Source organism: Diceros bicornis, chromosome 35 (genome assembly GCF_020826845.1).
Source record: "Diceros bicornis minor isolate mBicDic1 chromosome 35, mDicBic1.mat.cur, whole genome shotgun sequence".
NCBI classification, from domain to species: Eukaryota; Metazoa; Chordata; class Mammalia; order Perissodactyla; family Rhinocerotidae; genus Diceros; species Diceros bicornis.
In genome coordinates, this window is record NC_080774.1 from 24163712 (window position 1) to 24733355 (window position 569644).

A 569644-nucleotide genomic window follows, 5' to 3' on the forward strand; every position below is an offset into this window, starting at 1 on the left:
TGGACAAACTGGGCTGAGTTGGTCCCCCTAGCTGGTGGAAACTTTCTAAAATGCTAATCTGACCACGTTGCTCCCCTTCTTCAAGCCCTCCTGCGGCCGCCCATTGCCCAAAGGCCCTGCCTGGGCTGACCCCACTTGGCTCTGTCCCCTGCAGACACAGCAGCCATGGCAGGCTTGGCCTTCACCTGTCTGGAGCGCTCCAACTTGAACCCTGATCTGAGAAACAGGATCACCTTGGCTCTCAGGACAGTGAGAGAGAAGATCCTGAAGGCCCAGACCTCAGAGGGCCACTTTGGGAATGTCTACAGCAGCCCTCTGGCGCTGCAGGTGGGAAAGAGACCCTGGAGCCGTGGTCCACCCTGGTGGTTGGTGGGAGGTGGACTGGTCAGGGGCTGGAAGACTTGGCTCCTCCCCACCGGCTGACCCATCTCGTCCCTCTCTTCCTCACTCTGTCACCAGTTGCTGATGACCTCCCCCATGCGTGGTGTGCAGCTGGGCAAAGCATGCCTCAAGGCGAGGGCTGCTCTGTTGGCCAGTCTGCAGGATGGGGCCTTCCAGAATGTTCTCATGATTTCCCAGCTGCTGCCCGTCCTGAACCACAAAAGCTATGTGGATCTCATCTCCCCAGACTGCCTAGCACCAAGAGGTAGCCGGGCCTTTCACGGAGGCCCAGCTCTTTTCAATCTGAGGAGCACTCATTGAAGTCTGCGTGCCTTCATGCAGGGGAGGTTGCTTGGTCTTGAGTTGCTGAGTCAACAAGGGTTTGCGGGTGTGCGTGGAACACACTGGCAGCAAAGATGCAGTCAGGGCTTCTAGAAACTCACAATGTGGGGAGGGAGACACCAAATGGAGAGCTCTGGGGAGGCCATGAATCTCCAGCCCCTTGTGTGATGCCCAGTACAGAAATGTTTGAATGAATTAATGAATGAATTAATGAATACAGAGAGACATACTTTGGTTGGCTCTGATACATCATAATGAGTCCCAATTAGCAGTTTGATTCAGGGCTTCATCTGAGACAGGGACTTGAGTTGGTGAGAGGGATTTGCCAGTGGAAAAGGGGAAGAAAGGCAGAACAGAGGAAGCAGCAAGAACAAAGGCACAGAGATGCAAAAGACTGGAATTTGGGGGAAGGGTCGTACTAAAGAGGGGAGTCTGAAAGAATGAGCTGGAGTGGCAGACAGAAGAATGAAAAGGAGGGGAGACCCTCAGAGGTAACAGGGGAGTGATATAAACAAATGTATGTTCTAGAAAGAGCCCTCTGGGGTGCTATGTGGCAGATAGGTGGGAGGGAGGATACTGGAGGCAGAGAAACCAGTGAGGGGCCTGACCTTGGGCAGCTGGGAAGTGTGGGGGCTGAGGGACAGGGGAGGCTGGGATGGCAGCCAGGGTTTGGCTGCCCCAGTCGTGGTGGTGTTGACTGAGGTGAGACCATGGCGAAAGGGAGGTCTCGATGGGCCACAGTGTCTTCGAGGGAAGAAAAGAAGACTGATGCCCAGCCCCCTGCCCTCACACCAGTGGCCCCTTCCTCTTTCCCTGGCACAGCCATGTTGGAACCAGTTATGGAGACCCTTTCACAGACTCAAGTCTCAGAGGTCATCAGGGTCACGCTGAAGGTCCCCAGTGTCTTGCCACCGTACAGACATTCCATCACTGTCCCTGCTGGGTCCTCCTTGGAAGATGTCCTGAAGAAGGCCCAGGAGCTCGGAGGATTCATGTGAGACCCCCACCTCCCAGCCCTCACCCCACCTGACCCCCCATCCCTGAAACGGGGTCATGGGAGGGACGGGGGTTGGAGGAGAGGGCTCCCTCAGGAGAGGCGCCAGCCCAGGCCCTGCTTCCACTTTCTCCACTCCTCACTCGCCCACACTGGAGTGGACACAGGCAGCTGTGGGCCAGCACGGGCATTAGGAGAGCAGGTTCTGGAAGCAAAGCCATTGGAATCCAGCTCTGCCACTCTCCATCTAGGGACCCAGAACCAGTCATTTACCCAAAACTCAGGGAGGACACCACTTGTGCTCCCCTCCTCAGAGGGCCCATGCAAGGAGTCCGAGAACTAGTGCACAAGGAGGATGTGCCTCATGCTTTTTGTATGTGCGAGGTCCTGTACTTAGTAACTGCTCAATACGGATTAGCTTTCATAAGAATAGGAATTTTTATTATCAAATGAGTTTGGTCTAATCCCTGTGATGAATTACCCTGGGCAAGCCCTCTGTAGACTGTGGAGGTTGGACAATGTCCTTAAACTTGCTTCTCACCCTGAGACGTGACAAGTCTGCGGATGAGCGTTTCCAGAGCCCTGCTCTATGCCCAGCCATGTCAATGCCCTAAATAAGATGGGTGTGATTCTCCTGTTGTCAATGAGGAATCTGGCCCAGAGAAGTTGAGTGCCTTCCACTGGGTCACCCAGATCCCAGACTTCTCTTCCAGAAAGATATGCCTCAGTTTGAGAGGGCCCCAATTTCTGTCCCCAACTGGAGTTCCCAGAGGACGGCCTCCTGCAGCCAAGGAGGCCCCACAACTGGTGCCTTAGGGGTCATCTGGGCAAGGGAATTTCAGCCCAGAGACATGCAAAGACCCCTTGAAAGGACAGAAGTTCTCCCAGACCCCAGGTTATTTCTGTTATAATATCACTTAGATGTGTACTAATATGTTTATTATGAAAAGTCTTTTCTCTTTCTGGATCTAGACAGCTATAAATCCTGAACAACTTTGTAAATTAAATACAAAGACAACTATAAAACCTATAGCATTCAAATAGGACTATCTGTGGGGCCAGCCTGGTGGCGCAGCGGTTAAGTGCGAGCACTCTGCTTCGGTGGCCCGGGACTCGCAGGTTCGGATCCCCGGCGCGCATCGATGCACCGCTTGTCAAGCCATGCTGTGGCGGCTTCCCATATAAAGTAGAGGAAGATGGGCATGTATGTTAGCCCAGGGCCAATGTTCCTCAGCAAAAAGAGGAGGATTGGCAATAGATGTTAGCTCAGGGCTAATCTTCCTCAAAAGAAAAAAATAAAGAAAAAAACCAAAAAATAGGACTATCTGCTGAGGAGCAGGTGTATGCTGCCAGACGCCTAGCGAGACCAGCGCTCCCCGCACTCCCTGGATTTGAGCCACTGTCAAGCCTGTACAGGCAGTTGCGGCTTCATAGGCTCGTCCCCCCGGGCTGAACACTGCATTCACTACTAAGCCCACCTGGGTTCTCTTCCTGGTCGCCTGCAGCACATACAGCAGTACTGCTCAGGGCCAACCCGGTCTCCACGGCCGCATGCACTGAGCATCCTTGCAGGCCTCGGTCTAGCGGGCATTGACATTACCCAGAACCTGCTGGCATTCATGTTTGGATATTGTCATCAAAAGGAAAAAATAGAACTTAACATTTTTGTTCAGAGCTCCAGGACCTCTGAGAAGACATCAGGGCCACCAAGCTAAGAAATCATTCTCCTGTTAGTGGAGGTGGGGGCCTGAAGTGGGTTCAGAGGCCGGGCACGGAAGCCATGTTTGAGGCTCGTGAATGCACAGCAGAGAAAGCTGGGCTATAGAAAGTGAGAGAGACAGAGGGAAAGAAAGGAGAGAGAAACAGAGGGAGGCAGACTCGCAGAGAGAAGTGCTCTGAGCAGCCACGTGGCCCCACAGACTTAGGGAATGACTGGGGATGGGAGCCTCTCTGTGACATCCCCTAAAATACTTTCCCTTTGACTAGGTCATCCTGAGTGGCTTTCTGTTTCTTAAAACTATAAAAAGCGTCCCTCTCTAAGACCAAAACCATTAGTTTTTTGGAGAGAGGAAGGACGTGACCCATGGAGATTTAAGAGGATCCCTTTGCAGTGGTGCCCAGATGGGTTGGAGAAACACAAAGTCCAGGGCGAGGAGCTCAGGGAGGGAGGTGTGAGTAAGGATTCTCTTGGTTGCAAAGGCCAGAACTCTAACTCCAGCCCTCACTGGTAACGGGGAGCATGGGGTGTGTAGAATCAGAGAGAAGACTGAGCAGCCCAGCCACAACAAGAGGGGAGTGCCACTGAGCCACAGAAAATTCCAGAACCAGAGACCCAGTGCCACCACCAGGTGTCTCTGTCCCTGTCCCCATATTCCTGCTTCTCTCTGGATGCTGGCTTCACCTTCTCTCATTGGGCATTGGCATCTTTTTTTTTTTTTCTCTGAGGGAGATTCACCCTGAGCTAACATCTGTTGCCAATCTTCCACTTTTTGCTTGAGAAAGATTGTCCCTGAGCTAACATCTGTGCCAATCTTCCTGTATTTTATATGTGGGTCGCTGCCACAGCATGGCCACCAACAAGTGTAAATCTGCACTTGGGAACTGAACCTGGGCTGCCAGAGCAGAGTGCACTGAACTTAACCACTAGGCCATGGGGCCAGCCCCGGGCATTGGCATCTTTTGTGTGAGGCCGGCAGCTTCTGATTATCACCTCTGACAACATCAGCCCCAGAGAGGGGGCAACTACTGAGTTGATAATGTAACAGATGTCCCTTCCTGCAGGCCATGGTCATGGTCAACACACAGGGAATGATGTCCACTGAGTGGGCAGTGTCACTGGGGCTGGAGAGGAGGTGTGGAGGTGAGACCCACGGGAGATAGCCTGGAAAGGGTTTGGCTAGCTTTGGCCCTGAGGGTGAGGGCAGGACTTTCCCGGTGTGGCTAGTTCTATTTCTGCTCTTGGGTGGATAGGCGCAAAAGTCACCTTTTCTCCCTCTTTGCCTGTCCCTTTGGTAGGTATGGAACACAGTCTTCCTTGTTAGGCCCCTACCTGACCTCCGTGATGGGGAAAGAGGTTGGGAAACGTGAGTTCTGGCAACTCCTCCGAGCCCCCGACACGCCTCTGCTACAAGGTGAGTCAAGGTGGCTGGCCACCTCTGGACGAGTCCCCCACCCCAGCCCTGTCCCAGCAGTGAGGCTACATCAACTCACCCCAGCTTTCCCCCAAAACCCTCCTGGGTCTCAGCTTTGGATAATCATTGATGCTCAAGGTTGCATATAATTTATTTAACTGAATCCTTAAGAATTTTCACATAAGTTATTGTGGCAACTCTAGGAAATCAGATAGGGAAAAAAGAAGAAACTTAAAATCACCCATAATTTGCTACCCAGATATAACTTCTTTTAACTTTTGGTGTATTTTCTTCCAGATAACTTTTTAAGTATGTAAGTTTGTTTTTTCATAAAAATGGAGCCATACTTTATAGCAATGCTGTCCGAGGGAAATAAAGAGTGAGCCATGTGTGTAATTCTAAATTTTGTAGTTGGTGAAACTAAAAAGAATATCCAAAATATTATCATTCCAAGAAATAAGCAATGTAAAATTATTAATGACATATTTTGCATGCTTTTTTGGTGTCTACTAAGATTTCAAGTGCTCAGTAAACGCATGTAGCTAATGCTAGTGTACTGGACAGCATAGCTCTATATACTGTTTTGAAACTTATTTTTTTCATTTTTAAAGCATTGTAGACATCTTTCCGTGTCAGTATATGTAGATCTTCCCCTTTCTTTGTACCGTAATCCCCTCTTCTCTGTGGGGGATGCTTTCTAAGACCCCCAGGGGATGCCTGAAACCGCAGATAGTACTGAACCCTGTATATACTATGGTTTTTCCTGTACATACATACCTATGATAAAGTTTAATTTATATATTAGGCACAGTAAGAGATGAACAACAATAAGTAATAATAAAATAGAACAATTATAACAATATACTGTAATAAAAGTTACCATAGATCTTAGCAACCTCAGCATACGATTTTTTTTCTTTCCTTATTAAGTCGAGAACTTTCACCTTTTCACCTAAAGGAAGCTCTTTACAGCTTCTCTCTGGCATATCTGAATTGCTAGCATTACTACTCTTGAGCTTTGGGGTCATTATTAAGTAAAATAAGGGTTACTTGAACACAAGCACTGAGATACCAGATAGTCTATTTGGTAACCAAGATGGCTACTAAGTGACTAATGGGTGGGTAGTGTATACAGAGTGGATACGCTGGGCAAACGGGTGATTCACGTCCCAGATGGGATGGAGTGGGATGGCAAGAGATTTCGTCATGCTACTCAGAACAGTGTTTAAATAAGTTTAAAACTTATGAATCATTTATTTCTGGAATTTTCCACTTAATATTTTTGGACCATGGTTGACGTGGGTAACCGAAACTGTGGAAAGCAAAACCGTGGGTAAGGGGGGATGACTGTAATAGCCACATAGAATATATCATCTACTAGGGTGCTCTGGGCTGCAAGTAACAAGAAACACAATGCAAACAAGCTTCCACAATATGACATCCATTGGCTTGTGTGACCAGAGTCGAGAGGGAGTAAGGACTTCAGGGCTGGTGTAACCTGGGCTCCTACCCCACTTCCCTGTGACTTCATACTCCTCTCTTTGTTGGCTTCCTCCTCCTTCTGTGTCTTCCCAGGGCTGCCCCCTTATATTACTGAGGAAACTTCTCTCTGAATCCCCCAGCAAACAAAGGCAGAATTGGGACACAGGTGCATTCCTGGCCCCATCCCTGTTGCTAGGAGATGGCCCAGGTTCTATGCCCTCCGTTGGCTAGAGAGAAGGGACCACCACATGAGTGGCTTAGGCCAAGCAGGGCCCGCTCCTGGCACTGGGCGCTGCACTATGGGGCAGCAAGTGGGATGGGTGGACCACAGCTTATCAACTCCTGCTGGACCGTTAGGGTGTTTCCAATCTTAACTCTTACTCCCCAAGCTGTCATGAGCATCCTTGTGCATCAACTCAGGAACCAGACAGCCTCTTAAAGTTCATCTGTCCCTGTTCCTGCTACCTGGAACTTCTACTGGGCACTTACCACGTGCCAGGCATTGGGCCAAGTGCTTTCCAGAAGGTGGGGCTTTCTGAGAGAGCCCAATAAAAAGCATTCTCTTTCCCTGCCTGGCTTATGAACACATTGAGAAATAAAACAAAGGAGTGGCAGATGGAGACCTCAGATCTGGCCTCTGTTACTGATAAAGGCTGGACTGGAGGATGAAGCCTAGGGGAAGAGCCAATAGACTCAGCCATAAGGCAGACGTGGGTGGTTGTGTCCTGCCCCCTCGGTCCCCCAGTCCAGCAGGAAGCCCACTCCCATGAGGGCCCAATTGTTCACGTCATTATTATTCTCATTTCAGAAATGAGAACACCAGCACTCATGGAGGTTAAATAACTTGCCCAAAGGCACCCCGCTAGTGAGTGCAGAGCTGGGGCCTGAACCCGCGTGTCCTGCCGGAGCCTAGTGGGTGAAGGCTGGCTCCCAGGAGACTTCACTTGTGGTCCTGGTTCTCCTCCAGACCACACTGAGCAAGTCCCTTTTCCTGATGGCCCCTCGAGGGACTGTGAAGACAGTGACCCCGCGTGCCAGGTGTTGTCAGGGTCTCTGGTTCCTTTCACCCCATGTTGGTTATCCAGCAAGCTGTCGTGTACCCCTCCCCTTCTGGGGGCTCCCCCACTGCAAAATGAGCCTGTGGGCCTCAGGACCCTGAGGTCATAGCTGAGTTCAGACTCTCCAGACTGGCTCTGGACAGCCTCCAGTGTCCCACCACCACGCGGATCTTACAGACCGTGGCCTCAGGGTAGGGGTCCAGAAGGTGAGGCTGGGGGGCCGGATACTCTGCCTTGTTAATCCCCCACTCAATCTGTTTCTGCAGGGATTGCGGATTACACACCCAAGAATGGAGAAACCATCGAGCTGAGGCTGGTTAGCTGGTAGCCTCAGGGCTCACCCACCCCAGCAGCCTTGCACACTCCCTGGGCATCCCTGTAATAGGCACGTGCCTGACCCTGCTGCCACCTCATGTGCACTTGGAGCAATGTCCCCCGGATGACCCCAGCCACCACCCCTGCGAAGGTCCTAAGCCACCACCCACCCTGGAGCAGGGAGCCAAGCACCTCCCCTGGGAGGTCTGTCTGCCAGGGCCTGGCCCAGCTGGCCCCACAGGTGTCCCATGAAGGCCACTCATAGTCGGAAGGGCACAAGGCCTCTCAGACTCCTCAGCACAAGGAGAGGAAGTCCACCAGCCGCTGGCGTTGTGAGTACCGCCCATTCTGGGTCCTGCAAGGAGATCTCTGTGGCCCGGGGGCTGTGGTCCTGACCCCAGCTCTCCACTACGCTGTCAGGGAGGTGGCCCCAGAGCTGGCAATGTAGCTGGCGAGGGCTCTGCAGGACTGCTCAAAGCCCACCTCCCAAATGATTAAAGCATTGATTGTACACACGCCCCAGCGTCCTGACGCCTCATGCCCGCGCGCCAGCCCGGAACAGAGAAAAGGGCGATACCTCCGGGGGGAGCAGAGGAGGGTGGGTGAGCATTCTCCTGGGTCCTAGGGGGAAATGATGCGGGCAGTGGCGAGGTTGATTACTGTTTAGAGAGCACATACTTGCTAGACACTTTCTTGCACAACTCTGAGGTTGCTGGTATTTTCGTTTTCATCTCTGCTTTACAGATAAAGAAAGTGGTGCTCCAGGAGGGAGAGGGACTCACCCACAGTGTCAGGCAGAGGACGTGGCCTAGGAGACAGACAAACCTGGCCTGAGGCAGCCTCCTGGCTCCTCCACTCCAATACTGAAAATTGGGGGCTTCAATGATTGTTACGATTACATGGCAGAGCCCAAACTCAGCTGGACGCCCAGGACCTTAGAGCTGGGGCTCTCCTCCTCTGCTTCTCCCCAGTGCAGTCAGGGCACCACCCCAGGCCTTGGCAGCCAGGGTGCAGGGACCCTGCCTCTTAGGAAGTTGGGGTTCAGGCCAGGGAAGCACCCCCACACTCCACCTCCCCGAAGTTAGGAAAGAGGCCTGCCCTTGGAGGGGCGCTCTGATAGACAGCAGGTCAGGTCTTACAGCGATACACACCGCGTCCTTGAAGCCGCACATTAAACACGAGCCTCTTCCTAGAGCGCCAGTTTCATATATTTAGGGTCTGGGCAGGTAGGAGGTGATTTAAGAATTCTTTTACGTTGAAACAAACATCAAAGTATCAGAAAGCCAAATGAGAAGCGGCTTCCATTTTTCAGGTGAAATGTCTGTGCGCAGAACCCCGAGTGCTGGTGCACCTGTGCTTCCTTCCTCACAGCCAAGGACTCGCCTGGAGGATTCAGAACCCGCCCTGTGACTCTCCCCTTTACAATCCAGTCATTCAAGGGCGGACTCAGGTCCGGCTTGCCTCAGGTCACAGAGCCTGAGGTGGCAGAGCCAAGATCCTCACCCACTGACCCCAGCCCTCGGGCACTTGCCACTGCACCACCCTGCTGCCTCCCCACCCCCTGAGGCACGAACTGAGGAAGCACGGGCCCCTCCTGTGTAGGAGAACTGGCTGTGGCAGGCCTCAGGCCAGGCTAGAAAGAGGGTGGGTGGTAACTACAGGGAACACCCTTGCACTGGGCTTTCAAGGGTCCATGAGCGGGGCGTGATCCTACCTCCAGAGGGACAGTCTTAGTCAGGGTGTGTTTGGCTCCAAGGAGCAGGAAGATACTGAATCCTGCTCAAATCAAAGGATATTTGCTGAAAAGACCCAGCCTACCAACTCAGGGGCAGCCAAGGGCGGTAGGAAATAGAAGCTGGGGCTCAGGGCTCCGTCGCCTCCATCACCCTCAGGCCTGCTCTTCGTCTTCCTCCTCAGTCACCTTCCTCTGAGTGTGGTCACTCCGCCACATTCCAGGTCAAGCCCCCAGCCCCCTCTTCCTTTTTCAGCCTGTGTTCCAAAGCCTGGAGAGTGGTTTGACCAGCACAGCCCACCTATGGACACTGGGTCTGGTGTCTAGTCTCGTACAATCGGCAGGGACCTGAGAAGCGGTGTGGGTGAGAGAACAGTCATGTCCAGTGCAGGGCCCCACAGTAAGAGTCTGATAAATCAGAGACCCTCCCTTGGGCATCAGGGACCAGGTTTGTGTCTAGCCTGCGTTTAGATCTGTGTGAGTCCAGAAAAGCCACTTCCCCTCTCTCAGCTTGTTTCCTAACTCACAGCTCTGGATAGTGTCTGGGTTACATAGCATGTTCATGCCTGTGAGCTCATCATGGATCACAGATAGGGAAACTGAGGCCCCAGCAGGGAAGTAAGTTGTCTAGGGACATGCAGCAACAAGAGGAGAGGCCCATCCCACAGCCTCTGCAGCCCAGCTGCTAGAAATGGGTTCCTCCCTCCTGATGCCTCCCAGAGCACCTCCCTGCATCATCTTCCCTCAGCAGCAGCCTGAGACCCTAAAGGGCAGCACTCAGACCTGAGGGATTTGGGGAGCCTGTAAGCAAGGGCCGGCTGCTCTGGGCTTTTGGATGGAACGAAGGAGCCCCCTGCTGCCCTCCATGAGGCTAGGCGTCCTGTCCCCCATTCTCCCTCAAGGGAATATCCTATGGAGAGTCATATTGCCTGAAAGTCAAGCCCAGTTAGAAACTGGAGCTCTGGAGCCAGCCAGACCTGGTCCAAATCCCCTGCCACCACTCAAGCCACACAACCCTGGGCACTTTGCTTCCTTCCCCTGGCTGAGCTCTTTGTCGGCACCCCTCTCCAGGGGTAACTGTGCAGAGTGGGTGGGATGGAGCCCTCTGTCCCTGGCAGCTGGTGGTGATATGTCTTCCTGGCCCTTCTGGGCTCCGATCTGCGATCACCTGCTGGGTCACCTGCTTCCAGCTCTGCCCTCAGCCTGCCCCCGACCCCAGCCCTCTCCATCCCACCAAGGCCCACCCAGCCCTCATCCTGGTTGATCCTCATTCCTCACAGCCCACCCCTCACCAGGCAGGGCAGGTGGAAGCCACGTTGTGGCAGTCCTGGAGGAAGTGTAGACACATTTTCACTACCCACTACTCCCCGCCGGCTCAGCTCTGAGAATGGCAAGGTGTTCACTTTTTTTTTCAATTATTATTATTGTTTTTTATTAAAGGAAACTTACCGGAACACTGACAAAATCTCACAAAGAATATAACCCTTACGGGGCCCTGATTCCTCCTCTTCAGGAAATGCAGAGGGAGGGGGACTGTTCCTTGGCTGGCTCAGTTTCCCTCTCATAACCCCTCTTGGAGAAACCCTGTCTAAATACCCCTGTATTTTGGTCCTTGGCCTGGAAATCCCCTGCCATACAGTTTGGGTTATGCAGCAGTGATTTGCAGTTCCAGTAGGTGTCAGGACCACCAGAGACAAATGTGAAAACGCAGATTCCTGAGCCCATCAGAGCGCGTCTGATTCAGCAGGTCGTGAGTGAGGCTGGGGATATTTAATCCGTGTCCAATGATTGTGATGGGGGTTGGGAGACACTTGCAGCCACTCCGGGGTCGACCACCAGAGGGCGCCTCGGACCGGGCTAAGCGGTCGCCCCATGAAATCTTGTTGCTCCACACAGGTTGCTGTCACCGAGGACTTGCTGGTCAGACAATAGGCTAGAAGTGAGCCGTGTCCCAGTGGGCAGGAGCTTCCACAGGGAAGATAGCTTTGGGGCTCGCTGTTTACCCAACCCTGAGCTGAGAGAGCGTCCGTCTGTTTAGATGGGAAAGCCGAGACCCACGCAGGGGCAAGGGCTTAGTGGCAGCTGCTTTGCCTCCCAGCCCACCCAGGGCTCTTTGTCCTGCCAGAGCTGGGAGCTGGGGGCAGAGGGTGGACCCCAGGAAGTCCAGCTGTGAGTCAGCTCTGAGTGCCCAGGGGATGGGACAGGGGCTGCTGGCCGGGGAGTGGATGCTGGTCGGCGGCACCCTGCTTCCGCAGCTGTGGGTGGCCCTGGTGATTCAGCTTCCCTCTGCCCGCCTAGAGGGGGCCCGCCCTGGGCTGGGAGAGGGAGGAGGTGCTGAGACTAGGGAGGGGCGATGCAGGGGCCTTAAGGGGCCCGGTGGTCCAATTCTTCTGGATGCTGAGGTCCCACGGGATAACTGTGGCCAGAGATCGGGTGGTCCCCGAGACTGGTCCTGGGATGGGGCCCCTAGAGGGCGAGGTCCTCGAAGATGGAGTCTTCCGTGAGGCTGGGAATTTTCATTGGGTTCTCCAGAAAGACACCCCAGTATCTCCCGCCCTGTCTTGGTCTCTATGGGGGTTCGCCTTGGCGCTAGGTGGGGAGAGGCTTGATCCCCCGGTGGGGGCAGAGGGGACAGACAGGTTGACCGCTCCAGCTAGGGGGCTCTGCTGATGGAGGGAATGCTAGGCCGAGGGAGGAGGGGCTTCGAGCTGGCGGCGTAGGGGCGGGACGAGACATCCCTCCCGGCTCCGGGGGCGGGTGGGGCCTGGCCGGGGGCGGTGCCAGGGGCTCAGCCCAACTTTCCGGGTGGGGCGCGGGCGGTGGCGGCGGAGGCGGGGCCAAGAGCGCGGGGCCTCGCCCGCCGGCTTGGCCCGGGCTGGAGCCGGGCGGGAGCTGGTGCCGGAACCGCAGCGACAGCCGGAGACGCAGCCGAAACCGCCGGGAGCCGGAGCTGGAGCGCAGGCCCTGCCGGAGCCGAGCCGAGCCGAGCCGAGCTCGCCGCCGGATATCGATCGGAGCGCGGGCCGGTGTGTCAGCCAGCCGCAGGGCCTGGGCACTGTCGGAGGTATCAAGCCGCGACCACCGGGCACCACCGGGCGCGGGAGCCCGGATCGCCCCTTCCAGGCCTGGGCACGGTCTGAGCACGCAGGAGGTCCCGGGGTCTGAACCGAAGAGAAAAAGGAACGAGGATTCCATCTAAGCGTAACGGGGGCACTAGGCGGGGAGAAGAGTGGAGATTTCACCTGGCACGGGGCAGCGGTACCCGGAGCTTACTAGGACGGGCTTGAGCACCAGAGAGCCTGGCATCCCCGCAGCCACGACCTGGGCTCTACCTGAGCCAAGAACACAGCATAGCTCCTGGACCTTGCCTGGCACAGGCCTGGCACAAGAAGCAGTGCCCTCACCTGTCTGAGACCGGGCCTGGGATCCGAGGGCCCGGGATCTGGCCTGGCCCAAAGTGAGGCTCTCTTGCCCCAGAGCTGGTCACTGGGGAGCTTGCCTCCTGCCCCAGCCCCACTGGTACGGATGTGCCACTGCTGGCCGGAGCACCATGACAGCAGGATGACCTCAGCTGAGGCAGTGGCAGTGGCTGACAGTGCTCGGGCGGCTGGGTCCCCCGAGTGGCCCCCCGACACCCCCCAGGCCCTTGGGCGGCCTGGCCGGGCCCGGGTGGCCATGGCAGCACTAGTGTGGCTGCTGGCGGGAGCCAGCATGTCAAGCCTCAACAAGTGGATTTTCACGGTGTATGGCTTCGGGCAGCCCTTGCTGCTCTCAGCGCTGCACATGCTGGCGGCAGCGCTGGCGTGCCACCGGGGGGCACAGCGCCCCATGCCCGGCCGCGCCCGCCGCCAAGTGCTGCTGCTCAGCCTCACCTTCGGCACCTCGATGGCCTGCGGCAACGTGGGCCTGAGCGCTATGCCCCTGGACCTGGCACAGCTGGCTACCACCACCACACCACTGATCACGCTGGCCCTGTCGGCGCTGCTGCTGGGCCGTCGCCATCACCCACTGCAGTTTGCCGCCATGGGACCCCTCTGCCTGGGGGCTGCCTGCAGCCTGGCCGGTGAGCTCCGGACACCCCCCGCTGGCTGTGGCTTCCTGCTGGCGGCCACCTGCCTCCGTGGCCTCAAGTCCATTCAGCAGAGTAAGTGCTGGGGTCGCTGGCTGAGGAGGTGGGGATCAGGGTAGATGTGTGGCCTGGATGGCCCTGTGAGGGGTATGGCTGTTATCCCATTTTACAGATGAAGGAACTGAGGCTCACGGCTTTGGAAGAGGCAGAAACTGAGGCTCAGAAAAGGCCAACAGCTCAGTGAGTTCCAGGCCCCAAACTTAGGCTCTAAAGGCCCAATCAATATTTAATAATATTCATTATTATTATAGGCCATTGATCTGTGTCCCATGTTTTGTCAAGCTCTTTATCTCACTGGATCTCCATAATCCTCTGATCAAAGAAGTCACTATATTGTCCCCATTTGACAGGTAGAGGGGCTTGCCCTGGGCCATGTGGCCAGTGAACAGCAGAGGCAAGGTTTGAACCCAGGCAGTCAGACACCATGCTGTCCAACTGATGTGGCTTAAGACTGTGGACCTAGAGGGAGGCCTGATAGCGGGGACCAGAGAGAGAGGAAGAGGGCAAGGCCTTGAGCTGGGATTTGGAAGGCCAGGGGTTTGGCTAAGTCTAGCAAGGGCTGATGTTTACCGGGAGCTGCAGTGCAACAGGCCCCTGCTGTGCTAAGTGTGGACCTTAAGCTATCTTGGCGACCACTCCCTTCAGCCCCATTTTACAGATGATGTAACTGAGGCCCCGAGAGGTTCGTGATTTGCTCAGGGTCACACGGCTCCTAAGGACTGGAATCCTGGTCTGTGTGACTCTGGGCAGAGGGTCGGGTGGAGGCTTTGGGCCTAGATCCTGCTAAATTACTCTGCCTGAAGGTGGAGGCTGCCTTCCTGCCTGTCCCACTGAGGGGTGCCTGAGTCACAGCCCCTTCTGTCTCAGCCTCAGCCCGAGGGAGACGTGAGGGAGGCCAGGGTGCCCACTTGGGGCGAGGAGGCCTGAGTTGTAGCCACACCTTTGCTCATCCTTGCTGGGTGACCTTGGGCAGGTCCAGGTCTTGTCTTGGCCTCAGTCTCCCCATCTGGTCAGTGGAGGAGGGTTGGAGTTGATGGAGTCCCAGGGACCTCTTGCTCTCCCTGCCTTCCAGCTCTAAGATCCTGTGACCCAGGCCTGGGAGAAGGAAGGGGCCCTCCAAGTGTGCTGGGCTGGGGTTGGGGGCAGCCTGCAGCCAGGGAAGGTTGAAGACAGAGCTGAGCACTGCCCTGGTATCTTCAGAGCCAGGACCCAGAGGCCCTGTCCCCATCCTCCTGGGCGCTGTGGCAGGGCCAAAGCCCAGTTCTATTTTTGCCCTCAGGTTACATGAGAGCTGAAGACTGAACACAGGCCTGAGTTCTGGGCTTGAGTTGGCAGTAGGAAACCTGACCTCACAGGGCCACAAAGCTGGGAAGGGCCCAGCCTGAGGCCCACAACACACCTGCTGAGGCCCAGTGCTTCTCACCCAGGAGGAGCCCCGGCCTGCAGGACAGACTATGGGCAGCCAGGCCTCAGGCACACGGGCATGGAGCAGCAGGTGCCTGGCACCAGGCTATGTCTTGGCCTCTGCCAGCTTCCTCCTTCTCTCCCAAATGTCAACTGCCTGGCCCCTGAGGTGGGTTGGATGCTTGCTCCAGGCTCCCACAGTGCCCTCTGCTTCCCCCATCATGACTCCAAATGCCCTGTATTATAGCCACTTGGTTACCTGTCTGCTTCCCACCAGACAGGAGCTCTGAGAGGGCGTGGACTGGCTTTGGGGTATCTCCATTTCCCCAGGACCTGGCCTGGGACCTGGCACAGGGCAGGTACTCCTTAAGTGGTAGATTTATTAATGGGTCTGACAGCAGAAGTGGCAGGCTGGTGAGGTTCCATGGCTCAGCGTGCTAAGGAGGGAGCTTAGGAGGCTGGAGGCCCCACCATAGCGATAGGAGCCTGGCAGAGGTGGGGAGGGACAGACTGGAGCCAAGGAGTGAGACAGATTTTCCACATGAGGAAGTTTCTGCTTCCACAGGCTCCAGGAAAGGCACCAGGGCCAGATTCAGACTAGAGTGTAAATGGCCAGCTCCTTTCCTGAGAGCAGACTCCATGAGAGCAGGGGATGAGAGTCCAGGAAGAGGAGGGCCCAGGCATCCAGGGCCAGCGGCTTCCTTCCTACCTGGGCCAGTTGCAGGCCCTGGGGGGCTATGTGGGAAGAGGGGTGATGCCACCTTCCCATTCACAGAAAGGTTGGGAAGTGGGGTGCCAGCTTGCTGAACTTGCTGTACCCTGTACCCTGCCTCTGAGCTCTGAGCCGATCCCTGTCCTCTGAGCTCTCAGGCTGGTAGGAAGATGCCCTCAGAAGTAGAGATCACAATGGCGGGGAAGAAGTTCTAGAGCCAAACCGGGCACAGGTGTGGTCAGGGCGGTTACTTCTTCCTGCGGAGCCCAGAGAAGGCTGCCTAGGGGAGGAGACACGCGGCGATGATAATAGTGTAATCATAGTAGCAAACCCTTGCTAAGCCCTCACTATGTACCCACACTGTGCCCGGCTCTTCCTAGACCAGAGTAGAAGGGCATTCTGGGAATGGGAAACAGGCCGTGCCAGGGCATGGGGTGTCAGCCAGCAGGAGCAGAGTGGGAGGGATCGTGACAGCTGCCATGGTGAGTAGTTACCGCTGGGCACCAGGCCCTGTGCTCAGCACCTTACACGCCACTGTGAGGGGGGTGTTGTCATCTGTCCGTGCTACAGATGAGGAGACGAGGCATAGGGAGAGGTGACTTGCCTGATATCACACAGCTAGTGAAGGAGCAAAGACAGGATAAGCCAGTAGCCAGCGGAACAGGGTCTAGAGAACATGTTTGTCTGCATGAGGCAGAAGCTTGGGCGTGTTCAGATGCTGAAAGGAACAGGCCTTTGGAGAAGGCGAGTTTGAAATGGAGGGTTTGTGGGGGCTGGCAGGGGACAGGTTGCTGAGGAGGCAGGACAACAGGCTGGCATTTTGGGGGCCCCGAGTGGGGTGAGTCGCCTCTGGCAGATGATCACTGCTCTTTCTCTGGGTTGTGGGGAGGGGAGGCGGAGGGCTGGGTGGGACGCAGAACAGGCACAAGGGGCTGGGTGGGAGGTTAGGGCCTTCCTGCCTGGCTGCCTCTCAGGGTAAAATTCACCAAAGGTCAAGTTCACCTGCAATCCTGAACACCTTCCAGGGATTAGACCTCTAACACGCAGGCTACAGGCAGCTCCTAACGGTGCTAAATTTGGAGCGAACAAGCAGGAGGCATTCCAATTATCTGTTCATTTCTAGAAATGCTTGAGCCGGAGGGACTGTTGCCTAGAGAACAAAGCCAAACATCAGAATGAAATCGAGAGAAATACAAGATTTCCTCTTCTAAGCACAGCCTATGAGTAAGCACCTCTGTGGCTCTTTGGAAAGTGTGTGTCAGAAAATACATAGCGGCTCAGAGGGCCTGGGAGGGGACCTGGATCTATTACTCATCTCTCTCCACTAAAACTTGGAGAAGGCCCCAAACCGTCATTGTCCTCATGCAAATACTATCGTTTCACTTGAGCTGTGTGTGACTTGGGATGATGGACACCACTTCCTTTGTGAAATGGCTGGGTGGTAACGTGAGTACAGACATACAAACACTGGCACACGTTCACACATAGGCAAGGTGGTAGGATCCTCTTTTTTCTTACAAAGCTAAAAGGTTTTCTCTTAGTCCTGGATTCATCTTGACAAGCCCCAGTGTTGGTAGCACAAGATGTTGATTATCAGTTATAAACAGCGAGTGACAGCCAAGTGCAAACAATGACTTTCTTGTTGTTTCCTTGTCATCCCAGAGGTCATAAGTGAATGAAGCAATGAATGGACTCAACATTTGACTCAAATAATTTATTTTTTTCAAACTCTCCCCCCCTTTTTTTATTGTAAAGCTCACGTAGCTAGTAAGTGGCAGAGCTGGAACTTTGTGTCGTCCTGCCCCAGCTGTGGTGGTGGGAGCTGCACTGTGGGGGTAGTGGGTGCAATAAGGGCTGAGGCCAAGGCAGGTGGGTCAGGGCCACTTGGCACAGGACCTTCAAAGCCGGTTAAGACCCTAGGATATTTTGCTCCAGGGCCTGGGGAGCCCCCGAAGATTATTTTTCTGAGCCACATTTCATGTTTATTGATCATTTGGATATTACAAGCAGATTATTGTTTCAGTCTGTGGAAGGTGGTTTGAAGTGGGTGATAACAGGCTTATTTATTTTATTTTATAAGGGCTTTAGGTACATTATCTATCTTAATCTTTACAACAATCCTGTGTATTAGGTTTTATTATCACCCAACTTTGCAGGTGAGGAAATCTAGGCCTACAGAGGTTAAGTGTCAGGTCACAGCTAGTAAGGAGTGGACTCAGGTCACAACCCAGGTGGTCTGCCTCTGGATTCTTGACCGTCATGTTACTGAGGGGGAGCCACTAACTTGCCGGAGGGGTTGGGGCAGGCCTCCTGGAGGATGGGCCGTGGAGGTCATGCCGGGTTGGCCAAGTGGGGGTTGTCTCCCCATTGGGTGCTGATGGCCGCTGTCCTGGTTACAGGTGCCCTGCTGCAGGAGGAGAGGCTGGACGCGGTGACCCTGCTGTACGCCACCTCGCTGCCCAGCTTCTGCCTGCTGGCGGGTGCAGCCCTGGTGCTGGAGGCTGGTGTGGCACCGCCGCTCGCTCCCACCGACTCCCGCCTCTGGGCCTGCATCCTGCTCAGCTGCATCCTGTCTGTACTCTACAACCTGGCCAGCTTCTCCCTGCTGGCCCTCACCTCTGCCCTCACCGTCCATGTCCTGGGCAACCTCACTGTTGTGGGCAACCTCGTCCTGTCCAGGCTCCTGTTTGGCAGCCGCCTCAGCACTCTCAGCTATGTGGGGATCATGCTCACCCTTTCAGGAATGTTCCTTTACCACAACTGTGAGTTTGTGGCCTCCTGGGCAGCCCGCCGGGGCTTCTGGCGGAGGGACCACCCTGGCAAGGGTCTTTGAGACCTGGGGGAGGGCATGGGCCACCTGGGGCAGCCCCAGCCTGAATCCAACCTTGGCCAGTGGCCATGGGACAAGTGGAGAGCAGGCAGCTGCTGGGGCCGGTGAGGGAGAGGGGCCTTCTGGAAGGGCCACCTTGGAGGCTGGAATGGGGACTGCCAGTCCCAGAGAGACCTACCTCCTGTCCCCACCTGTCTCTCCTCATCACAGACCCCACTCACCACTGGATGGTGGGTCTAAGCCTGGCGCAGTCACTGTGCTTATTGGAGTAATTATTATGATTACTGTCAACTACTGTGTGGAAAATTGCTGGCCAAACTTTGAAAACCTCACCGTGTTCTGATGGCGACGATGATGATTCTTGGCGGATGCACAATCCTTCCTCTAGGAAGTTGGGGAGGCAGCTAGGGGGCCCAGGGAGGGGTTTCTTTGCTGCTGGGCTTCCCCAGGGAGTTGGGGTCATCTGTGCCAACTCCAGGCAACTGCTGTGGCCTCACCCCTGGGCCCCCCAATTTTGGGTCTTCCGTCCTCAAATAAACTATTTTTGCTTGTACACCTGTGTCATTCCTCGGGGTTCCAGCCAAGGAAATATAGGGAGAGCAATGGGCCCACTGGCTACTAGCTGCCCACACAGAAACAAGGATATCCTCCCTTACCCTCTATGGCTTGTTCAGGCCCCCAACCTAGCCCCATTCTCCGAAGTCCCTCCACTGGCTAGGCCACCATTGCCCACCTTCTGGATGGTGGCAGTGGCTTCCTCCCTGCTCTGCTCTGGCCCCTCCATTCCATCTTCCATGCAGCCCTAGAGGAATCTTTCTAAAACACATACCTTCTGTGGCTCCCTACTGCTTTTGGAACAAAGTCAGAACTTCCTGCCCCAGACTGCAAGGCCCTCAGGATCTGGCCCCTGTGGTTTCAGCAGGCTCCTGTCTCGATTCTCCCTTGGGCTCCACCTTCTAGCTTCACCTACTTCCTTTGGGTCCCCCACGATGCCAGGCCTGCTCACCGGAGCCTTTGCACATGCTGTTCCTTCTGTCTGGTATCCTCTTCCTATATGTCCTCCCTTCTCATGGCTAAACCCATGGCTGGGGGAGAAAACCTAAATGTGCAGCTCTCCTTTAAAAGAAAAACCAGGAAAGGAAGGCTGATGAAGGGTCTTGACAAGGTCTATGCTCTGTGTGTGCAGAGGACAAGGAATCTGGTGGGACTCAGCAGGGAGGGCCTGGAGGGCTGGCCCGGGGGCTTTGCAGGGGAGCAGGCCTGCCATGTCGAGAAACTGGCATAGACGTCCTAACCCCTAGAGCTAGCCCAGAGCCACCCTGACCAGCCGGCCAGATTCAGCTTCATCACTTCTCTCTCATCCTTTCCTTGGCTCTCTGCGCTTAACTCCCCAGACCCAGCTGCCTCTACTCGAGGCTGCTTGTTGAAAACCATAAGGACCCTGCCTGGATTAGGAAGACCTGGGACCTAATCCTGCTCTGCCGGCCTCACTGTGTACCTTGGGTAGGTGGCCTCCCCTCTCTGAGCCTCAGTTTCCATATCTGCAGATTGATGATCCCTGTGGTAAAGATTCCAACAAGGAGCCCAATGGTCAGGGCCAGGCGAGAAAAAGGGGTGATGGTGCCAGCTGGCTCGGTCCCTATCTTGGGCTTTCTGAGACTCCAGGCTCATCTGGAAAATGGAGACAGTCTCCCCTTTCTGTGTGAGGATGGGCACTAGACCAGGCTGGGGCTGGGATCTAGGGGGCCTGGGAATCAGGGAGGAATCATTCATTCCTTCACGTAGCCAGAATTCATGGAGGACCACTGCACCAGCCAGTGCTAGACAGGGCTGCAGGAAGGGTCAGCCCAAGGCTGAGGGTGGGGGCAGCGAGGGCCTGGGAGGCACCTGACCCAGGGCGGACAGGCTCAGGGTTTCCTGGCCCTGGCTTCTGCCCAGGCTGGCCTTGAGGAGGGGAAGTGGGCCCAGGCTGAGTCACTCGACAACCAGCCTCCCTGTGACTCAGAGATGCCACTGGCCCTGCCCTGTCCCTGTGCATCCTGAGTACCTCCGGGCTCCACTCTGAGGTTTGGTCAGATAGGATAGAGAGAGGATAGATGGCTTTGGGTGGGCAGAGCCTCCTTGGAACTCAGGACCCTTCTGCATTCAAGGGAGTCCACTCCATAGCAGGAGCATCCCGGCAGTACCCTTGCCCCGGCACCTGGGTCCCCTGGAATGGTCGTGGGGGTGGGGCAGGGAGGAATTGGAGCTGTGCCTGACCTGGAGGCTGGCTTGTCACCAGACTCAGGACTGTCCAGCATTGAGGTGATTCCCCCCAGGTCACAGTTAAAGCCCTCTCAGCAGCGGGCACAGAAGGATCTGGACTGGGAGTCAGAAAGCCTGAGTTTGTGTCCTGGCCCCCTTTCTCACGTGTGGTCTCTCCTGGCGTCACAGTGTCTTTGGGAGTGAGGGTCACAGGGATACCAGTGGGAAGGGCTTAGCAGGTGATTCCCATTGACAAGCCCTGTCCCTCTAGGCTCTGCCTCTTACTAGTTCTGTTGCCGCAGGGAAGTCACTTCACTTCTCCCAGCCTCAATCTTTGTACTCAGTCGCTGCAGGGAACTTTCTCCTCAGGATGTCACCTTCCTTGGGAAGCTCTTCCCCACCCCTACCCCTGCCCCGCCCCACACAAACCTGAGTTGAGAGCCGCAGGTAAAGATCACCCCAGCTCCCTGCCCTTCTGCAGGCAGGACCCTGAGCACATCCCACTCTCGGAACAGGTTTATCGCCTCTCTTCTCCACTCGACAGGGCTCTGGGAGGCCTGAGATGACTGTCCTGCTCACCACTGTCTCCCCAGCACCGGCACAGTGCCTGGCATGGATGGAGTAGGTGGAAGAGAATACTAGTCGAGAACAGGGGTCAGACCTGGGTTCAAATCCCAGTCTAGCATGTCTAAACTGTGTGACCCTAGGACAGGGACTTCTCTTCCTATGCCTCTGTGTGGTAAGTAGGAGCAGCAGTAGAACCTAACTCAGTCTAGCTCCAGGCTGCTGCGATGGGCCAATGCGGGGCAAGTGCCTAGCAATAGTGCCTGAAACCTAAGAGGTCCTCAAGAAATGTTAGCAGCCTGACTCACTACAGAAGCCTCCCAGTTCCTGCCCCCAGACTTCTCATGCTACCCGCCCTCCCTCAGCCTCCACTGCGCATTGAGAGCCCCCAGGGCATGCTCTTGCCATAACAGAGCAGGACGGATGCCCCAGCTCCCGCCCCCTTGCCTTGCTTTGGAGGAAGCTGGGGAAGCTGGGTCTATGCTGGGCATCCTGCCATTGTGGATTCAGAACAAAGCTGCTGCCTTGTCTCAGCCCCAGCTGCCAGGGGGCCCCACCCTCCCTCCCCAGGGGGCTCTTGATTGTCATTCCAGGGGGGCCATGGCAAACAAGGACTCTTCTTGCTCCCTACTCTGCTCCCAAATCAGCTCTGGGACGCCAGAGACTCAACCATCATATTGTTCGTGCTCAGTTGCAAATACTTCCTGGAAATAACACAAAATACAATGGGGAGCCATGGACGGTTTTGAGCAGGCAAGAGCCATGTTGTTCAATACACATTTCTTGATAAGGGACCTTAGGTTTTGTCTGGATACTATGTGGAGGAGAAATTGCAAGGGCTTGAGACAGGAGGCAGGGAGCCCAGGGAAGAGCCATTGTTGTGGTCCAAGGAAACAGATGACAGTGGGGACAGTGTCTTGGGCACAGCACAAAGTAGCGTCAGTTGTATTGATTTGGGGTAACAAATTATTCACAAATATTATGGCTTAAAGCAACAAGTATGAGTTATCTCACAGTTTCTGTGGATCAGGAATTTGGGGGATGCTTAGTAGAATAGTTCTGGCTCAGGTCAGGGTCTCTCATGAGGTTGCAGTCAAGCTATCAGCCAGGGCCGCACTCATACAAAGGCTTGACTGGGGCTAGAGGGTCCACTTCCAAGATGGGTCATGCATATGGCTGTTGGTAGGAGGCCTCAGTTCCTTGCCACGTGGGCCTCTCCACAGGGCTCCTTGAATGTCCTCATAACATGGTAGTTGGCTTCTATGAGTGAGGGATTTGAGAGAGTAAAGAAGCCACAATGTCTTTTTGACCCAATTTTAAAAGTCACACTAATTTCTCCAATATCTTCATGTATTATTAATTCTAATATCATCATTTCTCTAAAATCTTACTGGTTACACAGGTCAACCCTATTCAGTATGGGCCTTCCAACCTTGACTATACAAGGGCATGAATACCAGGAGGAGGGGATCATTGAAGTCATCTCTGAGGCTGGTTACCATATCAGTGAATGTTTGTTGAGTGAGTGACTGAGGAGGACACAGCCTGGGGCCATGGGGAACTAGTCTGGGAGCTTCCTGCTCCAGGTGGGATCTTGTCAGCCACACTTCTGCATCCTCCTTGGCACAGTACTATACAGTCCTGGCCCACAGCAGGCACTTGGCAAATCCTCGCTCAGTGAGGGCTGGGGGCTGTTTCTTCTCCCCAGTGCAGACAGGAGAAGGCCTGGACTCCTTGGTCTGGTATTTGAAGTCTTGGATGCTCTGATGTCTCCAAGCCCACTCCTCATTACCACTCCAGCTATATGAGGCCACCCCTGCTCCCTGTGCCTGATGGAGCCTTCCAGTATCCAGGTCTCCTTCTGCTCCCTCCTGATTGCCACAACTGTCGCGTGTCCCCTCTTTCCTTCTCTAAGCACTGCCAGCGTCCCAGCTGTGTAGATTCTAGCCCAGCAGTACCTGCTGCCTGGGCTGGGCATTTCTCTTTGTATGTTTAAACTTTCTTTGGTGGAGGAACCCTTGTGCATGCATCTTATGCCACAGCCCAAATACGAAACAAGCCAAAGCAGAGTTGCCCTAGATGACCCAGAATCCCCTCACTCCTGAGGCACCTCCGCCAAATTTCCCAGGAACCTTGTTTGAAAACCACAGATCTAGTTCAATCCTTCTCATACACATAAGGAAACTAAAGTCCAAAGAGGAGGAAGATGGGGGCTGGCCCCGTGGTGCAGTGGTTAAGTGCGCACGCTCCGCTGCTGGAGGCCCGGGTTGGGATCCTGGGCGTGCACCGATGCACCACTTGTCAGGCCATGCTGTGGTAGCGTCCCATATAAAGTGGAGGAAGATAGGCACAGATGTTAGCCCAGGGGCAGTCTTCCTCAGCAAAAAGAGGAGGATTGGCATGGATGTTAGCTCTGGGCTAATCTTCCTCACAAAAAAAAAAACAAAGAGGAGGAAGAACCAAGATGACCATCTTAGTCTGTTTGGGCTGCTACAACAAAATTCCACAGACTGGGGTAGCTTACAAACAACAGAAGTTTATTTCTCACTTCTGGAGGCTGGAAGGGTATCAGCATGGGCTTGGGTGAGAGCCCTCTTCTGGGTCACAGACTTCATTGTAACCTTATATGGCAGAAGGGGCAAGCTAGATCTCTGGGGCCTCATTTATAAGGGCACTAATCCCATTCATGAGGGCTCCACTCTCATGACCTCATCACCTAATTACCTCTCAAAGGCCCCACCTCCTAATACCATCACCTTGGGCATTAGGTTTTCAACATATGATTTTGGGGAGACAAACATTCAGACCATAGCAAAGATCTTGTGCACAGAGGGAGCAGCAGGGCTAGGACTTCATTTCCTAATTCTTGGGATTCTGCCATTTCCTGCTCCCCACTCTGCAATAGAGAACAGAGCCAGGGTGTGAAGTTATGGGATGTGCAGAGTCCAGCCCAGGTTCACAGGAAGTGGCTGCCAAAAGACGGCACCAGCCGGTATCCTCCAGCTCAGTCGGCAAAAAATGTTTTTTTTCAGGGAAAAAGCATTACAAATATTTTGTAAAGGGGAAGTCTGGAAAGATTTGTGTTAAAAGGCCTTTATGTGCGTTTAAAGCTTTGTGCTTTTGAGTGTCTCTTGGCACCTCTGAGGGGTGGGTAGGATGGTGTGCTAGTCCAGGTCCTCTGATAAGCAAACCCCAAGATGGGATTAAAAGTGCAAAGATTTTATGAGGGCAAATATTTGTGAGAGAAAATGGGAAGGGAGCTGGGAAGGCTGGGAGAGCTTTCAGACTGTGATGCAAGTCTGACTCCGAGTGGAGGAGAGAGAAAATGTTGGGTGGAAGCGTTCTTGACCAGGCTGCAGTCTGTAGACGGTTCGGCAAGGCCATCAGAGTTCTTGAGTCAAAGAGGTCAATCAGAAGAGTCCCCATGTCTCCCAGGAATGGGCCTACATTAGTATCCCTGCTATTCTCGGGAACTGGCTGGAAGGAACCTGAGGAAAGTTCAGTTTAGCATAAACATGGTGATGAATTTCAGAGTGCCACAGTTAGGGCCCTTGGTGGGTTTTGCTTTCTGTAAAGCATTCTTTGCTTTACAGCCACATTCTTATGGCCACCATAGATGGCACAGTGATTCCCATCTTACAAAGTAGGTGGAAACCCAGAAAAATTCCAGGGTCTGCCTGAAGTCACAAAGCAGGATGAGAATCTGTACCTCTTGACTCTCATCCCAAGCTCCTTCCTAGGTGACAGAGGTCCTCAGTCCAGAGGTGGAGGTTGATGGATTCTTAGGGCATTTGGACTTAACATCCCAGGATAGGTAAGCAGGGCTGTGTGCTTCAGGGTCAAGAGCTACCTGTCCCTGGGGTTCATAATGAGATCACCATCTCAAAAGAGGTCATCCAGGGAAATCCCGAGGGCCACCAGCAGGTCCCTATTTATCTTTCAAGGTATTATGAACTTCACAGAAATTTCTCAAACCAAATTTAATTGACTTTAATTCATCATAAAGAAAGAAAGTTCTGCACTTTTGGAATGGGAAAGTTAAATGTTCGTGAAATCAAACAGAGCCTGGAATCCCTGCTCCAGACCCAGCTGGTTGGGCTGTGAGCACCATTTCACTCTCCCCTATAACAGGATTGCATTAAAACTCCAAGAAGGCCTTCTTTTCCTGGGTCATCTGAGTAAAGGGCCACTCTACCCTGAGTCTGAAAGAACAGAGTAAACTGTGTGGGAAAAGGACTTGGACCCTCTCCAGAGCCCTCAACCTCAACCTCTCCCACCTAGGATGTGAAATCTTGGTTGCACCACATCCAATTCTGAATATTAAAAAAATAATTTAAAAAGGAGGATCCAAAATTATATTTCTCAACTACAAGAAAAAAGTGCATAGAAGGAAGGAAATATACCACAATAGCAAAATGTTGACTTGGTTACTGCTTGAAGATAGTATTGTAGATGGACCATATTTGTTTTCCTTCTTCCACAAATGAGCACATATTTTTAAAAAATAAATTTTAGGGTTCTGAGTAAGACAGAGTAAGCATAGTTGTCCTTCCCTCTGAATGCATCTAACTAGAATGAATGCAGCAGTTATCTGAGGAGTCTGAAGAAGAAATGGTAGCAGGTGGATTGAAAAAGAAATCAGAACTTGAAGTATAAACAATCTGGCAATGAGTTTCCTGTTTTGTTTTTTGTTCCTGTATCTCCTGGCCTGGTCTCAAAGGCAGTGTGAATCCTGGAACTGTGCAGTGGACACGGAGAGAAAGAACTCCAAGAGAAGCCCTGTCTTTCTGGTCCCAGGAGTAGGAAGGAGGCCCCCTACAGGACAGACAGGGTAAGGGGAAATCTCTTTTTGTTTCTTTTCCCATCCCACCCTGCCCTAGGCAAGCCTCAACAGTTGAAACTTGGCAGCAGCAGTGGCAGTGGCAGCTGGGAAAGAAACTAAACTCTGAGGAGAATCCTTCTCTCTGACCAAAAGAACTGTAGCCTGAAGAGTATGTGGGGAGGGGGGAAGGAATCCCCATTGCCTTTTTTCTCTCTTCGTCCTGTCACTTGGCAGAGCAGACCCAGTCACAGAATGTATACTGCAGAGCAGGGAGATTAAAGGCCTTGATTTCTAGCTGGAGGATCAAGAAATGAGTAGTTTTGAAAACTGGAGAGTATGGGAGAGATCATGGAGAGGAGGGAGCTTAAGAAATAGATCTCATAAATTTGCATATGAACTGCTAGGCTCACATGCATGGATCTGACCCTAAACAGTATTCCAATGACTTTGAGAACTAAACTACTAGGTAGACCACCCAGATTTCAGACTGGCCCCTGGGTGGCACAAGCTTAGGACAGATCTGACTTATGTTGCAAAAGGTGATTTTTTTTCGTGAGGAAGATCAGCCCTGAGCTAACATCCATGCCAATCCTCCTCTTTTTTTGCTGAGAAAGACTGGTCCTGGGCTAACATCTGTGTCTATCTTCCTCCACTTTATGTTGCCACAGCATGGCCTGACAAGCAGTGTCTCGGTGCGTGCCCAGGATCCAAACCCGGGCCGCCAGCAGTGGAGCACACGCACTTAACCGCTGCACCGCAGGGCTGGCCCCGCAAAAGTTTTGAGAACTGAACTGATATTGGAACTATGGCCCTGATAAAAAAACAAAATTCAGGGGCCAGCCCTGTGGCATAGTGAGTGGGTTCGCACATTCTGCTTCAGTGGCCCGGTGTTCCCGTGTTCGAATCCTGGGTGCAGACCGATGCGCTGCTCATCAAGCCACGCTGTGGAGGCCTCCCACATACAACAGAGGAAGATGGGCACAGATGTTAGCTCAGCTAACAACAAAAAAAATTCAACTGAATACATTTTAAAGATCCTGTTGGCTTTATTTGATGATTCATGAATTGGGCAGCATCCAATCTGGCTGACGGAAAGGAGCTCTGAGGACCTGTACAAATTGAAAGACTTATAGGCAGAAAGGAGCATGAACAAGGAAGTTATCCCAGGCAAAACAGTGGGTTGGTTATTGCCCTTTAGGGTATGGCAGGGGTCTATCAGGCAGATTACCTAACTAGCGTTGATCAGGTGGTTCCTGATTGACGGGTTTACGATTCCATTTCTGGGAGAGCCAAAACTGTAATTAAGTTAAGTCTTGGTTTGGTGATGTGGGGCTTGGCATAAGTGACTCTATTTTGGGCCTGTTGTCTTGTTTTTAACAGCCCACAGGAGGCAGACACGAACTGAACCTAAATGGGTCAAACTGCTTCCTAAAACAAAACTTAACATTTTCTGTAGGATTTAACCAAGACCTAAAATCTCATAACATAATATTCAAAATGTCCAAGATACAATCCAAAATTACACTACATACCAAGAACCAAGAAACTGTGAACACTGAGGTGACCCAGATGTTGAAATTATCAGAAGACTCCAGAAAAGATAGAAAGTCTCAGCAGAGAAATAGAAGATACAGAAAATAACCAAATAGAAATTTTAAAACTAAGAAAATATATTAATCAAAATTTAAAAACATACTAGGTAGTCTTAGTAGTAGAATGGAGATGACACAGGAAAGAGTCTGTGAACTTGAAGATAGATCAGTAGAAATGATCTGTGATAGGCAGAATGCTCATCATGCCCAAGATGTTCATGCTCTGTTTCCTGGGAAATGTGAATGTTACTTTACATGACAAAAGGGACTTTTATGGTTATGGACTTGAAAATTGGGATTATCTGGATTATTGGGTGGGCCTAATCTAATCACACGATTCCTTAAAAGCAGAGAATTTTCTCTGGCTGGATTCAGAAAGATGCAGCAGAAGGAAAAGTCAGAGGTATTCAAAGCATAAGAGGGACTCAACCCGCCGTTGCGGGAGGGTGCCACATGAAAAGCATTAGAAGGAGTGTTGGCAGCTTCTAGGAGAAAAGACCAGCCTCCGGCTGATAGTTGGTAAGGAAATGGGGTCCTCTGTCCTACAACAGAAGGAACTGTATTCCGTCAACAACCTCAATAAGCTTGGAAGCAGAATCTTTCTCAGAGCCTCTAGTAAAAAATGCACTTGATTTCAGCTTTATGAAACACCTTGATTTTGGCCTTGTGAGACCCTAAGCAGAGGACTTAGTCAAGCCCAACCAGACTTCTGACCTATAGAAATTGTGAAATAATAAATATGTGTTGTTTTAAGCCATTAAGTTTCTGGTAATTTGTTATGGCAGCAAGATAAAACTAATACATTATCCAATATGAACAGCAGAGAGAAGTGATAAGATATTAATTCTAAGTAGATTACAAAAAGATAAGTATGTATATTATAATCTCTAAGGCAACCTCTAAAAAAACTATACAAAATTAAAATGGAATACTTAAAAAATATTCAATAATCCAAAAGGAGGCAGGAATAGGGAAAGAGGAATGAAAAACAGAAAGGACAAACAGAAAACAATAAAATGGTAGACCTAAATCCAAATATCAATAATTTTGGTCTAAACATACCAATTAAAAGATAGATTGGATATATAAAAAAAGACCCAACTATATGCTGTCTACAAGAAATCCAGTTGCAACATAACAATATAGATAGGTTAAAAGTAAAAAGATGTAAAAAGATATATCATGCAAATACTACTTAAAACAAAACTGAAGTGGCTATGTTAATATCAGATAAAGTAAACTTCAAAAAGATCAAGACAGATAAAGAGACACTGCATACTGTTAAAATGGTCAATTCACCATGAAGACATATGAATCCTAAATATGTATGCACCTAACAACAAAGCTTCAAAATATATGAAACGAAAATTAATAGAATTGAAAGGAGATGTACACAAATCCACAATTTTAGTTGAATACTTCAACACTCCTCTCTCAATAATCAACAGAACAAGTAAATAGGAAATCAGGAAAGCGTGTAAAAGAAATGAAACCACCACCAATCAACTGGTCCTAATTGACATTTATTGAACACGACATTCAAAATAACCTTTTTTTCCCAAGTGCACAGGAAGGATTCACCAAGGTTGACCATATCCTACATCATAAAGTAAACATTAACAAATTCAAAATAAATGAAATCATATATTATATGTTCTCTGACCATGATGGAATTAAACTAGAAACGAAAAACAGGAAGACAGTTGCAAAATTTCCAAATACTTAGAAATCAAACTACACACTTTTAAATAACACATGAGTGAAGGAGGACATTTCAAGGGAAATTAGAAAATATTTTGAAATAAACAAAAATGAAAATGAAGTATATCAAACTTTGCGGGGGGCGCAAGCGGTTAAGTGCGCGCGCTCCGCTGCGGCAGCCTGGGGTTCGCCGGTTCGAATCCCAGGTGCGCACCGATGCACTGCTTGTCAAGCCATGCTGTGGTGGCGTCCCATATAAAGCGGAGGAAGAGGGGCATGGATGTTAGCCCAGGGCCAGTCTTCCTCAGCAAAAAGAGGAGGATTGGCAGATGTTAGCTCAGGGCCGATCTTCCTCACAAAAAAAAAAAAAATTTGCGGGATGCAAGTCTCAAATCAATAATCTAAGTTTCCAATTTATGAAATTAGAAAAAAGAACAAAATTAACTCAAAGCAAGCAGAACTATGGAAGTAATAAAGAGCAAAAATCAATGAAATAGAGGACAATAGAGAAAAAAACACAACGTGGGTAGTTCTTCAAGATGATTTTAAAAATGGATAAATCTCTAGCCAGACTAACAAAGAAATAAAGAAAGAAGACAAATTATCAGTATGAAGAATGAAGAGGTGATATTACTACAGACCCTGCAGATAATAAAGGAATACTACAAACAAATCTACATGCATAAATTTGACAATTTAGATGAAATGGATCTATTTCTCAAAAATCACAAGCTACCAAAACTCACTCAAGATGAAACAGATAACTTCAATAGTCTTTATTTGTATTTATTTATTTATTTAATTTATTTATTTTAGGAAGAATGGCCCTGAGCGAACATCTGTTGCCAATCTTTCTCCTTTTTTCCTTTTTTTTTCTCCCCAAAGCCCCAGTAGATAGTTGTGTGTCATAGTTGTACATCCTTCTAGTTGCTCTATGTGGGACGCCACCTCAGCATGGCTTGATGGGTGGTGCGTAGGTCTGCACCCAGGATCCGAACTGGCGAACCCCAGGCCGCCGAAGTGGAGTGCGTGAACCTAACCACTACGCCACCCGGCCAGCCCCTTGAATAGTCTTTAACTATAAAAGGAAATGAATTCATTGTTAAATCCTTCTGAAACAGAAATCTCCAGGTCCAGATGGTTTCACTGGTGAATTCTACCAAACATTTAAAGAAAAAATAACACCAATTCACACCTCTCTTCCAGAAAATAGAAGAGGAGAAAATACTTTCCAACCCTTCCTTAACCTAATAAAGGGCAACTACAAAAACCCTGTAGCTAACATCATAGTTAATGGTAAAAGACTGAACACTTTCTAAAATCAGGAACGAGGCAAGAATGTCTATTCTCACCACTCATATTCATCATCATCCTGGAAGTTCTAGCCAGTGTAATAAAAAAAAGAAATCAAAGGCATTCAGATTGGAAAGAAAGACATAAACTACTTCTATTTGCAGATGACATGACTGTCTACATGTAGATTGCCAAGGAATCTACAAAAATGCTCTTAGAATAAGTGAATTTAGCAAGGTCACAGGATATAAGGGCAACACAAAATTAATTGTACTTCTATATACTAACAATGAACAATTGGAAACCAAAATTAAAAAAAAATTTTTTACAATGCCCTTCCTCAAATGAAATATTTAAGTATAAATATAATGAAATATATAAGATCTGTATGCTGAAAACTACCAAGCACTAATGAATGACATCAAGCACCTAAATCAGTAGGGAGACATACCGTGTTCATGGATCAGAAGATTCAATGGAATCTTCCTCAAATTGGTCAATAGATTTAACATAACTTCAATCGAAATGCCAGCAGGTTTTTTATTGTTGTTGTTGATATAGACAAGTTTATTCTAAAATTTATATGGAAAGGCAAAGAAACTAGAATAACCAAAACAATTTTTTGACAAAGAAGAAAATTGGAAGACACATTATCCAATTTTAAGACTTACTGTAAAGCTACAGTAATCAAGATAGTGTGGTATTAGTGAAGAGAAAGACACATATATTAAATAGAACATAAAGAGTCCAAAAATAGACCTACGGGGAAAGGCAGCTCAATGGAGAAAGAACAGTCTTCAACAAATGGAGTCGAAACCATTAGACATCCATATGAAAAAATATGAACCTCAAACTAAACCTCACACCTTTTAAAAAAGGATCATAGAAATAAGTGAAAAATTTAAACTCTCAAACTTTAAAATATTAGAGAAAATCTTTGTGATCTGGGGTTAGGCAAAGAGTTGTTAGACATGATACCAAATCCAGAAAAGGAAAAATTGGTAAGTGGCACTTCATCAAAATTAAAAACTTTTGCTCTGCAAAAGATACTTTTAAGAGAATGAAAAGACAAGCTAGACTGGGAAAAAATATTTACAAATCCATATCTGACAAACGACTTGTATCCAGAATTTATAAAGAATTCTCGACATTCAACAGTGAAAAACTAACCCAATTTAGAAATGGGCAAAAGAGTTGAATAGATACTTCACCAAAGATGGTATGTGGGAGGCAATTAAGCACACAAAAAGATGCTCAACATCACTAACCATTAGGGAAATGCAAATTAAAACCACAATGAGCTAACACCACACACCTATCAGAATGGCTACAATAAAAAATTTTGGCAATACCAAATACTGGCGAGAAACTGGATCTCACAGTGGAATACAAAATGGTATAGCCACTCTGGAAGTCTGGTAGTTTTTTGTAAAGTTAAATATAACCTTTACCATATGACCTGGCAATCCCACTCCAAGATATACACACTAGATAAATGAAAACTTATGTTCACATAAAAACCTATATACAAATTTTTATTCAAAATTGCCCAAAACTAGAAACGACCCAAATACCCTTCAATGGGTGAATGTAAAACAAACTGTGGTACATCCATACAATAGAATACTACTTAGCTGTAAAAAGTGACATGTATGAATCTCAAAGATATTACACCGAAAGAAGCCAGTGTCCGAAGATTACATCCTCTATGATTCTATGTATGTGACATTCTGGAAAAGGCAAATATATAGGGATGGAGAATAGATCAGTGTTTGCCAGATGCTGGGGTGGGGCAAAGGCTTGACTACAAAGGGGCAGCATAAGGGAATTTTTTGGGTGATGGAACTACTCTGTATCCTGACTGTGGAGGTAGTTACAAAATGTGTTAAAACACATAGAACTGCACATATGAAAAAGTTGATTTTATGGTATGATAATTTAAAATTTTTAAAAATGGAAACAAAATGTATCCAAATAAATTTATCTGTAAAATGCTGTAAAAGAAATTTTTCATCCAGTTTTCTTCCATAAAGGCTGCTTTGTGAGGGCTCTGCTACACCAGCCCTGGTGTTTGTGGGTCTGTTTATTCATCTGTAACATGAGAAGATCAGTCTAGAACACTGATTTTCCTTCTCCCTCCAACCCTAAAATTGCACCCCTGGGCATGCCCTTTGTGGAAGTGGGGGTGGGGTAGGTTTGGAGAGAAAGGACAGTGGACCTCCATCTCCACTCCACTCTGGACCTGAGTAGTTGTGCTTTTGTCTCATATATTGTTTGTCTGAAAACCTCTGGATTAGAATAGCTGGACTTGAGCTAGATCCTCAGGCCCTTGGGGCCTTTGAACAATACTGGATTTGGGGGCCTACTGGTGGGGGCCACTCATTTGCCCCTTTGGCACGTGCCCCCGTGGACTCGTGGGTTAGCCAGACCAGGGCACTGGCTCTAACGGTCAGCGATCTAAACAAGGCCTTTTGGGGGAAGTTGGAAGTGTGCTCCTTGCTTTAGGACCCCCAGGTTGCACACTGATTAAACAAAAGGGGAACTCTGAAAAGGCTTCAAAGTCTAGGCCTCCTCTAAGGTAGGGTCTGAAAGGACTTAAACCATTTTTTTTTTCACACAGGATGACTTTTAGGAAGAGCACTTTGTAAACAATAAAGGGCTGTGCACAGATGGGGGAACTGCCGTTATAAGACTGACTGTGCTGACCCAGAGCAGCAGGGCCAGAGCACCATTTATGACGCGAGCTGCTGGTTACACTAAGCACCTACCACGTGCCAAGCACTGTACTAAGGAATCAGTGACTCTTCTCGACAATCCTGTGAGAAAAGAGCTGTCATTGCTTGGACAGATGAGGAAACCGTGCCTCCAAGAGGCCTCAGATCACATGGGGAAGAAGTGACAAGGTTAGGTTATGGTCTGCAGCTCCAGCCTTCCGAGCGAAGGCCTGTGAGAGGGGGGCCTAATGTCAGGCCAGCTCTCCACACGTGCCCCAGAGAAGGAGACTAATGCCACATTTCATCAAAAGCTGGTAGGCCATCACCAAGGGCACTTTGAGGCCAAGTACAACGGCACTCAAAAAAATATTTTTAAAAAATTTTATATAGTGGAATGCTTTCTTTGAAAACTATCTTATAAGTAAATCCAATCTAGAAAACCAGGGTTGGGTCCCTGTGGCTGGAGGTGGAAGCAGGGTTGTCCTGGGGCCCCCAGGGCTCCTGGAGTACCAGTTGAAGGCCACTTACCCAGTAGGTTGGCATTTACTGTGAGAAGAACAGGAGGTGTCATGATGCTTAAGGTTCTAGTTTTGGGTTAGAAAAGAATGAGGTGGGACTGTGGCAGACTCATTCCTGGGTTAGTCGGGCTGGGGAGAGCTGCAGGATTCCAGGCTTGCCATAACACATTGGGCATTGGTCTATTTGACTTGGGCACCACCTGCCTCACCCTCCCCTCTTGCCAGCAGCCAGGACCTGTCAATCATAGGGTAGGAAACTTATCTTCACCATCTTACATTTAGTAAGTTTAATCTTTAAAGATATGGATTACAAGGTTACAGCTGCAGTACTCTTCCTTTTTTCTTGCCCTTATAAAAGGCATCATCTGGATTTTTCTGCATCAACAAAAGTAGAACGTTCAAGTTCAGATCTTGGTGTTGGATCAATGGCAGATCGGCACCTCTGGCCCCAGTGCAGGTGCTGGTGGGATGGCTCACAGTGGAATCATCAAACGGACCTCCTTCTCGTAGATGTCAGGGATCACCCCCATAGGGGAGCTGACCATGTGCACAGTGTTCTTGCCAAACAGCTGTAACTCATAGTGGATGAGCTGCTCCCAAAAGCCGTTGTTGGGCCGGATAATGGGCCGGCAGGACTTGGTCCACGTGTGGGCATCCAGCAGGGACATGGCGTGGTACTTCATGAGGTAGGCGAGGCACAGGGCAGCTGAGCGGCTCACGCCGGCGGCACAGTGCAGCAGCGTGCGGCCCTGTTTCATCTCCACACTGTGGATGTGGTCGGCGATGGGGTCAAAGAAGTCACAGAGACGTGAGACAGGCGTGTCGGCCACAGGCACCTGCATGTACTGGATGTCTTCGTATAAGGTGTTCATCACCTCCACCGAGACGTTGATAACCGTGGTGATGTGGTTGCTGGAGAGCATGAGCTTGTTGTTGGCGGCCACTCCATTGCTGATATACAGGCTGCTAGTGATCTGTGAGAGGCCGCTGACCGAGGGCTGCCGGAACTGAACCGGGAAGGTACACGGGAGTGCTGTCATCAGGCTGGTGGGTCAGTGGCCAGTGAGGCATAAAAGCTGCATCTTTCTGCTAGGCTGCGTCATGGAAAACTGCAAGGAGGGAGAATGTTTAGAGGGCAGGAGCCCAGCTGGGCCAGCAAGCCAATCTCAGGGGATTTCTGGGAAATGGAGGGATGGGCCTATAGCAGAATTCCCCAAAGTGGTTCTCTGACCATCACAGAAGGATTACCCAGGGAGCTTATTAAAAATACAGATACCCAGGCTCCGCCCCAAACCCACTGGGTAGGCTCTCAGGGTGAGGAGCATGAATCTGCATTTTCAGCATGCTTCTCAAGAGCTCTAATGTGCGCTGTCCTACCAGACAAAGAGCAAGCCCCTGAGCCTGACACTCCCTCCCTTGAGCAGCCCCACATGTCTAGTTGGGCAGGCTGACTTGTGTCCTTCAGCTGTGCCCTGGTCTGACTCTCCTTCTAGGCTTACAAAGCCCTCTTCTCCCTTCTCTTCAAAATCCTCTCCTTCCTTCCAGCCCCTCTAAGTGGGAACCACATGCATAGTCTCCCTCCTCAGTCCTCAGACTTTATGCTCAAATCATGAGATTCTGGGTTCAGTGACGTGAACCCAGAGCCCACTGTGCTGGGAGTCACTGGTGGTATAAGAGAGAGGAAGGTCTCAGCTTCCCCGCTCCAAGAACCATCTTTTTGAAGAGACAGCATGTGCCCATGTGAAACAGATGTCAAATTACAGACTCCTACATCAGTAACCACGCTCTGCACCTTGCCGCTAAGGAGGGCTTGGGGAAGAGGGTGGCTGAAAGCCTCCTGGAGGCCAGCATGAGGGGCACTGCAGCAGCCCCCAGGGGCAAATACAGAGGGACCTCAGGTAGACAAGCCATACCAGCACAACGCTGTGTGCAGCAGGGGTGTGGCATGCACCCCAGGGAGGGGCAGACCCTCACCTTCTCCTAAGAAATCCCAGGCCCCTCACTCTCTCTTGAATAAAGCTGCAAAAATATCACATCTTCACGTGCTTCAGTGCAACAGGAGCATTCGGATTTAGAGCAAACCTCTCAAGGCCAAATGGCAGTCTTCACCCAGCACAGATAAATGAGGAACAGAAGTTCTGTTTCCCTGATTAGTATATTTAAGTGGCTGCCCCCTGTCAGAATAAGATGGAGCCTCTTAGCTTGGCTGTCAATGCATTTGTGGCCTGGCTCCTATCCCACTCTCCAGCTTCCTATTAGCCTTTCCTACATCCTGAAGGGCCTCAGCTAGGCTGAGCCACTTGCAGTTCCATATGGACCTCTGGTCCTCTCTGGCCTGGGGCTTTTGCCTTTGCTGCTGTCTCAGCCCAGAACCCCTGTTCCTTATAAGCCTGTCAGATCCTGATCTGTTCCATTCAGCCCTGGTGAGCCTTGGGATCTTAGCCAAGGGTCACTTTCTGAGGGAAACCTCCTGGGACCATAGCCCTCCCCACATTTGATCAAGTTCCTGCTCCAGGAAGGCCCCATGTGTTCTCCTTCCTAACACTTCCTGAAGACGTGGTTTTGCCTTGATCTGTCTGTGAGTTCTATGGGGATATCACTGTGTCTATCTTCATTCCTGCTGTATCACCAGTGCCAAGCTCCATGTCCCCACAAGTAGGTGCTTGATAAATTTTTGTGGAATGAAGGAATGACTCCAACAACCATGACTCTGCCTTCTGAGAGGTTTTCTGGAAAGGATGAGTTCTCTGGCCACATTTCTCTAGAATTTTGGGGAGGGGCTGGCTGGACATGAGGGTCGTTCCTAGGCTGCTGGAGAGGAAGGACAAAGGCTGCATAGGCAAATCCTACCTGTCAGTGCCCCGGGGTCAAATGCATCAGGCTGACCCCAGGAAGGGCAGATGGGGCTGGTTTGTTCTAACGGTCATGTGAGGGCAGGGAAAAAGCCCCTCCCCAAACCCAGTTGGAAGCCTAAATGCTAAGGGATGTTCTGGATCCTCATCATCCAAAAACCCAGAGAGAAGTGGACTGGGGGCCCCCAAAACTAGTGTCCAGTGGGCAACAGGAATAGGGGAGACTGCTGTTCATCACAGCGACAGAAAGTCTGCAGAGGAGACACTGCTCTATAAGATGAGGATAGCGATGGGAGGAGAATCATCTTCATGTTAGTCAAGAAGTATTTATCAGGCACTGTATTAGGTACTGAGGATACTGAAATGTACATGACAGCCATGGCCCTGTCTCTTACAGAGCTCAAAGTCTAGTGGGAGAGACAGGCATTAAATAGGCAATTACAGGTGCAACAGAGTTGGAAGACAGGGATAACAGTGCCTATCTTATAAGGATCTTCTGAGGATTAAATGAGGTAACACCCAGGCGATGTTTAACACAGGGCCTGGAACAGAGCGAGCCCTCTGTAAATGATAACCATTCTTGCTGTTGTTAGGAAAGTTAAAATACAGGGCATTACGGAAGTGAAGAGTAAGGGGATTTATTTCAGGCTCGGGGCCAGAGAGTTGCAAAGATCGCCTGAAGAAATGACACAAAGATCTGAAGAACATTTAGCGTGAGGGGGAGAGAGGTGGGGAAATAGCGACTCCGCAGTTCAGATTCACCATTTTATAGCCTACAAAGCCTTTGGCTTCCCTCATCTGGTTCCATCTCCAAAGCAACATAATACGCCGGTGTCTGGAGCCAGTATCTCCATTTTACACACGGGGAAAATGAGGCAGAGAGGTGAAAAGGACCTGTCTAGGGTCACAAAGTAAGGTCCGAAAGCCAGTCTTTCTGTTCTCATTCTATGAGGGAAAAGTCGGCAAACACCACTGGGCGTTCGTTAATACTGTTATAAAAGTGGAACCAAGTCCACATTTGACCAGAACGAGGCGCCACTTGCTGGGGTGAGCCAGGTAGGTTTCCTGGGCAGTTGGTGTTGGAAGAGGCTTCTTCGCCTGCTCAGTGTCAAGACTCCGACTATCTTACCTCTCTCCTGCGGGCGGGAGGGCAGGTTCGTTCACGAAGCAATCGCACACGAAGCCTTGGCCGAAGGTGTCAGGGAGAGACAAGACGGGTCACGACCCGAGAGCCACAATCCCTGCCGGCCGGGCGCTCTGGTTTCCATAGCAATGGTCCCTCGTCGCGGGGAGGAATCGACTTCTTCGGAGAAACCCCGGCTTCGTCTCCCTCCTTGGAGCTGCCCTGCCCGGACTCACCTGGTTACCTGCCCCGCGATCACGCGGCAACCACAGCAGTCGTGAACAAGCAGTAGGATCTGCTCAGCGCTCTGCAGGCCAACCCATCTCGCCCAGCCCGTCTCCACGGCAACGCGCCGTGTCGCAACACGGCGGCCGCCGAGGGACAATCCTGCCGCGTCCGCAGCTTCTCGCGCTCCGCTACAGCCCCCCCTGTCGTGCCGCTGTCTCGCGTCTCCCCGGCAACGCGCTAGTCTCCGCGCACCGCGTCTGCGCAAGGCCTCACTCCGCGTCTGCTCGCGCCCACCGGGCATGGCTTCCAACCTGGCTGCACTTCCTGAGTCGTTCTCGAGCGTGGAAGACCCGACTGCTCAGCAGCCCAGGCCCACGGTCACATGGAACCTGGGCTCGTCCACGGCGTCTGCGGCCGCCGTCCAGGCGACCACCAGTTCCCGTACCAACCCGGCCTCGGCCTTCGTCCGGCGCAATAAGCTCGGCAGCTGCCCCGAAGTCAACGCAGGGGCCCGGCCTCAGATCTGCTTCCTGCGGCCGCGGACCGCGAAGCCGCTGGTGCTTTTCAGGTGCGGCCCGGGTGCGCAGAGCGTTCGTCAGACCCCGGCGCCCCTGGGGGAGCCCGAACTCCCTCAGACCCCCCGCTCCCTCAGCCGGCCCCTGGGACCCCGGCCCTGGTTCTCCCGGAGCCTTGTGCTCCTTAGAGCCCGGCCCTTTCTTTGACCCCAAGAGAGTCTGAAATTCTCACAGACGGGGCCCCCAGCTCCTTCCCAGTCCAGCTCTTCCCACCCCCAGGAGGCCGGGGGAAGCCGAAATTCCCGCCTCCAACCCACATAGCCGAATCGCCCGGCCCTATAGGCTCCCAGGCTTGACATCGCGTAGCCGGAGGGTCCCCAGCGCCCTTTGGGCTGAGCCTTGAATTTCCTTAGAGCCAGGCGAGGCCCGGGACCCCTCAGGCCTGACTCCTCTCTCGGCCTCTACGTTCCCCAGTGGCCCTGGGGAAGCCCCCAGTTCCCTAGGCCAGGTCCCGGTCCCCGCCAACCCCAGTTTCCCCTCCCCCCTTCCGTGTCACAACCACCGTCACAGCATCCTCCAGGCTCCTACCGAGGCCTTGCTCTGGAAAGCAATTTGGTTCAAAATGATTATTATTTATTAATTGAAAGGGAATATTTCCAGTCACTGCCTTTTTTTTTTTTTTCCTTCCCAGGAAGTATTGGTAAATTTGGTGCACCACTGAGTGGGTGAAGATTGTTTTATGTGTCTTTAAATATTTTAGGTCTTTTTTTTTTTAACAGGATTTGGGGAACTTGTACGTGAGCATCTTCATCTCTAAACCAGCCTTTTCCATCACCTCATACCTTTGCTGTTAGAAAAATGTAAGTGGGAGGTTGGGGACGTTTGTTTCTACCAGTTTGTAAATGTAAAAACATTCATAAAACTATAGTGCCAAATTGGCTGAAAATGAATTAGAAAAAATTTTTTTTAATCCTTCAAAATGTTTTATCCTTTAAAAATTGTCTTTTTTGTCATATCAAAGTACTATACACTTATTATGGAAAAATCAGACAAGACAGGGAAGCAAAATGAATGGCCAGAGACAATCACTGTTAATGTTTTGTTGTATATTGTTCCATATCCATTCATATATATGTACTACAACATGCTTACACATTTTGGGGCGGGGTGGGGAATATGTCACAAAAAAAGTTTACTATTTTGTGACTTGCTTTTTTCCCCCACCTAACACATTATGGATATCTGTTTTATTTATAACTGCATAGTATTTTATTGTATGATCTAACCACAATTTATTCAGTTGCTACCCTATTATACATTTATATAGTTTCCAAGTTTTAGAAAGAAGATGTGAGCAATTATTTTTAAGTGGGCAAAAACATTTAAAGGTACATAGTTGCAAAACCACTTCGTGGTGTAACCAAATTATCAAAAAGTGAAAACTCAGTGCCTTGTATTATCCATTTTTGACCCATTCCTCATTTTGACCAAATTGTTGTCTCTGGGTTCACCTGGAGCCCCTGGGTGCACTCCACTCCACCCCACCCCATCTTCTACCTCTCACCCTCCAGAGTCTCCTCAAACCTTTATCCATCCCAAACTTTCCTCACTTTTCTAGACTTTTTCCAAACCCTTTTCCCTTAGAACTCCCCTGTTAACCAACCTAACCTCTGTCCAAACTCTTTATTCTTTTTTCCCTGCTTCCTCTGACCTCCCCACCCTGGCCCTGATCTCCCTTAGACCTAGGGTCTGGAGCCAGGGCCTCCCACCCCACCCTCCTTCAAATTCATCCCTCTGAACCCTACCCTACAACTTTTGCTTCTTTCTTCTAAGACCCCCACCTCCTGTTTCATCCTGCGTTTTCTCCTTAAGATGATTGCGCCTGCGGATAGTTCTAAGTCCCTATTGACACTTCTCTTTTGAATTGCTCGGGGCCTGTCTACATCCTTCTCAGGATGGCTTTTCCTCTCAGTATCCAAAAGACACCCCTTTAGTGCATGTTTTCCGCAAGAAGAAACCTAGGCCTACTCCCTTGCTCATCTGATAATTGTGACAGAGCTGTGCCTCTTCCAAGAAACCTGGGGAAGCCTCAGCTACTATCCCAGGACCCCATCAAATCAGGCCTTGTCCTAGCCCTGGCCCCAGCCATCTCAACCTGTACCACCTTCCCCTTCCCTCTCCAGCTTAATGAATGCCAGTGAAGCAGCGGTGAAAAAATTTTTACCCAAGAGCCACTTATCTCGAGTGATTACTCGTGACAACCTCTGTGCACAACGAATCTATGAGATGGAGGTAAATTCGTCACCGGCATTTGCATTAGAGGGTGTTAGTGGCTTGACCCACGTTCATTTCACTCTCCCTGATACCTTGGGGGTAGATCACAGATCTTAGAGGTGATAGGGAGCCATCAAGGTACTCTATGCAAGCCCCATTTTACAGAGGAGCCAATTGAGACTTGGGGTTACTGATTGCTCAAGGTGTCACAGCTGTTCCTGGGCCGAGTCTCTTGGCTCTTGTGGCACTTTTTTTCTCAAAGCACGTTACCTTTCTATTTAGGGAATCTGTGAATGGATTCCTGTTATCTCCCATAAAAAGAAGTGTTAGGTCCTACAGCTTGCAGTGGCACCAATGCAGTTTGGTTAGTTTTTTCCTTCAGGGATTATCCCCCATTTTCCATATGAGAACTGAGTCTCTTCTACTTTTTGCTTATGGACAAGTAGGGTTCGACCTGCTTACCCAAAAGCCCTCAGAAGAAGGGGAGGGAAATCACAGTGCCAACACCGCACAGACTCTGACTGATTAATTCATTAAGTGTATGTTTAGGGCCTGCTTGGCACAGGCACTGTTTTGGGCACCAGGAAGAGACTAGTGAACACGATGGACTCTGAGAACACACTTGTTTCTTCAGGCCGAGCAGGAAGCTGCTGCCCCCTTGACTCTCGAGCTTCCTTTCGTGTTCCAGGGCCGAGTCTGGATGGGCCCATGGAATTATGACATCAAAAAGAGTGAGGGAGGCTTAAGAGATGGCGTCAGATCTTAAGGGGCACAAAGACCAAAAGGAGAGTGGAGGCCTGGGTACTTGTCCCTCTGCTAAACTTCCCATGGTATGGTGTAGTGGAAATTGGGTGGACTTGGGGATGAGCAGGCCAGCTTTGTGTGACCTTGGGGAATCACATTTCCTCCAGGACTCTCTTCTCATTTGTAAAATGGGATCCATTAGGATCCTCTCAGTTGCAGGTGATACGAATTGAACTTGAACTAGTTCAAGCAAAATAGCGAATGAGGAGTTTACATAACCAAGGGTGGACAGGGCAGGGTCACCAATATTGGGGATGAGAGAAGCCGGGGGCTCCAATACCATTGGATATGTCCTCTACTCTCCCTCTTCATCTCCTTTTCTGCTGCTTTCTGCATGTTGGCATCATCGTCAGGCTGGCTGTCCCTGGGGAGCATGGCCACAGGAAGCCCTGGCCTATAGTCCAGAAAGGAAATGGAGTGCTTCCCCTATTGCTTGAGTTAGACAAATCCTGGAGAAGGACTCCATTTGGCCCCACTTGGGTCACGGGCCTATCCACGCCCCAATCACTGTGGCCAAGTGGTGCAGGCTATCCTGACTGGCCCGGGATGGGTTGGGGGCCAGCCCCTATAACCAGTAGATCGGAAGAGATTGTACCTCTGGCAAGTGGGGTGAGGATTTCTGAGATCCTGTAACTGGAAACTCTCTTGAGTTGGCTTTATATGTACCAGAGGGCTGTGCCATCCTCCAATCATTCAGAAGTTCTCCCGTTAAAGCTATATTGGGCCCATATGTGTTTTAGGTCCTCAACGTCCATTATGTATTATTATCTCATTTAATAATTCTGGAAACTGAGGCTCAGAGAGATGGAGTAACTTCACTAAAGTCACACGGTACATTGTTGCATGTTGCAGAGTTGCAGACTCAGGTCTGACTGACCATGGTACAGGACGTTCTCCCTTAAGGACAGGGGCTGTCTTCGTGTTTGTAAACCCAGTGACTTGCTGAGGACCTGGCTTGTAGGAACTCAGTGGATTTGAGAGGCCTGAGTGGCAGCTTGGCAGTGTTTCTGTCTCCCCCAAAAAGTGCTTACATTAGGGCAAGAGGCAGCTTCGGTTAGCCGCTCATTTCTCAGGGCCTCAACGAGGACAGCCAAGATCTAGTGTCTTGGGAATCCTCTGAGCAGTGCTCTGAGAGCAGTGGATGATGACTGGTATTCCTTCATCTCTGGCTGCGGTTCTCAACTGGGGACGGTTTTACCCTTAGGGGACGTTGGCAATGTCTGGAGACATTTTTGGTAGCACAAATGACAGTGGGGTGGTGCTACTGGCATTTAGTAGGTAGAGACCAGGGGTGCTGCTAAATATCCTACAATGCACAGGACAGCCCCCCACCACAAAGAATTACCTGACCCCAAAGGTCAATAGTGCCAAGGTTGAGAGACCCTGGTCCATAGTGAAAATGAAGTCACTCTCTGCCCTAGAAGTATTTGGACATGTGTCCCCCCACCCTCACTGTGGTATAGTCTCTGTGAAGCCCTGTGGCTGATTTTTCTTAGTATCCTCTTCACATCTAGCTCATTGGAGTAAATAAATGGATGAGTAAGACAAAAGATATGCCTTCCTAGAGCTTATGGTCTTGTTGGGGACAGGACAGAAATGATGTAATAGAAGAAATAAGTAGAGTTCAGTGTGATGTAGGGGATGTCACCAACAATATGTGGGAAGCACCAAATGGGTAATACAGATAGAGTGATAGGAGTTAAGGAAGTGGAGAGGAGCTAGATGCACCCTTTCTCCACCCATCCCCCACCCCTCCTCTTTCTAACCAGTCTTCAAATAGGGGTGTTAAGGCCAATATCAGGTTCCTGTCAGAAGGTACCACAGGAGCTATCTAGCTCAATGCCCACATTTTACAAATAAGAAAATGGAGGCTCCCTGTGAGTCAAAGTATTTATGGAATATTGGATCAAGCTGGCACATTTTCCATCCCCATATCAGCGGCACAGATGCCTCTTGCTATGAAGTAGCTTCTTTATCTTAACTGCACCTCTGTTTTTTGTAAGATAAGAGCTTCAGACAAGACCAAGAAAAAGATGGGCCACTTGTATGACCACCTGAAAAAAAAGTTCATGATGGAGCAGCTCAGAAAGCTGGGACGCTGGAGACGGGAATTCCTGAACATCCAGCAGTACCTGGATAGTATCCGAGGGTGTGAGTTCCAGCTGAAATTCCATCCTAACAAGAAAAGGCGGCCACCCTAGTCGAGGCAGAGTGATCTGCCCCAGAGCTATGACGACACTAGGGTGAAGGGAGAAAAAGAGCTGGAAACCAGCCAGCCTACACTGTTGTAGAACAACAATAAACCCAGGCAAGCGGACAATGGAGCACAAAAACCCTCAGCAATTCTGATATTCCTTGCCCCCGCCCTGTCCCCTCTGTTCTGGTGAAGGAGTCCTGTAGCTGCCCAAGTGGAAGAGGCCACATCAAGCTGGCTTCCATGGTTAAGGCAAAGATCGACCTTCAGTACCTACACGTCTGAGGTGAAATGCCAGGCCAGGTGCACTGGGACATTGGTACCTTAGATGAGAAGGGCTCGGTAATGCCACTGCCTGGCATTCCAGGGGTAAGGAGATCAAGGTGGGGCATCAGACAGACCTGGGTTAAGTGCTATTTCTGCCATCCATCAGCTTTGTGACTTTGTAACCTCTCTGAGCCCGTTTTCTTATCTGAAAGAATGGGGTAATAGTGAGGGAACCTGCCTCCAAGAACTGGCACGAGGATGTGGACTGCTTGGCCCAAGGCCCGTCATTTCCAATGGCTCTCATCATGATGGCTCCAGTTGGCTTCCAGCCTTGCTAGTCCTTACTCCCTGGCCTGCCTGCTGTCCCAACTAACCCTGACTTCACATTGTGCCTTTACTTGCACAGGCCCCTCATCTAGAATGCCTCTTCAGCACCTCAGGGCTCTCAGGAAACTCTCTTCATCCTTCAAGGCTTATCTCAATGCCACTTCTCCCTCACCCACTCAGCAAAGCTTCTCAGACCTCCTTCTGCCTCCTGCCAGCCCCTTTCCCCACCCTGCCTAAGCCACATGGGTTTCCCCTCCCCCCTGAACTTGGATTACCTGTGGTGGCTTCACTCTGCCTTGTTTGGTAGCTGTTGGGTATTTGTCCCAACCCCTGATTAGATTGTACAGTCTTTGAGAGTAGGGAGCAAGGATCCTCCAGATTCAGGTCAGGCCTCTTCTGTGACACTTCCCCCACCTGGGCCCCGTAGAAAAGGCCACTCCTTCCTGTGCCCACACCTCTGTACCCAGGGTGGAGTTGCCATTTCTTGTTTGCTCAGGTGTTTTCCCTGACCAGGTTGTGAATGTCTTGATGGCAGGGACGCTGACTTATTCATCTTTTTAACCACAATGCCTAGTAAATGGAGTACTCACTCAATGTTTTTGGAATAAATGACTATCTTATTCCTTTTTGTATTACAGCTTTAACACAGTGCACAGAGTAAGGGCCTGGTACATATTTTTTAACTTAACCAAGTCCCCTCATTTTACAGATGAGGAAACTGAGGCCCAGAAAGGTGACCTGACTTGCCCAAGGTCACTCAGCGAGTTAGCGGCAGAGAACTAGAAGCAGGTTTCCTGACTGCTGTGGAGTGGTCATTCTGCATCACCACAGCTGCTGGGTAAGGACCTCAGTCCTCTTAGTGGTTTTCGGAAGTCCTCCTCAGAAAGTCCTCCTCATTCATCTTCATCTTCATCTTCATCTTCATCCCGCCCCTCCAGCCTTGCTGCCTGGTGCTGTTTGGCAGGCTTTCCTCTAAGCTGAATCTCATCAAGCCGCCAGCCCACCAGGGGCTGGGGCAGGGGTAGGGAGCCAGATGTTTATGGTTTTTCTGTTTTCCCCCTTTATGGTCTACCTTTGAGAACTGGAGCATGCTACTTTTCAGTGGGAGACAAAACAGTCTTTTTCTAGGTTCTTTTCTGTTTTCTTGGCTAAGTGCAACTGATTACAATAATTAATTTTAAAGATTTAAGTTTTGTTATGGAAGTAATATGATCACATTTACCCAAAAAAACTCTTCTATTAGATCAACCACTGATAGCATTTTGCTATATTTATTACAGTTGCTGTATTTGTTTTGTTTCAGTAATTCTTTTTTTCCTTGGTACTGTACGTGGAAAGGGGAAAGGCTTTGAGTCTTCAGAGGGCCTGCAGAGCAGCCCCAGCCCTTCTTTTCTCCAAAATGTCTCCAGGAACTTTCCATCTCCTAGATGTTGCCTAATGCAGCCTCTCTGAACCTTACCCCAGTCTAGCCTCCAGCCATATGCACCCTTCTCCCCTGGATGGCTGGCCTTAGCTGAGGGTCTTTATATCCTCATTCTGTGGCCCAAAGGACTGGAGAGCCCCTGGGAGTGGAGTGGGTGAGGAGTTGGGATGTCAGCCTAACGAGTCACTTTATAAGCCACTAACTCACCTCTGATTGTGTGGACTTGGTCTTTCCGTTTTTGCATTAAAAACCAGAGGACGTTGCATTTAAGTAGAGAACAAGAAGTGATGAAATTCTGGAGAGGCTGCTTAATTGTTGGGAGTGGAAAGGAAGATTAAAGGGAAGGAAAATCAGTGAGGGAAGAGGGGAGAATGGAGGGGTGTTGGATGGGACAATATTGTTTGAGAAATAGAATCTTGAAGCTAAGGAGGGGTTTAGAGATTCTTTAGTCCAGTGGATACACATATGCACACACACATACACATACACACACACACACACACACACACACACACACACACACACACAGGGAACTCTTAGTTCAGATAAAATCTTATCAGGAAGCCTATTCCAGTAATCAAAACTATTGACCTATTAACATTTATTGAGCACTCATGTGCCAGGCACAAGGCTCAGCTCTTTTCAAAGATGATTCATTGAATCCTCCCAACAACAATGTAGGTAATTTTCTTAACCCTGTTTTATAGATGAGAAATTGAGGCTCAGAGAGTAAGAATCCTGCCTGAGGTTGGGCAGCTAGTAAGTAACAAAGCCCACCTCAAGCCTATCTCACTCCAAAGACCATATCCTAACCACAACATAAGTTCCCTATCTTATCACTCTGGTTGGGAGTGGAGGACGCAGGACCTGGAGCCCTCTGGAGGATGATTTCACAGATGGTGTTGCGGGAGCCACAGCTGTAACATCGGCTACCTGAAGTCAGCTATTTAACAGAGAGCTGGACTAGCATTTTGGTTAGGTCTCCAAAATGCTAGTTTCCCTTCTACCAGGTGGCTAAGAAGAACTTGCCACCCATTCTGGAATGGATAGGCTATTAGGTAGAGTTAAGCTGGGTTAGGGAGATGTGGACGAGGGAGATGCTCACCCAGGAAGTGGAAGAATGAGACACAGGTGTCCTCACCACTGCCCATTAGCTGTGAAAAGATGCTCTCAGTTTTGCCCTCAGGAAATGTTTGTGGAATATCCTTTGTGTCTGAAGAACTGTGCCGATGGCAGGGGACGGGTGAATAATACTCTCTTAAAGGGATCAAGTGTGTTTGAGGATACCTTTAGTTCTTGCTGAAAATACATTTCATTCCTTCCTCCCCTAGCACCAAATGCATGTCACTACTTTAGAGTACTTCAAAAAACTTCCCAATTTAGAAAACTTGCTGAGTGCATAGTGGACCTTGTTCTTTCCCTCTCCAGAATTTCTCCACAACCTGGAACAAAAGGAGGGAACTTCTGTTTACCGAGCACCTATTACGTGCAAAGCCATTTTATATCTTACCTTATTCTTATATCTTACCTTGTTCAGTCCTCACAACAACACTTGTCGGGTATCACACCATCTTACAGGTGAGAAAACCAAGACACAGAGAGGCTAAGGAACCTACTCAGAGTTACTAGGTTTGACCCAGGGTGTGAGACACATAGGGCATGCTCTTCCCATGCCATCCAGCTGCCCTGGTGATCCTCAGCGTCATTGCCAGCATCAACCTCAGTTTCAGCCGCTGTGGGCCACAGGAACTGCTCTGTGAAGGATGTCCATGTTGTAGGCCTCCAATTCATGGCCCTGGCCCCTGACTTTCTTCCTAGGCTACTGTTGTTGACCATGGTGGTCAGTGACACGACGAGGGGGAGTCTTGCATGAGGACTCGTTCTCCTTATGGCAAGTCCCAGCTCAAGGCTGTCGGGGGTGGAGGACAGTGGCTTCAGAACCCCAGGAGGTGGATGTGGAGCAGCCTGCCAAGGGGTGAGACAGCTGGAATTAACAGGGGCAGCTTGTCAGGGAGCAGGGGGCGGTCAGGTAGCTGCTACTGTTGCAGCTAGGAGTGATCCCAAAGTTCTTATGTGTCCTCCCATCTGTCTGTCCATCCAGCCATCCAGCCATCCGTCCACTCACCTATCCCTCTGTCCATGCGGCCCTTCAGCACACAATCAGAACACAAAGGTGGAGGAACTGGTTTTCTTGTTTGCTGTGACACTTCTCACTTTTTCTGATCAGTGTGGGGAAGTGGGATAACTTCCCAACTGGAAGTGCCTCTGCCCTGATTCACTCTGACCTTGGGCAATTTACCTCTCCACTCTGAGAGTTTGGGGAGCTGGAAAAACCTTAGAGCTGCCTTGTACAGGTCGTTTCTCCTATTTTACCGGCAGGTAACTGAGGCTGGGAGTGGGGAATTGCCAAGGTCAGATAAGGAATTAGTAGTGGATTTAGGACTGGATGCCAGGGCGCTGCCAGTTATTTGTAAAGTGGGAATGGGAATCCTGACTCTCCTCACCTCCTGGGGTTGTAGGGAGGACTCCAGGAGGTAAGTGGTGGGAAAGCACTTTGAGAAGTGACAACACCAGATCAGAATGTCCCAGAGATAGAGCCCAAGCCCTGGCTGCTGGGCCAGGACAGATCCCACAGTGACCACAAGAGGTCAGCAGAGACTTGTGCCCTCAGCTAGGATCTGCTGGAAGGCACATACCTGTATGTCAGGGTCTGGGAGGGAGGCCAAGTCATTTAATTCCTGGGGACCCCTAGCACAAACAAGAGGTATGGACACATCCCAGCCCAGCTCCTTGTTGAAGTGTTACTCTGGGTATTATAATTCAGAGCCCGGTCCAGCTGCTGACTTTGGAACTCTGCCAGGCTATGAGGGCTGAGGGAGCAGGCCTTGGACTGTGACCCCCTGCCTCCCCCAGTAACCTTTCTTTGGGCTTCAGCTCTCCCACGTACAACTAGTGGCTGATCTCTGCACTTCCTACCAGTTCTCAGATCCTGAGATGTGGCACAGGGCTTTACACACATAATGCTCCAAAAATACCTGCTAAGCAGATGAGAGCAACTCCTGTTCTGAGCAAAGCCAGAAAAATCCAAGCTTATACAAAATGATAATTCAGCGTGAGTTTTCTTTACTAATGTATTTATCACTTGACAAATTGATTCCTGATGGGATTCCTTTAGCCAATCTGCTCATCAGGGAGCATTTTCAAAGGTTCTGTCACCAAGTCACTGTCATTCAAGTGCACATCCCCCCTGGATTGAGTTGGGTCTCTCAGCTGCTGGAACTACCCCAAGCCAGAAGCTTTGTGTGCTGGTCTTTCTCAGTTCTCCCTGTCGCTCACCGACACTCACTTTCCATTTCAGCGTGTGTTTAATGAGCTCCCCTTGTGGCCCAGGCACTGATGTGGGTGCTGGAAATCATCTGTGAACGAACCTGATCAAATCCCCTGTCCTCATGGAGCTTATGTTTGAGCAATCCCTAGGGAAAAGAAATGAATCAGATGAAAACCCTGCCTGATGGTGGCTGGTGCCTTTTTTGGGCTCTACAGGGAGAATCTGTTTGTACTGCATTTTCCCCTTCTGCCTTTTGGCCACTGGAAATGCTGCCCACAAGCCTTGAGGGCTGTGTGAGTCCTCATCCCTCGCTGCTGCAGTGAGGTTTCGTTCATCTGATGTGCGTGGGCCCTGCAGTCAGGTGGCTCAGTTGGAATCTCAGCTCTGCCTGTCAGGAGAAGTCATATCACCCTCTCAGAGCTTCAGCTTCCCATCTGAAAACCAGGAATAATTGTAGTATCTGCTTCAGGGGCTTGTTCTGAGAACTCAGTGAGCTAATGCTCGTCAAGAACCTCACATGAGGCCTGGCACTCATGAGGTACATGTGAAGGGGGTTGTGGTGGCGATTATGACTGTTGTGCTGTACTTGGAGTTGACATGTAAACCTCAAGAGGCAGCCTGGTGCAGAGGAGTGAGCCCTGGAATAAGGATCTAGAGATGGGGGTTCAGCTTCTGTGACTCCTTATTTGCTCTAGACCTTGGGCAACATAGATCCCATCTCTGAGCCTTGGTGGACTTCTCTCTTTCCTCATATTTCAGTTAATCCCCTAGGAGGAGGAAGTTGGACTGAGATACATCTATAGCCTATTAGGGACCTTGTAGCCTCCCTAAGTCAGTGAGTGCCTGTTGGAGACCTGGTCATGGAACAATGGTCGGTCACTGGGGCCTGAACCAAGCCTTCTTCAGATAATTCTAGGGGGGCTGAGTGCACAAGCTCTACAGGGATGAAATGGTCATGGGGAAAAATTGTTCCTTAGCTTTGTTCAAAGGGCAAATTAGAGGACTGGGAGGGCCTGATCCTGTGGAACCTAGCTTTCCAACTTTATTTCCCATTCTTCTTCCTGGGAGCCAAGTTTCGTGAATTCTCTCTCTTCTTCAAAGAAACTTCTTGGTTTTCTACTTCTGAACCTTTGATCTACTGTTCACCCTGCTAGGAATACAGCCCTCCCTCACCTCCACCTGAGGAAATTCAGCTCATACCCTTTGGGGCCTGGCTCCTGGTTCACCTTCTTCACAGAGCCCTGATGTGAGCTCTTCCTTCCTAGACTGGACTCAATCCATCCGTCTCTCATACCTTGTGCCCTCATCATTCACTAACCTGCCTTAGTTCTCCATTCAGACCAGGAGCTCCCGCCAGGCAGGGGCTGGACAAGTTGGCAAAACGGAGGCTTGGCTACCCCTTTCTTTGTGAAATTGGCATCCTGTACCACCAACTGTATTCTCTGGAGCTCTCAGGTCACTTCCAAAGTGTTTTCTATTTTCTTTTTCCTTCTGTTGCTTCAGAGATTCTGCATACTCCATCACTGAGGAATCATTGACTCCCCAGAAAGGTTTTCAAACAAAACCTATGATTTCTATCATGCTAAGCAGAGGGCAAAGCAGAGGTTGCTAACTCATAGTCCTCCTGGGGCCGGCAGCAAGGGTGTTGACTTTGATTAACACCGTGTTTTTCATGTGGTTGCATTTAAGCGCTTTGGGTGGTATATACAAGCTCTGGTTAGCCACAGCTCCCACCCACCACTGCTTATTGTCCTGAAGCCAAGTGCATTTACTTCCTTGGCCCCTGAAAACGTGTGAGTTTGTGATTGCCCCAAGGTGTTAGAACATAGGTTCCTTTAAAATATTTAACTAGTTTGTAAAACTTTGAAATTGTAATACATGTACTATATACAAAATTGAAGTATACAGGGTATATAATGAAAGGAGAATTTCCCTCTTCCTCCTCTCTGGGGCCACTCCGTTAATAGTTTCTATACATCTTTCCAGAAATGTTCTAATAGCACAGGTTCTTAAGATGAAGTTTATGGGCTTCATAAATTGTATGTAAAATTTTAGGTGTAAGTGCCCATTTGTGTATTCTTTTTTTTTTTTTTGTGAGGAAGATCAGCCCTGAGCTAACATCCATGCCAATCCTCCTCTTTTTTTGCTGAGGAAGACTGGCCCTGAGCTAACGTCTATTGCCAATCCTTCTCCTTTTTTTTGTTTTCTCCCTTTTTCTCCCCAAAGCCCCAGTAGGTAGTTGTATGTCATAGTTGCACATCCTTCTAGTTGCTGTATGTGGGATGCCGCCTCAGCGTGGCCAGACAAGCGGTGCGTCGGTGCGCGCCCGGATCCGAGCCCGGGCCACCAGTAGTGGAACGTGCGCACTTAACCGCTAAGCCACGGGGCTGCCCCCCCCCCATTTGTATGTTCTGTAGGTTTCCTCATAATCTTCATGGGGTCCACGATCCCCACATTAAGAACCACTGACTTTGAGACTTCTAGTTCAGGATGTTTGACTAGCACCCATGTTTCCCTCCCATCCTTCTTGATACCCCACTGAAATAAAAGTATAGAAAATTCAAAAAGTACTAAACACTCAATAGCAAAGAAAACTAGAAAGAAGACTTTATTCAACAAATATTCATTGAATTCATATCACATGCCAAGTCTCCTTGTAGGCCCTGATGACAGAGCAGTCAAAGAAATCTGACAAAAATTCCTCCTGGAGCTTACATTCTAATAAGAGGAGACAGAAGTAAACCAAATAAATCATTTGGAAGGTGACAAATGCTGTGGAGAAAAAGAGAACAGTTAAGAGGGCTTGGGAAGGCCATGTTGGGGGAGTTTCAATTTTTTTTTTTTGCTGCGGAAGATTCACCCTGAGCTAACATCTGTGCCAGTCTTCCTCTATTTTGTATGTGGCTCACCACCACAGCATGGCTGCTGATGAGTGCCGTAGGTCCACACCTGGGAACCAAACCCAGGCTGCTGAAGTGGAGCACACCAAACGTAACCACTAGGCCACTGGGCCGGCCCCAGAGTTTTAGTTTTAATAAAGATAGATCATGGATGATTGGAAATTTCAACAAGTGCTTGGAATATGGAAAAAAGATGAGAGCGCTTGATGAATGAAACAGGGGGAAGCAGCAGCTGAAATCATTCTCTTGACCAACTAAAGAGGAGGTGGGAGCAGTTGGCTTAAAAGAACCCAGGGAGGCTTTGGGCTTAAAGTCCACAGGTTACAGAAGAGGGTCGGAAGGAGAACAGGGAACTAAAATGGAGGATTTTATTCCTTAAACTGGTTAGTGAGCCCATGGATGTCTTGTATGGTTATTCATGTGCATTACATATATTTTATAATATGTGTCTACTTTTGTATCTACTCAGTATGTAATAAACATAGAGTCACACACAGCCTGGGGTGGGGATGGGGCGATAACTGCTGCAACCCACTGCCCTACCTCTTTGCAAACTCAGGTTTGTGAAGTGCAGGTTAACATTTCTTCCAAGCAGAAAACAGTATGGCTCCTCTCTGAGGAAATTGAATTAAATATCTGAGGGCAGTAGGGCTTGCAGTGTGGATGTTGGCACCACAGAATACAGCCCTCCTGACTCTGCTGTTTATGATTCTGCCCCACACAGAGCTTCCAGCCAGATATTCTCACTTAGCAAAGGGACCAGAGGTAAGACAGACCTAATTGCATAATAGCAGAGGAAACCTACACCAACTCATTTTACAAGATACTTGCTAAGGGGCGTATGGCCAGAAAGCAGCTAACCTGGGATTTGAACTGAGGCCTTCCTTCCAAACTTGTGCTCTTAGCTACATGCTGCCGTACCTCCCCTTTAGCTCGTACATCTCCTTTCCTGGGTAAAATGAGACACAAACCAGCATCTACATTTGTTATCTGTGGCCACAAGCTTGTAAGAGAATGTGTCTGGATTTTGAGTGAAAACTGATGGAAGCTGGAAGGCCTGGGTTCTCACACAGTTAGCAATGTGACTTTGGGCTCAGGCATATAGGGACAGTGTTCTCTGCCATCGCACAGGGCTGACCTCAGGTGGAAGTGATGCTTTGGCCACCTCTGCAGTGTGAGGTTGGATCAGCTGTCCCAGAGTCTTCCAGCCCACAAGGGCCTTCACTGCTTGTCACACTTTAGCTTTTCCTGCTCCTAAGGTCCTCAGGGACAGCCTGGCAGGGCTTCTTTTGGAGGTGGGGGGCAGGCATCTAGGGGCAGGGATCTGGTGACTCTATTCTCTTACTGCACAAGTGGACAGGCTTTGGGGCTAAAGAACATTCTGTTTGAATCTTGGCTCCCCATTTGCCAGCATTGTGACTCTGGGCAGGCCTTTTTAGCTCTGTGAGCCTCAGTTCCCTCTTGTGTAAACACGGGGATCATAAATGGACCTTACAGGGTTGTTTTACAGATAAGACAAATACCGTATGATTTCACTCATATGTTGAAGATAAACAAACAGATAAGGAGAACAGATTGGTGGTTACCAGAGGGGAAGGGGGTAGGGGGAGGGCAAAAAGGGTAAAGGGGCACATATGTATGGTAACGGATGGAAACTAGACTTTTGGTGGTGAACATGATGCAGTCTATACAGAAGCCAAAATATAATGATGTACACCTGAAATTTACACAATGTTATAAACCAATATGACCTCAATGAAATAACAAATAGTTAAAAAAAAGATAGGTGGTGAGGTATGTAAAAGGCCCAATATTTGTAAAACAAAAGCATTTTATGGTAATTTTCAAACATACACAAAAGTAGAGAAAATAATATAATGTATGCACATGAACCCATCACCCAGCTCCAACACTATGAACACCTGCCCATTCTTTGATCTACTCTCATCCCCCCCTTTAAAAAAAGTTGGATTATTTTAAAGCAAATCTAATATATCGTGTAATTTCACCCATAAATATGTCAGAACGTATCTCTACAGATAAAGCCTTAAAAAAACACAATCGCAATACCATTACAACACGTAACACAATTAACAATAACTTCTTAATATTTCCTAAAACCCAATCTGTGTTCAATATTGCCCAATTATCCCTGAAATGTATTTTTTACAGTTGGTTTGTTTGAATCAGGATGCAAACATGGTTCACATATTGCATCTGGTTGACATGTCTTTTTAAATCTGGTAACATTTTTCTATTCCCATCTTTTTTCCCAGGCCATGTATTTATTGAATAAAACAGGTCATTTGAATATAGATTTTCCTATTTGATGGATTTTGCCGATTGACTCCTTTAGTCATTTATTATGTTCCTTTGTCGCCTGCGTGTCTTTTATGCTGGTCAAGCTAGAAGCTTGATTAGATTCAGGTTTAGGGTTTTTTTTTTGGAGGGAGGGGGAGGGGAGAAGTAAAAATACTTCATGGGGGTGCTATATGTTTCCTACTGGGTCATATCCAGAGGCACATAATGTCCTGTCATTTCACTTTTGTAGATTCAGCTGATTTCAGCCTGATCCGTCCATTATGAAGTTCCCCATCAACCTCATCACTTAGAAGCTATTGCAGATCAGTGCCTAGATCCATTATTTCATTAGGGTTACCAAAAGATAATGTTTTCTTCTAATTTTGTCATTCCTTCTGTATTTATTAGCAAATTCTTCTATAAAGAGTTTCCCCTCATAAACTCTTTGGTTACTATGAGATATAGGATACAGACTTAATTCTTTCCCTTTATTATCAGTTTTCAAAATAATGAATTGGTGCTAGAGTAACCTCCAAAGGTGACCACTGAGGTTTTTTTTGTTTTGTTTTTTCTTTTTGTAACTTGAGGAACTTGTGAGTTTAACTTATGGATCTTATATATTTGGTGTTTTGACCCATTTTAATCATTATTCCTTCTGATGCTCAAATTGTCCCATCTTTGGCCAGTGGGAGCCCCTTTAAGTTGACTTCTGAATCCTTTTGACACACAGTGGTCTTGAATAGCCTCTTTACTTTCTGGCATGACAGAATGTCTCAGGCAGGCTCATCTGGCATATTCCTGCACCGGACTTGAAGTCAGCCATTCTCCAACTGGTAGAATCTGGCACTTTAAAAGTGAAAGTGGCCCACTTTCTGTGGGATAAAGGATATTTCTGATAGTGTGGTGTCCACCCAGTTCCCAGAGCTAGATACTGAGCTCTGTCATTTCCCAAACAAGGTATTCTCTCCTGAGTTGGGACTTTGTGTATGCTGGTTCCTTTGCCTTGAATGCCCTTCTACTCCCAGTCCCTCTGACTCAGTGCAAACCTTGCCCTTCCTGTGACACCTTCACCCACTCTGGCAAGTGACTTAGGCCCTATCATCAGTTTATTGCAGCAGTCAACACACAGCATTAAGCATTTGTTTACCAGATGGGCTCCCTCCTTGGGGTCGCAAACATGTCTGGCACATACATAGCAGGCCCTGAGCTTTTCCCATTGTTGTGGCTGTTTTCCAAGCTTGTCAACCTTGGTCTCATCTCTTTCTGCTGTGGCCTCTGTTTAATTCATTTCGCCAGACATTGCACAGAGCACTCTCTAGGTAAATAACCAGAGAATACTTACTGAGCACCTACTATCAAATGTACTTTACATACATGACTTTATTACTCTCAACCTGTGAGGTAGGGATTATTATCCTCATTTTACAGATGAGCAAGAGGAAGCTCAGTGAGGTGGCTGAAAGTCCCACAGCTTCGGAGTGGCTGGACTAGGATTTCGTTAGTGGATCTGACTCCTAAAGCCCAAGATTTTCCCTCCACATCACTGTCCATCAAAATGTGGTCCATGATCCGTCCACATCAGAAACACCTGGGGAGCTTATTAAAATGCATGCTGCTGGATGCCACCTCAGACCTACTGACTCAGAGTCCCAGGGAGATGGGGATGGAAAACTAAATTTCTAGTAAGTTTCCCTAGAGTGATTTTAAACAATTATTATTTTTTGAATAGGTGAAACAGACACAGTTAAAACATTCAAAAGGTTCAAAAGGGTATAAGTGAAAAGCAAGCACCCCACTCCATTCTCCAGTTGCCCAGTTCTCCTCTGCCCATGGCAAAAACAGGCAATCATTTTTCCTTGGGGTGACTCAGCCCACTGAACTTTGAAGACCACCTTTGTATTTGTAGGCTAGACCAAGATGGGCAGGTCTCTGTACTCCAGAGTTCACAGCAAAACCGCAGGTAAGACCACCATTCAGAGGCAGGTGCCCCAGGAAGGGTTCCCAGAGTCACCAGCAAATGGCAGGGACTTCTACTTAGGGGAGTGTCTGCACCTCCGTTTCTAGGACCTTTCAGTCTACTCAGCTCTTGCCATCACTTCATTTAGGAGGCTGGTCCCTGCACAGGCAGTCTTGTCACAAGCAAAGATGAGGAATGAACAATGGGTAAGGGGAGGTAAGACACGTTAGGATGAGCAGAGGGGAGCCTGCATAGAGGTCTAGAGCTGTTAAGTGTCTGGGTGGAAGCCTAGCATCCAACCTTTCAACTTGTATTTCCGATTGTTTGTGGTAACCATCCACCTTTCCCTTTAGGATAGATTATTTAAAATCGGTGATGTTTAACCTTTCTAGGATCAGAGACTCATTTGGGAATCCCATGAGAACTATGGACCTTCTCCCTAGAAAAATGCATAGACAGTAAAACTCCGCAGAAGCTTCACAGACCGCCAGCCAAGATTACGCAGGGATATCCTGGAGGTCCAAGTTAGGAACTCCGCTTTTAGATGTGTTCCTTGTACTATAGCTCAGTTTACAAAAACTCTTTCTATATTCGTTTAGAGAGCCTGAACTATGTCGCCACGTGCAGCGAAGTGCCCTGGCATGAACCAGAGGCCAGCTGGCCCAGGAGGTGGAGGCAGCGGTGGCTTCGGGCCACTGAGCCGGGTTGCCGCGGTAAGGACCCACAGACAGGTAATGGCTGCCATGGGGGGACGGTAGGCCTCCTCGCCAGTTGTTAGTGTCATCTGGCCGGGCCGGGGCCCTGTGCTTCGGGAGCATTTCGTGATTTCTGAGCACAGCACCTGCTTCCCCCAGTCCCCCACCCCCGCCTTCCTGGGTTTCAGGGAGCGAACCCACCCGGGATGGGGGAGCGCCAGCGCAGGATCCCGCCCGCAGAGCTGCGCTGTGAGCCAGCGGGCTCCGCATTCATCATTGTTTCTCCAGCGCCTGGCACGGGTTGGGGCGCAGGCAGGGATGGTAGCCTGAAGCGCGCCGTCCCTTCCGCGTCGCCCGTCTGCCAAGCTCTCACCCCACAGGTGTTTCCAGGGCTCCATCCAAGGGCCAGACTCTGAGCCGGGAGCTGGCGACGCGAGAGGGACAGGCGTCCAAGTCCTGCCCGCTGCGCGCCTGGCGGACAACAGCCAGCGGGCGCAGGCGGCGCGGGGCGCACGGGGCCGGGGAGAGACCTGCGCGCGCCCCCGCCTCGCCCCGCGCGCTCGTGACGGCGCCCCCGGCCCCGCCCCCGACCTCCGCCTCCGGCTTCCCCCCTCCCCTCGACTCGGCCGCGCTCGGGTCGGCGGGCTCTATGGGGAAAGCGGCCGCTCTGTGCCGAGGCGGCGGCTTCGGTGGCCGCTCCCGCGGGCTCTCGTCGCTGTTCACGGTTGTCCCCTGCCTGTCCTGCCACACGGCGGCGCCGAGCATGAGCGCTTCCACGCCCGGCTCCGGGTCGGAGCCCAAGCCTCAACCCCAGCCAGTGCCCGAGCGTGTGCGGCAGCCCGCGTCAGAAGAGGCGTCGGAGCCAGCTTCTGAACCGGTGCCAAGATCGGAGCCTGAGTCTGAGAAGACGTCTGAGCCAAGGCCAGGGTCCAGACAGGGATCGGAACTGCTGCAGGCGTTGGGGACGAGGTCAGCGCTCCGGCAAGAGTTGGGCTCAAGTGTAGGGGCTGGGCCCTTCACCAAAGCCTCATCCGAGCAGCTACCAGCGCTGGGGCCAGTAGTGGGGAGCGTGAGCGTGCTCTTAACCAAACCCGAGCCAGGATCGCTGCCAGCGTCCAAGCCCCTGCCTCTTCTGCGACCTGGACAAACGAAGACGTCTCTTGTTCCAATGTCAGGAAGTGGCACTACCTCCACTGCTGCCATGGTCTTACTACCTCTGGACAGCTTCAAGGGCTGGCTCCTCAAGTGGACCAACTACCTGAAGGGCTACCAGCGCCGCTGGTTCGTGCTCAGCAATGGCCTGCTGTCTTACTACAGGTATGGAAGTGTCAGGGTGGGACATCTGAGTTTGGAGGGTGGTGATGCTGCAGTGATGATGACAGAGGGCATCTGGGGTTGGAGGACACTGCCACTAGCCTAGGGATGTTGGGGACATGCCCTCTAATAGGAGAAATAATGCCTCTGGCCAACCTCCAAGGGTTAGGGGCCCTGACTTCTGGCAGGAGAGTCCCCTGTGGATGTGACCTCTGGCAAACTTGGGTTTAGAGAGTGAGCTGGGTGGTGGAGTGAGGGAGTAATCTGGGGCCTCAGAGCCCCTCTAGTGTTGGTAGTTGTGGGACCTGCAGCGGCTAGCCGTGGAGCCCCCTAAGTCCTTATTTCAGGAGCTTTCTGGTTCAGGAGCTAAGATCATTGTGTTAGGGATTGAGCAGGACAGTAACCTTGTTCATTCCTTGGGACCCACTCATGAGAAGGGCTGCCTGTTCCCTTCTCAGTTAGTCTCTCTGTTGCCCACCTTTCCTGATGCCTGCTGGTTGCCAGGCCTTGAGCTGGGCACAGCACACTCACAGATGTATCAGACTCAGCTTCTGCCCTTCAGGAGCCTATCTTGGCATTCTGTGGAGAACCAGGAAGCATCCCTCTGTGGCCTTTCTTATCCCAGAAGCAGCATGGGATTCAAAATTGAAGTCCAGAGGTGAGATAGCTAACACTGTCTGCCCACTGAAATAGATTGAAAGGGGAAAATATGCTGAAGGCTTTCTCTCCTTCCTTACTGGCTATTGCCTTGGTATGTTTCCTGGGGATGGTTGGTTTAAATTCTCAGATCTCAGATCACTCTATATACCGTTGGTTCTCAAACCTGAGTGAGCATCAGAATTCCCTGTAGGGCTTGTTGAAACAGAGTTCTGGTCCCCCTTCTGAGATTTCTGCTGCAGTGAGTCTAAAGGGACCTGAGATTGGCATTTCTAACAAGTTCCCAGGTGACACTGCTCTGGACCACAGTCTGAGAAGCACTTCTCCACTGTCATTGCAAACAGTAGGGCCCTGCCTTGCTGTTTGCTGAAACTCAGGTCATCTTGCTCACTTCACTCGGCCAGGCTGTATCCCTTCGGGTCACCCACCATAGGATATATAGTCCTTCCTAGCCTTTTTGGAATACACCTTCTAGAGGATGGTTGAGTCTATAACGCCCCTGAGAATTTGGGAGCTCCACTGAACTTAAGTGATGGTTCCCACTCCAAAACAGAGATCACTGTCTTTAATTCCTGCTGGAGGAGAAAGCTGACATGTGTTTCTTATGCGCCCCTCTCATCTTGTGTCTTGGTGCCCCTCAGCCCACTTGGCTGTACCATACAGATCACATAGAACATAGTGTTCTTAGAGTTAGGCAACTGAGCAAAAAGAGATCCTATTCCAAACGGTGTTTTTTTCCCACTTACCATACTCTGTCAAGTATGTAAACATTTCACCAAGACATGCAATGATAGAGATCATCAGTGATTTGCTAGAAAAAAGTGTCACTCTGTCTTCTGAAAGGCAAGGGATGTGACACATGGGGCGTGTTGGCTGTGGACCACACACTCTGTTTTATGTTACATTCATTTATTTTATCCTCACAACCACACTGTGAGGTGGGTTCCAGAATTGTCGTGTTGTACAAATGAGGAGTTCTGAGGTTTGACAGTGGGACATGGTTTGTCCAAAGTCACTGGTCCAGTAGGCAGTGGAGAGAAATTCTGACCTGGGCCTTTTGTACTCCAAAGTCTGTGCCTGTCCCAGATAGGTGTCCTAATGCCCACTCATCCTTGAGTTCAGCATTTCTGAGTTATCTGTATTGTACCAGGGACTACTAACCTGTAGGGGTCAAGGTAATGTTTACAAGTATAGTGTCCCACAGTGGCAGGAAAGCCTAGTTCTAGTGGAAGTAAAATCTGACCTCATGCATTTTTGTTTTATTTTAATTGAAAGAGCAAAGATGTCCTGTCTTCTTTTCTTAAAATAACTATGTATAGACAGTTGGCTGATTTCAAGGTGATCTCAAATTTGCAGATTCTCTGGGTAATTAAGAAAAATTCTTATTTCTTGCTGATAAGGTTGTGGGGACAAATAATGGTTTGGGGAAGGAGGGGTTGTGACAAGTTTCTTGTGTGTATGCTTGCACAGTCCAACTCTGTAGTTTCATTTTGAGACATTTCTAGATTCCAGAGTGGGCAAAATTGTTGCTTGATTTGCCTGGGTGGGATGAATGATTCCTGATCTCGTTTAGCACTCTCGTTTAGTCCTATGTGAGGCCAGCGATGAAGATGTCCTCGTTCTCGTGTTATAGGAAGGGAAGCTGAGGCCTGATGAAAGAGCTCCAGTAGCTTACCCAGAGGCACCCAGTTTGTGGGCTGTGCCTAATGCTTCTGGAGGTAAGTCTCCGTGTGCAGAAAAGGGCCTGCTGAGGTACAGCCAAAATCACCACTTCTTCCCTGCACTCCAGTTTTGCCTTCTGGAAAACACTTTAGTCTGCCTTTCCTCGTGCCTCTCAGCACTTCAGATACTTGACATCGCTCTCCTGTCCCTGCTTCTGATCTGAATCGCCCCTTCTAGACCAGGCATGGCCGTCCTGCCTGCTGAGTCAAGAACTGAGTGCCCTGCAGGCCTGTGGCTCATAATCCTGACCGCAGCAGGGTGGGTTATCAAGGGCTCCACCTGTGCCCAGCGCCGTGCATGTGTTATCTCCTCCCACCCTCCCCAGACCCGCAGTTCTCAGTAGTTCTCCAAGTGTGTGTGGCTGGAATAGAGGCAAGATTCAGGTGCTTGTGAGCTGAAAACAGAGTAAAAGAATTTTTATTCATGATCTCCTTTCCTTAGCGGCCAGGTAGAGTCAGGTTTACCTGCTGGAGTGATGTGGCTGTTGGAGAAGGAATCAGAGCCATTTCTCTTGCTAGCTTCCCATTTGGAAAGACCAACTTCTTTTGTTTTTTTTTTTTAGCTAAATGAAGCCTGGTATTTAGAGAAATGTGTTTGGAGAAAATGTGGGCACATATTTCTTGTGCTCCCTCCTCTATCCCATCCTCCAGCCTGCCCCCCTCCAGGATAACCACCATCCCAAATCCTGGTCACCATCCCCTTTGTTTCCTTTTTATTTAGTTTTATCTCATCTACATGCAATTAAAAAAACCACACATGTGGGGGCTCACCCAGTGGCACAAGCGGTTAAGTGCGCGCGCTCCGCTGCGGCGGCTCAGGGTTCGCCGGTTTGGATCCCGGGCGCACACCAACGCACTGCCTGTCAAGCCATGCTGTGGCGGCGTCTCATATAAAGTGGAGGAAGATGGGCACGGTTGTTAGCCTAGGGCCAGTCTTCCTCAGCGAAAAAAGAGGAGGATTGGCAGATGTTAGCACAGGGCTGATCTCCTCACAAAAAAAAAAAAAAAAACACATATTTTTCATTTCAACCATTTTTAACTTTATAAAAAAGGGTATTTATTGTACTGTATATGATTTGAGGGGAGGGTGCTTTGACTGCTTTATAACAGTCCAGGATGTGAGTATATTACCTTTTCTTTATGCATTTTCCTCTTGATGGGTGAAATCGTTGGGTTGTGGAGAATGTGAATACTCACCTTACATAATGCCAAACTATTTTCCAAAGCAGTTGTACTAATTTATACTCCCACCGGCAATTAATAAGAGATTTTGTGGATCTGTGTCCTTTGCAACACTTGGTATTGTCAGCATTAATTTTTGCCACTCAAGTAGGTGCACTGTGACATCTTGTAGGCTTGACCTGCATTTCAATCCCCATTATTTTTACCTTAATAGAAAATCAGTGGGGGTTTGGATTAGAGTTTCTCCATTAATTAATTGTGGCTTCATCAGGTATTTCTGCCCTGGATTTTGCTTGAGAAGCTCATTTGATCACTTAAGCTTATTCTAAGGGAGAAAGTACGTAGTGCTAACAGCTGACTTAGTAACATTTGTATTATGAGAGAAAAAAATGCTCTTTGTAAATATTGTCACATATAGAAAGAATTTCTGAGGAGTATGTGTAATTGTTGGCAGGTTTTTACTTCTTTCCAACGATGTGCTAGGAATATAAATAAATACAGGAAACGAGGTTCTTATTCCATTGCTTAGCACTCTTAATCATATATCACATATCTATTTGGATACCAACAAGGAGAATATGGTTTTGTGCTCAATTTTTTTTAGGTTGTTAGTTCCCATTAAAAAAATTTCATGCCTAGTTATCATCTCATAGAGAATATGTAATTACATAAAATTAGGGAAAAATTCATAAATTATGTGGAGTCTTCAGAAGTATTGGCTTCAGCAAGTTCTTATGGAGAGAGTGTTCCAAATATAAGCTTTTTCTACATTAGTGACAAAATTGATCTGGTTAAGCAAAATTCTGTTTTGTTGTATTATGAGTTACCTGTTTGGTGACATTGTAAATGACATTTGTTTCCCAGGAAATGATTTCAAACAGAAGCATTTGTTTTAATTTATTTATTGTTCAGACTGATCTATGGGTAGGAATGGCTAAGCCAGTTGGCAAGGAAGGCCTCAAAGAAATTAGTCTGGGTCTATAAGAAAGAAGGCTTCAGTCAAGTGAAAGTAAATTTTGTAAGTCCTCTGGTTGAGGAAGATCAGTGAACATTTGGTGAGCTGGGACCATTTTGCACTGGTGGCCAGGTAACAGAAAGACGGCACACCAAGACATCTTTGCCTCTAGGATGGATCATGTACTCATTCCTCCAGTGGGGCTAACTCGCAAAGGCAACTCACATGGAGACTGGGCACCAGGAAGTAGTTGTCAATGTCAATGTCAGTTTAGGTAATACTCAAAGGACAGAGATGGAAAAGACTATCCAGTTGCAAAGTGTCCCCGAAACAGTGAAGTTGAGAGTGCAAGTCTGTGGTTTAAGCCATTGGGGTCTCCATCCTAGCAGGAGCATCCTGGCCTTATTATATTGGATACAGCTTTAATTTGAAATATCATTCAGTGTTTCATACTGTGAGACTGTTAGGAGGCTGAAAAGGAATGCGCAGGTTGACAATGTGTAAATATTTGTTTGAAGTATATTTTCTTAACATTAGCACAATGGTGTTGCAGACTTCTATGAGTGGACTAGCAGCATATTTTGGAGGAGCACAGTGCCAACCAATGTTCTTAGCAAGGTCTAGTGACACGTATTGTAATTTTCCTGACAAAATTTGCTCCTCCTCCTAACTTTCCTGTTTCTATGAATAGCTGAAAACCTCTGAGTTGTGCTGGCTGCCTCCTCCCTCCCTCATCCCACAGCAGGTGGAATTGCCGAGCCCTGCCTGTCTCTCTCGTCTCTCCTCTCCAATCCTAGTGCCACAACATGGTTCAGGTCTGCCTTGTGCTTAACTGGTGTCCAAGCTTCCAGCTTCTGCCGTGAACAGTGCATCCCTGCTCTGGTGCTAGCTCCCCACCCTGATGGCCCTGGAGTTGCCTTGACTTCTCCCGGATTCTCTTTCAGTAGTTCCATCCCCTGTGTAGCAGTTCCCTGCAGGAGATTTCTCCTGTTTGAAATACCCACAGTGGCCCTTGGCTGATCCAAGGACCACATCTGCCTCCTCTGGGAGTTTACAGATTGTGTATATGGGCATCTCTGCAGACAGCTTTGTACCAAAGGGATACCAACTCCAAGTTCGGCATCTTCTCTGTATTCTGCATAGAGCCTAGCGTGGTGCTTTGCCGTTGATACGGTCTCAGTAACTTGGTTAGTCTGAATGGATGAGTGAGTGAATGAATGAGAATTGGCTGTGATTTTATGGGATTTCAGAAAGCCAAGTATGTTAGTGCAACTTGGATTTTTCTTAATTTGTTTTCAATTTCAAAAACTTGTGTGCTGAAATAAGATTGGGAAGATAAATTGGAGATTGCTGGCTTAAGCCAGGAGTGCCAGAGATGTGACAGTTAGAAATTCAGATTATCTGGATATATTATGTTGACAGGGTTGAATGTGTCGAAATAGGCCCAATGACCCAATGGACTATCTGTGGTCGTCATTTGTATTCCATAGGGTTGCAAGTGTTTGTGCATGTTGTCTGTATATACCTAGGATGCTTTGTCACATTGTACAGTGTGGCAGTGGCTGGAGGAATGGAGAGCAAAGATAAAGCTTTTAAAAGGGCTTTTCACAGTCTTGTAGCTCTTTAAACTAGTTTCCTGTGCACCTGATGGTTTGCCTTGCACGTGCTACACGTGCAAGACCCTGTGGGAAGCAGGCCGTGGATCAGAGGTGAGGCCTCCACCCTAAAATGTTAGATCCAATTGGATAATAGGCCCGCACATGTGTGGGGTTCTCCGCAGGTGTCAACAATTTCCAGTTCACAGTTTCAGTGAGGAGTGCAGCTTCTTCCTTATTGTCCTGTTAAATGGAGGAAGAAGTAGGAGCTCGTGGGCAGCACCAGGACTCAAACAGCCTTCTGACTCAGCCCATGCTAAGTTGTCTACCTACCTCACATCGGGGAGACTCCTTGCTGGGGTCCTGTGTTGGGGTCTCCAAGACTAACCCTAGGTTCCATGACCCGCTAGGAGGACTCACAGGACTTGGCATTGAGTTGTGCTCACAGCTGTGCTTTAATTACAGTGAAAGGAGGCAGGGCACAATCAGCAAAGGGAAAAGGGGCGTGGGGCGAAGTCCAGGGAAACCAGGTGCAGGCTTCCAAGGGTCCTTTCCCCGTGTAGTCACACAGGACATGCTAATTCATCCAGCAACAAGTTGTGACAACACATGTGAAATGTTGCCAACCACATATGCTTGTTAGAGACTCAGTGCCCAGGGTTTTTATTGGGTGGGGGCTGGTCACATGGGTACCCCGTGCCTGGCATGTTCCCAAAGTCCAGACTTCCAGAAGGAAAGCAGGTGTTCAGCATAGACCACATTGTACAAGCAGTTTAGTTGTAGTCAGCCACCCTTGCCAGTTAGGGAATGGGGCAGGGAGGGGGGAGCTCTCCCCAGTCCAGACTTGCAGACGCCAGCCAAGGGCCCGCCTTGGACACGGGCCTTTCAGAAGATGAGCAGTCTCAGGCCTGCTCTGTTAATTCTTTTCTGCGTGGGTCTGACCTCCTTCCTCCTTGCAGACTTCAGTGATGTCAGTCAGGGGTAAGGGCCGGCACTCACTCTGGTTCAAGGAGAGTGAGTGCTTACACCTGGCTTTGAGTGGCAGAGTGGATTCTCTTTTCCTGTCAGAGAAAGCACATGCCAGTCTTGCAGGGTGACTAACACACCGAGTGGTCTGCTGCTCTGTGTGCTGAGAGCCTTCTCTCTGGAGCCTCTGGCCATGTGGTTGGCCCTTTATTGCTTCAGAGACACTCTTCTGATCTAGCCCTTCCCAAGGCCTTTGGTGGCTCGGGTTTTGCATATGGCTAGGGTACACTTGCCACATGGACTTCCTTCCTCCGCAGGTGCTTCTGTGCCTTTGGTGGAATGTCTGGTGTGAGTTCTTCAGCTGCTACTGACCCTTGTACCTTCTTCAGGGAGAGTCTGTTAATCCAAGATTGGGGCCCGATGAGCAGTCTGGAACATTGTGACAGTGAGCATACACCAGCTTTGGTTGTACCGTTTATTGAGGGCCAACAATGTACAAGGCAGTGTGGGAGACAGACATGCATACTGTTATCAAACCGCTGGGTGGAGGAGGAGAAGGGAAGTCTGCATCCATCCTGGCTGATCAGTAAGAGGCCCGCAGCTTCAGGCAAAGTGCTGTGGGGGAGCTCCCAGGGAGCTGGGTGTTCAAGCATGCGGCTTTCACATCTCCTGTAGCCTTCTGGGTTGTAGTTGGCAAACTGTGTCAGTAAAGAAAGGCCTGTGAAAAGGGTTTGGGGTTCCTTAAACCAAGATCAATATCTGCTTATCCCAAAGGGAAGGAAATATGAATGAAATGGGCCTGGACGACTACACTGAATACTGACACGTGGGTAGGAGGAGATGGTAAGAAACATTCTGAACAAAATTGAAATTGGCAGCTTGATGTGTGGTGAATCACATACCAGGTGTCACCACACAGAGATGTGGCTTCAAGAGGCTCCTTTCATAATCATACATAGGAAGCAAACTGTCAATGAGTTTTGGATCATGCTGGGTGCTCTATGCTTTTTTCTTTTATGTGGGACTGTTTCCTGCATCTGTTTCGGTTTTTAAGAGTTCTCAGAGTTCTGATCACTTAGCTTCACCCCTCTTGGCACCTCATCACGTGCTCAGCCACGGGTCTGTGCATTTAATACTGATTTAACAGTCTTGACTCACACCCTTTGATCTGCATTGCTGGGCCATTGCCTAGACCAAGAAGAGGGCAGATGGTATTGCTGAGCTTGCATAGGAAACTGCCAGATTGTGTTGTCCTTTGAAGCAGCAGTAGGTGCTGTCTTCCTAAGATATGGTGTGTGGCTTCCCTGGGCTCACTGCTCACTGCTCTTCCCGGCCGGGTCCCCACCTCCCTTTCTCCCTATCTCTCCCCTTCCACTGGCCTTGACCCTTTTTCCGCCCAACTTGCCATATTAGCCCTCTGCAAACCACATCCCTTTCATTCTCCCCTCCAGATCTCTGCACCTGCCATCCCCTCACCCAGGAGGACCCCTCCTCATTGCTGTGGACATCCTAGAAAGGCAGTCTTAATTCTAGGTCATCTCAGCATGGACCTGCTTGGATTCCCCTCCAACGAGCTGGGCTTGTGGAACCATCCTTCCTCTGCAGTCCTCTTGTGTATTATGTCATTTGGCTGTGCACCCCTGTTAGCTGGGTGTTGGTCTGTCTCCCTCCATTAGGTTAGCACCTCCCTCTTCCCCACCAGAGTGTGGGGCTATGTCTTCTTACTGTAGTGTCCCCTGGGGTGCTGGGCATAGTGCCTTGTACTTAGTAGATTCTCCAATTTCAGTGAAGTTTTTTTTTTTAATGGAAAATAGACTTTCTAATTTCAATCTTTTTATATGTTGTAAAGACCCAACATGCAGCCTGGACTATTGCAGTAGCCCAAGGGGTCATCACTGAATTGCCAGGAGAATGGAGGACCACAGGGGCTACATATGGCCCGGCTTTTTTTTTTTTTCTTTTTGTGAGGAGATCAGCCCTGTGCTAACATCTGCCAATCTTCCTCTTTTTTTTTACCGAGGAAGACTGGCCCTGGGCTAACATCTGTGCCCATCTTCCTCCACTTTATATGGGATGCCGCCACAGCATGGCTTGCCAAGCGGTGTGTCGGTGTGCGCCCAGGATGCGAACTGACGAACCCCGGGCCGCCGCAGCGGAGCGTGTGCACTTAACCACTTGCGCCACCTGGCCAGCCCCTGGCCCAGCTTTTTAGCCCCTTTTCTGAGGCTTAGCATGAACCAAGGATATGTGGGGGTATTAAGAGCTCATTGTATTAATTTATATTTAAAACTCTTCGTTACAAAGAATTTTAAACATGTCAGAATAGACAATAGTATAATGAACTCCCATGCATCCATTACCCAGTTTCAACAGTTATTAACTTCCTGGCCAATCTTATTTCATCTCAGGCCCCCGTCGTACTATTTTGAAGTGAATCCCAAACATAACATTTCACTTGTAAATGTTTCAGTGTGTATCTCTAAAGGATAAGGATTTTTAAGAACATATCCACAATACCGTTGTTACAACTAAAACAAATGACTAATAATTCCTCATTATCATCATATATCCAGTCAGTGTTCACAGTTCCAATTATCTCAAATGTCATAAATGGTTTTTTGTTACATATGTTTATATCAGGACTCAAATAAAAACCCGCAGAATTTCCCACAGTCTGGATTTTGTTGATTGCATTCTCTTGGTGTAGGTTAACGTGTTCCTGTATCCTCTGTAATTCCTTAATTTGATAGATGGATCTAGAAACTTGATCAGGTGGTGATGTGATCTTCCATCAAGAGTTCATAATGTCTGGAGTGTTCTCAGTTTGTGATGTTAGCAGTTGTTGATGATCAGTCTTTGATTAGTCTAATTCTATCACTTCTTCCTCATTTTATTATCAGGAATACTTCTATAAAGAGAAACTTCCCCTCATCTACTACTCTTTGGCTACTCAAGGGTACAGTTCCCACAGGAAAGGCAGAGTAAATGCTTGATTCTTTCCCTTTATACACAAGCTTTCAAAAAAATGAGTTGGTTCTTATCTTCCAATGGTGACCAGTCAGTTTGTTTTCTTAAATAGCACTATACCTCATGGATACAAGCACGTTTGCTGTGTTTCAGCCCACTGCTGTATTGCCCTTAATGATGCTCATATTGTCCTGCCTTGTCTTTGCTTAGTGCGGGTCTCTTCAGTTGGTTCTGGAGTCCTTTGGATAGGACCCTGATGGTATTGATAGCTAGTTGAGTCTGGCTTGAAAAGATGTTCCAGGCTCTTCTTGTACTTGTCTTGTCCCAGCCCTCGAGTCAGTTAAGGGTCCAATTTCATTCTTTTGTGTGTGGATATCCACTTTTCCCAGCACCATTTGTCAAAGAAAGTGTCCTTTCCCTGTCGAGTGCTCTTGGCTGCCTTATCAAAGATTATTTGACCATATATGTGAGGGTGGAAATCAAACCCTTCTGAAAAACACCTACACTAATTGAATATGATGTGTTATTTTCAAGGTCCAGCTGCAACTCTGTCATCTGGGACCATGGGAAGACAAGAAAGACAAACCTCTGAAGTCCCTACTCACATTTTTAGGCTTCTGTAATTAGCTATTAAACTCTACTTGCAAAAAGAATGATTGTGATAGCCTATGAGGAGGTGAGTGGAGATCAAAAGCAGACACTTAGGTTGCTGACAAAGATTGCTGACAGGTACCTGCATTTTGACACTAGAGTCTCCTTTTTCTTTTCTTTCTTTTTTTTTTTTTTGAGAAAGATTAGCCCTGCGCTAAAGTCTGTTGCCAATCATCCTCTTTTTTGCTGAGGAAGCTTGGCCCTGGGCTAACATCTGTGTCCATCTTCCTCTACTTTATATGGGACACCGCCACAGCATGGCTTGACAAGCGATGTGTAGGTCCACGCCCAGGATCCGAACCTGTGAACCCCAGGCCACTGAAGCGGAGCGTGCAAACTTAACCGCTAGGCCACCAGGCCGGCCCTAGAGTCTCCTTTTTCATCTTCCATTCATTCCAAACATGTCAACCCCCACTCACTTTCAGGACCGGCCTCACCTGTGCCTCTCTAGGGTCATCTTCTGATCTCTTTTTCAACTGTCACACTCCAGTGACAGTGGCCTCTGTGTACATCCTGACAGAAGAGGGGGTAGATGGGAGTTAGAACTGGATTCTCAGCTCACTTGTGCTCCTGGATCAAGCAGCTCCAAAACAAATCACCCCAGAGCTCAGAGGTTCAGAGCAGTGGTGGTTTATTGCTTGTGTGTCTGCAGATGGCCAAGGCAGCTCTGCCTCAGGAGCAGCACCAGGGAGGCTCCTCTGCCTTGAATGAACAGGCTAGTGGAGTGAGTCTTCTCACCATGGTGGCAGAAGTGTGGGAGGGTGAGCAGGGAATGAGACACTCCAGCTCAAACCTTCACTCCAGTCCACATTTCTTTGGCAGAATCAAGGCACATGGCCCCGTCCAATATTAGTGGGGTGGGAAGATACCCACTCCACATTCTAGTGGGTCATCCTGCAAAGTCCCATGGCAAAGAGTGTGGACATGTAATTGTGATTCAGGGAGGGTGTTAAGAATTGGGAAAAATACTTCAGTCTATTCCAGCCTCTAACCTTCCTTCCAGTGATCACAGTCTTCATTTGTAAAATAAGAGGGCTGGACTAGATGATCTCCTGAGTTCTAGCTCCAGCTTCCTGAGAATTTGACGGGGAACCAATTGGAAGAAGTTGGGGGAGAGATGAGATGTCAAAGACGATCTATGCCTGGCACTGGGCTTCGCACATCGAGGTGCTCAGGAAATATCTGTTGACTTAATTGCTTGGAGATCTGAGTCCAGGTGGCTGGGAAAGAATGAGGGATGCTTTTGCTGGGCCACAGATGTTTGCTGGCCTTCCTACCACAGGGGCCACAGGCCTTTGGAAGCACTTTGAAGTTGCAGTAGCAGCATCCGGGTGCTCGTCTCCCTTTTTTTTTCTGCTGTCACCAATGGACTGGATCCAGTGATGGTGAGGGCCCTTGCTGCTGAGTCCCAGGACAGCTCCTGAGCCCCTGAGAACAGATCTAATAGTGTGTACCAGTTCCCAGTCTTGGGAGACTTGCAAGCAGACTGAGTAGGGGCACCACCTTTTGCTGAGTTGTTCAAATGCTGTGACAAGAAAGGCACTTTCTTTGAATTCTCTGTTTTTAGAAAATGAAATTATTTTGCTAGATGCAAAAAACTCTTTTGATTCCTGCAGTTTTCCTAGGTTTAAATTTATTTTGCCTGTCAGTTTACTGGGTCTTTGCCTTCTGGAGACGGGTTTAGGGCATTCTTAACCTCTGAGCAGATTCCCGTTGTGCTTTCTCTCTTGCTTGTGATTACCTGAGTACTTCACAACCTGTCCTGCCTTTGCAGCCTTCTAGACATTAATGGCTTCAAGCTGCAGCCCTCCTGCCTCCCTTCCCATCAGCCCTAGTTTGTACTTGGTGACAATATGTCATTTATGTGCATGTGCAGCTGCTTGAGGGTGGAACCAGTAGCTCATGTGTCATCTGTTTCGTCCCAGAAGGCCCAACACACAATAAATCACTGTTAAGTAGCTGTTAGCCAGCCACACACTGCACAGGCATGTCATCGGTGCCTGGGAAGCTGACCAGCGAGATTCCCTAGGTCCCTGATTAAGTTGCATGGTGTGGCAGTGGCAGAATCTCTAGGTAGGAAAGGAACTTAAAGATCATCTGGTCCAACTATCTCTTTGTTCACTGACTTCTGCCTATAGTATCTCTGCTGCATCAGCACCAGCCTCTGAGGAAACCTTTATCTACCAAGACAAGCTGGTGTTCCTTAGATAACTCTGAATGTTAGAAAATTCATCATCTGTTGAGCTGAGGTGGGTTTCCAGGCAACATCTGTCCTCACTGGGATGTTTCTGTGTCCCACACAGCTGGACTTATCCCTTCCACATGGCCACTCTTCCCCTCAGGGAGGCTGGCTCAATGTCCCTATGTATTATCTATTGCTGCATAACAAATCATCTCAAATTTGGTGGCTTAAAACAATAGTAAACATTATCTCACAGTTTCCGTGGGTCAGGGATTCATGAGTGGGTGGTTAGGTGGGGTGATTCTTGCTCAGGATGTCTCATGAGGGCCACGCTCATCTGAAGGCTTGACTGGGGCTGGAGGCTCCACTTCCAAGGTGGCTCACTCACATGCCTGGCAAAGTGGTGCTGGCTGTTGACAGGAGGCCTCAGTTCCTCACTCTTTGGACCTCTCCAAAGGGCTGCTTATGTCCTCACAATGTCACAGCTGGCTTTTCCCAGGGAGAGTCATCCAAGAGAGAGCAAGCAGGAAACACAATATCTTTTTTTTTTTTTTTTTTTTTTTTTTTACCTACCCTCAAAGTCACACTTTGTCATTTCCACAATATTCTTTTGGTTACACAGGTCAAGTCCTGCCCAATGGAGGAGGTAGGCTCCAAACCTCTGTGACCCTCACTTTCCTCATCTGTAAACAGTCCTGCTTGGCTGTTTGAAACAAACTGTGAAGTACTTGTAAACTGTTGCATAAGTGAAAGGGATGTTTTGAATGTAAGGGTTTTGCTAGTAGTGAATGCTTAACTAATGAGAACCTCCTGTTTAACAGGCACAGTCAAGGAAAGCAGGATTGGATTTGCCAGAGAATGAGGAAGACATATTTGAGGTCTCTTTTGGGGGTAGCCAGGTTGTGGGCTATCCTTCTGGAGTTCATGAACCTGCTCATGAGAGGACCCCTCTCTGCTGTCAGGGCCCTTCCCTGTTCAGTCGAAATGGTGGAGGGGAGACGAAAGGTTACACACTCTTGTTGGATACTATGGGGGCCCAAGAGAGCCACCACCCCATGGAGGCCCAAACTTCGTCTGTCTTGTTCACTGTTCTGAACCCAGTGCCTGGCCTGCCATGTTGACTGAACAAAAGAATGGACGTGCCAACTAGGGGGTGACTGTTTTAAACACAGCCTCTGTTTTGGGAGTCTACAACTGCCTGTGCTGTGAGGCCTTCAGTTTTGTAGGCTGCTGTCATGTTTGTCATTTGAAGCTTGGTGGGAGTCACTTTTACAAAAGATTATTTCATCTAATATTAATGTCAGTGCCTATAATACTGGAGGCCATGAAGGAAAGAAGTAGAATTCCTGAATAAATTACATGTCTTACGATTAGATCTGTAGGCTCATACTGTAATCTGTGCATTTAAATTTGTAATTGGCCTTGGTGTGTTAAATTTTGACTTAAGTGTTTCCTTAATTAACCTCTAATTTATGGCATTTCAGTCTTCTGCTTGGCTTGGTAACTGGTTTTCTTTTTTAGGACTTCCTTTGCTTAGTGTAGCATTTTTGGGGGTATGTTTTAGTGCTGCTGGATTTTTAATTCACTTGTAAAAGGAAAAACCTAGGTTGCTGGAATATCCTGTAGATTGTGGCTGCAGCTACAGAAGTTGTGTGATGATTTAAAAAAAAAAAAATCTGTTCAAGTATCCTGAATTGCTGTGTAGGAGAATGTGGATTTACAGGCCCATGACTGTGCTCAAAATAGATCTAGCCCAGTGCCCTAGGGACCCGTCATCTCCTTCCTTCTCATCCTGAGACACTCAGTGCACAGCCTCATTCCTGTGCCTGGTTCATTGGGACTCAGGAGGCCCCCTTTGTCACCAAAGTTGTTCAGCATTTCTGTTGGGGAAGAATTTAATATACAATGCTTTTATATTTTATTATGGAAGTTTTTAAACGCATATGAATGTAGAGATGTTGGTATAAAGAACACCATGTCCCCATCAACCGTTGTCAGCAAGTCTCACCCGAAGGTCACTCTGTGGCCTCCCTACTCTCACTTAATTTGAAGCAAATCTCAGATGCCTTTAACTTAATTTTAATAATTAAGTTAAAAATAATAATATTTATAAATATTTTAGTATATATCTCTTTAGAGATGAAGGTTTTTCAAAAAAAATAATCAAAAGGCATTAACATGCCTAAAAATTTAATAATAATTCCTTAGTATTATCAAATATTCAGTCAATATTAAAATTTCCCCATTGATTTAAAAAAATTTTTTATAGTTTCTAGAAAGCAGGATCCAAATAAGGTCCATACATTACAATTGTTGATATTTCTCCTCAGATTTTTTAAATAAACTTTTTATTTTGAAAATTTCAAACTTAGAGGAAAGTTACAAGGATAATACAAAGAACTCCTAAGTACCCTTCCCTCAGATCCCCCAGTTGTTAATATACTACATTTACCTTGTCATTCTCTCTCTATGTTATATATATTTTATTTTATTTCTTTTATGAGGAAGATTAGCCCTGAGCTAACATCTGTTGCCAATCCTCCTCTTTTTACTGAGGAAGATTGGCCCTGGGCTAACATCTTTGCCCATCTTCCTCTACTTTATGTGGGATGCCGCCACAGCACAGCTTGACTAGCAGTACATCGGTCTGTGCCCGGGGATCTGAACCTGTGAACCCCAGGCCGCCGAAGCAGAGCGTGTGCACTTAACTGCTATGGCACCGGGCCAGCTCCTATATTATGTTTATACATATTATTTTTTTTAACTATTTAAGAGTAAATCGCTGACATGATGCCCATTATCACCTAATACTTCAGTGTGTATTCCTTAAAACAAGGACATTCTCCTACATATCCACAGTGTAAACATTGATACAATGCTGCTATCTAATCCATGGACTCCATTCATATTTTTCCAGTTGTCCCAATAATGTCCTTTAGAGGCACAGGATCCAATCCAGCATTATAGATTGCATTTGGTTGTTGTGTCTTGTGACTTTAGTTTCAGTCTGGAACAGGTCTTCCATTTTCCCTTGTCTTTCATGACCTGGACATTTTTGATGAATACAGGCCAGTTACTTTGTAGAATTTGCCTCAATTTGGGATTGCCTGCTGTTCTCTTATGTTTAGATTCAGATCCTGTGTTTGTGACAGGAACACCAGAGGTTGCGCTACTGTGTCCTTCACAGTGCATCATATCACGAGGCTCATGATGTTAATTTGTCCTGCTGCTAGTGATATAACTTTTATCCGTAGTTAAGACGATGTTTGCCAGATATCTCCACTGTAAAGTTAATGAATTTTATAATTATTAATAAGTAATGAGAAAGTATTTTTATGAAGAGATACTTTAAGGCTGTATAAAACCCTGTTTCTCAACAAATCTCCACCCACTGGTTTTAGCACCCTTTGATGATTCTTGCCTGAATCAGTTATTACTTTGATGGTTGCCAATTGGTGATTTTCTAACACCATTTCTTCTACTTTTATTAGTAGACATCGTACTGTGAGGAAGGTTATTTATCTATTCATTTATTTATATCAGTATGAACTCATGGATTTCTATCTTATCCAATGGGTTATTATGATAACTGTCATTTATTTTGATGCTCAAACTGTCCCAGCTTTGGCCAGGAGGAGTCCTTTTAAACTGGCTCCTGGGGGCCGGCCTGGTGGCACAAGCGGTTAAGTGCACGCGCTCCACTGCGGCGGCCCGGGGTTCGCTGGTTCGGATCCCGGGCGCGCACCCACGTACTGCTTGGGAAGCCATGCTGTGGCGGCGTCCCATATAAATTGGAGGAAAATGGGCACGGATGTTAGCCCAGGGCCAGTCTTCTTAGCAAAAAAAGAGGAAGATTGGCAGATGTTAGCACAGGGCTGATCTTCCTCGCAAAAAAATAAAAAATAAACTGGCTCCTGTGTTCTTTGACATTCCCCATCACTCTGAACACTTTCTTACTTTTGGCACAACAAAATGTTCCTGGTTCATCTTGTACTGGAGTCTGCCATTTCTCCAATAAGCCCTGGTTCCTTTTAGTGGAAAATGGTTATCTAAAAGTCAAACTCTGAGTGCTAGGTGTGCTCATTGTTCTTAGGACATCATTGTTTCTAGAGACTCTCTCTGTGGATACGGTTGATTTTTCTAACCTTCTCTTTTCATATTTCCAACTTCAGACTCTGACAGTAAGAGATCTGTCTCCCATTATCCTCAATATATTTATTTATTTGCTCAGCACCCTGTATGGAGCTACCCTCCCACCCATGCTGGCCAAATCACCACTGTTCCTGCACAGCCAGTCACGCTGGCCGATTTTCTTGACTTTAGTGCTCCTGACCTTGCTGGCAACACTGACCAAACCCCTGGCCTCAGGGCCTGGCTCAGCTGTTGCCGCTGCCGGTGCCGCTGCCGGCTGTGCTGTCTGAATCCTCATGGTTTAGCACTGCCTGGGAAAGGGGAAGAGGCTCTCCAATCTTTTTTGATTTATAGGTTCTCCTTTCCTCTCTCTTTTTTCCCCCTTGCAATTTATTTGTTGAAGAAACTAGGTCATTTGTTCTGTAATTTCCCACAGACTGGATTTTGCTGATTGCATCTCCATAATGTTGTTTATCATACTCTTCTATTTCCTTTATTTCCTGTAAACTGACAGCTAGAGAGTTGATTAGAGTAAGATTCAATTATGTTGACAAAATTGTTCATAGGTATTTTGAAAGCACATATTATCTGATTCTCTCTTTCACACACACACATGCGTGCACACACATAAGCAACCATCGCTGATAATTTTCTAGACCCATTAGTTCATTACAGCTTGCAAAATGATGATATTCTGTCATTCCTTTTGCAGTTATAACACTGTAAAGAGAAACTTGCCCTCATCAACCATTTGGTTACCCAGTGGTTTAGTTAATATGGAAATGGTGGAAAAAACACCCCGTGCTTTCCTTTATTCACCAGTTATCAAACGAATGAGTTGGATCCCTAGCTCCTCCAAAGGTTACTGATGACTTATTTTTTTCAGTATCTTTATGAAGTCCTTGACTTGATGTCTTTCAATGTATTGCAGTTATTATTCTTGAGATATAATTCATATACCATACAAGTCACCCATTTAAATTGTACAATTTAATGGTTTTTAATATATTCGCAGATATGTGCAACCATCACCACAGTCCATTTTAGAATGTTTTCATCACTTCCACTATCACTCCCCTGTGCTTTCCCCCACCAGATCTGCTCCCCAGTCCTAAGCAACCACTCATATACTTTCCGTCTCTCTATATTTCCCTATTCTGGACTTTTATATGGATGAACTATGTAGACTTGTGTAACTGGCTTCTCTCATTTAGTATAATGTTCAAAGTTTATCCAAGTTGTAGCATGTGTCAGTACTTCATTCCTTTTTAGGGCTGAATAATATTCCATTGTATGGATACAATTCATTGTATGACTATACCAAATTATTTTTGTCCATTCATCCATTGATGGATATTTGGCTTGTTTCCACCTTTTGGCTGTTATGCGTAATGCTGTTATAAATGTTTGTGTCTAAGTTTTCGCGTGGACATAGGCTTTTATTTCTCTTGAGTATATGCTTAGGATCAGAATTGCTGGGTCATAGGGTAACTCTATGTTTAATTATTCTATAGTGTTTTTGAGTATATCTCTTTAGATAACTTTTTTAGTGGTTCCTCTATATATTACATTATTTATACATAACTTATCACAGTCTACTGGTGTCATTTTATCAGTTTTAGTGAAGCATAGAAACCTGACCTTTCTGTAAGTTCCTTTACCCTCTCCCATTTATGGTATAATTGTCTTAAATATTTCCTCTACATACCTGTAGAACCACATGAGACAGTGTTTTAATTTTTGCTTCAACCATTAAAACATAATTTAGAAAACTCAAGAGAAGGAAAATCTATTGTCTTAACCCATGTATTTCTTATCATGTTCTTTCTTCCTTCCTGATGTTCTAAGATTCCTTCTTTTATCATTTCCTTTCTTTTTAGAGAACTTCCTTTTGCCATTCTTTTAGGGTGAGTCTGCTGGTGACAAATTCTCTTCGTTTTCCTTTGTTTGAGAATGTTTTTACTTTCCCCTCATTCCTGGAGGATGGTTTCACTGGATTCTGGATTGACTGTTCTTTTCTTTCAGCCCTTGAAAAATCTTGTGCCACTTCCTTCTGGCCTCCATGGTTTCTGATGAAATCCTCTGTAATTCAGATTGTTTTTCCCCTTGGTAAGGTGTTGCTTCTGTCTCACTGCTTTCAGGATTTTTTTCTTTGTCTTTTTGTTTTCAGAAGTTTGACTATAATATGTCGTGGTGCGAATTTCTTTGGGTTTATCCTCTTTGGGTTTGCTCAGCTTCTTGTGACTATGGAGATGTATGTCTTTTGTGAAATTTAGGAAGTTTTCAGCCATTATTCTTTAAATACTTCATTTGCTCTGCCTTCTTTCTTCGCTTTCTCCTTCTGGGACACCAGTGACACAAATGTTAGATCTTTTGGTGTAGTCCCCCAGGTCTCTGAGACTCTGTTCATTTTTTTTCAGCTGTTTTCTTTCTTTTGTTCAGATTGGGTAATTTCTGTTGTTCTATCTTCAGGTTAACTGATTTTTCCCCCTCTTTCCTTTCCTTCTGCTGTTGAGCCCATTGTTGTGTTTCTTATTTTGGTTCCTGTATTTTTCAGTTCTAAAATTTCCATTTGGTTCTTTTTTATATCTTCTGTTTCATTGCTGAGACTGTCTATTTTGTTGATGAGTCTCACTATTGATCTATTATGGGAACAGCCAGAAAATTGAAGATGAGCACTTTTTAGAACTCTGCATCCTAGTAGGGGCAGGAAAACTTGATGTTCATTGTTTAGTTATTGCTTATTTTTCAAGTGGATAAATTTTAGTGATAACACTTATTTCCTTCGTATTTTACACTTGCTTTACCTAAATGGATGTTTAAGACCATCTTGAGTATTAAAAAAAACCCTTGCACTGAAGCATTGTTTTCTTTGGAGAGCAGTGATCTGTGTGATCAAGTTAAGGGTGTTTAAAGTTGAGTTGATTCATTTAGCAAATATTTGCTGAGCACAAACTATGTGGCTGATAATTGCTAGATTCTGGAGATGCGTGGTGAATTAGACAGCTGCAGACCCTGCATCAGACAGATAAAGCGGCGATCAGAATATGATATAGTAAGAACAGTGAGGGAGGAAGCCCTGGGGGCTGTGGGAGCACGCGGGACACGTAAGGAAAGTTTCTTGGAAGAAGTGACATTTCAGCTAGCCTGCAGGATGAGGCAGCCAAATGGGCAGGGAGCAGGAAAGTGTGCAGCTCGAGGAAGGAGCGTGTACACAGGGTGAGCTTGGCTGGGGGCCTGGCAGGCTGGGGGCTTGGAAGCAGTGGGCAGGGAGGAGCTAGCTCAGAAAGAACTGCTAAGTCTTATTCAAGAGCAGGGACTAAAGAAAGAGGGAGAGTAGTTGAAGGATTGAAAGCAGCATTTTGATAGGCTCAGAATGAAGTTTTAGAAGAATGTAGCACAGGAGTGGATGGGCAGGGGCAAGGTGAAATGCAGAGACTGTTGAAGAGGCTGTGGGTGTTGTCCAGGTGAGAGATAACCATGACCCAGCGCAGGGCTCTGCAATGAGGGGGATGGATTTGAAAGAGATTGAGGAGATGTGATGGAGAGGACTTGAAATTCTGCTTAGTGAAGTCCAGGGGTGAGACTTTAGCTGGGCCAACCTCACGATTAAAAATAGTAGTAACTTGGAAATATATTGTGGTTTGTTGTTGTTCCATTGGCAGAAAAAGTGGTATGTTCCTCCATTTTCTATTTGATAAGATCTTTTAGTCTGAATTTGAGATCTAAAGCATTTGCCTAATATTCTGTGACAGACTTTCCACTTAATCTTAGGAACCATCTTAGATGTCACTGGGTGATACATGGTATTCTGATATTTTGATGGAACCACAAAAAGGATCTAATGGATTTTTAGTGAGTGATGTTAAGGTGTTGTTATTCCACCTTAAGCATGTGAGGTCAGCAGAACTTTGGGTGGGGGCTGGGGCTGGCTCATCTCCCTGGGTTTGTTCTGCTGCTTGTGTAGCACTCATGCCTTAATTCGCTCAGCCAGTACATCATCTCTGAGCTTTCATCATTTGTCAGCTCTGAGCTGGGCAGGGACGAGACAGGCCAGGTCTGTGTCTCATGGAACTTATATTCTAGCTTGCAAGCAGCACATACAAACAATCACAAAGTAAAGCAAAACATTTTTTCTGAATGGATACCCCAGTATTCTCCATGGAAAGAACTCTGTGCTGGTGGCAAAGAAACCCAGTTCCAGTTCTGGCTTTGTTGTTTCCCAGTTCTATGGACTGGGGCACATGATTTACCTTTTTCTGGCCTCCTCCCCTTTCTTGGCTATAAAATGAGGCTAATTCCATCCTACAGGTGCCTGCCACATAGAATATACTTGATACATGTTTGTTAAACAAATTAATGTCTGCTTTGCCCACTTTACGGGCCCTTGTGAGAATCGAAAGAGTTATGTTTGTGACAGCCTCCCATAGAAAGTGAAGTACAACCTAGATGTAAGTGGTATTGATAAGTATGCTGTCCTTTATAAAGTACTGTCTGTCATCCTTCATTTGTGTAAAAATGTGGTAATGTGAATTTCAGTGACTGGAGAATGGCTCCTGAGTCTCCTCTTTTGTTTTTATTTTAAAAATTACATTAGGAATGTCCTTTCTGTAGAATTTATAGCAGCATTTATTTAACATTTCTCAAGGGAAACTTTAAATGGCAAAGAATGAGGCCAGAAGCAAAATGAAATGGTGTCAGGTCTCATAGTGACAGACTCATCTCCGCATCTACACGGTAGATGCTTCTGTTTGACGGGCCACTTCTGACACTTGTGATGTTGAGCATTTTTTGAATAGCGCCATCCAACCAGCTTTGATGACTTTTGAGAGTACAAGTGAAACCTGGGAGACAAGTCTGTGCAGCCCTGTGGGTAAGAGGCAGGGCTGCAGCTGAGTGGGTGGGTCTGGCTCTAATGGCTCTGTCCCCTTTGGGACCTCCAGCGAGCTGCCCACATCTCCAGGCCTCAGCCTCTGCATCTGGAGTGGGGAGGTAACATTCCCACCTTTCTTATCACATCCTAAATGGCTCATCTGTGTGAGACGCTTCTAAGGTAAGCCCTCAGCATGTGGTAGTTAGAATGCACAGCTGAGCTTTATTACTTACGCCCAGAAGGGGCCTAACAGCATCCCCTTGGCCTGAGAGGTAGAAGAACCAAAATCTGCTGTTTTTCCTGCTTATTGTCTGTTGTACAGCTTTCTTTACTGCCCTCCCTGCCTTCTGATATCCCTTCTGTGGCTGCGCCCACGTGTACCAGCAGGTTCTTAGTCAAGAACCATAGAAAACCAGCTCTGGATATTTAAGTAAAAAAAGATATTTACTGGAAGGTTCCTCAGGAGCTCACGGGCTCCCTAGAAAGGCAAGAGAACAGAGCTCTCAGAGGAGAGGTGAGAACAAGGCAGGCTGGGCAGCTGGATCCATGATAAGTTATGTCCAGAACCATCCTGAAGAGGACATTGCCGCCCAGGTACCAGATATTGATGCCACCTGGGCACCACAACCTGTGGTGCCCCTGAGAAGCAGTCGTTGCTGTTGCCGCCACTGCCAGGAAAGAGTTCTCCCCATCCCTGTTCTTTTACATGTAAACTTTTATTTATTTATTTTTTTGGTGAGGAAGATTGGCCCTGAGCTAACATCTGTTGCCAATCTTCCTCTTTTTGCTGAGGAAGATTGACCCTGAGCTAACATCCTTGCCCATCCTCCTCTATTTTGTATGTGGGACGCTGCCACAGCACGGCTTGATGAATGGTGCGTAGGTCCGCACCTGGGACCCGAACCTGCGAACTCCGGGCTGCCAAAGTGGAGCATGCGAACCCAACCACTACACCACTGAGCCGGCCCCCTTACATGTAAACTTTTAATGAAGTACAATATGCATAGAGAAAAGTGGGCAAATAAGTGTACAGCTCAGGGTATGTTCACAAAATTAACACACTGAGTAACCACTACCCCCGCTGAAGAAATAAAACGTGACTAGCCCCCCCAGAACCCTCCCCCTTGTCTCTTTCCAGTCTCTGTTCCCCCAAGTGTAACCACTGTCTTTGACTTCTCACCTCAGAGCTTACTTTTGCCTGTTGTTGTACTTTCTATATGTGGGATCACACAATACGTTCTCTCTGTGTCTGTCTGCTTCTGCTCAACATTATACTTGTGTGGTTCTTCGAGATTGTTATGTGTAGTTCTAATGCATTTATTCTCATTGCTGTATAATACTCTACTATTTGGATAAACCATCAGATGGACAAACCACCATTTGTTTGTCCATTCTAGTGTGGACGGACATATGGGTTGTTTTCAGTTTTTGGCTGTTAGGAAGAGTGCTGCAGACAAACCATACATGTCTTTTGGTAGCCACGCGTACGCATCCCTAATGGGTAAGTCCGTAGGAGTGGAATTGCTGGATCATGGGGCGTGTGTATGTTTACTGATAACTGATGAGGTTGAGCACTTTTTCATATGTTCATTCGCCATTTGGATATCCTCTTTTGTGAAGTGACTGTTAAGTTTTGCCCATTTTTAAATTGAGTTGTTGGCCTCTTTACTACTCATTTTAGGAGTTCTTTATGTTTTCTTGATACAAGTTCTTTGTTGAAGGGCCGGCCCCGTAGCTTAGTGGTTAAGTGCGCGCGCTCCGCTGCTGGCAGCCCGGGTTCAGATCCCGGGCGCGCACCGACGCACCGCTTGTCCGGCCATGCTGAGGCCACGTCCCACATACAGCAACTAGAACGATGTGCATCTATGACATACAACTATCTACTGGGGCTTTGGGGGGGGGGGGAATTAAAAAAAAAAAAAAAAAAGTTCTTTGTTGAATATATTTGTTGTGAATATCTCTCCCAGTCGGTGGCTTGCATTTTCTGAGGCTAATTTTTGCATCTCTAGATCTAGATTTAAAAACCTCTGCAAATGCACGGGATTGGCCTGTGTGTGCTCTGGTTGCCAGGGATCCCAAACAGCAAACATCAAACCTTGTTTGCAGTCACAGGTATCCATTCCCAGATGATGTAGCCTCTGGAGAGGTGCCTTGGCCAGGACTCAGCCGCGCACACCAGAAATGACTCTGGCTAGTGTTAGCAGAAATGCTGTGCTGCCAGGGGTGAGGTTGCTAGCTTCCTACTCCCTGGGAGGGTTGAACTAGCGGACTGGAAGCTGAGAGGACAGTCTGGGTCCCCAGACTCTCACTAGCTCTGCTATGACGGGGCCAACTGCTGATGCTGCTGCAGGGAGACACGGAGTCAGAAGCTGATGGCTGCAAAAGCACGCTCCCTCTGTCGTGGTTCCTGCCACTACAGTGGCTACCTTTTCTCCTGCTCACTTCCCTCTTAACTTGCTTCCACATTTAAGTCTTGTGTGAATGCATGTCACTGGTGGAACCTGAATCCTTGGAATTTTTGCTACAGGTTGTTTTTGGCTCTCCAGCCTCTATGGTATAGGAAGAGGGGAAAGCTCCAAGCAGCAATGGGCAGCTCTTGGGCAGTGCTGCTCCAGTAGTGGGAGGAGCCGAAGAGCCATGTGGGTGCTGTGGTGGCTGAGTATTCTATGTGGGAACTGTGTGGAGAGTTGAAGTGCAGCCCCATAATTGCCATGTAGGAATAAACCAGCCCAGCTGCATGCGAGTTTCCAGAAGGTCATTCCTCCACTCATCTATTCAGCCATCGTGTTCAGTGTCCTACGGGTGCCCTAATCAAGTACTATAAACTGAGTGGCTTAAACCAACAGAAATTTATTGTCTCACAGTTCTGGAGGCTAGAAGTACAAAATCAAGGTGTCAGCAGGGCTACGCTCTCTCTGCAAGTTTTAGGGGAGAATCTGTTCCAGGCCTGCCTGGCTTCTGAGGTTTGTTGGTAATCCTTGGCATTCATTGGCTTGTAGATGCATCACTCCCATCTCTTCCTCTCTCTGTGTCTCTCTTCCTCTTCTTATAAGGACACCAGTCGTATTGGATTAAGGCCTACCTTAATGATTTCATCTTAACTTGATTATATCTTCAAAGACCCTATTTCCAAGTAAGGTCACATTCACAGGTACTGGGAGTTAGGACTTCACCATATCTTCCTGGGGGACGCAGTCTAACTCACAATACCCATCATCAACCCGGGCCCTGGCTGGACCCTCTCCTTTGGCTGCTCTGGATCCCTGGGCCTTCCCAGAGCCACATGCCCCTACACCGCTGCTCTCGGTTGGCCTGGCCCTCTTCCTAGCCTTTGCCTGGGCAGAGTCCCCTCATTGTTTGAGACTCTGCTCCACTGTACCTCCTTGATCCCTCTAGGACAGAAAGGGCCATTCTGTCTCCTGAGCTCCTACCACTGGCAGCTTATCCTTCCATTTTGAGTTTGTTTTTAAAGCCAACTTTTTATTGACAACTGATATGTATGTAACATACAACATACTGTATGTGTGTAACATACATACAGAAAAGTAGGTAAATTATAAAGGTGTAACTCAATGAATTTTCATAAAGTGAACATTCATTTATTCTGAATTTATTTCCCTCTGCTTATTGAATAGTAGCTTGCAATTTACAGGCCTCTTTCACAAGATGGAATGTTCTTTGAGGCCAGAAAATGTGTCTTATTTATCTTTATGTTTACCCCCTCTTCAGTTTCTAACACAATTCCTTTATATAGTAGCCCACAGGAAGTACTTGCTGAATTAGAATTTAGAAGATTGGAGGTGAATTTACCAAGTGAATCAGAGTCAGTCAGCCAAATGAACAGAGCTAGTGTTGAATGCAAGTCACTCACAAGACTAAGTGCTTTGCTCCAAATTAGTAGGTTTTGTCTTTCTATGTGTCTGGATTCAAATTAGCTGCCTGTCAATTTTTTTCTTGCCTATGGACGTTTTTTGTGAAGGTCCTCTAGAAAGCATAACCCAAGGCCAGGATTAAAGAGCTGATGCTTTGTTTGGGAGATGCAGTCCTGGGGCAGGGAGACAGAAATGGGAAGTGGAAAGATAAAAGTGACGGATGATGCGGTGCATTACCTTGCTGGATGTTGCTTCACAGTGAGCTACAGAGAGACACAGCGGATCTGGTGCATGGACTTCTCCAGAAGATACGCAAGGAGAAAACACACCTCTGAGCAGTCTGCAGAGGAAAGAATAGAGGGGGAATTTATCTGCGCCTTTTGCTTCCATCTCCCATTTCCCACTGTGGCATTTCATGAAAGTCCAGGAGTGGAGGGACAATTGGGCAAGGATGAGGCACCGACCGAGAGAAACAGAGAAGGAGGCTGTCGAGGGAATCTGAGAAGGCGCACAAGGTTTGTGTCCAATACGCTCCACACCTTGCGCTACTCAGGTCTGCTCGTGGCCTCCCATGGTATCAGCTCTCCTACTGCGATGTGGGGACCTCCCTCCATTCTCCTGAGAGAACGAAGACATCTTTCACCTTTCCCTGGGAGGGGAGGTGCGACTCCAGTCGGTGACAGAGTCCCCTTCCTGGTGGCCAGCTGGAGTTGCTTGGAAGACTAAAGCAAGGTTGTGAAACAAGCTCATTCTCTGCTCCTGTGGCTGTTCCTGACACTGTATTGATAGTCATCATCTTCCTCCTCCACCACATGTTCTACATCCTCTTCACTCTCCACCAGCACTTTGGCAGGTCTGTGATGTTTGTCCTGAGGGGTCTGGGTTCCTTGTTGCCTTGCCCATTAAGAGCCATGGAAGTATTAAGAGATTCCGCAGGGAATCCCCTGGGCTCTATTCCAGACATTCTTCTTCCATCCCCATATGTGCCATAAACCTCACTCCTCATGGCAATTAGTATCACTGACCCCAGCAATATAGTCACTCCATTCTTGATCTGTTGGTTGCTGGCGTGAGGAGCTGAAGGTGGCCAGTGGGTAGCATCAGCTTCCGGTTTAGTGGAAGCTTTATTGTGTCATATTCCCCCTTACTCTGGAACTAGAACTTCTAACCCAGCTGAGTCCAAGTGTACAGGGATGGGAAGCACAAATCTGCAAGGGGTTACTATGTGTGACAGTGAGCAGGGCCACTCCTGGAACCGTCTGCTGTAGTTATACAGGACATGGTACCAGATATCAGTTGTCAGTTCAAGGCATATACTGCATCATGGAGGACAGAAGCTCAAGCCCATAAGACATCTCCCCATTCGGCACCTCAGCTGAGCCTTCAATAGGCCATTCCATTGTTCTGTCAGGTTGGCTACCACTCAGTGACGGCAAGGTTCACGGTGAGAACGGTGAATTCTATGGTCAGGAGTCATTGATGCACCTCCTTGGCTGAAATGAGTGACTAGGTCTGAGGCTGTGTTGTATGGGAATCCAGGCCAGCAGATGAGGATTCGATAACTGTGGACCATAGTGCTGCTGGTGGCAACCCCATTACCAGAAAATGCAATTTCAGTAAGGACAAATTGCTTACCCACCCCAAGGTGGAAGGGGTCTAATCTAGTTGGTGGCTGTCTGGTTCTTCCCAAGGAGTGGGCCATGCCCTGTAGGTTCAATATTGGTCTCTCCTACTGGCAGGTTGGGCACTCAGTGGGGCAGCAAGACGAGCCTTGGTGATACAGAGGCAAAAAGGGAAAGAAAGGCAAGAGAAGGCTGCCAAGTGATGTGGTGCTTTAACGGCCCAGCCACCGCTTCACAGCAAACTGCAAGGGTCACAGAGGCTGCTCATATTCTCTGGGCTCATGGACTTCTCCAGGTTTGTAGGGATAAACCATATCTTGGAGAGATCCACGGAGAGAATAAATAAATGAAGAGTGTTTACCTCCCTGCTTCCCATCCATTTCCCACTTCCCGCTGGTCATTATTCAACATGTGAGCGCTAACCCTTCCACACTAGTGGGTTGCAAAGATCTCTTGGTGGCCTTGCAAAGCCTCTTGGTGGCCACTCAGGAAGCCAGATCCCATACTCTGAGATTCAGCACTTCTTCCAAGTCCAGAAATGGAGGGGTGACTCAGGCCAAATGGGACGCCAAGAGAATGGAGGAGGTGATGAGGGGACTCTGAGCTGGTGCACAAGGTTTGTACCCAATACAGGTGGATTAGTCACTAGCCATAGGGCTACATTAACTATTACAGCTTAGTTAATGCTTAGGAAGTGCTGCACTATTATAGGCTTCCAGGTTCTTATGGCAGATGTCACATTCTCATCTCTGGGAAGGACATCGGCCATCAGAACTGCTGAGTATTATTTGGTTGAGAGTTGGTGTGACTCACTTAGAAGGATGTTAGTTATGGTAACCTCTCTTGCAGTTGAGTTTTACTACAGGTGTTTCATATTTTGTCTCTACTTGTTCTAAATACGTAAAATATCCACCAAACGTGAAGTAAGCCTCAAAACATGTCTTCTTAAAAAAATGGCAGAAGATACATGATCATGTATGCTGGATATGAGCTCTGATATAACTGGGAGGCCCTAGGACATGGCCTGGTTCGTCCTGAGGTAGTGAGGACACTGAAGCTGCCCAGGGCTCGATGAGAATCGATGGTTTTGGGTTGCTGCGCTCCTCCAAAGGCCCCCAGCAGGGAGGAGGAGTTGCCACTGCACCTTGCAGGGCCCAAGTCTGCAGTGTGCCGTGAATGGAGCTTTAACTTTTCCACCATCTGGGCTGTTGGAGTGGCCCTGGAAGGTTGACTCTCACAGAAAGGGTTACCTCAGCCAGAACTCACAATGGGAGAAACAGAGCCTTTATGTACAATATGGGCAGGTGCACCACTCCCAAAAACAACTTGAATTTTAGGATATGTCCCTAAATTTTAAGCCCTTTCAAGACTGACTTTGAAGGCATTGAAATTTTAAGAAACTGACTAAACAGGCAAAAAATATCACTTTGGCTACTGGTGGAGAATGGATTGACCACAAAACATCTAAATGCAAAAAGAGCAGAGCTAAATTCCAAGACAAGCAAATGCATTGGACCTTGATAATTTTAAGGGCCTTTTAATCTCTAAATTCACATGTGCCGCTATGTAATTTCTTCCAAATAACACAGAAAAGTAAAATTGAAAAATTAATCTCCTCAAGTCTTTTAATAAAAAGTAACTTTAGTTATAATGAGTTAAGGTTAAATTTAGATTTGGATGCTAGATGACTAGTGAAGCTTATCTGCTATATTTTCATTTTCTGAAATTCTCTTGTTACTTTTTCATATCTACCTGTTCTTGTTTCATTTTTACCTCTTTTTGTCTCACAAATTATTGCTCCATTTATTGATGTTATGCCTTCATCTTTGAGAATCCTAAACCTATTTACCTGCATTTTTTTCATATTCTGATAGTTCCATTTTGTCTGAAGTGATTCATCTTCTGAGCATTGACTTCGTTGGCTTCTTTCTTAGCACTGATTTTCTTCACAGATTTTGAGTTTTAGTTTTTGGGCTCATCTTGACAGAGATTCTCCCTCCCTCCCTGAGCCTTGCCCACCACTCTACTCTTCTTGATCTAGTGATTTTGAAAGTGCCTCCACCTCACCCCCTTGAGATCCCAGTCCAAAACCAGGCTTTATGATGAGGGCTTAGGACTTCTTTCTTACAGTGACATTGGGAATATCTCCAACCCAGTCACTGAGCCTGAGGGCAAGTGAGTTCAGGTTCTGCCTACAAGATTTCATATCAGCTCTGAGCCTGGGCAGAATGTGATGGTAGCATAAAAATTTTTTTAAATTTTAAAATAACTTAGACTGGGCTGGCCCCGTGGCTTAGTGGTTGAGTATGCACGTTCCGCTGCTGGCGGCCTGGGTTCGGATCCTAGGCGCACACCGATGCACTGCTTGTCCAGCCATGCTGAGGCAGCGTCCCACATACAGCAACTAGAAGGATGTGCAACTATGACATACAACTATCTACTGGGGCTTTGGGGAGTAAAAGGGGAAAAAGAGGAGGATTGGCAATAGATGTTAGCTCAGGGCCAGTCTTCCTCAGCAAAAAGAGGAGGATTGACATGGATGTTAGCTCAGGGCGGATCTTCCTCACACAAAAAAAAATAACTTAGACTTACAGAGAAGTTGCAAAAATAGTACAGAGTTCCCGTATACTCTTCACCTAGCTTCCCCTAATGTTAACATCTTACCTCACCAAAGTACAATCATCAAAACCAGGAAATTACCATTGTTATAATACTATTAACTAAACCTTAGACTTTATTCGTATTTTACAAACTTTTTCCACTGATGTCTTTTTTCTGTTTTATAATCCAGTCCAGGATCCCACATTGCATTTAGTGATTTTCTATTCCCATAATTCTGTCTACTTTTATTAAGGAAGATCTCTCTCTTCTCTTCCATTTATTTATCCCTTCAGTTATTTACTTATATCAGTATGGATTCGTGGATATTTATTTTAGTCAATGGATTGTAATCCAATACTTCAGGCCCTGAATAGCTTCCAGCCCAGCCCTGATTTCACACAGTGGCCTGGTTTCCCTCTCCCATCTTGTACATGGTACTTCCATTCTCTTCTTTCCGTGGGAACTTCTGGAACTCTCGGCCACCTCTGCTGCTTTTCTGACATTAGGCCCAGGAGGCCCAGTATTTTAGTTTTGGGATAAAAGTCTAAATCTCTAACACAACCTGTGAGGTACTACATTTCATCCCTGCCGAATTTTCTAGCTTCATTTTTCTCTCATCTACTCTCCTGTTCTCAGTGCTCCGGCCACACGGAATGTTTTTCTGTTCTGTGAAAGCTGTCAACTCCTCGCCTCGTAGTATTTGCCCCTGCTTTTCCCTCTGCCTAGAACACTGTCAACCCCCTCTTCTTTTTGTACGAATCCATAGTATCATTCCGGTTAGTTCCTATACCATTTAACACCTGAACAATCTCTAGCCTGAAAGTCCTTAAATCTAAAATGGCAAGTTTCCAACAGGCACGCCCAGCTCTGCCAATTTTGTAAACTACGAGGAGTTTTCTTCAAGTGAGAGATGTCAGCACCTAAGAGCTGGAGCTTTTTCAGGTAAACTAAGTCATCGTCTCTAAGCAACGTAACCAAAGCAGGAGGGGATCAGAAAATGCTGCAACTGTTCAGATGAAAGATGAATGTCTTGTTGAGTGTCATTTGACTTGAGAACTGGTAGAGAATCAAGAAAATAACAGATGATGAACAGTCGGGGGGAAAAATGAGCCTTAAAGGGCAGCAGAATTGCCAAGTGAGTTCTTGCCTCTGGCAGTGTTACATGCTGACCAATTTCTCTTCCTTTTCCCTCTGTGGAAAGAGCTTTGATATGTCGTGGGGGGTTCTGAATTTCCTTTGAGTATATAAAGGAGTGAGTTAAGTAGATCCAGTCATGATGGTTGGATCTCAGTTTTCAGACACTGGTCACAGTTGGAAATGGCCCACACTTTAGTCACCTCCACTTCCCCTTACTTTGGTGCCATTAGCTCCATAATTTTGTAACCAGCAAAGGGTCAGTCCCTTGACATGAGGTAGCACTGTATTAGCCTAGCCATTGCCTTTGTCTCATTTGTTGTGGGGCCAGAGGAGAATGGCGGCGTCCTTGCTCTGTGGATCTCGGTTCCCAGGTCACTCTTGCAGGGGGTACCTCCAAATCCACCCCCTGGGGTTGGGTCTCTGATCTCAGTTTTAGTGGAAGGTTCCCACCCTGCTCCAACTCTGTGGTTCTGAGACTTAGTGGAAAGAGCCTGGGATGGGATTAGAGGGCTGCACTGACTAGCAGGACCCTGGGCAGTCACCCTTCTCCATTTCCTGGTGTCTGCAAGGGTTCAGACCACAGCAGGCATGCCCTGCATGTGGTGCTGATGCAGCCCTCCTCCCTCTGCCACTCTCCCCACTGAGTGCTCCTCAACCAAACCTCTACCAGTCAATCCCAATAGGCATTATCTCCTAGCTCTGACTCCAGGGTCTCTCCCAGCTCTAAGGGTCAGAGATTCTGAGGATTTGCTTTGAGGCTTTCTTCATTCTGGAGCTATTGAGTTTGGGAGCCTCACCCCGTACCTTCTCTTACCTCCTACAGAAATCAGGGTGAAATGGCCCACACCTGCCGTGGCACCATCAACCTGTCCACCGCGCAGTTTGACAAGGAGGACTCTTGCGGTATTGTGCTGACCAGTGGGGCAAGGACCTACCACCTCAAAGCCAGCTCGGAGGTGGAGCGGCAGCAGTGGATCACTACCCTGGAGCTGGCCAAGGCCAAGGCTGTCCGCATGATGAGCAGCCACTCAGGTAGTGAGCGCTCGGCACAGTGGGTGTCCTGGGTCTGGAGAGAGTGGGAATTGAAAGTGTTTAGAGGACAGTGGTGACCAGGAGACCCAGGCTAGTGCAGACCAACCCTGGAAGGTCAAGATGTGCATTCACCCTTCCCACTCAGCAACGTGTGTCCTCTGCAGTGAGATGCTTAGGTGGTCAGGGGTGGCTGGCAGTTCTTGGGATGGAAATGTTTGTGGTGGGCAGTGCTATGTGTGCCTTTCTTTGGACAAGTCTGGTTCCTGGACTTCAGCAGACTCTTCAGATGCTGTGGTGCATCAGCTCCAGACACAACAGTCGGGGATGGGAGTCCAAGATCGTGCACCTGTGCTTTGGGCCAGACTTTATTCCAGGCCTGTCATGGAGACTGAAAACCGTTTAGCCAGAGCTGCTGCCTTTGCCAAGGTGGAAGGCCAGCTCAGACGTCCTGAGCAAGGCATTTTATTTTTTTCTTTAATACGTTTATTATTATTATTTTTCTTTTTGGTGAGGAAGATCAGCCCTGAGCTAACATCCGGCACCAACCTTCCTATTTTTGCTGAGGAGGATTAGCCGTGAGCTAACATCTGTGCCCGTCTTCCTCTATTCTGTGTATGAGATGCTGCCACAGCATGGCTTGATGAGCGGTGCGTAGGTCCGTGCCCAGAACCAGAACCCATGAAACCCAGGCCGCCAAAGTGTAGCGCGTGAATTTAACCACTACACCATCGGGCCAGCCCCAATACATTTATTGTTTTAATATATAATGTCTTTATATGATTTATACGGTTTAAAAAGTAGATGCAGTGAAGTCTGCCCTTGACTTTTGTCCCCAGCCACCCACCCTATTCTCCCACCCAGAGGCAACCAGAGCTACCAGTGTCTTGTTTCATTACATATATATTCAAACAGGTACTTATTTTAAAATAAATGCAGTCCTGTGCCTTGCTTTTTTTCAATTTAGCAATATATCTTGGAATTTTTTCCCTACCAATACATAAACAGCTTCCTCCTTGTTTTTACAATAGTACAGTACTTCATTGTATGGATGTACCATAGTTTATTTAACCTATAGCTGTTGATGAACATTTAGGCTGTTTCTTTATTTTGCTATGACACTGTTCAATGAGTAACCTTGCATTTCATTTCATGCGTGTATAAGTATAAATGAAGTGTACGTTCCAGGAAGCGGAGTTGCTGGGTCCATGGGAGTGTGCATTTGCAATTCTGAGAGATTGTCAAGCTGCCTTCCACAGGGGTTGTACCATTAGATGCCCGCAGAAGTGTGTGAGAATGCCTTCCTCCCGCAGGCTTGCCCGCCCAGAGTGATAGCAAATGTTTCTGATGGGTAAAAACTGGGTCCATACACATAGCGGGGGGGATTGGGAGCTGTGATCCTTCAGAAGTTTTGAGGAAAATGGTGTGTGTTTCCACAGATCTGTGTGGTGTTTTAGGAAGGCAGGGCTCCAGGTGAGAACAAGTCACAGCCCCTGCTCTCCAGGATTATCTCACAGGCTGGTTGAGGAGAGAGTGAGACCTTTGGAAGAAGCACTAGCAGAAGGCAGAATGAGAAGGGCTAGTGATGTTGGTCACCATGCCCTATACCCAGTCTCCCCACGTTGGGGTCTCTCCCTCAGTACTAGCTTCTTTTAATGCACATTGAAAGTCATTGACTGTCAGTCTGACCTTCTGTTTTAGTCTCACCCATTTGGAGCATGGGTCCACCCCATGGTAACTCTTCCTTGGGGTCAGCACTCGTGTGGCTCTGGTGTGTCAGCAGTGATGCTGAGCTCGGTGAGGGGTCCCCAGGGTACCACTCCATTTCCCGGTGAAGGAGGGTGTTGGGGCCATCTCAGACATGGGCTGCGCTGAGACCCCCAGCAAGACCTCTGATCGCAGTTTGGATGTCTGTGGAAAGCCAGTGTGGTGAGTGATGTGGCTGGTGGTGTGGCTGGGCTCAGAAAAACCCTGTTGGCCAAGTGTGGGAGCACTGCTGTTCATGTAAGAACTAGATTCCTCTTTCTGGCTTCTCCTAAGTAAAATAAATTAAATAAATAAATAATATTTTGCTTCATTTTCTAGGAACTTCCTCAAAATAATGTAGCAGGTAACATTTATTGGATTCATCATTCTGGAACAATTTTCCTGGGACAGCCAGTGGGAGGGGTTTCTTTTGCAGCTGGGGTGGAAGTGCTTGTTAACTCAGCTGGGCAATGCTAGGGATTGTTAGCCTGGACTTCTAGGAGAGGTTGAGACCCCTGAGGGAGCAGCCTCAGGCTCACCTTCCTTCATTTCATGCCCCTTAGGCATGGTCGGGGGCTGGAAACGCAGCACATCTTGTGTTCCCAAGGAGTTGTTTAGCCTTCTGGGTAAGGACACAGGACAACATTCAGGTATAACTCAAGGTAGCACATACTATGTGTCAGTGAGAAATGGTAGGATTCCTCTCCTTTTGGTGTTTTGAAGCAGAAATGAACTATCGTATGTGAAGGAGAAGACTTCAGGCGGGTACTGTGCTTTTATAGAAAAGTTGGGGCCGCCTGATTATTTCTTGAAAAATAGTCCCTGTGGTGGCCCTTTCTGCAAGGCAATACCCTCCTTCCACAGTTCTCAGGCTGATGTTAGGAATTATGGTTTGTAACTTTTTACTTGGAGTCGGCTTCAGGTAGCCCTCAATGAGGGAAGACTGCCTGGTGTGTTTCTCCTTGAGTCTGGCTGTTGGCGACTAGCTGGGTCAATGGCACAGACAGCATGCCAGGCAGACTCCTGCAGGTCATCCCGGGGCCTATCTGTCCCTTCCTAGACTGTGGACCATCCCTCATCAAGCTGGAAGCCTACTTCCTACCTCCACTTACCTCTTGAAATCATCTGCTACTCTACAGCTTTTCTGCCACCCCCTAATCCAGGTACCATCCCCTCTTACCTGGACATCTGCAATAGCCTCCTGACTGTCTTCCTGCCTCCAGTCAGTTCTCCAAACAGCAGGCAGAAGGACATGTTTAAAAATGGAAATTCAATTATATAATTACACTGCTTACAACTCTTGGGTGCTATAAATCAAGTAGACTTAACAGACATGTACAGAACACTCCACTTAACAGTAGCGGAACACACATTCCTCTCAAGTGCATGTGGAACATTCTCCAGGATAGACTATATGTTAGGCCACAAAACAAGTCTCAATAAATTTGAAAAGATTGAAATCATACAAAGTACCTTTTCTAAGCACAGTGGAATGAAGCTAGAAATCAATAACAGAAGAAACACTGGAAAATTCACAAATACGTAGAAATTAAAAAACCAGTGAGTTAAAGATGAAATCACAAGGGAAATTAGAAAACACTTTGGGATGAATGAAAATGAAAACACAACATACCAAAGTTTATGGGATGTGGCAAAAGCAGTATTCAGAGGGAAATTTATAGCTATAAAAAGATACATTAAAAAAGAAAGAAAATTTCAAATCAATAACCAAACCTTACACCTTAAGGAACTAGATAAAGAAAACTAAACTAAACCCAAAGCTAGCAGAAGGAAGGAAAAAATAAATATCGGAATTGAGATAAAACGAAATAGAGAATAGAAAAACAATAGAAAAAAATCAATGAAACTAAAAATTGGTTCTTTGAAAAGATCAACAAAATTGGCAAAACTTTAGTTAGACTGACTAGGAAAAAAAGAGAGAAGACCCAAATTCCGAAAATCAGAAATGAAAATGGGGACATTACTACTGACTTCACAGAAATAATAAGAATTATAAGGCAATACTACGAACAATTGTCCACCAACAAATTAGATAACATAGATGAAATTGACAAATTCCTGGAAACACACAAACTACCAAAACCAACTAAAAGGAAGTAGAAAATCTTAGCAGACTGACAATAAGTAAAGAGATTGAATCAGTAATCAAAAATCTTCCAACAAAGAAAAGCTCAGGACCAGATGACTTCCCCCGTGAATTCTACCAAACATTTAAAGAAACAATTAACACCAATCCTTCTCAAACTCTTCCAAAAAAAAATGGAGAGGGAAATACTTCCTAACTTATTCCATGTGGCCATCCCTATACCAAAGCCAAACAAAGACATCATAAAAAAAGAAAACTGTAGACCATTATCCGTTATGAATACAGATGCAAAAACCCTTAGCAAAATACTAGCAAACAAAACCCAACAGCATATTAAAAGGATTATACATCATGACCAAATGGGGTTTATCCCAGCATGCAAGGGAGGGTCAACATAAGAAAACCAATCAGTATAATACACTACATTGATTGAAGGGAAAAAACCCACGTGATCATCCCAACTGATGCAGAGAAAGGGTTTGACAAAATCCAACACCTTTCATGATAAAAATACTCAGCAAATTCAGAATAGAAGGTAACTTCCTCAACATGATAAAGGGCATTTGTGAAAAACCCACAGCTAACATCATACTCCATAGTGAAAAACTGAAAGTTTTCCTTCTAAGATCAGGAAGAAGACAAAGATGCCAACTTTCACCACAGCTAGTCAACATTGTACTGGAAGTTCTAGACAAGTAATTAGGTAAGAAAAAGAAACAAAAGGAAAAATTGGAAAGGAAAATGTAAAATTTTCTATTGGTAGTTGACATGATCCTATATAGAGAAAATCTCAAAGAATCCACAAAAAAACTATTAGAGCTTAATAAACAAATTCAGTAAAGCTGCAGGGCAGAAGATCAACAAATATCACTTGTATTTCTATATGCTAGCAATGAACAATCCTAAAAGGAAATGAAGAAAACAGTTCCATATAAATATCATGACAAATAATAAAATACTGAGGAATAAGTTTAACCAAGGAGATTAAAAAACTTGTTCACTGAAAACTAAAAAACACTACTGAAAGAAATCAAAGACCTAAATAAATGGAAAGATATCCCATGTTCATGGATTGGAAAACTTAATATTTTTAAGATGGCAGTATTGCCTAAAGCAACCTATAGATTCAATGAAATCCCTATCAAAATTCCAGTGGCCCTTTTTTTTTTTTTCAGAAATAGAGAAAACCATCCTAAAATTCATATGGAATCCATTGCAGGGAACCCAAAATGGCCAAAGCAATCTTGAAAAAGAAGACAAAGTTAGAGAACTCTTTTCAATTTCAAAACTTACTACAAAGCTACAGGAATCAAAACAGTGTAGTACTGACATAAGGATAGACATACAGATCAACTGAATAGAATTGAGAGTCCAGAAATAAACCCAAACATCTATGGTCAATTGATTTTCAGCAAGGGTACCAAGATCATTCAATGGGAAAGGGTAGTCTCTTCAACAAATGGTGCTGAGAAGACTGGATGTCCACATGCAAAAGAATGAAGTTGGACCCCTACCTCACACCATATTAAAAAAACTAACTTAAAATGCCTCAAAGACCTAAATATAAGGGCTAAAACCATAAAACTCACTGAAGAAAAATAAGAGGAAATCTTCATGACCTTGGATTTGGCAATGGCTTTTTAGATATGACACCAAAAGCACAAGCAATGGAAGAAAAAAATAGAATAATTGGACTTCATCAAAATTTAAAACTTTTGCGCATCTAAGGACACTATCAGGAAAAGGAGAAGACAGTCCACAGGATGCAAGAGAATATTTTCAAATCATATATATATTTTTTTATTCCTTCTTTTCTTCTTTTTTTTTTTATTGTGAGGACGATTAGCCCTGAGCTAACATCTGTCACCAATCCTCCTCTTTTTGCTGAGGAAGACTGGCCTTGGGCTAACACCCTTGCCCATCCTCCTCTATTTTATATGGGAGGCCGCCACAGCATGGCTTGACAAGCAGCGCCTTGGTGCATGCCCGGGATCCGAACCCTGGGCTGCTGCAGCGGAGCACGTGTACTTAACCGCTATGCCACTGGGCTGACCCCCTCAAATCATATTTTTGATGAGTCTAGTATCCAGAATGTTAATGGGTAAAGTACTTGAATAGACATTTCTCCAAAGAAGATATCTAAATGGTCAATAAACACATGAAAAGATAATCAACGTTATTAGTCATGAAGGAAATGCAAATCTAAACCACAAGATACCACTTCATACCCATTACCATAACTATTATTAAAAAAAAAAATCCAACAGCAACAGCAATGGAAAGTAACAAGTGTTGACAAGGATGCAGAAGATTGGAATCCGCATACATTGCTGTTGGGAATGTAAAATGATGCAGCCACCATGGAAAATGTTTTAGTGGTTCCTCAATAAGTTAAACATTTAATGACCCATATGACCCCAGCAATTCCACTCCTGGGTATATACCCAAAAGAATTGAAAACAGGTATTCAAACAAAAAATGGTACATGAATGTTCATAGCACACTATCCACAATAGCCAAAAGGTAGGTGCAGCCCAAATGTCCATCAACAGATGAATAAACAAATGTGGTATATTCGTACAATAGAATATTATTCAGCAATGAGAAGGAATGGAGTACTGATATATGCTACAACATGGATGAAACTTGAAAACATGTAAGTGAAAGAAGGCAGACACAGAAGGCCATATATTGTATGATTCTATTTATATGAAATGTCCAGAATAGGCAAATCTATAGAGACAGAAAGCAGAGTAGTGGTTGCCAGGAGCTGGGGGAAAGAGGGATTGGGGAATGGCTGCTTAATGGGTACAGGGTTTCTTTTTGGGGTGATGAAAATGTTGTAGAACTGGGTAGAGGTGCTGGTTGCACAACATTATGACTGTACTAAATATCACAGAATTGTACACTTAAAAATGATTAAATGTTAAATTTTGTGTGTATTTTACCACACACACACACAAAATAATCTCAGGTGGCTTGCCACTGCTCTTAGGGTAAAATCTGAGCTCACCCTGTGGCAGTCCATAGCCTTCTCTCCTCCCCTTGTCCCCCATGCTGTCTCTGCTCAGCTCCTGTTCAGTGCCTTTGTACCTGCTGGTCTCTCTGCCCAGAACACTACTGCTGATATCCTTGGCCCGCCTGGCTCTCATACTTCAGTTCTCAGCATAATGACACTTCAGAGAGCCTTAAGCTGTCTCTCTCTCTCCAGACAGCTCCATCATAGCATCCTTGTTATTTTCTTCACTGCAATCTGCCATTATTAACTGACTGACTTGTTTACTTATTTATTGTCCATCTCTTCAGTAAAACCCAAGTTCTTGAGGGCAGAGAGGTCTTATGCATCTTATGTCCATGGTGACCCCAGGGCCCGTCACTGAGCTTAGCACCGGGGTTGGTGCCCACTGAGGGTCTGTTGTGGGGCCAGCATACATAGCAGCCATGACACCCTTGGCAGCACTAGAATCATCCTTGGAGAGGAGTATTGGGGTGTAGTGATTTCTCTATACCTGTCACCACTGGAACAGATGAAGGAACTCGTGACATTTAGTCTGGAGAAAGGAAGGTCAGGCAGAGCCTGCTCGTATTGAAAGTTTGAAGGGTCAGAGCATGTGAATGAGGACGCAGACGTGTTTTCTGTGGCACTGTGAGGCACAAGCAGAACCGGCAGTGGAGGGGGTGAGACCTTTTTCTGCTTGGCCTGAGAAACAAACCAGTGGACTACAAGAGGGAGGGGGTGGTAAAGGTATATACATAATGAAATGTTCCAGCAGAGGGCTGGGCTAGGGGTGGGGTCCCAAGGGTTCTTCAGGGCTCCAGTGCTGTCCTTCTGGGCTAACTTTGTATCTCTTTAGCTGTTCACTTTCCAAATTTGGTCAAATGTTCTGTGGTACTGTGGACAGGGCGCTGAGTCAAGGGTCAGGTCTGACCCTGGGCAAGTTGCCATGTCTCCCGGGGCCTCAGTCTCTATCTATAAATTGAATGGTCGGCAGGGTTCTCCCTGAGCTCCTGTCCAGCTCTGGGCCTTGGTGAAACCGGTGAACATTTCCAAGCTCCAACTTCCTCGTCTTCGGCACTCCTGCTTGGTTCCTGGGAAGATTACATGACAATATATGGGAAGTGTGTAGCGCTGTGGATGCAACCAATTTCGTTCATCCCAGCATCACTGTTCCACAGCTGGTGGCAGGTGATGTGACAGAAATCATCCGCAGGAGGTCAAGCACCCAGGGTGTTTGAAAGGCAAAGGGAAAAAATGCTTTCACTGTCTCAAAATGACCTACCTCTAACAACACGGATTTCCCCGAAGTGTGGTCCAGTGACCCCAGAGGGCTGCGTTTCTGGGAAGGTAGCCCCCCTCCCCTCTGGGTGGGACATGCCACTGGTGGGTGCAGAGGGATAGGCCGTGATCATCCTGGGAGTGTACTTGCACCCTCCGAAAGTGTCTGTGTCAGTCAGGAGTCTGTGTGCTGGGACAGTGGCCCTTCCCCTGCCAGCCCCGCCCCAGCTGTGGGCCTTCCGCGGAGCCCAGGACCCAGCAGCACTCCTGGAGGCCACCCTCAGCTGCACACATCCACCTCTGCTCGCTGCGGAAGTGACTGTCCCCTTGGCCACCTAAAATTTGGCTTTTGAAGTTTTCTAGTTTTATATTTGTGGACTTGCCAGTTGCCTAAAATGGGCAGAAGGAAGGAATACCTATTTCCAGGCCACAATAATTTTTATTATATAAAAAATAACCCCTAGTAGACCTCTGCACGTATGTGCTCTTGTATATTAACCTTTCAGAGGGAATAAACATCATTCAAATGGCACAGTCCTACATGAACTCAAACTTCATGAACGAGGCACGACAGCTCCAGAGAGGTTAGATTGACATGCAGGTGAATTAGCACGGTGTAAGGTAGGAAGCTGTCACCAGCCAGGGCGGATTGGGGAGGGGAATGATGTCAGGGAACACTGCTTGTAGGAGATGAAACCTGGGCTAGGTTTTAAGGAAAAGAGAAGAGTTTGAAATATGGAGACAGATGTGAGGAGGACAGGGAAGAGGAAGACTATCCAGACAGTGGGAATGGCTGGAGCAAAGGAGTGGTGTGTTCAGGGACCTTAGGGGTTCTCTGTGGCCAGGAGCGTTTCATGTACTCGGGCTGCGTCATCCCTCAGCCTGGCAGTCACCAGGGGAGGTTCAAGATCAGCCTGGTAGGGGTGGCGTCTTTGCTTTCTCCCTCGGGGCTGAGGGGCTTGGCCTCAGCAGTATCTGGAGCTAGGGCCTCCATCTGGCTGGGGGCACAGAACTCCTGTGGGAGAGGGTGGTGGCTGGGAGGGCTGGACAGGCTCAGTGACCAGAGCACAGAAGCCACCTGCCTGTCCCAAGAGGCCAGACCACCTTCAGTCAGCAGTAGCAGCCCCCACATAGCAGAGTGACCTGTTTTTGCCCAAGAACTTTGCATCAGATGGTCTGAACATGTGGGTTATTTGGACCCCTTTGAAAAGGAGTTTGGCTAACAGCTGCCATTGGGCTCATCCCCAGGGGAAGGGAAGATTTGCCTGCAGCCCTTCAGGAGGAAACAAATTATTTACACATATTTCAAGTTATAAGGTTTTGAAAGCAGTGAAGCATCATGTCCTGTAAATGCTCCATAATTTAATGGCATTTTCTCCAGTCAGTTTTGTGTTCCTTCCATTTTGCCTGGTGAAGGTTCTCACACTCCCTCCCACTTGTGTATTTGGGGTGCGGATAATATATTTTTCCTTATTTGAGTTTATTTGCCCTTAATTGTTACGCCCAAATGTTATGGCATATTGATCAGGCCCTGAGAAATCAGAAGCACATAGCACTTGCAAAAGTGACATCGACATAATTGTTGGATCTTTCTTTCTGCTACCTGGGAGAAAAAAGATTTTTCTTTTAATCTTTTTGTAAATAATCACTAAAAGAAATGGACTTTAGCCCAAAATTGAGCAGGCTTTTCCAAGTGCGTGTGGAGATGCTCAAATTCCCCAGATTTTGTTTTTCCACTTAACGCTCCCTGTGTTTATAGTTCCTTTTCATTGTAGACACTAGAAGGCTCCTTTTCTGTCTGTGAAAGAAAGAAAGTAACACAATAATGTGAGGTTGCTTGAAGGCAAATTGTTCCTTGTGCATGCGTGTATCATGAAGGGACCTTGATTGGCATCTTTTTGTGTCCAGGAGCTGAGCCAGGTGTGGGGAACTCAGAGATGAACAGGCACAGTCCTGGATCTGGCCTTGAGGAGCTCACTGGCTGGGGGTGAGAATAGGCAGCCTGGGTGCCACTGGCCCACGCGGAGGGAGACAAGAGCTCCGCCTGGGGCGGAGTAAGCGTCCGAGAACACAGGGACACCTGCCCTGGAACCTGCCACAGGAAAAAGGAGCTGGCATCAGACTCAAGTGGCAGCCCAGCCCAGCCCAGGCCAGTACTCCTGCAAGCAGGGGGCAGAGGACGTGGGATGCAAGGGTGTGGGAGGGTGGGCAGGCTGAGCCCCGCTGTTGGAGGGGGCAGGGTGAGGGGACTTCCACAAGGGAACAGTGGAAGGAAGGACTACAAGACAGGAGGGCCCACTTAAACTGAGAGCAACAGAGGGCAACCACCCTGATGGCATACTCTGACCCCTGCCCCTCACTGACCCCAGGCCACATGACTCCTCTCCTGTCTCTGCTTTCCTGTCGGTCGGGTCCTGGCCTCGTGGCTGCTGTACCCGGTCCCTTTGGCCTGCTGCACTATAGGCAGCCTGGCCCCAAGGCTGACAAGGACTTCTGCAAATGCCTTAGGGGATGAGGTCAAAAGGCCAAGACCCCACAGGACCAGTTCCTGCCAGGGCCGGGGCTGGCTGCCCTGGTGGTTTGGAAAGGCTGCTGTGTGCATCTGAACCACAGCACCCACGGATGCTCTTGTCGTCCATGCTCGCATTATGGTGACGGCTAGCAGAACCTCTGACGAGGGCTATGCTCATTTTGGCAACTACCTGGTTTTTGTTGGTTTGTTTTAAATTGAGTTCTCTTTTCCTTATTTATTGTCCTTACTGCTTCTTAGCAAGAAATGAACCCACATGTCCCTGCTATCCTTAGCAACTGTCCTCTGTTCCTCCACCGTGTCAGGGGGCTCCTCCCCCCTTAACCTTCTCCCTGTGCCCCTCACCTCTCACCCCACCCTGTTGTGTGCCAAGCCCCTCTCCCCTCCCCACGTCCTTCATGCCTTCTGGGTTGGTTTCTCTTGGCTTCAGGGAAGCCTGTCTCCTGTGCTGGCCTGCCCCGCATGTGCCTAATTCCTCCACCTGGAGCTGCTCTGCAAGGAGCTATTCTCCTGAAGCTATTCTCCAGCTGCTCTGACCAACTGCTATTGTGCTGAGGCTGGGGGGACCTGTCCAGCCCCCGCCTGCCAAATGTGGATTGTCTTTGGCCGTCTTTTAGGGCTGCCTCTGCTCCTCCTTGAAGCCTTCCATTGACATGTTGCCGTTTACTGACTACATCTTTCTGTCCCCATCACTGATCGTCCCTGTGTCTCTCTTCAAGCTCATAAAGACCCTTGTCCCTTGAGCCCTCTGCCTTCCTCCTGTCTGCCTGCCCTTCCTGCTGGGCAGCCTCACCTGTGGGTCCCCCATGCAGCCTCTGTCTTGCCAGTTCTCGTGCCCTTCCTAGCCTCTTGACCTTGCAGCACATCCACCTGCCAAACCCCAAGTGGGATCATCCCACTTGTGTCCTCCTGTGGGCCTTTGCCCAGCAGTGCTGGAACACTGGAGACAACATATACACCTCATAGGCCATGGCCACTAAATGGTCATGCTTCCCACCTAGCATGCCAGGCCCGGGGAGCGTGGGAGCAGCGAGTGCATGGAGCTCTAGGTGACTGATGGCTGGGGCCTCAGGTGATGTCCTGGGCAGCTGATCAGGTGACCTTTCTGCTGGGCAGAGATGGGCAGGGCCCCATGTCACAGGAGAGACTGGAGCTCACCAGCCTTTCAAGAGAGTCCATTCTTGTTCTCAGATTCGCAAGCCCTTTCTCGTGTGTTATTAGAAGAATCCATGTGAGGAAGGACATGACGTTTTCTGGTATTCCGATGAGGAGTCGGGCAACCCCAGGACTGGATGATTTGCTATTTAAGTAGTTTCTGAAGTGTGGGCGTCCTTTGACAATGGATAGCTTTATCTGGTGTTCCCAGCTGCCATCTGGTGGCTGGATCAAGGCTCTTCTGAGGCTATGCCTGGTCTGGTAGGGCTGGCTTGCATATATGCCTTTGCTCACACATCTGTCTTTTTAAGGTCCCTGGGGGGTCATCAGAATATGGAGCCTTTGGGGAGAAGAACGCAATCAGGACAATGATCTGCCATCTAGGCAGCCCCCTCCCTCTGAGAGGGGCAAGGGACCAAGGCCCAGGGCTGTGCCCAACTCCAGCATCCACCTCCCTATGCCACTCATTCGTCCAAATCTTGGCATCTTGCTGCCCCTGCTGGGATTGCTCCCCACCCATCTCAGCCCTCAGGTCCACCAGGGCCATTGGCCATGGAGCTTATACTCAAACCCCAGGCCTTGTCCTCTGGGTGGCACACCCTTGCATCTTCAACTGTGCCTTGACATGGAGCACCTGGCCCCATGCAGCCTGACCTCACGAGGCCCTGTCCCCCTCCCCCACACAGCCACCTCTGGACCCTGTGGGCTCCAGCTCAGTAATCTGGAAGTCAGAGGCTGGCCCTTTTCTGGCCGCCGTAGCAGCTGCCCTCCCAGTGCCCTTCTAGACCTCTCTGGCTCCTCCTCCAGTAGCAGCCTTCTTTCTTATCCTTTCTCCCTTGACCTGGCCCTGTGTCCGTCCCTCAGTCCCTCCTGGGGAGAGTCTTCCTCTCTTGCCTGGTTGTCTAGCATCAGTCAAACCCACGTGTCCTCCACTTAGCTGTGGGGCAGCCTGGGAACCAGACAGCCCTGAGCTTGAATCTCGGCTGTGCCACTTACTAGGTGAGCCACTTTGGCAAAGTCACTTGACCACTCTGTGCCTTTGTTTCCTCATCCTAAAGTGTGTCTAGTGATAAAGACCTCTTAGGGTTGCCAAGAGGAATAAATTAAATCATGTTACAAACTGCTCAGCATGGTGACTGGAATGTGGTGGCTGCTCAGTTGACAGCAGTGAGGCTGTTGCTCTTTTGGTGATGACACTTCAGTTCTGCACATTCTGCCTTCGGTAGGGGTGGTAGGGCCCCTTCGCTGAGCCAAGGTATACAAGCCACACAGCCAAGTTCTGGGAGCAACCCCTCCCAGCTGTACAGACTAGCACCCCCTCAAGCCCAGGGCTTCTGCTGGGCCTTTATGAGTGACTGTCCCCCTGGTGTGGGTTCCCTGCCAGCATCCTTTCCCACATCCCAGTGGCTCTTGAAGTCCTTGCCACTCTGCATACACTCACCACTGCCTTCCGCCACCCCAGCAAAGGACTTGCCTTCTCCTCATTTCGTAGAACAAAAAGAAGTCCACAGCCTAGACCACCTCAGCTCTCTGCCGTCAGACTTACCACCTGCCTGCAGCCACCCCTGTGTGACTCCGGTGAAGACATTTCTCCTTTTTCAAACAGTGCTTGGCCGTGGAGACTGCTACCTCTCTTTTCCTTGGGGACCTGGTTCCGTTGCTATTCTCCTCTCTCTCCTGTAGCCTCGACCTCTTTCCTGGCTTCTTCCTACTGCTCCACCTGACCCACCACCCACTGCCTTGAAACTGCCCTCATCAGGTCTTAGTTTACCTTCCAGACCCGGCAGTTGACCAGGTAGTAAACCTGAGTGTCAACCTTGACTTCCACCCTCCTTCGCCTCACGTTCAGCCGTCAGGAGATCCTATGAGCGCTAGCCCTGAACAGTTTTGCATCTGTCCACTGCCCTCCATCTGCATGGCCTCCACCTTGGTTTGGCTGCCTGACCTCCCAGATTCTGGACTTCAGAGTCTTCCAGTAGAGACTCTCTGCAGGAGCAAGGGTGAGTCTTCTAAAATGCATTTCAGCTCAGTTCCCGTTCTAGGTAGGATAAGGTAAGAACACTTCACTCTGTGCAGCTAGAAAACCTGGGCAGAATGCATGGAGCAGCTATTTATTTTTATTTTTATTTTTTTTTTGTGAGGAAGATCAGCCCTGAGCTAACATCCATGCCAATCCTCCTCTTCTTGCTGAGGAAGACGAGCTCTGAGCTAACATCTACTGCCAATCCTCCTCCTTTTTCTTCCCCAAAGCCCCAGTAGATAGCCGCATATCCCAGTTGCACATCCTTCCAGTTGCTGCATGTGGGACGCGGCCTCAGCATGGCTGGAGAAGCGGTGTGTCGGTGTGCGCCCGGGATCCGAACCCAGGCCGTCAGTAGCGGAGCGCTTGCGCCCAACCGCCAAGCCACGGGCCGGCCCGGAGCAGCTATTTAAAATAAACACCCTCAAAAGTGGCTAGCTACAAGCATATCGAAGACCAGAATTTGAAGTAACACCAAACAGGTGGTGTTACAATTTTTTTCCTTTGCAGTATTTTCCAGGCTGGACTCAGGGGAGACCCAGAGAGAGCTCCAGGAGGAGCCCTCTAGTTCAGGCTCAGGAGGAGGAAAGGGTCTCCTGGCAGTGATAGTGGCAGCAGGGGGTCTGCAGGTGCCTAAAACTCTGAGGGAAACCCTCTTCTCTAATAGGAAGAGCTGTGGTCCCAAGAGGGTGAGCGAACCCCCGTTATGTTTTTCTCTCTCTCCTCCCACCACGTGGCTCCAGACATGGGTGCAGTGATGGGAAGTGGGCAGCAGAGCTAGGTAAATAAAGCCCCAGTCTTGGACCAGAGGACAGAAAGAGGGAGCTGGGAACTGGAAAATACCAAGATATCATAGAGAGAGGACCTTGGGAAAGTGACACCATAAAGTTTTTTATGAACTCCTGGGTTCACGTCCAAGCTGCTTGTGCATGAATCAGATCCTAAACAGCATACTAAAGACTTCAAGAACTGAACTAAAAGCTACATGAACACCAAGGTCCCCCTGGCTGCCACACACGAGGAAGAGATTTGAATAGCGCTGCAGAGGCATTGAAAACGGAACCGACAATGAATCCATTGCCAAGAGAAGGCTCGTCAGAATGTGTGGCTTGAACCCAGCTAGATCAATTGCCTGTTAAAATGAAAATATCAAATTATCAACATCAGGCATAAAAGAAGCAATTAACATTACAGATCCCACAGACATAAAAGGATAATGAAGGACTGCAAACAACTCTACTCACAAATCTGACAACTTATATGAAATAAACCAATATCTCAAAAATCACGAACTCCAAAATGCACCCAAGATCAAATACATAACCTGAATAATTCTATAACAAGAAAATTGCTTGCATGGTTTAAAACCTTCCAAAGAAGAAATCTCAGGTGATTTCACTGGTGAATTCTATCAAACATTTGAAAAAGGAATTAACACCATTTCCACACAATCTCTTCCAGAAAACAGAAAAGAAGGGAACACTTCCCAACTCATTTTATGAGGATAGCATTGCCGTGATACCAAACTGGACAAGACAGTACAAGAAAGAAAACTTCAGACCAATATCTCTCATGAACATAGATGAAAAAATCCTCAACAAAATAATAGCAATTTGAATACAGCAATATATAAATAGAATAATATACCATGATCAAGTGGGATTCATACTAGAGGTGCAAGGTAGGTTTGGTATTTGAAAATCAATCAATGGAATCACTGTATTAATGGTATAAAGAAAAACCAAATGATCATATCAATTGATGCAGAAAAAGCATTTGAAAAAATTTAATGTCGTTCTTGGTAAAAACTCTCAGCAAACTAGGAATTCCTCCGCCTGAAGGAATTCCTCCGCCTGATTAAGAGCATTTTCAAAAAACCTACTTCTGGGGCCGGCCCGGTGGTGCGAGCGGTTAAGTGCGCGTGTTCTGCTTTGGCAGCCCAGGGTTTGCAGGTTCAGATCCCGGGTGCACACTGATGCACCGCTTATCAAGCCATGCTGTCGCGGTGTCCCATATAAAATAGAGGAAGATGGGCACGGATGTTAGCCAAGGGCCAATCTTCCTCAGTGAAAAAAAAAAAAAGAGGAGGATTGGCATCAGATGTTAGCTCAGGGCTGATTTTCCTCACAAAACAAACAAACAAACAAAACCTACATAATACTTAATGGTGAAAGATTGAATGTTTTCCTCCTGGGATCAGTAACACGGCAAGGATATCCATTCTCACAACTCATATTCATCTTCATTCTGGAAGTCCTAGCCAATATAATAAAGCAAGAAAAAGAAATCAAAGGTATTCGGATTAGAAAGGAAAAACAAAACTACCCCTATTTGCACATGACATATGGCTATGTAGAAGAGCCTAAGAAATCTGCAAAAATACTCTTAGAATAATTTAGCAAGGTCATAGGATACACGATCAATACACAAAGGTCAATCGTATTTCTATGTACTAGCAGTGAACAATTGGAAACCAGAATTTAAAAAAATAGTTTACAATGCCCCAAAGAAGTACTTAGGTATAAATATCACAAAACATATAGTATCTGTATACTGTCATGTGTCACTTAACAGTGTTCTGAGAAATGCATCATTAGGCAATTTCATCATTGTGCAAACATCATAGAGTGTAGTTACACAAACCTAGATGGTATAGCCTACTACACACCTAGGCTCTATGGTACTAATCTTATAGGACCACCGTCGTATGTGTGGTCTGTTGTTGACCAAAACATCGTTATACGGCACATGACTGTACTGAAAACTATAAAATGCTGATGAAACAAAAGACCAAAATAAATGGAGAGACATACATTACTCATGGGTCAGAAGATTCAACAGAGTAAAGATGTCAGTCTCCCTAAATTGATCAATAGATTTAATGCAATTCCAGTAAAAATCTCAGCAAGAGGGGGCCGGCCCGGTGGCGCAAGCGGTTAAGTGCGCGCGCTCCGCTGCGGTGGCCCGGGGTTCGCTGGTTCGGATCCCAGGCGCGCACCGACGCACTGCTTGGCAAGCCATGCTGTGGCGGCGTCCCATATAAAGTGGAGGAAGATGGGCACGGATGTTAGCCCAGGGCCGTCTTCCTCAGCAAAAAAAGAGGAGGATTGGCGGATGTTAGCACAGGGCTGATCTCCTCATAAAAAAAAAAAAAAAAAAAATCCCAGCAAGACATTTTTTCAACATACACAAGCTTATTATAAATTTATATGGAAAGACAAATGAACTAGAATAGCTAAAACAATTTTGAAAAAGAGAAATAAAGTTGGAGTAATTACCCAGTTTTAACACTTATAAAGAAACTATAATCGAGACAGCATGGTGTTGGCAAAGAGACAGACACATAGATTAATGGAACAGAATGGAGTCCAGAAATGGACCCACACAGATATGGTCAGTAGGATTTTGACAAAGGTGCAAAAGCAATTCAATTGAGAAAATATAGTCTTTTTCACCAAGTAATATTGGAACAATTGAACATCTATATAGTTAAAAAAAATCTTTAAACCTCCCACTTATATAAAAATTAACTCAAAATGAAAAACACAAAACTGTAACACTTTTAGAAGGAAACATAGGAGAAAATTTTTATGATGATATTAAGCAAAGAGTTCTTTAAACATGCATTCTTAAAGATGACATCAAAAGCATAATCCATGAGAGAAAAAAAATGATAAATTGAACTTCATCAAAAATGTAAAACTTTTTCTCTGCAAAAGACGCTGTGAAGAGAATGAAAAGACAGGCTGCAGACTAGCAAGTCATATATTCAACAAAGAACTTATATCCAGAATATTATAAAGTCTCAAAATTCAACAGTGAAAAACCAAACAACCCCCCAAAGCTCATAGAACTAATAAGTGAGTTCAATAAGGTTGTAGGATATAAGATCAACACACAAAAATCAATCATATAGCCTATATACGGGCAAAGAACAAGTGGGAACAGAAATTTAAAACACAATACCACTTATTATTGCTCCTTCAAAGTAAAATACTTAAGTGTACATCTAACAAAACATGTATAGGATCTGTATGCTAATTACAAAATGCTGATGAAAGGAAATCAAAGATTTGAAGAAATGGAGAGACATTCCATGTCCATGGATTGGGAGACTCAGCATAGTAAAGATGCCAGTTTTCCCCAAATTGATCTGTAGATTTAACACAATTTCTATCAGAAATCCCGGCAGGACTTTTTGTAGTTTTCTCTAAAATTTATATGGAAATACAAAGGAACTAGAATAGCTAAAACAATTTTGAAAAAGAATAAAGTGGAAGGAACCACTCTACCTAATGTTAAGACTTACTATATAGCTGGAGTAATCAAGACAGTGTGATGTTGGTGGAGGAATTAAGACATGTAAATCAGTAGAACAGAATAGAAAACCCAGAAATAAACACAAATACACCAAATTGATTTTTGACAAAGATACTAAAGCAGTTTGTGGAGGAAAGATAGCCTTCTCAACAGATGGTGCTGGAGTAATTGGACATCTATACACGAAGAAATGAACCTCAACCTAAGCATCATATGGTATAGAAAAAGTAATTGGAAATGGACCATGAATTTAAATGTAAAATGTAAAACTATAAAACTTTTGGAAGAAAACTTAGACTATCTTCAGGACTTAGGGCTAGGCGAAGAGTTCTGAGACATGAGAACGTGTCTAAAACATGAAAAGCACACTCCATACAGCAAAAAATTAATAAATTGGGCTTCAAAATTGAAAACTTGCATTGCAAAAGACCCTATTAAAAGGATGAAAAGACAAAGTACAGACTGGGATAAAATATTTGCAAACCACTAGTCTGACAAAGGACTAATATCTAGACTATATACAGAAACTCTCAAAACTCAGCAATAAAAAGACAAACAATCTGATTATAAAATAGGCAGAAAACATGAATAGATATTCCACTGAAGAGAAGATACAGATGGCAAATATGCACATGAAAAGGTGTCCATTATCATGAGCTATTAGAGAAATGCAAATTAAGATAGATATCACTATATACTTATTAAAATAACTAAAATAGGGGCTGCCCGGTGGCGCGGCGGTTAAGTGTGTGCGCCCCGCTGCGGCGGCCCGGGGTTCACAGGTTCGGATCCCGGGCACACACAGACGTGCCGCTTGTTAGGCCATGCTGTGGCAGCGTCCCATATAAAGTAGGGGAAGATGGGCACAGATGTTAGCCCAGGGCCAGTCTTCCTCAAGAAAAAAGGGGAGGATTGGCATTGGATATTAGCTCAAGGCTAGTCATCCTCACAAAAAAATAAATAAGTAAATAGAATAACTAAAATAAAAAATAATGATAATACTAAACGCTAGCAAGGATCTGTCATACATTGCTGGCGGGAATATAAAATGGTGCAGCCACTCTGGAAAACAGTTTGGCAGTTTCTTACAAAGCTAAACATGCAATTACCATGTGACTCAGCACTCACACCCCTGCACATTTGTCCCAGAGAAATGGAAACTTACGTTCACATAAAAACCTGTACAGAAATGTTCAGAACAGCATTATTTTTAGTAGCAAAGTACTGGAAACTACTCAGATGTCCTTCAGTGGTAAATGATTGAACAACCTCTGGTACATCCATACGATGGAGTACTACTCCGCAATAACAATGAGTGAACTATTGATACATGCAGCAGCTTGGATGAATCTCAAAGACGTTAACGCTGAGTGAAAGAAACCATTCTCAAGAAGTTGTATGATTCCATTTATATGACATTCTGGAAAAGGCAAAAACTATGGGGATGAAGAACAGATCAGTGGCTTCCAGGGAGGGGTAGAGGGAGGGTGTGATACAAAGTTATAGTGCGAGGAAGTTTTTTGGGGGTGACAGAACTGCTCTATATCCTGAATGTGGAGGTGTCATGAATCTATTGTGTTAAAATGCATAGAACTGTACAGCAACAAAAAAAGTAAAATTTACTGTATTTTAATTTGAAAATAAAATGCAGTTTTGGCTTTATCTCTTCTTAGGTTCTCCCCTGCCCTGCAGACCTGTCCAGCTTCTCCTCTTCTCCTCAGCACCCCGTCTTGCTGCCAGGCCTGTGTGCATGCTGCACCTCTTGCTCTTCTCCAGCACCCAGCCCGTTCCCACACCCTATTTCCCCTTAGTCTGCTGACCCTTCAGGGAGAGGCTGTTGTGGAAAGCCTTCCCTGAGCCAGCCCCCTGCCTGGGCCAGATGCTTGCTCTCTGCAGCCTGACTCAGCTTCTCATGCTGGTGCCATAGTGGTTAGTGTGAGCATGGACTTCCCAGAGCCTCATATTCCCCATATGTCAGTCCACTGGAGGCTTCGATTATGTGCGACCCAGGATCCTTCCAATTCAAAGATTTCTGAGTCAGTGGGAGCCAACCTGCCTGGCTTTAAACCATGCTTCCTTATTTAGCAGCTGTGTGACCTTGGGCAAGTTGCTTGCTGTCTTTTGCCTCATTTCTCTCCTCTGTAAAATGGGCTTAATAACTAGAACCACCTCTTAGGGCTGCTGTGAGGATTGACTTAGATAATGCGTGGAAAGAGCTTAGCACCTGGCTTGGCAAACGCTCAATAAAAGTTAGCTGTCGTTATTGATGATAGTCACCTTGGCAGCTTTAAAATAATACAGGTTCCCAGGTCCCCCTGCCTTGATAAATGTGAATGAGAGCAGCATTGGGGTACACCTGCATTTTTAAAAAAGCTCCCTGGGTAGGACTGCCAGCTTTAGCGGATAAAAATACAGGTCACCCAGTTTAATTTAAACTTCAAATATACAACAAATAATGTTTTAGTATAAGTATGTCCCGTGCAATAGTTGGTACCTACTCATACTAAAATTTATTTATTGTGTATCTGAAATTCAAATGTAACAGGGCATCCTGCATTTTATCTGCCTGCATTTAACCCTATCCTGGGCAACCTTGACACCCAGCCCACTTAGGGCCTCTGCTTCTGACTCCCTGGGCAGAATCTAAAATTGAACCTACCAGTCAGAAAATAGAGAGTATCCTTTCACTTGACGCAGGGGGGAGCTAGAGGATGGTTTGTTGGCTTCTTTGCTCCTAAACTGATCTCTAAGGAAGCACCAGCAGGTTGGCTGGCTTGCAACATACCTCTCAGTACTTGGGAATCTTTTTCAGGAGATCTTCAGGTCTGCCTCCCAGGGGGGTGCTGGGAGGCTGTCAGAAGTGAATACAGAGCTGGCCACGGCCTCTCTCTCTTGGGCCTCACTTCCAGGGACATTGATGCAGCCGCTCAGGGGCTCCCTCTCTGCTCTGCCCTGCCCTGCTCCCCCAGCCTGGCCTACCCCCACATTGATGTCATAGCCCTATTCTGATATCACAGCCCAGCGCTTGGAATTATCCCAAGCAGCCCAGATTCTGCCCCTGAGCAACCAAGTCCAGTGTTTGTGCAGGGGGATGAGGGGGGGCTTGAGTGGCTGATGGCCTTAGGGCTGACCCTAAAGAACATCTGGGCAGTCTGCCATCCTATTGCTCCAAAATGAAAATCCTCTAAAAGGTAAGACTTCGAAGGCTTTCCTCCTGTCCCTGTTGGCTGTGGTCCCCCAAGGTGGAAATAAATTCCTGGGGAGTGTGGAATTGTTCTGGCTCTGTAAACAGCTCCTGGAAAACCTGCTGTCTTTGTGCCTTGGGGTGCAAGTGGCCTGGAGAAATGGTGGTCTCTCCTTGGTCCACTAAACACTCTTCTCTTCCCGTTTGAAGGAATGGCTGCCTGAAATGCGGGGTTTCTTACTTGTTGGGAGGAGTTGTTCATTATGGAGAATTCCTGCAAGTACTAAGTCATGGTGGGTTCTTCTGTGGCTACTTCCTCCATCTTCACTCCCTAGAGGCTGGGTGGGAACAGGGGTATGCTCTTCTCAGAACAAAGGGAAAACGTAGCCGCATTCAAGCTATTAACTCTCAGACCCCTCAATCCCAAGGAGGAGAAAAGCCCCATTCTCTTAGCAAGTCAGAAAGTGTAGTGAGGTCTCTTGTGAGCTCATTAAGTTAGTAAAATATTGATTGGCATGGATTAAACAATACAATAAAAAAAAAAAACCTGAATAGCTTCTCTCTGGCTTTGGTGGGCATGAAGTTCCCTGGGGTGAGCACGTTAAAATTCTTAGGGGAGGACCACCAAGCTTTGATCCTATGATCAGATATCACCCAGGAACCCCCATTTTTAGTAAACATTCCACATAGGGCTCATCCTGGCCCCCATGGATCTCATTTTAAGAAACGCGGTCTGTTCAGACTCCCTGGATTGCTTGCCACAGCTGGTTTCCCCCATTTCCAAATTCCATGTTTCTAGGGAATGGAGATTTAATTCTGTTTTACTCCTATGTATTTATTTAAAGCACTGGATCCAGAGCGGCAAAAGAGACAGTGTGGGACATTCACCAGGTACATTCATGTCCGAGTTCTTGAACCTTGCCTTCCAGGTGTAGGTGCAGCCTTTTTCTCTACCTAAGAGGGATTGTGTCTGTGTTGGGAGTGCTATACCCTTTACTCATCAGAGACTCTCTCTTCATGGTCCTCACTTGAACTGAGAGAGTGGGAATATGGATATGAATTATTGGTCATTGAAACTGATAGTGGTGAAGGGTGTTGCTGACCAAAGGGATTGGCTTCTGTTTCTGTGGTGGCTCCAAGATGAACACTTAATGCTACCCGGAGAGGCAGCCATTGCTCGTCAATGGGTCAGCAGCTCAAGGTGGGTATTCCCTGCCTCCTTTGGCTGTAAATTCAAGTTTCCCCAAGAATGCTGCACAGCCTTCAGAACAAATAATTGCATCTATGCCTGGTTTGGAGGGTAAGTCGGTTTCTGGTTTGGATCTCTTTGGATTAGGCAGTGTCCAGCATCCAGGTGTCCAGGCCTGGAGCCCCTGTGGTCTCAATGCTTTCCTCCATGCTTCTGGTCCAGGTGGGAGGCAGGATGTGTCCTGGCCCTTGGTCCTTGTTCCTTAGCTTGTGGGACAGAGGGTCAACCTCTCCCAAACCCTCCAAAATGTGGATGGGTCAGCCTGTCTTCCTCTCCAACTCTGCTCTGCTCTGCCTCACACCTGGGCCACCTCATCCAGTAAGAGTGAGGGAGGAGCAAGGGAGTTAAGATTTCCCTCAGCAATGCCAGGACAGGAAGTTGGGCTCACTTCAGTCCACTTGGCCAAGGAAGGGGAGGCCCTGACTGCCCACCCTGGTTTTGGAGGAGAGAAAAACCAGTGCCCACTTTGAGAAATGAGGCTTGGGGATTTTGTTAAAGTGAAGGACGGAACTCTGCAGGTCAGGACAGCATCCTGAGGGCTCATTGCAGGTGGAGCCAGTCGCTTTTACTTTGCAGCTTCTGTTTGAGAACCTTGAGTGCAGTTGTTGCTCAGCAAACATGACAGTTCCAAGAGGTGCAGGTAAAAGCCTCAGGTAGGACACTTGGGCTCGAGGATGCTGCAAAACTCCAGTGGTGCGATTTATTTAAACCTTTATTTTTTTGTTGTTATGGAAACTTTAAGACATAAACAGAAGTGGACAGAAGAGTCTCAGAAACCCGCACATACCTGTCACCCAGACGCAACAGTTATCAACGCAATCTTGTCTCTATGCCTCCACCCTCTTCCTCCATCTCATATCATTTTGAAGCCAGTTGGAGACATCATCATATCGTTCATTCGTCAATATTTCAGGATGTATTTTTAAAAGATAGAATACCATTTTTTTTTAACTTAACATGACCAAAGTACTATTATCTCATCTGAAAAATTAACGATAATTGGAATGACCATTTAAAGGAGCCAGTACTCTCCCTGGTGTCTTAGAGCATGTGAGGGAACTAGAAAAGAGGGTGCAGGGGCTGAGAAACACATGTATGCTTCCAGCAGAGACAGTTGGGCTTTACTCAGAGTCTGAAGAAACCAAAGAGGAAGTTAACATCCCTCAGCTGGGAGAGAATTCTGGCCCTTCCCGAAGAAGCAGGGCTTGGGCTAAGCAGGAGGTGGTGGAAGGATGGAGACTTCTGATGGCTTGGCCTTGCCAGGGGGCCCTGTAGGATAAAGGGTGAGGCATGAGTTGGAGTCAGTTCTCAAGTATCCACATGAGCAAAGGCAAGAGCCACCAGAAAGGAACTTAGCAAAGTGAGGGTATTTTGTTCTGTAGGAGGTGTTGACAATTTGGATTTAGATGTGATCCTGTGACCCATACAGATGGCAGCAGCTTACCCCTGAGGGACGCATATAAATGAGTGCTAGCTGAAAGAGGCTCAGTGTAAATGGGTCACCAGCGAGTTTGAATGTATGTGCAGAATTCGAGGGGATTGATGTTCAGTTCTCAGAGAGACTGAGTTGGATTTTCACAGCAAGGGTGACAGGCAACCTTTGTTCTGACTTTGCTTCTTCCCATAGGACCCTCTGCCTGCCCACTAAGCCCAGGAACCAGCCCAGAGGTGGCCCCCATATTTCAGTAGAAAAATAGGCATTCTGAAATGTGTTTGTATTGGGAGGTGGTCTTCATAAGAGGACTAGCAGGTCAGAGACATTTGACAAAAAAAGTACACAAAAAAGTCGTTGGCAATTACATTTGATACATTCTTACCATTAAGATGGTTTAAGCACCATCTTCCTGCTGGGGCAATTATCTTGATTACTGATTGCTTCCTTTATAACTAAAGGGCATAATAGCATTTTCCTTTGTAATTATCAGATTTGAAAGGCTTATGCTTTGTTGCCATTTAGATATGAACCAGCTTGTGGATCTGTGGGCATGAGCACCAGGATCTTACGCAGACGAGGCCATCAACTTACTGTGTCACTAGTTTCCAAGGCAGAGGGCCCCAGCTTGCCTAAACCCAAGGCAAGCGGGGCTGGGACATCTCCCTGGGTACCTCCTGCACTTCACTTTGCTGGTTTGAGCTTTGATTTGAAGATAAACCTTGAAAGGTCAAGTCTAGGTATTCTGGGCTATGGATCTGGAAGGCTGGTCTCTGTTGGGACCCCCTCAAGCAGTTGCTGAGTCTCATTTGCATGATGGTATGGAGGGGCGTGGCTTAGTAAAAGGGGTGCAAAATTTGGGATCCTGGCTTTGCTCTGAGTCACTGTGTGTCTTTGGACTAGGCCCTCAATCTCTCTAAGCCTCAGTTTCTTTGCCTGTCAAAGGGAGAAATAATGTCTATATCATGAGATGGTTGTGAGGGTAAATAACAACAACAATAATGATAATAAAATAATACAAAACAACTCTAGGTGAGATAGAAGTATGTGGCACAGCTGACAAATTCCTGTCGTTATCAACAAGTGCCATCCCGGGCTTTTCAGCCTGGATCCCTAGTTGACAGTAGATCTATATGTGATGGTCTGACGCATGTAGGGATGTCTCTTAATTGCACTGGAAATGCCTTTATAAACAGGGACCTGTTTACTAATTCTTTTTTTTTTTTTTTTTAATTGTCATGGTTTTCTATTCAGACTCGGTGGCAAGGAACAAAAACCCACTCAAACTGTCTTAGGTAAAAGTAGGGGATTATGCTCTGGGTGCATCCTGGAAAGACAGGATGTGTTGGCAGCTCCTCCCTCTGACTCTCCCATTTCTGATTCTCTCCTCATGTGCCCTCATTTCCTTTCCCTGTGCAGACTGGCTTCTTTGTTCCTCTATAACTTTGTTCTGCTGGTGGGCCTGATCTGCCCTGGCTGTGCCTGGCCTCATGGTTGCTACCTCTGTGCCCCAGTTTCAAATTCTTGGGCGAGAGGCTTCGGTGCAGCTTGGAGCAGGTGCCCAACCCTAGTCATGTCAGGCATGGCCAGGGGGGTAGGGTCCTGCCTGAGGGACAACCTGAATGTGTCTAATGAGGGAGCATGAAATCCTACCCCCACTTCTGGGTCCTTCTGAGATGTGACCTCTTGTACAGACCCTTCCCTGACTACCTCCAGCCTCTGTCCAGTGGTCCCCCGCTCCCCCCACCAGGAGCAGGAGCAGGAAGAGAAGAAAAGGGCAGGCAGCAACTGTATGGGCTCCGCGCGCTCTGCAACTGCCCCTTGCCCGTGCCCAGCCCAGGCCAGGGAACCGTGGTGAGCTCAGACCCAGCTCTGGAGAGAGGCCAGGCCAGCAGGTGGGCACAACAACTATGAATTGTGGAAGAGAATCCTTGGGGAACAAGTCCCCTGGAGGCAGGAGCAGGAGGCACGGAAACTTCCAGAGGCCCTCACAGGCAGGCTGGGTTGCCAGAGAGGGCCTTATGAGCACAGAAAGAGCTGGGCCCAATGGAGGCTGGCTCTCAGCCGCACAGTGGCTGCCTCTGTCCACATGCGGCACACCTGGCACAGTGGCACCAGCAGCCCAGGACCTCGGTGTGATTCCCACACCTTGGACTGGTGTGAGCTGCTGTCCTCCGCTGGAGGGGGTGCTGATGAGTGGGGCTCCGGGCTGGCCTCCTCCCACTCTGTCAGCCTAAGTAGCTTCCCTTGTTCTGTGTCTGGTAGCCTCTGGTGAAGGGTATCTATTTGAAAAATGGGTTCCACTGCAAGAGGTTTGAAAACCGTTGGTCCAGAGCTTTCATCTGAGATCGGAATTGGCTTCAAAACTGACACTGAGCCTGAGGGTAGCAAGGGCTTGGGCTAGGGTGAAGGGCAGGGCCTGGCTGTTTTCATGATCTCCCTCCTCCTCTCCGCCCCCTACACACACAGGACAGGAAGCCTGTGGGGGCAACTCCCTGGAAGGCTTCACAGACCTTGGCCTGGGTTTATCCTTGCCCCTGTTCAGCTGACAGTGCTCTCCAGGGGCCGCCACATCTGGGGTCCTTTCTCCTCCCACAGAAAGGACAGAGGCTGTGCCCGTGCACAGGCCCTCAATGCCTGGACGCAGAAGAAACACTCCATCCAAGCCCCAGATGTTTGGTGTGCACAGTGCCACACACTCGTAGGCTGCCTTAGTCCGGGTAAGAGAGGGAAGAGTGAAGCTGGGCCAACAGGCTGCCAGAAGCCCAGAGAGCCACTCCGAGTGCAGGCAGCCTCTCGGCATGTTGTGCCCTGGCTGCCCAGGCGAGAGCTGGCGGCTCCTGTAGCCTCAGGCACTGCCCTCTGTAGAGTGAGAAGAAATCATTGTAGTGGATTCGTGCGGGACCAGGTTGGAGACTGCAAACTGGGATGCTGGTGGATAAGTTCTGGTTTTAGATGACTGAGTGGGTTGTCCTCTCCTGCCAGTATCCATCTTACATTTTTCTTTGGAAGACAGTCGGAAACACTTGACTGCTCAGCGATCAGGAAGCGTCTCTTGAGGAATGGGGGTTTCATTTTAATAAGGCTCTTGAGTCTTGGCACTGTGCCTGCCTTGGAAGAAGTGCAGCTACGAGCCCATCTTTCCTCATCTCCGTTAAGCATCAGAAGGGGGGAGGTCAGACTGTCCCATGGGACATCTTGTGACTGATGAGGCAGCTCTGTGTTTGCAGAGAGCTCCTACTCATAGATGTTTTGTGAGCTCACCCAGAAGTGTCGCCTTCAGAGCCTGGCGGCATCTCTGCTGGCTCCAGGCAAGCCTGTGACTCATTAGGCCTAGCTTTCCCTCCCCTCAGCTGAGTGCTGTCTTCTGTTGCCTTTGCCTCTCTGGACTTCAGGTTCCTGTCTGCATGAAGGAAATGACGAGAGCCCCTGGGAGGTTAGACAGCTGGCGGGAGCCCCATGGGCTGTGGAGTATCATACATACACGGGATGGTTGTTGTTATGTCATGGGTGTTCTTCTCCAGGACACCCTACTGACTCCCCCAGCCTAGGTCTGCTAACCACCCCCAGTGGGTGCTTTCCTGGCCCCCGGTGCCTCTCCTGCACTCACCACAGTTGTGGTTATTATTCACTTGTGTACTTATCTGTTTAATGTCTGCCTTCTCTGATATTCCCCATGCCTAGGCGTTGCTCATCTCAGAGTAGACACGCAGCAACTGGTTGTTGGGTGGATAAAGGAAGGGATGGAGGGAGGGAGAATGAATGAATGAGTGTGAGAAATGGGTGCCTGGTGCTTTGACCAGGCACAGTGGTTCCTTTGGTCCCTACATTCTGGGTGGAGAGCCTCCAAGCCATTCAGGTAAGTTGTGTGGGGGTCCTTACAGAGCCAAGTTTGAAGAGCAAGTCCTTCCGAAGGGCTTACTGGGAGTGTGGGAGGTCAGGAGGGACTCCAAGGTGACTCCAGGCAGCTAAGCTGGAGAGACCGCAGCGGGAGTAGCAGTGTCCTTAGCAATGGGCAGTCCAGCGGCAGTCGGTGTATTTAGCCCTCCACTTGCTTCTGTTCATGTGAAATGCGGTGGGGGCTGGAGACATTTGGCTGTGAGTGAGAATACAGGTATCTGAGTTTTGCACCTGTGCAAGATCCATGTGTAGTGGTCTTCATCTCCTGAGTGGAGGGCCGGCCCCAGCCCCCAGCAGCAGGATCCTAACCAACAATGAGGGGTGGCTCTTGGCAGAAGAAAGAGACCCTGTGGGTCTGGGTCCTGCCTTGGCTACTCAGCCATGCTATTTGGGGAAACCCACTGGCTTTAGCTTTCTCATCTCTGAAACAGGGACAGTCCAAGTCCTGGCCCACCTGACTTCACAGGGTGGCTGTGAGGCTGGATGAGTGTGTGCAGGAGGAAGAGTTGCCAGGGTCACTGTTGGGGTTGTCATCATTGGCAGCGGTGTCCAACAATAAAGTTGAGCCTCTTCAGCCCCTCCATGGGGTGATGGCCATCGTAGAGAGCATTGTCATTGGAGTCAGTACCCAGGCATCAAACTAGCCAGGTGGCTTGTGTTAGGAATGTGCCATTATCCGGGACCATTCAGTCAGAATGCTAGAGGTGAAAAGGGTGTTCCTGAACATTTCTGCCTTTCAAAAAAAGCTGTATTGTTTTGTAAAAATACTCAATGGAAAAAGAAAAGTGCAAACCATACTGAAAAATGGATAATAGGGAGAAAAATCTCCTCAAATCTACTAACTCAGAAATGATTACTGTTAAATCTTTACTGAACAGCATTCCAAACATTTCTTTATGCGTATATACATGTGTAGATCTAGGCATATAATTTCATATCGTGGGCAAATTCCCAATATTCAGTTTTGTAACTGACTCATTAAACTCAACGTGTTGTGATCATTCCATGCCAGTGAATATACATCTGTGGCATAACTTTTTATTATAGAAACTTTCTAACAAGTTACGTACATGTATATATACACATACATATACACATATATAGTACCATGTTCTTATCATTCACCTTTCAACAATTATAAATTTATGGCCAATCTTATTTCATCTCAGTGCCATCTTCTGTTCCCCCATTATTATTATTTTTTATTGTGGTAAACATACATAAAAATAATATTCACCATTAGTGACTTTTAGCACATCTACAATGTTGTGCAACTATCATCTCTATCTACTTCCAGAAAATTTTCATCACCCCGGAAGGAAACCTCATACCTATTAAGCAGTCACACCCTATTTCCCCCTCCCCTCTGTCCCTGGCGACCACTTAATCTGCTTTCCCCCTCTTAGTTTAAAGCAAACGTCACCTGCAAACATTTTACTGTGTGTCTTTAAAAAACAAGGACCTTTTAAAAGCATAAATCAAGACCACTATCACACCTGAAATGACAATTCTTTAATATCCTCACCTGTTCAAATATCTAGTTATAATGTCATTTTAATTAGTGTATAATAGTCCATTGAATGGATATAGCATAATTTAATTAAACATTTTTAAACCATTCAGGTTATTTGCTTGTTTCCCTACTATCAAAGAGAGCGCTGGGCAGGGGGCTGGGCCGGCCTGGTGGCTCAGTGGTTAAGTTCATGTGCTCTGTTTCAGTGGCCTGAGGTTCACGGGTTTGGATCCCAGGCGCAGACCTACACACTGCTCATCAAGTCATGCTGTGGTGGCATACCACGTACAAAAAAAGAGGAAGATTGGCACAGATGTTAGCTCAGGGACAATCTTCCTCAAGCAAAAAGAGGAAGATTGGCAACAGATGTTAGCTCAGGGCCACTCTTCATCATCAAAAAAAAAAAAAGCACTGGGACAAGCACCTCTGTGCTCACATTTTTTTTTCCTTGCTCTGATGTGATTACTTCCTAAGGGTAAAGTCTCAGAAAAGAGATTACTAAGTCAAGTGCATGCTTCCCATTTTGATACTGTTACTGAGTTATCCTCCATAAAGCTTGTTCCAGTTTACACTCCCCTTAGCAGAAGATGCATGGCTTGGTTAAGGGGAGATGCTCCCTGGAAATATTCGTATGTTAATCTTTTTCCATAGCTCATGTAAAAGTGCCACTACTCTTCCACTTGTACAGAAATGCCTGGTTGCTCTGGCTCAGGGTCTCCTGGGTGCAATTGTAGCTCAAGGCCATGAATTGATAACTGATTGCGGGAGAAAAATGCCGTAGTGCCCACAGTGACAACCTGCATGGCCCTTCAGCCGAGGGAGGGCATGGAGCTGTCGGGGAAAGTGATGGCAGCAGCCTTGGAGAGCAGGAAGACAGAAGGCCCTATTAGTGGAGCCGGGCTGGTTTGCAGACGCGCTCATCAGTCTGGAAGCCTGCAAAGCTGGTGGGAGGAAATCAATACTGTCTTTTGGAGGAGAGGGAGGAAGAGGGAACTGGTGAGAAAAATCATCCTCTGCTATTCACTTAAACTTGATTTCCTATGCTATTAAAAACACTATAGTGACATTAAAGGAAATTTAGAAGAAGAAATGAAAACATTGCCATGATCCTAGCCATTGCCATTCTTTCGGAGCCCCACTCATACCACACACACACCCACACAACTGAAATTGTAGCGACCATCAGTGCGTTCTCCTTTCACTCAGCTTTGCAGCATCAGCGTTCCGGGCTGTTCTGCAGCCTTGGTTGTCACTTTTTATACTTGCTTCTGTTCTGTTGAGCGCTGGGCCCCAGTTTTCTTACCCTGCTGTCCTTTGGTTGGACACTTGAGCAGCTTCCAGTTATGGCCTGTTATAACTATAACGCCTGACTGAATATGTCCATGCGTGTAGCTCCCTTCTCTCCTGTGACATTTTCCTAGGAAAGGTTGTATTGGGTAGGTGGTGTGAATGGTATTGTGGCTCTTGATTCCACTGTCCTCTAGTTGTTTTCAAGAAGAGGATGAGTGCCTCCTCCCCAGGAGGGCACAAGATCATAAAGTGTAAGTCAGGTAGTACAACGTGTATAATCTAGAAATAATTATTCATGTATTGGGGGCACATCATCAAACTTTTTTCAGATGGGGTGCATAACCATAACAGCTTGGACATCTGGTTTGTGGGTTCTTTGAGGACCAGCACCACCTTCTACTCCTCTCTGTGTCCACCACTCAGCACAGAGTGGCATTCTACAGATGTTTGGCAAATGCTTCCGAAGGGTGGTCCGAGGCAGCACTGCCACCTGGCATGCTGCTGAATGGATGGCCATCAGCATTTTCAGGAAACCGATGCCTTCCTGCCTCAGTCTCCTTGGCCTCCCTGCCTTTCCTGGGGTGCACTTGTTGCTGCGGAAGCTGGACAGAAGTGACTCTGGTTGGTAGGAACCCACATCCTGCCCTTCCCTGGGAGAGCTCTAGAAAGAAAGGAAGCACGTTTATTTGAAAGTATCCCCAGTTCCCTTCCAGAATGAAGTAGAAATAGAGCCCAGGGGACGAAGGAGAAGTTCAGTCTCATGCTTGAGTGGTGGGGACCCGAGGCAGAAGGACCGTGACCCCTTTGGTGCTTGGGTGTTCCTTTCCCTGCCAGTGGCTGGCCCTTGGTGCCCGCCCTGGCCCACCTGCCAAACGGCCTGGCGTTCGCTGCTCCTCTCTCCCTCACGTTCCCTCCCAGCTCCGCTGTTACACAGAAATCCAGCGTATCCTCATTCCTCAGGCTCGCCTCTGCTCTTCAGTATTCCTTTGTTCATCATTTTTCCTTTTAGACGTGTATTTCATGTGTGACAGTCAGATTCTCGTTCAATACGAAGCAAAATCCTTAGTCTGTTTGTAGTCTATTTAAAACCAAATGAAGATGCCTGAGTTGAATTACCATTCGGGCTGAGCATCCACTCCTCAAGGGGCTCACAGCCCGCGTGAGCGGAAAGGCACAGTTGTTCAGTGTTATTTAAAAACTGCGAGTCACCCAGTATCGTTTTCTGGATCCCAGTGCCAACGCTTTTGCGGTAAATACGCCACAGTGATTCATTTCCTCTCAGAATATGGCAAAGTGATTATCCAGTAATAAGTCCTGGGGACAGAGTCAGCCACCAGTGAGTGGCACAGCTGCTGAAAATCTCATCAGTGAATTTTACTCAGCTGCCTCTATGTTTAACAACCCGACACTTGTGAGATGGGGATCAGTGCTGCAGGGTTGTGACTCTGGCATTTTCCACATTCCGCTGTAATGCACCCAACCACTAAGATACTGTTAAACTGTTTTGATTTATTGCCATTGACATTTATGTATTTAACTTCTGTCAAGTCACCTCGTTTCAAGCAACCCAAAAGTAAATACCATGTACTTAGTTATATTTTAATATTAAAAATGTTTCTTTTATCCCACTAATATATACACATAGGACTGGAGTGAAAATAGTACTAATAATGAAAAACAGCAGCCCCACTCCCCCACCTTCCCCTCTTTTCATGCTGCTCCAAGAGGCAGCCATTCCTGCATTTGGTTAACTCCATGGTTCCCACCACACACTGAGTCATTTGTCCTTTGGCTCAGGCCCCAACTTGAGTTGTGGGTGTGGAGAAGCCAGTACAGGAGCTGGGGAGTCTCTTGGCCAGGGTGTCCACCGTCCACCTCTTCACCTCTCCAGTGGAGCCTGCGCTCCCCAGAGACATGCTCTTTGTGTAAAATGCTCCTGTAATGGGTTGACGTATTCTGACCTTGGGCTGCTTGGAGGAAAGGAGACCCATTTGGGATGTACCCCATGTCCTTTCCCTGCACCTAAGTGCTGAGGCTGACAGTGGGCGGTGCTGGGTCCTGTGCAGGGCACGTCTGGGGCACCATCTCAGTGAATTGAGTAGTCCCGCTGAGAGGGAGGGAGTGTTATCCCTGATCACAGAGGAGGACCTCAGTGCCTTGCCCAAGGCTACTCTTAGGAAGTGGTGATGCTTTGATTGACATGTGTCTGCCCAACTAGACTGTCAGCTCCAAGATGAGTGCCGAGTAGGGGCCTGCCACACAGGAAATGCTCAGGAAATATTCAGGGAATGCGTGGTGGTGCCCAAATCCAAACACTGACTTTTGCAGCTTCAAAGCTATGCCTTGCTGCATTCCCTGGATGAGAACATAGTGAGCAGCAGGAACAGGTAAGAGTTGCTTTGCTTATTATTTGGTAGGGGACACCCAGGAACAGGCGGCTTTGCTCAGAAGCTGGCCCTGGAGCTCTAGACCGTAGCCTGAAAGAGTTAATGCAGCTTGCTGAAAGCTCAGGTGCTCTCCTGCTTTCTTGGAATAGCAGCTGTTCTATTACATTGAACCTCAGGGAGAGGGAAATAAAGCATGTGAGTTGGATTTTTATTAGTTATAGCACTGGTGTCCTTCTGCCTAAAAGCAGCTTGAGAAGATGATCTGCAATCACAGATTGAATCCTGTCAGAAGAATACCTCTGCCTCCTACAAAGGTCCTAGCCACTTGAGGTGAGGATTCTCCGGGGAACATGCATGATGGCCCACCGTGGACCGTGGATTATGCGCTGGCTTTGTATGGGCTGACTGGGAGTGTCGTCTGCCCAGGGTGGGACAATGTGGGGGCCGGTGGCCCAAGTGAGCCAGGAGATGGCTGGGCTTTCAGCAGGAGGTGGGAGGTCTGACCACAGGAAGGTGCCGGGCTTCATGGTCTTAGTGGCTTACAGCAGCTGTCCCAGCTGGAGGATGTGTGGAGCAAAGGCTTTCTTGATGGCCAACCACTCTTTTCTTGTCTTCAATACATGTCTTTTAAAAAAAAAAAGTCTTTATTGAGGTATAATTGACATATAATAAACAGCCTATATTTAAAGTGTACACTTTGATGAGTGTGGACATAAGTATGCACCTGGTAAACCATCACCACAATCAAGATAATGGACATATCCATTCCCCCAAAGTCTCCTCGTGCCCTATTGTTATTCTTCTTCACCCCTCCCACCTCCCCAGGCAACCACTACCCTCCTTTCTGGCACGGTAGATTAGTTTGCATTTTCTAGAACTGTATACAAATGGAATTGTACAATATATACTCTTTCTATTTGGCTTCTTTCACCCAGCATAACCATTTTGAAATTCATTCATGTTGTTGCACGTATCACCAGTTTGTTCCTTTTCATTGCCAAATGATATTCTGTTGTTGGATGCACTCTAGTTTATCCATTGCCTGTTGATGGACATTGGGTTGTTTCTAGGTTTTGGCTGTTACAGATAGAACTACTATGAATGTTCATGTCCAAGCCTTTGTATGGACATCTGCTTTCTTTTCTCTTGGGTAAATACCTAGAAGTGGAATAGCTGGGTCATAGGGTAGATATATGTTTAACTTTTAAAGTAACTGCCAAACTGTCTTCCAAAGTGGTTGTACCATTTTACATGCCCACCAGCAGTGTGTGAGAGTCCAGGCTGAGGGAGCCAGCTGTTCCAGGACAACATGGGAAAGGTTGAACACAGATTTTCTTGATGAACAAACACTCATTTTGCCTTTTTAAAAATGATTGTGTGTTTTCTCAGGCATTACCGTGTCTTCTATGTCCTCTTTGCTTCAAAGAGTGGGGAAGCTGTGCACATGATGTCCTGTTCATTGGTACCCTGAGGGAATGGGGGAAGGCAGCTCACTGCAGACGCAGGTTCTGCCTGTTTTCATTCCCCTGGGGCCTTGAAATACCGCGTCTCAGAAACAGGGAGAGTTGTTCAGAGAGCATATTTCTGTCTAAAGGTAAACGAATAACTCCACAATACTGCTAATACTGTTGCGCCCCAAATCATATGGATTATGTGAAATCTTTATGTTTGGGAATGTTTGCATAAGAATGCAATTTATGAAAATTCCTTATTTTTGGAAAAAGAAAAACTAGCACCTTGACGGAAAATGTTCCTTTTCTCAACCTAGTATTCCTCACTAACATTGTCCCCAAGCCCTGGAAGCTTCCCAGAGCCGTGCCGAGTTGGGTCCGCCAGGCAGGTGGTGGTGAGGAGAGCTTGAGTCTCAGAAATATCCACCGTAATCACTCAGGACTGTGTTAATTAAAAGTTGTCTTCAGCGTGTGAGTATCTTTAGAATGACTGTTTCCTCCCATGAAGACACTGCAGAAGCAGGAACAGTGTTTTCAGAATCGCCATAAGGTGTCCACGGTCCGGCCCTGCGTGGGTAGTCTCACAGAGCCGAGTCTGCTGTAGGTGAAAATCCTTTGTTTTCATTTCTAAAACCAGAATAGTGTCTCCAGAAATAGATTTATGTATTTATGGGAATTCACTTAGTGATAAAGGTGCCATTCAAATCACTTGGGAAAGAAGGGACCATTAACAAGTGTGTTTTAAATTATATCCTTCTGGAGTTTGTTGTTATGCAAGGTGTGAAGTAGGCATCTATTTTTATGTTTTCCAAAAGTATATGTAATTTTCCCAACAGAATTTATTCTGTTTTTGAGCACTCCACTGGCCATTGATCTCTTTATCAATCCTGTGCCTGTGTCCCAAGTTTAATCACTGTGACTTTATAGTATAGTTTGACAGCTGGTAGGATAAATCCTCCCTCATTGTTCTTTAATTTCAAAAATGTATTGGGATTTTTCTGTGTAAATTTTAGAATCAGCTTAAGTTTTATTTAAAATATCCCATTGGGATTTTGTTTGGGGTTGCATTTCAATTATAGATTAATTTTTCCTCTCTAATCGTGTAAAGTGTGGACCACATTTTGTTCTTTGAATAATTTTAATCGTAAATCTGGAGCACCCGGTGCCTTGTACATGTTAGTGCTTAATATTGCTGAGTTAGAAAACTTGCTTTCTTGCTAAATTTTATAGAGGTTAGTGTGTGTGTGTGTGTGTATGTGTGTGTGTGTGTGTGTGTGTGTATATATATATTTTTTTTTTTGGTGAGGAAGAGTGGCCCTGAGCTAACATCAGTGCCAACCTTCCTCTTTTTTGCTTGAGGAAGATTGGCCCTGAGCTAACATCCGTGCCCATCTTCCTCTATTTTGTATGTGGGATGCTGCCACAGCATGGCTTGATGAGCAGTGTGTATGTCCATGCCCGGCATCTGAACCCGTAAACCCTGAGCTGCCGAAGTGGAGTGCACGAATTTAACCACTAAGCCACTGGGCCAGCCCTGGTTAGTATATTTGAGGTCAATGTATAATAAATATTTACTGCACAGTATTTACTGTCTCTCTGTACCAGACAGTGCTAGGAGGTGATGGTTCAATGGAAAACAAAACCAGTCCCTGCTGTCAGGGATCTCACTGCCTGCTGTGAGGAGGCAGACAAATCAACAGAAAATCACGGTGGAGTGTGTCCAGTGCTTCACCCTGACGAAGGAACCAAAAGGAGAGGCACCCAGCCCAGTTTGGAGGGTCAGGGAAGGCTGCCTGGAGGAAGTGATGTGTAAGCCAAGACCTGAGAGCAAGGAGGAATTAGTCTAGTGAAGTGAATAGAGTACAAGTGAAAGTGAGGCCCGGAGGAGGGGAAGAAAGCATGACCATCCAGAGAACTAAAGACAGTTCAAGGGTGGCAGGAGCAGGGAGGGGTGGAGTGGGGTGGGGATGTCCCAAGATGAGGCTGGAGGGACCAGCCAGGGCCAGATAATGGATCATGAAAGGCCTTCCCAGCCAGCTTCTCCACTGGAACCAAGGGCTGCCAGGTGGAGCCTGACACGCTCAGCTTTGCTCCTCTGGCTGCAGGGTGGAAAATGTGTCAGAGCAAGGCAGGTCCGTGGCTGAGGGGCCAGTGGATCCAGGTGACAGGGGGTGTGCTGGCAGAGGGTGGTGGCAGTAGAGAAGGAGAGAAGCACTGGGATTTGAGAGAGCTTCCGGGTGCAGCACCAAGCTCTGTGTCCTGTTTGTTCCTCATGGTGTCTGCCGTACCAGAGCCCAACCAAACTGGGATCTTAGCTGTGTCACTTTCCAGCCACATGACCTGGGACAAATGATCTAACCCAACCGCCCCACCCTCCTCAGCCCCGGTTCCTTTATTTGAAGAATCAGGCTGTTGTGAGGATGTGTAAAGTGTCAGCACTGTGCCTGGCTGCCTGGCCCGTATGGCACCAATACAAGTGACAGTGATGATGGTGGTGGTGGGGGCAGTTTGATCAGCTGCAAAGTGTCCTTTCCTGCTGAGTAGGAAAGGGGAGGAGAAGGAATGATACCATCTCCTTTTATCTCCTGTTTCCCCAGTACCATGTTAATCTCTCTAAAATTGCCCCCGAGGCACTGGATGCAGAATCCCACCCAGTTCCCATGGAAGATTTTCCTGCAGCCATAACCCTTTGGTAGAGAGGACGGACTCCTTTCAGCATGGAGAGCTGGTGGTGGGTGGTGGGTGGTGTGCTGAGGCGGGCCCTGGCCTCTTAGCTGCGTTACTCCCCTTTCACTTGGGGCCCTCAGTCCAAAGGCCAGATGTGCTCTGGGGTGGCTGACAAACCAGCCAAGGCCTGTGGTATGATTTAATCTGACAGATTCAAAGAGGAGCATAAAATGATTCTCAGACTTGCAGAGCTCCTGCAATTATACGTCTCCTTTCATGTAAAATTAGATTAGCACTGTGGCTCCAGTATGATGAGTCTCTAATGCCAGGGACCGTGTTAATTAATAAGTTGTAAATGTTGACTTTTGATTCAGGGCTTCTTTGGGGGTGAATAATTAATTTTTAATAGCTTTGGACAAATCTACATGCGATATCATGAAAGGACAAAAAATGGCTTGGCAGGAACCCGTTTACAGGTACACCTGAACTATCTATTGGCCGTCTCAGAGACTGTGTCATAAAGGGAAAGATGAGCATGAAAGGTTTGCTCCTGGGGCTGTGGGATGAAACGTCAGCTTTGATTGTAGCACCCTCTTGGAAAGAACTGCACTATTTTTAAGCTTGAAAGGAGGCTCTTGAAGGGTTTACTGTGCCTTCTCTTGAGATGCGTCTTGGAGGTTGCAGGGAGAGGCTCTGGAAGGAAGTCCAACCCTGACCAGAGGGGGAGGGCCTGAGCCCGGCAAGCAGGTGGGGACCACGTCCTCTGTGCATTCAAAGCCAGGATTTCGGGGCAGTGAAATCAGCCTCCTTTTAGAAACAGTCTGACCCCTCTTCTTTCCAGATTGTATGTCTTCCACCATTTTCAGGAGCCAGTAGCTAACACAAGTGACTGAGGGTTCCTTTCCATTGACCCCACCAAGTCAGCTCAGATACTTGCAGAGAGAAAAATCAACTGACAGAGCACATGAAAATCAGAAAAAGAGCCCCAGGACAACCCAGTGCAGCTCTGTGGGGCTCACCACATAGAACAAGTGTTTGCTTAGGTTCCTGAGTCCGCTAGAGGACCCTAAGGGGAGAGAAATGGTTTGATTGGAGATGATTTGGGTACAACCTTTCTGGAAGGCAGCACCAATACAGAAGGTGGACAGACTTCAGTTCTAGCCCTAAGAGCAAAAGGCAGAATGAAGTTGCCTCTAAGAACAGGTTCTGCTCTTGAGATTCTTTCTCTGTAACAGCTTTGCTTCCTCCTCCAGTGGAAACTCTGTTCCCATTTTAGAGTATAGCTTAATTTTATTTTGTGCCATGTTTTTGGGGGTAGGAGGGATGTGAATCTCAGTGAGAACACGTGTTGTTTCTTGTGCACCTGTCTATACATGTGACAATGGCTGTCATCAGAAAGAAACCGAGTTGAGGGAGTGACTCTCTCTCCGTGCTACAAGGCGATTGGGCTGTAGAAGGAGGAGTGGGCCCCTGGGGTTGGCAGCCGTGTGGTTTTCTTGCAGTGGCGCATTGGGTGTGGGCTCCTTGGGCTGGAGGCTGAGGTTGGCTGGATGACACTCAGGGCTTATTCTCTGTGTCCTCTCAAGTTTCACCCTCAGCCTGCAAGCATTCACAGCTTCAGGAAAGACTTTGCCTATGTTGCCCCACGAAAGTACACTGCACTGCTGTTGACTCCCCTTTTAGGGGGAGAGAGAAAGAAGGGATAGAAAAGATTTGACAACTGGAAACTGCATCACCCATTTTGTAGAGGTTTTGGCTGCTCGTCTAGTTTCCACACACATGACCCATGATGGATTTGGAGGGAGACAGGAAAGAGAACAAAGCCAGAGGCTCCACATTAGACATGAGAATTTAAGGAGATCTCAGTTTGGGGGCTGAATTTGCGGGAGAGAAGAGAGAGAGAGAGAGAGAGAGAAAGAGTGTGTTTGCTTGCTCCAGTTTCTACTGCTGCTTGCTCTCTCAACCTGTGTGCCCATAGGTTTCAGGGAATATTTCAACAAGACTCTAAGCAAAATAATAAAAGCAAGCCTGAAGGGATGTAGCAAACTGCGTTTTACAAAAAAAAAAGGGATAGAGAGAGGTGGGGGAATACTTAATAGGTTAATTTGTTGTTGTTGTTTGAGTTGTGGTAACTTGATGAGAATCCACTGGCGAATGTGATGAAGGGTTGTTTCAAGACCAATAAGCTTTTGGATCAGCAATTTAAAAATCAGTTAAGGGATGTTTCTTCTACTTTCTCTGTGTTTGCCTCATTGTATCATATGCTGCCTTGAAACTAAGGGGAGTAGGATCTGATAATTGGTTTTTAAATTCCCTTGCTTGGAAGGTCTTGGATAGTCAAGGCTGATGTGATCCCTGTTTCAAAGGCAACACGTTTTCCTTTGCCGTTATCAAAACCCTGCCCTATCCAGGTTGCGAGAGCTTAAACATATGTTGTGGGATTCTGCTATACAATTAGTTCTGTCTCTTTACCATATCTTTGCCACAGCCTTGTAAAAGTCAATCTTAATTCTATTTTGTGGATAGAGAAAAATGAATTATGGAATGGCAGAGTGCTTTTGGCTAACACAGAGCAGCGAGACTGAGAGGGTCACAGTCATCTCCCAGGGCTGGGTACAGGCCAGTGGGGATTTCAGGATTCTTGGCAATAAATGATTTGATTAAGAACCCAGGTAGCCTCCTTCTCTGGCCCCAAATCAGCGGGTGTATAGATAGATATCACCAAAATATAGCAATAGAGTCAGAGAGCTGATGATAAAAAAAATCCATGAACATTTATCAAAACAGCAAAAAACCAAGTATTTAGGAACCACATACAAATGCTTCAATCACTGTGGTTTACATGATAAGAAATAGTTTATGAATGCAAGTATTTTTTTCATCTGCCATCTTCAGTATCGTTTACTGAAGAAACTGAGGTTATAAACCTTCCTGCAAATGCTTCCTGTAGGCATCTACTTGGAAGCTCATGGGTAAAAAGTTTGCATTTATATTTTTTAGTGAATAGTCTCTCTTGGGTTTAATTAGTCATTGTGTCCACGCATGAATCATTTATAATCTGGATTTGCCACCAACACATGGTGGTTAAAGTCAGATGACTAGAAACAATATTTTCAAGCAAAATGTAAAATACTCTTTGGCCAATTATCATTGATTGACAATGTGTTTTATAGAGATAAAAGTTGATTGGCAGCTGTTACAAGTTTTGGGTTGTCTTCTTGTCTGTTGGGGAGAAAACAAACAATATGAAAAGCACAAGCCTCAGGTATCTTTCTCACCGGCACTGTGAGGACCCAGAGCCTCTAACGCTCCCCAGCCGCCTGACATCAGAGAGGTGCTCTGAGCTCGTGAGAGTAACATTAATAATCACTGCCATATGCGCCTGCTGTGTGCCTGGCATTTTTACATGCTTGATGTGTAATCCTCCAAGCAACTTGCCCACCACAGTCACTGAGGTGATAAGTGGCAGAGCTTGGCTTTGAACCCAGGTCTATCCGACTTCAGGTTCTTTGCTCCATCCTGTCTACCATATTGTCTGAAAACTGAAGGTAAGAGTGATTAAGGTTGTATTTCAGCTAAAAGGTTGATTTAAAATAAGTGATTTAAGTTGTACACCAATGTTCATAGAAACATTATTCGCAGTAGCCAAAAGGTGGAAGCAGTTGTAGTGTCCATCAATGATAAATGGATAAATAAAATGTGATATATCCATACAATGGAATGTTATTCAGCCACAAAAAGGAAGGAAATTCCAACACATGCTACAACATGGATGTTCCTTCTCTCTCATTTTTTTATTATTAATCAAGCATTTTTTTATGATTTAATTCTTTCCTCTATTCATTCTTATTTGTACCTTCCTTCACTCTTTTAGTAAAAGAGATTATAGTAAGAATCTTTGATATATTATAGTCTACTTTATTATTTTATTTTATTTTGTGTGTGTGAGGAAGATCAGCTCTGAGCTAACATCCATGCCAGTCCTCCTCTTTTTGCTGAGGAAGACTGGCCCTGGGCTAACATCTGTGCCCGTCTTCCTCTACTTTATATGGGACGCCACCACAGCATGGCCTGACAAGCAGTGCATCGGTGCGCACCCGGGATCTGAACCCCGGGCCGCCAGCAGTGGCACGTGTGCACTTAACCGCTACGCCATGGAGCTGGCCCCTATTATAGTCTACTTTACATTAGTACTTTAAATTAGTAGTAAATACTTCCCAAACAATTTAAAAACCTCACAAGTTAAATTCCATATATCCCCTCTCACTCTTCATATTATTATTATATATTTTACTCATATATGTTATAAATTCCACAAAGCATTATAATTGTTGTTTTAAGCAATATATTTCACTACACTTAAAAAAAAAATTCTGATGTTCTTTTCCCTTTCTGCATTTCTTTGCTTCCATCTGGGACCATTTTCCTTCAGTCTAAAGAACTCTTTTAGTATTTCTTATGATACATGTCTGCTGGCATTGAATTCTTTGCTTTTTGTTTTTTATTTTGCCTGAAAACATCTTTATTTTACCTTAATTTTTGAAGGATCTTTTCACTGGGTATACAATTCTAGATTAGCAGTCCGTCCTTCCTCCCTTCCCCCCGCCTCCCTCCCTCCCTCCCTTCCTTCCTTCCTTCTCTCCCTCACCCCTTCCTTCCCTCCTTTTTTAAGCTTCAAAGATCCTATTGTCTTCCTTCTTCTGTATTTTATATTGAAAAGACAACAGTCTTATTGCTTCTTTGAAAATAATATATCTTTTATATTCTCCAGCTGCTTTTAAGGTTTTTTCTCTGTATTTGATTTTTTAGGACTTAATATGATGTGCTTAGGTCGGGTTTGGTCTATAATTGTCCTTCTTGGGGCTCACTGAGCTTCTTGAATCTGTGGGCTGATGTCTTTCACCAGATTTAAGAAAATTCATGGCCATTATTCCTTCCATGACTGCTTCTGACCTACATTCTCACTTCTCTCTTCCTCTTGTGGGGTTCGAATTACATATATGTTAAACCTTTTGACTATCTCCCACATGTCTTTTATGCTCTGTTCTGTCTTTTCCATCCTTTTTCTCTCTGGATATTTTTAATTACACAGGGTTTGACTTCAGTAATCCTGCTTTCTGCTTTACCCATTCTGCTGTGAAACCTCTTCAATGAATTCAATTTCAGATATTGTATTTTTAAATCCTAGAATGTCCATTTGATTATTTTTATAGATTTCCAGTACTGTTGAAATGTTCCGTCTATGTATCCATTTTGTCCTTTTTTTTTTTAACTTATTAATCGTAGTTATTTTGAAGTTAGCTTCTCACCAGTCAAGCTGCTTAGGGCCCAGTAGATACACCAAGTGGCTCTTCTCACTGGCTCTTGAAACTTGAGCCATCTGTATTTTTGAAAGTTTACGTTTCTCTTCTGTAGGGTTTTCTTTGGTTTCCCTGACTGCCCATGAGCTTCATGCAGGGAGAACGTTAAGTCTTTGAGAGCTTCCCAGGAGCTGTGAGGACACAAGGCCCCAAGTTTATGGAGATGTGGCTGCTTGGTGACTGCAGAGGGGAATGCTGACCTCTGGGCTTGGATCCACCTAACTGATAGCCCTTTGGTCAGTCACGGAGACAAGGATGGTATTCAGGGTTGAATTTTTTTGTTTTCCTATTTTTACTCCTTGTATATCACAAGTTCTTAACATTAGAAACATATTTACAAGGGAAATAACTGATGTTAAGCTCAATTAACTACCTAATTTTTTAAAAATTCTCTTTGACTCTTTGTTAATATATATTTTTGTTAATATCTATTGTTACATTTATATATAATATATATATTGTTAATATATATATTTGGGGGTTAAAAAAATTTTTTTAGTGTGGTAAAATATATATAACAAAATTTGCAATGTTGACCATTTTTTTCCCCCAGAAAACTCAGAGTAGTTGAATAATCTTAACCATTTTTAAGTGCACAGTTCAGGGACATTAAGTACATTCTATTGTTGTTGTGCAACTATCACCACCATCCATTCCAGAACTCTTTTTGTCTTGTGCAACTGAAACACTATACCCATTAAACACTAATTTTCTGTTTCCTCCTCCCCTCAGCCTCTGACAATCACCATTCTACTTTCTGTCTCTACGAATTTGATTACTCTAGGTACCTCTTGTAAGTGGAATAATACAGCATTTGTCTTTTTGTGACTACATTATTTCACTTAGCATAATGTTTTCAAGGTTCATCCATGCTATAGCATGTGTCAGAATTTCTTTCCTTTTTAAGGCTGAATAATATTCCATTATATGTATATGTCACATTTTACTTCTCCATGCATCTATCAATGGACACTTGAGTTGCTTCCACCTTTTGGCTATTGTGAATAAGGCTGCTATGAACATGGGTGTACAAATATCTCTTCCAGACCTTGCTTTCAGTTCTTTTGGGTATATACCCAGAAGTAGAATTGCTTGACTATATGATAATTCTAGTTTTCAGTTTTTGAGGAACTGCTATACTGTTTCCATAGCAGCTGCACCATTTTATATTCCCACTAACAGTGCACAAGCGTCCCAATTTCTCTACATCCTCACTAACACTTGTTATTTTCTGTTTTGTTTTTGTTTTAATGGTAGCCATCCTGATGGATGTGAGGTGATGTCTCATTGTGGTTTTGATTTGCATTTCTTTGATGATTGGTGATGTTGAACATTTTTTCATGTGTTTGTTGCCCAATTTTATGTCTTCTTTGGAGAAATGTCTTTTCAAGTCTTTTGCCCATTTTTGAATCAGGTTGTTTTTTTGTTGTTGAGTTTTAGGAGTTCTTTATATATTCTGGTTATTAATCTGGTATCAGATACATGATTTGCAAATATTTTCTCTTATTCTGCAGATTTGCCTTTTTACTCTGTTGATAGTATCCTTTGATGCCCAAATGTTTTTAATTTTCAAGTCCAATTTGTCTATTTTTTCTTTTGCTGCCTGTGCCTTTGATGTCACATCAACAAAATCATTGGAAAAACCAATGTTGTGAAGCTTTTTTCCTATATTTTCTTCTAAGAGTATCACTGTTTTAGGTCTTACATTTAGGTTTTTGATCCATTTTGAGTTAATTGTTGTACATGGTGTTAGGTAGGGTCCAACTTTATCCTTTTGCATGTGGATATCCAGTTTTCCCAGCATCATTTTTTGAAAAGACTGTCCTTTCTCCACTGAATAATCTTGGCACCTTTGTCAAAAACCCTTTGACTATACATGCAAGGGTTTATTTTTGAAGAGCCATTGGGTTTTTAGAGCTAAAAGAGACTGCAGGAATTAGTTAATCCAGTGCCTTCTTATTACAGATAAGGAAACTTGGGCCCAAAGTGAGAAAGCAACTTGTCCTGGGTTTCATGGCTACTGTGTGACAGAGCTGGGAGTCCATCCCCAGCCTGATTTCACATCTAATGCTTTTTAAATGTTGGTTGCTAGTTTGCTTTTGTTCCTAGAGTAGAGTTATGTCAGTCACTGCTTTGATGGAAGCGGTGAATACATTTTCCTTTCTGCAGAAAATGAATTGTGGCTTACCCATCCCCTCACCACTCCTGTGGAGCAGTCACTGGCAGCAGCTGTGTTTCTGAGGCATTACTACAGTGAGAATAGGTTACTCAGCCTGTTCGGTGGGTTCCAATTTGCCCTGTCATTTGGTTTGCAGTTATCTGAAGAGTTCTGAAAACAGCTATGTAATAACATACTGCAGAATGCCTTCTTAGTCTTGTCCTTATCACCCATTGGCAAGGAACTTGTTCTGTGGATTCTCTGGCAGCCTAGAGCCTTTCTCCGCTGTCTGCCATCCCAAGGTCAGCTTGGCAGGATGTGGCCTGGGGGTGAGGAGAGAGAGAGAACATGAATTAGATAAAATTCAATATCAGATTTAAAATTATGCCATTCATTGGGGCCAGCCCCATGGCATAGCAGTTAAGTGCGCGCGCTCTGCTGCTGGTGGCCCGGGTTCGGATCCCAGGCACGCACCGATGCACCGCTTGTCAGGCCATGCTGTAGTGGCATCCCATATAAAGTGGAGGAAGATAGGCACAGATTTAGCCCAGGGCCAGTCTTCCCCAGCAAAAAGAGGAGGATTGGCATGGATGTTAGCTCAGGGCTGATCTTCCTCACAAAAAAATAATAAAATAAAATTATGCCACTCTTGGTATTACCTGTGCTGGGTTTGCTCATTCAAGAACTGCTGAGCACCTCTCAATAGTGCTGTGAACATGTTGCTGGGAACTGACAGGCCCCCACAAAAACAGAGGACAAGGACTCTTGTAGACTTTCTGGAGAGGTAGGATGCCTGGGCATGGAGCAGATAGCAGTATGGATGGTTGGAATGATTAAGTGTCTGGTGCATGGTACTGGCAGGGAGTGCTCTGGGGCTTAAGGAGGTAGAGGTGGAGGCCAAGGTGAGGAGCCATGCCCCAGGACGGTGAGCATGCACCCCATTGCACCAGGCCTAGAACTGGCCACGCAGCACTTAGGAGCACTTCTGGATTAAGGACTCTGCAGTTCCAGTGGATGGATAGGGAACCTAGATTCCAGGTGAGGGATAGTGGAGCAGAGGCTCAGAGTTGACAAGGGACAGTCAAGGTCATGAGGCAAAGACTTGAGACATCATGGCCAGAGGGCAGAGCTGTCCTTAGGGGGTCCTAGGAGATGAGGTAGAGAGAGGGTGTCTGCCTGGGACCCTCAGGATTAGGCTAGAAGTTGAACCTCACTTGGTCAATAGCAAGGTGGTGGCATTTTAAGTTCGTAACAGGGTTAGTGACAGGCTTCTACCAGGTGTCTTAGGAAGAGTCATGTGGCCAGAGAGAAGGTTAAGAGGAGGCAGGAGCCCAGGAAAGAGGCTACCATGTTGAACCAGGGAGAGAGGAGCAGGGCTAGGTCCAGGTCCCCAGTAGGGTCAGAAGGAAAGAATGGGCCAAGGGAGTGCTGGTGGAACCTCAGGCAGGCTGGGAGGGAGGAGGAGGGGGCGAGCCACAGACATGCTCTTGTTTTCAGGGCATGACAGAGGGAGTGAAGCACAGCTGGGCTGGGAGGGCAGAGTGGATTTGGTTGGGATTTAACAGCAACATTGGTAGTACAGGTGGCATTCCAGGCAGGTGAGGTGGTTTACTAGCTTTCAGCAGCAGTGGCAGTCATGTCTGCCCACCAGGATGAGAGTGTGTAGTGAGAAGGTCAAAGAGCCTGAGCCCTGGGGCAGAGAGAAGAAGAGGACCTGGGGTAGAAGTGGATGAGAATCCACTTCTGGCGTTTGTGGATGAGAATCAATGGAATGTGTTCCAGTTTTTAGGCTTTTCCAGAACCTAGAAAATAACTGACTAACTGAACTGAAATTTAAAATCTTGCTGTATGGCTTGGATTGTTTCTGTTAGTTCCAAACCCTGAATCTTTTGGGGTCTTCAGTATAAATGTGAGCATGTCATGTCAGTAGAAATTCTGGGCTTTGTGTAAGTGGGGTGTGTGTGTGTGTGTGTGTGTGTGTGTGCAGAAAATGGGCTTTGCCGAGTGCCTCACTGTCTCCTGGAAGATGAGGATGCAGACATGCTGGTGATTGTGTTAGACAATTAAAGGAATTAAATTGAAGGAATCCTTTGTCACAAAATCCTCAAGAAATTCCATTCCAAATGAGGAAATGCACAGAGAAAGACTTGAGACTCTCCTCATAAGTGTCCACATGTCCCTTTGGCAAATGTTGGGTGTTTGGAAGGCAGTTGGGCACCCCATCCCCACATCTGATGCCTGTGACCATTGCAGCAGGAAGCCCACATAACCTCGTGCTCCTGGCGCCTGACTTGTTTCTTGTCTTTGAATTTTGATGGTATGTTACTTAAAAAAAAAGAAGCTCTTGGAAGTAATTTTCAAAGGAGAAAAAAATAAGTTAAAAGACTGAAGAGGTAGTAGTTTTATTTATTCTTTAATGCACCACATGTGGATTGTGATTATTCTTTCTTGATGTGAAAAGTGAAGGAGCCCCTGCCCCCTGCCTGCCACGTTTCCTGGATAGCGAATGCCCACTCCTGTTCCCGCGGTGCCCTCTGTGAATGTTTCAGCTCTGCACTCTGTGCAGCAGCCACAATCCGTGAATGTTTGAGCAGAGTCTCTCATGCCTGCTTGGACAGCATTTATTAACTTCGACTTAAATTCATTCCATTTGGGGTTCCCTTTCAAACGGCAGGGAGCTCAACCAAATGGTAAAAATGAAGATGTCTTTGGATTTAAATTAATGAGACATAAAGGTTGTGGTTGCTTTGAAAAGAATTAGGCAGGAGTTGCCAGTTTAGTCCAGTGAAGGGAAGGAGCACTTCGTCTCAGACTCCAGAAAGGCCTGAGGGAGGCCTTGAGATGAGCAGGGCCTGGGGTGTCCAGATTATGGATTCCCCTCTGCTTGGCTAGACAGACAGGGCACGTTATCTCAGACTTGGAACCAGAAGGAGCCCCACTGCACCCCCATGTCCCAAAGGAGAAGCTGAGGCTCACTGAGGGCAGAGATGAGGGTGGCCCAGCTCATGTTTCTGGTCTGTGGCAGAGGCAAAGTTAGAAGCAGGACCTCCTCTCCCCTCAGTCTAGGACTTTCCTGGCTGGGGGCGGGGAGGAGCAGTGGAAGGGGTTTGAACAGAAATGAAAAACGTGGAAGCAATTCTGCGTGATGTCACCAGGCGCCAGTAGTCCCATCTGTTGGTTGATTGAGGCTCCAGCACCAAGGATGTAGGGGAGGGAATTGGATTCCAGGAGGGGATGGGCCCCCAAGGGCCCTCCCTCCCCTAGTTCCCAAGGCAGACTCTTAACTGGTTAACTCCTTGCAACCTGAGGGCATATAACAGTGAGAAATGCGAGCTTAAGCCAAAGTCCACCTAAGGGACCCCGCCCCCGCTGGGACCAGGCGAAGGGCCAGCCCTCTTTGGCCTGGATTGGGCCGCGATAGCACCCTTAGTGCCAGGTCGGGTTCCGGGCCTTGCTCGCGTATTTCAAGAGGCTGAGCTGCGCTTTCCGCCCCCGCCAGCGTCCCGCCACGGAGAGGTCGTCTTTGTCTAGCCCTCTGGGCGGGAGGAGAGCGCTAATACCTGCTCAGGACGGGGGTGAAGGAGGTGCGTCCGGTCCTGCGGGGACTGGCAGGTGGCCTCGCGCGGCGCTCTCCGCTCTTGGAGCGGGACGCTGCGGGGCGGAGCAGGCCTCTTCGGGAGGGTGGGGAGGAGGGTGGAGGAATGAGGACCGGGCGCGCTGCGCCCCTGCCGCGCTCAGGCTGACTGACCGGCGGGCGGAGTGGGGCGCACGGCTCCTCTCGACTTGGCCGCGCTGGGAGCGCGCGGGCTGGCCGCTGTCCGTGGTGCTGAAGGGGACGGGGGAAGGCGGGTCCGGGGCCGCCAGGCAGCACACGCCCAATCCAGGGACCGCCCTCCTTCTCCCGGGCTCGGCGCGGCGGTGGCAGCCGGCACTGCACCGAGATGGACTGAGAACGCAGTGCCAGGAAGGCGGCGGCGGCAGCAGCTGCAAGAGCCCCCGAAGCCTCGGGGCCGGACCCACTTCCACACTCGGGAGCCCCTCCCTGGGGTGAGTCGGGGCAGATGGAGCAGGGATGGGGTGGGTCCTGGGGCGTGGGATTTCTTGGGCTTTTAAATTTTCCTTCCCCGTTGTGAATTTCTTCTAGTCTCGATCTTGAGCAGCCTACACGGCTGAGGGCTCAGATCTTTGCCCTGGTACTTCCCTAGACAGGGATAGAGGGCAGGCCCCTCTGCCCTCACAGGCCAGGGACAAAGGGTTTAGCCAGAAGTCGAAGGACAGTCGTGAGGCATGTCCTCCTCCCCACCCTGAGTGCAGCCCACTGCATGGCATTGGGAAGGGCTGTTTGCCCAAGCGGGTGTCACAGGGGCAATACCTTCTCCTCTCTGTGCAGGGGGCCAGCCCTGGGCAGCCCACCCACTGGAATTCAGCCCAAACAGAGGCCAGCCATCTTTTAGCAGGGAAAGCAGGCTTGAGCGTTCACTGGGGCTGCAAGAGAGAGGTAAAGCCCTTTCCCTGCCTACTTCCCGTTTCCTTCTGCACCTGAGCTGCCGTGATCAGGGCTTCAGGGGTGAGGGTCACTTCAGTGCACCTGGCTGTTGTGAGCGAGCTGGACTTAGGCAGAGGGGCTCTGGAGTGGATACTGGGCAGGCACTCCCTGCTTGTGTGTGTGTGTGTTTTCCCAGCACGCAAAGGGGATTTTAAACTCCGGTGGTGCCTGTCACAGCAAAAGCCCTTCTCCAGCCAGCCTGTGCCTCTGAGTAAGCAGTTTGGGGTCACGCTGGGCAACTACCCAGCCAGAGGAGCCTTGGGCTTCCTCAGTCCCTAAAGCTGCCCCCTCCTGCCTTGAGCTATCCGCTGAAGGGGGAGATGTGTTTAAACTTGATGGGTCACCTCTGCCTTCGATCCTACCAGCACTCGCTTCCCATCTCCATCACCTGGCAAGGTCAGACAGATAGACCTCTTGTCTCCTAGAACCTGAAGGGTGGGCTGTTGGGGGCCTTTAGTGCCTTGACAAAGGACTTTTGCTGTGTTGGGGAGGTGAGGGAGTGGAAGGAAGGGGGGTGGAGGTGGAGGGACCCTCCTCCAAGGCCCTGGAGAGGTCTAGTTGTGTTGAGTCCAAGCTGTGTGAGGTGCCTGTTCTAACCTGATGGATGTAAATGAAGCTTCTGAATCTCGATAGGCTAATGCTGGAGAACCGGGGTCTATGCTTTGTTCCGTCTGTCTAGCCTAAGCTATGTGTGTCAGAAGTGACTCTGGTGGGCAACTTCCTTGGATCTTCAGATGCCTGATGGTGTCGATGAAATGAAAGAGAGGTGGAAAAGATGTTTGAGATGATGTGCTGGTTTTAGGGTCAGTGTGAGCTGCAATAGTGCTGCAGTGCTGATGGAAATGCATGCCAAGAATTTGCTAGCATTACTGGGCATAAAGCAGACCACTAGGTACCCAGGTACCATTTGTCTCTTGCCAGTTTTCTATAGAGAGGGAAGGTCATAAGGGGGAAAGTATAATAACTGCATGTTTATGTTTACATTATTCTTGACCACTTTTTTCCACCCAAAAGTATTTTTGTATTGGGTAGGTAAGTTTTTACCCTACCATGTAAACACTTTGTATTTTGGCCAGATGAATAAACCTCTTTAGAGAGTAGTTGCCTGGAGGGACGACTGACTCATAACTGTGCTTTGACATCCTTGCTGACTTGTTTCATAAAAATATGAAATCTAAAAGGTATAATAGTAGGCCGTCTAAGCAGCAGGCCCTTGCTTTTGTTTTGGGAAAACAGTGTATTTGAGCTTTGCACGTTGTTTGTTTTGAAAATAGATTTATAGACCAAAAGTTTTCTGTAACTAGATCAAGTTGGGGTATATATATCTTTAGCATGCTCCACACCTGTAATGCAATCAGGCTACCTATTTTTTTTTTCATAGTCTTAGCAACTTAAAACCTTCTCAATAATTAAGGTGAGCTCAAGTTCTCGTCTAACTGAGGAAGATAACATTTGAGGATTGACTAGGTGATACATAGTCCTAGATCCAGCTCACAGTCTCTGGTCAGAAGTCCTGCTCTTGGTTGTATCACATGCAGGCCTGCATCTATGCACATTATAAAGTGTGCATGAGAAATATGAACAGAACTTTTCTGGGAGATTTCTCAAGGCCAAGGCTGAAAATAAAGAAATAGTGATGAATATTTAGCAGTACAACAAATTTCATTTTAGTGAAAGCAATTGCTTTTGGGTTCCTGATAGAATGGTGTTAGGGATGGTGGCAACATCTGTGTTGTGTAAATGAGTGAAAAGAGGCCCAGCTTTGTAAATTGAAAGACCTGGGTTTGAATTCTCATTTTGCCTCTTATTAACTGTATGCCATGATTTAGCCTCCCTGAGCCTCAGTTTTTTCATTTGTAAAATAAAGAAAGTAACACCTGCCTGGTTTGTAAACTTAGCACAAGATTGTGGGTGCTCAATGTTATCTTTAATATCTCTTGCCATAGGTAGACTGTGGTTATCAGAGCAATGTGAGTGTGTTAAGGCAAAATCCCCACATATTAGTGTTTATACTCAAACTGTGAAGGCCATGAAAGGACCCAGTAGTTTGCCTTGAGGTAGCCTGGTCCTGCTGGAGGTGGTGTTCCCAAGGTGGGGACTGTCTATGGGTCTGCTGTCATCCAGGGACCTTGGCTGGCCAGCAGTGGAGCTTGGGCAAAAGGACAAGGGGACTGTTCCTTCCAGGAGAAATGGAGCCTAAATGCCAGAGGCCATAAGGTATCTCTGTTCAGAGAAACCCTTCCAGGAAAGGATTTCTGGTAGGGGAGGTTTTGTTGCAGGGAGAGGCTGCCGCTGTCCCTCCAGAGGTTTTCTCTCTTTGCTACTGGTTTTCCTCCAACAGTATGTGTCTTCTCCTCCTGCTTATGTCCCACATGCACCATGGTAACAGCAGCTAACATTGGGTGGGAGCTTACTTCAGGCCAGGCTTTCCTGTAGTAACTCAATCCTCATAACAACCCTGTGAGATGACAACCATTGCCATCCCTGTGATACCAATGAGGAAACTGAGGCTCAGAGAGTTTAGATTGCAGGTGCCCAAGGTCTGACTGCAGCACCTGCCTCTCCAGCACGAGGAGAGGGCCTCACAGATGAGCCAACGACACAGAAAGGAGGAGCAGCTTACCATGGTCACCCTGATCTCCAGGCTCACAATCCAGTTCTCCCTCCTCACACCAAGGTGACAGTGCCTATTGCTGGGTGGCAGGAGGATGAAGAATAAGCAGGGGTTAGGGTCAGCTGGACAGAATCACAACAGGAGGGAGTTAGTGGCGAGTGGCCAGTTACTTCCCTTCCAGGCCTGCCAGATCATCCCTTCCTCACCCACGGATGGGGCTTGTGATCCGGCAGCAGGGACCGCAGCCGCAGCTCTAAGCAGAGCTGGAAAGTGAAAGGGCCCTTGGAAGTTAACGAGGCCAGCCTCTGGTGATATGAAGAGCCTGAGGCCCAGAGAGGGAATGACTCATCCATGAAGGGGAGTGGGGAGGAGGGTCTTTATTCCATCCTACAGGACAAAAGCCCCTCCTAATGGACTGCTCCAGCAGTGCCTTTCTGGGGAGCCTGGGGTGTTGCTGGTAGCAACATCAGAAAGGGCATCCTAAGTCCAGGGACCTCTGCCATTCTAGAGATGTCCCTGAGGTGGACAGCTCCCTCTGCCTCTGGCTCCCCTGCCCTGGAAGCAGCTCCATCTGGCCTCTGCTGGCACATGGTTGCATTTGCAGACAGCATTGATTTCTATTTCCTGGGGTGATGAGGTAATTTAAAGGTTATTCAGTTGAGTTTCTAGTTCCCTTGGCTTGAGATCTGTCTCCAAAAACACCTGCTGCTAACAGCCTGGGTACCAGGCATTGATATAAAAAGACTTGCTTGTTGCCCATAAACCTGAATTATTTACGAAGTGTGTGGCTCTCTTATAGCTGCTTTGCACACGTGCCCCACCTCAGTGGTTACTTAATGACTGTACCTGTGAGCTTGCTTTTTTAATTGAACGCCATTTCATGAGGCTAAACCGATCCCTGCTCCTGCAAGCATGCTGCTCTCCCTGGGCTGCCATTTTCAGTCGCTGGCCCCCATCCTCTTATGTCTCCTACCCTGAACCCTAGCCCCTGTGAGCCTCAACTTCCCCTCCTTCTGCCTGAGGCCATGCGCTGTCCATTTTCCTACCACAGTTTCTCTAGATTCTGTCTCTTCCCTCAGGCCATGCTGCCACTGCCCTGATTCAGTTTCTCATTATCCTTTTTGCAATATCCTTTGACCCAGCTGCCTCCCTGCATCAGGCGGGCCCCTTTTAGACTTGCTCCTGTATGCCTCAGGGAGATTAATCTTTCAGGAACGCTAGTTTTGCTCTCCTGACAAACCTTGCCTGGCCCCCTGCTGCCTCCAGCATGAGGGCACATGCCTCAGCCCAGCCTGGAAAACCTTTTTGCAGGTGGGCCCAGCTCCCTACACTGCAAAGCACAGAGCCAAGGGCTCTCATGCAGCCCGGCTCTCCCTCCTTCCCCATGCATCCCTCCTCTGACTTTTCCTGCCCTGCCTAGACCCAGAGCACACTGGCTTAGTGATCCATTCACAGGGATTGGCTGAGCCTCACTGCGGGTCAGGTTCAGTGCTGGCACCAGTAATGCCAAAGTGAGTGTTGTGGGTTGTATTGTGTCCCCCAAAAAGATATGTTGATGTCCTAGCCCCCAGTACCTGTGAACGTGACTTTATTTGGAAATAGGGTCTTTGCAGATATAATCAAGTTCAGATGAGGTTAGGAGGGTGGTCCCTAATCCAATATGACTGGTGTCCTTATAAGAAGAGGGAAATTTGGACTCAGACCACACACAGAGGAGAAGATCATGTGAAGACACAGACACAGAGGGGAAGGTCATGTGAGGATGGAGGCAGAGATTGGAGTGATGCTGCCACAAGCCAAAGAACGCCTGGGGCTACCAGAAGCTGGAAGAGGCAAGGAAGGATCCTTCCCTACAGCCTTCAGAGGGAGCATGGCCCTGCTGACACCTTGATTGTGGACTTCTAGCCTCCAGAATCGTAAGAGAAGAAATTTCTGTTGTTTGAAGCCACCTAGTTTGTGGCAACCGTAGGAAACTAATACAGTGAGTACGACCCCTTCCTCGCCCTCAAGCTGCTGACCATTTGCAGGGAGACACACAAGATCCTCATGAGTCAGTGTAGCAAATGCAGCAAGAGATGTGCGAGGGTGTGATGAGAACCCTGAGGAAGGGCCCTCCTCCAAGTAGCCTTCTTTCTCCTCTCTGGGGGGGGGGGCAACTGTCACATAAGGCTTCCTTAGGGAGGGGAAGTCCACAGCCAGAGATGACAGGAGCCAGCCAAGGGAAAGGCAGGCAGGCATCTCAGGCCCGGTGAGCAAAGGCATTGGAGGGAGGAGCAGCAGGTGAAGCCAAGGAGCGGGGAGTAGGAGTTGCTGAGCCCCACAAGGCTTAGCTGCTGGTGGGCTATGGTTTGCCTAAGAATTTGAACTTGAACTTGCTGCTTTGGGTATCAGGGAGCCATGGAAGGGAAGTGACAGAGAGCAGATGGTGTTTTCAGTAAATTGTCCCCATGGCAGCTTGAAGGATGGATCAGAAGGGGTAAATATGGAAGCTGAGACCTTGTAAGTGAGCCGGGGCGGGGGCTAACTCCCCAGGTGGAGAAGAGGGTATGGATTTGCAAGCTATTTTGAATTTCACATCACCAAGACTTGGGGACTCATTGCATGTAGGGGCCTAAGGAGAGGGAGAAACCACAGGAGCTGACCCTCGGGTCTCCAGCCTGGTGCCTGGGACCAGAAAGAATTGTCTGGAGCGGGAAAGGTTGTCATGAGGGAGCAGAGGAGAGGTGCTGGGCTCAGTTGGGGACAGGTTGAGTGTGGGGGACGTCCAGGTGGCCATGGAGATCTAGAGTTTGGAGGGGAGGACTATACTGATGTTACAGATGGGGAAACACAAACAGGGAGATAGGACAAGGAGCTGTGGGCATTGACACCATCACTTAGAAGTGAGGGCTAAGTTCTGTCTGGGAGTCGGGGGAGAGAGGAGGTTGGAAGACAATGGGTGTGTGGCAACAGGACCAGGAAGCAAGGGGTTTCAAAGAGAGGCAGTTGGTGTGACTCTGCCCTACCACAGTAAGGGCCCTGAGGAGGGCGTCAGACAGGGCCACTGCATTCAGGGATGAGTCTTCTGAGCAGCAGCTCTTCTGTCACTTCTTGCTTTTCTTGTGTCTTCCGTCTGCACTTGCCTGTGACATCCTCTCTTCTTTTCTGGCACCTCTCCTGATACCTTTCTGGACCATGCCACCCAGAGCAGGCCTGGTGAGGTGAGCACAGGTGGATGCCTGGACGCTCACACGGTGGCCTCTCCTGGGCCTCATCTCTGAGCTACAGCCATTACTCTCAAGGTCACTGGTGTCCATGGTGGTGAGTGTCGGCCAGCAGCTTAGCAGCTGAGGGTGGGCTGAGGCCTGCAGCCTGACAGGATGGTAGGTGCCTGGGCCTCCTTCCCCACAACACCCGGTTGCAGCTGTGTCCGTTCTTTGCAGGGCCCATCACCATGGGCGGCTCTGTTCCTCCGCATCGTGGGGATTGTGCCACGGGTGCGCCAAATGATCCAGCCCCTCTCTGACTGCTGCCTGCCAGGTTGGTCTGTGTGCACTGATGTGGTGGCTTCTCTGATGTGACTTCTGGGCCCTCCTTCCCTAAAACTGACTCATTATGCACCTCTGTTGGTGCCTGACCTTCCACCATTAGAGGGTCTTTTGTAGGGTCTCATAGGTTTCAACATGAGCAGGAGTTGATTCTGGCACACTGTTTCCAATTGTAATTTGTTGAGAGATTACTTTAGTTAGGAAACAAGATTGTAAAATAGTTAATGATTCTAAATATATAACATAAAATTTAGTCATCTTTTATTACCTCCCTCCATCTCGCTCCTCTCCCAAGAGATATACACACCCATTTGTTAACTTTGGTACTTTTCCAGATCCTTCCCCATGCATTTACAAAGCCATATAAGTACACACACACCCACGTACACATATTAACACATATATAGATGAGATCATATCGTGCATATTGATAAGCAGCTTGCTTATTCCCTTATCAGTATATTTTGGAGATCTTTACATGTCAATACAAATAGACCTAACTCATTTTTAAAATAACTGCATGGAATTCCGTAGTATATCATAATTTATTTAATCATTTCCCTCTTGATGGACAGTTACGTTCTTTACATTTTATTACTATTTCAGAAAGTACAGTAGTGAACCTTCTTGTACCTGCACCTTTGTGCAAGTGTGTTAAGTTTTTCCATAGCATAGATTCCTAGGAATGGAATTGTTAGTTACAAGGGCATGCCCATGATAAATATCAACAGACACTATCAAATTGTCAGCCAAAAAGAATGCATAAATTTATATCTCCTAACAGTATGGATTGTCAACAGAGGCTACCCCATCATTCTTTGTTACTCTGATGGGTGAATGAAAAGGCATTTCCTCACTCTGTTTTGCATTTCCCTTATTACCAAAGAGCCTGAGTATACTTTTAACTGTTTATTGACCAATGATTGACCAATCATTGACCATTTTGTGACTTGTATATTCATATTCATTGCCATTTTACTGTTTAGATATTTGTATTTTTTATGCTGATTTCTAGGAGCTCATTCTAAGTTATGGTTATTTCTCCTTTGTTGGTTATATATTTTGCAAGTATTTTCTCTTTGTTGCTTATCTTTTAACTCTGTTTATAGTAGCTATGGCGCTGTGGATTTTCTAAACATTTATATTGTAAGATCTATCAATCAGAGGCTTATTTTTCTAGTAGTGGGAAAAAATGGAGCTTGGAGGTTTAAAATATTGCATTCTTGACCCTCCTCTGGTCTGTGCTCACTCTTTGACTTTGAACAAAACCCCTTAACTTAGCTAGACTTCAATTTTGCCAGCCATGTAACACTGCTATCTGCCCTGCCCAAACTCACCCCAGCTGCCATGAGGATCATGGAAGAAGCTGTCTTAACAGGGCTTCATAGCCATTCTGACCTTCACAGGTGAACTAACTCATTGATGGACTTTGAGACCCAGTCGTCCAGCGCAGGCCTTGTCTGGGGCAGTGGTTTTCAGAGTGCCAGGACCCTGCCTTTGATGTGGTTCGCTTTCCCCGGGTGTTTTTGAGTGCCCACCCTAAGCTGGTGATGACATCCTCATAGCTCTGCATAGGAAAGTGTATTAATTTGCTCAGGCTGCTGTAACAAGACACAGACTGGATGGCTTAAACAATAGAAATGTATTTTCTCATAGTTCTGGAGGCTAGAAGTCCAAGATCAAGGTGACAGCCAGTTTGGTTTCTTCTGAGGCCTCTCTCCTTGGCTTGTAGATGGCTGCCTTCTTGTTGTCTCCTCACCTGGTCGTATCTCCATCTCTGTGTGTCTGTGTCGTAATCTCCTCTTCTTATAAAGACACCAGTCATATTGGATTAAGGCCCACCAATATGACCTCATTTTACCTTAATCACCTTTTTAAAGGCTGTATCTCCAAATACAGTCACAGTCTGAGGTACTGCAGGTTTGGACTTCAACGTATGAATTTTGGGGGACACAATGCAGCCCATAACAAGGAGACAACACTGTCTTTGGATGAGAATCATGGAAGTGAGGCTCAGAGAAACTCCAGTACCTGCTCCGAGTCACCTAGTAAGCAGGTTGCGGATCCGAGCTCAGGCCCATGTGTTTCACACCTAAGCCCAGGCTTCCCCAGGGCAGCCTGACTGATGTGAAGACGGTTTTGGCTCCACTGCCCTGATTTCTTGCTCTTTGGTCCCAGACTGTGTCCCTGACATTCTGCATCATATCTCACATTCCCTGAGTGGGGCACCTACTCCCAGCCGACTCTTCTGTACCTTCTTGGTCTCCTTGGGAAAGGGTTTCAAATAATGAATCACTTGATTGAATGTAGCTTGTTCAATTTTTGTTGTTGTTGTGGGAAAGATTGCACAGTAAGATAAAGAACATTTAGAATATAGGAAATTCCCCAGTAACCTCACACCCTCACAAAAGTGTTTTTGATTTTTGCACATTCCCTTCCCTTCCCCCCTCTGCACATACACTTGTATTTCACATATTTGGCATCATATTAAACATGACACTTCATGCTCTGCCTATTCTACCCCACATGACAGCTAACAGTCTCCCTGTCTTTATAATGATCATTTTAATGCTGTGTAATATTCCACATTGTATGAGTTGATATACTCTAATGTTTGGAATCATCTTCCTTGTTGAGCATTTGCATTTCCCATTTGTGCTATTATAGATAATGATGCAAAGAATGTCTTTGTACTGAGAGCTTTTTGCCTATCTTGAATTATTTCCTGAGGGAAAATTCCCAGGAGTCAGATTACTGAGTTAAGGTTGGGAGCATCTTAGGGCCTTGATGAGCTATAATCTCTTTATGGAATGAATGTACCCATATTCCATGCCACCAACAGCAAATGAGCATGCCAGCCTCACTGTAATCTCACTGGTGTTAGGTGTTAATTAAATACATTTCAACCATTTTAATATACTTAAAAGGATACCTACTTCAAGCCTGCTTTAATTTGTACTTCTTTAATAACCAACAAAGAAGGAGGAACATTCTGCAATAGATTTGTATTTTCAATTCTTTTTATTGTCACTTTCTTTAAAAAAAAAAAAAAGGAATAATCGAAGACTAGACAATTGGAAGTAATCCCTTGGGAATAAGATCTCTTTGACAGTCTTGAGGGATTAGTTGGTGAAATTGATATTTAGACTTCAACAAGCAAAAGGCCTTTTGGTCAATAACTGACATAAGCAATGGAATGAGGCCAGCTGGGCCAGCCACTTCCGGGACTAGAAAGGGCTGAGAAGAGGCACTGTCCTCAGAGCTGCCTCGTGGGACCTGACCCCAGTTCCCTGAGGGGTCCTCCAGGTGACCTTGTCCTCAGGCAGGCTCCCCTTCCAAACACATGTGCAGGGATGCAGTGTAGCCCCTGGCTCGCTCCAGGGCAAAGCCTGCACGTCTCAGCTCCCAGAGGAGCTGGGGTTCAGCCTCAGCCACACGTGGACAGGAGGGAAACTCGTATGGGGCCAGGCTCAGCTCTGCCTCTTCAGCTGCCCCTAGCAACAGAGGGCACATGTGGGCAGAGTCAGGCCTGGGCACCGTCCCTAGTGAAATCTGTCTCGTTTTTCCTTTTTTCAAACTGACTTGAATGGTGCACTCTCCCCCGTTTCATTTTTCTGATCTAAAATAATCAACGATGGATTGAAAATTTTTTCCCTCGGAAGTTTATTTTAATTGCCTAGCAACACATTATCATAAATTGCTCTCAAATTAATTCTTCGGCTTCAGTGCAGAATCATTTATTAATGATGATGGCTGTCAGCGTCTATGCATGGCTATTCATAGAACACTGCTGTTTTAAAGGGCTTCATTCTTAAGATATCCCCACAAGGAACTTGTATGCTAGACAGACCCTTAGAGAACTTGATTCTCCAGACAACACGGAGAAGGTCACTGCCTCTCTTCTGTGGGCCTGAGCCCCTCATGAGTGATGAGCCTGAGGCCCAGAGGGGGCACCAAAGGTCCCTAATTCCCACAGTCGTGGAGGGCTATGGCCAACTCAGGTCGGGAAGCCACCATCAGATTCTGCCTCTGTGGGACTCCCAAGCCTGTGCCCACCTCTGCGCAGTCCAGTCAAGGGCAGCGGTGCAGAGGAGAAGGGGCTGCATGGTGTCGTGTACAAGAAATGCTGTCTGTGGAGGGTCAGGAGAGGGAGCAGCGATGGAAGGCTTGAGAAGGCAGGAAGGTGGTGTGGGTGTATAGGCTGGGCCAAATAGGGCTCCTGATGAGTGGTTAAGTTGCTTTCATCAATCAGTTCATTGATCAATTGATTGATCTGTTTATTCCTATGTTCATTCATTCAGTATGCGCCTACCATGTGCGGGGCCATGCTGGAGGCTGAGAATAGTGAGAAAAGACCAGTCTCTGCCCTCAAGGAGTTCACAGTCTGGTGTGGGAGATAGAGAAGTAAATAGGAACCCAAGCAGGGCACACTAAGTCCTGGGAAAGGAAACAGCCCAGGGCATTCCAGGAGCCCAGGCTCAAAGAAATTTGCCTGTGATCCTGTTATTTTAACATTTCCGAATATGCATAGTTTTCACACAATCATAACTATATCGTATGATTTGCCTTTTTCCCTCAGCATTTTGTTTTTAAGCAGTTTCTTATTTCTGCAGAGCCATCACATACATAAGTCTAAATGGCTCCATGATATGCCATGAAGTAGATGAAATAAACATTCACCTGCTGTTAGACTCAGGTTGCTTCTAGGTTTTTATAACAAATGGCATTGGACTCAGAGCCTTGTGCTCCTTTCCCGTTGTTCACACTGGGCTAGAGGGTATGGACGTGCTTGTGGTTGTTGTGCACTGCCACATGGCCCCCAGAGGCCTCGCACTAGTTTCCAGGGACTGTTTCTCTGTTGCCTCCAGTGCTGGAATGGGCAGCAGATACACCCACCCTTCCATGCACATACGGATATGTATGTACGAATTTTAGTTGAGTGAGTATGTGTGCCATATTACTGAGCAAAGGATGGAACATATTGGAAACAGAGTCTGATTAACAACGTTCTGGTAGCAAATGGAAGTGGGGAGGCCAGCCTCTAGGGAGGCTGTTTCAGCAGCAGCCCAGATGGGACGTGACAAGAGAAGTGGCAATTATAGACATGAGAGGAAACCAAAGACTCTGAAGTGACCATGTGAGCTGGTCTTGATATGAGGTCAGATATGAGCTTAGAGGGAGGGTTACAGCTGTCTCCAGGGTTGCCAGCACAGAGTATTTACGGATCATTGGGCCTCAGGACGGTTATGGAGTTAGTGCACTTGGTTTTAGGAAGTCACATTTAGGGTGCTGGGGGCCATCCACCTGGAGCTGTCCAGGAAATCAGATTGGGGGGCAGGAGCAGGGCTGGGGGTCAGCCTCACCGCACATGGACGAGAGGGAAACTTGTATGGGGCTCAAGGCAGCTGGCAGAGCGGTTGGAATTACCCATCTGTCATCTTATGCTTGGTCTTGTGGCTTTCTTGCTGCTGGGTCAACTAAGACTTCAGCTGATGTATCTTCTTCTTTAAAGACAAATTGGCACCCTTCTGGCTGCTTGTTAAGCTGGGTTGTAGATTTTTAAGTATGTCATATGGGGAGAAGATGATAATTGTTTGATGTGACTTATAGTGTAAAATAATTATGTAGAAAGGAGAAATAGTGTGTATATTTGCCTTGGTAGGACTGCATGATTTTCTTTTGTATTTCTCTTTATTGTTTTAGTTTCCTGCCTGGGTGTGTCTTGTTCCCTATCTTCTCCATCACGACTGTCAGCCAGGTTTGGCTCTAGCTGAGGGTGGGAAGACTGAGGAAACAGGGTCAGTGACCCCAGCGTTCGGTTCCTGTGAGGACAGCTCGAGGCACTCAGCCCCTCTGCCTTCCCCTTCCTTAGCGCTGAGACGGAGGGCACGGCTCTGCGTTTGAAAGATTCTTCCAGCTTCCAGAGTCCATGATACTCAGCGTCTGGTTAGTTATCCTGGGTTGGATTTATTCTTGCACATGCAAATCCTTTAAAAATTCCCTGTGTTTCTGAACATTTCCCAAAGCATTCAGGACACTGCTCCAGTCTCACCCCATTTGCCTTATGAGGCCTCTGGGAGCCCAGGGAGCAGTATTCTGCTTAAGGGACTCCACAGAGCATGGTTCAGAGTGTGGCCTCCAAGGTCAGCCAGAACAGGCCGGTTCCAAGCCTGGTGACCCTGGGCAAGTCACTTTACCGCAGAGCCTTAGTTTCCTCATCTGTAAAAGAGGGTGTTGCTGGAACCTACCAAACAACACTACTCAGTGGGGATTAAAGAAGTGCAGGAAATATAGGTAAAGCTGGCAGTCCCAGCACTTGGCATTCAGTCAGCATTCCATCACTGGTAGCCATTCGCATCATTATTATGCTCTTCATTTTATAGCCAAAAAACCAAGGCCCGGGTAGCAAAATGCCTTATATCCCCTGAGCCAGTGAATCTAACACAATTGCTAATGATTAATTCTCTAGGTAATACAGGTACTCAGTTGCTTCAAAGGCCCGGAAGGGAATTATTGACCGAGCACCACCTTCCCTGAGTCTAATAGTACATATTATAACAGGAGCTTCACTGTATATTTGAAAACCTTAGTGAAAAATTGGTGAAAATTGATTCAGTTTCAGTAAATTACATTTGATAAATTCTGTTGACTGAACTCCTGTGAGGAGGCGGTATTGGGGAGGGCTTTGTCAGGGTTGGAACAATGGCTAAAACCCAGTCCTAGGGCTCAGAGTCTGTAGTCCAGTGGAAAAGACAAGACATAAACAGGGCAGATTGAGGTGGGGCTCAGGGCCAAAGAGTGGGGCCAGCCCAGGTCTGGACTGCCTTGCAGTGACTGTGTGTTCAAGCCAAAATGTCAGTGTGGCCAGAGCAGAAGGGAGAGGAACAGGATGGGCCTGCTTATGGGCACCTGGAGACCACTGAGTGGAAGAGTGACGGAGCCTGACACACGTTGGAATGGCATCTCTCTGGCTGTTGCGTTAAGCGTAGCCTGTGGGGAGCCAGAGTGGAAGCAGGAGACCTGCTGAGAGGCTCTGGAAAGTCCACAGGCAAGATGGTGGTGTGTTAGGGGGTGGTGACACAGGATGGGATCCTGATGTGCTGACCACCTGGAGGTGAGTCTAAGAGACAGAGGAGTCAAGGATGACTCCATGGTTTCTGTCGAGAGCAACTGGGAGGATAGCACTGCTGCTCGCTGAGGTGGGGGGACTGGGGGGAGGATGGGGGCACAGGTCTAGGGGCACCATCGGAATTTGGACAGTTGGGTTTGTGATGTCCATCAGACATCCCATAGAGAAGTCCTGCAGGCAGCTGGACAGGCGAGTTGTGTTCAGAGAGGTGTGGGCAGAGACTGACAGTTGTCCCTAGATGACTGCAGCCCTGGGGTAGCAGTACCAGGGGAGCCTGGTCTTCCTCAGAGACAGCGGACAGGTGGCTGTAGGTGGCCAGACACAAGTGCACTAGCCGCCACAGCAGAATCAGAGGGTGACCAGGTCTCAGAGGTGACCCCGATTTCCTGGAATCACCGTCATGCCCCAGACCATCACCATTTCCCATGTGCCTCTCGGCTCTCAGGGGCATCTTTTACTTTGAAATAAAACAGCGCCAAGCCTGCTGCTGCAGGAGGCGGCACTTCGCTCGGATTTTCGCATTCGAATGTGACGTGTAAATGGGGAGCCCGCCTGGCGCCCGGGTGCCTAGGGGTTACACGGGCGAGCAGGCGGCTTGTGGGCCAAAGTCACGCTCCGGAGGGAGGGGAAGGCTCCCACGGCTTCCTCAGCTCGGCTGCCACGGCACCGACGGGGTTAACGGGCTCTTGCACCGGGCGGCGGGTGGGCGGCAGTGGTGCATTGTGGTAACGCGGCGCAGGGACCTGCGGAGCGCCTGCCACCTCCGCCTGGCGGCCCTCCGAGCTGTGCGCACGTTGGTGCGAGCCCCCGGGACCCGGCGCCATGTAGCGCCCGGCTGCTCGGAGGCTGCTCGGAGGCTGCCCCGCCGCGGGGATGAAGGGACGCGGCTGCTGGGAGACGGCCTCTGTGCGCTCCTTCTGCAGCTCCGGCTGGCTGAATAAATTTAAGAAGGGTTAGTGTTGCCCGGCTTCCGCCCGGAGGCCCGACTCCCCGCGCACGCCCGCCTGGCGCCGGGCTTGCTGCGTGATCAGTCCACGCGAGTCTCTGGTGTCGCTCCCTCACGGCGCGGGGAGTGTCGGGGAACTCCTGTCCCGGTGCCCCGTTGGCGCGCGCTCCGGACTATCTTTACGGGCAGGGCGTTATGGAGAGGGGGCTGTGGCTAGAGACGTGTCTGGCTGATTAGCCTCTGCGAAAAAGAACCGAAGTATAATCCAGAGCTTTCTGGAAAGAACGGAGAAATGGCAGGTCCGTGTTTAATCCACCCACCTACCCCTCTACCCCAGAGTCCCCTTGGGGCCCACATGCCATGGAGTCTGGGCAGAATTGCTGCTTTGCCCGCAAGGGCCTAGTCCTGGGGCCACCCGTGGTGTCGACTGTGCTCAGGCATGACCCACCCTCTCTTCTTTGCCCTTTGAGGAAGCTGGGACAGAACTGGAGAGTCACTACAAAGTGGCCTCCTGGGTTTGAGCAAGGGCCAACCCTGAGGATGCTACCCCCAGGGATGGTGGTCCTGAATGACAGTCCTGGGCTGTGTAGGCACTATGCATGCCTGAGAGCCCCTTGTCAGCATTAGGGGGTAACCTTAGCTGTCTCAAGGTGAAAGCCTTGCAAACTCGTTAAGCTCCTGCATGCAATTCCTGATGCTTGAAACCTTCATTATTGGAGATTTTGCATGAGTGAGACTTGCTGTGTTTACTTTAATGAGAGTTTCTGTTATAATTTGAAACTCTGGGGAAAAATTAGGATTCTTTGACCCTGTAGACACAGAGGCAGTTAATTTCACTTAACACCAATTTATAAGAAACAGCTTCTTTTCGAAATTAATGCCCTCTGATCTGTAATAAACCTTGTAATTAACTTTGCCTGCTGACTGGTCACGCTAGTGGCTTCGTAAGGCCCTGGCCCAGTGCAGACATCCCTGAAGTTGCAGACTCCAGGCCTCAGCCCCAGAGTCACGTTTAACCATGCAGATTCTCCTGAAAATACCATCTGAAGATTTAGCGTGTTTGTAATGGTAAACATTTGAAATTTATTTCATGGGGAGCTGATACTACGGCTCCATCTTAAGAATCTTTTAAAAAAACTTGCAAGTGAGTTTTGTCCAAAGTATGTCTTCTGATTTAGAAGATTGATCTTAATTTCCAGTTTTTATTTTGGATATGGTATCATTTTTAATGCAGTTATATTCTTTATGCAAAGTTTAAATAATGTTTCTGTTATCAATTTGGATGGATTTATTCTGAGGGTGAATTTTGGAGTTAGGAAAAAAAAAAAGAAAAGGAAATATGTATCATTCGGTGTTAAATTGTTTTTCTTCTGCCTGATGGTCTGCCTGACGATTTTCTTGGTTGCCATTCTCTAGAAGATTTGCTGCTAACAGGAAGCCTTGGGCCTGGTATCCACTTGCTTTCTGCTTGGTTGTAGGAGGGATACTCACCTATGTCTGGAAGCTCAGGTGTGCCCAGAGCAGCTGCACCTCAAGGGTGGTGACGGGTGACCTCTTTGATTGCCAGACCCCTCTGGGCCAGGCCTTCCTTCTTACCCCTCCTGTCACTGTTCCACTCTGCACAGTGGGTCTGGGATGAGGAGCTCAGAAAGTGGTGTGTCGGGCACGGTGCTTAGAGCAGGGCCTGGAGCAGGGCTTGCTGTGCGAGCCAGAGGAAGCCCAGGAGCCAGCGCAGCAGTCAAGAGCAGCCAGGACTCCGCCTCAGCGTCAGAGTCCCCAGGGACAAACTGCAGAGTGTCTCCCTTGGGTGCCTTCTATGAAGGTGGGCCTAAGAAGGCCAGAATGAAGGAGTTTTTGGGAGAAAGTGGAAATGTCTATTTTTAAATGTTGGCCAAAAAACACTTTTTAAACACTCTGTAAGTGTTTAAACAGAACGTTTCTGCAGGCAGGATAATTAATGACTATGAACCTTTCTGGCTAAATAAAGAGGAGTGACAGGCAGAGATGAGGGCTGCAAGAGGCCTGGTTAGCTGTCAGCTTTGGGTGGTGGGAGCCTCCTGGCCCCTCACACTGTGAGTGTGGCAGGCAAGGGCATGGGGCCCTCGTCCCCAGCATGCACGTGGGGTGACACTGGCCTCATCTTTTAAGACATGTTGAAGGGTATTGAAATGAAAGGTTACTGCAGACAAATTTCCCCTTAGAAAAGGGTCCCAGTGAAATTGCATTACACCCCTGAGCCCATCGTTGTGCAAGCTGCAGGGGATCTGGGCTCGCAGCCTGCACAGGGGGATTAGAGACTGAGGTCCAGGCAGTGACTGTTTCAGTGGCAGGACAGCATCTGGGCTTATGGAGATTCATCACATGGGCTGTTACTCTGGGGGGTCCCACAGCATAGCTGGGGTGTCAGGGGACCTGGGTTCTTGTCCTGAGTCTGCTGCCGGGCTGTGTGACCATGGGCAAGTTCTGCCCCTCTGTGGGCTTCAGTTGCCCCCAACCCTGTAAAATGAGAGGAGGAGTGGATTGAGAAGGGCTGGCCTCCACCCTGCTCTCGGACCTGGGCACGGGAAAAGGAGGCCTGGGGAGTCTGTTGACAGGAGGCTGCTCCTCAGCAGGCAATGGCGTGTTCAGACTGCACGTCTACTACATGCCTGACCTTCAGTTAGCTTCTCAGCCTTTATGATCCTCAATTTCTTCACCTAAAGGGTGACATTAAACCTACTTACCGGGCCGGCCCCGTGGCTTAGCGGTTAAGTGCACGCACTCCGTTACTGGCGGCCCGGGTTCGGATCCCGGGCGCGCACCGATGCACCGCTTCTCCGGCCATGCTGAGGCCGCGTCCCACATACAGCAACTAGAAGGAGGTGCAACTATGACATACAACTATCCACTGGGGCTTTGGGGGAAAAAAGGAGGAGGATTGGCAATAGATGTTAGCTCAGAGCCGGTCTTCCTCAGCAAAAAGAGGAGGATTAGCATGATGTTAGCTCAGGGCTGATCTTCCTCACAAAAAAAAAAAAAAAAAACTTACTTACCCAGCAAGTTGGCTGGGAGGTTAAAATGAGATAATATGTGTCTATACCTACTGATCAATCATTCTATTTATTTGTGTCTCTCTGAGCTTCAAACAGAGCCAGGCGCCACAAATGGGGAAGTGCCCCTTCAGGGTCTCTCATAAGCTCTGAATTCAGCCCTTGGCAGCTCACTCCTTTGCCTTTGTGTGTGTGCACCTGTGTGTGTGTGCAGATGTGTGTAGGCTTCTGCATCTTTTCTGGTCGGAATGCAAAGCTCTGAAATTGCAGAGAATAGGGACCCCTCACCCTGGCAAGGTAGACTTACCAGAGGTCAGGACCAGGCGGCCTTGGGCAGCCCTGCCCATGACACTGCTGAGGTCGCCACTTTCTCATTTGGGACCTCAAAGAGCCCCTACGTGCCCACCAGCCACCCTCCATCTCATTGGCCGCGCTTTTTGCAGTATAGAGAGCTGAACTCAGCTTGGCAAAGACTGGGTGATGTGTCAGGGAAACAGGAGGGGATGGGGGATGTGAGTGCCAGGTACTTGAATGTTCTGAGGGCCTGTTATTTTGATGAGGTTTTTTGCATCTTTGAGTCCTAGGACAGGTACCATTCTCAGAGAAGGAACCTCTCAGAACATCAGCTGAGAATTGCCATAGGGTGTAGGGTCCTTCAAAAAGTCACAGGTGGAGTCCTTTGGGGGAAGACTTCCCAAAGTGTCTGCTATTGTTCCCTGCTTTTGGTGTCTGCTGGGGTCCTTGGAAGGAAGGACTAAGACCTGAAGTGAGGGACTGGCTTCCTGCTCTAATCACCTTCCATGTGGATGCAGAATGGCCTCCTAGTGCCCAGGGATTAGCGTCTGTCGTCTCACTGGGCCTGGCATCACAGCCAGCCCGGTACAGCCTCACTCTGCTTTGCCCACTCAGCTGAACGTCCTTGCCTATCCCTCATGTTTTAATCAAATTCATCCTCACAGGCCCAGTGCCCATTCCAGTTCCTCCTGGAACTGGAAGCTTCTCCCTCACCCCCTCAAGGCTGGAGGTGACCCCTCCCCTCATAACTCTCCTGGGGCTGCCTTCTGCAGCAGACTGGGTTGTTTCAATGCCAGTCTTGCCCTCCTCTGAGGCTGTAAGCTCCCAAAGGTGGAGGCTGGGTCTCACCCACATCTGTGATGTACCCCCCCACCCCCAGCACTCATCACCTTTGCATAGTTACTATTCCATAACCAGCCCACCAGCATAGAAGTGAATGGAGGGAAGGGCCATCTGAGGCCAAGTGGCAAGGAGCATGTTTGGCTGGTGTTTTCCCTTCCAGTTGGTGTCCTTAGCCTCCTGTTTTTCCTTTGGGGTTTCTCCTGGTTCACTGGTACTCTCCTGACTCAGGATTGGAAAGATAGGTGGAGTCTGTCCTGCCCCCCCTCTGGTCCCACTATGATGAGTGGCTCCTCTGGAACAGCTGGGGAGGTGAACAACTCAGAGGTATGCGGAAGGGGAGGCTCTTAGGTGAACCTGGGGCATCATGAAGAGCTTCCTGGAGGAGGTGACACCCAGCTGGGTGTTGGAGAACGAGTGGGACAGGCAAGTGCTCAGTTAGGTCTGAGTGAGGTGTCAGGGCCTCATGACAGGTGAGAGGCATGAGTGGGCCCCGCTGGTGGCTTGGGCCAGAAGGACAGGTGGGCAGGAAGGGGTGTGCATTCTGCTGGCTTTGGAGTTGATGTGTGGCTTATGAAAAGGAGGCTTCAGGGTAGCACTGACCCCATTAATGTCTTCCCTGCACCCAGGGAGGGGAAGGACATTGGTCTTGTGAGTGGTCACCATTACTTGGTGTGACACGCGGAAGCAGGACATTCTCTTGTAGACATGTCACCTGGTGCAGCCTCTGTCTGCTTACCTGTAGGATGGAGGTGGTGAGAATTCTACCTGGTGAATTAACCTGATGGCAGTAATATGTATGAAAGCCCCCACTCCTTCCTGGCGCATGGGAGCTGCTCATCATCATTATTATTATTATTATTACTTTTTGGATCCCTCCCACCATAAGTATGGCTACTTGTATGTGTGCATATTATTTTACCTGTCAGGGGAGCAATGTTTTACTGCTATAATTTTCACAGAGGCTGAGAAGGACAGTTTCATTGAGCCAGCCTGCCAAGGCAACTGTGAGATCTTGTGCATGGTGCAAGTCCAGTCTTTGGAGCCAGATGAGATCCAGGGGTGATGCGGGAGAGGCCAGTCCATCTTCCCCATCTGGTAGGGCGAGGCTGCCATGGAGCATGATATAAGGGGAAATTTGAAGCCCTTGGCACACATAAGGTGGCTTTATCCATGATAGCAAGTAAAACAATTATTGGCCATATCATTCTACAGATGGGGAAACTGAGACTAAAGGAGGAGAGGTGACTTTCCCAAGATCACGCAGGCAGAAGTGGAACCAGAGCCTGCACGCCCTGCCAGCACTTCACATGATGGTGGAATGGAGGGTCAAAGGGCAGGGGAAGGCTATAGACCAAGAATCTGCAGGACTCTCAAGGAGCCTGGCCTGATTGGAGGCCACAGTGGGTGGGCCTGGGGCTCAGTTTCTGGGGCAGAACCTGGGGAATGTAGAGTGCACTGATTTGGGGGATTCCTTGTTGAGAGAGGCTAAATGGCAGGGGAACGTTTCAAAAGTTTCGACGCTTTTGAGTCAGAGTGAAGAGCAGTAAATGGTAAGAGAAGACAGAAGAATTTGTCTTTTCTATTTAGCAGAAAATCTGACCCTTCACTCTGTGCTAAGAACTGTCCTAGCAGCTGAGTGGGGCAGAGTGTCCACAGTGGGTAACAGGAATCCAGCCCAGAGGGGCTGGGCATGCTAGAGCCCCGCCAGCATCCTTCTGATCCCCCACACTGGTGCCTCCCCTGGGAGGGAACAGATGATGGGTCATGGCCCTGGCTGGCCAAACTCAGAGCCCAGGAGGTGCTGGTCATGCTGTGTAGAGAAGATTTGAGAATATTCTCACAGCCTGAGGAGCACAGGAGTCCATGAGCTCTGAGGACAGGCACTGCCAGGGGGCAGAGAAGTGAGCTGGGAGCTAAGGGGTGGGTTGGGTGGCCTCCATGCGAGGGTGTCCTAGGTAGAGGGAGCAGCATGCTGGGGACACCGAGGAGGACCACACACAAGCGTGCACGTGGGTGTCACTGTGTGTTGGGGGCTGGCCGACAGGTATGGAGATTGGAGAGCTAAAGGCAGGAGGTCGGAGGGTGGGGGGAGAGGTGGGCAGAGCAGGCTTCCTCCAGTGCTTTGGATTGGCTGTGCAGAAGCCCACCTCAGCAAACAGGTACCTGTGCCAACTCTGAGCCCCTGGGTGGTGCGTGGACCACTGTCTGGATTGTACAGGCTCAGAGAGGAAAGAGGGTGACAATCAGGAGTGACCTCTGCCTTGGGGGCAGCAGAGAATAGGAGGCAGTTACATACTCGTGGGCTGTTCCCTCAAGGAGCAGCATGCCAGTGAGGAGGGTATTGGCAGAGTGGGGCTGATGAGGCTGTAATGGGCCCTAGGCTGCCCCAGCCAGGGTTCTGTTGCCGTTGGTGGCCCCAAGAAGCCTGGAGAATGTGGTGAGCTCTCCGGGGAGCCAGTTCACTGTCGTTCACAGGTTGTGTGCAGGGCTGTGATGGGCCCAGTTGGCATTCATCCTTGGAAAAGGCACTCCTTCCTCAAGACCCTTTACTTCCACTGAAACTGTTTGTCAGAACAATACTCTTTTCTTCCATTTGTTGGACATGTGTTATAATAAAAACAGATCTACAGTGTTGTGAAAGGTCCCCCCTAGGGTTGTGCAGTGCACAACCTGCTCAACCATAGCTACAGTCCTGTTAATAATGTAAACATTTATCCAGAGCAATGTTTAGCTGGCCCTGAGGATAACACATGACCTCTGTCGACTCCAGGCAAAGAGAGAGAGGGCTGCCCAGGTACCAAGCCAAGACAGGGGGCCTGGCACAGGGCAAAGTGGGAGCAGGACTCAGAGCGGCGTTGGGAAGCTGGATGGGGCGGCCTCAGGGTGGCCAGCAAAATGGGGAGAGGGTCCTCTGAGCTACTTTGGAGAAAGGGGCAGCCTGAGTCTTGCTGTGTGGGGTCAGGCTTGAGCCCCAAGGGCCCTCCTGCCCAGGACTTAGAGGTTTGCTCTAGGTGCATCTTCCTCTCACCTCATCAGGGAGCATCCTACAGCACACAGCACTGCCCTCTGCAGACACGAGTCATTCCCCTGACGTCTGGTTTTCCTGTAAAGTGCCGGTCAGCTCAGATTGGCAGCAGCACCTGATCAAATAGATGAACAATGTGAATAAAGATGAAGTGACGGGCTTTGGGCTCCCAAAGATAAATTTCCTTTTATGTCCTGTTTCCCTCTGATGTGTGTGTTGAATAATGATGCCTGACGCACATCTTCAGAAATAGCCACTGCTCAGGCTGCTGGGCAGTGTGGTGAGGCGGGAGGAGGCCTCACCTCCTTGACTTGAGGAATAGAGCCCCACCGGGGCAGCCCGCCTCTCGTCCTGACCCAGTGTCCTTGTGACTGTAGGTAGGAGCTGATTAGAGGACAAATGTTTGTCCTGAGAGGCTAGAACTGACAGCCGGCCAAGCCCCCTGGGTACATCCCTCCACCAGGGATATTTTTACATCAGAAGCAGCGTGGTTTGTATGGGGTGGGGCCCCTGGAGCGTGACTCTTAGCTTATTAACCATTTGGCAGCTCCTCATCTGCCTGATGAAATCCCCTCCCCAAACCCACTCATCGCCTCCCCCCAACACACACACTTTGTTCCTGGCCAAACCCTGAGGTTCATCTGGGCCAATCCTCTGCACCCTATACATTCATTATTTTTAAAGGTTATTTACTGTTAAGGCAACAATTCCAGATGTTCAAGATCATGGTGTTTCCATAACTTCATTACCCCTCATGTCACTGTTTTTAGATCTCTATTTTTAGTCAATGTTTTTCCTTTATATGAACATCCTTTTTACATCCTTGAGACACAAAAAAATTACCATTTTCACATGGCTGTACGTCATAAGTACTTTCCCATATTATTGCGGACTTAATATTATATTGGTTGAATGGCTGTGGAATGCCTTTTCCTTCTGTTAGACGTTTCAGTTCTTCCAGATTGTCCAAGAGCCAACTGCTACCTGCATATCTTTGGCATGTAAAATTTTTCTTCGGTGTTTCTTTCTGGGACAAATTCCCAGGAGTGCAATCACTGAGTCAAAGGGTGTGACTGCCCCATTGCCCTCAGCCGAAGTGTTCTGGTCCATGGTGCTTTCGGGGCACAGTGTGGACATCTGCTTCTCTCCACCTCCCCTGCATTAGGCTTCCATCATTCTGAGAAAGTGTTTTTTGGCCAGGCATAAAATTGTGCCTTGTTAGTCTTTTTTTTTTTTTTTGTGAGGAAGATCAGCCCTGAGCTAACATCTGCCAATCCTCCTCTTTTTTTTTTCTTTCCTAAGGAAGACTGGCCCTGGGCTAACATCCGTGCCCATCTTCCTCCACTTTATATGGAACGCTGCCACAGCATGGCCTGACAAGTGGTGCGTCGGTGCGCGCCTGGGATCTGAACCCAGGCCACCAGCAGTGGAGTGCGTGCACTTAATCGCTACGCCACGGGGCCGGCCCCCTTGTTAGTCTTTTAACTTGCCTTTGACCCAAAAAGGATGACTTTTCCCCACAAGTTTGTGGTTATTTGTGGTTATCCTTTCGTGGCTCATCAGCTGCATCTTCTCCTGCCCTTGTGTGGAAACCCAAAGGGAAGCGTTATGAATGTTGTTGGTTTATGTCGGACATGGCTGGAACCCAAGCCAGACAGGACTCCTTAGGACCCTGGCACTGTTCTGTTTTCCCTAGTGGGTAGGGTTCAGAGAAGTGGTCCCTGGAGCTATCATCCCCTGGCAGGATCCGCTGCATAACTTGTGGGGCCCTTGTTCAAAAATTATGAAGAGTTTCAAGACAGAGACAGCTGAGCATTAAACCAAGCGCGGGACCCTTCTGACTTTGGGCCCATGTGAGTGCATAGGTCACATGCCTGTGATGGCCACCCTGCCCCTATGCCCTGGAGTCACCTAATTGGAGTGGACAGAGTTTGGAAGTGGCTCGTTTGACTGTGCTGAATCCACCCATTAGCTTTCCCAAGGGCCGCTCCAGTTCTAGGCGTGGGTGGGCTTTGACATGGGGCCACTTGGGGTCTCCAGCAGCCCCCGCTCCTGCTGCTCTTGACCAGCGTTGGCCGTGCACCCTCTCCGGTCTCGGTCTCCTCAGCCCTGGAGTTGCCTTTTTCTCCATGGCTGTTCTATGCTGCCCACTGTCACCCTGTCACTGTCACCCTCACCCCTAGCAGCTCTTTCTGGTGGAGATCTGGCCCTTCTCCTGCTCATCTTTGCCTACGATGGCGGAACAGGAAGCATCTCACTGCCCTGAATATTTAACAGTCTGTGCCGTTTTTCCAGTGTGTGCTTTCACCTTTGTCTCACCCACTTCTCTCTCACATTCCCCCTCCAGAGCCTTCTCCTTGCCAGCCCTGGGCTAGGAGGAGCTGTTGCTTGTGTAGTGAGAAGCTGGTAATCCAAGTGGCTGCAGATAACTGCTGATAATCAGTAATGTCTGGTTGCAATTGCTGTTAATTGGAAATGCCTGGCTGTCTCCCTGATCACGGTCCCCATGCTCCCTCCCAAACAGCAGAGGTTCCTTGGGGGGTGTTAACTTCACAGGGATCTCTGAAACATGGCATTTTGAGTGGACTAGAAGGGTTTCCATAGAAGGAGGGCAGATGACCCCTGGTGTGGGTTCTGGGTGTGGCATTCTGCGGGGAACCTGGGGCTGATGCCCAGCCAGCCACAGCAGCAGGAGCCGCATTCCAGGAGTTTCTCCCCGTGAATTGCATAGTTTAAAGCTTTCTTAAATGGTGTCGATGCAAATAATCAATAATCATTATATTGTAAAAGAAAGGGAGAGACAGTTTTATTCAAGCCAAACTGAGGACTATAGCCCGGGATTTGCAGCCTTCACAGGGGAAGAAAGTGCTCCGGAGAAGAGTGATTTTCAGGACAGTTATATACTATTTCCAAACAAAGAGACATACCTCAAGCATGACAGGGGTACATTCTTTTAAAGGTTCAAGGAGATATTTTTGGTTACAGGTTAGCACATACACAGCAACTCAGCATGACCTTGGCATCATGGGAAGGGAGACTTATCTTCAGAGTATTGGCATCACAAGAAGGGAGACATTAATTCTTATCTTCAAAGAGTACATTTTTTGTGTGTGTGTGTGTGAGGAAGATCAGCCCTGAGCTAACATCCAATGCCATTCCTCCTCTTTTTTGCTGAGGGACATTGGCCCTGGGCTAACATCTGTGCCCATCTTCCTCTACTTTATACATGGGACGCCACCACAACATGTCTTGACAAGCGGTACGTCGGTGTGCGCCCAAGATCCAAACCTGGGAACCCCGGGCCGCCCAAGCGGAGCGTGTGCATTTAACCACTGCACCACTGGGCCGGCCCCAAAGAGTACATTCTTTACTTTAGGATAATGATTAAAGCACACGTACAGTGTATGTTTGACAGGCTGTAAGTCAGGCTTCTTTGGTTCAAAGAAATTTAGGCCAAATCAAGTTTAAACCAGGATGGCCTCCCGATACACCTCAAAATATAAAAATTTCTTATATCGGTGGCCTTTGGCTTGATTGAGGTCTTACTCTCATGGGAAATGTGGCCTTACACTCATGGTTTTTTCCACATTTTTCAAAGTTTGAATCAGGAAGGTGTCAATGTGAGAGTTGAACTGAGAAGGAAAATCTTGTAGCCATAGAATCCCCAACTGTCACAGTCGAATGGGATCTTGGAGATGATTTATCCAGTCCCTGTGGTACAGACAAGGAAACTGAGATCTGGAAACACATAGTCGTACAGTCGAGAAGCCACAAAGCTAGCCATCCACAGCTAGAGAGAGAGATCAGAGGAGCCATCCCAAGTCATTGCCATTTGGTTGATAAAATAATTTTTGACATTTTTTCCAAATTACAAAGATAATTCATGCTTATTGTAGAAAATTTAGTAAAGAAAAAACATTTAGAAGAAAATAAAAAGTACCTGTAAGTCTATTGTGCAGAAATAACCACAAATAATAGCTACTGTGCCTTGAGAACCTGTGCCATACGCCCACATGTATGATCCATCTGTGTCTGTCCCTTTGATCTCTTTCACCCTCAGCCCCAGGTGGTTTGAGGTCCCCCCATTTTGCAAGTGTGGGAGCTGAGACAGACAGATGGAATTTGCCTAGTCACACAGGCTTAGTAAATAGACTCAAACCCAGCTGTTAGTCTCACCATACACCCGCGCCAGCGTTTAATAGCATTTTGAAACATGCTGAGAATTGAAATGGTATCTCATTATTTAATGGGCATATCTTTGACTTCTAATGGAGTTGAATTTTTTCGTCTGTTTATCAGCCTCTTGCAGGTCTGTTAATCTCTTTGTCGTGTGCTGGTTTTGTCTAGTGCTGCATCTGGACCACATTGATAGGATTATTGTAGTTGGAAAGTATGTTTTCTGTGGTAGGGCTAGTCTTCACTAGTCTTCACTGAAGAAACTTCAGTGTTTCTTCTCCCCACACTTTATTATGAAAAATTGCAAACGTAGAGAAAAGTTGAAAGAATTATATAGTCAACACCTGTATTCCCGCTACCTAGATTCTACCAGTAACATATTATTATGTTGACTTTATCAGCTAACCTTCTATCCATCCATCAGTCCATCTTGGTTTTTAAAATGCTTTTCAAAGTAAATTGCAAACATCAGTACACTTCACCCCTCCCAAACACTTCAGCATGTGTATCATTAACCAGAGTTCAATATTCCTTTACTTTTTTAGGTAGAATTTTTATATCATAGATTGCGCTAATCTTCTGTGTACCATCATTTGAGTTCTGAGAAGTGTGTACACCCTTGTAACCCAGGGTTTGTCTGTCACCCCTGGGTTTCCTCAGGCTGCTTCCCAGGCAGTCCCCACCCCACCCCTAGGCATTACTGCTCTTCTGATTTATTTCACCGTAGATTAGTTTTACCTGTTCTAGAACCTCTATAAATGGAATTATGCAGTATGTACTCTTTTTATGCAAGGCTTTTTTCACTCAGCATGTTTTTGAGGTTCATCCATGTTGTCGCGTATATCATAAGTTTGCTCTTTTTATTGCTTAGTACTTTGCTGTATGAATATACCATAGTTTACCCATTCTCCTATTGATGGCCACCTGGGCTTTTTCCAGTTTGGGGACTATTACAAATAAAGCTGCTGTGGACATTCTCGTGCAAGTCTTTTTGCTGACATTTGCTTTCGTTTCTCTTGGATAAATACCTAATTGTGGAAATGCTGGATTAAAGGGTAGGTGCTATGTTTTCTTTTATAAGAAACTTAAACAGTTCCCCAAAATGATTGTATCATTTTACACTCCCACCAACACTGTAGGAGAATTCAGGCTGCTCCACATCCTTATCAACATTTGGTGATATCAGTCTTTTTTGATTTTCATCATTCTGATGGATGCATAGTGGTATCTCAGGGTGATTTATCATTCTGCTTTTTAAATGTCAAAGCTATTCTTACCTATTATTTTTTTTAATCTTTATTTTTTACTATGAAATAATCTGGATTTTTTCCAGATAATCTTTAGCATTATTTTATAAAGCTAAGAAAGTGGGATTTGACTGTAATTTTGTCAAACCCTAATGTGGGAAGATCCTTTTGAGTGTGACCTGTGTTTTGAGGCTTAAAATATTGGTAAATCTTTAGAAAGGGCATATACTTTGCTGAACAGGAGAAATATCATAGGATGGTACTGAATGTAGAAAATCATTCAACATGAGGGTACACTATCCTCAAGCATGAGAGAACACGTGCGAGAGAGACTACGTGCATTTAACAAATGTTACCTACAGAGTATATTCTTTTTTTTTTTTTTTTTGGTGAGGAAGATCAGCCCTGAGCTAACATCCGTGCTAATTCTCCTCTTTTTGCTGAGGAAGACCGGCTCTGAGCTAACATCTATTGCCAATCCTCCTCCTTTTTTCTTCCCCAAAGCCCCAGTAGATAGTTGCATGTCATAGTTGCACATCTTTCTAGTTGCTGTATGTGGGACGCGGCCTCAGCATGGCCGGAGAAGCAGTGCGTCGGTGTGCGCCCGGGATCCAAACCCGGGCCACCAGCAGCGGAGCGCGCACACTCAACCGCTAAGCCACGGGGCCGGCTCTAGAGTATATTCTTTAGACTATCACACAATTTATTTACCCTTCTTCTGTTGATAGACATTAGATATGTTTCTGATGCTTAGCAGTAATGAACCTTGCTGCTCTGAACATTATTGTACACATCTCCAGGCATGCATGTACAGAAGTTTACTAAGGGTATACCTAGAAGGGCCATTTCTGGTCATGGGATAAATGAATGATGAGTTTTGAAAAATAGTACCACATTGTTTTCCAAAGTGGTTTTACCAATTTACCCTCCCAGGGGCAGTGAATGAGTTCCCTTTGATTATCATCCTCTCCAGCACTTGGTGTTTTAACATATATTCTTGCAAGTCTAATGGTATTTCGGTATAATCTTAACTTGCATTTCCCTGATATCAAAATAGTATGAGCATTTTATTGGTAAGTATATGTTTCTTCTTATGTGAAATGCACTTTTCTGTTGGCTGGTTCGTCTTTTTGTTAGGAATTTGCAGGAGCTCTTACATGACCTGGATACCTACCATTTGTCAGTTATAAACATTTAGTTTGTATTTTCATATCATTTTATTTATGATGTTTTTTGATGAACATAAATGCTTTTTAAAAATTGCTTCATTGAGATATAATTCATGTATTATACAAGTCACTGATATAAAGTGTACGATTCAATGTTTTTTAGTATATTCACAAGGTGTGCAACCATCACCACAATCTAATTATAGAACATTTTTGTCCCACTTAAAAGAAACCATATACCCCTTAGCAGTCAATCCCCATCCTTTCTCCCTCTATCAACCACTCCCCAGCCCTAAGCAACCACTGATACTTTTTGTCTCTATAGATTTGCCTAGTCTGGATATTTCATATAAATGGAATTATACAATATGTGGCCTTTTGTGTCTGGCTTCTTTCACTTAGCATAATATTTTCAAGGTTTACCCATGTTGCAGCGTGTATCAGTACTTCATTCCTTTTTATTGCCGTATGATATTCCATTGTATTGAATATGTGTACTTATACCACATTTTATCTGTTCATCAGCTGATGGACTTTTGAGTTAGTTCTTTTTGGCTGTTATGAATAATGCTGCTATTATGAACATTTGTGTATAAGTTTTTATGGGTGTATGTTTTCATTTCTTTTGAGTAGATACCTAGGAGTGGGATTGCTGGGTCATGTGGTCATATTGCTGCGTCATATGGTTTAACTTTTAAAGCAACTGCCAAACTGTTTTTCACAGCAACTGCATGCATTTTACATTACCACAAGCAGCAATTAGGCTTCCAGTTTCTCCATATCCTTTCCAACACTTGTTGTTGTTGTTGTTATTATTACTGTTATTACCATCCTAGTGGGTGTGAAGTGGTATTTCATTGGGGTTTTGATTTGCATTTCCTTAATGACTAATAATGTTGAGCATTTTTTCATGTGCTTATTGGTCATTTGTATGTCTTCTCTGGAGAAATGTCTACTCAAATCCTTTGTCCATTTTGTATTTGAATTATTTGTCTTTTTATAATTGTATGTTTTCTTAATATATTCTGTATCTGTCTTTTATCAGATATATGATTGGCAAATGTTTCCTCCCATTCTGTGACTTGCCTCTTTTCACTCTCTTGATAGTATCATTTGCAGCACAAAAGTTTCTAATTTTGATGGTGTCCAATTTATCCATATTTTATTTTGTCACTTGTGCTTTTGGAGTAGTATCTAAGAATCCATTGCCTAATCCAAACTCATAAAGAGTAACTTACATGTTTTCTTCTAAGAATTTTATAGTTTTAGCTCTTACATTTAGGTGTATGATTGATTTTGAGTTAATTTTTGTATATGATGTGAGGTAGGGATCCAACTTCATTCTTTTGTGTTTTTTTTGTTTGTTTTTATTTATTTTTTTGTGTGTGTGAGGAAGATCAGCCCTGAGCTAACATCCATGCTAATCCTCCTCTTTTTGCTGAGGAAGACCAGCTCTGAGCTAACATCTATTGCCAATCCTCCTCCTTTTTTTTCCCCAAAGCCCCAGTAGATAGTTGTATGTCATAGTTGCACATCCTTCTAGTTGCTGTATGTGAGACATGGCCTCAGCATGGCTGGAGAAGCGGTGCGTCGGTGCGCGCCCGGGATCCGAACCCCGGGCCGCCAGTAGCGGAGCGCGCGCACTTAACTGCTAAGCCACGGGGCCGGCCCGAACTTCATTCTTTTGCATGTATTCCAGCATTATTTGTTAAAAAGACTATTCTTTCTCCATTTAATTGTCTTAGCATCCTTATTGAGTATCAACTGACTATAAATAAAGGGTTTATTTCTGGATTCTCAATTCTGTTCCATTGATCTATATGTGTATACTTATGCCATTACCACACTGTCAGTAGACACTCTTAATTTTAATGTAGTTGAATTTATCAGTCATGATAAATTCAGTCTTATGTTTATGCTTTGAAATCACATATTTTCCTATATTTTCTCCTTAAAAGTTTTGAAGTTTCACAGTGAAGTTGTTAATACATCCATGATTGATTTCAGTATAGGATGTGAAATACGTAGTTAATTTCATTTTTCCCCATATGGTCAACCATTTGTCCCAGCACTGTGTATCGACCAGTGTGTCTTCCCGGCTGATCTGCTCTACCACCTCTGACAGCTATCCGAGTTCCACATATGCTTGGGTGTGTTTGGGGCTCTCTTTCTGGTTTCATAGATCAATTTTTTTTCCCTGTGCCAGTACCATGCTGCCTTAAGCACTTTATAATACATTTTGGTTTCTTGTAGGTCAAGTCTCCCAGCATATCAGGGTGCTTTTATATTTATTCCCATTTTACATATGGGAAAACCGAGACGTGAGAGGTTACATCCGAGGCCATTCTGCTAGTGACTGGCAGAGCCAGGCTTGTTTGAACTCGGGCAGTTAGGATCAAAGCCCACACTCTTAGCCTGTGAACTCTGCATCCCTGAACAACAAGCACATACAGATTACACTTGCTGCACCAGCTGACAGTTTAAGACTTTACCCCCTTCTCTTTCTTTGCCTGGCAAAGGAAAGATAAATAAATTTTAAATGTAACCCCCGAACAAGATCTGGTTCATCTGAGGTTTAACCCTTTCCTGCTGCCAAACTTGAGATATTTCAGGGAAAGTTTTTCAAAGGTATTTACCACCAGCTTGACATCTTTGGGCAACCATCTAGGGACAGATGCAGGTGTGGCCAAGCGAAGAGCTGCCTGGGGGCAGGTGAGACACAACAGGGCAGGTGACCCATGGTTAGCAGACAGAACGGGAAGTTGGGACAGAAAAGACTCCAGAAACCCCAAGAGGGGTGATGACTGGAGTTCTGGGTTGATGTTGGCTAAAGAACAAGGCTTGGAGAGTTAGTGACCCTTAGGGACTGCTGCCTGTGTCCCCAGCACCTCTAGTAGTAGCTGGCTCACAGTTGGTTCTCAGTCACTGCTTGTTAAGTGAGTGAATGTGATTAACATATCAAAAATGCTAAGTTGAGGGGCCGGCCCGGTGGCGCAAGCGGTTAAGTGCGCGCACTCCGCTGCGGCGGCCCGGGGTTCGCTGGTTCGGAACCCGGGCGCGCACCGACGCACTGCTTGGTAAGCCATGCTGTGGCGGCGTCCCATATAAAGTGGAGGAAGATGGGCACAGATGTTAGCCCAGGGCCGTCTTCCTCAGCAAAAAAAGAGGAGGATTGGCGGATGTTAGCTCAGGGCTGATCTCCTCACAAAAAAAAAAAAAAAAAAAAAATGCTAAGTTGAATTGTGTCTCCAAGCTCTCGTCAGTCAGTATTTTTGAGCAGTGCAGTGTGCTGGGCATCAGAGTTCTCACCCCAGTCCCAGTGTATATAGTTTGGCCTTAGCCCTGATGGACCTTGGCATCCTTACCTGTTCCACTGGGGGGTGCAGATGTGGTTATTTCTGCCCACATAATGAGGCCAAAACATGGAAAATTGCTAAGACTCCTGTTGCAAGGGACTGCCATGTCCCTGTGAGAAGGAGATGGGCCATGCCACCCAGCAGTGCTGTGTGCTGGTTTGTAGGTGCAGCTCTTGGTGTCCGAGACCCTGTACTGTGTGAAGCGGAATCTGTTGCAGGGAAAGATGTCTCTACTTTTCCCTAGTGCCCATTTCAAAAAGAATGGAGTACCTTGCCATTCTAAATGGCATGTCTTGGGGGCCGGCCACATGGCTTAACGGTTGAGTGCGCGCACTCCGCTGCTGGCAGCCCGAGTTCAGATCCCAGGCGCGCACCAACGCACTGCTTCTCCGGCCATGCTGAGGCCGCGTCCCACATACAGCAACTAGAAGGATGTGCAACTATGACACAACTATCTACTGGGGCTTTGGGGGGGGGAATAAATAAATTAAAAATTAATTGCATGTCTTGGAATCTGGGTCACCCTGCAACTCCCTGAGCGTGGGACTGAAGCCCAGCGTGTGACAGAAGCAATGGGATCCATAGGGTGAGTGGGGCTAAACCTTGGTGCTGGCATTGTCCTGGTTCCTTCCTCTATCGCTCTCAAGTCTCACTTTCTACACATTGATTGGACATGTGAACCCTCTTTAGAATAACGTGGGTGTTAATTTTTAAAGCTTATGTGTGATTTGTGAACGGACATCATCATCATCATCATTTTTAGTGAGTACTTTCTTTGGGCCAAACACTGTGCTGTGCTCTTTATGTACATTGTCTCCTTTAATTTCTTTTCAACCCTTAAGGTAGATATTACTGTTCTGATTTTAGAGATGAGGAGACTAGTCACTGCGGGATTGTCACTTGGTGACAGGTAGCAGAACTGAGAAGTAAAGCAAGGTGGAGCCCACCTCTTAGCATCTAGAACTTGTTACTGTCCCTCGTGTAGCACCAAGCTGTCCAGTTCAGACAGTCCCAGCAACAGCCTCATGCAGAGCCAGAGCACTCAGTGTGGCCTCAGTTGTGGCATGAGGAGACTAAAAGGTTGAACGTGCCTCTCTTCCAACTTGTGTTCCAGTGTTAGGGGTCCCTGGGGGTGTGATCATCTTACACGGTAAATTCCCTGAGGATAAGAACCAGATCTGACTCACATCTATGGAATAATTGAAAAATACAGGAAATCATGAGGAAATAAAAATGCATAAACCCACAAACATACGTTTTGATGTGCTTTCTTGTATTTCTTGTTCTTACCTTATTGCACTGGCTAGAACCTCCAGTACAGTGTTAAATAGAAGTGGTGAGAACAGAAATCCTTGCCTTATTCTCAGTCTTAGGGGGAAAGCGTTCAGTCTTTCACCATTAAGTATGATGTTGGCTCTCAGTTTTTTGCAGATCTCTTACCATGTTGAGGAAATTCTCTTTTATTCTTAGTTTGCTGAGAGATTTTATGATGAATGGGTGTTGAATTTTGTCAACTACTTTTTCTGCCTCTATTGAAATTGTATGTGGGTTTTTTTCTTTAGTCTGTTAATATGATGGAGTTTATTGGTGTTTATATTTTGGTCCCACCCTCAGAATTTCTTCTGATTCGGTAGGTCCAGGATAGAGCTTAAAGATTTGCATTTCTAACAAGTTCTCAGATGATGCTTGTCTAGGGGTTACACTTTGAGCACCACTTCATTAGAGAGATTGGAGGCAGAGGGTGTGGGGAGTAGTGAAAAGCTCAGCCGGCAGCTTGGGTTCAGACTTGGCTCTCTCTTACTGGATGTGTGCATGCTACATAGCTTCTCCAAACCTACTCCTCGTCTGGAAATTGGGGGTGATAATAAGGTAAGAAGTAAAAGAGTTGGTTGATATGTGTAAATAACTCAGTGTCTGACACCAAGTGCTTATTAATTAGCTATTTGTTCCTCTTTGTATGGTGGTTGGGAGGATTTAATGAGATAATGAATGTAAAGTCCCTGGCACATGCAAAGTGCTCCACACATACTAATTTTTTGTTTTGTTTTTCAGTTTTATCAAGATATAATTCATATACTATGTAATTCACCTTTTAAAATGTTCAATTCAATGTCTTTTACTATATTTACAGGGTTGTGCAACCATCACCACACTCAATTGTAGAACATTTTTGTCCCCCCAAAAGAAACTTTGTGCCCATTAGCTGTCACTCTCCATTTCTCCCCACCTCCCACCCCTCAACCCTAAGCAGCCACTGATCTACTTTCTGTCTGTATGGATTTGCCTATCTTGGACATTTCATACAAATGAAACCAGACAATATATTGCCTTTTGTGACTGACTTCTTTCAATTAGTGTAATGTTTTCAAAGTTCACCTATGTTGTAGCATGTATCAGTATTTCATTCCTTTTTTATTACCGTGTAATATTCCATTGCGTAGATATACCCATTCTTATCCCTTCATCAGCTGATGGACGTTTAGATTGTTTTCACTTTTTGGCCATTATGAATAATGCTGCTGTACTATGAACATTCATGTACAAGTTTTTGTGTAGACGTATGTTTTCATTTTTCTTGGATATATACCTAGGATGGGACTGCTGGGTTATATAATAACTGCCAAAGTGTTTATTAAACTGCTTGCACCATTTATATTTCTATCAGTATGAGTTCCAATTTTTCTACATCCTTACCAACAGTTATTTTCTCCTTTTTAATAACTAATGATACTCAGCATTTTTTCATGATTATTGGCCATCTATATATCTTCTTTGGAGAAATGTCTATTCAAATCCCATTTGTGTGTGTGTGTGTGAGGAAGATCAGCCTTGAGCTAACATCCGTGCCAATGCTCCTCTTTTTGCTGAGGAAGACTGGCCCTGGGCTAACATCTGTGCCCATCTTCTTCCACTTTATGTGGGACGCCGCCACAGCATGGCCTGACAAGTGGTGCATTGGTGCACACCCAGGATCCGAACCGGGCTGCCAGCAGCAGAGCACATGCACTTAACCACTACGCCATGGGGCCGGGCCGATATATTACCCTTTTTATGTATTGCTGGATTATATTTGTTAATACTTTTGTGAGGATTTTTGTGTCCTTGCTCATGAGGGATATTGGTCTATAGTTATTGCTTTTGTTGTTTTTTGTAATGTCCTTGTCTGGTTCTAGTATTAGGTAATACTGGCCTCATAAAATGAATTGGCAAGTATTCCCTCCTGTTTAATTTTCTGGAAGAGTCTGTGTAGAATTGGTATTATTTCTTCCTTAAATGTTTGGTAGAATTTATCAGCAGAACCTTCTGAGCTCTGAGTTTTCTTTGTTGTAAGATTTTTAACTATAAAATCAATTTCTTTAATAGACTATGCAGGTTATTGTTTTACTGAGTGAGTTTTGGTATTTTTGTATTTCAAGAATTTGTTTATTTCATCTAAGTTATCAAATTTGTGGGCACAAAGTTGTTCGTGATATTTCCTTACTATCCTATAATGTCTGTAAGATCTGTAGTGATGTCTCCCCTCTTTCATTGCTGATATTGGTAATTGGTCATATCTTTTTTCCTTCCTCATTCTGGCTAGACATGTACAGATTTTATTGATATTTTCAAAGAATCAGATTTTGGCTTTATTGATTTTATCTGCTGATGTTCTTATGTGTTCTTTAAAAACATATATACTATAGATACCCTTTAAAAGGCAAATTGAGTCATACTGTACATACTGTTCTGCACCTTGATGTTTTTCATTGACTATGTCTTAAAGCTTTTTTCATATCACACAGAAGTCCGTGGATTCTGTTTTACACGTGTGTCACAGTTTAATAACCACTCCCTTTGAAGGGCATTTAGAAATGTTACTAGACTTTTTACTATTGCAAACAATGCTGAAATGTACATTTTATATGCATCAGTCTTTGGTCACATATCTGCATGTGTATCTGCATGTCTGTAGGATGCATTACTAGAACTGGATCAGTAGGTAATTACCCTCTTTTTTCTTTTTTTTTTTTTGAGAAAGATTGGCCCTGCACTAACATCTGTTGCCAATCTTCCTCTTTCTCTTTTTTCTCCCCAAAGCCCCAGTGCATAGTTGTGTATCATAGTTGTAGAGTTGTAGCTCTTCTATGTGGGACACCGCTTCGGCATGGCTTGATGAGCAGTGAGTAGGTCCGCACCCAGGATCCGAACCAGTGAACCCTGGGCTGCTAAAGCAGAACATGCGAACTTAACCACTATACCACCGGGCCAGCCCCAACCTCTTTTTTTCTTAAATCAACTTTATTGATATATAATTTAAAAACGATAAAATGAACTATTTTAACTGTTCTGTGAGTTTTAACAAGTGTAGCCACCACTCCAAATAAGATATAGAACATTTTTATCATCTCAAAAAGTTTCCTCATTCCCCTTGCAATCAGTGCCCCCTATACCTGGCCCAAGACAACACTGTTAGTCTTTTTGCACTATAGTTTTATTTGTTCTAGAATTGCATATAGTGGAATCAAACAGTTGTATGTGTGGCTTCTTTCCTCCAGCATAATGTTTTTGAGGTTCATCCTTGTTGTGTGAAGTTTTCCATAGTATGAATATACCACAGTTATTCACTCACCTGTTAATAGACATTTGGGTTGTTTCCAGTTTGGGGCTGCTATGAGCCATAAAGGTGCTACAAACATTTTAAATGCATGTATTTTTGTGAACATATATTTTTATTTCTCTTAGGTATACCTAGAAATGGAATTGTAGGTCATATCGTAATTGTATGTTTATCTTTATAAGAAACTGCCAAACTGTTTTCCAAAGTGGTTGTACCATATTACATTCCCACCAGCAATGTACAGTCATGCATCGCTTAATGGCGGGAGTACATTCTGAGAAATGCATCATTAGATGATTTCATCGTTGTGCAAACATTATAGAGTATACTTACACAAACCTAGATGGCATAGCCTACTACACACCTAGGCTGTATGATACTAATCTTAGGGGACCACCATCATATATGCATTCTGTCACTGGCTGAAATGTTGTTATGTGGAGCATGACCCATGTGAGCATTTAGTTGCCCTGCATCCTGCCAACATTTGCTATTATTAGTCTTTTTAAATTCACCTATTCCAGGGGCCGGCCCCGTGGCTTAGTGGTTAAGTGCGCCAGCTCTGCTGCTGGCGGCCCGGGTTCAGATCCTGGGCGTGCACCGACGCACCACTTCTGCGGCCATGCTGAGGCCACATCCCACATGCAGCAACTAGAAGGATGTGCAGCTATGACATACAACTATCTACTCGGGCTTTGGGGGAAAAATCAATCAATAAATAAAAATTATTTTAAAAAATAAATAAATAAATAAATTCACCTATTCCAGTAGGCATATAGTGATATCCCATTGTAATTGTAATTTATATTTCTCTAATTACTAATCATGTTGAGCATTTTTTCATGTACTTATTAGTCATTTGTATATATTATCTTCTAAAGTGGCTTTTCAAACCTTTTGCCTATTTTGGGGGGGGGTGTTATTTGCCTTGTTATTGAGTTTCAAGTGTTCTTTATATATTCTGAATACAAGTTCTTTTTCAGGAATAGGTATTGAGGAAAGTTCTCCTAATCTATGGTTTACTTTTCAATTTTAATAGTATCTTTCTAAGAGCATAGATTTTAATTTTGATTAGATCTATTTATCAGTTCTTTAATGGTTAGTGCTTTTTTGTGTTCTAGGAAATTTTTGCCTATCTCAAGATACTACTGTTTCCTTCTAGATGCTTTATAGTTTTAGCTTTTACATTGAAGATTATGATCCATTTTCAGTTAATTTTGTGTATGGTGTGAGGTAATGATCAAGAGTATTTTTTCTCCATATGGATGTTAGTTGTTCAAGCACAATTTTTTTTAAATAAAGTTTTTCCCTCATTGACTTACCTTCACACATTTGTTGAAAATCAGTTAATTGCATATGTACAGGTCTGTTTCTGAACACTCTGTTATGTTGCATTATAAATTTATACTCATGTCAACATTATACTGTCTTGATTATTATAGCTGTGTAGTAAATCATGATATCAGGAAGTATAAGTCCTCCATCTTTGTTCTTCTTTTCCGAAACTATTTTGGCTCTTCTTGGTCCTTGCTTTTCTATATAAATTTTAGAATTGACTTGTCAGTTCCTGCAAAAAAAGTCTGCTGGGATATTGATTGGGATTGCATTGAATCTTTAGACCAGTTTGTGGAAAATTGATATCTTAACGTAATTAAAGTTTCCAATTCATGAACATGGTATTTATTAGCTTCTCTTTAATTTCTCTTAGCTATGTGTTTTCTTGCATTTATCTGTAAGAATTTATGCTGTAAGTATTTATGTAAGGTTTTGATGCTATTATAAATGATGTTATTTTTTAATTTTATTTTCCAGTTGTTCATTGCTAGTATTGTATAAATACAATTGATTGTTGTTTGTTGACTTTTTATCCTACTGTCTTGCTGAATTCACTTGTTACTTCTAGTGACTTTTCTTTAGATTCTTAGGATTTTCTGTGTATGTGATCATGTTGTCTGTAACTAAGCTTTTTTACTTGTTCCTTTTTAACTTCTGTGCCTTTGGTTTCTTTTTCTTGCCTTATTGCACTGGCTAAAATCTCCAGTGTAATGTTGAATAGAAGAGGTGAGAGCAGACATTCCTTTTCCTAATCTTAGGGGGAAAAGTTAAACTTGTCATTGTTAAGCCATAGGATTTTTATAGATGCCTTTTATAATGGTGAGAAAGTTCCTTTTTATTTCTAGTTTTCTGAGTTTTTATCCTGAATGAGTGTGGAGTTTTGTCAAATTCTTTTTCAGTGTTTATTGAGTTGATTATATTTTTTCTTTATACTGTTAATATGAATTATATTAATTTCAAATATTAAACCTTGCATTCCTGAGATAAAATCTACCTGTTTATGATGTATTATCCTTTTTAGCTGAATTTTATTTACTAATATTTTGTCATAGAATTTTGCATCTATACTCATGAGGAATCTTGGCTTTATTTTTCTTTTCTTGTAATACCTTTGTCAGCTTTTGGTATCAGTGTAATACTGGTACCTCATAAGATGAAATAATACTGCCTCATAAGATGATCACAAACTATTTCTCCCTTTCTGTTTTCTGACAAAGGTTTTATAAGAATTGTATTACTTCTTCCCTAAATATTTGGTAGGGATTTACCAGTGCAGCCATTTGGACCTGAGTTTTCTTTGAGGAAAAGGTTTTTAATTTTAAATTCAGTTTCTTTATAAAGGGCTTATCTGATTTTCTTTTTTTTTTTCTTTCTTGTGTCACTTTTGGTATTTGTTCTTTAAAGGAATTTTCCATTTAATCAAAGGTGTCAAACTTATTAGCGTAACGTTTTTCATAATATTCTTTAATATCCCTTTAATGTCAATAGTGATGTTCCTTCTTTCACTCCTATTATTGGTAATTTATATTTTCTTTATTTCTTGATTGTTCTAGCTAGAGCCTTATCAGTTTCATTGATCTTTTCAAAGAAAAGCTTTACAAAGCTTTTATTTTAATTTTTTTCCATTGTTATTCAGTTTTCTATTTCATTTATTTCTGCTCTTTATCATTTTATTCCTTCTGCTCACTTTGAGTATAATTTGTTCTTTTTCTAGTTTCTGAAGATGGAAACTTAGATCATTCATTTTAAACCTTTCTTCTTTTCTGTAATAAGCATGTAAAGCTATGCATTTCCCTCCAAACACTGCTTTAGCTACATCCCACAAATTTTGATATGTTGTATTTTCTTTATCATTCATTTCAAAATATTTTATAGTTTCCCTTTTGGTTTTTTATTTGACCATTAGTTATTTAGAAGTGTGTGGTTTAATTTCCATGTGTTAGGGTATTTTCCAGATACCTTTTGTTATTGTTTTCTAATTTAATTCTGTAGTAGCCAGAGAACATACATTATATCATTTTAAATTTGAGACTTGATTTATGCCCAGCATGTGCTTTGTCTTGGTGAATGTTTCATATGTTGTTGAAAAGAATGTGTATTCTGCCATTGTAGGGTGTTGTGTTCTGTGAATGTCAATTAGGTCAAGTTAATTGATAAAAGATACTTGAAGACTCACGTTTTCTAAATCCTTATTTGTTTTGTCTACTTCTGTCAATTGCTAAGAGAGTAGTACTGAAATCTCTAACTATGATTGTAGATTTGTCTCTTTCTCTTTTCATTTCTGTTTTTACTCATTTTCTTTCACGCTCTGTCATGAGGTGCATGCACATTCAGGAGTTTGTGTCATCTTTTTTTTTTCAAGTTTTTTTTTTTAATTTTATTTATTTTTTTTTCCCCCAAAGCCCCAGTAGATAGTTGTACATCATAGTTGCACATCCTTCCAGTTGCTATATGTGGGACGCGGCCTCAGCGTGGCCGGAGAAACGGTGCGTCGGCACGCGCCCGGGATCTGAACCCGGGCCGCCAGCAGCGGAGTGCGCACACTCAACTGCTAAGCCACGGGGCCGGCCCATGGAGTTTGTGTCATCTTGATGAATTGACTTCTTTTATCACTATGAAATTTCCCTCTTTATCTCTGTCCTTAAGACTCCTTTTGGATGTTAATAAGACCATCACAGCTTTCTTGTAATTGCTGTTTGCTTGGTGTTTCTTTTTCAAATCTTTTACTTTTAACCCGTCATATCTTTATATTTAAAGTGTGTTTCTTGCAGAAAGCATATGGTTGGTTATTATATCTATGCTTTTCTATTTAAAGGGGTCTTATTATGGATATAGCATATAACGAGTCTTGCTTTTTTATCTAGTCTTATAAAGTCTCTTTTAATTAGATTGTTGAGATCATTTTAATTTAATGTAATTATTGATGTGGTTGGGTTTAAATCTACCCTTTTGCTATTTTTTCGGTCTCATCTATTTTTTTTTCTCTTTTCCTGCCATCTGTGGTATTATTTTTAGTATTCCATTTTTTTCCCTTTATTTTATTTATAACTATACATCTCTCTTCTTAGTGGGTGCTCTAGGGTTTACATTACATTGCAGTCTTTCTTCAGATCATAACTGTTTCAGCTATACTTAAGAACCTTAAAACAATGTATTTCCGTTGCACCCCACCCTTTCTGCTGTGTCCTGTTTTACTTTTGAAGATGACATAAACCCTACAATATACTTTTTTTCCTTGCTCTATACAGTTTTCTTTAAATAAAATTTAAAAATAAGAAACCCAGCATCCTTTATATTTACTATATATTTATCTTTTCTAGAACTCTTCATTCCTTTATCTAGATCTGAGTTTCCATTTGGTATCATTTTCTCTCAGCTTGAGGAACTTCCTTTCACATTTCTTGTAATGAGGGTCAGCCAGCCACAAATTCTCTCAGGTTTTATTTGTATGAACATATCTTTATTTAACCTTTATTTTTAAAGGACATTTTTATGAGCTATATGATTCTAGGGTTTTCTTTTTCTTTTTTTTTTTTTTTTAAAGATTTATTTATTTATTTATTTATTTATTCCCCCCAAAGCCCCAGTAGATAGTTGTATGTCATAGCTGCACATCCTTCTAGTTGCTCTATGTGGGACTCGGCCTCAGGATGGACGGAGAAGTGGTGCCTCGATGGGTGCCCGGGATCCGAACCCGGGCCACCAACATCGGAGCGCGCGCACTTAACCACCAAGCCACGGGGCCGGCCCGTAGGGTTTTCTTTTTCTTTCAGCACTGTAAAGAAGGTGTTTCTTCTTTGTCTTCTGGCTTACTTGCCCACTACCCTGGCACATCCCTTCTCAGGGCCCCAGTAGCCAAATCCCAGAGTCAAAGCTGCCCGCCAGATGACATGGGTGGGCACCTTGCCCCATGGAACCTCAGCACGCCTGACATTTAGGGGGGCCAGAAGTGAGCCCACAACATAGGGGTGTGGTAACCCCAGGAGGCACTGTCTGGCAGAGTGCTTAATGAACTGTAAAGGGACTTTGTATTGTCAGCAGGCAGTGGCCACTGTTGTTGTCTGGACCTGCTCCAGAAAAGGGGTCTTTAGTAGGACATGGCCATTCCAAGGCCCCAAGGGCCTCTTGTCCTAAGTGGCATTGGATATTCCTCAGCACAGCCCCCCAAAGTCTTCACGGCCCCCTAGGACATGCTTCGTCAGTACCTCCCCCTTCCAACATGGGTGAGTCTAGGGCAAGGACACCAGAAAGTTCTCAGCCACAGAGTGACCTAATTAAGGGGAGCCCACCAGGCCACCATGGAGGCAACCCGAAATGGGTCTTGGGTGGAAACTTGGCCCAAAGATGCTGGATCTCTGCAGGCTGTGTGGTTGTAATTCAAGCCCACCTGGCTGTGGTTCAGATCATGTTCTGACACCCTCACAGACTGCGTGGTGTGTGTGTGTCTTTGGGTGCATCCAGGTTTCCCCCTCAGCCCTGCAGCCTATGTGAGAAGTCCCTGGGCATGAAGTGCAGTTGAAGGAAAGGTCCCACATAGGACTTGGGGACCTGGCATTGCTCGGGCTGTGAGGAGCCTCCTCTGCAGGCTCAGAGAGCAGCTGCTGAGTAGCGGGGTCCCCAGAACTAGGGTAGAGAGCCCACTGGCACAGCCGAGGTGTGCAAGTGGCCTCCTCTCAGGCTTTGCTTTGAGATAAGTTTTTCCTTTCCCACTCTTACCCCCACTCCCTTCTCCTCCATTTCTGCTGGTTTTTCTCTCCCCTGGCCTCACAGTGGCTCTCTCTTCCACCATGTCACCCTCCCCCAAGGCTCCCTGAAGCAGTATCTCCTGCCCAGGCACCAGCTCCTAGTCACCAGGACTTGGCAGCTGGAAACAGCCCCCTTTGGTTTTTAGGGACAGTCAACTTCAGTTTCTTGACAAATACCATCACATGTTGGAATTTCTAATTTCCATTTTTTAGGAAATAAACCAATTTATTAATTTACAGTAAGACATGTAACTGCCTAGAACCTGCGAATGAAGCTCTCTGGCCCGGTAGAAAGCAGTTCTTCTCTGAAGGAGGCTGGGCAGGCAGGTGGTCAGAGCCAAGGGTTATAGGGAGACTGGGGCCTTGGCCTTTGTTCTTGCCCTCTCAAGGAAAGGGCTGGCTGAAATCCCACTTCGTTTGTCTTTGTCAGGCTCCACTTAAGCAGCTTCCTTCCTGAATGTGGACTTTCCTGGGACTTCATTATTTTGAGATTGATTTTTTTCCTCCTTTGCAACAACTGCTTGGGTAGCTTTTCACCAAACCAAGCCTTGGAAGCCACCTACCCACAGCGATGTTTACACTGGTCCTGCTGGTTGGGTCCCTCTAAGCTGTGGGCGGTGACTGCAGCAGGTAGGGTACGGAGGGAGGCAATGGGGGACCTGGGCAGAGGCACAGCCTCCCTGGGAGCTGCTTCCATGCTGACAGATGGGGGAAGGAAGAGTGCAGAGGGGAGAGGGCGCTAGTAAATGACTCCTTTGAGGCTTTTCTGCTGCAGACCTTTCCTCAGCTCCTTGTCCTTCTCCGACTGGGTCTGAGCCCCGGGTCCTGAATCCCAGGTGGTAGATCTGGTCTCCGCCTGCCCAGCTGGATGCAGTAACCCTCACAGTCAGCTTTCTGCTCCCATCACGCAGTAGCTGGGGGCTCCACTGGATCCTGGCCTCCCAAGGCTTCTTCACCAATGACCAGTTTTGCTGAGTAGTCAAATCAGAGCAGGGGAGTGTTGCTTACGTGGCCGCATAGTCATTTCCTCCTCCTCCCCCTCCCAGAGAGCGACTAGCTGAGGAGCCCCCAGACCCAGAATCGAGCATGTGCCTGCGTTAGCCAGTGGGCCTTGTTTGCAGAGGAGTGTGGGTCTGCCCCGTGGAGGCCCAGAGAGGGGACCTGCTCAAAGTCACATAGCCTGTTGCTGGCTGAACCAACGCTTAAGCTCAGGACCTGCCCCCAGCAGTCTTCCTGCTAACCTGGGAACATAGCAAACATAAAACAAAGAACTGGATTGAGCCTTGGAAAGGCCTTCAAGTCCTCCAGGTGCAGGATGTCTTCCTCGGCCTTGCTGACCCTCATCATCAGCCTTCCGCAGTCAGTTCTGGGTCAGGGCTCACAGCCCCAAGCAGCTCCAGACCTTTTGGCTCCCCCGAGGATGGCGGGTCACGAAGGAGGACTGTACACCGTCCTCGGTGTCCTCCAGGAAGAATGTTCAGATGCCTGTAAATATGGGGCCTGTGCCAGGCTCCCAGCTGCAGGGACAGTGACCCAGAACTAGGAGAGGAATAAAAGAGGAGCTGAAACAGCCTCCACGAAGAATCCCCACGCCCCGCCCCTTTCTCATGGCCTCACTCTGAGCCTGTTCACTTCAAACACATTCTACCAAGTTTACTTTTCTGGTGTTGCCATTAGAGACGGGCCTTCCCTAGGTGGTGCTTCAGATGGCCCCCTCTGTCAGCCTGGTCCTCAGCTCCGCATGTCTGTCTGCTCACTCTATCTCCGCAGGCCTGGCTGGTCAGGCCTCAGGGACCGACCCCAGCGCCCCAGACCAGCAGAGAGCAGGCAGTCATGTTAACCTGGTTCCAGGCGTGCCTGGACCACAGGGCTCGTGCCTGTCAAGTAACGAGAGTTCCCATTGGCCCTCCTGGCCCTTGAAAGGTCTCTTATTTGGGTGTTCTTGGTTACCTGCAGTCATGGAATCAGAACAGTCCCCATTCTGGGCAGCACGTTCCAGTGAGCAAGGAAGAGTCACCCGGTGTCAGACAGATTGATGAGGTTATCTCGAGGAGGATTGCTGTGATTGTGTGCTACTTTATGCTTTTCTTTTCTCTACAGAGCTTTTTGATTTTTCTACTTTCAGTAGGGGTCATTTTTATAGCCAGGTAATAATGGCCAATGCTTGTGGCCTCACTGTAGGCCTGGCACTGTGTTAAGTGCTTTACAGGCATTAACCCGTTTTACGGATGAAGAACTGAAGGTTAAGATGTTAGGTAACTGTGCAGGGTCACAGGGGTGATAAAAAGCAAAGAGGGACTTCCAGGTCTGCCTGAGGGACTCTTAGGCAGTTAAATGCAAGGGGCTGCTCTATCCCCTTGTTCGTTGAAGACACGACTTTGCCCGTCTGCCTTACATGGAGCAGAGTGTGCGACTCCACCTCAGCAGGGACTGTGGGTCTTCTCCTCGCCCTCCCCACAGAGCTCAGCCCAGGGCTGGGGCCCCCACTCACCACACTGTAGCCAGAAGAGGTGAGAGGGCAGCGGGGAAGGTCTGCAGGGCAGGAAAGAGGACTTTGCAGAGACTGTGCAGCTAAGTTCTGGCCAAGGGGGCCAGGTCACAGGGCCATCAGGTTGTGATTCACTTCACTTTGGATTCCTGTATTAGCTCAAGAGGCAGGAGTGACACAAAAGAAAGCCCTGAACCCAGACTGTTCTCCTAACCCCAAAGCACCTTAATCCTCCTCACCGCTCACACCTGCACACTGCCTTTCAGTTCACAAAACACTTTCCCATCTGTGTCTCTCGTGACATCCATTCATTCAACAGGCTCTTATTTAGCACCTCCTGCATGCCTCGTTCCAGGATGTGGGGGTCAACCAAGCGGATGCAGCCCCTGCGCCTTCAGGGCCCCCTGCCTTAGCTCACTCTCTGTCATTGATGCTTAGGAGCAGCCGCATGTGGAAAGCCCTTTAGTGTGATTATATGGCCATCAGATAATTTCCAAGGATAAGCAGCCATGGCTGTCTTCTGGCCAGGAAAATGTAAACTAGCAGTTTCCAGTGACCTGCTCAGCAGTGCTGGCGCCATCTGGGACAGATCAGTGGGTTCTCAAGTGTAGGTCACCAGACCTTGCTTTGGAATTTAGTCCCACTTGCTTTGGGTTGAGACAGATGTTTGTGCTGAGCAAAATGAAACACACAGGTGGGGCTCCTTGTTTATTAAAGGATCCTTCTCGCTGGTCAGGGATCGCTGGCCCCACAACTCTCAGCCAAGTGGTAGAGTCCGGGTGGTGCCTGGTGACTGGCTGGGAGAAGTGTGAGGTAGGGTCAGTGGTTTTTGAGGAGCTGTGCTCAGAGTTGGGCCAAGGGGGGTGCCTCCCCACGGGCCAGCAAGGGCAGAAAGAAGTCCTCCTGCAGTGCTCCACCATGGCCCCCACAGCCAGTGCCACAGGGAGGCCACGGCTCGTCACCCCATGGGAAATGGGGCAGCTGCTAACAAGTAACCAAGTCATAGAGACTGGGAAAAGGGTAATGGACCAGTAGGTGAGAAAGCAACACACAAAACTGAATTTGTGTTATGTGGACATAAGGCTAGACTTCAACATGGAAACAAGGAAGTTGTTTAATTTCCTGAACTGTCAGGATAATGAGACAATTTTTTTCCTCTTCTTTGGTTACCTGGAAGGCAGCATAGGGCACAGGAGAGAGGGAGCCCTGGGAGCCAGGTGCCTGGGCGCCATGCCTGGCTCCCCACTCCAGCCCCTCAGCCTTGGTTCCCTCATCTGCACAGGTGGGAGGCAGCACTGGAGCTGCAGAGGGCAGAGTGGAGAGGAGACACAAACAGAGCACAGGGGCGGTGTATGTGGCTAGAGTCTAGCATTACAGGATGTTAAAGCTGATGGGGCCTAGCCAGCATCTAACCCAGCACTTCTAGTCTGGCTGCAGCGTCAAGTCTCCTGGAGAAGCTTTTTTAAAATGCTGATGCCCTTCTCGCCACCAAATCACCAGGCAGTTCCCTTGACCAGGAGGCTGGGCCTGCAGGAGGACTGTCTGAATGAACTAGGAGCAGGCAGACGAATGTGGGGTTTAGAGGCCCACAGTGGAGGCTGGGAGGAGCCAGGCTCACTGTTGTCTAGGTGGGGCGGGCTTGCAGAAACCAACCAATCTGGGGGGCTGGTGCCTCGGCGAGGCACCCACCATGCTGAGATGCAGGTGGGCCCCTGGTCTCAACATCAGTAGTTCAAAAGAAGGGGAGCGTCAGTGCTCCAGCTCCCGGCCCCTCCCGTGCCCATTAAACAAGGGCTCAGGTGAAAGCAGCAGCACCTCACCCCCCACCAGTTGACACCAGGGGAGGGGCCTGCAGCATCACAGCCCACAGTTTAGCCCTCATGTACCTGCCTTGGGTTGGCTGGGGAGCAGCTACCTCTGCACCTTGGGACCTTGGGGCAAGACTCAAAGCAGGAACAGGGCAGGCAAGTGAGCCCAGAGGTCCTGAGGGTGGGGGGTCAGCTCCCTGGAGTGCCAGCTCTGGGACGGGCACCCCCATTCCCTCAAGGAGACCCCGTGGAAACCCACTTACGGTGGAAGCCATAGGTGGGCCGGGCACTCTGCCGGCTGGAGGAGGCTGTGAGTGGCAGGTTGTTTTAGCATCACAGCACATGCCATAATTGGAGCCCGCGCCTCTATTTTTTTTTTTTTAATTTATTTTTCCCCCAAGGCCCCAGTGGATAGTTGTATGTCACAGCTGCACATCCTTCTAGTTGCTGTATTTGGGACGCGGCCTCAGCATGGCCGGGGTAGTGGTGCGTTGGGGCACACCCGGGATCCGAACCCGGGCCTCCAGTAGCGGAGCGTGAGCACTTAACCGCTAAGCCACGGGGCCGGCCCCCGCGCCTCTATTTTTACACTCCATCTCTGTGCCTGTGTTTATGTCCCTGGAGGTGGGCCCTGCTTCCAGAACCGTCCATCATCCTGAGGATGCTGTGTGGCTCTGGGTCACAGCCTTCTCTGAGGAGGGAGGCACCTGTTTCTGTGGGTGTCCTAGTGGTCACTCACGTGCACTTATTTTTCACCCCTCATTTAGGCTCATGGCTTTTACCTTGTGCCCCAGTGAGAGGAAAGGAGACACGGTTCTTTGCCCTCCCAGATTTTTGCCTAGCCTTCCACTGCTTGCTGGCCCCTCTAGCTGGCCCAGGGGTCCCGGGAGTGTTCTCCCCTGGGAAGACTGGAGATTCAGCTGCTGCAGATACCAGCCTACAGATTCATATTTGTGGGATGAGGTTTCTGCCCCTGCAGCCCTGGCAGAAGGAAGCAAAGCCTGGCTTTTATGTCATCCCAGGGCGCCCAGCCCTTAGGCCCCACCTTGGCCTTTTTGATTGCTGTCCCCAGTTCTGGTGCCACCCCTGCTCCCCGCTCCAGGGGAAGTTGCCCAAGAGCCCGGATGTGATCTCGCTGGGTTCCCGATGTCCTCCTACACCCTCACATGTCCTCACCAGTGAGAGAGGAGAGGAGATAAGCCACAGAGGACCACGAAGGTCAAGATGACGCTGGTGCTCTGGCTTGTCTTTTCTGTCTGCCTGCCAGAGTTTCACAATTTGTTATTTATTATTATCTGATTTTCTATCAGATTAGATACTGACATGCCTTCCAGTGTCCTCAAGGCCAAGCTTTTCAGAGCATTCAGTCACCTGCCTCTTGGAGGAAGGGGACATCATTCATCCTGTTTTCCAAAGTTTTTTTGTTTCATCACTGATTCCTTTTCTTGCAGAACCCCTTGCAGTACTAGAGTCGCACAGGACCTACTTTGGGGAAGGCAGACCTGCTTTCCTTCTGGGTTCCCCAGTTGGGAAGGACTGGCAGTGCCTCAGGGGGCCACTCCCATTCCCAGGAGCCCTCGGTGGCTCCGGTCTTGTCTGACCTGGTCCACGTGCTTCACTCTCCAGCACTGAGGCCTCTGACCTGCCTCATGCACTTTAGTGGCGCTCATACTCAGTGCACTGGCCCATCCCACCTCTGGCTTGGTGCACCTGCTCCTTCCTCTGCCTGGAGCAGCACCCTCCTCCCATGCCATTGGTGACTGTGTCACCCTCCTGCAGTGTGCATCTGTAAGGCAACCACCTCCTCCTGAAGTCCTCTCAGGGCCCCACCCCAGCCTGCAGTCATCTCTCTAACACCCCTCACCCTGGGGCTCCTGTCACAGCTTCTTCTGTCAGTGGTCTAAGGCTCCCTGTTCTCTCAGGAGCTCTAGAAAACCACTCAGCCTCCCTCTCCCCATTGCCTGAGTGGGACGGAGCAGTGGCAGGTCATCCTCTGGGGCAGGGGACCAGAGGACCAGCACCACCCCCCAGGCAGGGCTCACCTCTCCTGCTCACTCCAGGCCAGGTTAGATGGTACTGGCAGGCATGAGCTTCATCTCAGGGCTGGGTGTGGGCGAGCTGCTGCAGTCTCTCAGTCTCCAGGGCCATGGGGGTGGCAGGTGCCACCAGGCTTTCTGTAAAGACCACGCCACCAATCCCAGCTCCACCACACAGGAGCCTTGGAGTCCTCAACTCTCTACGCTGCCCTTTCCTCTTCTGAGTGTGGCTATTGCAGCATCCTGGGTCATACATGGGAATGACACAACATGTGGGAGCACAGAGGAGGCAGGCACTGAGCAACTGGGCTGTTGGTTCTCAGACCCACTGAAGTCACTCGACATCCCATGGACCTGCCTCAAGACCTGTTTCGGGCTGTTCTCAGCATCCAGCTGATTGGATTCTGCGATCAAATTCAGGCAGCTTAACAAACCTCCTGAAATCTAAATAGAAATCATCAAACCTGCTGTAATTGAATTTTTGAGGCGCTAACATTGCAGATTGGAAATGACTGTTTTCTGCCAAGAGTGCAGCGCCCCTGCGTTCTCCCTTGAAACCAGCACCTGCTGTGTTTGCGTCTCCTCAGAGGCCCTGCAGTGGGGCGTCTCTTTGCACAGCTAGACTACAAAAAAATAGGATGCACTCCCTGCTCAAAGTCCTTAGTGCTCAGGACAGGATGAAAGCCCCCTGTGTGGCCCTCAGGGACCGAGACCACTGGCTGGAAAGCTGCCAGGACTCAGGGACTAGGCCTTGTCCACTCCCCATCCTGTGTACTCAGATTCAGCAGAGAGGGAAGGGAGCAGTGCCTGTCCCCATTAACCATGCTGCTGGCCAGAGGGAGCACCGCTGGGTCAGGCTTAGTCCTGCTGGTGACGTAAGTGCCCATCAGCTGCCGCTGGACAGTTGCCTCAGGCACCGCTGGGTCAGGCCTAGTCCTGCTGGTGACGTAAGTGCCCATCAGCTGCCGCTGGACAGTTGCCTCAGGCCGGGTGCAGTGGAGTCCATGCTGCACTGATGCAGGCTCCCCTGCATGGTGCCGGAAAGGGGGTGTCCTTCACTACCCTGCCTGTGCCCTCTCATCTGTGGAGTGGCAGAAAGGCCAGGATGGGGCTGGTGGGGACTGCCTGGGGCAAGCAAGGACACACAGGCACTTAGCGTGTGTCCCTTACCACCCCAACCCCTGCCACCAGCCAGTGGCACTCCCTGGCTGTCTGCCGGCTTCCACCTGCCTTGTACTGCCCAACCCGAAGATGGTTGGTTGGGGCCCCTCCAGTGGCTGCCTCCTCCCCCAGCTCCCAGAGACTGGGGCAAGACCTCACTCCCTCCCCCCAGGTCCCTGCGTGGTGTGTGGCCTAGCGCTGAGTTTGCTGCTGGCTGTTCAGAGATGAGCGAGCTCTGAACCTTGTCCTCCATAGAAGCCACCATGTTCCTTTTACATATTTGGGTATTACTCCAGTTGGCTGGAGGCTGGTCGAGGGGCCCAGTCCTGGGGAGCCCAAGGGAGGGAGCCTGAGGGTTCAGGTGGCTGCTCAGTTGAAGTGATGCATACTGTGTCTCGGAGGAGCAGCCATCTGCCAGACAGAGGAGAGGAAGAAAGAAATCCAGGGAATGGTGTGGAAGTGGGAAAGCGCTGTGGCCACGGACCCTCCATCTGTGGCCTTGCATGGGCCCAAGAGCTGAGAAGGAGAGAGGACATGAGACACTGACAGGCGCTGCACCAGGCCTTCCTGGGTACAGGGCGGGGCGGGGGTGGAGGGTCCCTGCCTTCTTGGCACCCAGAGGTGGATGAGCCATCTGAATGTCCTTGCCTGCTCAGGACCCTGCTGGGGCCCCTGCGCTTGTCCCTCGACCCCCATAGGCCTTCTGCTGCAGTCCTGTCTTTCTGTCAGGACCCGTCTCAGCTCCACCTCCCCACAAAACTCATCCAGCCCAGCACTGAGTGCGGGTGCAGGGGGAGAGGTGAGCGCTAGGCTTGTCCCCAGTCTTGACCTCGCTGTCCTGAGGCCCCTCCTCAGCCAGGGGTTTTCTCACTCATCTCCAACCAGTATGTGAGGAGAGAGGGCCCCGGGTCATCCTGTGCCTCGACCCCGAGGAGCTCGTAGACAGGTGAGGGCAAAGCCAGGTTCCCCAGAGAAACAAGCAGGAGACAGTGCAAAATGGGGTGGCTGCAGGGCCTCTGACTCCCACGTCCTCACCATGTCGCCTCCCTCCATTGGTTCCTTGGTTTCAAAAAGCTGCCCCCTGACAGGGTTTCTTCACCCAGAAACTTGATCCATTTTCCTCCAAAGAGGAAAAAAAACCTACACTTCTAAAAATAGCCCACCTGGCTCCATGATGCTGGCTGTTTCCACGGCAACCCACTCCGTCCCAGGAGTTTCCTGATGAAAGAGAGTGAAAGAGGGTCTCGGGCCTGGTGCGGGTGCCCAGTGGGCTCCTCAGCTAGAACCAGCTGTTAAAAGGTTTGAGGAGAGTCTCCAGTAGGGGCCGGGGCCAGGGGCAGAGCGGACACACAAGGGCTCCCTGTGGTTCAAAGCTTCTATGATTTGAAGTAAACTCAGACGGTTGTGTGCATGAGAGAGCTGTGCCAATGAAGGAGACGGGGATAGGAAGGGGGCCGGGACCAGTAAGTCCCAGCTCTGCACTGGCTACGAACTGGGTGCTTAACTTCCTTTTCCAGAGGAGGATTAATATCCCCAGTGTATGGAGGAGCGCTCCTAACCAAGGCCATGTGACTGCCTGGCACAGAACCCAGCTCCTCCCTGGCCCCAGGCCACCTCCTCCCTGAGCTGTTGGGAAGGCATATGTGCCAGACTTGAAGGGGAGGACAGAGGGACTTGTGAGGTCTCTGTGCCCAGATAGGAGTCTCAATGCCTAACTAGAGAGCATCCAGGGACCACGCCCCAGGGCAGTAAATCAAACATAATGATCCATTACAGGTGAGAACTTGGCCTACTGTTCCGCCCAGCCACAACTACTCTGTGTGGTAGCTGAATAATGGCACCCAAAGATGTCAACATACTAAATCCCAGAACCTGTGAGTATGTTACCTTATATGGCAAAGGGACTCTGCAGATGTGATTAAGTTAAGAATCTTAAAATGGGAAGATTATCCTGAATTTTCCTAGTGGGCCCAATATAATCACAGAGGTCCTTTTAAGAGGGAGGCAGGAGGGTCAGAGTCAGAGAGAGAAATTGGAAGATGCTACTCTGCTGGCTTTGAGGATAGAGGACGGGTCCACAAGCCAAGGAATTTGGGCTTCTACAAGCCGGAAAAGGCAAAGAAACAGATTCTCCCCTAGAGACTCCAGAAGGAACGCAGCCCTACTGACACCTTGGTTTTAGGACTTGTGACCTCCACAACTGTAAGATAATAAATATGTGTTGTTTTAAGCCACAGTGTTAGTTTCCTAGGGCTGCCATGAAAAATTACAGCAAACCAGTAACTTAAAACCACAGAAGTTTGTTCTCTTGCAGTTCTGGAGGGTGGAAGTCCAAAATCAAGGTGTCAGCAGGGCCATGCTCTCAGAAGACCTAGGGAGAATCTGTTCCAGGCCTTTCTCTTAGCTTCTTGTGTTGCCAGCAATCCTTGGCATTTCTTGGCTTGTAGACGTAACACTCTGTTTGTCCTTTCATATGTCTCTGTCTTTTCTCCTCTTCTTATAAGGACATCAGTCATATTGGATTAAGGATCCACCCTATTCCAATATGACCTCATCTTAACTAATTACATCTGCATTAAGCCTTCTGTATAAGGTCACATTCTGAAGCTCCAGGAAGGACATGAATTTGGAGGGACACTAGCCATCCCAATACAGCCATTAAGAGTTGGAAACTCATCCACTTAGGAAGCTTGCCATGGACGAGAAGTCACTGCCACACTCTGTTGGCCCGGCCAGGACGTATGGAGAAGTTGTGACTTCTGCCTTGTAACACATTGGTAACCTGAGTTTTATGAACTTATTCTAACAAAAAGGAGAATTCATTCTTGCGTGTAGCTGGTGAAAATTGATGGGTATTTTAGGAATCAGTGCTTTTCTAGAAATGGTTGTATCTGAGAATAGGCTGGATACTTATTCCACGGTCATTTGCTCCACGTGGTCCCACTGTCCCAAGAGCTGCCTGCACCTTATCGCAAGCTGTACGCCTGGCTTGGAGGCTGGATTGTTCTTTTCGTGCTCCACACTTGGAGCTGCTATTTGCTTTTGTCACTTTAGCCAGGGAGTCTTGGGAGCGCCACTGGCTGAGGAGCGTCAGGCCTGAGTTGCCCAGCCATTACAGAGAAGTCGTTTTCATTAGAAAGTGCAGGCCCCTGGCCCTGGGTTGTCTCTGGGGAAGATGAAGAGCGGAGTTGGCTTCTCCATCTTCCACACCCAGTGTCCTTGTTTCAGAAGCTTTTGCAAATGGCAGAGCAACTCACTGGACTCCTGCTCAGTCGCTTTCCTGTGCAAATTTGATCTGAACATTAGAAGCACGCCAGGATCAGCAGCACACAGGCAGGCAGACAGAGAAAGCTCTGGGGAAGCGTGGCAGGAGTTCAGATAGGTGGCCCTGGCGGCCCTGCTGCAAGGCACAGCAGGGAAATGGCGGGTCCTTTGAAAAGCAGGGGCCGGGCAATGCAGGAGGATGGGAAGGCAGAAGTCCCTGCTGCCTGCCTCCTGCCCCGGGCCCTCCATCTTGCCCCCTCTAGCTCTCCAGTCTTTCCTCCATCACAGTCCCTCCTGTTTGGTTCCCTGGGGTCACTGTCCTCTGTGAGCCATGTCCTGGGAGGCCAGCAGTGCAGGGATGTGGGCTCCCACCCTGACCCTACTATTCTCTAGCTGCCCACTGGTCTGGCCCGGACGCCACCTGCCCTGAGCCTCAGCCCTCCTGCATAGATGAGGGCTTGGGGTGGCAGGGTCTGCAGGCCCCCCAATGTAAATTTTCTGGCTCCATCCTCTTCCTGCTGAGGCTGACAGTCTCAGAGGGGGAGTGAGATGACGTAGGCCAGTAGGGAGAGGGCAAGATGAGATGCTCCCATTAGTCCTGTGAAAAAGAGAAATCACTGTGCAGGGGGAGAGTTGGGGCTCGCTCCCTGACTGGAAGTCACTGCACAGTCTCACAAAAGCCAGGGTGTGCCTCTTCCAGCATTACAGCTCGTTTCCCAGGCCAGATGCACAGAGATCCCTCAGTGTGGCCTGTGCTGACAGGAAATGGCCATCGTGACTGGGGGGAGGGACCCCAGCTCCGCCACTCACTCGCCATAGGACCTGTCCTGCTCCAAGCCTCAGTTTCCTCACCTGTGAAATGAGGATGCCAAAGGGTGCAAAGATTAAATTAGTTATTTGTCCAGTGCTTTAAAAAGTGCTGGCACCTTGTGTAAACCTCAGCTGCTGCTTCTGTTGTCAGTGCGATAGCCACTGTCATTTGCTGCAGGATGCTGCCATCCCACCCGGCTTCTTCATCGCTGAGCAGTGGGAAGCTGCCTCTTCCAGAGCTTGCTTCCCAGACTGCCGAGACCCAGGTTGGGTGTGGGTGCAATTCTTGCAGCATTTCTCGGGCACACCAGCTAGGTGCAGAGCCAGCCAGAGGCCACGGTGAGTGAAGCAGAGGAGTGCGGAAGCTCAGCGGAGGCAGGCAGTGAGGGGCACTGCAGGGCCAGCAGTACAGTGTGTGTCCCCGGGGAGAGGGGGAAGGACGTGCCTCAGGTGCAGGGGTTGAGATTTGACTGAAGGATGCGTGGAAAGATCCTCACCAGGCAGAGGGCAGGTGCCGTATATGCTTTGGGCTCCTCTAATTGCCCCTTCACTCACACCTGCTGCCCAGTAACGGCAGTCTCTTCTCCACTCCTGCCTCCCCCGACCCCAGCCCCATGCTGAGAGGGAAAGTGAGGCACCACATCTCTGCCCCAGCGCTCTGTGCCATTGCAGACCTGAGCACCCCACAGCGCCCTGGCAGCAGGCTTCTGATGTCAGCAGCTGGTGGCCAGCATGTGATCAGAGGCCAGCAGCCCGCCGCCTGCACCAGGGACTCTGATAGCAGGAACATGGAGCGGTGACTCCCACTCACTCTCCTCCAGAGAAAGTGGGCCGAGTATCAGGATCATCCGCCTGGGGACCTGGGCTCCAAGCCCTCAGAAAATGCATCTTAGCCCCTTGGAAAGAGCCCCGCCCAAGGTCCGGGCCATATATGACAGAGTAGGGGCAGTTATAGCTGCTGCTGCTGCTGCTCCAGCCTCTGACCTTGGCCAAGCCCCCGTCTTCTTTCTGGGCCTCAGTTTTCCCATCTGAAAGCAAAGGGGTGGGCCCGGATGAAATGGGTTGTCCATGCACTGGAGGGAGTTCAGGGGCCAATCTGCCCTCTTGGGGTTAGCCTGGCCATTCCATGAGTGGTGTCACCTGACAACGTGGGAGGGAGCTGGGAATGTACTTGTCACCCTTGTGTCAGCTGACAGTGACTGTGAAGAGAGTCGGAGAAGTGAGTAGAGTAGAAGACGGTGAGGGCTGGGAGCCATGCTGCACAGGAGGCCCCTGGTGCCACTCTGTCACCTTCGTCTGTGACGGGAGCACCCTTGTCCTGTTGGGCCACCTCACTGTTAGACACTTGTCCCGTATTGGAGGGCCAGAGTCTGCCTCCCTGCAGGTTCCACCAGTTGTTCTGAACAGAGTCAAAGCAGCAGCTAGAGAAGGAGGGGCCCAGAAAAGTAGACCATTTTCTGATGTTCTCCAGGCAGCCCTGAGGGATGGGCAGTGGAGGCTGAGGGGGCACCACGCTCTGAGCCTGGGCCGGCTCCCCACCCCAGCCACCTTCCTCCCCACCTCAGCACTTCAGCACGGCCACTTTCCCACCCCCTACTCATGCCTTAATTCCTGGGCCTCATGGACCTGCTAGGGATCCGCTGGCTCCTTCCCAGTCTCCTGGGCCTGCACTGGGCCCTGGTTGATGAAACATTTCATCCTCCCAGTGCTCGGGTAAATTTCCTGCTTCCATTGTTTCTTTAAAGGACCAGCATTTTCTAGAAGGTAATGGAGAGGCATTGAATTCAGCAGCACATGAACACCAGGGTGTGCCTCCCCCGGCATGGCAACTTGTTTCCCAGGCCAGATGCATAGAGAGCCCCTCAGCGTGGCTGCTGCTAGTGGTGGTAGTGGTGATAATCCCACCTGATGTGGGCCACCTGGCACCTACGTACTTCCCAGGCCCGTGAGGTGCGTGTTAGTGCCCTTGTTGTACACAGGAGGGCTCTAAGGCTCAGAGAAAGAAGATGGCCGCACAAAGCGGCAGAGCTCAGTGTGAACCGGGAACTCCAGCATTCAAGCCTGTTATCTCTGCCCACCTCACTTTTTATACCACCCGGGCAACCTCGCCGAGAGCTGCTCAGAGGGCTAGGTCCTGGCCTTCATGTGGGCTTTGAGGCAGGTGAGGGCTTCTCTGTGCCCGGCAGTGTGGCTTTGACTTGGCCCTAGATTTCCATTGCTGCTATTCTTATATTAATATAGTTGCACAACTGCTGTAGGATTTTACCTCTGTGGATAGGTTAGTGTCTGCTGTGTTGTTGCTATGTGGGTTCTTACTTTGTTCCTCTGAGACGTTCATTGCCCCTGAGTTTTATTCCCAGTGGAGTGGGAACAGAGAGGACATGTAGGGTCATAAAAGCTTGAGAACCCCCAAGGCCATAAGCTTGAGAAGCACAGGCCTAAACAACTTTGTACATACAAGTGTTTTCCTGCCTTTGGAGTAAATTCCCAACCAGTAGAGTTCCCCATCAGGGGGAGAAGTGGGCTATGGAAACCAAGGAATCATTTTCATGGCTCTTAGTAGATATCTGCTGGTTTATCCTTCAGAAATCAAAAGCTAATTTAGTGCCGTTTGTTCTTTTTTCTGTTTTGCGGAATGTCACATTAAGTAGTTTTATTTGTGCCTCTAATATTGAGTTTCATCTGTCTTTTCAATATGGGTTTGCTCCTTGCAAGGACTCCTGGCGTTGAACTGAGACTTGAGGACTCAGCAGGGTGAGAGTTCACCATTTTGGAGGCAGAGTCCCCTTCATTGTTCAGCTCTGCTTCCGCCCAGGCTGGAGGGGGGTTCACACCGCTGTGCTCAGCATATGTCTGAACAGCCTAAGACACTGTAGGAACGTGGGAGGCTGGGCCACATGTCAGCTTCTGAGTGACACCCACCCCCTCCTTCTTGAGGACTGGCGGAGGTGGGGGGACTATGTCGGAGTGTGGCCATCACCGGTCATTCATGATCTTGGAGCCAGGTGGCTGCTGCCCGTCTCACTCACCTGCTGCAGCGCACCCCCCAGAGGCCCCCATGGCCTGCACTCCCTTGGAGAGAGGCTGGGCTGGCAGCAGGCCAGGCTCCATGGCACCCCAGACTCCCGGGAAGTGGTAAGCTCAGGGCGCCTGGGCAGCTGCACAAGAGGTGAGAGAGAGTGGGAGGGGGAGGAGAGTGAGCCCCCACCTGGGCTGGCTCACGGAGGCCCCATAAGCCTGGCATGAAGATGGTGGCTCTGGAGGCAGACAGACTAGCCGGGTGGCCCAGGCCATGGCTTCACCTCTCTGAGCCTCAGTTACCTCATCTATCCCCTGGGGATGGTACAGTCCCTACCCTGGCAAGGCCATTGAGAGGCCACAGCCAGCATGTGCACACAGAAGGCATTCGATAAATGAGAGTGGCCTTGCTCCTGCAGGAGAGATGGGTGATGACCCCCAGGAGGATGGAGTGGAGCGGAAGCAGGGATCCAGGAGCCATGACTTTGGCCTGGGGGTCTTCAGGCAGGCTTTGAAGATGGGGTGTCATTGGTAGCATAGGGGTGAGACCTCTGAGGAGGTGGGGGAGGTATGAGGAGTTCCAGGCAGTGGGGACAGTGGGAAAAGCCCCAAGCACGAGTGCTTAAATGTTTACAGGGAACAGGGGACAGTTTGGTGTGGCTGGGGGTGGGCGGAGAGCAAAGTGAGGTTGGCAGGGAAGGTGTGAGTCAGCTTGGGCTGGGCCTGCGATGCAGGGAAAGGAGCCCGGGCCTCGTTCACTGTGGTCTGGGATGGGAGCAGCTCCCAAACGGCAGTCTCCCCTCTCCACCCAGCACAGCGCATCCTTGCCTGCATGTCACAGGTTAGGGAGCTGGCGCCCTGCATGTGAGTGGGTGCCTGCAGGGCACTGCCCCCTCCAAAGCACTGCCTGGTTCCTGTCGTTCAAGCTGGTCCCCATTACATCCACTCCCTCTGACTCAGGAGGGCCTGCGCCCACTCCAGGAAATCTGGTGGACACCTCACTCTGGCTGAGAGCAGGAACTGGAACCTTCCAGGGCACTCTCTTTTTTTGAGTGGTTCTACCTGCTCCTCCCTCCTGGGCCCGGGCCATGCAGGCCTCTCAGTGCCATGTTGGTCAGTAAAAACCAAAGCAACTCTATTTCCCTCCACAGATGACTCTGGGGACGACGACGACGAAACTACCTCCCCAACTGACAAGAGCGAGCTGCACTACACCATCAAGAACCTCTCCTTGAAGCTGGACGACCTCAGCACGTGCAATGACCTCATCACCAAGCACGGCGCCGCGCTCCAGCGCTCCTTGAGCGAGCTGGACGGCCTGAAAATCCCGAGTGAGAGCAGTGAGAAGCTGAAGGTTGTGAATGAGCGGGCCACTCTCTTCCGCATCACATCGAATGCTATGATCAATGTAAGTGCCTGCCAAACTGCTGTCCTGGCACAGGGCTCCCCAAAAGGGACGTGGCTCCCTGTCACCTCAGTCTCTGAGCATGCAGCTGGGGTGCTGACAGACCAAGGCTCCATTTCCAATGGCTTCAGGTCGTTTCTCAAAGCCAGCTGCCTCCTGCACTCTTAATCCTCTATGTCATCTCATCCATTCTGTCGTCAGCGGGCGAGGACGTTCTTTTTAATTGTCTGGTGGAAACCAGAGTTGGGTATAGAATCTGGTTGAGACTTGCAGGTGGTTCGGGCCTGGGTGATGAAGGCCAGGGCCTGGGGTAGAGCAGCTGGCTCTGCCCACACAGTGCGGACACGGCTGCCACCTGCCACTGCTCTTTCCCCAAGTCGACTGCACAGATGCAGCAGGATCAGGACCCAGGATCGGGGAGCATGTGTGTGTGGTGGGGGCTGGCGTTGGAGGTTCCCTTAGAAGAGCTCTAAAATTGGGCCTGCCATGGGTCATACCAACCTGACAGTAGCCAAATGAGGAAGCACAGTCTGTGAACTGAGAGGCAGAGCCACAGGAGTCACCACTCTCCACCGGGTTCTGGAAGCCACGTTGCTGTGACCAGGAGCTGGGAGAGTTTCTCCATGGTGGCAGAGAATATAATGCTTAACAGTGCTTCTGGCCCCTTCTTCTTTCTGCCTGGTGAGTGTTCCCCAGAGATGTGTGTGCTCCTCCAGGCCTCCACCCTGCTGACACAGGTCTGACTGCAACAGCTTCCTCCCAAGGACAGCCCCTACAAGGGCCACATCCAGGCCAGGGTGGCATGCTAGGAACAAGGGGGCCAGACAGAGGAGGCGTGGGGAAATGGAGGCCACTGCGGAGGAGGCGGCCCAGATCCATAGAATGTGGTTCAGGCAGGCCCATCCGTCTGTCTGGAGACAGTGGGCAGTACCACCTGGGGGACCCAGCCTCCAAAGCAAAGGGGTTAGATCAGAGCAGGGCCGGGAGTTGGGACCAGGCTCTAGGCCCAACACCAGAAAACCCAAGGGCAGGGTGGGAAAGTGGAAGCTAGAGCCCCACCGCAGGCCGAGGTCCCCAAGTGAAACCCAGGAATCCAAGACTTGCCCCGAGCCTGCTTCACTGGGCCTGTGGGCAGCACGAATTGGAGCAGGTGGACCACGCCCACCACCCCTACCCACCACAGCCTTGAGCCTGGAGCCACCCCGGCTGCAGGAGGAAGCCTTAGGAATCTCCTCTCTGGGGCTTAAGGCTGAGGAGGTGCACCTCTTCCTAGACCACCGGGAAACACGGTCTGCGGGTGTGAGGCCCCCTGAGCACTGCAGGCGTGCGGACCTTGGTCCACAGCGCTCAGGGGTGCAGTTTGTGCCTGTGTGCTGAGAGGCTGCTGAACCCCTGTGAGCTGGCCCCGTCATTGGTTTGCACTCTCATTTTCCTCCCTCCACCCTCTCGGCTAACTGGCTTACTTACAGCCGCCAGGTTCTAGGGGCCCGGGTCCTTGCACTTCTTCTGGTGACAGGCACAGATATTAAGCATTTGATGACATAATGATGTATTTGTGCTTCCTTGTCCATCTCAGAAGCCACCACCACCCGTGACTTCCCTGGCACTGCCTCCCTGCCCAGGAGACTGAAGCTGCTTTGTCCTGAGTAAGCAGCTTTGGCCTTTCCCAGAAAATGAGCTTCTCAGCTGGCATTGCTAGCAAAGTCTTGTATCAGATATCAGAGGCTCATCTGTGTTTACGAAGCCATAAAAACAGCTTGCCATCTAAGTACATAATGAATTTGGTGGGAAGCGCAGCCCCCTGAGGTTGATTATGAAGCCTGCTTGCAGTTCCAGTGGCACCAGGAGAGTCGGACCCCAGTGACAGGAGAGCTGTACCCTGGGCATGGCTCAGCCCACCTGCTAGTGTGAACCTGATGCCAGGGCTTCTCCCCAGGCAGGAACCGGGTCTGTTCTGGGAGGGCAGTTTACACTGCTGTCAGGCACCAAATGTCCAAACCCCAATGTGTACAGAGGGGCCACCTAGGCAAAGCATCCCCACCACCAGCCAGGCCTTGGCCTCCACCCCTTTTACAAGGAGGGGGTTGGACCAGGGATCTATAACTAAGGCAACCATGTGGCCCCCACCCCTGTGCCCCAGGGGGAGCCCATTTAGACCCAGGACTGCTTACCTCTCCCTACAACCTCATTAGTACCATTAGATGTTGTTAGTGCAAAGTGGAAACTGAGGCTCAGAAAAATCACCTGAGCTGCCCAGGGTCACCCAGCTGGTAAGTGGCCAAGCTGGAATACAGGCCCAGGTCTCTGTGGCCCACTGGGGGAGTGATGGCCCCCATGCTCTCGGAGGTAGTGAGGGTGAGACCCCAGAGGGCTGCAGAGGCCCCCTCCCTGTCTGAAGTCAGCACACGGAGGAGGTGGCCTCACATCCACCCAGGGTGAACCCCCAGTCTCAGGGACCTGAGTCCCTGGTATGCCTTTTACCTTTAGGCTGCAGCCCCACCAGAGGCCTTCCTGGGAAGCTGGGGACTCAGGATGGGTGGAAGCCACCCCAAGCTATCTCCACAAGGCACAAATCATGATCCCCCAGATCCCTCCAGGTCTCACTGTAAGAGGAGGAAGCTGTTTCCCACTACTGTTGGAATCCCGCTGCAGCTCCCCTCCCTGCCACCTGCCCTGGCTGACGTGAGCCCTCCATGGGGAAGCTTCCAGCAGCGCCGATGCTGAGTTTGGGGAATCTCTGTTCCCACTGCCAGTCTCGGCTAGGGCAGTCCCCACTCCTGTGAATGGTGAATGGCTGTGAGTTTTTCACCTCGTGGGCTCTGACTGAGCCAGGGTCATGGAAGTGGAGCAGAAAATGAGGGACAGCTGGCCAGACAAAGCCCGCAGGGAAACACATCCTTCAGAGGGCACTGGGCAAGCAGCGTCCTTCCCACTCGGGGAGGGATCAGCTGCTTCATCTTCCCTTTTCCCCAAGATGGCTGGGAATCTGGGGTTGTTCAGCCGTCAGGAGAAAAGTCAGAGGGGCAGTTTTAAACTTCCTTCAAATTTGGGAAAGGGCATCAATGTCATAAGGGTTTAGATCCCAAGCTCCCATCAGGGCGGGGAAGGGGGTTCTCTGGACAGTTCCCAACACCCCAGGAACCATGGTTAGTGACGCAGGCCCATTCCTGTGCCACTGTTCCCCGGGGGCGGTGCAGTGAGTCTTGCCTCGAGTCGAGGGTGGCCCCTTCTGTAGATGTTTGAGGGAACAAGTTGCTCAGAGGAGATTTCCGGATCAGGAATATTGAACAGTGCCAGTGTTTCACCCCTTCGTGCCTTTGCCTGTGCTCTACCTTCTAGAATACCCTTTCTCCACCCTTCAGATACCTGGCAGATCCCTTTTCATCCTTCAGAGACCCACATGGACATCACAGGTTTCTGAGCTCCCTGTCAGGAAGCCGTGCCTCCTGGCTAGTACCCCCTGGAACCCCAGGGAACCGCCGTGTGGAGTTTCACCACTTATTTCAATGTCTGCCCCCTCACCAGGCTTTGTGCCCCCTCAGGTCAGGCTCAGGTCTTAACTCACCTGTGTCTCCAACAGTAGCCCAGTGGGTGTGCCTTATACATGATGTTTCAACCAAAGTGGGTCTCATATTTCAGGAAAAAATTCTCGGTAGCCCACATGTCATGTTTGCCTGCTGTGTTACTGTTTACAAAGCCCTTCCAGTGCCGTTTCCTCACTGAACAGGGTCAGTGAGAAAGCACAGGCTCTGCACCCAGCCCTCGGCCTGCAGAGCCACTCATCACTGCCCCATGCCACTGGTCACCCGGTCTTGCAGAGAAATGACCCAGCCTGGTCGCCAAGAAATAGAACAGTGCTTTATGAAATTAAGTTGTAATTGCGGTTTTCACGGGAACGCCATATTGAGCCCCCTTCCCTCCTCTTGCGGTTTTTGTTGCCAGGATTCGGAGATGGCACCTTGGAGGGGCCCCTCTGGGGGCGGCATCTGAGCAGGTCGGGGCAGCACCGTAGTGAACTCAGGGCCACGCTCCCTTCTCATTGTGCACTGAAGCCGTGGCTATGCGGCTCTTGCAGTTAGGAAAGTCCTGCCTGATGGGAACTGAACCCAGACCTGAGCAGCTACCTACTGAGCCTGCCCTGGGCTTGTGACAGGCAGGGACTGGGCCCTGCCCCTGGAGCTCACAGTCCAGAGGACTCGCATAATGAGACTGTCACACATGGGGTCAGCAGTGCAGCCTTCTCCAGGAGTGGCTACGCAGGGGCAGCAGCTCACACGCCCACTTTGGAAGGCCAGGTTTGTAGAGGGGCTGGGGAAGAGCTGGGGAGGTTCACAGTCAGCCAGGGAGGTGGGCTCGAGCCCAGCTAACCACAGCCCATGGGAGAGTGACCCTCAGGTGCCAGTCGTACATCCTGGGAGTCAGGGTGAGGCATGTAGAGGGCAGAGGTGGTAGCCACAGAGTGGGGTCTGGAAGGGTAAGGAAGGTTTCTCCCAGGCGGGGAAGGAAAATATTCACAGTGGCGACTTCAGGGCTGTCACTGTGTGCAGGGGGTGCTGTGCTCTTTACACACGCAGTTCCCTGTAAGTGGCGCACAGGGACGGGGAACCATACCAGTTTTCCTCTAAAGCCCACCCACCCTTTTACCCTTCCTGGGCCTCTGGGGACAGTTCCTTGGCCTCCAGACCAAGCGGCCCCGTGGGCAGGACCTGGTCATTGGGTGAAGCTCATTGACTGTGTGGGGGTGGCCTCACCACCCTGCTGCTCTGGAAAGGAGAACAGACACGTCTCCTTTCCTCCTTAGTCAGGAGGAAGAAACAGGGCGTGGGATTCACACAACTCCTGAGTATCCCCTGGGGGCCCAGCAGCCCCTCCCCAGTCTCATGTCCCACCCCTGCCCTACCTCCCCCCGCCTCCCGTCCCCATCCCCTGCCAGCCTGGGCCACTTACCAGATCTGAAGAGGCCACAGTTTCTCAGCCCCATTCCCACCTGTCACATCTCAGATGGATGTCACCTCTTCTGGGAAGCCCCCACCACCACCACCACAAGCCCACAGCTGCTCCCAGGGCCCCTTCTCACAGTCTACCCAGCTGGATCAGCCCTGAATGCCATCTTCCCTCCCAGGTGGCAGCCCCTCTCCCCCTCACCCGGGCCCCAGCTCCTGAGGACAGGACTGGGAGGGGCTGGCGCAGGCCTCTGACCAGAGGGGAGCCAGGACAGGAAAGGGAACTAACTTCCCATGGTGGCACGGCATGCCAGGCGTTCTGCACACATGACTTCCCCCTGCCCACTCAGCAGGCTCACGGTGGGGAAACCAGCTGCCAAGGATGTGAGCCCAGCTCTTCGTGGTTCTCGCTGTAGCCTGCTGCCTCATAGGGGAGAAATAAAGCCGTCCCTCCCTTGAGCAGGGGTGGGAGGGTCAGGAAACCCTCCGCTGCCCATCCTCGCCCCCCATTCCCGCCCCCCATCCCCACCCAGCACTGCTGACCACCACCCTGTCTACCTGTCCACAGCACCTCGTGGACTTCTCTACCGCGTCTTGACCGTCCTCCCTGCTGGGCTGGGCACCCTGCAAGGACAGGACACAGTCTCCCTCGCCATCGGGTAGCCCTGGAGCTTCATGCCTGGCGCAGTGCCTAGCATACAGGAGCCTCCATGAGCAGTGAGAGAGAAAGTGGCTTGTGAAAGAACACAGGAGCGAATGAATGAATTGCTTAGTGTCTGGCAAAATTCCCTAGCACGTGATTTTGTGAGTCTGATCAAAGGCAGCCCAGACTTCCCTGCTTGGATTACTGTTTGGGTGACTCCTGAACTGCCGCTCAGGAGGAGCCTCACAGCACTATAAGTGACTTTGGTTGTTAGACTGAGCCTTGAACACAGCGCGCCCATGCACAGGTGCTCTGCCAGGCCTGGGCGTGGGGATCACAAGCTGAATCCTTCCTCGTCAGCGTCCTTCCTGGGGACCAGGACGTGCCTGGAGTTGTAGCACTGCATCAGTCACGTGGTTAAGGTGGAGAATGATGGAATTAATACATATTACCAGCTCATGCTTTGGGTATTAGTTTCCATAAAGTGAAAAGATTAAACTCCAATTTTATTCTTTTTTTCCAATGAATTGATCTTGGTGGTAAAGCAGAGTGCCCTGGTTTGAAGGACAGGCCTCTGGGGCCGTGGTGGTGTGACAACAGCAGCCCGCCCCAGTTCCTTCCCATGACTGTTTGCTCCTCACAATGGCCACATGAGGTTGATGTCCTTACGGCTTCCCTGTCGTGATCATTTGTATTATTCAGGTGCCACCCTGAGGGCCAGGGCAATCATTTTGCCCAAGAGTTGCAGGCCTGGCTGTTGTATGCGCGCTCAGGGTCATAGCCAGTGGTCCCTGGGCCGTCCCCACCACTGGCCGTGGGATCCGTGTGGAAGGGCTGAGGATGCATTGCCCGTCACCAGGCCCAGCACACCTGGGCTCTCCTGCGTGACCTGGGTTCCCCGTGGGTTGCCCTTGACCCTTGTGTTCCAGCCTCCTGGCCCCTGTCCTGGGCAGAAGAACCCCACAGTATTGCCATGGTCATTCTGGGGGGAACCTACCATGGGGTGATGCGGGTACACACCCCTGGTGCCAGGCCCCCCTCCCTGGCCTGTGGAAGCAGGTTCTGTCTGCGGGCCAGTGTGGCAGAGCCTGGCTGGGGAAGTGCTGCTTCTGTGACTTGCACATGGGCCCACCTCTCTGCCCACTGAGCCCGTGGGACCTCCTTATGCCACCCCCTCACATCTCCTCCTCCCCTCTCAGCCCTGGCTGGGGGAGAGACAGCCCCAGTCCCAATTACAAGGTGCTAAGGGCTGTGTGGCAGGTGCTAGTGGTCATTGTCCGCTGCAGTGCTGAGCCCTTCGGTGGGCTGGCAGCCTGTGGGCTTGTTCCCCACCAGCTGCTCCTCCAGGCCCCTGTAGGGCGGCCCAAGCAAGGCAGACTGCTCGGACACGGCTCCCACACCTGAGCTTGTGAGAGGCTCCTCAGAGTTGGTGACTCGTGCCAGGGCCCAGGACTCAGCCCCTCCAACCACATGACCCCCGTGGCCCTTAGGAGCTGGGAGTTCAGGTCAGCCTGGCTCACACCTACTGAGCACTTTGCGACAGAGTGGTGTGCAGCTGCTGGTGGACACTGAGGCACAGGAGGCCCTCCGTGGTCCCTCCGTGTGGAGGGACCTCCGTGATCCAGCCAGGCCCTGCTCTATGGCCTGGGCACACAGTGAATCAAGCCCACTCGTGGAACCTGCATCCTTCCGGGGACCTGTAACCACGTAGATGATAGGGCATGTCAGAGGGAAAAAGACCTTCAGAGGAAACAGAGCAGGCTGGTGGGGTGGGGCGAGAGGTCATGGGCACAGACTGGCAGGAGGGGAAGGAGCCAGGGTGGGAGGCCAGGGTGAGTGCTGGCGACCGTAGGGGAGACAGGAGCCTGGTCATAGGTGTCCTTAAGTGTCGTCACTGAGAGCACTTTGCCTTCCACTCTGAATGAGGCTTGCTCGGCCAAAGAAAGTAGTCCAAACTGCATCTCAGCAAGAGCCTGCAGCTGCTTGGAGAATGGGCTATGGGCGAAGCAGGGGCAGGCGCTTGGAGCCCCTCTAGGAGGCCCCTGTTGTCGCCCAAGAAGGAGTGGCTTGGATTGGAAGAATGGAGCTGGCGTGGCGAGAAGAGCCTGGCCGCTGTGTGTTGAGGGTAAAGCCAGCAGAGTTGCTGTGGGGATGAGAGAACAGGGCCCTCAGGAAGGACTGCAAGGTGTGGCCTGAACCACTGGAGGAATAGGGTGCCCTTGCTGTCTGACCCGCCTCAGCCCTCACATGCTGGACATGGGCCCACAGGTCAGCCCCACGGGTTCCGGCAGGATGCAGGAGGGCCTTCCCCAGGAACAGGTTTTGTGTAGCCAATGGGTGAGCAGAACTGGGGCGCAGGCGAGCCCCACAGGAGACCAGAGACAGTCGAGGTGCCCCATGTGGGTAGAAAGCAGGAGGGGGGCTGGCCAACAGAGGGTGGTTGCCCACCAGTCCCACCTCAAAGGGCCGCTGGAACAGACACTGCACTCTGGGTCCCTCGGTTTACCAAGGAAGGTAGTGGCCATGAGGGACACACTTTGGTGCCTGCAGTAGAGCTGGTTGGGGGAGATGAGTGTGCGGATCCTGATGCCAGGGACACGGAAGGCTGGGGAGGAGGGGTGCACAGCACAGCCAGACAGGGAGGGTGTTGTCTCCAACTCCAGTTGAAGGGAGCTGCGAGAGGAAAGTGCAGTGGGGGAGGAGGCATGGGGGGCAGGGGCGGGGGGCAGACAGCCAGAGAAGGAAACAGGGACAGGGCAGGTATGGGCAGGTGAGGACAGGAGGGGACAGGTAGGGATACATGGGGACAGGGGGGGAAAGGTTGGGGGCAAGTAGGGCCAGGTGGGGCGGTTATGCGGATGCAGTGTCCTTGGCCAAGGCCTCAGATTTGGGGCATCGTAGAAATAAAGACCCAGAGCAGAAGGAGCTGTTTACTGCTGGAAACGCTCGGAGGCTTCTCTAAGCCCCATGTGGCAATCACGTGGGGCTCCTTGCACCGACCCGAGTGGAGCAGTGGTGCGGGGCCCCAGAGCTGCCCTCTCTTGTCCTTCAAGGGCCCATGGTCAGGTTCCTGTCCAACTGACCACTCTTCTGCTCCTGACAGCTTGCTCATTTGGGGCCTGGAGAGATGAATACAAATAGATTCCAGAACTATCTAAAGTCGGTTGACAAACTGGTGACCAGATGGTGCTGGTTCCTGTGCACAAGGGATAAACTATTTTGAATGTGGAAAAGGGCTATTTTAAAGTTTGAGTTGAAGTGAAAAGCTGTTTCCCTGGTGCAGTGAGTGCGTCACATCAAGTAGAAGCCGTGACCAGCCCCTCGGTGTTTGGGAAGGGCTAGCTCCTGCAGTGCCGGGCGGCCCGGGCTGTGTGTCACATGAGGAGGGGGCACAGGCAGATGACCGGTCCGGCCCTGTTCTGGAGCTGCTCAGCCTCGAGGGGCCAGGAGGGTGGTGGATATGCAGCGTGGTGGCTTGGCTGTGCCTGACCCAGAGGGACCCCCAGGTGAGCCCAGCACTACCATCACGGCTCCAGGGTTCCCCACTGCTGGTCTTAGAGGCCTGAGATGGCCATGCTTCTTCTGGTGTGGCAGCCTCTGAGCCAGGCAGTCCTAGCCTGAATCTCAGCACTGCCCTTTTCTGCTTTGAGGAGGTGTGGACTGAGGCCAGCCTGCTGCTCTTCAGTGGGAGGGGAGGAGAAACCCCGTTGACCCCAGTGTGTTTCCTGGTGTGAGCTTCTGGCCATGCAGAGGGTCTCAGGGAGACCATGACTGCACGATGTCCTCCTATTCAACACCTTTAGGACCACAGGCCAGTGAGAGGCAAGTCCACAGTAATGCTAGCCATGTGAGGATCAATATGGGGTAGATGGTGGGTGGGCAGCCTCAGCCCCAGCAACCTGGAGAGCAGAAGGGTCTGGCCACCCACCCACCTGGGAGCCCCAAAGTCTGAGAGCCGCTGGGCCAGATACGTGGCAGTCAGACACCCGGCAGGTCCTGGCTGGCTGCAGGTAGACACGTGGCCATTTCTCTCATACTCCCTGCGTCCAGGCTTACCGGAACTTGTGTCCTGATGGCTGGAGATGGAGCCAGTCACCAAGCTGACCCTGTCGGCCCAAGGCACCCCCCCAGCCTGGAACCTCCGGGCATTTGGCCCCTCTTCCCACCTCCTCTGTGAGTTTGAGGGCCGCCCACCCCAATGTCCAACAATTTCCTGGCACCTTCCTCGTGGGCCTGTCTAGGAGGGCAGTGACAGTGGAGGAGACTGATGGTTTCCAAGCAGCCACTGAAGGCCAGGCCCGAGTGGGATCCTGGCTCTGCAGACCCTCCCGAGAGCTTGAGAGGCTTCCCCAGGCCACACACAGGACAGGCATAGAACCCCGGAATGGCTGACCCCACACCCTGCTCACCCACCCGCGTCTGGCGAGCGGCGAGGTCGTCGTCAGGATTAGGATTAGGATTAGAAACAGCAAAAGCGATTAGAGTTTGTCATCCTTCCTCCTGGACACAGCTGGGCAAAGATTTCCAGCTCAGAGACACTCTGCCTCTGTCCCATAGGACATCTGTTAGGGTGACAGCAGCATCTCCCCTTGGAGCTCACATGGCCTGGCCTCAACACAGTCTGCCCTGGGGGGGCAGCCCTTAGAGCCCCCCTCACCAGGCCCAGCTTCTGAAAAGGGAGAGAGCCTGGTGGGCAGGCGGGGCCTGCTGACTCCCCAGCCTGTTGGCTGAGCAGGGCCAGCCCCAGTGCAGGGGGCCTTTTCCATCCTGGGCTTTTTGGTTCTCACTCTGCTTTGGATCAGCTTAACAGGCTCCCCGCCACCCCACAGAGACAGGACTGCACTGCCCATAGGACACTGTACCTCTTCATCTCAGGGACCCTCTTGATAGCCCTGCTGGTCGGGGGAAGGCGCCAGGCTGGGAGACTGGAACTCTGTTCCCATCCTGAGGACCATCGCCCCAATGGGTCACAGTACTGGGGACTCTGTAGGAGTCTTGGGATTGAGCCCTCTGCTCATCTCACGAGGACGCCAAAGCCCAGGAGGTTACGAGCCTGCCTCAGGGTGGGCAGCAAGGCAGAGCCTGTGAGGGGCCCAGATGCTGGGCTTCTCATTCCACCCACTCCCCACCCCTTGCTTGATTCAGGAGCAAGTGTATCATGACTAGGGGGCTTCAGCGTGGCCCATGGCACTGCTGCTGCTCAGGGCTGGGCACAAGCTCTCAGAGACTTGTGGCAGAGCCTCAGGGGATATGTGACCGTGTTCAGGGCCTGGGTCAGCCAGGCGCTCCCTGGGCCCTGGGGAGCTGCCCCCAGCCGTCCCCCCTGCTGGGCCCCAGGCCTAATCCAGCTTAGTGAGCACACAGTTTACAGCCCAGCTCAGCATTCCAGGGCAGTGGGGCCAGCGCCTGCCTCTCTCCAGGGCGTGGCCAGGATGGGGCCTGGAGAAGGCCAGCAGCATCAGAGGAAGCCCTGGGAGTTGGGGACAGACACCAGGTAGGCACATTGGGGTGGAGGGGGCGGACGGGCTCTCCACAGCCCACAGGGTGACCGGGGCAGCTCATCTGCTGCAGATGACCATCCCAGTGGCAGTGGCAAAGGCCCTGGTCCAGCCACATGGGCCCCTTGATATTGGGGTACAACAGCCTCTGCCCTGCCCTCCTCTTCAGGCAGAAGATCAGAGTGAGCTGATCTTCATGTACCCAGCCCAGCTACATGTGGCCAAGATGAGGCCCCAGCTGTTCCGGGGATTTGACTTCCTTTCCCGCTGCTGCTCCACACTGGCCGGTCCTGCAAGAGGTCGTGCCCAGCCCGGTTATCAGCCAGCAGCCCTGGCCATGGGGGCACCATCTTCAGCTGCAGGGCCAGGGCTGGGAGGCAGGCATAGCCATGGCAGGGCTGGGTCCTGTTGCTTGAATAGGCTTATTCCCTGACGTCCTTGCTAGTGAGCCTCTCTGGGAGCCCAGCTCCACTGCAGGAAGGCCAAGGGATCCCACACTGCCTCTGCCCTCAAGGAGCACCCAGACAGCGATCAAGATCCAGCTTTATAAAATAAAAATGGTGACCGTGCTGGTTCCAGGCCCTGGGAGACTTGCAGGTGGGGTCCATGGGGACTTGGACGCCTGCCCTACACATACTGCCTTGTGGCTTTGGGCAGGTCCCTTGGCCTCCCTGAGCCTCCATTCCCTCCTTGGTCGTGCTATTAAAACAGCTACCTCAGTGCTTGTGAGAATGCCCCAGACAGCCCTGACCTACAGTAGGTGTGTGTCGTGAGGGAGGTGGGGCCGGCATCAGAATAGGCAGGTGTGCTTGGGATGGAGCTGGAGAAGGGGAGGAAGACACAATGCCTAGTGAGGCACACATGAGGGCGTGGGGAGGGATGAGGCTGGAGAGGATTTGGGGCCAGGTCTGTGAGAGGCAGTCAGCTGTCCTGGGAAATACAACAAACATTCCATTTGCCTTTGGAAGAGAAAATGGTCCTTTTTAAAGTATTTAGAGCTCATGAACTTCAAGGGTAAGAGGTAGGGAGCCTAATTTATTTTCACACTATAATCATCTTTCCCTCTTTGCTTTTGCTGCTAGGAAGCCCAGAGGTCTTATAGAGCCCTCTGACATGAGTTTGTGGGAATTATTTACCGTGACCTTTGGCTACTATTTTATACTGTTGTTTGTGACTTTTTTACAAGTCTTGTTTTAAATGCCGTGAGTTATATGAAAGCAAAGCACCCAATTATGTTAAAAGTCATTGATAGAGAGATGATTACAGGAGCTGTAGAGGGTTGGCAGGGAGTGATGGCGCAGATCTGATGGAGCAATGCTGAGGGAGGGCAGGAGCAGAGGTGAGAGGCCTTGTGCAGCTGTCAGGCCAGTCTGGGGTGGGTGTAGGCAACACGCCACCTAGCAGGGCACCCACAGACCAGGAAGAGCCCAGGAAACCATGAAACACCCATCATGTGTCTCGCCTGTAATAAGGCTCCTTCGTGGCACAGCCCAGGCCTCTGCACCCTCATCCCAATCAGGCAGGCAAGGGGACCGTGCCTCGTGTGGACGTGGCCTGGCTCTGTGGTGGGGGAGCATGGCTCTGGAGCCAGACAGACTCAGGTTCCCATCCCGCTCGCCCCTTGTTGACCTGGGCAGCCCCTTCTCCCTGGACCTCAGTCTTGGGGGGACAAGAGGACCTGGCAAGGGGCTTCCCTGAAGCAGTGCACCCACCGCCCCGTGCCTGCCCAGGGAGACGTGTGTGCTGCTGCTCCACCAGCGCCAGGCCTCTTTGGCGAGTTTCTGACAAGCGCCATGCACCTGGCTCAGCACAGCCTGGTGAGCTGCCCAGGCCAGCAGCAGAGTCAACCTGCACCCTCCCAGTGTTAAGACTCCTTCCTTGGTCAGCAAACAGGTGGCAGGAACCAATACTAACTTGACTGGGAGCTGGGGCCAGGCTTAGGGCAGTAGGAAAGCGAGAATGATGCGGGACACAGGTCTCGCGAGAGTAGCAGCTTGGGGTAGACCCAGTTCTGGGTTAAGGACCTGAGTTCTAGATCTGGGTCTACTGCCACCTGCTGTGTGACCTCAGAGCCTCAGTTTCACCTACTGTGGAATGGGGTGGAAGTCCCTGCCCACCCATCTCACCAGACTCCTGTAAGGGTCTGGAACATTTCTGAGGCACCCAGAGGGATACTCTGCTCCCCCACCCCACCGCCACCACCTCTTATACCCCTGGGTGCAGACCCAGCAAAGAGGGGCCTTCTAGGCTGGCACTGGGGTGGGTGGTTGCAGTGTCTGCTGTCAGGGCTCCTACCCTGAGAGCAGTGAAGGAGGGCAGGGACTGGGGACAAGGCTGGAGGACACTGTGGGTCTTTGGGCAGTGAAGGCTTGGCTCCAGGTTGCAAGCCAGGGAGCGGTCTCAGGCCCACTTCGGGGGGTCCCCAATTTGCATAGCAGTCAGTGACTGTAGCTCCACACCAGCAGGTGGGCCTTACCGATCCATAATTAGCAAACTCAAAATAGCTCAGACCCACAGCTGCCCTGGATGCAGCCTCTCCCCTCCCCAGAGCCTGTTAGGTGCCTAAGGAGATTGCTTTCCTTCCCCACAGAGGTCTCTCCCCCACCCAGCCTGTGCCAGGACACCTGTCAGGATAAATCCCTGCCCCTCCTGGAGAAGCGGGTTATGGTGGCTTAGGTGTGGCCAGGCAGGGACCAGCACCCAGGCCTTTTGGAGAGGGTGGAACCTGAGGTTGGAGTGAATGCACCTGAGGTGGAGTGAATGCACGTCCTCCCCAGAGCCTTGCGGGGGAGCTGCTGGGAACTGAGCCTGTTTCCTCATCTGTCAAATGGAGATGATCCCACTCCTCCTACCTCGAGGATTTTGCTGAGTGAGCTGAGACAGGGGAGCCCAGGAGTGCAGGGTCTGTGGGACATTACTGTTCTGTCTCAGAGGACAGGGCTCAAGGGTAGAGCGGCTTGTGTGGGAACCCAGGCCTCCCCACTCGTGATAACGTGCCCTTTTCCACTACACTTTGCTGGTTTCCTTGGGCCTCTGTTTCCATATCTTCAGAATGGGGGGAAGGGGAGGAGGCCTTGCATGGTGCTGGGGGTGAGATGAGATGACGCAGGGAAGGCGCCCGGAGGAGGACTTGTTAAAGGAGTGACGTGCCTGGGGCCAGCTGAGCAGCCTGCCCTCTCGAGCCCCAGGCCGGGGGGCCTTTCCACTATTCCCGGCCGGCCACCAGGGCTTGGCTCTCCCTGTGGGGTGGGAGAGCCAGCCGAGCCCAGGTATGTGCCCTGCGGCCGAGCCATGAGGAGCTCACTCCTCTGGGAAGGTGCTGGGCCGTCCCTGCTCTCCTGAGGAGGCCCAGGACACCGAACCCCTGATAGGGCGTTCACTCATCAGCAGACATTCTGGAGTAGCTGCTGAGTTTGGGGGATTCGATGGGATGAAGAGAAACAGGCGCAGTTGCTAGAGAAGCTAACTTGCCGATGTGAGATTGCGCGGAGGCACGTGTCTGGGGGGCCTGACTGAGTCGGGTCAGGAGCCTTCCCTGGGGGAAATGAGAGAGGTCTGAGGAGTTAGCGGGCGGGCGAGGGCATGAGCATCGGGGGTGGCCCCCAGGGAGTGTCTGTCAGTGCTCCTTTGCCCGATTCTCCACATGGCCTCCCTGGTCCTTCCTGACAGCCCTTCAAGATGGGGCTGCATTGTCCGTGTGTCACAAGTGAGGGGCCGTGTGCCTCTCCCTCCAGGAAAGCACATCTCTAACCCGTGGGGTCAGAGTGTGATGTGCGTGGAGCCCAGCAGCTGGTGTGACAAGGAGTGGGAGGGGAGTGCTGGGGAGTGGCAGCCAGAGACCAATGATGCAGGTTGGGCCAAGGAAACATGTCCCTTCCTACCGTATTAAAGGAGTCCAGGAAGGGCAAATCCAGAGGTCCCCTGGCTTGGACCTTACTGCCCTCCAGGGACAGCTGAGGCCTGGGCTCTCCTCTCCACTGTGATGACGGGGGCAGAACGACCAACCCCTGCTTGATAAGAGTGTGGTGGAACCACCTATGGACCTGGGAAGCCGAAAAGATTCTGGATGTCATAGTAGGCCACAAGTTTAAAGGAGGAATCTTAAAAGCAGAGTTGTGGGACACAGACTTTGAGGTAACTTGGTGGAAAGTTCCAGTCCCAGTTTCTCTGCCAGACAAGACCCTTTACCTCTCTGAGCTAGGCAATAGAGCAGAATGTGGCTTTCCTTCCTTATGTGCCAAAGCCAGGGACTGGCCTGAGCTGCTAGAGGTGTCTTGGGTTCCAGTAGGGACGGGGTCATGACAAACCTCAGGTCCAGCGTACAGTGAGGATGCGGCAGCTGAGAGCTTGGGCCCCAGCTGTGATGAAAACCTGGCATCCCCAGCTGCTGCTGGCGAGGCGGCATCGACCAGCAGTGAGAGCACCGGGTTGGGTGCTCTCTAATGGCATCCCGACTGTGGGATGCTGACCACGGCAGATTCCAGTCCCTAGGCTGGCTCTGAGAAAGCCAGGGTCCTCATGTCCCCACAGAAGCCAAAGAGGGCAGCAAAGGTGTTTCTGACCACTCTGGGGAAGGGCGGGGAAGGAGAGATGGCTCCCTAGGGCCTTCCTCACTGCCCCGCAGCTGGCAGGCAGGGTGTGGAGCGTGGGGACAGACAGGCCACACCTCCCTCCCCAGGTCTGCAGGGACTTCGTGGAACTAGCAGAGACACACAGCCGGAAATGGCAGCGTGCACTGCAGTATGAGCAGGAGCAGCGCATCCACCTGGAGGAGACCATCGAGCAGCTAGCCAAGCAGCACAACAGCCTTGAGCGGGCCTTCCGCAGCGCCCCTGGCCGGGCCAGCAACCCCACCAAGAGCTTCAGCGAGGGTGAGTGGCGAAGGCCCCCAGCCCGGCTGCGTCCCTTGCTCCGGACTGCTCAGCCTCTGTCCATCTGATTGGCACTCCGTCCACTCCTCCCTCAGCCTCCCCCTCTGCCAGCTGGGTCTGCTTACATAGCCCCCCAGTACACATACCCCTTAACGTGCCCACGTTTGGGCTTGTCTTGGCCAGCTCTGGTCTGCCTCTGTGGCTTTGTATTTCCCATGCCCACCACCAACTGGCACCAGTCTCCCTGTACCTAGGTTCCAGTTCTCAAAAGTTCAAAGTGCCCAACTGTCCCCTCTGTGGCAAGGCTGCCCAGGTGGCAGGTGGCGGCCCACCTAACCTTAGGGTATGGGTCACGGGTACCCTCAGAACGGGGTCTGTCAGAAAGGGAAGCTGGGCCACAGACAGACTGACCAGCATGTTGAGAGATCAGGGGAGGCTTCCGGAAAGAGGGAGGCCTCTGAGCCAGAGCAGTGAAAGGAAAGCACATTCCAGAAAAGGGACAGTCAGAGACAGCTTAATCCGGACCAGGTGACTGAAGTGGGGAGTTCCCCAAAGGTGAGGGGGAGGGGGGTAGAGGCCGAGGCGGGGGCGGCCCTTTGGGCTCTGGACTTCCTCAAGCAGGCGAGTTTTTTGAAGTTGCAAACTGAGGCAGCGGCTTTGCGTGTGTCTCTAGGAAGCCTTTTGACTCCCAAAGGAGAGGACAGTGAGGAAGATGAAGATACAGAGTACTTCGATGCCATGGAAGACGCCACATCCTTCATCACCGTGATCACTGAGGCCGAGGACAGGTGGGCCCCTGTCTAGTGTGGGAGTCAGACGGGCAGACAGTGAGGACATGTGGGGTCTGTGACCACAGGGGCCCCTGGTGCTCCAGGAGGCTCTCCCAGAGGAGGTCCCCACTCCTGGCCTCGTCTGGGTCCTGGGTCAGCCAGTACCCCAGAGGGGGCTGTGTGCAGGGACCTCAGGCAAGGATTTTGCTGAGCACCCACTGTCACTGGGCATCAGTGGGTGAAAGTCTCTCCAAACCGCTGCCCTGGGTCCCTCAGCCCCACCCGAGTGTCCTGAACTGGAGACGCCCCCTCTGGAGAAGCAGCTTTAGGGGGGCTGCCCTCTGACCTCACTGAGGGGTCTGGATAGAAGGTGGCCAGGTCCCGAGGAGGCCTTAGGATTTGTAAATAACTTGCCTCCCCTTTTGTGTTTCCTGCAGAAAAGCTGAGGGTGGGACCACAGGCTCTGTGGACTGGACCTCGGCAGACAATGTGAGTGAGGGGGAGGACCCCGAGGGTGGCTGAGGGGAATGGCCAGCACCTTGAGCTCAGGGCCCCAGGGCAGGCCCAGTGCCCTGGCTGCCTTGGGGTCCCTGACAGTTCAGGCAGAGCCAGGCTGCCCCTCCCGCCAGCAACGTGCCAGTGGCCAGCTTGGTCCTCAGACCGTGCTGCGTCAGAAGTGAGGGCGAGGCGTGGACGACTGAGGCGGCCCTCCGGACTCCGCTGACAGGCACACTCTGCTTCTCTGGCAGGTGCTAGACAGCGCCTCACTTGTGCCCAAGGGCCCCCCCAAAGTCAAGAGGCGTGTCCGCATCCCTAACAAGCCCAACTACAGCCTTAATCTCTGGAGCATCATGAAGAACTGCATCGGCCGGGAGCTCTCCAAGATCCCCATGCCGGTAGGGGGCTTGGGCAGGGCAGCCTCAGTGGGTCCTGTGAGGCTGTTTTCCTGGGTGTGGACGAGAAGTTGTGGCCTCTGTGAAATACAAGCAGCCCTGGGTGTCATTTTCATAACACCTGAGCAGCATTAACGAATTATTGAATCGTGTTCACCAGCATTGCTGAAATCCCCCCAGGAGCAGATGTCTCAGGCTCTGAGGGAAGGAACCTGGGAGGGGCTCTGTGTTGCTCAGAGATGTGGGGACCCCCAGAGTGCCTCTGCATCTGACGGGGCCTCACAATGTCCCACCTGTCCCGACTTCATAGATGGTGGGGTAGCAGGATTGGGCTGTGTGTGTGCACAGGCGGGCCCTCCTCTGTGCCAGGAGCTGTTCCTGCTGCCCACCCCAGTGAGGGCACACTGGTCTGAGGGAAGGGCTGTTATTCCTGTGCCACCAGGCCACGATGGCATCTCCACAAAGGAAGAACTTGTGGGCTCCGGGCCAGACTTGGTTTCACTGTGTGACCCAAGATGAGTCCCTTCACATCTCTGGTCTCTGTGTCCACATCTGCAAAGTGGGGAGAATAATAGCACCCACTTCACAGTGTCTGGGAGGATGAGATGAGAGAACAGAGGGAAGACCATGCCCGATGGCTGGCCCAGAGTCACAGCCCAGCATCACAGGGGGCAAGTGACCCTGCCCTGTCTGAGGCCAAAATGGGGTCCCCTCCACAGGAGCTTGTGACAGAAAACTTGCATAACAGCTCAGAATTTGAGGAAGACCCACTTCCTCCGTTCATTCATTCTTCATTCACTAACTGATTCCTATGATTCAGTGCTGAACAAGTCAGAAACCCTGGCCTTCGTGGTGCTTACATCCTAGGAAGGGAGATTGACAGTAAATGTAATGACCATGTACAAGAGACAGCAGGTCAGCAAGTGGTGAGGGCTGTGGAGAAACTGAGGCAGGAGGGGCTGGGGCGGGGCGCCAGTGGGGCTGCGGTTTTAGACAAGGTCGTCAGAGGAGCCTCACTGTGAAGTTGCTGTCTGAGGAGCAACGTCCCTGAACACGAGTAAAGCACGGTGCTGTGTGACCCCGAGTCTGTGCTGGGCCTGGCAGGTGGGTGGCCTGCACAGACACCCCAGCCTGACCACCGCCCGCCCGCCCACAGGTCAACTTTAACGAGCCCCTGTCCATGCTCCAGCGGCTGACCGAGGACCTGGAGTACCACCACCTGCTGGACAAGGCAGTGCACTGCACCAGCTCGGTGGAGCAGATGTGCCTGGTGGCGGCCTTCTCCGTGTCCTCCTACTCCACCACCGTGCACCGCATCGCCAAGCCCTTCAACCCCATGCTGGGGGAGACCTTCGAGCTGGACCGCCTCGATGAGATGGGCCTGCGCTCCCTCTGCGAGCAGGTGAGGCCTGCTCACACTCTGGTGGAGCTGCTCCTGCCAGGCCTGGGGTCAGAGCAAGACGAATGGGACAAGGCATCTGACCCTGACATGCCCAGGGGCCATCAAGCCGAGATCTAGTCAGGCAGCTGGGCGTCCTGCAGCAGGGACAGCTCCAGGGACACGCTGCCCAGCAGGCCTCCCCGAGACAGTGAGGGCCGCCGTGGGAGGAGAGCTTGGTGAGGACAGAGTCCAGTCTCTGTTGTTTTGTGAGGACAGTATGCAGGGAAGGGGAGGACTCATCTCCCAGTGAGGAACCGTGGAGCAGAGATGGAGGGACATTTGCAGGACACTGTTGGGGAGTCCAAGTGGGCTAGAGCAGGGAGTCACCACTGGGCCGGAAGGTGGCAGGCAGGGAGGAGCCTGCATGTGTGGGGCCCTGGTCCGTCACAGCAGAGGGCTGGAGTGTGAGGAGCTCCAGGGGTCAGCACGCCTGGGGCAAGGGGTCAGCTCACCTCCATCCTCTCCACCCCTTCTCCATGCCTTCCCAGAAGTGACACTTATTCTGTGTCTGACACTTAGTCTCTGCCCCAGTAGGGCAGAGCCAAAACTGGGCCCCGCAGGCTGGGAGCCTCAGCAGTAGCTTCTCAACCCTGAGCCCTGGCATCCTTGTCTGAAGGGAGGTGATTCTGGTGGCGCCTCACCAGGTGCTGGGAGGAGCCAGGAGGGCACTGTGTGAAGGTGCCCAGGATAGAGCTTCCAGGTCGGCAGCCGCCACTGAGCATCTGCTGTGTGCCAGGTGCTGCTCTGGGCCCTGGGGTTGAGCTCAGAAAGCAGACAGCTCACAGATTTGGTGGCTAGTTTGAAAGGCTTGCTCTGGCTGCTCTGTGGACCCGTAGGAGGCGGGTGCTGTGGCTGGACCGGGGAGAGGTAGAAGCTCAGAGCACGGGCATATTTAGAAGGTAGAACCAACGTTTGCTGATGTTTTGGATGTTGGGAGAGAGGGGGAGGGAGGGAAGCTGGGGAGGGCGTCAAGGATGACCCCAGGGTTCTTGGCTTGAACTACTGAGTGAATGAATTTCTTCATTCAACAGAGCTGACCAAGTGCACATGACGTGCCAGGTGCTGCTCAGGCATTGGGGGTACAGCTAGCTGGGAAGTAACCCGATGGAGTGCCTGTTCCCATGGCGGGGGCAGATACTGTACTGCGTATGTCAGATGGTTCTAGCTCTTTTAGAAAGTGGTTGGTCAAGGAGTGACACAGAGAAAGTGAGGGAGAAGGAGGAGCCGAGGCTGGAGAGGAAGCGGGGCGGGCAGCCAAGGCAGTCGGAAGACTCTGCGTGGGAGACCGTCACGGCAGGGTGGAGGAGGCCTGGCCCCCTGACTTGTTTTCTGGGGATCCCCCAGCTGCAGTCGGGAGAGCGGAGCACAGGGCCTAAGGGAGGAGCAGGGAGGCCAGCAGAGGCCTTTGCGCCCGTGCAGTGTGGCCTGGGGAGGTGGGGATGGGGATGGGGGTGGGGGCGGATTCTGGATGCATTCTGAAGGAAGAACAGACCGGATTAGATGAGGATTAGATGAGGAACATGAGAAAGAGGGGCCAGGGATGACTCCAAAGCGTTTGGTGCGAGCAGCTGGAAAGACTGGATCATCTGCCTGAGAAGGAAGCGATGACGCAGAGCTCCAGGGCCAGCCCCTGGGGGTCACGTCCCTGAGTCTGCCAGAGGGGGTGGGCTCTAGTGGGCATGTGGGGGTCCTGGCCGTAGGTGACGGGTAGGCTCGAGACAGCTCACCCATTGCCCAGAAGCCATTGGCAGGTTTGGCCTGTGCTTCTGAGACATAGGAAGCAAGCAGGGGCGCCACTCACAGAGATGGGAGACAACAAGAGACGCAGCGGGGCATCAGGAGCTCTAGTCAGTCTGAGAGGCCGTCCGAGTGGACGTGTCCAGTGGGCAGCTGGAGCGCACGCCTGGAGTTCCGGGGAGAGGCTGGGGCAGCAGACTGAACGAGGCCATGAGATGGCAACGAGGTGCCCTAGGGAGTGAGGAGGCTGGGGAGAGGCTGAGCCCTAGGACCTGCAACCAAAGGAGCAGTGGAAATAAGGAAGAAGAGACAGGGAAGGTTGGTGAGGTGGGCGGGCAGTGTCCTGGCAGGCGAGACAGCAATCAGGGGTGCCCAGTGCTGTGAGAGGAAGGTGCAGAGGCACTGGAGGCCCCGGCCTGAGTGGGCAGTGCTACACCGCCATCCAGGTCGGACTCTGATGGGGACTCCCACTCTAGAGCCAGGCAGGCCGGGAGGTGGAGCCTGACTCTGCCCTTCTGTTAAACTGGCTTCCCCCGTCTGGGCCACCTCGGTGTGACACGGCTCAGTAACACGCCCCTTGGCAGGCATGTGGGGAGGTTAATGAGAAGACGAGCATGGAAGCCCACGGTGGAGCATAACACCCTCGCTCTGTTAGCCCTCAGCGCAGCCTGTCACAGGTACATCCTTGAGGCACAGCCTCCGTCATCACCCCCGTTTTAGAGCCCAAGAGCCAGGTGCAGAGACGCCCTGGTGCTCCGCTCACGCCCACAGCGAGTTGGGGCAGGCCTAGGACCGCCGCCCAGACTGCTCCCACGGCCGTGCCCTTGCTCTTCTGCTCAGGGCACTGTCCTTCTGGGGACCTGCCTTGAGTCTGGGGCCCCCAAAGGAGCAGCCAGGGCTGCTCCCAGGGCCACGGAGCCATGCATACTGGGCACAGGGCGATCGGGAGGCAGGCAGGCCTGGGCCCGTGTCCAGCAGACACTCATGTCCTGTGGGTCTGCTCTCAGGTGAGCCACCACCCTCCATCAGCTGCACACTATGTGTTCTCCAAGCACGGCTGGAGCCTCTGGCAGGAGATCACCATCTCCAGCAAGTTCCGGGGGAAGTACCTCTCCATCATGCCGCTAGGTGAGCTGAGGCCCTGTGCTCTCCCAGGGTAGAAAAACATTCTGGATAAGGGGGAAGGTTTTGCCAACACAGAAGCCAGCTTGGGGCCTCCAGGAGTGACATTAGTCTCCCCACAGGTCTGCTCCCTTCTTCCCCACAGGCTTCTAGCCCACCTCCCTGTCCTGCGCCCTGCCCTGAGTCTGCATGAAAACTGCCTCTGGTTCTCAGGACCCTGGGCCTGTGGGCAGGCTGGCTGGGGCCCAGCGTGGCAGGCTATGACCTCTGACCCTTTATCTGGCCTCTAGGTGCCATCCACTTAGAATTCCAGGCCAGTGGGAATCACTACGTGTGGAGGAAGAGCACGTCAACTGTGCATAACATCATCGTGGGCAAGCTCTGGATTGACCAGGTCAGGGGTGCCCTTGGGGAGGGGGTGTAAGGCCCGGGGATTGGCCACAGACCACCCCCTCCCTCACTAGACAGGGGACATCGAGATTGTGAACCATAAGACCAAGGACCATTGCCAGCTGAAGTTCTTGCCCTATAGCTACTTCTCCAAAGAGGCAGCCCGGAAGGTAAGCAAGGCCACCTCTCAGAGCCTTGGGGGCCCTGGAGCTGGGCGTGTGCCTACACTGGTCTTGCCAATGTCCACAGGTGTCAGGAGTGGTGAGTGACAGCCAGGGCAAGGCCCACTATGTGCTGTCAGGTTCGTGGGATGAACAGATGGAGTGCGCCAAGATCGTGCAAAGCAGCCCCAGCAGCCCCAGCTCGGACGGGAAGCAGAAGACAGTGTACCAGACGCTGCCAGCCAAGCTGCTGTGGAAGAAGTACCCGCTGCCGTGAGTGGGCTGTGGGGCAGGCGAAGAGCAGGCAGAGAGGGAGAGGGAGAGAAGGAGGCAAGTGGACAATCGACAGGCAGGGGGCCCTGCCCGGCCTGAAGGAAGCAAGTGGAGGCACAGCAAGTTGGGAGGGTTCAGTCCACACGTGGGCAGAGAACAGCGTGTGCAGCTGACACCCCACTGTGGAAGCCAGGCTCCCAGCTGTAAATAAGGGGGACACTATCGGGTAGTAGCAAGTCCCAGGCAGAGACTTTAAACAGGCTGATAGGACAGAGGCCCTGCCTGGTCCAAGGAGTAAAAACCAAACGTGAAATAGAAACAAAAAACTATAAAATAAAAAGTGGCATAGTGAATTTTAAAGAGAGCAAAATAGAAAATTCTACAAAAGAGAAATAAAATAACTGAAATTGAGAACTCCATGGAAAGGTTTAATAGATAGAGATAGTCCATCAACTGAATATAGGTCAGAAGAAATAATCGAAAACTGCAGCTAAAGCGAGAAAACCTGGAAAAAAACAGAAGCTGGCGTGAGAAGGCTTCCCACCTGGTGACCCAGAGTGAGTCCTGGATCCGCATTGCCGGCAACCTGGGGAGCCCGTGCGACTGCAGGATCTCGGTGAGGTCGCCAGGGCATCCACCCATGTGCACATCAACTTTGAGAGCGGGCTCTAGCTGCTTCTAGTCAGAGTCCAGAAGGAAAGAGACCACACCTGAAGAGAAAATAGCAGAGGATTTCCCATACATAAATCTATACATGAAACTGTTGAAACAAAATCAAAGAGAAAGTATTAAGCAGCCAAATTTTAAAAAGACACTGCTTTCCAAGGAACCGCAGACTGACAGCTGTCTGCTCATCAGCAATAATGGGAGCTTGAAGACTGTCATGTGAAATCTTCCATGTGTGGAAAGACTCTCTGCCAGCCTAGAATTTTACACCCAGGGAGAACATCTTTACAGAGTGAGGTTGAAATAGACTTTTCCAGACAGATAAACTCTCATTTTGCCACCAGCAGACCTGCACTAAAGGATATACCTCCTGTAGAAGGAAACTGATCCCAGATGTTAGAGCTGAGATGTATGAGTGAATGAAGAATAACAACTTATGTGAACCTAAATGAGCACTGAAGAAACAGGAATAATTTTTACTTGAGGGGTTTAAAATCGAAACATAAAGGTAAAATACAACTGCACAATCACGTAAGTCAGAAGAGGGATAAATGGATGGAAACTTCTCAAAGGCCCTTGTGCTACCCAAGAGGAGGGTCAAGATGCACATTAACTTTGGACTGTGTCAAGTATGTATTCCTAGAGTAACCACTAAAATAATATGTTTAATCGGAATCCCAGAAGGAAAGGAAAGAAATAAAAATGGAGAGGAGAGAGAAATAGTTAAAGAAATAGTGGAGATAAATTTCCCAGAATAAAAATAAAGAGATGAAAATCCTCGGATTGAAAGGGCCTGCAGAGTGCCAAAGGCAAGAGAGAGAGAAAAACCTTCACCTAGACCACCATAACTAAGACCAAAGAAAAAGAGAAAATATTCCCATAATCAGAATTAAAAGTGTAGATAATGTTAACATGATAGGTTTTAGGGAGGTAGAGAAAGACACCAAAGGATGTGAATGAATGCTAAGTTCTTATTAGAGGGAAGAGACAGATATAAGATTTTAAAAATAATAAGAAAAGATTAAATAGAAAAAGTAGGACAAGTAAAAGCAATAAATTAACACAGCAGAAATAGGTCCACATAATAAATATAAATAGATAAAACTCACCAGTTAAAAAGCAAAATACTGACTGACTGGATTTTTTAAAATCCAGATACATGCACCTTCTAAGAGATATCCAAAACAAAGATGTGCAAAGGTTGAAAGTAAAAGACATATCATGAAAATACTAACCAAAAAAGCTGTAATGGCTCCATTAATATCAGGTAAAACAGATATTAGGACAAAAGCAGTATTAGAGATGGAAGAGTTGCTACATGATAAAGGTTAAGTTCTTCAAGAAGATTTAATAGTTTCAAACATTATGCATGTAATGAAATAGGCTCAAAATTTATAAAACACATATTGATAGTAAAGGGAGAAATTGATAAATCCATCAGCACAGTGGGAAATTGACAGATATCAATACACTCCTCTTACTTAAGGATAGGTCAAATGGGGGGAAAAAAACAGCAAGGATTTGAAGGAGATGGAAACAACACAGGCTATACACCCATACTTATGGTTGCAACAATCAGAGAACATACCTTTACTCAAGGATACATGGGAGAGGCAGAGTCAAGATGGCGGCGTAAGCAGACTCGGAACTCACCTCCTCCCGTGGACACAGCCAATTTACAACTACTAGTGGAAAAATTACCCCTGAGACAGAACTGAAAACTGGATAAGAGGAACTCCTGCAACAACGGACAATCCTAACTGAGGTAGAAGAGGCAGAGACTCCCTTCTGGAGAGGAAAAACGCCGCCTTCACAAGCCGCCAGCTTCACGGCCGCCGGGAGCAGCTCACAGATACGCAGCCCTCCCTGGAGGCGTGGGGCCCTGAGCCAGGAGCGCCCCCGCCGTGGGCATTTTGTGGACCCAGCACAATCGAGACCAGCGGCATAATATCTGAGTTTGCCTGCTACTAAAGCATTGGGGAGTACCCCCAGAAAACCCAGTTCACAAAGAAACTAAAACTGGCTCTTAAAAGGCCCGCACACAAACTCACCCGTTTCAGAAAGCATCCTAAAATCACCAGAAAGAAAGGTGCACAGTGCTGTGGTGAAAAGAGACTCACCTAATAGGCCCTGAGTGCATCTCGGTGAGGGGTGAGACCTCTCCAGGGACTGGGATATTGGCGGCGGCCATTGTTGTGGCCTGGTGTGAGCGTGCTGACACAGACGCCATTGGAGTTCTCCCTGAGGCCTGCTAGCCCAGGGTCTGCCCCACCCACTAGAGCACCGATTTAATCCAGCTCAGCCAGGGCAGGCAGCCCACCCTAGAGACTGGCCCCACCCAACAACAAGCCCTCAGGCAACTTGTGGGCCTGCATAGATTGGTGACTGGATTCTCTGCAGCCTGGCAACTGAGCCGACTTGAGCGGGGCAGGGTGTGCACAAGGAGCAGGTGGAGAGTGTGGGGCTCCCGCCGTGGAGAGACTGGGTCCGCTTGGGGAGGTCGGGGCGCTCACACGGGGCAGGACTGTGTTGACTGTGTGTGTGGACCTGTGGGCGGCAGGGCTTGTCAGCTGCAGAATTGTGCTTCTCAAAGACCCACATAGGGGGTTTGCCCCACCTTCCAAAGCCTGAAACAATTGGGTGCTCCTGTGCCTGAGGCCAGCCCCACCCAGCTGCAATCCTCAGAGAGCTGACAAGAGACCTAATAGGTTAGAGGCTTACAGCAATTGTAAGGCCCTGAGCCTAACAACCTGCCATGCTTGGGGCCTACTCACTTAAGAGAAATACTGCAACACAAATGTGGTATTAGAACTTGCAGTCAACTGTGCTGGCGCTCCCCACACCTGATAAAGAGATTGAAGGGCCCACAACAACTACAAGCAGCTGAGCATTACAACAGCTGGCCAGGAGCATAACTCAGCCTCCCTGGGCGCCTACAGGGAGAGCAAACAGGCCACAACAGGAGGACACACGTAGCCCACATAGGGGTCACCCCTGGAACATTGAGAACTGAAGGAAGCACACTGGAAGCCTCCTAAGGCATCACTTACATAAGGTCACCTATCCAAGAGCAGGAGACGTAGCTGACCTACCTAATACGTAGACACAAGCACAGGGAAAGAGGCAAAATGAGGAGGCAAAAGAATACATTCCAAGTAAGGGAACAGGACAAAACCCCAGAAAAGGAACTAAGTGAAACAGAAATGAGCAACCTACCTGACAGAGAGTTCAAACTAAGAGTGTTAAGGATGCTCACTGATCTGGGGAGAAGAATAGATGAACTCAGTGAGAATGTCAACAAAGAAATGGAAGATATAAAAAAGAACCAATCGGAAATGAAGAATACAATACTGGAAATGAAAAATTCATTAGAGGGACTCAAAAGCAGAGTAGAGGATACAGAAGAACGGATCTGTGAGCTGGACAAAAGACTAGAAGAAATTACCCAAGGTGAACAGGTAAAAGAGAAAAGAATTAAAAAGAGTGAAGACAGTCTAAGGGACCTCTGGGACAACATCAAGCACACTAACATCCGTGTTATAGGTGTCCCGGAAGGAGAAGAGCAAGACAAGGGGGCAGAGAATCTATTTCAAGAAATAATAGATGAAAAGTTCCCTAACCTAAGGAAGGAAACAGACATCCAGGTACAGGAAGCACAGAGAGCCCCAAACAAGATAAACCCAAAGAGGCCCACACCAAGACACATCATAATCAAAATGTCCAGAATTAAAGATAAAGAGAGAATCCTAAAAGCCGCAAGAGAACGTCAAGTTACATACAAAGGAAACCCCATAAGGCTATTAGCTGACTTCTCAGCAGAAACCTTACAGGCTAGAAGAGAATGGCACGATATATTTAAAGTACTAAAAGGAAAAAACTTACAGCCAAGAATACTCCACCCAGCAAGGTTATCATTCAAAATGGAAGGAGAGATCAAAATTTTCCCAGATAAGCAAAAATTAAAGGAGTTTGTCACCAAGAAACCAGTGCTACAAGAAATGTTAAAGGGACTGATTTAAGGGGAAAAGAGAAGACCACAAATAGGAAAAAGTATCTATTTCCATGATTAGAACGTAATGGATGCTAATGCACAAAAAAGAGGTTAGATATGATATCAAAAACATAAAAGGAGGGAGGAGGGTAGTTAAAGAGTACAGCTTTCAGACAGAGGTCAAACTAAAGTGACCATCAATTCTGTATAGAAGAAGAAAGGAACAGAGAAGGACTACTAAAACACTGAGAAAAAAAAAAAGTTAAAAAATGGCAGTAAGTACATACTTAGCTACTTTAAATGTCAATGGACTAAATGCTCCAATTAAAAGGCATAGGGTGGCTGACTGGATAAAAAAACAAGACCCATATATATGCTGCATACAAGAGACACACTTCAGACCTAAAGACACTCACAAACTGAAAGTGAAGGGATGGAAAAAGATACTCCATGCAAATGGCAATGAAAAGAAAGCTGGGGTAGCAGTACTCATATCAGACAAAATAGACTTTAAAACAAAAACTGTAAAAAGAGACAAAGAAGGGCATTACATAATGATCAAGGGAACAATCCAACAAGAGGATATAACACTTGTAAATATCTACGCACCCAATGTAGGTGCACCTAAATATATAAAGCAATTATTAACAGACATAAAAACAGAAATAGACAGTAACACAATAATAGTAGGGGACTTTAACACTCTACTTACACCAACAGATAGATCATCCAAACAGAAGATCAATAAGGAAACATTGGCCTTAAATGACACACTAGAACAGATGGACCTAGTAGATATATACAGACCATTCCATCCAAAAACCGAAGAATACACGTTCTTTTCAAATGCACATGGAACATTCTCCAGGATTGATCACATATTAGGCCACAAAACAAGTCTCCATAAATTTAAGAAGATTGAAGTAATACCAAGCATCTTTTCTGACCACAACGGTATGAAACTAGAAATCAACTATAGGAAGAAAATCAGAAAAGCCACAAATACGTGGAGATTAAACAAAATGCTACTGAACAACGACTGGGTTAACGAAGAAATCAAAGAAGAAATCAAAAAATACCTGGAGACAAATGAAAATGAAAATACGACATGCCAGGATTTATGGGATACAGCAAAAGCAGTTCTAAGAGGGAAGTTTATAGCGATACAGGCCTATCTCAACAAACAAGAAAAATCTCAAATAAACAATCTAACAATTCACCTAAAGGAACTGGAAAAAGAAGAACAAACAAAGCCCAAAATCAGTAGAAGAAGGGAAATAATAAAAATCAGAGCAGAAATAAATGAAATAGAGACCAAAAAAACAATAGAAAAAATTAATAAAACCAAGAGCTGGTTCTTTGAAAAGATCAACAAAATTGACAAACCTTTAGCTAGACTCACCAAGAAAAAAAGAGAGAAGGCACAAATAAGTAAAATCAGAAATGAAAGAGGAGAGGTTACAACAGACACCTCAGAAATACAAAAGATTATAAGAGAATACTATGAAAAGCTATATGCCAACCAATTCGACAATCTGGAAGAAATGGATAAATTCTTAGAATCATACAACCTTCCAAAACTGGATCAAGAAGAAGTAGAGAATTTGAATGGACCAATCACCAGTAAGGAGATCGAAACAGTAATCACAAACCTCCCCAAAAATAAAAGTCCAGGACCAGACGGCTTCCCTGGTAAATTCCACCAAACATTCAAAGAAGACTTAATACCTATCCTTCTCAAACTCTTCCAAAAAATTGAGGGGGGGGGGGGAAGCTCCCTAACTCATTCTACGAAGCTGACATTACCCTGATACCAAAACCAGACAAGGACAACACAAAAAAAAGAAAATTACAGGCCAATATCACTGATGAACATCGATGCAAAAATCCTCAACAAAATACTAGCAAATCGCATACAACAATACATTAAAAAGATTATACACCATGATCAAGTGGGATTTATTCCAGGGATGCAGGGATGGTTTAACATTCGCAAATCAATCAACGTGATACACCACATTAATAAAATGAAGAATAAAAATCACATGATCATCTCAATAGATGCAGAGAAAGCATTTGACAAGATACAGCATCCATTTATGATAAAAACTCTGAATAAAATGGGTATAGAAGGAAAGTACCTCAACATAATAAAGACCATATATGAGAAACCCACAGCTAATATCATCCTCAATGGTGAAAAACTGAAAGCTATCCCTCTAAGAACAGGAACCAGACAAGGATGCCCACTGTCACCACTCCTATTTAACATAGTTGTGGAAGTCCTAGCCAGAGCAATCAGGCAAAAGAAAGAAATAAAAGGGATCCAAATTGGAAAGGAAGAAGTGAAACTGTCACTATTTGCAGATGACATGATTTTATATATAGAAAACCCTAAAGAATCCACCAGAAAACTTTTAGAAGTAATAAATGAATATGGTAAAGTTGCAGGATACAAAATCAACATACAAAAATCAGTTGCATTTCTGTACACTAACAACGAGGTAGCAGAAAGAGAAATTAAGAGTACCATCCCATTTACAACTACAACAAAAAGAATAAAATACCTAGGAATAAACTTAACCAAAGAGGTGAAAGATCTGTACACTGAAAACTATAAAACATTTCTGAAAGAAATTGAAGAAGACACAAAGAAATGGAAAGATATTCCGTGCTCTTGGATTGGAAGAATTAACATAGTTAAGATGTCCGTGCTTCCTAAAGCCATCTATAGATTCAATGCAATCCCTATCAAAGTTCCAACAACATTTTTCACAGAAATAGAACAAAGAATCCGAAAATTTATATGGAACAACAAAAGACCCCGAATAGCTAAAGGAATCCTGAGAAAAAAGAACAAAGCCGGAGGTATCACACTCCCTGATTTCAAAATATACTACAAAGCTATAGTAACCAAAACAGCATGGTACTGGCACAAAAACAGACACACAGATCAATGGAATAGAATCGAAAGCCCAGAAATAAACCCACACATCTGTGGACAGCTAATCTTTGACAAAGGAGCCAAGAACATACAATGGGGAAAAGAAAGTCTCTTCAACAAATGGTGTTGGGAAAACTGGATAGCCATATGCAAAAAAATGAAAGTAGACCCTTACCTTACACCATACACAAAAATTAACTCCAAATGGATTAAAGACTTGAATGTAAGACCTGAAACTGTGAAACTTCTAGAAGAAAATATAGGCAGTACGCTCTTCGACATTGGTCTTAGCAACATCTTTTCAAACACCACGTCTGACCGGGCAAGAGAAACAATAGAAAAAATAAACAAATGGGACTACATCAAACTGAAAAGCTTCTGCACAGCAAAGGAAACCATCAACAAAACGAAAAGACAACCTAACAATTGGGAGAAGATATTTGCAAACCATACTTCTGATAAGGGCTTAATCTCCAAAATATATAAAGAACTCATGCATCTCAACAACAAAAAAACTACCAACTCAATTAAAAAATGGGCAAAAGACCTGAACAGACATTTCTCCAAAGAAGATATACAGATGGCCAACAGACACATGAAAAGATGTTCAAAATCACTAACTATCAGGGAAATGCAAATCAAAACTACAACGAGATATCAGCTCACGCCCGTCAGAATGGCTATAATTAACAAGACAGGAAACAACATGTGTTGGAGAGAATGTGGAGAGAAGGGAAGTCTCATACACTGCTGGTGGGAGTGCAAACTGGTACAGCCACTATGGAAAACAGTATGGAGATTCCTCAAAAAATCAAGGCTAGAACTACCATATGATCCAGCTATTCCACTGTTGGGTATTTATCCAAAGAACTTGAAAACACCAATTTGTAAAGGTACATGCACCCCTGTGTTCATTGCAGCGTTATTCACAATAGCCAAGACTTGGAAGCAACCTAAGTGCCCATCAAGGGACGAACGGATAAAGAAGATGTGGTATATATACACAATGGAATACTACTCAGCCATAAGAAACTATGAAATCCAGCCATTTGTGACAACATGGATGGACATTGAGGGTATAATGCAAAGTGAAATAAGTCAGAGGGAGAAGGTCAAATACCGTATGATTTCCTTCATTAAGTAGTAGATAATAACAACAATAAACAAACACATAGGGACAGAGATTGGATTGGTGGTTACCAGAGGGGAAGGGGGGAGGGAGGAGGGTGAAAGGGATAATTCGGTACATGAGTGTGGTGATGGGTTGTAATTAGTATTTTGGTGGTGAACATGATGTAATCTATGCAGAAATAGAAGTACAATGATGTACACCTGAAATTTGTACAATGTTATAAACCAATGTTACTGCAATAAACAAAAAATTGAAAAAAAAAAAAAGGATACATGGAATGCATGCAAAAATCAACCAGGTACTAAACCCCAAAGAAAGCCTCAACAAATTTACAGAGGGTAGCACACAGACCACAGTCTATGATAAGACAATTAAGTTAGAAGTTATGTACAAGATGACAAAAAGTCCCCACATATTTGGAAAAAATTTTAAGTTGCTAAATAACTCATGGGTAAAATAATAAATTAGAATGGAAATTTAAAAATACCTAGAACTGAATGATAATGAAAAGATACCAAAACTGACTGGATGTAACAAAGGCAGTGCTTCAAAGGAAATATATTGCCTTAAATAGGTAGATAAGTTCATTAATTTTGAGGCTTTTTCTTTTCTGAGTTTCCATTCTAAGAAATTAGAGAAAGTTTAACATATAAACCCAAAGAAAGAAGAAAATATACTTTAAAAATAAGAGCAGAGATTAACAAATAGAAAAAAATAAAGAAGTTTAAAAAGCTAGAAGTTGATTTGTTCAGATGGGAAGGACAAATTCTTAGAAAAATGTAACTTATAAGAACTGAGTCTAGAAGAAATAAAAAGCATGAATAGTCCTGTAATAATTAAAGAAATTGAAGCAGTAATTTAAAAATTTCCCCAAGTGAATTATCCAAATTTTCAAAAATATATTATCTCAATTTTATATAAAATCTTCCAGACCATAGAAAAAGAAGAAATACTCTCCTGTCTTAATACTGTGAGGCCAGGATAACCCTGATACCAAACCAGGCTAAAAGAACAGTAGGAAGATAAAAGTTCTCCCCTATTTCACTCATGAATACAGAAGCAAAATTCTAAAACAAGATATCACAAAATCCAACCCAACAGTGTCTAAAAAAGTAACATTCTTCAATCATGTTGACTTTATCCTGGGTGTGCAAGGATGGTTTTGTATTAGAAAAATCCATAAATTAATTGATCACATTAATAGATCTCAATAGATTCAGAAAGAGCATTTTAGGTGCCTCAATATAAGATTAATATGCAAAAAGTCAGTTGCATTTCTACACACTAAAAGGAAACAGCTAGAAAATACAATTTAAGAGAAGATACCAATTATTGTGTCAGAGAACATCAAGGACCTTGTAACAAATCTTATATTCAAGACCTTTATAGAGAAAATTATAAAACTTTACTGAGATACCAAAGAAGAGCTAAATAAATTGAGAAAGATAAAATGTTCCTGGATAGAGAGACTTAGTATTATAAAGATGTCATGATCTAAAGAGTCAGTAGATCAAACAAAATCCAATAGTGATTTTCATGGAACTTGATATGATTGTTCAATTTATATTAGAGAATACAGGGCCAAGACATTTCTGAAGAAGAAGAACAGAGAAAAGAGGACTTGCCCTACTAGATGTCAGGACTTATTTTGAAGCTATCGTGGAATAGAATAGTAAACCCAAAATGGGCCCTTCAATGTATGTATCTTCTGTATATGACAAAGGTGGCATATCAGATCATGTGGAAAGATGGGGCTGTTCACTAAAAGGATCTGGGGAAAATGGTTATCCATGTGGGAAAAGACTGACTCCAGATAAAGGTCTTATAATAAGTATTAAGTTTGACTTGCTGTTAAACAATAAGATAAACTCTAAGTAGAAAATACAGATGAATATCTTTTAGACCTTAAGGAACTATATCTTAAATAAGACACAAAAAAGCATTGATGCATTCAACTATATTAAAATACTTTTGTTCATTAAAAGAAATTTTACTCATTAAAAGACAATTTAAAGACAGTGAAAAGACAATATGTAAACTTGGAGAAGGTAATCACAATACTTATACCTGACAAAGGTTTAGTATCAAGAAGACAAAGAGTATTTTACCACAATTTAAAAAAGAATCATAGGGCTGGCCCCGTGGCTTAGTGGTTAAGTGCGCGCGCTTCGCTGCTGATGGCCCAGGTTTGGATCCCGGGCGCGCATCGAGGCAATGCTTCTCCAGCCATGCTGAGGCCACGTCCCACATACAGCAACTAGAAGGATGTGCAACTATGACATACAACTATCTACTGGGGCTTTGGGGAAAAAAAAGATGTTAGCTCAGAGCCGGTATTTCTCAGCAAAAAGAGGAGGATTAGCACGGATGTTAGCTCAGGGCTGATCTTCCTCACAAAAAAAAAAAAAGAATCATACAAAACTTCTAATCAATAAATAAAACCACCCAATGGAAAAAGTACAAGAGTCATGAACAAGAATTTCACAGAAGAAGAAACATATATGGCCAGTTATCATATGAAAATGACCAACACTGATAATCAGGGAAATGCAAATCAAAACTACAATGAGATACCATTTTACCTTCATTCGATTTGAAAAAAATGAAAAAGTCTGATGATACCAAGTGTTGAAGAAGATGTGGATACACACTGTCTTACTCATCGCTGGTGGGAGTATGAACTGGTGCTACCACTCTGGAAAGCAGTTTGGCCTTACCTCCTAAAGAAGAACATCACAGGCTCTATGGCCCAGCAGTTCCACTTCTAGGTCTATACTCAAGAGAAATTCCTGCAAACATGCAACAGGAAACACGCATAAGATTACTCCAAAACAAAAACTTGGAAACAACCTAAATTTATTGGATGAATAACTGTGGTATATTGACAGGAGGCAATGTTATATAGTAGTTGGAACAAATGAACCACAGCAACATGCAGCAATAAATCTTAGCAATATAATATTAAGTTTACAAAAGTGAGTCCCAGAAGGTTACATACATCATGATATTCTTTTTTTTTTTTTTTAAAGAAGGGATGTTTTTGTTTTTTGCTGGGAAAGATTCTCTCTGAGCTAACATCTGTTGCCAATCTTCCTCTTTTTTTTCCTCCCTGAAGCCCCAGTACATAGGAGTATATTCTGGTTGTAAGTCCTTCTAGTTCTTCTATGTGAGCTGCCGCCACAGCATGGCTACTGATAGACAAGTGGTATGGTTTCGTGCCCAGGAAGCAAACCCAGGCCACCGAAGCGATGAGAGCACTGAACTTGACTAGGCCATCAGGGCTGGTTCATAATATTCTTTGTATACAGTTAAAAACAGCTATGCAAAATATATCTATATGAATACACATGCACACTGAAGACTACTTAAAGATGCAATAAAATTATATTAAAAGGAAAGCAGGGGACTGATGAACCCAGAGTCTTGCTGATGGCTACTTGAGAAGGGGACGGATTGGTGAGTTTTCCATACGGTTGGATGTGGGGTTGTCAGGATTCTACCTTCTGTTTAGGGAGGCAAGGATGCATTAATAAAAGCAGGCCATGCAAGGACCAATCCAGAGAGGCTGTCATGTACCAAGGATTATGATGAATCCAAAACCGTGCACCTGAGGTCCAAAAAAGGAGCAGAACAAAAAGAAAAAACAAACAAGATAGTAGATTTAAATCCAACACATCAGTCATTACATTGAGAGCTCCCATTAGAGGTGTAAGATTGCAGACAAGTTTTAGAAATCTAACTATATGTGGTTTACAAGAGCTACATCTAAATAAGAAAATAAAGACAGACTGGAGTAAAAGGATGGAAAAAGATATGCCCACAGAAATACTAAACAAAAGCTGCTGTAGCAAGATTAATATTGCAAAAAAGACTTTAAAACAAAAAGTAAGACTGCAGGTTAGAGGGACGTAATGATAAAGGTTCAGTCCACCAGGAGATGAGTTTACATCTGAATGCTCCCTGCAACCTAATAACATAGCCCCAAATATATACAGTAAAGGCTGGTAGAAATATAAGAAGAAATGGATTCATTTACAACCAAAGTGGGAAATTTTAACATACCTCTCTTAGTAATGGATAGCAGAAGCAAAAAAGTCAAGAGAATAAGTTTGAACAATAGAACCTACTGGACATTTGTAGAACACCGCACTGAACAACTGTAGGAAATGTTCTCTTCAGTTACACATGGGACATTTGCAAGAGCTGACCACATGCTGGGCAGAAAGCAAATTTCAAAGAACTAAAATGATACCAAGTATACTGTCTGATGCCAAGGCAATTATGCTAGAAATAAAGATGACTAGAAAACTCCCCTGTGTTTATAAACAAGAAATATTCTTCCAACGAATTCATAGATCAAAGAAGATGTAATGGAAATTAGGAAATATAACTGCGTGATAACGAGAGTAACACATGCCAGAAACGGTGGGATTCGGCTAAGGCAGTCCTTGGAGGGAAATGTCAACCTTACAATGCACACGTTAGAGAAGAAGACACACTGAAAAATCATGAGCCAAGCATCCATCTCAAGAAGTTAGGAAAAGAACAGCAAAATAAACTCCAATCAAGTAGAAGGAAGGGTATAAAAGCAAAATCAATAAAGCAGAAAACCCTAAAATAAGATCAACAAAGTTTCAGCCTCAACCAACGAAGAAAACTGACCAGCCCCGGACATGACTGTCAGAATGGAGAGAAGCCACAGAACCAATATCACAGATGCAAAAAGGCACGTTGCTATGTTACAGACATTAAAGCAGTAATAATGAGGATATTATGAAACAACTTTACGCTGAGAAATTGGACGAAATGGGCAAATTCCCAGGAAAGTATAACGCAGCAAGACGGACGCAGGTCGGTGGGGCGAGTGTGCGAGGTGCGGGGAGGAGAGAGGGAGTCGGACGCAGCCAGCTGGGTTCGCGGGCGGGTGGAGAGGGGCGGGCCGGGCGAGGGCCGGGCCGGGCGGGTGGAGAGGGGCGGGCCGGGCGAGGGCCGGGCGGGTGGAGAGGGGCGGGCCGGGGACCGGCGGGGACGGCTCACGCCGCGGGCCCGCCGCAGGGAGAACGCCGAGAACATGTACTACTTCTCGGAGCTGGCCCTGACCCTCAACGAGCACGAGGAGGGCGTGGCGCCCACCGACAGCCGCCTGCGGCCCGACCAGCGGCTGATGGAGAAGGGGCACTGGGACGAGGCCAACACGGAGAAGCAGCGGCTGGAGGAGAAGCAGCGCGTGTCGCGGCGCCGGCGGCTGGAGGCCTGCTCGCGGCGCTGCGGCTCCGAGGACGGTGAGGCCGGGCGGGGAGGGGGCCCAGGGGGCGGGGAGGTAGGTGCTGGGGCGGGGGTCTCCCGGGGACGGGGAGTGGGGTCTGGGGGCCGTGGGGGGAGGCTGCCCGCCCACCCGCCCGCCGTGCTCGCCCAGCAGAGAAGGAGGCCGACGTGTACATGCCGCTGTGGTTCGAGAAGAGGCTGGACCCGCTGACCGGGGAGACGGCCTGCGTGTACAAGGGCGGCTACTGGGAGGCCAAGGAGCGGCAGGACTGGCACGTGTGTCCCAACATCTTCTGAGCGCCACCCCCGCAAATACAGGCGCCCGCAAGGCCCGGGCCACCTGTTCTTTAATGCGCTCCATTTAGTGCTCACCGCCCCCCCCCCCCCCGCCCTTTCCCTTAACTCCCTTAACGCCTCTTTTATTTTTCTATCACTTTTTTGGGGCTCCCACCGTGGAAGGAGGACCTGCTGACCGGGTTCTCTCCAGCCCCAGGTGCCCTGGGTCCCCCGCACCCCTTCTTTGTGCACTTGGGCCCTAATGGGACCCCAGCTCCCAGTCACCACAACTCAGGCAGGCTGGCCCGACCCTGGGCCGCCCCAGTCACCAGCCCCGAGGGAGGAATTGGCCCCTCCTAGGGAGCCGATTTTGACTTTTTTAGAAAAACGATCTCCATTTCTTTCCAGCCAAGACGTTTAGTAAATATTTTTAGTACGGCACTTAGCAGACAACTTTCTAAGTGTGCTTTCTTGCCACAAAGTGTCCTGGCAAGAGCCCCTTTTTAAGACATCAGGAAGACCCCTTTGAGTCGGGAGCATTTTGTAGCTCAACAGAGCAGGGCTGACCCCAGGAGCCCATAGAGAAGGGAACTGGAGGGGCTTCCCGGCCCAGGAGAGCACAAGTCAGCTCTGGGGCTGCAGCCCCTCCCACCGGGCCGGTGGATTGGAGGGCAACAGCCCCTTTTCTAGTCTTGGCCGTGCAGAAAGAGGCCAGGAAGGGCTGGGGGGCAGGGCCTGCAGGTGCTCCCCACCCCAGAACCAGGCCCCTAATCAGCAATACGAACAAACCCTCAGCTCAGCCTGGGCTGGTGCCCGGGCACTAGACACCCAGCGTCCCACCTCCCCCTCAGGCACCACTGGGGTGCCCTGTCTCAGCGCCCCCTGAACTCTTTACTTGCCTGATTTATATATATGATATATAAATATATATAAAATAGCTATTTTGCTTAAATTTCTATGGTATGTGGAAGTGAAAAAATGATGAAGACAGGCCACTCCTGTCTGAGTTTGGCCCTCCTGTCAGCTGCGTCCTGCCCTCTCCTCGGACCACCTTCCAATGGCTTCTGCCAATGGTGGGGGGACTGGGCCATTGTGACCACTGTCCCAGCCTCTCAGAACCCCCACTCCAACCCACTGCACTTCAGTTTGGTCCTGAAAATTCATCACAGGGTTTTTCTTTCTACACAGGACTGGTTTTGTTTTTATAAAAAAACAAAAGTGAAAACATCAATGTGTGAAATGCCTTAGGGTGCCCACTCAAGAGTCAGGGTGGGCAAGGTGGCCCCCCCAGGCCTGTGGCAGAGCTGCGGAATGTACCTCTTCTCAACACTGTTTGTGAGCGAGCACCTCTGACGGGTAATAAAAAACCTTAGGTTTGGAGTTTTCCATGGCCCTGTCCCGGAGTGTGTCTGTGACTGGGTGGAGCAGGGCTGACGCAGGAGGACAGGTGACAGCCCACAAGGTGGCATGGGGGAGGAGCCTGAGGCTTTATTCTGCTCAGCACCAGGCAGGCATTGGGAGGTTAGTCTGGAAGGGGGTGGGGCTGGAAGGCCTGGTGAGACAGGGTCTGGGCCAGGAAGGCTGCAGACGGCTGAGATAGCACCTAGGGGAGGGGGTCACAGCTTTGCCTGGGTGTGTCTGGGGCCAAGCCAAGGCACCCACCACCCTCCACGAGGGAACACCCACCCTGGTGAGTTCCAAGGTTGCTTGACAATGGTGACCTGGGCTGCTTGTGTTGCCCCAGGGTGCCAAGCAGCTAGGATCACCAGCTCCCAGGACCTGGCCAAGAACAGCTGGTCTGGCCTACTGGGTCCTCCTCCCACTGCCAGCACTTCCAGGTGAGAGGATGGTTGGGGCAGGGTACCACAGGGGCATCGAAGCCGGGCTCTGACCATCCACCCTGACATCCCAGCAACATGGGATCCAAGGCTGGCCCCGTACAACTCCTTCCTTCTCAGTGCCTTGCTTTCCCATCTGTGGGGAGGCAGGCACTGGTGAGTCCCCACAGAAGAGCTGGAGGGGCACCTCTGACTAGATAGAAAGCGGGGGGTGAGGCAACCCCAGGCGGACCTGACCCAGGGGGGCAACTGAGGAGGGGTTCTGCCGGGGGAGAGGATGGACTGTGTGGGCAAAGCCCAGTGGTTACAAGGCCAGTACACTGAGGCAGAGTGAGGGATGGAAGAGCCTGGAGTGGAGCCAGGCAGAGCTCTGAACAGGGAGTGTGACATGAGATGGACACTTCAGAAAGACTGCTCTGACCAGCATGACACAAGATAAGCCTACACTTGGTGGTCTATCCACCAGCCATCACTGAATAGAAAATGTAAAAGAAAAAAAGATTCTGAGACAGGCTAGAAGGCGCCTCAGAATACGTCTGACAAAAAGATGCAAAGGACCTTTATCGATAAAACTGTAAAACTTCAGTGAATGAGAGAGAAGACCTGAGTTAAAAGGAAAAACACCATCTTCACACATGGGCAAACTCTGTTATGTGGGTTCGTCCCAAATCTACAATTCAACATGATCCAAATCAAAATCCTACCAATGTTTTTCAAAAACTTGAGCTGATTGTGAAATTCAATGGGAGAGTAATTACACAAAAAATAGCTAAGGCAATTCGTAAAAAGAAGAATGGGGCAGGGGGCAGGAAACAATGTGGACTTGACCTGCAGATACCCAAACACACTACAAAGCTACCACCAAACGGCTTCCTTTTTCTCCACTGCACTCAGGCACCATCTGTCGTGCCATGTATTTTAACCATTTCTTGACTCTCTGTCTTCCCCACCTCCAGTGGACTATGAGCTTCATGAGAGTAGGAACATTGTCTGTCTGATACACTGTAGCATCCCCTATGCCTGCACACAGTAGGTGCTCAGGGAATGAATTCCAGGCCAGGAAGCCCAGCAAGAGCAAAGGCTCAGGGGTACACCCCCAGGGCACCTGAGAGTGTGGCTGCAGCATCAAGTTGTGAGGGGGGCCTAAGAGATGGAAAGGGGAAGAGCTACACCTAGGGACCCAGGAAACTCCTGCTTCCCCCAAACACTACAGTCCAAGTCATTGCTCCTAAAAGACTGTAGGGAAGGAGGCCTGAGGTTCCCTCCTCTCCAGGGCTGGGCCTCAGCATGGAGAGGAGAGGCTACCAGAGAGAAAAATTTCAAAGTGTGACACAGCAAACAACAGGACCAGAGAGGATCCCAATACTCTTTAACTTATTCTTCTTCTGAAGCTAGCCAGCATAACTTCAACACAAAATCTGACAAAGACAGCACTAAAATATAAGAAATATATAGTTCAATCTCACTTAAGAATAGAATTTTCATAAATCCAAATATGACAACAGCAAATAGAATACAGCCACATACAAAAGACTGATACCCCGAGTTGGTAAACCCATGCCTGAGTTGGGGTTACCACAGAAAGGCAAGAAGGGGTCAATGTCAGGAAGCTTTTCATTGTAAACCATTCATTGTATCAACCAGTTCAAGGAGGGCTTGTCTTCCTGGCAATATGGCAGACCAGGTGCCTGGATCATCCTCCTCTGTGGAAAACCAGACATGCTGAATACAATTTTAAAACATCTTAAATGCATCCATGAGCTGGAAAGACCATAAGGAATACTCAGGCGAAATATTCAGTGGGTGTGGAAGCCTGGAGAGGTAGGAAGAGCTCTGAAGTCTGCTTTTCCCTCACAGCCATTTACTGTGCCCAGTGATGTAACTGGAAGTTTTCCCTGCCTCAAATGACCCTTCCAAGGTAGAGTATCTAATAGGAGATACCCCCCATAAGCCTGGGTCCCCAAAGGGCTATATCTTCAATATAATGGTAAATCCAAAATAAAATACAAGGAAAACTGCTTGTCTTAAAGGTTGGTCATAAGCAGAGCACAAAAAATCCCCTAAGAATTTGTAATCAGGAGCAGACCCTCACTTGGTTTGGTATTGCAGCTTAAATACATACTACCTGGACAGTCCAATAAAACCTCTAGCAGAGACTATAGCATGGTCCCAAATTGGCAATGTCCCCAGTCACATGAGAGAAGCAAACAAATCCCCTCTGGAGGTTCTCCGCTTCATTCCAGGCTGTATGGAACCCCAGATGTGAATCTGCAAAGAAAATGAGCAGTTCACAGTATAATCTCTCTAAACGCACAAGGAAACACAACACACACGATGACCCATGAGCAGGGGCCAATAGAAGTAACAACAGAACCAGACATAAAACTCACCCATATAGTGAAATTATCAGACACAGAATATAAAATAAGCATTTTAATATATTTCTAGAAACAGAAGGGTGGCTTAAAATCAAAAAAAAGACTAAAGAACTTCCAGAAATTGAAAAAAAAATCACTAAAAAGAATGAATAATTTTATAACAGAATATACAACTGAAGAGAGTATTAGTGACAAGGAAGTGAAATCTGAAGAAAGTATCCAGAATGCAATATAGGAACACAAATAGGTGGAAAATATAAAAGAGAAGTTAAGAGACATGGAGGATAAAGTGATAAGTTCCCACATGTGTCTAATTAAAATGGAGCAGAAGCAATCTTTGAAGAGTTAATGGCTAAAAAATTTCTGAGAATTCATAAGAAACACCAATACACAGTCAATGCCAACAAATCCTAATCAGGATAAATAACAAGACAGCCACAGCTGAAAACAATATAGTGAAATTGCGTGACCCTTAAAACAACAAAATCTTAAAAGCAGCCAGATTGGGTGGGTGGGGGAGATTACCTTCAAAGTGCATTGATTAGACTGAGAGTGATATCTCCAAAGTAGAGGAAAAAAATGTTAGTATTCCCAGTAAAAATATCTTTCAGGAACCAAAGGAAAATAAAGATATTAACAAAAACTTATTAAAACAATATTAAGTGTCTTGTAGAGTTAGACTTTGATGAGTTAAGTATCATGTAAAATGTAGGGAGTAATCACTAAAGGGATAGGAATACTAAATTTCCAAAACAGGAAAGACATTGTATGTGGGGGAAAAAATTTCCATCGATCTAAAAGAAGTCAGGAAAGAAGAGGAAAAAGAAATTCAGATAAGGTGGAATAAAAATTACAAAATAGGATAGAAATAATCAATGCATCAATAATTATGCAAAATTTAAGTAAGTTAAATGCTTCAGGTAAGAATAAAAAATATCTGGAATAAAAACAAAATCCAGCTATATGCTATTTATAAGAATACACCTAAAACATAAATATACAGACAAAGTAAACTTTAAGGCAAAAAATATTACTAGATGTCAACTCCTAAAAATTCAAAAAGTGACTTTATAATGATAAAAGGTAAAATTCATAAAGTTCTAAAACTCTTATGCACCTACTAACATATCAAAATAAAGTAAAACAGACACACTCACAAAGAGAAATAGATAAATCTACAATCATAATGGAAAATTTTAACATATCTCTCCCAGTAATGAGAGCTCAGACAAAAAAAATCTCAAGGTTTTAAACAACAGATTAACAAACTTGGTGTAATGGGGACATACAGGGCATTACACATAACTGCAGAATACATATTTTCTAAATGCACATGGGACATCTGTGAATGCTAACCATATATTTGGGCCAGTCATAAAGCCTCAGCAAATTCCAAAGGACTGGTATACAGACCACATTCTCAGACCACAATGAAGACAGTTCAAAATCAATAATAGAAAGATAATCAGAAAAAAAACATGTTGGAACATGAAGAAATATATGTTTAAATAACTGATGGTTCAAAGAAGAAAACAACAGAAATCAGAAAATATAGTTAATTAAAATACTATATATCAAAACTTATAGGATACAGGTAAACCAGTACTTAGAGGGAAATTTATAGCATTAAAACCTCAAATAATGAGCTAAACATCCAGTTTGAGTAAGAAAATAAATATCCAGATAAACTCAAAGAAAGGACAAGAGAGGAAATAAAGATCAGAAACTAATGAAAGAGAAAACGTAATAGAGAGGACCAAGAAAGCCAAGATTGATTCTTAGAAAAACTAAAATTGACAAACTTTACTGGTAAGGAAGACAGGGAATGAGAGGGAAGGAAGGAGGGAAGAAACAGATGAATCTAAAAAAAATATTTGGGATGAAAAGAGGACAGAAATACAGATGCTACAGATATTTTAAAATAAGGATATCATGAACAACTTTGTGACAATAACTGAAAACTAAGATAAAATTCTAGAAAAATATAACTTAAAACTGACTCAAAAATTAGAAAAACCTGGGGCCGAGCTGGTGGCATAGCAGTTAAGTGCACATGCTCCACGTCAGTGGCCCAGGGTTCGCAGGTTCAGATCCCGGGCGCACACTGATGCACCGCTTGTCAAGCCATGCTGTGCCGGTGTCCCATATAAAGTAAAGGAAGATGGGCATAGATGTTAGCTCAGGGCCAGTCTTCCTCAGTAAAAAGAGGAGGATTGGCATGGATGTTAGCTCAGGGCTAATCTTCCTCACACACACACAAAAAAAATTACAAAAACCTGAATAGTAGAATAAACATTTTTAAAAAAATTAAATCAGTTAAAAATCTCCCCTCACACAAATACACACAAAATTCCAGACACAGCTGACCAAGGAATAACCAACCCTAGGGAAACTATCCCAAGAGTAGAGGAAATACTCCCAAACTCTTTTCTTGAGGTTTGTGTAACCTGGTCACCAAAATCAAAGAAGGACAGTATGAGAGAGGAAATTTGCAAACTAGTGTCACTCACATGATGGTACAATTCAAAAGAAAATATTAACAAATCTAGCAATATAGAAAAATTATAATCATTCCAGAAATTCAAGGTTAGTTTACTCCAAAGACAACTAACCAATGTAATTCACCACATTAACAAATTAAAGGAGAATACTACATGGTCATCTCAATGGATGCAGAAAACGCTTAAGATAAAATTCAACATGCATCCCTGATATTTAAAGGGAAAAAAAAGCTTATAAACAGGAATAGAAGGAATTTCCTTAATCTGATTAATGATAGCTCCAAAAAAAAAAAAAAAAAAGCTTTCTCTGTGAGATAGGGAACGAAAAAAGATACCTGCTTTCACTCTTTACATTCAACATTGTACTGGCAGTCCCACCCAGTGCAATAAGGCAAGAAAAATATTTGAGGTATGAGAATTGGCAAAATTATCATTGCTCACAGATGACATATAAAAATCCAAAAGATTCTAAAGATAAATTAGAATAATAATCAATATATAAAAATCAACTACATTTTTATATACTAGCAACACACTGTCAGAAAATTAAGTTTTAAAAATATCATTTACAATAGCATCAAAAATTATCAGGTACCTAGGATACATCTAACAAAGGACATACAAGACCTCTAAAGGGAAAATTATAATACTTTTCTGAGAGATACTAAAGAAAGATCTAAATTAATGGAGAGTTATACCATCTTCATGGTTTGGAAGACTTATAAAGATATCAGTTTTTTCAAACTGATGACATACGATCAATTCCAATGAAACCCCTATAAGTTTTCTTATGGAGCTTGATAAAATGATTCTAAAATTTATATGGACATGCAAAGGACCAAGAATAGTCAAGACACTCTTGAAGCAGAAAAAGTGTGAGGACTGGCTCTACAAGATATCAAAACAATAAGTAAAACTGTAATAATTAAATCAGTGTGGTATTGGCACAAGGAAAGAGACAACAGACAAATGTAACTGAATAGAAATCCAGAAACAGATTCATACATATATGAACATATGATATATGAGAGAGGTAGCACTGTAGATTAATGGGAAAAGGTAAGACTTTTCAGTAAGAGGTATGGGGACAATCAGGAGGAAGGAAGGTCTACCTCACACCATACACAAAAGTCAATTCCAGGCGGATTAAAAGATCTACATGTGAAAGACGAAACTATAAAGGCGTTAGAAGATAATATAAAATATCTTCATGACATCAGGGTAGGAAAGGATTTCTTAAACAAATTACAAGAAATGCAAACAATAAAAGAGAAAAGATTGATAAATTAATCTACATTAAAATTAAGAACTTCTACTCATCAAAAGACTCTATAAAAAGTAAAAAAAAAATGCAAGAAATTTGCAACACAGATAACTTACAAGGAATTTGCATCTAGAATATACAAAAATATAAATCAATAACAAGAAGAAAAAAGAATAGAAAAATAGGCAAAAGTCTTGAGCAAATACTTTATCAAAGAAGAAATCCAAATGGTCAACAGACATGAAATGGTGCTCAACCACATTAGAAATAAGGGAAATGCAAATTAAACCACAATGAGATACTACTACACACCTATCAGACTGGCAAAAAATTTCAAGTCTAGCAATATCAAGTGTAGGCGAGGAAGTAGAAAATGAAGCACTTAGTGCCAATGGGCATGTAAATTGATACAAGTGCTTCTGAAAACAATTTGGCATTACCTAGTGAAGTTGAAATATGCATGACCTATGACTCAGCAAGTCTACTCCAAGGATTATGCATGCAACAGGAGACATAAACCAGAATGTCCACAGATGTACTGTAGTAGCAAAAAAACTAGAAACAACCCAAATGCCAGTCCCAGAGACATGGATATAAAATTGTGATATGTTCTACTGTAGGTGTAATTCATTTGTTTTCATTACTGTATAGTATTCAGCAGTGATAGAATACTATACAGTAGTGAAGATGGATAAATTACAGCTACATCCAACAACACGGATAAATTTCTAGAACATTATATTGGAAAGAAAAAGCAAATTTCAGACATTAAATCAATTAAACATTAAATAATTAATTTAATTAACATTAAATAAAATGTTCTGTCCATTTAAGTTCAAAAACAGGCAAAACAAAACAATTATTTAGGAATACAAAACAAGGTGGTAAAAGTATAAAAAGAACAAAGAAAAGAGGCACACAGAATTCCTCTGTGTTACTACCGAGCAAGGAGGCAAGGGGAGAGGACCCAGGAGGGGCACACAGGGATTTATGAAATAATAATAATGCTTTTTCTTAAACCAGGTGATAGACATACATTGCATATTCTTCTTACCTTATAAATATTTTATAAATATAGTATTCTTTTGTAGCTACTCAATGTCTAACAAAAATAATTGTTAAACAGCAGGAGAAAACCCCCACATCATTTTATCAATAGATGCTGAAAAGGCATTTGACAGTGGGAGTGGGGGCGCACAACCCACATTTCATTCTGTGTAACTGGCGCCTCCTGGCGCTCGACTCAGACAAGACGGGCAGCCACAGCTCCATCTGAGGAGCTTGAAGTTTAAAAAAGAAACAGAAGAAACTCTTCTCACACTTTAAAGGCCATTTACCAAAACCAACAGTTAATATCCTGCTCCACCCTAACGTGTGGATTTCCTTCCACATCAGAAACAAGACCCGAATAATTATTCAACATTGTTTCAGAGGTTCTAGCGAAAGCAAAATGCCAGTTAAATTAAATTGGCATACTGGCAAATTTGCACATTGTATCTATAAAAAACAGGTTTATTTTTAAAACTACCAAAATTCATAGATAGAAAATAAATTTTATTAAACAATTTGCTTTTCTCTATATTAATAATCAGGAATAGAGATGGAAAAAAACCCCATTCGCAATAGTGACAAAAACCATAAAACGATTAGGAATAAACGAGAAAGTTATAGAACCCGTATGAAGATATAAAATCTTAACAGAGGATCTAAAGTCAAGCAAAAGGAAAACCATTTCGTATCGTCTGCGGCGATTTAAGATCATAAAAATATCAACCCTCCCATAACGTACATCTAAATTTAATGCAATGATAATTTAGATCTGAATGGAAGTGTTTTTTGGCAGGGATGGGAGAGAACTGGATAACGTGATTTCAAATTGATTTTAAATTTCATGTGAGAGAATAAATTCTAAGAATAGCCTGAAAAAGTATTTAAAAAAGAAAAACAGGGAGACTGATATATCTAGATGCAAATGACATCCAGAATTCTAGTTTCAGCTGGGACCTCACCTCTCACATAGGAATCGCCTGCCCAACTGATACCAGGATGTCTCCGTGGACGTGTCTAAGGGGCAGCTCAAACTCAGCAGGTCCAAAACCAAATAGACTGGAATATAAATGACGGATGGTTCATTTATTAAATGGGGCTGGCATAAGGCAATTTCCATCTGGAAAAAAACCCAAAGCTTGACACCTGCCTTGACGCTTATACTAAAATATATTCCACAGGGAGTGAAGGTTGACACAAAAAATTTAAAAACATTTTAACAAAATTTAAGAAAATGGGGGGAGAGGGGCGGAGAAGGGGAAAGATTTTCCTAAGCATGACAGGAAACTCCAAAACCTAAAAATGTTTACTTTTCAAGAGACACCAAAAACCAAGCCAAGGACAAACCGGAAGAACATGGGCCAAGGCTGTGAAACCCAAGCGGCCTCAGGTTCTCGGCCTCAGAAGCCAAGAGAGGCCGACAGGCTGGCAAGCAGCTGAACCTTAAAGGAAAATGACGTGGACAGGGCTCTTTTATTTTTTGTGAGGAAGATCAGACCTATGCTAACATCTGCCAATCCTCTTTTTTTGCTAAGGAAGACTGGCCCTGGGCTAATATCCGTGCCCATCTTCCTCCACTTTGTATGGGACTAGGCCACAGCATCGCTTGACAAGCGGTTCGTTGGACGAACCCGGGCTGCCCCAGCAGAGCGTGCGCACTTAACCGCTTGCGCCCCCGGCTGGCCCTTGAACACGGCTATTTTAAAACGTAAATCATGCAGCTTCCTTTCCAGGTCCGCTATCTTGCAGACATAAAAGCACCAGACCACAAAATCACCTACACAAAAAATTTTCTGTAGTGACCAAAAAAATGTTGGAAAACAACTGGGGAAAAAGCTTTTAACTGCACTCTATTAATACGCAGCTGCCAAGCAAAAAAAAAAAATTTCCCCACTTTGCTGCTTGGGGTGCGGGCAGGCCATAAGAGCCCCAAGGCCTTTCGCTTGCCCTACGATGTGAGGCCTCCGAGGCCGCCGTCCCCAGCTGGCCCCTGGTCTGGCCATATGCAATGGGGCCGCTGGGACCCGACATGCGGACCCCCTGATCCTCCTCCCACACCCAAGTTGGGTCACGCGGCTCTCCCCGCACCCCACTGGGGGCGCGGACGCCGGCCCACTGAGGCTGGGGAACGTCAGGAGGGTCGCGGTGCTTCTAAGGCGCATGCGCAGGACGCAGCACGTGCCGGACATCTGCACAGCGCAGGCGCACTTGCGCACTCTCTTCGAGCGTCGAGCGTCGAGCGTCGGGAGAAGGGAGGCGGAGAGGGGGCGTTCTCCGCAGACCGCAGCCATTGGGCAGGGGCCAGGGAGCCTTGGATGCCCTCAAAGCGTGTGGAGAGAGATGGCCGAGTGCCGGGTCCTGGCTGCGTCCTCTGGGCCAGGTGAGAATTCGCAGCCAACCCTCGGGCTCGTGTGATGCTGCGGTAGCTGATGATGTAGCGTGAGGAACTCAAAACTCGCTCTTCTGACAAAGAGAGGTTCTCCCACTGCAGCGCCCCAAACCCGGCTACTGGCAGATTGGTTTAAATGGTGGGGCACTGGGGAGAGGAGAGCCCAGAGATTCAAGAGAAGTGGAGAAAGAAAGGCAGTAAATTCAAAGTGGTGGGTTAGACTGGCCACAGCTCCCCAGGAAACCTGCAGTTGCTCAGGCAGGAAGTGGCCCTGGAGAATCCCATGCATCTCAGCAGAGTCCGGAGGGGACAAAAAAGGAGGAGGGATGTATCAGTTCCTTCCCCTCTCACTGGTCCAAATTTGCCTCAGTGGTATGAGCTGCCCTACCCTCAGGTGTTGGCTGGCAGCTGCTGAGAATGCCAGAGCCCCAGGAAGTACCATAAGGAAGGTGCCATGCAGGCCCAAAAGGGGGCTGGATGGAAGCCCCCTCCTCACCTTTAGGGATACTGAAACTGTGCAGATGGTTAGAAGGCCATGAGGAGGGCGTGGGGTAACATCCCACCAGGGCCACTGAGTAAGCAGCCAAAGGCCTACAGGTAGCAGGCGGGGACCAGTGAATTTTGCAAGCAAAGATAGGGTCCAGGGCAGCAAGGGCTTTGGGCTCCCATTCCAACTTCAGTCACACAGCCCCAGATTATTGGCTGTCTGTATGGGCCTCTGGATAAATTTCAGGTGGAGAACTAGCCCTGTGGCTAAATAAGGCAGAAAACCTCTACTGTCATCCAACTCCTTTAGAGGAGGAATGGGGCCCCAGGATGGGCAGTGATTTGTCTGAGGCCTTGTAAACTGGAAGAAGAAAGGAAATTTCTGCGGGGCCCACTAGGAACCCTAGTTGGGCCTGTTTCAGTCTGGCAACATTCTGGCTCATTGCTGAGTGGCACATGTCTTGGCGGGCCCTTCCTCTGTCCAGTCTGTGTGTTGCTCACTATGGAGAGGGTGCCCCCAGCAGTGCTGAGGACAGTCTGAGGCCTCAAACGTGGCAGCGGAGAAAGCACATTCCTTGGGAGCTTTGCCTCCCATGGCCAAGCTGACTGTTCACCTGCTCAGGGAACCAACAATATTCCAAAGGAAACCCTCAGAGGTTCCATCTCCAACAGAGGTTAGAACCCTCCAGTGGAATTCTGAGGATGTTTCAGGCACCCTGGAGACTGCCAATGGGTCCCTTACTGCCTGGCCAAGCTGCAGAAGAATGACCTCCCGACAGGGACAGGTAGCCATTGGAGGCACTGCCCGCTCAGGCCAAGCCTTGTGTTCTATGTAAATGGCAAAGACGTTTGAGCTGTATCAGTCTTAACACTGGTCACTGGAGCTGTGAACTCTTGGCCAACACTGCTTGAACCACAGTCATGTCTTTCAGGGGAACTGGAGCCAAAAAGCAGTGTCACTCAGACAGATATAAAGGAAGAACCAGAAAAGTTTTTCTCAGCCTGTTATTAACCCATGCCTGCCTTTGGTAAACAAAAATGTCAAACCCTTGTCCTGACCTGGTAATAAAGACAGTATTGATCCTAAAGTGGGGTTTTTAATCCTAAATCCATGAAACACTTAGGAGCTGAGAGGGTTGTAGAAGGTGGACATTTTCCTCAGGACTTTGCCCTTTGTTTTTTATCTGATTTACTAGAGTCCCTAACCCAAGATTCAGAACTACAGCCTTGTACCAGAAGAGAAACTGGCCAATGAAGATGCGCCATCTCACTTAAATTAGTTCAAACCAACGAAAAAATCCATCACTTTTCACCTTTCAGATTGGTAAGCAGTTAAGATGGAAGAGACTGCATACTGGCCAAGTGTGCAGGGGAAATACACTGTTGATACAAGTTAAAATTGGAAGTCTTTTCTGGAATGTATCTTAGACTTTTTAATACATCTACCACCTGAAACAGCCATTTCTCTCTGGAATTTTTTACATACAGATCTGAGTTAATAAGGACACACACAGAGATACTCATCACAGCAGTTTTCATAAACGTTAAAAACAACCCAAATGTTTATAAATAGGAGACTGTTAAATGACAGTACATCCAAGACAATGAAATGCTATGTGGTTGTTCAGAAGAAGAAAGTAGACCCATACGGGCTATTCTGAAACAGGTTCCAAAATACACTGTGAAACAGAAGAGTGGATGTGTATTTGTGTGCTCAGATGGATAATCTTTCCAGGGAGAAAACAGGGATCAGGGGTGGGAGGAGGGAGCTTTGCTTTTCATGGTCCAACCTTTTGTACTGCTTGAATTTTTCCCAGGTGCATGTGTCACAAAAAAAGCCCTAAAGAAAGTCCCCATCCCTCCCATTCCATAAAAACAAGGGTTGCTGCCTTCATTCACCTTCTTGCAGCCTTGAACTAAGGACCTTCCTGCCATAGACCAGCCAGACCATCTCCTTCCTCCCAAGTCACTAGACAGTTCTAAGCAGGTCAGCTATCCCATGACTGGGAAAGGGGAGGGACCCTTGCATTTTATCTCCCCACCCAGCATGGCAGGAGCTCTGCCTGGGAAACAGGCTGCGTTCAGCACAACCGTGGCTGGATTTAAACAGCAAAGTGGGCACATCCAGCAGCTGAAGCTAAAACGTTTAAGAAATTCAGTATTTCAGGTTCTGTGGGTGTCAAGGAGGGTGAAGACAGAAAACAGTGAAGATGGTGGAGAATTTGAACAGTTTAAAGCCACAGTGGTGGAAAGGAGGAGGAGGAGGAGGAAGGGGCTGGATTCTACTAAGAGAAGAAAAGGGACTAGTTCAGGAGTCTCACCAGTAAAAGTTTATAGTATTGCGTTGTGATTACAGTGTGTAAATAAGAAACTTGAGTATTACCCTCTGGTAAAAATGCAGAACCAACTTCTTTTAGATTAAAACAGTAAGGTTGGGGACAAAAATGGACCATATGCTGCCTGGAATGAAGAGAGAGAGCTGAACAGGAGAGGAATCACCAACTCAGGAAACCCCAAGACTCTTAGAGAATCTTCCAGAGGAAGAGGTCAGGGTCTCTGAGTGGTATTTCCCCAAACAGCCCTCTACCAGGGATGTGGTTTGAGGAAGCCCCAAACCCACAAGTCACAGGCGCTTCTGGCCACACGCACAAGTGGGTGAAGGCTTCCCTCACCAGCGCGTCCCAGTCTTCTGCAGACTTCACAGGGCGGCACGGAGGCCACTGCTGACGTGGGGTAGGCAGATGCCGGAAACACACTGAGGTCTGAATCGAAGACCAATGGTACAAGGCCATAGTTCTTGTGCCTTCAGGACACCCAAAGTCCCCAAATAAAGAGAAAGGAAAAGAGAGTTGGGGACAATCAAACCAGAATTTTTCCAATGGCCATTAAAGAGAAAACTCAGCAACTCTTGCCTTTGTCTTTGACCCTGAGAAGTTGCCTGAGGGACACAGCTGTATGAGGCTATGACTAGACAGGAGGCAAGGCCTGGTGTGCTTCCTGCAGAGCTGCTTCTGGAGTCCCTGCAGCCCAGCTCCCGCACCTGTGCGCCAGGGAGGCTCAGTGACCCCCTCCTGTCTGCCCCAGGGCAGGGACCTTGACTGGGCACGGTGGGGCCAGGCAGAGGGCAAGCAGTAAAAGAAAAAGCAGCAGCAGCAGGCTCTCCAGGTCAGCCAGCACCATCCGAGGCAGCTGTGCTCCCTCAGGACCCTGCCACGTCCACAGATGGAAGCTGCCACTAGATCAGCACCAGAGGCTCCTTCACACACAAGGTCCTTTCCTAAAAGGAATCCTTTGGAATTCAAACATTCAGTGTGCTACCCAGGTCAGTGGTCTGACCAGAGTCGGATCTGTCTACTCCTCAACCTGGGCTCAAGTTTTTGAGGCGGGAAACCTCACTGTCCACGGTTAACCGAGGAAACCACTCCAGCAGGGAGAACGTGGGTGGTGGATGGGGAGGCTGAACAGGAGGATCTTTCTTCCCCAAGCCAGGAAGACTGACAGCTGCTCAGGCCACCACTCACATCCCTGACCTGAGATGGGAGCCACAAGAGGGAGAGCAGCTCAGCAGTGAGCCTCTGCCTGACCCCATGGCCACCCTTGGGGATCTCCTGGATCAGAGACCCTAGGGGGAGCACCACTCTGGGGTGCTCTCTCCCTCCCCCATCCCTCAGATCCCAAGACTGTTCATCCTCTAAGAGAGAAACCAGCCCTGCCCTGGAGCCTCTCCAACTTCCAGATGGCACTGGATTCACCACATCTTGAGGAGCCAGGAGCCAAGAGAAGTGGCTCAGGCTTGGCATCCTGGTTCTCTGTCCTTTGCCCAAGAGTCACAAAAAAATGTATGGTCTCACAGCAGGCACAGCATCTTGTTTCTTTTAAAAAATAAATATTTATAAACTTAGGAGGAAGATTCAAAGAATCAGAGTATCTTTCCCTCCAAAAACACAAATGTCCCATGTGAGTCAAACAAGGTAAGTCCACCAACCCATAAATGAAACCCCCGGAGCTCTGCCTTGAGAGGCAGGGCAATTGATCTCTGGCTCCGAGTCCCTTAGTCCCCCTTGGTGATGAGGTCCTCGATGTAGGCATCCAGCTCGTCATCTGTGTTGATGTCTATGTCCTGGAATAGAACAGGGCAGGGTCAGCCAGGGGCAAGGCAGTGGGACTCCGCCTCTCCACCCTTCTCACAGCCCACGGGGCCTGCGCCCAGGGTCCCCTCCCTTCCTCCCTCCACCCTGGCTGGCAGGCCTGTCCTATCTTGACCATTCTCCCCTCCCCATCCTCTGTGCACAGGTGATGCCCGGATTTCTTACTCCTGCCCTGTCTCTACCTCAAGTTCCCAGTTGCCTTAGATGTGCTGCAGGCTTCTCAGACTCAATACATCCAAAACAGCTCAACTGCACCACCCCACCCACTTTGCTCCCATCTCCCTACAGGCCACCACCTTCCCTCCACCCAAGGGCTCAAGACAAACCAGAAGAATCACCCTTGCTTCCTCCCTTTCCCTCAGATATTACAAATCTGCCCACTTCTCTCCCTCCTCACTGTCACGATCCAAGGTTCAGGCCACCAGAATCTCTCACCCAGACAACTGTGGGAACCTCCTCACTGGAGTCCCGGATTCTAACCTTCGCCCCCTGCAGGCCCTCCTACAACCAACCAGAGTAAATGTCTTAGATTGCAAACTGGATAGTGCCACACCCCTCCAGTGACTTCCCACCTCGTATAGGTCCCGCCTCTTCTATGGCCCACAGCTCCCTGCCTTGGACCTTGAGTCCTGCTCTTCGCTCTGCCCAAAGCTCTCGCATCCCGCTCTTGCATGACTGGTTCTGCTCTCAGCTCAAATACCTCCTCAGAGAGGCTACCCCGAACACCCTAGTAAAGTGGCCTCCCCATTTTCCGTCTGTTGTCATAGTTACTTCATAACACTTCCTGCCATCAATAATTCTGTCTCCTCCAGCAGACTGTTGGGCTGTGACAGCAGGGACCTTATCTCGCCTGTCTGGTTCACCCGGTATCCACAGGACAGGCACAGAGCAGGTCCTCAGTGTCTACTGCCTGGATGAAGGACTGAGACTGTACAGGGCACTCCCCGCTTCTGGGCCACCCAATCCCATCTGGGCGTCATCTGGAAAAGCGAAAACTTCTTTCTGATTTATGGCTGGAGGGTTCTCAAACCAGGCTGCACATCAGAATGTCTAAACAAGGGCAACAGTCTGATACCATGGGTCCGGCTGGCAAAGAGGCCCAGGTAGCCATATCACCTGCAGCCCTCCCGGTCAGGATGCTGTGCAGCCAGGGTTGGAACCACAGATTCCTGTGAGTGGGAGAAGGGAGCAGGGAATGCCCAGGCCCCCCCTCCCACCAGGCACCAGGTGGTCCAGCGGCAACTAGAGGGCTGCCTGGCTCACCTCCTGCACCTTTTGCAGGAGTGCGACGATGTTGGTCCTCAGCTTCTGCAGCTTCTCCTCTGTCTCGCGGAGCTTTCTCTCGGAGGTGCGCAGGCTCTCTTCGGAGGCCTTGGCCCGCGAGTCGGCGCGGCTCTGGTAGGAATGGCACAGATTCTGGAGCCCCACTTCATACTGCCTGAAGTACTCTTTCTGTCAGGAGGGAAGCCAGAGGGTACATGTATGAGTTCACAGGGGTCCCCAGGGCCCTTCTCGATGGGCACTGGTGTCCCCAACTGGCTCAACACAAGTATGCTCAGCCTGAAGAGATGTCAGACACAAAGGGCAAGTGGTGTTTCTAGCTCCAGAGTAGAAAGTCCTCGAAGCCCATCTCACGGGGCTGCCACAAGGACAAAGACGGAAGCACCCGTGTGAAGCACGCAGCGAAGTGCTTCAGCAGACAGCAAGCCCGGAGTAAATGTGAGGGCTGGTTCTTACTGTTCCAGGTAGCACAAAAAGGACAACAGTCAGTCTCCGTGCTCAATCATACCTTTCTTCACAACAGCCCTTTCAGCATTTCCAAGTCACATCCAATAATATCAGGCCAAAAGTTCTCTTCTACAAATGTTTATCAAGCATCTACCAACAGCAGATACCTCCAGATTTAGGTAGTATATTTATACAGCATCAGAGCTTTTTACTGTCTTCCCTGAGTACCTAAAACTTCCAAGGGATGGGGTAGTAATGTTAACTAGCAGTTTCTCTAGATACTAGGCTTTTCAAACTTTTAGAAGGTAGCAGAACACTTGTTTCAAATAAAATGTTACATGGAATCTCAGTGTAAAAAACCATTTAGGAAGTATCTCTTTACCTTTAATTTCTTTTCAAAGTTCAAATTTATCATATTATTGATTTACTCATAAACCACCAGTGAGAATGATGAGGCCATTGCGATGAACACAAACCCACACCCAGCAGGTGCTGGCTGACCACTGCAGTCTGACCAACTCCAGCATTTCTTTACTTCTATACAGATGTATGAACCACCCAGCACTGAGCAGCTCCTGACTGCTGTTTTTAAAAAGCGTTACAAGTATTTAATTGTGTCCTTCACCTTACAATTGGAGTATCATCCTATTAAACCAAGATGGCAAGAGAAACTTCAAGTTCTACACAAAAAATAATTACTTGAGCAGCACAAAATAAATGTTCCAGCAAGCTCCAAAAGTAGTAAAATTCAGTATACATCATCTTCAGCTGACTGATTTGTATTAGTTTTCTTAACTTTTTATTTTGAGGTAATTATAGATTCACATGCAGTTCTTTTATTACTTTTAAAATATATATATATCTGAATCTAATATTTGCAGGACCCCTGAGGGCTTTTACGGAACTCCTGGTCCAGCATATGGGAAAAAGGACGGTCATTTATAGACTGACAAGGACATAATGAACATTAGACTCTGTTGTGTCCCTGACGTTAAAAAAGTTAAAGTTTGTGTTATTTTAGACATTACAATTGGGAGGCTATCAAGTTGACGCATTGGGTATACTTCCTTTTACAAGCATAAGCTAATAGACTATTTTAGGCTCAGACACTCCTGCTTTAAGCCAAAAGCAACAAATCTACTGACAAGACGGTACCAGGCTGACCTAGCCGACTCATCAGCCGTTGGTTCCTGGGATCTGCAGATAGCACCTGCAGCCTGAACAAGGGCAAGAGTTGAGGCATGGAGCTTTCTGTGAAGCCGCCACGAGTTCTGCCATCTTCTAGCTTCCTTAGCATGCAGCATAGCCACTGACCCCACCCCCACCTCCCCACCCCTCCTCTGGCAGGGGCACCATGCAAGGAGTGCACCATAAGTAAAGCAAGACCCTTGTCCTAAGAAGTACCAGGGTTCAAATCTGGGCTCCATCACAATAGACTCTTCACCTCTCCGAGCCTCACTTCCTTTTTTAAAGTAGAATGGAGATAAAACCCCATATTTTTCTCTCTGGCAAACTTTATCAAGCACATAGCTGCCACACAAGGGCCCAACATCTTGAACATACCAGTCCTGCAGTTTCAATTCCAGTTCTCTTCTCGAGAAACTCGTCCCTAGAAAACTTAGCTATTCCTGCCATAAAAACATCCCACTTGATGTGGATGCATCTCCAGCCCTGGCCTTCCTGTCCCCCCAGGTGCCAGTCCCCAATCTCCACCTGCCCACTGGACACCCCCAGAAATGTAGTGCCAGCACTTCCAGCCCGATCAAATCACAACTCATCCTCCTAACCCTCGTCCTCTCTTTTCTCTCCCAGTTTAACTGCTTTGTTATCAACCTCCAATTCCCACAGGCCTGAGACACAGGGACGCGTGTGGCCTCTGCCTCCTCCCCCATCACTTGTCTTCAGTCAATGAATTCTGACACAGCCCTTTCACCTGCCAGTCCCCTCCCACCACTCTGGCTCCCATTTCCGTTCCTTCAATCTCTGACCTTTCACAATTAGACCAGCCTCCTTGCCCGTGTGTCTTCCACCCACTCACCCTACCAAACATGCTGCCTGCCAGGAGAGTTACTCGTGTAGGGGCAGGGTCAGCAGACTACAGCCCATGGGCCACATCAGCCTGCTGCCTATTTTTGTAAATAAAGCTTTATTGGAGCACAGCCACATCCACTCCTTTACATATTGTCTAGGAGGCTTTCAGGCTATAATGTTGAACAATTGCCAAAGAGACCATATAGCTCATAAAGCTGAAAATATTTGCTAACTGGCCCTCTACGGAAAAAGGTTGTTGACCCCTGCCCTAGACAGTTCAGATTGACAATTCCATCAGCTCAAACCTTTTGCTGGCCCTCCATTTCATACAAAGGTTAAGCGACTGTGCCTAAGATCAGGCATTCAAGATGCATCATATCCTGGCTCTCAGGCCCCTTCTTCCCTAAATGCTCACCACGTAGTCTGCTGCCTTGACCCCCCACCTGCCCTTTCATCCCTCTGAGCCTTTGCTGACAAAAGTCCCCCTGCCTCACACACACCGTCACTTACACAGGCACTTGCTAAAACCCACGTTTTCTTCACACTGAATCACTCCCCCTCCCCCAGGCTGCCACAGCTTCCCTACCCACTTCCACAGCACGTACTGCTCTCGGCCTCACGTCTAGCTTCCTGCTAAAAATTCAGTCTCTACTTTTTTTTTTTTAATAATTTTATTTATTTATTTTTTTTCCCCCAAAGCCCCAGCAGACAGTTGTATGTCATAGCTGCACATCCTTCTAGTTGCTGCATGTGGGACGCGGCCCCAGCATGGCCGGAGAAGCGGCGCATCGGTGCGCGCCCGGGATCCGAGCCCGGGCCGCCAGCAGCGGAGCGCGTGCACTTAACCGCTAAGCCACGGGGCCAGCCCAGTCTCTACTGACTTTTAAGCCACTTGGAGGCAGGACTCTCTTTTGCTGCTCCAGCACCGAGGCGCCACATCAGCATTTGCTGGGTTAAATAAGATCCAGTGCTTATCTCCACACATCACGACACATCATGAGCTCGTCTATACCTCCCTCCGAGAATCAAGTTCTAGGCACTTTGAGCCTAAGCTCTTCAGTGTTTCCTGGGACAGGTTTACTCCCTCTGCCGGGGTAGCATTAAAGGGATGTATTCATCGTAAAATGTCAAACCAGGCCTGCTGTCCCTAAGAGAGGACTTCCACCCTAGCACGTCATCAGCTGCCCACCAGAGTCATGTCCAGCTAAGCCATTTCTTTTTCCACAACGTAAGGTCTCCTCTTCCCTTCCCTCAGCAGAAGAAAGGGAAGCTGGCTGAGGGGTAAGGGGGCACAGAGCTGAGAGCTGGCAATCACAACAAGCATCAAGGGGGCATGCAGAGTAAAGAACCAAACACCAGGCCAGACTCACCAGCGGAAACGAGATTAGCTCATCCGAATTCATAGCACTCAGCTCCTTCTTGGAGATGGGGAAACTTGGAGGCAGGAAGTACCGTAAACAATTCCTAGACCAGAAAGAAGGTGGGGACAGGAATTCAAAATGGCGTGGAGGGGGTGGACAGTCACTGCTGGCCCTGGAAGGGGACGACACACGCACCGAAGGATCTGGACGAGCAGGTCAATGGTCTCGTGGTTGGTGCTTGGGGCGGTGGTGTCAGGCTCAATGCGAATGCAGTCCGAAGTGGAGGGCTCTGTCAGAGCTATGGCCTGCTGGACCACTGCCGCCTCCTCCTCCTCCCCGCCCTCCTGCTGCGTGTCAGGGCTCTGATACTCCGGGGAAGGGGGCTTCATCAACCGCACGTCCTCGCTACCCTTCTCCACCCTAGGGAGGACACAGTGCTTGTGTTACATGTGTCCCAGGCTCCCAGGATAGGCTGCCTGCAACGGGGTCAGGACAGCACCTCCCTCTGCCCCTGGCCAACTCTGTCAACCCAGCCTCTCTGTAGGGGCGTTACCAGCGGTCTCTGGGTGTTGTGTCTGTGGGCACGTAGTCAAACTTCACCTTCCACCGCACCACATTCTTGCCCACCTCCACAGCTGTGACACGGCCTGTGTACCACTCCCTGTTCACACGCACCTCCACGTGCAGCCCTTTATCTAAGAATGGAGACAGGCTGCGAATCAGAAAAGTACACTAGAGTCCCCCCCTCAGCCAGGGCCATCTCAAGAAAAGTCATCCCAGGGTTCACAGGGACAAGAACCCCTAGGTGCTTGACCCCACTATGACACGGACATGGAGCCCAGCCCCCTGGTCTCCTTCCCCATCTGTCATGAGGATGTCAAAGAGCAGCCAGCTGAGTGACTTTCAGAGGTGAATGCCAAGGAATTAGTGCTAAGAATAAACACAAGGGCATGCTATCTTCAGAATTCTTCTTGGAATTAGGCTTGGAACCACTGTTGCGTGAGAGCCCGGAGCCAGGAAAGCCTTCGGGATAAGCTGCTGCTGGCCAAGGGGCCCCAGTTCCCCACAGGCTGCCGGGTACCTCCCTGAACTCACCTTTCTGAGCCCTCTTGAGGTCAGCTGAGTCCTCTTCCCCAGCACTGTCTGAAAGCTGCAAGGAGAACAGCCTGTCAGACGCATCCCCAGTGCCCCAAAAGAGCAGACATTTGCATGACTGGCTGCCCAGAGTCATTAGCCGTCACATCTCATGTCATCTCACGTGGCTGTTTAAACACCATGCCTCACCGAGAGCCACTCTCTAAACCGCTATCTTAGCTATCTACATTTCTGCCACCTTTACAAACAAGATAGCAGGCAAGGGGCAGAATGTCACAGACTCAGGGAAGCAAAGGGTTTCAAGCCTCCCTGATCTCCGTCAGTGTGACCTCAGGCCTGTGATGAGAGCCAGAAGCCAGTCTCACTCAGGATCCTACCTGGCACCATGTTCCTAGTCATCTGTGTGACTGAGAGTCCTTCAGAGATGAAGTGGGCTTCTGGAAGGCTCATGGCACAGCACACAAACAGAGCTGGTGCAGACTGTAGGTGGTGGCTGGACACCCTGGGAAGGGAGGCTCTGACAACCTCACCTTCACCACCTACCTCGTTCAAGTCCTTCTTTTCCTCCTTCACAGCAAACTTGCCCCGCTTGGACCTCTCCTTCCTCCTTTCAGCCTCTTCCTCAGCTTCTTCCTCGTCAGAGACCCCGTGTGTCCGCTTCCGACTAGGAGTGGCCTACAGCAAGAGGAGAGGGAATGTGATGGACTCTGTCAGCCTTTAAGGTGCAGGAACATTCCATCTGGCCTAAAGGAACTGTTCAGAGAGGGGCCTGTCTGTCTCTCAGTCCCCACCAGGGCTGCGTCCCCCTTGATGTTACTCAGTACACAGTAACCTCCTAGGCCCTGGGCCCATGAGGACCTTTGCTCAAAGCTGTCATAGGGGAAGCCTCTCAGTCCACTCCCTGCTTAGCCTGCCTAGCCAGCTAGCTGTGATCTCCCTAAGACACACCAACCACTGCTGCAGCCCACCAAGGCTGTCTGTCACCAGGCCGCCAACCTATGCCCACAGTGTGAGAAGCTGATGGAGGTGACTCAAGTTTGTGGCAGACCAAAACTCAGAGGGAACAGTGAAGAGCTCCCTGGACAGGAAACCAACTAGCTCTGTGCCCCTGACCAAGTTCCTTCAGCCACCTAGATGCCTCCTCTCAGGGCAGCAGGGAAGCTTTAGATTCAGTGATCTCCACCGAGGCTCCAGCAGGACAGCTTTGACACTGACAGACTCCATTCCTATACCACAGAGGGTGGGCTGGGGGCCAAAGGAGGAAAAGCATCTCACCGGGGAGACTTTACTGGGCGGCTCTGGCTTCTTGACCACTGGAGTCTTGATGATCCTGGGGGCAGGGACCTCCTGAGGGCTCTTGGAGTTGGGCAGCAGAGATGGTGACAGCGGCTGCACCAGAGGAGCAGGCCGGGACACAGTCTTGACTGGAGTGTTAGCAGGCTTTCGGGGTGCCTCGGGCGGCTGGAGCAGCCTGGATGTACTGGCCTCCTCCCGGGCTGCCAGGGCAGGCGGCTTTGGGGTACTGCTAATGACAGGAGCCTTTCGGGGCTGGCTGGCTGGCCTGGGAGCTTGTAGGGAAGGGGGTCTGCTCGGGGCATTCTTGATCACAGCAGGTAAAGGAGGTGACCGAGGACGCTGAGGTCTACGTGCAGGTTCCTAAGAGAGGCCGAGAGAGAGAGTGAGAACACTGATCCTAGCACGAGACACCCGAGGAAAAAAGCTGCCTCCCCGGCCCCCGGGCTTTACCTCAGTGGAAGGTCTGGTGGTCACTTCTAAGGGCAATTTCTTCAGGTCAGCTTGGGAACGGATGGGTGTGGTTTTCTGCAGGGCAAACATGATGAGGTTGTTTGCATAACCTGGTACATTCAAGTAAACTCTTTCTGGATCTCCACTATATGTCTGGGATAGTGGGCAAATGAAAAAGAAAACCTGGGCCACAGTTCTACTATTACATGTCTCCCATTCTCACTGGGAAGACAAAAAATACAAAAAACCATCAGCAAATTACAGGATTCTATGTGATTAATCCAGCAATTGAGAGACCAGGAAAAAGTGTCAATGGACTAAATTCTTTTTTTTTTTTTAAATCAGGACTTTTTTTTTGGCAGGTGACTATGTATTCTGAATTATTTATTTTTGAACATGACCATTGTGGTTGATGGAAACGTCTGGGATATGAGAGTGAGTCACAAGGCGTGAGGTGGATGATAATTTCTTTTTTTTTTTTTTTTGAGGAAGATTGGCCCTGCACTAACGTCTGTTGCCAATCTTCCTCTTTTTCTTTTTTCTCCCCAAAGCCCCAGTACATAGTTGTGTATCATAGTTGCAGAATTGTAGTTCTTCTACGTGGGACGCCACTCAGCATGGCTTGATGAGCGGTGAGTACGTGCGCACCCAGGATCCAAACTGGCGAACCCCGGGCCACCAAAGTGGAACATGTGAACTTAGCTGCTATGCCACCGGGCAGGCCCCACTAAATTCCTATTAAAGAAGCAAAAAAAGGTGGGAAAGGCCTGTGGACGAGGCCAGAAAGGACAGGTGGGATTCAGCAGACAGGAATGCATGCAGACGACATCCAAGTTAGTGAGAGCATCTGCGCAGACACAGAAGCCAGAAAGGGAAAAGGGTTTGTAAGAAATATGATAAAGGGTTAATATCATAAATATAACCAGAAAGCCTGATAAATCAATTAAGAAAAAAAAATAGAATAAGCAATTCTAAAAGAAACATAGACACATGAAAAAATTCTCCAATTTTAGAAATATGAAAGAAATTCAAATAAGATCTTTGCCTATCAAAGTTGCAAAAACATTTTAAAATAAATGTTCTGCTGGTAAAGAACAGAAATTAATACATCTTCTGAAGGGTAATTTGGAAATAGTTATAAAAAGCCATAGAATTTTACAAACCCTTTCAAAGTCACTTCTAGAAAATTACCCCAAGAAAATAATTATGCACTAAAAGATATATGTGTGTGTACGTCATGTGACACACGTCATGATCTCCATATTTCTATATGTATTTTTGTGTCTGTAAGCAGTCATAAAAAACTGGAAGGATATGTAGTTAATGGTGGTTACCTCTAAGGTAGGATCTTTATTTTCTGGAGTTTTAAAACACTCTAAATGAACACCTGGGTTCAAACCCAGGTGTCAGTGCCTGCAGGTTGGGGTTGGAAAGCTCTGGCAGCACTTGTGGGTGAGTGAAGGCTGAAACTGGGCCTGAGGGAACAGGGGAGCCACTGAGGGTTCCTGTCCCATCCCGGACAGAGCCCTGACACAGCCTGGCTCTGCCCACTGCCCATGACCCACACACCTGCAGGGCCTCCAGCTTCTCCTGCTGCTGGCGAATTTTCTCTGTCAGCTGCTTCTGCTTCTCTTCCTGTGTCTTCAGGTCCTTTCTGAATGTCCCCAGGGGAACCTTCTGCTTCTGTTCAGAAGCCTCACACCTGTAGAGAGAAGGTGCTAGAGAGACTGTGCCAAACAGGGCTCTAGGTAGGGCAGGGTCCTTCTTCCTCAGCCAAGCCATTCTGTCTCTCACCAGAGCAATCACCTCAGAGTTCCCAAGTGCATGGAGTTAATACTCACTGCAGGACACACATCTATTGTTATTTCTGGGGCACTTATTACGTGCAGCAAGACAGAGATGTAAGGATATAAGCACTGACCTCGAGAAGCATAGTGAGTTATTTACCCAAAGAGTGGAGAGAACACAGGGAAGTGGGGAAATACCCACAATCTCCCTGTTAGAGACAGTGCTCACCGGTCCTGCTCAGGATCAGGGTTCATGGAGCAAACCCAGGTGTCAGGGTAATCTTTTTCCACAGAACTCAGCTGAAAGGGGAGGGTCCGCCACTTCAGACACAAATCTGTGACACAGAAAACACCCCCACAAACATCAGCCATGTCCACCAACAATATTTGTGATCAGGCTCCTCCCAGCCAGGCCCAAGGCAAAGATGCCCCTGACTTTCCGTGCGAAGATCGCACTCTGGCTCCAACTCTGCCTTCCTTACACAACGGTAATTCTTCTCAGGAACAGTGATTCCAGCAAGGATGGAAACTTTACATCGTGGATTCTCAGTGCCCCCAGCCCCTCTTCCTCCTCCAGCAGGATCTTGGCTCAGTCATCACTCACACTATTAACAATCTGGCACCAAACCGAGTAAGCCCAGCCACAAGGCTGAGTTCCCACGGCCATCATTAAACAGACTCATAGCCCTAGTGGGACCCTAAGTCCATTAATGTCAGTCCAGTCAGGAGGCCAGCACAGAGACGGAGAGAAGAGGGCCGTGGACTGTGATGGAAAGGAGTCAGAAGGAGGTTCCAACCACCGACTTACCACACTGAATGGTGGTTGGGATTTCCATAGCTCTCCGGCGTTTGTAACGCAGCTCGCTGGATGGAGGCTGGTTCCAGTTGGCAGAGAGGTAGCCAAATTCATCCCAGAACTTGATAATTCCCCTCTGGGCTACAAGGCAAACACCCACACATCATGTTAGGAGCCAGCCTCTGGCTCCTCCTAAATTCACCTCCTTAGGCAGTGAGAGTATCCTAAGGCTGGAAGTGAAGAGAATGGGCATTACCAATGGCAATGTCCTTCCAGTACTGTGCCAGGTGCTCCCCCATCGCCCGCAACAGGTGCCGGAACTCCTTGGCATCAGCAAAGTCCTGCTTATTGTGTGTAGGCTCCAGGACCAGGTAGGGAACATCAACGACCCCAACAACCCCACCACATGCCCTGCAGGAAAGAAGACACAGCTCTGTTAACCTACTGACCAGAACCCTCCCGCCATCAGCCTTGGGCTGGAAAGCCCTCCTTGGGCAGTACTCACATGCCGCCTTCCAGCTGTGGACCCACTTTCTCATACATCTTGATCAGGCGGCTACAGTTGTAGATGAACATGCCATCCAGGTCACGGTGTTCGATGTTGACCCCAAAAACAAAATTCAGTTCCTTAGGTTCTTTAAGTGCTCTGAGAAGACAAAAGATAAATTCAAACAGATCAACCACTAACACACAAACACTATGGTGTTTAAGATGTGTTAAGCTTAAGCTTAAACTTGAGATGTGTTAAGCAAAAAGTTTCGCTTTTCCATTCAATGTGTAACCTGTTACACTTGGTAGGGATATGCACTGTGCAGTGACTCTAAGCATCTCTAATTAAAAGCATGCAACTTTGGCTTTTGGTAACAAAACAGGGATGGATTTGAATGAGATACTGTAAAGCTGCTGCAAATCTCTGCAAAGACAGTTACACAGTGGAATAAACACAAGGTTATCTGCATACCTACTGCACTAATGTGACGGTAATTAATTTTAAAAAGGCAAAAATTCACAAAAACAATCAACACGTAAGTGAGAGAAGAGACCATCATGTGCTCAATGTCCAAAAATCGTGGACGCTGAAAAGCAGATGGATGAGCAGTGGACTGACTCAGACAGAAGAAACCTGAAACCTACACCTGTGGTGAGGAGGCCAAGAAGAAACCAGCCAGGAATTCAAGGCCCAGAGCCTGGAGAGGCTCCAGACATGGAGATGGGACATTGGAGATAATTTAATGAGCTAGGACAAATGTGCATTCTAGATGAAAAAGGTACAGAACTCAATCTATAGCATGATTCTACATTTGTAGCCAGCGATAAACAATTAAGAGTAGATATCACCAGGTGATAGAAGTATAAGGGAGTTTTAAAATTATGTCTTAAATGTTCTATATTTTACAAATTTTATATAATAAGCTTTTTATATATCCTTTAAATAAAAAGAAAAAAGGAAAAGAAGGCAGAGAGGGGGGAAGGGAAGAGGCAAGAAGGGGAAAGGCGGAAGGGAAGAAAGTAAGGTGAGACAGTCGCCAGTCAGGAAGGCTGGCCCTGCCCTGCCTTTTCCTAGCCCAGGAAAGAACTGAGCTAGGAAAAACCTCTCTCCTACAGTGGGCATTTGACAAGCATTTTGGTTCCCAACATTAATGGCTTTCTTAAAGCAATCTTTGTGACAGAATGGCAACCTCATGGGGCGGGGAGGGATTCCTCAAGCTTTTTAATTGTCAATAATCAGTACAAAAGCTACATAATTTTAAGAGACCAAAGGCCAGCCCTGGCACTCACCGCTGCTTGGCCTCCTTGATCCGCTTCTTGACATCGGCTTCTCTGCGCAGGGTAATGGCTGTGTTCTGGACCTGCCGCAACATCACCTGGAAATGTATGTCAGCACCAAGTGAGGGGAGGAGGTGCTTTGGGCCAAGGTAAGTAATATAACAACACATTTAAAACTTCTCAAATCACATGGATGCAAAAAACACCTGGAGATTTACTTCTTTTCTAAAGAAAATGGCCCTTGCTGGGGACAAACTCAAAAGCTGTGTTTCAAATGACCAGGCTCACTGACATGAAGGAGGAAACACCTCCAACTGAAACAATAGTCTATGGAGGTGTGTGTCTGACCTGGAGGGGTAGAGAACTGCTCTACCCTTACTACTGAGTACAACCTGGGGCAAGGGACCCTCTTCACTTCAACTTCTCTCTTTTTTTTTTTTTGTGAGGAAGATCAGCCCTGACCTAACATCCATGCCTATCCTCCTCTTTTTTCGCTGAGGAAGACTGGCCCTGGGCTAACACCCGTGCCCATTTTCCTCCACTTTATATGGGACGCGGCCTCAGCACAGCCAGAGAAGCAGTGCATCAGTGCGCGCCCAGGATCCGAAACCGGGCCGCCAGCAGCGGAGCGCGTGCACTTAACCACTACGCCATGGGGCCGACCCCTCAACTTCTCTTTCTATAGACTAAGAATACTAACAGTGTCCACCTCATAAAGTTGCTGGGATGTTGAAATGATTAGCCAAGATTCTGCCATACAGTGTGTTCAACAGTGATTATAGGAACATTATAACATCCCTTTTTTCAGCTGTAGGGCAAGGAATTCATGACTGGCCTGGGGCTGAGCAAGGCCACCTCTGGGATTCTAATGCCAGAAATGCTGGAGAAAAGCCAACTCTGGGATCCTAATGCTGGAAAACAGCTGCACAGATCTGGGGCCTTACCCTGGAGTCTCGTGTGAGGTCTCCACCTAGGCGTAGCTCTAATGTCCGAGCTTTGCTCTCTGCCTCCCGTGCCTTTTCTTCAGCTGAAACCCAGAAGAAATCATGATAAGGAATTCAAAGGTTCAAAACTCTTAGTCATCCCTCCTGGATCCCACAGAGCAGTCCTTGCTGGACAAGACCTATGTACACTGTCAAGGAACAGGAAAGCTCCGAGAGAAACTTCCCTGCCTGGACTGCGGTCGATTCAAAGAGGACAAGCAAGGAGGCCCCAAGGAAAACAAGCAGTATTTATACCAGAGATCTGCTTTTCAAACTTTACAAGTGAAGCAGAACAGGTCAAAAACTGCCCAAAGCAACCAGAGTTAAACTCTCAGCAAGAGCTGGAAGCTATCAAAGTCCTCAGCCAGTCACTCTCCATCAAGCAGCCAATAAGCCCTGTCGGCATGAGAGACATCGAGATTTCTGCCCTGGAGTCAGAAAAACCAATTTCACAAGTATGTGGGCCAGAGGACAGTGTGGGATTCTTCACTCTGGGCAAACCAAGGAGGAATCAACATTGTTTTAGTTAAGTTCCTATAAATGGCTGAAGAAGAGAAAGTAGAGCCTGGGGAGAAAAATTGCTGAGGGGATTGGCACGTTGTGGGGAGGGGAACAAGAGGAACCGGACCAGCGGTTCAAGAGGACAGCCTATTCCTGAGTGTTCGACAGAGCTTTTTCCTGGATCCTGCTTTGGCATGAAGCAGAGTCCCCCAGACGACGCCCACCTGACCCCTACTACACAGGGGGAGCATTACCAATCCGCGCTACATGCTCGGCTTTCTTCACCTCCTGCTCTGCACGTGTCTTGAAACGGCTTGACGTGTACTTATACATCCTGAACAGAGGAAAAAGCAACCTGAGGGCCCAAGCAGCAGTGGGGCAGGGCGGAAAGCACCCTGCCTTCCTGCCTCCTACCAAGCTGTACCATCCTGGCCCCTTGTGATGAGTCAAAGCCAAGTTTATTTTAACAAAAAGACTCAATTCCTTATTCCACTTGCCCCTTGTGTCCTGCTCCGTCTTTGATAAGCAACCTGACTACTCACCAGGTCTGTCACTAATCCCACAGCAGCAACAAACCTCAGCAATCAGCCAGGGCCTCTGTTTTCTGTATAGCGTCTAAGGGCCCCTCAGCCCTGAAGTAAGAGGCTCAGACAGCTCACTGTGCCAGGCAAGGAACCTTCCACATCACAGAAGGCACTCACACTCAAAGAGCTTGGCCAGCCAACCTCCACAGCCTGTCAGCCACCTCTGTCCCTCCCTCAGGACCCAGAAGTGTCTCCACAGTAAATTACAAGCAGCTTAAAGGCCCAAATGCAGTCAACGCTGTCAGAGCCTCTCATCTGGCATCACTCCAACAATGCCCCCAAAGAAATGCGGCCAGGCCCTGCCCTGGCCCAAGAGAAACAGCAGGCCAGGCTGGGCAGGCCCCTACCTGGGCTTGTACAGGCAGCAGGAGAGTCTCTTGGTCTGCACCTTGTGCCCATGGATGAAGATCCTCATCCGGGGATCAATATACAGCACAGCAGCATAGGCGCGGAAGGAGCGCCGTTCTGGCTTCCTAGGGGGGGCAGGAAGGAGGAGTGCTATCACCCACCCTAAAACCAACCTGATCAAGAATACAGTAGGATAGCCTCTCTGCAGGTCCTCCACCTTTCCACCTCGCATCTCGGCTTCTCTTGCCACCCTGAAGGGGTGTTTCCTCAGCGCGGGCACCACATCCCGCCCCCCCTCACATCCCCAGCACAGGCGCCCAACAGACACCTGACCTGGCCCTACCACTGCCCCACCATAGACCCAGCAATTCCTCTCCCCTCTCTAGGCCTCAGTTTCTTCTTCTGTCAAATCAAGGAGTTGGAGCAAGGGATCAGCAATCTTTACTTTTGGCTTAGCTGAGGATCTGTTGTCCTTCTATTCATCCCTTCTGCCTTGTGGCAAGAAGACGTGGAGTTCTCAGCTCCATCAAGTCTCATAGCGGGAAATCCAGGGAATGAGCTCTCCCCTCTCTCCCTGAAGTCACCTTCTGAGCTTTTTCTCCTGAGACAATGAATACCAGTTCCAAGATTTCTTTCCCTTCCCAGCCACACTCACGTGCCCTCTGGGGAAGTCTCTGCCATCTGGATATCTCTTGGATTTGATGTTATGTCTAGCTCCGGCTCTCCATTATCCATGAGTTTGAGATTGAAGATGATCACCAGTGTTCCTGAGGAATAGAAATCCTCCTTTCATTCCGCCGGGTGCCCCCAGCCCATCCCCACACCACTCGTGGCTCTGGAGCTCCCGGATTCTAGGGGCTGGAGGCTCAAAGCCTACTTACCACTGTCCCCAGGAATCTTCATGAATTGAGTCATCACATCCTCCTCATTGCGGAAGGGAGAATACTTGTAGATGAGTTCTGTCTCGATGGCAAACTTCTCCACATTGTCTGTGACAGGTTCCCGGGTCCGAGCATTCCAGGTGGGCAATGGGACTATCACCTTTGAAGTAAGCACAGGCACACACTATGAGGGAGGCCCCAGAACAGCATTCTCCCAAAATGTGCATCCATCTTGTCCCTCCCCCCAGTGGCTGCACACTGCCCTGAAGCTCCACAGCCTGGCGCCAGAGACTCTGTGGCTTCTGCCCCTTCCCAAGACTCAGCCTCACATCCCTAGGTTCCCCGGGGGTCTCTGGAGAACCCTGCTTGGGATGCCCCTGGCCATTTTCCTAATTTGGTAATAATTCTACTCTTTCCACTAAGGAAAACATATTTGCAATTATCTAGCGAATCTGAAGATATACATAAACATAACCTATAACTCAGTAATTCTACTCCCAAATATATATCCTAGGAGAAACTTTTGTACATGTGTACAAGCAAACGTGTAAGAATAACACAAACATCCACTACAGAGTGGATAAATTAAACTGTAGTATATTTATACAATGGATCACTGAGCAGTGACAAAAATGAACAAACTAACAGCTGCTAGCATCAACATGGATGAATCTCACTATGTTACATGATAGAAACAAAATACAGAAAAAAACGTACAGTATGAGTCCATTTATAAAAAATTCATAAAAAGGCAAAACTAAACTATTATTCAGGAATGCATACACAGGTGACAAAACTATAAAGGAAAACAAGGAAATGATTATCACAAAAGTCACCTGAAGGCAGTTCCTTCAGAGGTGCCATAAGGAATATGATCAGTGAGGAGTACACTGGGAACTTCTAGCATCAGTCTCTGATGGTGGCTATTTGGGTGTTCACTTGATAATTATTCTCTCAACTGTACATATATTTTAATACACTCTTCCATATGTACAGAATTTAATCTTATGTCTAACTAACGTTTTTAAAAATCCTACCCTTGTCAATTATACCTTAATAAAGCTGGAAAAAAAAATGCTACTCTTTGTTCAAAAACCCACTTGCCCAGAAGCCTCAACGTGCTCCTTCCCCTTCCCCAGCCAGCTGCCCAAGGAGTCCTGCGATGGCTGACTGCTGCGATTCCCTGTTACAGCAAACGAGTCCAGGTACCTCAGACGTTCAAATCACATGGCCCACCCTGAGTAAAAAGGGACATTGTATTTTAAAAAGGGCCGAAGTGATAAACTATTAAGAGTTCTGAGACATTTTGCTGGTTTCTAAGAAGCTTCATGCCTGTAGTATTCAAGCCTAGGGCTGGTTTAGACAAGACACATTCCTACCCAGCCAAAAATGATCTTATTTTGAAATCTTGGCTGAGTTCGCATTAGAGTACAATCCAAAACAGTGACCTTCTAGCACCAAGTAAGGAAAAAATTTCAACCTAGCTTTTTCACCAAGGGAATTGAGTTCCATTTGTGTTCTGTAAATTTGTACCTCACTCTGCACCTCCCATTCTTCACAGCAGTCCCAGGTGACACTGGCATTACTTTTAACTGTGGGCATTCACTTCCACTGGCACCCATCCCTGCCATCAAAATACTTCTCCTTTAGTTTCAATGCCACCACTCTCCTGGTTTTCCTCCTACCCTTCTGGCCACTCCTGTCTCTTTTGCCGCTTTCTCCTCTCCCTGGCCTTTAAATGTCAGCATGCATGCGATCCCAGGTCCTCTTCTCACTCTACACACTCCTTCAGGTGAGCTCATTTGCTAACAAGAATCCTGGAGCCCAGGCCTCCCTCAAGCTCCAGAACCAGACTTAATTTTGTATGTCCAGGACAAAACTTACACTCTTGCCCTCCAAACTGCGCCTCTTCCCTTCTTCCCCAGCTCCTGACAGCCCACCACTCCCCACAACTGCCACCCCGGCACCTGAGTCATCTATGACCCCTCCTTCGCCTTTCTCCGCTCCACTGATCAAACACCAATCTGTGGGTCCCACATGCTGAAGAGATGACAACTCCTTTCTCTCACTTCCCTGCTGCGAGTCCCACCAGGCTATACACAGCCAGGGCTTCTCAAGCGGTCCACCCCAACACCCTAATCTTTCCAATCCAGTCACCACACAATAACAAAACTTATCTTTTTAAAAGAGGATCTGATACTGCCATACCCTCGCTTAAATTCCCTTTAATGGTTGCTTTTAATAAAGTCCCACATGCTCACTAAGGCCCTAAGGTCAAGCCTGACCTGGCCCTCCTCGCTCTCCAGGCACCACCTTTCTTCAAGTGGCCCCTCTGCCAAGTCCCTTGCCACAGCCCTCACCAGCTCTCAGGGCCTTGAATAGACTTGAATATTTCTATTGACTTGAACACCCTCCTCCTGCCACCCTCAGTCCATCAGGAAACACTCCTGAAAACCTCAGCTGAGGCTAAGCTCTCCTGCCCTACCTTCTCCCAGGAGCTCGCTCTTTTCAGCTGCAGCACTTCTCTCGCTCCAAGTATGCTGAGCACTGACAAACTGCACTAAAATGCCAACAAATCCACCGGCTTGCCAAGTAAAGATGGCAGAAAAAGACAGCCTTTCATTCCCAGCATGAACTCATTTGCTAAGATTTAGGCTCACATCTAAATAGGACCACTACAAATTTAATCAAAGCTAACCAACAGAGCTGACTTGTTGAAGCTTTGACTGAATTCACCTATCTGTTTATGTGACAGCCATGGATCTCTCTCTGCAGACCCTCTCAGCCCCTCTCTCAAGCTCTGGCCTCCATTTCTCACACGTGAAAGGAGCTGCTAAGAGTCCAGGGTGAGGCTGGGCAGACCAAGGCCTTCCCTGATCCCCTCAAGGAGGGGCACAGACCTCACCAGACCAGCTTTGCAGATATCTGAGCCACAAAGAGAATCAGGTGAGCATATGTTTAGCTTACATAATTACCAAAATGTTTTAAAATCAGAATAGTCTAGACTCGTTGGGCCTTCCTTCCAGCATAGTAATAATCAGCTGGGGCTGAGTGTCAGCTGCCATTTAGCAAAAACCTTATGTTGATGTTTTCCATATGCTCACCTGCTTCACTGCCTGTCCAGGCCCTGTAGGTATCTGAGTTGTAGCCTCTGATATAGATGGTTAGAGCAACACAATTCCTCAAAAGGAAAATGCGCTCATAGCACATTCCACAAAATCACCATCATATGGCAAAGACAGTGCTGTTCCTATTATTACTGCCATCTGTGGTCTCCACCCATAGTCATGGAAGCCCAAAGTACACCCCTGATAAAACAACTCTCCATAGTGACACCACCCCCTCACCCCCAGACTGAATTCAAGCTGCAGATCTAGGGGACCTGCAAATCCAACTCTTGTTTCCTGCCAGCTAATGGCCTCATTCTCAGAAACAGGACAACTATTCTCTGAAGCTTTGAGATTTTTATTTCCTCTCACATTAAGATAGCTACCTTAACCCCTCAACCAATTCACCCAACCAGCTAATCCCATAACAGGGGGCACAGCTGTAATCCAGCAACCCCAATGAGCCCAGCACTGCAAATGACCCACGAAAACAGCCTGGGCAGACACAGGAAAGGTGGAATGGTGACTGGGACCACAAGGATGGGACCTACTTCATCAATGCCTTCCTCCTCGTGAAAGGTACGAGACAGGAAGAGGCAGGTCATGGTGTCTTCCTTCTTGGTGAAGAGGATAAAATCCTTTCCAATGCGCATTGAGCCCCTGAAAGGGAAGCAGAAATGGGTTATTCTCCTAGGGATTCAAAAACTCATCTGAAAAAGAAACAAATCCACCCTCTGGATGTAACTGAAACCACCTTTTGAGGGCTCTCCTAAAGGCCTCCCTGGGTCCGAGGACCCTGAGCTGAGTTCCACAGCCCTCGTTCCCTCTCCTCTCACCCGATATTCCTCCCTCTGCTCTTCCATTGGCTTTAGCCTTTCCCTATAACCTTCTCAACCACACTTACCTACTGCACAGGGCTCTCTCACAACCCTTCTAGGGCCCGTTCACCACCCATCACCAGCCCCAGGTTAGTTTTACCCCCAGCCCATCGCCACAACGATAACAAGAAACCCTACCGCCCGTGCTCCAGATTCATCCCAGCTACACAAGGGCTGCTGTATCCTCTGACTGTGCCACCGTCAGATTTCAGTCCAGTAACTGATACCTTCAACACATCATCTTCCATGCTGACCACATCCAGTTCCCATCCTGTCCTTCCTTTGCTGAGACAAACACCCCTCCTCTCCACTCATCAACTGGCAGCACCATCAAGGGAACAGCCCACTGCCTATGCTCACAAGTCCTCAAAAAAAAAAAAAACAGTACGACCCCAAGGCTCAGCCAAATGTAGAGGCTAACCACACAAAATATAATTCTTGACCACAGTTTCTGACGAGGCCTATAATTAGCTCATGTCCTATAACTACAGTCATCTTCTGTCTCAGAGTTGTTTTGTCATCTCAAGTTCATTTTGACACAGGCAGGTCCTTGCTTTGGGACACAACAGGTTTCTGGGAAATGTGCCTTGAGGCTGACTTCCACAAGGAAAAAGGCTGAATGGAATCAACTGCTTCCTTTCTCTGTTTGGCCCCATTAAACCATCCTTGAGAAGCAGGCAAGGACAGGCCTTTCTAAGCAGCATGGAACAGGGCAAAAGCATGAAGCACCGATAGGAAGACTGCCCACCAAACAATGAGGCTGTTTAGCTCCTTTCTTCTGAGCAGCTTCTGGGGCTTTATGGCTATTATCTCATTAGTCCTTATAATAGCCCAGGGAGGTGACGGCAGTGGGAAGTCATATTACTCTCTTTTATATACAAACACAAACCAGGCTGGCAGGCCAAGCACACAAATGAATGCCATGTCCCATTTCCCCAAATGCTCAGGAGAACTCCCAGGACACTATCCAGACACCCTGGGGGCTGCCAAGTTCTGCTTCTCCTCCAGTTCCCAAGGTGCTGGCAATGCTCCTTCCCCTGACGTTTTCACAGTCCTCCTCCTTCCTTTCTGAAGCTTACTGGTGGCAAAATGAGGCACGTTACCTTGCCTTCTGTCAAAGCTTACTCTTGCCCTAATTGGGCAAAAACTCTCTTTGTGCCTCTTTCTTCCCTCTGTCTTTGATTCTGACCTTGTAGGCTGAATAGCAACAATCCAAAAATGCCACCTCTTTGCTGGCTTCCCTGCTTCTCAGCCCTATTCGCACCACAAATCACTTCTTCCTGAAATTTTTTCAACTTCTGAATTGGTTTCAAAATTAATACACTCTGAACACTAGATGGCTCCATCTCAATGGGTTCTTTACAAAAGCTGGTCTACTAAACTGTGCTAATGACAACACTCTCAACTTTGGTATGCTTTCCTTCCCAGTCTTCTAAGCACTTTCAGAGTCACATTTCATTTGCACCTAAAACTTGCCATGTAAGGGAGAATGTCACAGATTAGAACCCCATTTTCTGGATTAGGAAACAGATATTCAGAGAGGTGAAATGGCTTGCCTGAGGCCACAGAATTGATAAGACCAGGCAGGAACAGGCTGGCCTACAATCCAGATGGCAAGTCAGAGTTTCTTACATCACACTGACTCTAGGAGACCTCAGTTACTGGGGACTTAGGATCACCCACATCAGAATCACCTGGGGAGCCTATGAAAAACACAGATTCCTAGGCCATAACCCAGACTCACTGAATCAGGCCAGGAATCTGCCATGGAAGGATTAAAGAAGGAGAAATAAAATAGAAGCCAGAAACCAGGCTAGGGCTCTTACAGCAATAATAGCATTTAATCCTTATCTTACTCAGTATGTATTATAATCCCAATTTACAAAGGAGGAAACTGAGGCTCAGAGAAGTAATTAAGTGGCTGAGATGAGATTTAAACGTCAGTTTGTCTGACTGAAGTGAGACAGACAGCAGCTCCAGCTTTGAAGTCAGTAAGACCTGGTTCATGTCTCGGCTCTACACTTGGGCATTTTTACATCTTTCAGCAAGTCACTTCACCCCTATAAACCTCAATTTTCTCATCTGAAAATGAGAATAATAGTACCTCCACCACATAGGGCTATAGTGAGGATTAAACGAGATTTCCAAGCAAAGTTTTTAGCACAGTGCTTGGCACATGGTAAGTGCTTGTTATTACCATTTGGTTCCTGCCCTGAGAGACAAATCAAAAAGTCGAGGTACCAGGTTCCTGACGTCTTTGAAAGCACTTTCTTCCCCACACACCCAAAGCACGCTGCACGTGAGGGACAACTGATGCTGTTGACTGACCAAACCAACGCCCTATTTCAAACAAAACAACACATTTCCACAGCAGGACTGGAAACGTGACCCAGAATTCCATTGGTACAAACTCCAATTCCACTAAATCTTATTCCATCCAAAGGTATGTACAGCTGGAAGTGAGCATTTCAGAAATAGAAACCCTTCTCTTGGGGCTTCACTCAAAACCAGAACAACACATTCCAAACACCAAACAAGTGGGAACCAAGGACTGAGAAAGAAGTCTCAAGGGATTTGAAGACATTAGGTAGGCCCCTGCTACAGGGCCTAGCAGGACATGTGAGTCGAGACCATGTCCTCTGCGAAGGAGGGTTCGGGGGTCTCTCTCACTCACCCTGGATCCCCAGTGCCCAGCCCAAAGTGTGACATGTGGCATGTGCTCAGGGAACACCGCTGGGCTATGAAGCGATCCCCTCACCATCTCAAATACATCCCAAGCCGACAAAACAATCACTTGCATCCTCAAGGATAGGACAAAAGTAAGAATTTTCAACAAGAGGAGAGGTTCCAGAGCACAGTGCCAAGAGAAACCTACAACTTCTCCCACTCCAACTGGTTTCGGATGTTCATACTTTTCAATCTGTGAAGTAAACTAGGCTGGACAACACTTGGTAAGTCCCCAAACCACTACTCCTTTCTGACTTTCCTTCTGTTCCAGAGTTACAATGATGGAGGGACAAGAAAGGAAAGTTTTCACTGGACAGAAGCATGACAGCAATGAGTGATTTTGTTTTGAGTCCTGTGACAGGCTTCTAGTATACTTACGATTTTAACCCATTCCCGTACTGCCCAATCTGGGTGGACTCAGGCGTTCGCTTGGCTGACTTCCCAAACTGGATAACACTGGCAGCATCACCTGAAGTGGCAGGCAGAAGAGAAAGTGAGAAGTTTGCCATTTCTTTCCCAGGCTCCTGAAAAATCAAAGGTCTGAGCCTTAATAAATCCAAGCAGGGCTGTTTGTCTATTAAAAACCTCTGTCCAAGGAAATTCACAACCACGAGGCAAATGGAGGCAACCTCTGACTGGCCTGTCAGTACCACCATCACTGACTTTGTTCTGTTACCAGAACATGGTTATAAGGCCAGGGGAGGCCGCTGTAGTTCCAGCTCTAGGATGTGGTGCAAGCTGATAAATACAATGTCAAGAGGCAGGTAATCTGACTGACTTCAGGTTGCCATCCAGACCCTATCTCTCATGCTAGGACAAGACCTGGCAAATCCATTAGTGCAATTAAGCCTGAGATGTGGCAACAGACTTCTCTCCCCAGGTGGATCTTCTAATCACAATAGTGAGGCAACAGAAAAACAGGTTAACATAAGTATTTGTAAAAATGGTTACATCTTCCCCAAAAGCAGCAATCATCTTGCTTACTTGGATCCATTCCTGCTCCATCATCCAAAAAGCAAAGCATAAATCCTCCTCGAAGGTCCTCTCGCCTTTCTGTAAAAAAAGCAGCTGCCATTACTGGGTGGTTACCCACCAGTGGGCGACAACATGGATATGATCAGAAGGTTGATCAATGTGAAGCTTGGTCCAAGAAGGTCAAGTCAAACCTAGCTTCTCCTTCTAACAGTTCTAGCTAGTGCAAGTTAAACATCAGGGCCCTTGTGGGCAAGAATTCCCACCAAACGTTCTCCAATGCTTTCTGGTTACTGAAAAAGCCTGGCAGAATCTAAAAGGAGGGCAGGGAATAAGTGGTTCAGCATCTAACCATACCCAGGACCACTGAATATGCATGTTTTCACACATACCTCAATCATCCTTCTGCCCCTCTCCACCTGGATTACTTTCACCTCTGCCCTCTGCTATAGACCTCAAGTCACTAAAATACCCCAACTACTATATGCTGTACCTTATCAACATTGCTCAAATTCAACAGAACACCTCCTTTGTGGTTAAGTTTGGGGTAGCCTTCAGACAAAGAGATCAAGCCAGACATGCTATGGGCACAGTGGTGGCAGCTGCTATCTAGATGATGAAGTACCATGTCTCTATGTGACTATCCCCAGGCTAACTGCCGTTTCTGGGCTATCTATATTCATCATCGTATCCCCTGCTTGCTATGGGTCGTTGAAATGGCTCCTCAACCCAGGAGAGAGAAGGCAGAGGGTGCAGTGAGAGCTGCCTGTTTCCCAGCTGGACCTGCTTGGGACTGGAAGGAGGAACAGTCCTTTGACAATAAGACACAGAGCAGCTACAACAGGCCTTCCTGGCCAAGAGGAAGAGAACACAACAGACTGTGGCTGCCATTCCAGCAGAAGAACCTCTTCTTTCAGCAGCTGTCTTCGGCAGTGGCAAGAGGTTACTCAAAGTAGTCTGGGTCCAAGTACGTCACAGACACTGGAGAGGAGATTCCCAAATAGGCAAGGGGGCAAGACTAGAGTTTCCAAGGTGCCTTTTGACCCAATGATGAGGACTAGGCGGGCAAAGGAGGAACAGCACGGGTCTTGGAATCAGGACAGCACTTCTACTAAAAGGAAGGTCTGTGTAAGGTACTACGGGGACAAGCTCAAGACTGCTTTGGAGCCCAGCTCCTAATTGAGGACTTTTTTGTCTGCTCCAAGCTGCAGTTCACCAACTTTATACAACTTATCTAAGCTGAGGAATCTCAGTTTAGAAAGCTCTTTGTCCTCCCCTCAGGTTAAAGATTCAAATGAGTCATGACCACTTTCTGTTAAATGGACTAGTTAATGTAATTTAAAGCAGTATTTCAGAAGTACTATAAACCACAGAGATTTTCAAGTATCACTCAGTGTTCAGGAAGCTGAACTTTGCTGAAACATTAATAACAAATGCTTCTTGAAAGTTCAAGGGCAAGGTCCTTCTTGGAAGTACTGTTGGTAGATAGGAAAACTTCTCCTTGTGGCAGTGCCTCTTCGAGTCTGGAGAATCCAAATGAAACCTAGCAAGCAGGAGCGAGTGCAAAAAAAATGCAAAAAGGCTTCAAAGTTTCCTTCTGGAGGAAGCAAAGTGTCACATGGAGACTCAAACTGGGTCAGGTACAGAGCATAGGAAAAGAAGTATTCTAAATCTAGCCCAGAGCCATTTGCTGTACACTGTACACTTGAGCCATAAAATGTACACGAAGACTGCTTTGAAATCTAGAAACTGGTTCAGACCAAGTGCATCTGAAAAGTTCCCAAGGATTACTGGCATTTCTTGAACACTACCTAGGAAGTTACTTCTAGGCCCCTGTGTTTGTTAGAACAGGACTCAGCACACTGTTTTAACACACAATCATCACTTAACAGTGGATCTGAGATCCCTTTCTTGCTTAAGGACTTCATTTCAAAGCTTTTTCATGTGGTTTATGATGGTAGGAGACCCACCTGTGGAGGATCCTCCTGGCTACATAGTGACCAACAGCCTGTAAGCAGCTGTCCAGGTCGATGGTCATGTGCAACTGACCTTAGGGCCAAGAAAGACTAGCTAACACAGCAGTAACTTCAACTTTGTAAACAGGCAGTGTGGCGTCTTCACCTGGCTACAATGCTGATCCCAATCACTCATTTATTCAGTGAACATTTACTGAGCACTACCTATGTTCCTGGCTCTGCGATAACATCAGTGAACAATGCAGATGTGCACTGCCTTCACGGAGCTTACAGTCCAATGGATGCTACTCTCTGTAGCACATCAGGTAAGCAGGAGGGTTTAAGTGGAAGGAGACTAAGAAGAGTATCAGCTAGAGCAAAATGTAGCGTGCCTAAGAATCACCTGAAGAGCTTGTTAAAATACAAGCTCCACCCTGGAGAATCTAATTGTGTGGGTCTGAGGTAGTACCTGAGAATTTGCATTTCTAACACATTTCTGGGTGATTCCAATACTGTCCATTGGTGGACCACTCTGAGAAGCACTGAGCTAGAGCAAGCAAGAACTAGAAGGTTTCCCTGTTCAAAACGATCTCCCCAGATATTCCACCTGTTAGAGATGCATTCCTAACACCTGATACTTACTCTAATCATTCAACTGAGTGAGATCTGAAGCCTCCAAAGCAAGGATTTTGACGAAGGAGGGGGAGTTCTGGACAGAGGAGAGTCTAAGCAGCTGGGAGTTGTATTCTCCCCCTCCCATCATACATCTTGGAAGCAAGACAGGGAGGGCAAAGCCAAACTGCCTTCTTTGCAGTTGTGCTTCAGATCCCGGTAGCAGCTATGTAAGATTATCAGAACCAGTTTGGAAATCTGTACAGCTAAGTTTCCCCCAACATAGCTAAGTCTGGCTTCTCCAAATTAGCCTGACATCCCTCCACCCAACTCCAGTGGGGAGAAGATAGGAAAAAGAAAGAAGCGGGAGAAGAGATGTAAAATGGAGCTATAAGTCAGAAGTCAGAGATGATATAATAATGTCCTGAGCAGAAACCGTAATAAAATGACATCCACGTTGTTCATCGTACTTTGCAATCTGTTTGAGCAGTATTCATTTCAGTTACATTCGCTCTAATTTTCCATTTACTAACCATTGAATTGGCAACACAAAAGGGATCTTTCCTTGAGGAGTAGCACTCCCTATCCAAGGAAGTCGAGAAAGTTAATAAAAAAACAGTCTACTTCTGACAGGCACATTATGGTCTCGCCCCATCTAACTGGAATACTTTGGATAAGTGAACACCTCTACACTTTGAGAGACTGATTGATTCCTTTCTCACCCTTCTTAGGTTTAAATACAATCATTTAAAATGTGACATTATGGTGAATTCAAGCTACCTTTGATGTCTGGGGAGATTTCCAAGTTCAGTATCAACCTAGTTTCAGAATGGGAGACAGGGCAATACTTTTTCCCATGTACTAACAACAAGAACTTTATAGTATTAACATATTACTAATTTTATTATTCTACTTGTAAAATGAAGTTGCTTTTTTCCCTGCTGTTGAATATGTTAATAATAAGGCACTGAGTTAGAAAAGTGTGAAGTTAAGGAGACCTCAGCCAAGACTCCCAATCTTGAGGTACTTGGAGTAAATCAAGTCTTTTTCCAAAACGCTATAGTGCTTAGTGCTTCTATCACACCATTTAATCCTTAACTGCCTTGACAGTTCCCTCAAGATCGAGTTACTGTTCTCTAATCATCTGTAGAGTGTTAACTGTCTCTCTAATTAGAGACTAAGTTCTCTCATGAGAACTCAGCAAAGGTCCCACTTCATTCTCTCTAGACTCCTCCCAAAGCACGACAGGAGTAACACTGAGCACAGACTAAATGCACCCTGGGCCTTTTTCATTTACGGTGAAATACAGCTGTTCTGGTGCATTCTGAGTGTAAAGGACTAAATTTCCTTGCTGAAATTCACCCACCAAAGGCAGTAGGAGGAGACAGAGATGATGTTTTTTAAAAAGCTTCTTCCAAATAGACTAGCTATAATGATTTGTCCCTTTGACACCACTTGGAGTAGAGGCCCATTCTCTGCTTTGCCATCTGTACAACGATTAAAACAGCTGCCATTTCTTTCAAAGGTAGCCGTTACTACACCTCACTAAAGCATAATGAGATGTAAGATACACACTGTAGCTTGGGAATGGCACCTCCATCTGGCCTGAGGGTTTAGTAACCATCTTTTAACATTCTTCTGCTGTGCCCCTTTTTCCTGTTACTTTCTTCTAAAAATAAAAGGAGTCCTATTTCCACCACTTTGGCAGAGCCTTTTGAACAAAGGCTTTCAGAATTTAAGCAGTATAGCTGAGTTTTAGCTCTTCTGAATATTTTCTTTGCTCCAAAGTACATCAGGCATGAGAAATTCATTAAAACTCAGAGATTTTTCTTAATTATATGACACTGGAGGTTCTGAGAATTACTTCTTAGTTGTGTACTTGTTCCCATTTATCAAATGGATCCAAGAAGAAGAAGAGGGGTCATTTGGTAACTGTATAGTCCCACAAAAACACTCAAGTCTTCTCAGAAGCTAGTCAGTATTACTTAAAATATTACTTCAAACCTTTCAGAAGACTTCAGTAAAGTCTGTCAGAAAAACAGATCATGCTAGCCAAATTAGATTTAAAAACCATCTTCCTCTATTCCACTTGCAAATTTTTAGCATTCAAAAGACCAAAAAACATGCTGGTACAAACAATGCACAGGCAGAAAGCAAACTATTTAAAAAAAAAAAAAAAGGCCAAGGATAATGACTAAGAATTCTTCCACTATTGTACCTACTCTAGAAAAAAAACAAAAGATCTTACTGCCCAACAGCAGAGCCAATTAAATAAGCAAAACAGTAGATGCTGACAATATCTTTAAATTTCAAGCAAAGAAGCCCTCCTTCCTACCTGACACCTCTGTCTGAGAACATCTCCTCTGCAAACCTCTGTATCAACCCAGTTACTCAGCTGTTTTATGCAATTGACACCAGCAACTCTCCAAGTTGGGTCTGGTCCTGACCAAAGTTGCAAAGGGAGAAAATGGCCTTCAACAAGATCTCTCTTTGGCTGCAGGTCACCTGCTACAAACTGGTCACCTGCTAACTCCAACCAGTAAAATCACTGGTACTTGGTTATTTCACTCCCCACTACTCTACTCCATCATCCCCATAAATCTCCTGGTGGCTATTTAAAGAGATCTATAGATCTGGGCACCCCATATTAGTTTCTTTACACCGATATTTTTGGTTTCTATTACATGCCTGACAAGGGCTGCCCTGTTTCTACCTAAGACTTGGAGTAATCATGTCATCTGCCCAAGTTCCAGCAACCAGTTATTTCCTACTCATTTCTTCTTAGGCATGCAATAAATGCATTGAAAGGAACTAGGCATTAGAAGAAAGGACTGATGTCTGTCTCACCTGCATAAATATCTATTCTGGTGGCATCAGCATCTCTGCAAAATTAAAAGAAAAAAGTCAAGATCCAAATGAGAATATGAAATATCAATCATCAAAATGCATAGTATTTTAAGTGGGATACATACAATTTTGAGTCTATTTTCAGAAAATCATACAGAAATTTGGTGTACCTTAAAGCTATACTTTCAAACTGGGCAACACAATTTTCCTTATATGTCTATGAAACACTTCTGGAGCTCCAAATTATTTAATCACATGACGCACAGGACCTGGATACATTTTTTTAATACAAATTTCTTAGTTGAAACATTTAGAGGATAAGAACATTTCCCTTTACACACTAAGAAATGACTCAAATCTGTGTTTCACTCATTTGATTGCAATCATAAAAAATGTTCCAATAACGTCCATTTTTCCTTCTCACCAAAATACTGAGGAAAAAAGGAAAACAATAATCTGCCACAAAGCCTATGAAAAGTCAGGTCTCACGGTATACACACTACAGTCAGCAGGCTGATTCACAAACCCATAATCTGATCCTCCCTAACTTTGAAAGGAAGTTAGGGCACCCCATTATACTCCAGCCATCAGCTGAAATACAAGTTCAGTCATCAATGAAGGCATCCATAAAGGTTTGGAAGTAATCTAGTCCAATTCTGCCAACTGGAGGCAAGGAAAATGAGGCACAGAGAGTTTCATTGGTTTTAAATGCAAAAAATCCCCTCAAATCCATACAGCTCTACAGGTACCTATTCCCAAACATATAAAAACATTTTCTAATATGTGAAAGATTGGCAAAATGTGTGCATGAGCAGGAACACATACTCCCAGGAACTCTCCAGTTCACCATATAATATACTACAAAGCAGTCTGCCACAGCATACCATGGTCTCACTAAGCTAACAAGTGGCAAATTCAAACACAGTTTCATTAAGCTATAACATTTTCAAAGTGAATATAAAAATTATGAGTCAACCAGGATTGAAACACAATGGGAATTTTCTGGTTAAACAACTTGTTATATAGCACACTTCCATGAGCAGTCCAGAGAATAATAACAATAAAAGTAATAATAGTACAGGTTTATGGTATAGACATAGATAGACAAAGAAAATTATCAGCAAGCTCATTAACTGGATCTGTTCAGAAAATACTTCTACTGTCAACTCACCCTCTTAGTCCTTCATTAGTCATCAACACCTGGTCAATAAACAATGTGTCTGAATTTTATGTTTGCATTCAGAAACAAGACTGAGACAATATTTTCATAATATAATGATAAACAGAATCTTGATTTGGACTTTGCTATTTGTTTATCTCTGAACCAACTCAAACTCTTTTCAGTCTTGCACAGTAACATTTCTAGGTATCCATCACTCAAAATTCAGTATAACACAGTGCTGAAGAATGATTTCTTCCAAGCACAGCTGCTAACAGTGGAAGATGCTTTGATCAACTAGAGTCATCTAACAATAAAACATACGTTTTGGGAAGACACAGAACTCTTGGCCATAATTTCAAAGACATTAGATGGTGTACTGTCCTGCAGCACAAATTAAATCAGAGCTTGTTCATCCCATTAATTTGATTCCTAAGTTTCTATCTTAATTCCCTGCGTTTCACTGTAATTATCTTGCTCTAATACACAAGGGAAGGTAGCTTTGGAGGTCATAAGTTTACTATTTTTAAGCTGGAACACAGAGTAATGAATGAATTAAAGTTAATCAAGTAAAGTGCAAGTATCAACTAACGTGCTATTAAAAATACTTTTTGCATAAGAAGCCTCTCAGGAGTGAGCTGCAGCTTGCTACAGAATTGCCTTCCTCCCAAGTCTTCAGAAACCAAAAGTCACAACGACCAAAAAAGTTTTCAAGCAAAGACTATAAGCCTGAAGACTACATACCTTGCATTATCAACCAATTCAGCAAGAGCACCAAACAAGAATTCGTGAGTCGTTCTGAAATGATAAATACTAAGAGTTAGCAAAAGAATTACGGGATTGAACTATGACACCTAATAAAAAGTCAAGGTTACAAAATATTAAAGTTTTAGATAAAAATCTAAAATCGCCATTTGCATTGTCGATTTACACTACTGAAATTTAAACTTCTCCGAAATTCAAGTCTTTCCAGAGCTCGCTAATCCCTGTCAAGTGTTAATCTATCAAGTCCTGCTATCTACTCAGAAATGTTGATTCTATGTCCAATAGTAAAATCCACTCTGAAGCAGTAAAGATTCCTATGTGTACTACTGCTAAAAGCAGTGTTTTTCACTATTCATGTTCTGTCTAGAAAAATGCCTGTATTTTATTTTTTGTTGTCTTAACCAGCTGTCAGTTTCTGCATCTCTAAGGCATGCTCAATGGACAACTTGTTAGCCTTCTGCTTTGCCAATACTTGTGTGTGATCTACTGGTGAAAAAGAAAACCCAGGGCCAGCCCCGCGGCTTAGCGGTTGAGTGCACGCGCTCCGCTGCTGGCAGCCCGGGTTCGGATCCCGGGCGCGCATCGACACACCACTTCTCCGGCCATGCTGAGGCCACGTGCCACATGCAGCAACTAGAAGGATGTACAACTATGACATACAACCATCTACCAGGGCTTTGGAGGAAAAAAAAAAAAGGAGGAGGGTTGGCAATAGATGTAAACTCAGGGCCAGTCTTCCTCAGCAAAAAAAAAGAAAGAAAAAAGAAAAAGAAAACCCATCCACGGTTGTGCAATTTATAAGCAAAAATATTCCATTTCAAAGTGAGAAGACTTTCTCTGATTCTGGCTAAAAACAGAACTTTCTCCACATTAAAGAAAGGAATCCAAGACACTCTTGAATAATTCCTCCTAGGAAGACAAGAGATGGGTGTGGTCTCCTAGGGCCCCTGTTAAAGTTAACTTCTTCAAGGAGGGTAGCCAATGGTCATCTCCTCCAGCAGGCTGCTCGAAGTTTGCGTTGGGTAAATACACAAGTACTATGTTATTCAGAACTCAATAAAGATGATATTTATGCATAAAATGTATCATTACAATTTTTACTCCATTTACACTCTAATTTGTGCTATTTCCCATAATAATCTTCATTAGATATAAAAGTAGGATGTGTCCACCGAGAAATCTTGGCTTTTGATTAAAGAAATATAAAATCATTAATCCACATAATACATCACCATCAATTTTTCAAAAGTAACCAAATTATTCCAGCTGATTTTTTTTGTACAGTTTCAACCAGTAGATAAAGTGAAAATTTCTAAAAATTTACAATGAAATATACCAATATTAAATAACCAGCATCTAGGATCTCTGATCACTTACTATATTGTTTAAAATAAATTGTGAAACATTTTTTTATAAAATAAATACCCAAAACTGAACTGTCCTTGAACACCGGTTTTCCCTCAAGTAAATCTTCAAATTTTTACAAACACAAATTTTGAATTAAAACTACCAGTTCTTGGAATTTTAGAAGCAACTTCTCCCCATGAGATCAGTGAATATATCTGTTGCTAATCCAGGGGCAGCACCAATAAATACATTCTAACAAAAGGTAGAAATTTTATCTCTAATTCACCTAGAAAATAGAGCTCAAATTCTTCTGGCCAAAAAAATTCAAGTCTTAATTATTTTACACACAAAAAAATTTCTAAGAGAAAAACCTGCATAAAACATCCATATCTTTTTTAATTATTAAAAATATTTAAGTCTCTAGAATCATCATCTTAAATTCTTCAAATTATCAATTTAAGAAACATAAAAGTATTCTGTAGATTACTCCACTAAAGAAATAGGGAGAAATAAGCTGGAAAATTAAGGTAATTTGCTGACAGTAACATAAGTTAAAAAACGTCTAACCAAAATTGTTCCATTTGCAACAACATGGATGGGCCTAGAGGGTATTATGTTAAGTGAAGTAAGCCAGAAAGAGAAAGACAAACACTGTATGATCTCACTCATGTGTGGAATATACACCAACACGTGGACAGAGAAAACTGTATTGTGGTTACCAGGGGCAATGGGGGTAGGGGGCGGGCACAAGAAATGAAGGGAGATGTATATATGGTGATGGACAAACAAAAATGTACAACCCAAAATTTCATAATGTTATAAACTATTAAAACATCAATAAAAAAAATGGTACATAGGACAAAACAAACAAAAACCAGAAAAACAAAAAAAAAAAAGTAACAACGTTTGCTCTCAAGCTTTCAACCAGTTATTTTCGTCTGACTTAAAAGTGACTGAGAAACTTACAGAGTAAATTAGTTTTCTACTCTCTAAATTTTTAATTTTGAAGAGTGTTATATAAAAATATAAAATAACAAATTCTATTGCAGTACTTCTCATTTCAATAAGAATCTGTACTTAAACTTAGGCTCCTGGGAAAAAACAAGAACACAATCATAATAACAATGAGACTACAACTTGTATGCACATATCTTTGGAATAAATAAATTAAAGAATGAAATATCTAGCTTTTGGCAGTGAGAATGGTAAATACAAATAATCTGGAAAACTAATTCTAATAACCTTTCCCATCAGGGCAAAGAAACCAAAAATAGAAATAGAAACTGCTTCTCAGCAATACATATTTCTGATTGCTTCACATGAAAATGAGAGACATTTTGAATTCAGTAAGATCTCAAAAGGGTAAGCACAAAGCACCTCTGGCCAAGTTTTCACTGCTTTCTATATAATGTTTAGAAATGTGCCTTGCACATTTAGAATCTAAAGAAAACATTCCAAATGGTCTTCGCTGTTCCATACAGTATCAATGCTGTTCCACACATACATAGTTCAGGTAAGTTAATAGATGTCTTTAAAATGTAGCTAAGGGGCACTTCTGTGATGTATACTGACACATCATAAAAGTGGCCCTTTGTGACAAAACTCAGAATCTTCTCCAGACCTCCAACTGATTAATTGATCCTACCAATAAATGCTAACGCCAGAGTTCTAAATATATGTTAAAATCATAAGAACCAAAACATATCAACTGCATAAGTTCTCCCTTTTTTTTCAAATAACATTCAAAGAGGTGTACTCATTGCCAGCTAGCATTTGAGAGAGATACTTGAATAAATATCAAAGGAAATTCGTTACTTCACAGACCTAAAGATCCTTTGCATGTGATCCAAGAAAGATCAACCATCTCGAAAAACACAAAAATTTTTAACAAACTCTTTCAGCTTTTCATGGCTTTTATACCATTTGTGCCACTAACGAAATAGTTTTGCAGCTCAGCATTTCCAGTAACAATTCACGTGTAAATCTATTCATTATATAAAGAAAATGGTCTCCCTATTTATATTCAGCCTGAATTTAAACCAACAGATTTAAACCCATAAGCCAATCATACAGTGATAGCTTCTGCTGAGTTCTTGGATATGTTGACAAGAGTTAATTGCCTTAATCGCTAGAAAATAAAGCAGAGAAATTCTAGAGCAACCAGTTTACATTTGAATAGCTTTAGTATATTTAGATTGTGAACCTACATTCAATAGGATTATAAGTCATTAGAAATACTGTCCCTAGAGTTGACAGGTTCCTCTACATTAACTTCACATACGGATAAAACAACCCAAAAATATTATACAGCCAAGATAATAAGTTACTAAACGTGCCAACAGGAACAGACATAGAAAGCAGGCGTCTGGGACCGGCCCTGTGGCTTAGCGGTTAAGTGCTCGCGCTCCGCTGCTGGCGGCCCGGGGTTCGGATCCCGGGCGCGCACCGACGCATCGCTTCTCCGGCCATGCTGAGGCCGCGTCCCACATACAGCAACTAGGACGTGCAGCTATGACATACAACTATCTACTGGCGCTTTGGGGGAAAAATAAATAAATAAAATTATTAAAAAAAAAAAAAAAGAAAGCAGGCATCTTATGCCGAAGCACCCTGCTGTATCAGACCACTTAGTAGTAGTGCGGAGTGACTTAAGATTCACATCTTATGCCAAAGGAACATCACTATCACCACTACATATGGAATCTAGCACCTAGATTTCTCATGAACTTTTTACTAGCAGTCACTAAACCTACCACCCAAGAGTAATAACAGCATAAAACTCCTTTTATTTAAAAACCCTATCTTTTATCATCTCCTACTAGCAACATCCAGGATTAAAAGAAATTAGCCTAAGACTTTCATATCATAATGAGAATTTCCCAGGCCTGCTTTAAACTTGAATGCTGATGTAACCAAGAGAATAACCATCAATAGTTATCACAGACCTAATACAAAAAAAAATTCAAGACAGATATTTATTATCTCCAACAGATGCTCCAGAATTTACTAAGAATTTATTTGCCTAATGACTAGCACCAAACAGCAAGTTGCTACCACAACGATCAACTTTTGGTTTATATAAGCTAATATTATGAATAAAACAAATAATAATCATCTATTCAATGTTTACTATGTACCAAGTGTGAGCTATTACTTTATATACATTATTTTACAAAATCCTCATAAACGCGGTCTGTCAGATTAGCCCCATTTTATACATGAAGAAACTGAGGCTCAGAGAAGTTGAGCTGCCCAAGGACACAGCCAGGAAGCAGTCAAATCCAAGCTTGGCTGGCTCCAAAGCCCATGCTCTTTCCACTGCACCACACTGATTTCCACCCTTCTAGCCTGGCTCTGCTTGCAAGTCTACATTAAATGGCAGGTAAGTAAAGGGTCATTTCTTTCATAATTCACAATATGGCAATATTGTAAATGTCAGATACCCTAAAATGGTCTTGCGTTTTAAAAACTATAACAAAGGAGATGGTACTGTAAGACATGTTCCCTTCTCTGAAGGTCACATTATACTACTTGACACAGAGGAGCTATATCTACCATCACCACGAGTAACAAGTCACATCTTATGAAAACCTAAAAATTTGTTTCCTCTAGAAATTAACTTCCAGTTAGGTCACCACAATAAAGAAATCTCTTGAAATCGGTTACAAACCAAAAACTTATCTTGATGTTCTAGAGTTCATAGTTTCTTTTGGCAGGACTGGTCACATTCAAAAGTAGACAACTTCAAAGGTGTGATCCAGAAAAAAAATTCCAAAGCTTCCAAAATGATACATCCAACTCGCAAAAGTTCATGCAAGTAGGTGGTTCCAGTTCAACATGGTAAGTCAAATTCATAGAAAATTCTCCAATTTCACTTTAAACAAGTGACTAAACTGAGGTTTGATTCTTTGCCTTGGATCTGTCCACCTATTGTTAATAAACTATAAAATAGCAAAAGAAATATCCCAGAATCCTCAAATTAGAGGCTCATTGAGATAAACTAAAATTGAAGACTTTTAAAGTGGGAAGTAAGCCTTTTGCTTTATAGACAAGGAAACAAGCCTTTGAAGGTAAAATTAACTAGTCAGTACTGCCTAATCATTAAAACTACTAACCATTGTGGCCAGATCTTATTGCCTTAAATTTGCCACTTAGCAGCTCTGTAACCTTTGGCATATAACTTAAATCTCTTTGAGCCTCAGTTTCCTCAACGTAAAATAGGAATAATCCTTACTCCTGCAGGATTACTATAAAGATTACTTTCAACCATGTTTAAAACAGTGACTAACATGAAACAACTGTTGTTACCATTACAAGCATATCTCGGAGACATTGCAGGTTTGGTTCCAGACCACTGCAACAAAGCAAACATCGCAATAAAGCGAGTCACACAAATTTTTTGGTTTGCCAGTGCATATAAAAGTTATGTTTACACTACAGTGTAGTCTATTAAGTGTACAATAGCATTACGTCAAAAAAAAATAATGTACATACTTTAATTAAAAGCTACTTTACTGCTAACAAATGCTAACCATCATGTGAGCCTTCAGCAAGTCGTAATCTTTTTGTGGGTAGAGGGTCTTGTAAAAAACAGTTATCTGTGAAGCACGATAAAACAAAGCACAATAAAACGAGGTATGCCTATATGTTACCATGAAATAGTCTTTGGGGAAGATGGAACAAGAACTCAGTTTCTGAAGTCCCAGTTCATGGTCTTCCAAAATTATAGTCATTCCAAATTTGGCCCCTCATTCCAAAATTCAGAACTGAGATAACCATTTATCAAACACAATCATCTGTGAACATCTAAGTGGCCTTCAACTGCTTGTTCTTAACATGGCAGTTCAAATATAAAAAAGGATATTCAAAGTTCTTCCCAAGGTTATGTTACCAACTAGATAAGTAACCTTTGATTAGCAACCTTATCTAACTGGATTTCAGATTCATCATCCATAGCATGAGAATTTGCCTAGATGACCTCTAAGGTACCTACTGTAAAACGCTCTTGTTCAATAAGAAGTGTCCTAAACAAATCAAAATAAAATCAGATTCTGATAATTTGATAATTCACTTCACTATTCAGAAAATTTTTATTTCCTTGGTAGGAAAAACAGCAAACAAAAAACTACAGACTTTATCACAAATAATATGTTGTCCTTTCCCATAAAAGACTAAAAATTATTACACTGTTACCAGATAATTGAAGTCTATATGCTAAACCCTGAAGGTGGTTCTTCAGATCGCTGGGCCATTCATTTAGCTGCTAATCACTTCTCCAGCAACTAAAATGGTAGAATACTTACCTTCATCTCAAAAGTGATGAATGAATGTATTAAAACACTAAGTAGTTATGACCCCATTGGATTACTTCTGAGACAGTGGACATAAGGATTAACCCTGAAACATTCCAGACCAAAGTGGGGTGATGGTAATCTCTCCATGAACTGAAGAACTATGAACACAGCACGTGCTCTGTGATTTGCACACATTTTGGGGAAAGGCTATTTAAATGATGGGTTTAAACAAGTTGGCATTTCCTGCTTAGCATATACAAACTATACTGGATGTAGGGATCAATTTTCCAGGAAGATAAAGCCAACTGTTCACAGAAATAAAATAAACTACTAATTTCTTCTCACAAGTGGTCAATCAAATGTCTTCATTCTTTTCGTTTTTCCTTGTTTTAAAGAGAAGACTTGCTATAACCCAACTGTTTCAGCTGTTGTCACTAAAGAGGAGAGAGTTGATACTAGAACAGTCCAAGTTTTCTTGATCCAAAGAACAGTACTTGCTGGATTCCCATCAAATACTTGAATGAAACAACTCAATATATTGACTTCAAATAACTAGTTTTCATTTGACCAAATAAATTTTGATCCAATAAATGAAGATCATATTCTTCCGGATTAGCAACAAATATTTCACTGATCTCAGTTCTTCAATACCGAGCTCAAGACTCATCCAGTGATACATTCCAAAAACGGAAAAGGCAAGATTTTCTGGGAAAAAGATTTCCATATTAATACCAAGGAATGAGTTATCAGTGACCTCAGTAGCACCTATAGGATACTTACGAATTTGTATGCAGATATTCAAAGGTTAGCTGAGCTCGATTCAGACTGCTGTAATTTGTGAAAGCCATGAGTGCGCTTTGGTCTCCAAGTCCTTTACTCACTAACTGGGAAATAAACCTTACAATGGAATCGATTTCCCAGGATTCTTTCCAGTAAAGGTTTGGTAAGTCTGTGCTCCTTACAGTTAAACAAGGTTACCTAGTACCTATCCAAAATACATTCAAAGAGATGTCTAAAACTACTATTGATTTCTCCTTTAACTTTTTTTTTTTATCTTCTGAACGACTATGTTGTATTATTTTGGAAAGAATACGTCATAAATCTGTAGTCTTAAGGAGCTTTAGCGTTAAGCTGCGATAGTTCAATGAGTCGAATGTGGATGGTCTTGCAGTAGATGGTTCTGGAGTCGGCGATTTTATTACTGCGCCGTCTTCGTGTTCTTCCAGCCTTTTGTTGTTGTTGTTCCTTTAAATGTCCTGTGAGGAAATTTACCAATCTGCAAATTTATCAACTTCTGTTATAAATCTGGACAATCACCCATGTCTTCGCCACCAATGATTGCAGGATCCTTAAAAGGGCCCCCGACTGGTAACCACGATGTCGATGGAGTGCATATGGCGTTTAGTTCCGGATTCACCACCTCCCAACTGAAAGATCTAAATGCTACAGCCGATTTCTGTTTTCAAAGCCCAGACAAAACCTCGCTTGCTGTCCCGCCCCAATCTCCTCAGGGGAGTGGGTCAAATTACCTCACAATGACCCACTAAAATGCCTCAGAACTGACCCGCCCAAATCACCTCGGGCGGGCTGCGCCCCTCCCCCACCTCCCTCAGACAGAGGACTCAGCCTCTCAGGGCCTTCCCCGCGCCTCGGTCCGTGGCCGCCTCCTCACAGAGAGGAGATAGTCCCAGCTTTCAAGGCCCGGATCCAAGGCAGTGGCGAGCACAGCACCCGACCGGGCGTTGCCCGGCGCTCGCAGCTGCCTTTGTCCCTCCCCACGGAATTGGAACCCAACAACCGCAGCGCGCTCTTGGAACCATGTGCTGCCGCCGCCTCTGCCTCCGCCGCTGACGCCGCCGCCGCGAAATCAGCCGCCCGCGCACCGCGCTGGATGAGATAGATGACAGGACTCAGCACCACGAAATTCGGCGTTTAGGACTGCCCCGCCGCCGCTGCCGGAGCCGCCACCGCCACCTCAGCCACGGCTTTGTCTCCGCTAGTGCACACAACGAGGGCCGCCTCGCGCACTCCCCGACGCCCCAAGCCCCCGAGGCCTCCGCGGCGCATTCGACCAATCACAGAGCCGCAGCTCCTCCCGCCCCCGCCCTGATGCGACGCCTCTTGATTGGTGGGTAGCGTGTCTCCACGTGACCGGATCTTGTTTAGCCGGGCCCGCCCCTGTCACGTGAGAGCTCGCGCCAGTCTTCCTGCTTTCCTGACCCTCTCCGCCATTTAAAGAAACAGTACCGGGGGCGGGCCGAGCGACGCAGCCGGGACGGTAGCTGCGGCGCAGACCGGAGGAGCCATCTTGTCTCGTCGCCGGGGAGTCAGGCCCCTAACTCGAAGAAGCCCTGGCGCGCCCTCCCCCCCTCCCCGGTCTGGTAGGGCGAAGGAGCGGGCGCGCGGTCGATCGAGCGATCGGTTGGCGGCTCTTTCTCCTGCTCTGGCATCCAGCTCTTGGGGCGCAGGCCCGGCCGCCGCGGCGCGCGCCCGGTGGCCGTTGGCGCTCGCGCCGCGTCTTTCTTCTCGTACGCAGAACTCGGGCGGCGGCCTATGCGTTTGCGATTCGACGAGGAGTCGTCCGGGTGGTCGGCGGCGGCGGGCAGCTGCTCCGCCCCGCTCCCGGGGAGGCGGCGGCGGCGGGATTTGGCGCGGCTGGGGAGGCGGGGGCGGCCGGGGCTGGCCTGGAGGCCTGGCGCCACCCTTCGGGGCCTGCAAGAACCCAGTTGGGGGGGCAGGAGGGGGCCGGGGGATGGTTGGTGGTGGGCTTTCTACTTTGTCTTTTTCTGCTTATGCCGCCTTAGTGAGGGGCAGGAGCTCTGGCGGCAGCTCCGGGGTGGGGAGACAAGCTCCGGAGTCGGAAGAGCTGGGTTTGCTTCCGGGCCTAGCCACCAGCTGGCCGAGTGACCTTAGGCAAGTCACTCTGTAATTTTCTGCGCCTCAGTTTCCTCCTACTCCTGTCCATGTTTGTGGGATTGAAAGCGCTTTGTAAACTATAAAGCATCGGTGTTCGTAAGGGATGATTATTGTTTGTAATGGTTTTTTTTTAGTTGTAAGAAAACTTAATTGCCCAATCCTTGGATTTTGAACCTGGGAACCTTGGATTGGAGTTGGAGATCCGCAAACTCCCTGAAATTGTATGCAGAAATTACTGGAAGTGTGTATTTTAGGGGAATGAGGATCCACCGCCAGCAAGTTTTCAAGGGGGGCTGTGACCCAGAGAGTTAAGAACCGCAATTCCTTTATGCTACGGGGAGGAAACTGAGGCCTAGATGTCATTTGGGACCCTTCACAACCAATTTGAAACCCCCGTTTGAATCCCTGGGATATGTGAGCTGTTTCTATGCATAATGGATATTCGGGGTAACCACACTCCACTGTTTGGCTTCTATTTTGAGTCTTGTCTTTTCACCATGGGGTGCCTGAAGGGTGGCTGATTCTTATGGTACAGTGGCACCCAATATAAAGCAGCTAAAACTAGGAGTGAATGTGTTTTCTAGTGTCAAGAAGCCTATTTAATCTTTGGCCCAACAGCTCTTTGTTTTTTGCTGCTTGTACTGGTGCCTGACTACCTTTCTGACTTGCATTGACCATTTTCCACGACCATAGTTGCTATCCGTCACTTGCTCCTATTTTATATTCCTAGTCTGTGTGGTTGCTAGTGAGCGGGCTTATCTTTAAATGGTGCTGCCCAGTCCAGCTAATTAATGGTGCAGGTGGATTTTTTAGCAGACTGGCTCCCTGGAACAGACTGAACCAGGCGTGGAATTCCTGAAGATGTTTGGGAGTTTGTCCTTATTAATTGAAAGTTAACGTTTTCTGAAAAGTTTTGTTAGAACTTCTGCTGAACCTCAAAATCAGTAGATTTGAGAGTATTTCAAAGCTTAACTTTTTCCTGGCGTGCTTTGTATTCTATTTGCTTACAAGTGTGTTACTAAGATGGCCAAAATGCCAGTTTTTGCTTCTTTGTTAATTGTCAGCTGCTTTTATCAAATTCCAGGCTATTATCCAGCAAACACTATAGGAATGTTTGAACAGTTGGATTTCAAACATTTGCGTGTTGTGGAGTGGTGCTTACCAGTGGTACAGCTCTGAGCAAGTGAACACAAACACATTTAAGTGTATTTTGTCTGGTTAGGTGTTAGCCAGTTCTGCTGTTTCATACAAATGTCTGAAAAAATCAATTGACTATTCCCTTTACCTGAAGGGCAGAGACTAATGATCTCACTTCCAGAGAAATGACTTTTTTGGAGAAAAATGTGTTGTTCTTTTAGCTCTTTTGTAATTAAATCTGGAGGTACCTCAAAAGAATCTTAAAAGACTGTGGTGATAAGACGCTTTCCTCAGGAGAAAGGAGGAAAAAAACAACTGGAACTTTAAGCTTGAAATTCTGTGACAGAAGTGAGATGTCCAGGATAGGAGGTTGAAAGGGTTTCACTACAGTGTTCTGCACTAGCTGAAGCAGATGTCTTTCAGTGTAGCCACGGCGTGGATTCCAGATTTTCAAGAACTGAACCTGAGACCTGGAAGAGCTCATCAGGATGTGGCAGGAACTCTGGAACTGGATATTTTATTTTTGAATTTTGAGACTATTGACCTTGCTTTGAGAAAAGAGACGACTGAGCAAGCACTGCCACCAGCACTGTTACTGGGAATTCGAACACCTGAGTTTCTGCCAGACCATTGGTGCAAACTCTGGCAACACTCCATCCAAAGTGAACTACGGTACTTGCCATTTTCCAAAATGCCTTATTCTTTACCATCTCTGCCCTTTTGTTCTTGCTCTCTTCTCTACCCTGAAATACCATCCTCTGGTTCTTCGCTTGTCAAAACTGGCATTTCCTCAGTATCCACCTCCGATGCTCTCTTCTCCAGAGTCTCTTAACTTTAGCCAGAAATAATCTTTTTTGAGTTTCATGACATGTTGCTATGTATCTTTTACCTATCTTTGTATGTGATACCTTGTAAAGTACAGTCATGCATCGCTTAACGACAGGGATACATTCTGAGAAATGCATTCTTGAGCGATTTTGTTGTTATGTGAACATCATAGAGTGTACTTAACACAAATCTAGGTGGTATAGCCTATTGCATACATAACGCTATGTGGTACTAATTTTAGGGATCACCGTTGTATATGTGGTCCGTCGTTGACCTAAGCGTCGTTATGCAGCGCATGACTGTAATTATTTGCATGCATTTGCTCTCTTTCCAGATAGCAAGCCCCTTAAAAGCAAGGGCTTTGTCTTGCAAATCTTTGACCACATGTACTACCACATGTGATGGAATGGAAAAGAGGAATTTAGAGAGCAGGCTATCTCAGAATAAGCACTCAGTAAGTGTGTAATCACTGTGTGATAACCTGATTACTCTTGATTACTAGTTATGGGCCATGTTTCTTCCTTCATTTCATGATTTTATTATTTTTTAATTTTAAATTTAAAAAGAGTAAGGGTGCTCTCAAACGTAAAGAGAAACTGATATGTTACATAGGGTATTACAGAAGAGTGCGAGCACCAGGGTCTTATTCCCTTGGGTACCTTATTCTCTCCCACTCAAGACGGAATCTTGTTAAAATGAAAGTTAAGGACAGGTTTTAAAAAGTACAAGGTCATAAGACAGTTTGAGGAAGGCATTGGAAAAGGAAGAAGGGAAACACCTCATTTACTTTGGTGTTGGTATATAAACTAAAATTCAGTTCTTCTTATGCCACCTGTGGAGCCACTTCTTTCTCCCCCACCAATCACTGCCTAGCAGCCTGAATGCAATCAAATTACTCCCCCAAAGTATGAGACCCAGGGCACTTCCTGTTTGCTGCTTCCCTGAGACAGTTTGTTCTCAAGAGTGAGGAAACAGTCTTTGCCAGTGAACTTTTTCTGTTCCTATCACTAATTGTTAATCATAAGGCACTTGTTTTTTTTTTTTGCTTTTTATCATGTTAGCTTTTAAGGCAGGCTTCTCAAGAATTAGTATCTATCAGGTAGCTGATGTACTAATAGCAGATCCACACCAGTGTTAGATTCTTGTGTTTGTAATTCCATGCGTTTGTTATCTTATCTGTTTTGTCCCTGTCCCTTCCAGTCCTGTGCCTCCTGATTGCTGAGGGTTCACCTGGATCTTCTGACCACCTTCCTTGTGCTGTTCTATCAGTCTACAGATCTGGTACCTGGATGTTTTGCCCATGGTAATTCCTGCCACCTTACTGCTGAAGAAGACACCATTCCAATGGACACTGTGACCCAAGAGGCATTCAGCCATCATGATGTGGCCTTCACCTCCACTCCTGTCCTGGTCTACCCAGATTCAGCACAGCCTTTTATAGTAAAGTCAGACTCCTCAAGTCAAATAGCTGAAGCTGTTTTATCACAACAAAGGCCCAGTTTGTTCCTTGAGTGTGCATTTCGTTTCTTCAGTTAAAGCCTTCAGAGACACATAATAAATTTGGACCAGGGACTTTTAGTTATCAACACTGTCAGAAGAATGGCAACATCTTTTTGAGAACAACATTGGACCACACCCCACAATCTCCAATGATTAAAGTTCGTGAAGTGTCTAGGATCCCATCCAGATCACTGGACCCTATCCTTTTTCCACTTCAAATCTGTAGTAGCCTACTGAATGAGAAGGCAGATATTCTAACCCACTGGGATTAAAACAAAGGCACAATGAACTCCTCATAGCATCTTCTTTGGGATTACTCAGGAACCAGACTTTTCACACAAATGTAAGAATTTCTACCAAGGAATCCCTTTATCTAACAGCATCTCACAAAGCTCCAATCAGATTCCAGAAAAGGCCTCTTGATACATCCAGGTAGAACCTATATGGCAATCCCTTATGTTTATATAGCACTTTACAGTTTCAAAGCACTTTTATTTGCATTAACTTTATTTAATTATCAAAATAACAAATTATAATCCCTTTTTGCAAATGAGGAAATGGAAACTTAAAAGGTTATCCAAGGTGACACAGCTACAGAGTGATGGAGGCCAGGCCTTCTGACTCCCAGTCCAGTTCTCTCCTTGGAATTAACTTAGCCTCTACTTTACCTGCAGTATTAGAATGACTGGAGATTGGGAACCCCAGAAAAGTGTCCATTTTCCTGATCTGGTGCCCTCAATCAGTCAGGATGTCATAAATGTAATCTTATGATAGCTGCTACTAGACCAGAATCACATGACAACACCCCTAAGGTTTAGAAGCAGACTTTCTCCTTGGTGGTAGATTGTCCAGTCAACAAGGAACATGATCATCTGACAAAAGGCTACCCAGCATAAAACACAAAGCTACTTTTAGATTTCTCATCCATCTTCATGGTTTTCCCAAAGGTGGCCTAATTCATTGGGGATCCCTGTTCATGTCTTGTCCTCTTTTTTTTCACAGTCATATTAATAGTCTTGGACACCAAGATCTTATCTATGGTCCTCTGTCCCCAAACTAATATTTACACAGAATGAGCCATCCATTTTTTTAGAGCAGTACTGTTCACACTGTGTGTGTGTGTGTGTGTGTGTGTATGTGTGTGTGTTATGTATGATATATACATATATGTAGAGAGCTTTTGTAGTCTATTAACGTAGGAAATATTGTAAAACGTATCCCCTTCCCTGATTCATAGTGCAGTGTAGTGTATTAAAGGATTTCAGAAGGCTTGCAGCAAAGAGCCTCATTTAGCTGTTTAGCCCAGTGTGTCCTAAGTTTAATCAAGCACAGAATGTTACTTTTGCAGCATTCCTTTTAATGGAGTGGGGAAACTGCTCTAAAGTGTTAGAGCCCCTGCTTCATGATTGCCAACAGATTGCCCTGGAGACCCAGGAATAAATGGGATCTTTGAAACCCCCTTTTTCTTACTTTGTCAGTAACTGCTTGAATTGGTATGTCTTCATCATCTGGGTCCTTCATCTTGATCATTACCTTTATTTTCTGTCAAAGGAACCTCTAGAAGATTTGTGGGGATACGTGGGAGGGAAATGGGGAAAAGTTAATTCTGTCCCCAAATTGGGTGAATTCCATGACATTTAGCAATATATTTCTCTGTTACTGGAATTGTGCTGTAAACCTAGTTCGAGGGCATTGCATCTCAGATGGGTAAGGAGACTGGGAAGGGAAGGGAGCAGGAGAAGGATGGAGAAAATGTGAAGGAGGGGTGAGAAGGAGATATTTTTTCTTAGAATTTGAGTTGTGGCCCATTCAGATCTTATCAGCGCTTGAAGAGAAGTCATCCAGCCATGGACTTCCTTGGCGTAGTATTTACAGAGAAATGAAGGCATTTTGCAGCTGTATACTGACTAAAAACCCCAGTGCTATTGTCACTTAAAACCGATAGCCTTGTTCTATGATAGTCACTTAAGTGTTCAATTTCAGGTCATCAATTTCTAGTAGACTTGAATGTTAATTTCATCATTCTGTAATGTGGCCCACATTAGGGAAAGAATGAATAGGAAAACACCTTGGCTTACCACAGGCTTTGCTCACATAGTTTCTGGTTTCTGTGACCTATTTTTTGTATTTCAGCATTTTGTGAACAACTTATTCTTAGATCATTGGTTTTCCAAAGGCTTTGTGGCCGTGAAGCCCTTTGAATGAAAACTATGTGGAAGCCCAGAGTAAAAGTGAAGCTGCTCTGGATGAAGCAGGAGTGGGGGGCCTGAAAACTGCAACAAGCATCTTCCTTTACCACCATGATGACACCTAAGGAGACTTCTTTACAACACCTAGAATTCTTCAGAACACAGTTTGAAAACCACTGCCCTAGACAGCAATATGTTCGAACTGAATGACATTTTCATCAGTACCTCTGCCCAACATAGTCCAAGTTCAGTTGATGCTGAACATTCTAAGGAATACTTACTGTGGGCAACTCAGAAAAGTGCAAGAAGATGGGCATATCTTTGCCCCCCCACCCCCACCCCAGAGTCATATGGGCTGAAAGTGGTATCAAATGGACCTAGACTGACAGCCCTATGCCCCTAAATGGACTTCCAGTGATTCCTGGGATTGGATATAGCCAGAGAGCAATTCGTACATACTCGACACTGACAAACCCCTTGACTCAACTTTTTTCACAAACACCAGATGCTGTAGTGGTACTTGAAATACATGACTTTGAAGTCTTGATCCTCCTTAGATACCTGAATTGCCAGATGTTGAAGCTGATATTGAAGTTGATGCCTCACTGAGGCCATATTAGACTGACTTGTACATTGAGCCTCCCATCATCATCAGCCATGGTACTGTACTTCGTGTGCAAGGGATAACCATTAACTATGAAAGCAGAATTCAAATACTGGTAACGTTACTAAAAGGGTACCTGGTTATCATTCATCTTATTCTCAAACTGCAAGTCACTATGACTCTACCAGTGACAGTTACACTGCTCCTTGGTTTTTATTCAGTTTAACTGCTGTTTCCAAGATAAATGAGCTAATAACGGTAAAAAAAAAAAAAAAAGCTGAAACAATTTCTCCATCACTGGCATTTCTGCCTGTTCTGCTCCAAAGTTATGAATACTCAGCTCTAACTGCATGTAACCCCTGATCCACAAGAGACAGTCTTTGAACATTCTTACTCGTGTGTGTGATTTAAAATGTGGCCATGTGGAAAATTTTCTTCTAGCCAACGAGAGATGTTTTAAGATAGATCTTTTGATGTCTGGTACCATCAACTGTAGATGTTAGGGATATTTGGAGCTAGGCCTTTTGGCCAGGCCATGATGGCTTACTTGCTTGGCATCTCAAATTGCGTATCATCTACCTTTTTGCTGGAAATGTAGACTGACTTGAAAAAAATCTACAAAGGCTGCAGCTAAGTATTTTACCAGTAGACTGAAAGGCTTCCTTATTGTCACAAGACCACAGTCCCTTGTCCTTGTGGATGTTTTAATGGAATTTCATCTGTCTTGATGCTGTTGTTTCACACTGATTCAGAGTGGCTGACTTCATTCCTTGCCATGAGATACTCTCAGGCATTAAGACAATTTATCGCTTTCTGCAGGAAGGATTCGATTCACGAACTCACAGACCAAATCACGTCAAACGAGTCAACTTTGATTTGTGTCATGAGAAAACCTCATTCCTTTACTTCACAGTCAACTTAAGGACCAGCTGTCCTTAACTGCTTTAATGAATGCACTGGTTAAATGTTGGGAAAGGTTTCTTTATATCTTTGTCTCTTATCCTCTAGACTAATTGTGATTATGTGACTTGGTCTACAAATCATCAAACAAGGCCTAAGTCTGGTTACTCTAGACGTTCACCCTCAACAAATAAAAAATCTGATGACTAGCCTGCTTGTATACACAACTACTATTTGTAAAGAAAAAATTATCAACAAACTCAGTTTTTCTACTATCTTCAAAACATCAGCTCAATTTTATCTTTCTCCCGTCCTTTACAGGAAAAGACATTGATCTGCACTGCCAGTCATTCCCTTTAATCCTGTCAAACTCATTCAAAATGAGGGGCTTAAGGTGAGGATGATCATCTGTTCGAGAGTCTAATGAATGCTGTGTGTAAGAATTGATGGTTGACAAAGCAAAAAGCCTAATACTCAAACCTAGCATCTTGCCTACTATCTCCATGCCTCAGATCTGATCTGAGTCTTTCAGCAGCAGCATCCAACCAGTCTGAGGCCTTGAGTTATTTATAAGATGATTCTCAGAGATGGGCTGAGTTAAAGAGGATGGAGACTTGATTACCAAAGAAAGTAGGGCCAACCTTGGTGCACCTGCCTCTCCCAACCTTATAACTCCCAGATGTAGCATAGACTCCCAAACAGAACCTCAAGTCTGAAGTGAGGATAAAGCCTTTTCCTGAGCTGAAAGTTCTTGGGCAGATGAACAGGAAAATGAAAGCTGCTGTACCTGACTGGTCTTTTAAGATCAGAAAAATGTATCCAGAGTAAACCCTATGGATTAACCCTGGAGTGCTTAGGGTAAAAACTAATTTACAGAGCTTCGATAGTAATCTTCCTGTTCTTCCAGATCATATTCCAGCTAATGGTATGGCTGGCCCTGCTGAAGCTTCCACTTGCCTGTTTACCTGATTCAGCCCTTGCCTGCCTTTTTTGACATGTTGCTGGAATAAAACTGGCTATGCTTGACAAGACTGCAAGTGATCTTAGCCTATCTTATACCCAGTTCTGCCAAGGAGTTGAACAGAAGCAAGCTGCACCTCACCCTACCAGGACTTAATGTTCACAACAGGAAGGACCATACTGTATATTCCTTGACTAGCAGTTTTGTTTTTTTTAAGTGTAGAGTAAGCCCTCTATGCCTATATTTGATCATTTTCAGCACCTGTGGCCCCTTTTACCAGCTCTGAAGGAGCACAGCAGATCGAAAGCACTGTCCATTTCCTCTCTTCTGCAGTAATATAGAGATAAGTCTGATTCACCAGTACTCACACAAATGTACCAGTTCACCTTGGCAAAATACTTAAAAGACCACAAGAAAACTTTTCCACTGAACTTAAAATTTACCACTGACTTGAATAGCCTCGCAGAACTATTTGCCAGTGGGAGGCTAGTTGTCCTGGTTTTTGTCAGCAAGATGGTTGGGCTCTCAGACTCATGACCACTGAGTTTACTTGTATTGAAACTGTTGTATCATTTAAAGTATGCTATTGGACATGATTATTTCATCCAAATGGATTACAAACTTCCTGCATACAGGACGAACTTACTCCTCATGATGTTTTGTCAGAATATTATTATTGAAGAAGTAACAATGCCAGCTGTTACCATCAACTTTATGAGGAGAGATTAAACTTTTTCGGTATCTGGTCTTATCATTGACATCACTTGTTTTTGATTGACCAGCATCCATTCCATCTCTTTGTAACAACTCCCTGATGTTTCTTGGAACCATCTCTTCCTATTCAGTCCACGTGGTTCAGACCTGATCAATCAGCATAGTCCATCTCCTTGACCATAGTGATTGATTCAGGAATGTTCATGTGGTTCAAGTTGGTCTAGTGATACTGAAGCCTAGGAGTTTTACTGAACTGTGAAGGAGGAGAAGCTTAGAAGCTCTCTATACTGAGGTCGCTTAGCTTTGTAGAATGAAAGGCTCAAACCACCAGGGCCCACCATATCAAATGAGCCAGTCAGAGAATGAAGCCAGTGCAGAAGAAAGCAGAGCCAAATGATGGAGAGACTTGAGTCCTGATGACAATGTTTGTGCCCCTGGATCCAACCGTGCCTGAAGCTAGTATATCCCCTGGACTTTTCAGTTATGTGAACCAATAAATACCCTTTTTTGCTTAAGTTACATTGAGTTGGGTTTCTATTGCTTGAAATTGAGTGAAAACTAATATACTATCTACCAATATCAAAACTTCATAGATCCAAGTATTAAATTAGAGATTACGGCCATACCGAAGTTATTTTCCAAATTGGAACACAAAGTGAAACGAACTGACAATGTGTAAGTTACTACAGAAGCATAAAAATTAATTACATGGTAGAAAAATATAGAAGAAAACCTAAAAGTTTATCAAAAGAATTGGTTAAAAAAACGCATAGTTCAGCCATATAAGAAAATCTATGTCTGTTAAAACGAATAAAGTGCATTTATTGTGTATAGACATGAAAAAATGGCCATGATATATTAAGTGAAACAAACTATTGATAGAAAAATGTATGAATTCATTTAAAAATGTGTGTGTTTATGTTCATAATGCATAGAAAAGTCTTAATGGCTTTCTTTGAACAGTGTAGATTACGTGAGACTTTCAACTTTATACATTCCTGTATTTGAATATTTTATACTACTCACATTACTTTTAAACTTTTATTTAAAAATAAAGAATTTTAAAAATTAAATTTAGTCCTTAGTGTTTGACCTTGGCAAGTTACTTAACACTGAGCCTGTTCTGTCAAATAATTTAAAATAGCTGTCTTTATATTAGCAAATATTTAAGTAAACATGTTCATTATCCTTTACTCAAACTGACAGATTGTTGCACCTTGTTTGAGAAACTCAGAGCTTGGTAATTTTCTTAATTTTTCAAGCATATCTCTTTAAATGTTTTGAGTGTATTTGGATTATCAGAACTTAAGTTTCATTGTTCATCAGTGATTATTCCAGTTCTCAACTGATGTTACTCTATTAAGACCTCTGTTGCAGTGTTCACACTAGACAGAAGGAAAAAGTCACATATTCTTTGAAATCCTTGAGTATTCTTATCTCCCTTCAATCAAGGTCAATAATGACCTTTTTATTGCTAAATCCGTTACATACACATCTTTATCTGAACTTTGAGCAGCACGGGCAACTCCCACCAGCATCTTGATACACTCTTCTCTTGGGTGCCATGACACTTCCAGTTTTCTTCCTGCCTTCCTGGCTATTGCTTCATTGTAGGTTCTTTACTTCTCCCCATCATTTTAATATTGGTATAGAGGACATTCATTGATTTTGCCTTCCCCAAATCATTTCCCCTTTCCTTTCATGATAGATCTCCACTTCTCCTTTGGAATGCAACTCCTTCCCATTCTGTGGTTTTAGTGGAGCTGTAAACTACAGTATTCTGGCCTCTTACCCCCTTGGCTGAGGTTTGATTGTGTGATCCAAGCTTGTCCAATCAAAAATCTCTTCCCACCAGAACTTTGAGTCTTAAGAGAGGTGACACAAACAGAAAATGATAGAACCTGAGTCATTCTGATGGTAGTGTCCCAAGGAAACCACATAAGAGTTGGTGCAAGGACATCCCTATAGGTGCCCTGGTTCCTGTTGTCAAGCCTTGGTTATCCAGATTTTCTTTTGATTCTGTAGACTTCCATATATCCTCCTTATAATATGTTCTCTTTTTATTTGTCAGCCAAAGTGGGTTTCTGTTGCTTGCAACCAAATGACTGGATGATTACAGAAATCGTTAACAGTTAAATAGTAGGCTTCAGACCTTCAGTAACAGGGAGGATCTGGAATTGGTAATTGCCCTGAGTGAATTAAGGCAGCAATAACTCTTGCTCTATGTCCCAGGGGGGGAGATTGAGCAATTTATAGTGGCAAAACAGCTAGTAAAGATACTCCGCCTTGTCATTTGAAATCATGTGCCTATCAAGGGCAAAATTTGGGAAATCAGGTAGCTTTTGACAGTAATTTGAAGTAAATAAGGAAGGCCAAGACCATTGAGTTAGGATGGTTACTTGGATTACATTGGCTAATTTAGAGTGAGAGAAAACCTCAAATCCAGAAACTTATCTGTAGGCATAAAATAAAATCCAGGACCTTTCTGTGTCCAGGATGAATGAATCTCTTTGTGCTTAATTCCAAACTAGAACTTGAAGATTGATTCCACAAGTTGGAAAATTACAATGCTGATTGAATTTGTAGCATTGCTAAGATCTCTTTTGTGAGAGTTAAGGCATTAATTAGAAAAAAGACTGACTTACAAAGTGTTTATATCTGGGAGGATTCAAGAGTTGGAAAATTCCAACCCTCATATATCTCAAGAATGAAAGTTTGGGTCTTCCCATTAGTCAGAAACGCTTGGCTGAAGAAAAAATAGTGTATAGTGAAGGAGGAAGAGAGAAGTACCAGCTACAGCCCTGTGACTTGTAGAAATAAGATCTATGTCCTCTACTCATATCTCCTAGCTTGCCTTGTCTTTTTATCCCCCTCTCCTTTTTCTCCCTTTCAGCTCTTTGCCCCTCACACCTGGTTGAAGGTTGACCATGATCCAAGTTAGAGCAATTCGACCTCCCCTCGATTGGAACTGAGCCATTTTGCTGGCAGTGTCCCCTCACTAATGTATATGGGTGTGTTGGTGATGGTTGAATAGACCAGTAAAGCATAAATTGTAGATTATCAAGATGGGGTTAAGAACTAAAGGAGAATGACTATCACCCAGAAATCTTGGACTTGACACTAGATGTGATAACTGGAAATTATTTTACATTATCTCCCTTGGGGAGAAGAAGAATCCATTTTCTACCGTATGTTGAACGGAGGCATTTATAAAATTGGTCATGTTGAAGAGTACACGTACTGGGCAGCCAAGCGATAGAACATTGTGGACAACTGCATTTGCCTACCCGGTGTCTTTTTCCTCTTCCTTTGACAATAGCACCTCACGTTTCCTTTGGGAAGCCACCCCTCTCCCATGCTACCATGATGTGTAAGAGGCATATGAGTTCCTCTTACTGAGATTTCCTCAGTTGCCCAGGTTCCTGACTTTCTTGAATGTTAAGCTTCTCTAATTTTTGTGAACTGCTTCATATCCTTCCAATAAATTACATTTGCTGGTGTAACATATGGCTGCATGGGGTATCCCCTGCGCAACTATATCAGAGGCCCTGCAGCCAGGCTTGATTTTCGTTGCTTTTGGTCAGAGAACCCCAGCTGAATCAGTGTCCCTCCTATGTTTTAGGTCTTCCTGCCCTATAGACTCTCGGAAAAATCTCATCCATTCCCATGGCTTTGGTTTCCAACTGTATGTTAACTTCCAGGTTCCTATCGTCAGCCCAGATATATTTCCTGAGCTCCAGATCTGAATGTCCACCTGTCATCTGGATATCCCCCTGCTTGATTAACACACAGAATACCTGCTGACCCCATCTTCTTTCCCTCAAAATCCACTCTTCTTCCATTGTTCCCTTTTCTTGGTAAATGGCACCACCCTCCACCCTGTCTCTCAAACCAGAACATGTTCTTGACGCTTCCCTCTCTTCTCTCTCACCCAAGACATCCCTTTTAGTCATTAAATTCCCTTGGTGTATCATGTAAATATACCTGAAAACCATCTCCACTTCTATCACCCTTGTCCAGGGAAATGGTGTCTGTTGCTAGGACTATTGTGATGCACTTCTAGTGGTGTCACTGCCTCTACTGTTGTCCTGCTACAGTCTGTTCTTTGCAGAACAGCTAAAGTCATCTTTGATACATAGATCTGATTGTCATTCCCCTGCATAAAACCTTTTAATAGTTGCCCCATTATTTCAGACTAAAATCTAAATTTTTCTTCTGAAACCTTATCCTTGTTTGCAAGGCTCTTCGTTACCTTAGTACTCAAGCCTTATCTTTCACCACTTCAAACAGAACCAACTCAATTTTGTATGTTGGAGTTTTCCTGTAATATTTCATTTGAAGAAAAAATGGTTCCACCTTTTTGAAAAGAAGGGGAAGTTTCCAAAAAAAATGAAGCCCATTGATAATTCAGAACTACCCAATTACCTATTGCTGTGAATACTATAATTTATTTTCTTTCAATTTTCTCTTCCCATGAAGTTTCTAAATTAAATCTGATATGTGTAACTACTATACAAATAGAGCTATAGTAAGTTGCCTAGAGAGCAAGCAAATCCCTATCTCACAGCATACACAAAAATAAATACCTGAAGGACTACAAATTTAAATGTTAAAGTGAAATATTGGAAGAATTTTTCGGGGACTGTTTTTATAATTTTAAGAGATCATATGTAAAATGGGAAACCTAGAAGCTGTAAAAAAAATTATAGACATCTTTGACTACACAAAACAGAAATTTTTGGAAAACAAATCTTGGTTCTGTAAAAGACGCATGATAGACTAGGGAAATATTTCCAACATAAGTGATAGATGAAGGATTAATATCCCTAATATACAAAGAGTTCCTACAAATTGGTAACTACGAAATAATCACTCCATTAGGTAACTCAGAAGAAGTCTAAAAGATAAACAATAATAGTCACTAACCATTTATTTAGTGCTTGTTGTGTGCTGGACATTGTTTCAGACACTTTGCAAGTATTATTTAATCCTCACAACTTACCCTGTGAGATAGGTAATATTATTCCTGTTTTATAGCTAAGGAAACAGGCTCAGAGAAATAAAGTAACTTGCCCAAGTCACACAATAGATGGTCAGGTATCTTGAGCCATGACTCAAACTCAGGTAGTCCAACCCTAGAGTCTGTGCTTTGAACCATTATGCTCTTCTACATTTTAATAACCATATGAAAGAGGATCAAGTGTACATATGGTCACTGAGATGTAATCAAAGCAACAACAAGGTACCATTGGTCACTTATCATATGGCAAAATTTAAAAGAGCAGTGAGGGGCTGGCCCAGTGGCATGGCGGTTAAGTGCACACACTCTGCTTCGGTGGCCTGGGGTTCACAGGTTCGGATTCTGGGCACGCAGCGATGCACCGCTTGTCAAGCCGTGTTGTGGCAGCATCCCATATAAAGTAGAGGAAGATGGGCATGGATGTTAGCCCAGGACCAGCCTTCCTCAGCAAAAAGGGGAGGATTGGCATCAGATGTTAGCTCAGGGCTGATCTTCCTCACAAAAAAAAAAAAAGAAGAAGAAAGAGAAACTTTAAAAATAAATAGCAGTGAACTCCAGGACTGGCAAGAATTAGGGTAAATAATGAAAACTTGAATAAATTGTTGGTGGGAATGTGGATTGTTCCCAACTTTTTAGAAGGTAATCTGGCCATATTGATTAAAATTTTTAAATACACCTTTTAACCTAGCAGTCCTACTTCAAAGACTCTGTCTCAAAGAACTAAAAGCACTGAGATAGAAGAACATCAGTATAAGAAGTTTACTGCAACATGACCTGTGGTCACAGAAAAATGGAAACAATTTGAGAGTCCATCAAAGGGGGATGGTTGAGTCATTTATAGAACAGCTATGCTCTGGAGTATTATGCAACTGTTAAAAAGAGTGAGTCAGATCCCTAGCTCTCAACCTGTGGCATGTCGGTGATGTATTTTTTAAGCAAAAAGAGAAAGTTACAGAGTAATGGATATCATGAGAACATGTTTTGGTGAAAACAAACAAGACCTACAAATGTGTCTAAATGAATGATCATGAAAGAAACGTGGAAGGACACACAGCAGGCTATTATGGTTTAAATTAAGGGGTTTGAAGAAGCTTAGTACTTTATACATATTGGCATTGTTTCTTTAGTTGTGGGAAGCACATGCCGTTTCTTTTTTTAAGAGAGCTTACTCATTTCTAGGAAAAATAATTTAAATGTAATTTTAAAAAGAAGCAATTGCAACTGGATGTTTTATAATTAGGATATGCTTATACAAGAATGATGATCAAAAAAAGGGCAACAAAGAGTAACAGTTACATCTTCCATATTTTGAGTTGCCCTTTTTGTTTGTTTGTTTGTTTGTTTTTTTGCTGAGGAAGATTCACCCTGAGCTAACACCTGTGCCAGTCTTCCTCTGTTTTCTTTTTTTAGTATGTGGGCCGCCAGCACAGCATAGCCACTAACAGAGCAGTGAAGGTCTGCGCCTGGGAACCAAACCCAGGCTGCCGAAGCAGAGTGCACTGAACTTAACTCCTAGGCCACCAGGGCTGGCCCAAGAGTTGCCTTTTGAAGGTGCTTGGTTTCCAGGTGACCGGTCTTCAACCTTTGGATAGGCCACTGTCTACAGCAAAGAAAAGGCTGTCCATTAGGGTACCACATTCTGACCAAGACTGGCTGTCTCGCAGAATAACCACCACATTTCCCAGCCTCCCTTGCAGGTAGTTATAACCCACTGACTAAAATTTAGCCAATAGGGCATGAGGAACTTCTGGGATTTGTCCTTTAAAAAGTGCGTGTCCATCTCCTCCTCCTTCCATACTGCTGGCTAGAATGTGGGCTTGACCGCTGGTACTTGAGCATGTCACTTGGACCACGAAGGAGAAGGAGCTGTGTGTAAAACGTGACGGAGCAACAAGTGGGAAGGAGCCCAGCTTCCTGACGACTGTGGAGCCACCATCCCAGGCCTGAACTGCTTATCTCTGGACTTGGTTTACAGGGTAAAGTTCTATCCTCTTTACATAATTGGTGTTTCAGGTTTTCTCTCCCTCACAGTGGAACCTAAGTTGCCCACCAATAGTTTGATGGAAATATTAATTAGGAAGATCTAATTCCATTTGTTCTAATTTTATACTACTGAAGCATCCTGCCCCTACTTGGACTTGCTGACAAGAGAGAAGCACCCTAGGTGGATGACTAGTTGGGTCATGAACCAGGCATATCATAAATTAATAAATTAGCCCCCTGCGGTATTAGCTAGGTACCCCTCCTTTATGTTCCCAGAACCCCCACTGCTATTGACATCTGTTGCTTTTGTCTTCCCAATATCCATCCTCATTCCTTTTGATAATTGCACATCAGTTGCCCTCTGGATTTCCAGCCCTCCTCCACTTTCTCTCCATATGCTTACTACCCCTGGCTCATGGATGAGCACGTAACCCAGACAGATCTACCAGAGCCCTGCAGCCACTTGGTCAGGGTAGTTGGATAAGGAATGAGTATATAATCTAAGCCAAACCAATCTTAGACAAACAGCTAATTCTGGAAGGTTGGAGGGTGGGAGGTTTTTAAACAACTGAGAAAGGCATTTTCTTTTGTTTTTAATCCACCGAGTTTAGAACTGTAAGGTTGCAAGCCTGACACTGCTGGAAACCATCTTGCCACCACAAGATGGCCTGAGAATGGAACCTACACAGGGGACAAAGAAGAGAATCCTAAAGATGTTGTCCCCTGGATCCAGCCATGCCTGAGCTAAACTAACCCTGGACATTTTTTGCAAGCCAGTAAATCCAATTTTTATCTATTCAGTTTGAGTTGTCTACTTTTTTCATGAAATAGGCAGAGTCCTGACTAAACCATTCCATTTCTACTTATTACCAGCACCTGACACACTGTAAGTTAGGAAATATTATGAGATCACATGGTAAGAGGCAGAAACTTAGAACCTGTTAACTCCAGTAGACTGAGCGATGGAAGTTTCTGCACTGGCAAAGCTGAGGATGCTGGCAAGCTACTTAACCTCTCTGAGCCTGTTTCTTTCTTCTTAAAAAGAGAACTAGCGACAGTCCCTACCTCAAAGATTGTGAGCATTAGGCGAGATGGTGAACACACAATGCTGAGGACAGCGCCTGGCACCTAGTAAGCCCTGAGTAAATGGCAGTTGTTAGTAATAATGTTATTGAGGCAACAATACCCTGGAAGCCTCTCAGCTCAGCCAGTCAGCCATTCTCTTGCATCTTTTTAACCTCAATTTGCCAGTGTCAATGACACATACACTATCATATTCAATCTCTTTTATAAGGAAAATCAATTCCTTATTTGCCCCATCACCCTTGGGAGTGCTGGTGGCAGCAAGACTTGTCACATTCCATTTTTTTCGTGGGCTGAGGTCCTTGGATGCCACTAGTGCCTGTTGACCTGGTAGCAAGTGTGGTAAGAAGCCGGGATTAAGGAGATCCAATTCCCGTTGATAGAAGAATGTCCTTCCTCATCTGTGACAGAGCAGGCCGCCAGTCTGGGAGCCTGGGTGCGCCCCAGAAGGATGAGTGGCTCACCGCTTCACTGCGTCAGATGGAGGCACAGCACTCCCAACTGTTCCTTGTTTTAAAAAACTACAGGTTTAAGTCACAGAATTAAGAATCCTGGTCCTCCACACCAATAGGAATAAAAGATCTTTTTCTGTTCAGGTATAATTCTGAATATCCCAGAAGACGTTATGGCTTTATCCCAGGTTGCCATCCTGAGCTGCCAGGCCTTCGAGTCTTAGAGAAAGTAGCTGAAATCAGACCTAGTCTTTAGGTCAGGGAAACGGGCCAAAGCCAGATTTCATCAAGTGGCAAGCACTGAGGGCCTTGGGGAGCCCTGGGCTCATCCTTCTCATTCTCCGGAGGCAACAGCAGCACAGCAGAAACATCCCAGTCACATTTGCCTGACTCAACACCTGGCCTCTTTGGACAGGAGCTCTGATTCCTCAAGGTCAGAAGATGCCTGGGACTATTTGGAGCCGAGGAGAAGATAGTTTTCCCAGAAAGAGTATTCAAGTCCAGATGCTGTTTTGGATGGTCCAGAACTTAGGAGACATACACAGATCAGGGCTTCAAAGCCTTCAGAGTTGGGATTGGAGATGGGATAGGGGTAGGGATGGGGGGACAGGAGGACCAACGAGCCCAGACTTCACTCTGGTCACAAAGATTTGCTGACGTGCTTAAAAGACGACAAGTTAGTCCTCAAAACAGTGTTCAACTTGCATCCATCTTCAGAACACATAGCTTGTAGTACACTGTGAATTAACTTTTTTTTTTTGTGCTAAGGAAGATTAGCCCTGAGCTAACATCTGTGCCAGTCTCCCTCTATTTTGTATGTGGGTTGCCGCCACAGCATGGCTGATGAGTGGTGCAGGTCCACCCCTGGGATCCAAACCTGCAAACCCTGGGCCACCGAAGGGGACCGCATGGAACTTAACCACTACACTGCAGGGCAAGCCCCTGAATTAACATTTTTAAATAAATCCTCTGGTTCTCTAGTGACCAGCACAATTATACTGCAGTATATTCTGTGTGTATTTTACAGTATTAATTTTCCAATTAGATTAAGTTATACCACAAATTTTGGAGAGTATATGACAAAGCAAGCATGAAATCAGAGTCAAGGGCTGCGCGCACACACACACACACACACACACCTGTCACTACCACCGCTGAGCTGAGAGCCAGGAAGCCAGCCCCAGAGGCAGGGCCTAGCTGGAGTCTCCAAGAAGGGCAGCCTGTGGCAGAAGAGGATCAGACCTCATCGAGGGTCCTGCGGAGGAACTGAGTAATTACACAGCTCCTTCCCATCACTTCCAGGCCCAAAGCAAGCCCCTCAACCACTTTGAGATATTTCGTTATCTCTAGTGATGGGAAAACTTGCAGTAATCAAAAGTGAATGTGGAAGAGTTTCAAGAAACCTCGTCTGTAATGGCAGGCATCCTTGGCTTCAGCCGAAAAGCAAATTGATACTAAGTTTTTCTTAGCACTTCGCCAAATAGATTTCTGTTTCCTTGTGCCTGGGGCATCCAAAAAGGGAATGAGGGTTCAGGCTGTGTTTATGGCTCTTTGCCTGGATGCCTCTCCAGTTCCCTCTTTTAAGGCAAAGAGTGCTACTGTAATAGCATTCTGTCCCCCAGAGCCTCCCTTGCCTATGAGAACCTTTTTTTATGATAACTAGGTGCTCTTGGCCTTTCTTTACTTGTCCTTGGACCTATAAGCCTGAGAAGGAGAGGCAGAACATGCTTGCTCCCCTCCTTCCTTGCTTCTCTCACTCCCTGGTCTTTCTTCCACTTAAAAAACTTGAGTCAAGCTTCCATGTGCCTCACACATGGGCCTTAGGGGAAATCACTTCTTTTTATACATCTGTGGATACCAGGTCTCTATGGAGGGGATCCTCACACACTCTCCCCAGCTCTGGCTTCTTCCCCTTTTTCTAATCCTATAATGTCCACCTTCTCCTACCTCTGCCTTCTGAAATTTCACATGGAGGAAGGCACTCAAAATCAAGACTCATACAAAATAAAGGGCTGTAAGAAATTTGGAAACTTCACATGCAAATTGCTGCTAAGAATTTGAGTCAAGATGTGGTGTTACAGGACCAGCTACATAATTTGTGGGGCCAAGTGCAAAATGAAAATGCCAGGGTCCTGTTCAAAAAATTATTAAGAATTTCAAGATGGCAACAGCAGAGCATTAAGCCAAATGTGAGGCTCTTCTCAGCATGGGACCCTTGTAAGTGTGGAGCCCTGTGTGACTACACAGGTTTAGATGCCCAGGAATTTGGCCCTGGTGGTATATTTTGCTCAAATACCCTTTGATTAACAGTCTAAAACATGTCCATGCCACCCAGTCTCCCACTTCTGGCCAGCATTTGGCATCATTGTTATAATACGTGGTAATAACAATCATTTACTAGGGCTAGGAACGGAGCTATGTCCTCTGCCTTTATTAACACAGTTAATACTCATAACACTCCAGTCAATACAGAGGAAGAAAATCAGGGTCCCTCAGCTAATAAGCGGTCTTCTACTCAGGTTTCTAACCAAAGCCCCATCCTCCAAACCATGGATCTCTTTCAGCCTGGAAAACAATGGGACCCATGATGGTGGATAAATAAGAACAGAGGCATTATAGGCATTCAAACCAGGAGATTTTGACATAATAGAATAATAACTTTCATTTATCAAATCTTTAGTATGTGCCAGGCACTGTGCTGTGCAATTTGCATGCATCATCTCATTTGACACGTTTCTGGTGTGAATTTTATTCCATAGCCCTAGTGCAAGAAGTTTCCCCTGCTTTATAGGTCATTTAATACTGCCCTGAGTCAACTTGCCCACACACAGCCCCACCCCAGCCATAGACTCTTTATGATGCCAGAAAACTGAGGCACCTCCATGGCGTCACCACATGGAGGCTGCTCCACCTGCTCATGAACACCATGGCCAAGGACTGCTTTTCCTTCTGGTGTGCAGGGACACTGGCCGTTACCTCAGTCCCCCAGCTGACCTCAGATCTACACCTGGATCTTCACCTTCTCCAGCCCCCAGTAGTATATTTCAGCATCCCCCAGATGGAGCTGTAAGAAGAAGCAAGACCCAGGTCACCTCCATATTTGAACAGCCCCCAAACCTATCCCCCTTCTGATTTCAAACTTTTCCATGGCCTTGAGACACCAAACACTAAGGGCATGGGCAATGGGGAAATGCAGCAACAATTCCAACCTCCTTTTGCTGGGGCTGGGCTGTGCAGAGGAGCCACTAACACCAGAGAGTGTTTTTTATTTTCTTTTAATAACTTGCCATGTTACATCAGATGAAGAAACTTTGGCTGGAAGGAGGCATCACTGATCTAAGGCCCTATATCTAGGAAGTAGCAGGGCTGGAATTTGAAGCTGTTGGGCTCTAACCCTCAAATGTGGGCCGCCTGCTCCAGCATTAGAATCACTGCAGGAGAGCTCATTGACCCGACCCAGGTCCCACACTGGCCTACAGGATGAAAATCTCAGGAGAATCTGCATTTTTTAATATTCCATGTTACCTGGAAGTTTGTAGAATTTCTGTTTGTAATTACAGCCAACCATATAATATTAAATGGGGCAGACAGACTCTAAGCTGCCCCCACCATGATTAGTGCCTCCTGGCATTCACACCTGTCTTAGTCAGCTTGGGCTGCCACAAAAGAATACCACAGACTGGGTAGTTCAAGCAACAAAAATTTATTCGCTCACAGTTCTGGAGGCTGGAAGTCTGAGAACCGGGTGACCAGCCAATTTGGTTTCTAGTGAGGGCTCTTTTCCTGGCTTGCAGACAGCTACCTTCTCACTCTGTCCTCACATGGCCTTTCCTCAGTGCGTGTGTGAGGGGAGAGAGAGTGAGTGAGCTCTCTGGTGTCTCTTCTTATGAGGACACTAATCTTAATCAGATCAGGGCCCCACCTTTATGATTTCATTTAACCTCAATTACTTCCTTAGAGGCCATATCTCCAAACACAGCCACACTGGAAGTTAGGCCTTAAACATGAATTCTGGGGGGACACAAATATTCAGTCCATAACAATATCTTTGTGTAATTCCTTCCCCTTGAGTCAGCCTTCCCCTTAGGTGGGATTTGTGATTTGCTTCTAACCGACAGCATCTGGCAAAGGTGATAGAGTGTCACTCTGTGATTACATTACATTACAGTCATGCCACAGAATGACATTTCGGTCAGTGACGGACCGCATGTATGACAGAGGTCCCATAAGATTAGTGCCAGATAGCCTGGGTATGTAGTGGGTTAAGTCTAGGTTTGGTTAAGTACACCCTATGATGTTCACGCAGTGACGAAACTGCCTAGGGATGCCTTTCTCAGAATGTATCCACATCATTAAGTGACACATGATTGTATGTATATGAGACTCCATCTTGCTAGCAAACTTGCTCTAGAGGCTCTCCTTGCTGGTTTGTTGAAGTAATGGCCATGTTGGGAAAGCCCACATGGCAAGAAACTGCAGGTGGCCTCTAGGAGCTGAGGGTCGCTTCCAATCAAAGGACAGCAAGAAGCTGGGGCCTCAGTCCTATAGCCACAAGGAACTGAATTCTCTCAAACAACCTGAGTGACCTTGGAAACAGGCTCTTCCCCATTCATGCCTCCAGATGAGAACGCAGCCTAGCCAACACCTTGATTGTTGCCTTGTGAGTCCCTGAGAATAGGACTCAGCTAAGCCATGCCTGGACTCCCAACCCACAGAAACTGTGAGATAATAAACATGTGCTGCTCGAAGCTCCTAAATCAGTGGTCATCTGTTACACAGCAATGGAAAACTAATATATTAGAAAATCCCACAAGCTCCACTAAGAAGGCTGCATGGATGATTCCTCTCCTTTTTACTTCTACCTAGAAGTAAGTTGTGTACTTACTGAGCATGACAAAGGGCATGTGCCAAACTGCCTGCTTTAAAAAATTTTTTTTAAATTACTAGATTATGAAAAGTAATAGATGTCTATTGTAGAAAATTTGGAGGCACACCAAAAAGAAAAATTACCAGGAACCGTTTCCTTCCACCCCCTCAGATAACCACAGATAACGTGTTGGCAAACAGCCTTCCCCAACTTGGTTCTATGCAGAGAGGCTGGATAAAGTTACAAACAGAGAATTCTCTGTACAGACTGTTTTGGAACTTGCCCTTTCCACAGTGTCAGCCCACATTTTCTAAAGAATTTGAAGCATCAGAGGGGTGAAATTGTTCCTGGCATTTTGGAATGTTGCCAGACCCCACTTTTAATGACCTCAGGTTTTTCCTAGGCTGGGCTTTAGCAAAGGAGATTCATAAAGAAGAAACTGAGGCCAGAGAGGGGAGGACATACTGTGTCCAGGTGACCAGATAGCCTGTGGTCACCCAGAAATTTCTCCCCCTCCAACATCCTCATAACACTGTAGTTGAGCTGCTATATCCCCAAAGCTGTTACCCTTGGAATTATTGTCAGAGTCGAGTTTGTGTAAGCCACAGCCTCGCCCCTAATCCAGAGGGGTGCTCAGAGGGACTTGGAATAGGGGGAAGCCAGAACCCCTCTGCCTAAGACCTGGCCAGCCCACCACCCATGAGGCCTGATTCTCCCCTGACCCCCAGAGCAACTGAAACTCGACTCCTGGAGCACCATTCCAGAACTCATAGGGTTTGACCTACTTTTAAATGTGAGTGGGAAGGTAGTAAGGAAGGAGATGAGAAAAAGAAGGCAGGAATCATTCATTCAGTAAACTTTATCAAGCTTCTGGAAGTCTAGGCCCTGTGCCAGGTACTGGAGCTATGGAGGTAAGTACAAAAAGTTCTCAACCCTAAATAATACTTCTGTATTTGAATGTGATAAAACAAACAGATGTTTCTTTTGCAATGAAAAAATAGTGGTTAGTAAAGAGTTTTTTTAAAGAATGGCTGAGTTAGTTTAACATAAACTGTGATTGTTCCAGTTGTTTATTGCTACGTAACAAACCACCCCAAAACGTTGTAGCATGAAACAACAATCATTTTATAATACTCATGATTCTGTGCATTGGAAGTGGGCAGAGCACAATATGGATGGCTCATCTCTGTGCTGAGATATCTGGGACACCAGCTGGAGTGCCTAGGATAGTTGAAGATGGCTAGAACAGCTCCACTGGGACCATATCTGGGGCTTCAGTTCTTCTCCATGATGTGACTTCTGGAACAGGAATGTCCCTCACTTCCGTGTCTGGCACCTGGGCTGGAAGGAGTTGGAGAGCTGGCGGTAGGTTGGGCATCTTTTTGTGATGCTGCCTTTCCACATGGCTAGCTTGGACTTCCTCTCAGCATGGCAGTCTCAGTATAGACTTCTACATGGCAGCTGGCCTCCCCCAGAGCAAGCATTTCAATAAAGAGGACTTAGAAACTGCCAACCTTCTTAAAGGCAATCAAGATGGAAGCCACAGTGCCTTTTTATCACCTAGTCTCCAAAGCCACACACCATTACTTCTGCTTGATTCTAATCATTAAAAGCAGGTCACTAAGTCTAGCCCACACTAAAGGAGAATTAAGCTCTATCGCTTGAAGAGAGAAATATCAAAGAATTTGTGGACGTATTTTTTCAAAAACACCATAACAGCAACATATTCCACTTCACATTGGGCCTTAGATGCCCCCTCCAGTCCTCTGCTCTCTCAGAACCAGTACAAGCTCCCCCTCTTGTCTTATAATGAGCAGTGTAACTGATTTCCTTTTTTTCCAGGTCTCTCCCAAACACTCCTACCCTACTCTTCTATCCACGCGAGCTTATCAATATATTTATCCCTTAGACAGTTCCCTCCTTTAAATGAATTCTGACGCCAGGTGTTAGAATAATGAAACTTACTTTTTTTACATGAAGCTTTGTATAGGGAAGATTATTTTGAATGAAAAGTCTATATCCATGTGAGGGCAAAAGATGATATTTGAAAACAAGCAAGGACTCTGAAACTGTCTCTTGTGTACCCTCTCTGAAAAAAATTACTTGAGGATGTGCTCCAACAAACTGATACAGGAGTCCAGGAAAAAGACTTGGGAAACAGGAACAGTGGAACTGAAACAGAAAAAAGAATCCCAACCTGACAGCTACGCAGCAGACCTAGAATAAATCTGTCAAAAGCAGAATTGGAAGTTAGAGGTCTCTGGGACAAAAACTTCAAGAATAAAATAGATGTCATCGTGCAAGTTGAATAAGTGAAAATCTGGACATTCTTAAAGATGACATGAAGACAAAAGACTCTTTGACTACCAAAAAGGGAAAGTGCAGTTAGAAACACTTGGGGGGTAGGGGGCTTGAAAATCATGATCAAGCTAAAACGCACATTATTTGGGACAGCTGAGAGTGATTTCAACAGTAAGAAACAAAGGCCACTAAATAGCAGTCAGAAACAAAACTGAATGCATAGCCTTCCGGCAAGGGAGAGCCATTATCATTCAAAAGCAAGTTCTACAGGTCTCTCTGAGCAAAAATTAGTAAATAGACGAAGAGAGGAGAAAAAGGAAGTGCACCAAAAAAGCCAAGATTCTGAATTATGGTCTCTAGTTGGCTTACAAAGCAGATTGTCAAGTCATCCTTGCAAGTGGTCACCTTTAAGTTCTATGTCACTGACACTAGGAAGCTGATTTCAAGCAAGTCCAAGACATGTTATAAAAGATTCCACTGGGCCTCAGGTCATTTAGCAGAGGTACATGAATGTGCATGTTCAAAGCTTAGCAAGGTGTTTTTTAATTTTTTAACAAGTATGAAAGAGTGCCCAACCCCTATTGGACAAAAAAATTGAGGGATGAGTAAGATTAATATTCTGAATCATGATTAATTTTGTTGGGTTTATAATAGATAGCAGGTGTAAGCATTTTCCCAGGATGTCTTTTTTTTTTCTTTTCCTACAAGCAATTTGTCACTTTTAATGGATATTTTCTTGGAGATCAGCCTTTTTCAATTACTTTCTTCCAGTGGGTTCAGGTTTTAAACTTTGTTCCTTTCAATAAATTTTTTAAATGTCTATGTGTGTGTTTATTGTCTATTTAGCCATCACAGTTGTATTCTGATTTTCATTTGACGGGTAACAAAGTTTTATTATATGGAAATTTAAAGTTATATCTATTAAGAAAAACAAAGTTTAACCAAAAACACAATGTTCCCATTCTCTTACTATTTTATAATCTCTTTTTAAATATAGAAGAATTTTGAGGGGTGAAGGGAGACTTTGGTTTCACTTCAATTCTTTTTCTTCTATTAAGTTCTGGTAAAATAAATATTTTATTTTGAAAAACTGATGCAGCGTTATTCATAATAGCCAAGACTTGGAAGCAACCTAAGTGCCCACCAAGGGACGAATGGACAAAGAAGATGTAGTATATATACACAATGGAATACTACTCAGCCATAAGAAATAATGAAATCCAGCCATTTGTGACAACATGGATGGACATTGAGGGTATTATGAAAAGTGAAATAAGTCAGAGAGAGAAGGTCAAATACCGTATGATCTCACCTATTAAGTAGTAGATAATAACAACAACAAACAGATACATAGAGACAGAGATTGGATTGGTGGTTACCAGAGGGAAAGCAGGGAGGGAGGAGGGCGAAAGGGATAATTCAGCACATGTGTGTGGTGATGGACTGTAATTAGTATTTGGGTGGTGAACATGAGAACATGATGTAATCCATGCAGAAATAGAAGTGTAATGATGTACACCTGAAATTTATACAATGTTATAACCGATAGTACCACAATAAACAAAAAATTTTTAAAAATAAAAAATAAAGAAAAAAAATAATAATATTACACCCCCCCCAAAAAAAAGAAAGAAAGAAAAACTGAGGCTCACTATGTCATGATGATGGAATTAAGGGTGATTTTTAATTTTCATTTGTATGTGTTATGCTTTTCTGTAATTTTCTTTAAAAATTTAACCACAAATATGCATTATTTTTAAACCATAAAAGTTATTTTGTAAAAGAAAGCCAACTATAAATGTAAAAGAATATTAATGGCAATATTGTTCATAAAAACAAAAAATGGCAAACAACTGAAACATCCATGAACAAGGGGATGGAGCAGTTGAATTCTGGTACTCCCCTAAACGACAATGTACCTATAGAAAAGATTAAGGTAGTCTTATGTGAAGGGACTTGGAAAAATACTAAGAAAAGCAAATTGCAGAAAAATATGTTCTCATTTTTGTGGGGGGCAGGAAAGAGTTCAATTTAAGTTACCCAACAATAACTCAAAGGGATTTAGGATAAAAGAGAGAAATAGAGATACAGAGACATAGAGATAAAGATATAGGTGTATGTGTGTATATTTCAACTTGACCCCTAAATGCAAACTGATACTCAACTGAAAAAAACTGGTTTCCTGATGTAGTAAAACTAGGTGGACTTACTAAAGAAAGTACAGTATACATTAAGACCACTGTTGACCTAAAACAAACAAACAGCCAGTTATTTTACCAACAGAATGGGTTTATTAGTGAACAGCAAAGGCAGAATTGCAATTAGGGAAGCGGGGCCTATGGTGAACCACAGGCAAGACCAGAGAAACAAAAGAGACGAAGTTCTTTTACGAAGTTGGGAAGGACTCTTGTAAAGGACGAGTCTGTTGGAGGAGACTGGGAGTTCGAAGTATAGTGGCTTTTGATTGGCTGAGTTATGGCAGCCCGTCATTGGCTGAGCTGTTGCTGGGCAAGGAGGAATTTTTTCCTTCCTTCCACTGGGGTAGTAAGTAGTATCACTTCCTGTGACACTTGCAGGGTACCGCTCTTCGTGTTGGAGTCTGTAGTGTAGTCGAGTGGCACGTGCGTGAGAGTTCTCTCTTCTAGCCTCCTGACTTGATTTTAAATAAGGTTTCTGTTTATTAATTTTCACACCACGCATATTGAACTGTACGAAATGTGAAATATTTTAAGGATAATTTTGACAATTATAAAATTTTACATTATGAGCTGACTTTAGAAACCTCACACCACATAAGACATTACTTCACTCTTTATGTGTGGACCAGAAGTACTAGGAGGATGAAAGCCCATCAGTTAACAGATGCTGGGGGACAGACTGTTACTTTTGTTGCTTACCCACATATTGTTCTACATTGTTTGGATTTGTTAAATTTATACATAATTTATAATTTCTAAAAATTATAAAGTTTTTTAAGTCTTTACATGATCTGTATTATCTTTCAGTGTTAATATATATTCATATAACACTATATTTAACAGCTGCTTATAATTGGACATTTAAGTCTTTTCTAATTTTTTATAATTACAAACATTCTTGTACATAAACCCTTGTTCATTTTTCCATTTGATTCTTCTATGAATTCATCCTAAGGAAAAAAAGGGGGTGTGCATTGTTTAACAATATCTTTGTGAGGATAAAGTAAAAAAATGTTTGAAAAGAACCTCACTTCTACAATTTCTCCTTGCCACTGGGCTCAGACCCAGGTCTGAAGAACCCTGAGGGTTAGACAAACATCCAGGCTCCATTTTAGTCGCCCCAGCCCCAGCTGACCCCTGAAAGGAGCTCTGATCCCAACTCTGACCCTGACCTCAGGGTTCTCACAGTCCTGAGGGGAAAAGAGACACGAATAATTACAAAACAATGCAACTTGTGTCACAATGGAAGTGCAGTGTCAGAAGTAGTATAGAACACTTCTCAAACTTAAACAAATCACCTGGGGATCTTTTAAAATGCAGATCTGGGATAAACCTGAGATTCTGCATTTCTGCCAGTTCCCAAGTGATGCTAAAAGTATAGTCATTTACAAACCAAACTTTGAGTAGCAAGAGTATAAATAGAAGATAAAAAGAGCTTTCCAGATGCCTGAGCAGAGTTTTGAAATATGAATATGAATTTCCCAGACAGTTAATGAGGGGAAGGGTATACCCCTTAGGGAATGGCTTATGCAAAGGTGCAGGGGCGTGAAATGACATGGTTTGTCTGAAGTACCAAGTTCAAAGGGTGGAGAGAACATTGGAAGGATCTCTCCTAAGGAGCACCGATGCTGATGGAACAGAAGAAGAAGAGACCTCGGGGTGAATCCACAGGCTGGATGAGTGAACCAGATGTAAGCAAAAGTGGAGGAGGGCGTGAGCGATACGGGGAGGGGTGCCCCCACCAAATGAGTGAATAAAGAACCTAGTGCAGGTTTGAGGGAGAAGGTAATGAGTTTAGTTTGAGATTCATGGAGTTGGAGGTGGAGGAGTAGGGAGCAGTGGGACATTAGTGGAGCACTCTAGGGAAAGGCTTGAGCAGGAACTGGCAAGTTGTCAGTGTGTTGGGCAGTCAAAGCCATGGGCTGGGAATCGAGAAAGATTCTCTAAGCCAGAGGGATAGTCTCTCTGTGAACTTCTGAACCACGACTATAAAGCTGCAAACATGTGAATGATGTTTCTCATTCTACATCTGAGAATGTGGATCATCAGGGGCCAAAACCAGGATCCCGAGGTCCCCCGAAATGATCAACAACATCTCACACAAAAACCTGCATGGAAATGTTTATAGCAGTCTTATTCATAATTGCCCAAAACTAGAAGCCACCAAGATGTCTGTCAATAGATGAATGGATAGGGGCCGGCCCAGTGGCGCAAGCGGTTAAGTGCACGCCCTCCGCTTCGGTGGCCTGAGGTTCGCAGGTTCCAATCCGGGGTGTGCACCGATGCACTGCTTGTCACGCCATGCTGTGGTGGCGTTCCATGTAGAGTGGAGGAAGATGGGCACGGAGGTTAGCTCAGGGCCAATCCTCTGCAAAAAGAGGAGGATCAGCATAGGATGTTAGCTCAGGGCTGATCTCCCTCACAAAAAAATAATAAGAAGAAGAATAACACAGGTCTTTACAGTTAACTAGTTATATTCTTGGGAAATTAAAATCTATTTAAAAAAATAAATGAATGGATAAACAAACTATGGTACATCCATATGATAGGCTATTATTCAACAATATACAGAAATGAGCTATCAAGCCATGAAAAGACGTGCAAGAACCTTAAGTGCATATTACAGAGTGAAAGAAACCAGTATTAAAAGGCTATATATTGTACGATCCCAACTGGAGAACACAAAACTATAGAGACAGTAAAATTATCAGTGGATGCCAGGTGCAATATAGTGATTTATAATAAGAAATATATCTTTGGTCTTCCTCCCTCTTCCTGGCACAGAGCCTAAAACCCTCAGAATTTCCTAAGCGATGAGATAGATAAAAGAGTCTTTTGTTATGTTAATGAGTTTGCTTTTGGACATTCCTTAGGTAACCAAAGGTTGGGGGCTGGTTGCCAAGGGAACCAACCATGTGATCAGAGGGTTGGAACTTTCAATGTCCTCTCCCCACCCCCAACCTCTGAGGAGGGGAGAGGGCCTGGAGATTGAGTTTAATAGCCAATGGCCAATGATTTAATCAATCGTCTACAGAACGAAGCCTCCATAAGAACCCAAAAGGCGGGGCCAGCCCGGTGGTGTAGTGGTTGAAGTTCACATGCTCTGCTTTGGTGGCCCAGGGTTTGTGGGTTAGGATCCCGGGCGCAGACCTATGCACCACCACTCATCATGCCATGCTGTGGCAGCATCCCACATACAAAATAGCAGAAGATGGGCACAGAAGTTAGCTCAGAGCTAATCTTCCTCAGCAAAAAGAGGAGGATTGGCAATGGATGTTAGCTCAGAGCCAGTCTTCCTCACACACACACACACGCACTAAAGGGGACCGGCTCCATGGCCTAGTGGTTAAGTTGGCCATACTCCACTTCTGCAGCCCGGGTTCAGTTCCCAGGCGCTGACCTACACCACTCATTGGCGGCCATGCTGTGGTGGCAGGCGACCCACATACAAAATAGAGGAAGATTGGCACAGATGTTAGCTCAGGGCGAATCTTCCTCAGCAAAAAAAAAAAAAAAAAAAAAAAAGGATGCGGTTTAAAGAGCTTCTGGGTTGGTGAACACATGGAAATTTGAAGAGAGTGGCAAGCCCAGAGAGCGTGGAAGATCCATGCCTTTTCCCACATACCTTGCCTTATGCGTGTTTTCCATCTGGCTATTCCTAAGTTGTATCCTTTTATTATAAACTGGTAATCTGGTAAGTAAAATGTTTCTTGGAGTTCTGTGAGCAACTCTAGCAAATTAATCAAACACAAGGAGCAGGTCATGGGAACCTTCCATCTGAAACCGGCAAACAGTTAGCCTTTGATGATTAAGTAGCTAGGAACTAAAGTTTTTTTTTTCCTTTTTGCAATTACTGATTGTAGCTTTTAGTTGTTCCGCCACCCATCGTTAACTGTGCTGTTTAGGCAATATGCTGTCTGACTCCCACTAGGTTCCTATAGATAACATCTCCTTGAAGCCTGGGTCACCATGGTAATGTGTGTTTGAGCTGTTTTTCAGGAATCAGAGCCCCTTGTCCACTTCAGGTCAGTTGAGACCACCAACCCATCAACTGGGCCTGTGCAGATGTCCAATAAGCGACCATTTGACGTCAGGAGGCTAAAAACTCCACCCTTGGGTCATGCCAATGCCACCATTTTGGGAACATGCATCCTATGAAGAGGCATGAAGTCTGACTACACTTGCACAGATCATCAATTACCTCACCTCTCCTCACCTCCAATCATCTATCTCCACATTTCAGACCACCTTGCTCCCTACCCCATAAATATCCCTCTGTCTCTATTTTCAGGGAGGCAGATTTGAGACTTGTGCTCCCGTTTTCCTCAGTTGGCTGCCTTGTGAATAAACCCTTTCTCTCTGCAATCTCGTCGTCTCAGTGTTTGGCTTTCTGGGTGGCAGGCAAAATGAACCTGGTTTGGTAACACATCTATAGCTGGTGGATCAGAAGCACAAGTGTCACCACTCCTATTTAACATAGTATTGAAAGTCCTAGCCAGAGCAATCTGGCAAGAAAAAGAAATAAAAAGGATCCAAATTGTAAAGGAAGAAGTGAAACTGTCACTATTTGCAGATGACATGATTTTATATATAGAAAACCCTAAAGAATCCACCAAAAAACTTTTAGAAGTAATAAACGAATATGGTAAAGTTGCAGGATACAAAATCAACATACAAAAATCAGTTGCATTTCTATACACTAACAACGAGGTAGCAGAAAGAGAAATTAAGAATACCATCCCATTTACAATTGCAAAAAAAAAGAATAAAATACCTAGGAATAAACTTAATAAAAGAGGTGAAAGATCTGTACACCGAAAACTATCAAACATTGCTGAAAGAAATTGAAGAAGACACAAAGAAATGGAAAGATACTCCGTGCTCTTGGATTAGAAAAATTAACATAGTTAAGATGTCAATACTTCCTAAAGCAATCTATAGATTCAATGCAATCCCTATCAAAGTTCCAGCAACATTTTTCACAGAAATAGAACAAATAATCCTAAAATTTATATGGAACAACAAAAGACCCCGAATAGCTAAAGGAATCCTGAGAAAAAAGAACAAAGCTGGAGGTATCACACTCCCTGATTTCAAAATATACTACAAAGCTATAGTAACCAAAACAGCATGGTACTGCCACAAAAACAGACACACAGATCAATGGAATAGAATCGAAAGCCCAGAAATGAACCCACACATCTATGGACAGCTAATCTTCGACAAAGGAGCCAAGAACATACAGTGGAGAAAAGAAAGTCTCTTCAACAAATGGTGTTGGGAGAACTGGACAGCCACATGCAAAAAAAAAAATGAAAGTAGACCATTACCGTACACCATACACAAAAATTAACTCAAAATGGATTAAAGACTTGAATGTAAGACCTGAAACTATGAAACTTCTAGAAGAAAACATAGGCAGTATGCTCTTCGACATGGGTCTTAGCAACATATTTTCAAGTACCATGTCTGACCGAGCAAGAGAAACAATAGAAAAAATAAACAAATGGGACTACATCAAACTAAAAAACTTCTGCACAGCAAAGGAAACCATCAACAAAACGAAAAGACAACCTAACAATTGGGAGAAGATATTTGCAAACCATATATCTGATAAGGGGTTAATCTCCAAAATATATAAAGAACACATGCATCTCAACAACAAAAAAACTACCAACCCAATTAAAAAATGGGCAAAGGACCTGAACAGACATTTCTCCAAAGAAGATATACAGATGGCCAACAGACACATGAAAAGATGTTCAACATCATTAACCCATCAGGGAAATGCAAATCAAAACTACAATGAGATATCACCTCATGCCCATCAGAATGGCTATAATTAACAAGACAGGAAACAACATATGTTGGAGAGGATGTGGAGAGAAGGGAACTCTCATACACTGCTGGTGGGAAGGCAAACTGGTGCAGCCACTATGGAAAACAGTATGGAGATTCCTCAAAAAATTAAGGACAGAACTACCATACGATCCAGCTATTCCACTGCTGGGTATTTATCCAAAGAACTTGAAAACACCAATGCGTAAAGATACATGCACCCCTGTGTTCATTGCAGCGTTATTCACAATAGCCAAGACTTGGAAGCAACCTAAGTGCCCATCAAGGGACGAATGGATAAAGAAGATGTGGTATATATACATAATGGAATACTACTCAGTCATAAGAAACGATGAAATCCAGCCATTTGTGACAACATGGATGGACGTTGAGGATATTATGCAAAGTGAAATAAGTCAGAAGGAGAAGGTCAAATACTGTATGATCTCACCCATTAAGTAGTAGATAATAAAAACAACATACAAACACATAGAGACAGAGATTGGATTGGTGGTTACCAGAGGGGAAGGGGGGAGGGAAGAGGGCGAAAGGGGTAATTTGGCACATGTGTGTGGTGATGGGTTGTAATTAGTATTTGAGTGGTGAACATGATGTAATCTATGCAGAAATAGAAGTATAATGCTGTACACCTGAAATTTATACAATGTTATAAACCAATGTTACTGCAATAAACAAAAAATAAAAAAAAAAAAAGAAGCACGGGTGTCAACCTGGACATACAATTGGCATCTGAAGTGGTGAGGGTGGGCAGTCTTGTAGGACTGAGCCCTTAACCTGTGGGATCTGACCATATCTCCAGGTATATAGTGTTAGAATTGAGTTAATTGGTTGGTGGTGTTGGAAAAACACGTGTATTGGACAAGGGGTTGAGGGAGAGGGATGAACAGAGAAGCGCAGGGGAATTTTAGGGCAATAAAATTATTCTGTATGATACTGTAACAGTGGATACAATTCATTATTGTATTTGTCAAAACTCATAAACTGTATAGCACAAAGAGTGAACCTTAATGTGTGCAAATTTTAAAAAATCACTTAGGAAGTTGGGGGATCCTAGGAAGGAATGCAAACTGTGACAAGATAATTTAATTGTGTGAATGTATGAATACATGAAACCACTGAAGGGGTGGGGGTGCTGATCTAAGGAAAACTTTGGAGTAAGTAGAGTCTATAAGACTAAAGGCAAAAGGAACTGCACATAAGCACTGTACTCTACTTGATAACACTGTTTCCTATGAGGGTACAGATTAACAATTCTTTTTTTTTTTTTTCGTGAGGAAGATCAGCCCCAAGCTAACATCCATGCCAGTCCTCCTCTTTTTGCTGAGGAAGACCGGCCTTGAGCTAACATCTATTGCCAATCCTCCTCCTTTTTTTCCCCCCCCAAAGCCCCAGTAGATAGTTGTATGTCATAGCTGCACATCCTTCTAGTTGCTGTATGTGGGACGCGGCCTCAGCATGGCCGGAGAAGCGGTGCGTTGGTGCGCACCCGGGATCCGAACCCAGGCCGCCAGTAGTGGAGCGCGAGCACTTAGCCGCTAAGCCACGGGGCCGGCCCCAGATTAACAATTTTGATACTGCTTTATATGCATACTAGAATGGAACAATTAAGTAAATGGATGTTAGATAGTGGGAGCCAGGAGCATTCTCATTGTTGAAATAGGATTTTACAGATAAGCAAGGCGAGGAGACTAGAGGGATATGTGTGATGATGGATTAGAGTTGGATACATCAGTATGAACTCATGTTCGGCTTACTATAGATATAGGTGGTTACATACAGAAACGCGTATAGATATGTATATATACATGGGTTAATAAAACACATATGTTTTTGTTCTGTTGGCTAAGAGGGCCTAAAAGAAATGACATCCCAGTAGCCATGAGAATGCCTAATGCCCAGATCTTGGTTTCTAATGCCATTCTCCAATAAGAGGAACCAAAGCTCCTTGGAGAAACGGCTGATTCTGGAACTGGAGCAGGAAATGTACAAGATGAGCCTGGAGCATCTTCTAGTGCCAGAAAGTATGGAAATGCTTTAAAAAAATTAGTGAGGATATGTCACAGAAGCCAACTGAAGGAGCTCCTAATGGCCAAAGCTGAAACAATTTGAACAAAAAAATAAAGTGGTATTGGATTATGACCCAAAGTAAAAAAATAAATATCCATCAGTCCATAATGATATAAATGATTGAACAAATTGATAAAGGGGAAAAAAGAACAAATATCCTATGCAGAATAGAGTGGGCTGATTAATGTCCCCCAAAAACACGTGTCCGCTGGAACCTCAGAATGTGAGTTTATTTGAAACTAGAGTCTTTGCAAATGTAATTAATTAAGGATCATACTGGACTTTAAGGGAGCCCTTAACCTAATGATCTGTGTTCTTATGAGAAAAGAAAAGGACATAGAGTATGCAGAGAAGAAGGCCGTGTGAAGATGGAGGCAGAGATTGGAGTGATGCTGCCACAAGCCAAGGAATGCCTGGGGCCACCAGAAGCTGGAAGAGGCAAGGAAGGATTCTTCCCTAGACCCTTCAGAGGAAGCATGGCCCTGCCGACGCCTTGACTTCAGACTTGTAGCTTCTAGAACTCTGAGAGAGTAAATTTCTGTTGTTTTAAGCCACCTAATCTGTGGTAATTTGTTATGGCAGCTCTAGGAAACTAATACACACAAGAATTCCAAATAATTTATGTAGATACTCCGCTCTCAAGAAGGGGGAGCATAAATCTCCACCCATTAGGCATAGGCTGTGCACGGTGACTTCCTTTCAAAGCGTACAATATGGAACGAGGGAACAAAGAGTAACTTGACAGTGGAGAAACCTGACAAACACTACATCAGCCAGGTGATCAAGGTCAACAATAACGGTCATACATCATGTTGATAGCATGTATTCTTGATATGATATAATGAAAATAGAGACCTTAGTGGTCTCCCTCCCAATAACCCAGTCTTGTGAGAAAAACATTAAACAAATCCAATAGTGGAGCAGCCTACAAAATACTTGACCAGTATTTCTCAAAACTGTCAGGGTCTTCAACAACAGGAAATATAAAAAACTGTCACAGCCAAGAGGAGCCTAAGGCAAGATGACAACTAAATGTCATGTGGTGTCCTGGATGGACTCCTGGAACAGAAAAAGGACATTAGGTGAAAACTAAGAAAATCTAGGGGGCGGCCCGGGGGCGTAGTGGTTGGGTTCGCATGCTCCACTTCGGCAGCCCTGGGTTCACCGGTTTGGATCCCGGGCATGGACCTGTGCACCACTTAAGGGGCCATGCTGTGGCAAGCATCCCACATATAGGGTAGAGGAGGATGGACACAGATGTCATCTCAGGGCCAATTTTCCTCAGCAAAAAGAGGAGGATTGGCAACGGATGTTGGCTCAGGGCTAATCTTCCTCACAAAAAAAAAAAAAAGAAAAGAAAAAAGAAAATCTAAATAAACTATAGATTTTAGTTAATAATAATGTATCAATATGGTTCATTAATTGTAAACAAATGCATCATACTAATGTAAGATGTTAATAATAGGGAAATTGGATGTGGGGTATGTAGGAATTCTCTGTACTATCTTCTCAATTTTTCTATAATCTGAAACATTCTAAAAAATAAAGTATATTAAAAAGAAAAAAATTTTAAACAACACAAAGGTGTAGAAAGTGAAGATCATTCTCTTCTGTCCTGAAGTCCTAATCCCCACAGGTAACCATTCATAAATTTAGTCCATATCTAAAAAAGAATATTATTAACAACATCTCCTGGTGATGTTCCCCAGTGGGCCATGGTTGTCATCTCTGGCATCAACCTGAAATGCCAGGTACATACCAGCCACTCTTACCTGGCTGCATGAGCAGGAAGGCCCTGTCAGCCACTGGTGACCCATGCCTCTGATTCTCAGAGAGTCAGCGCTCAAGAGCCCCCTGCTAAGATGACCCTCCCAAACCACAGCTGATTGGCCCAGAAGTGGACATCAAATTCCAGCTGAGCCTATCAGATTCTGTCCCGGGACTTTTTTATTCCCTCAAAAGCCATCCCTACAGCATTGAACTGGAAGGAAAACAAAAACCCCAGTGGCCATCTGCTGCCATGTGCTGGGCAGGCAGGAAGAAACAGTCAAGACACCTGGACTCTCTGGACAGACAGTTCCTGCCCCGGCACGTGGTGGAGAGGAGAGAATCCTGTCCCTGGCAACAAACACTCCCTGGCAAGAACAGCAACATGGCATTTTACAGAGCACGTGTGCCATTTGTACACGTGGCAAACAACGGTTATAACCCATTCGCTTTCAAAGAAAACTAAAAGATTTCTTCACAGGGAAATTTTCTAGAAAGTTTGTTGTTGGTTGGATTTTTGTAATCAGTAATTTTGAATGAGCTGGGGGAAGTTATAGTTAAAGAAATGGATCCTTGCAGCTAGCAATTGCATTTTAAAAAAACAATAATGATCACTTGCATCTACTAGTTCCTAGTCATATTTATAGGGACCAGGCTAAGCATTTGACATACACTGTCTCATTTAATCCTTCAATACCCCCATGAATAAAGCACTGATATCGTCCTCATTTTACCCATGAGGAAACTGAGGCTCGGAGAGTGTGAGTATCTTGCCCACAGTCATATAGTGTTTAACTTGAGAGCTGAGTCTTGAATCCAGGTCTGTCTGATTCCGGGGTCCATTCTTTTGACCAGCTGATACAGACCTTTGGAAACAACTCATAAGTCCTGGTGGAATAGAGAGCACATGCTAACATGCCTCAGTTTCCTCATGTGTAAAAACATTTCTTGTGACTAATACCTACCTCATAATGATTAAGTGAAATACAGCCTATAAGATGCCATCATAGTGTTTGACACATAATGGGCACTTAAGAAACCACATTCCCAGTGTTAATTGAGGATCAGATCCAACCAGCAGAAATCTGAGTTGGCCTACACAGGGGCTGTGTATGTGTGTGTGGGTGTGTGTGTGGGGGGGTGTTCTTTTGTTATCCTATGCTGTCTTATTTTTATGAGAGGATTAAAAGGATTAAAATATACACACACATATGCACATACACATGCACTGTCGCCGTGTTCTTGCTGCAAAAAGCCACACAAGTTTTTAAGATTTTGAATTAGTTCAAACATTTCAAATTCAAGAGATCACATAGAAAAATATGGATTCCCAGTTTTTTTTGACAAACTGGAAGCCCTGACATCCCTGGGTGCATATTCCACAGTGTCACAATCACTGGGGCTGAGAGATCCCCTTTAGACAGAGCATGTGCCCTCTGTAGGCATTTGCCACAGTCTCCACCACTCCCCAGTGTTCCCTAACATGGAGTCCACTAAGTTGGCTTCCAATGTTTTTTTAAATAATATTTTATTATGAAAAATTTCAAACATACAGAAAAGTAGAAGTAATAGTATGATGAACATTGTATTCATTTCTTAGGGCTGCCATAGCAAATTACCACAAATTGGATGGCTTAAAATAACAGAAATTTTTCTCTCACAGTTCTGGAGGCTAGAAGGCCAAAGTCAGCATGTCAGCAGGGCCATGCTCCCTCTGAAGACTCTAGGGAAGAATCTTAACTTGCTTCTTCCCAGCATCTGGTGATTCCCAGCAGTCTTTGGTGTTCCTTAGCTTGCGTCAGCATAACTCCAATCTCTGCCTCTGTCTTCACATGATGTATTCCCCTGTGTGTCTCCAAATCTCTCTCTCCTTTTTTTTTTTGAGGAAGTTTGGCCCTGAGTTAACATCTGTTGCCAATCTTCCTCCTTTTTTCCTTTTCTCCCAAAGCACCAGTAGATAGTTGTATGTCATAGTTGCACATCCTTCTAGTTGCTGTATGTGGGACGCCGCCTCAGCATGGCCTGACAAGTAGTGAGTTGGTGCACGCCCGGGATCCAAACCCGGGCCACCAGCAGCAGAGCGCGCGCACTTAACCACTAAGCCACGGGGCCGCCCCATACCTTAACATTTTTGATGTTGTAGCTTGTATCAGTACTTCATTTCTTTTTATTGCTGAATCATATTCCATGCTGGATAATATTCCATTGTTACCATATTTTGTTTATCCATTCACCAATTGGTGGACATTTAGATTTTTTCCAGTTTGGGGCTATTATGTATAATGCTGCTGTGAATATTCATGTACAAGTTTTTGTATAGACATATGTTTTCATTTCTGTTGGGTATATACCTAGGAGTGTAACTGCTGGGTCATGTGGTAATTCTATGTTTAGTGCTTACTGTTTTCCAAAAAGGCGCATTCTTTTACATTCCCATCAGCAGTGTATGAGGGTTCTGACTTCTTCACATCCTTACCAACACTTGTTATTATTTGACTTTTTGATTATAGCGATTCTAGTGAGTGTGAAGCAGTATCTCATGGCTTTTTTGTTTTTTGTTTTTTGTTTTTTGTTTTTTGTTTTTTGTTTTTTGTTTTGTGAGGAAGATCAGCCCTGAGCTAACATCCATGCTGAATCCTCCTCTTCTTTGCTGAGGAAGACCGGCTCTGAGCTAACATCTATTGCCAATCCTCCTCCTTTTTTTTTTTTCCCCAAAGCCCAGTAGACAGTTGTATGTCATAGCTGCACATCCTTCTAGTTGCTGTATGTGGGACGCGACATCAGCATGGCCGGAGAAGCGGTGTGTCAGTGCGCGCCCGGGATCCGAACCTGGGCCGCCAGTAGCGGACTTGCACACTTAACCGCTAAGCCACAGGGCCGGCCCAGTATCTCATGGTTTTGATTTTCATTTCCCTGGTGACTAACAAATTTGAGCATCTTTTCATGTGCTTATTGACTATTCATATATCTTCTTTGGAGAAATGACTACTCAAGTCCTTTGCTCATTTTTAATTGGGTTATTAGTCTTTTTATTATTGAATTATAAAAGTTCTTTATATATTGTAGATACCAGTCCCTTATCAGATATATGATTTGCAAATATTTTCTCCCATTCTGTGGATTGTCATTTCACTTTCTTGACAGCGTCCTTTGAAGCACAAAAGCTTTTAATTTTGATGAAGTCCAATTTATTTATCTATATTTTTTTTGTTCCTCATGCTTTTGGTATCATATCTAAGAATCCATTGCCAAATCTTAGGTCATGAAGATTTAACCCTACATTCTGTTTTAAGAGTTTTATAATTTTAGCTCTTACATTTAGGTCTTTGATCTATTTTTCACTAACTTTTACATATGGTGTGAGGTAAGAGTCCCACTTCATTCTTTTTCATATGGCTATCCAGTTGTCCCAGCACTATTTATTGAAGATTATTATTTTCCCTTGGAATAACCTTGGCACCCTAATGAAAAAATCAGTTGACCACACGAGGCTGGCCCCAGAGTGGCTGAAATTCCAAGCACCCTGCTTCGGTGGCCCAGGTTCACGAGTTCAGATCCCCGGCACAGACCTGCACCACTCATCAAGCCATGCTGTGGTGGTGACCTACATACAAAGTGGAGGAGGATTGGCACAGATGTTAGCTCGGGGCTGATCTTCCTCAAACAAACAAAAAAAAAGGAGGATGGGCAACAGATGTTAGCTCAGGGCAAATCTTCCTCAGGAAAAATAAAAAGTCGGTTGACCATAGACACATGGGTTTACTTCTGGGTTCCCAATTCTAGTTTCTTGATTTATATGTTCTTCCTTATGCCGGTAACACACTGTCTTGATTATTGTTGCTTTCTAGTTAGTTTTGAAATTGGGAAGTGTGAGTCCTCTAACTTTGTTCTTTTTCAAGATTGTTTTGGTTATTTTGTGTCCTTTGCAATTCCATGTAAAATCTAGAATCAGCTTGTCACTTTCTACAAAGAAGCCAGCTGAGATTCTGACAGAGATTGTGTTGACTCTGTAGACCAATTTGGAGAGTATTGACGCTTAACAGTGTTAAGTCTTCCAATCCATGAACGTGACATCTTTTTCCATATATTTAGATTTTCCTTCATTTCTTTCAATGTTTTGTAGTTTTCAGAGTATGTTTTGCACATCTTTTGTTAAATGATTCCTAAGTATTTTATTCTTTTTGATGCCTGTAAATAGAATTGTTTTCTTAATTTCATTTTAAGGTTGTTCATTGCAAATGTATAGAAATACAATCAATAATTTTGCATATTGATCTTGTATCCTGCAACCTTGCTGAACTCATCTATTAGTACTATTAGCTTTTTTAGTGTATTCCTTTCGATTTTCTATCTACAAATTCTGTCATCTGCAAATAGTTTTACTTTTTCCTTTCCAATTCAATTCTTTTTCTTGCCTAATTTTTCTAGTTAGAACCTCTAATATAATGTTGAATAGAAGCGACAAGAGTGGATATATTGTCTTGTTTCTGATCTTAGGGGGAAAGCATCCACACTTTCAGTATTAAGTGTGATGTTAGCTGTAGGTTTTTCATAGATACTTTTTATCAGGTTGTGGAAGTTCCCTCCTATTCCTACTTTGTTGAGTCTTTTTATCACGAAAATGTGTTGGATTTTGTCAAATACTTTTTCTGCATCTATTGAGATGATCATGTAGTTTTTGTTCTTTATTCTGTTGATATTGTGTATTATGTTAACTAATTTTTGGATGCTAAACCAACCTTGCATTCCTGGGATAAATTCCACTTGGTCTTGGTGTATAATTCTTATTATATGTTGTTGGATTCTAGTCCATTTTTAAAAATTGTATTGTCTTCTTCATATTGAGTTGTAAGAGTTATTTCTATATTACAGATACAAGTTCTTTATCAAATATATGGTTTGAAAATATTTTTTCCCAGTATGTAATTTGTATTTTCATCTCCTTATACATGTGTGTTCTACAGAACAAAAGTTTTTTGTTTTGCTGAAGCCCAATTTATCATTTTTTCTTTTGTGGATCATCATTTTAGTGTCATATCTAAGAACTCTTTGCCTAACCCAAGACCACAAAAGTTTTCTCCTATGTTTTCTTCCAGAAGTTTTATAGTTGTAGTTCTTAAATTTATGTCTGTGATCCATTTTCAGTTCATTTTTCTGTGTGTTGTGAGGTAAGTGTGTAAATTCATCCTTTTGCATATTGATATCCAATTGTACCAGAACTATTTGTTGAAAAACTACCTTTTCGTTATCAAATTGCCTTGACACTTTGTCAAAAATCAATTGACCATAAATGTAAGGGTTTATTTCTGGACTCTTGATTCTGTTCCATCAATCTATATCTAGCCTTTTGCCAGTTAGGTTTGAACTTGGGTCATATAAGTCCTCCAACTGTTCTTCATTTTCCAAATTCTTTTGTCTATGTTAGGCCCTTGCATTTCCATATGAATTTTAGGATTATTTTGACAATTTCTACAAAAATCCTGCCAGGATTTTTACAGGGATTGTTTTGAAACCATAGATCAATTTGGGGAAATTGCCATCTTAACGAGTCCATGAACATGAATATCTCTCCCTATAATTAGATATTCTTAAGTGTCTCTCAGCAATGTTTTTAAATTTTCAGTGTACAAGTCTTGCACTCCTTTTGATAAATTTATTCCTAAGTATTTGTTCTTTTTGAATTATTTTCCTAATTCCATTTTTTAAATTATTTGTTGCTAGTGTAGAAAAGTACAATTGATTTTTTTCTTTATACTGACTTTTTATCTTATGACTTTATTGCTCATTTATTAGTTCTAGCAGTTTGTGTGTGATGAGAGGGAGATTTCCTAGGATTTTCTATACACATGATCATGTTATCTGTGAACAAAGACAGTTTTACTTCTTTATTCCCAAATAGGTGACTTTAATTTCTTTCGTTTTTTTCCCTTCTTGCCTGTCTGGAACCTCCAGTACAATATTGAGTACAAGCTGCAAAAATGGACAGCCTTGCCTTGTTTCTGATCTTAGCAGAAAGGCATTTCAGCCTTTCACCGTTAAGTTTGATGTTAGCTGTAGGTTTTTCAACAAATTGAGGAAGTAAGCTTCTATTCCAAGTTTGTTGAGAATTTCCATCACGATTAGGTGTTGGATGTTGTCAGAAGCTTTTTCTGTATCTGTTGAGATGATTGTGTGGGTTTTGTCCTTTATTTTCACTGTTTTTTTTTTTTTATGCCCAATTTGCTTCTCTCATTTATGTTAGCATCTTGGCACCTGTCAGTATTTGCATCACCCATCTCACGGTCAAAGGTCAGCCTTGCGTTCACTTAAGGAAAGAAGGTGACCACTTTTCACTAGCCCTAGAATGCCAGTGTCACTTCATTATGTTATCTCCCAGCTCCTCCTGGTAAATTCATTATGGATGCAGAAGGCTGCTGCTTTTGCTGGTAAACTTTTCCTCTGAGGCCTGGGGCCTGTCCCTCAACGTTGAGCAGGTTCTGGATGAAGCACTCTGGTCCTGCTTGTCAAAGTGGAAGGTGTGCAACCTTCTCAGATTTCAGAGCCATTCTCCACTGAGTAAGAAGAGTCTGCTGTCCAGGCTGCCACCCCTTGCTGCCCTTTTCCTCCCTCCTGTGGCTTGTTGGAGATATGAAGGCAGAAGGCAAGGCCAGCCTGTGGGCTCACCAGTTTCCTAAAGGTAGGAAAGAGTCATTGGGTATTAGCTGGGTTGGGGCAGCTCATCCTTTTATCTGCCCCAGGCCTACTCAGGCATGGTCATTCTCAGTTACCTCAGACTGGTCTGAGGAGATGCTGGGCTCAAGGACAGAATAGTCATGCTGCTCCTTCTCTCTCAGGCTACCCAGATGACCAACCTTGGCCTCCTGGAATACCTTCCATTCACCTCAGGTGACTCAAAGCCAGCTTCTTACTGGAGCTGAACAAACCTAGGGGCTTGTCCTACATATGGGTAAGGCAGGGAGTTCACCCTGTAAACCTACATCAGAACTCACCTGCCCTTTCAGGACACCCACTCACATCTCAGCCTCATACAATCCCCTCAAGTGGGCATGATTCTCCCCACTTCACAGATAAGGAAACTGAGGCAAAGACCAACCCAAAATTACACAGCTTGTAAGTGACAGAGATGGGATTTGAACCCAGGATCCCAAGCCCTATGCCCTTTCCATCAGTACAATGTGTTCCAAATGAAAGTCATTTGCATTACCACCTTCATGATTTTTGCCATGTCTATGTTTCTTATTGTTTACCTAATATTTTTCTTTAAATTGGGCTGGCCCCGTGGCTTAGCGGTTAGGTGCACGCGCTATGCTGCTGGCGGCCCGGGTTCGGATCCCGTGTGCACACCAACGCACCGCTTCTCTGGCCGCGCTGAGGCCGTGTCCCATATACAGCAACTAGAAGGATGTGCAGCTATGGCATACAACTATCTACTGGGGCTTTGGGGGAAAAATAAATAAATAAATAAAATTAAAAAAAAAATAATAAAATAAATCAACTCACTTTTTTTTTAATTTATTTTGAAATAATTATAGATTCAATGAAAAGTACAAAAAAATGTACAGGGAGGTTCCATGCGTTCTTCACCCAGCCTCCCCCAATGTCAACATCTTGCATAACTGTAGTACAGTATCAAAACCAGGACATTGATGTTGGTACAATCCACAGAGCTCATTCAGACTTCTCCAGTTATACATATGCACTGGTGTGTGTGTGTGTGTGTGTGTGTGTGTGTGTGTGTGTGTGTGTGTGTAGCTCTATGTAATTTTATTGCATGTGTAGCTGAACTGTCACAGGACTCCCTCCTGCTTTCCTTTGTAGCCAGACCCACTGCATTCCCCATCCTTAATCCCTGGCAATCACTCATCTAGTCTCCATCCCTATAATTGTTATTTCATGAGTGTCCTATAAATAGAAGCATGCAGTAAATGTCCTTTTGAGGCTTTTTTCACTCAGCATATTTTCCTTGAAGTTCACCCAAATGATTACATGTATCAATAGTTTGTTTCCTTTTATTGCTGAGTAGTATTCCATGGTATGGATTAGCACAGTTTGTTTAACCATTCACCCACTAAAGGACATTTGGGTAATTTCCAGTTTGGAGCTATTATGAATAAAGCTACTATGAATATTTGTGTATGTGTTTCTGCAAGAAAATAAGTTTTAACTGTTGGGTCATATGGTAAGTCCATTTTTAGTTTTAAAAGAAACTGTTTTCCAGAGACGCTGTACACATTTTATATTCCCACCAGCAATATGAGTGATCCAGTTTCTCCCCATCCTCACCAGCATTTAGTGTTATAACTATTATTTTATTCCATAGGTGTGTGGTGATATCTCATTGTGGTTTTTATTTGCATTTCTCTAATGGCTAATGATGTTGAACATCTTTTCATGTGCTTATTTGCCATCTGTATATATCCTCTTCAGTGAAACGTCTGTGCATGTCTTTTGCCCATTTTCTAATTGGATTGTTTGGTTTTCTTAATGTTCAGTTTTGAGAGTTCTTTATATATTCTAGATACTATTCCTTTGTCAGATGTGTGGTTTGCAAATATGTTCTCCCAACCTGTAATTTGTCTTTTCATCCTCCTATCAGTCTTCCATAGAGCAAAAGTTTTGGTTTTGGTAAAGTCCAATTTCTCGGTTTTTCCTTTTATGGTTGATGCTTTTTAAAATAAAGATTGTATACAATAAAGTATACAGCATGATGATTTGATGTACATATATAGTGAAATGATTACTACAGTGAAGCTAATTAACATATTATCTCACATGGTTACCATTTTTTTGTGTGTGATGAGTGCACCTGAAATCTACTCTCTTAGCAAATTTCCAGTATTCAACAAAGTATTATTAAGTGTAGTCATCCTGCTGTACATTAGATTTCCAGACTTCTTCAACCTACATAACTGCAACTTTGCACCCTTTGACCGACATCTTCCCATTTCCCCCACCACCACCCTGGTAACCTCTGCTTCTATTACCCCTGGTAACTTCTGCTTCTCTACTTCTATGAGTTTGACTTTATTTTAGATTCCACATATAAGTGAGATGTGGTAAGTCTTTCTGTGTCTGGTTTGTTTCACTTAACATAATGGATGGACCATGGTTTCAGTATTAAGTCTAAGAACTCTTTGCCTAGTCCTAGGTTCCAAAGATTTTCTGCCATTTTGTTTTTCTTAGATGTTTTATAGTTTTTTGTTTTACACTTTAGTCCATGATCCATTTTGGGTTAATTTTTATGAGTTGTAAGGTTTTCTTTTTTCTTTTTTTTTGCCATTTCAGCACCATTTGTTAAAAAGGCTATCCCTCCTCCATTGGATTGCTCTTGCTCCTTTGTCAAAAATTAATTGGGCATATTTGTGGGTATCTATTTCTAGGTTCTCTGCTCTGTTGCATTGATCTATGTGTCTATCCCTTTATCGGTTCCTGTACCTATAGTAAGCCTTAACATTGGGAAAAGTGATTCCTCCCACTTTATTCTTTTTAAAAGTTGTTTTGGCTATTCTAGGGCCCTTTCTTTCCCATGTAAATTTTAGAATAAGCTTGTCTCTGTCTACAAAAAAAAAACCTTGCTGAGATTCTGGTAGGAATTTTGTCAAACCTATGGATGAATTGACATCTTTACTATGTTGAGTCATCCAATCCATGAACATGGTATGTTTATCCAAGTATTTAGGGCTTCTTTGATTTCTTTCCTCAGAATTTTATAACTTTCATCACACAGATTCTGTTCATGTTTTGTTAGACTTATACCTAAGTATATCATTTTTAAATGTAATGATGGGCCGGCCCCGTGGCTTAGTGGTTAAGTGCGCGAGCTCCGCTGCTCGCGGCCTAGGTTCGATCCCAGGCATGCACCGACGCACTGCTTCTCTGGCCATGCTGAGGCCGCGTCCCACATGCAGTAACTGGAGGGATGTGCAGCTATGACATACAACTATCTACTGGGGCTTTGGGGGGAAATAAATAAATAAATAAAATTATAAATGTAATGATGGATTACACTGATTGATTTTCAAATAATGAATCAGTTTTGCCTATCTTTGAATAAATTCCACTTGGTCATGTTATATTATTATTTTTATACATTGTTGGATTTGATTTGCTAAATTTTTGAGAATTTTTGTGTCTGAATTTATAAGAGATGTTGGTCTGTAGTTTTTTGGTTTTGAGCTGTCTTTGTCTGTGTTTCATATCAGGATAATACTAGCCTCACAAAATGAGTTAGGAAGTGATCCTTTCTCTTCTGTAGGCTGGAAGACATTGTGTAAAATTGGTGTTAATTTTTATTTGAAAGTTTGATAAAGTTCTTCAATGAAACCACCAGGGCCTGGAGATTTTTTGAGAGTTTTAAATTACAAATTCAATTTGTTTAATAATTACAAGATTATTAAGATTACCTATTTAACCTTGACTGAGTTTTGGTAGTTTGTGGTTTTCAAAGAATTGATCCATTTCTTCTAAGTGCAATAATGTCAAGTTGTTTGGGGTACTCCTTTATTAGCCTTTTAATAACTGCATGATCTGTTGTAATATCCCCCATTTCATCCTGATATTTTTGATTTCTATTTTGTCAGTCTTGCTAAAGGTTTGTCAATTTTGTTGATTTTTCCCAAAGAAATAGCTTTTTGTTTCATTAATTTTCTCTATTGTTTTTCTGTTATCTTTACTATTTCCTTTATTCATTGGCTTCGGGTTTATTTTTCTCTTCTTTTCCTAGTTTCTTGAGATGTGAACTTAGATTATTGATGTGAAATCTACTACTTTCTAATGTAAACATTTGGTGCTATAAATTTCCCTCTCAACACTACTTTAGCTGCATCCCACAATTTTGATATGTTGTACTTTCATTTTCATTTAGTTCTATATTTTTAAAAAAATTTCCTTTGATATTTCTTCTTTAACCCATGGATTATTTAAAAGTGTGTTGTTTACAGAGATTGGATTGGTGGTTACCAGAGGGGAAGGGGGGAGGGAGGAGGGTGAAAGAGATAATTCGGCACATGTTTGTGGTGATGGGTTGTAATTAGTATATGGGTGGTGAACATGATGTAATCTATGCAGAAATAGAAGTATAATGATGTACACCTGAAATTTATACAATGTTATAAACCAGGGGCCAGCCCCATGGCTTAGCGGTTAAGTGCGTGCGCTCCGCTGCTGGCGGCCTGGGTTCGGATACCAGGTGCGCACCAACACACCGCTTCTCTGGCCATGCTGAGGCGGCGTCCCACATACAGCAACTAGAAGGATGTGCAACTATGACATACAACTATCTACTGGGGCTTTGGGGGAAAAAAAATAAATAAATAAAAATTATAAACCAATGTTACTACAATAAACAAAAAATTTAAAAAAAACTACTTCAAATACCAAAAAAAAAAAGAAAGAAAATGAACTGCAGTAAAAAAAATAAATAAATAAAAATAAAAGTGTGTTGTTTAATTTCCAAGAGTTAGGAGATTTTCCTGTCGTCTTTATGTTATTGGTTTCTAGTTTGATTCTATTATGGTCAGAGCACATATGCTACATGATCTCAATTTTTTAAAAATTTGTTAAGGTTTGTTTTATGACCCAGGATATGATTCATCTTGGTGAATGTTCCTGGGCACTTGAAAAAAATATATATTTTGTTGTTGTTGCATGGAGTGTTCTATAAATGTCCATTAGATTCCTCTGGTTGATGATGTTGTTCAATTCTTCTATATCTCTTCTGATTTTCTGCATAGTAGTTCTATCAATTACTGAGAATTATATGTTAAAATTCCCAACTATAACAGTGGGTTTGTCTATTTCTCTTTTCAGTTCTATCAGTTTTACTTACATATTTTGAAGCTCTGTTGTTTGGCGCACACACATGTGGATTGCTATATCTTCTTGGTGGATTCATTCTTTTATCATTATGTATTGTCCTTCTTTGTCACTAGCAATTTTCTTTGCTCTTAAGTCTACTTTGTCTACTATTAATATAACCATTCCTGCTTTTTAAAATTAATGTTTGCATGGTATATCTTTATCCCTACTTTTACTTTCAAGCTACCTATGTCATTATGTTTGAAATGAATTGCATATAGACCCTATATAGTTGGAACATCATTTTTTATCCATTCTGCCAATCTCTGTCTTTTAATTGGTATATTTATACTATTTACATTTACAGTAATTATTGATGTGTTAGGGCTTGTCTGCCATTTTATTATGTTTTTTTCTGTTTTTTCCCCTCTGTTTCTCATCCTCCCTTGCTTTTTACTTGCCTTCAAATGGGTTAATAGTCTTTCTCTGTCTTTGGTTTTTAAAAGTTTACTTATGATGTATCTTGATGTGGATCTCTTTGAATTTATCCTATTTGGGGTTTAGTAAGCTTCTTGTATCTATATTTTTATGTCTTTCATGAAATTTGGGAAGTTTTCAACTATTATTTCTTTGAACTTTTTTTAGTCCCACACTATTTCTCCTCCACTCTGGAACTCCAATGATACAAATTAGGTCCTTTGTTATTGTTCCACACATCCGGGAGCCTCTGTTACATTTTTTAAAACATTTTTTAGAGTTCCTATTTGATTAATTTATAACGTTTTTTAGTATATTGCTTTGTATAGTTTTTTCTGGTAATTGTTCTAGGTGTTACCATATAATTATGTAATTCATCACAGCCCACTGATGTTGATGTTTTACCACATTGCATGAATTGTAGAAACTATACTTTCCATTTAGATCCCTTTACCATCCTACTTTTAAAATATAATTGTCTTAAGTATTTCCTCTACATGCATTGTGCACCACATCAGATGGTATTATAACTTTTACTTCAACCACAAAATAAGTTTAAACATCGTGAGGTGAAGGATAGTTTACTACCATTTTTACCCACGCCATTTTTCTTTAATTTCTAGAGTCCTCAGCCTTCTTCTGTTATTTTCTTTCTGACTGGAGAATATCCTTTAGCCATTCTTTAATGACAAGTCTGCTACCAACAAATTCTCTTAGTTTTCATTCATCTGAGAATGTCTTTATTTCCCTCTTTGTTCCAGGATAGTTTCACTGGATATAGGATTTGGAGTTAACAGTTCTTTATTTTCTTCAGCATTTGAAAAATGTTGTGTCACTTCCCTCCTGTATCCATGGTTTCAGATGAGAAATCTGCTGTCATTCAAATTGGTATCCCTTCATAGGCAATGTGTCAGTTCTCTCTGACTGCTTTTAATATTTTTTCTTTGTCTTTGGTTTTTAGAAGTTTAATTGTAATGTATCTTGATGTGAAACTCTTTAAATTTACCCTATTTGGAGTTCACTCAGCTTCTCGTATCTTATTTTTATGTCTTTCACCAAATTTGAGAAGTTTTCAACTAATACTTTTTTAGTCCCCCACTCTTTCTCCTCCACTTCTGAGAAAGCTGGAGCTCCAATGATAAAAATGTAGATCGTTTGTTATTGTCCCAGAGATCCATAAAGCTCTGTTCAATTTTTTTCAGTCTTTTTTCTCTCCGTTGTTCAGATTGAGTAAATTCTATTGATCTGTCTTCAGGTTCACTAATTCCATCCTCTGTCATCTCTGCTCTACTAATGTGTCCATTGAGCAAGGTTTTTATTTTGGTTATTGTATTTTTTGGCTCTATAAATTCTATTTTGTTCTTTTTCATAAATTCTATTTTTTTGCTGAGATTTTCTACTTTTACATTTGTTTCAAAAGAATTTGTAATTATTATTGAAGCATTTTTATGATGTCTGCTTTAAAATCCTTGTCAGTTAATTCTAATATCTACTTTAGCTTGATCTTAGCATCTGTTGATTTTCTTTTCTCATTCAAGTTATAATTTTCCTGGTTCTTGGTATAATAGATGATTTTTTATTGCATCCTGGACATTTTGGTTATTACGTTAGGAGACTCTTGATCCTATTGAAATCTTGTACTTTAGCAATCACCCTGTTTAGGTGTAGGCGCTAGCCTATTTCTGTGGGCTTTAGTCCCAATGATAGCTTAATTTTCTGAACGCTTGCAATGCTATTATGATCTCCTTCTTTCTTCTGGTGATGCTGAGGCTCCTGCTCAATCCCTGTTGGTGCCATATGTGAGGGAAGAGATGCTATTCTGGGTCACCTTCTGTCATTGAGGACCTTCTGGCAGGGGAGGGGCTTGGCAGAAGCCTCCTGGCCTAAGTCTCCCTATGCCACTGAGTAGAGAGCAGGGAAACAGGATTTTGCTGCTGCTGCCAGTAGGGATGAATGAGACCACCCACCAGTGCCCTGGTTGTGGAATGGAAGCTGTGATGGCCCAGGGCTTTGATGCTGCCACTGTTACTAGCAATCAGCCTTCCCATAGGGACCCCAGTTGTGGAGTGGGGTCAACTGACTTTTTCAAAACTCAAATACATGTATTACCAATTTTAACTCATCCTAAGAAACAATGGCCACGATGACATTATAAGTTTGGAAGCCCAGTTTTAAATTCTCCTCTAAGACGCATGTAATTATTGATAGAAAAAATGTTTATCCTTATACCACCTGCAATCATTTCATGGACACCTAAGGCTACTCTGGGGATCTGGCCCTCCAGCACACTGTCACACTAAAGCTTTATATGCCCTGCCTGACAGTATGATGAGTAGAAATAGTCTCCCAAATGACCTAAGGCCATTTTGTGCTGAGAACACTTTAGAATGGGGCTTAGATGTTGTCACCTCACCATATCACAGGCCAAAACCATGATCAGGTTGAAATTCTGAAAACAGCCTTGGTACACATCAGCACTGTGCGTAGAAGCTGCATGTCTCACCTTGAGCAGCAGGCCAAATGCTCACACGCTTGCACATGTAGCCACTTGCATGCTGACCTATTTATATGATTGCCTGCTTACACGTTTACTTACTTACAAAATTCCTGCCCACACAATTACATGCCTACTCCCTGACCTAGTTACTCAGTTATACGCTTACACACTTACCTGCTTATGCTTACCTCCTTGCACATATACCTTTTACATGCTTACACTCTTGTGTGTTAACACAATTATACACTTACTGCTCATCTGCTTATCCTCCTCCACGCTTACTCTTTTAACTGCTTGGTCACTTACCAAATTACACACTTACCACTTACACACACTGACACAACTACACAGTTATATGACTACAAGCTTACACAGTTACATGCTTATGACCCACTTATACGTCTCCAGCTCCAGATCTGATGTGGTCCCAGCTGCCAAGACACCCAGTTTAACAAGGAAAGGGGGTTGGATTTCAGGGAAGGAAGGCTCTTAGTCATGCTCCCAGCAGTCAGGCCCACTCTCGTCCCTGGCGCCTGCCTCACACCAGCCGGTTCTTGCAAGAGCCCTTGTCCACACGTCTGACAGTTGCCAACGTATTTCCTGTGGTCTGAACATTTTTGTGGGATTTTTTTTCTTTCATCTCCATGTGTGTCAAGTTGGAAGGAAAACAGCCAGCTTTGGGGGCACTGACGCATTCACTGCTGAATGAGTAGTGCCTTGTGTACATTCTCCTCCCCCGTCCTTTCGTGGCTGGCCTGCTTGACTTCATGCGGCTCGCTGCGGTGTGACTCAGAGCTGATTTTCAAATCAGTGGACGGCAGCTTCATGGATGGCATGTGCAGGGATCTCCTCTGGGGAAGGACACCCTGAGTGTGGCTGGTGGAGGGGAAAGAGCACTGGACTGGGAGTCCATAGGCCTGAATTCAGTGTCTGGATGGGCCTCTTCTGAGCTGTGTGACCTTGAAGGAGTCACTTATCCCCTCTGAGTCTCTGGGGGTGTAGAAAGGCAGAGACTGAGTCCTTCTGCCTTTCTCTTCTATCCCTGGGTCCTGCTGCACAACAGACCATTGCATGTTTTCCAACTAGAGTAAGACTTGTCAAGTTATTCATACCCCACTGAGCACTAGACAAGCGGCATAAAAGCCAGAGAGCCCCATTCTCAAAGTGGGGTCCCCCTACCTGCATCTGAATCATTATAATGCTGGTTAAATACAGATTCCTGGGTCCCGGCACCTCTGGGGGACAGGACCCAGGAGTGAGCAATTTAACAAGTTGCAGAGAGAGAATCACTTGCACAGGGCATGGGAAGCAATTTCCACTGCCGCCTTTTCATCACATGATGGATTCTTGTTCATTCTTCAAGAGAGCTCCAATGTCACCTCCACCGTGAAGCCTTCCTAGACTCACCCCAGACAGAATTAATGCCTCATCCTCTGTGGGCTCACAAGTAAACTATCTTATTCACATTTGTGTCCCCAGTACCTAGCCCAGGAGCTCGTAGCAGATGCTCATATTTAAAAATAAAATCCACTCTCCCTCCCCTGGTCTATGAGGCCCTCAGTGATCTGATCCTCCCATTTCTACCTGCCCTCAGCAGCCCCCTCAGCTCATCTCTCCCTCCTCTGACCCTCATCCTCAACACTCCTACCTCGCTGGCCTTCATTCTGCCCTTAAACAAGCCAGGTTTTGTCCAGCCTCTCAGCCTTTGCTCTCCCTGTTTCCTCTTCCTTCAGATCTTTGTATGACTGGCTTCTTCCCGCTCGACATTCAGGTTCCAGATCAAATATCACCTTCTCAGAGACTCCTTCTCTGCCCAACCAACCCAGAAGCCCCTCAGTAACACCTGCCTCACCCTCTCAGTTTAGTCTTGTCATACACTTATCATTCTCTGATCATTTCTTTCTTTTTTTTTTTTCCTAATATATTTGTTGTCTATCTCTCCCCAGGGAACATAAGCTCATGAGATGAGAGATCTTTATTACTTTAGCTCAGTAATTCTTCACCAGGGTTGATTTTTACCCCCAGGGGACATTTGGCAATGTCTGGGACATTCTGGGCTGTCACCACTGGCTAGGTGCTAGTGGCATCTAGTGAGTAGATGCCAGGAATGCTGCTAACATTCTACGACCCCCAGGACAAAACAAAGAATCATCCAGCCCCAAGTGACAATAGCGCCACGGTGGAGAAACCCTGGTCTAGGTCATCTGATGCCCTAGCGCCTAGACCAGCACCTAGCAAATCTTATGCAGCGCAAACATTTTTGCGGCATGAACGAATGAAACGTTTGAATTAAATGTTGGATTCAATTTTAAAATCCAAAAGGTCCTTAGAGAGCCATTAAACTCCACGTTTTCACATTCTGCTTCTGGAAGCCTCAGGCTATGGGGCGGAGTTTCAGGAATTCTGTACACCGTGAAGAATTTTCAGCTAAACACTGAAGATGTACATTTTGTGCTATGGTCTGTCTTATATATGTGGGTTCCAATTGTCTGACAAGTTCTACTGCTTAAAAACTTGGGGGAAACCATGGTTTCAGACAGCTCCCTCATGTCACTAGCCTAGAAGCCAGGACCCAGGACCCAGAGAAACTGGGGGCCCGTCAGTAATGCACAGAGAGCCAGGCCTGGGTCTCCTGAGTGCCCAGCTGGCCTTGGTGGCAGACTGGCCACAGCTGTGTGATTCACCAAAGACACATTTAGGAGCAAGACGATGTGATGTCGCAGTTATGAGTATCAGAGCCATACTGGGTGGGTTTTCATTCTGGCTCCGCCTCCAACCAGCTGTGTGGCCTTGGAAAAGCCACTTAACCTCTCTGAGCTTTAGTTTCCCCTGAGGATATGTAAAATGGAGATAATAACGGTACCTACCTTATAGGGTTATGATGCAGATTAAAAGAGATAATACGTGAAAAATGTTTGGAGCAGTGTCTGCAGGTAGTAACTGTCGTATGTGGAGTGAGTGACCAGCTCACCATGGTTTGCTCGGGACTTTCCTGGTTTTAGCACTGAAAGTCCTGTGTCCCCAAGATCCCTCAGACTGAGCAAAGCAGAACAGTGGGTTATCCTAGCTGTATGTGTAGGTTTGATTTTTTAAAAACTGTCTACATTAATGTTTGACTACTAAGTATTTTTCATTACTTAGTATGTTTCATATGCTGAGCATGAAGAAAGGGTTACTAATGAATACACAGATGGGCTAACAGGGGACATCTTTAGCCTACTCTTTCCTTTCCTTTCTTTTTTCTAGAGTGTTCCCCTTGCCGGATACAGTAATACATTAGTGATTTTTCTGCAGTGATTTATGGGAGTGATCATTCTTGGGTAGTACTTTTTTAATACATTAGTGATTTTTCTGCAGTGATTTGTGGGAGTGATAATTCTTGGGTAGTTTTTTTTTACACTTTAATATTATTCCCATTTCTTTCTAGGTTTATTGAGCTATAATTGACATACAGCACAGCATAATAATTGGACTTAATCTACTTTCTAATAATGAAGTCAATGATGCTGTGGGTCATTTTCTATCACTTCACACAAGGAAGCCCACAGCACCTCTACTTGGAAAACACTTTCATAGCAGCTGGTTTGTTCCTTGATCTCCTCAAACAGGAGAACTCTGTTTCTTTTTGCAAAAAGTCTACATTTCCAACAGTTCCCCACGTCAGACTGAATTTTCCCCTGTAAACAGAATCTTAGCATTGGAAAAAAATTTAGGAAATATTCAGTCCAACTACGCCATTTCCCAGATGGGAAAACTGAGCCCAGAGAGGCGCCTGCTCCCTTTCCTGAGGTCATCTACTAGTAAAGGATGACACTGGGGCTCAGGCCCAGGGTTCTGACTCCCGGGCCAGGGAGCTCTCAGAGGTTCTGAAACTGGGTTCCACACTGAGTGGTAGGTTTCATAGAGAAGCGAGTGTCGAGGCAGCAAGAGAGAAGCTGCGTCACTGGACAGCCCCAGCCCTCCCCCTTCTATCACAGAAGATCCGCTTTTACCATTTGTACGTTGAGCTTCAGCTTAAGTACCGTCTGCAAAAGGGTTCATGTGCGGAAAAAATATTTTTCGAAAGCCACTCAATTATATCATAAGATTGACATGTTTTCTTCCCCGGAAAATTTGCTCCCATGGAGAAAACTTAACTATTTCTTTGAACCATATTTTTCCCTTCTCTGTTCGGAAAAACAGAGGCATGGGCCCTTTAAAAGCCAGCAGTTAAAATGAAAGGCTCATTCACTCGCAGGAATGAGCTGGGTGAGCCAGGGCGTTGGTAACAGCTGGCCCAGATGTATAATCTCATGCCCATCACTTAGGAAAATGTCACTTAGGAAAATGCTGCCATTTGGGGCCACTTGATAGAAGTTTGGAGTGAGGGCCCAGGAGGGCCCCGAGGTGGACAGTCCCCAGGAAGCAGGATGGAGGGGGACAAACGGCAGTGAGACCATCTAGAACCCAGGCCTAAGGTGTTGGACAGGGGCAGGGGAGCTGCTGGTGAGTGATGCCTCTCCCCACCCCCTCCAATATGATTTTAAGCTGAAACAGACAAGATCCAAAGCAGGAAAACATCCTGGGTTGACCCCCAAAGTGGGCGAAAGACAGTAAGAAATGGCAAAGCAAAGTGTGCAGTGTTTGTCCATGGTGATTCTGGGCTCTCCCTCGAGTGGATCAAGGCTTAAAGGAAGGACAGGAAGGCGTGAGCTGATTCCCCAGAGCAAAGAGGTGAAAACTCAAACTTGGTACTCAACAGGCCTGGGTTTGAATCCCGGCTCACCCACTCACCAGCTGTGCAGCCTTAGAAGAGTTACCTCACCTCTCTGAGCACCCTTTCCTCATTGATAAAATGTAGATTATAGTGGTACCTACCTTATAGGGCCAGTAAAGGATTAAAGAGGAAGGCTCCACTCCTTGCAATGCTCCTGTGCCAAGGAACTAGTTGCAGCTGCTGTTTATTAAGCACCTACTAAGTGCCCATCTGTGGGCGGCAAAGCCTGAGCTCCTCACCACCACACTGTGCAGCCTCTGTCTACTGGGATTATATCTGATGCTACGAGACTTCAGAGTAGGGCTGTCACCATCGTAATTTGGAACCAAAATGGATTTGGGTCAGAGGACATCTCGGGAGACTCAGAGTTCACTGGTCTTTGCCGTAGGTGACTGTGTTTGGCCAGCCTTCAGCACACAGTAGGGGCTCAAGAATATTTGTTGCTTGAGTGACTCAATGATGGAAGGAATGAATGAAAGCCTGAATGTTCATGAATGTCTCCTTCTGGATGGAAGGAGATGAAAAAAAAAAGAAAGAAAGAAACTCAGGAATCCATGAACATAATGTTGAGTGAAATAAACCAGATACAAGAGAATGTTCTGTGTGACGACATTTGTATAAAGGTCTAGAACAGGCAAGATAAATTTGTGGTGATAGGAGTCAGAATAGCGGTTACCTGGGGGCTGGAGGGAACAGACCCAGCTGTTCCCTGTCTACCCAACATCTGTTCCCCTCTCCTCTGTAACTAGTGTAGCCACTTGATAAAGTTCTGGTCAACAAGAAGTAAGTGGAACTGTCAGGTGACAGCTGGGGAAACCTTCTTCTAAGGACTGATTCATACTCTTTCCCCCCTTTCCCCTCTTCTTTCATCCTGCGCTCTGAATACAGATGTGATGGCTGGATCTCTGGCTGCCCTGTTGGATCATGAGGACTAGGGCCACACTCAGAGGTTAGAAGAGCTGGAAACTAGATCTCTGACTACTCCATGGAGTGGTCACACCAGCCCTGGACTGCTTACCTGCTCACCTCTAGACTTCTTTTACGTAAGGGAAAGAAATGACTCTCTTGGGTAAGCTGCTGTTCTTTTGGAGTTTTCTGTCGCATGAAGTTTAACCTATTCTCGATGCCCAACAACCCTGTGAAGTTGATACTATTACTGTTGTGCAGATGAGGACATAAAGTTACAGATTAAATCCTTGCCCAAGGTCACGTGGCTGGAAACAGGGAGATCCTGGATGTGAATCCCACACTGTGAGGGTTGTTGAGGGCGTTCCTTCTCTGGAGGCTACTGGGCACACATCACTGTCCTCTCATACACAGTTCCTGGGGTCCCCAGACAGCACAGCCCATGATCACAGGATTTAGGGAGTCATAATCATAGGCCCAACAATTGAGCCCCACCCACATGATGTCATTGACCAGCCGTCCCGCACCCCCCCAAGACTGTAAGAGGTAGAGTCACCTTCTCCTTTTACAGCTGAGAGAATGAAGGCTAGGGTTGCTGAATTCACTCTCCCAGCATCACAGAACTAGGAAATGGCAGAGCTGGGGTTTGAACCAGGGCTTCTGCCAGCGAAGCCCACGTTCGTAACTCTTCAGCCACATTGCTGCCTCGGAAGCCATGTATTTCAGTTTCTCATCAGATTCCAGGAGCTCCTTTACAGCCCCTGCCAAATGACTGGTCAGCCTCCACTTGCATACCTGCAGTGACAGAGAGCTCATTATCTTACAGGTTTGCAAAGGAGAAGCTTGGGAGGAAGAGCTCTAGTCCCTATCTGAGGCTCTTCTTTCTCCTGCCTGGCCTCAGCCCTCCTGTGACTGCTCTACTCTGCATCCTGGGGACTTTCCCCCAGAAGTGGTCTCTCTCCTCCTTGCCCAATCCCTCAAGCTCAATGGGCAGGTTGGGGGGTCGGGGGTGGGGGGAGGTGATATCTTTTTTGTGTGTGTGAGGAAGACCAGCCCTGAGCTAACATCGATGCCAATCTTCCTCTTTTTGCTGAGGAAGACTAGCCCTGAGCTAATATCTGTGCCCATCTTCCCCCACTTTATATGGGACCCTGCCACAGCATGGCTTAACAAGCGGTGCGTCGGTGTGCGCCCGGGATCTGAACCGGCGAACCCTAGGCCGCCACAATGGAGCGTGCGCACTTAACCGCTTGCGCCACCGGGCCAGCCCCAGTGGTTGCCTGGGTCTGGAGGTGAGAGCAGGGACTGACTTGCCAACAGGCATAAGGTGTTGCTGGGGGCTGGAAATGTTCTAAAACTGGATAGTGGTAATGGTTGCACTAGCTCTACAAATCTATTAAAAATCATTGAACTATATATTCACAGTGGGTGAATTTTATAGTATGTAAATTATACCTCAATCACTATTTTTTTTAAAAAAGATGAGGTTGAAATGGAAAAAGGGATAAAACATTAAGTAGAAAAAGTAAGATGTCGAACAAAATATACAATTCCCATTTAGGTAAAAAATTAATGAAATAAAACCCTCCTGTATGAACGTGAATACATGTACAAACAAATGCAGAGAGTCCTGTCTTGAAATCTCCACCCCACACTTGTGACAATAGATACTTCTGGGGAGGAGAGTAGGAATGGAGGGCAGGAGAGGGGGACTTTCACTTTTTAATTTTAAAAAATCAAGCAAAGAAAAAAAAAAGGAAAGAAAGAAAAGAAGCAATGCAAAAGAGAGAGGCTAGAGGCTGCAGTCCATCCTCCAGCACCTTCTTTTACAATTATTGGGCCGATAGATTTAGGGAATTGACGTTTGTAAGCAGTAAATTAATGTGCGTGGACTTAGGAAGGACTTAAGGAATGATCTAGTCCAGTTCCTTTGCTCTGAGGGTGGAGAAACTGAGGCCCAGGGAGAGACTGGGGCCCATCCAACCCCAGAGCTCATTGGGCTCAGGCCCGGGCTGAAGTCCAGGCCTGGGACGAAGCTCCCAGCTCTGCCCCCGCACTGTACTCTGCACAAATTGTTTCGTGTCTCTGGGAAGAGGGAGTTTATAAATTTGGCCACATTTTGGAACAACAGAGCCATAAATGGACACGCCCGCAGGAGGCTGGGAGGTACCTGACCTTTGAGGCTGGGGATGGGGAGGGGAAGGGAGGACGGCGCAGGCAGACCCAGCTACGGCCCAGATTCTTGCATTCAGGGCGAAATAAAACTGGAGAAAGGAGCTAGTCCAGAGGGAGGCTGCAGACAGAGCTGGTAACATGGAGGGCCAGATGGACCCGGTCCAAATGCCCCCTTTGCCACTGTCTGGCTGGGCGACCTTGGGTAAATATCTTCACCTCTCTGAACTTCAGTGGTCACCAAACCTGGTGAACGATGAGAACATCTGGAAAGGTTGTGAAAATGCAGATGACTAAGCCCCAATTCCAACTTAGAGAGAATCAGACTCTTCCAGGATGGGGCCCAGGCAACTGTATTTTCCAGAAGCATCCTGGGGTAGTCTGCATCAATAAAGAACTAGAGTTCAGGAGTCAATGACATGCAGGCTCTTAAACAGACTTCTCAAAATCATTATTTTTATTAGACTCTGTGACCCATAGATGAAAATCCAGACTGCTTAGTATGGCATATAAGGCCTCCACGGCAACAGAGCCGCTTCACCCCCTCACTTCAGCCCTTCTCATCCATGCCTCCATTGCTTCAGCAAACAAGGCGGAGTGTCCCGCCTGCAGCCCCAGATAACCAGGTCTCAGCCTTCCCTGGGGGTCCAAAGTGGGAATAAATTCCACACCCCACAGTCCCCTTTCTTTTCCAAACACATTCACATTCACACTTCCAAACCTTCCTTCAGGCAGCTCCCTCAAACTGAACAGTTCTCCCCCACCCCAGCTAGCTTCTCTTTTGGTGGAAAACCCACCTCAAAGCCCCTCCTCCATGAAGCTTTCTTGGGGCTCTGCACACCATCGCCCAGACTGAATCACTATCTACTCAGGGCTCTATCCTCCAAATGAACGAATGAATGAATGAGTGGAATTCCTGACTGATTTGCCTCCCGGCCCTGGCACCCAGTTTGTAGCCAATAATGTTTGTTGAAATACAATGAAATATGGATCCTCTGAGCAAACTCTGATCTGAATGCAATAACCACTGAAAAACATTCAGTCAACAAACATTTATTGAGTACCTACTGCGCACCAGGCATGTGTAAACAAGCCAGATCATTCCAGATGGGGTGAAATGCGATGAGTGCTATGAGAAGGAATGATGGAGAAGTGCTGCTTCATAGAGAGTGGTCAGGAAGCCCCTTGGGGGAGGTGGCATTTGAGCTGAGACCTGAAGAATGAGACAGAGCCGGCCTGCAGAGCCCTAAAAGGGACGACCTGATTCGGGTTTGAGAAGAGCTCTCTGGCTTCTAGGTGGTGAGTGGAGGTGGGGTGGGGACAGTGGCCAGAGCCAAGTGACATGATTAACAGCAGTGTGGAGAGGTGGGGCTCAGCCACATGAAGACAGACGCCACAGGGGGCCCTGCTGCCTGGGTGGGACAGCTGACCTTACAAACCTTAGATTCTTTGATTCTCTGAATCTTATCTATGTTTTAAACACACACATACAAATAAAGAAAACAAAACTCCTCAGAGCCTCAGAAGTTGGCTAAAGCCCATAGGATTGTTTGTTTGTTTTTTAAAAAATATATTTTCCCACTGAATCTTCAGTTTTGTGTTTCAAGCAGCTGGCATTCACCCAAGGGGAGAAGTTAGCTGGGACAAACAGGCTTCCGTCCCTCTGTCATTGTCCTCTGGATCACAGCTCGTGGCTGCTAGAGGGTCATTTCCTGTGGCCTCAGCAGGACTGGGAGGGCGAGGTCTGGGGGCCAGGCCTTCCCACGGATGCAGCTGGGCCAGCTGCATTTCCCGAGAGGACACTGCGCTGGGGGAAGGGGTGGGGCAGGCGAAAGGCAGTCCCTGTGGTCAGGCAAGCAGCTCTGGCCCAACAGTTCATTACTGTCAGTTACTTGAGGTTTAACAAAACAGTGCGGTGAGGTTCCCAGGCTAGCCCACAAGAAGTGTCTATAATATTGATATTGGAGAGTCATCTGTTCAGGATGAGAGGAACCCAGCCCAACAGAGGGTCTGGGCCACTTGATTTCAAGACTCACCAAGTTCAGGTCAAGTGACTTGGAAATGATCCTTTGAGGTGAGGCTGGGCTCTGACTGGAAGACAGGCAAACCCCTCCACCACTGCTGATCAGGGCAGGAGGCCCTGACTCTGGGACAGGGGACTGCAGGCATGGGGCCCACTAAACTCCACAACTATCCAAGCTGCGCACACCCCAAATTCTGAGTTTCTAGGTTCAGCCCCTCCTGGTTACAATCTGGTTTCTTAAACTGATGCTCTGCCCCCAGGGAGAAGGGAGAGGGTGCCAAGGCAGTGCCAGGCCCATATCTATCAAATTCCTCCCACAAACCCATGCATCTTGTACCCATGAGCATGCTCCTTCCTCCCATGCCATCTGCTTTGCTCATTACCTCCAGTCTTGCTGGTTTGCTTTAGGTTCCTCCTTCCTGCCTCAGGGCCTTTGCCCATGCTGTTCCCTCCATGTGGATCACCAGGCAAAGTGCTTAAGGCACCTTAACCTTTTCCTTCTTAGAGCTAACCCCAACTAACAGTAGTGATTTGTGTAGTAATTTGCTTGATGTCGTCTTCCTCCAAAGCACCATTGAAGACGTTACACCATTTGCAACGAGGCTTCCAAGGTCACCTTGGAAAGGGAAAGAGATAAAAAAGACAGTGCATCGGAGGTTTTTTGTGGTCTAAGCCTGGAAGAGGCACACATCCCTTCTGCTCACACTTCATTGGCTGGAATTAATCACGTGACTCCTCCTAACTGCAAGGGAGGCTGGGAAATGTAGTCTAGCTGAGTGTCCAAGAGGAAGACATTTGTGCATAGTAGGTGACTCTGCCACAGTGTGGCGATGTCGTTTCTCAACATGAGAAGATGGGGGCCTGGACAGGCAAAAGTCCCTGCTATTACACTGCACATGCCCTCCACATCCTCATCCAGGGCGGAGGAGACGTGTCTCCTAGGCCTGTGTCTGCCTTTTCTTGTGAACGTAAAATCAATTAGCAGTCAGCCCCTGGAGCAGACACCGCCCATATCTCCCTGACAATCACCTGTACCCACCAAAGGCTGCTTACTGCGAATGGCATTGTTCTGGCCTCAGGAGCACGCTTGGGTCTGCACGCAGCCAAGCCAGAAGTGCCGAGGGTTTTCACTCCTAGAAACAGCCCTCAACCAACAAAAGGCGGAGAATTGGTGGATAGATACCCCAGCTCCCTCACCCCTTGGTTGAGATGACTGAGGCACGCTCTACACTGCCTCTGAGAGTCCCCTCGTGGGGTGGGGCTCTGGTTTCCCACCAAGATAACCGCCTTGATAATGCTTCCTTTATTGGCTACCTTCCCTTCCCTATCTCACTTCCCCAGTCCCCTACAGGGATTCCCCAGATCGCCTCCCAGATACATTATTTGCAGTTAAATACTTGTCTTAGGGTCTGCTTCCGGGAAGAGCCAAACCAAGGCAGCTCAGCAAAGGCAGGGACAATGACCCGTGCTCTTCTCCCCTACCACGTCCAGCCTTGTGCTTGATGGGTGCACAGTCATCCTTTTCGACTACTTTTAGAAACACATGTCAACGGGTTGGTCATCTAGGCCAGGGCTGCTGCAGACTTACCAAGGAGAAGCCCTCGCACACTTGAAAATAAGCCTCGGGGGATTATCTGCTCATCCTGTTTCTTTCCCACAGGCAGGAAATCCTGGGCAGGCAGAGCTTCCTGACCCGGGGGGATGTCACAGCACTAGGTCAAGGCTCTCCTCCTCATGAGAGGAAATGTTTGGGTGGTTTGAGGGGATCGGGTGCCTTCCCTACTGCCTGGAGAAAGGGAAAGTTCAGGGTTCTGGGTTCTTGTCCTCACTCTGCCACTTATTTGTTTACTGTGTCACTCTGGGCTGTTCCTTCCCCTCCCCTGGGCCTTAGATTCCCATCTATGAAGTATAGAGATGGAACAATGGTGCTCAGGATATCTTAGAATTGCTGCATTCTGCATCTCTTTGGAACTCAGATCCAGGCCAGGCACACTGCTTCACTTGTGAAAACTTTTAAGGGATTCTGGAAGTCAAAGCAGACAAATATTTTGGAAACCAATATTAGCAACAATTAAGAAGACGTAGAGTGATTTGTCCCAGAGATTAAATTTTCCATGGAAAATAATTTTAAATATATCTTTTCTCAATAAATTGGCACTCACTAGAAAATGTTCTCTTTTCTTTTTCCAGGCTTGCTCCAATCTCTACGTTGCAGCCCAAGTTACCTGGCCAATCAGATCATGTTGCTCTCCTGCTGAAAACTCATCCATGCATACCTGGTGCCCAGCAGGGCCTCTCACAGTGCTTTGCACATAGCAGATGATTGATTATTGAATTGAATTTGATTTCCAAGCTACAGTCTGGGGAGATGCCCTAGAAAAGCTTGCTAGGATTGTTTCTAAAGTACAAGTCAAAAGGCTATGAGTGAAGGCCAGGAAAGCTTACCTAAGAGTAAGGTACTTGGTATGGATATTGTGGTGTTGGTTTTGGTGCTCAGTTGCACTTTTAGCCTCATTTCAGATTCTAGAGAAGTGAAGTCATTGCATAAGTTACTCCAGTTAAGTGAGATGCTATTGTGCATGCTGATTATATCTGTTAGGGATGCACTAAGCTGCAAGTGGCAGGATACAGTGGCCGTAAACCATAGGACATTTATTGTTTCCTCGTCTACAAATCTGAATGCAGGTGGACACAGAGTTGTTCCACCAGCTTAGTGATGTCATAAAAGACACAAGTTTTTCCTACTTTTTCACTCTGTCCTTCTATTTCAGTGCCTCATGGTCCCAAGATGGCTGTCACTTCTGTAAGCATCATCCTTGTTCAAAGAGGGTGATACTCCTGAGCTCTCCTCTCCTTTCTGATCCTTTTATCAAGAAAGCTTCCTAGAAACACCTCAGCTTACTTTCCCTTATGTCTTATTAGCCAGACCTAGATCACATGACCATCTGTATTAGTTATCCATTGCTGTAAAACAAATTATCCAAAACCTATTTGCTGCAATAAATACTTACTATCTCTCAAAGTTTTTGCAAGTCAGGTATCCAGCAATGGCTTAGTTAGGTGGTTCTGGATCAGGATCTCTCAGGGGTGATCTGTGCCTGAGTCTTAATTTATAAAGGTGACTGTGCAATGACATCGAGAGGTCAATGCCATTGAAAGAAAAATTTAATGTTACTCACGGTTCCCCTAGAAACAAGAGCCACGGTGTGCCACGCAGGGCCACAGGGGAAAGCACTAGTGTCGGTCAGGAGGCAGAAAGGAGCAAGAGAAGGCCAAGGGCACAAGCTTTATTGGGGTTTCTGTGGGAAAGGCAAGGCAGGGCAGGGTAAACGCTGAGAACTGGCTAGTTTGAATAATTCTAGTGGGCTCTGTGGTACAGGGGCTGTCCCTAGTTGTCCAGTACCTGGCCCTGCGTTGATTATGGCAGAGGAAATATTGGCTTGGTGTGTGAGAGTTAAATAAAGAGGTGGCCGGGACATGGACTCAGGATTGGTTGGTTTGTATACACAAGGCAGGCTTGCTGACAAGCTGTTTACTGTCTCTAGGACTTGGCTAGCCTTGGGAAAGGCAGTCTTTTCCCAGCCACCAAGGCTCCCCAGAGATGTCAAAACATCATAAAATATAGAAAATAAAAAATATGATTAATACAAGGATCTCATGCTACAGTCAAAATGTTGGCCTACGCTACAGTCATCCAAAGGCTTGGTTGGGGCCGGAGCCACTTCCAAGATGGCTCACCCACATGCCTGGCATGTTGGTGCTGGCTATTGGTGGGAGGACTTAGTTCCTCCCACATGGGGCTCTCCACAGGGCTGTTGAGCGTCCTCACAACATGGCAGCTAACTTCCCCCAGAGTGAGTAATATAAGAGAGCAAGGCAGAAGCAACAATGGTTTTTATGAGCTAGCCTCGGAAGTCACTCTTGGAAATGAGTCAATAAGTCCAGCCTACATTCAAGGGGAAGGGATGAGTTTCCACCTTTTGAAAAGGAAGCTGTTGAAAAATTTGCAGACATGTTTTAAAGCCACCAGATCTTCCCTGACTGCAAGGGAGTCTGGGAAAGCGAAGGAGAACAGGATTGTCATGACTAGCTTAGACTAATCATGATTCATTGCCTCGGACACAATGCCACCCCAGACAAAAATCAGGGTTCTATTAATGAGGAAGGAGAGGGAAGGTTGATGAGGAGATAGTTGAGAGTGTCTGCCACAATGATGAGGATAAAGATGAAGGAGAACAGGGCTGCAAGATAACTCCATGTCCCCATATGCATGGGACATATTTATACTAAAACATTATTTATTATTTATCTGAAAGTCAAATTTAACTGAGTGTCTTCTATTTTCATTTGCTAAAAATCTAGCACCCCTCAGTGGGAAATAAGTCTTCAATGGTCATGGAAGGAAGCCAGTGAGCGGGTGGGACTTCTTGGGAAGGGGGAGCAAAGAGAAGCCTGGGGTTGTCTGGGGGAGGAATAGATGTTTCAAAGCCTACAGTAGTTTTTTTTTGTGGGGGGCAGTGAGGTTGAGGTCTCTTGTGGTCCCAATCACTCTTCTCTGCTGCCACCCCAACTCCACATCCACCGCCACCACCACCACCATCACCTCCACTCAGATCTCAAAACACAGCCAGGAAGCTCTAGCCAGAAGCATCTCTCTTTCCAACACCCTGAAGAACCAACTCACAAAGCAGAAGTGGGGGCTGAGGACAATGCTGCAAAAGGCATGTGAGGGGCATGGAGCTCAGAACCTCACTGTGTGACCTCAGGCAAGCCTCTCCCCTCTCTGGGCCTCCCTTTCCTTGGCTGTATAATGAAGGGTTGGTCTAAATCGTCTCTAAGGGGCCTTTTACTTGGCCTACATGTCTCCCTCCCAAAAGGAAAAACTAGAGGGAACAAAAAGACATGGGTGGTTTCTCTCGCCCCATCTCTAAGCCAAATTCAGAAGAAAATGTCCAGTGTGACATGGATTTCATATAAACAGTGGTACATTAATACTCACAAATACCCCAAAAGGAGTCCCAGATGAGCTATTTTTATCCCTTAAAACACACACACACACACACACACACACACACACACACTCTCTCTCTCTCTCTCTCTCTCTCTCTCTCTCCAACCCCCATCACCCCCACCCATAAGAGTCTCTCCAGTTGGTTTTTACAAGAAGACAAGAGTCCCAGTTAAGGATACTAATTAAACAGCTTTGACTGTGGGCAGGAGGGAGGCTGGCGAAAACCTCCTCTCTGGGCATGATGTCACCGCAATTGTGCATTTCTCATGACCCAAGAATGTGAGTGTGTTTGTACTGCACGTCGAAGCCAGTGATGCAAGCGCAGCCTGGTAAACAGGCCCCAGACAGGCAGGGCCTGCAAGGAGCCGTGGAGCAGAGGCCTGGCGGGGGCCCAGCTTGAGCTTAACTCCTTCCCGGCAGAACTGGCTGGTGGGCCACGGAAGTTTGGCCAAGGAGCCTTCTCTACTCAGCCCGTGCTTCTCTCCCAGGCAGGATCCCTGGTGGTGACAAGCTCTGAATTTGGGGTCACCGAGACCTGCGTTCCCACCCACCTGCACCTTTTGCTTGCTCTAGGGCCTTGGATAGGTGACTTCCCTGCCCCGAGTCTCAGTTTTCTCATCTGTACAATGGGGAGAGGAATCAGGTCCTCAATTCCTTGTCTTCAATTCCACAGTCCAGAAAGCCCAGACAACCAAGGGCTTTCCTGTACACTCGAAGAAAACTCATCTGGGGGCAAAATCTGACCTGAAAGGACTGAGACTGTGCAGAATCTTTATTTATCCCACTTAAAGTCAATACCCACACTTCTCGCTACAGCAATATTCACATGTTTGATTGGAGATGGGTGGGCCCAGACTCCACCAGATAACCTTTTAAAACCCTCCAATTTCTGAATTATGAAACCCACCCAGCAGCAAGAGTGTTGATTAGGGGTTGTGGGCCTGGGGTACTTGCCTCTAACTTGTTGGGAGAATTACTGAGAGATTGCCTTCTGCTGGAAAGTCAGCCCCTGAGGACAGGCTCCATCCCTGCTCTGTCCCAAGCAGCCAGCTCAGTGCCTGGCACACAGCAGGCACCTAATCAATAGTTGTTGAATCAATAACTGATGTTATTCATACCCCACAAATTCCATGGTGGGGATTATAGGGAAACTGAGGCCTGAGCCTCTGAGCTGGCCTGCCATGGATCCTTTCCCACAGGAGTTCTGACTTTCCCCAAAAAAGGTAGATGCTCACATTTCTCTGCTGGCCTGCTCGCAAACAGCTTGGTGACCCCCCTCTGACATTCCAGGACAGCCTCCTCCCCAGCTGGCTGGTTTGCGGGCATCGACGCGTTTTCTTTGGCAGAAGGTTCTGCTGATTTTCTTAAAAGGGGGGCCCATGCAGAAAGCCGGGGATGGGAAAGGGGTGGCCACAGGGTTGAGTGGGGGCTGAAGGGCGTCTCAGGGAGATGGGATCTGCTGGCCAGCTTGAGACTGTGGACCAGATTTCGGGACCCTCTCAAGAACTGTGAATGTGTCAGTCAGGCCCTGCCTTCGCCCTGACTTAACCCAGGCCCATGCAGAGCTGCCAGGATGGAAAAGGCCTCCCCAGCATGGTCTGCTATGGGGCCCCAAGTAACTCTCTTTTCCTCTCTGGGCATGATGCGGTGGGAGAATCCAGCACCGTGGAGCAGAGCTGAGATTATGGACACGGATTTGAGTCCAAGTCCAGACTCTCCCTCGTGCTGGGCAGGGAGTTAGGGCAAGTCACTTTCCCTCTCTGAGCCTCAGTTACCTCATCTGTTAAATGGCACTGAGTTATAGGGATGTTGTCCTGATGAATGTTCCTGGCACATTGCAGTGATAAAGGAATGTTAGAACCTATTACCCTTGGCCTGGATAACTCTCAGGATCTGATGTTCTAGCTTAATAACAACCTCATTGTCTGAGCACCCACTGTATTCCAGGCACAGTGCTAAGTGCTTCACAAGCATTATTTCATTTCATCCTCCCAACATCTCTCAAATCAGTACTAGTACTGTTCCCATTTTTTTGGAGAAGACTGAGGTTCAGAGAAGGACGTGACTCCCCCAGGCCAGCAGAGGTGGTGAGTGGCAGAGCTGGGATCTGTCAGACTCTAAGCACCTCATACCATGGCTTCAGGAAAGATCTAGCAGCCAATTCCATGCTCTGTTCCTTGAAGCAAGAGAGTCCAGGCCCAGCTGGGCCACCCCTGACATGGCATACGACCAGTGCTGGGGCTGCAGTTCCTCCATCTGAACCATGGGGAAGATCCTCCCTGCCCTGCCTCCCCCAAAGAGCTGAGGTGAGGATGCCAGTGACCTTGAAAAGGACTTTGTAGGATCTAAGACGGGACAGGCACTCTCAAAGGCTCAGTTAGGGGGAGGCAAGGGGGGGAATTCACCCTCTTCCGGCCACCCTGGCAAGTGTCAGACCAGCTCTGATAGCAGAGGGGCTGGAGCAGGGAAGCGGAGTGAGGGACAGCGGCCTCAGAACTGGAAAGGCCCTGGGCTAAGGGGACTACTTGGAAGCCAAGGACTGAAAGAGAAGTGTTCCCAGCCCTCTCCCTCTCCCTCTCCCAGAACCTGACCCTCACCATGGTCCCTCCCTCCACTAGGAGTTGGGCAGTACTGCCCAGTGGTTAAGAACTTGGCCTCTAGAGACTGACAGATCAGGGGTCAAGTCTCGGCTCCACTCATCTCTGCTGTGTGACCTTTGGACTTCCCATCTCTCAGTATCAGTCTTCCCAACTGTGAAATGGGGGTGACAATGATAAGAGCCTCACCAGGACTGTAGTGAAGACAAGCCTTGGCCCATGGATATTGGTTGAACAGTTATCTTCTGGCACCTGGTCTGCGATCCTCAAGGGGCTTCTAGCCTGGAAGGAGAGACTATATGTAAAGTGCCTGGCACAGGTAGGTGCCCACTGGATGGATAGACAGATGGATCGATGGGTGGATGATGGATTGAAGGAAAGAAGGAATGGAGGGAGGGAGGGGGGAAGGGAGGAGAAAAGGAAGAAAGGAAGGATGAGATGGGCGACTTACTCCAAGTCACACAGAGTTAGGCAGTAACTTTTCTTGATACCTCACACTGGGCACTGAAGGATGCATGTGGGATGCTGGCCCACTCTCATAGCTATCAGAGGTCGAGCAGGATTTGAATCCACATCTTCTTGACTCTAGAGGCCAGGCTCTGACCAACCATACAGTCACCCCATTGTGGGGCCTCTGCTCCAGACCTCAGCTGCCTGCCTGACTCAGCAACTGTGGGTGGCCTCGCTTCTGTGCGTGGGCAGCAGAGCCAGCGAGAAGCCTCCTAGTTCCTTGAAAACCAAACATGGGCAGACCAGGCCCTCCAAGCTGACCCCCAGGCTGGGCTTGCTTCTGCCTGCTCATCTGCACTGTGGGGCCCTACTCCCTATATAACCTCCTGGCTCTGCCCCAGAGGACACTGGGAGAGCTCCATTCAGATCCCCCTCCTCACAGGATCTTGTTGAGCAACTTACTGAAAGAGGACATGTGAGACCAGTGTTTCTCATCCATGCTGCAATAACTCCTAACTCCAAGCCTTTGCTCATGCAGTTCGCTCCACCTGGAGTGTCTCTCCCTCTCTAACCAGTTCTATGCATACTTTGGTGCCCAGTGTGAGATATCAGGAGAAGTTACTGCCTTACTATAGGACCTGGATTTAAAGATGGGAAAATTGAGGCACAGGGAGATGAGGTCACTTGCTAGTAATAGACAGAGCTAGAAATAGCTGGGAAGTGTTTAGCAACTTCCCTACATTCCAATTTTTATTACTTAATCATTTCCCCCTCAAATACCCTCTATCAGCCCCTGTAAAACAACACCTGGCACTTGTCCCCCCTCTTCCAGTTTCCACATTGCTGCCAAAGTCTTATTTAGCCCCTCACAACAGCCCTGTGCAGAAGGTAGGCTAGATATCATCCCCATTTCACAGACGGCAAAAATGAGGCTCAGAGAAATAAAGTCAGTTGCCTGAGACTTTGCAACCAGCCGGAGGGGAAACCAGAGTTGGACTGTAGTGCTGTCTGACTCCCATTCCAGTGCTCTCTCCCCAACACAGTGAGCTGACCATTTTCTGAGAGTGGAGCCTTCACCTCTCCTCCTAGCCAAGCCATTCCTAGACAGACGTGAAGATAAAAGAGAAAATTAACCTGAGGTCCACTTGAAAGTGGATCTAGGCAGGACTAGTGGGACATTTTGCAAATAAAGAAATTAGGCTTCCTTTGTAAATCATAAAAGAATAAAGTGAATGAACAAGCTGTAACAGTTCGAAATCAGATCATCTGCGCGTGACATGCAGGAGACCAGAACAGCTCTCTAAACCCATTAGCTCATCTCATTCACTTCGGAGGCAGCTCCTGCCCTACCATGTGCCAGGAGCTGTGCGGGGAGCCAGGCGAGGGCCCTGGCCCAGAGGAATCCTTACCTGGCCAGCGCTTCCCAGACTCTGGGATTTCACATCCCAGTAAAGTGTTCTCCCCAAATGGGCCACACCGTTGCCAACATTTTGTTATTTGTCAAAGAGCATTAAAGAAGTCACCATAAAATTTAATAAGAAGGACTAATCTCAGGATTCAGCAATTTAAAAAAATTACCTTTATAAGTAATTCACCACATTGTCCTAATTTTCTCACTGGTTGCAGGCCAGTGAGAACTGTATCTACAATGAGCATTTGGCAATCCCCAGATGAGTGGGAGAGATAAAACATTTATGCAAATAACTCAGAGTAGCTATATTCTTTGAGTGTCTTTGCGTTGAAAGCCACATAAAGCTACTCTGGCTACCTTAATAAAGATTTATTGCAAGGGGATTTTATGGGGAGATTGGATTCTGGGGGTTATGTAGTTGCCAGTGGGGTCAACCAACTAACCACTTCCAGCAAGGACAGAAAACTTCAAAAACAAATGGAATCAGCTCTCTCTCTCTCTGCTCCTCTCTGTGTCAGCAGTCTTCTCTCTCTAGTTGCAGACAGGGTTCCTCCACGTGGTGGAGAACATGATGGCTAACAGCTCCCATGTTTCACGTCTCATGTCTCCAGCAACCAGAGAGAGACCAATTAACCTCTCAGTTCCAGAGTGGGAGAAAAAAACCCCAGGAAGGTGTCTGATTGGCCCAACTGAGTCAGATGTCCACCCCTGGACCAATCAACTGTGGCTTATTTGGGTCTGTAACAACACGGCAGCTCCTGAATGAATGTCATGGTTGGAGTCAGAAGGGGGAAGAAGAAGAGCTGGGCAGGAGGGCTGGGTGGACAATACCACAGATGTCCACTACGGAGATGATAAATGCCCTAATAGAGGTGCAGATAAAGTGCCCATAGGAGTTAAGGGGAGGAAGTCACGACTCCTAGCTGTGGAGATCAAGTAGAGCTTCTTGGAAGACGTGGCATTTGAGCTACCTGGAGCATACAAAGATTCTAAATGCCATCTCAGATTAGAAGAGAAAAATGAGCACTGGGAGAGGAGAAGGTACCATCAGAAGGAGCTATATATTAATGCCTTACTTTGTCAAGATTTTTAAAAATTGAGAGAAAATTCACATATCCTCAAATTGATTTGATAGTTTTAAAAAATGTTTTATTATGAAATCAATTATTATGAAATAATTTTAGACTTATAGAAAAGTTGCAAAAATAGTTCAGAGAGTTCTCCTACATTCTTCACCTCCTATACTCTCACCTAGCTTCTCCTAATATTAACATCTTACCTCACAATGATCAGAACCAGGAAATGAACACCAATACAATACTATTAAGTAACCTACAGACCTTATTTGAATTTTTCCTTTTGATCTAACCCAGGATCCTACATTGCATTTAGTTGTTATGTTTTCTTAGTCTCTTCCAATCTGTGACAGTTCCTCAGTCTCTCTTTTCTCTTATAACCTTGACACTGAAGAGTACTGATCAGTCACTTTACAGAATATCCCTCAATTTGGATGTCTGATGTTTTCTCATGGCATGATCAAGATTATGCATTTCTGGCAAGAATCCCACAGAAGTGATGTTGTACCCTTCTTAGTGCATCATACAGGGCTACATGCTGTCAATATGATTTATTACTGGTGATGTTAACATTGGTCCATTGGTTAAGGTGGTGTTGGCCAAGTTTCTCTGTTGTAAAGGGCCCCTTTGTAATTAGTGAGTATCTTGTGGGGAGATACTTAAGACTATGCAAAAATGTAAATTTCTCACCATTTACAGTTCTTTTTAAGAGTGCTATCGAATGCACACTTTCTACTTTTATTCCACAAATGTCATCTGTTCATCCTCTAAGCACTGGTCTAAGATGCATGGCTTGGTTATGTGTAGCTCCATGACCTTTCTGGACCTTAGGATCCTTATCTGTACAAGGGGTATAATTATATCTCACCACTTGGGGCTGCAGAGGGTAGAGGAGGGCCAAGCTTGTGAAAGTGTTCTGTAATGCTAACTATGATGGTTCAGTCTCCTTCTGAGGTGCTCAGCTCTGTCCTCACCTCCACCTATTGGCAGTCTCCATCTCCATCCTGCATGCACCCATGCCTACAGGCTCCCGTCTGCCGTCATTGGCTGGACTCCCTCATTCTGTTTGCCACGCCTTACTTGTGATGTCATTTAATAAGTTTTGGACACACAAGGCGAGCCCTGTAGAGACTGACAATTTCCTTCTGGAGCCTCTGTCTGCAATTCTGGGAGCTGCCTCAAGGTGCTTAGTGACGGCTGGGACCTGTGGTGACAGGCAGGAGATCCTTTCTCCCATGGCAGAAATAAGTGAGAGAAGTAGGAATTGTCTTCCTCCAAAAATGCTTCGGCCTTAAAAACATCTTAACATCTATCACCAATCCTCCTCCTTTTTTTCCCCAAAAGCCCCAGTGGATAGTTATATGTCATAGTTGCACATCCTTCTAGTTGCTGTATGTGGGACGAGGCCTCAGCATGGCCGGACAAGTGGTGCCATCAGTGCGCGCCCGGGATCCGAACCCAGGCCGCCAGCAGCAGAGCACGCGCGCTTAACCGCTAAGCCACGGGGCGGGTAACACGGGCACACTTTAAATGAACAACTTTATAATGTGCAAGAATGAGCTCACCCTTGACCCAACCTCCTCACCCAACAGCACTTTAAATTTGAGAACAGGATTTTAAACAATCAAGAGGGACGCACAAGTTAAGTAGCAGCCCTCACTAAACTTAGCCGTTACAGTTACGCCTGGGGTTAAATTCAACCCTTTTTAGAGGCAGGAGCCCTCCATGCTTGGATGTTTCATTTTGGTCCTTTGTACGAGATTGTTGTGAAGATCAAATATAATATTGGAGGGCCGGCCCTGTGGCTTAGTGGTTAAGTGCGTGCGCTCCGCTGCTGGCGGCCCGGGTTCGGATCCCGGGCACACACCAACGCACTGCTTGTCTGGCCATGCTGAGGCCGTGTCCCACATACAGCAACTAGAAGGATGTGCGGCTATGACATACAGCTATCTACTGGGGCTTTGGGGGAAAAAAATAAATAAAATAAAAAGGCCAATTGATTCAAAATGTGAAAAAATATATATATATAATATTGGAATTCCTACAGGGTCAAGTCAATATTGCTGTTCCCATCCTGTGTCCTGAGGGCAGCATTTTAGGGACTGCTTGCCTGGAGCACAGCACGTAGTTTGAAGGTCCCCAGCTCTGACATCAGCCCAGGCCACCCTCTGCCTTCCTTCCACCAAGCAGATGCTCCCCTCAAAATAGAGCCCCCTAAGTAGAGACCCAGCAGCATACAGGGCATTCCCTCCAGGGTACTGAGCAGTTTCCTCCTTGGCAAGTCACAGGCCTGAGTTTCTTAGGCCCATCTCCTACCTGAGGAGCCGGCTGCTGTGGGCTGGACTCCTGCCCCGCTAGCACCTGAGCAAGAATCGGTGACAGCAGCTCAAGACTATTTGCTGATTTTATTGCCATCTCCCCAGTGGACCCTGGGGAACACCCATCCCCTGGAGACCACCAAGGCAGCAGCTCTCCTGGAAGGCCTAGAAATCTTCAGGTTTAAAAGACCACCTCCCGCCCCGCATCACTCGGTTGATTCTTGTGGCCACAAACCCAAACTATAACGTGCACATGAATCCCCTGAGAATCTTGTTAAAGTACAGATCCTGATTCAGTAGGTCTGGGGTGAGGCCTGAGACTCTGCATTTCCAGCAAGCTTCCAGGAGATGCCAAAGCTGCTGGTCCGCAGACCACACTTCCAATGCAAGGCTCTAACCAACAGGCTAATCAGAAGGAGGTCTGGGAACCAAGAAACAATTTTGAGTGAACTAAAACAACGAGTTTTAGCTCTCTCTTTCTACTTTGAAATTTTTATAATCTTGATACCACTTCTGATGGCCTTCCAATAAAGTCCCCTTTTGCTCAGGGTAATCCAAGGAGGTTTCTAGTATTTGCAAACAACCATTCCTAACACCCAAAAGTGTTTTGTCTCCAAAAGTAGTGAAGGGTTACTCTTCCTCAGTTCTTCCCCTTACCTTCCGGGCCAGTTCTTCCAGCCCCAGCCATCAAAGCCTGGTTAGACCCACCTGCTTCTCAAAGGGACCAAGTCCCTTTTGAGGGGCATGTGGTCATTTACATCTCCTTCAACAACACAGAAGTGGTTTTCAAACATTACCCTGGGAATTCCTCATTGCTGTCTCTCAATATGTTCCCAGAAAGAGACCTGAGGCTCCTTTCCAGACGTCAGTCCCTTGTTCTCCTCCCAGCCCCTCAGCTGTCTTGTGCATCAACTAGCTGGTGACTAATTGCTTCCTAATTGCAAACTGGCTGGCCCATTACAGTTCCCACCTCCACCAGGGACACGGGGTCATGGGCATCCTCCAGGGAAAGGTCTTTTGTGAGTCCAGTGGTTCACTTGTTCCACAAATGTGTGTTGAACCTCTTCTTTGGTGGCAGGTCTTGTTCTAGGACCTGGGGACTTGATGGTGAGTGAGACAGATCATACTTGCCCTCACAGAGCTCACGTCTAGCAGGAGCCAAAAGCAACAAATAAATCATTTCAGATAATAACTGCTATGATAAAAAAAAAAAAAAAGGATAATGCAGTATAGACTGCCTGGAGCTTCAGATACATGCGCTGGGAAGGTTTTCTACCGAGGTGACATTTGAGTTGAGACCTGAATGGTAATCAGGAGCCAACTGGAGTGAAGATGAGGGGAAAGAACAGTCCAAGCAGAGAGCATGGGCAAGAGCAAAGGCTGAGCAGGAGGGACCAGCGTGGCCTGTCTGAGGAGCACTCAGTGCATGCATTCAGCCCACATGGATTCAGAAGTCAGCCATCAGGTTGGAATTGGTTGTTTAAGAATTGGAGCAAGGGGCCGGCCCGGTGGCATAGTGGTCAAGTTCGTATGCTCCACTTCAGTGGCCCAGGGTTCACAGGTTCGGATCCTGGGCACGGACCTACTCACTGCTTATCAAGCCATGCTGTGGCAGGCGTTCCACACATAAAGTAGAGGAAGATGGGCATGGATGTTAGCCCAGGGCCAATCTTCCTTAGTAAAAACGAGGAGGATTGGCAACAAATGTTAGCTCAGGGCTAATCTTCCTCACCAAAAAAATAAGTAAATAAAATTTTTAAAAAATTAAAAAAAAAAAGAATTGGAGCAAAACATCCCTCCCTTTCCCTGTTGGCAGAGACTGAGGGCGCAGTTTACTCCCCCTGGCTCCGCCCTCAGAATGAGGAGTTATGCATCTGATTGGTCAGATTCCAGGATCCTAATCGGTCCTTGGTGGTAACAAGGATGCTCTTTCTTCAAGGTCTCAAACTCCACAGACCCACTGGGGGCTTAGAACAGAACTCCTCGGAGGGTCCACTTCAGAGGAAGTGGCTGCCCCCGGGGAATCCAGACCCAGGCTTGAGACTGCAGAGAAACAAAAATGCAAACTGCTATGTGAAATTTCCTGATTTTTAAATGTTAACGATGAATTCAAAAAGCTTTAAAAAAGCTGGGCAGGCCAGACACAACGTGTCTATGGGCAGGACCTGGCCCACCAGACACCCCGGAGTGCGATGAGGCTCGGTGAATGCCTAGAGGTAGGGGTGATGAAGAGGACGAGTCAGGAAGGACACTAACTACATCCTGGATTCTGGACCGCCCTTGCCCTGCCAAAGATGTGCCCCAGGAGGAACTCACTGGCACCGGCACACATTGAGCACCTACTGTGTACAAGCCTCTGTGCTAGGTTGAGGGATACAAAGCATATGGTGAGGCTGCACCCTCCTCCAGGGGAGGGGTGGGCCGGCTGCAGGAGACCTGGCTTCCAGTCCTGACTTGCCCTCCTGTAATTCCTATGTGTCCTTGGGTCAGTTCATCATCTCTGGGACTCAGCACACAGCCTATGTTGACATCAGGTTAACTAAATCAGGTGAGGGCAGATGATGAAGGGCCTTGAGTGTCTGGGTAGGGAGTTTGGGCTAGATCTGATTAGGGGGTGGGAGCCACTGCAGGTTCTTGAGCAGGGGAGTGACATTCTGAGTAAACTATTTTAGGAAAATGAATCAGGCCACATGTGCAGAGAGGAGAGGGTCGAATACCATCCAGGTGTTGTGTAGTAAGAGAGCAACTAAGGCTTATGCAAGTCAGATTTTATCACCTCTAGCTCTAAAGCCTTCCATAGCTCCCTACACCGCTCACAGCAAAGGCCTTCCTTCTTTTTTTTTTTTTTAATAATTTTATTTATTTATTTTTCCCCCAAAGCCCCAGTAGATAGTTGTATGTCATAGTTGCACATTCTTCTAGTTGCTGTATGTGGGACGCGGCCTCAGCATGGCCGGAGAAGCAGTGCGTCTGTGCGTGCCCGGGATCCGAACCCGGGCCGCCTGCATCGGAGCGCACGCACTTAACCGCTAAACCACGGGGCTGGCCCAAGGCCTTCCTTCTTACTATGGTCCATGGGCAGGACCAACTTCATAGGTGTGCAACCTGTGCAGTTGCACAGGGACCCATACTTGGTTTAATGCTCTACTGTCACCATCTTGAAATTCTTAATAATTCTTGACAAGAGGCCTCATGTTTTCATTTTGCACCAAGGCCCACAAATTATGTAGCCAGTCCTGCCCACAAGGACCCTTTGGTCTGGCCGCTGCTCCTCTCTCCCGTCTCATTCACACCTCACTCCTTCCTTGACCCTTCAAACTCCAGTCACATTGGTCCTCCATCAATTCCTGGAGGTTGTTCCTCCTCAGGGCATTTGCATAGCCTGTTCCCCCTGCCTGGAACACCACTCTTACCCCAAGACCAACACAGTTCTTTGTTCAGCAAATTTCTTTTTATCCTCCAGATCTGAGCATAATTATCTCCTGAGAGACCAGAGATTCTCTGACCTCCTAGGACTATCTAGTCAAAACAAAACTTTAAAAATAACTTAAAGTAGGCCCCACAGTGCCATGAGGCTCCTCCTTCACAGAACTCACCCTGATCTGTAATGATAACTTTACATGGGGCTCAGTTTGCTGAGTCTGTCTCCCCCTCCAGACTGTGAGCATCATGAGGCCTCCCAAGTGTCAGCGGATGCTCACAAACCTCTGTCAGGCTGGCTGCAAGGGAAGCCTCAGAGAAGGGTTAAATGGGGCAGAAAGCAGGGGAAGTCACCTCTCACCCATCTTGGACCTTTCCTTCTGGGTGGGCATAAATTTTCAGAATGCCCAGACCACACATCCAGCAGGGTCTGCTCTGGCCCCGGCCTTTCCCCAGCTGGAGCCCATTAGCTCCAGACCCTCTGGCCTGCCCGATTCCCAGTAAGGGGACAATCCTAGAGGTGGGTTGCGAAGGGGATGCATTTCACAGAACCAAGCTTTGGTCTAAAGGAAGCAATAATGGAGGCATTTCAGACCTTTGTCAGCAGAACAGTCTTGAGTGTTTCAGGGCTTTTTGCTTATAAAGGTTTGTTGAGTGACTAATATCCAACCAGGAAAAATTTCCTTTTCTTAACCAAGCAAATAAAACCATTCATACTGCGAGAGGTAGGGGGAAGGGACAGGATTTGCACAGGACATAATATATTTGTTGACCCTAGCAAGCTAAGATCAGAAATAGCATTGCGTCTGCCCAGATGACTCACATTTATGAAGCAGGTCCCATGTACCAGGATCTAAGCTAAGCTCTTGACACACACAAGCTTCTCAGTGCTCACCCTGACCCTATGAGGTTGGAACTATTCCTCTCTCCCCATTTTGTGGATGAGGAGACTGAAGCCCAGCGAAATTGAGTAACTTGCCTAATGCCACACAGTGAGGAAGTGACAGAGCTGGGATTTGCACCTAGACTTGTCCAACCCCAGATCTATCCTGAGCCCTTCACTACCACAAAACGGCTACTCAGTTGGCTCACTGTGTGATTTGGGGCAAATTCCTCAACCTCTCTGAGCCTCAGATTCTTCACCTGTAAGTTTCCCCTTGTTTAAGCCACCTTGTGCTAGGTGCTGGAGTTAGTTCTCTACAGATGTTAATTCCCTGCTTGACCCCTCATGGCTGCTTGGTGAGAGAGGGAATGTGGCAGAAGCAACACTTGCTGTTCTCCAATCTGTTTCCTCATCCTGGGCACACAGGAAGGCCGCATTCTCATCCTCCCCTGCAGTTAATAGGGTTATGTGACTACACTCTGGCCAATGAAATTAGACGTCACCCCTGGCCCAACGCAACTAAGAGTGGGTGAGCCTTTTTTGAAATTTAGGCTTCCTTTCCACATGCAGAGGATGTAGGAATGAATTTCAGGGAGGGCTTGGGGGGAGATGGGTTAGGAGAGTCCCGGCCTGTATCAAACTTTGTGTGAGTGAGAAATAAAATCAGATTGGGTTAAGACATCGAGGTTTTTGGTTTGTTATAGCACTTAGCATCAATTACACTGAATAAAACTGTGTATCAGTTATTAATTACCACACCAATGCTGCACAACAAATCACCCCAAAACTTACTGCCTTAAAACAGCAACCATTTACTTAGCTCACGATTTCATGGATTGGCAATTTGGGCTGGGCTAAGCTAAAAATTCTTCTGGTCTCAGTTGGGCTTACTCATTCATCTGTGGTCAGCTGTTGGATCAGCTATGGACAGACTGGGACAGGCTCAGCTAGGACAACTCGTTCCTGCTCCAGTGGTCTCCCATCCTCGAGCAGGATGCAGCCTTGTTCACATGACAGCTAGGAGGGTTCCAAGAGAATGAGCGGAAGCTACAAGACCTCTTAAGGTCCAGGCTCTGAACTGGTGATGTCACCTCTTCTGCATTCCATTGGCCAAAATAAGTCACATGACTGAGCCCAGATTCAAGAGGTGAGGAAATACTCTATCTCCTGATGGGAGGAGTTCCAAAGTCACATTGCAAAGGGGCTTGCATACAGGGAGGTAAAGCATTTTTGCATACAAGTCATTTTTGCATACAAGCTAATACAGGAGGTATTAGTGCCCCTATATGACAGATGAGGAAACTGAGGCTCAGGGAGATCAAGTGGCTAGTGAATGGAAGAATCAGGATTTAAGCAAAATTTGAAGATTTCTTCATGCCCCAAGCTTCCCTGGTGACTCCACAGACTGATCCTCTTTGGCCAGAAGAGACCTCCCCACCTCTGCTAGCTGAACCTGGAATCCAGCACCCTGGTCTCCCGGAGAAGGGTCCCAAAAGTCTGGATCTTTCTCTAGGCTTTGGAAGAATGGGGCATCTTTTCAGAAATTGGAGGCTAGAGAACATCTTGCTCCAAGCCTGGAGAAGCTGTGACTGCAGTGACCTGGGTGGGGCTGGCAACAGGCCTTCCCCTCCTGGCCTTCACACATCAGATGGCCCTAGAGACCTAACTCATTGTGTGACCCAGGCACAGCCCACACCCCATCTGTGCCTCAGTATCAGGATGCAACGTGTAAAGAGACAAGAGCTCAGCCTCTGATAATCACGGGACTGGGCTCAAATCCTGACTCATTTGCAGTTGGTCCTGGGCAAATCCCTTCCCTCTCTGAGCCTCACATCTCTCTTCTATAAAACAGATGTGAGAGAAGAGGAGTGCTCACCTCGGGGGCTGTTGTGACAACTGAATGAGGGAATGCACAATGCTAATGACCTACCATCCCCAAGGTGGGCTTAACAGCTGGCAGGTGGTGTTAGTATCATCTCAACAAAACCTCCATTTTACAGAGGAGAAAACAGGGGCACAGGCAGGCTGGCGACATCACAGCTAAAGAGCAGTGATGTCGCCAGCATACTCAGGTTTGTCTGATTCCAGAAGCCAAGGTCTTAACCTTTCTAGAGTTAGTGGGTCCTGGGTTTGAGTCTCCACTCTGCCCCTCGCAGCCATGTGACCTTAGGCAAGTCCCTTTCCCCTCTGGGTCTCATTTTTTTCTCATCTAAATAAATGACTATCTGCCTATAATGCTTCCTGTATTTTTCTCAAATGGGAAAATACACGGACAGTGCTTAGCACAGTGCCCAGGACGGATATGTATGTGCTTAGCAATTGGAGGCTGCCATAATCATCAGGGGCAAGTTGCTTAACTTTCTGTGCCTCAGTTTCTCTATCCATCAAATGGAGCTAACGATAGTTTTATCTCATTGGGGTAGTCGTGAGGAATAAATTAGCTACAGTAGGCTAAGCCTTAGCACAATGTCTGGCACACAGATGCACATCATAAGCACTTGCTATTATTTTTAAAGTCCTGAAACCTGTACCAGGCTAGCAGGAGACGATGGGGGACCGCAGCCCCCCACTGGCTGTGGCTCCAAGCATTGCCTTTGCTGCCATTCAGCTATTATTAGGCCCAGCGTCTTCATCTCAAATCCAGATGGGGAGCTAGAAGGGCAGGCAGGGCCGAGCCTGGCTGGCGGATGGCTGGGAATACTGCTGGGAGGCCGGTTCGGTTTTGGGCCCCACCCGCCTGCCCTCCCTCGCCTGCAGCGGGTCCAGCCGCCACGTCTACACTTGGCTCTGAGGTCTGCACCGAGCACTCCCTCCCACCGTGGCCACCTCCTCTGGGAAGGTTCAGAGTGTTTCCCAGCCTCAGCACTTTTCTGCCTGCCCCAGGGAGGCCAGTCCTGCGTGGAAACTATGAACTGGACACTGCTTGCCTCCAGAGCCTGCAAAGGGGCCATTCACCCTCCTGTTTAGAGGTCTTCATGCCTCCGATGAGGCCTACTGGGTCTACCAAAGGAAACAGGCTCACACAACTGGGTTCAAATCTCAGCCCTACCACCAACACGCTGTGTCAACTTGGACAAGAGACTTCTCTCTCTGGGCCTCAGTTTCTTTATCTGTAAAATGGATATAATCTTAGCACCTACCTCACAGGGATGTGGTGATGATTAAATGAGTGAATGGCACACAGTAGGCCCTCAATTTGTGCCAATTATTGTTATTCCATGCTTGGGTATGCCATGCCCTGAGGCAGAAAAAGGGATTTGGGAGGCTGGGGATCTGGGATGCAGAGTGGCTCCACTCCCAACTTGCTGTGTTACCTGAAGCCTTTCCCTTGCCCTCTCTGGCACTCAGAATACCTGTTCGGACCACGAGGTGGGCATCCACGACTCTATGATGCCAAGATTCAGCTGCTGTGCTCACAAGTAGTTAAGAAATATGACAAGGCCCCATGTGGGCAGAGATCCCAAATGGCAGCATACCATAGTCAAGAACAGGGTTCTGGGTTCAAATCCTGTGTGAGGTACTGGTGTGGCACGGCCTCGCTAAGCCTGTCTCCTCATCTGTATAACGATGGTCCTACCTCACAGGGCTCAAGCTGCGAAGGTCATGGTAATAACAAAATTGCCACTCATCTATCAAAAGGGTGATCTACAGCCAGGCTCCAACCCACTGGGCAGCAATTACACAAGGCCCCTGCAATGAGCCTAGACGATGTCAGGCATCAGGGAACCCCCAGAAGTCACAAAAGGTCAGGCCAGCCCATCCAGAACCCTCTCCTTGGTCCAGCAGGCTGGTCTCCTGGGGTTCATCACAGCCCGGTGGGCATCTCAGGCCCCCTCCTCCCTCCTAGGGTTCACTTGCCTCCAAGTTTCCTACACTGAAGGGTCACTCCTTTCCCACCCCTCAGCACATGGGACCGGGCCCCCTTCTTTTCCTCCAAGGCCAGAAGTCTCTTTGGCACTGTGGCTCAGAGAACACAGCAGCTGGATGACATCATAGAGGAGACAGCCTTGCCAAACTGGTTTGCCAAACATGACCTTGGGGGGCCTCCAGTTCTGCCCAGGAGGAGGAGGATCACAGCCCTTAGATCTAGCCAACCCAGCAAGAACCAGTTCTCCTCCTCTAGGGACCCCATGATTCAGCCTCGCCTACCTGACTTTTCCCCAACCAAGTCCTCACAGTCCTACCTCCCTTCCTTTGCTCATGCTGTTCTCTTCTCCAGGTTGCCTTTCCCCACCCCCTCAGCATGCCAAACAGCAAGTGAGGGCTTTGTTCTCTACAACTTTTAGAGACCAGATACCATGTCTCCCCCTACTCCCACTAAGCTATGAGACCCCAACAGCAGGCCCAACTTGGACCCATCTCTAAGTCCTCCATCCCTTCCACGGTCCAGCAGCTCCTGGACTCTCTCATAGGCCCAAGATCTTGGCCTTGGCTGGCCTCACAGCCACTCGTAAGCACATCCCAAGGTGCGGTCTCCCGCAAAATCTTGGAATTTTATGTTGCCTAGTCTGGGGAGACAGGGCTTGAGAGAGCTCGGGCCACAATTCCACCATGTGCAGATGAGAACACTGAGGCTCTGAGAGAACCAAAACTTTGCCTGGGGTGGAGCCAGGGCTAAGACCATCACCCCTCTTGCCTCCTGACCCCAGGCCTGGGCTTTCTCTGTAGGACCCTGGCTCAGGGTGATTCAGGGACCTGGCACTGCCAGCTTGGTAAAATATTTATTCTCAGACTCAGGCCCTGGAGCAAAATATTACCCTTGGCCCCTGAGCTGCTCCAACCGCTCCCCACTCTGCCGGTCCACTGTTGGACCTGAAGGAACCCAGACCTTTACGATTACAGTCCCTTACCCTGGTCGGGCCTGAAGCAGAACAGTCTAATCCCCTCATTTTACAGATGGACAGACTGATGCCCAGGCCTCCCCAGTGCCCTCAAGATATGTTTACTCTGCTCGTCTGGCATTCAGGGCCCTTCACAGATGGGACCACCTCCATCTCCATTTCCTGCTCCATCCACAGCCCATCTCTCCTCCTTTTCCTACTTTCAAACCTTCTGGCCTTTACTCATACTGTTCCTCTGCCACAAAAGCACTTCCACGCCTTTCCCCCTCTTCTCTGTGGGATGGATTTCTTTGCACCCTTCCTCAAGGATCAGTTTGCACATCACTTCCTCTGAGAAGTCTTCCAGATTTCCCCCATCCTAGAGGCAGCAAGGTGGAGGAAACGGGCTTTGGCACGGGGCAGAATTTCACTCAAGTCTGAATGCCATTACCAGCCCGAAGTGCCTTCACCTCCCTGAGCTCTAGCTTCTTCCTCTGTAGAATCCCGATAATACTTATCTTGCACAGTGGTCAACTTGCAATAGGGCAAATCCTGTGCCTGACATGCAACACGTGCTCAGTAAATGCTAGAACCCTCCTCACGAGTTGTTTACTCCTTTCCGGACTGTGGCTGCAAGCTTCCCCAGCACCACCCGGCTGCCCTTTAATCTTTGTTTCACCACCACCGCCATCCCGCCTCGCCCCTTGCAGGGAGGAAGGGAAAGAGGCAGGCAGGCAGGCACGTCTGGAGGAGGACCCCACCCCTGAAGGCTTGATAGCGAGGAGAGACCCACTCATCTCTTCCGGCACCGCTGAGAAGCCGTAGCGCGTGCGCGTTACATTAAGTTCGCCCGCACAGATTCACCTGTGCGGTTCCTCCCAGCCTGCGAGGGGCGGAGATAGCACGAAGCAGGCCATTCATTGGAGTCGACAGCCGCCACTCAGGCAGGCCCTGAGAATCCCAGGACGCCTACGTGTGCCCCGCCCCAAGGGGCCGTTCCAAGGGGCGCGCGAAGTTTGAAGAAGGACTGAGTTGGACTTGGAGGGCGCTGACCCTCGTTCTGGAGAATAAGATGGCGCCTAGGTCAAGTAGAGAGGACCTAGATGGGGCCTGCCCAGGAGAAGGGGACCTTTAACTATAGCCTCCGAACTGGGCTCTGTTCATCCCTCCTCCCGTGTAACCTTAAGTCTCTTCTCTCTCTGCACCTTGGTGTTCCCATGTGTAAAATGGGACCATCTATCAGGGACGTGGGGATGAAATAAGATGACACCTTTAAAAGAGTCTCGGAGTGGATACTGGCCCCTCTCTAGATGGCAGTGAGGTGGGGTGCGTGGGTGGTCACAGAGGATCTGGACTGCGGGGCTGAGAGGCTCTGCTGTGGCAACAGGCTGAAACCACTTTCCCACAACCTCACATCATAGTGGCCAAAAGCACAGATTCTGGACTTAAAAGGTGCTGGTGTGAATCACAATTCCACTACTTATCAGCTTCCATTACTTACTCATCTGTAAGGCGGGACAGTAATCCTGGGCTCAAATGGTTGTTATAGGGATTATATGCCTGGTACATGGCAAGTATAAAATAAACGAGTTGATAATATTATTTTTATTTGACAGACAGGACTCCAGACCCCACCTCCCAGGCTCCAACTCCCTTTGGTCTCCATGGAGACCTGTGGGAGGCTCCTTGACCTCCAGCGCGGGAGATGGAGTGGCTTTCCCTAGTGAGTCTGAGCTCTTGGGTCCCCTTGCTGACTCCTTGTGTTGTCTTGGGTATGTTGGCTCTCTCTGGGCCTCAATTTCCTCCATTTTTTGAATGCAAGTCTGGACTCCGTATTCCCTAGTTAGAACTCGAGCTTTCCAAGAGGTTGACCCTGAGGGGGCTGGAAGGGAAAAGCATGACAGATGAGGGCAATGTCTGTGCAAAGGTGTGTCGGCTGCGGAAGAGGTGTTACGTGATTGATCCCGCTTTATCTGAGAGGGACCCTGAGATGCTCCAACATAAGATCAAGGTGCTGCATGTCACTTAGTCCCTGCTCTGAGGTGGCCCAGACCAGGTGTCCCGAAAGCAGCCTGGGGGCGGTGGCCAATCCCGGGCACTGATGTGAGGAGGGGGCGGAGTCGGGGGAGGGGACACGGTGTTACGAACAAAGAGGAGGGCGGAGAGGGGCTGTCCTGAAAGCTCTGCGACTCGGACGATCCCGGGCCACTTACCCCGGCTTTGGCGCAAAGCTGCGTCCTCCTGCCGACGCCCTCTCGACCAGACAAGGCCGAGGCGGCAGTCGCCCCAAGACTACAATCCCCTACAACCCTGCCACGCGAGGGGCGTGGCCACCAAATTGAATTTTCCCAATGGGACACGAGGGTGGGCCGGACCCTCCGGAGGATTGGCTGGCGCGGCGGCGCGGGGCGGAGCCAGCGAGGCTGCTGGCGCGGCTGGACGGGCGGCGCTTGCACAATCCTGAGGACGGTTGCTGAGCGGGACTGGGATCCCGGTCGTGGCGCTTTCCGCCTGACCGTTCCTAGTCCATCTGTCGGATCCCAAGCGACCTAACTTGAGCCCGCGCCGGACGGGCGGGCCGGACTGAGAGGTTGGTGTGCGGGCCTCCGGGTGGCACCAGGACCCCCGACCGGTCCCGGGGTGGAACCCGGATATCTGAACGTGGGTTCTGGGACTCCCAGACCTGGGAGCCCCCACCCATCCGCGGGGGCTCTAAGCCATAGGATAAGGTTCTAAGACCGCGGGGAAGGACGCCCACGGACCTCCAAGAGGCTCCACGACCCCCAGGGGGGCTAGTCTGTGGGGGCAGACACCCTGGGGAAGCCCCCACATTCTTCTGAGGCCTCTCACAATCTCCGGGGACCCCAGACTGTGTGACAGGGAGCCACGGGACGGGAATGGGGCAGCGGCGGGAATCCCTGAGGAGAAAAAGGCTTCCCACAGCCCCCGGGCATCCTAAATTGTGCATTAGGGACCCTGCCCCTCAGGAGACAGGGGGGAATATGAATGTCCACAGCAAATAAGTCTGATGATTGCTGAATGACACTCTTGGGGCGGGGGTATCTCAAAGTAGGTAGATAAGAAGCAAGGACCCCAATAGAGGGAGGTTGGAAGGTTGACACCCGCCCCAGCCTATGGGCTTGGGAAAAGCAAGCATCGACTTGAACAGGCAGGGTCCGATGAACCCCAAATGTGTGGATTAGGATCCCCCCAGACCCATCCACCGGATGGGGTGATTCGACAAGTGACTGTTCTGGGGAGGGGGAAGGGATGACTGAGGGATGAATCAACAGGAGGGAGGACAATCCTGGGGCCATTTCAGTCACCGTACATTAACTAAGCACCTATGGTGTGTCAGGTTGTGGGCCCTCAAATTCCAGACAGACATTAGAGCTGCAGAGGAAGGAAAGAGCTGCACTAGCAGGCTGGGCCAAGATTTAGGGGGCTCATTTTGATGGGCAGTGATGGGGGAAGGGAGCTTCAGAAGCCAGAGGTGGCCAAAATTTTTATTAAATCTACCCTGCCCTCTGGGTCTTTGGGATCCTCCTTCCCGGTGACAAATCCCTGGCCCTCTCCAATACTCAGTTTGCTTAAGTCCAGAGGTTGGACGAATCAGCTTCTGAAGGCCCTACCAGCTGGGGAATTGAATTCTAAGTGTGTGAACAGAGAAGCTGGGTGCCTGGACACCTGGCTTCATGAGGTCAGGACAGTTGGTATCAGGGGGAGGGCAAGAAAGAGAAGAGTGGAGAGGGGTGTGTATAGAGTGCTGTCCTCAAGAATTGGAAGACAGGGTGTTACCTCCAATGGCTTAAGTCACCTGGGAAAATGAGAGTGGCAGTGGCAGCTCAGCCCACAGCCAGAGGCTGAACTTTCCGGGTGGGTGGGGGCTAGACAGGCCCTGGGGATGGGTGGGTGGGGCAGGAAACTGTGGAGTCTGGCGGGCACCCCCTGGTGGTGAGCACAGCTGGGGTGAGCTTTGCTGGGCCCAGGCTTCTCAATCTAGGTCCCGACCCTCCCTGTTTGATGCTTAGACAGGGTGAGGGCCCAGCTTAGGCCACACCGCAGGTTGGTAGTCAAGTTGGCTGGGCTGGAACCAGGGATTCCTACTTTGGTTTGTTGAGTTTTCCAGCACACTACCCTAGGACAGAGGGCAACTCCCAGCCAGGAGCTACATCACAGGTAGCAAGGATGGGACACCAATGGATGATCATGGTTTAGAGGGGGAAACTGAGGCACAGAGCCTAAGTGCCTGGAGTTTCTAGAGGTCCCAGCGGGCCTGATTTATGCCTATCTGCTGCAGAATTCCCTGAGCTGGTGTGAGGTGCTACGGGCACTGGAGATCGTACCAGGAGGAGACAGACGGAGCTAGGGGCCAGCAAGATGGCAGACGAGGCCTTAGCTGGGCTGGATGAGGGAGCCCTGCGGAAGCTGGTAAGTGGCCCTATCATCCCCACTGTGATGACCGGCAAGGCAGGCCAGAGAGGCAGGGCCTGTCCAGGCTACCTCTCAGCTGACAAGAGGAGGTAATGGGGGAGGGGGCAGGAGGAAGGCTCAGGGGCAGGGGAACAGGGTTAGGCCTCTTCCAAGTGGCTGATGCAGAGGCCCCAGTGGCATGTGCCTGTCCATGGCAGGTGCCAAGGCCTGGCCCCTCCCAGCCCCCCACTGCCACCACCTGTTTAAACAGGAACTGCTGAGGACTCGCCCATGTGTAGCCACAGGTGTGGGGAGGCTGGATTTGCCTCTCCCAAGCAACAGCCTGGGCCGTGCCCACCCCTGGAGGCTGGCCCAATGATAATAGTAGCAGCAATGATTAACAATGCCAGGGCACAGCAGGGGGCAGGCTGGGTGCTGGGCACACGATCTCACGGAATGGTCACAGCAGCTCCGAGAGCCAGGAGGACACTGTGGCTCAGAGAGATGAAATCACCTGCCCAAGGGCACCCAGCTAGGAAGAGCGTGTGCCAGGATCCAAACAAACCCCAAAGGGGTACATTGGTGACCAAGAGTCCTGGGTAAGTCAAGGTCAGAAGAGCCCATAGAGACAGCCCTTGGGGGCCCTTATGAGCTCTGTGACTTCTACTCTGTCATTTTTCCACTATGAGCCTCAGTTTTTTTTACCTGTAAAATGGAAGGGGGGATGTGTGTGAACATAATATCTAGGTCCTAGAGTTGGCATGGGGATGGAATGAGGAATGGGCCCAGATATTGGGGTGGAAGAAGGATGGGCCCACTCTATCCCCTTTCCCCAGCTTCTTGAGTGCCCCCCTCTAAAGTCCCCCCCTCCCACTACCATGGGCAGAGAGGCTGTGGGGCAACACAAGCGCAGGCACGTGCCCACCAGCAAGGGCAGGGAGCAGCTGAACTGGAGGAGGGGCCAGAGCCCCACCCACCAGCCCCTGACCCTTGTCCAAGGGGGGAATTAAAGATTTACCTTCCCTGGGAGAAGGCAAGTGACCCAGCCAACCCCCATACCATTCCTCTGGAGGCAGAGGCTGGAGCCAGCCAGCCCAGCCCAGTCACTGGGCAGGCCTACCCAAGGCACTCAGCCTGTGCGTCCTCCGACCAGCACCTTAGACTCTCTTGAGTGTCTGCCACCGCCACAGCCGGCTGTGTGCAGCCTGGAAGGGATGGGTTTCCAAAGGTTCCCACCACGTCAGCTCGATCTCCCTTCAGGAAGTCAGAATCGTTATGCGGGTAGTAGAGGCAGAGCGTTCCAGAGAGAAAGCCAGGTCTCCGCGCATCCCCGTCTCTAGGGGTCCATTCTGAGGCTCAGGGTTCTCCAGCCGCCATCCCCCACCCTCATGCGGGGTTTGGGCGCTGGAAAGGGGTTTCAGAGAAGCCGGAGCGGTGGTTGTAGTCAGCCCCACCCCGCCCCGCTCCCAGGAAAAGGACTAATGAGACCTCGCCCCTCTTCTCCGGACCACGAAGCCGCCCAAGGGCTTTCCCACCCGGGACGGTTCCTCCACCGCCGGACGCCGGCCATTACTGCTCCCGGGCGCTGCCGAGGGTCCCGCCCCGCGCCGTCCCGGCCCCCGCCGGCCTCGTGGCAGGAACGGGGGTGTCCCGAGCCGGGCTCCTCCCCGCGGAGCCGGGCCTTATAAGGGAAAGCTGGCTCGCGCCCCAGCGTTGGGCTGATTCGGGTATGGGGTAGCCGCTTCCGGCCTCTGCTCCCGCACATTCCTGAGGACGGGGCGGGAGGCTGCGCGGGATGGGGGCACCTGGGGACTTGCGCGCCGCGTGCCCCTCCGCCACATCCGGGACGCCCTCCGCCTCCGGCCCGGGTTGGAGTTCGGGCTCCGACACTCACTAGTTGGGCGACCTGGGGAAGCTTCTTAAGTGCTGTGACCTCGGTTTCCTCTCTGCAGCCGAGGATCTTAAAGCAGGCGGTAGAAGGGTTTCCCGTCTGGCTCCCCCTCGGCGCCTGGTGCGGGGCTGCGTGGGAGACGCGTGGGCGGTGCCTGGGGCGTGTCGGCGCGTGCGGAGCCTGCGGGCCTTCAGCGCCCCCTGGCGAGGCCTCGCTCCACTGCCGGCCTGTCCCCACCGGTAACTAGAGGAGCTGGGACTGAGCGAATGCCTGGAAAGTCTCCTCCATTGTGCTGGTGGGGAGACTGATGCCCAGAGAGACGCCAGAGCCTGTTAGACGCCCCCAGCAGCGAGGGCAGGAAGTACCCGGAGGCCCGGACCCCCGGGAGGAGGAAGCGCCCTCTTTCCTCCCGGGAGAATTTCACTGGGCAGTTTCGGAAACCGCCCCATCCCCTTCCCCTTCCCCCTGGTGGACAATGGCGCTTTGTACTTCCTTCCCTCCCTCCCACAGCCCCCTCCACACACGGCGGTGGGGCCTGAGAGGGCTGGGAACACAGGACACACAGCAGGGACACTGTGGGTGGACCTTTGCCTCGAGGCCCAAAGGGAAGGGTCATGCTGGAAGGTGACCAGTATATATGAGGTTGTCCATTCCCTAGCTCTGCCCCACCTACTTGGCGCGGGGGGGCGGCGGGGGGGGGGGTGCAGAATCAGACAGAGGCTCCCATTTTCCAGATGGGGACACTGAGGCTCCCAGGGGTTGCAGAGGTGGCCAAGTTCCCACATCAGGCTTTTTTCAGAGACAAGGACCCCATCTCTGGAGCCCAGGGCATTGGGAAGGGGGACCCAGGAGACAAAGGGCTAGTCGTTGCATCTCTGAGCCTCTTTACTGTGTGTACAGGAGGGGCTGGACCAGCTGTCCCCTCAGGCCCCCAGTCTCCAAGTGTACCAGAGGGCTCTGGGCCTGAGGCAAGGCCAGGACTGGGGGATGGGAAGGTGAGCATCATTTTCCTTCCTCTGCTATAATAGGTCCCCTTAGGCCCTATGGCATCTCTAGTCTAAGCTAGAGGGATCCCCAACACAGTACCAGGATCTTCAAGGTATCTGCCATGACAGGACAGACCTCAGCAACAGAGCTATCCTCAGCCCAGGGCAGGCCCCAGAGTCAGAGCTGGGTTCAGATCCTGGCTTAGGTCATTTGACTACAAGAAAATCACTTCTCCTTCGGAGCCTCACTTTCTTCATCTGTCAAATGGGAGTAATAAAGTACCTAGGGTTTCTGTGAGGTTAGGATAAGTGGGGGCTCAGCATAGGATCTGGCATACAGATTCTCAATAAATGTTACTGATGCCTCTGGGTATCTTGTCTTCATTTGCCCTCGCTTCTCTCTCCCTCCTCCTGACTGGCTGGAACCAAGCAGGGGGTGATGCTTATTGCATCCTCAGCTATGCGGAGGAACCCTAAATCCTATCCCCATCCCCACCCACTGCTTTGAGGTGGTGGCCATTGTCCCACGTGGCAAATGAGAAAACCAAGACACAGAGAGGTTAAGGACATGCTCCTGACCAACCAGCCAGCACTGGACTGGGCTGGAGACAGCTAGGGGTTCTGGCCTGAGCCTCAGGGGACCCTCCCATAGCTCCTCAGGAATGTGGAGCCTGAAGGGACCCTGAAGGGCTCTGTCCCCAGGGCTCTCCCTACTCTTTTCAGACTGGGACAAGTGAGCTCATGGCTGAGTTGGGCCAGCTCATACTCCCTGCTGAAACCTATCCCCCCCACGTAGCTCCCCCATGGAGCAGGAAGGTATGATGAGGGAGGAGGCTAAAAAGGAAGCGGGTAGGGTTCCTGGGCCCTACCCATGAATGATTTGGGGGGTGGGGCAGAGGAAAGCACCTTGCCTATAGTTGCTCCCATCTGGCTTAGACCTACACTGGAGGTTTATCTCTGCCATTACCTTCCTGGGGGCCCTGGGCCAGTCCTCTCTCCCTTGAGCCACAGTGTGGGGGGTGGAGGTGTGGGGGAGGCAACAGGATTGGCTCACTCTGCCCAGAGAAGGTGCCCTTTCCTGGACCTGGTTAGACTAGCCACCCACAATTTCCTAAGGACTGAGGGGCTAAGAAGCTGTTGGGAGCACCTGTCCCCTTGGATGCCCTCTCTAGGCCCCTGAGTGGCCCCAGGTACCAGCTGCCTTATCTGTCTGGGGGACTGGCTTTTCCACTCTGGGCCCTGGCCCCTTTGACAGTGACTAGGGCTGGGCCAGTGCAGGGAAAAAAATAGCCCCCAGCCAGGCGGGGAGCTAGGACTTCTGAGCACCTGCCTCTGCCTCAGTTTCCCCATCTGTCCAATGTGGATAAGGCTTCCACCCCCAGCAGGGCTGTGGTGCTTTGGGACTAGAGCATGGGAGTCTCCCTTGCTCACAGGGTGGACTCCAGCTACCAAATCACTTCCCTCCGTAGGGACTCATAGGGTAGCCTCCCTCCTCCTGCCATGACTCCCTGGCTCTCAGGGGTTTGATGAAGGGCTCTGAGGGCAGGAAGGAGTGCCTGGACAGTGGGCTATCCAGGAGTCCTGGCACCATGAGCTGGGTCTTCCCAGGGCCCTGGGTGGGCGGCAGGCACATGACAAGCTTGGGGCAGAGGGAGTGGAGACAGACCACTCATTGTGCCCCAGGATGAGCCGTAGGCAGCTGGTGCCCGCCCTCCGCCCATGGCGGCCAAAATGACCTGCCCCTCGCCCCCGCCTGCCCTGCAGTTGGAGGTCACAGTGGATCTGGCAGAGCGGCGGCGCATCCGCTCTGCCATCCGGGAGTTGCAGCGGCAGGAGCTGGAGCGTGAGGAGGAGGCCCTGGCATCCAAGCGCTTCCGTGCAGAGCGGCAGGACAACAAGGAGAACTGGCTGCAGTGAGTGACCGGGGGTTGGACATACAGGTGGGGCACTATGTGCCAGGGCTCAGCTTGTGTTGTGCAGGCGGCCATGAGCATGGGTATGTCTGCTGCCCCTCTGGATGTACAAATGGCAATACAGGCATGCATCTGGAATACACAGAGATGTTTGTGGGCCACATGCCAGTCACGATATCCTGGCCACACCCCTGTGGACAGCACATCTGAACATGTGGTATTAGTGCTCACATCCATGGGTATGCATGTGCCCGCGTGTAGCCAGAGGATGTGCACAGATACATGCCCCTCTGCCAAGGTTCTGGGTACCCTGTCCCGGCCCCTACCTTCAGCCCACATCCTCCAGGACCTGACCATGGCAGTGGGGGTGACAGTCATGATGTTCCTGCAGCTCTCAGCAGCGGGAGGCCGAGGAGCGGGCTGCTCTGGCGCGGCTGGCAGGGCGGCTGGAGTCCATGAATGACGTGGAGGAGCTGACAGCACTGGTGAGGCCCAGGCCAGGGCAGGGGATGGGGGCAGGGCAGGTGAAGACCTGGACTCCAAAGCCCAACACCTGTGGCCTGCCTCTCACCCACAGCTGCGAGGTGCTGGTGAGTATGAGGAACGCAAGCTGATCCGAGCTGCCATCCGCCGCATCCGGGCCCAAGAGATTGAGGGTACGTGCCCTGCCCTGCCCTGCTGCATGCTGCCCACAGCACCCCAGCCACTTACCTGACACTTTTCCCTTCCCTTCCAGCCGCCACCTTGGCTGGGAGGTTGTACAGCAGGCGTCCCAACAGTGGCTCAAGAGAGGACAACAAGGGGCGGGCAACAGACAGGCTGGAACGGTGTGAGGTAAGGGGTGTGGACGAGGGGGAGGGTGGGCCAGTATCCTGTGCCCACGGATGCCAGCAGCACAGAGGGCCTCTGTGTCTTTGCTAGACTGGTACTTGACTGAGAGGGGCCCCCCAGCTTGTGTTTGGGGGACATTAGGGCTCTATCTCAGGCCTCTGGCCACATGTCCGCCACTCCAGACTTTGTCTCTACCCAGGCCTTCCCCTTAAAGCCACCCTGTCTACACTGCTCCCAAATCCCTGTCCATCTCCCATTGCCACCCTTGTTGACCTCCCTGCTGGCCTGCCCGCCTCCACACCTACCTTCCGCACCCACGCTGCTCATCCAGCCTCCGCTCAGCAGCCAGTGGAATCTCCCTGAAATGCAAATCTGACCCTGGTACCTCCCCGGCAGACAGCCCACATCCTTACCTTGGCTTACCAGGGCATGCATGTCAGGCCCCAGCTGACTGTGGAGCACTGTTCACAGAGCCAACTCTCTTCTGGGAGTGTGGGTGGGAGGTCAGGCTGTGCAGGTTCCCTAAGTGGCCAGCAGAGGCCGCTGGGTCCCCAGTTCTGGCAGGACTCCCCCGCTGCCCCCTGATTAACCAGACTGAGGCCAGGGGTCAAGAGCCTCCCTTCAGGGAGCTGTTAAGGCTGGAAGTCCCCAGCAGGTCTCTTGCCATCCCCAACCCCTGGCATTACGTTCTGGTCCTCTCTAAACTGCCCTTGATTAGGCAGTGCCAAGAAGTTGGGAAGTGAAGATCAGAGACTGCCTGTGGCGTGCCCGCACCCATGCTGGTGCAGGTGTGCCCGCACCCATGCTGGTGCAGGTGTGCCCGCAGGAAGCCATGCCCAGCCCCCTGCTTTGCATGCCCTGCCCTGGGCACCTGCCAGCCTGGGGAGCCTTGGCTGCAACCTGTGGGTCTCTGACAGGTGCCGGAGCGAGAAGAACAGGAACAGCAGTCAGAGGTCCCAGAGCCAACCCCAACCCCTGAGGGCACCAGTCGGGATGTGACCACAGTGACACTCCTGCTGCGGGTCCCACCTGGGGACACACCCAGTTCACCTGCCTCACCCGACAGCTCACCCACCACTACCTCTCCTGAACCTCCACTGGAGCCTGCCGAGGCCCAGTGCCCTGTAGCTGAGGCTCTGGACAGCCCGGAGCCAACCTCCAGCCCACCCAGGGCCGCCAGCCCCGAGCCCCAGGAGCTGCCGGCGCCCCCCAACACTGAGGGGCAGGTGGTCAACAAGGTGAGTCTGGACAAGGGGCAGGGATGCCAGGCAGGTGAACTCCTCGGTCTGGGATTCAGGCCCTGCCCATGCCATGTCTCCCCTGCAGCTCCTGCCTGGCCCCACAGAGCCTCGTGCTGCCCAAGGCCCCACCAAAGGTCCCTCCGACACAAAGAGAGCAGGTGAGGGTCCCAGCAGGGCTAGCTACAGGCATCTGCCTTCCTCTCCCCCAGCCTCTCTTTCCCTGCCTGGAAAATGGGTTCTGATGCCTAGAGAGCTCCAGCCTCCTCAGGTCTAGGCAGTCCCTGACACTCCTCCCATTGCCCCTGAGGTGTCCCCGCCCCCCCACCCATGGCCAGAGGCCTCCCGCAGCCTTGAAAGGCAACGGGCCTCAGGCACATTCTTTTCCCCAATAAGGGAGTGCACCCATCTCCCAGCTGGAGCCATGGGCAGTGCTGGCCAGCGGGGGTGTCCCCCATCCCCATCAGCAGGGAGGATCTAGGCACCCTTCCTCCAGCCCAAGCCTAGCCCCAGCCCCCAGGAGTGTCCAAGTCATCCTGGGGTCAGTGCGGGAGGGGAAGGAGGGGTCTGTAAGAGAGAGGCAGCTGAGTGGGGAGGCCAGGAGCTGTGGGAGGTGCAGGACGGGATGGGGAGGCTGGGGTGCAGGAAGGGGTTGGGAGACTGAGGAGATGTGGGGGAAAGGACTAGGAGAAGTGGACCCCCCCATCCACTCTCCTTTCTCTTCCTCCACATGGCCACCACCGCCTCCTCACACTGCCAGACCTGGCTGGACCCCGTCCCTGCCAACGCTCCCTGTCCGTGCTTAGCCCCCGCCAGCCAGCCCAGAATCGAGGTACTGCCTGTTCCCACTACCCCAGGCTGTGGGCAGTCCTTGTAACACCCAGCCACCGACAGCCCTCCTATCCCTTCTAGAACCCACCCCCCTTGCCAGCGGACATTCCCCGTTCCAGCGGGCTGGCTCTGTGCGGGACCGCGTGCGCAAGTTCACATCTGATTCTCCTATGGCTGCTGGGCTCCAGGATGGCCCACCCCGGGCGACCCTAAGTCTCTTGACCCCCGCAAGGCTCCCAGGCCCCTCCCTCATCAGCACCACCCCTGCCTCCTCCTCCAGCAGCTCCTCCTTGCGGGGCCCCAGTGACACCTCCTCCCGGTTCAGCAAGGAGCAGCGAGGAACAGCCCGGCCCCTGGCAGAGCTTCAGAGCTGCCCTCGGGAGGAGGGCCCCGGGGGGCGGGGCTTGGCTGCCAGGCCCCTTGAAAACAGAGCAGGGGGGCCCGTGGCCCGCTCAGAGGAGCCCAGTGCCCCGCTGCCCGTGGCCGTCGGCAGTGCCGAGCCAGGGGCCAGTATGAAGACCACGTTCACCATCGAGATCAAGGATGGCCGAGGCCAGGCCTCCACAGGCCGGGTGCTGCTGCCCACAGGCAACCAGAGGGCAGGTAGGCCTCCCCCTCGCCTCCCCACTGCTGGGGATGAACGCCTGCAGCTGCCCAGCTCTGCATGTAGGACAGGTGCTGCAGCTAGGGCTCAGGCTGTCTCCAAAGGGTGCCCTGGGAGCAAGGGGTGCCATCAACCTTGGCCGGCACTGTCCAGACCCCACCTGATCCTGACAGCAGCCCTTCTTCCCCTCCAGAACTGACGCTGGGGCTGCGGGCGCCCCCCACCCTCCTCAGCACCAGCAGTGGGGGCAAAAGCACCATCACCCATGTCAGCAGCCCCGGGACCCTGGCCCGGCTGGGCAGTGTCACTCACGTCACCAGCATCAGCCATACCTCCCCTGGTAGCCGGGGAGGCTACAGCATTAAGGTGAGCCCCTCCTCACCCCATCAGCCTCACCATCCATCATCCTCATATAGACTGCTTCAGAGTGTAGGGCCAGCAGGGTTCCTCTGCTCTGCTCCTTCCCCACAGCACATACAGGGAAACTGAGGCCCAGAGAGAAGGTGGCTGCCCACAGTCCTCAGCCAGTGGTGGCAGGCTAAGGCCAGACCCCAGCATATCAGCCACTAGACACGTCAGAAGCTCACTCTGGCCTTAAGTCCCCACATGCTGATCTCTGATCCTGACTCCAAAATTGGTTGGTTCATTCCTAATGAACAGACGGGAAAACTGAGGCTCAGAGAGGGCAGTAAAGGCTTGCCGTGCTCTTCCTGTGGCAGCCCCTGTGCCCTTGCTCCTGCCCCACACTGGACCTCCCCCTCGAGATGCAGAGCTGCTCATCTGCTCATCCAAGATCAGCCTGGCCCATTAGGAGATTAGAGATTAGTGATTAGCTTCTGCGTCACCATCTGTGGGGGGGTTTGATGGAGACAGACAGGCAGGGGGGCACCCCAGTCAGGTGAAGCAGCAGCCCAGCAGGTGCCACGGGAACCAAATACGCCGCATCCTTCCATTATTCATTCCCGAGCCTGGGATCAGCGGGCTGGGAGCTCAGTCAGGGAAGGGATCCCCAGCGGGCTGCCCGGCTGCCCAGGTAATGCCCTCTGTGCCGCACCAGGGCCCAAATGGGACTCTGGTCGAGGTGAGACGGCTAGAGCCAGCTTTGGGCCTTCTCAGGGGAGATAGGGAGAGGGTAGGGGCCAGAAAGTACACTTCCCTGCACTCTGGCAAAGGAGTGAGGAAGAGGAGTGGCTGAGGCCCTTGGGGGAGGGTGGGAGGTGCCACAGTGAGCCCTGGGTCTGATACTGGCAACGCACCTCAGTTTCCCCACCTAGAACCAAGGGGAAGCAGATAATGTGCCTATGATGCACTTGCTCCGAGTCTGTGGTTGGATCTGAGCGCCTTAGGCAGGCCAGAGGACATTTATCTCAAGGACAAGACACTTGTTACAGCAGATTGCTCAAAGCCCCGCCTCCCCATGCCTCCATTTCCCCCATCTGTTCAAGACTTTCTAAAACAGCATGGCATGAGGGCAAAGGAGTATAAGCTCTGGAGTCTAGCAGACTAGATGCTCACAGCTAATGCACATGATGGCCCAGCAGGCCCCTTCCTTGCTCCCTGCCTCAGTTTCTCCACCTGTGAGGCATGGGGCCCTGGCCTTGGTAATCCTTCAGAACCCACGCAGCCTTGCTGTACTGCAAGGCCAGGGCAAGGCCTGGCGGTCTGCCTGCTTGGGCAGGCCACCCCTCCCCCACTGCCCCTCCACAGGGAGCCCAGAATAGGTTTCTATTTGGGCTGCAGCCCCAGCTGGCGGGTGGCGGACTGGGAGGCCAGCAGGGGCGGGGCAGGCCCACTGCCCTTGCCTTCGCCCTCAGGCCAGCTGCAAAGACTCTGACACTGCCAGCCAGAGGCAGCAGTCCCTACCACTGTTCCCATCATCACCCTGCCATAGAGCCCCCGCCATCACCATGCCGGGGGTACCGGGGCCCGGGTCTGAGCTGGCTGCAGCCCTCGAGGAGCGACTGGGCCTGGCGTTGGAGGAGCTGCGGGCAGTGGCTGAGGCAGGCCGGGCAGCAGTGAGCCAGGCAGCCGAGGCAGCTGCCTCAGCCGTGGAGCCAGTGGCCCGGGCCGCTGAAGAGCTGCGGGCGGAGACAGCAGCACTGAGCCGGCGGCTGGACGCACTGGGCAGGCAGGTGGAGGTGCTGAGCCTGCGGCTGGGGGTCCCACTTGTGCCCGACCTTGAGTCTGAGTTGGAACCCAGCGAGCTGCTCCTGGCCGCTGCAGACCCTGAGGCCCTCTTCCAGGCGGCCGAGGATGCCGGGACCCCCGTGGCCCACCCGCCTGCCTTCAGCACCCGCCGCCGCTCCTCTGCCGGCCCTGCCCGCAGCAGCAGTCTCGTAAGTCCCTATGGGCTGGGGGGAGGGGGTGGTTTTGAGCCAGGTTCTGCCTCTGCTGAGTGACCTTAGGCGTGTTCCCACCTTCTCTGAGCCTCAGTTTACTTATCTGGACAGGGACTGGGGCGCTAACGCTCCAAGACTGAGGCGAGACGGTGCCAGGCTGCTGGCCCTGAGGCACGCGTGGTGGCTGCCCTGGCAGCCCCTGGCCAGGGCCCAGCCCCTCACCCTACCCCCATACCCTGCCCCAGCCAGGCCGAGCCTCCCTGGAACAGCTGCCACCTCAGCTCTCCTTACCCTTACAGCACACAGCAAGGCCCTGCCAGGAGGGGAGGGGCTGTGATAGTTGGGCTAGGGGCTTGTCTGCAAGTGGCTTATCTGCAAGTGGCTGGGGAGATGCCCTAGGAGGGTCTGGGGCTAGGTTGGGGCTGGAGGCCCCTTAGAGGTGGTTCCCAGTGCAGGGCAGGGAGCAGGGGTGAGCTTCAGAGAGGACTTGGCTCTGGGCAGCCCCAGTCAGACACCTGGTCAGGAGCCTATGGGCCCTGGTCCAGCCCCCTTGGAGGGGTGGGGGGGACATGTGCTGCCTGGGCGCTGGCCCAGGAGGACCCAGGCCTTGGGAATTGGCAAGACAGAGCACAGCCTGCCTGGGAGGGGGCTGGGAATGAAGCAGCAGAAATAACTCAGGTTCAGGAGTTAGGTACCTTCAGCTCAGATGCCAGGCTGCATCACACTTATAGAAGGACTGTGGGCAAGTCATTCAGCAGCCCTGAGCCTCAGTTTTCCCTTCTATTAAATAGGGACAGTAAAATCCCTAGTGCTTACCACTGAATGGCAGTCACCATTATTGCCACTATTCATTGTATTAACACAATTCTGGGTACAACACTGGAAGCCCTACAAGGCTCTCAGTGCCTCTTCCCTGAGCCTGACACCAACATAGCCATCCTTGAACAGGCAGTCTGGCTGGCTAGTGGTTATTTCCAAGGCTGTGCCAGGGGCATGGTTGGTTTCATCTATACCCCTGCTTAAAGTCCATGCCCTCTCCCCACCCCACAGATGGAGCCAGAGCCAGCAGAGCCCCCCTCTGCAGCAGTGGAAGTAGCCAATGGCGCTAAGCAGACCCAGGTGGACAAAGCACCAGAGAGGCGGAGCCCGCTGAGTGCTGAGGAGCTGATGACTATCGAGGATGAAAGCATCCTGGACAAGATGGTATGGCTGGATCTGGTGGGCTGGGGTTGGCGGAGGGTGGGGACCAGCAGGCACCAGGTGGACAATGACAGGGCTCTATCCGCAGCTGGATCAAACTACAGACTTTGAGGAGCGGAAGCTCATCCGGGCTGCACTACGTGAGCTCCGACAAAGGAAGAGAGGTAGAGAGCCAGTTTTCCCACCCTAGATCCAGCTCCTCCATTCCTCAGCTGCTCCTCTCACTCTGGGCTCCATGTGTGGACATTCCAGCTCAGTAACTGCCCTCCCTAGCTTCTCCTTCTCTAGACCCAGCTGTTCCCTTGCCCCCTTCCCCCTGGATCCAGCTGCTCCCTTCCCTAGCTGCTTCTCTCCCCCTGGCCACCCCAGTTTCTATCCCCAACCGGCTTCTTTTCTTCCTAGACCCAGTTACTTTCTCAGCTACTCTTCCTTGGACCAAATTGCTTCTCCAGGTTCTGTCAATTACTCCTTCCCTGAATCCAGATACTCCTTCTCCCAGCTGCTTCTCTCTCCTTGAGGTTCACTGATGACCACCTTAGCCTCTGCCCCCATCCAGCTTCCCCTTCCCTGGGCACAGCTACTTCCTCCCCCAGGTACTTCCTCCCTGGACTCAGCTATTCTTTCCCTCAGATTCTAGCTTCATTTGCTTCTCCAGATACTCTCAATTACTTCCTCTCTGAATCTAGCTGCTTGCTTCCTCCAGGGCCCACTGATGGCCACCCAGCCTCTATCCCCACTCACCTACTTCTTTAGGCCCAGTTACCCTCTTTGCCAGCTTTTCTCCCAACTACTCTTTCCTGGATCAAATTGCTTCCCAGGTACCTCCAATTATTCCCTCCTTGGACCTGGATATTTATTCCTCTAGCTGCTCTTCTCCCCGCTAAAACCCATTTGAAGGCCCACTCAACTACTGCCCTCACCCAGCTTCTTCCCTGGACACTGCTACTCCCTCCCTAGATCTAGATACTCCCTCCAGACTCAGCTACTCATTCCCATGGAAACTCCCTTCTTGGATCCAAATACTCCCCCTTTGAGTTCAACTATTCCATATTCCCCCTTTTCCGCCTGAGTCCCTCGCCACACACCACACACCCTTACTCCCTCCCAAGTTATGGCTATCCCCTCATCCCCAGCTACTCCTAGAGAGACCCTTGTCCCTGTGTCTTTGGTATTTCTAACAAGTTGCCCTCCACCCCATCTTGTGTGCCCCGTGTGCCCATGCATATGTGCTGTGTGGGTGATGGGTGTCCCTTCCGGGCATGCACGGGGCATTCCCTGCCCAGACCAGCGGGACAAGGAACGAGAACGGCGGCTGCAAGAGGCACGGGCCCGGCCAGGGGAGAGCCGTGGCAACACAGCCACTGAGACCACCACGCGGCACAGCCAGCGGGCAGCCGACGGCTCAGCTGTCAGCACTGTCACTAAGACTGAGCGGCTCGTCCACTCCAGTAAGGAGCCAAGCAGGGCTCAAGGTGGGAACACGTCCACCCCGCTGGCCCCCATGCCTCTCACACCCTTCCTCTCATCCCCTGCCCCTCCAGATGATGGCAAACGGACGGCCCGCACCACCACGGTGGAGTCAAGTTTCGTGAGGCGCTCGGAGAGTAAGGCTGCCCGGCGTCACTCTGTGCCTGCCTGCCTGCCCGTCTCCTCAGGCTCTTCCTCAAGCTCTCTCTCCATACTTTCATCTGTGTATCTCTCTGTCCAGCATTCACTTTCTCTTCTCTGCCTGTGGCTACCACCATCCTGCCCCATAGCCCCCCGCCCCATCTCTTGACGTCCAGCCCAGGCCCTCACCCTGCTCCTCTTCCCCTTTCTTGCAGATAGTGGTGGCAGCACTGTGGTGCAAACCAAGACCTTCTCCTCATCATCATCCAAGAAGATGGGCAGGTGAGCACAGGCCACAGGGGACCTCACTGCATACTCATTCTACAGAGGGGTAGACTGAGGTACTGGGAGGTGATAGGCATACAGCCAGGGAGGGGCAGGTGGGAGTCAGACCACTCCTGCTCCCCTTGTGATCTCACCTCATCCTCAGCCGCACGACGGGGGAGACCAGAGATTTGCTCGGAGTCTCACAGCTCTGAGTGGCAGCAGTAGCACTGAACCCTTAGAGAGGCCTACCTGCCACAATGAGCTGCCTGGGGGCACTGCCACTTCCCAATGTCTGCAGACCATGTCCCACATCACAGAGCACCTTTCCTCCTTAGCCCCATGAGGGAGGGGTACCACCCCATGTGACAGAGAATGTGGGGCTGGTAGGATCAGAATTCAGGCTGAGAACCAGAGGGGTCCAGGGACTCAGGGTCAGAGAGACCTGTGTTCAAATTCCTGAGCTGCCACCCATGCCCTCTGAAATCTGAGGCCCCGGGCCCTCAGTTTCCTCATCATTAGTGGAAATGATAAGGGTCCCTCCCTCCTCTTGTGAAGTTTAAAATGGCACATAAGGGGAGCAGGCCCAGTGGCCTAGTGGTTAAGTTCCAAATGCTCCGCTTCAGTGGCCAGGGGTCAGTTCCCAGGAGGGCCTACACCACTCCTCAGCCATGTTTTGGCAGCGACCCACATACGAAATACAGGAAGACTGGCACGAATGTTAGCTCAAGGAGAATCTTCCTCAGTAAAAAAAAAAAAAAAAAAAAAAAAGAACTCATAAGAAAATAAAATGGCACATAGGAAAGGCTCAATAGACATGAGCTATTATTATTACCATTACTGTTATTACGCTGGGTCATCATTATTGGTTGATAGTGCCCAGATCTGATCTCACCTGTAACTTGATGATACAACGAGCCTTCTCAGAGAACTCCCCCGGGGCCAAGTCTGTTGAAAGAGCTTGGCTCCCATCTTCTTGTCGTTTGGGCCTCAGTCTTCTCCTCCGTAAAATGGGTGCGATGAAGACGCCTTCCTTGCTGGCCCGAGTTGCGGGTCGTGGAGATACACCAGGGTGTTGGGTGTGGAGCGCGACAAGACCTCTCCCTTGGCGAGTGGGGGTCGAGGCTCGGGAGCCGCCTAACAGTCGTCTCCCAACCTCCTAGTATCTTCGACCGCGAGGACGAGGCCAGCCCGCGGCCTGGCAGCCTGGCGGCGCTCGAGAAGCGCCAGGCGGAGAAGAAGAAAGAGCTGATGAAGGCGCAGAGCCTGCCCAAGACCTCAGCCTCCCAGGCGCGCAAAGCCATGATTGAGAAGCTGGAGAAGGAAGGCGCCGCGGGGTGAGAGACAGCGGGGGCCGGAGAAGGGAGTGGTGCTGGGCAGTGGTGGGCGGGGCCCGAAGGGGAAGGGGGCGGCTGGAGCTGGGGTGGGTGGGGCCTGAAGGTCAGCAAGGCGGGGCCTGGGGCCCACTGGGTGGGCAGACTGAGGTGGCGCCCCTACTCTCTTGTGACCTGGCTCGAAACATCGCCCCCGCAGCAGCCCTGGCGGACCCCGCGCAGCCGTGCAGCGGTCCACCAGCTTCGGGGTCCCTAACGCCAACAGCATCAAGCAGATGTTGCTGGACTGGTGCCGAGCCAAGACGCGTGGCTACGAGGTGAGCTCTATGAGGCCAGGGGGCCCGGCGGCCCTCCCGGACCGGACCGCAGTTCGGCACCTCCCTCTTGGCTGAACTCCTTCTCACTCCCCCAACCCCCACCCCCTACCCTTCACAGCCAGCGTGGCTGGCAGGGCAGTTGGGAAGCCCTCTTCTGGGATGAGGAGACAGGCTCAAAGAGGACACAACACATTCTAGAATAAGTGATTAAATGGAAGAGCCTGAGGGCCCCCTTTATGGTGGGCATGGTTCAGGGCCAGACCCCACCTGTGGAGTCCCTTCCTCATTGCTCTGTGGGGGACACTGGGTTAATTTCTATAGATAAGGGAAGGAATGATGGGAGCATGACCATGGCTTTAGCTGGGTGGTGCTGGGCCTCTTGGTTGCTCTGTCCTGGTTAAGTAGTAGACGTAGGAGTTGACAAACTGAGTTGAAGGAAGCTCATATTCTCACTGCTCACCTGCTGTGCAGCCTTGGGCAAGCTACAGGGCCTCTCTGAGCCCAGTTGCCCTAGGTCTGGAATGCTAAAATGCGGGGGGGGGGGGGGTAGAAGGCATGGGGGAGCTGACCAGTCCTCCCACCACCCATAGCATGTGGACATCCAGAACTTCTCCTCGAGTTGGAGTGACGGGATGGCCTTCTGTGCCTTGGTGCACAACTTCTTCCCTGAGGCCTTTGACTATGGGCAGCTCAGCCCGCAGAACCGGCGCCAGAACTTCGAGGTGGCCTTCTCATCCGCCGAGTAAGTGTGGGCCCCAGCCCTGCTGGCATCGGCTGGGCATCTGGGGCTGGGCATCTGGGCTAGGCCCAGCTGCCCCCAGGCCCCCTGGAGCTGGCCAGCTGCACTGTCAGACAGCGGCTGAGACCCCCTGCCCCAGAAAGCCCCCGTCCTCTTCCACACCACCCACTCGCTGCTGAGTGTGCCAGGTGCCTGCCGGAACGAAGGAGCCACAGGCCCGCCTACCAGCCCGGGCCAAGGCCCACCAGGTGGCCCTGTCCATATCCCCTCCATCCTCCCTCTGCCCCCTTCTCCCTCTCTCTTTCCCTTCCTCTGTCCTGCTCTCCTCCCACTATCACCAGAGCTTCCTGCTCCCACGGGATCCCGGCTGGAGATTCCAAAAGGAGGCTCCTGGCCCGGGCACCGTGCCCGCCCAGCCTATATAGGTGTTGCCAGAGGCTTATATAGGACATCAGCAAGCCCTCCACTTTGGAATCGTTGCCCCGTCTGCTCACCTCACCCTCAGCACCCTCCTCCATCTGTCTTTCCTTCTCTCCCTTTCTCTTTCTGGTTCCCTTCAGATTTCTTCCTCTTCCTCCTCCCTCCACCTCCTCTCACGCCTCCCTCACCCCCCCTCCCTGGGGCACAGCCCTCCTCTCCAACCTTGGCGCCAACGCCATCGCCCCCCACCCCGCGTTCCCGCTTGCCCCAAGAGTTCTCTGCACCTGTGACTGGTCTGGCCCCCCACCCCTGTCTGCATCGCACACCATTAGTGACGGGTAGTGAGCGGCACGTCCACGATGGGAAGGGGGCATGCGGGGGGCTGGCAGACTGCAGCACTGAGAATGTAACTGAACTCATGTCTCTGTGTGTGTGTGTATGTGTGTGTCTCTCTGTTCTCCTCCCCTCTCTCTTCTCTGCCTCTTCCCCCTCTTCCCCGCCCGGGCCTGCCTCCCTGCCCCTTCCCGGCCCCCTACCCTCCCCAGGACCCATGCGGACTGCCCGCAGCTCCTGGACACAGAGGACATGGTGCGGCTTCGAGAGCCTGACTGGAAGTGCGTGTACACGTACATCCAGGAGTTCTACCGCTGTCTGGTCCAGAAGGGGCTGGTAAAAACCAAAAAGTCCTAACCCCTGCTTGGGGCCCCACGGTGAGAAACGCCGCCTTGCCCGTCTGCCCCGTTTCACCGGAATCTGCTCAGCGGGGCAGAGGCCCGGGAGGTGGGTGGGGGAACAGGGGACCCTGAAAAGAGCCAGAAGGAGCCAGATATGGCCCTGTCTTCTGGCAGTTCAGGGCCTAGGAGGCGAGACCACTCTCCTAAATGGGCAGTGATAACCCAGGTGAGCAGGACTGAGATGGAGGAAGCCCAGGAGGGAATCCAAGGGGGACACCTGACCCAGCCTGCAGGTCCAGGACAACTATCTGAAAAAAATGCAGACCAAGCTGAGATCTGAACAACAAGTTCAGGCTCAAAGGAGGGAGAGGGCATCTCAGGCAGAGGGATGAGCCTGTGCACCGGGCTGGGGGCCAAGAGATGGAGAGCATGGCACACCCAGGAAGGAAAGGTAGTTTAGTCTGGGTGTGAGGGGGAGGAAGGGGCCACAGTCAGGAGTCTGAACTTCCTCCTAAGGACAAGAGTCATAAAAGGTTTTCAAACAGAGGCAGATGTATGTGATCTGGTGAGCATTCTAGAACAATCCTTGGATGAGGAATGGGAAGGGAGGGGATGGACTAGATAGCTGGAGCAGCTTAAGAAGGACAGGCTTCCTGATGGATCCAGTTTGGAGAGGGACAAGAAGGGTCAAGAAAGCCTCCCAGGCCTCCAGTTTGGGCACTGGGGAGTTGATGATGCCATGCTCCAAATGGGGAGCTGAGGAGCAAGGCCAGTTTAACGAGATGTTTCTAGTTGGGGTCCTGCATCCCCAGGCCAGCTGTGGCATTTCCTGTCTGGTCACCTCCCCTCAGGGCCACAGTAGAGAATTCAGATCCTGAGCTAACTGCCCATTACAGACATGGGGCTCAGAGAAGGACAGAGGTGGGCTCAGAGTGTCCCAAGGGGGTTAGGTCAGAGCTGGGGCCAGAAACTGGAACTCTAGACTCCTCACTTAGTGGCTCTTTTCGTTGCCCCATCACTTTTCCCACCCATTTTGTAGAGAAAAAAAGACAGAGGCCCAGAGGGAGCAAGGGGATTGCCCAAAGTAATGTGAGTCAGGGACAGAGCTAGGGAGGGGTACACTCAGATGTCCCTCAGGGCCTGGAGCCATTGTGGGGGGCAGCCCACACGTGCACACATATCCTCAGAGAAGCTGTGCAGGTGAGGGCAGGTTGGACTTAGTACTGTCTCCAAGTCATATATGGACTTAGGCGCTGCTGTCCAGTAAGCCGGCCTGAAGGGAGAGGGGCCCAGCCCGGCCCTGATCCAGTTGGAAAGTGTGACTCAGCTGCACTGTTGCTCGAATTGCCTGGTGTTTGGCCTGTCACTGGAGCCCTGAGCCGTGAGCCCCAGTGTAAACAATGGCTTTATAAGGTCTCCAGGGAAGACACCAGGCGTGGGAGGGAGCTCCACACTGGGGGAGGGAAGCCGGGATCCCTGGAGAGATAGCCACAGCTGGAAGAAGCTGCAGAGAGAGGCTGCCCTCCCCACCCAGTATAGCTGGGGGAACAAGCCCAGTCTGGGGCAGAGATGACCCCAAGGGCACATAGCACATCAGCAACAGAGTCAGGAGCCCCTCACTCATCCTAAGTGTTTCCAAGGTCTCAAATGAGGCAGAGAATGACTGTACTGTTGCATAAAGATGGGGAAACTGAGTCACAACAAAGCAGGGCTTTATCTAGCGCACACAGCTGGTCAGGGGTACAGCCTGGACTGAAACAGGCTTCTTCCTTGAAGGAGTCCAGGTGAGCTGGGAGTAGGCTGTGGTGCCAGCTTTGACCTTGAAGGCACAAGATGGGAGGGAGTCATGGGCCCTTGGGTGTCTTGGGAACAGAAACAGTTCCTGCCCTTATGCCTTTCCTGCTAAAGGAAACTCACTTAACAACACTAGCTGAGTGCCTACTATATGCCAGGCATTGCAGATGGGAGAGAGCAAAGCAGAAGAGGTCTTGCTCTGGGAGAGGAGGGGAAATGGAGCCAGGGAGCAAACTCTAGCTTTAGAGCTCTGGGGCTGTCAGTTGCTTAGTAGATGCAACCCACTCACCCCAGAGTGGGGAGAGAGCTCCTGCAGTGGGGAAGAGGGGGCTCCAGGCAGGCGCCCACACCCAGGGCTGGAGGCCTGGGGCCCATGAGGCCCAGCCCTGCACCCACTAAGCTGGGGGGCTTGGAACAAATGACTCCTCTGCTCTGTGACTCAGTTTCCTTATCTGTAAAGTGCAGCTAGCACTCTGGAGGATGGACAGAAGAGTGGTCCCACCCCTGAGCATGTTGTAGATGGCCCTGCCTGTGTTGGTCATCTGCTTTCCCTTTTCTACCCAAGGGCGGTGGTAAGGGCTAAAGGAATCCCCCCCACACACACTCCCTGGCCTCCCATCTCTTGCAGCAAGATTGTCCCCTGGGGTAAGGACAGGGGTTTCTGGGCCTCTCTGCAGGAGGTACCAGGCCAGGCAGCTGGCAGATAATCTTGGGCCCAGAGGGTCACTGGGGCGGGTCCTGGCTGCAGGGAAAGATTTGCCAGTGGTAAGCCCCCCTCCCCCACTCCGGATGCAACAGCCCAGTTGAGAGGCTTCTGCCATCTGGAGTGTGCCGTTGAGGGTGGGCAGGAGGCGGCCCTCCGGAGAGAACGTGGGCGGGGTCGGGAGTCAGGACCTCCCCAGGCCTGAGGGTGGAGAGACAGACCCTGCCCCGACTGGGTCGGGGTACGGTGCTCGTCTCCCCCATCCCACCTCCACCTGCCTGGCTTCGCTCCCCACAGGCGTGCCTCCAGGCTTGGGTGAGTGGGGACTGGGGTTTCCTGCCTTCCTGGAAGGCTTTTACCCCATTCAGTCAATCAAGAATCTGGAGTTTATGGAAGACCAGCAGGCTACGGCAGTGAAAAGACCTCCAGGTGGAGGGTCGCCGCAAGAGGCGGGGCCAACGCTGACAAGCACCCCCGTGCCCCCTCCCCGCAGGATGCTGGTGGACTGCGTGCCCCTGGTGGAGGTGGATGACATGATGATCATGGGCAAGAAGCCCGACCCCAAGTGCGTCTTCACCTATGTGCAGTCGCTCTACAACCACCTGCGGCGCCACGAGCTGCGCCTGCGCGGCAAGAATGTTTAGCCTCCCCGCCCCCACTGCCCGCCTGCGGCAAGCTGCCTCCACCATCCAGGCACCATCCCCTCCCTGTGCGCCTGCCCATCGCTGCCCTGTCTGTCGCGACACCCTCCCCCGCATACACACGCAGCGTTTTGATAAATTATTGGTTTTCAACGACCCTGATTCCTCTCTGCCTGTTTTGGGCGGTTAAATGAAGGGCGGCTCTTCAAGGTGCCCCCACGTCCCCACTCCTGCAGCCAAGCAGTTGGGGATGGGGGTCTTCTGGGGGTATTCGGGAGGCTCCTGTTCCCCACCCGCCCGCTGCAAGGAAGGAGTCAAGTCAGTTTAAGGTGGAAGGGGATTTAGTTGACCTAGGGAGGGAAGAGGGGTTAGGAGGAATCCCCAACTCTATCCCTGCAGCTCCGGGACCGGGCGTCGGCCCTCAGCGAGGGAGGTGCTCCCGGGACGCTGAACGCTTCATCTGTCCCCAGGGCTCAGGCAGGGGGGGTACCGCGCCCCCGGACCTACAGGTCAGGGCGGGCCGGAGCGCCTTCGGCGGGCTTAGCGGGCGCCCGCAGGTACTCGGGGGGCACAGGATCGTCCGGCGCCGCCTTGCGGTAGAAGCCGAGCTCCTGCACCAGCGCGTTGATCTCCTCGCGGGTCATTTCGCTGAGTGGGATTCGCTGAAGTGGAGGAGGGGCCGGGTCAGTGCGCTGGGCCCCGCCTCTCGCCCTGCCCCCCGCCCACCTCCCAGGGTCTCACCTCCAGTTCCTCGTAGCGGTGGCCCAGCAGCACGAGCTCTGGGTCGGCCCCCGGGAGGTGTTTCATTACCAGGTTGTGACAAGAGATGGTGTTAAGGTGGGTAGTGGTGGACCGAGGCAGATGGGGTCTCCCGGGGCCTTGCTGATGTGAACAGCACTGCCTCGTTTGCCCAGGTAGGGCAGGGATTCCCATTTACACGTAAGGAAATAAGGGTTCAAAGAAGTAAAGGGCCCTCCTCTCCGTTCCTGTGTCTGTGGCAGTCATCACTAGTCAATTTCTTTTGCCTTCCCAAGACCACCTCAGAATTCTCTGGGCAGCCACTACCAATCAGTTCCACTTGTCAGATGAAAACCATCTGTCATCCCCATCTGTGAAGTTAAGTGGAAGGAAGTTCTCCCAGATCCTCTCCCCATTCTCCCTCCCCTAGCACAAAAGAAGGATACTAGAATGGGATGTCCTGGGTGACAAAGGCCTTCACCTAGGGAGGAACCAGAGCATCAGACCCCCAAGCCCTCCAGGTACTAAGGGGAAACTGAAGCCCAGTGAGGTCACACAGTGAGTCAGGTGAAGGCTCCTGACTCCCAGCCCAGGGATCCTCCCCCACCCAATCACTGGAACCATGTCGCCCACCCCCAAGAGGCTTGGGGGAACAGAGCTGGAGACCCCTTCCTTCAAACTCACCTCCCTCAGGCGATTCAGCTGTCATCCCCCACAGGTCTGGAGGGAGACAAAATAGGATAGTTCAAGAGTACCTCAAATCTGCCCCAACCACACCCTCAAGGCCATTTCACCCTCATCCCCGAGTTGGGTTGGGCTGTGGATTAACCCTGGAGCAGCAGTTCCCAAGGTGAGGAGATGGGAGGCCCCTTGTGGGCAGAAGGGGGAACTCTGTACAGATGAGGAAACAGGCCTAGGGACACCAAGGGAAAAGAAGAGCAAGGCCAGAGACCCGAAGGGCACTTACCAGCCTCGGGGCTCTTGCCTGCACACCTTACTGACTGTTGACTCACTCCCAATGCCCAAGAGAAATGATCACCCTTTTCCTCTTGAGCAGTAGAGACCTGGGCCGGGCCTTTGGCCCCTAGAACCTCAGGGTGGAGGCAGACCACAAGGAAACAGCTCAGAACTGCCCTGGGGGCCCCATTAGAGATGCCTGCCATCTGGTCCCTACCCCACCCCATGCAGAGCTGGCCCTCCCTGCCACCTGTGGCCCAGCCCTACAGACTATCTGGTTGCTTCCCCAACATGGGAGGATGGGAGAGCCCCTCCCTGCACTCCCTAAGGGGAAGCCACCTCTCAGCAGGAGTCCAGACCCCAGGACCACCCATTCTAGTCCTCCCTCCTCCTCCCCCACCTTCTGTCAGACAGAAAACTAAGGCCCAGAGAGGATCTGTGACGACCCAAGTCACACAGGAGAAGACTTTCCTCCTTGGGGAGCGTGGGGGGCTGCTGAGGAGTAAGTGTTGGTAATGCAGTTAGTTCCCAGCCCTGTTCCCTGGCTTTCGCATGGTCGGGGGAGGCGCCCAGAAGGTTTTCCCTCCCCCAGCCAAAGGGAGAGAGACCAACCGGAACTGGGGTGAGGGAGGAATTCCAGGAAAAAGTGGAGTGATGGGGGGATGGGAAGTTGGGCTCCAGAGGGAAGGTTTGGGAGAGTCATAGGCCGGGAGAAGAGTGAGGGGACAGGACCAATGTGTCTGGGGGCCCGCTGTCCGGCCAGATGGGGAACTGGGGAGGGGTTCAGATTTCCAGGCCGCAAGATCGGGTGTCTCGGGTTTCCACCGTGGAAGCTGGGGCATCCTGAGGCTGGGGAGCGGGAGGTATGGTCCCGGCGCCTACGGGGACTTGGGAGTCTGGAGGGTCCTGGGGCCACAGCCGGCGGTGGTCCCAAGGCTAAGGGGCCACAGGGGAGAGGGGCGGTGGTCCTCAGGCTGGGGGCCGGCTCACTCACCTCTACCCGGGCTCGGGCCAGGCCGTGCAGACGGTTCCAGTCGGGCCGGAAGGTGGTGGTGGCGGCCGCGAGTGTCGCGAGAAGCAGCAGTAGGGGCCGCGGAGGCAGCGGGAGATGCATGGGTACCGGCGGAAGATGCCAAGCTGGAGGTGAACCGCCCGACCACTGCGCCACGTCTGGGCCGGAGGGCTGGCCCCGCCCCGCTCGAGGCCCGCCCCGCTAGGGACCACGCCCCCAGGTCGCGGTCTCCGTCCCAGGGCCCGCGTGGGGGCCTTCCGCCTGCTCCCGACGGAGTTCGGGCTCCTTGCTGGCCCTCAGGCCTTTACTTTCCGAGTCCCAAGGGTGTCCACGCTCCCTCTGCCGACCGAGAGCGTGGACGCTCCAGCAAGATGCGGCCAGACAGTGCCCCCTCGCGCCGGCAGGGGGCGCGGGCAGTCTGCGGACGGACACGGTAGTGTCTAGGCCAGACGCTCGACTTGAAGATGGGGAAACTGAGGCCTGGAGAATCGTTGTTTGTGTTTTTTTATTTCTCTGGATGAGATTCCGATCCAGGTTTCAATTCCCTGAAGCACACATTGTGGCGATAGGAATATTAGTACTCTGTAGGGACTGAGAGGATAAAAGGGTTAATACACATAAAGCTCTTTAGAACAGTAGCTGGCACAGTGTTGGCTTTCATTGTTTCATTCCTTACCTCATAAAGGCCCCAGGAACTCCGTATTGCAGGTTAGGAAACAGGCTTAGAAAAGTACAACAATTAAGCTGTGGATCTGGGATTTGAATCTGAAACCTCTCTGCGCTCATCTCACCAAACCAGAGACGACTAGGTCAGGATGCCACTTCTCCTCTTCAGGCCTAAGGCAGACACAGCAAATTGGTCGCCGTGCTCTTTCCCATTGAATCGAGACTGGGACTCAGAATCCTTCTCAACATCAAGCCAAGGCTGCATTACGACTTTCAGGGACCCTAGGCATTTTTGCCTTCCTGGGCCCCTTCCTCCATTAAAAAAATATATTAAAAATTGGATTTTACAATTGCTGTGATAAAAAGATGAATATAATTCAGACTGGATTCATTGCTATTATATATTCATTATTTTTTTCCAACGTTAAAAGAAATTAAAATTAAAACATTTTTGTGGACCCCTAGAAGTATCATAGGCCCTAGACACTGGGACTAGTGGATGTCAGGTCTGCACTGAGCCCTTTGCTCGTACCCCACTAGCTCCCGTTTGCTGACTTGATTGTGAAGATATAATAAGAATAGACTTAGACCTGTTATTTAATTATTATTTACTTAAATTTAATTCTTATTTAATTATTTAATATTCCCTATAAATACATGAGGGCACTGTAAATATAATTGGTTCTGTCCAGACTATTGACACCACAGGCTCTGTGTAACACTCTATTTATTGCTGGGGAAGTATGAATTCATCCAACTGTTCGGAAGGGCAGTTTGACTCAATAAAACCCTAAAGACATTTCTTCGACCCAGTCATTCCACTTCTCAGAATTTGACCCAAAGTAATCATCAGAGAGGGGACCAATTGTTAGGTCAAGATTGTTTACCAAAACACTATTTATCATGGTGAAAAACTGGAGACACAACCTAAGCATGTCACAGCAGAGAGTGAGTGAAATAAATGATGGTACCTCCATTGGATAGGAAACCAGGCAATGTTTAAAATGATGTATCATAGTGTTGAATGACATGGAGAATGTTCATAGTTATGGTATTAGATATCAAAAAAATAAAAGCTATGAGACAGCAATATCAGTTGGGAGTTGCGATGCTCTAGGCTGCAAGTCACAGAAACCCTAAGTTAAACTGCCTCAAACAATAAAGGGAATCTGTTGGCTCAAATAAAAAGTGCAATGACAGGGATGGCTTCAGGTGAGGTTTCACCCAGTTAATAAAGTCACTAAGTCTCCATTCTGCTTTCCATAGTGTCAGCTTATCAGTAGGCCAGTGACCTGCTTGGTGTCAAGATGGCTGCCAGCAGTACCAGGGCCACAGACTTCTTTATTCACATCTTATTGAAGGGAAATCATCTTTTTTAGTGACTTTCTCAGGAGAGAAAACAAGCTTTCTTTCTCAAAAGCCCTCGGCAAAAGTCTCTTTTTATCTCACTAGTCCATCCACAATCCAGTCATGTGGCTGGAGGAATGGGAATTGCTCATTGGCTTAACCATTTAGGATCCATTCCTGAAGCCCGTCAAGAAGAATATGGGTTGCAATGGACGTTGTGGCGTCAACAGAGTAGCCAACCAGTTTTATGAAATACGTATATACAAATATATATGCCTAGACCAAAAACCAAAATCCAGAAAGAAACAACCTAAGAAGTCAAAATGAGCATCTCTTGGTAGATGAAATTATTGGTGAATTTTTTTCTCCTTTACACTTTTTTCTTTACTTTCTATAATAAACACATATTACCTAAACACAAACAGTAAACTTTGTTTACAAAAATAATGGGATATATGCCACGGGTTCCCTCTATCCCACTCCACACCCCAACAGTGGCCTCAGTATGGCTGAAGCCAGAGGGCCCTCTGGAGCCTGTGGTTTTTTCTGCTGACAGAGCCAAACCTCAGTACCCCATGGGCCCACGCTGTTCACTGGACAGATGCCACCATACCACTCTCATTACATTAACCTGGACTCTGCAGCCTCGAGGGGCCATAGCCTAGGCTGCTGAGGGTTGACAGGCCAGCCAGTGTAGCTGGTGGTCGAGACAGTGGCCACAACAGTACCGGGAACATTCCGGCATCAATAGCCATGGGAGGCCCAGGGTCTCCCAGCACAGATCTCTGCTCATAATCCATGCTCTTACGTGGCAGTTTATAATCTAGGCCAGCAGCCTTCCTCAGGTAGGGCTGGGTTTGGGGTTTAGTCTGTGATGGGATCAGGCTCAGAGAGGGTCAGGGTCAGCCCTTACCCTAAGGCCAGGTTTAGAACTGAGTCTAGGGCTAGAGTCAGGGCTCAGTCACTGATTGGGCTTGGGCCTCAGTCTGTGACCAGATTCAGTGCACAGTCTGAGGTCAGAGCTCAGTGTGTGACCAGAGTTGTGTGACCCAGGGTCAGAGTTCAGTTTGAGGTCAGGTTTCAGTCAATGATTAGGCTCAGGATTTAGTCTCTGACCAAGATCAGGGCATAGTCTGCCACCAGGTTCAGGTTTCAGTTAATGACTAGACTTGGAGTTTGGTCTAGACCTGGGGTCGGGGTCTGCTAAAATCAAGAGTTAGTTTGGACTAGGGTTAGAATTCAGTCTGTGACTATGGCTCAGTCTTAGGCTAGGATCAAGGCTCAATCTAGGTCCAAAATCGAGGTCTCAAGTTGATGAGCCTTAGTCAGGCTTGGATCAGGCTCAGTATGTAACTAGAGTCAGGGCTTAATCTAAGGCCATGGTCAAGGCTTAATCTAGAGCTGGGATAGAGGCTCAGTCTTGGCATAGGATCAGGGCTCAGTTAACACCAAGATTAGGGCTTAAGTTGGATCTGGGATCAGGACCCAGGTTTAGTCTGGCTCTGTGCTCTGTTCTGAGCTCCAATATAGAAGTTTCCAGAGACATGGGAGCCCAGGGCAGGTTGGCCTGCAAATGAGAGCCCCTAGATGAGCTTATGTCCCTGCTAAGCCTCTCCTTGCCTGCTGAAGCCGGATGTCCTAGAGCCTTCTAACCTACATGGCTCTGCTGCCCGAGATCCCCTCGCACCAGAATAAAAATAGCCACTCACTTCAGAGCAGCTGACAGCGGGTGCCAGGCTGCCTGGGAGGAGGAAGAAGTGAGGGGAGGGAGGAGGGATGCCTGAGCTCAGCCCCAGCTGTGTGACCTTGGGAAAGTCACTCCTCCTCCGTGAGCCCATTTCCTCAGGGGCAGAATGGGAGGTGTGGATGCCATGAGGGGACAGTGACATAACATGTGGCACTTGGTACCAATAAGGAACCCTAGAGTGAAGTCTTGGAAGGAGAAATGCTCCTCCATGCCCTGTATACTTTCTCCTCCAGGAAGCCCTCCCTAACGCTTACCTCTTCCACCTTCCCACAATACCCTGTAGCACCTTCCACATCTCCAGACATTTCTCAGCTAGCGGCCACAGTGTGACCTCCCTCATGGTGGACCTGGGTCAGGGTGACGGGGGAGCGAAAGGAAGGAGGACAGACCCTTCTCTACCATTGCCATCCTCAGGTGCCCCTGGGAGGTGAATCGAGGAAGAGGAGGAGGAAAGAGGAAGGAGAAAACCTCTCTCTCTTCCCTGCTCATGGTGGATTTACTCTGAGCCAAAGGGCCATAAGGGCACGTGTCCAAATTTTGTATCCTTTCACAGCCAGAACCTTCCACATGCCATACCTTTGTACCTATTGTTCTCTCTGCTTCCTAGGGCATTTCTTCTCTTTTCAATTTGGCAACACGGACTCTCCTACAAAGAAGGGATTCAATGGTCGCCTCTGTAGGGGAATATTATCCACTATCTCCCTGGGAACCCTCTGCGCTGTCCCCTACTGGCTGTGTAATCCCTAGGCCTCAGTTTCTTCCTCTGTCAAGTGGGAATCTTATTACCAACCTCACAGGGTTACCTTGGAGGGTAACTGAGATAATCCATCAACCACCAGCTTCCTACTTTCCTCTTCCTGGCACAAACAGCCTGAAGGGTACACTAAGAGTTTCCAGGAGGGGCCTGGACAAACTGTACCCTCTGCCATGGTACGCCTCCCCCAACCCGGAGAGAGGGAAGGGAGGGAGCCAGGAGAGGCCTCCGGAGACAGCTGTCTCCAGGGGGGCGGTTCTCCCTGGCAGCTGCCCCCGGCCTGCAGCCCCAGAGCCTGTTATCAACCTCCTTAGTCATCACACCAGGAGCTCAAATATAGCTCTTACTCGGCTCCCTTCTCAGCCGGGGTCCGCCCCCCACCCCTTTCCCCTGGCAAGGCCATGTCTGGGTCTCAGAGCCCGTTCCCCTTCCCCCCAGGAATGCAACTACACTGGGCCTCAGTTTCAGCATCCACCAAATGGGCAGGTTGGAGTAGATGATGATGATGGCGGTGATGGTGATGATGGTAACTCCAGAGCTGCTGCCCTTACTGAGAGCTTGCTTGTGCCAGGCTCTGTGCTAAACACTTCATATGTGTTATCTTGTTGAATCCTCACAGCAACCTTAGGAGGTATCTACTGTTTTTATCGCCCTTTCACAAATCAGGAATCTGAGTGACCGCCCAAGTAAGTCAGTGGCAAGGCCAGAACAGAGTCCTCGGCAGGGTCTGAGCTCAGGGAGAGGAGATGATGGGAAATCCTGGGCTGCCCTGCTGGGGCAGAGGAGACCTCTGCACACTCATTTGCATGACATTTGCCTGGCTTCCAAAGGGCATTGATGCCCCTGTCTCAGCTCCAGAAGGCTGAGCCCTAGGACTGGTCCCAGGGGCCTGGATCTGCCCCCCACTCCTTCCAGGATTGTATTAGAAGCTGAGTACTCTTGGGGGTCTCAATTTTCTCATCTGTAAAATAGGAGTCAAAGGGCTGGGCAGCTTAAGTTCAAATTTTCCTTCCCTCTCTGGTGGCCTGAACACCACCGCTATGTCCATCCTCACCTCCTCCCTCACTGCCACCCCAACCTTCACCTCCAACTCCTCCACCACCTCTTCTTCCATCAACATAACACCCCCACCACCTCTTCTGTCCTGGTCTCTCCTCCACTTTTACTATCACCCTCATCACCATTACCACTACCCCTTTATTCTACTATCTCCACCATCACCAACATCAGTACCTTTGTTATCACCTCCATCATTGGCATCACCATCACCTCCACTACCAGCATTATCCATACCATCATCATCACCTCCACCATTGCCATCACCGTCACCTCCACTACCTCCACTACCAGCATTATCCATACCATCATCACCACCTCCACTTCCTTCACCATCTCCATTTATCAGAACCATCACTATCACCTCCACCTTTGCCAGCACCATCACCTCCACCACCTCCACCATCACGGTCAGTCCTCCACTTCCATCATCATAATTACATACATTATCATCTCCACCACTACAATCACTTCCCCCATTACTACTGTCATCATATCCACAATCACCATCCTAATACCTTTCTACCCCAGGGCCCTAATATGGCCTGGGTCTTTGCCGCTGCAATTTCTTGCCTCACAGAGATGCTGGCCCAGAAACACAGACTAGATCCAGAGATAGTCAAGCAGAGGTGGGAAGCCCATCCAGGAGAGAGGAATGAAGCATCGTCCACGAGACTTTTTTTTTTTTTAATAATTTTATTTATTTATTTTTTCCCCCAAAGCCCCAGTAGATAGTTGTACGTCATAGTTGCACATCCTTCTAGTTGCTGTATGTGGGACACGGCCTCAGCATGGCCGGAGAAGCGGTGCATTGGTGCGCGCCCGGGATCCGAACCCGGGCCGCCAGCAGCAGAGCGCGCGCACTTAACCACTAAGCCACAGGGCCGGCCCCACGATATTTTCATGTAGGGGACCACACAGGCCCTTGAGGATACAGAGGTGACTGCTGACCAGCAGGGAGGTCTGGGCACAAAACTCTGAATATTTTCTGCTTAAATTGAGTGGGATCACTCCTCTCTAAGCAATCCAGCAATTCTGGAGGAATTGGGATTTCAGGGACTGCTTAGCAGATAAGAATGAGAGTGGAGAAGAGGCAGACGCAGGGGACCCACAGCCCTCGCTGGCCAAATATGAACTTGTCACTCATTTACTCTTCTCATTCATTCATTCATTGAACAAACACTTCCCTAGGCCTGTTGGAGGCCAGGCCCTGTGCTGGCTCCTGGCCAAAGGAGCTCCCAGGCCTGTTTTTGACCCTCCTGCCAATCCGTTCCCCCACTGCTGGGCCCTTCTCCACTCCAGTTCCTTCCTCCAGATGCCCCAGTTGGCTCGTGCTGGTCTTGGGTCACTGAGGGAGCTCCTTTTCCTCATTGAAACTCAGGAGACTCCCCCCAGCTCACCAGATGACCTTGAGCAAGTCACTCTCCCAAACCACACCCAGTGAGAACTGGAGAGAGGACAGCTGAGAGGAGGTGGGCTAGTATGGGGCTGGCTATGGACATCCGAGGGCAGGTGACAAGGTATCTGCAGAAGAGGAGGGGCCAGTGCTGAGGCTGAGATAGGAAAGGACTCCAGTTGCTGGAGCCCCAGTGTCTGGCTCTGAGATGGGAAGGATAGAGCCAGGCGGGGAGCGGGCACCAAGGCCTGAAAATGGGGCAAGGGTGGGGGCCATGGCAAGCCCTGAGCTGGCAGGGCATCAGGAAGGTCATAGGATCTGGGCAGGGACTCAGGTGTCTCCAAGGCCCCAGAGAGGGTGATGACCTCTGAGCTCGCTTTACCTTACTCTCAGGTGTACTCAGTGCCCCTCCCTTGAGCAAGGGCTGGCCAGGCCTACTGGCAGGAGGGTGGGGGCAGACAGACAGCCTCCTCTATGCTGCAGGTTGGGACCTGGGCCAGGCTAACAGGCACACTCCTCCCTGCCCCATGGCTGTTCCAGCTTCAGCAGCCAGCTTGAAGTGTTCCCAGGGGGTAGGCCACTTTGCCCTGGCCACCTCTAGGTTGGGAAGTGAGTGCTTGTTCCTTTAAATTCTCAGCAGGTTGAAACGGCTGATGACATCACTGGTTCCCGGGAGCGGAGGAGCTGGAGCTGGAGCTCAGGGAGCCCAGGCTGCCGGGGGGGCTGCAGACATGGAGGGCCAGAGAAGCAGTAGCAGCAGGAGGCCGGGGACCCAGGCTGGCCTGGGCCCCCTGCCTGTGCCCCATGGGGTTTCCCAAACTGGGGCACCCTCCAAGGTAAGACTCCTAAAACCCAGGCCCCCCATTCCTGATCCTAGGTCCCACACCCCCACACACACTGCAGGCACCCTGGTGCCCCTGGCTGAGGGGCTGGCACTCTCCTCTGCCCACCAAGCAAGGCTAAGCAAAAAGGGCACCTTGAGGCCTGAGGGGGCAGTGATGGGACACCTGGAGAGAGATGGAGTTAGCCATCTCCAGGAGCCCCCAGGAGAGCCCTGAACTGGGTGTCAGGGGACCCAGCTGTGCTCCAGCTTTGCTGTGTGACCTTGGGCAAGTTGCTTGTCCTCTCTGAGCCAAGGCAAAATGAGGAGGCTTGTCCCTGAAGACTAAAACTGTGACATCTGGGATGTCTAAGTTATTAGTGCTGGAGGCGTTGTGGTGGTTGGTGGGGGGAGTGCAGAGTGGGACACCTGGAGCCAAGGAGGATGCCCAAAATGTAGCCTCAAAGAGCTGAGTTTGGGGAGGGAGGCGAAGGCAGAGTTTCAGGTTCTCTGAACTGAGAAGGACACGGGATGCAGACAGAACTGCATCTCTGGAGGCAGGGATGGGGCCACCCCAGAGTGAGGGTAAACCTTCTGCCCTCCCTGGCAGAGGACGCTTTATCCTGTCTTCTGGACACAGGGACATCAGAAACAAGGGAGGAATGGGAAAGGGAGAGGAGGTCCCTGCAGGGCTCCGTGCCCCCTCCTCCACCTGCTGGACAAAAAGAGGATACCTGTTTGCCTGTCCTCACAGGTGGGGGAGAGGGTGAAGAGGGTCAGAGGGTCCAACCCTGGCACAGAGAAGTGTGATGTCAGGATCAACAGAATCCTGGACTTGCTCTGAATGTTAGAATCCCACTTGGTGAGAATGGACTATTCCACGGGGCTCAAATGAAATCCTAGCACATGATGGGCTTATAAACGCAGAGAATATGAGACCAAGGCTTCCAAGGGACCAAGTGTGGCCAGGGACCCTTCATAGGCTCCTTCGTCTTATAGACAGGGAAACTGAGGCCCTGAGCAGAGAGATGCTTGCCTAAGGTCACACAGAGCTGGGCTTGGAATCTTACATGGCCAGTCTCAGCCCCGGGCTCTTGCTCCTGCATGGGGCTCTAGGAATGGGTGAGGAGGACAGAGAGGCCTGTGACCAAGGAGTCTGGGATATTTGGGGGGGGGAGGAGCCTGAGGGGTCCTGGGTACTGTGGAGGAAGAGTGGGGTATTTAACAGGCTGGACCCAGGGTGTCCAGAGTGGGCAGATCGGGGTGTCAGGTCAGTAGCCCTTGGCCAGGGGAGCAGCAAGGACTGCAGGGAGGGTTTCCCAGGGAAGCTGGCTCCAGGGTGGCCAGGGAGTGGGTGCCAGCCAGGAAAGCAAGGAGAACCCTCAGGGTCAGGCTCACACTCTGCCTAATTTGAGTTGGAGATCTTAGTTTCCCCATCTGTGAAAGAGGTATCAGGCTTGAGGGAGAAGATAGAGTTCTGTGTCCTGTTTCCTCCAGGGGAGAAACTGATTTGCAGCACAATGGATTGAAGTGGGAAATTAGGAAGAACTTCCTTGGAAAGATGTTCCTTTTTTAGCTAGATGGAGTCTGCTGGGGTCTATTTGGAAGTCGGGGCCCAACCCACTGGTTATGGTTACCCTGATTCTTTGACTCTTCCTCTACAAGGTGGACTCAAGTTTTCAGCACCCAGTGAAGGAGAATGCAGCCCCAGTACCCTTGGAACCAAGGCTGGCTCTGGCACCTGTGAGGCCACGAGCAGCTATGCCACCTTCCTCAGAGGGGCCGAGGCTGGCTCTGGCATCTCCCCGACCCATCCTGGCTCCACTGTCTACCCCTGGAAGGCAGAAAACAGCTTCTGCCCGCCGCAGCTCCAGCCTAGCTCCAACATCTGTGGGCCAGTTGGTGATGTCTGCCTCAGCTAGGCCAAAGCCTCCTCCAGCGACCTCAGGCTCAGTCTTGGCTCCGACATCCCTGGGGCAGCTGGTGATATCTGCCTCAGCCGGGCCGAAGTCTCCCCCAGCCACCATGGGGCCCAGGCTGGCTCCAACATCCAGGGACAAGAAGCAGGTGCCACCTGCCTCCATGGGACCCAAGCCAGCACTGGCCACTTCGGGCCTGAGCCTGGCCCTGGCATCTGAGGAACAGCCCCCACAGCCCCCCTCCAATTCTTCTCCAGCACCCAGTCCCATTCTGTTGCCCTCTCAGGAACAGGCCTCTGCTCCAGCATCTGTGACATCAGCCTCAGCCTCTATGGGATGGACACCAGCTAAACAAAGGGATGTCTCAGCCCCTGGAACTCTCCCTGCTTCTGAAGAGCATCTCCAGCCTCCGGCTCAGGCAGCTAGTCCTGCAGGCTCCCCATCCTTTATCCAAGCTCCCCCAGACCCCCGGATCTCCTCCTCCTTCAGAGCCCGGCCTGAGGTCCCCCGCAGCAGCCCTGAAGATCCTGTCCTGCCCCGGCCACCCCAGACTCTGCCCCTGGATGTGGGTCAGGGCCCTCTAGAGCCTGGCACTCGCTCCCCAGGACTTCTGTCCCCCACCTTCCGGCCAGGGGCCCCTTCAGCCCAGACCATGCCCCCAACCCTGCCCAAGCCACCCCGGTCTCCCAGCCGTTCCCCCAGCCGTTCCCCCAACCGCTCGCCTGGTGTTCCCGCAGCCCCTGAGATGGCCCTCCCCAGGCCTGGCACCCAGGGTACAGGGCCTGGCGGGCACCTGAGCCCCAGCCTTCAGCCTCAAGAAACCCCACTGGTCACCACCTCCCCTTCTACATCCACCTCGTCATCCTCCTCTTGGTCAGCTCAGCCTACCTGCAAGAGCAACCCTGGCTTCCGGTGAGGGGCCCTCTCCCGAGAAAGATTGTTGGGGCTTGAGCTCTGAGATGAGCCATCCTTTCAGGGTGGCTTGCCCTACTCTGCCCCAGTTTATCTCCCTGAGGAAGAGTCCTTGGGGGTGCTGGGACAACTCTGGGACTCTCAGAAGACAGCATCCCCTCCTAAGGGACTTACCCACTCCTGCCTCAATTAATCTCTCCAGGGAGAGTCTAGTAGGAGGGATACTGTGGGTCCTTCTAAGGGTTTACACCCACACCTGCCTCAGTTTATTTCCCCCAGAAAGGGCCCTGTGGGAGGGAGGTTGAGGATGAAGGAGTAGTACCCAGCAATAACCCTTCCTATACCCCCACCCCCAGGATCACTGTGGTCACGTGGAACGTGGGCACCGCCATGCCCCCGGACGATGTCACCTCCCTCCTCCACCTGGGCAGTGGCAGCGATGACAGTGACGGGGCAGACATGATTGCCATAGGGTAAGGAGGCAGTGCACGTGGACCCCCTCCTAAGCCCCTCTGCCTCCTAGACCCTTACCCTCAGGAGGGGCTCCTGGGGCGGCCTCCAACCCTACGGCTGCGTCACCGCCCTACCAGGTTGCAGGAAGTGAATTCCATGATCAGTAAGCGGCTCAAGGACGCGCTCTTCACAGACCAGTGGAGCGAGCTCTTCATGGACGCACTGGGGCGCTTCAACTTCGTGCTGGTAACGCCTCCCTCAGTCCCTGGACGGACGGAGAGCCCCTGGATTCCTGGCCCTAGCTCTGCCTTGACTCACTGTGGGGCCCGCTGGGCCTCTGTTGCCGGGTGCGTGGAATGGGAGGATGGAGGAGCAGATCTTAAGGACCGGAAAAGGCGAGGGCGGGGGCAGGAGATTTGTGTCCTGTCCCTCAGCCGCGTCGCCTCCCGCCACAGGTGAGTACTGTGCGGATGCAGGGCGTCATCCTGCTGCTGTTCGCCAAGTACTACCACCTGCCCTTCCTGAGGGACGTGCAGACCGATTGCACGCGCACTGGCCTGGGTGGCTATTGGGTGAGCACCGGAGCAGCCCGGGAGGGGACAGGGCCCCAAGAAGCCAGTGGTTTAGACCGCCGGCCTGACTCACCGGCAAAGTCCCCTCCCCACGCTCCACCCCTTACTCTGACGCCTGCCTCTTCCCAACCCCGCCCAATGCCCCACCCATTTCTAGACCCCGCCCCTTTCCTGCCGGGTCCCAGTGTTCTGCCCCTGTCCTAGAACTCACCGCTCTCCAGGCCTCTCCTCCCTCCTTACACCCCGCCCAGCGTCTCACCTTCTTGCCTAGGCCACGCCCATAACCCTCCCAAACCTGCCTCCCAAGGGCAACAAGGGTGGGGTGAGCGTGCGACTGGCGGCCTTCGGGCACATGCTCTGCTTCCTGAACTGCCACCTGCCGGCACACATGGACAAGGCAGAGCAGCGCAAGGACAACTTCCAGACCATCCTCAGCCTCCAGCAGTTCCAGGGGCCGGGCGCACAAGGCATCCTGGATCACGAGTAGGGACAGGGGCGGGGCCAAATGGAGCTTGGGCGGGGCTCGTGGAGGAGGAGTGGGTCTCGGGGGCGAGTCTCTGAAAACTTGCAGCAAAGAGCAGAGAATCCGCCTGGGTGGGCCTTGTAGGGCGTGGCTTATAGAGGTGGGTGACCACCCAAACTACATCTAGGAACAAGAATACATGGCAAGTTTGATGAGGCGGGAGGAAGCCTGCATGGTGGAGCTTTGCTGAGCGGCAGGGCCTTGCTGAGGGTCAGAACCTAAATTTGCTTTAGATCCGCACTCTCCTCCCCTGCTGCTTCATGGAGGGCTGAAGTCTCTGCCCCCCACCCACCCACCCACCATATCATCTCTAGGGGCAGCCAGTGCGGTTGGGTTGGATAGGGGTGGAGAAGGATCACCAGGGTTCTTCTACCCTGCTGACCCCCACTCCCTAATAGCCTCGTGTTCTGGTTCGGAGACCTGAACTTCCGCATCGAGAGCTACGACCTGCACTTTGTCAAGTTTGCCATCGACAGTGATCAGCTCCACCAGCTCTGGGAGAAGGACCAGGTGCAGAATCCCAGCCAGCACCCCAAACCCCAAGCACACAGAGCATGCCCCAGGAATACCTGTACCCTAGGCTATGGTCCTTGCCCTCACCTGCGCTGCCCAAGCTGTTGTCCAATTCTGCCCTTCTGGACTCTCACAGCTCAACATGGCCAAGACCACCTGGCCCATCCTGAAGGGCTTCCAGGAGGGGCCCCTCAACTTTGCGCCCACCTTCAAGTTTGATGTGGGTACTAACAAATATGATACCAGGTGAGCTCAGCACTGGGATGAGGTGGGGACATGGGCTGAGGTCTTCTGGATAAGGGAGACAGGGAAGAGGGGCAGGAGGCAAGGCCGGGGGCTGTGCCTTGAGCCCCAGACCCTGAAACTGGGGCTACCCCCGCCCACTGCAGTGCCAAGAAGCGGAAGCCAGCTTGGACAGACCGTATCCTATGGAAGGTCAAACCTCCAGGTGGGGGTCCCAGCCCCTCAGGACAGGAGAGCCACCAGCTCCAGGTGACCCAGCACAGCTACCGCAGCCACATGGAATACACAGTCAGTGACCACAAGCCCGTGGCTGCCCAGTTCATCCTGCAGGTGAGTCCTGGCCTCATCCTTCCCTCATGACATCCCCATGCAAGCCCAGTTCAGGATCCCACTGCCCACCTGTAACCCTTGCACCTGCCCTCAGCAGCATCCATTCATTGTCGCAGATTGGGAGTGGGTTATGATCTCCATTTTCAGATGAGGAAACTGAGGCTCAGAGACACAGCATCATTTGCCTAGGGTCACACAGCATGAGATTTAACCCTCAGTCAGTAAAGGAAAGAGTTAGGGGTTGGACTCAGGCTAGTCTGACTTCAGAGCCCATGCCCTTTCCACTAATCTCTAACTTCCTTCTTCTGAGAAAGGTTTAACTTATGTTAAAATTCACATATATAATAAGACCAGCAAAATCACAATGTTTACTCAAACCCCAGACAGCATTCATTCATATCCATTCATTATTTATTTACCATCTTTTTTTTTTTTTAATTTTATTTATTTATTTTTTTCCCCCAAAGCCCCAGTAGATAGCTATATGTCATAGTTGCACATCCTTCTAGTTGCTGTATGTGGGACGCGGCCTCAGCATGGCCGGAGAAGCGGTGCATTGGTGTGTGCCCGGGATCCGAACCTGGGCCACCAGCAGCGGAGCGCACGCACTTAACCTCTGAGCCACGGGGCCGGCCCTTATTTACCATCTTATGATATGCCAGGCACTATAAGAGTGAGGTAGTGATGGGGTGGGGGAGTAGAGAAATAAAAAATACAAAGCTTCGGGGGCCGGCCTGGTGGTGTAGTGATTAAGTCTGTGTGCTCCACTTTGGTGGCCCAGGGTTTGTGTGTTTGGATCCCAGGCACGGACCTACACATCGCTCATCAAGCTATGCTGTGGCAGCGTCCCATGTACAAAGTAGAGGAAGATTGGGACAGATGTTAGCTCAGGGCCAATCTTCCTCACCTAAAAAAAAAAAATACAAAGCTCAACTCTAAATAGTTACCATAATTTAGCACTGTGTTTAGATTGAGGTCCCTGGTTGCCAAAGTAAAAAGGAGAAATCCTGGAATGTCAGAACCAGACCTGAGAGACCATGTAGTCCAACTCTGTTTTTCTAAGAGGAAACTGAAGCTCCTAGTGGGATAGGCATGTGCCCCAAGTTGTACACAGGCTCAGTGGCAGAGGCGGTTAGGTCCCATCTTTTCAACCCTGAAACCCAACTCTGGGCTCTCCGATTCTCTTGATCTGATAAGAGGGAGCCCTGCAGGCCAGAAAGTGTTTTCCTTGGTAACTTTGTCACATGGTCAGTCAGTGGGACATTGGCCAATATCCTCAGCTGGGAATAGAAATCTTCCCATATCTGGCCTCCTGTGACCTTTGGTAAAACGCGTGGGCATGAGATTTACCCCTCAGTCAGGGACTTTACCTTGAGAACCACTCCTTTCGGGCACCCTACTCTGACTTTTGTCCCTTGCAAAACATGACCTGTTGAATACCTACTACGTGCCAGGCCTTGTGTAGGGCACTTCACATATCATCCCTTTGAATGCCTTAGTAGGCCCTGAGCTGTCCAAATTCTCCTTCCAGTTTTACTGGTGAGGGAAACTGAGGCTCAGAGAACTTAAGTCTCTTACCCAAGGCAACACAGTCAGAACAGGGCTCAGCGAAAGTTTTGACCCCAAAAGGCCCTGGAGAGTCTTTTCTAAGAGCCCACCCTAGGGGGCCGGCCAGGTGGCGTAGCGGTTAAGTGTGTGTGCTCCGCTGCAGTGGCCCAGGGTTCGGATCCCAGGCACGCACTTACTCACCACTTGTCAAGCTGTGCTGTGGCAGCGTCCCATATAAGGTGGAGGAAAATGGACTGGATGTTAGCCCAGGGCCAATCTTCCTCAGCAAAAACAGGAGGATTGGCATGGATGTTAGCTCAGGGCTGATCTTCCCCACCCTGGCCAGACCCACTGTTCGGAACCCAGGGGCAGGGAGAGGATGTGCTGGTTTCTTCTGGAGCAGCTTGGCTTAGAAGCTGAGGAGGGAGGGAAACCTGAAACCAGGTAAACAGGGGAGCAGACAAAAGCCTGAGGCTGGCACCACCCTTTTCCTTCCCTGAGGGGCAGAGGTGGAGCCACTGCCCTGGCTACCTGCCACCCCAGCAACCCCACCCACATGGGTGACCCCTTGATTGGCCTGGGGTGACCCTGGGAAGAGGATACTCATGGTTGTAATTTGTCTTCATGGATTGATGACGAACAAGGTAATAGTGGCCCCTTAGTACAGGAGAACTGAAGTCTCTAGCTTTCTACCCAGGGCTCTTCTTGCCCACTCAGGGGTGTTCGGCTTACCCCAGAATATCCAGAGCATCATGAGATTTTACCTGTCCCCCTTGCTAGCATATAGGCAAATCATTCATTCAGCACCTGCTGTGTACTGGGAAGTTTATGGGATGCTTTACAAATAGTATCTCATTGAATCTGCTGAATTAAATAAGATCATCTGAGTTTATAGACAAGAGCCCTGGCATTCAAAGAGGTCAAGAAACTCACCCAGGGTCACACCTGTCAATGGCAGAGCGAGGGCCAAACCCGTGGTCTACTAGCTTCAAAGCTGTGTTCTCATTCACTCCCTAAGGAGGCTGTGGACAGAAAGAGCCCTGGGCTGGGAGGCAGGAAGCCTGACATTTATCCTAGACATGTTCTGCCTCAGTTTCCCAGTCTGTGCAATAGCTTCAAAGGCCCTTCATCTCAGCCGATTTGGGCTGACTCAGGCCCAAGGGCCCTAGGTGCGTGGGATACTGGAGGGTCTCCCCTGATGTTGCCCCCTGCCCCTGGGAAGTTTGCCTTCAGGGACGACATGCCACTGGTGCGGCTGGAGGTGGCAGACGAGTGGGTGCGGCCGGAGCAGGCTGTGGTGAGGTACCGTGTGGAAACGGCGTTCGCCCGGAGCTCCTGGGACTGGATTGGCTTGTACCGGGTGAGAAGGGCAGGGGTCGTCAGTGACGTGGGGAAGGAAGGGCCTGGAGGAGCAGCTGGGCACCCAGGTGGGATCACTGGCTTCTGCAGAGTTTGATGCCACACCAGGGGCTGCTGGGGTTAGGTGTTAGGGGTCACAACCCTGATTCCTCTTCCCCAGGTGGGTTTCCGCCACTGCAAGGACTATGTGGCTTATGTCTGGGCCAAACACGAGGATGTGGACGGGAACATCTTCCAGGTACTTAAGGGGAGGGGGACAGTGGGAAGAAGTCCCCATTGGCCTTGGGGGCTCAGGACTCAGCTTGAGTGGTCCTGAGGCTACCTCCCTGTCTCCAACCTGGGCCTGTACCCCTGGGCTTACCAGGTGACATTCAGTGAGGAATCGCTACCCAAGGGCCATGGAGACTTCATCCTGGGCTATTACAGCCACACCCACAGCATCCTCATTGGCATCACTGAGCCCTTCCAGGTGAGTAGGCCAGACGGCAGGGTCGGGGAGTGCCAAAAGACCCTGTTTATATGCTACATCCTCTACCTTCTGCTCTGTGACCTCCTACAAGTAGCCTGACCTTCCTGGGTCTGCCAGCAGGGAGGGTTGGAGTAGTTCCAAGAGGCCTCAGTGGCTGGTTGGGGAGCAAGGCACCTCAGTGACCAGTCTTCCCCCCAGATCTCGCTGCCTACCTCAGAATCGGCCAGCAGCAGCACAGACAGCTCAGGTGCCAGCTCGGAGGATGAGGATGACAGCACCCTGGAGCTGCTCGCACCCAAGTCCCGCAGCCCTAGCCCTGGCAAGTCCAAGCGGCACCGTAGCCGCAGCCCAGGCCTGGCCCGCTTTCCCGGCCTTGCCCTGCGGCCCTCGTCCCGTGAACGCCGTGGCACCAGCCGTAGCCCCTCACCCCAGAGCCGCCGCGTGCCCAGGGTGGCCCCCGACAGGGGCAATGATGGCGGCAGCCGGGGCAGTAGTGAGGGGCCCTCTGGGCTGCCTGGCCCCTGGGCCTTCCCGTCATCTGTGCCTCGAAGCATGGGCTTGCTGCCTGCCTTGCGCCTAGAGACTGTAGACCCTGGTGGTGGCGGCTCCTGGGGACCTGATCAGGAGGCTCCGGCCCCCAACAGCCTGTCTCCCAGCCCCCAGGGCCAGCAGGGGCTAGAGGAAGGGGGCCTGGGGCCCTGAGGGCAGGGTGGACACGTGGGCCAGATGGCCCCCACTATGCCCCAATCTTCTGCAAATCCACCTGCCTCCCTCCTGCTGCTCTTCAGCTTTATTCGCACCTGCCACTTTGTCCTGACCAGGGGTGGCCAACCGGGGTCCCCCAAACTCAGTCTTGGCACCTCAACTGTGACAATCAGCAAAGCCCTATATGAGCCTCCATCTGGGATGGGGGGGCGATCCTGGAGGTCATTGATTAGGAATTAAATTCTCCAGCCTCACTCCTGACTCCTTCCTAACTTGTTAGCAGTCTGGGGGTGGGAGTAGTCAGAGGAAGGGACTAAAGAGGCAAGAGGATGACAGATCTGACAATTACCAGCTGTATACATTACATGCACCATCTCCTTTAATCTGCACCACAACCCTGAGTTGTGGTGTTGAGTTCAGAGCCATTCTTAGACTCATTTGACAGGTGAGCAAACTGAGGCCTCCAAGAGGTTATGTGAGCCTCTCAAAATCAGATGCCTAGGCACAGTTTAGCTGTGTGTTAGAGGGAGGGAACATTTACTGGTGCTAAGCACTGTCCGTGTATTGGTTCACGCAATCCTCAACAACCCTATGAGATAGATCCTGTTTACACTCCTCTTTTCCGGAGGAGGAAACTAAGTTTCAGAGTGGGAGAGGGAGGTTCCTTACTCAAAGGCACGGGGGAGATTAGAATTTAGGTTTAGAGTAGAAAGAATGGGCCAGGGTTGGGCCAGGAAGCGCATAGCAGCTGTTAAGAGAACGGTTCCCCTCTATGGAATCCCCTCTATGCCCCCCAATCCTAGATCCAGATACAGGCACTTCTGTGACATCCTCATTCTCCCACCTGCTGCCCCAGGCCTCAGTAGGCAGCCGCTGGGGCTCCCCTAGGCGGGTCCTTGAGACCTGTATTAATTTTGCAACATGGAGATATGTGTACCTCCTTCTAGTACTTCTGCTGGGCTGCTGCAATAAGTTACCCCTTCCCCATTCCTATCTGGATGTGAAGTTCCTTGGCAAGGCCCAAGCCCAAGGCATCAGAGTGAGCCTCCTGAACAGCACATCCAAGCACAGAGAGGTTGTGTCATGAGCCCAAGATCACCCAGCACAGCAGGAGACATGGTCCAGCATTTGGGTCTTGACCCGCCCCCCCACCTCCCCCATCCAGCCTCCTGGCTGTCCACAAGAGCCCGTGTCATGCTTCAGTCTAAAACACTGAGAAGAGGCCGGGACTCGAGGGCCTGGCAAAGCCAGGGGCAGGGTCCAGTCTGGTGCCCAGGAGAGCTGGAACTGAGGTCACTGGTTCCAGGATTTCTGCTGCCCCTCAGGTCCTCGGGCTGCCTGGGTCAGCTGCAGGCACCGGTCATAGAATGACATGGGGGCCCTTGGGTGCTCTGAAGGCTGTGCCCGCCCCTCATCTGTGCCTGTGCCCTGGAGCTGGAGTCGCCTCTGCTGAAGTTGGCGCAAGTGCCGAGCTGACACCTCGATGGCCTTAGGGTCTCTGGAACAGCTGTGGGAAGAGAAAAGTGGGGCAGGCAGTCGTGGCTGCAGAGGATCCCACCCTACTCTGCAGACAGTGGGATCGAGGCCCAGAGAGGAGCAGGGCTAGGGCCAGGGAGGGGTGGGTTACACCTACAAGGGGGCAGAATAAACCAATAGCTGGCTGCAGGAACCTGGGCCAGTCTGGGCCTTGGTTTCCTCACCCGTGAAATAGAAAAAGTAACAAGGGACTGGCTTTGAGAATCAGAATTGCAATGAGATTGTGGATTAGGAGTAAGAGTTAAGCAAGCATTTTACTATGTGCTCAGCAGGCCTGGGCTACGTGCATCACACACACCATTTCCTGGGTTCCTACAACCATTTCACAGATAAGGAAAGGGAGGTGTGGCGAGGTTGACTCGACTTGCAAGGTCACTTTGGAAGTAAATGACAGTCAAGATGCAACCCACGTGGGCCAACTGCAGAGCTGAACCCAGGGCACCGGGGGTAGGGGATGATGACAATGGAGCTCAGAGGTGACCCTGTCCCCCGCTCCCTGGGCCCAGGCGCACAGAGAGGGTGTAGGCAAGCCACCCCTTGGGAAAATCCCCCGTCCCTCCTGGCTCTGCCGTCACTTACCCTTTGCCCTCAGCACAGTCCGGTGGAGGGGCCAGCTTGAAGCAGGTCCTGCCCAGCAGCTCCCAAAGCATGTTGGCGCCCACGGGTGGGCCATGGAGTCTCAGGAAGCGTGCCAGACTGAGGGCAGAGGCAGGATCAAGCTGGGGCAGGGCCTTGCCAGCCAGGCGCCCCTCCCCAGTGCCTGGCAGCAGGCAGCCCACCCCTGAGGGCCCAGGCAGGCCTCACCGGCGTGTGCAATTGCAGTGGAAGAGGGGCTCATGGGCCTTATTTATCAGCTGGAACTTGGTCTCTTGAGGCCTGATCTGGTGCTCACACCGGTCCAGGTGGCGGAAGCTGCGGCAGGCCCGGTTGGTGCCTGGAGGCGGGCATGGTGGTGAAGGGAGCCCAGTTCCCCAGGGAGGCCCCACTGATATGCCACTGCCATCCAAAAGAAACGCTGGCACACGTGGTCAATCACACACACAAAGTCTCCCTCCAACTCATGCTATTCATGCCCTCAGAATGCTGGACACATGCTGGACACATGGGAGTCACTGACTCACATAAACACACACACACACACACACACACACACACACACACACACGGCAGTGCTGCCATGGGGGATGCCCAGAGTGCTGACGGTGGTCAGGAAAGGCTTCCTGGAGGCAGAGGTTGCTAAGCTGAGGCTGGGAGAGAGGAAGAGGAGGGGAGAGGGCTCCAGGCAGGAGGAACAGCATGTGCAAAGGCCCAGAGGTGAGAGAGAACAAGCTGCTTGTGAGGAACCAAATGAAGTTTGTGAAACTGGAGTTTAGACAGGGGAGTAGGGTCTTCGGGATCAGCACCTGAGGGCCCCTGGGTGTTGGGACATTGTCAGCTGAGGTAAAAGGAGCCATAGTGGGGGCTCAGTCGAGAGTGACATAGTCAAGTTTGCAGCTTACAAAAATCCTAACTGCAGCACAATTTGATGGGAAAGGTGGGGAGACTCCAGGAGGAGTTCAGAGCAAGCATGGAAGCAACAGAGTCCCCCCATCCCCTCCCCTCACAGAGACAGGGACACTTCCTCACATCGGGGACCCCCAAGATTAGGTTCTGAGCTCACCCTGAGGTTTTAGGCCACCCCATGGCCCCTGGAGGCCTGGATGGGTGACCTCCAGCCGGGCTGTGGGGGCCATATGAGGCCTAGGGGAGGCCACGGGCACCTGGAGGGCTGTGGTGTTGGCTTTGCTGGGGTGCTGGGACTCTTTCCACTGTGGCGGCCACTTCCAAGGGTGCTGCTTCCATCGAGGCTTACTGAGGGCTGGGTTCTGGGGGCTGGGAGTCAGGGGAGTGGCTGGGGAGCTCCAGGAGGCATTGTAGAGGGTCCTGGGCTGGAGGCGGGCAAGGGCTATGGAGCCGTACGTTCTACACCTGGGAGGTGGCAATTAGTGGCGATTGATAACCCAGAATCCCCCCTCCCAGCAGCCCCCGGCTTCATCTCCATGGAGACCAAGGCTCTGCCTGTCCCGTCCCTCATCCCACTGGGTCATGCAGGGTACCCAGGGAGGGTCCACATCCTGGGCCTTGCCCTGAGGAGAGGACACAGAGAACAAGGCATCTTTCCCTGGAGGACAGACAGACAGACAGGCCCCCCTCCCTGGGCTTGGAACCCAGGCTTCCCTCTGGGTAGGAAGGGGTTCGAAGGGGACAGCCACGTACCCGCCCCACCAGTACCACGCCACACACGCCTCCTGCTCCTCCAGAATGAAGCAAGGGGTTTCCAGCACGTTGAAGAAGGCCACACCCACGATGTCAGAGACGGGATCTCTCTGATTCTGCAGGCATTGCTGGAACCTGCCCCAGAGCCAGCACTCAGGTCCCTGGACCACAGAGGGCCACCAGCTCCTCCCCCAGCCCACCCAGTCACTAACAGCCAGGTTTTTTGGGATCCAAGAGTCCCTTCTCCTCTCAGGCCTCAGCTTTCCCACCTGCAGAGTGGGGTCCAGGCTGTCTGATCCTTTAGGATTCTCTGGAATCCCAGTCTCTGCACCCAGGAACTGGATAACTCTGCCCCACCTCTGAGCCCCCAGCACCCCCTGCCCACCGCCAACCTGGCATCACAGCCGCAGTGGGAGATGGTGTGGAATCGGTAGTTTCGGATGCCATAGTTGTACTGGAAGGGCGAGACAGTCTGTGGGCAGCGGTCGTGTTCCCGGCAGCAGAGATCGGGGCCCTGGAAGACCCCTGCAGGGAGCAGAAGGGGCACCAGCTTAGAAGGGTCCTGGGCACCACACACCAGCCACGCTCTGATCATGTGTTGAGATCAGAGACCTGGTTCTCGCCCCAGCCCTGACTCAGACGCCCTGCGTGGCCTCAGCCCAGTCACTCTCCCTCTGTGGGACTCACAGTTTCCAAGCTTGCAGAGAGCACCCAGGTGCAGTCTCTGCTGGGCAACTCCAAGTGCCGAGCAGCCCCCTAGAAGCCCTTGCCCATGGAAAGGTCTTCCTTGGGGGAACTAGAGTCTGCCTCCAGAGTTCCCAAGCTCACACCCCAAATAAAACTCCAAAGATATGAATGTGTGTGGAATGGAATGACAAACAGGCAGGGTGCAACCTTTCTTGCTGGCATGATGAGGCATTGCCAGGATGCCAACCTGCTGTGACTTAGGTGCCAAGTCCTCCCCCCAACCCTCCACGCATACACACAGACAGCTGTACTGAGAGTGCAAAAAAGCCATCCATGTTTCTCACCATCCAGCAAGAGTGCCTTTTACTGAGCACTTCCCGAGTACCTGGTACTTCCCACATCTAAGCTCACAGCAGCCGTGTGAGGGAGGTGTCACTTTCATTATACAGGTGGGGAAACCGAGGTTCAGAGAACTTGGATGTACTGAACTGGGATTTGAACCCAGGCCTTTGGGTCTCAGTGTCCCCTCCACTGAGCATGCTGTGCCCATAAAGCCTCCTCTTGGGTAATGGCTTTTTGGCTCAGCCAATCTTGGATCCACCCCAGCCTGTGCCCTCCCTTGGATGGTAGTTAATGAGGACTCCCAGGTTTGAGTAGGACCTTTCCCATCTACGACCTCATTTAAGCATCCCATGATGAGACTTGTGGCCAGTCCCATTTTACAGATAAGGAAATTGAGGTTCAGAGTGGTTAAGTCACTCCCTCAAGGATACACAGCCTGGGAGAGTGGGTGCCAGGGTGAAAGCCTGTACTCCCCACCCTCAGCCCCACAGCCCACAACCCCACGGCTCACCCAGCTTCGAGGAGTTCCCGGCAGAGTCCCCAACTCCACACCACAGCGTGCCAGGCATGGTCCAACCTCTCTTCACTCGCTGGTGCCCCACACCAGGCGCTGCACTCTGCCCTGCTGCTCGCTTCTGCCTGGACCCTGCTGGACTCTCCTCAGGCATCCGGCAGGCCTCCCACTGACTCTGAAGGGTGGCCAGGGCTCTCTGCAGCTCAGGTCCAGGGGTGTGGATGAAGGATCCCCGGGTGATCTCACCAGCACACACAGCACTGAAGGCTGCGGTGAGTGCCGGCTCATCCTGCTGGCTACACGCCTGTAGCCTCCGTTGCCCATCCCAGCGGGCGTGGAACAGGGCCAGTCCCTGTGCATCCTTGCCCAGGAAGCTCAGGGACCCCAAGGGGCTGCCAGGGATGGGCCTGGCCAAGTGGCAGGAGGTGCTGTCCCAGTGGAGGGCAGGGGAGCCCCCCAGAGCCACCACCAGGAAGCTCGGCATCCCCAACAGCACCACGAGAACCCCCATTCCGCTCTGCCCAGCCCAGTCATACAAAGCCGCCGGGATGCCTGCCCCTGGCAGCCCACCCACGAGGCAGCAGTTCAGCAGCTGAGCAGAAGCAATGCCCAGCAGACCTGGTGCAGTGGGCCGATGAATGGAGCTTTGGGAGGAGTAGGAAGGAGGCTGGACTATGGGGTGATCTCGGGCTTGTAACTGAATCCACTGGCTGGGCAGGCTGCTGATTGGCCGAGGAGTGCACTTGCCGAGGCCCACGCCCCCACTCACCCTGCTTTCTCAAAGCCATCCAGTCACCTGCTGCCGCCCTGCCTGCATGAGGACTATGGGAGCCAAAGCCCTGGGCCCTGGGAGTGGGGGCCGGGAGGGGATCTGTATCTCCCCGGGGAGGAAAGAGGGTCCAGGGGCTCAGAGGCGGCTCCTAGAACTCATCCTCATCCCCTCACCAGTGGTGGCTGCCACACCCAGGTCCATGAAGCCAGCAGGGGGCCGTGGGCGTCTACCAGAGCTGGGTGAAGGAGGTGAGGGCAGGGCTGGGGCTCTGTGGCCATACCCCTGGGAGCTCCTGAGGCTTCTGGGAAAGGGAGCGTCTATCCCCTGGCCAAGTGGGGTGCTCCTCCCAGTCCTGCTTCTTAAAAAGCCTCTCACCACACCCAGGGGACAGTGCCCCAGGGCTCTCCACTTCCCGTGACTCCAAGCACAGCAGTAACCCTCCTGGTGTGATAGATGGTGGAGACACAGCCAGAGCAGGCCACCTCCATCCCTAGACTCTAGCCACCTGGGAGACACAGCAGGCAACCTGTGTCCCCCAAGAGACAGGGATGGTCTCTCCATCAGGGAGGGGCTACACCCAGCACGTGTTCCTGTGTCCCAAAGCTGATGTATCACTCAGCTTCCAACCATCCAGGGAAGCCAGGTGCTTCCACCCATAGTGTGGATGAAGAAACTGAGGATCAGTGAGGGCGGGAACCCTTAGGTGACAGTCCAGCCCCAGCTGGGGAGGGGTTAGATGCTGGGAGTGCAGCTCTTGGGGGCTTTGCTGGGAGGTCAGGGCTGGCCAGAACAGTGACTTGTCTGTCTTTCCATCTGCCCACCAGCCTACTGCTCCCCCAACATCCCCCGAAATCTCCATCTGAGTCTCTTCCAGGAGGATGAGCCCTAGTCGGGCAGAGCCAGGGGCAGAGCTGGGGAAGGGGAGCCCACTGTGCAGAGGAGGGAGAAGGGGGGCTGCAGGGTGTGCAGGCCCATCTCTGTGGCTTCAGAACCAGCCTGGGCCTGTGGCCCTAGAGGTCACAGCTGGGGACAACAAAGAGAAGGGAGAGAGAGAGTGAGGGTAGCCCAAGAGCCAGACTCCTTCTCTCCAGAGGTTTGGAAAGGGGGTATGGATTAGAGCGAGTGATGGCACGAAGGGTAGGGAGACCTGAGGTTCCCAAAGGCGGAGACACAACTGAGCGAAGGTGGGTCCCTCTGGGAAGAATTCCGATGTTTGGAAACCATCGTTCTGGTAACTTTCCCCAGTTGTAGGAAAGACCACTCACCTCTGCCCCCTTTTCCACAGTACAGAGCTCTTCCCTGCCCACCATGAGGGGAAGCTGGGAGGTGCCATGGCAGGAATGCAACTTTCAAGGTCAGGCAGACCTAGCTAGGGTCCCAGCACTGTGTGACCTCAGGCTTAGGAGTCTTAACTTGTCTGAGCCTCAGTTTCTTCATCTGAATGATGGGTATAATCATAGGCATCATGTCATAGGATGTCAGGACAGACTCTCAGCACAGTGTCTGGCATCCAAAACACAGTCACTAAAGGCTCAGGACACACCCCTGGGCAGGAAGCAGTTTACCCAGGGGAAAGCAAGTCCCTAAATTTTCAGACCACAGCACATGTGATAGTTCGTCCTGGCTAGACCACTGCCTGGCTGTGTGATTTCACGCTTGTCTCTGCCCCTTTCTGGGCCTCAGTTTCTTCCTCTGTACAATGAGACATACAGTGGAGTTGACCTTTGAGGTCTCTTCCTGCCTGGGCCCCAAAGAAAGGCAGGCTGGCACCTGCCCAGGCCTTGAAAGAGGGTGTCACTGAGTTTCCCTTCAGATTTCATGCGGTGGCCACGTCAGCCAGCGTATAGGACAGACTCTGAAGCCCTGACTCCCACCGAGGTGCCCCTCAGAGGCCCTGGAGTGGAGGATGGCAGGAGCCAAACCAGTAGGACAGGACAGGACTGGCTGGGCCCTGCAGACAGAAGAGGGGCGGGGCTTTCCTCTGGTTTCCACCCATCTGGGGCGGGGCAGAGTGCACAGTGGGTGCCAGTGGGGAGGAGGGGTGGAGGTCCCTGGGAGAAGGTGTTACCTCTCCCTCCCTGTCTGGTTGTTTATCCCTGTCTCCCTCCCTCAGTCCCCATCACTCTTGCCTCCTTTTGGCTTCTCTCTCATCCGTCTGTCTCCTTGTCTCTTTCCCTCTCTGACTCCGATTCTCGTAATTTCTTCCTGTCTCCTCCATCCCTCCCTCTCTCTTTTTCTCCTTGATTCTAACTCTCCATCTTATTTTCTCTCTCCATTTCTTTCTCTCCCCTGTCTCTCTTTACCGTTTTTCACTGCCCTCCGTCTCTTTTATTGTCTCTCTCTCCCAATGTCTCTCTGCCTCCCTCTCTCCCTATTTCTGTATCTCGTTTTTTCTGTCCTTCCATCTCTAGGAATTTCTCTCTGTGCTCTCTTCCCACTCCCTTCTTCCCTCTTTTTCTCTCTAAATTTCTTTTCCTTTTCTCTCCCTCTCTCTGTTTTCCTCTGTCTTCCTGTTTCTTTGTGTTTTCTGGCTTCTCTCTTCCCTTCCTCTTCTCTCTCATCCATACCCTCTTTATCTCTCATGCTTTTCTCTGTTCTTTGCTCCTTTGTGTGTCTCTGTCTGTCTGTATCCCTCTCTCTCCTAATGCTTCTCTCTTCCTCTGTCTGCTCTCCTCCTCCCCACCCTGACCTCAGGCCCAGGTCCCCACCCTTTCCCGTTCACATTTTCCCAGCCATGACCTCATCTGATACTCACAACCCCCACTCCTCCCTAGGGAGACAGGCAGGGCAGGGTTTCTCATCCCATTGTCGAGATGGTTGGAATGAGGCCCCAGAAGAGAAGAGACTTGGCAAGAGTCACACAGCAGATCAGGGGAGAAGCCACGTCAGACTTCCCCTGGCATGTGGGGAGGGTCCCCTCGGGCCCTGAGAAATTCTCGGCTCCCCCATAGCCTCCCCTCAGAGCCTTCCTTCTGCTGCCCAGATGGTGCCCTCCCTCTGCTCCTTAGATCTGGCCTCCTGGCCCCACCCAGAGGGCTCCCTGCAGCTCTCTGTGCCAGGAGAATGGTGCAGGCAGTGCCTAGCTCCAGAACATTCTGCGTTCATTCAAAAACAAATAGTTACTGAGTGTCTACTATGTGCCAGGCATAGGGTGAGGCCCTGCACACAGAGAAGAGGGGAGCGGGGACAGAACATGCTCAAGATGGGGAATGGAGAGGGAACTCATCCCTTGGGGGTAAAGGGTCTGGCAGCCAGAGGAGCCAGAGCCTGGATGTCAGTTGGGTCCTCTATGAAGCTGCCACCAAGATGGAGTTAGAAGTAAAAGAAATTTATTGGAGGAAATGCTTGTGAAAGATAAAGGAGGAGGAAGCAGGATTGAGCAGGGAAAGCCTTCAGATTGCATTGCAGGTCTGACTGTAAGCAGGCATAAGTGAGGCCATTTTGTTACACTAAATGGCCCCAGCCTCTCCTCTGTGTGACTACTTGCTTTTCTGCACATACTCTAAAAAATTCATATGCTCTCCTGATTTATGGCCTCCACCTATGTATGTACTCCCCAATAGCTTGATAAATTAAAAACTTTGTTCTATGAGTTTCTCTCCAGGAACAGGCTGACCACAGGCAGTTAACACACCTACAAGGTATTCATCACAGCTGACAGAAGAATGGAACAATGTGATGCCTGGAGCCCGTCATACCTGGAGACCAACATCCCTGGACCCCGTCCTTACTGCCCATTTTCCCTATATAACTGCCTCAAGATTCTGTAATCTTTGAAGATGGGTCTTTGAGACATCGGTCATCTGTCTTCCAATTTGCTGGCTAATCTAATTGAAATCCGTTTCTCCATCTCTAACTCGTTGTGATTAATTAGCCCAGATCGTGGTGAGCAGAGCGAGCCCATTGCTCGGTATCATGACATGTATGGGGAGAGAGAAGGGAAAGAGGGCTGGGTAAGAAGAGCCTCACATCACAGTGCTGCTCTGAGAAAGTCTCAGCCAGCCAACAGGGAGCTCTGGTGCAAAGAATGCCCATAGAAGAGCCCCAGTTGGGCAGAAATGGCCAGGTCCTAGTGCCCCGGCTGTGCCCACTCATTGGTTGAATGCTACCGAGGAAGACAGTGGCATCCACTCCAACACTGCTGCAGAGGCTGGAGGTGCTGCAGCTGATGGCTGCCACACCTGGGAACTTACCCAGCCATTTGGCTGGGGCAGCCCCCACTGCAGACCAGGAGAGCAAACCCCATGAGGCAGGTGGAGTCTGGCATCTGGGGAGGAAGCCCAGAAGGCAGTCTTCTTCCAAGAGATCCCAGGGCTAAGGAGTAGGAATCTGTGGGTACATCCCCATAAGATTTCCAGGTAGGAGTTCAGCCCCTAACACACCTGGCATGCACTAAGCCCAGCCCCATGTCTGAGGGAGTAAACAATGAGACCCAACTGTGTCTAAAACTAGACATCTCAGTAGATAGGAAGAAACACATTAGATTCAATTCAATAGCTTATTAAACTGGCAATAGAGGAGCCGAGGGAGAAAGAAAGAGTCAGAGAGACTACAGAAACCATTCTACCTAATTGAGCAACATTTGAAGCCGTGGTGGTTTAAAGATGTGCACAAATTCTTTGATAGCCCTCCCTTCAAATGGTGGCGTCTACTCCCGCTCCCCTTCAGTGTGAGCTGTACTCAGTCACTTCCTTCTAACAAATAAAATGTGAAGTGACGTAACTTCTGAGAATAAGTCATAAAAGGTATTGTGCCTTCCTCCTTGCTCTCTCTCTCTCTTGGATCATTCTGTCTGGGCAAGCCAGTTGACATGTCGTGAGGACACTCAATCAGCCCTGTGAAGAGGCCCACGTGGTGAGGAACTGAGGCCTCCGGTCAACAGCCATATGAGTGAGCCACTTGGAAGCAGACCCTTAAGCCCCAACCAAGCCTTCAGATGAGTACAGCACCACCTGACCTTTTTGTTGTTGTTGTTAACAGTTTTATTGAGACATAATTCACATACCATACAATTCATCCATTTAAAGTGTACAATTTGAAGTTTTAAGTATGTTCATAGTTGTGCAACCATCACCACTACCTAATTCCAGAACATTTTCATCATTCCAAAGAGAATCCTATAACCAGTAACAGTCATTCTGCCTTCCTTCCTCCCCCTAGCCCCAAGTAGCCACTAATCTACTTTATGTCACTACAGATTTGCCTATTCTGTACATTTCATACAAATGGAATCATGCAATATATGGTCTTTTGTGACTAGCTTCTTTCACTTAGCATAATGTTTACAAGGTTCATCTGTGTTGTAATAAGTATCAGTGCTTCCTTCCTTTTTATGACAGGATAATATTCCATTGTATGGATATACCACATTTTGTTTATCCATTCATCAGCTGATGGACATTTGGATTTTTTCCACTTTTTTGCCTATTATGAATAATATGTCTATGAACGTTCATGCAAAAGATTTTGTGTGGACATAGGTTTTCATTTCTCTTGAGCACTTGCCTAAGAGTGGAATTGCTGGGTCATGTGGTAACTCTATCTTTAACTATTTGAGGAACTGCCAGACTGTTTCCAAAGTGGCTGCACCATTTTACATTCTCACTAGCAGTGTATGAGAATTCTGATTTCTCCACATCCTTGTCAACATTTGTTATTGTCTGTCTTATAGCCATCCTAGTGGGTGTGAAGTGGTTTGTCGTTGTGGATTTTGTTTGCATTTCCCTGATGGCTAATGATGTTGAGCATCTTTTCATATGCTTATCGGCCATTTGCATATTTCCTTTGAAGAATTTTGGCAGAAATCTTTACTGTAACTTCATGAGACCCTGATCCAGAACCACTCAACTAAGCTACTCTTGAATTCCTAACCTTCAGAAATTATGTGAGATAATAAAAGTTTGTTATTTTGAGACACTAAGTTTTGAGATACTTGTTATGCAGCAATACATAACTAACACAGAAGCATTCAGGAACACATCATGGGTGCCTACTATTAATGCTACTGAAAGTCCCAGCCAATGCACTAACACAAGAAAAAGAAATACAAATTGTCAAGTTTGGAAAGGAAGAAACAAAATTGTCGTTGTTTGTAGGTTGATTTTTCTACCTAGAAACTCCAGGTGTATCCAATACCTAGGGTGGGGAAAGCAGTGTAGTAGAGTAGAAGAAGCCCAGGACAGACCCTGGTGTGAGCTCTAGCCTTTCCCCTACTTTCTGTGTGATCTTGGGCAAGCCCTTTTGCCTCTTTGGGTCTCACTGGTAAAATGGAGATAAGAATAATAATCCTATGCCATCAGGATTAATGTGAGTATATACAAAGTGCTTCAGTGGCTGACATACAGTATTCTTTGACAAGTGGGATCTCCATTTAAGAGGGGATTTGAAGGCAGGAGCCAGGCAAGATCACAGTGCGACTGATTTGATGCCCAGTTCCCCAGGCTGCAGAATGTGAGCTCCTTCCATTCCCCCAACTGACTCCAGCCTGCTAGAGGGGTCCTAAGAGGCTCAGCAGATCCTTATCCACACCCTGGGTTCAACCCTTGGTTCTGCTTCCCCTCACTGGGCAGCCTTGGGCAAGTCACTTACCTTGCCTGAATCCCTATGATGTAATCTACTGATTGGGATGCTCATGCCTACCTTTCTTACTTCCCAGGGAGTGTGGTGAGGATCAGAGGATAGAAAAGGAGCTCACTGAGGGAAGATTTCACATAGGCCATAAACAGCCCATATGAGTCCTTCATGTGGCATGAGACCCCACCCCTAGAACTGTAGGGAAACCCAACAGGAACAAGGGGGCAGAATGGGCCGTGAGAGCTCTATCTAGATGGACATGGAGGCCACAAAGGGCCTTGGGGTAGGGGACAGAATAATGCTGAGCACAAGATTCACACCCCTTCTGTTCAGATGGCACTTGACATTTACATTCTCACCAAGCCCAAGTGGTAGGGTTGCCAGAAAAAATATAGATGCCCAGTTAAATCTGAATTTCGGAAATCAGCGAATAATTTTTAGGGTCAGTGTATACCCCAAACATTGCAAATATTTTTTGGTTATCTGAAATTCTAATTTAACTGGGTGTCCTGTGTTTTTATTTGCTATATCTGGTAACCCTGTCCAGCGGTGAGGTGAGGACGAGCAGGGCAGCAACTCCACCCCACTTCACAGCGGAGGCACAGGGAAAAGATCAGACTTGTCCAAAGCTCTGCTGCTTATCCAGCCTTTCATTCCACACAGGTCTCTCTGGTGAGGTTGAAACCTGGGCTATTTTTGTTGGCTCTAACTCAGAGACCTTAGCTCACATCCCCTCCTTCCCTCTTGGGGTTGGCCTGGCCCATGGGACCCTTGAGAGGCCCTGGGAATCTAACTCACTCAACAGAACGAAGAGAGTGGGTGGGAAGCATAAAAGGAGGATCAAGAGGCTCACAGGGAGGTCTGACTGCAGAATTTGGCCCCTGGTAGACTAAATAATAAATCTTCCATTTCTACAGCCAAGGACTCACGTTCTCAGGCACAGTTTTCTCCTTGAATTTGCCCAGAGTCAACGGCAGAGGGGAGTCGGAGCTAGGACGAGACCTTCAGCCTCTTGACACCCAGGGCTCTCCTTGCTGCTCTGGGGTCTGGACAAGAAGGCCCAGGGAGCAGCCTGCTCATGCCTAGCCCAGGGAGATGAGAGCAGGAAGGCTTGTGGGACAGCTGGGCGGGCCCTGCCGGAGGCTCCCACAGTTTGGTCGATCCTCTGCTGCCACCTAGTGGGCACCTAAAGCCAGCGCCTCCAAGAGAAACTCCTGAACAAGGAAGGCTGTCTTTGCACCTTTCTGGTCCTGTCTTGCTTGCCCTTGCTCCGTGCTTCTCGTCGTCTAGGCTCTACCCTCTGACTCTCTGTATGACCCTGACAAGCCCTTCGCCTCTCTGGCTCTCAGTTTTCTTTCTTAGAATAAGGGTTATCTAAATGGCAGCAGGCTGGGGCTGGCCTGGTGGCACAAGCGGTTAAGTGCACGCGCTCTGCTTCCGCGGTCTGGGGTTTGCCGGCCGGGATGCCGGGTGAGCACAGATGCACTGCTTGGATAGGCCATGCTGTAGCGGTGTCCCATATAAAGTGGAGGAAGATGGGCATGATGTTAGCCCAGAGCCAGTCTCCCTCAGCAAAAAAAGAGGAGGATGGGCTGATGTTAGCACAGGGCTGATCTTCCTCACACACACACAAAAATAAATGGCAGCAGGCTTGATCTTTCTTTTTCTTTTTTTGTGAGGAAGATTAGCCCTGAGCGAACATCCAATGCCAATCCTCCTCTTTTGCTGAGGAAGATTGGCCCTGGGCTAACATCCATGCCCATCTGCCTCTACTTTATATGGGACGCCGCCACAGCATGGCTTGACAAGTGGTGCGACGGTGCAGCCCGGGACCCGAACCTGTGATCCCTGGGCCACTCGCCAAAGCGGAGCGCGTGCACTTCACTGCTACGCCACCAGGCCAGCCCACTGATCTTTCTAAAACACATAGTCAGGTTTGTCCCCTGACCCCTCCAGGCCTTCATGTTGAAGCCTGTAATGCCCTGCAGGATCTGAGCCTGGCTGACCTCGCCAGCTCCCCACTTCTCTGCTCCAGCCACACAGAGCTGCTTTCTTTTTTTTTTTTTTATAATTTTATTTATTTTTTCCCCCAAAGCCCCAGGAGATAGTTGTATGTCATAGCTGCACGTCCTTCTAGTTGCTGTATGTGGGACGCGGCCTCAGCATTGCCGGAGAAGCGGTGCGTTGGTGCGCGCCTGGGATCCGAACCCGGACCACCAGCAGCGGAGCGCGCGCACTTATCTGCTAAGCCATGGGGCCGGCCCCAGAGCTGCTTTCAATTCCTCAATCACCAGGCCCTCTTAGGGCCTTTGCACATGCTGTTCCCTTTACCTAAAACACTCTTCCCTCTCCTTCACCTGGCTTGTTCCTACTCATCCTTCAAGCACTGGTTTAATCACCAGCTCCAGGAAGCCCTCCTTTCTGACTCCCCCAGCACAGGATGGGCAAGTGTACTTTAGGCCCCCACTGAGGACTGATTGATTGAAGTCTCAAAGGGGATATGATCCTGGAAGAGGTCAAATGGCAGTCCATTCAGGGCAGAGGGTCGGGGGGGGGGGCCACTGTGGGGAGCCATGGGCTCTGAGTTCAACCTGATCTGATTTCCCATCCCCCTCTGCCACAGCTGGGCAATGTAAACATCAGCCAATGATTCCACCTTTCTGAGTCCCTATTTTACAGGTGAATAAATCAGATTCTGTCCACACCAGCACTGAACAATATAACTCTAATTCGAGCCACAAATGTAATTTTAAATTTTCTAGCCACAATTTAAAAAGTAAAAGAAACAGGTGAAATTAATTTTAATAATACATTTTATGTAATCCATGTGTAAAATATTATTTCAACATGTAATCAATATTTTAAAATTATTAATGAGCTATTTTACATTCTTTTTTCATACGAAGTCTTTGAAATCCAGTGTGTATCTGACACCTCGCACCTCAATTCGGATTCCACATTTCAAGCACTCCGTAGCCACATGAAGAGAAAGGCCCCTGTACCGGACAGCGCAGCTCTGCGTCTTGATCTGTGGGGTGGTTACACAGGTATCTATACAGGTAAAAATTCATGGAGCTGAACACTTAAGACATTGACCATTTTTGTATGCAAATTATATCTAGTCTTGAGAAAAAACGGGTAATTCCCAGGTTTCTGGCCTGAACGTGGATGGACAAAGGGTGGGGCAATTTCCTGGGGTGGAGGAAGCTGAAGGTGAACATATGGGGTGCAAGATGGGGGAAGGCTGAGAGTCTGAGGATCTTTGTCTTTTTTGGTCTCTGTTGCCCCCAGGCCCTGAGAAAGTTTCCAGTCACCTGACCAGGAGCTGTGCAGACCTCGGCTGCCCCCTGGTGGCCAGGTAGCAGGTGGCAGGCAGCAGTTGGCCTTGGTGCCTGGGCCCTCTCCCCAAGACCTGAGAGAAGGTCACAGTGTCACTCAAACTTCTCTCCTGGACCCCACAGTCTAAGGCTCTGCCTGTTCTTCCTGTCAGAGCCATGGGCATCCCCTCTATCTAGGACTGCTAGATTAGCAATAAATAAAAGTCACCAAGGTAAATTTGAATTTCAGATAAACAACAAATAATTTTTTAGTATAAATATGTCCCATTTGTTGTTTATGTGAAATTCAGATTGAACTGAGCATCCTGTATTCTATTTGGCAGCTGAACTTCTAGCTCATCCTCCAGGACTGAGAAGCACAGAATCCGGCTCTACTTCCTTGTTGTGTAATGTTGGCCACGTTTCTTCACCTCTTTGAGCTTCAGTTTCCTCCTCTGTAAAATGGTCAATAATTCTTTCCTCAATGACCTATTAAGAGGACTCACTGAGAAAAACATAAGAAAAGGATCTCCCCACAATGCCTTGCACATAGTAGGCCCTGAGCAAACATTCATCCCCTCTTCCTGGGCTCCCAGAGGTGCAGGGCAGAGATGGGCTGCCCAATGAGTATCCCACCTCCCTCCCCACACTGCCCAGGGATTGAACCCCATGATCTCTTAATGCCTTCCAGATTTTCCACTCCTTCACTAGTTTTCCCTTTCCTGGGTTTCCTAGACTTTTGTCCATGCCTCATTTGTGTTGGGAATATCCCAGAATCCTCTGGGAAGGGCCTAACTCTCAGGAATTGGGTCCTTCTGACCCAGCTCTCAGAAGACTCCAGAATATGGCTCTGACACCAGCTAGTGGCCACGTCCCTAAGCAAATAATACCATCCAGACTCAAACCTGGGAAGTCAGGCTGGTTCACTCTGTCCCTGACCCAAGTGAGACACTGCCCTGGGCCAGCAGGGCCACCACGTAGGCAGAGTCCTAGGCCAGGCCCCAGAGGGAGGCAGAAGAAACAGACCCTGAGCTGTCCTGAGGCAGGAGTCTTGATGGCAGGAGTGTTAGGGAGCCTGAGCCTTAGGTGACATGCCTAAAGGCACACAGCAAGGATTTGCACATTTGCCCCGGGGTTGGGTAACGAATGAAGCCATGCTCCTAACTGGACTGTCCCCTCCGTGGAAGGGCTGGGGTTGAGGAGGATTGGGAGTGATTTCTCTGACTTATTCTCCCTTCTGTCTGCACACATAGTCTTCCTCTCTGACCCTCTCGTACCCATGAGGGGAGACTAACCCCAGCCTGGGGTGGAGGGTGGGGACGGACCAAGCCCAGGGAACCTTCTCCCCCATGGCAAGTGAGGGGACTGGAGCAAAAAGTGATGCCACCTCTCACCACCTGATGGAGCTGGGCTGGCTCCTGGGATCCTGGAATCTTCTCCCCTGCACTGAACAGAGGAGAAAACGAAGGCCCAGAGAAAGGCAGGGACCTGTGAGTCTTAACAGATCAAAGACACCAGAAGGTCCCCTGGACTCCTTGCATCTCCTCACCTAGCAGATATACACCTGGGGCCTCAGGTTCTTAATCACACCCTTCTCCCACCCAATCACTTGCCCTTTCCCACTATCCAACCCTCCTGGCTCCCCTAACCTCTTGACTCAGGTCCCTGCTCCCTCTGAGGCCGTGCAATGGCCTCCTACTTGTCTTGTGCTCCTAATCTCCATCCTTCCCCTCTGCACTCTGGAGAAGATCCAAATGCCTCTGCATGGATGCCCACTCCCCCCTGCCCCAGCCCTTTCCTTCCTTTCCAGCCCCACCCCTCCCTCCATCCCTTCACAGACCCTACTCTCTGGCCCAGTGTGGCAAGGCAGCATTTCAACAAGAGTAGGTTTTGTAGGCAGATTCCAATCTTGAGCCTGATTCTTACCAGCTGTGTGGCCTTGGGGACGTTGCTTAACTTCTCTGGGCCTCTAGCTCCTCATATGTAATAATACTTGCTTCACAGTTTAGGGGTAAAAATTAAATTGCATAAAGCCCTTAGCACAGTGTGTGGCACATTAATAAACATTCAATAAATATTAGCTGCCATTATTAGCATTAGTCTTAGTATTAGAGGAGTAAGGGGAGAAGAGGGGAGGGGGCAGGAGGAAGCTTAGGGCTATTAAAATGAGAACCCTTGGGATGCTCAGAGCAAGCAGAGGAAGAAATCAGAACATTTCTATTTATTTTATTCTTTCTCACTGGAATGAATATTTTTTTATTCAGCACAATTTGTTGTAGGCATCAAATAATATTAAATTCACGCTGGGTCCTAGCAGATAAATGCAAACATCACCAACAGGGCTTCTGGGGTCTACAAATGCCCTAGTGTGCTAAAGAGAAGATATTACTTGGTACATTTTTGAAGCTGAAGTGCTTCCAAGTTTGGTAGTTTCAATTCTGTTACTTCTTGGGAACGTTTTTAATAACAAGAACATGAAGAAATAAACAGTGCTGGTTCCCTAACATTAAAGTTTCAGATGTGGTTCTTGCTTTCCAGAAGAAACCACGAGGACGACCTCATTTCTGACAAAGGAAAAGTTGAATTCTTGCCTTTAGTCTGCCTTATGAATACAACATAAAGAGCAAAAGGGAATAAAAGTCAGCAAGTTTGTCTGCATTGAGGCTGATGGCTTCAAGATCTTTTCATAATGATGGTCCTCTGTGACCTTTTCAAAGGAGCTCAAGCCGGAATTTTTTTTAAGTATACTGAGAGCTCACTCAGCGCTAAGCCTGTCCTGTATCCTCACAACAACCTTTTGAGATAGGAATGAATCTCTCCATCTTAACAGATGAGGAAATGGAGACTTCTGTAAGTGAAACTGCTGTCTAACGTCACAGAGCTACGGGCCGGCCCCCTGGCTTAGCGGTTAAGTGCACATGCTCCGCTGCTGGTGGCCCGGGTTCGGATCCCGGGCGCGCACCGATGCACTGCTTCTCCGGCCATGCTGAGGCCGCGTCCCACATACAACAACCAGACGAATGTGCAGCTATGACATACAACTATCTACTGGGGCTTTGGGGGGGAAATAAATAAATAAATAAATAAATAAATAAAGTCACAGAGCTAGACGGCATGGGCCAAAGCCTACCTGTGAGGGCCAGGCCAGCTCCTGGATATCAGGGGCTGCTTTCCCTTTTCTCAGAGTCCTGGACTCAAATCCAGGTTTGTGTGACTGGAAACATCCCCTGTGTTATTCTCTGTCCACAGGAACCAGAGAAGAAGGCTGGCAGATGAGAATTTCATCTAGGAGTTTATTTCACCTACTACCTTCACCTCCTACTCAGACCCTACTCATTTGAAATGCCTCCTCCAGGGCGGCCAGACTAAGGGAATCTCTGAGGAAGCTCCTCCAGGTGCTACCACAGCTTTCACCCTTCATAGTGGGCCTACTTAATTCCCAGAGACTTCAGGCGCGACTTTTCTGTGTTGTTGAGGATGAAAAGAGCTCATTGTTTATTTAAAAAAAAATCCCTGGGATAATTGTACGCACTTAATAATAAATGTTTGCTGAATTAATGAAATAATGAAGATGGGTGTCAAGAACTCCAGAGAACAACAACCTGGGTGCATATTGCAGTTCTACGGTCTATCAACATGTGATTTAAAACTTAAAAAAAAAAAAAAAAACTTTTAATTGAATCACAAAATTGTGTAAACTTTATTTATTTATTTATTTATTTGTGAGGAAGATCGGCGCTGAGCTAACATGTGCCAATCCTCCTCTTTTTGCTGAGGAAGACTGGCCCTGGGCTAACATCCATGCCCATCTTCCTGCACTTTATATGGGATGCCCCCACAGCACGGCTCAACAAGCGGTGCATAGGTGCACACCTGGGATCCGAACCGGCGAACCCCTGGCTGCGCAGCGGAGCACGCGCACTTAACTGCTTGCGCCACTGGGCCAGCGCCAAAATTGTGTAAACTTTAAGAACTCTCCTTTACCCATTTGTAAAATGGAGATAGTACCAAAACCATTCACAGGGCTGCTGTGAGGATCAAATGAACCATTGTGTGGAGTGTGCTTAGTTAAGCTCAGTACATGTTGGCTGTCATTATTTTTAAGATAAATAGTCCACTAGTTGTGTGATTACACGTTTAATATCTTTCCCACTACACATGAAAGCAAAGATCTTGCCTTGTCTCTCACTGCATCACCAGCGCTGAGCACATAAATAAATGTTTGATAGATAAATAAGTAAATTGACTAGGACCTAAGCACTCCCCCAATTTGCGGGGTAAATTTTAATTTTTATGTCATTTCAAACTTAAAAGAAAAGTTACGAAAATTACATAACAATCTCCATATACCCTTTACCTAGATTCATAGTCGTTTACATTTGCCTCATTTGGTTAATCATTCTCTCTATTTATATATATATATGCATTTTTTTCTGAATCACTTGAAATTAAGTTGGAGACATTCCCCTAAATACTTCAGTAAATATTTCCTAAGAACAAGGACATTCCCTTAACATAACCACAATACAATGATCAAATTTTAAAAATTTAACATTCATACAATATATATTAACAGCTAACCCACAATCCATATTCAAATGTCATCATTTGTCTTGATATTGTCCATTATACCTAGTGTGTCCCCCCTCCCCCAGGATCCAATTTAGAATCACACACCACATTCTGTCGTCATGTCTCTTTAATCTTCTTTAAACTGAATCAGTTCCTCAGCCTTTCTCTGTCTTCTATGACACAGTTATTTTGTGGAGTGTTCCTAGATTTGGATTTATTTCATGTTTCCTCATGAGATTTAGGATATGCATTTTTGACAGAAATACCGCAGAAGAGATGTTGTGTCCTTCTCAGCGCATCTTATTAGGAGGCACATGATCTCTACTTGACCCGTAACTGGTGATGTTAACTTTGATCACTTTGATTCACCTCTTCTGCGAGGTTATACCTCTGTAAAATTACTGTTTTCCCTTTGTAATCAATAAGTAATTTATGGGAGACACTTTTACTGTGTAAACATCTAGTTCTCCAGTTTTACCATTCATTATTGATTTTTCTAACTCAATCGTGCTTGTTGGTTGGCATTCTACTGAAAGGAAGAATTTTCCCTTATCCTTCATTCATTTATTCACTTTTTTATTTATGTCCATAAAGACTCATAGGTTACCATTTTATTCAATTAGGTATACTCTATCACTACCATTATGTATCTTGAGGCTCAAATCGCCCTGATTTGGCTGGTGGGATCTCCTTCAAGTTAACCCCTGTATCCTTTGACATATTCCCATCATTCTTATTCCCATCATCCTCACATTATGATGCAACAAGATCATCTAAGCTTATCTGGTACTTTCCCTACCCCGACCAAGGCTCTTTAAAAGCTGCCAATGTTACCCCGGCCCCTGGCCCCATAAGACATTGACCACAACCCTGCTCAGAACAAGCCCAACATGTTATCTTTAGCTTGCGACAAAGGAAGAATCCCAAGAAGAAGGGCAAGAGACCTTCCCCGGGTCTCTCCCAGCTCGGGTAGAGAGGGTTCAACTGGTAACACCAACTAGACCCTAGAGTCCCCCGCTTCCTGCCCGCAAGCGGAACCTTAGAGCCGCGCACCTGGGCCGGAAAACAGTGCAGCGGACCAACCTTTTCCGGTTGTGGCCGGAAGTCCCTGGGAGAGGGGTGGTTCTGTATCAGGTGACCGGAGTCCGCGTAGGAGGGATCGGAGGTCCAGCGGGGCAGAGTGCGGCGGCCCGTGTTGCTGAGCGGCCGACGGACGGGTAGGCTGGGGACGCCTCGGCGGCTTAGCTGAGCAGAAGCGAGTACATGAGGGGCTGGGTCTGCAGCTCGGGGCCGTCGAGGTTGAGGGACGGGGGCGGAGAACTGGGTTCTGCCTTCGCCTAGCCCACGGGCTGCGACACCTGAGCCCAGGGGCGCGGAGGCGACAACCCCAGCTCTGCCCCTCCGGCCCTCTGCCCCAGAAGAGAGGTCGGGCTGGCGTTGTGGTCTTCCGTCCCGGGATTACACTTTGGGGAAACTGAGGCCCCGAGAGGGGGAAAGCCCCCACGAACTCTCCTTTCTAGACACGGACTCACTCTCTTTCTGTCCCCCGCTCGAGGCTGCCTCTCTCCTCTGGAGGTGCTTTTAATGAGTTTGTCCCGAGTGGAGAGGCGAAGCCGGGAAGCGTGGTGAACAGAGTTGGGCTTGGGAGTAAGAGCACCGGGTTCGAGACTTCACCTCACAGCCAATTGTGCGTTCTGGGCTAAATTCCTTCCCTGTGCTGGGCCTCAGTTTCTTCATTTGTAAAACAGGGCAGTGTTTTTCAAAATACAGTTCTTACACCGTCTGCTTTGAAATGCTCTGGGATGCATGCTTTACAAGGCGGGACTCAAATAAGACCTCTGATTTAGAATCTGGGTCAGAACCTGGGAAACTGCGTTTTAAACTTACACCTGGGAGGTCCTATACATATTGATGTTTGAAACCCACAAATTTTAAGTGCTCTCCTGCTGTGAGTACTAGATATCCATTCTTTGCTTTGAGGCAGCTGGAGCCAGTTCAGGATCTTGGAAAGAACTGGGATGTTTAGCCCAGAAAAAGAGAGCACTGGAAGGAAACTGCCTTTAAAAACTGAAAAAATTGTTATGGTGAAGAGGGCTTACACTTCATCTTTGGGATTGAAAGAGGCAGTTGAAAGAGGAGGACCAATAGGTGGATTCTACAGGAAGACAAGATTTTGACTTAATAGAAGAACTTAATGCTGGTCAGACGTGACCAGCAATGGAATAGATTGACTCCAAAACTAGTGAACTCCCTTTCGAAGGAGGTATACAGGTATTAGATGGAGGTCCTTTCCAACTTGAAAGTGTCTGATTCTGAGTAGTTATTTTGAATCTTTCTGGTGCTGACTTTTTTCACCCTCTCTTCTTGACACCTTCATCCTTCAGCGTACGTCTTCTAGAAGTAACGCCAGTGGGCCTGAACTTATGTAGTCTCTTCCTGGTTCTCCTGTGCACCATGCTTTCTTTTAAGGACTTTGGAATAATCTATCTGATAAGGGCTCCTTAAATGTTTGTTGAATGAATAACTAAGTAGGGTCCCCACCCCATCAGTTTGTAATTTATTTTCTTAGAACATCTTGGAAATGCCTCTGAAGACTTTGTGTTTGATGAGGAGAAGCCAGTAGACTCTTTGGATCACAGAATTGAGGGGTCAGAAGGGCCCTTTGAGATTGTCCAGGCCAGCCTTTCCTCCCTGGGACGTAAATCCCTCTTTCAGCCTCTCTCCAGCAGTATGTTGTGTAGATGTTGTGTCTGCCAAGAAAATTTTTGAAATCTATCAGCTAACTTTCCATCCAGGACTTAAAACCAGTCTTCTTAAGGACTTGACTTGCCAGTTCATGCTCACTTACGTGTAACCTGCAGATAATACTTCTAGCATGTCTTTAGTTTTCTAATCAAATGCCAAAGCTCCTTATTTTGTGATTTACAAAACTCTAGGCAGATGACTTTTTCAAAACCTGTTAGAATGCTTATGTTGCCCTGTGGAGCAGAGATTCTATATTATGACCCAATTCTGCTGACATCCCCCAACCACTCAAAAAAAAAAAAGTTGGGTTTGAGCCAAGACTTCCTTCCCCTGTTTATCTTCCTGCCTTGTTTGTGTTTCCTAGGATTAAAAAAAAAAAATGTTGTGAAATGCTTATTCAGATATTATCCAGGTTCTGGGTAAAGTGATTTTGATTTGGTGCTGTCTTTAAAACTTCTCAGTCTGAAAATTTCCTTTTAAAAAAATACCTAAATCAGCGTTTCCATTGTGTGTTCTTCAGGCCTCTAGTCTGAAAGAGATACTTATGAAAAAAGTGTTCTGTGGTAAAAATAAGTTTGGGAAAAGCTACATATCATTATCACTTCTTGGAGCTTCTCAGTGTATAGTACCACATTAAAGGCACTGAGATGTCCTCCAGTAAAGGAGTGTACCTAACCTTGTTTAATCTGGTGTTGCCAAAATTAATTATGTGAAGCACTTTTTTTTCCTTAATTGAAGCACACATTGGCAAATTCTGACCTAGAGCAGGAGTCTGCGGTCTAGGCCCTGTGGGCCAAGTCTGGCCCTAATGCCTGTTTTTGCATGGCCTGTGAGCTAAGAATGGCTTTTACATTTTTAAATGATGGAGAATAAATCAAAAGTAGAATAAAATTTTGTGATATGTGAAAATTATAAGAAAATCAAATTCCAGTGTCCATAAATGAGGTTTTTTTTGAACACAGCCACACCTGTTAATTTACTTATTGTCTTTGGCAGCAGAGTTGAGTAATTGACCCAAAGACCATATGGTCCACAGAGTGCAAAGTATTTACTTTATGGCACTTTACAGAAAAAATTTGCCAACCCCTGACCTGCATTGTGTAGATTTTTTTTTTTACTTTTTATTTTGAAATAATTTTAGACTTGCAGAAATAATACACAAACTTCCTGTATACTCTTCACCTAGCTTTCCCTAATGTTAACATTTTACATAACCATATTAAAATTATCTAAACAAGAAATTTAACATTAACTAATCTATAAACTTTATTCAGATTTTGCCATTTGTCCAGCTAATGTTGTTTTTCTGTTCCAGGATCCAGTCCAGTTTCCCACATTGCATTTAGTTATCAAGTCTCCTTAGTCTCCTTTAATCTGAGACAATTCCTCAGTCTTTTTTGTCTTTTTTGTGTGTGTGTGTGAAAAAGACTAGCCCTGAGCTAACATCCGATACCAGTCCTCCTCTTTTTTTTTTTGCTGAGGAAGATTGGCCCTGGGCTAACACTCGTGCCGATCTTCCTCTACTTTATATGGGACACCACCATAGCATGGCTTGACAAGCAGTGCGTCCCCGAGATCCGAACCTGTGAACCCTGGGCCGCCGGAGCGGAGCATGTGCACTTAACCACTGAGCCACCAAGCTGGTCCCCTCTTTTGTCTTTTATGACTATAAACTTTTGAGGAGGATTGGCTAATTATTTTGTAGAATGTGTCAAATTTTTTTTTGAGATAGAATTCACATATAAAAGTCACCATTTTAAAGTGTACAATTCAGCGCTTTTCAGTATGTTCACAAGGTTGTGCAGCCATCACCACTGCCTTCATTCGAGAACATTTTCATTACCCCAAAAAGAAACCCTGTACATGTTAGCAGTCACTCCCTATTCTCCCCTTTCCATCCCCTGGCAGACAGTAATCTGGAATCATACAGTATGTGGCCTTTTGTGTCTGGCCTCTGTCATTAAGCATAATGTTTTCAACGTTCATCCATGTTGCAGCACGTATCAGTACTTCATTCCTTTTTATTGCTGAATAATATTCCATCGTATGGATATACCACATTTTATTTATCCATTCGTCACTTGATTGCCATTTAGGTTGTTTCTGCTTTTTGATTATTATGACTAATAATGCTGTGAATATTCATATACACATTTTTGTTTGAACATATATTCAGTTCTCTTGGATGTGTATACCTAGGAGTGGAATTGCTGGGTCATATGGCAACTCTATATTTCACTTTTTGGGGAAGCACCAAACTGTTTTCCACAGCAGCTGCACCATTTTACATTCCCATTAGCAATACATGAGGGTTCCATTTTCTCCATATCCTCTTCAACACTAGCTATTGTCCTTTATTATTATTATTATTATAATATCTACCCTAGTGGGTGGAAGTGGCATCTCATTGTAGTTTTTATTTGCATTTCCCTAGTGACTCATGATGTTGAACATCTTTTCATGTGCATATTGGCCATCTGTATATTGTCTTTGGAGAAATATCTTTTCAGATCCTTTGCCTTTGTAATTGAGTTATTTGTCGTCATGTACAATTTTGCATGTAAGTATTCAAAGAGTTTGCAGATCCCGTAAAGCCCCTTGAAGTAACTCAGAGTGAGCTAACTGCAAAATCAGAGGCAATGCCAGTAACTGATCTGAATGGAGTTGCATTTGGACATGCTGAAGCACAGAATAAGTTGTCCATTTGAAACTGCTGACCACACAGAGCTTGGTTCAACCCCAACTGCTGCTGACTGTACAGAGCTGGGGTGGCCGAGGTCAAGTGAAAGAGGTACTATAGCATCATCCAAGATGTGATGAGACCAGTAGGGGATCCTGCCGCTTGGGAGCTACTCTGGTGTTTGGTCACAGGCAGAGAATAGAGGAGTCAGTGGTGGCTTGGAATACTTGGGACTGGTGATTGGCTTCTGGTAGCGGAACTACTAGTGCACCCACACCTCTTTTGACCCCAGAGCATTTGGCTGTAACCAGACCATCTTGAACGTATACTTTAAAGAAAAAAAGCAGTGGGGCCACCTGGGGGCGCAGCGGTTAAGTGCGTGCGCTCCGCTGCGGTGGCCCCGGGGTTCGCAGGTCCGGATCACGGGCACGCACCGACGCACCGCTTGTTAAGCCATGCTGTGGTGGCTTCCCGTTTAAAGTAGAGGAAGATGGGCACGGATATTAGCCCAGGGCCAGTCTTCCTCAAGGAAAAACAAGGGGGGAGGATTGACATCGGATGTTAGCTCAGGGCTAGTCCTCCTCACAAAAAAAAGGCAGTAATTTTAATTGTGAAAGTAATATATGCTCTTATTAGACATTTTGGAAAATACAGAAAAGCTCCCTCGCTCTCCCCTCCCACCCCAGTCATCTCTAGCTCCAGTATCTAAAAAGAGCCTTTATTACAATTGCTTTATTTCCTTCTTGTCACTCCCACCTCACTGGGTACATTTTTAATGACTGGAATCATTCGCTGTACATAGTTCTATAGCTTACTTTTCCCTGACAACATTTTAATGTTAATGTCTCCACGTTTTTGCCAGCCTCTTCTGTAAACATTACTTCTAATACGTTTACTTAACCATTCACTTATTCAATAAGTCAATAAGCCAATAAGTCTTATTGTATAGATATAATGTTTATGACAAGCACTCAGCATGTTCTTAGTGGGTGGAAATCTAGGTTTTTTTTTTTTCCCATAAGGAGCACAGATTTTTTTTTAAAACTTTTGTTGTGGTAAAGTATACATAACAGAATTTACCATTTTAACCATTTTTAAGTGTACAATTCAGTGGCATTAAGTACATTTACAATGTTGTGTAAACATTGCTGCTGTCTATTTCCAAAACTTTTTCATCACCCCAAACAGAAACTCGGTACCCATTAAGCAATAACTCCTTATTTTCCCCTCACCCTAGCTCCTGGTAACCTCTAATCCACTTTCTGTCTCTATGAATTTGCCTATTGTAGGTATCTTCTATAAGGGAATCATATAATAAATGGCCTTTTGTGGAAATGTAGGGATTTTTTTTTCCAAATTTTTTTTGTTGTGGTAAAATATACATAACAAAATTTACTGTCTTAACCATTTTTAAGTGTACAGTTCAGTGGTATTGTGTACAGCTCAGTGGTATTAAGTACATTCATATTGTCGTGCAGCCATCACCACCATTCATCTCCAGAACTCTTCATTTTGCAAAACTGAAACTCTGTACCCATTAAACAACAACTCCCCATTCCCTTCTCCTCCCAACCCCTGGCAACCACAATTCTAAATTCTGTCTCTATGATTTTGACTTCTGTAAGTACCTCATGTAAGTGGAATCCTACAGTATTTGTCTTTTTGTGACTGGTTTATTTCACTTAGCACAATGTCATCAAGATTCATCCGTGTTGTAGCATGTGTCAGAATTTCCTTCCTTTTTAAGGCTGAATAATACTCTGTCGTATATATATACCACATTTTGCTTATGCATTCATTCCTCAGTGGACACTTGGGTTGCTTCCATGTTTTAGCTGTCGCAAATAATGCAAATATGAACATGAGTGTACAAATCTCTCTTCGAGACCCCGCTCTCAATTCTTCTGGGTGTATACCCAGAAGTGGAATTGCTGGATCATATGGCAATTCTATTTTTAATTTTTTTAAGAACCACCATGCTGTTTTCCACAGCAGCTACACCATTTTACATTTCCACCGAAAGTGCACAAGGGTTCCAATTTCTTCACCTCGTCACCAACACTTATTTTCTGTTTTTTGGTAGTAGCCATCCTAATGAGTGTGAGGTGTTATCTTGTAGTTTTGATTTGCATTTCCCCAATAATTAGTGATGTTGAGCATCTTTTCATGTTGTTATTGCCCATTTGTATATCTTCTTTGGAGAAATGTCTGTTCAAGTCCTTTGCCTGTTTTTGAATTGGATTGTTTTTTTGTTGTTGAGTTTTAGGAGTTCTGTATATATTCTGGATGTTGATCCTTCAGATATATGATTTGCAAATATTTTATCCCATTCTGTTGCCTTTTTACTCTGTTGATAGTGTCCTTTGATGCACAAAATTTAAAAATTTTCATAAAGTCGAATATGTCTTTTTTGTTGTTGTTGTTACCTGTTCCTTTGGTGTCATATCCAGGAAATCATTGCCAGAAATATAGTTTTTAAAGTAGGGAAGAAGCCACCAAGTAGCTCCTGGCCTCAGCTTATCAGAGTTGGCCCTAACTGCTGCATGGCTACCGTGGACCCTACTTCTCTACTCTTCACATCAGCTGCGGATGACTTGAGTCCATCTCTTCATTTCATTGAGCAGCGGGAGCAGAGCACCACTGAGTGGTGGTGCCCTTGTCCCCCAGCTGGCCTAAGAGCATGCAAAGATCAGAAGCAGCAGACCATGCCTGCTTCTATGGAAATGGCCTAGGGGACTGGCTTGCCATTTCACCCTGGGGCCAGTCACCAGGTTGACTCTGTGGTAGTCTGTGTAGCGCCTGACTGTTTAATGTCCTTCGCGTTGCTCCTCAGAAGCACCTTGTGATGTAGGCATGGCAGGCGTTTTTAAAGATGGACAGTTCTCTGAATATGGGAGTGGATCCTTGGCAAAAGCCCAGGAAAATTACTTGCTTTTTTTAACACTACCATTTCTGCAGAGGCATTTCTCAGTGTGAGGCACTTTAAAAAACAGCAGTTAAATTGTGACTAGATCATGGATTCCTTGAGGGCAGGAGCCAGAACTTTGTCTGATTTATATTTATCATTGAGCCGAGTTCTTGGCATTCTGTAAATGTTTCCCAAACTACACTGACAATTAATGTCAGGTGGCTTGGGACACAAGCCTGATTTGTAAAAATCAATATTATAGATTATTCAAAAAAGTTTCATTTTGGGTTTATTTTTAACCATGGTTGGTCTGTCTCATGTATACTCTCCTCATGGTCCTCCTGGGGACCTCCTATTGAAAGGAGAGGTGAAATCGTTGTTTTGTTAAGTATATGCTGGATGTTATTAAACTCTTAGAAAGTTTTCTTCGTAATTAGTTAAATCTTGTCAATCTTATTCATTTTCTTTTTATATTCTACCTTCAGAGTATTTTGTAGGTCTTTAGCTCAACCTCAGGTAAAATCTGAATTAATGAAATTTTATGGAATCTGAATTAATAAGGATTTACTGACTGCATGACAACAAAAGTAAAACTCTCATTTTGTAAACTTTCCTGATAACAAAGGGGGGGCAGGCACAATTACCCCATTTGCAGGTAAGGACCCTGGTATAGTGAGTGGCAAAGCTGAGTGTCAGGCTAGGTCCTCTGGCTCCAGATTGTTCCTTTCACTATATTGTACTAGAAATCCACAGCCCTTAACTGGGAGCTGACCAATCTGGAAATCTTTTCTTTAATTCAGTACTTAAGTCAGTTATATTGGTTTGAATTGAAATGGGCAAATCCCCATCATTCATTCACATACATTTATTGAACATTTACTGTGTGTCAGGCACTGTGCTTGTGGCTCTAGGAGGTGTTTAACTACAGTGAGTAATAGACAGTTAAGTGAATAATTAATCCTCTCTGTGAGTGTCATTATCCCTAATTGAGGTGGGTACCAATTTGAGAAAATCCGATTCTTTTTCTAGTTACAGATCCCTGATCTTTCTTTTCATTTGTTTAATAGTTTTGGGCAATACTTACCTAAAAAAAATTACTCTAAAACAGTTATGTAACGTTCAGTTCTGAAAACATCACTGAAGAATGTCTTATTCTTTTAGGATGCTGATTTTCCACAACTTTATTTGGCTAAATTGATTCCTATTGAGTTGTACAGTTCTAAGTACTCCTGGGCATCAGATACATCAACCCACACACATTTATGAGGTGCCGTTGAGGTGCCTGGCCCTAGGCTGAGTAAGGCACATGGAAGTTGGGTCTGGGCTTGAGGAGACAAGACACACGAACAGATCACTGAGGTACTGTCTGTTAAGCACATTGGCTTGGGAGTTGGGAAGCTTTGCCTCTGACTGGCTGTGTGACCGTAGGCAAGTGACCTAACTACTCTGAGCCTTAATCTAATATCCCAGGGAATGCTAACGATGGAATAGTAGTGTTTAAATCAAAGGCAGGCTGTAAAGATTAAATGATACAATTCATGTAAAGGACTGAGCAGAGTGTTAGCTGATGTTATTCATAGTGATAATAAAAATAACAAGTGCCTCATGATTTTAACACCTTGGGGGAAAATCTGATTTTGCCTGGATCAAACTGTGTGTGTCCCATTCTGGATTTCCTTGTACACAGTTCTGATGTCTCACCTACAGTGCCTTCAAGGAACGATGCTTGTTCAGACAGGGAAGTTGTGACTCATTCATTCAGCAAATTAACCAAGTACCTGCTGATTGCATAGCTCTGTGGGAAATATAGAGAAGCAGTACACCTTCAGGGTACTCTGTGAGAGACCTCACAGTGGAGAGGGGATGAACATTTCTTGAGCACTTAACTATGTCCAAGCACTGTGCTAGTCCCTTACTGTTTTAACTCTTTAATCCTTAAAACTATCCTGTGAGGAAGGTAATAGTCCCCCTTTTGCATATGAGTAAGACAAAGGCTTAGAGAGAAAATAATGTCTGAAGTCACAGAGTAAGTGGCAGAGCTGAGATTTGAACCCAAAACCATCAAACTCCTCTGTGCCATGCTAGTTTTTAAGGACGAAAGTCCATAAAATGTTAAGGAACGTTTTAAGACAGTGATGTAAGGGATGACAAAAGGCAGCCGGTTGGATGATCCTTAAAAGCTTGTGTCAGGTGTAGTTCAAATCTTACTTCATCCTTTCTTGTGACACCTGGTAAGCTTTAAGAAAAAGCATTGAAGCTTAAAAAATAAAAAACCGTTTTGATTCAGAAGTAGTGGAAGAAAATGTGAAAAAGTAGAAACAGCTGACCCTAGAATCCTCATTCAAAGATGAAGGGCACGAGGACTCTAAGGCCTTTCTTCCTGCCTCAGTCCCAGCCCTTGCTGCCCTGCCACCCTTATATGTGCTCTGGGCTCCAGCCACACTGAACTTGGCACAGTGAATTGTCCACTTGTCCCGTGTGCTGTGTCTATGTCCTCCCCAGCGTGCCCTGCCCTCACACACTCTGTACACACCTCTGTCAGCATCCAGCACACTGGGCTGCCTTATTGATTTACTTGTCTGTGTCTCACTTTAGACTGAAATCCTTTCTCTCTGTATCCTGAATGCCTGGCAAATAGGATCTTTAATAAATCTTTGAAGGTAAGAGAGAGGTTGGTTGAACACATAGGGAGATTAGAGGGTACCAGAAAAAAAGACCAGTGCAACCGTGTTGAAGAGAGGCTGGTCTTCTCTGTCCTTCTGGACCTGAAAGGCCATTCATGCCCTTGGTCTTGTATTTGAGGGCCAGGCCTCTGTGAGCTAGCCTAGGGACCTAACCTGCGTTTAGACTCTAAAATTTTAGAGCCTAGTTTCTGTGTGTTCCAGTCATCTTACTCAGATTTCTTCCCACTCCAGCCTTCTGTGAATGTGATGTAGACACTCTTGGATTGCGGGTCCCATCTCTGCCTACATGTGGTGCAGCAGCAGCCTCATGAGCAGCACAGACAGGCTCAGGCACACTACGGTTCCTGGCAGAAAGCTTCCCTCTGCACAAGCATGTGCCCAGAGGAACAAGACCTGTGCTGAGTCCCCTCTTGGACCATGCCAGTTGTTTATCACCCAAATTCGTGATCTTCATAACTAGGATTAACATTTCTAGATGCCTCTGTACGCCCTGGTTCAGGAATTCTTAAAGAAGCAGAGAAGGCAGATTATGAATACCTGTAGTTCTCTAGAACCTGATAATTGATCACAAGAATGCTACAAAGAGATTTCTTCATGAGGTTGAGTACTCTGGTGGTTCCTACAAGGGATATGCAGCTCTTGTGTTCTTTTCCTTGCTCGGTTCCTGTGAGGTGGGCTGGCATCTCTGGGAAGGTAATAGGAGTGAGGGTGTTGGGTCAGTCAACTTCAGCTTCCCGACTCTGCCCTGCTAAGGGATAAGTACGGCAGATCTGCCTTAGTCCCAGCAACATGTGTCACCCTGGACATTTCAAATTTAGGAATGTTTTTCAAAACTAGGTTTGAACTTGTTTCTTAAATGGTCAGCTCTGTCCTGGATGGACAAGGTGCTAGCTGATCTGAGATCTCAGCAGACTTGTTCTCCACCCCCTAAGGTTATCTGACCTCTCTGTAGTCCTTGTGGGCTGTAGCTGGGGGTTGTGTATTCTGAAGGACGGGCCCTGAGGTTACTGTCTCTCCCAAAATCTGTGCTGTGCTGTATTGCTTTGTGCTTTTGGTAGAGTTCTCCCCTGTTCAAGAGCTAGGTTTCCAAAACTCTTCATCAGAGAATCGTCTGGAATGGAAGGTGGGGACACATATTTAAAAATATAGATTCTTGGGCCCTATCCAGATCCAGATCCTATTTAAATTGCTGAGGGGGTCCAAGAACCAGATCTCTGGGAGGGTGCCCTGTTTAGGAAAAACAAACAAGTTTGATGGAGCCCCTTGTTAAGAACTCTTAAAATTATCCATGTGACTTCCTTAGGTCCTATTTAGACTCCAGAGCCTCAACTTGGCCTTACTCTTCTTTGTTACACACCCCCCCCACCACCACCATTTGGTAGCCCCAGGCCTCGAATGTAGTTTCGTACTGGAGATCTGTTGATTGAATACACAAATGGATGAGTGTTGAGTTTGCTTTGCACTCACTTCAAAGAACACAGAGGTTACAGCATTGCGTGATGAATTTGAGGGAAAACAAACACAAGGTATTTAATTTTATAAAGCTGCATGTTAAAGGGGTAACATGTAAGAGTGAAAAGAGTGCTGATGTTGTGTTGGAAAGTCTGAATTTAGCACTATATGATGGCCTGGCCTTGGACAAGTCCTGTAACCTCCCTGGCCTGATGTCCTCATCTGTAAAATGGAGTGCAGGTCAGAAGTGGTAATAGATGTAAATGTGCTTGGAAAACTAGAAAGTGGCTTCAAATCAGGAGTGAAGAATTGTCAGGGTAGGGACGGGCACAGAACCAGCCACAACGAGGTTGCTATGTGGTCAGGTTCAAGTCCATAGGCCCTATAAGGACCAGGAGAAAATTTTAGTAGGATGGCAACTCAGGCATGCTCAAGGCCTGCTTCCCTTTTACTCTGTCCAGTTCCTGAGCCAACCAGGGCCCTCTGTCCTCTGAGCCACTATCCCAGCTCTGCTGGGCCCGTGAGGCTGTGGCCACATGCTGTTGTTCTGTACATACTCCATGGACAGTCCCCAGGGAAGGCTGCTCGTCTCTGCCATGCTGCCTTGTTGTGGTGAGGTTCCGGTGCATGAGGGTAAGGAGGAGGTGAGGGGGAAAGGCTCCAGGTATGGGTGTGCGGCTCTGGGGAGCAGGATATGTCGCAAAGAGAGGTTTGTGAGCAGCCAGCCTGGAAGTTGACCAAAACCAGTCATGCATGCCTGCACTCACTCAACAAGTATTTGAGTGCCTACCAGGATGAGGCTCTAGAGCTCGGGTAGGAACCACATGCTCAGTCTACTAAGAATTAGAATGAGAGTGATGTGGTCTGCCTAGAGTTGGGACTTACAGGCCTGTCGCAGTGCCTGGCCTGCTGCAAGGCTGCTACTCCCTGCAAACTGTGAGCTAACATGTTACTGTCCCCTGACCATTCCCACTCCGACACCTACCTTGACGCTGACTGTCTCCTTATGCCTTAGTGTAGGAGTATGCGCCATGCAGAGCCTTGTTGGGTCCAAGGAGTGGAAAGGGCAGTGGACCAGGGTAAGTGGCATGTATGTAAGCCTCCCCAGCAGCAACAGCCCCCTCCTACCTTGGTGGGCCCTCCAGGCCACTGTGTTATCTCATAGGGCCACCTTAGCAGCCCTGTAGGAGGTATGATACTCTCACTTTTCAGGTGGGAAAAGAAATGGAAGCATCAGGGTATCTACCCAGAGCCACATGGTTAGTCAGTGATGGATCCAGGACTTGAACTTGGAGCTTTTCAGGATTGGAGAAAGCTGAAACATTGGGGAAATTTTTTTAGAAAGAACTGTCACTCTTTTGTCTGATTTCAAAATTAATACATGGAAAAATGTCAGTTTTGTAAATGGGGAGGACTTAGAAAGTATAAGACACTACCTCTAAGCCCCACCAATACAGAAATAATCACTATTAACAGTTTGGTATGTTCTTCAACGTTTTTAAAGACATTTTCTAATATTTATATTCATTATTGTAACAAATATTATACATACATTTTACAATTTCCTTTATTAAAAATGTTTTTGTGAAAGTAATACCTGTTTGTCGTAAAACATTAAAGCAGGATAAGAATATAAAATTCAAAGTTCCCCAGCCCTCATAATCCCAGAAATAACTACTGATAGTTTAGTGTGTGCCTTCTAGACATTTTCTGTGTGTGTGTGTGTGTGTACATATATACACATTTATATATGTGATTTGTTTTAACCCAAATAAGTTCATACCTTTTATTATGGAAATTTACAAGCACACGCAAAAAAATAATACAGTGAGCCCCCGTTCATCATCCAGCTCCAACAAACATCAACTTCTCTGTTGTTATTTCATCTTTTCTCTCCACTTTCACTTGTCCCCCTGGAGTATTTTAAAGCAGGTTCCAAACATCTTATCATTCCTTCATAAATACTTAAATATGTAATTCTAGCAGATGAGAATTTTTTAAAAATATTACACAATACCATTATCATACTCAACAAAATTAACAGTTCCTTAATACCAGCTAATATCCAGGCTACATCTAATTTTTATCAGTCATCTCACAAGTGTCTTTTTGCAGTTGATTTGTTTGAATCTGGTTCCAGTGAGATCCACACACTGCCAGTACTTAGTTTGTCTCAAGTCTCAATCTATAACTCTACACCCTGCCCATGCTATTTATTTTTTGGAGAACTTGGGTTATGTGTCCTGTAGAAAGTCCTACATTGTGGATTTACTGATTGCATCCTCCTGGAGTTAACATGTGCATCTGTGCCCTATATTTTCTGTAAATGGGTAATTTGTTTGAGAAACTTGATTCGGGGGGCCGGCCCTGTGGCTTAGCGGTTAAGTGCGCGCACTCCGCTGCTGGCAGGCGCGGGTTCGGATCCCGGGTGCGCACCGACACACCGCTTCTCTGGCCATGCTGAGACCGCGTCCCACATACACCAACTAGAAGGGTGTGCAACTATGACATAGAACTATCTACTGGGGCTTTGGGGGAAAAATAAATAAATAAATAAAATTATTAAAAAAAAAAAAAGAAACTTGATTCAGGGCTGTTTTAAGATGAGAATGCTTCATTGTTGGTGCTGTGTATTTCCTATTGCATCACATCAGAAGACTGTCATTAAGATCGATCAGGGAACCTGACTTTATGGTTGTCTTTCCACATCTGTACACATAGTCCTTGATTTTAAAAGTTTTTTGTTTTTTTGTTTTGTTTTTTTAAGAAACACACGTGTCTCGGGTACATGAGCTGGAATGACAAAGAAAGGCCATAATGTGGCCCTTAAAAGCAGGCTTCATCCTACGAAGAAGAGAGCAGATAGGTATGGAAAGGAGGAAGCCCTAGGTCACGGGGAAGGTCTTAGAGCCGAGGCCAGCAAGGCACTGGTGCTGCCAGCAGCTAGCTGCCCTTCTGGGACATTATGTAAAATGATGTAACTGAGTGAAAAAGTGGTGGTGAGCCGGCCTCCTCTCCCTGCTCAAGTCACTGAGCTGCTGTCATGGTGAGGGATGCTCGTGAGTCCAGATTTCTGAGTCCGTGGTGTATAGGAAGTCTTCTTGGTCTGAGAGGATCGTGCCTTTTTGGTGCTTAACTCCTTGTACTTTGAAAGCTGAAATCAGGGTGGTCTTCTGGTGCTCCCACGGTGAGTTCCAGACTTGTGGTGGGGCGCCTGTTTTGCAGAGAGTGGGTGAGGTGACCTGGAGTGGTGCAGTCTCAGAGCTGGAAAGGGTCATCTAGGAGACCATGTAGTCCAATGCCTCAGTTTACAGATGAGCAAACTGTGACCCGGAGAGGAGAAGGGAGGTTCCCAAAACCACCTAGCAAGCTGGAGGCTCAACTGAGGCCAGCATCCAACCTGCCGGTTCTCTGACTCTGGTAGCCAGCCAGCATTTTCTACTTGGAATTTCTGAGATGGCGAGGGTGGCAAGATCAGGATCTTGACAGACTCTTAATCTGCACCCAGAATTTCTGAGTATCCTTTGGTGTTGGTCTTGTCTGTCTTGTTCAATCCCTGGTGAGTTCTTTGATTTGGAGGTTGTAGTGAATAATGGTCCATTTCTCTCAGCATTTGGTGGCCAGCTTGAACTGTGGTGGTACGGTAGTTGGAATACAAACTAGGTGTCATGAGTCCCAGTCTCAGCTCTACATTAGTCAGCTAGCTAGCTGAGAGGTTGTGGGCCGCAGTTTCCTAAAGAGATTGGACCAGATCAGGTTTGCCCGAAGCATGGTATGAGTGTGCCAGACGATTTCAGGTGGTATGAGGATAAAAGATTTTCCTTCATTACATTTATATTTATCTTTCACTTATGGTAAGTAACGCTGGTTTTCTATTTTCAGCAGTGACATGGCCTCCTCTTTTTTTTTTTTTAATTTTTTAAATTTTTTGTGAGGAAGATTTGCCCTGAGCTAACATCCAATGCTAATCCTCCTCTTTTTGCTGAGGAAGATTGGCCCTGGGCTAACAACTGTGCCCATCTTCCTCTACTTTATATGTGGGATGCCGCCACAGCATGGCTAGACAAGTGGTGCGCTGGTGTGCGCACTTAACTGCTGCGCCACCAGGCCGGACCGTAGCCTCCTCAATGTATTGAGGCTAAAAAGTTGATAGATTTAGAGAAAATAAGGTGGATGGTATTCTAACCTGGCAGAAGGAGGAATGCAGAGGATTGTAGTGTGGAAAACAGTGGACCCGATGACCTTTCTGTTCCTTCTTAGCTTCTTTTTTTTTTCTTTCTTTCTTTTTTTTTTTTTTTTGAGGAAGATTATCCCTGTGCTAACATCTGTTGCCAGTCTGCCTCTTTTTTCTTTTTTCTCCCCAAAGCCCCAGTACATAGTTGTGTATCATAGTTGTAGAGTTGTAGCTCTTCTATGTGGGATGCCACCTCAGCATGGCTTGATGAGCGGTGAGTAGGTCTGTGCCCAGGATCTGAACTTGCAAACCCCAGGCTGCCGAAGCGTAATGCATGAACTTAATCATTCTGTCACTGGGCCAGCCCCTTTCTTAGCTTCTTAACCTTTCAGAGTTACAGGGTTCTCTTTATATTCTGGCGTATACCAGTCACAACCTTCTGGCCTGAGCAGATTCACTTGCCAATATAGAGGCCGTTCAAAGTTAGAGGACAGTCTGTGCATGTTGAATTTGGTTGAGCATGTATATATCCCCTGGGGTGGTTACCCTGGGAGAATGTAAAGACAGTGAGACAGGGTCCCACTTCCTATGGAAGCCATCTGTAGGCTGCTCTGTATTTGTGTATTTTGTGTATTTGTGTGTACATTCTGGGCCATGTTCATAGGAAGTTTCTGAGTCATTGCTCTCTGGGTAGTGCCTCACAACTGTCGTCCTCTGCAGCCTCTGGGGTGTCTACTTAGGGGTTCAGTCGTAATCTGAACTTCTGGAGCTAAGAGAAGATGGGGGTATTGACATGGAGGCTGGAGGGAGTGTGCTGCAGAAATGGGCAATCAAGGACTTTCTGTCTTATAGGATTTTCCTGGGGAGAATCTTAACTCAGAGTTTGCTGACAGCCAAGGATGGCAAGCAAGGGGCCCTCGGCCTCTGCGTCCCCCGAGAACTCCAGTGCAGGGGGGCCCAGCGGCAGCAGCAATGGCGCTGGTGAGAGTGGAGGGCAAGACAGCACCTTCGAGTGCAACATCTGCCTGGACACAGCCAAGGACGCCGTCATCAGCCTGTGCGGCCACCTCTTCTGGTCAGTACCCCTGCCACTGCCCCAGAGGACACCCTGCCAAGTTTAGAAAGCTTGTGGCCCTGGACAGCTTTGGAGCAGAAGGTTTCCCACCCACTTTGGGTCCTGATAGACTCACAGGCCCAATGCAGGAGACCTGGGTTCTCATCGCAGCACTGCTGCTGATGAGCTGAGTGACCTCGGGCAAATCCTGTCCCCACCTGGGCTCCATACCCCCATCTCTAAAGTAATAACACTCACCATTTAGTGAGCACCTACCACACGCCACCTGCTGTGCTGAGCAAACAGGCGGTATAGCAGAGTGGTTATGAGCAAGGACTGTGGAGCCCAACTGCCTTGCTCTGAGTCCTGACTCTGCCACTTCCCTTACACACACTCCACTTCATTTTATAGGGTCATTTGTGAGCATAAAATGACTTGAAATATGTAAAAGGCTTAGACGAGCACTTAGCATATGATCCTAATAATTGTTACTATATTTTAGTCAGTGTCCATTCCTGCCTCAGTTACAGAAACCTTTCCTGGCTCTGAGGATCTGAGTGAAGGTTGAGATTTTACTGTTTTTTCTCTTGATTTTGAGCTGTACCTGGGGGGTAAATTGGGGTAACTAGAGGGACGAGAATGCCAGCTAAGGCAAAAAGTGTGTGCCACCTCACAGCAGGCAATTTCTAGGGACAGGCATATGCACTGTTTGGTTTGTCTGAGACCCTGAGGCTACTGTATACCTGGAATAGCACCCTGAATGGGCACTCTGGGCTAGAGAGTGTTTGGAAACAAGAAGGGTTAAGGGAGGATTGGGCCAGATTATCAAACCCAGATTTGACTGAGTAAGACATTGAGCTATTGAATATTTTTGAGCAGGGCAGTGGGTATGAAGAAAGGGTCATTTAAGCAATATTTAAGGGAGTTTAGGGGGCCGGCCCTGTGGCTTAGTGGTTAAGTGCACGCGCTCCGCTACTGGCGGCCTGGGTTCGGATACCGGGCGCGCACCGATGCACCGCTTCTCCGGCCATGCTGAGGCCGCGTCCCACGTACAGCAACTAGAAGGATGTGCAACTATGACATAGAACTATCTACTGGGGCTTTGGGGGAAGAAAAGGAGGATTGGCAATAGATGTTAGCTCAGAGCCGGTCTTCCACAGCAAAAAGAGGAGGATTAGCATGGATGTTAGCTCGGGGCTGATCTTCCTCACAAAAAAAAAAAAAAGATCTGTTAAGGGAGTTTAGGCTGACAACAATGAAAAACATAAATTTACTGGTGAATGAATAGAATGGGGCAGAGATTTTTGTTCTGGAGGTCTCTTGCCCTAATCATTGTTTTATGCAGAAACTGTTCTCATCAGCCCTCTCCTAGCAATTGGAGATACTCCAGTTTTATAATTGGGGTATCAGAAAACCAGAACTTGCAATGAGTGACAAAATTAAGAATTAAGTCAAGGTATCATTGGAAAGAACACAGACTCTAAAATGAAACAGATGCTTCCAGTTGGAGTGGTTTGTCCGTGGGCAAATCCTCTAGCTTCTCTGTACCTCAGTTTCCTCATCTGTAAAATGGAGATGGTTGCACTCTCTTGTAGGTTAATGTGACCATCCGGTGACATTAACAAATGAAAAGCTATTCATCCACAGCCTGGCACAGAGTAGTTGCTTAATAAATGGAAGTAATCACCATCTTTGTTATAATTCTGAACTTTCCCCTGAGGGAAGGTCACCTCAACTTCGCCCCCACAGCCTTTGAGGGAAGTTGCCAGTGGCGATCTGCCATGATTTGGAGTGCCCTTCACTCAGTTTGGAATGATGTTGCAAGGTTGATGTCGGAGTCAGATGGCAGGTGTCTGTTATGTCCAGGGAGATTGTGTATCTGGATTGTGAGGCTAAACTGTGGTTCAGGAATTGGGAAAAGAATTATCTTCCGAGTTCAAATTTTACTCAACTAGGGGAAACACGTTATGTGAAGGACAGAAACCATGTCCACCTTTTCCACTGTCATGGCACACAGTAGGTATGCAGTAGATATTTGTTAGTTGAATGAATGGAGAGAGAAAAGTAAAAAAATCTGGAGTTAGAGTAACTTTTCCTTGAATTCTGTAAATGTCATTTTTTGCACCCAGTGCTGGGTGATAGATGGGACAATAAACTGAAAGTCCAGAGACTTATTTTTTAGTCCTGGTGCCGTAGGCAAGTCCTTTCGTGTTTCTGAGTTTGGTTTCCTCATTTGAAAAATGAGAGATTGGGCAACAACCTCTGTAGTGTAACTCATTAAGCCAAAGGTAGCCCTAGGTAGCCCTTTCTGCCAAGTAGTATCCCCATCCTTTCCATTACTTAAAGATGTTTTTACAGTACACTTGAACTTTTAAGCTACTTTTCTGCCAGCAGAACTGTCAATGCTGAGGACAGCCTGAAGATTTTCTTAAACGGGATCTGAGCCTGAAGAGGCTATGAACCCACTGAAATTGAGTCTAAAATAGTACACGTGTGTGTGCCTGCGCATGTGTGCGTGAGAATGCCCCCATGAAGTTTTCTGCACAGGGGGTCCTTAGCTTTTATTGGATTCTTCCAGAGGCCATGACCCCTCAAAGGTTGACTTGTAGAGAAGCTGGGTCTGGGATGTTCTGGAACTTGGGGTCTTCACAAGCAGTGAGATCCCAGGGATGGAGATGAGGGTCTTGTCTCCATTGCCTCATTTTTCCTGTGATTTTTAGCCCAGTCTTTTCTAATTTCTGACACCAGTGATCTCCTCAGACCCTCAGTGGGGTTACAGTGCTCCACAGTTTGATCCTATTTTCCCATTTTTCTGCCCCCACCCCGACCCATCCGTGTTTCTGCTAATAAAAGCATTTTTTCCCCCTTTCTCTTTCTCCTTGATGCCTGGTTGCCTTGGGGACTCTGGCAGTTGGCCATGTTTACATCAGGTAAGATGCATTTCCTTTTACTTTGTCTTTCATCAGCTGTGGTTGCACAAGACACCCCTTGTCTCAGGAGACTGCTGTCAGAAACTGCAATCTCCCCTGCTTGTGGGCTCATTTGCTTGCTTTCCCCCTGACCCTCTTCATACACCTGCCCACTGACAGGCACTTGATGAAATAACGGGTCACTGTGGTACCTGGGATGGTCCTGACTCTGCTACCGATGGCTTTGTGGCCTTGGCAGGCCACCACCTCTCTGGGTCTCACTTCCTCATTTGTAAATTGCATTGGATTTGATAATATGTTAGGTTTTTATTTTTGAGATTATGCCTCTATAAAAAGTACCTCCTATCATGTCACCAATCTCCCCTACCCTTAAAGGTCTTAAAAATGTTGAGGGGAAATTTTTTTGGACTCAACAAAGAGCTTTTGTGAGAGGAAAAAATGTCTGTTTTCCCAGCTTTAGATTATTATGAAAACCAGTTAGTAAGTATTCACTAAGACCCAGGCGCCTGCTTGGTGCAACAGAGCAGGGCCTGGCATTCACAATTGACTGTGAATAATCACTGCAAGCTTACTGTCTCCACGGTTGTTGGCAGTAGAGCCCCACACTAGTAGGTGGCTTAGGAATGTAGTGGGGGGACAGAAGTTCCAGACCGCTAGAGCCTCAGAATCTGGATGGGAGAAAGAAGCAAGGGAAACGAGAGAGGAGTTCCTGCTGTGTTCAGGGCTATGCATTCTGACCCCCGTGGAACCTGGTGGAACATGTCTGCTGTAAATTTATAAAGCACACAGAACGCATAAGTTTTGGAGCTTTTGTAAAATCATTAAATGCTGCCTTCTCCTTGGCCCTGAAGTCCTAGATTCACACTTATGTAATAAACTTTATAGCATTGGGTCTAAAGATGTGGTTTATGTTTTAAGATAAATGTTGAGAAAATATTATTTAATGTCTACAAAGACACTCCAGGTAACATGTTTTTATCATTTTTATTTTGTTTTTAAGAAAGTTAAACAAAATGTTTTTAAAATAACCAGTGCAAGGGCCTGGGAAACCCAAAACAGGATTTTGGTGTTTTTAATATTGAAAGAAATAATTGGGCCGGCCCCATGGCTTGGTGGTTAGGTGCGCGCGCTCTGCTGCTGGCGGCCCGGGTTCGGATCCTGGGCACGCACCGACGCGCTGCTTCTCCGGCCATGCTGGGGCCGCGTCCCATATACAGCAACTAGAAGGCTGTGCAGCTATGACATACAACTATCTACTGGAGCTTTGGGGGAAAAAATAAATAAATAAAAATAAAAAAAAAAAAAATAATTGAATGCAAAAATCAATGAAAGTACACAAAAAACACTAAGCGAATTTAGATAATGAGCAAAATCTATACTTTAGCACATAGTAAATCACCAGAAAATGGTCAGCTTATGTCCAGATTCTGATGTCTGGGATACAAAGTTGTTAAAGAAATGCTGTAAAAATGAGGAATCACAGAAAGAAAAATCTGACTGCCAGGCTAGTACAATTGATCTGTCAGGAAAGGTGGAGATTTAAAGTTCGTTATACTTGCACCCACAGCCTAAACTGAGGCTGGGTCTGTCAGACCCCTTGACACAGCTCCAGGCTTACACTTCCTTCCTGCTGTATTGCTGGGAACCCCGAGAGAGCTGAAGCATGAAGAAGCCTGTTTAATTATCATGATATTTAAAGGCAGTTTTGATTCCACCGCTAGTAAATATTTGAGTGCGAGTAGCAGGAATCAGAGTTGGGTTCCTTGAAGTGTTCGCTGCTGGGACTGGTATTTCCAGTTTGAGCTCTCTGGTCCGTGTTGTTCTGGTGGCTCTGACTGACTGCTCTGTGGTAGGCTTGTGCCATTCATGCGTTTTTCTCTCCTGCTTGCAGTGGTTGGAGACCAGACCTAACAGACAGGTGTGTCCAGTTTGCAAAGCTGGCATCAGCCGAGACAAGGTCATCCCGCTCTATGGCAGGGGCAGCACTGGGCAGCAGGACCCCAGGTGAGGCCTTGGGGCAGCTCTCACACCCACTTCTCCCCTTGGACGTGAATTCATTTCCATTCAGCACCCCCTCACCTCACCCTTGGTGCGTGCAGACCCTCAGTTTTGAGGCAGGTAGTTGGGATCCAGATGAGAGTCAGCCAGAAGGAGAGGGGAGCCAAGTTGCCACTTGCTGGGCTGTAATACAGATATCCACTGATTGTCTGCCAGAAGGCAGGCAATGTGCTAGGCAGTGCACACATCATCACAACTGTGAGTGTGCAAAGTGATGTGAAGGAGCAGCCTGAGAAGTAGGTTATCCAGAAGGAGAGTCTGCAAGGAACGGGGTTGTTACAGCAGTGATTTATAAAGTACAAGGGGAAGAGGGGACAGGGGATCTAGGAGGCTTTGTGAAGTTTGAGATTTCTGGAAATGGAGGTGTGGGTGGGTCCAGCATTCTACAAACACAAGTACTGAGAGCCCTTTGTGGTCTGGTGCACACACGCGTACACCCTCGAACTCCCTGGCAGCGTCTCTTACCTTCTTCCACCCCACCCCAGCATACCCTGTACCCAGACATGTTGGACTTACCCTTTCACGTTCATGAGCCTTTGTATTAGTTTTACGTCTGCCTCTTTGGCCCTCCCCAGTCCTGCTCAACCCCCTTCTCCTCCTTTAACTTCTACTCATCTTTATGAGCAGCCCTAAAGCTACCTCCATGAAGTGGCCCTTCTTCCTCACATTAGTTGCTCTCACCCCATTTAGTCAATACCTTTATTAAAGAAATCCCGTCCCACACTGTATTGTGATTGGTTGTGGCCTCCTTTAAACCATGGATGCTTCAAGAGTAGCATCTGTCATCAGTCAATATTGGTAGCATCCTGTTTAGTGCCTGATAGATAAAAAGACCTCAGTCCAGTATTTGTGCGAGGAGTGATGGAAGGGGCTAGAACTCAGAGGCAAAAAGAATAGTGTAGAGTACTTGCCCAAGAGTAATGGGAGGTAAAGCTGAAGTTAGTAGGGGCAGATCAGAGAAACCCTGAATCTCGGCCCTCTCTACTGACAGGCCATCCTCTGTTTCAGTTTGGATTTGGGATTTTTGACGTCATATATCACGTAGGTCCAGGGAAGGTGTCTGGCTGGCATTCGTAACCAGCCTGGGTCAGGCTCTCTGAGAGGAGTAGGCTGAGTGCAATCTGAGGAACAACTTGTAACAGGCTGAGTTTCTCCCCAGTTTTCTATACAGTAGGGAAAAACAATTGCAAGTAGAACAAAGAGTAAGTATTTGGTTTAATTTGATAGAAGTTCACTTGCTGGGCAGGAAAGGGGTCTGTGGCCCTGACCATGTTGCTGAAGAGCTCCCAGTCCACTCAGGGAGCAGCTCAAAGCATTTTGTAATAGACTTATTTTACACCGTTTCTGTTTCAGAGAGAAGACCCCTCCCCGTCCTCAAGGACAGAGGCCAGAGCCGGAGAACAGAGGGGTGAGGAGAATTCTAGGAAAAGTTTCTAGAAATGAGCCCATGAACTTTAGAAGTTTCCCTCTTGGCCCTACTCTTTTTCTCCTTGATTTGTAAAAGTAAAGGAAAACTTGTAAAATACAGAAAGGAAGTGAGGAGATTTAGTGAGGAGAAAAAATCACTTATAATCACACCATCCAGAGATAACCACTGGAAACATTTTGGTCTATTTTCTTTTCTATTTTTCTATAATTACCTATACACACATGCAAATTTTATAGATCTATTTATGGATGCATTTTATAGATACATGTGGCTGTATACATACATACATATATATATATATATATATATTTTTTTTTTTTAACAATGTTTGGCTGCTGTTTTGTAACCTTCTTTTAAAACTATTCATTCTGTGTTAAGTGCCTTATGTGTGGTGGGCATCATTCTAGGCGCTAGTGACATTTCAACGCACATAGCAAAGATTGCTGCCCTTACGCAGTTTACATTCTCAGAGGGAGAGATTTTCAACAATATATCTTGAGATTTTACATGTCAGTAATATTTTATTTAATGGTTGTTTAGTGTGCAGATGTATGGACTTAATTTATTTGATTCTTTGTTGGACGTTTAGCTGCTTCCTTTTCTTTTTTCTATTTTAAAAATAATCTGATGAACTTACAGATAAATTTTGAGCAGGTTAACAATTATTTTATTAGAATAAATTCTTAGAAGTAGAATTACCAGCTCAAAAAATTTGCACGTTTAAATCACGTTAGTCTTTAAAAATTTTTTTTGTTAAACTATTAAAGAAATTTTAAAAGCAAAATATTTACCCACATTACCAGAATCCCAAAACAAATATATTTTCGTTTCCCCATCTTCTCTTCATCTGTAGCGTATGTGTATGTAGTTTTATGTAGCCATCACCATTCTGTTTGCTTCTTTAAAATTTAATTTTGGCAGTATTTTCCATGATGCTCTGTAGTGTCCTCTTTATTATTTTTAAAGGCTGGTATTTATTCCATTGAATTTTGGTGCATTATAATTTGGGTTTGCATTATAATTAGTTGCTTCCAGATTTTGCTGTTGTAAATAACGCTATAGTGACCATTTTTGCACGTATTTCTATTTTCTTATTTGAATTATGGCATTTCCTTAGGATTCCCAGGAGTAGGATTATTGAGTTAGGGATCTTGATAGAAATTGTGGTTTTCTTCTCCAGATTACCCTTAATAATAATAGCAGTGAACACTGGTTGAAAGATTATTATATTCAAAGAATTATATGTTAAGGGCTTTATATGCACAATCTCATTTAAGCCTCACATCAACCCATTTAACAGAAGAGGAAACTGAGGCCTAGATAGGTGAAGTGACTTGTCCAGGGCCACACAGACAAGGCTGAAACCCAGATCTGGCTGGTATGAAGTCCCTGCTCTTGACAACCAGGCAACACTACTTTAACCTTCCCAAGTTCTAGTTCCCAACAGAGTATTAGCTTCTAACCCAGAAATCAGAGGCCCCAGGAAGTCAGAGGCCCTGGCCTTGATAACTGCAGTGCACACCTCTAGCATTTATGAGCTCCTGCAGTCGTCAGTGATGCTTTTTGCCTTCTCTGCCCTGGGAACATACACCCACCAAATATGAGGACTTGTGCGATTGTATAGGTGTTGCTAGAAGGGATGCTGTGGGCTCAATCCTCAGGATTGCCCTAAATGAAGTGGTGGTTCCTGATGAAACAATTGCACCTTCCTGGGTAGGGCGGCCTCGGTCCCAGGAGCTCTCAGACTCAACCATGCTGGTCTGAGTAGGAGGCATTTCTGCACTGAGGAGATGGAAACTGGTTGTTTCCTTCCCTGTAGGTTTGCCCTCTTATTAAATCAGCTGTTAGGCTTTATAGGTGGTGCCACGCAGTAAGAAATTCAGAGCTGGATGCCAGGCTGCTCAGTATGGGTTAGGGAGCAGCCACTTTCATGACTTGCAAAAGACTCACAAGTGAAAGCCAGTCAGCTCTTTGTGGAGAATAGTTGGCCCAATATTTTTTCTTCTTATTTTTTAATTAAGAGCATGAGTCTGGATCATCTTGACCTAGTTTTAGATCTAAACGCTACCCCTTACTAGCTATGTGAACTTGGTCAAGTTATTTCACCTCTCTGAGCCTCAGTTTGGTCATCTGTAAAATGTGGTTGGTGCTAATGTAAGAATTAAATGCAATTAGAGTATCCTCCTGTGCTTAACATGGTGCCTAGCACAGAGTTAACACTTAGAGAATGGGAGTTACTTATTCACAATATTATGATTCCTAGTGAATCTTCTTGTGTGAAAGATGATGCAGTGTAGAACACATACAGGGGAAAAATCTGAGGATGGTACACCAAACCACTAACAGTGGTTCTTGGTGGGGAGGGGCCACTGAAATGGAGGGTAAATAAGGAGACCTCTAACTTTCTATGTCAGTTATTCCTATGATGTATGAATTTCTTATAACAAGCATGGATACTTTTGTAATCAGAAAAAAATTAAAATTTTTAAAATTCTTGGTAACAATATTAAAAGAAAATTTTAAGGGAAAATACTTATGTATATCTTGTCCACATACCTACATATTGTCATGCACTTGTGACCATAGCATTCAGTTTTGTCTGATAACTTGGTAACAAGAGTTTTTCTGGGTTGCTGCATAGTCAGTGTGTAATGGTCCTTAGAGAGCATGTATCAAAATTTTGATCTTGACCCCCATTGTTGGTTAATTAGGGTTCCACTTTTTTGCTGTTACCAATAACCCAATAACGTGTTCTGACATTCCCTTGTAATTGGGTTTAGGAGTTATTGCCAATTTTGCTGTCACAAAGTATGTAGAAAATTTTACTGGCTGGTGTGGGACTCTGGGAAAGAACCTGGAGCTCTAAGAACCCTGATTTGCATCAGCAGTGTTTTACTTTGGGTCAGTGCCAGTCCTTTCTGGCATTTACAGCTCCTTAGCTGGGACCCCTTGAAAGCTAGAAGGGCAGAGGGACCACCGGTATCCTCTGCTTTGGGGTCTAAATGGCAAGAAAAGATGTCCCCCCTTGGAAACAGGTGGCAGAGAGTAGGGAGGAGAGACGGATGCCACATTGAAGGTGACGTGTTTGACAGGTGCAAGAGAAACCTGCTTGTTCTTCTTCATAATTGCATTTCTTCCACGCAGGGATTTCAAGGATTTGGATTTGGGGATGGTGGCTTCCAGATGTCTTTTGGAATTGGGGCATTTCCCTTTGGGATTTTTGCCACAGCATTTAACATAAACGATGGGCGGCCTCCTCCAGGTAAGATCCTAATTCCTTCATAATCCTGCTTGAAGCTTCCTTGGAATTTGGCAGTATAAAGGTTACAGATAATTGTCACTGCTTGGACAATCAGCCTTTTCAAAATGTGCTGAACTCGTTTCAGATTACTGTTAGTTATGCTAATGATGTCACGCACTTACCAAGTATTAGGCACGTTCACAGCGCTTGCCCTTATAAATTCAGGGGATCCTCACGACAAGCCTGTGAGATAGGTGTGTGATTAGCTCAGTTTACAAATCAGAAAATGCTCAGTAATGTTTCCCAAGACATACGCCATGCCTATAAAATGAAAAAGTATAAATGATACCCAGCTGAGGAAAAGCCTAGTCCTGTGCATGTACCCCCTACTTTGACCATTTGTGGGCAGGGAGGGATAAGGCGACCCTCCAGAAGTCAGGGTTACTCCGTTCTCTGTCCAGCTTCCCTCAGGACACACGTGGGGCTGGTCCCAAGCCCCATCCCTTTGGGAACCCTGCTTAGGTCTGCCACCTTCTGCCACCTTTCTCCTTCCAACCAGCTTGAGGGTGCCAGCTGCATTCTGTGTAGAGCAGGACGGTGAGGTGGGTACCTTATATACTATATCACAATCTGACACCCAGGCCAAGATCTTTCCCATGGAGTCTGCCAAGGTGCCAAGGTCAGTTGAGCTCTGCTTGTACTCATTGGAGCCTTGTGTGCTGGGCACAGTATGGAGTACAGAAGGGACCAGTGTGTGGTTCCTGGCGAGGAGCTTATACTCTAGGGATAGACGTCTACTCCTGGGTCATCCCAGTTGTCCCCCTCCCCCACCCTGGTGCATGACACATAGCGGACAATCAGTAAGTCTCTGTTGACTGCCTGCCTGCATGAATCTCTCAGAGCACCTAACTGGGAATAGTGCAGCACTCGGAGATCTTGGGAATGCCCTTCCTTACGTCATCCACCTCAAAGGTTTCTCCTCTGTTCACATGTTGTTTTCTCAGAGGAAGGAGACCCCAAAGGGCAGGGCGTGCTCTGCTGTGAAGGAGCAACAGGGCCCCGTGGAGGCAGCAGGAACTTGCCTGGTAGCGTGCTTCCCTCCAGCCTGGTCCAGAGCTCACCCTGGGTTCCCCCAGGTAAAGAGTTCCACAGCCAGGCTTGGACTCTGGATCACTTTATCTCCCTGCCACAATCACAGACAGTTTTCCCTTGTCATGTTTGGTACAATTTGCCCATCCTGGATGTGGATTCTCTTATTCTCTTTCCCCCAAAGTCAAGACAGGGGCCTCTACATAGCAGCTTTTCTCAAACCAGAGAGGAGTAGAGACCCAGCTTCTCAGCCTACTTCTGCCCCTAGTTTGCTAGGTGGTGGAGGAGACAAATCATTTTGCCTGTCTTGGCCCTAGTTCTCTCCTCTGGAAAAGGAAGGCACTCTGGAAAAGGAAGGCACTCTGTGTGGGGCTCTCCAAGACTTCTCCCGGCTCAACAGTACCAGAATCCAGAGACTCCGTGACTCGAGAGGCCATGTGCAGAGAGGCTGAGCACGCGACTGTGGAGCTCTGCCACTAACTCATGAACCTCGTGCTCTTGGGCAGGTCACTTCCTGCCTGTGCTTCAGTTTCTTCTCACACAAAATGGGAATAATAATACCCACCAAGCAATAATGGGTGTACAGAATACTTAGCACACAGAAGATGTTTAACAAACAGTAGCTTTTCTTTTATTATTTCCTCTAAGAGTTTCCTGTTTTATTTGCACCTGCAGGCCAAACCTTCTTAGGATAAATTGGAGACCTTGTCTTCCTTGTTATATTATTCCACGTATTTTCATAATTCCAATTTTGTTTTGCCTGATATTATTCGGGGTTTGGAAATCTTTTTAGAGTGCAGGATTCTGTTGTAAAGAGATGAACATTCGTGCTTTCGACTTCTGGCCCAAATGGGCAGTGTGCACAGTTGCAGAGTTCTCACAGTCTCTCTTCTCCCTCCTGTCTCTCCAGCTGTCCCTGGAACACCCCAGTATGTGGACGAGCAGTTCCTGTCACGCCTCTTCCTGTTTGTGGCCCTGGTGATCATGTTCTGGCTCCTGATTGCCTAATGCTGGGCTCCCAGCCTACAACCATGGCAGGGCCTCTGAGCTGGTGACACACCACCCCCACTCTTGATGTTTGGCTTCCTGGCTAATCCTGACCCCTGGAATCAGTGGGGTCAGTAACACATCAAGGAGTTTTGCTTCTCCATCAGAGCTTTCGGACTCAAGACCAGTTGTCGAGGACCCTAGAATGTGGCCACTTCTGTAAAAACCCTGCTATAACCTCAGTCCTCAGCATTGAGTCATCTCTCATGGGTTACACCATGAAATCCTGTTCCAGCCAGCTCAGCAGGTCCTGACTCTGCACAGGGAAGAGGCAGAAAGAGCGAAACTGACAGTACAGTTTCACCTGAGTTTGATACTACAAAAACCAAGAGATGAACGAAATAGTACTTTCTTTCATCTCTTTAAATACCCCTTGGTAAATGGCCTCCGAAATCGCTGGGGCTCCTCATACAGAGAGGTTCCCCTTCCAGGTCCCAGTGCTGCTCTGTCCTATTTCCTCCTCCTCCTCTTCAGCAGAAATGCAAGAAATTGCTGTCCTATAAAGATCATAATTGTAGCAGCTGAAGCTGGAGTCACTTCATGAATTCACCAAAGACCCAAAGATCTTTTATTGGCTCTGGGCTGTGCTCAGTGTCTGACTCCAGAGATTGGCTTGAATGACCTCCTGGTTTCCTGGAGTAGATTATCCCTGGAGACATGTGGCTTCACTCTCAGATTTCCCATCAGCTTCCCCCCCAAAACTTTGTGCATCCGCCTTTCTGCTAGAGGGCACACAGCCTAGACTACTGCTGAAGCCGGGACTGACTGCTGCACGTCAGGAAAGACCTGCAGTTGGGCCTCTGGTGGGATTCAGAGCCCTGATGCAGGAACAACTGTATAAGCAGCCCTGTCCCCAAGGCTGCAGAAGCTCTGGGTGAATCCTCTCCTAGACTCAACCAAAGGAAACTGGGGGCTTTGTCAAGTCAGTCCAGCTGCATGTTGAAGACGACCCTCCTCAGAAGCTAAATTGTTCTTAATGAAGAGGCAGGCAAGGGGGAGACCAGCATGTGACCCTGATTTTGGTATGGCTTAATGGATTCCCCTGAAAACTCCTTGTGTGTATTCTAAAATCAGGGAAGCATGTGACTCCAAAGCAGGCAATCCCTGATGATTTGTAAAAGCCAGGCAGCAGAGCCTGGGGAGCCTCAACATGATAATTTGATAAGGTCTTCCTGTGGAAATTTCCAGGAGAAATCATTCTTCCTAAGCCTGTGATTTGTTTTTCAACTTCACAAGCTTCTTCCTCTAAATCTGATTGAAAGAGTGTGGTGCCAGGTAGGAGGACAGTTCACTTGGTGGAATGGTTCTCACTTTGCTGGTCAGATTTCTCTTCCTAGAAATCCAGCTTCTTCCAGGAGACCTGGAGAGTGGGGGAAGATGGACTTCTTCTGGGGGCCTCTCCAGTCCACACTGCTCCTGGCTTACCCCCAGCAATAGCCAACAAGTGGTAGAAAGCCCCACTTAGTGCTTTTTTCCAAATATGGCTCTGCATAGTGTGTGAAAACCAAGACATTAAGGAAGATGAGGGAAGCCCTCCTGCCTTCTCCACAGCTCCACCCCTTCCCCTTTGTACCTGTCAATGCCAGAGTTCAGTGTTTAAACAGACAAAATATAAGTATTGAATAGGTGGTTCGTTTGCCGAATTCATTTGGTAGGAATAAGCCACCAGCTTTACAATGTGCCTGATGGATTTTAAACATTCTTGGGGGCACCCACTTAAGAGTGCTCTTTTTATTACCTTTTGGAAATCCCCAGAGTCGGAGGGGCCCCTGGCTATTCTCAGCTCAAGAGGATTGGTGGAATCCCTCAGTGGAGTTGCTCCACCTAGTGGTGGGAGACAGGACTTCAGTCAGATGGTCCCAGAAGAAAGGTTCAAGAAGGGTTGTGGATAGGAAGACAAATCCCTCTGACTCTAACGGAATGGAGTGAGCCCAGGAGTGCACCACCAGCAAAGGCATCCCAGGAACCTGTTAGCAAAGCCAGGTTGGCCATGTGCCGTTTGATTTTGAACCTTATAGGTCCCCCCTCATCCTCCTCCAGGAGCTGGGGCAGGAGAGCCGACTTGGGACTGCTGGCCCAGCCCCGACAGGGAGCCACCTTTGCACCATCCCTCTGCAGGCTCACCACCTTGCCCCTCTGCCAAGGCAGTTGTCCTTTCTTTTGTGTGTGTTTTCTATGTTCTTGGCCTCCATCCCCTTTCTGCCACCTTTGTGGATTAGGACCAGGTCCTAGCCACAGTCAGAAAATGATACCATGTACAGTGACACACCTTGACCAGTCACTAATTTTCACTGTTGTGAAAGTGATTTGATTTAGAATTAAACAAATGGTTTTACATTACTGTGAGCTGTGAACTTCTTGTCTGCGTCATGGGGGTGGTGGTGAATGGGTTGGGGAGTAGTCACACTGGTCTGGCCTTTAGGAGGCACCTCTGCATCCTTGGGAATGTCACATTGAGGATGAAAGTTTTCAGACAGCCATCGATAATTAGAGATGAGAAGCATAGGCTGGAGTCCTGGCTTCATACACAGCCTTGCCCAAGGTTTGACCTGTCTGACAGGCAGCCCTGGTCCTCACAAGTGCATAGAATTCCTCAGTTTGCAAGCTGCTATGACGGAGCTTAGCTTGTGGCCTATCAGGGCCTTGAGGACAATCACAGGCTATGCAGTGTCTGCATCTCTCCGCATGTTCCGCGACAGGCAGGTGGCCCCCCACCAAGCTCTCTACCTGGAGCAGAGGGTGTGCTACTTCCGGAGCTTCCTTAGTGGCGGAGTGTGAGTTGGAAGGTGGTGAGGTTACAAACCTGGCCCAGCCTCAGGTTCCCGAGCACACCAGAGCTACAGATCATTCCTCTGAAAGGAGCTTTTTTCTTCTTCTTGCACTTTGACCTAATTGTTATGAAGTTGCATAGCGCCAAGATATACAGTTGGCCCTCCTTATCTGCAGGTTCCTCGTCCATGGATACAGAGGGCCCAGTAAGGGACTTGAGCATCTGTGGATTTTGGTACCTGCAGGGGTGCTGGAACCAACCCCCCACAGATACCGAGGGATAACTGTAGCAGGAAATGCAAAGATAAGGGAGCTCCAGGAACGCATGAGCCCAGTAAGAAAAGAACAGAGTTTTTGTTTCCAATGGAAAACAAAACATACACAGAAGTAGAATAAGAAAATAAAGCATCCACCTACCAATTGCCTAACCCCAATAACCATCCACTTGGGTCCAGTCCTGTTTCATCCTCACCCTCATACTGCTCCTTCTCCCCTGCCTGGACCATTTTGAAACTAATTCTAGTCATATGTCGTCTATTAAGTATTTCAATATTCTCAATAAGGATTTTTTTAAACATAACCAAAATACTAGTTTATGTACCTTAAAAAATTAATGATAATTCCTTAATGTTATCACATATCCAGTCACTGCTCAGATTTTCCTAGTTGTCTCATAACTTTTTGTACAGTTTGTCTGAATTGAGATCCAATCAGACCCACACATTGTTATTGGGTGTCTTCCACGTCTGTTATATCCGTAGGTTCCTCTTCCATCTCTTTCCTTCCCCTTGCACTTTATCTGTTAGAGAAACCAGGTCATTTGCCCTGTTGAGTTTCCCACAGCTTCAGTTTTGCTGTTTGCATCACTGTGGTGTTATTTAACAAGCTCTTCTTAATCTTGTGTTTCCTGAAAATTGGTTGTTAGATCTAGAGGCTTTGCCAGATTCAGGCTTTTTTTTTTTTTTTTTGGGTAAGACTATGTCATAAGTGGTAGTGATACTTGTTGTTGCATCATATCAGGAGGCACATAATGTATGGTAGTCCCTCTCTGTGATGTTAGCAGCCCTTACTGATCATTGTCTAGAACAGCACTGTCCAACAGAGTTGTCTGCAGTGGTGGAGATGGTCTCTGTCTGCAGTGTCCCACACAGTAGCCACTAGCTACATGTGGCTATCAAGCACATGAAATGTGGCTAGTGAACTGAGGAACTGAATTTTTAGTTCTATGTCATTTTAATTGAAACAGCCACACATGGCTATTGGCTACTGTATTGGACAGTACAGATTTAGATTAATTCATAGGGGTTGCAAAATGATATAATTGAAGACAACAATGTGTTAAGAGTTTGGAAACAAGGGGCTGGCCCCGTGGCGTAGCAGTTAAGTGTGTGCACTCTGCTGCAGCAGCCCTTGGTTCGGATCCCGGGCACGCACTGACACACCGCTTGTCAAGCCATGCTGTGGCAGCGTCCCACATAAAGTAGAGGAAGATGGGCACAGCTGTTAGCCAAGGGCCAATCTTCCTTGGCAAAAAGAGGAGGATTGGCATTGGATGTTAGCTCAGGGCTAATCTTCCTCACACACAAAAAAGTTTAGAAACAAGACTACACTTCTGGCAGAGTGGGGCAACAAAATTACAGAGAATATCGTGGGGCGGGGGTGCTGGTGGTTGTAAGAATGGCAGAGTGGTACAAGGGCAGAGTGTGTTCAGGAAAAAGCAGAGTACTGGAGTGAAGGGAGAAGGAAGAGAGGGCTGCAGGTGAGAGCTCATGAGGGCCTGGTTTGGCCTTTTTTTCTAGGCAATGGGGAGCTATTGGTTTTTGAGCAGAGAGGTGACAGAAATATAATTTTGGAAGATTAATCAGTCCATCTTAGGTGGAATGATTCAGGGAGGGGAGAGACTAGAGGCCAGAGACTGGCTCAGTTTGAAGCAAGTGGAAGTGACACTGGGAAGGTCTGGCTGGGGACCAGTAGACCAGTTCCCTCAGGAGAACTCAACCTCCCGCAGAGCCTGAACCTTAGGGTGGTTTTCAGTGTTCTGGTTCTCATTTCTGTAGACCCAAAAAGTTGGCTGTGAGTCTGTCAGCAGGATCTGGCCTCAAGGACTGAGCAAGCCAGGGTCAGATAATCAAACCTGTGGACACGTGGCTTGGGTGCTAGAAACCCAGTAGGTCTTCTCCCTGCCCAAGCCTTTTCTGCCCTCCAGAAGTCCCCCTTGAGTTCCCAAGTGATTTTGGAATGTTCTTTGGGTCCATAATGAGAAGATCTCTTGGTTATATCATTTCTACAGATTGCTGTTCTCTTCCTTTACATTTCAACTGGAATTTCTCAGTTACCTGAACTTCCCTGAGAGGAACTTTGGGGAGCTGGTTATCCCCCCACTCCCTGCTGGTGAAGACCATGAGGCTGGAGGTGGGAAAGAAGTGGAATGAGACGGGCCGGCCCCGTGGCTTGGTGGTTAAGTGCGCGCGCTCCGATGCTGGTGGCCAGGGTTCGGATCCCGGGCGCGCACCGAGGCACCACTTCTCCGTCCATCCTGAGGCCGAGTCCCACATACAGCAACTAAAAGGATGTGCAGCTATGACATACAACTATCTACTGGGGCTTTGGGGAGAAAAAAATAAAATCTTTACAAAAAAAAAAAGAAGTGGAATGAGAGAGAGTCTTGCTGTGGGGCAAGACACCCAGAGGTTTTGATTCCAAGGCTGCCGGTGCCTGGGTGTCTGGGAAAATAAAGTGTAACCTCTTTCCCTGTGTAGGGTAAATAAAATCCCTGCCCCCTTTTTGCTAGCCATGAGGTGGCTTGTCAGGAGAGTCTCCTGGATCCTCATCACTTTAATTCAATATTCAATCTTGTAATCAGAGCAGAGGTTTCCTCAGAAACTGTCAAGCCAACTGTTGAAGAGGGTTCCCAGGAATTACCGGAAGTCAGGTACATCACCCCTGCTGCCCCTTAGCACTTTCTACACACTCAGGACATCAGGAGCCACATACCACACCCAGAGGAGAAAAATCTGACCTGCATCTGGTTTGGACTACGTGGTCAGGACAGGAAGAAAGAGAATTGTGCTCACCTTTGCTCACTCAAGAGTGCTGGAACCAGAATCAGCTGGGTTGAACTTTGTCCTTAGGGGTGTCATGATCCATTTCCTTGAGCCCTATCCTTGTCCCTTCCTGGTCATTTAGACACTTTTCCCATGACCTACGTCTGATCTAAGGAAATGACAGTTGCCAAAGACCCAGCACAACAGGAAGAATCTCAGGGACCGGCTGATATGGCCAACCCATCGTCAGACGGAGGACCCCAATCCACTCCCAAACCCAATGAGGGCAAGTAGCTCTCAAGGTCCCTCGGCCAGCTAGCAGCTGCCAGAAACCAGTTTGCTGTCCTAACTCCTCATCCAGTGCTCTCTCCTCCACAAAGAGGAGCCGGCAGGGCAAATCTAGCCCACAGGTGTGTTTCCTTCGACCTACATGGCATTTTTAGAATTTTTTAATGGTTCCAACGTTTTAAAAAGTGAGAGATTTCACCTAACGACCTGGAGTTTTGGCTTGTCTTGAAAAATTGGAAGATCTGGTGTACTGAGTTCATTTATATACCTACTTGGCCTCACTAAGGATCTGCCCCCGGAATGCTGGTTGCACCACCTCCATACCCTTTGACCTAGAGATTATCTACTGAGTGTCAGTTTACACATAGTGGCACAGAGAAGTGGCTTCTCTGAGTTGGAAGCTTGTGAGAAAAGTCCACCCTCAACCCCCGCAAAGGTATATGTAGGGTAGACCTGGTTTCTCATATTCGTATTCTTGATTCCATACACTACTGGAAAGAGCTTTCACCTCCGAGTCAGGAGATCTGGGTTCCCATCCCAGCTCAGCTCCTAATGAGCTGAGCCATTTCGAGGTAGTTGAACTTGTCCCCTCTGGTCCTCAGCTGTCCCCATCTGTAAAATGGGCTGAAAGTTATCTGTGTTGAGCCCTTCAGCCTGCGCAAAATGACCCTTACCAAAATGACCCACCGAGGTCACCGCTCACACTAGGGGGCGCCAGGGCTGACGCTGAGCCCGAGCCAGGGGGCGGGGCCGGGTCCCAGGGGCGGGGCTTGGCGTCGGCGGGGCGGGGCATCAGCGGGTGGGTCCCGGTGCCAGGTGCGGTTTGGTCCTCCCCGGGCGCCGTAGGCGGCGCATCTCGCTGGCGCCTGGGGCCGAGGTCCTGCCGCGCCTGAGGCGGCGGCGTGAGCTGAGTAGTTGTCGTGGCCCGTGCCTTCTCTTCCCCCTTTCCGCGCCCCCAGGACCATGGCGGAGCAGGCGGGTAAGGAAGGGCTGCGCCGTCCTGTCCCGCCGTTATCTCGGGAGCCCGGGCCCAGGGCGCCTGGGGGGAGCCGGCGGCCTCTCGGGGGTTTCGGGCTCCTTAGAAGGAGGATTTGGGGAGTGAGCACAGCGCTCCCTGAAGACTCAGAGGTTGTGGGGCTCCGGGAATTGGGGAGCCGGAAATAGAGAGCTCCAAGGGGCAGGCGGGTTGGGCGGCTGCCCGCGAGTTGAGGTCCCGGGAGGAAGGGATGCTGGCTCTGCCGGGGGGCCAGCTTTTTTTGTGGACCTGGCGACTGCAGATCCCCAAGTGAAAACCCTTTCTGAGGCAGCTGAGGGGCCTGGGTTCCCTTGGAGTGAGGGTTCTGTGGAATATGGGGAGTACGGGATCTTCAGGATTCGGGGCAATTATGTGGGGATGGAGAGTTACGCTGGGTTCTGGGTTTTCTGTGGGAAATGGAGAGGAGTATGACTTTCGCGATGGGCTCCAAGGCTTCTCGGGGGTATATTGGTGCCTGCGACCCCCGGGGTCTTGGGGCTCTTTGCAGGGAAAAAGGGGAATGTGGGCTCCCTTGGGGGTTAGGACACGGATTGGGCCTAGGGAGAGATTGGAGCGTTTTTCCTGGGGAAGGTAGGCTCGCTGGGGTTCTGGGCCCTCCCATGGGAGCCGGGTCCTCCCTTGGTCTCTCTGAGACAGGCGAGGAATAGGGCAAAACACCTTCTGGAAAGATGAGTTGTCCAAGAGTGAAGGGTAGCTTCAGGCTTAGGGTAGCCGGGCCTGCGGTCCCCTCCCAGTCACCTCACATACCACCCTGCGCCTTCCTGCCCTCCTTGCGTGTCCCCCAGCACCAGGGACTTTCTGTTGCATATGTTTCCCAGACACCTGTGTAGGTGGCCCAGCCTCTGGGTCGACCAGGGTCAGCGTCCAGAAGCTTTCTAGAGGTGACGGGAGTGGAGGAGGGAGGCTGTCCTGGATATCGGCCCCCACTTCCTGGCTTTCAGCCTGTGGATAGTCACTTCCTCCATCCTGAATACAAGAACCAGGCCACCAGTGGGTCACTTCCTCACCATGGGAGCATGGGATTTTCTCCTCATTCTTAATAATAGGCTTCTGGAGAAAGAGGGCTAGGGGTAGAACTGCTCCCTGCCCCTTCCTCTTTTATTTTTATTTTTTTGGCTTCCAGAGTTCTTCAGCTCAAATGATTTCCAATGATTTTTTCCTAACCTCCGTGTAACATAGGCTTCCTGTCTTGAAGCTTGATTCTCAGAAATTTGCAAAAGATCTTAGATTGCAATAGTGCTTATTATATTTTTCTCTGAGTGAACCAAAAACCTGTCTAGAGCCATTAAAACCTCTAGATGCATTAGTTTATATACATTCTTCCATAAGAATATTTATCAGATACTTAGCCAAGCACTGAGGAGTATAGTGATGAACAAAACAGACCCAGTACTTCCTTTGTAGTGCTTACAGTCATAGAGATGGACAGTAAATAATTGAGGTAACAATTGAAATAAATGCTATAATAATTGAGATAAAGAATTGAGATAGTGCTGTAAGAGTACAGCAGGGGTGAGGAGAGTGGATAGGGAATACTTTCCCTAACAAAGCAAGTTTATGCTGATCCCTGAGGATAAGTAGAAGTTAGTCCAGAAAAGAAAGGGCAAAGAACATTCCAGCAGAGGGAACAGCATAAAAAGGCCCTGAGGTAGGAAGGCATATGGTGCCTTTGAAGAGCTGAGAGAAGGCCAGTGTGGCTTTTTTATGTGTGAGGAGACTAAGGCTCAGAAATTACTTGTTCAGGGTTCCATAGCCAAATAAGTGGTGATGGTCAGGATTCATGTTTTCCGACTTCAAATTCAGTGCTTCATCCTCTCTGTATCACAGACACCAGAATGAGGTTGCCCATGGAGTCAGAGAAGGAAGTGGGACTTCAACTTTTACTTGTTGTTCCAAGACAACTCAGATCCCTGTGTAACAGGAGAATCAACAACAAAGAAATCAAATATTTACTGAGTGTCTGTGCTGTCAAAGGCACTAGGCTGGGCCAGGTTTTACCTCTCATAAATTTTAACAGGTGCTCGAACCAGGAGAGACTTGAGATAATGTAACTCTCCTCATTTTACATATGAAGGGACTGAGGCCCAGGGAGGAAAATGGATTTGTCCAGGGTCACTGAATGAGTGGTAGAGCCAGGGCTAATCTAGGAGTTCTCCTCCATTGCTCTTTCCAATCTTCCAGGCTGCTTGAGACATACAGGATCTGGCACATAGTGAGCCCTTAATAAATATTTGTGAAAATGAATAATATATGGTTTGTACCTTCAAGAAATTCACTGTGTATTGAGAATAATTAAGAAAAAAGTGGACAAATCAGGGCCAGCCTGGTGGCGTAGTGGTTAAGTTCGTGCGCTCTGCTTCGGTGGCCCAGAGTTTGCAGGTTTGAATCCGGGGTGCAGACTGACGCACCGCTTGTCAAGCCATGCTGTGGCGGCGTCCCATGTAAAGTAGAGGAAGATGAGCACAGATGTTAGCCCAGGGCCGGTCTTCCTCAGCAAAAAGAGGAAGATTGGCAACAGATATTAGCTCAGGGCCAATCTTCCTCTCCAGAAAAAGAGGGCAAATCAAAACACGCTATTATAAGGCCTATATGCAATCACATATTTAAAGGTGGGGAAGAACTCTTTTCATATGTTCATTCCACAAATATATATTGAGTTCCTACTATGTGCCAAGCACTTCTAGGCCCTGGGGGATACAGCAGGGAACAAAGTAGACCAAATCCCTTCCCTAATGGAGTGTATGTGCTGGTGGGAGAGATAGACAATATGTGCATATATAAATATCATACATTAGGGATAAATGCTCTGAAGAGAAATAAAGTAGGATAAGGGCGTAGGAGTGGTGGAAGGTCAGGGGAGTCTCTCTGGTTAATGACATCTGAGCAGAGAAATGAAGCAAGAGAGTGAGCAGTTTGGATATCTGGGGGAAGAACATTCTAGACAGAGGGGATAAAAGAGAATGAGCAAAGGCCCTAGCCAGGAATGTGCTTGGCATGTGTGAAGAATAGCAAGATGTCCCAGGTGGCTACCAGATTTGGTCAGGGAATGCTTCTTGAAGGAGGTAATCTTATGGTTGGAAATGAGAACCTGAGTGCCCGAAAGCCGCAGAAGCCATCTGTCTCATTAGTTTCTCTACCAAGTATCTTATTACTGTACCGAGCTTGCCCTGCCCCCAGCACCTGGTTTGTCCCTCTCTGACATGTTATTTCTGTACATATCCTTGTCCATCACACCCCATGAGTGCTCACCAAGGGCCCCCAGCAGTTTGTGGCCTAGTCTGTGTCTTGCACATGGGCACACAGAAAACATTTGCTGAATTTATTTTGAAAACGTTCCCTTCAGGTTTTAGAGGTTAGTGTATTCAGCTCAACCTTTACTCAGCCAACCCACTAGATATACATGAAGGAAAGAAGAAAAGCTACTCACAATTCATTTGCCAACTAAGTGCCAAGCACTGCAGGAGGTATTGTCACATATATTATGTTATTTGTCTTAATCCTCTTGGTAATCCTGTAAGGTAGGTGGTATTATCCTCTTTTTCAAGATTAAAAGACAAGCTCAGAGAGGTTAAATAATTTACCCAAGGACACAGAACCAGGTCTAACTCTGGTTCTGCTTGACCCTCACAAATTTTTCCTAATAAACTAAAGAAAAGCAGAAGAGAACGACAGCAAGAATGAAACTTTCTGAGATGCCTATGTCTGTGCCTTAACCTGAAAAATGAGAGGCCCCTGGTTTGGTGTCCCAGACTCTCAGAGCTAGAAGGAATCATTTGATCCCTCCTTTTATGAAGGAAGACTCTAAGGTCCAGAAAAGTTCCAAAGCTGCTTTAAAAATCATGTAATCTTTTTTCCTTAGACACTCCCTTTGGTAATATTTGGCAAGCTAGTGAGGAGGAAAACCCTTTGGGATATATAGGAGAGTATCTAGAGGAATGTTAATCATTACTGTTAGTCTTGTTGGTAGTCACTTCATTAAAATGTGATCTTTTCTCTCTTGGCTGCTCCCCACTAGCTGCTGCCCTGCCCCTCTGCTTCCTGCTTTATCCTGGAACAAGTACAATTTATACACCTGACCTGCCAGTTCCCAGGGGGCACAGCAGTTACCATATTTGTTGTTTTGTGCTACGCTGAATTGGCTGGGTTTTGTTCCTGGTTCTCATTGTCTGATGGAACATGAGAAGCATCAAAGATTTTTCTCAAACGAAAGGATAGGATCTCTGCATGTTGGTTCAGGCTAGGCTTTATGGTCTCATGAGTTCTCAGCACTTGGGGCTTTCTCACCACTTTGAAGTCTGAAAAGGACTAGTTTGCAGAAACCCAGCTCTTAGACCGAGATTAAGGTGAATGTTAGTGTCTTGTGGGAAATGCACTGGCTCTGAGCTGGGGTACCAGGCTGAGCCTTTCCACTGAATGACTATGTAGTCTTGAGCAAGTCTCAACTTGTCTGAGGCTGCATAGGATAATAAAAACGCATCTGGTCTTATAGTCTCAGAACTTGGGTTTGAGCCCCTCCCAGACCAGGTTTCTGATGGTTAGGCAACTCAATTCTTTTCTTTCAGAAAAATGAAAGTGTTGGGTTAGAGTAGATGGTTTCTAAAGGCCCTTTCAGCCTTACCATCCTTCCATCCTATACAGACTGAATATATTTTATACCAGTATTCAAAAGATCCTGAAGGTGAGAACTTTGTAATGAGCCATTTGTTACAATTCTTATCTTGTTTGCATTGCACGTTTACCACTTCTTATAAGCAACAAATTCCAATAATAACTGTGAAGGGACATTTTTCTGATTATTAGACACTTATTAAGGGCCCCTTACTGTTTGAGGCTACTGGGGACATTTACTTACTCAGGCTCCGTTTCTGGACTCACAATCAGTAGCCTCTGTTGATAAGTCTGCAAATATGAGAGGTAAACACAGTAGAGGGAGAGGGTGAACAGCCTGGTACAATGAGGTATTTTCCTGGAGGAAGAATTTCCCAGGGAGACTGGACTCTGGATTGGTCTTCCATTGGGCCTCACAGAAATCTCCAAGTCTTTGTGTTATTATATTTCTCTTTCATTTCCTAGAATGAAGGCTGTAAGAGTTAGGATCATCAACTTTCAGGGTTGTAAGGGAGCTGAAAAGGCCAAGAGTATTCTTTTGGAGAATGTCTGGGCTTGGGAGGCCGAAGGCTCTGGGTGAATACCCTTGCTCAGGTACAACGTGATGGACTGAGGCCTGTGCACCTACAAGTGACTTTACCTGTAGGTAGTCACCCTGGGAGCCAGAATACTTAGTCCAGTTGAATCATCCTTGCAGACTGTTGGAGCTTATCTTTATGGCTGGCAGTTGGATCCAATTATTCAGTTGGATTTGCCACACAAAGGAGAATCTGTTCTGTACCAGGCTTTGTGCTAAACCCTGGAGATTTGAAAAATACTGATGCAGCCTTTGCCCCTTAGAGCTGGGAGAGAGGGGAGGGCAGAGAGGGAGGGACTGGAGGAGACAGAAACGTAATGAACTGTAATTACAGAACAAATAATATAGAACAGGTATAGACAAAGTGAAAGAAATACTGCCTGCCTTTGGGGGACCATCAAGGAAGGATAGAAGTTTGGTTAAGGGAAAAGGTGGGTAAAGCATGCTAAACATAGAGAATAGCTTGAGGTGTGACTGTTAGGATGTAAGAACGTGAATGTGTGTGGCAGGAATAGAAAATAGATCAAGATGTGACTAGAGCGTTCCTTTGTAAGGAATGATGAGAGAGAGAACTTCTTTGGGGCCACCTTGTGGAGGGCCATTCGTTCCTACAATAAATGTTTATTGAGGCTGTAGTAGGCCAGAGACCAGTCTTCATTTTCCTAGTCCTTTGGAGCTGACATTAGCCAACTTTTTGTGTGTGTGTGTGTGTGTGTGTGAGGAAGATCAGCCCTGAGCTAACATCCATGCCAATCCTCCTCTTTTTGCTGAGGAAGACTGGCCCTGGGCTAACATCTGTGCCCATCTGCCTCCACTTTATATGGGATGCCGCCACAGCATGGCCTGACAAGTGGTGCGTCGGTGCGTGCCTGGGATCCAAACCTGGGCCACCAACAGTGGAGTGTGCACACCTAACCGCCATGCCACGGGGCTGGCCCCATGACATTAGCCAACTTTAATGATGTGTGAGGAGTTTGCGTTCCTACCTCAGGACCTTTGCACGTGTCTGCCTCAACCCCAGTCTCCGTTGTTATGCTTCCTCCCTCCTTTTCGCCTGGTTAACTTATATTCATCCTTTAGAGCTCAGCTTGGAAATTACTTCCTTAAGGAATACTTGTTTGCCCTACCCCACCCCCATTTTCCTAGCAATGAACTTGATATCTCCTTCATGCTACTTGCCCCAATTATAATTAAAATAATTGTTATTATTTAATATCTGTTCTATGTTTAATCTCTCTCCTGTTTGCTGCCCTTTCCCCAGCACAGTGTTAGACACATAGTTGGCATGCAGTGAATATTTGCTGAAAGAATGACTAAAGCATGTCCATTGAATTTAGCAATAAGTGGTCACTGTTGCCCTTGGTGAGACAGTTTCAGAGAAATGGTGGGGGTGGAAGTCAGATTGCAGTGGATTATGCGGTAAGTGGGAAGTGAGGAAATGAGGGCGGTGATGTGTAGACAACTTTTTAATACATGTGGCTGTGAAGGGGAGAAGTAAGGATGGTAGCTAGAGGAGAAAATGGGGTCCAGATATTTTTTTAATGAGAAAGACTTGAACTTATTTAAATGATCATTGGAAGGAGCCAGTGGAGAAGAGAGTGGTGGTAGAGATAACGGAAAGTGCACATCTTCTGAGAGGTGGGATAGGATGGAGTCCAGAACAGGAGTGCCGTGCTGAACAGCTGAGCCTTTGTTCTGTAGACATCGGGGTGTCTGGGTGAGCCAGCCAAGACTGTGCAGTGGACAGGGAAAGGAAGCCAAAGACCTGAACTCCAGCTACGGTGAAGGACAGGGAAGGACTGGAGAGAGATTTGGAAGGTGGAACCAGGTGGATATGAGAGAAGAGAGTAGGGGTCTTGATTTTGTGCCTGTAATGCCTACCACAGAGCAGGTGCTAAATAAGTGTTTGTTGAATGGCTTTGAGTTTCTCAAGACTGGAGAAAGCAGAGCAGGCTCTGGAGGGTGTGGCAATAACAGATTATCTCAAACATCCTCATAGTGGAAAGTCCTGATCCTTTTTTTTTTTTTTTTTTGAGAAAGGTTGGCCCTGCACTACCATCTGTTCCCAATCTCCCTCTTTTTCTTTTTTTCTCCCCAAAGCCTGAGTACATAGTTGTGTATCATAGTTATAGAGTTGTAGCTCTTCTGTGTGGGACACCACCTCAGCATGGCTTGGTGAGCAGTAAGTCTGTACCCAGGATCCGAACCACCGAACCCCCGGCCACCGAAGCGGAATGTGTGAACTTAACCGCTGTGACACCAGGCCAGCCCCCAGTCCTGATCCTTTTTGAATTTTGGAAGCAGCCAGAAAGTGTAGAGCCAAGATGTTGCATTGTTAAGTGGGTGGTCAGGTTACAGACATTGCTTTTGGGTTAAAAACTAAAAACAAGGAATAAGGTGTGACTTAAAATAGTGAGATTTGCTGGGGCTGGGGTGTGGCAGTTCACAAACTGACCCTGAAAGCCCTTCCATGTAAGAGTTCCAAAAATGTTTCAAACTGGTACCTCTAGAACTTGGAAGATTCATTTGGATGTCTGAGTTCGTTAAAAACCCTCTCACTGGGGCCAGCCCCGTGGCTTAGCGGTTAAGTGTGTGCGCTCCACTGCTGGCAGCCTGGGTGGGGATCTTGGGTGCACACCAAGGCACCACTTGTCAAGCTGTGCTGGGGCGGTGTCCCATATAAAGTGGAGGAAGATAGGCACAGGGCCAATCTTCCTCAGCAAAAAAAAAAAAAAAAGAGGAAGATTGGCATGGATGTTAGCTCAGGACTGATCTTCCTCACACACACAAAAAAATCCTCTCACTAATTCACTGTCTCACCCGCTGTCCATAACCCAATTTAAGTGAGTTTCTCAGACTTTTCTGCCTTGGAGTTTGTGAGGATGATGATGTACTCTCTGGCCACTACCACCCAAAAACACAAAAAGGCCCCAGTTGAGAGTCTGAGAAGTTTAGATCCAGGAGGTGATGGGCGTGTATGTCCTGTCACTGTGGAACTAGAGGATAGGAGTGAGTGGGTCGAGGTTTTAAAGCCTTCTGCCAGCTTATTCAGCTCTCCTCTGGGGTATGAGGATAGCTGTCTGCCCTGGCTGCCCTAGAATGCTGCTGAGCAATCTTGAAGTGCCTGGAGCCGTGCATTGTCTATTCACGGGCGCCTATGAAACAAGGTTCGGTGACTGTCACCGTGCCTGTGGCAGTCTGGAGTTACCCAGGGAGAACAAAGCTGCATACATGGAGCGCACAAGGGAGTCTTGTAACAACTTTGTCCCGTTTTGTAGGGCTGGGTCAGGTACCACAGCTTGATCTCAGCTGCCCTCTTTATTTCAAGAAGTGGGCATCTGAGCCACACCAGGAGTATTGTGTTTTGTCCCTTTTGGAGGAACATGGACTGACTCTGCTGTTGCCCAAGCTACACAGCCCTTCTCCATCCTTTCTCAGTCTTGGTAAATCTTCCCCATCTTTCAAGGCTCAACTCAAGTGTCAGCTTCCCCTACAAAGACTTCCAGCCTTTACTCCCCTCAGTGGAATAAGCAGGAATGAACATGGTGGAGTGGGAGGAGCCTGGGCTTTAGAATGAGCCAGACCTGAGTTAAAATGCTAGATCTGCCGCTTGGCCTGTCACCACCAGCTCCAACTTTCAGCTCTCTCATCCGTTAAATGAGTGTAGTAATACCTGCCTCACAGGATTGTTTTGAGAATTAAATGCGAGTGGGTCTGTGAAAGCACCTAGCTCAGTTCTTGGCATATAGGAGGTGTTCGTTAGATGTTTGTTCTTTCCCTTCTATACCCATTACTTCTTTCTCTGAACTAAAATAGCACTTTGCTTCTACCTCTGAAATAATATGTAAATGAAAAATTACAATATGGAAGAATGTGTCTTTTCCACTGAATTTGCTTCTTGAGGAGCAGGGATGATGTTGTCCAACAGTCTCCAACATAGAGCTTTACGTCAAGAAAACCCATGATGTTGGTCGAATGAATGAGCTCCTGGACTAGGTGATGTAAAATCGGCACAACCAGGGCTTTTGAGGAATAGGAAAAGGCAATAATATGTTTAACCTAGAGAGGAGAAGTTTCTGGGTGCTGGCTGGGAACAGTTGTAGGAAAGGCTGACCCTGAAAAGAAAGAGACCTTGTTCCTTTCGTCTACTCAGAGCTATAAGCAAGGGCTGAAAGTTCTAGGAAAAGGCAGGTTTTGTTTCAGTGGAAAAAGGAACAATCAGAACCATTTTTTAAAAATGGAGTGAGACTACTTTTGAGGCCTTGAATTCCCTGTCCCTGGAGAGATGAGCAGAGGCTGGATAAGTGCTTACCAGAGATCCTGTGGAGGAGGGAATTGTGCATCTAGCAAAGCATTGGCCCAACCCTTTCAATATGAGTCTGTTAATTCAGTTTTATTCTACACGGTAGGAATCCCATCCCTGTGCCCCCTGCTATTTCAGGCCTCTGAACCCCTTGATTTTGTGTGCAGGTGAAGATGCCTGGAGGTGTCGGGGCTGTGGAGACCATGTTGCACCAAGTCAGAGGTTGTACAGGACCATCAACGAAGCCTGGCACAGCTCTTGCTTCCAGTAAGTGGGTCTGTCCTCCTGTCTTTGCCAGTGTGGTATAGGCCAGGCACTATTTCATGTCCTGGGAAATAGAAAAATAAGCTTCTGACTTCAGAGTTTCCATTTCGGTGCAGGTGAGGGGGTGGGGAGGGATGTGCCAAGGAAGGGCACAGGAGCAAATGTCAGGTGTGGCCCCCCTGACACCAGGTGAAAGTGGAAGAGCCACAGATGGGCCAGCTGCAGCTAGAGGTGGGGGGGAATGGAGGATCCCTTTCTAGAATGTCCCAGTGCCCACACTTCACAGGTGAGGAAACAGGCCCAGAAAGATTAACTCTCCCACAGCTGCACTACTGATTACACAGGTGCCTCGAGGGTTGTTTTTAGTGCAGTTGGCAGAGCCAGCTCCTCACCACAGGATGCCTTCCTAGTTTCCTGCTTTTTTTAAATTAACTTTATTGTAGCTCTTAGATTATTGTTTGGAGGCAGCTCCATTTCTTGAAAATAACACAGACTTTAAAGTCAGATTTGTTCCTACTGTCGGAGGCCAGTTTCCTCATCAGGAAAATACAGATGTTAAGAATCTGTCTCATAGACTTGTTAAGATTGAATGAAGTCATATATACCAAGGGCCTAGCACATGGTAGGCAGCCACTGAATGGTTATTTCTTTCCGCTGGGCGATTGGAATCCTCAAGAGTGGGAGCTTGTCTTTGCATTCTCCAGAACATAAACAGTGCCTGGCCTGCAGTCGTTCCACATCGGAGGCTGGGTGGGCATATGTGGCCCCCGTGGTCTGAAGTGGTGGGGCTGTGCTCACATTCTGAGAATGAGACAGACTGTGTAGACAGGCACCATGTGCTGTGATGTAGGTTCCAGCTCCCACACACAGCTCTTGTTGCAAAGCCTCCCCCTTGCTGATATCAAGTAATTTAATTGACCTTTAAGCACTTGCCTCCACCCAGAACACGGGAACTATGTCGGGGGGTTGGCCTGGAGAGTTCTGGCATCTGGAAGAGTTGGAGAAGAACCAGCATTTTTGTGCCCTTTCAGCTCTAACTTGGAGTTCTCCAATTTTCTCTGTGGATCTAATTGCCTTGGTTCCTCCTTCTTTTACCCTCAGGGAAATTGATTCTACCTTTACTGTGCCTTTTAGTAGGATAGGAGCAGAGCGTCAGAATTGTAAGGGACTTTATAGATAAACTCTTGGGCTAACCCTTTCCTTTTAGAGCACCTAGTGAGTTACCAGGCTGGGGCTAGCCTTAGCATCTAACCCATATGGTCATATTTGTTCCTGCTGTTTTCCTTTTTTTTTTTCTTTTTTGTGAGGAAGATCAGCCCTGAGCTGACATCCATACCAATCCTCCTCTTTTTTTTTTCTTTTGCTGAGGAAGACTGGCCCTGGGCTAACATCCGTGCCCATCTTCCTCTACTTTATATGGGACGCCGCCACAGCATGGCCTGACAAGTGGTGCGTCAGTGTGCGCCTGGGATCTGAACCCGGGCCGCCAGCAGCGGAGTGCGAGCACTTAACCGCTACGCCACGGGGCCGGCCCATGCTCTTTTCCTTTTTGTGTGAATGTTTTCTATCCAAAATAAGCAGGACAGGGTAGAACGTGCTAATCTTTGGAATTTCTGGATTCTCCTAGAACTAAAGAACTTCAGAACTAGAAGGGGACTCCCTGCTGTATGATATAACCACTTCATATCACAGATGAGAGGCCTGAAACCGAAAAGACAAAAAGAGTTACACAGACAGGCCATGGGTGACAAGAGCTGCCCTTAGAATTGAAGTCTTGGGTCATTTGTAGGTCTGGTCAGATGCTAGCTTGTTGGAGAGCATTGTGTGTGTCAGAGAGAGAGAGAGAACCATACGCACACATACATGCTTGTGAAGAAATAAGGCACGTTATCGTGGTGGATAAAAATGCAGGCTGTGGAATGAGACTGTCTGGTTTCAAATCCTGGCTTTGCAATTTATTAACTGGCCATAGGTGACTTCCCTGAGCTTCAGGCACCTCATCTGTAAAATGGCGATAAGAATAGTACTAACACCACAAGGTTGTTGGGGAGGATTAAATGTGATAACCTATATAAAGTGCCTAGCATAACATCTGACACATACAAAACCCTTAACAATCAGTAGCGTCACTTTATATTATATTGTGTGTGTGTTTATATACACCTACATGCATACATTTATTTCTCTTATGACACACTCTTTGGTCATCTGATGTGGAGGCTCAGGGGTTAAGGTTAACTTTGAACTACTCTGGCACAATTAAACCAAAGATCATGCCAGTGGGAAGAAGTAGAGCATCAAGATTCAGACTCCTATTTGCAATTTTGCCTCAAGGATGGGGTATCTCTAATCCAGCTATATGAAAGGAGTACATTTCCTGACTCTTGAGCTTTCCCATGCAAACTGGATGACAGGAAGTCCTCAGATGGAGCCTGGTAATTTGCTCTGGGGGGACTGGCTGCTGTGGAGCCAATTTGACTTTTGCCCAAATTGGAGGAAGATCTTTATGGCTGGGCAGACCCAGCCTGACCCCAGAAGTAACCTGGTTTTGTCTGACCCCAGAAGTAACAGGGTTATGAGGAGCGTGAGGCATCAGTCTGAATGGTCTCTTAAGGTCTCTTCCACCCCAGCACATCTGTGATTTTCTGATGAATTCAGTGTCTGGGTGCAGGCCCGCTGGAAGCAGGACCCTCCCTCCATGCTACCCAAAGGAATTCATTCTTCATGACTCCCTTCCAGCCTTGCTCTTACCCAGCTGGGCTATAGTTACAATAAAGGAAATGACTTTTCTTTTCCCCTTCCCCCACACCTTTGTTTTCGTAGTCACAGGGTGGGGCTGGATATTGAATGGACACATTGCTGGGGTTTGGCCCAAGCTCCTTCCCTCGCCTTCTGCTTACACTACCCTATCCCCTCCTGTGCAGCCACACAGGTAATCCTGCCTCTGAATACCTTACACCAGATTCTCAGGTGCCCAGGACAGTAGGAAGCCACTTACGGCTGGAACCTGGGACTTTATGGTGGAGGCCAGCTGACAGACCTCCTGGAAGTAGCCCAGTCAGTAATTATGCTGGTGCTGTTGGGCGCCTGGCCAGGATCCTTCTGATCTCTGGACACTTGGCTGACCAGCCCTCCTACTTCCTTTCCTCAGTCTTCGCAATAGGCCTGTTTGGACTCTAAGTACCTCTGGCCTTTCCTTTCCTTGAGCAGTGTCATTGGTTCTAGAGCTGGGGCCATTCTCTCTGAAGCTCTCCGGAACCAGCTCCCTCTCACTGGGGGAGGCCAGGAAAGCAGCCAGACTGCATGTTATTTGTAGCTGAGGTTAAAGTGTCGAGCTATGAATGGTGATGTGGCCTCTTGGCATGTTGGCAAACCAAAGAACCCTGACAGGTTTTCTGACGATTGTCCCTTCACCCTCATCAGAGGTGTTTGGCCAAATAGGAGGGTTCATGGGAGGAGGGAAAAGCTGCCTCTGTTAGTCTTTATGGCCCCTACCTGGGACTCTGTTGCTTGCCCTGATTCCTAGCAGCAGCATCAGAGGGAAAACACCACCATTCTTAAGGTTCCTGGGAACTGTTCAGGGCCTCCTTTCTCAGGATGATGAACACAGACTGAGCTCTCTCTTTTGAGAAGTGAGTTCTAATGCCTCTGCTCTTGAAAAGAGATAATGGAGAGAGCTCTTGTCACATCATCAGGCAACAGATCATTTCCGCTAAATTTCTGACTCCAGGAAAGGCCGGTGAAGAAATTACACACATAGCGACCAGAGACTGTGGTGTAATGGGCTGGCTGACAACAGAGTATTTTCTGTGATGCTGAAAGCCATGATCATTTTCTCACCCACACCCGCTTCTAAAGAAGCACAGTAGAATCATAGTTATAGTAATAGGTACCATTTATTGAGTGCTCACTCTGCACCAGACACTGTCCTAAGCATTTCACATGCATCATCTCATTTAATTCTTACAACAACCTAGTTGTACTGCTGGTCTTACCTATTTTATAAATAGGGAAATGGAAGTTACTTGCTCAGTCATCCCAGCATAAGCTGGGATTTGAACCCAGTCATTCTGACTCCTTGCTTACAAGAGTCTCTTTGCATTTCTGAATATGGGCATGTCATTTAACCTCCCTGAGGCTCAGTTTCCTCTTCTGCAACTTCAGGGTGAAAACACTCACCCTGCCTGCTACACACTGGTGGTGTCAGATAACATTGAAGGGTATTGGTTCAAAGGCTTCATGAACTCTCAAGTGTCAATAAAAGTGCTGTTAAATTTCTCCTGGGTCTCCGGGCTCCTGGTGTGGGAGTCAGTGGAGCAAACCTGCCATCTGCTGTTCTACTGTTGATGTTGCTGCTGCATTTATGGACCCAAGCCTTTGATTCTAGTTTGCTTTTTGTCTAGTTTATCTTTAAGGAAACAGCCAGCCAGAAGATCATTAAGACTGGCTGTTGGACAGGGGACTGGGGCCTGCCTGACAGAGGGACAGGACAGACACCTGGGCCTTCCTCTGCCCCGACAAGGGACTCTAGCATGAACACAGGGTGGGACTCCTAGTATGTAGCAGCAGCATATAACCTTCAGTGTGCCTTAATCCTGCTTTGTTCTTTGGGAAGACACAAGTAAGACCCTGTGATAGAAGCCCCACGCTGCAGTCGGGGGGCCAGAAATGGAGAGGGGTGGGGGTGGGGCCAGGGAAAGATGATTGATGTTTATTAAGCATTGTATTGGGAGTTTCACTTCAATTATGTGATTCAACCTTCACAATAACCCTGCAACTCCATTTTATACTAAAACAAGCAGGCCCAGAAAGGTAGAGTAACTTGCCCAGGGTCACACAGAGCTGACATTTGAACTCAGGTCTCCCTAGCTCCCAAGACTGTCCTCTTTCCTCTGGGACTTCCAGGAAAGAACCGTAGACTTGAAGTCAGAAGACCTGGATTTAAGTCTCAGCAGAGCCAGGCTAGCTGTGTAACTGTGGGCAAGTTCCTTTGCCACTCTGAGCCTCAGTTTCTTATCTATAAAATGTGGTAAAAATAATTCCCCTCATGAAGTAGTTGTGAGGATCAAGGAGGTAATGGAGAAGAAAGCATTCTGAAAACGTTAGAATGTTATGATGTGAAGGGTTAGCAGCAGCACACGGCAACATTGTGCTTCTTACGTTAACTATTCACATATAATTTTGAGCATCTATATTGAAGGCACCAAATTAGATGCTGTTGGGGATACAGATTTGACATACTGGTCTGGGCTTCTGACTGGCTCCCTCAGACAGCTGAAAAAACAGGTAATAACATGGAGCATTCCTAATAGCGCGCTTCCATTTTGACTCTCCCCTGACACAACCTTCCCTTAATAATGTTCCAGAGGACAGCCTCGTTGGTTTGTCCACTGGCCACTCTTCAGTCTTCATCTTATATGACCTCCCAGACTGCGCTAGAGGTAGTAGAGAAAAGTGGATCAGAATTTGGAGTCAGGCTGCTGGAGTTTCCATCCCAACTTCTCTTTTTTTTTTTTTCCCAATTGCGGTAACATTGGTTTATAACATTGTATAAATTTCAGGTGTACATCATTATACTTCTCTTTCTGCATGGATTACATCATGTTCACCACCCAAATACTAATTAATAATCCATCACCACACACATGTGCCTAATCATCCCTGTCACCCTCCTCCCTTCCCCCTTTCCCTCTGGTAACCACCAATCCAGTCTCTGTCTCTGTGTGTTTGTTTGTTCTTGTTTTTATCCTCTACTTAACAGCAAGATCATAACGGTATTTGACCTTCTCCCTATGACTTATTTTGCTTAGCATAATACCCTCAATGTCCATGTATGTTGTCACAAATGGCTGGATTTCATCGTTTCGTATGGCTGGGTAGTATTCCATTTTATATATTGTATACCACATCTTTTTTTTTGTGTATGTGTGTGAGGAAGACCAGCCCTGAACTAACATCCGATGCCAATCCTCCTCTTTTTTTTTGCTGAGGAAGACTGGCCTTAGGCTAACATCCATGCCCATCTTCCTCTACTTTATATGGGACACTGCCACAGCATGGCTTAACAAGCTGTGCATCGGTGCGCGCCTGGGATCTGAGCCGGCAAACCCTGGGCCACCGCAGCAGAGCGTGCGCACTTAACCGCTTGCGCCACCGGGCCGGCCCCATACCACATCTTCTTTATCCATTCGTCCCTTGATGGGCACTTAGGTGCTTTCAAGTCTTGGCTATTGTGAATATGCTGCAGTGAACACAGGGGTGCATGTATCTTTACGCATTTGTTTTTTCCTGTTCTTTGGATGAATACCCAGCGGTGGGATAGCTGGATCGTATGGTAGTTCTAGCCTTAATTTTTTGAGGAATCTCCATACTGTTTTCCATAGTGGCTGCGCTAGTTTGCCTTCCCACCAGCAGTGTATGAGACTTCCCTTCTCTCCACATCCTCTCCAACACTTGTTGTTTCCTGTCTTGTTAATTATAGCCATTCTGACGGGCGTGAGCTGATATCTCATTGTAGTTTACGGGCGTGAGGTGATATCTCATTGTAGTTTTGATTTGCATTTCCCTGATAGTTAATGATGTTGAACATCTTTTCATGTGCCTGTTGGCCATCTGTATATCTTCTTTAGAGAAATGTCTGTTCAGGTCTTTTGCCCATTTTTTAATTGGGTTATTAGTTTTTTTGTTGTTCAGATGTATGAGTTCTTGATATATTTTGGAGATTAACCCCTTATCAGATATATGTTTGCAAATATCTTCTCCCAATTGTTAGGTTGTCTTTTCATTTTCTTGATGGTTTCCTTTGCTGTGCAGAAGATTTTAGTTGATGTAGCCCCATTTGTTTATTTTTTCTATTGTTTCTCTTGCCCGGTCATTTTCATGGTACTTGAAAATATGTTGCTAAGACCAATATCGAAGAGCATACTTCCTATGTTTTCTTCTAGAAGTTTCATGGTGTCAGGTCTTACATTCAAGTCTTTAATCCATTTTGAGTTAATTTTTGTGTATGGTATAAGATAATGGTCTACTTTCATTTTTTTGCATGTGGCTGTCCAGTTTTCCCAACACCATTTGTTGAAGAGACTTTCTTTTACCCGTTGTATGTTCTTGGCTCCTTTGTCGAAGATTAGCTGTTCATAGATGTGTGGGTTTATTTCTGAGCTCTTGATTCTATTCCATTGATCTGTATGTCTGTTTTTGTGCCAGTACCATGCTGTTTTGGTTACTATAGCTTTGTAGTATATTTTCAAATCAGGGAGTGTGATTTGTTCTTTGTTCTTTTTTCTCAGGATTCCTTTGGCTATTCGAGGTCTTTTGTTGTTCCTTATAAATGTCAGGATTCTTTGTTCTATTTCTGTGAAAAATATTGTGTCCCAACTTTTCTTATCAGCCACCTGACCTTGAGTCAGCTGCTTAACTTTTCTTTGCCACAGTTTCCTCATCTATAAAAGGGGAAATGATGGTTCCCACCTCAAAAGGTTATTGTGCAGTTTAAATTTGATCATGTATTCAAAGCCCTTGGCACAGTGCCTGGCCATAATTTGGACTTAATAGATGTTAGCATTTGTTATTAGTGTCTTTGTCACTCTTGAAACCTTCTCTTCCCTTGGCTTCCATGACATTCCACACTCTCCTGGTTTTCCCCCACTTCTCTGGTCATTCCAGTTTGCTTCTGCTCCTCTATCCAGCTCTGAAATGTTGCTGTTTGCTCTGTTTTCTCCCTAGGCAGTCTCACCCGTGCCTGTGGCTTCTGTTGTCCTCCACACAGTGACAACCCTGAAATCAGTATCTCCAGTCCAAACCTTTCCACTGAGCTCTAGACCTATCTATCCTACTGTCACCTTCACATGTCCCTTTGAATGTCTTCCAGGCACCTCAGACCCAGCTGGACTTTCAGTCTTCCCCCCAAAACTGGCTCCTCTTCCACTGTCACCTGTCCTGTTGAATGGCATCACCATCCACCCACTGCCCAAGCCAGAACCTGGGAGTCCTCCTTGATGCTGCTTCTCTCTCATCCTCCATATCCAAGCCTATCAGTTCTATATCCAGATCATATTTTGAATGCACCCACTTCTTTCCATTTCTGCCACCACCACTACACTGTTCCGTGCTACCATCCTCTCACCTGGATGGCTGCAGTAGACTTCTAACTGTCCATAGTCACTCTGCACCCCAATCCCTTCTTCACAGAGCAGCCGGAGTGAGTGATCTTTAAAAAAATCTGACCACGTCACACTCTGTCGTCTCTCCATCATTATACACTTCCACGATTTACGTTCTTGGATAAAGACCGAAGTCCTTACTGTGGCCTACAAAGCCCCCTGTGGTGTACATAGCCCCCTGTGGTCTGGCCTCTCCCCACAGCCTCCTGCTCTCTCTACTTCAGCCTCTCTGCCCTTCTTCAAAGGGTCCAAAATGCATCCTCCTTTCTTCTGACAAGGCCTTTGTTCCTGCTGTTCCCTCTGCCTGGAATGCCCCCTTGCCCTCTTTTGGCCTAATTAGCTCTTGCTCATCCTTCAGATCCTTACCTGGATGTCTCAGGGAAATAGTTATAAAATAGGTCATGGCCCCTGTTTTATGCTTTCATAGACCTTTCCTTTGAAGCTTTTTCATGGTTCTAATTTCATGTTTATTCATGTGATCATCTCCTTAATGACATCCTGAGACCTTTAATAGTTTGTAAGGATAACTTCCTCAGGGACCACGGGGCTTTTTGCCCCTCATTTGGTCACCACTGAGCATATCATTGGCATGGGAGGGATATTTGTTGAATGAATTGCCTGAGGTGGCCAAAAGATATGATGTAAGCAAGGGCTTTCCCTACCCTGTGCCTTCCCCGCATCCTTCCCTTAGTAGCCACCGTGGCTGCGCTTACTCTATACGGCAGAGAGGAATTGGTTCCAGACATTGGGTTGTTTTGGAAAATTGTCTGCAGGTGTTGAGGTGAGGAGTTAAAACTTTGTCTTCTGCTGGTGGAATAGCCAGAGTGGCTGACCCAGGAGTGCTCCTGCCCAGCAGCAGGTCTTGAGCTGCAGTCCTCTGTAGGCACAATCCAGACAGGAGCAAGCCCTGGAGAGAGAGGCGATAGAGGGAAGAGTGAGTTCAGCCCAAACTAATTATGAATTGCACTGAAATCTGACAAATCTCAATTTTAATCGTAAGTTTTTTTATTTATTTGTTTTTTAAATTTTAGAAATCTTTGAAGGATGGCATTAGCTAAAGATAACCATTAAGTATAGAGTGGAAAAAATGGAATACTTAGATCGTATCTTTTACTTGTGGGTGATTTATGCTGGGGAATGGGTGGATGGGTTGGCAGTTCCCTGAGAACTTGGAAATAAAGTTTGTCCTCTTTGAGTTAAACTAGTTAGATCTACATGTAATGAGAGCAGTCTCAGGTGCTTAGTTAAGAGCACAGACTCTTCTTGGGTTCAAATCTTAGTTTTGCCATTTATTAGCTGTGCACCTTGGGCAAGTTACTTACCCTTCCTGTGCTTCATTTTCTCATCTATAAAATGGAGATACTGACCTACTGCCTACCTCGGAGTGTTATTGTGAGGGGTGAGTGAGTGAAGTCATGTGTAGCACTGGGTGGGAAGAGGGCCTCGTACAGAGTGAGCACTCATGTGTTAGCCGTTTGTATTAGCTATTAGGGAGGCACATGTCTTCCAGGGCTGAATAATATGTGAATTGATGATGGTTACATATGTAAAGAAGTAATGATTTTTTTTTCAATTAAAAAATAATTTAGGGGCCGGCCTGGTGGTGCAAGCGATTAAGTGCGTGCGCTCTGCTGCAGTGGCCTGGGGTTTGCCGGTTCGGATCCCGGGCGCGCACTGACGCACTGCTTGGCAAGCCATGCTGTGGCGGCGTCCCATATAAAGTGGAGGAAGATGGGCACGATGTTAGCCCAGGGCCAGTCTTCCTCAGCAAAAAAAAAAAGAGGAGGATTGGGAGATGTTAGCACAGGGCTGATCTCCTAACAACAAAAAAAATTAGTTTAAAAACCAATATAATAATGAGTGGCCAGCAGTGAAACGGAAAGTGAAAAGTCAGTGAGGCAAAACTAATAGTGTGTCAGGGGGCCGGTCCCATGTCGTAGCCGTTAAGTGCGCGCGTTCCGATGCTGGTGGCTTGGATTCGGATCCCAGGCACGAACCGATGCACCACTTGTCAGGCCGTGCTTTGGCAGCGTCGCATATAAAGTGGAGGAAGATGGGCACAGGTGTTGGCGCAGGGCCAGTCTTCCCCAGCAAAAAGAGGAGGATTGGCATGAATGTTAGCTCAGGGCTGATCTTCCTCATTAAAAAAAAAAAAAAAAAAACAGGGCCGGCCCTGTGGCTTGGTGGTTAAGTGCGCGCGCTGCGATGTTGGTGGCCTGGGTTCGGATCCCGGGTGCGCATCGAGGCACCACTTCTCCGTCCATCCTGAGGCTGAGTCCCACATACAGCAACTAGAAAGATGTGCAGCTATGACATACAACTATCTACTGGGGCTTTGGGGGGAAAAAATAAAATAAATAAAATCTTTAAAAAAAAAAAAAAAACTAATAGTGTGTCCAGATAAAGATACTGAATCTGGATTTAGTCGCTAGAAGGGGGTTCTTTGTTGTAGGCAGGGCTGGTTTGGCTGGCTCACCACTGCTGGAATGAAATTTCTCTCCATGGCCACTTATTTCCCTTTTTAAGTCCATGCTCACAGAACAACCTTCTAAGGCCTAATTCAGCTCCCTGGGACTCTTGATAACAAGAAGAGTCTGGAGGTACCACCTGTAATAGGGGATGTGGGCATTCTGATTTCAAGTGTCAATTCATAAATGGACAGTGGGGTTGATAAATGGTTAGAATAGACCATCATAGAATGTCTGCACCTCTCTGGTACTATGAAGTCCTATTTCTGGACCTAAAAGGCCAAAAACAAGCCCCAAATTAGGGTCATTCGCCAAGGTGATACCAGCCTTGGAGCAGTCTCTGGGTGGTCAGCCAGGCCACCTTCCTCTGACCACAACCCCTTCCTCATTGCTCTCTTTAGCATTGACCTACTGGTGTGGAATTTTTTGCTTACCTAACTCCTTCCTTCTACTGAGGAAGAAATTGAAGGCCAGAGAGGTTTAATGGCTTGCCTCAGATCACACAGCAAGTTTGTTGTTAGCCAGTTCAAATTTTAGGTTTTCTCTGCCAGGCCAGGGCTCTTCTCCTGGCATTGCGTAGAGATTTATAAATGTTAAGGTGTCCAAAGCACTTTTTTCCTGGCACAGCCAGGAGAAGAATGTCTATGTGAACACAGCATTGGGTTCAATTTTCTAATATTAGTATCACAGAGCAACAATAGATGATTGTCTACAAAAGGTTGTGACCCCATTCTTATTTGCTTACAGCCAATACAGGCAAATCTCAGCTGTTAAAATGACTGACTTGGTAGAGATGTGGCCTGAGGACGAAGCCATAGTCTGCTGTTAGTGAACACTAGTTGGCCAGCAGACTTCATGTGGATGCATATGCAGCCAGCTGTAGACTTGAGGCATAAATGCCCTTTCAGGGACACCAACTGGCAACTAAAGACAAGCGCTCTCTTTGGTGTTTCAGGCTTTACATTCTATTCACTGAGAACCTCTGCTGGTTTACATACTTCTGATAACTCTTCACAGCCTATGGGTGACTCTTTCACCAGGCAGACTTGGCCCTTGGCGACCTGCCCCTGCTCTCTTCCACCATCCCAGCCTCCTCTCTGATCAGTCCTCACATGTGTCCTGCGCTGCAGCTTACAGACCATACTGTATTCCTCCTCACCATTTACAGTAATTGTAACTGCTATGCCTCAGTGCATTTGCACATATTGTTCCTTCAGGCTGGAGTGCTCTTGTCTGCCTGGCAATCAGCCTGTTAGATTCAGCTCATACCTCCGTCCTCTGTGCAGGAGCCTCCCCAGATCCACCCTCACCCTCCCTACCAATCAGAGGAGACTTTTTCTCCCTCTTTGTTATTCTCCTCATACCTCCGTTATAGCCCTGTCAGTATTTCTTGACACATCTAACATCACTCTTAGAGTGTGAAATTCTCTAAGTCTGGAGCCATATATAGTTTGTCTTTGTACCCCAGAGCTTAACAGAGTGCCTAGAACACAGTGGGTACTCAATGTTAGTTGGACAAATGATATTTTTGTCAAATGACCACCTTTCTCTTTGGACACTTGGATAAGCGTCCAAAATGCACCATCACCATCTCTTTGCTCTACATTATTCTCCCAGGCAAGAACTTTTCTTTTGAAGGGGGGGCCTGGAATAAGACCTCTGTCTGTAAATGTCATTCCAAAGTCTAAAACCATCAAAGCTAGGGCCTCGAGGGATGGCATGCCTTCTGCACTGTGGCAGCCCACTGTGCATAATTTGCCTTATATTTTTTCCCCCAGTGGCCAGAATCCCTCCCCTGAGCAGTGCTGGAGGGGTGCTAGCCAATTCTTTCTCTGCACTCCTCACCGTTACCGGGAAAAACCTCCAAGTACCTCACGCCAGGTTTGAATTGGGGTAGTTTTCTTCTGTATGTCAGCCGTCTTCTGGTCATGCTATCCTGAGGCTGCCCTGTAGTGATCCTGGTGAGATCAGAGAGCGCTCCACTCCGCTCCCGTCAGTAGCACCGACTCTGGCAGCAGCACCAGCTGTTTCTGAAGTTGGCTAATGTCAGCCCTTGTGTTTTATTTTGTTTTGTTTTAGCTTGTTTCAGTTCCAAAGGTGGCCTTTTCATGAGATGACACTGTGTTCTGGAATCACCTTTTCCCACCATACCCTGAGCATCCCCTCAGTGTCACTGAGAAAAAGAGAGAGGCAACTACTGTGAGGTTACAAATGAATAAGAACAGCACCAGGAAGGTGAAAGTCCCCAGCGAGCCAAGGCTTTACAGAATGTCAACCACCAAACATTTATTTATTAAGCTGCATCCAGAATAAGAAGATGAACAACCTGTCTTGCAGTCATTTCCTCATTTGTAGCAAGGGAATAGTAGCTATCTGCCCTGCCTGCCTCTCAGGGTTAGTGTGAGAGTAGAATGAAATCTAGTGGACGAGCACGTAGGAAAGAGTGAAGCAGTGGTGCAGTCTTCAGCGTGCATCAGAAACACAGGGGCGTATTGAAAAATGCAGATTCTTGGCCCAGTCTCAGTGATTCTTACTATGTAGGCCTGGGGTAGGGCCAGGAATCTTCATTTGCAACAAGCTGCCCAGGGGAGTCCAGTGCTACTATTCTTTCAACCACGCTTTCAGAAATACCCCTGTAAATCAAACAGCAAGTGTAAAATAGTTATTTGAGGCAACTTTAGTGTCTTAGACTTGGAATCTAAAGACTTGGGTTAAATCCCAGCTCTGCCAATTCCTAGACCTGTGACTTTGGACAACAACCTTCTCTGTGAACTTCAGTTCCTCATATGTAAAAAGGAGATGACAGCCCCACCTCACAGCATTATGAGAATTAAATGAGAGCAAATGTGAGCAAGCCCACCTCAGTGCGTGGCTCATGGAACTCTGTCAGTGTTTTGCAAAGTGAGAGCTGAGTGTCCACGACCTCTGTATCCTGGTGTCATATTAACAAACACCAGGCAAAAGACAGTTCTTGGCATCCATCTTAATCATCTATCGTGGAAATCTAGATAGAACCATAGAGATTTAGTCCAATCCCTTGTTTTATAGCTCATGAACTTGAAACTGGGAAGTGAGGATGGGAAGCCCAAGATGTATGAGGGTACCCAGTCACATGAAGTGTATTTAGATTTTCAGCCCAGAAAAATTATTTGCCAATATACTAAGAAAAAAAAGAACAAAAAACTTATTAGCACAGTAACAGAACCACTGTTAGTAACTTTTGAGAAACCTTGGAGAATGGGGGCAATACCCAAAGTATAATGATTATTCGTTCCACACCTACTATTTACCAGGCTCTGGGGATCTATTAGTGAGATGAAAATGGAGATGGCTTACTGGCCCAGTTATCAAAAAGGAGGAAAAAGAAATCCTGGAAAAAGCAAACTCTTAGTCTTTTTAACTTGACTCCTTCACAAAACTCTGAGGGAATTTTGTGGACAGATTCTGATGGAATTCTGTGGAAATTTGTAGATGATGGGAATAGCTGGACAGTGAGCACTTAGAAATGGAGCTGATCACTAGGATTCAGCAGTAGTGAATTAGTCATGACTAGTTAGACTTGACTTCATGTTTTCACTGGGTTGCTAGTCACGAGACCCTCTCTTGATTTCCACAAGGCATTTGATAAACTCTTTCATGATATCCTGAATGTGGGCAGGAAATCTAGAAAAATCAGATGCAGGAGTTCAACATACACAGCAGTTTTGGGCCCCGTATTGGAGAGGCAGGATTCCTGAACACCTTGCTGGGGCTCATGTTGAGGAAAGGGCATGAGATTTGAGATCAGCAAACCTGGCTTTTAGTCTCAGCACTGCACTTCCCAGCAGTAACCTTGGGTGAATTACCTAACATCTCTGGGCTTCCCTTGCCCTATCTGTGCTATAGGTACTCCTCGCAAGGTTGTTGCAGGGACTAAACTAGATGATGAGCATAAAAGCTATTTGTAAACTGATATACCAGGTGTGGGCTTCATGTAATTTGATCTGGAGTTAGACAGATATGGAGTTAGACAGATATGGAGTTAGACAGAGCCCTTCCTGTGTATGATGCGCTTGGGGACATGTCAAGGAAATCCTTTCCAGAGGAGATTGAGTGCTCTGTTTGAGTTGGGCCTGGAAAAAGGAGGAGACAGCCACCAGCTGGAGATGTAGGAGGCTGTAGAAGGAGCTAAGAGAACAAAGGCTTGGGGACTACCAGGGAGAGCCTACATGGGCAGGTCAGGAAATGGAGTGGGGCAGGAGGTGGCCAGAGTGGTGACCCTGGTGGGGAAGCTGAAGAGACAGCCCCAGGGGTCCTGAGTGCAGTGCACATAGGGAGGCTTTGCCTTTGGATGAGAGCACTAGGGAAAAAGTGTGAGGAGGTGTTTGCTCTATGGGACTGCTTTTTGTTGTTATCCATTTATCATTTTAAAAAGCAACACTCAAGTGTAAGAAAAAATGTGAACAATATCAAAATGGTAGAAAATGAATGCTTTTCATCCCTGCTTGTTGTCTCACTACTCTAAAGGAGAAACTGATAACCATGTAGTGGAGTCTTCCAGGTAGCCTCTAAGGATTATGCACAAAGACTTTTTAAACTATCGATTATACTGTACACTCTCTCTGACACTTGGATTTTTCACGTAACACCTTACCCAGGACAATTTCTGTTTCAGGACCTAGGATCTACCTCATTATTTTTAATAGCTGCATAGTATTCTGTTGTATGGATTCATTATTGTATTCAGCCCACCCCTATTGATGGACACATGGATTGTTCCTAATCCTTTAGTATTAAACAGTGCTGGATACATGTTTTGGCACATTGGTAGGAACATTTCTCTAGGCAAAGTTTCTCTTAGTGGAATTCTAGGACTCCTGTTTTAGAAAGATGATTGTTGCAGATGTGTGGAAAGTGAGTTGGAAGAGAGGAGGAGCTGAGGTAGGAAAAACGGTCGGTAAATGGGAGTGGCAACGCTCGCCTTTCAAGGTTCAGAAGCTGCAGAGTCTTTAGGAGTTTCCTTTCCTTTTCTGATTCCTGGTTGGAGTCCTCCCAGCCAATAGAGGGCCCCACACGAACACAGTTCCTTGGGCTTCAGTTTATCTGACCAGAGCTTTCTTCCGAGGAGAGGTTGGAGTGATTCATTCATTCACCACTCCACCCCAGAGCACTCACTTGCGTCTGCTGGCCTTGAAAGCTGTTGTCTCTAGCCTCTCACAGACACCTCAAAGCCCTGTGTCTCAGCTGGTCCTGAGGAGTCGGTTTGCTCGGCTCCCCGCCAGGTTTCCAACTTGTGAAATGTGCAGGAGATTAGCACCTCTCTTGCCATTTTATCCTGTCCATAACTGCCAGTCCAAGGATCCCTGCAGTTGCCTCTGGCAGCCGTAACTGCTGAATCCTCTGCCAGCTGTTCTGGGGACCTAAAAGAGCAGTATCCGAGGGCAGGAGGGGGGAAATATATCTTCCAGTGTGACCTTTCACTTCCCACTTCTGGGTGGTTTGGGCCCTTTGAAGTTGGCCCTGAGGAACCACACACTTGGGTCTGAGCGGCCAGCGGCTTATCACATCTGGTGATCAATCCTTCAATGGTTCCTCCTGAAGTCTGGATTTATGGGGGTCAAATGGATTCCACCTAGTAGGGGCTTCCGCTTCAGCTCAGGACATGGGGAGATGGCTGCCTCTCTTCCAGGAGGAGGCAGTTTTTGTGGCATTGAGAAGTCCTCTCACTAGTTCCCCACACACTGACCCACCCACCCACTGAGTCCTTTGTAAGGGGAGTGGGGGGAATGGAGGGGAATGGAGAACGCCTGCAGCCTCCTGCTCACATTCCTAGACACCGACTCACTGCGCCTGCCGCCGCTGGAACAGCAGAGCTGTGTGAAATGTCAAGAGGAGTTATGCTCATGGGCTCCCTGGCCCCAGTCTCTTTGTGGCTTGCATTTTCTTCCATCCGCACTCTGTTCATCAGATGGAAATCAGAGGGTGCAATTAGAAGATAATTTGCTAGTTCCAGACTTAATTTGGGGCCCCTTCTTGCCTGATCGAATTACAGGGGAACATAATAGATTTTTGGTGAGAAATAGTTGGCTCTGTCACTGGGAGAAAGAGAGCTCCCAGCTCTCCCGCTGGGCAGGCCTTTGAGTATCCTGCATGTTGTTCCCCCCTTCCACTCTGCCCCACCTCCTCTGTGGCTCTTGCGTGGCTCCCAGGCCAGAATCCTGATCCCCTCAGGGCCAGCTCAAGAGGTTTAAACTCAACTTGAGACCCAAGGAAAACAGGGAGCCCTCTGCAACCTCGTGGGCTGAAAAATGTTGAAGCTGGAAGCTATTTAGAGACCTAACCAAGGCCCAGACAGAGGCAGCGACTTGCTGAAGGCCACATAGCTAGCCCATAGTGGTAGTAACAATAGTCTTAATGATATTAGCAGCTAACATTTATCAACCCTTAATGTGTTCCAGACTCTGTGCCAAGGGCTTATGTGCAGTGCATTGTCGCATTCAAACCCAGACAGGCTGGCTCTGGGCCCAGGCTAAGCTCCAGCATAGCGATGGTAGAGCTCAGTATAGGCAGCCTGGGTTCAAATCCTGGCTTCACTTCTCTCTCAAACAGCTGGGTGACCTCAGGGAAGCGATTTAACCTTTCTGTACCTTGGTTTCCTCCTCTGTAAAAAGGTAGAAATCACAGCACTATGGACAGTGTGGGTTACAATTCATTCATACATGTAAGTGCTGTGAGCAGTGCTTGGTGCAGGGTGAGCGCCTGTCCGGTGCCCGCTCCCCACTGGCTGCCTCTGGGACTGGAATGTGGTGTCTGTGTGGCAGTAGGTAGATGTGGCTGAGTTCTGCACAAATGCCAAAAGCTAGTCTTCACTATTAGAGGCAGTAAACAGAGTGAATGCGTTGGCTCTAGAGCAGAGTTGGCAAACTATAGCCCACACTGTCTGTTTTTGTATGGTCTGTGATTTTTACATTTTTATTTTTTTTATTTATTTTTTCCCCCAAAGCCCCAGTAGATGTATGTCATAGCTGCACGTCCTTCTAGTTGCTGTATGTGGGACACAGCCTCAGCATGGCCGGAGAAGAGGTGCGTCTGTGCGCACCTGGGATCCGAACCCGGGCCGCCAGCAGCAGAGTGCGTGCACTTAACCACTAAGCCACGGGGCCGGCCCGATTTTTACATTTTTAAATGGTTGGGGGGAAGCACAAGAATATTTCATGGCACATGAAAATTACGTTAAATTCAAATTTCATTGTCCGTAAATAAAGTTTTATTGGAACACAGCCATGTCTATTTGTTTACGTTTTATATATGGCCACTTTCGCACTGCAGTGACAGAGTTGATAGCTGTGACAGAGTCTGCATGGCTGAAAAGCCTGAAATATTCACTTTCTGGCCCTTTATAGAAAAAGTGTCCTGACTGCTGCTCTAGAATCACACTTACTGGATTTAGAACCCAACTCTACCACTTAACAGCTGTTTGTCTTCAGGCTAGTGACATAACCCTTCAGAAACCTCAGTTTCCTCATCTGTTAAATGGGTATGATAACATCTACCCCATACATGGGCAGTTCAAGTATAATGGATAACAGATGCAGAGCACTTAACACAGGCCTGGAACATATTCAGTGTTCAATAAATGGTAGCTTATAACAGGGTGCAAACACAATCTCTCTTATCACATTCATTGTCCCTGTGCCCAAGCAGTAGCAGAATGGGAAAAGGCTCCCTTGTAACCTAGCCACCGTCTTCACCACTTCCTGTCACAGTTCACAATGAGAGATAGCAGCTGCAGGGTGACTTCTGGCTCTTTGCAGTGGAGAGGAGTGTATGCCTGGTGGGAGAGAGCTGGTGTCACTTCCCTAAGTCCAACAGTGAGGTCTGGTCGTGCCCCAGTCTTCTCCAGCAGCCTTGCTTTTCCTCTCTTTCTGGGGATAAGGGACTTTCCCAGTGGTAGGCTCTGGTTTGGCCATCCGCGCGGCTGGGGCTCTTCAGGCAGGCCCCCCTTCCAGATACCTAGGCCCATCATCCCCACAGGCAGCCGGGGCCTTGTCCATCATGCCTCATTTTTCAGTTTGAGAAGCCTGGTTACTATGGACACAGTGGAAGAAGTACCACTGCCCACTGAGGCAGATGGATGAAAGAGAGGGGACAGGTGACTTGGGCTTCAGTCCCTGTGCTCTCTCCTACCTACAGAAAGGCTTTGAGGGAGGTGTTTCCCTTTGAAGAGGCAGAGTGAAGCTCAGGGCCTGAGAGCTCCAGCTCTAGAGTCACATGGGCCTACATTTAAATCACAACCCTGCCACTGACTAGTTTTTTGCCTTGGGTAAGTTACCTAATCTCTCTGTACCTCACTTTCCTTGTTTATAAAGTGGAGGTAATTCTCATCTCGGGGGAAATAAGAGAGTGCTTACGCAGTGCTTGCCACATGGAGAAATGTCAGGTGTCACTTAACACTGGGCCTTCTTTCCTCATCTGCAGCAAAGCTCTGCCCAGAAGTGGAGTGGCAGCCCCCATTGGCCAGCTCTTGGGGCTGTCCCCAGGCCACACAGAAGGAAAGGATGACTGGGGACTCTTAACGCCAGGACCAAGTAGATACCAGCGCAGAGGGCAGCTCTCTGGACCTGGGTCTCTGGACCTGCCTCTCTGGCCAGAAAGACACCACCCCCCACCCTCCACCCCCACCCTCCTGGGAGAATGGATTGGCCCAGAGCTGGTATCCTGTGCTTTTCTTCACCTCCGAGCAGAGTTGCTGGCCTTTAGGCAGCTCCTCAGGCTGGGGACCCTTGGGGGCAGATGTGCTCACCCTCTCTCCTGCCCGGCCCTTCCCTGAGCTCAGGGATGGTCACTCAGCCAGTCCTGGTTATTGTCTGCGGCGCCTGCCTGCAGCCTCCCTCCAGCCCAGCTCCACCCCTTGCCTGCAAGGTCTGTTTCCTAATAGCTGCTCCAACCACACACCTCGGTTCCGCGAGGAGCCCCTCCTCTTCCTCCCTCCCTCCCTCATCAGGGGTGGGACTGAAGAAGAAGGCTAACTTGACAGCAGCGCTTCTTTCTTAGCTAGTCACCGGTCCCTGCCCAAGAATGCCTCTGTGTGTGTAGCCTCCGAAGAGAGGTGGTTCTCCCGGAGTCCCGAGGGGCCGCGGGAGCTTCCGAGAACTGGGGAGGAGCCATTCCAGCCATGAGCCCCTGCGGGAATCTGCCGGGGGGCAAGTGGCCTGGAGTCCTTATGCCCCTCCGGCTGCTCCAGAGGGAGAGGTGAGCGCCGGGCAGCCGCCCGCAGCGGGAGGTGCCGAGAGCCTCGGGCCTGTCATGGTGGCAGTCTGCAGCCAGCCTGAGGCACTCCCAGACGGGTTTGCAGCTGAGCTTGTTTATCTGGTGTGGGAAGAAGATGGGGAGTTACTTGTCCGTCCCGGCTTACTTCACCTCCAGAGACCCCTTTCGGTGAGTTGGGCTCTGAGTCCCCTTCCCCATCTCCTCTTCTGGCCCCTGGTCCTGAGGGGAGGGCAGAGGCCTCCCCGAATCTGCTTCTCAGATTTCACTTGTCCTTTGACCATCAGTTCTGTCAGGCGGAAGCCGGTAGAAGCTGTCCCCAAGCAGAACTGGCCTGGTGAAGGGTCCCCCCATGTTCTGGTAATGGTGAGGTGAGGGATATGCCCAGAAGGAAGCCCCCGGGGAAGTCGGGCTCTCCTTGCTCCCCAGACACACTTGGAAGAGCCTCCAAAAGATGCCACTGACCCGGCCTACTCTTGGTGTTACTGCTTCCGGGGGAAGAGCACAAAAAGGGTGCTGTTCTTCCAGCTCTCACATGTCTTACCTGCAGGCTGTGCCGCCTGCCCAGGAATTTGTCCCAACAAGCAGGATGGGCAGGTTTTGCCAAACAGCATGGAAGCTGGCAAGGTCTGGGTGTGGGCAGCCTGGTAATTAGTACACAGTAGGCACTCGATAAACGTTTGTTCTCTCAATAGCAAGCACATTTGCCTCTGGCCTTTAATAAGGGCTTCTGAGCTCCCAGGTGGGTACGGTTGCTAGGGAAAGGCCTGAGCAAGTGCTTCTGAGACTGGAGCAATTCGGAGTGTTCCAGCCCCCAAGCAGCCAGGTCTCCAGGCAGCCCTCTCCGGGGCCTCTTTCTGTGGGCCTTCTCAAGGAGGTGTGGAAACTTTCTACCTCTGACCTGCCTTTCTCTGCTCTCTGCCCCACCCCACCTCCAGCAGAAACTCCCCAGGGGGTTTCTGGCCCTCAGGGTCCCTTCTGAATGGAGCCATTCCTGGCTGGGGTGGGGCTTGTTTTCATTCTTTGGGAGCAGCCTGTTGTTCCAAGTGCTGCCTCCCCCTCACCAGTGGTCCTGGTTGACTTCTCTCTTCTGGCTTCCCCAGCCCAACTCTATGCCAGACCTCGCTGCTGGGATACTAGTCAAGTGGCTGTGCCCTTGGCAGAAAAGCAGAACACCATGTGGTTTCACGGAATTACTGGACCCTGGTAGAGTGGTGGGAAGCCTCTGAATTTGGGGTAGGGGGAAGGGAACTGGTCCTCAGTGCTGACGCTGCCAGGCATCCCGCTAGGCACTTTACCCTTTGATCTCTCACCAGCCTAAAGACATTATGTATACCCATTTTACAGATGAAGCAACCAGTCTCATGTGGGGTCTCTGTGGCCAGCCTTTTCTGTCTTCCTGAGTTTCTCACCCTTCAGGAAGCTGAACCTCCCTCTGCGTGCACCTCCCCCAGGGGCATTCTCAGGTTTGCTTTCCTCTCCTAGCAGAGACAAAGAAGAAAAAGGGCCGCCACCCCCCCCCACCATGGTTTGCCTGGCATATCGAAAGGATGGCAGAGATTCTTTTCTCAAGAGCCAATGGAAGTTGATCTTGACTTTAGGAGGCAGGTTTTACCATGTGGAGTCAAATGCCAAGTATTTGAAGTAGCCACTAGTTTAGGCTGGGTCCTCATTAATCCCTCTTACTCCTAATCCTGGAAAGGCAGCTTGGGGAAGGGGTTGTTCTCTTAGGAGCCAGGAATGCTGTGCCCCTTTTAATCTTTGGGGGCAGGACACAACTTCTCAGGAGCCAGAGCAGATAATGAACTGTCAACCTGGACCTTTGAGGGCCGGGCCACTGATGCTGCCCAGGTCTGCCTGTCCTTTGTCTTGTTCTGCCCCAACCTCTCTGGGAAACCTGACAACCCCTCCCCAGCACCAGCTCTGTTTGCCCAGCTGAAGTCAGGGGGCTACTGACTGACTCACTCACTATAGACCCACCCCCAAATGGGAGGCCACATTCCTGAAACCACTTCTGAAGAGATAGCCGGCACACAGGGCTCTGTACCCCACAGGAGGGACCACCCAGACCCTCATCCCTCCCAGGTATCAGTCTAATCAGTCGCGACTGTCACTGCCTGGTCAGAAAGCTGCTTCTACCATCAGCCCCCTCCTTTATTGCAGGGCATCCTCAAGGGCTGCTCTCTGACCAGGTGCCTGTCCCCTCCCTGGGCCTCAGTTTCCTCTTCTACAGAGCAGGGGGCTAGACTTTCTGGGCTCTTGAACACGACCCTTACCAGATTCTGTAGAACAAATTAAGTCCTTGACCTCAGGACTCTGGGGGAGTACAAAGTCCACAGGAGTTTTGGGGCTGTGGTTGCAAGAAAGTGATGCAACCAGATTCCATGGGGACATGATCAGGCGTGACAGCACGCAAGGGAGGGAAGAGGGAGCGGGAATGAAGAATGTAATTTCTGTGCCCTGTACCCCTGCCTGACAGGCCACACTCAGCTGAGTGCGCTGTCTTCCTCTGCCAGTGCCACTATCGTGAGGGGTGAGATGCAATTACAGGTGTGCTCCTAAGTAAGAAAACACCTCAAATTGGAATTTATAAAAGAAGTAAATTGAGTGACTTTTGTCTTACTGACATCTTTAAAGGATTTTTCTTTTTATAGAATTTCCCTTAACGTCCAGCATTGATTTAATGGGTTTCGTTTACACGTTGTCTCTTGAAGAAAACAAATGCATCTTTGTATTCTAAAGCAACCCATATTTAAAGGGAAAAATTATTCTTAACCCTCCCTAGCTTAGCAGTAACACTTGGCAGCTGCCTTAAGTCCTCTGGGACTCTTTTTCTCCTCATCTGAAAAATGAAGGACTTGGATCAGGTGAATGGTTCCCAACTCCGCAACTCATGTGGCTTCTTGGAGACACACAAGCTCTTTTCCATTTTTACCAAATAACAGCCTCTACCCTTAACTGTAGTACGACTGCACAAATTGCTTGAAACTATAGGCTTCCCGGCTTTTGGTTGGAACTGAATCAACGCACTCTGGTAACACTTATTTCTTGCTGATCAGAGGCTTCTTATGTGTTTGGTTAATTTTTTTAAACAGGATAACAACATATTCCATAATAATTACAGTTTAATTGATAGCCTTTTTCAGTCTACAAGATCTGCCGGAAGGAGGAGTAATAAAGGGATCTATGGTGGTGGAAGACTGGGCTCTGATGGACCAGAGTCTCTGGGCCCCTGTTATATCTGCCTTCTGGGCCCTGGGGGAGAGTTGGCATCCCTAGTCATGACACTCTCAGGCTGTGGCAGAGAAACCTGCCCATTCTCCCTTTCAGCCCAGTCAGAGTTCAGAGGGGCTGGAAGGGGCTGGAAGGATCTTCTCCCCAACTGTCTGTCTGCTCATTCAGAATGCTAACAGTGAACATCCAACCCTGCCTTTACCGGGATGTGGGTGGGCTTGATCTTTAACCTGCTAAATCCACTGTAATAGTGACTCTTTGGTTCCCTTACCACCTAAGGTTGAAAATTTACCTGTGAACATTTGGTCTGAAGAATTTGCGTCTGAGTGAGAGCTGGGCCTCTGTGTTATCTCACTTGGTTTCTCTCAAACAGCACAGCACCTTGCCTGTTTGGTCTTGCACATCGTAGATGCACAGTAACTATTTCCTAATTGATAGGGATTGATTATAATTAGTTAATTTCTAATTGATTAGAGAAATAATTCATTTTAGGACCTTCTCACAGAAATCTGTTTGGTTCTGCGCCAAGAAGCAGGTCCATATTGCTTGGGCATTGGAGGGAAAGAGGTCTGTCTCCTTTTCGCCCTTGGTGTTCTCAAATTGAAGAGGAGAGTGAGGGAAATGAACACTTATTGGGCACCTGCTGTGAGCCAGGCATCATTCATGCCAATCCTCCTCTTTTTGCTGGGGAAGACTGGCCCTGGGCTAACATCTGTGCCCATCTTCCTCCACTTTATATGGGACGCTGCCACAGCATGGCCTGACAAGTGGTGCATCAGTGCACGCCTGGGATCCGAACCCGGGCCGCCAGCAGCGGAGCGCACGCACTTAACCGCTACGCTACGGGGCTGGCCCCTGATTATCTTTTTTTTTAAACCTCTGTGTTCCCTGCTGACTCAAAAGGCCTCAGTTTGGATCTGAGCTGCCCAGTGAACTGACCACCAGGGTTCACTTTGTAGCTACCCAAGCCCTCTGTAGTACTTTGGAAGATGAGTTTTGGTGGTTGTCCTTAATGGGTGTGGGCCTCTCAGTGACCTCCTCTGGCTGCTCAGAAGAATATGGTGACTGATGCCTTGGCCCTGGGTTCAGGACTCCACCACCAGCTCCACCACCTCCAAGCTGGGTGCCCTTGTGCATGCTGCCAAGGCAGATTTTCACTTTCACTTGAAACTTTCGAAAATTGAAAGCTGGAAAAAAGCCTTGGCTTTGGAAATAACGTATTGTGGCCTTGGCCTCTGAGAATCTGTGGTGGGATTTTTTTTTTTTTTTTTTTGAGTAGCACCTTTCATTTCCAGAGTGTGTTTTGGACTCTTTTCTTAAAAGGGCAAAGACTGCTGGGGAGTAGAACACTGTGGACTAAACGAAGGAGGAGAATCATTATGCCATTTAGCATTCGGTACTTCTGCTTAAGGAGGAGCCTCATGAAGTGTTAACACTCAAAGGGACTTGAGCTCTCAGGGCTCTAGCCTCCTTATTTTCACAGATGTGAATCCTGAGGCCCAGCTTAGTAAATGTGCTGTATCACTCTGGTGATGGATGGTGGAAATGGCTTCATAGCCAGGTGCTCATAGGTTCAGATTCCAGCTCCCATCATGTATGTATTTGACAACTTTGCAGAAGTGATTTGACTCTGCTTTTCAGTCTTCTAGTCTGTAAAACAGAGATAATCCTAACAACTTGCAGGGTGTGGTCAGGATTAGAGGTCATATATGTAAGGTACCTCATGCAGTGCCCAGAATATGGTTGGCATTCAAGTAACAGGTAAGAGTAGCTGTTAATATCTAGGCTAGGACTCTAAGTCAACTATGCAACTTCTCCAGTGGCCTAAGAACCACTTGTGTTCTGTGACAAAACAGCTTGGGGACCCCAGCCAGTCTTCCTATCAGCTGTTCACCTTCCTGCTCTTCAAAGACACCTGTGGTGGCCGAATTTGGCAGTGTAGCTGTCCATGCCCTTCAGAGGCATTCCTTGACACAGATATGTGCATTGGTAATGTTGCTCTCCAGCCAGGTGTGCTTCCCAGGAGGCTGGCGTGGCTCTTACCTGCATGTCTGCACTCGTTTCTCTCCCTGCCCCCTCTCCTGGGCCTGGCCAGGCTACTTGGAGCAAACAAAAGCAGGATATTGGCAATGGAAAGGAGGACGTGTTCTGGTGCTCTCGTGCCCTGCGGCGCACATACCATTGTGAGGGTGTAACAGGGCCCAGGCCTGCAGTTGGGTGTAAATACGTCTGCACCAGGTTTTCTCCATGGCAGACAGGAGAAGGGCAGGACCTGGTGACCTTGAGTCACAGAACCCTTGTGCTCCCACCTAGGCTGCTGGTTCTTGCCACTCCCACCATTTTCAATTTGGAAACATTTGCTAAGGGTTTACTCCGCCTTGCCCTTTGCTAGATGCTGAGTCTACCAAAAGTAATTAGGACACTGTTCTGTCTTCAGGGAGCTCACAGTCTAGTGAAAGAGAAAATACAGGTACCCAGGAGCTTTAAGTCAGAAGGTGAGAGGCAAAAAGGAAGCCCCTGCTTCTAGTGCTGGCCCCCCGGCTAGGCACCTCACAGTCGTTGAGAACTGCGATTAATCCTCACTGCTACCCTGAAGGTAGGTGGCGATGTTGCCATTTCACAGATGAGAGAGAAGTGAAGCAGCTGGCTCAAAGTCACTTAGGTGGTAGTGGTGGTTCTAAGATTTGAACCTTGGATCATCCAGGGAAAAACGGAGATATGCACAGAATTGAGGGGTTCTGGGGTATAGTCTAATGCCCTCATTTTACAAGTGGGGAAACTGAACCCAGAGAGGGAAAGGGGTTTGTTGAAGGGCATGTAGCTCCCAAGAACTTGAACCCAGGTCTCTCTCCTCCCAATTCAGAGCTCTTCCAGCATGCCTTTTGCCTTGAGAGGAGTTTGAGCTGCATGCCCAGAGCAGGATCTTCCCCTCTACCTCCTATAGTTTGTGGTTCTCACTGCGCCACTTTAGGCACTTCATAGTGTTCACGCCATACCCAGCTCTCAAGACCCTGAAGTTCAGCATCCATAGGACGAGTAGGGAATGGTACAGGATGGGAATGGCTGATGGCAGAAGCCATCAGTGTGTTGAGCACCCAGGGGGAATTGGGCACTCCAGAAAGGGGTTCTCCTGCTTCTCTAGACCTCCCTAGCTTAGCAGCTTTCCACAACTGCTTCAGCTCATTCCTATCTCCCTCCTCTACCTCCTGCAGTGCCCAGAAGTAGTAGCGCCCGTTGTGGCCTCTCACCTTGCATTGTTAATTAAGTTTTGTTTAGACTTTCTCTTCCCCAACTCATTATAAGCTCTTGGAAAGTGGAGTAGGGAATCTTGTATATCTTTCTTTTATATCTACTATGCCTAGCAAGTTACTAAATAATACGCTTGCCCTGCCCTTCACAGGTCGCAAAAGGCTTTTGTCATACATTAACTTATTTAGTCTTCACAGTGGCTCTTTACAATAGGATGCTATTAGTCACATTTTGTCAGTGAGGAAAAGCTACTGAGAGAAGTTGTCCAAAGCTACCCGGCTAGTGGTGGTAAGTGGCCAATAATGTGAGTAATGGCCAATACCATTATCGTCATCATCTTTAATAGCAGTTAACACTTATTGAGTTCCTACTGTACTAGGCCTTTTATATAAACTATCCATACTTTAATCCATATTATTTCATTTTCACAGTAGTCCATCTTACAGATGAGGAAACTGGGTCAGAGAAGTGAAATAACTTTCCCAAGATGACATAACTAGTAAGTGGCAGGGTCAGGAATCAAACCAAGAGGCAGCTCCACCCTGCCGTTTTTTTTTTTGTTTTTTGTGTTTTTTTTGTGAGGAAGATCAGCCCTGAGCTAACATCTGCTAATCCTCCTCTTTTTTTTTTTTTGCTGAGGAAGACTGGCCCTGGGCTAACATCCATGCCCATGTTCCTCCACTTTATGTGGGACGCCGCCACAACATGGCCTGAGAAGTCATGTGTCGGTGCGTGCCCAGGATCCGAACCCGGGCTGCCAGCAGCTGAGCGCATGCACTTAACCACTATGCCATGGGGCCAGCCCCCACGCTGCCTTTTAGAAGCAAGGATATGGCCAGTGTGGGTGGTGAGAGGCCTTGACAAGAAGAGTAGAGAGTCTGTTAACTAGAAAGAGGTGGCATGGGCTCAGCAGGCCAGGGAGCTGTTAGCTCTGGGTGCTGGGAGGCTCAGAAATGAGGAGGAGCCTCTCTGTGTAGACATGGCCTGAGAACACACCTGAGCTGACTGAGAGGTGGAGCTTCACAACCAGGTGACTGGAGGAGAAAAGAGCTGTGGGTCTAACATGTACATCTCGCACAGTCCTAGTGGAGTTTTGGGTTTTTTCCCCCAATATTTTATTTTGAAATTTTTCAAATATATGGAAAAGTCAAAAGCATAGTTCAAAGAATACCCATATATCCATCACCTAGATTCATCATTTGTTAACTTTAAGCCACTTTATCTTTCTATACGTGTACACACACACACACACACAATGTATTTATTTATTTATTTTTGCTGAACTATTTAAAAGCAAGTTGCAGATATCTTGATTTTTCACCCTTAATTACTTTAATATGTTTCTTCTAAGAATTCTTCTATATAACAAAGTATTGTTATCACATCTAAGAAAATTGACAGTAATTTCATATAATCAAATGTATGCTCCAAATTCAAATTTCCTCACCGAGTTGTTCCAAAAAATGTCACTCAGGGCTTTTTGCTTTTTCAATCCAGTATCGAATCCAAGGTGTAGGTGTTGTGTTTGGTTGCTATGTCTCTAGGCTTTTTTAATCTCTATGCCTTTTCCCCCCACCAAGAAATTAACTTTTTGGAAGAGTCAAGACCAGCTGTCTTATAGAATGACCCACATTCTGGATTTGCCTGGTTGTTTCTTTAGGCTTAACATGGTTTTCGCAAGGATGCTACATCAGTAATGCTGTTGGTGACGGGCGGGTTTTGAAGAGTGGAGTTTACTGAGCTTCTTTGGTTCATCGAGATATCTGTCTAGACCAGAGGTTTTTAACTGGAGACATGAATAGGCTTCAATCCTTGACACACACATACCCCGTACCTAAATTATGTGCACATTTTCCTTGTATTTGCATTTTCCTGGGAGAGGCTTCTGGCTTTTATCAGATTCTCAAAGGGCTTCAAGACCCAGAGAGGTTAAGAAACGCTGGTCTGCCAGCTGAGGCAGGCGATACAGAGCTGGTTTCTGGGGTCTTGTTCACCCTGAACTGGCTTCCTTTGGGGAGATAGCAGAAACTGTAACTTCCCCCCATGCTGACTTTGGATCAAAAAGAGATCTGTCCGTTGTGTTGTCAGACCTGGAAGCCAGGGACAGCTTGTGTAGCCTGGTTCTAAGGATCCAAGAGAGTTTCTGTCCTTGTCTTGCCTTTTAGGTGTTCAGAATGCCAGGATTCCCTCACCAACTGGTACTACGAGAAGGATGGGAAGCTTTACTGCCACAAGGACTACTGGGGGAAGTTTGGGGAGTTCTGCCACGGGTGCTCTCTGCTAATGACAGGGCCCGTCATGGTGAGTGAGTCCCTTCATCTCTGCCCCTCTTGGTCATCAGAGTCTATTGAAGAACCTCCGGTTCCCCATGGGCATTCGTCTTCTGAGGCCATTCATCAAGGTCTCTCCCTTTATTTATTCAGCAATTTAACCAATGTTTGTTGAGCTCCACTTTAAGTGCCAGGTAAGATCCTTCCCTTAAAGACTTAACAGTCCAATGTTGGGAGGGGGTGGGTAGGCAGGCAGGGAGGAGACACAATACAATGGGATGAGGGCCTTAAAGGAGAGCGTGACAGGTTGAGAGGCAGATACACCTAGGTTGTGTTCAGGGAATCAAAGGGAGATCCAGGAATGGACTGGCAGAGAGAGGTTCCGCCTCCCCTACCTGCTCTAGACAAAGGTCTTTAAGCCAAGTCACAGACTTGCCTGTGTTGGAGGAACTGTGAGCCTTTCTCGTGGGGATGATTACTTCTGGGGATTTGTTCTCATGGCTGAGAGCAAAACAGTTTTTTGCAATCCCAAAAATGTCATGGAGCCACCAATCTGACACTTCCTCTGGAAGCTCAAGGGCAGGGAGTGCAGAGGTAGATTATGACTAGGGTCTGTAGATTGCTGACCCAGCCCAACCCTCACTCCAGCAACAGTGACAACTCATTTCCTCCATCTGTCCACTCTTTTCCCCACCTGCTCACAGGTGGCTGGGGAGTTCAGGTACCACCCAGAGTGCTTTGCCTGTATGAGCTGCAAGGTGATCATCGAGGATGGGGACGCATATGCCCTGGTGCAGCATGCCACCCTCTACTGGTAAGATGGTGGCCCTGTGTCTATCCTCCCCTACAAGAGTGGCCAAGAGAGAGGGACAGGTGGCAGTGTGAGTTGGGTGGAAAGACTACTGGGGTATCAGAGCACTGGATTCCTATCACAGCAATGCTCTTAACCAGCTCTGTAACCTGCAAGCAAGACGGTTAACATCTCTCTGCCCTCTGTCCTTACCTGCTGTGAGAATAATGATGCCCTGCCCTGCAGTCCTACCAGAGGGAGAGAATGGCTGGGAAGGTGCTCTTGAAGAAGGATCCCAGAACATTAAAGGCAAAGGCCCCTTAGAGCTCACTTAGTCCAATTGCCTCAGTTGACAAAAGAAGTCAGGCTGAGGCTCAGAGAGAGGAAGGGGGCTTGGTTCTCACTGTGAGTCAAAGGCAGAGTGAAGAGAACGCAGGCCATCTCATCCTCAGTCCCAGCCTGCCCCAGAGAACCCAGGCTCCTCATTCTGAGCAGCCAGCCGAAATCATGGGAAGGACAACAATAGTGGGACTATGGGTGCTATTGCTTGAAGCCACATGGTGCATTGGTTGCTGGGGGCTTCCAGATGGGGCTTCAGGATCTTAGCCCGCTTTATGCTCCTCTTCCCAGTGGGAAGTGCCACAACGAGGTGGTGCTGGCACCCATGTTTGAAAGGCTCTCCACGGAGTCTGTTCAGGACCAGCTGCCCTACTCCGTCACACATATCTCCATGCCAGCCACCACTGAGGGCACGCGGGGCTTCTCCGTGTCCGTGGAAAGTGGCTGCTCCAACTACGCCACCACTGTGCAAGTAAAAGAGTGAGTATTTTGGGAACCCTGGAGGAGGGGTTCTTGAGCAGAGTCCATAGAAGGGCCTCAAGGGGCTCAGAACTCCAGTCTTATGCAGAGCCCCCTTCATCCTCGTCTCATATCTTTCTAGAGCTCACTGTGCTGTAACCACACCTGGACCTTGGCAGTTACTGTTCTCTCTGCCTAGGCTGTTTCCCACCAGACACTTAATGGCAGAATCACTCACCTTTCACTTGTCAAGTTTCAGATCATGTTTGCTCTTTGAAATTATCTGCTTGAGTGTATTAGTTTATCATCTGTCCTCCCCATGAGTTCCTTCTGGAACTTAGTCTTGTTTAGTACTGCATGCCCAGGACCTGGAACAGTGCCTGGCATATAGTAGGTGTTCATTGATTATTGTTTTGTTGGTTGAGTGAATGAATGGAGGGAGGAGGAGAAAGCCTCCATCTTGGGCCCAGGCCAGAGACCAGATAGGGAAAGAATCTGTGTCCGTCTAATACAAGTAATGAGGCACCTATGGCTGCCAACCCTGTAAATCGTGATTGTGCACTGACTGTGTGCTGGGCATGGGGTGCTTGTAGTATAGGTGAGAGGTACTAGGGTTGGGGAAGTCAGGAGGAGGTGAGGTCTGCTCCAAAGCCTCATTAGATGAAGGAGGGAGGTAATGGTGTTCAGGGCAGAGGTGGCAGTCTGTTTGTGTCTGGTGTAGATTAGGTGGTTGGGAGTAGCCAGAGAGGGGGCTGTTAAGTCATGGAGGGCCTGGATTATGAAGATGCAGCAGGTCTGTTAAGGGATTTAAGCAACAAGATGATATGACCAGGTTAGCATTTTTGAAGGATGTCTGATATGGAAGTTGGATGGGCGAGGAGCAAGCCTGGAGGTGTAGAGACCAGTTAGGAGGCTGTTGCAAGATCCAGGTGAGAGATATTGGTGACTATGGTGTTAGAGAGAAGACAGGATTCTCCAAGATGGTGAGGCTTGGGGGTCAGTGAGGGAACTCCAAATGGGAAGAGTAACGTCCAAGTTTCTGGCGTAGGCCACTGGGCAAATGGGGTGCCCTTCACTGAGACGGGGCATCTGTGAAGGCTGTTACCTTTCCCTGTGAGTGGCCTGGGCCTTAGGGACGAGCAGGGGCCTGGTGAGCCTTCCCTGCATGAGTGAAATGGTCAGGCCCATTTTTAGGATGCCTTCGCCTTGCCTCAACTCCTGTCTGTCCCAGGGTTAACCGGATGCACATCAGTCCCAACACCCGCAATGCCATCCACCCTGGGGACCGAATCTTAGAGATCAACGGGACCCCCGTCCGCACGCTCCGAGTGGAGGAGGTATAGAGTGTGTGTCCTGTCTGTCTCGTGGGGGTGGGACATGGAACAGGCCCTCTGGAAGATCAGGCTCTGGCCTTTATCTTTCCCCACCCCCACTCTGTCTCTGTCTTGTCGCTGAGCCTGTGACCACTGGTGACCTGGCATGTCAGCCTGGCACATTCCCAGGGTAGCAGGGATGGCCTGACAGATGGGGGAGCTGACAGGATGCCAGGAAGAGGGCACTGTGGGGCTGTGGCAGCTGGAGGCCACCATTAGCCAAGTGGAGCATTGGCCACACTGTGCTTGGATCATCTGGGCTGATGGTGGGTGGGCTGGGATGCGACAGCCTGCAGGAGCCATCCTTATACTGCTCTTGGCCACAGGTAGAGGATGCGATTAGCCAGACGAGCCGGACGCTTCAGCTCTTGATTGAACATGACCCCGTCTCGCAGCGCCTGGACCGCCTGCGGCTGGATGCACAGCTCTCTCCTCAAGTGCAGAATGCCGGACATTCCCACACCCTCAGCACCCTGGACACCAAGGAAAATCTGGAAGGGACGCTGAGGAGACGCTCCCTGAGGTGCCGCCTCCCACCCCGGTTCTGTGCTGGCCCCCACCTATCGCTCAGATGAGGCAGAGCTGGCTTTCAAAGGCCAGCAGAATTAGGAAGAGAACCAGCTGACTAGGGGCAGGCTATGAGGATTGTGCTGACCCAGCTCCCCCAGTGGGGATCACAGTTCATAGCCAGGGCCTGTTCATGATCTGACCCAGCTGTCTGCCAGGTTTCCCTAGAAACCAGAGGGTCAGGCTCTGTCCACTGAACTCCTGAGCTGGACAGGAGGCAGTGACACTGGACCCCAAAGGGACATCATGGCCTGTGGGAGAAGCGTGGGGCTCAGAGGCTGGAGTAGGGGCACAGATAGGATCAGTAAGTATAAATAAGGACGTTGAAAACTATAAAGCAAGAGATGAAAAAAAGTTGTTTTAGATTTGAGGGACAAGCAACCAAAACCGCCCAGTTGTCCCGGTCCATGGGGAGGGAGCAGTTGCCCTGGGTACAGGTGCCAAGTAGGTGGACTGAAAGAGCAGGGACCTGGAGCAGTGGCTCTTGAGGCAGACACACCCGTGCTGTACCTTTGAGCTGAGCTCCCTCCGTTCACAAATCACTTCACTTTTCTGAGCCTCTGTCCTGCATCCGTGGAGTGGAGGTGCAAGATAAAGGTGGCTGTCTCACCAGTTATATAAGGATTCATTGTGGAAAAGGATGCAAAATAACACAGTGCTGGCATAGAGTCAGCACGCAGCAAATGTGAGGGGTTGTTAGTATCACTAGGAATCAGGTTCCTTATCCACCCTCCTGACCAAACAGACTTCATCACTCAGGGCTCTCCCCACGGGTTGCTCCCATCACTGCTGGCCGCCCTCTTGGCCTCAGTCAGCACAAGTGAGATGGTGGAGGCAGGGCACCAGAGGGCAGAGAAGGCCTGAGAACACAAAATGTGGGAGAGGGAAGATGCGGGGGTGACCAGAGAGCTGCTTAGATATTTGGAGGGCCGTCATGCAGGAGAGGGGACAGCTCATCTTGTGTGCTCTGTTGGGCGCGGTTGGCAGGAGGCAGAGCGAAAAAGAGCAAGGGCTAGGAAGCCTGTGAGCAGTCCTTTCTGGGTAGCCCAAGTGAGACAAGACCATGCCATGGAGAGCAGTGTGCAGGGTTGCACTTCACCCGCAGTGCTGTTAACCTTCTTGTCTGTTCTTCAAGAAGTCACAGGAACAGTCCTCAACCATTACTATTACTGGCTGCTTTTAAAAATGTAAACATACTGGCTTTGTTACTATAAAAATCATACATGCTTTTTATTTTAAAATTTGGGAAATATAGACAGGTACAAAGATGTGCAAAATATCCAAAATCCCATTTGGTCATTTTTTGGGTGATAGTAGGCTATCACTCTAACCCAGTTAGTGCCTTGAATCAATCAGACAGGGAAGGTGGTGGATTCCCATCTCAGTGCTGTCATATATTGAGCACTATAAGCTAGTAGAATCTAGTCAGTTGTTCCCAATGAGAAGTACTTAGGGTTCCCACTTTGAATGTGTTTCTACTATGCTTAAATAAGCTGCTGATGTCTGTAGCCCCAAAATGGCACATCTGTCTGATGTAAGTCTCCCTCTCCCCATCGTAGCACTTGAACTATAGCTATTGGAACGGACAGGGTGGCCCTGAGGTTCCTGCTTCCAGGAGTTTCTGGCGGGTCTCTGAAGACTACCCTATCCTTATCTCCGTCTTTCCTCATTCTCAGACGCAGTAACAGCATATCCAAGTCCCCTGGCCCCAGCTCCCCAAAGGAGCCCCTGCTGCTCAGCCGTGACATCAGCCGCTCAGAATCCCTCCGCTGTTCCAGCAGCTACTCACAGCAGATCTTCCGGCCATGTGACCTGATCCATGGAGAGGTCCTGGGGAAGGGCTTCTTTGGGCAGGCCATCAAGGTGAGCACAGGCAACAGCTGCTCTGCCCCTCTGCCCCCAGCTCTCTCTCACCTTCTTTCAGGGAGTTTTCATCACATGAGGAGCAACAGGCCTTCCTGGCTGCAGGTGATGGTGTGAGGGCTACACCCCCGCCCTCCCAGGCCACGTAAGGGCAGCGTTGCTGTTGCAGTGAGCTTGGTGGACCTGGAGACCTGGGCTGCAATGAGCTGTGCCCATAGCACTCCTGCTTCCAGTCATTGGGTCTTTTTAGGTGCCCAGAGGCCTCAGTGCTGGGCATGATGCAGGGAGCACAAGTGGCTCCTGGCTCCCTGAAGAACAGTCTCAGGGACTAACCTTCTCTCTTTCTCTCCTCCTCCTCTGCTGAGAGCTGGGAGGGGGGGTCAGGTAAGCCGTGTGTCTCAGCTTTTGGGGCAGTGGGGCTGAAGAGCTCACACCCCACCCACCCAGCTCCCTGGTGCATGTCTGTGGCACTGACCATCTTGCCCCCAGACTTCTCTTCACCTCAGGGACTCACCCCGCGTCAGATGACCAAAGCCCCTGCTTGGCTTGGCAGCATCCCCTCATGCCTTCTTCCGCACTTCCCTTTTCTGGATTCTTGCCTCTCCTCTGTGCATGCCCAGCTCTCCAGGGAAGAGGGTATGCTCCCCTCTGAGTCTCCTGTTGCCCCGTGCTGTGTCTTCTACACATGAACTCTGTCAGTCTGATCTGGCTCAGTATGTCCTCCGAGGGATGGGATGGCCAGTTGCATAGATTTTCACAAACAGTTCCTCAAAACTGCCTCTGGTCTCTGCATTGGTAACAGTTGCCCTCCTTGTAGGTGACACACAAAGCCACGGGCAAAGTGATGGTCATGAAGGAGTTAATTCGGTGTGACGAGGAGACACAGAAGACTTTCCTGACTGAGGTACAAAGGTGGGGTAGGGATTAGGAGTTTGGTGTCACCATTGGAAGGAGAAAGATGTTACTAAATAATGGTTTCTAGAGGAAACTTAGTTTGGAATCACTTTCTTAAAGGCTGAGCAGAAGAGAACAGTAGAGGAAGGTCCTTGCCCCTCTAAATTACACCGTAATTATTTTTTCAATGAACACTTACTAGAGATAGCACGAGCTGGGCATAAGGGATGCAATAACAAATGAGATGTGGTTCAGAGGAGCTCACGGTTAATGGGGGTGATCGACCTGAAAACAGACCAGTTTAGTACAACTAGATGCTCTAATCACCACCTGAACACCCTGCTAAGGGAGCCTGGAGTGGGGCCTCCCAGAAAAGTGACACCCCTTGAGCATTTACACAATATTCACCACCTCTCCCAAGTTGCTCCTTTACTTCAGTTGGGTGCACCTGTGGTCCGAGTGCTGCCCTCCAGGCCTTTGTTTCACCCTTGGACCCTCCCACTCCGGTTCCCCCTGGTGCAGTTCCTAGAAAGGCAAGATTCCAAAGGTGAGCCTGTGAGGCCATCTCCATCCATGTGGAGGTGTTCTTCCCCATCACATAAGATAAGAGGTAGGAGATGCAGGTAACACTTATCAAACTGACTCCCTGGAGGGACGGGTGAGGAAGACATAGTGGGAAGTAACCATCCACCCTGCTTGGCCTCCCCCACCCCCAGGTGAAGGTGATGCGCAGCCTGGACCACCCCAATGTGCTCAAGTTCATCGGTGTGCTGTACAAGGACAAGAAGCTGAACTTGCTGACAGAGTACATTGAGGGGGGCACGCTGAAGGACTTTCTACGCAGTGTGGTGAGCATACCACCCCTGTGGTCCCCAGGAGCCTTGGTGGGTTGTCAGTGGGACACCTCTGTCACCACTAGCCTGGAACCATGATGACCAGAGAGTCTCTCGCCTTTGTCTACAAAGGACCATGCTGGGTGGGGCTGGGCACAGGCAGGGAGGGTTCATTGGCAGACCATGTTGACCCGTGGGATCTGGACTACAACGGGACAAGGCCCAACAGCCTCTGATGGGCATTTCCCCTTCCTGCAGGACCCATTCCCCTGGCAGCAGAAGGTCAGGTTTGCCAAAGGCATCGCCTCTGGAATGGTGAGTCCTGCCAACAACCCTGCCAGTGGGGTTGGGGGAGTTGGGAGAGGTGCAAGGACTGTGGGCGGGCACTGGAAGGCAGAGACCCCATCCTGGGCAGCTTGTGTGGGCTGGTCATTCAGCAGCTGTTCATTGAGCTTCTCTCTGCCAATGAAATTGCCTCCAGCTGGCTGTTCTCAGCTCACAATGCTACTCTCAACGAATTCCAAATCTTCAAGGGCAAACAGGACATGAGAAAGGCAAACTGGAGAAGTAAACTAGCATGAGGTGGCCTGACCTTTCTGTCACAGAGGTGTCCCGCAAGCAGAATAGCTCACCGCCTAGGAAATCAGAGAAGAGAGAAGTGTGTTCTAGCTGAGCCCTGAAGGATGGGTCAGAATTGGATAAAAATTCCTCTTGGCAGAGAGACCCCAGAGTTGAGGTGATGACAGCAGCAAAGACATAGGAGGAGAGAGGAGGAAATAGTCTATTTTACCTGGAAAAGAATGATGCCAGTCATAGCAGTAATAGTGATAGTTGCTGAGTGCTTCCTATATACCAGGCACTGAGCTGAGCAACTTAACATGCATGTGCATATTTATTCCTTACAACAACCCTGGTTTCCAGATGAGAAGCTGAGACTAGAAAGGGGCAGAGATGGGAGCTGGGCTAGTCAGTTGACCCCCAACCCTGAGATTTTAATTACTGTTCTTTATGTGGGGTCCATGAGGACAATATTAGTCTAGGGGTACATTAAGCTCCCTGTGTTTTAAGCTAAGGAGTCTGGACTTTGTTTGGGGAGCCAAAAAGACAGATGTAAAAGATTTTTAAGCAAGAAAGTTTTATGACCAGAGCTGTGCCTTTCTGAAGATGAATCTGGTGTGGTCAGGAGGTGGGGGTAGAGTTGGGAGAACTCAGGGCAGGGAGACGTGGGTAGGGGGCTAATGAAACATTTCAGGTTTCTGAATTAAGGTGTGGTTGTGGGGACAGGAGACTAGGAGGCAGGATGGAGTTAGAATGGGGAGACTAGTTGGCAGTGAGAGAAAAGAGCTGGGGGGTCAGGAGTTGGGGTGGCTTGAGGTGCCTAGAACAATGGTGGTGTCATTTACCAGACATTTGGGGGGTGGCAGTGATGGTCTGGAAACAGATTTGGGAAGAGCTAGGATAGATACCTGCTGAGGCTGATGTGTGGGTCAGCATGTGAAGAGAAGGTGGGTTTTTTTGTGTGTGTGTGTGTGAGGAAGATCAGCCCTGAGCTAACATCTATTGCCAATCCTCCTCCTTTTTTTCACTTTTTCTCCCCAAAGCCCCAGTAGATAGTTGTATGTCATAGTTGCACATCCTTCTAGTTGCTGTATGTGGGACGCCGCCTCAGCATGGCCAGATAAGCGGTGCGTCAGTGCGCACCCGGGATCCGAACCCGGGCCGCCAGTAGCGGAGCGCGTGCACTTAACTGCTAAGCCACGGGGTCGGCCTGGAGAAGGTGGTTTTGAGAAGGGCTAACACTGAGGAGCCTGGAAGGAAAAAGCAGGCACATAGGAGTCTCAGGGACAGGTAGCATGGGAGAGGTGTGAGCAAGCTTTGAGGAGGGGGTGGGCAGAGGAGGTCACAAGCTATAGGTGATTCAGGAAGAGCTCCTTGGAGTGTGAGCAGCTCTAGGAGCCCAGGGGATGGAAGCAGTGTTGCAGGGTGCTGGGGAGGGGGGAGCAGCTCCTTCCACATTTGCTGGGGAAAGAAAGGAAGGAAAAGGAATTAGCTCCAGAGAGTGACAAGAGCCAGAGGTAGAGGCCTGGAGGTAGAAAATAGCAAACAGAGGCTTGTTCAGAAACATTTGTGTAGGAAGAGGGAGAGGTTAAAGTGTAGACAGAGAACAAGGAGGGTGCCAAGTCTCAGGGGAGGGAACTGTCGGGAATATAGAGCCAACTGGACCAGGAGAACTTCACATCTTCCCCCATCACAGGCACGAAGGACCCAGAGTGGCTGAATCCAGAGATTGGGGTGAAGGTGGGGCGTGAGGGGGCCAGGAGCAGTGCATCTGAGGGTGCTCACCTCAGAAGGCCTGCATCTAAGTAAAATGGGTAGAGGGGATGGGGGCATGCAAGGGCCAGGGCCCAGTAAAATTGGGAACTTTAGAAGAGAGCACGGAGGGCTTAGAGCAGCCACTGGGTTGGGGTGAGTGAACAAAGGTTGGGCAGGAGATGGCAGCAGGGAGGAGGAAGCCCAGGCGGCCTTTGGCTTTCTTTTGGTGTTGGGACAAGGGAGTAACTGCAGGAAGGTCTGGGCCCTGGAGTCCAGGTTGGGTTCTGAAGCTGGGTGGGGATGGCGTGGGGGTAGAACAGGTTGCATGGCCCCCAATTCCAGCAACAGCGTCTGGTTGATTTACTGGCCATCGGTCTCAGCTTGTACTTCTGTTCCAGGCCTATTTGCATTCCATGTGTATCATCCACCGGGATCTGAACTCACACAACTGCCTCATCAAACTGGTAGGTCCCACTGCTCTGGGTCCCCCCCAGGGCCAGCCCACCTGGCTTCCTTGTCATAAAGGAGACTGTCTCCTCTTGCTTTAGACCAGAGGTATCTCCTAGGGCTCCTGTTTGCCCTTCCTGCTCCCTCCAGTGCCCTCCTCTCTCTTCTGGGAGTTCCTAGACACTTACGGACACAATTCCAAATCGTTTGGTTAGAAGGGACTTCAGAAGTTTCTTAACTGTATGTAGAGCCCTGTCGCTTTTCCTGGTTTTGCCACATGATGGTCCTATAAAGTAGCTCACTGCAGATCCCATGTTATAACTGTGGCACCTAAAGCCTCAGCCTAAGGCCACAGTGCTAGTAAATTACAGTGACCGGTTTGGCGCCAGCATTCTTCCCACTGGCCCATCAGCTCTTGTTGTTACAAAGTTATTCCTCCTGTTGACTTGCAATCTGGCTTCCTCAGTGTCCACTAACTGGCCCTGGCTCTGCCCTCTGGACCCACACCAAACAATTGTAATCCCTTTTCCACATGACTGCCCCGTAGCTATTTGAAGAGCTTATCTCCCCTAAGTTCTCCCACTGACTGCCCTCCACCTCGTCTTTTTCTGTCTTATCCTTGTTCTAGCCATGGCCTTAAATCTTTTTGGGAACAAAGCAGGACGGGAAAAAACACAACAAAAGAAAGCCCCTGTCCTGCCTCTGAGTTCCACTCTCCAGGTCCCGGAGCCTCACCCCTCCAGGCTCCAGGGGCTCTGCTATGAATACCCCCACGTCTGGGGAATCTGCTGTGTGCAGATATCAGACTATTAGAGCCTCAACTGCCAGAGGGAGCTTTAGCTGTGACTCCTTTGCTATATACCTTTCCTCCCCTTCTCAATGGCTTCTCTTGGGAATGTCCCCACCAAGTCCTGACCTGGCCCCTGTCCTACCAGGACAAGACTGTGGTGGTGGCAGACTTTGGGCTGTCACGGCTCATAGTCGAGGAGAGGAAAAGGCCCCCAGTGGAGAAGGCCACCACCAAGAAACGTACCTTGCGCAAGAATGACCGTAAGAAGCGCTACACGGTGGTGGGAAACCCCTACTGGATGGCCCCTGAGATGCTGAACGGTGAGTCCTGATGCCCTGAGGGGATGTGCCCCCAGAGGGGAGTGGGGGGCCACATCTTGCAGCAGAGCCCTGGGAGCTCCAGGGTAGGCCTATGAAGTTTGAGGCCAGGTACCCAGAGCTGAGGGCTGGATGATTTTTATTCTTTGCCAGACCAGGCCTCATAAGCTCCTTCCTCCCTGAGCTCTGGCCTGCGAGCTGGTCAGTGTCCCATCCTGCGCCTAGGGTGAGGTCTGACTGTGGCTTTTGTGCCCCAAGGGTAGCTGAGAGCTCAGGTTATTTAGTGCCCAAACTTTTAGCCTTTTCCTCTCCATGCTGAGAACTGAAGTGTGGTGCCCCCTTGTGGATAATGCTCAAACCAGCCAGAGATGCTGGCTGGGATTTTTGAAATGCACAGGGTTGTGAGGCCTCAGAAATGGTCTGCTACAACCCTTTTTGGTGTCTGAGGCCCAGAGAAGTTCAGTGGTTTGCCCAGGAGCACACAGCTGGCTAATGGCAGAGTCTAGTTCTCTTTCACTATCCCATGCAGTTTCATCCTGGGCAGTATTGTTTTATAAGATCTCTCCAAGGCAGCCCACCCCAAGGGCTAAGCAAAGGTGATTTTCAGATGGCACCTGTCCTGGGCAGCCTTTGGAGCATCCCCACAGAACATATTCTAGTCCTGGTTCTTGGGTGTGGGTTGGCTTGGCCCCAGGTTTAGTACAGAGCAGATAAGGGACCAAACCTAACAGCCTGCTGTCCTGTGTTCCCGAAGGAAAGAGCTACGATGAGACGGTGGATGTCTTCTCTTTTGGGATCGTTCTCTGCGAGGTGAGCTCCAGCGTGGAGGCCAGGCAGCAGGCCTAGCAGCTGTGTTCTGCCTCAGGACTAGAGCTCCTCTTCCTAAAGATGAATAGCTTGCCATAGGATCAACACAAGTATAGGGTTGTACAGTTTATCACACATCTGTTGGCACATTTGAGTCTCATTGGTCCCATGGGAAGGACTGGGCTGGTTTTTTCAGGTGAGGAAACTGAGGATCAGAAAGGGGCAGTGGCTTGCTCTTAGTTACACGGCCAGTAAGGCATAGGTGAGACTCAGAACTCCACCAGGTAAGGCAGGGGGTTGTTCCTCTGTCTGTCCATCTAGCTCTTGGGCCAGATGTAACCTTTCCGTCTGTTCCCCTTCTGCAGGCCCTGGTGGGGCCCCCATCCTCAGCCTGACAAGTGGAAGTAGGCACTCCAGGAAGCCTGTCTAGCACAGTGCTAGGCACTGTGGGGTACAGAGTGAGTCTTGTCAAGATTCCTGCCCTTAAGAGCTTCGCTCAGTCTTATCTCGAAGCACTAACTCGAACACATACAGTCAGAGGCTTCTGTAATTCCTACAGAGTGGTGAGTGGTAGAGGAGAGACAAGGGACAGTTGGAATCATGAAGGAAGGTTTTTTAAAAATTTTCTTTAATAGAGATCAACTGAGCATCTACTGTGTACAAAGCTCTAGGCTGGCGCCAAAGGGTTTCAGACATGAATCAGACCCAGCACCTCACTTCATAGAGCCTGAACTCTGGCAGGGGACACAGACACAAGGGGACACAGCAGGGCAGGGTGGGATGTCTAGAAGCTGCCCTCCAGTTGCCAATTTGAGACATTGTGCTTCTGCTGCAGCAAGGCCTCTTCTAAACCCTCCTCAGTAACCAGACTCTTAGTCGAGAGACAAGTCTGGATTAGCAAGATTTGGAGAGATGGAAGTCAGGGGCAGCTCTCTAATCTTGGTTTTTACTTCCCTCTTCTGCTCATCCTTCCTGTCCACACACCAGCATCCCTCTTTCCTGCCATGTGGCGGCACCCTCCATAATCCATTCCTGACCAGCCCTGTTCTCATCTGCAGATCATTGGGCAGGTGTATGCAGATCCTGATTGCCTGCCCCGTACACTGGACTTTGGCCTCAACGTGAAGCTTTTCTGGGAGAAGTTTGTCCCCACAGACTGCCCCCCAGCCTTTTTCCCCCTGGCTGCCATCTGCTGCAAACTGGAGCCTGAGAGCAGGTTGGTACCCCACCACTTTTCCCCCAGCTCACACAGCCCTGGGACACTTGCCCCAGCCTTCAGCCATGGCACAGGGCTGGCAAAAGCCTTGAGCTCAAAGATGGGCTGTCAACCACTGAAGCCACCTGACAACCCTGATGTGCCAGGTAGGGGAGGGAGATGAGGGCATAGTAACAAGTGACCTGGATATAATACAGAAACACAACCATTAAAGAAATTTTAACAGAAGAAAATTCACCCAAATCTATACCATTCCAACAGAATAAATGTCTTCGTGTTTCCTTATTCCCCTCTTTGTGCCCAAACACACATTTTTTATATTGTTATAATCTCAAATAGAGAAAAGTTTTATATTTTTGCCCTGCATTTTCCTTGTTACTGCCAATCTTCCTATCATTTTTGTTGACTACATGAAATTCAATTAAGAGGCTATATGAACATATAAGATACATAATGTAGATGTTCAGGTTTTTCCAGTTTCTCTTTACAATTGGTATTACTACAGTGAGCCTCTTTATGCATTTAGTTAATATTCTCCTTTAAAGAAATCTTTTTGAAATTACCTTTGTTCTTCTCAGGTTATTGCTTTCATTATTACCAAAGTTACCCCGGGTCTTTTCAAGTTTGTGCATTAGAAAACTAGAATCTTGTGCTTTTTTTCTGGTATCAAAAATCATATTTCTGGGCTGGTCCCGTGGCTTAGCGGTTAAGTGTGCGTGCTCCGCTGCTGGCGGCCCGGGTTCGATCCCGGGCGCGCACCGACGCACCGCTTCTCGGGCCATGCTGAGGCCGCGTCCCACATACAGCAACTAGAAGGATGTGCAGCTATGACCATACAACTATCTACTTGGGCTTTGGGGGAAAATAAATAAATAAAATTTTAAAAAAATCATATTTCTTTTAAAAAACAAATCTAAACATTACCAAAATTTATAGCATAGGAAGTATATGTCTTCTATAATTTCCTAACTAATGTGCCTTTCAACACTTTCCTCACTCCTCAACTCCATCCGCCTAAGATAACCAGTCGGCACATAACCTTTATTTTAAAATGATTTCTGATGGTCCACTTTAGAGTTGGGACTTGCTAGTGGGAGGCTCTAGATCTTATTCCTTCGTGGGCCAACGACCACGATTCTTCAATAACACTAGATTAAGAGCATGAGGAAAAATGAGAAGCTGCACAATATTTGTTAATATTCATTCTCAGTCACTCTAAAATGTCTGTCTTTAATTCATTCAACAAATATTTAATGAGTGCCTGCCATGGTGCTAGATACTGTTCTGAGTACTTAGGGTACAGCAGTGAACAAAATGAAGGTACCCGCCCTCCTGGAACTCATTTTAAGGAATAGAGATAATCAACACTACATATAATAAACTATATTGAATATTAGAGAGTGACAAGTTTGCTATGGAAAAAAGAGGCAAGCTGAGTAAAGAGGATTGTTTAGGGAGCAAGTTGCAATTTTAAATATGGTGGTCAGAGTAGGCCTCACTGAGAAGGTGGCAAGATATTTAAGCAAAAACATGGAGGAGGTGGAGGAGTAAGCCTGAGATGTTTTAGGATTCCAGGGCAGCTGAGCTATTTCCATAGCAGAGAGAGCCCAGTGTTTGCTTTCTCCTTGGGAAGAGCCTGCTGAGTCTATGAAAGATCCATTGATCCTGGGCAGATCCATTGATGTGGAAACAGTCTCAGGACGGGAAAGGATCTTTAAAAAAGGCACTTAGTCCAATCCCACCTTTGATGATTGCATTTTCTCCAAGACATGGGAGGGGCTTTTTTTCTCCTGGACTTTCTTTTTTTAAGCTACCCCCTAGAGCCAGGCCAGCCTTCTCACAGTGTTATCTCTATTCTGTACAGCAGCCCTATGCCATAGCAGTAACATTATATTATCCCCATTTCCCACAAAGGCACAACAAGGTTAAGGAGGTTGTCCGAGGCCATAGAACTAGGAAGTGGTTGAGCAGCAGGCCTACGTGCTTTTCATGCCACCCCATGGCCCTGCTCATATCTCACCTGCCTCCAACTCAACCTTTTTCTTTCTAGACCGGCATTCTCAAAACTGGAGGACTCCTTTGAGGCCCTCTCTCTGTACCTGGGGGAGCTGGGCATCCCGCTGCCTGCAGAGCTGGAGGAGCTGGATCACACTGTGAGCATGCAGTACGGCCTGACCCGAGACTCGCCCCCCTAACCCCAGCCCAGCCCCCTGCGGGGGGGCGTTCCACAGCCAGCATTGCCCCCTCTGCGCCCCATTCCTGCTGTGGGCAGGGCCGTCCGGGCTTCCTGTGGATTGGCGGCTTGTTTAGAAGCAGAACAAGCCATCCCTACTACCTCCCCAGGAGGCGAGCGGGTGCAGCACCAGGGAAACACATCTCTACAGGTTTGGGGCCTGGTTACTGTCTGTAAATCCAACACTCGCCTGAAAGCTGTGAAGAAGAGAAAAAAGCCTGGCCCCTGTCTGGGCCAGGAGGAATCTGTTACTCGTGACCACTCGGGAACTCCCTGGCAGTGGGATTCCGGGACACTCTTGCTTACACTAATCAGCGTGACCTGGACCTGCTGGGCAGGATCCCAGGGTGAACCTGCCTGGGGCTCTGAAGTTTCTGGTCCAGCTGAGTACAGGAGGACTTCAAGTGAGAATGTGGACAGAGAGACTGGTGGCCAGGCGGCACTCCAAGGATGTGAAATGACAGTGGTGCTACCCCCCTTCCACTCCAAGTCCTGCCTTCCCTTGGGGCAGGGGTTGAGGGAGTAGGTTTTGAAGAGTCTCTTAGTCAGTTTGTGGTGGAAATGGCCAGGAGTCAGGGGAAGGGCTGGTTTCTGTTCACCTCCCAGGCCAAGGGGCTACATCAATGTGAGGAGGAGCTTCCACCTCATGTTCTCAAACTGTACTGCTGGAGACTGGCTGAGAACTTCTGGGTCTCCCTTTGTGCCTGCAACAAGCAGTCACCCACAAGTACAGGAATGGGGGCTAGAAAGAAAGAGGGCCTGACCTCTAGAGAGCCCGTATCCTGGCTGCTGTCACTCTAACCAGTGGGCACCTCAGTCAGAAGCCCAAGACATTTTGCCTAGAGCTAGGTAGGTTCTGGAGGACGGTATGGCTTGTCACAGGCCCCGGTGTATGAGGCGGAGGAGTGGGAATCTTGGCAATCTCTTGGCCTTGTCCTTGTGGCAGCCACTGTTCACCCTTTACCATGCTTTGTCCAGGCAGCAACTTGGGCAGGAGGAGGTCGTGGCAGAGTCCTAGAGCTGAGATGCTGGGGGAGACAGCTCCCTGGCTTCTACCTCCCTTGTTGGCCGGTCCAGCTCACTAGCTCCTGGCTGCCACCTCCTGAGCCACAGCCATGGGCGCTGAAAAGCCCCAGCGGCACCCTCCACCTTGGCTTCCAGAGCTCCAGGGACTGTTCAACACAAATAGATTTGCCTCCTCCTAAGTGTCTGTGAGGTTGCACCATATTTAACAAATGGGAAATGGGCTTGGGATATTACTACAATGTGTGGTGGTTATTTGGAGGGGGGAGGTGGGGCAGGGGGAGTGATTCAGGAGAGTGGTTGCTGTTAATACTATCTTATTGTTACACCTATTGGGTGATATGTGAAATACTGTACATAGACCTGATGAGTTGTGGGATAAGATGTCATCTCTGGCCAGTTTACTTGCTGTATAGACCATACTTAGGTGTGGAATATGCAGGCTTGTATAGCGTTGAGCCCTGGACTCACAGCAGCAGCAAGGTCAGCATTGTGTGGCTGGTTGTGCCTTAGCTGTCCCCAGCAAGTGTGGGAGTGGTGGGCCCAAGCTGGGCTATTGAGCAGACCAAATAAATTAAGCAGTTAACTTAACTGACGATACTGAGAGTGAAAAAGTGACTTGGGCCCTGGCTCAGGGAGATGCATGTGGAGGTTCTGCTGGCCTGTCTGCCAGGAAATGCAAGGCCTCCCCTGCTCCTTTCTAGAGGAACACTACTGGCCACTTTCAAGCCCAGGCCACACGACTCCCCACAGCAGGGAGTTCTTATGCTCCCCAGCTCTAATCCCCTCTCCTTATGTAGACACCAACCTGCTCCAGAGAACATGCACGTCCCATGTGAGGCAGCCCAGTCCTTGGAGCAGGGCTGACTGACTCCCACCCGCTGGCCAAGTCATTCCTTCAGGGCCCTACACTCCCACCCTGTAATATACACACACTTCTATCGCCTGGATATCCTGGAGTCCTCTCCACAGGGCTGGGTCCACCTTCATAATGGGAAGAAATGAATGCAAATCACCCCCACCCCTTGTGTTTCCCTACAAGTGCTTGAGAGTAGAAGACCTGTTTCTTCTTGCTTCTGTACATGGAGGGTATTGTGGAGGGATGACCACTGGGCACGATGATGCTATCTAGCTGGTGGAATTCTGGGCACAATATAAATCTGTATACCCAAAAGTGGTTTCTCCCAAAGCTTGAGGAGTCCAACTTAAGCACAGAATCTGGTTCCTGGAAAACCGATGCTCTAGGATGCCCCTTGCTTGTAGAACTATAAAGCAATGTCTGGACATAGGCAGAGGTCACTCTGGGTACTCCTAGAGGCTGAGAACCTGTTGCTGAAATCCCCTGGTAAAAATCCAACAAACGCTCCCGTTGGTAGACCTGGGAGTCACCCCCACAGGAACCTTCCTCAGCCCAGAGCTGCTCCAGGCAGCCCAAGGACCCATCCCCCTCTACACACCCATCCCTCCATTGGCTGCTGTAGCACCCCCCCCCCACCCAATTCCAGCCCCTGCCAAGGGCTGCCTGGATGTTCATTTTAACTATCTATCTCCAGCTCAGAAAGAATGCTGAGGGGGAGAGGATTTGCAGTGACCAACTGCCGTTTGGGAGGCCCGCACACGCATCTTTCCTGCAACTTCAACCTGGAAGATTGCTGGTGATGACAACAGAACACATAGAGTCTGCCGTTAGCAACCATTCAGCTGTTGCCACCTCCCAGTTACAGGGCCAGGGTAAATGAGGGAAAGCCAGAGCTCGCCACACAGGTGTTGACAAGGTAACTAAAAACTCCCCAACTTACAAGAGAAGTGTCCTAGTACCCCACAAAAACTTGGCAATATGGAGTCTTTTTTTTTTTTAAATTTATTTATATAAATCAAGTGGCAGAGTAATTTCCTGCACTTCATATGCAGGTGTCAAAATGAGGTATATAAAACATGTATACAGAGAAATGCTTTCATAAAAAAGTAGAAACCAGTAATATTCTCTTCTTCAGCATCACTAACACCAAGGGACCCCCTGAGGCCTAGGTCCCCTCAGCAGACTACTCCTGGGAACAGCCTGCTGAAGAGAATGGGCCCTACTAACCCCCGTCTCCACGTGGGGCAGTGGAAGGGCTTTGGGAAGGAAGCTCTGTGGATAGGGAGAACTGCTAAGGCTTCCAAGTGTGACATCAGGGCTTGGAGGCCCTGCTGAGCCGCTGGCACAGTACAGCACAGTGCTGTGGAGAATGTTCCTCTTGGCCACGCTGGTACCTTGCTCTGACTGGGCATCCCTTTCTCCCTCTGGGCCCCTTTGTCCAAAAGGCTTGAGGAACCCTAAGGTCCCTTCTAATGGTTCTATGATTGTTTTACAAGTTAGAGGTTGTGACCCTAGCCCCACAGGAAGGTGCTAGCCTGGAGGACACAGGGCCACCTGCAAACTCACGCCACTGCAGAGGCAAGCCTAAAGGACTTGATTACCTTGCCTCTGAGCTTAGTTTCCAGGTCAGCCTCGCAGAAGTAGCTCACAAGGCCCCACAGTGTCATTCCCATAGTTAGCTGGTTGTTGTCTTACCCTTACCCCTACAAAATGAAGAGGTCACTGTCCACCCTGAGGAGAGACAGACTGGGGAACCCCAGGTCCACCTCAGGTCCTGTGGCCTAAGGCAGTCACGGATCCTTCTCTGCCCTCTTCCTAAGTGGAATGTTCAGTGCAATTCTTCCCTTCCTTTCCTTTCAAAACAGGAAGAGTCCTTGGGCCCGGGCCCGGGCCCGGCCCACGGTTGTCAAGGCACATCACTGCCAGCAAGCTGGAGCACACCCAGCAGCCCCCAGCCTAGATCCCGTTCTCAACCCACAGTTTTGACTTTTGTACGAACTCATTTCCGGTTCTCAGAGGTCAGTAGGGAGTTCCATCCCAAATATTTTAAAAACTAAATATATTTTTTAAATGCTGCCTCTTGACCTGAACTATGAATAACAGTGTGTGCCCACAGAGAACAAACAGAAAGAGAGAGACTGAGGCCATCTTGCATAATAAAGCACAGAGGAGCCTAGGGGAGCTCCCTGTCCGTCCCTGGCTCAGTTCCAGGGCACAGGCAATGTTTGGAAACCCTTGTCAGCAGCACTGCTGTGGGGGCTGCCACTGTCTCCATCCATTTAGGTGAAATCCTGCTCCAAGGGATCGAGAAGGAGGATTGGCAGGACCCTACCCAGCTTTGCCCTCAGCCCACAGTGCTACCTGCGTGTCTTAGGATTCACCAAAAAAAAAGTGAGGGGCGGGTTTTAACCACAACAAAAAGTGTAGATCCTCCCAGCTGTAGGAGGTTAGGCCATCCTGCACCAGTGTCTGCATGGGCTTCTGCCCACTGTGGGGGCTCAGGCCCCAGGAGTACCTGCCCGGCCCATGAGGGGGGCACTGCCCTCCTGAAGGTCAACTGGAGTCTGGCTGGTATGGACCACAATGGTCTTCTCATCCACAATCTCACAGGTGGGGTTGGTGAAGGCAGACAGGGGCAGGGTAATGCGCTGCATCTCTCTCTCACACACCTTCTGTTCATGCTGCTCTTTCAGGTCCTTCCCCCTGGTAGGAAAAGAGGGAAGTGTTTAGGCAGTGCTTCCTGTGTGGCTTTACTCATTAGATAGCATCTCTGAGGCCCGAGCAGGGGCAAGCCATGGCCACAAGAAATCAGTGGCTTATGTACTAGATTTCTATTCTGCCAGACTGCCTTAACTCCACAAGGAGTCCCCACACCTCTGGTCTCTGCTTCCTCATCTGTAAAATGGGGATGATAGTAGCATGAACCTCACACAGCTGCAGTGGGGCTCAATGAAGATAGTGTAGAGGAAAGAGACTCTTAAAGCAAGATATAGTTTTGTTCTTTCAGCCCAGGGCTCCAAGAGACCCAGAGAACTATCCTGGCCCTAACCCGTAAAGTCCAGAAAACTGGCCTGACCATCCTGTTCTGAGACAGTCATCTTATCCTAAAGTCCCAGGAGGTATGAGCCCCGACTGGAAACAGGGACCATCCCCACCCCATGCAGGGGGCAAAAAGGACTCAGGGCTGCTCAGGTCAATGGGAAACAACGAGACAATGAGTGTCAGACCCCTCAGAATTTTCACAGGCCTTTGAATTCTAATGGTGCTCAGTGACCCAATCAGGCCATGGTGTTGCCCCATTTTACTCACGTGGAGCACTCACTCCATGCTAAAAACTTTATGTATGTTATCTCACTTCATTTTTGGCTGAACCCTAAGAATTAGGTCTTATCATTCATTTCATAGATGAGGAAATAGCCCAGGAAGTTAAGGAACTCTCCAACGACATGGTAGGCTCAAACCCAGGTCTGCTGGACTCTGGCTGCTACTCAAGAGAAGTTTGGATCTGATCAGGCTCACCCCAAAGAAATCATGGGGCAAGGACTCAAACCCAGTCTTCTGGCTGCATATGTAGATCCCTTCCCACTGCACCAGGCCATCCCAATTGCAGGCCAGAGGGTTTGGTGAGTGCCCAGCACACTGCACACCGGAACCAGCACCCAGGACCCAGGTCAGCATCCTCAGAAGCCAGCAGCTAGACACATGGGCTCACCTGTTGGAGGAAATCTTCCTGGAAGAAGCCCACCCCAAAGAGGCCTTGAAGCAGGCAGCTGAAGGATGACTTGGTAAAACAACATAGGCCTACTTCAGAGCTCCTCAGGGAGATGGCTGGGATCAGACAGATTACACATCCATCATGATGTGAGGTACAACGACCAAAGTTTCCAGAGATGAGAATATTGAGAAAACAGCAGGGGCTGGAGGGGGAGGAGTTTGCACGGGTGCCTCAGAACTGTCTTTAAATCAACCAGTTTTCTTGTGTTCTACTACCACCTCTGCCTTAGCTGTGTGACACGTGGAAAAACAGCCTCACTGAGCCTTGGTTTCCTCATCTGTGAAATGGGGATAATATCTGCCTCAAAATAAGATAATGAATGTGAAAGCATTCTGAAAACAGTGAAACTGCTGTAAAACTCATAAGTGGTTATTATGATTTGCCCTGAATATGACTTGACTCACCAAGCAATGTTATCCTAATTTGGTTTCCCAAGAAAACTTGTTACTGACCAGCCAAGGCAAGTATTATTGATGTGACCTCAGCAACTCCCCTCTTCTCTAGGCCTTAATTTCATCATCTGTAAAACAAGGAGTTGAACTTGATAATCTCCAGGGCCCCTGACATTCTGTAAGATCCCTCGAATGAGATGTGCTCTGATCCCTATTTCTCACTGTAAGGTCACAGAGGGCAAAGTCATGAGGTCATCTCCCTGAGTCACCTTGGGTGACCGAGTTTCTGAATGTGCAAGCCTGAGGCTTTTGCCCCATCCTTCTCCTTAGCCTCTGTACTGGACACCACCAACTCCCACAGCAGAATAACTGCCAGAGCACCCAGAGGGAAAATGGAGGGACATGGGAAGAGGGTCATCTGGACCAAGTGCATCACCACTCAGCCTGAGATGCACTTTACCCTTGGGCACTGCTCATCAGTTACAGCTGCTGCCACATGGAAGGAAACACCTACCTCCATAATAAAACAAAAAGCCAGATTCTTCAAGGTTGCCCATGTAGAGAAACTTGGACAGTCTAGGTTTAATTTTATTAAGGAGCCCCCAAGCCAGCAGAAGACCAAAATGCAATTGACAAAAGATGAGGGGTATGCAAGTATCTTCTGCCAAGGGGCTGGAGGAACAGGGAAAGCAGAAACTCATACTTCCTGAGTACCTACTAAGCTGCCAGGAAATGGCCTTCTCATTACCCAGGACGAGAAGAGCTAATTATGCACCTACTGGATGCCATGCACTTTATATATGTACCATCTTCATTTAATTTCCACATCAAATTTGCAAGCTAATGTCATCCCCATTTAATAGATGAAGAAACTGAAGCTTTAGAGTCTGACCCCAAAGCCCTGTTCTCCTCCGCTACCTCCTTTACCAGGCATCTGGCTGTGGCCAGCTGAGTTGTTGATAATGGTCAGGCTGCATCATACACAAGTCTTTAGGGGGAAAAAAATCAATTTCTATTAATGGAGTAGAGCAGGGCTAGAAGAGCAGCCAAGGGTAAAGGAAGCAGGTGCTGGGACTCATCTGGATTACAGTGTCATCCATTTAGAAGCCTCAAGATACACCCAACCGGACGTGGCTCCTGTTAATGGTGCCTACGAGTCCCAGAGATGCAGCGGCTGCCTCCAGCTCCCTCCAAGACCTGAGAGAGGCCACCAGGCCTGCTGCACTGACCAGCGGGCAGTTCAGCCCCCTCTCACTGCCTTTGTGTGGGGGTGGGCAGCGGGGCGGTTGTCTGGCAGCCAAGAAAGAACAAAAGGCTTATTCACTGACTCAGCTCCTCTCCTAAGGGGGTGGAGTGGTGTTGACTTACAGTTTTTCCTTTGCCTTTTTATCAGAAAATAGGCACTCCCTCAGGAGCTAGCACAGACATTGTGCTAGGGGCAGGGACAGGGAGCTGCTTAGTCACAGACTGGCCGTGTGAACCTCGTGGCCTAGACAACCAGGACAAAGACCCGCCAGGCTTAGCCCTCACCCACCCCCACCTGCCGCCCTTCTTCCCCTGAGAGGAAGCCTGGTGCCTGCCTGCCCTTCCCAGCCAGGGGAAAGCTCCATCCCATTAGCCTCATGGCCTCTGGCTGAGTTTAAGGTCTGCAGTAATTCTGTCCCTGGCTGCTCCAGGGCCAGGATAGGAAGCTGGGCTGGCCAGAGCGAGCAGGTGTGGATGGAGCTGCTGGCCGCCTCTGACATCCTCTTCGGGGGGTGATGGAGCCACCACAGACCTCCTTCAGGCAACACAGGTTTCTTCAAATTATTATATAACTCTGAGCCCCTGCTATTTTCCCAATCAGAAGCAGTGCTGTGCCACACTACTGCTCAGGAAAAGTTCCTCAAGGCCGCTAAGGTTATGAACACCACCTGTATGCCCAAACTACACTGTCTAATTTCATCCTTACAAAAAACCTGTATGGTATCTATTAGGATCTCTGTTTTAGAGACGGGAAGGCAGATGCAGAGAGGTTAAATCATTCGTTCAAGCAAACGGCAGAGCCGGGATTTGAACCCAGTAGTACCTGCAGCCCCCAGCAGGCAATACTGTCTGTAGGAAATATTAGAGCTAGGAGGATCATCACATCTACGTCCTTGCCTTTACACTATTTTACAGATAAAGAAAACAGACAAAGTAAATGATTTGTCCAGTGTTGCACCCAGAATTGGTGGCAGTTCCAAAACTAGATCCTGGTTCTTTTGACTTCTAAAGCCAGCTATTTTTTTTGAAAGGTTCTATTTTTCCTACTATCCTTTGCAATTCAAAGCAAACTTGCATGAAGCTACCAGGCCTTGCTGGACTTTTGGGAGATACTGATAATCCTTAGACACACCTTATTAGCTGTGTAGCCTGGAGATGGCACTTAACTCCTCTAGGTCTCAGCTCCTCACTGTAAAATGGTGTCAAAGTGCTCCTTCTAGTGTGGTCATGAGGCTTGGGCAAGATCATCAGGGAAGAGCATTCAGTAGGGCCTTACTTATTTTTTTTTTTTTTGTGAGGAGATCAGCCCTGTGCTAACATCTGCCAATCCTCCTCTTTTTTGCTGAAGAAGACTGGCCCTGAGCTAACATCCATGCCCATCTTCCTCTACTTTATATGGGACGCCGCCACAGCATGGCTTGCCAAGCAGTGCGTCGGTGCACGCCTGGGATCCGAACCAGCGAACCCCGTGCCACCACAGCCAAGCACATGCACTTAACCGCTTGCACCACCGGGCCGGCCCGGGCCTTACTTATTAAAAAAGTATGCAATAGGGCCGGCCCGGTGGCTTAGCAGTTAAGTGCGCGCGCTCCGCTGCTGGCAGCCCAGGTTCGGATCCCGGGCGCACACCGACGTGCCGCTTCTCCGAGAGGCCATGCTGAGGCCGCGTCCCACATACAGCAACTAGAAGGATGTGCAACTATGACATACAACTATCTACTGGGGCTTTGGGGGAAAAAATAAAAATAAAAATTATAAAAAAAAAAATAAATAAAAAATAAAAAAGTACGCAATAAATGCTGCTCTTTTGATTATTTAACCTGATTGGTGTTCTACTGTTTACATTTAATACTTATGATAATCTTGGGTGGGTCGGTGTGGGGTCGGTATGGATGTGTGTGGAGGGGAGATATATCCCCATTTAACAGACAACAAACCAAGATTCAGAGGAGTGGCAGAACCTACACTCAACAGTTCTTTCTAAGACACTGTTCTGTGACTCTGGGGAGAGATGAGAGCTGAGAGCTTGCCTCTAGCCTACATGCGGTTTCCTGTTGTGCACTCTGTTCTCAGAGCACTTTTGCTAAGGAAAGGGGTGGTCTGGTGGTTAGTGATGGGGAGTCTGGTGACTTGGTGCCATGCCCTGAATTTACAGGAACGTTTCTAGTCCTCAGGGCAGTCCCGTGACAGCCTAGAGTAGCAAATCTAGAAGAAAAAGGCCTGGCTTCCTCCTTGGGCATGAGAGCTGAGCTCAGAATTAACATTTAGTCAGTTCAAGCACCTGGAGGCCTGGAAACTGTCACAAGATTGGAGGACAGCCAACTGCTATCCAGTGGCTGAGGAAGGAAGAAATATTTCAAGGGCTAAACTCAGCTAACACGGTTTGGTTCTGACTATGAATTGTAGGCCAGGGCCACAACATCATTTCCTCTAACTCTCTGAAATGAACAAGCAGTTGTCCCTGGACCTGCCATGACAACTATCCCACTGGGGGCAATAACCTCGGACTGGGAACCGGGAGACTCTCTCAGGTCAATACTTCCCCTCTCTGAACCTCTGCCTTCTGAATCATAGAAAATCACAGAAGAAACAGAGTTTGGAGAGCACTAGTACAGTATCCACATTTTATAGAAAAGAAAAACAGCTATTGTTTACTGACCACCTACCATGTGCTACACACTGAGCGACGCAGTCACATGCCTTAGTTACAGCAATGCTTTGGAATAGGAAATAGAAGCAACTTGCCCAAAGTCACACAGATAGCTAGTTAGTAGCAGGGTTAAGACTTGGCTCCACCAAATGCTAGGTATGTGGCCTCAGGCAAGGCACATGTCCTCTCCTGCCTCAGTTTCCTAATCTGTAAACTGGAGATAATAACAGCATTTACCTCATAAGAGTGATTGTGAGAATTGAGTTAAAGCACGCAAATTGCTTGAAGCAGTGTCTGGCATGTGGTAAATGTTTGCTGATGCTGTTATTATTATTCTTACCCGACACTTTCCCTTTCTCATCTGTAAAATGAGGAGGTTGACTACATCACCTGTAAGGACACCCTAGGTTTATTTTATGCTGGGTGTTCCACTGGGGATGTGGGCTCAGACATGGCCCTCACCACTGGAAAATGCAGGCCACTATGTCACTTCTTTTATAGGGAGCCTTCTCAGACCACAGAAAAGAAATATCACAGACACTCAAGGCTGGAAGTCAAATCCTCTGATTTTGCCCAAGAAAGCAAATAATTTTCCCAGAGTCAGCCAGTGCTATAAAAACGAATGCGACTCTGGCTTATCGTCATGCACCCATCACTGACTTTGAGAACCTTTTCCACACAGTATCCCAGAGGACCTCTCAAAATAAGTATTCCTCCTCCTGCTATCCCAACCACAGGTCATGTCCCTGAGTTTCCCAGGTAGCCTCTTTGGCTTTCTCATACGCGGCAAACAGGCTCTCCTCCAACTCACTTTTTGCCTCCTGTTCTAGAGGAGATCCCATTGTCTATGGCTCAGGAAATTCAAACCCCAACTGCAAAAACAGTGGCTGGTTACCTTTTCTAGTAGCAGAATTTTATAACTCACAGAAAGAATTCAGTCTCTGGGTCCCTGCAAGGAGTGCCCAGCCTGATTTCTGCAGTGCCACTCACTTCCATGCAAGGCACGCTGGATTAGACAGCAGGGAATTTGGTTTCAAAAGAGCTGGGTTTGAATCCAGGTTCTGTCATTCCCAGGCAGTGTGACCCTGGGCAAATCACTTCACCTCTCTGACAAAGGCTTCCTCGTTCATAAAATGGGGAACAAGAACCCCTACCTCACAAGGCTTTTGGGTTAGGAATAAAGGCACCAAAGGAAAGGGTGTGTCCAAGGTCACCTAGTAAAGACTAGAAACCAAGTCGCTACATCTTGAGCTGGTTTCTCTCTTTCAACACCTCACTTCCTTTTTTTGGGTAAGAATGCCACAAAGGAGTCTGATTTGACTTGTGTACCTGCCTCTCCTCCTCTCAAGAGAGCCCAGAAGAGAAGCTACTGACCTCTTGTAGGTGTAGCCCAAGACGATGCCAGCTCCGATGGCGATGATAATCACCATCATGGTAACGCCCAGCACATAGCCTGCCAAGGACAGGACACAGGTCCCATTAGTCTCACCCCAGACAATTAGTAAATGACATCTCTTGATGAATCCCACAAGGACAAGGGGTGGGGCAGTCATACCCAAGGTTCCTAGGTCCTTTTTCTCCTTTGAGTTTGCCCGCACCCGCTGGCTGATCCCAATCACTGGCTGCACAGCTGCTGCCTCGCTCCGGGCAGGGAGGGCATTAGCAGGTGCGAATACCTGCATCTCATCTTCGCCTGGCACTTCAGATGCCTCCTCCGTTTCTGCTGTGGAGGCCTGTGAAGTGGTTTCTGGAGGTGAGGTGGGAAATAGCTCTCATCAGCGAGTGGCCTGAGTGAATTCCACAGCTGAACCTGGCCCTGGTGTTGGGGAAGATGAAGGAGGTCCACCTTGGAACGCCCCCACACACACTGAAATCAAACCCTGGCCCAGGGGCAAGACCAGACCTGAGAGGGCTGCACCATTGCTAGGACAAAGCAAATGTGAAGACAAGACCATAAGAAAGGGCCTCTCCCGCCTCCCACGTCTTCATCTGTCCAAATCCTTGCCATTTTCCAAGGCCCACCTCCGTGGCCTTCTTCTCCACGGGTCCTCCTCTACGCCAGGAAGACAATCCGCGACTCCTCTGAGCAGCTCACATCTACTGAGCCCACGCTTTATGCCAATCCCTATGTTATATGCTTTACATATCCCATTTAATCCTAAAGAATTGTCTTGCTGCCTCGGGAGCAACAAGCCTGCGCTCTGGCGTCTAAGAAACTTGAATTCAAATCTGGACCCTGCCATTGTGTTTGGTAAATCGCTGAACTTCTCTGAGGCTCAGATCCCCCAAACAGGTTCTTCCCAGAGAGGCTGTGAGCAGAGCACCTAGCACACGGCAGATCTCCACAAACGGTGAGTAAACGCTGATGGGCTCGCCAACGGCCTGGGGCTGGGGATGCGTGTCCCCGGGGCTCCCGGAGGCAGCGCGCTGAGCGGGGAGCGCGCGGCCGAGGGGCGGGGTCTGGCCTCCCGCGATTGTTTACAAGGCGCTCGGGGAGGATGAGCTCACTCCGAGCGGCGGCGGCGGCCAATGGGCTTTGGGCCCCACGGCCTGGAGACAGCCTTGGCCAATCACACGGCGTGGGGGCGGGGCAGGCCAGCGTCGCGCGGACGCACGTGCGCAGCGGGTGTAATGGCCACTCCCAGGCACCCTTGAGCGTGGGGGTCCCGGGGGTCCCGAGCCCATACCTGGGCAGCGCAGGTCCTCGCAAGGCCGCTTCTCAGGAGCGCTGGCCTCACCGCTGACGTAGCACCAGGGCCCGCGCGGGTCCTGGTCCGGGTTCCGGCAGTAGCTGTGGTTGCCGGCGCCTGGAGAGGAGAGAAGGCACCGTGGGCTTGGGCCGGGGCCGGGACCGGGACCGCGGCCGCCGCCCGCCCGCCGCCAGGGGCAGACACTCACCCGACTCAGGGACCAACGCCAGGCCGCTCTGCGCGTCCAGCCAGTTAAGGCAGCGGAGGCCCGGTGCCGGGGAGGGCTGGTCCGCCCGGTACAGGTGGCCGTTGTCCCAAAAGCAGCCTGTGAGGAAGACTGAGTGGCAGTCTGAGTGGCGGGCAGGGTGGCCCGGGCCCACCTGGCCGTGCCCCTGCCGGGTTGGGGGACCCGGGGCCCTACTGGGCCTCCCTGTCCTCTCGTGGAAAACCCCGCCTGCCTCGGGTTGTTGTGAGGCTCGAAAGAGAAGGAAGAGAAAACAGCCACTGGTGCCTGGCCCTCAGTCAGCGCTCAGAGAATATTAGCTTTTTTATTTTTTGTAAACCGGAAAGTACTGCACAATTGCAAGGGGTTGTTACTCTGGAACTTGTGGCCACTTTGGAGGAAGGTGCGGGAGAGAGCTGAGTTCGGGTCCCTTTGTGGAGATGGTGGGAGTTTTGGGTCGGTGGGCGGCCAGAACTGAAATTCATCCCTGTGTAGTAATTCCATGTTACATAAACTCTGGGGTTCCCTTCTGCGCGGATATGGCCACACTTCCACAGGCGACGCTCCCTCCCAAGGCAATTCTACAAAAGCCTTGATTCAGTCAAGCAAAACAGAGCCTCAAACGGAGGGAACCTGCCTCACCGCTGTCTGGATGTGACTCCAAACTCCCACTCCCCTCAGCAGGAGAACTACAGGAAGCGGCTGGGGAAGGAGGGCCTGTGCTCTGGCCACACCATGCAAAGCCTCTGAAAAAACCAGGACTTAAGGAGTAGGGGAGATGAACCCCCAAGTTCCATCCACTCATGAGGCACGGGCAAGGGAAAGGAAAGAGCAAGTGGCTACTTGCCTTTGTTTTTAAGGGCAAAGATGGAGCTGCCAGCCCATGGCAGGGAAAGGAGAAAGAAAAAACAAAGCTTTCATGGGACAACAGAAACTGGTTAAAAGCTTCACTTCCTGTCATCTTCCTGACTAGCCTGGCCATGCTTGGGAAATAGGGAGCTCTACCCTTTCTGCTTCATTAAGTTGCTGCAGACAGGAAAGATTGTAATCTCACCTCCAGATCCATAGGCTTTTGCTAGGAGCATGTTGCTGATGAAGAATGTTTGCACCCAGGCCAACAGCATCCTCACCTCCTTGGTCTTGCAGGTGACTGGCCAATTAGTGTCCAACCCGGGTCCCCTTGTCAGCGGCTCTGCCTCCCGGTCCCAGCCTTGCAGTCAGACCTGCCCTTGTTATGCTCTTCTGGTAAACAGCCTCTCTTTAGAACTGGGAGCTTCCAGCTAGCTTGCTGCAGCGAGGTGTTTTTCAGCTGAAAGGCGCCCCCTGGGTCCTAAGCGTCGTATGCCATGCAAGATCACTAACCCTGAGCCAAGAGAGGAACTCAGCCAAGTGAAGACAGGCAGAGAAGTTCAGGTTGTGCTTAGCAGCAGATCAATTTGAGACTGCACTGGCTGCAATCCCCAGGGCTTTTCCTCTCTTCTGTCTCCATTTGTGTGGGTACAGAAAGAGTCATTCTGTCAAGAGGCATCATTGAGGGGAGGGAGTCTTGGAATTATAGTCACTAAAGCAGAACAATTTATGGAGGATGTGCTAGCTAAAAAACCAGGAGGAACTCAAGACCACATAGGAGGCACAAATAAGAGTATCCAGGTGGATGTAACTATACCCATTCTTGAAAAAAGGCCTTTGTGGTTTATACATGCTTATGAACACTGACTTTTTTTTTTTAACAGTGTAACTTTGCCAGGGTCAGATTGGTCACATTCTTTTGCTTATATTTGGGTTTTAGGGTGTCATATATAGTAAGAATACAGAAGAGGTCTCTTTAGTTAAAAACACATGTTGTGCAAACACTGGGACATTTGCTCAGCTATATTTAATAATCTGTCCTTTCTACTAGCCTTGAATTCATATAGAGGAAGTTAAGTAAAATATTTGCTTTTTTCCCCCCACCCTGTGGGAAATCTATTTGCAGTGATTTGTATCCATCATTAAACCTCACCACATCCATATGACTTAGGCCTTTTGGAGTTAGGCAGAAGGGCCCTCTTCCTGTTTGGCTGACAGTTCAAGTTCCCAGGCAGCCTCAGTAAACTGAAAGATAAAGCAGAGTGATTCGCCAAGACTACCTTGTGACTCAGGCACATCTCAAAATAGAAATGGGAGACTGTTTCGATCGGAGGGCTTGCATCTTGCAGGCAGTAATTTAGGGAGGAGAAAAGCAAACTTTACTAAGTAAGTTTCAGAAGTTTTATCAAGGAAGAAAGCTAATGTCAGTCTATCTAATCTGAACTGAATTTGAATTCACTACAATCGGGTATCAGACATGGAAAGGACAGAGAAATTTAGCTGACTCTTTAGAGAAGTTTGCTAACAGTATTTGATTCCTTCAGTCCATTTAATAAGACATGGTGCTTTGTTTTTGCAGTCACTCTCTTATCTCCCCACACAAGCTCCTGATCCTCTGACTCCTGACGTGGTCTACACTCGGAATTATGCCACGGAGTCTGTAAATTGACTCACACACACACATATCTATAGATATGCCAAAATTTTAGAATTTTACAATTCTAACATAATATTCAGGGGTCTTTTTAACACTTTTTTTTTAATTTTACAAACTTTTTGAGAACCTGCTACATGCTAGATATAGTTGTAGACACTGAGAATACATCTGTAAACAAAATATTTGAAATCTCTGCCCTCGTGGAGCTTATATTCTAGTTGGGAAAGAAATTATATATATGTAAAATGTCAAGTGGTCCTGGGCTGGCCCGGTGGTGTAGTGGTTAAGTTCATGAGCTCTGCTTGGGGGCGCGGCCTGGGGTAGTAGGTTCAGATCCTGGGTGTGGACCTACTCACCGCTCATCAAGCCATGCTGTGGTGGTGTCCCATATACAAAATAGAGGAGGATTGGCACAGATGTTAGCTCACGGACAGTCTTCCTCAAGCAAAAAGGAAGATTGGCAACAGACGTTAGCTCAGGGCCAATCTTCCTCACCAAAAAAAAAAAGTCAGGTGGTCTTAAGTGTTATGAAAAAAAGTGAAACAGGATGAGAGAGAAAGAGTAATGGGGTGGTATTTCACTTGCCAAAGAAAGTTTACACTGTTTTCAGGGAACCAGTAGGATATTTCTATAGGCAAAAGGCTGAAGGGGAAGGATTCTTTGCTCAGTTTTCCTTGCAGGTCCTAAATAGTCTTACACTGCTGTAAGAGATATGATGTGTATTTTGTTTCGTTACATAAAATATATAGGCTGGAGAAAATGAGAGTGCAGTTTTTAATTTCAGAGTGGCAGGGAGTTCTTTTGGATTGATCCCTTTTTTTGTATGCAGTGAGTGCTCAGTTGTTGTCTGATGAAATGCTCCTCCTTAGATTCTGAAGGGCTGCTTCTGCTGGATTATAATACTTGTCCCTCTGATTTTGATAGAGACAGGCTATACACAGGCTGGCACTTGTACCATTTTCAGATTATCTACTGTGCCCATGTAGGGGTGCCAGTATTTCTCCCTCAGAAGCTCAAAGCTTCCTTACCTGTTGCTGTTATCACCTAATTTTTCTGTTTAAAAAATTGCTATCTTCCCTAACTTACACACCTTGATATACAACAAAACCATATTTTGTGCCATGTGTCTTATCAGGAACAGCACTGCCTAGAAAAGATATAAGACAGGCCAGAGGAGATTTCTTTCAGCTTAGTCATCTCTGTTTTTCCTCTCCCGTAACTAAGATGTTTATCAGCGTGATTTGATTTTTTTCAAGAATGAAGGGCTGGTTTCTCAGTTCTTCATAGGAATATTCTATTGTAATAGTAGGTTCAGTACCTTCCTTCCTCAAGGAATTCAGATTTAGTTCAGAGATGTGCCTGTCGTCATCATTGATGATATTTTGGTCTTTTTCTTTCTTTCTTTTTTTTTTTTTGTGAGGAAGATCAGCCCTGAGCTAACATCCATGCTAATCCTCCTCTTTTTGCTGAGGAAGACTGGCTCTGAGCTAACATCTATTGCCAATCCTCCTCCTTTTTTTTTTTCCCCCGAAAGCCCCAGTAGATAGTTGCATGTCATAGTTGCACATCTTTCTAGTTGCTGTATGTGGGACGCGGCCTCAGCATGGCGGGAGAAGCAGTGCGTAGGTGCGCGCCTGGGATCCGAACCCGGGGCACCAGTAGCGGAGCGCGTGCACTTAACCGCTAAGCCATGGGGCCAGCCCTTGGTCTTTTTCTTATGATCCAGATTTGAAGTTTGCTTCATGTATTGGTGCAATATGGCCATATTTTATGGCCTGTAGTTAATCCAAACTTGAGATTTCTTCTGGAAATATTACTGCAATAATAATATGATACAGCACTACTCAAAATATTCCTTTTGGATCGTTTATATCCCTGAAGACAACATTGTGAAATATAATACTCATATTTTACTGAATATTTCAGGGATGTTTGACTCTCGGTTTCATGTTAAATCAGTACTAACCCAGAGAGACAAAGCCATACCATTAACTCAGGGAATAGCTTTCCAGAGCATTTCCCAAGAAGGATGGGTAGTTTGTTTTGATAACAGGGTATGTTAGTGAAAGAGCTCTAATAAGGAAGCCATAAGACTGTTAAAAGGCTGAAAAATCTTTTGTGTCAGCAAAAGAGGGCCAAGGTGTTGGTAAAAATCCTTGGAGTAACATTTAATGAATTGGCTCCAGCTATTCTCTCTATATAATGTGCTGTAGAAGGAGCCACTAAGATTGTGCTGAAAGATATTTGGGTGTAGAATTGCAAACTGAGCAGAGGATGATTTTATGAAGGTTGTTAAGGAAATAATATTCCAGTCAAAATATCTGAACCCCAAGGCCATTTCTTTGTATGGCCTTCAATGAGTTAGATTATTTCCATTTGGGTACACAGTTAAGTGTTTAATAAATATTTGAAATGGGAAAAAGCAGAATACCGTGTAAGGAAAAAGAGTCTAATGAATCCACAGAGAATAGGATTTTTTTTTTTTTGTGAGGAAGATCGGCCCTGAGCTAACATCTGCCAATCCTCCTCTTTTTGCTGAGGAAGACTGGTCCTGGGCTAACATCCATGCCCATCTTCCTCCACTTTATATGGGACGCCGCCACAGCATGGCTTGACAAGCGGTGCATCAGTGCGCGCCCAGAATCCAAACCGGCGAACCCCGGGCCGCCGCAGCGGAGCATGCGCACTTAATCGCTTGCGCCACCGGGCGACCCCAAGAATAGGATTTTTTTAAAGGTAAATAATAAAACAGCCAAGAAGGCTTGTAGATCACAGGTTACTTTCAGAAACAAGACATTCCACGCTGGGGAACTGAGGAGCCGTAAAAGCAGAGAACTTGGGAACATCACATCACTGGTTTTGAGTAACAAAGGGGAGAGTAAATTCCTGAATGAGAGTGGATTTTGACTTAGAGGCCAGCCTTAGGAAACATGGCTTTCACAGTGAACAAACACAATCTTCAGTGTCACAGGGAGAATACTAGAGACTATAAACTTCATTGGTTGGTAAGACTACTAGGCTGTTGATATTTAAAATAAATTAACCTAGTAAGCTACAATTATGCCTCTTTTGGAAGGGATCTAAATTCTCCATTCTCAATAAACTGGATCTACAGCTTTTAAAATTTATCATCACCCAGTATGAGCTTGAGTACTGACATTTAAAGCAAGAGAAGCAGTATGTCCAATATAAGAGTGCTGGCTTTGGAAAGCCCTGGGTTCCAGTCTCAGCACTACAGTATGATCTTGGGTGAGTTACTTAGTATCTGTAATTCTAAATTTCCTTAGCCTACTATTATAGTGCAGTTACAGTTAAGAGTACAGGCACCAATGTCAGGATTCAAATCCCACTCTGTCACTTATTAGCTATAACATCTTAGGCAAGATACTAAACTCTCTATGACTCAGTTTCCTCATATGGAGGGAGAAAGAGATAAAAATGGTATCTATATCATTGGATGGCTGAGCCCTGAATAAATGTTAACTGTGTCAGTTTTTGTGTGAGTAACCTCGAACTAGAAGTACCAAGTACAGGGTCCGGCCCGATGGCGCAAGCGGTTAAGTACACGCTCCCCGCTGCAGTGGCCCGGGGTTTGACAGTTCGGATCCCGGGCGCACACCGACACACTGGTTGGCAAGCCATGCTGTGGTGGTGTCCCATATAAAGTAGAGGAAGATGGGCACGGATGTTAGCCCAGGGCCAGTATTTCTCAGCAAAAAGAGGAGGATTGGCAGATGTTAGCTCAGGGCCGATCTCCCTCACAAATAAAAAATAAATAAAAATAAAAAAAAAAAGTACTGAGTGCAGATGGTCCCTGACTTCCGATGGTTCACCTTACGATTTTTCGACTTTACTGTGGTTCAAAAGCGATACGCATTGACTAGAAGCCATACTTCGATTTTTGAATTTTGATCTTTTCTCGGGCTAATGATATGCAGTATGATATTCTCTTGTGATTCTGGGCAGTGACAGCAAGCTGGAACTTCCAGTCAGCCATGTCCTGATGAGAGTAAACAACCAGTACATTTACAATCATTCTGTACCCATACGACCATTCTGTTTTTCACTTGCAGTACAGTATTCAATAAATTACATGAGATATTCAACACTTTATTATAAAATAGGCTTTGTGTTAGATGATTTTGCCTAATTGTAGGCTAATATAAGGGTTCTGAGCACATTTAAGGTACACTCGGCTAAGCCATGATGTTTGGAAAGTTAGGTGTGTTAAATGCATTTTTTACTTCCAATGTTTTCAACTTATGATAGATTTATGGAGATGTAACCCCATCTTAAGTCAACGAAGATCTGTATATTTGCTATCTTCAAGAAACTTACAGTCTGATTATAAAGATCAGGTTAACACATATGAAAATAAGAACAATATAGGGAATTATATAAGTAGGTGTTAAAGAGCGTGACACACACAATAAAGGTTTATTGATTCAATGATTATTTATTAAATGTCTACTGTGCACCAGTCAGGCTATAAACAGAGTAGTAAGGATACAACAGTGAACCCCACAGGGTTCTTGTTCTCAAGAAGCTCACAATCTTGTGATAGAGCAGATACTGCTAGACAAGCAAAACAACACAGTGAAATGCTACAGTTGAGATTAGTCCTGGGGGCTGTGGGAGCTCACAGGAGGGTCATATGGCCTGGTCTTAGGAGGTCAGAAAAAATAAAATCTGAAGGGGTAGGAGTTAATGTTCTTGTCAGGTCAGGTTCTTGGAATGTGCAGAAGCCTGGAAGTGTAGGTTAGCACTGTGGCTAGTGGAGCATTTAGGGTGGTGATTAAAATGAGACCAAAAAAGAAAAGCATGAAGACGAAGAGATACACACTTGCTGACGAAGTTATGGAGGTTCCTGTGTGTGGACTTGATCCTGAAGGCAGTGAGGAGCCAGTGAAGAGTTTTAAGCAAGAGAGTGACAAGAGTCAAACTTATATTTTACCAATATCACTCTGGCCACAGCGTGCAGAATTAGAGGAAGTCAAGACAAAAGGCCAGAAGACCAGCAAGGAGACTGTTGCAGTGATCTAGTTGACGGAGAATAGTAACGTGGACCCAGAATTGAGTCAGGCCACCTGGGCTGGACTCCTGGCTCTGCCACTTAGTAGCTATGTGACCTTTTACCCAAATATGCTCTGTTTCCTAATCTGAAAACTGGAGATGATAATAAAATTTACCTTAGAGTAAATTGTTGTGAGGATGAAAGCACGTAGAACACACCTGGCTGCACGCAGTAAGTGCTCCATAGATGTAGGCAACGAGGCTGAAGAGAGGAAGACTATCTGGGAGGAACAATAAGCAAGACTCTGTGACTCAGGGGATGTCAGGAGCAAGTAGAAGGAGCTAAGGAAGTTGGTTTCTGGTTTGGGAGCTTAAGAGATGGTGGTGGAGGAAAAGCAGGTGTGGGGAAGGCTGAGAAAATGTAGCCAAAGGTGGTTGGATTGCAACCAGAGGAGTCTGGTGTTAGACAAGCTAAGGGAAGAGAGTGTTTGAGGAAGGAGAGAGTGGTCAGCATTGTTATATGTACCAGGAGGGTCAAGTAAGATAAGAGGTAAAAAGAATCCATTAATTTTAGCAACAAGAAGGCCATTGGTTACTTTGTCAGGAGGAATTTTGGTGGTGGTGGGGAGGAGGAGCTAAATGTATGGATTATGGAAGGAAAAGGAGATGATGAAGGGAGACTGTGAGAACAGACAAGAAGTTTAGCTGAGAAGGAGTGGAAATGGCTGGAAGGATTATGGACAGGGCTGATGCTGGACCCAATAAACTGACTTGGCCTACTGGCGTGTGGCATTCTGAGTGGTTGCGCATGCATTCTAATTGGTCAGTAGCCATGCCAGGGAGGTTAAGAAGGGGAGCTGATCTGGGGACAAATAATGGATTTGGCCTCAGTGGTTTTGAATTTGACATAAAGCCAAGGTGTACATGTAGAAATGCCCAGCAAACAGTTTGATACGGGACTAGTGATGGGCCAACTGGACAAAAAATCAGAGTAAGACTCAGGTGAGTGAGGATGAGCTAGGAGGTACTAGAATAAAGACAGGCTGGCAAGAAGTCATGAAGGAGCTTTGGGTCTAGGCTTAGAATTCATGAGCATAATGAGAGTCTGTGAACTCCGTAGAGCCAGGTACTGATGGGGTGAGAAATGAGTCTCAAAGTAGAGGTAAGAAACCAGGCCTCAAATCCAGACCTCATAACTTATAAAGAGCATTTGCAATAGACAGGGGAGTTCAGACGTGGAGCCCAGGAGTTCTAAGGAGTCAAGGAGAGGGAGCAGGAAAGGAAAGTCATGGGTTTGAAGTTGGAGCAATTAACATTGGCCAGAGGCTAGGCCTAGTCTAGGCAGTCACATGGCATGATGGGCTCTGTGGCTTAACTAGGAATGCAACACTTTTGCCCTAATGTTTGCTGTCTTCAGAATGTAAAAATGTTCCTCTGTGTGTTTTAGATGTGCCAAGACCTGATTGTGGTGAATTACCTTTAATTTATCATACATGTTTGTAGTTAAGATTTATATTTATATAAACAATATGTAAATCAGGTGTTTATTTATTAAATATATCCTGGATGGGGGAACAACAAGGTAGCTGGGAAAATATCACTGTTCCCCCTTTGGAATCCTAGTATTTAATTCTGCTATTACTATGTATTCTTTCAGTCAACAAACAGCTCTTGAGTAGCTTCTGTGTCAGGGACTGCTGCTCCTTTTTTCCTCGCAGTTTCCTTCTGCCCATCTCTCCCATTCTGCTCTGTCATGTGGACTGTTCTCCTCCAAACTTTCTTCATCTTTTCCTGTGGCTGGCTCCATCCCACTCCTCTTAAGAGATATTTTTTAAAGATTTTGTACGTCAGGAAATACTAGTAAATGTTAAAATATATATATTCTCTAGACTCTGTTACAGTAAAATGGAGAGAGAAGAAAAAAGAATCCCAAACGAGATCATAGAGTGATTGTGGCTGGAAGGAAATGCAAGGGCAAGAGAAATCAACATCTTATTACTGTAAGGCCCAGCCATGAGATCTGATTGCTGTCCTTCTCACCCTCTGTGAAGCCCAGATAACAGAAATGAGCAGTGTTACAGGGGGTGTCATAAGTGGACTCAGATTGGCCCCAGCATGGCAAAACCCTGAATTCAATAATAGGAGGTTAAGTGCCAACTTCAAACACTCATTGTGTTCTCTGAGTTCCCAATGATATTTCTACCTGGAGCTTTCTTCTATATTTACCTTAATGGCTCAGTTGGAAGTCAGCCATCACTGCTAAGTGTTCTTGAGTTTTATGCAGCATTGACAGCAGCTTCCTTATTATCCTGACATTAGAAAAAGAAATTCTGCCCAGTTGCAGCCAGGCTGTTGCTACCTAGGCAATGATGGAGCATTTCCACTTTCTAGGATCTTGTCCTCTCCAACAGTGGGTGGCCTAACCTTTTGTCACCTTCATGCGTCATCAGATTTATGAGAAAGTCTCCCCATTCCTAGAGTGGCTCTGCCATCAGCCAGTAACATGCTTTTAGCTCTGAGTTTCTGCTGTCTTGGATATATAGAAAAATCTCCTCCAATAAACATTAAATTGTTAATATATGTAAGAATTTACAAGAGTGCCTCACACATATTAAGATCTTTTTTTTTATTGGTGTGAAATCATGATTTTTTGTGTGTGTGTGTGAGGAAGATTAGCCCTGAGCTAACATCTGTTGCCAATCCTCCTCTTTTTGCTGAGGAAGATTGGCCCTGGGCTAACATCCTTGCCCATCTTCCTCTACTTTATATGGGACGCTGCCACACCATGGCTTGACAAACAGTGCATCGGTCTTGCGCCTAGGATCCGAACCTGCGAACCCCAGGCCGCCGAAGCAGAATGCGTGCACTTAACTGCTGCACCACAGAGCCGGCCCCCATATTAACATCTTTTGCTATTATTATATTGTTGTGATTGCCACCATCTAGGAACAGAAGCTAGAACCTAGCTGAACCTCTGATTTTGCTTTTGGTGTGCTGGGTGGCTTACACAAATCCAATTCATCTGGAAATAGGATTGAAAATATTTGGTTTCCTCTCAATTTTGTGGCCAATGTCAGCTCAAAGAGTCTTAAAAAGGCCAAAGTGTTATCACTTTAGTATTTTTACTTGTTAGAGCTTGAACATGCTCTCTCTGGATTCCTAATAGACTCTAGTCCTCACTTGACAGTGGAACGGATAATCCAGCAATCTCTGCATAGAATGATGTACATTTTATCCAGCCGTCCTGTGTTTACCAAACACTAGCTGAACATGGGACAATAATAAACATCATAGCTAACATTTGTTGAGCACTTCGTATGTGCCACAATATGTTCTAAGTGATTTTATATAGACTTTCTCATCTATTCTTAATAAAACCCTTATGTGTAGGCACTATTATTATCTTCATTTTACAAATGAAGAAACAATCATAAAGAGGTTAACTTGCCTAAAGCCCCAAAGATAATAAGTGGAAGAGCCAGGATATGTGCCAGGCAGTCTGATCCCACAGCCTGTGCTAAGAACTGTCTCCCTGTACTGACAGGGAGAACCCTGGATTTGAGAGGCACAAGTCCAATTCTGATCTCAGCTCCTCCACTCCATCACTTAACAAGTTGAATGACCTTAGGAAAGTTATTCAACCTTTCTGCACCTCAGTCTGCTCATCTGTAAAACGAGGCTGGTAATATATACTTCACAGGATGGTTGTGAAGACTCATTATTTTTATTTATTTATTTTTTTGTGAGGAAGATCAGCCCTGAGCTAACATCCATGCTAATCCTCCTCTTTTTTTGCTGAGGAAGACCGGCTCTGAGCTAACATCTATTGCCAATCATCCTCCTTTTTTTTTTTCCCAAAGCCCCAGTAGATAGCTGTATGTCATAGTTGCACAACCTTCTAGTTGCTGTATGTGGGACGAGGCCTCAGCATGGCTGGAGAAGCGGTGCGTTGGTGCGCGCCCGCGATCCGAACCCCGGGCCGCCAGTAGCAGAGCGCGAGCACTTAACCGCTAAGCCACGGGGCTGGCCCTGAAAACTCATTATTATGTGCCGTGTGCTTATTAGGCCTTCAGTTAGTTTCTTCTCTTCCTGTTCTAAGCACTATACTGGAGCTCAAGATGGAATGGGAAAGTTGTGCCTCCTTGGGGTTCTAGTCTGGGGTAGAGAGGGAAGAAGAGGACATACATGGGACCAAACCATTACAATATAGTATAAGAAATGCCACTGTAGAGGAATGTACAGAGAGAGGTACAGAGAAAGTAACCTTTTCTGAGTTGGGGCATGGCAAAGTTGGAGAAGCTTCAAGGCGCCAGTGACGTTTGTGTTGGGTATTGAAAGACAAGATAGGATTGGATGAAGTAGACAGAGGGCGCAAGTTTCCAGGCAGAAGGAACAGCATGAGCACAGGTGCTGAAATGTGGGAGAGCCTGGCAGTAGATGTTTGGGTAATGGCCAGATGTTTGCTATGCAGCAGGGGACTGAGGATGACATGGGAAGTGATGGTGACAAATAAGTCTGCAAAGAAGCGGCACACAAGACTTCAGATGTCAGTATGTCCCTGCACCATTAAGACACAAACACATTTAAAGACAAAATTTATTGAACTTAAGTATTTTAACAACAAAAAAACCTTATGAATGCTCTACTTTTTTAATTGAGCTATATAATTCACATACCATAAAATTCACCATTTTACAGTGTACAATTCAGCAGTTTTTAGTATATTCACAAGGTTGTGCAACCATCACCACTAATTCCAAAACACTTTCATCACTCCAAAAGGAAACCTACCACCTGTTAGCAGTCACTCCCCATTATCCCCTCCCCCGAATCCTCTGACAACCCTTGATATACTTTCTGTCTCTATGGATTTACCTATCCTGGACATTTCGTATCAATGGAATCATACTACCTTTGACCTTTTGTGTCTAGCGTCTTTTACTAGGCATGATGTTTTCGAGATTCATCTGTGTTGTAGCATGTATCAGTATTTCGTTCCTTTCTATGGCTGGATAATATCCCTTTGTATGGTTATGCCACATTTTGTTTATCCACTCATCAGTTGGTGGACATTTGGGTTGTTTCCACCTTTTGGGTATTGCAAATAATGCTGCTATGAACATTCATGTTCGGGTTTCTGTTTAGTACCTGTTTTTAGATCTTTGAGGTATATGCTTAGGAGTGGAATTGCTGGGTAATTCTATGTTTAACTTTTTGAGGAACTGCCAAACTCTTTTCCACAGTGGCTACACTTTTGCATTCCTACCAGCAAAGTATGAGGGTTCCAATTTCTCCATATCCTTGCTAATACTTGTTATTTTCCCTTTTTTAAATTTATTATTGCCATCCTAGTGTGTGTAAAGTGATATCTCATTGTGGTTTTGATTTGCATTTTCCTAATGACGAATGGAAAGATATTGAGCACCTTTTCATGTGCTCATTGGCCATTTGTTTATCTTCTTTGGAGAAATATTTATCTTTTGCCCATTTTTTAATTGTGTTGTCTTTTTTGTTGTTGAGTTGCAAGAGTTCTTTATATATTCTGGATACTAGACCCTTATCAAATAGATGAGATATTTTCTCTCATTCTGTGGGTTATCCTTTCACTTTCTTGATAGTCCTTTGATGCACAAAGGGTTTTCATTTTGATGAAGTCTAATTTACCTGTTTTTTCTTTGTTGCTTATGCTTTTGATGTTATATTTTGCACTTGTATATCCAGTTGTCCCAGCACTGATTGTAGAATTGACAGTTTCCCTATTGAATGGTCTTGGTACCCTCGTCAAAAATCAATTGACCATAGGGGGCCAGCCTGGTGGTGTAGCAGTTAAGTGCGCGTGCTCCACATCTGGTGGCCCGGGGTTCGCGGGTTCAGATCGCGGGTGTGCCCTGATGCACCACTTGTCAAGCCGTGCTGTGGCGGCCTCCCATATAAAGTAGAGGAAGATAGGCATGGATGTCAGCCCAGGGCCAATCTTCCTCAGAAAAAAGAGGAGGATTGGCATCAGATGTTAGCTCAGGGCTGATCTTCCTCACAAAAAATAAAAAATAAAAAAATCAATTGACCATAGATGTATGACTTTATTTCTGGACTCTCAATTCCATTGCACTGATATGTACATCTATCCTTCTCCAGTACCATACTATTTTGATTACTGTAGCTTTGTGAATGCTCTACTTTTATGACTCCAGATGTGCTTCTGATTTTTAGTACATTTGTGTATTATGATCAGTATTTTGTATTTTCCTTTCACTTTTTTTTTGGAGCATGTACTTCTGTGTGGATCATTTATATAATCAGCACACTTGTCATTTTAAATAATTATGAAATGTTTGTTTTATTGCCTTACTGTGCTGTGCTTGGTTTTGCCAAGCTCTTATTTCACCCTGTTTTCTGGGTTGGTTTTTACTGTTCCAGATAGCTTTGTTCACACTATTTCTTCTAGACCCAGACTCGTTAGTTGTCAAGCCCCACCCCCTGGATGCCAGGGAACGGTGGCTGCTGTTTTTAGTTCATCCTCACAGAAACTGGTACTACCCCATCTGCCTCAGCTTGGACCCAATACGTCCTGCCAGTTATGGATTGAACTCCTGGGGCAGAAGCCTGCTAGGGAAACCTCTTTATTGAACCAGAGCTCTCCGGAGGTCAGGTGTGGCACCAGCCTTATGATCTTCTCTATGCTTTTTCTTTCTTTTTTTTTTTTTTAATTTTATTTATTTATTTTTTTCCCCCCAAAGCCCCAGTTGATAGTTCTGTGTGACAGCTGCACATCTTTCTAGTTGCTGTACGTGGGACACGGCCTCAGCATGGCCAGAGAAGCGGCGCGTCGGTGCACGCCCGGGATCCAAACCTGGGCCACCAGCAGCGGAGTGCATGCACTTAACCGCTAAGCCACGGGGCCGGCCCTCCATGCTTTTTCATAAAATATTATCCCTGAGATGTCATACTGATGAGGAGACACGTGGGAAAGAACCTGTGTTTTGAACTTCTCTCATGCTGCCAAAACAAGCATTTACAAGTGGTGTTTCCATATGTAGTCCCTGTCTTTAGAAAGGAGGAGCTCCCAGAGATTATGGGACTTGTTCAGGGTTGCCCAGTGACCTCACTGTGCTACTAGGAACAGATATCATCCCCTACTCCCATGGATTCCCTTCTCATCCTCATTTCCAAACACTCCTTCCTATTGGGCAACAGAAGATACAATGTACATCTTAGTATTTTCTCTAAGGGAGGTCTTGAAATTCTTCTTCCCTGCCCTTGTGAATAACGCAAGTAAGGAGCCCCAGTGAGAAAACTTGCATAGATTGTGCCACTCTTTAAAGGATCAAGATCATAGGCTCTGGCAACAGATTTGTGAGAGAAGGGAACAGGAGAGAAAATGTCCACAGCTTCAGTGTTTTCTGAATGCTTTAGGAATTTTGGATGAGCAGAGATGCTCAGTTTTCTCCCATAACAAATAGGGTATCCTCTGAGAAACTTGGCCATCATGGTTATTGACCAAGTTGTTGATATATATAAACATTTCCTGTGGGAATTTTCAAACATATGCAAAAGTAGAGAGAATAATATAATAAATTACCAGATACCTGTCACCTAGCTTATGGAATCATCAACTTATGGCCAATCTTGTTTCATCTCTACTCTCACTCCCTTCCTCTCCCCACTGGATTACTTTGAACCAAAATCGATGTATTGATCAAGTTGTCAGTTTGTACTTGTTCACGATGCTATTTCCCTTAGATACTGGGATGTGCTCTCATTTAGATTGCTTTTAGCAGTTTTATTGAACTTGACATTCTTTCTTTTTTTTTTTTTACATTCATTCTTTTTTTTTATTGAAGTATAGTTGACATACAATATTATATTAGTTTCAGGTGTACAATGTAGTGATTCGACGTTTATGTACATTATGAAATGATCACCACGACAAGTCTAGTAACCATCTGTCACCATAGAAAGTTATTACAATATTATTGACTGTATTCCCTATGCTGTACATTACATCCCTGAGATATTTATAACTGGAAGTTTGTACCTGTTAATCCGCTTCACCTATTTCACCCATCCCCCTCCCCCCGCTCCCCTCCCCTCTGGCAGCCATCAGTTTGTTCTTTGTATCTATGAGTTTGTTTCTGTTTTGTTTTGTTTGTTCATTTGTTTATTTTTTAGATTCCACATATAAGTGAAATCATATGGTCTTTGTCTTTCTCTGTCTGGCTTATTTCACTTAGCATAATACCCTCTAGGACCATCTATGTTGTCACAAATGGCAAGATTTCATTCTTTTTTATGGCTGAGTAATATTCCATTGTGTGTGTGTATCCTTATCCATTCAGCTATTGATGGACATTTAGGTTGCTTCTATATCTTGGCTATTGTAAATAATGCTGTAGTGAACATAGGGGTGCATATGTCTTTTCAAAGTAGTGTTTTCGTTTTCTTGGGATAAATACCCAGAAGTGGAATTGCTGGATCATGTGATAGTTGTATTTTTAATTTTTTGAGGAACCTCCATACTGTGGCTGCACCAATTTACAATCCCACCAACAGTGCACAAGGGTTCCCTTTTCTTCACATCCTCGCCAACACATTTGTTGTCATTTTGATAATAGCCATTCTGACAGATATGAGGTGATGTCTCATTGTGGTTTTGATTTGCATGTCCTTGATGACTAGTAATCTTGAGCATCTTTTCATGTGTCTGTTGGCCATCTGTATGTCTTCTTTGGAAAAATGTCTATTCAGGTTCTCTGCCCATTTTTTAATAGAATTGTTTGGGTTTTTTTTGATATTGAGTTGTATGAGTTCTTTGTATACTTCGGATATTAACCCCTTATTGGATATATCATTTGCAAATACCTTCTCTCATTCAGTAGGTTGCCTTTTCATTTTGTTGATAAGCTGGACATTCTTTCTCTGGCAGTGTTTTTTTATATTGGTAGAATCACAGGAATTTTCTGGCCTCAAACTCTATTCTTTTGTGTCTCCCCCTCCCTGAGTCCTATGAACCTGTCACTCATCTTCACTTTGATCCAAGTGCCTAGACCTCCACTCACCAATTCTCTCGGTTCATCAACACTAATGTGTGAGGTTAGGGACTTGAACAGTCTTCTTAATTACTCTATAGTAGTGTCTAGCCTGGCCTGTAGTAGGTACTTAATAAATAGTTGTTGACGACCGATGGATGAATTCCATTTGGCTTTCCACTCACCTGAACCACACAATCAGCTGTTTTAACAGTGCGCTTGTTTCTGTGTATCTTAAATGAGAAGAAAATTACCTGAGCCTCTTGAGAAGTAGCTTTTATCCTTGACGTTTTGTCTAGCAGAAGAATATGAATTTTTCTGGCTCCCCCTGCTGGTCCCTCCTGGGCAGTTGCATATAGGTGCCTCTGGTGGCAAAGGATTGGAGCCAGAGCCAAGTTCTGCCAAGGGAAAATAGAACATTGTTGTGGAGTGCCCTAGCTAGTCCAGGCAGGTCTGAGGAGGAAGAGAGCAGCTTTCTGAAAACAGTTCTGGGAAGTGCAGCTTTCTGTGAAAAGGGCAAGTAAGGTGGCCCACTGCCAGCTCAAGTCAGGAGGGCAGGGTTGGGGCCAGAAGCACTGGAAGACCATGAGTGTTGTGACCACAGGGGCCCATAAGTGAGCTGCTCATTATGTGATCAGACCCCATATTGAGAATAGAGATGAGATCTTTCTCCCCTTAAGACAAAGCAGCCTGGGTCAGACATAGTCACCATGCAGGCAGAGTGGCTGCAGAGTTTTATTTTGGCCTGCAGTGAAAATTGAGGCAAGGATGGTGGTGAACGTAGATGGGAGCATCCCCAGAGTTCATGATTCTGTGTTGGGTACATGACCCCATCTCCCAACTCTTGAGACCAGTAACAACTCTGTGGAGCTGTGGGTGGACGTTCTGCTGGGGCCTTCTCCCTCCACCCTCTGTAAATAAATTCCCTACACCTACCCACCCCTAGATCATATTTCCTGATTTTTTACACGAATTTGTCTTTTCCACAACACAACTTCCCAGAAAGCAGGCTGTGGCAGAATGAATCTCATCAGACTCCAGCCGGCTGCAGGCATCAGTAAGAGGGCTAAAGATGATCAGACACTAAGGGCTTCTTCTTCTCTCCCCCAAACTCCAAGTGCCAGGGTAATTCTACTTAAAGTTGAACATGAAAAATAAGCTTTTGTTCCCCTTCAGGACATAGAGGTAAGCATGTGAGTTTCCCCAAGACACAAGGAAGGGAACCCAATCCAGAGGAGCCTCAGGGCATGAAAGTTGCTGCTGGACTTGGGCAGGTATGACTACAAAATGCGCATTAGAAAGAAGTTTTTGGAAGGAACTCGTTTCTATACTGGGTGCTGGGAATGTAGCAATTGGCAAAGTCCTGCATTCTAATGGGGGAAGGCAAACCATAAACAAATAAATATGTAATATGTCAGAGATACTAAAGAGCTAAGAAAAAAGAAAAATCAGGGAAAAAGGATAGGGCAGGAGTGCATTGTTTTAAATTTGGTGGTTAGGGAAAACAATTCTGTTGAGGTGAGGGAGCAAGCCCTATGGCTGTCTGGAGAAAGAGTATTCTACAGCGACTAGAGAGTACAAAGGCCCTGAGGCAGGAGCATGCTTGGCTTGGGGGAGGAACAGCAAGGAGACCAACGTGGCTGGAGCTGGTGAGAGAGAGAGAGAGAGTGGTAGAAGCAAGTTCAGCAAGGGAACCAGGGCCAGACCATACGGGGCCTTGTACACCTTGGCAAGGGCTTTGGATTTCACCTGGAGTGAAATGGAAAGCCATTGGAGGGTTTGGAGCCAAAAGTAATATGAACCCACTTATGTTTGAAAAGACTCACTCGGGCTGCAGTGTGGAGACTGATGACAGGGAGGCAAAGGTGGAGAAGGGAGACCAGTTGGAGGATGGTGGCTAGCGAGAGGTGAGGAGGCTTGGATGGGGTACTTATGGAAGTGGGAAGAAGTAACTGACTTGTAGATACAGTTTAAAAGTACAGCCAGCAGCGTCTGCTGATGGATTGGATGTTGGGTATGAGAGAAGGAGAGGGCCAGGGCTACCTCCAAAGGGTTTGGTCTACGTCACTGGAAGAAGGGGGTTGCCCTTTCCTGAAACAGGGAAGTCTGGGAGAAGAACAGGTCTAAGGGAAAATTCACCAGTTCTGATTCTCCTATTAAGAGAAACACCAATTTGGAGGTATCCACTTCAAATAATAGTAGACATTTCAAATAATAGGCTCCTCAAAGGAATAATAATAATAGCTAATGCTTATATAGTGCTTTCCAGTTGACCGTGTTCCCACATGCATTATCTTACTCTGTTTTCACATCACATAAGGTAGTTTGTTTTCTTTCTATTTTACAGATAAGGAAGCTGAGATTCAGAAAGGTTCTGCACAAGAGAGCCAGTCTTTGGATGCTGCCACACACAGGAAGACAACAGCCAGTTAGTCTTAAAGAGCAGCAGCCAACCAACAGAGAGACCACCGCTTCCCCAAGGCTGTCAGGTAGGAAGACTTCTGCCTCCGCAGCAGGGGAGGCCTCCCTCAGAGAGGAACGGGTAGGGGAGTGGTGGAGGACAGGACACGTTCCCCCACCCTCCATTCAAACCACCAGAGCCATGGCCAGGTCTAGCTTCTCGGGGAGGGGGCAGGGCAAAAGCTTTGAAGGGGAGCTTGACATGGACATTTTAAAAATGAATATTTTTATTTGTGCAAACATTTAAAATGAATCTTAAATACCAGAAGGAGACTATTCTAATTTCTGAAAGTAGCTGAGAATCTATGGCATCTATTTTTAAGTTACCCAGTGAGAAAAAGGAGTTTGACATGGTGTCACTGAGGGCAGCTATTGAAAAGATCAAAAAAGCTTCACATTTCTACAGGATGAGATGCCCCAATCAACCAGTTGCAATTGCATTTCCTTCCAGTCCTTTTCCACGCATCGTTTTAACGTTGTTCAGATCTTACTATCTAGGCAATTTTGTTTTTTCATAACCTGCTGTTTTCTCATGACCACTTTTAATGTAAACATCTCCCCCCATGGTATTAAACATTTTTTGTAATCATTTTTAAATGGCTGTATCTTAGCCAACCATTTAGACTGCTTTCACATTTGACATACATCTGTGTATATTAAGCTTTTTAGGATTACTTTGTTAGATAGTGCCCTATAAGTAGAATTATTGTTTTAAAGGATATTGGGCCGGCCCGTGGCTTAGTGGTTGAGTGCGCACGCTCCGCTACTGGCGGCCCGGGTTCAGATCCCGGGCGCGCACCGACACACCACTTCTCCGGCCATGCTGAGGCTGCGTCCCACATACAGCAACTAGAAGGATGTGCAGCTATGACATACAACTATCTACTGGGGCTTTGGGGAATAAAAAAAAAAAAAAAAAGGAGGATTGGCAATGGATGTTAGCTCAGGGCTGATCTTCCTCACAAAAAATAAATAAATAAATAAATAATAATAATAAAGGATATGGACATTTTAATTTTTATGTATTTATTTTTTTGTGAGGAAGATCAGCCCTGAGCTAACATCTGATGCCAGTCCTCCTCTTTTTCCTGAGCAAGATTGGCCCTGGCTAATATCCGTGCCCATCTTCCTTTACTGTATATAGGACACTGCCACAGCATGGCTTGACAAGCGGTGTGTCAGTGCGCACCTGGGATCCAAACCTGCGAACCCCGGCCACCGAGGTGGAGTGCACGCACTTAACCACTACACCACCGGGCTGGCCCCGTGAACATTTCTAGACTGGATAAATTTTAACAAATTATTGTCCAAAACATTTCTGCCATCAGTATAGCGAAGTAAAAGTGAGCCTTGGAACCAAGACCTTCTGACTCTCAATCTCAGGCTTTTTATTCTATGCTAGATTTATGAGCCTTGGTTTTCTTATTTGTGAAATGGAGATGACCGCATCTGTCATGATCATGGGAATCAGAAGAACTGTGTGTTCAATAGATGGTGGTAGTTATTATCATAATGAGAGAAGGTTTGTTATTTAAAAAGCTGGCTGCAGAATTCCTCTTTGGAAATTGTCTTTCTTCAGTCACCCAGACTGGCCCCTGCACTGGAGCCCGGTCTGCCCCGACCAGCTCTTCTGCTCAGTCTGCAGGCTGACGGACTTTTTCTAGCAGCTCCTACACAGTCTGAATGGCCCTTTTCTCCCTCAGTAACATGGAGGGATTTGTCACTTTGATAGTCAGCTGGTATTTGGACTTCAAGGGAAAATTAGCCCATGTCCTCCCTTCTCTGAGCCCCCCTACTTCCCCTACATGTCCAAGTTCTAAGCGTGCTCCAGGGTTCTACTCTAATGCCACCACCTTCTCAGACCTGGCTGGCATCTCCTCCTTCTCCGAACACCAGAGCGTTTATTTCCCCTCACCTCTCACGTCACGTTCTCTCCTGTGGTACAGACATCTGTTTGTCTGTATGTCCTGTGTCCTGTACGCTTCTGTGTGCTTCAGCTCCTTGAGAGCTTGGAGTAAGTCTTTCTTAGCACACAGAGAGCTAAGTATATCTTTCTTAGCGCTCAGAATATCTGCTGAATGAGTTAGTGTCTGCTAAGTGCCAAGCACAATTCCAGGTATTGGGAATACAGAGGTGAATTATCTTTGCATGATCCCCATTTGCAAAGAAACCTGGTCTCATATGGGGAGATAAATCCATAAAAAGATGATGCAAAAGCAGAAATATGTGCAGAACAGGGAGATGGCACAGAGGAAGACACAGTGATAAAGCCCTGGGCTCCACAATCAGACAGTTCGGGATTCAAGTCTTGGCTCTGCCACTTCAGAGCTGTGTGACATTGGCAGTTACTTGACCTCTCTGGGCCTCAGTGAGAATAAAATAGTACCTACCCCACAGAGTTGTTGATGTACGTAAGGCCCCTGGCACAGTGTTTGGCAAATAGTAGTGACGTAATAGATGAAAGCTGTCTCCCTTAAGGAGAGGTCAGGGAAAACTGTGCAGATGAGGGGCCATCTGAGCTGAGCTTCTGAATAAAAATTCTGCAGGCAGACAAGAGACAAGGACTTTACAGGCACAGTGAACTGCGTGAATAAGCAGTTTATCATCATCCAAAAAACATTTTTTTTTCAATTAAAAAAAAAATTAAACGCAGACCCCGCCACTCATGGAGTTTCTGCTCCTTAGCATGGAAACCAAAGAATTCAGCAGGCTCAGGGCAGATTTTAACTCGGGAGAGGAGAAAATCAGAAGAGAATGCCCTTGAAGGAGGGAGGGAGATGTCAATAATCACACAGTTCTTTCTCCAGTGCTGCTGCAGGCTTTGACCTCGGCCACAGGGTAAGGCACCAGATTTAGGGAAGGCAACAGACTTCCCCTGAAGCAAAAGTAAGTTATTTTCCTGTTGTGCCCATCCACAGCGATACAAAGAAGCTTTATTCAGCGGCAACTACCTCCACACTGCCTTTTCCTCAAAGGAAACTTGTTTTGTTAGGATGGATTAGTCTCTTAGATAAATATTTGGCATTTCCTCTCACAGCAGTTTAGCAAGAGATGCAGATCCAGACATTAACCATTCTGCCCTCCTCCTCCCCACCCCCAGTGAGAGCCGCTGCCCAGGGCCTAACAGGCGCCCTCTATTCTTGGAGAGGTCCAGAGGAGGGTTGGGCAGGTGGCATGGGAGAGATGGTGGAGAGGTGCGGTGTATAGGGACTAGAATTCTGGAGGCTCTGCTGCCCAGTGCTTGGTGGCCAGGTGTGATTATGGAAACTGGAGGGAATCCCACCAGCCTGCTTCCTCCAAGGGCCAGGAGGGATTTGCGAGACTCTGGTGATAACTTTGGGGCAAGTTTTAGGTAACGTTAGCTGAGCGGGGACCATTGTCACTCGACATAAGAGAGGGTGTAACCGTGGAGCTTCCTCCTGCAAGGGGCACTCAAGAGAACTGTGAAATTCTGAATTCACGGCCAGACTGGCAGCCCTGACTTCATCCCTGGTGCCTCTAAGTGCAAGCCTCCCAGGAAAGCCGGAAAGCAGAAGCAGATAAGCATCCAGAAAGCACCCAAGCAGACAGTAACAGGATTCGGTCACTGGCCTCACTTGCCACTGCCTCCACTCCTTCCTCCTGCCCGCTCCCCGCCTACCCTCTTCCCTCTGTCCTGCCTGCTCTGTGCCTACTCTCAAAAGGAGACGTGAATGAACACACAATGACCAGAAACACAGGGCAGGTGAACTGGGCAGGCAGTCCTTGTTCTGAGCACACTAGGCCCTTCTTTGTGTGGGCTCTGGAATTCCTTGGAACGACCTTGGTTGGGGGACATGGCATTGCACTCTGCGTGGATCGATGGATGGATCGGCAGACCAAGAAATCACAAGCTCTGGGTGTCAGATCCATTTAACTCACATGAACCAAGAGCCTGAGGTAGGCTGGGACCAGAGTCTGGGTGAAATCCAACATCTGAAGCCAGGGGAGGGCCTGGAGGAGCAGGAAGAGAAGCTGGGCTGTGTAGAGGTCAGCAAACTATGGCCTGGGGGCCAAATCCAGCCTGCTACCTGTTTTTGTACAGCCTGTGAGCAAAGGATGCTTTGTACATCTTTAAATGGTTGGGAAAAAATCAAAAGAAGAATATTTTGTAACATTTAAAAATTATATGAAATTCACATTTCAGTGTCCATCAATGAAGTTTTATCGAAACACAGCCATGCCCATCCGTTTATGTATTGTCTGCGCCTGGCTGCTCTTGTACAACAGCAGAGTTAAGTAGCTATGACAGAGACCATATGGCTCACAAAGCTGAAAATGTTTACCCTCTGGCTCTTTACAGAAAAAGTTTGCCTATCCTCGCTCTTGTTCATTTCCATGCGGGTGTAGAGGAGGGGGAGATAATGCAGGTAAACTAAAAGGGAGCTTTCTGAGTTTCCAGTGTGCTTCACAGGTATCAGCCCATGTAATCCTCACAGCAGCTATGTGAATAACAACTGTTATCTTCATTTTCCACATGAGGAAATGGAGACACACCTGCCAGAGGTCACCCAGTTAGAAAGTGGTAGCACCCAGCTGGCTGTCTCCAGAGACCATCGTGACCCAGAGCACAGTGACGACGACCCAGGGAAGGCAGATGCAGTGCTGCAGGAGGTCAGAGGAGAGCAGTGGCAAAGACGACGAAGCAAAGGGTAAGGTTCAGATGCACAGAGCTGTGGAGAAAGAGCCTTCCAGGTGGAGAGCGGTCCGTGGGTAAAGACACAGGGCTGGCAATGGATGGTATGTCCTGGGAATGGATGGTATGTACTGAGAATGGGAGGAGCTGAGCACGGGAGCTCTGGTTGAACAGACAGTCGGGGTCAAGCCATGGCACTCTCCAGTGCAGGGTGGCAGTGAAGAAAACAGACTTTGGGCCTAGGTTCAAAACCTCACTACACCGCTTAAAGCTGTGTGTTTGGGGCCAGTTGCTTAATTATAAAAATAGTGTCTATCTCTTTGGGCAACTCAGAGGGCAAACTGAATTAATACGTGTAAAGTGTTCAGAAGGGCGCCTGGCACTTAATAAATACTACGTGTCGTTATTATTATGGTTATTGTTGTTAGGAACAGGATGTGACTGAAGACGGGCATAAATAAAGGCCTGACACATGAAAAATAAAAGCACAAGTGGGGACTTGTGCTTGGGGCACACTAAGTAGCAAGTGTGGGATTAGAGCCACGGGAAACCCAGAGGAGGCAAGCTGATGTGGAAGGTTAGATTTGGGGAACCCCCAAGGCTGTTGAGGGAGAAATGCAGAGAGTAGGGAGAGGGCCAGGGAAGGGGCTGAAGGTCACTCACACCCGTGGGGAGCCTGGCTTTGGGCCTAGGTCCTGATATACATTGTTAATCCTCACTACAACCCTCCCAAGTCGTCCTGTCAGCCCCACTTCACAGATATGCCAGTACTGTAAAAAGTATTTCAGAAAGTGTATCCTGAGACTGGCCACAGCCCCAAACCTGCCTGGCCCCCAGGTCCTGCACCCACTCTTGGCTATCAGTGGTCAAATTTCTCTGTAGCCATACGTGCTGGAGTCCTTTGGTGCCACGAGGCCTCCCTCACCTCTGCCAGGGGCAGAGATGGGTCATCACTGCCGAGGAGAGAGGAGGCCAGTGCCCAGTCCTGGCCCAGACCCTCAGGCAGTGGCTGGAGGGGCTCTCTGGTGTGACAGCTCTGCTGGAGCAAGTCTACCCGGCTGCTGGTGGTGCCAGGAACACCTGCATTCAGTGGAACCCAGGGAGGCTTGGGGCGGGGTGCAATTTCACCCCAGAGGGTCAGTGTAAGTATGAAGAGCGTGCTTACTCACGCAGGGTCTCTGGGCACTCCCTCTGGCACTGACCCTGACTTCCTCTGTGGCTTTTTTATGCTGCACTGTGCAGGCCCTTGTCCTGGGGGCCTGGCAGGGTAACAGAGCCTGTTCTGTGCCAAGCACGGTAGTGGTAGTGGGTATTTACATGTGTATAAAGGCACTTTCACTGGAGCTTGGGATTGAAGGTTCTGGAGTCAGAGGACAGACCTGAGTTTGAACCCTGGCTCTGCCATGTACTCTGTGACTGGGGGCAGGGGTGAGGCATGGTGCCTCCAGCTCTCTGAGCCTGTTTGCTCATCTGCAGGAAGGGGTAATCATGGAACCGACCTTGCAGGTTGTGCTGAGAATTAGACACAGGGAATGTTAGCTCATGATGGTCTCCTTCAGTCTTCCCAGCCTGTTTTACTGATGAGGAAACTGAGACTCAGAGATTTGCCCAGAGTTGGCAGTGAGCAGATGATGAAGCTGGACAGCCCAAGCTCAGGCTCTTTACCCTTGACCATGGCAAGAGAAGTCATTCTGCCTTGATGCAGCCACGTTGTGCACAGCTTTTCTCCCCATGGCCTGAAGGGCCCGGGTGTACAGAGGAGATGCAGAGGTTGCGCGGCAGGCAGGGGCACCTCTGCTTGCTGCTCAGGCATCCAGGGGAGTAATGCTTTGGAAGAAGTGGCAGCCTGCTCGCTTTGTTATTCCGCTCCTGCCATGCGACAGATACTGCTTCCTAACTGTGGTCCCTACTTGTCCACGGACATGACCAGGGGTTTTGGGGGACAGGACCAAGAATGTCTCCAGTCAAGTCCTTGGTTCAAGGCCGGGTTCTCTTTAATGCCCGGCGGGTGTCACCAGCTGGCAGATTCTGTGGTGGTCACACGGCCACATGTCCACAGGGCCTCAGCATTCTAGGGCTGCCCTTTCCTCTGATACTCTCACCAGATGGCCCAAGTCTCCATCCCACACACTCCACAGAGCCCAGCAACTTACCCAAGATTTCATGTAGATGGCTTAGAGGTTTTTTTTAAAACTCCAGCTCAGATTTGCCTTTACACCAGAACAATGTAATTACTGATACTAATGTGGGTCTAGATCATTTTGTGCTTTGTATGTTTATTTTTCTCTCCTTTACCACATTTTTTTCTTTCTACTTGTTTGGAGGTTAAATGCTATTCTATTAGTTTAAGGGTTTCCCTCTTCCCTGAGGTTTCTCAAGGTGTCCAGGCTGCCATGTCTGCCTGTCCCCTCTCACTCCAATTCTTGCTCCCATTAATTTTCCACTGTGCTCACTTTTTGCCTCTTGTTTTTCTTTCCCCCTTCTCTTCATACATTCACCACTAAGGGTGCAATAACCTTTTACTTAACCCCATAGGTAACGGGGTTGGGGGGGATTCAAGTTGCTGAGCTTCTTAGAACCCCATGGCCATGAGCATTTTCTCCCTGCTCATGTCCCCACTTAGGTACTAGCTGGTCGTATGTTGGGTCCCCTCTAACTCCAGGTCTTCTCTCCCAGAGTCCCATCCCCTGCCTCTCACCATCCTGGACCACCCTACCTACCCTCCTGCTGTCACTAAGCCTACCTTGCCCAGTTTTTCTCCTTAGATTTGTGATCTGAACTCATGGTTAAATCTGCTTACCTGTTAACTCTCTCTCCCATGAAGCTCCCTCCACAAGGGGGTCCTATTCACTACTGTATCCCCAAGGTCTAAGGCTGGGCCTGGCACACAGCAGTGAAGACAACAAGGAGTGAATATTTGTTGAATAAATGGGTGAATGCTGGCAGCTGAGCCCACCTGTCAATCCCAGTGGAACTGGTGCAGTGAAGAGGAAGAGAGGTGTCCTGGGATCCCACCCCTACTCCAGGTGCAGGGGTGTAGGCTGCCAACCCTCTGGGTCCCAGAGACCCCACAGCTGAAAAACTGGACTCAGGGGAGCAGGTAGAGTAATGTACTAACGTTTTTAATACAGTCTGATCAGATCAATTCACATCACGAGGTCAACCTGGGCTTGCTCATATGTGACACAACTGAGGTACACAATGTCCCCACCTACCAGCTCTCCTGACTTCCTGGCTCCCAATAGCATTGAAACCCCCTACCTCCCTGACCAGACTGGCATTTTTAAAATTTTGCATAAAACTATTTCTTCCATAGACT

At 47.8% G+C, this 569644-nt stretch overlaps 16 protein-coding genes across 32 annotated transcripts in view; 10 read left to right on the plus strand and 6 right to left on the minus strand.

Annotated features, from left to right (window-relative positions):
• TCN2 (transcobalamin 2) overlaps positions 1–8241 on the plus strand; it is a 15473-nt gene extending 7232 nt beyond the window's left edge. For all 3 annotated transcript variants that reach the window (XM_058531783.1, XM_058531784.1, XM_058531782.1), the window contains exons 6-10: positions 155–327; positions 460–646; positions 1546–1717; positions 4733–4848; positions 7655–8241. In XM_058531783.1, coding sequence (XP_058387766.1) covers positions 155–327; positions 460–646; positions 1546–1717; positions 4733–4848; positions 7655–7716 — 710 coding nt within the window. In that variant the 3' untranslated portion in view covers positions 7717–8241. The remainder of the gene's footprint in view (positions 1–154; positions 328–459; positions 647–1545; positions 1718–4732; positions 4849–7654) is intronic.
• A 4052-nt stretch (positions 8242–12293) lies between these two features.
• SLC35E4 (solute carrier family 35 member E4) lies at positions 12294–19063 on the plus strand. Of its 2 annotated transcripts, XM_058531786.1 has the most exons (3): positions 12294–13579; positions 16804–16904; positions 18080–18141. In XM_058531786.1, the coding sequence occupies exons 1-2, from the start codon at positions 12961–12963 to the stop codon at positions 16857–16859; spliced, it is 675 nt and encodes a 224-aa protein (XP_058387769.1). In that variant the 5' UTR covers positions 12294–12960; the 3' UTR covers positions 16860–16904; positions 18080–18141. The 2 variants fall into 2 exon arrangements, with proteins under 2 accessions (XP_058387769.1, XP_058387768.1); XM_058531785.1 differs by lacking the exon at positions 16804–16904 and having other exon boundaries at positions 18080–19063.
• Positions 19064–30296: 11233 nt separating this feature from the next.
• Positions 30297–38287, minus strand: DUSP18 (dual specificity phosphatase 18). Its single transcript, XM_058531788.1, has 2 exons — positions 37940–38287; positions 30297–35067 (listed from the first exon to the last, which is right to left on the minus strand). The coding sequence occupies exon 2, from the start codon at positions 34996–34998 to the stop codon at positions 34432–34434; it is 567 nt and encodes a 188-aa protein (XP_058387771.1). The 5' UTR covers positions 34999–35067; positions 37940–38287; the 3' UTR covers positions 30297–34431.
• Positions 38288–38433: 146 nt separating this feature from the next.
• On the plus strand, positions 38434–45229 carry C35H5orf52 (chromosome 35 C5orf52 homolog). The gene is made up of 3 exons (XM_058531790.1): positions 38434–38729; positions 40860–40968; positions 43758–45229. Exons 1-3 carry the CDS (start codon positions 38461–38463, stop codon positions 43953–43955), a joined length of 576 nt encoding a protein of 191 aa, XP_058387773.1. The 5' UTR covers positions 38434–38460; the 3' UTR covers positions 43956–45229.
• Positions 38668–235503, plus strand: OSBP2 (oxysterol binding protein 2). Its single transcript, XM_058531789.1, has 18 exons — positions 38668–38729; positions 45252–45380; positions 56401–56454; positions 57051–57182; positions 57527–58463; positions 90396–90604; positions 197661–197917; positions 213677–213869; positions 214543–214657; positions 215077–215128; positions 215389–215535; positions 216689–216934; positions 219718–219838; positions 220123–220226; positions 220297–220392; positions 220472–220656; positions 234445–234671; positions 234809–235503. Exons 3-18 carry the CDS (start codon positions 56412–56414, stop codon positions 234949–234951), a joined length of 3207 nt encoding a protein of 1068 aa, XP_058387772.1. The 5' UTR covers positions 38668–38729; positions 45252–45380; positions 56401–56411; the 3' UTR covers positions 234952–235503.
• Positions 235504–250680: 15177 nt separating this feature from the next.
• Positions 250681–290268, minus strand: MORC2 (MORC family CW-type zinc finger 2). 4 transcript variants are annotated; one of them, XM_058531792.1, is made up of 27 exons: positions 289033–290268; positions 281591–281644; positions 279688–279722; positions 274286–274354; positions 273680–273770; positions 270248–270356; positions 266590–266749; positions 266364–266475; positions 265708–265833; positions 265031–265110; positions 264237–264319; positions 263305–263390; positions 262031–262171; positions 261782–261936; positions 261538–261666; positions 260959–261064; positions 260512–260644; positions 258943–259017; positions 258472–258852; positions 257740–257871; positions 257197–257251; positions 256655–256796; positions 256297–256521; positions 256111–256204; positions 252254–252433; positions 251417–251482; positions 250681–250953 (listed from the first exon to the last, which is right to left on the minus strand). In XM_058531792.1, exons 1-27 carry the CDS (start codon positions 289098–289100, stop codon positions 250885–250887), a joined length of 3156 nt encoding a protein of 1051 aa, XP_058387775.1. In that variant the 5' UTR covers positions 289101–290268; the 3' UTR covers positions 250681–250884. The 4 variants fall into 4 exon arrangements, with proteins under 4 accessions (XP_058387775.1, XP_058387774.1, XP_058387777.1 ...); XM_058531791.1 differs by having other exon boundaries at positions 252245–252433; XM_058531794.1 differs by lacking the exon at positions 251417–251482.
• On the plus strand, positions 289572–300520 carry TUG1 (taurine up-regulated 1). The gene is made up of 4 exons (XM_058532237.1): positions 289572–289620; positions 290189–290380; positions 290599–292977; positions 294334–300520. Exons 1-3 carry the CDS (start codon positions 289572–289574, stop codon positions 291054–291056), a joined length of 699 nt encoding a protein of 232 aa, XP_058388220.1. The 3' UTR covers positions 291057–292977; positions 294334–300520.
• Positions 300521–376681: 76161 nt separating this feature from the next.
• Positions 376682–398868, plus strand: SMTN (smoothelin). Of its 3 annotated transcripts, none has more exons than XM_058531798.1 (21): positions 376682–376801; positions 378512–378642; positions 383266–383414; positions 383806–383899; positions 383992–384070; positions 384151–384248; positions 385163–385483; positions 385572–385644; positions 386244–386315; positions 386396–386917; positions 387112–387284; positions 390308–390460; positions 390546–390621; positions 391741–391905; positions 391999–392061; positions 392281–392347; positions 393493–393666; positions 393863–393980; positions 394571–394722; positions 395685–395849; positions 398804–398868. In XM_058531798.1, exons 2-20 carry the CDS (start codon positions 378592–378594, stop codon positions 395827–395829), a joined length of 2745 nt encoding a protein of 914 aa, XP_058387781.1. In that variant the 5' UTR covers positions 376682–376801; positions 378512–378591; the 3' UTR covers positions 395830–395849; positions 398804–398868. The 3 variants fall into 3 exon arrangements, with proteins under 3 accessions (XP_058387781.1, XP_058387783.1, XP_058387782.1); XM_058531800.1 differs by having other exon boundaries at positions 393866–393980; XM_058531799.1 differs by lacking the exon at positions 398804–398868 and adding an exon at positions 398608–398657.
• Positions 398700–399107, plus strand: LOC131398351 (smoothelin-like). Its single transcript, XM_058531802.1, has one exon. It carries the CDS (start codon positions 398700–398702, stop codon positions 398952–398954), a length of 255 nt encoding a protein of 84 aa, XP_058387785.1. The 3' UTR covers positions 398955–399107.
• A 167-nt stretch (positions 399108–399274) lies between these two features.
• SELENOM (selenoprotein M) lies at positions 399275–402487 on the minus strand. The gene is made up of 6 exons (XM_058531801.1): positions 402335–402487; positions 401641–402249; positions 400374–400409; positions 400136–400170; positions 399693–399771; positions 399275–399613 (listed from the first exon to the last, which is right to left on the minus strand). The coding sequence occupies exons 2-6, from the start codon at positions 401758–401760 to the stop codon at positions 399455–399457; spliced, it is 429 nt and encodes a 142-aa protein (XP_058387784.1). The 5' UTR covers positions 401761–402249; positions 402335–402487; the 3' UTR covers positions 399275–399454.
• A 6591-nt stretch (positions 402488–409078) lies between these two features.
• Positions 409079–419752, plus strand: INPP5J (inositol polyphosphate-5-phosphatase J). 2 transcript variants are annotated; one of them, XM_058531795.1, is made up of 13 exons: positions 409079–409460; positions 411110–412275; positions 412632–412748; positions 412866–412974; positions 413184–413300; positions 413572–413783; positions 414222–414333; positions 414473–414582; positions 414726–414909; positions 417680–417817; positions 417977–418054; positions 418181–418285; positions 418484–419752. In XM_058531795.1, the coding sequence occupies exons 1-13, from the start codon at positions 409278–409280 to the stop codon at positions 418985–418987; spliced, it is 3135 nt and encodes a 1044-aa protein (XP_058387778.1). In that variant the 5' UTR covers positions 409079–409277; the 3' UTR covers positions 418988–419752. The 2 variants fall into 2 exon arrangements, with proteins under 2 accessions (XP_058387778.1, XP_058387780.1); XM_058531797.1 differs by having other exon boundaries at positions 413608–413783.
• Positions 419753–420143: 391 nt separating this feature from the next.
• Positions 420144–424947, minus strand: PLA2G3 (phospholipase A2 group III). The gene is made up of 7 exons (XM_058531803.1): positions 424323–424947; positions 423175–423307; positions 422783–422917; positions 422187–422494; positions 421331–421460; positions 421106–421222; positions 420144–420497 (listed from the first exon to the last, which is right to left on the minus strand). Exons 1-7 carry the CDS (start codon positions 424834–424836, stop codon positions 420284–420286), a joined length of 1551 nt encoding a protein of 516 aa, XP_058387786.1. The 5' UTR covers positions 424837–424947; the 3' UTR covers positions 420144–420283.
• Positions 424948–440697: 15750 nt separating this feature from the next.
• On the plus strand, positions 440698–471387 carry RNF185 (ring finger protein 185). Of its 2 annotated transcripts, none has more exons than XM_058531806.1 (7): positions 440698–440776; positions 457055–457277; positions 460168–460186; positions 462078–462190; positions 463598–463652; positions 466818–466935; positions 468914–471387. In XM_058531806.1, the coding sequence occupies exons 2-7, from the start codon at positions 457102–457104 to the stop codon at positions 469009–469011; spliced, it is 579 nt and encodes a 192-aa protein (XP_058387789.1). In that variant the 5' UTR covers positions 440698–440776; positions 457055–457101; the 3' UTR covers positions 469012–471387. The 2 variants fall into 2 exon arrangements, with proteins under 2 accessions (XP_058387789.1, XP_058387788.1); XM_058531805.1 differs by lacking the exon at positions 440698–440776 and adding an exon at positions 454796–454894.
• Positions 471388–476025: 4638 nt separating this feature from the next.
• On the plus strand, positions 476026–531428 carry LIMK2 (LIM domain kinase 2). 2 transcript variants are annotated; one of them, XM_058531807.1, is made up of 16 exons: positions 476026–476130; positions 485843–485942; positions 514464–514599; positions 515273–515382; positions 515989–516177; positions 517388–517493; positions 517856–518052; positions 519773–519959; positions 520777–520863; positions 521570–521701; positions 521945–522001; positions 524398–524463; positions 525382–525556; positions 526308–526363; positions 527419–527576; positions 529627–531428. In XM_058531807.1, exons 1-16 carry the CDS (start codon positions 476115–476117, stop codon positions 529769–529771), a joined length of 1917 nt encoding a protein of 638 aa, XP_058387790.1. In that variant the 5' UTR covers positions 476026–476114; the 3' UTR covers positions 529772–531428. The 2 variants fall into 2 exon arrangements, with proteins under 2 accessions (XP_058387790.1, XP_058387791.1); XM_058531808.1 differs by lacking the exons at positions 476026–476130; positions 485843–485942 and adding an exon at positions 505574–505986.
• Positions 531429–532368: 940 nt separating this feature from the next.
• PIK3IP1 (phosphoinositide-3-kinase interacting protein 1) lies at positions 532369–543929 on the minus strand. 4 transcript variants are annotated; one of them, XM_058531811.1, is made up of 6 exons: positions 543721–543929; positions 542652–542780; positions 542441–542560; positions 541309–541486; positions 541128–541206; positions 532369–534394 (listed from the first exon to the last, which is right to left on the minus strand). In XM_058531811.1, exons 1-6 carry the CDS (start codon positions 543730–543732, stop codon positions 534190–534192), a joined length of 723 nt encoding a protein of 240 aa, XP_058387794.1. In that variant the 5' UTR covers positions 543733–543929; the 3' UTR covers positions 532369–534189. The 4 variants fall into 4 exon arrangements, with proteins under 4 accessions (XP_058387794.1, XP_058387795.1, XP_058387792.1 ...); XM_058531812.1 differs by having other exon boundaries at positions 532370–534394; positions 542652–542768; positions 543721–543928; XM_058531809.1 differs by having other exon boundaries at positions 532370–534394; positions 541309–541500; positions 543721–543928.
• Positions 543930–569423: 25494 nt separating this feature from the next.
• The window catches only part of PATZ1 (POZ/BTB and AT hook containing zinc finger 1), an 18994-nt gene continuing 18773 nt past the window's right edge, over positions 569424–569644 (minus strand). For all 3 annotated transcript variants that reach the window (XM_058531816.1, XM_058531815.1, XM_058531813.1), the window contains one exon: positions 569424–569644. This exon is cut by the window's right edge. The gene's annotated coding sequence lies outside the window, so the exon portion shown is untranslated.

Excerpts from the sequence above, each read along its gene's own strand:
- TUG1 (XM_058532237.1), top strand. The coding sequence starts at position 289,572 with ATGTCTTCGCCACCAATGATTGCAGGATCCTTAAAAGGGCCCCCGACT. Across the intron at positions 289,621-290,188 it reads CTTAAAAGGGCCCCCGACTG|GACTGCCCCGCCGCCGCTGC; the intron begins GTAACCACGATG and ends TTCGGCGTTTAG. Across the intron at positions 290,381-290,598 it reads GATGCGACGCCTCTTGATTG|AAGCCCTGGCGCGCCCTCCC; the intron begins GTGGGTAGCGTG and ends CCTAACTCGAAG.
- LOC131398351 (XM_058531802.1), top strand. The coding sequence starts at position 398,700 with ATGGAAGACCAGCAGGCTACGGCAGTGAAAAGACCTCCAGGTGGAGGG.
- PLA2G3 (XM_058531803.1), bottom strand. The coding sequence starts at position 424,836 with ATGGGGGTTCTCGTGGTGCTGTTGGGGATGCCGAGCTTCCTGGTGGTG. Across the intron at positions 422,918-423,174 it reads CACTGCGGCTGTGATGCCAG|GTTCCAGCAATGCCTGCAGA; the intron begins GTTGGCGGTGGG and ends GCTCTGGGGCAG. Across the intron at positions 421,461-422,186 it reads GGGTGGCCTAAAACCTCAGG|GCACCAACCGGGCCTGCCGC; the intron begins GTGAGCTCAGAA and ends GCCCGCCTCCAG.
- SLC35E4 (XM_058531785.1), top strand. The coding sequence starts at position 12,961 with ATGTGCCACTGCTGGCCGGAGCACCATGACAGCAGGATGACCTCAGCT. Across the intron at positions 13,580-18,079 it reads CCTCAAGTCCATTCAGCAGA|GTGCCCTGCTGCAGGAGGAG; the intron begins GTAAGTGCTGGG and ends TCCTGGTTACAG.
- INPP5J (XM_058531795.1), top strand. The coding sequence starts at position 409,278 with ATGACATCACTGGTTCCCGGGAGCGGAGGAGCTGGAGCTGGAGCTCAG. Across the intron at positions 412,975-413,183 it reads GGCGCTTCAACTTCGTGCTG|GTGAGTACTGTGCGGATGCA; the intron begins GTAACGCCTCCC and ends CTCCCGCCACAG. Across the intron at positions 413,301-413,571 it reads CTGGCCTGGGTGGCTATTGG|GCCACGCCCATAACCCTCCC; the intron begins GTGAGCACCGGA and ends CTTCTTGCCTAG.
- DUSP18 (XM_058531788.1), bottom strand. The coding sequence starts at position 34,998 with ATGACAGCACTCCCGTGTACCTTCCCGGTTCAGTTCCGGCAGCCCTCG.
- PIK3IP1 (XM_058531809.1), bottom strand. The coding sequence starts at position 543,790 with ATGCTGTTGGCCTGGGTGCAAACATTCTTCATCAGCAACATGCTCCTA. Across the intron at positions 542,781-543,720 it reads AAAAGCCTATGGATCTGGAG|TCTTCCTCACAGGCTGCTTT; the intron begins GTGAGATTACAA and ends ACTGCCACTCAG. Across the intron at positions 534,395-541,127 it reads TTGGGCTACACCTACAAGAG|GGGGAAGGACCTGAAAGAGC; the intron begins GTCAGTAGCTTC and ends TTTTCCTACCAG.
- OSBP2 (XM_058531789.1), top strand. The coding sequence starts at position 56,412 with ATGGGCAGGTCTCTGTACTCCAGAGTTCACAGCAAAACCGCAG. Across the intron at positions 58,464-90,395 it reads GGCCTGCTGTCTTACTACAG|AAATCAGGGTGAAATGGCCC; the intron begins GTATGGAAGTGT and ends TACCTCCTACAG. Across the intron at positions 197,918-213,676 it reads CATCGAATGCTATGATCAAT|GTCTGCAGGGACTTCGTGGA; the intron begins GTAAGTGCCTGC and ends CTCCCTCCCCAG.
- RNF185 (XM_058531806.1), top strand. The coding sequence starts at position 457,102 with ATGGCAAGCAAGGGGCCCTCGGCCTCTGCGTCCCCCGAGAACTCCAGT. Across the intron at positions 462,191-463,597 it reads ACTGGGCAGCAGGACCCCAG|AGAGAAGACCCCTCCCCGTC; the intron begins GTGAGGCCTTGG and ends TTTCTGTTTCAG. Across the intron at positions 466,936-468,913 it reads CGATGGGCGGCCTCCTCCAG|CTGTCCCTGGAACACCCCAG; the intron begins GTAAGATCCTAA and ends CTGTCTCTCCAG.
- MORC2 (XM_058531791.1), bottom strand. The coding sequence starts at position 289,100 with ATGGCTTTCACAAATTACAGCAGTCTGAATCGAGCTCAGCTAACCTTT. Across the intron at positions 266,476-266,589 it reads GAAGATTCCTGGGGACAGTG|GAACACTGGTGATCATCTTC; the intron begins GTAAGTAGGCTT and ends TCTATTCCTCAG. Across the intron at positions 258,853-258,942 it reads CCACCAGACCTTCCACTGAG|GAACCTGCACGTAGACCTCA; the intron begins GTAAAGCCCGGG and ends GGCCTCTCTTAG.
- C35H5orf52 (XM_058531790.1), top strand. The coding sequence starts at position 38,461 with ATGGCTTCCAACCTGGCTGCACTTCCTGAGTCGTTCTCGAGCGTGGAA. Across the intron at positions 38,730-40,859 it reads AAGCCGCTGGTGCTTTTCAG|CTTAATGAATGCCAGTGAAG; the intron begins GTGCGGCCCGGG and ends TTCCCTCTCCAG. Across the intron at positions 40,969-43,757 it reads AACGAATCTATGAGATGGAG|ATAAGAGCTTCAGACAAGAC; the intron begins GTAAATTCGTCA and ends GTTTTTTGTAAG.
- SMTN (XM_058531798.1), top strand. The coding sequence starts at position 378,592 with ATGGCAGACGAGGCCTTAGCTGGGCTGGATGAGGGAGCCCTGCGGAAG. Across the intron at positions 386,316-386,395 it reads CCAGCCAGCCCAGAATCGAG|AACCCACCCCCCTTGCCAGC; the intron begins GTACTGCCTGTT and ends TATCCCTTCTAG. Across the intron at positions 392,348-393,492 it reads TCATCCAAGAAGATGGGCAG|TATCTTCGACCGCGAGGACG; the intron begins GTGAGCACAGGC and ends CCAACCTCCTAG.
- LIMK2 (XM_058531807.1), top strand. Across the intron at positions 516,178-517,387 it reads ACCACTGTGCAAGTAAAAGA|GGTTAACCGGATGCACATCA; the intron begins GTGAGTATTTTG and ends TGTCTGTCCCAG. Across the intron at positions 527,577-529,626 it reads AAACTGGAGCCTGAGAGCAG|ACCGGCATTCTCAAAACTGG; the intron begins GTTGGTACCCCA and ends TTTTCTTTCTAG.